At 39.1% G+C, this 474,568-nt stretch overlaps 6 protein-coding genes across 17 annotated transcripts; 4 read left to right on the top strand and 2 right to left on the bottom strand.

Moving 5' to 3' along the window:
• The first annotated feature begins 17,376 nt into the window (after positions 1-17,376).
• Positions 17,377-61,794, top strand: LOC103102607 (uncharacterized protein C3orf20-like). 2 transcript variants are annotated; one of them, XM_007503230.2, is made up of 7 exons: positions 17,377-17,472; positions 21,764-21,868; positions 25,099-25,396; positions 32,573-32,689; positions 53,250-53,392; positions 56,699-56,734; positions 61,435-61,794. In XM_007503230.2, exons 1-7 carry the CDS (start codon positions 17,447-17,449, stop codon positions 61,442-61,444), a joined length of 735 nt encoding a protein of 244 aa, XP_007503292.1. In that variant the 5' UTR covers positions 17,377-17,446; the 3' UTR covers positions 61,445-61,794. The 2 variants fall into 2 exon arrangements, with proteins under 2 accessions (XP_007503292.1, XP_007503291.1); XM_007503229.2 differs by lacking the exons at positions 56,699-56,734; positions 61,435-61,794 and having other exon boundaries at positions 53,250-53,708.
• A 4,306-nt stretch (positions 61,795-66,100) lies between these two features.
• On the bottom strand, positions 66,101-141,330 carry VEZT (vezatin, adherens junctions transmembrane protein). 6 transcript variants are annotated; one of them, XM_007503224.3, is made up of 12 exons: positions 141,176-141,330; positions 125,140-125,274; positions 116,445-116,531; positions 109,306-109,481; positions 105,829-106,104; positions 99,510-99,659; positions 93,822-93,969; positions 86,843-87,174; positions 84,059-84,252; positions 73,339-73,439; positions 71,981-72,188; positions 66,101-67,211 (listed from the first exon to the last, which is right to left on the bottom strand). In XM_007503224.3, exons 1-12 carry the CDS (start codon positions 141,209-141,211, stop codon positions 66,625-66,627), a joined length of 2,430 nt encoding a protein of 809 aa, XP_007503286.1. In that variant the 5' UTR covers positions 141,212-141,330; the 3' UTR covers positions 66,101-66,624. The 6 variants fall into 6 exon arrangements, with proteins under 6 accessions (XP_007503286.1, XP_007503287.1, XP_007503288.1 ...); XM_007503225.3 differs by having other exon boundaries at positions 99,510-99,647; XM_007503226.3 differs by lacking the exon at positions 141,176-141,330 and adding an exon at positions 135,074-135,247.
• Positions 141,331-141,372: 42 nt separating this feature from the next.
• On the top strand, positions 141,373-316,737 carry FGD6 (FYVE, RhoGEF and PH domain containing 6). The gene is made up of 21 exons (XM_007503223.2): positions 141,373-141,927; positions 153,169-155,623; positions 207,770-207,896; positions 227,495-227,562; positions 227,652-227,682; positions 255,967-256,118; positions 258,874-259,030; positions 265,745-265,832; positions 279,578-279,628; positions 282,038-282,096; positions 282,179-282,250; positions 283,609-283,677; positions 285,936-286,019; positions 287,137-287,216; positions 292,245-292,347; positions 298,959-299,105; positions 300,238-300,340; positions 302,906-303,033; positions 306,938-307,066; positions 309,097-309,245; positions 311,469-316,737. The coding sequence occupies exons 1-21, from the start codon at positions 141,900-141,902 to the stop codon at positions 311,503-311,505; spliced, it is 4,317 nt and encodes a 1,438-aa protein (XP_007503285.2). The 5' UTR covers positions 141,373-141,899; the 3' UTR covers positions 311,506-316,737.
• A 1,764-nt stretch (positions 316,738-318,501) lies between these two features.
• On the bottom strand, positions 318,502-320,359 carry LOC100012241 (snRNA-activating protein complex subunit 5-like). The gene is made up of 2 exons (XM_056798658.1): positions 320,156-320,359; positions 318,502-319,551 (listed from the first exon to the last, which is right to left on the bottom strand). Exon 2 carries the CDS (start codon positions 319,502-319,504, stop codon positions 319,214-319,216), a length of 291 nt encoding a protein of 96 aa, XP_056654636.1. The 5' UTR covers positions 319,505-319,551; positions 320,156-320,359; the 3' UTR covers positions 318,502-319,213.
• Positions 320,360-320,396: 37 nt separating this feature from the next.
• Positions 320,397-417,246, top strand: NR2C1 (nuclear receptor subfamily 2 group C member 1). Of its 6 annotated transcripts, none has more exons than XM_056798654.1 (15): positions 320,565-320,657; positions 335,167-335,299; positions 342,527-342,602; positions 351,697-351,927; positions 358,088-358,169; positions 366,622-366,801; positions 369,847-369,994; positions 370,091-370,181; positions 374,223-374,407; positions 377,801-377,966; positions 387,982-388,103; positions 399,649-399,788; positions 402,066-402,203; positions 408,779-408,884; positions 415,290-417,246. In XM_056798654.1, exons 3-15 carry the CDS (start codon positions 342,549-342,551, stop codon positions 415,462-415,464), a joined length of 1,818 nt encoding a protein of 605 aa, XP_056654632.1. In that variant the 5' UTR covers positions 320,565-320,657; positions 335,167-335,299; positions 342,527-342,548; the 3' UTR covers positions 415,465-417,246. The 6 variants fall into 6 exon arrangements, with proteins under 6 accessions (XP_056654630.1, XP_056654633.1, XP_056654632.1 ...); XM_056798653.1 differs by lacking the exon at positions 320,565-320,657 and adding an exon at positions 320,883-321,260; XM_056798652.1 differs by lacking the exon at positions 335,167-335,299 and having other exon boundaries at positions 320,397-320,657.
• Positions 417,247-423,387: 6,141 nt separating this feature from the next.
• Positions 423,388-445,613, top strand: NDUFA12 (NADH:ubiquinone oxidoreductase subunit A12). Its single transcript, XM_001364025.3, has 4 exons — positions 423,388-423,605; positions 429,285-429,367; positions 430,183-430,270; positions 445,328-445,613. The coding sequence occupies exons 1-4, from the start codon at positions 423,520-423,522 to the stop codon at positions 445,506-445,508; spliced, it is 438 nt and encodes a 145-aa protein (XP_001364062.1). The 5' UTR covers positions 423,388-423,519; the 3' UTR covers positions 445,509-445,613.
• Positions 445,614-474,568: the final 28,955 nt, after the last annotated feature.

The raw sequence follows: 474,568 nt of genomic DNA, 5'->3' as shown, positions 1-474,568 counted from the left end.
TTCCATGACTGGCTTTGGCAATTATTTTCATTAGAGCATTTCTTCTATACAGAGCTTCGTTACATTGCTCAGAATTCTATACCAATTTGGAGGACTTCTCAAAGTTCCTTATTGCTCCATACTATGATTCTTCTCTCTCACAAAATCCATGAACTTTCATTAGTTCCAGAGTCATCCTTGGTATTTGTAGAGCTTCTCTACAAAGTCTTTGACAGCCATCAATCAATATTCCCAAAGTCCCTATGAATTGCTAACCTTATTGCCCACCACTTGGAGGATGCTAAAGTTGAGAGTTTCCAGTGAGTTTGTCCAGGGTGCTGAGAGACACAGTGTGCTAAATTTGAATCTTGGTTTCAAGAACTCATCTTTTTCTTCCTTCCCTTCTCTTCCCTTCCCTTTCCCTTCCCTTTCCCTTCCCTTCCCTTCCCTTCCCTTCCCTTCCCTTCCCTTCCCTTCCCTTCCCTTCCCTTCCCTTCCCTTCCCTTCCCTTTCCTTTCCTTTCCTTTCCTTTCCTTTCCTTTCCTTTCCTTTCCTTTCCTTTCCTTTCCTTTCCTTTCCTTTCCTTTCCTTTCCTTTCCTTTCCTTTCCTTTCCTTTCCTTTCCTTTCCTTTCCTTTCCTTTTTTTCTCTCCCCTCTCCACATCATAGAAGATATCATCTGGGAGGCATATATATTATGTCATTCATGTTTCCATTTTTCAGTTTATTTTTCAAGGATCAAATCTGTAGCTGTTCTCTTGGTTCTACCCATTTCACTGTTTATTATCCTATATAGTCCTTTCCAAGTTTTTAAAATTAGCCTGCTTATCATTTCTTGGGGCACAGTTGTATTCCATCACAATCTTGTACCACAATGTGTTTATCCATTCCCCAATTGATGGACATCCCCTCAATTTCCTGTTATTTTGTCACCACAAGGGGAACTGTTATGTTTCAGAATATATAGATTCTTTTCCTTTTCAGGAACTCATCTTTTCCCAGTTGTTTTCTCAGCTTAAAACATATTTAACGGATGACCATATACCCAGTACAGGGTATCTGGATCAAATCCCCTCATTTTACAGATGGGAAAATTGAAGTCCAGAGAGGGGAGGTGATTTGTCCAAGGTCACACAGGAAGGAAGTGGTAGAGTCTGGATTTAAACTCAGGTCTTGGATTTAGATTTGTAGCTATGAGGGACATTAAAAAGTCATGGAACTCTCCTCATTTTACAGCTGAGATCATTGACTCTCAAACACGGCCAGCTAGATTATGGGAGAATGTATGATGATGATAGATTTATCATAATTCATCTAGGATTGCTGGCCATCTCTGACTCCTAACTTGGACTCATAGTTCAAAGGATCATAGATTTAGAGCTGGAAGGGACCAAAGGTCATCAAGTCTGACCTCCCCATTTTAGAGTATAAGAGGTTGAGCCTTAAGGAAGTCACTATCTTTATCAGATGCTTCTGTTATTTGGAAACTCCTCTTCTCTCCTTCTCCCTCAACTTGTTTCATTTGCCTCAATAGTCCTGGAAATAGTTGAGAATCTGCTGCCCCCCAACTAAACACTTTTCTGATTCCACTGGAGCTTTCTGCGGGGGATGCCAGTACCACATTTCCCAATCCAGCCTTTCAGAGTTCCAGCCACATGGCAGTGTCAGAAGAAGAATGAGGCTTCTGTTGCCCCAGGTTAATGAATGTCCCATGGGAAGAATGGCTGGATGCCCTACTTTTCACTTGGGTCTACAAGCCACAATTTGAAGAGAGAGAGGCTGGATTGACACCCAAACAATGCTGGGGAAGGGGCCCTTCACACTTGAAAATGCCTAATTTTCAGATGTTCCTTTGTAAGTCTTTAACCCATATTTTAATGCCAAAAAATGAGAGAATGAAGGTACCCACTGATGGACAGAAGTGCTTACTTGGCTATTGGTTTCACCCAGTTACTACAACAAACAATTTAAAGATTTGATTAAGAATCCCACTGGGAATGCCAATAGATTCTAGTTGCTTACAATTCAGTGAAGCTTGAGAAGCTTCCAACACAGCTAATTTGTTTATTATTGGTGATTTTCATGATTTGGGCTTTTTCCTCAGTTGGTTAAGATTTTATTTTATTTTTAAAATCCTGAATCTGAACACCAAATAAACATCAAACAATCACCAAATGCCAAATAAAATGAGCACTTCCAAATAAAAAGTAGAGCATATAATGAAGATGGCACATGAAACTGTGAATCACTATTATGTCTAGCTTGCCTTCCTTTAAAATATATAATAAATTCAGCATGTAATTTTCAAAGCTATCCTGCTTGTCTGTGTTTCCTTTCAACTAGTTTAAAAGGTGAATGGAAAGAGTGTGGCTGGATGAGATTTAGGTGGGAGAAATCTGTAGAGAATATCAAAGGGATCGTGGGAAGAAATGGTAACCCAGACCTGGCCCTGACATCCTGTTAGCCTGGATGCATACCAAAGAGTAGTTTTCTTTGAAATGAAACATTTTGAAGAGGCTAAGAAGGAAAGGTATAGAAAAGGGAGAGAGTGAGGGAAGACATGAAAAATACATGGGTGTTTCTATTTTTTCCACTTTGATTTTTATCAATTAATAAGCATCTAGTTTCTCTTTCCTATTTCTCCCTCCCTGAAAAAGAAAGAAGGGAGGGAGGAAGAAGGGAATGAAAGAAAGAAAGAAAGAGAGAGAAAAAAGAGAAAGAAATGAAGAAAGAAGAAATAGAAAAAGAATGAATGAGTGAATGAATGAATGGAAGATAAAACCCCTAATAACAATTTAGCATCATCAGGCAAAACAGACTTCCACATTGGCCTTGTCCAAAAAAAGTAAGTCTCATTCTGTTTACTAGTCTATTAATGTTTAGGCTTTATCCTCAGTCCTTTGAAATCCCATTGATCAGAACATCTAAGTCTTTCAAAGTTGTCTTCTTGCTGCTATTGTTAAATAGTGTTCCTGGTCTTGCTTACTTTACTGTGTATCAGTTCATACAAGGCTATCCCACATGTCTTTGCAACTATCGTTTCCATTCTTTTTTTTTAAACCCTCACCTTCCATCTTAGAATCAATACTGTGTATTGGATCCATGGCAAAAGAGCAATAAGGACTAGGCAGTGGGAGTTAAGTGACTTGCCCAGGGTCACCTAGCTAGGAAGGGTCTGAGGTCAAATTTGAACCCAGGACCTCCTGTCTCTGGGCCTGGTTCTCTATCCACTTAGCCACCCAACTGTCCCCCTTTTCATCATTTCTTGCAGCCCAATAATATTCCATTATATTCCTAAACCCTAGTTTGTTCCATCATTTCCTACTTGATGGGCAACCTCCCTCCCCACCTAGTTTACAATTCTTTGCAACTATGAAGAGATGCTATAAAAGCTTTTGTCCATATAGACCTTTTTCTTCTTTCATTGGCCTCCTTTTGGGTGTAGACTTAGTAGTGGTATATAGCTGGGTCAGAGGGGAAGCAGGGTTGAGTAACTTTCTGGGCATTGTTCCAAACTGCTTTCCAAACTGTCTGAACCAATTCACAACTCCACCACCACATTAATTTGCCTGCACAAGTCTTTCTAATCCAGGGCTTCCTAGCCTCTGGGAAGCTGAAAAACTATTATTATTTGCCTTTATATCATATTATCTTACTAGCTCTTAAATGGGCATAATTGGCATTTCTTTCTGGCCTCATGGACTTTAAATCTCTTTTTCAGAGGGGAAGTAACTTTCTTAAGGTCACCCAAATAGCAAATAGCATAGCCTTTTATAACTTGGCTCTTGCCTCAAAGCGTTTTCATTGGCTGTTCCATACTGGAATCTTCCTCCCCTCTCCCTCCCGACTTCTTGGCTTCCTTCAGATCTCAGCTAATGTTTCACTTTCTGTAAGAAGCCTTTCCCAGGTCTCTTTTATTTGGTGCCTTCCCTTTGACATTACTATTGATGTATCCTGTCTATATCGTGTGTATAAGAGGTTGCTTCCATGCTATCTCTCCTTTTAGACTTGAAGCCAGGGTTTCTTTCTTTCTCTTTCTTTCTTTCTTTCTTTCTTTCTTTCTTTCTTTCTTTCTTTCTTTCTTTCTTTCTTTCTTTCTTTCTTTCTTTCTTTCTTTCTTTCTTTCTTTCTTTCTTTCTTTCTTTCTTTCTTTCTTTCTTTCTTTCTTCCTTCCTTCCTTCCTTCCTTCCTTCCTTCCTTCCTTCCTTCCTTCCTTCCTTCCTTCCTTCCTTCCTTCCTTCCTTCCTTCCTCCCTCCCTCCCTCCCTCCCTCCCTCCCTCCCTCCTCCCTCCCTCCCTTCCTTCCTTCCTTCCTTCCTTCCTTCCTTCCTTCCTTCCTTCCTTCCTTCCTTCCTTCCTTCCTTCTTTCCTTCCTTCGCACTTTGCATAGTGCCTGGCAGGACCACAGTAGGTGCTAGTTAACTTGTTCAGAATTTGAACTTAGGTTCTTCTGATTACAAATCAAGTACTCTTCCACCTACACCACACTAGATAGCTCCAGATTTATGTGACTGTGTAGACTCTCTTTTTAACCTTTTCTCTTCTCTCCCTCAAACTCACAGGACAGCAAAAGTATGAAGGCCTTTTGCTGTTTTCTGTCTCAAATAAGAAGAGCAAATTCATGCTGCCTACAGTACACTGGGTCCATGTTAGCTCATGGAACCACCTTGGAATCTAGAGGGGCAGAATCTTTGATCTTCAGTCAGCCGTTGCCCCTTCATTAGCTGCTGGGAAGGTAAAGCTTCCCGGCCAGCGGGAAGCCTTATGGTAGGAAAATAGAAAAGGGATAGAAGTTTTGGATCCCGCGAAGGGCGTGAAAGAGCCAACCTTTGAGATGTCAATAATGAGTCAGTAATCAGTTATTATTAATATTTTGGAGCCGCAGCCATGCTCCATTCAATGGACATCACTGAAAGGCTATATTCCATCCAGAGATCCCAATTGAACACTGCACTGGTTAGGGGATGATATAGTTAAGCTGGGAGAATGAATAGAGACTAATAGAGAGGTATTAGCATTGGAAAAGAGAGACAACTGGCCGAAGGCCAGGCCTCAGGTAAAGATAGAGAGGAGAGAGAAAGGTGGAAAGAGTGTTGAGCAAACCAAGGAGAGAGGAGAGGGCCATGGCTTCCCAATTTATTCTCTTTGATATGCAAATGAACTCAATACATATTGATAAGTTACATGATGCCTCAATACATATAGATGAGTTACATAGTGTATTGCCATTGGATAATTGCAAATTACGACAAGGTGAAGGTGGGGTTTTTATCCTCAGGTGAATGAGACAAAGGGAAGCAGGGTTTCGAGCCCTAACTCCAGCCACGCTGGGAACAGAGTTCATTGCCATGTGCCCATTCACAATCCTTGTCTCTCCATAATACCTATGGGCTGGACTGCTACAGAAGGTGATACAGCTTCTCACCACCACAACATGCTATCACCTTCATGATTAAGCAACACCACCACCATCTTTAACAAACTCTGGCTTATAGAGCACTGTCCATTTAAAATTTAATTGAGATTCAATTGATCCTTTAGGCATGAGAAAGAAAAGAAAAGTCAGGATGGGGATGACCTGCAGAAATCTGATCAAAAAGGAATTACTTAATGCCATTTTCCATTGTCTTAAGAGGAATCAGAAGGAAGGAAAAGAAAGAAAGAGAGAAGAAGGAAGGAAGGAAGGAAGAAAAAGAGAGAGAGAAGAAGGGAGGAAGAAAGGGAGGAAGGAAGGAAGAAAGGAAGGATGCTGCTCATGAATGGGAAGGTTCTCAAACTTGGAGTACCACCCGATGGTTTGTGTAGATATTTCTATCTAGGAAGTCACCCTGCTTGATGCCATTGGAGAGGATTTGGTCCAATGTGTTCATATAGACTTTTAGCACTTTACAAAAAGCAGCAATCAGTCTTTAAAATGCCAACAAGATTTCTTGCCAAGTCACTTGAACCTGAGTGTTCTCAGCAATGAAATGAAGCCACTGGGCTTGATTATCTCTAAGATGTTTTCCAGCTCTAAATCTATTAACTTTAGCATGACCTTTTATAAATAAGGGCTTGAAAAACTAGACATTCAATGAGTGCCAACTTTAAAATTTTTCTTTAATTTTTTAGGAAGTTTAAAGATGCTGGAGGCAGAAACTGAAAGTATGTTATTAAACCTCTTAGAACAAGGAGCCTATTATTTATGTAACTATGAATAAAGACATTTTTTAAAAACCTAGTTTTATTCTGGCAATGAAAATACATACACATATATATTTATATATTTAAAAATATGTTGTCTGACATTTTTGTCACAATGAATTTAATTCCTCTGCTTTAATTTTAATTTTATTTTTTTAAATGGTACCTTCTATATTAGAATTGATACAAGTGGTAAGGGCTTGACAATTGGAGTTAAGTGACTTACCCAGGGTCACACAAGTAAGAAGTGTCTGAGGCCAGATTTGAATCTAAGTCTTCCTCACTCCAGGCCTGGCTATCTATTCACTGATCCACCTAGCTGCCCTTATTTCTCTTTTTAAAAAGAGGCCATTTTACAGCAATATGAAGATTTCTAACTGACTTGAAATTTTCACCTTGGGGGCAGCTGGGTAGCTTAGGGGATTGAGAGCCAGGCCTAGAGACCCTTATTTTCTATCTTAGAATCAACACTAGGCAGAAGAGTGGTAAGGGCTAGGCAATAGGGATTAAGTGACTTACCCAGGGTCACACAGCTAGGCAATGTCTGAGGGCATATTTGAACACAGGACCTCCTATCTCTGAGCCTGACTTTCAATCCATCCAGCTGCCCTCCATATTTAACTCTTCATGATCCTATTTGGGGTTTTCTCGGCCATTTCCTTCTCCAGCTTATTTTTTCTGATTAGGAAACTGAGGCAAACAGGGTTAGATGACTTGGCCAAGGTCACCCAGGAAAGAAATATCTAAGGCTGGATTTGAACTCCCTACTTAGCTGTCTGCACATGAGACTCAGTAATTTCTATAAGGTCTAAGGAAAATGCTGATTGGTTGATCAAGCTCTGGAGACTTCCCAGGGGACCACCCTGAGGGAGACTCCTGGCCATCAACGGGCAGAGATGGCGTCTGGTGGAAGAAGCCCATTGGAATCTCTCAAATGTCCGGGTGGTGCTGGTCCATTTTAGAAGCCGGCGTGAGCCCACTCGACTAAAGTCTGATTGTCTTCTCTAGCCATCTCATTAGAGTTTCCCTCCGCTAATGCGTACAAGTGACTGAACCAGGGAGCCCTGCGCTGCGTTAGGGGGCGGCGATGTTCCCAGAGTGCGGCGCGGCAGAATAAGCCAGGTCTGATTAGATGATCCACCGCGGGCCCTTGGGGAAGAGGCACGCAGAGGAGTCCAATCCAAGGGAAAGTGAGGGCGGCCCGTTCCCGGAGAGTGGGGCAAGTGTTTACTCTGGAGCTCCCTCTGGCGTCTGCTGGCACACAGCGAGAGGACGGTTTGTCCCGCAGCCGCTTGGCCGGCTTCCATCCCGTCAGGGATGCTCTTCCCAGCAGCGCATCTTAAGAACTCCGGGTCCCTTCTTCTCTGCCACGACCCCTGCCAGGAGAATTCCTCAAGAGCAGCTTCTGGCTTGCAATTGTTTTTCCAGCATTTAACACGGAGATAAAGGAATGCTAAGCAACCGCTCTGTTTCACCTGCCTACACAGTGCCTCTTTTTCCAAAGCAAAGAATCTGAGAATTGGAGAGGTAGGGGGGCAGCTGGGGGTGGCCCAGAGGATGGAGAGCCAGGCCTAGAAAAGGGAGGTCTTGAGTTCAAATCTGACCTCAGACACTTCCCAGCTGGGTGACCCTGAACAAGTCACTTGTTCCCCATTGCCTAGCCCTTACCACTCTTCTGCCTTGGAGCCAATACACAGTATTGATTCCAAGACGGAAGGTGAGGGTTAAGGAACTTCTATTGCTTCTGTTGCATCATTGCTGTGGCCCATGTGGGCATTATCCGGGGCTCTAGACACCAACCATGGTCAAACCATTCTTTTGCCTCATAGGTTCACATTTGACTTTTCTCTAATACAAGCTGGAGCCTCAAGCACCCTGGAGGAGTTACAGTGGGATGAATGACCATCACACACTCAGAAAAACTGGTCCCCACCCTGATGCTCACCAGCTCTGTGATTCTAAGCATTTTATATACCTTTTCTTTACCTGGGTTTACTCATCTGTAAAATGGGGATGATATGATGTCATTGTTTACTTTAAGGGGTTATTGTCAAAAGGAACCACTCTGAAAACCTTAAAGGCATTGGCAGAGGGGGCAGCTGGGTGGCTCAGTGGATAGAGCCAAGTCTAGAGATGGGAAATGCTGGGTTCAAATCTGGTCTCAGCCACTTCCTAGCTGTTTGATCCTGGGCAAGTCACTTAACCCCCATGGCCTAGTATAAGACTAAAATTAATATTTAATAACTCCAAGTATTATATTTTATAAGATTTATTAATAATCCCTTGAAGTAGAGGAAAAGTAAAGCCTGAGTAAAGAGAAGTTTTTCTCCACTGAGTGAGTGGGAGAAGAGTGCGCGAGGGCAGGATGACAGAAACTATCTCCAAAAGGTAGGGACTTAAGGTGAGGACGAAAGTGGAATTCTGGGAAATGGAGTCCTGGGGTACAAAATTCTAATTACACACTAGCTTTCACTGGCCTTCTGCCTTGGAACTAATACATAGTGCTGATTCTAAGACAGAAGATAAGGGTTTTTTTAAAAAAAAAAAGACCCAGGCAGATACAGAACATGAGCTGGGTATGCTCAGGTGGACCAGCACATCCTGGGGCAAGTATCACTACTAGGTCACTAGGTGGTGCCACAGTGCATTTAGTACTGGATCTGAAGTCAGGGAGATCTGAGTTCAAATCCAGATTCAGACAATTACTGGCTGTGACCCTGTACAAGTCACTTAACATCGATCTACTTAGTTTCCCTTCACTGTAAAATGAGAATAATAATAATAATAATAATAATAATAATACCTATACTAGTGCCTATTTTCCAGAGTTGCTATGGGGAATCAAATGAGTTAACGTATTGAAAGCACCTTCACGCACTATCGATGTAAGTATGGCAATGATTACACAAGGCAGTGGGTAGCCCAGCATACACAGTGCTATCTCAGGCACCTCCTAGCTCAAGTCACTTAACCTTTCCCCACCTCAGTTTCCCCATCTATAAAATGGGGATTCTAATAGCACTCATCTCACAGGATTGTGATGAGGATAAGATGAGATAAAGCCTTGTGTACTGCCAGCTCTCTCCTTCCTGTGCAGGCTCCCTTTCTTGGCAGCAACTCTCTGAGCATGAAGCTAGGTCTCCTTCCTTGCACTCATTTCTCCTGACTATTCCTCTTAAATATGGCACATTTCTTCAAGTTACTTATCTCTCTCAGGAGATGATGCATGAGTGTGGCCATAGCCTTACATGCAGAGCTGAATTCCCTCTGCCCAAATCCTAGGGGGTGCAGCAGTAGAGTGCCAGGAACAGAGTCAGGAAAACTCATCTTCCCCAGTTCAAATCCGGTCTCTGACGTTTCCTTGCTATGTAACCCTGGGCAAGTCACTTGGCCCTGTTTGCCTCAGTTTCCTCATTTGTCAAATGAGCTGGAGAAGGCAAATCACTCTAGTATTTTTGCTGAGAAAATCCTAAATGGGGTCACCAAGAGTTGGACAAAACTGAAACAACTGAACAATGATAAGCAATAGTCCTGGCAAGTTGTGATGTAGGGGCTGAATTAAGGTGATGATTGTGTAAGTGGAGCACTTACTGGGCACTGAGGCCAGAGATGTGGAGATAGAACTAGCGTACAAACATGTGCTATGGGGGACAAACATATTTATGATGTATGTGTGCATGTGTAAGTAGAGATGTGCAAAGAGATTTATATGTAATGTGTATCAAATTGTATGTGGCTGGGGGAAAGGGGATGGGAGAATGGAATGAGCATTGAGATAATGGCTCCTCTCTCCATCCCCGGTTCAACATGTTGTGAGTCAGCATAAGAAATTAAATAGGAATTTGGGGCGAGTTTTGTGGAAGCCACAAAACAACATGAGAAGGCCAGCAGATGACAGAAAAAGTTTAGAAACTCAGAAATGCATGACAAATCTGTAGAATATCATATAATGTCAACATATTTTCTCTTTTAGTGCCGTAAATATACGCAATTTCTTTTTTACAGTTAAAATAAGGAATAGCTTCTTGGCCTTTTGACTAAGATCAGTTGTCAAGGTAAAATAAGTAAAAAGCTAAAGTTTATGAAAAGAACTCAAAAGCCAGCAGGCAACACACAAAGACTAGAAATGCGGAGATATCTGTAACAGTTGAGAAACTCATGGGCAGCTGGATGCCTCAGTGGATAGCAAGTCAGGTCCAGAGACAGGACGTCTTGGGTTTAAATCTGACCTCAGACACTTCATAGTTGTGTGACCCTGGGTGAGTCACTTAACCTCAGTTGCCTAGCTTTTTCTGTTCTGCCATAGAACTAATACTACCTTATATCACAACTTGCCAGGACTATTGTTTATTGTTGTTCCATTGTTTCCATTTTGTTCCATTTTTGGTGATCCCCTTTCTCAGCAAAGACACTAGAGTGGTTTGCCATTTCCTTTTCCAGCTCATTGACAGAGAGGAAACTGAGGCAAATAGAGTTAATTATCAGACAGAAGGCAAGGGTTAAAAAAAGTTTAGTAACTCATAAATGTATATAAGATACTGTAAATACCCCTTAAAAAAAGAAGAAGAAATGCAGACTTCTTTTCTGGTACAAAGAGTGGGCCAAACAATTTTACACAGATTTTCTAGATTGAAGTGGTTACGATTCCCCAACGTCCCACCCAATGTAGAAGGAATACCTGGTAGTGCCTACACTGTGCTAAATAAGCTCTTTGCTATATATTCTAAATATTTTTAGTTTATTAATGAGGAAATGGGAAAGGAATGAGGGTAACAAAGGAGAAGAGAAATTTCTTAATCTTATCCCCAAAACTAATTCCCCTTAATACTATCCTACTGGCTAACTTCCTGAGCTAAATAAGTTAAGTTCCCCCCAAGTAGAACCTCACAGAGTCCAGATATGGGCCAAGATCCCAGAGGTAAAGTCCAAACCTGTTCCAAGTAGAGATTAATGTTTCTTGTCATGATCTTCACTCTAGCTGCCAGCAGCCTGTTCAAGCAGTCTCTCTCCTCAAGCTGGTATCTCACAAGGGCTAGATAGGTGGAAATTACAGCTACAGCCAAAATTTTCCGCAAGAAGACTGTTTTCAGTTGGGACTACACTCCCCTTTGAATCTCGACCCAAGCTCTCATGTGATTCTGTGTCAAATGTCCCTGTCAATCAAATGCAGTCTTTTCTCTGCTTACTACAATATGCATATATACATATATTTTATATACACATATACTGCACATATATGTATCTATATCTTGATCTTGAGGCACAGGCATAGCAATGATAATCAAACCCAGGGGAACCAATGAGGTCACCAAGAGAAGAATGGCGACCTTGGACAGCACCTTAGAAAATACCCATAGGGGCAGCTGGGTAGCTCAGTGGATTGAGAACCAGGCCTAGAGACGGGAGGTCCTAGGTTCAAATCCGGCCTCAGCCACTTCCTAGCTGTGTGACCCTGGACAAGTCACTTGACCCCCATTGCCTAGCCCTTACCACTCTTCTGCCTTGGAGCCAATACACAGTATTGACTCCAAGACGGAAGGTAAGGGTTTTTATTAAAAAAAAAAATACCCATACTTAGGGGAAGGAGATGGATACTGACCTAACCAGGGAGAGTGAGACAGAGCAATCAGACAGAAGAACTAGCAGAGAGATGTGTAGAACAACCCAGAACAACCTACCAGAAGATGTTGGTCCATAGTGCAAATGCAGTGAAGAGACTGAGAAGGATGAGAACTGGGGGGGGGGGGGGAGGGGGAGAGAAAAGAGGCCACTAGATTTGGCAATTAAGTGACCATTGGTAGCTTTGAAGAGAGCAGTTTCAGTTGACTGACAAAGTCAGAAGTCAGACTGCAAAGGGTTGAAGAATAAGTGAAAGGAGAAATAGAGGCAGCAAGTTGAGATAGAATTTTCTAGGAAGTCATCATTGATTCATTCAGCCCCTCATTCACCTGCCATAGCCCATTGTGAAGATAAGATTAACTCTCTCTTTACCTATGTTTAGGTAATCAAATCAAGAATCTAAAGTACCCCTACTTGCCATTAAGTATGAGAGTTCACAAGTCACTTACTAGAATAAGTGACAACTCCAAAAGCCACTGCCTGCCCCCCTTGAGCAGTGCTAGACAAATTGAAAGACTAACATTGGTTTTTGTGAAGAAGGAGGAGTGACAGGAAGTGACCTGGAAAAAAGGGTTATAAAAAGAGATCAACATGGTATAGCATTAATTCCCTTCCTGGCATTTGGAAAGATTGGCTCTGGGCATTCCTTTCCTGACTTCTAGAGAGATTGGTTGTGGAAATTCTTGCTTTGGTTTTGGAGGAGACTACATTGGTGGAACCCTGGCTGATGACACCAAGGAGACTTCTGGCTTGGAGAGATTCCTGCCTTGGTGGCTATCTGAGGAGACCCTCTCTGTTCATTGCCACTTTGGTGGAACACTCCCTTCAGCATAAGTTCTGTGGAGAGACACTTTTCCTTAGATCCTGCATTGGCTTGCTGATGAGTGAATCAGATTTCCATGTGGAGATTGGAACTTTGTTGGGGAGGAAGCTGAATTTCATCAGATTAGCACTTAGGGTAGGCTAGGCAACTCCATACATCTTTCCTGCTTACATTTCATATTTCAACCCTTTCTCTTCTTCCTTATAAATAAAAACTGCTAACAGTTTTTTTTTTATGGCTCAGGGATAATATTTTGAATTTGGTGGCCACAACATTGAATTTATAACTCTCTTATTTAGTCAAAATCCCAATTTAACCCATATACCATCAATTACCAAATCTTGTACATTCTCTTTCTACATCTTAAAAAAAAACCCTTACCTTCCATCTTAGAATTAATATTTGTATTAGTTCCAAGGCAAGCAGTAAGGGCTAGGCAATGGGGGTTAAATGACTTGCTCAGGTACACACAGTTATGAAGTGTCTGAGGCCAGGTTGGAACCCAGAATCTCCCATCTCTTCACCTGGTTCTCAATCCACTAAGCTTCCTACTACTCCCTCCATATCTCTTGCTAGCTCTTCTTTCTACTCATATAGTCATCACCTTAGTTCAGTATCTTATTCTTGCTTGCTGGGATTATTGTAGTAGACTCCTAATGAAGTTCCCTGTTTCTGGGCTCTCTTCTCTCCAGTAAATCCTGCACACAGCTGACAATCTGATATCTCTAAAGGAAAGGTCTGGATATATCACTCTCTTGCTCCCTATTGCCTCTAGCATAAAGCCCAAACCCTTTGGTCATTTAAAGCTTTTAACAGTCTCAGGATCCCTTCCTAGGCTTACTGGACATCATTCCCCTTTATATACTCTGTGTCCCAGCCCAGCTGCCTTATATACTAGTCCCTGTATACTGTATTCTACCACTGTATTCTATCTTCTTGTCTTTGCACAAACTTTCCCCTTGCCCAAGATGCTCTCCTTTCCTACCCCTGCCTCTTAGGATCCTTGATTCCCTTCAAGCATTCCATCATGGGAGCTTCCTGGTTCTTCCAGCTGATAGTGCTTACTTCCATCCCCTCAAAGTTATTATGTATTCATTTTATATACATAGACCTACTCTTACCAGGTAGGTTTAGTCAGTCCACCTAAGGACGGCTCTGTGGGGAGATGTGACTCCTGACCGGCTGAGTCTTTGAAGAGGAAAAAAGTGGAGTTGGAGAGGGAGAGAAAGGACAGAGAAAGGAAAGCTTTTGTGACAATTAAAAATTCCAAGAGACTGGCTTCTGGGTAAAAATATCAATTTATTGATTAGGCTAGCATTAACCAATAATTTAATGGTATGTGATTCTCTTGATAACCAAAGACCTTGAAAGAAAACCATGAAAACAAAATTAGAAGGGAAGCAACATACTGGGAAAAATCTTTATAACCAAAATCTCTGACAAAGGTCTAATTTCTCAAATCTATAAGGAACTAAAAAAGTCAATTGTACAAAAAAATCAAGTCATTCCCCAAATGATAAATGGTCAAGAGACATGAATAGACAGTTTTCAGGGAAAAAAAATCAAAACTATCAATAAACACATGAAAAAGTGTTCTAAATCCCTCCTGATTAGAGAAAAGCAAATAAAAACAACTCTGAGGTACTACCTCACACCTAGCAGATTGGCCAATATGACAGACAGTAAAGGAAAGTAATCAAAGACACTGAATTCCCCTAGTAATGTTCAATAAAAACAATTTGGGAACTCATTAATCAGGCCCTTCCTTGGCTATCCTAAGCCATTTCTCTTTGGTGAACAGTCAGTGAGAAGGTGGTCCATCAAGACTCTCAACTTCTCTCCATCCCCTAGGGAATGGTGGGTGGTCACGTAGCTACTATTATATCATAGACAATAACTCCTAGTCTAAACCAGTTTTTATTTATTGAGCAAGATAGGCTTCTACTCTTTCTATTTACCAGCCTCTGGATAGGTAGGTGGGGAGACATTCCTTGGTGTTCCTAAGAACAAAGGACCCTGTACAAAGGTCAAAGAACTGATCTGAGTCTCTAATTCAAAATCTAGATATAGAAATAATTCAATAGAAACTTTGAAAAAATCCTCTCATTTTGGACTGACCAAAAGGATAAATTTCACCGAGTCACGTCTTTTTGTTCTTACTTGATTCCCAGAGACTACAAAGAATAAGACTTTTGGGTGCAGTTGTTGTGGCTTTCATTGAAATGGGATTTCAGCTCACTTCAGAATCTCAGAGCCCATTAAGTTTTGTGTCCAGTCACCTAAACCAATTTGAATAGCTTCCCTGAGTACAGCTGTAAAAATTGATTTTGATTTTGTATCTCACATTTGATTTTATTCTGTCAGTGATTTTATTCTAGAAATGTGCTGTTTTCTCCATAACAAACCCAAGTTGTTGCTTTGTCTCTGAGTATAGAAGCACACGGCTTCAAAAATTTAGCCTCCCTCTCTGAAGTTGGATGTCAAAGGTTTCCACTTTCCTACAATCACTGTTAGTTAAAGAAAAACTCTGTTCTAAGTTTAGTGGTCAATACTCTGGAATTGAATGGGAACTGTTATCTCGGCATCACCTGGACGGTTTGTGGTGTATCTCTGAGGAGCAGACTAGTTGACCTTGTCCCATCTGAAGCCTCATCCTTGTTCTATCTTTAGTCTCAAACTTGTGAGTCTACATCTACAGAAACGCATAAAATCAATCCTTAGAGACAGAGGTAATCTTCATCCCACATGTGTGCCATCTTTAATGTAACCAATCACACTCCCTTAACCCATGATCTGGCCAATTCCATTACCAATTATATGATTTCTGTTCTGTCCTTTGTTCTATGCCTATAAAAATGAATTGCCTCTTTGATTCTGGGTCTTTGGATGGAAACTGAGGCAAACTATTGATCCGTTTTAATTGGCTGGCAGTGCTCTCACTAATAAACCATAATCTTGCTTGGAGAAATGTGCCTTGGTTTACCTTTTTGCTAAATGTTACTTGCAACAGTTTTACTCTTTCTTTAGTAAATTTTGCTAGGTCTTTTAATATGTAATAAATGCTTATAATCTGTGCAATAAACATTTGATTAGAGGGAAGCAGAGCTGGCCCAGATTAAGCTACCTGGTCTGAGATGGGACTCTGCAACAACCAAAAAAAAGTGGCTTTTATCCTGATTGCCCAGAGCATCATATTCTTAGGCTGCAAATATTTGGTGGATAGAATTTTAACCAACATCCCCTTGAAGGAAAAGAGCTAAAGAGTACCCACTCCCATCCACAAAGGCAGAAATAAAAATCTCCCTTGGAGATGGAGAGTGAGGCATTTTACCTCTATTAATGCACGCTAACTAAACACACCTTGCATTCCAGTGGCCAACTGTAAATTGCTGCATGCATACATACGTATGTGTGTGTCTATATCTGTGTGCCTATTGTTTTTCCCCCAGTAAAAAGAAAACTCCTTAAAGTCATGAATTGCTTTGTATCCCTGGGCTTGTTCTCTTCTTGGTTGAACCTTGCACAATGGTTAGGACACAGCCTAGTACTTAATAAATGCTTGCTGAACAGAATGCTTGTTGGTCTAGGAAATTAAATATTTTAGAGGCAGCTGTATGACCCTGGGCAAGTCCCTTAATCTTTATTGGTTTCAGTTCCTCAACTGTAAAATTGGGATAAAAATTGTACCCATCTTGTAAGGTTGGTGTGATAATCAAATGAGCTCTGTGTATTTTTTTCAAATCAATTTTTTTATTTTAATTTTTAAAAATATTTTTCCATGTTTACATGATTCATTGTCTTTCCCTCCTGGAGCCAACAAACACTCGCACTGGGTAATACAAATATTATCACTTATACTTATTTCCATGTTATTCATTTTTGCAGTAGAGCAATCTTTTAAAAACAAACCCCCAGTCATATAGCCATATAAACAGGTGACCAATCATATGTTTTTCTTCTGTGTTTCTGCTCCCACAGTTCTTTCTCTTGATGTGGATAGCGTTCTTTCTCATAAGTCCCTCGGGATTGTCTTATATTAGCAGAGCCCATTGCATTGGATTGTTCCATGTTTCACTTTCTGTGTACAATGTTCTCCTGGTTCTGCTCCTCTCACTCTGCATCACTTCCTGGAGGTTGTTCCAGTCTCCGTGGAATTCCTCCACTTTATTATTCCTTTGAGCACAATAGTATTCCATCACCAGCAGATACCACAATGTGTTCATCCATTCCCCAATCGAAGGGCATCCCCTCATTTTCCAGTTTTCGGCCACCACAAAGAGCGCAGCTATGAATGTTCTTGTACAAACATCAAATGAGCTATTTGTAAACTAGGACTAGTAACAGTCCCCATCTTGTAGAGTTGGGCTGAGGATCAAAAGAGAAATCTGTAAAGCACTTAGCACAGTGCCTTCTGCATAACTGGCACCAAATAAATGCTCTTTCCCTTTTTAGTTCGTGAATGGCCTTGGAGCAGAGATAAAGGGATATTTAAAATAAAAGACCCTCCTGAAACGAAATCGGCTTGACTGAGAGGAAATGAGGCTCTAACTAACCCCAACCCGCTCTGTGCTGTCTATATTTTGAATTACTCCTAGACAGCATTTTGTTACAGTGGATCTTCAGGGAAGGATTATGACAGATCCAGGAAAACAATCATTTTACAGTGCGGAATGCCGGGCAATTCATGAAGGATTCTAGGGAAGGGGAGTATCCAATCATTGGTGGTCCTTCTACGGTTGTTTCCCTGGTACCTATTGTCATAGAAACAAGAAAGAGAATCAATGGATTGGATCTAGAATTCTCCCCTCACAAGGGAGTTTGTTCAGACGACTGACTACTAGGTGATGACTACTAGCTCTCATAGCCTCAGGTAACAAATGGATTCTGGCAGGCTAAGCCCTTCTCAATCCTGGCTGGTGACCATCCTCAGGTCTCCAGTTAGCTCACCACCGTTCACCCTCTGGAATGAAAGCATCCTTGGAGCTGACCCTTCATTCTATCCAGAATTTTAGGGGGTTCCTGCTCTTGGGAACGTGCCCAATTGCCTCCTTCTCAATGTGCCTTCTTCTATTAAGCATTGCTTATTTAAGTTGGGCTACTTTTTTCCCTTTGAGATGAGACCTCCTATTAAACTGGTTTCCCCTTGGGTCTAAATATGTGCTTTTGCTTTTGCTTTTGAACTCACTTTGAGGTACTTTAGCAATTTCTTTAGCCAGTTTTTTGGGGGCACTTTTTCTATCATGAGATTAGATTTGTGACTTCATTGCCAAAGAGAATTCCTGAGAGGGAAATTTCCTTATGGTTTCTGGGAGTGATCAGGTGACTTACCCAGGGTAATAGAGTCAGTATGGGGCAGAGGCAAAATTGCATCCCAGATTGTCCTGATACCAACTGGCTTTCTAGTTACTCTGCCTCTACCATATTTCTAACAAAAAAGTATTGAATTTACAGTATTCTTTTTTTTTCCTTAAACCTGTACCTTCTGTCTTAGTATCATTTCTAAGGCTAAAGAGTGGCAAGTGTTAGGCAATGGGGATTAAGTGACTTGCCCAGGGCCACCCGGCTAGGAAGTACCCGAGATCAGATTTGAACCCAGGACCTCCTGTCTGGCTCTCAATCCACTGCGGCACCTGGCTGTCCCTTATTATTCCCATTTTGAGTTGAAAGGCAAATGTGTTCTAGGGGGTAGAGACTCAGACTCAGAGTCAGATATATCTGGGATTAAGTGTCTCCTCTGACACTGAGTGACTGTAGGCAAGTCAATTAACCTCCTGATAGGAAACTCTTTAAGTTTCAGGGCATCGAAGTGGCTCAACAAATTGAAAGCCAGGCCCAGAGATAGGAGTCCTGGGTTCAAATCTGATCTCAGATACTTCCTTGTTGTGTGACCCTGGGCAAGTCACTTAACCCAGATTGTCTAGCCCTTAATACTTTTCTGCTTTGGAACCAATACTTAGTATTGATTCTAAAAAGAAGGTAAGGGTTAAAAAAAAGACTCTAAATTTCAGAACAGATGGTGGTCTGTATTGATAGAGAGGCATTGAACTCCCAAAATATTTCTTTACTGATTTAGAAAAAACCATAACAAAGTTCATTTGGAATAACAAAAGATCAAGGATATCCAGGGAAATAATGAAAAAAAAAATACAAATGATGGGGGCCTAGCAGTCCCTGACCTCAAACTATATTACAAAGCAGCAGTCATCAAGACAATTTGGTACTGGCTAAGAGACAGAAAGGAGGATCAGTGAAATAGACTGGGGGAAAGTGACCTCAGCAAGACAGTATATGACAAATCCAAAGATCCCAGTTTTTGGGACAAAAATCCACTATTCGATAAAAACTGCTGGGAAAATTGGAGGACAGTGTGGGAAAGATTAGGTTTGGATCAACACCTGACACCCTACACCAAGATAAATTCAAAATGGGTGAATGATTAAACATAAAGAAGGAAACCATAAGTAAATTGGGTAAACACAGAATAGTATACATGTCAGACCTTTGGGAGGGGAAAGACTGTATTGATAGAGAGGTTTGTTTTTTTTTCCTCATGAGGAGCTTCCCTATCCCAGTGGTTCTCAAACTATTGGTCTCAAAGATTGGGAGCCTTAAAGAGTTTTTGTTTAAGTGTGTTATGGCTCCCAACAGTTACATATTAGAAAATTAAAATGGATATTTTTTAAAAGTATCCATTTAAAATGGCAATAATAAACCCCTCCTATGTTAAGTTTAATGATAATAGCTAGCATTCCCATAGTTTCTATTATGTCCCTGGCACTTTCCAAAGAACTTTACCAATATCTCATTTGATTTTCAAAACAACTATGGGAGACAAATACTGTTATTACCCTCATTTTACAGTTGAAGAAACTGAGGCAAACAGAGGTTAAGTGACCTGGCCAGAGTCACCCTGCTAGTAAGTGTCTGAGGTCAGATCTGAACTCAAGAAGACTTATCTTCTTGACTCCAAGGCCCAGCACTCTGTCCACAGCTCCAGCAGCTGCCCACATTATGCTTCGATATCCTTTGAGAGGCAACATGGGGAGTAGTTAGAACAGTTTCAGTCCTGCTTCAAACACTTCACTTCTCCAAGGCTCAGGTTCCCCAAAGCATTAGACCCTGAAATTATAAAAACAAAAGCAAACAAAAAGACCAACTTCAGCTTCTCCAAGTCCTCCCCCCATTATATGGATGTTGAAACTGAGGTCCAACTCCTGAAGGACTTATGGGAAAGAATGCTAACCGCATTGAGAGAAAGAACTATGGGAGTAGAAATACAAAAGCAAAACATATGACTTATCACTTGTGTATATGGGTATTTGATTTGGGGTTTAGGCTTTAAAATAATCTCTCTATAGCAAAAATGAATAATATGGAAATAGGGATCAAGTGATAACATTTGTACAACCCAGTGGAATTTGTCAGCTCTGGGAGAGGGAGGAGGAGGAGGGGAGGGAAAGAAAATGAATCATATAACCATGGAAAAATATTTAAAAAAAAGAAAAAAGAAACTCGGGTCCAAAGATGGGGAGTCCTTTCCCACTTAGTGGTAAGTCTTAGAGCTGGGATTTGATTTCTTCATCTGAAAACTGCCTATTCATGTCCTTTGACCTTTTGTCAATTGGGGAATGGTTTGCTTTCTAAAGTACAATTGACTTAGTTCTATATACATTTGAGAAATTAGACCTTTGTCAGAGGTTTTTGTTATAATTTTTTCCTAATTTGTTGCTTTCCTTCTAATTTTGGTTGCATGGGTTTTGTTTGTACAAAACCTTTTTAATTTGGTATAAACAAAATTATTCATTTTACATTTTAAAATGTTCTCTATTTCTTACTTAATCCTAAATTTCTTCCTTTCACATTGCTCTGACAAGTATACTATTCTATGTTTACTTAATTTGTTTATAATTTCCTAGAGCTGGTATTTGAACTCTGGACCTATGCTCATTTTAGAAAATATAGTAAAAATTGAAAAACAACCACTTTTTCAAATCAAAAAGAATTAGCAAGCAGAGGGTATTGCTTTCTGCATTTTTGCAAATCTCTTTAATGCCTGGCTTAGTAGAAGACAAGTGATTATTCTGTCCTCTTCTGTATTGAATCTGTTGTAATATGGTCTTGGTTGAAGTATATGAAAAAATTCCAGCCTGACCCAAGAAGTAGGCAAGTAACATCTTAGTATTATGATGAAGAAGTTTGGGGCTCACATACCCCTTTTTTCTTTATTAGTAGTATTTTTTAAAATTTAATTTTATTGATTAATTAAGAAAAATTTTCCATGGTTACATGATTCATGTTCTTTCCTTCCCTTCCTCCCACCATAGCTAACATGCAATTCCTCTGGGTTTTACATGGATCAAGACCCATTTCCATATTATTAATATTTGCATTAGGATGCATTAGGATTAGAGTCTACATTCCCAGTCACATCCCCATCCACCCATGTGATCAGGCAGTTGTTTTTCTTCTGTGTTTTTACTCCCACAGTTCTTCCTCTGGATGTGGATAGCATCTTTCTCATAAGTCCCTCCAGATAGTTATGGATCATTATATTGCTACTAGTAGAGAAGTCCATTACATTTGATTGTACCACAGTGTATCAGTCTCTGTGTACAATGTTTTCCTGGTTCTGCTCCTTTGGCTCTGCATCACTTCCTGGAGGTTGTTCCAGTCTACATGGAATTCCTCCACTTTATTATTCCTTTGAGCACAATAGTATTCCATCACCAACATATACCACAATTTGTTCAGCCATTCCCCAATTGGAGGACATCCCCTCATTTTCCAATTTTTTACCATCACAAAGAGCTTGCACATGCCACTTTTTAAACCTTTACCTTCTGCCTTAGTATTAATATTGAGACAGAAGAACAGCAAAGGCTAGGCAATTGGGGTTAAGTGAGTTGCCCAGGGTCACATGCTAGAAAGTGTCTGAAGTCAAATTTGAACCCAGGTCCTCTGGACTGCAGGCATCGCAGGCTATCCACTGTGCTACCTAGCTGCCCTTCACTTATCACACTTAAAGAACCATCATCTTCTACCAATACTCACAGCTCTGGGCAGAAATAACCATAACTTACACTTGGATCTGGCTTGACGGTTTATTTGAAGGTATTGGTTTTCCTAATGATAGATCCATTAACAGATGTTGTTTCTTCCAGGAATTTAGATTCCAAGAAGAATTTATTCAGGCAAAGCCTGCAGAATTTGGCTCAGAAAAAGTTTTCCAAGTTTCCATCATACCCTTCCAACAGTTGGGTCTCAAGGTAAGGAAAAAGAGAAAATGACTGAATATTTAAATCAAGAAAATGCTCTGCTAGCACTCTTCACAGCAAGGCAAGGTTACCTTCAAAGCCAGGAGGGCTGTGAAATTGTGGACTGGCTGTTTAATCTCACAAACATTTGTTTATTAAGGTTTTATTATTATTATTTCTTAATGTCTATGGACTGAGACTACAAGACAAAAATGGCAACTCAAAGACTTTCATTATAGAACAGTTGCTGTGATCTGCATTAATGGAAGGAGTTTTCCTTAAAGGGAGTACCTTCTAAATCCATGAAATCACTGATCTGTTTACAAAAATGATCTTAAGGAAGAACAAATTAGTCGGGATGATTTGGGTTCAAATTTGATCTCAGACACTTCCTAGCTGTGTGACCTTGGGCAAGTCACTTGACCCCAATTGCCTAGCCTTTGCAGCTTTTCTTAGGATTGATACTAAAACTGAAAGTAAGGGTTGTTTTTTTAAATTGAAAAATAGTTGCCAGTCTACATTGGTAGAAAGTTTTCTCACTGTAAGTTCCTTATACTGATGAAATCACAGGTCTAGACCTAGACAAGATAAACAAACAAATGGAAATATTATGACTTTCCTTTTTAAAACCCTTATTTTCTGTCCTAGTATCAATACTAAGTATTGGTCCCAAGGCAGAAGAGCAGAAAGGGCTAGGCAATGGGAATTAAGTGACTTGGCTCTCTATCTACTGTGCCCTCTCAGTAGCTTTTTAAAGAAAGTAGCTGAGGAACAGCTAGGTGGTTTAGTAGATAGAACTTCAGGTCTGGAGTCAGGAGGACCTGGGTTCAAATTTGACCTCAGTATTTCCTAGCTATATGACCCTGGGCAAGGCACTAAATCCTAGTTACCCAGCCCTTGTCACTTTTCTTTCTTAGAACTGAAACTAAGTCAGAAGGAAAGGATTTTTTTAAATAGTAGCTGATTTGAACACCAGTTTTTAGCAGCCAGTGGGAAAAGACTATCAAAACTGGTGGTAATCCTTTTCCTAGTGGCCCTCTCTAATTTGTGTTTTTCTTCCTGTTGTGTTTTTTTTTCTTCTTCTGGCATTAATTATTAAAGGAAAAAAGTGAGAGGACATTCATTTCATATATTAAATCTGGATCCAAATTCATTAGTCCCAAGATGGCTTTGTAGTTGTGTTCACTGTCATTTTGATCTGGAAATTATTTAGGATGATTTGGTTATGTCTTTTTTTTTTTTAAACCCTTACCTTCTGTCTTAGAATCAATACTGTGTATTGGTTCCAAAGCAGAAGAGTGGTAAGGGCTAGGCAATGAGAGTTAAGTGACTTGCCCAGGGTCACACAGCTGGGAAATGTCTGAATCCAGCTTTGAACCCAGGACCTCCCATGTCTGGACCTGGTTCTCAGTCCACGGAGCCACCCAGCTGGCTCTCAGTTCCATCTTTCTTTTTAACAAATCTGAGATGCACTCATTTTCACTAGGATCATGGGACCTTTGGAGCTGAAGGCATGTAAACTCTCTTCCACAACACATTTCCAAGTTTAATCTGCATTAGCAAAATTTTTTCAAACATTTTCTTAAATCTAGATAATCTACAAAACAATAAATCCAGCCCTGATTTATAGTTTGCCCATTTCTGAGGGATCAAAGCTCACACTAAAAATTTAACAATTGGCCCTCAAGGATCAAGTGGCTCTTTTCTTATATTCACAAATGTTTTTTAAAGGATTTTTATATAGAGTCCAAACATCAGACCCCCAGAATTGGAAGGGACTTCTACATGATCCTATAATTGGAAGATCATAGACTTAGACCTGGAAGGGAACTTAGAGACCACTGAATCCACCCCCTTCATTTTCTAGATGAGAAGACTCAGAGAGGATCTGTGGCCCAGAGACACACAGCTCCACGTTGACTATATGTCTAGCACCTCTATCCACTACACCAGGGTTCCTTAGCATTTTTTTTGCTATGTCATAGACTCTTGGCAATCTGGTGAGGTCTGTGGAGTCCTTTTCAGAATAAGGTTTTTTAAATATATAAAATAAAATATTTAGGATAAAAGGAAACCAATCATATCAAAATACAATTCTAAAAATTAAGCTTAAAATTGAAATAAATTTGAGTTTCAATTCAATTTAAGATTTCAAAACAAAATGCAAATGTAATATAAAATACAAATTTCAAAATTATATTCAAATTGAATTCAAAATTGATTTGAAATTTAAATGTTATTTAAAATCTAAATGTAGAAATTTAAATATGAGTTAACATTTAGACTGAATTAAACTCTAATTTAAAATTCAAATTAAAAACCAAGATAATTTTAAATTAAAACAAAAATTTGCATTTCCATTAAAATTTTTAATTAATTTAATTTAAAAACAAAACCATAAATTCAATTTAAAATCTTTAAATTAAAGCAAAAATGTCCATTCCTATTAAAATTCAAATAAAAATTGAATTGAAATTAAGAGGACACTAAATTCAGATGAAAACTTAAATAAAAATTGAAATTTAATTCAAGATTAAAACAAAATTTAAATTCAGGTTAACATTAAAGTTGAAATGAAAACAAAATGTAAACTGAGATGAAAATTTAAAATTTAAATAAAATTTAAATTCAGATGAACATTTAATTTGAAATTGAAAACAAAATGTAACTTCAGATTAAAATTTAAATAAAAACAAAATATACATTCAGATTAAAATTTAAATAAAAAATCAAATTTAATTTAAAAGAAAAACAATTTAAACCAGAGCTGTAAATTTAGATTAAATTACAATTTAATTTTAACTTTAAATTAAAACAAAATTTAAATGTAAATTCAGATTAAAATTAAAATTGTAAATTAAAAAAAATTTAAATCCAAGTTGAAACAAATGCAAATTGAGATTAAACTAAAATTGAAATTTTAATTTAAAATTTAAAAAGAGTAATTTTAAATAAAAAATCAAATCCAGATTAACATTTAATTTTAAATTAAAATGTCAAAAATTTTAATATAATTTTATATTAAAATGAATATTCCAGATTTAGCATTCCTATATGGGTAAAACACACGCCCCCATAGTCCAGGCATTGTGTTTGAATACCTCCAGGGATGGGGAGCTTACTGCTTCCCTAGGCAGCCCGTCGTACCTTTGATGACTGTCCTCATTCACCACGGGCCTCAGTGTCCCCTAGGTCCCCTGTTCTTTCCATTCCCGCGTTTTCCGTTTCCCCTCCTTTTCCAGGTTACCCTTTTCCATCGACAATGAAAACATCTGGTTCGTTTCTCAGCTGGTCTGCCCCGTTGTTCTGCGAAATAGAATGAGAGGGGAGGAGCTGCGACTGTGCAGGTGCAGCAGTCACTCCATCCCCCACGTGACTGACCTGGAGTTTGATATTCTGATCAGCAATCAGCTCTCTTCCCCAGAGCAGATCACAGTCGTCTGCGTGTACGACTTTTCCTCGGCTGAGGGCGGGGCGCTGAAGGAGATAGAAGAGTTATATGCGCGCAAAAACAGAACGCGGAACATGCCCTGTCTCCAGGTGAGTGAGGGCGGGGCCTGCGAGGCCCCGCCTCCTTCAGGTGTCAATCACCCAGGGGAGCAGCCTGCTAGGGATGGAGGGCTTGGGGGCTCGTTGGGGGCTCGGAGAGTCACCACAGCAAGGCAATAGAGTTCAAAGTGTACCTCCGACACTAGCCATGCCATCTTGAATTCAGTTTACTCTTCCTCCAGTCCAGCTCCAAATCCATGATACTGTGAGACTGAGGCCCAGAGAAGTTTTGTACTTTGCTCAGTCAGGCAGGTAACTACTTGGAGGGTGGAGGAAGAGAGCAAGCATTTATTTATTTATTTTTAAAATTCTTACCTTCTGGCTTAGAATCAGTACTAAACATCAGTTCCAAGGCATAGCAGTGGTAAGGGCTAGGAAATGGGGTTAAGGGACTTGCCCAGAGTCACACAACTAGGAAGTGTCTGAGGACAGATTTGAACCCAGGACCTCCTGACTCCAGGCCTGGCACTCTGTCCACTGACTAGCTGCCCCCTAAAAGCAAGCACTTAATAAGCATCTACTATGTGCCAAGTACCATGCTAAATGCTTTACAAATATCTATTTGATCCTCATAGCAGCTCTGGGCAGTGGATGCTATTATTATCTCTTTTACAGATGAGGAAACTGAAACAGAGAGAGGTTAAGTGTCTTGCCATTAGGCTAGTTCACTTCTCTTTAGAACCCCTGCAATTTGTTATTGTGTCATTTTCAATTGTCTGACTATTTGTGACCCCACTTTGGGTTTTCTTGGTAGAGTTTGGAGTAGTTTACCACTTCCTCTCCAGTTAATTTTACAGATGAGGAAACAGAGTCAAACAAAGTTAAGTGACTTGCCCAGGATCACACAGCTAGCTAGTTTGCCATTTCCTTCTCCAGCCTATTTAAGATGAGGAAACTGGAATAAATGCTGGAGGGGATGTGGCAAAATTGGGGCCTTAATGCATTGCTGGTGGAGTTGTGAAGTGATCCAACCATTCTGGAGGGCAATTTGGAACTATGCCCAAAGGGCGATAAAAGACTGTCTGCCCTTTGATCCAGCCATAGCACTGCTGGGCTTGTACCCCAAAGAGATAATAAGGAAAAAGACATGTACAAGAATATTCATAGCTGCGCTCTTTGTGGTGGCAAAAAAATGGAAAATGAGGGGATGCCCTTTAATTGGGGAATGGCTGAACAAATTGTGGTATATGTTGGTGATGGAGTACTATTGTGCTAAAAGGAATAACAAAGTGGAGGAATTCCACGGAGACTGGAACAACCTCCAGGAAGTGATGCAGAGCGAGAGGAGCAGAACCAGGAGAACATTGTACACAGAGACTGATATACTGTGGCACAATCCTATCCCATTAGCTATGGGAGGGGGGTGGCAGGAGGGGAGGGAAAGAACTTGAATCATGTAACCATGGAAAAATATCCTAAATTAATTAATTAAACTTTTTTTTAATGAGAGAACTGGGGCAAAAGATTCAGTGCTTTGCCCAGGGTCACACAGCTACTTTGCCATTTCCTTCTCCAGCTCATTTTTTTCTTTTCTTTTTAAAATTTAATTTAATTAGTCAATTTAGAACATTATTCCTTGGTTACATGATTCATGTTCTTTCCCTCCCCTCTCCCTCCCCTTCCTGTAGCCGATGTGCAATTCCACTGGGTATTACGTGTGTCATTGATCAAGATTTATTTCCATATTTGCACTAGGGTGATCATTTAGAGTCTACATCCCCAATCATAGCCCATGGACCCGTGTGATCAAGCAGTTGTTTTTCTTCTGTGTTTCTGCTCCCACAGTTCTTTCTCTGGGTGTGGATAGCATCTTTCTCACAAATCCCTCAGGATTGTCCTGGATCACTGCATTGCTGCTAGTAGAGAAGTCCATTACGTTCGATTATACCACAGTGTATTAGTCTCTGTGTACAATGTTCTCCTGGTTCTGCTCCTCTCGCTCTGCATCACTTCCTGGAGGTTGTTCCAGTTTATCTCTAGCTCGTTTTACAGATGAGGAAACTGGTGCAAACAAGGTTCAGTGACTTGCCCATGATCATATGCTGGTTAAGTGTCTGAGGCTAGACTGGAACTCATGAAGATGAATCTTTCTGATTCCAAGTTCAGTATTCTATCCACTGTGCCAGGGCTATTAAATGCAATAGTCTTTCTTAAAAATAACCCGCCAAAGCTTTTGTTACTCTCTCTTGCATTTACATCACATAAATTTCTCCCTGTATCCTAGCAATCTGGCTTATAAAAAAAGATCTGCTATGGACTCAGTTCCCTTCTGCCCCAGCCCATCTGCTACACAGCTATTCAACAGATATTTCTAAAGCCCAGATCTGACCATGTCAGTCCCCTGCACAAGAAACTCCTCCACTGTTTCTTTCTTGCCTAAATTCCTCTGTCTGGCTTTTGAAGCTGTTCTCAGTCTCGAGACAGCCTATTTTCTAAGCTTATGTCTGACTTTTAAAAAATTTGAATGGTTGATCAAATATTAACAACGATGAGCATTTCAACAAAGAAAGAAAACCCCAAAGATGATTGGTTGTTTCTGAAACTGTACTTCAGTTACCAACAGGTAACATACCCTTTACTGTTTTAAAAGGGTATATTAATGGACAGCTATGTAGCACAGTGATTAGAGCACCAGGCCCAGCTTCAAGGGGACCTGGGTTCAAATGTGACCCGACACTGCTTAGCTGTTTGATTCAGGACAAGTCACTTAACCCCAATTGCCTAGCATTTACCAGTCTTCTGTCTTAGAAATGATACTAAATCAGAAGGTAAGAATTTAAAATAATCATAATAAAGGGTCTATTAGGGTATATTAAATTGAACACAGTAGGGAAGAAATCTCCCTGCTTACGTGTACCCCTTTCTGAACTTCTTTCAGCTTTCCTCTCTGCATTTTTCCAGATTTATTTCTCATTATTCTTTCTCACATGCATAGATGCATGTATATCAAGGCATTGCAAAATGAATTCTACCTGCTGGCCAAGTGACTTGTTTCTAGTGCATGACATTCCACTTCCCATCTCTGTGACTTTGCACTGGCTGTCCAGCCCCTTTGCCTGAAAGGCACTTCCTCCTCTTCTCCAATCTGGGAGAATCTCTCACTTCCTTCAAAGCTCAGCTCAAGGGCCACCTCCCACAGGAAGCCCCTCCTGATACCCTCAGTTGCTAGTGACTTCCTTGTAGACATTGCTTTGTGCTGCCATTGTTTTGAATGTTTTAGGTTGCTTCCCTCCAATAGAATGTGAACTCCTTTAAGGGCAAGGACTGTTCTGTTACTGGCCCACAGTTATCTAGTGGTCCATAGTAAGTATTTACTAAATGCTTTTGTTGAATGAATAGAGAACAGAGTTGAGATTTGAACCAATATCCTCAAACCCCAAATCTAGCACTGTCCCCATTGCATCAATGAAGAATCACAGGAGGGAAAAGATTGAAGGGATCATGGAGGCAGCATATATAGTTTTTTAGCCCCTTTTATTTTGGAAGTAAGAACACTTGGGCCCAGAGAAGTTCAAAGTCACACAGACATAAACTGCAACTACTGTTCAGGCTTTTTTCAAAGTAATTCTTCCTGCATAGTAGATATGGGAAAAACACATTTTCTTCATAATCTCTTGGCTGTTATTTAGCCTTTAAAATCATGTAATTTCATTACTTTTATTGAGCTAATTACATGGTAACTTTTTTTTTCTCCCCGTTAATATTATGGATTATTATGTTGTTATGGTTGTTGAGTCATTTTATGTGTCTAACTCTTTGGGAGTTTTCTTGGCAAAGATACCTGAGTGGTTTGTCATTTCCTTATCTAGATCATTTTACAGATAAGGATATGGAAGCAGACAGGGTTAAATGACTTGCCCAGGGTCACACAGCTAGCAATTCTCTGAGGTTAGATTTGAACTCAAGTGTTTCTGACTCTAGGCTTGGCACTGTGTCCATGGTGCCATATGGATGCCCTGTGGACTATTCTACCTGGTGCTTTTGTTGGGAGTAGACACTTTAGTTGTTAAATGAATGATATTTATTCCTTTCATTCCAAGGAGAAACTCTATGTAGTCGTGGTAGATAATCATTTCCATATGTTGTTGTATTCTCTTTGCTAAGATTTTATATCACATTTTTATGACTGTCTGCAAAAGAAATAGACCTATGGTTTTTATGCTTTTTTTTTAACTTCTAAAAACCTTACCTTCCATCTTGGGAGTCAATACTGTGTATTGGCTCCAAGGTAGAAGAGTGGTAAGGGCTAGGCAATGGGGGTCAAGTGACTTGTCCAGGGTCACACAGCTGGGAAGTGTCTGAGGCCAGCCTCCTTTATGCTCTTTTTGCAGGTTTAGGAGTCCCTCCGTCCCTCCGTCCCTCCGTCCCTCCGTCCCTCCCTCCCTCCCTCCCTCTCTTCCTTCCTTCCTTCCTTCCTTCCTTCCTTCCTTCCTTCCTTCCTTCCTTCCTTCCTTCCTTCCTTCCTTCCTTCCTTCCTTCCTTTCTTCCTTCCTTCCTTCCTTCCTTCCTTCCTTCCTTCCTTCCTTCCTTCCTTCCTTCCTTCCTTCCTTCCTTCCTTCCTTCCTTCCTTCCTTCCCAGAAGTCAATTGGGGTTGTCACTTTCCCAGGATCACCCAGCCAGCAAGTGTCTGAGGCTAGATTTGAACTTAGAAAAGGCAAGTCTTCCCGACTCCCCGGTTGGCATTCTGTGCACTCTGGCGCCACCTAGCTTTCAGTATTGGGCGCTTTTTTTTTTTTTTTTTTTGCTAATTCTTCGTCCTGATGGTGGAAGTCTGTTCAGCTTTGCTGGCGGAGAGGTGTCCTCTCCCAGCCGTGTATTATGATTTATTTCTTGTCGCCTCGCGTTCATGTATGGGGCTGCCCTGTCGTTAGGTATAAACAAGCTTGTTAGGTTTTCCCGAGAGGCAGCATGGGGAAGTGGAAAGGGCTCTTCCTGCATTTACTCTGAAATCCAATTTCATACGGTTAAGTGCTGCGGCGAGAGCCAGCAATTCTCTCTCCTGGAGCGAGAAGTTCCGAAACCCGCCCAGAGCAGACCGCGGGGGTTTGTGTCATCCAATGAACCCTTTGAGACAGATGCGACTGGGAAGGGGGAAGAGTGGGTAGCCTTAGGGTGGAAGAGAGGAGCCTCTAGAGACCATGAACCCCGCAGAAGGAGAGCGCTTGGTAGGAAAGCGGGGAGCAGGGCAGCCGGAAGAGGCATGTTCTTGGGGTGCTGCCATGAGGAGAAAGGAGGCAAACTACTTAGCTTGTTTCTCTCCGTTTCTTTGTCTGTAAAATGGGGATAACAGTACTTAGCTCCTAGGGTTGTTGTAAAGCTAGCACATAGTAGGTGCTGTCTAAACTCTGGCTTTTATTGTTGTTGTTATTAGCTAATTCTGCCTCTAACCATTTTTAGTTTCAAGTTATAGGAGCCAAGTCTGGTTCGTTCCATACTGCTGGCAGAGAATGATAGCGTCTTCTGAATTTCAGCACCTTGGAGTAAAGCTCTGATCACCCAGCCCTAGTTACAGATTTGGATAATAGTGGTTGTTCAGTTGTGGCTGACTCCTCAGTGACCTCATTTGGGGTTTTCTTGGCAAAAATGATGAACTGGTTTGCCACTTCCTTCTCCAGTGCATTTTACAGATGAGGAAACAGAGGCAAATAGGGTTAAGTGACTTGCCCAGGATCATACAGCTTGTAACTGTCAGAGACTAGATCTGAACTCAGGAAGATAGGGTTTTCTCTCACCAGGGTTGGTGTTCTGTGCCCTTTGGTGCCACCTCACTGCCCCTAGGATGATTTACTCTAATTTTACTGGCATTCATTGATCTTCCCCTAATTTTTTGTCCTTTTATGTCTTTTGGTTTGAAATATGCCTTTTAGAGGAAACAGATGATTGTATTTTAATTTTTAATCTTGTCAGTTATCCTAGGGACCACGTGAGATAATAGATAGAGCTTTGATTGGGTCTGTACCCCAAAGAGATAATGGAGAAAAAGACTTGTACAAGAATATTCATAGCTGCGCTCTTTGTGGTGGCCAAAAATTGGAAAATGAGGGGATGTCCATCAATTGGGGAATGGCTGAACAAAGTGTGGTATATGTTGGTGACGGAATACTATTGTGCTAAAAGGAATAATGAACTGGAGGAATTCCATGGAGACTGGAACAACCTGCAGGAAGTGATGCAGAGCGAAAGGAGCAGAACCAGGAAATCATTATACACAGAGACTGATACAGTGTGGTACAATCGAACGTAATGGACTTCTCCATTAGGGGCGGTGTAATGTCCCTGAACAATCTGCTGGGATCCAGGAGAAAAAACACTATTCATAAGCAGAGGACAAACTGTGGAAGTAAAAACACTGAGGAAAAGCAACTGCCTGACTACATCGGTTGAGGGGACATGACAGAGGAGAGACTCTAAACGAACACTCTAATGCAAATACTAACAACATAGCAATGGGTTCAAATCAAGAACACATGTGATACCCAGTGGAATCACGCGTCGACTATGGGGGGTAGGGGAGGGAGGAAAGGAAAATGATCTTTGTCTTTAATGAATAATGAATAATGCTTGGAAATGATCAAATAAAATATAAATATAAATATAAAATATTATAAAAAAGAAAAGAAAAAAATAGAGCTTTGGATTTAGAGTTGGGAAAACCTGAGTTCCAATCCTACCTCAGATAGTGATTGCGGTGGGATGCCCTGGATAGAATTAGGGCCTAATGTCAGGAAAACCTGAATTCAAATACAGCCTCAAATACTTACTAGCTGTGTGGCCTTGGGCAAGTCACTTAACTTTGCCTCAGTTTCCTCATCTGTCAAATGAACTGGAGAAAGAAATAACAAACCACTCCAGCATCTCTGCAGAGAAAATCCCCAGAAGGGGATCACAAAGAGTCAGACATGACTGAAACAACCAAACAATAACAAAAACCCAGGCAAGGTACTCAACCACTCTGTACCTCAGTTTCTTCATCTGTAAAATAAGGAGGTTGACCCTGATGACCTCTAAGATCTCTACTAATGTTAAATCAGTGGTCCTCTATTTAACATAGGTATTTGGTCCATTTACTTTATAGCACTTACCACACTGGGGAATAGAATGTGCTAGGATATAGAAAGAGAGAGTGTCCATGTTTTTAATATGTTAGCATTCGTTGCCTTCCACAGGGCCGCCTGGATTCCTTCCGCTTGCTCAAGTACAATATCAGCACTTCAGATGAATTCACTGATCATGCTGGTTCTCTCTTGGTCTTCAGGCACAATGTGGCCCCAGGCATGTTCTTGGTAGGTAGTCTTAGACTTCTCTATTTTACTTGGACAGCAAATGTATTCCTGTGCCAAAGGAGTCCTTCCTTTGCTTTTTAAAAACCCTTACCTTTTGACTTTGCTATTAGCAGCAATGCGCTGACCCAGGACAATCCTGAGAGACTTGGGAGAAAGAAAGAACGCTCTCCACACCCAGAGAAAGAACTGTGGGAGCGGAAGTCCAGAAGAAGAAAAAATACGATCGATCACTTGTTATATGGGAATGGGATTGGGGGGTTTGGTTTTAAAGGATTGCTCTTTTGCAAAAATGAATAATATGGAATTGAGTTTATGTTTATATATATATATATATATATATGTAACCCAGTGGAATTGCTTGTCAGCTCTGGAAGTGGGGAAGGATGAGGGGAGGGAGACAACAAGAATCATGGAACCATGGAAAAAAAGAAAAAAGAAAAAATTTTAAAAATCCTTCCCTTATAAAATAGAAAGTACAAGAACTATTGACCTAATCTAAGCACTAGCTTTTTTGTTGTTAGTTAAATCTGCCTCATCTATCCATTTTTATTTCAATACCAATTCATTATCTTTGTTAAGGAGGAGCCAAAATAAATAAGATTAGAAGCTGGTTCTTTGAAAAAAGAAATAAAATAGGCAAAGTATTGGTTAAATTCATTTAAAAAAAAGAAAGAAGAGAATCAAATGACCAGTATCAAAATTGAAAAGCACAATTCCACTCTAAGGAAGTGGAAATTAAGGCAATTATTAGGAGCTATTTTGCCCAATTATGTGACAATAAAACCCTTACCCTCTCTCTAAGAATGGATACTTCATAATACTAAAGTAATGGATACTACTACTAAGTATTCCTTCTGGGGCAGAAGAGCAGTGAGGGCTAGGCAATGAGAGTTAAGGGACTTGCCCAGGGTCACACAGCCAGGACATGTCTGAGGCTGATTTGAAGGCAGGTCCTCCCAGCTCCAGCCCTGGCTCTCTGTCCAACAGTACTTTCTTTTTTTAATATTATAGAAGACATATAGAGAATCTAGAACATGGTCCACCACTATCCCAGGAAAACTGAGCTTCCCATCATTGTATGGAAGGAGCAGAAGCAAGGGGTCAAGCGATTGCTTCTTCTGTTGCTCCTCTCTGAGATGGGTTTTAGGACATAATCATGGCTATCTACAACACTGCATATTGGTTGTCTAGGGTTAGAATGGGGTCCCAAGGTGGCACACTGGATAGAGAACAGGTCCTGGAGTCAGGAAGACCTGAACTCAAAACCAGCCTCAGATTCATACTAGCTGTGTGACCCTGGACAAGTCACTTAACCCCCACTGCCTAATCCTTCTCATTCTTCTGCCTTAGAACCAATACTTGGGGGGGGGGCAGCTGGGTTGCTCAGTGGATGGAGAGTCAGGCCCAGAGATGGGAGAGTCCTGGGTTCAAATCTGGCCTCAGATACCTCCTAGCAGTGTGATCCTGGGCAAGTCACTTAACCCCTGTGAATTGCCTAGCCCTTACCACTCTTCTAACTTGGAACCAATACATAGTATTGATTCCAAGATGGAAGGTAAGGGTTTAAAAAAAAAAAGAACCAATACACAGGGTTTAAAAAAAACAAAAACAAAAAGGTTGTGAGTGATAATAAATGTATGAACTAGTGGAATTGCTTATCAGCTCTGGGGAGGGGGAGAGAAGAGGGGAGGGAGACAATATGGATCATATAGCCATGAACAAATATTTAAAAAATTAATAAATTTTTTTAAAAGGAAATTTATATTCTAGAGGTAGTGAGGTGGATAGAGTACTAAGATAGAAACTAGAAAGACCTGAATTCAAATCTAGCCTCAGACATCTAATTGTTTAGCCTGGCCATTTAACCTCCATTTACCCCACTATATTAGGGGATTATTTTAAGAGGGAGATGATAATTTCAAGATCAGATCTGCCAAACTCCTCCCTCCTCCCTTCCCCCCTTAGCTGATTCTTCTGTTGGGAGCACTGTCAGCTCAAAGTGAATCTCTTGGTATATCAAACAAAGCTCTCTCTCCTTTCTAAGCCTAAGTAAGGGGGTTTATTTGGGAGAAGGGAAAGGTAAAGAAGTTGAGGGGAGAGAGGGTTTGGGGTTTCCCTAATCCGAAAACAATTCCTAAATTGGAGGACGGTGGAATAGAATTTGGATTTGGGGAAATGGCCAACAGGTTTGAAGATTCAGCCACTGGAGCATTGTGGGAAGAACCCAGAGAGCAGGACTTTCTGTCCTTCCTCCTTTCTGTCCCAAGGGCAAGAGAGCAGGTTTGTTCAGTTTGGCTCTTCCTCTTCAACTGTCCTTCCCAGTCACCATTCCAAATAGAATGTCCATCTGCTGCAGACTTTTCCCATCTCTCCCCCACAACATTACACCAGCCATAAAATGGGGATAAGGATAGCACCTACCTCTCAGATGTATTGTGAGGACTGAATGAGATAATATTTGTAATGGGCTTGGCATGCTTGCAGTAGGTGATTAATCATTGCTCATCTCTTCCTCCTCCTGTGGCCAGGGAGGGTCATTTTGGAATTGGGGAGTCAGCGGTGTGGTGAGGAGGCTCTAGTCAGTCATATCATCGGACCCTTTCTCAGATCAGCAGTGGAATTCATTCCATTCCTATTCCCAGAGTGGGGCTGCCGGGTTAGCAGATCTCTATACTGGTTTCTGCATGGTGCCAGCCGTGAGATATTATTATTCTTGGTTGGTGGTGACGTTATTCTAACCTTCTGACAACGTTTAGCCAACTATATTCTCTGAGTCAACGAATCACAGGGAGCATTCTTCTTGGGGTTTGAAAAACCCTAACTTTCTCTCCCGGTAACGGCTCTAAGACAAGACGGGTAAGGGCTGGACAGTTGGGTTAAGTGACTTGCCCAGGGTCACACAGCGAGCAAGTGACTGAGGCCAGATTAGAATTCAGGTCCTCCTGACTCCAGGTCTGGCTCCCTATCCAGTGAGCCCCCCAGCTACTTCATTAGAAAGCCTTTATTATACTTGGAATGTGCCATGTCCTAGGCTAAGCCCTGCAAATACTAATAAATGTTGATTGATTGATTGACTGATTGCCACACTGGCAGAGACCAAGAGAATTTAGACCTTTTGGTGGGAAGAGTCCTCAGACTGGAGTCAGCTACTTATCCCCTGTATGACCTACGGGAAAGTCACTTCTCTCCTGACCTCAGTTTCTTCATCTGTAAAATGAGAATGTTGGGCAAGATAACCCCTAATGTCCCTTTCAATTCTGGATCTAGCGATATCGTTTGGTGTCATAAACTTGGAGGCAGAGGCAGGAAGACCTGAATTCAAGTCCTGATTCACATACTTATTAGCCATATGATCCTGAATCTTTCCCAGCCTCAGTTTCCTCATATGGAAAATGGGAATAATAACTTCATCTATGTCACAGTTGTGAAGATCAACTGAAATATTTCAAGGTTAAATCAACACGTATTTATAAAGTGCCTACTATGTGTTAGGCACTGTGCAAAATGCTGGGTATACAGAGAAAGGCAGAAGACAATCTCTGCCTTCAAGCGGATCATGTTCAAAAGGGGAAGTCAACATGTAAACTCTGCATGGGGTGAGGGGACTGGAAGAGGGCTCATGCAGAAGGAATGATCTGAACCAAGAAATACATTAGTTATTATTTCGTTAAATCAATGTTTTTATGAGCTTTGATCTTATCCTTCTACCAACCTGTAAATTCCGGGAGGGCAAGGATGCCATCTTGCCTAAATTCTGCATCTGGCCCAAAGCTGTGAGAAGCTTCCATTAGCCTGTGAGCTCCTTGAGCCTTGGAACTGGCATTGGTTGGCTCCTCGGTTTGGCAGAATGCCTGGCACAGACTTGACTTAAAGGTGTGTCAGTTTGCTGAAATGTTGAAATCAACCTTTAAAAAACACACAACAAACCAAAACCTTGAATCCTGTCTTACGCCTTCTTGGACCTCAGGGTCTTCTTTAAAATGGTGGCCAATCGGGTCTCAGCATAGCTCTTCAGCTGTGCTCCATGAATCATACAGTCAAAGCAAGCTTCCCTTCCATAAACTCCATGTCAATGGTCCATGTGGCTGTGTGTCCACTGGGTGACACTGTTGATTCACTTGAAATGAGTGGGTCTCTGTAGCAGAAGCTGTCCCTAAAAGGCAATAAAGCAGGATGGCCTTCTTTGGGACTCCAGGAGCGGCTCAGCCTTTCTTTGCCAAGTGTAGGGCTGGGGAAGAGGGCAGGCCCACTTTTTCTTCATCTTCAGAGGGAAAACACAGCCTCTGTCCCAACTAAGGGATCAGTTGTGCTAAATGTTAACTCATCAAGATAGGTTTCCTGGGACAGAGCAGGGACCTGAGGCATTATTATTCAGCCCATCAAGGGTGGAAAGGGACTTAGAATAAAAAATATTGTTTTATATCTGAGGAAGGACAATTGGGTCACAAGTTTTAGAACTGGAAGACCCTTCTAGATAAAGAGACTGACATTTGACATTTGAGGAAACTGAGGTCTAAAGGGAGGAAGGACAATTGGGTCACAGGCTTTAGACCTGGAAAGGTCCTTAGAGATAAGAGTCCAGCATTTGACATTTGAGGAAACTGAGGTCTAAAGGGAGGAAGGACAATTGGGTCACAGGCTTTAGACCTGGAAAGGTCCTTAGAGATAAGAGTCCAGCATTTGACATTTGAGGAAACTGAGGTCTAAAGGGAGGAAGGACAGTTGGGTCACAGGCTTTAGACCTGGAAAGGTCCTTAGAGATAAGAGTCCAGCATTTGACATTTGAGGAAACTGAGGTCTAAAGGGAGGAAGGACAATTGGGTCACAAGCTTTAGACCTGGAAAGGTCCTTAGAGATAAGAGTCCAGCATTTGACATTTGAGGAAACTGAGGTCTAAAGAGAGGAAGGACAATTGGGTCACAAGCTAACTGAGGTCCAAAGAAGGGAAGGCTAATTGGCTCACAGGTGTTAGACTTGAAGATGAGAAAACTGAGGTCCATAGAGGGACCCCAAAGCTGCTGTCAACCAAACTCTTCTTTGCCTGCCTTTTTTCAAATTATTCAATTAAAGCAAAAGATAGAAAGGAAGACTGGAACCTATGCTGTAATCACTGTACAAGGAACTAGTTCTCAGATGAGGAAACGCCCTCTGGACCAGTACAGGTCCTCACCTGCTTGGCAACTTGGAGTCTTAAGTTGTTGCCAGGGCACTGAGAGATGGTAAGTGATTTTGCCCAGAGTTAGTCAGTCTGTATGTGTTAAAGGTGGGAGGGGTGAGGAAGGAAGGACTTGAACTTGGGTCTTCCAGACTCATGCTAGCTCACTATTCACTATTATTATGCTTCCTTTTAAAGTTAAAGAAAAGAGGCAGCTGGGTGGTTCAGTGGACTGAGAGCCAGGCCTGAGATAGGATCTCCTGAGTTCAAATTTGACCTCAGACACTTTCTAGCTGTGTGACCCTGGACAAGTCACTTAGCCCCCATTGCCTAGCCCTTACTGCTCTTCTGCCTTGGAACCAATGCTTAGTATCTATTCTAAGAGAGTTGGGGGTTAAAAAAAAGAAGGAAAAAGAAACTGAGGAGGAAAAGGGAATATTGTGAAAACAAAATGAAAATGGGCATTTTTCCTGTCTGTCCGGGTACCTGGAATGTTCTCCTTCCTCATCTCTGCCTCTCAGCAAATTCCAGCTAAAATTCTATTTTCTAGGGGGCAGTTAGGTTAGTAGAGTGGATAGAGTGCTGGTCTGTACTAAAGTTGGAAGGTCCTGGGTTCAAATTTGACCTCTGGAACTGCCTAGGTGTGTGACCCTGGGCAAGTCACTGAACTCGCATCGCCTAGCCCTTATTGCTCTTCTGCCTTGGAACCAACACTTCTAAGAGAAGATAAAGGTTAAAAAAATCGCCCCCCCCCTTTAAGGGGAGCCTTTCTCCAAGTCTCTTCATGCCCTCCCTCTATTGGTTGTCTCCAGTTTACCCTGGGCATGTTCTTTGTGCAGAGCTGTTCACGAGGTGTCTCTTCCATCAGGCTGTGAGCTCCCGGAGAGCAAGGCTGTCTTCTGCCTTTCTGTGTCTCTTAGTGCCTAGCACCGTGCCAGGCACACCTCGGCTGCCTCAAAACTGCCTGTGGGCTGAGACTTGGAAAAGGCGCTCCACGCCCTGGGGGCAGTTTACCCTTCGGCAGGGAGCCCGCGGCTTCGAAAAAGATGGTGCGTCTGCGTTTAATTGTGCAGATTATTGGGATGAACCTGGAAACATTACAAACCTAGGCTTGGTCTATTGGCAGTACGGAGGACGACGACAAAGTTCCTGGCCAGCCTGCCTCCGCCATTTGGCAGCTGTGTGAGTGAGAGAGTCTGGCCGAGCTATTTCCCTTTGGCTCGCCTCAGTTTCCCCTTTCCTTTACCCTCTAAGCCAGAAGAGAGGCGGAAGCTAGGCAATCGAGGTGCCCAGGGTCACGTAGCTAGGAAGTGTCCGAAGCCAGCTTTGAACCCAGATTTTCCCGACTCCGAGTGTCGTGCTCGAGCCGCAGCCCCGGCTTCCTCCTCTACCGAAAAGGGCCAGTCCTACCTGTAAGCGCTACCTACCTCTCCGAGCCCACGCCAGATAATCGGCACCGTCGGCGTGCCCTAGAAGCGTCAGCTGTGACCCTGGCGGAGGCTGATGGACGCCTCCTCCAGTGGGGGGAGATCCCCATTGGCATTGACTAGGGGGATGACCTTGCCACGCTGCCTCGGGGGAGCCCACACTGTTATGATTTCTTGTATTCGGAGCCCCGCTCTCTATTGGGAAAAGAAGCGGAGGCCGTCATCGGCCCGTTTAGTTTCCGCTTATCCCCTTGCGACAACTGGCGGGATGGCTCTGGCCCCAATTACTTGGAGGTGTATTGAGTGACGGCGGCTAATGAAGCTAGGACGGTCTTTGGGAGAAGAAGAAAAATCGGGCCGGGGTTCAAAGTCCAATTCCCATTTGTAGCAACTGTATGGTCATAAACGTGCCACTGAGACTCAGTTTCTCCATCTGTAACACGGGACAAATAATGAATGTTTGAACTACTTGCCGCATTCGTTAAAACTTGTCATTCGTTAGATACACGTTTACTAAAGCACCTACTCTGTGCCAGGCAGTGTGCTAAGCACAGGGGGCACCCAGAAAGGTTAAGTGACCTGCCCTCTAGAAGCCGGCAGTCTAATGGGGGGAGGGGGCGCAATGATATAGAACAACTGGACACATACAAGCTGGCTACAGAATAGATGGCCGCCAGGAAGAATAAAAATGGGAACTGTTAGTAAGGGGAATTGCTGTGGGGCGCTCATTTGTTTATCCCTTCCGGTTACCAAACGGGAACATTTGCATCCTCTTGACAAAGTAAATAGAAAGCATTTTCCTCTAGGCAACGCTCTGAGCCCCTCTCTCTTTTTCCAGTTTGCAAAGTACGCTTTGCCATGCTTGTCTCACGTGGCCTTCAGACCCCAAGGAGGTGAGCAGGTATTATCCCCATTCTATAGATGAGGGAACTGAGGTTCGACAATAAAAACAACAGAAACCGATCAAGCCCCAATGATACACAAGTCACTGCCAGCTAGATCCTGAGGATCCAAAGCAAAGAGGAGAATGCCCCTGCCCTCAAGGAGCTTCCCATCTACCCCTGGGCTAATTAAGTGGCTTGGAAACTGCAGCCCTGGGATTGCAATCTGGATGCCTCCTTAGAAATTCCCCTCTCCATAATACATGTAAGACCCAGCGGAATTGCTTTGCACTCCGGGAGGGGGAGGGAAAAACCATGAATCATGGAACCTTGGAAAGCTTATGTAGAAATTTGTTACTGGAAAAAATAAAGATAAAACTAAAAACAATTTAAAAAATATTTTATTTTTATTTTATTATATAATTTATATTTTATATATCATTTTAATAATATAGAATAGAATATATAAATAATTTTACATTGTGTAATTTATATTTTATATATAATTTTAATTGTGTACCATATATTTAGATTATGATATATAATTTATACTAATATATAAATAATTATATATTATATATAATGTATATTTTCTATATAAGTCTGGTGGCCTCTCCTAGGAACTGGGATGCCCCAAAGGAATGCCCTGAAGAAATCCATTGGGGTCAGCTGGGTAGCTCAGTGGATTGAGAGCCAGGCCTAGAGACGGGAGGTCCTAGGTTCAAATTTGGCCCCAGACACTTCCCAGCTGTGTGACTCTGGGCAAGTCACTTGACCCCCATTGCCTCGCCCTTACCACTCTTCTGCCTTGGAGCCAATACACAGTATTGACTCCAAGACGGAAGGTAAGGGTTTTATAAAAAAAAAAGAAAACAAAAAAGAAATCCATCCATTTCTACTTAGCAGGTCAGACTTGCATCTCTGCTGACTGGGTATCCCAATGACTCTGGCCCCTTTAAATAGGGTGCTGAGCCTGCAAGGTCCCTCACTAGGTGATTTCACTTTAAAGGATGGGGTAGGGGTGGGGGCAGAGAAGAGGGATTATTGATATTATTATTGCTCTAGGAGGGAATTGTTTCCTGAAGGCCAAGTTAATTCCAGACTGAGTGTAACACCACTAGCAGGAAAGGCAGCGCTTATCTGGTCTGGCACTGGCACTTGGCTAAAATCAAGTCAGAATAGCTGGAGCTGAGAAGAACTCTAAAAAGGGCAGTTTTAAGTTAGGAAAAGAGTGTGCTTTTTAGGCATAGTGGTGATACAGTGGATGGACTTGGAGTCAGGAAGCCTTGAGCTCAAATCCAGCCTCAGATACTCACTAGCTATGTGACCTGGTCAAATCACCTAGTTTATGACTGCTTTATCAATAAAATGGGGATAATAATGGCACCTCCTTCTGAGCTGCTACTTTAGGTGACCCTGGGCAAGTCACTTAACTTTTCTTTGCCTCAGTTTCCTCATAGATCAGATGGGGATAATAATAGCATCTACACTGCAGTTGTTTTGTATGACTGTGCGATTCACTTAACTTCTGCCTGCCTCAGTTTCCTCCTCAATAACATGGGGATAAAAATGACATCTACATGATAGTTGTTTTGTGTGACCATGGGCAAGTCACTTAAATTCTGCCTGCTTCAGTTTCTCCATCGATAGCATAGTGATAATAATGGCACCCAGCTCTCAGTTGCTGCTTTGGGGGAGACCTTGGGTAAATCACTGTCTGAGGCTCTCTAAGTCTCACCAACTCCTTGATCTCTGTTAAATTGGAGGAGGGTTTAGGGGGATTTCCCATGCCAAATAGTCCCCAACTTGACAAAATTACAAGTCCTTGAATAATCATATAAATAAATTGTGTTTATTTGTGTTTAGATCTTGTGATTTTACTTGTGCAAGGACCTTCTGGGAAGGGAACTCCCACTCAGTCCCATTAGCCTGGGCTCTGCCATTTAGAGTCTCAGAGCTGTCTAAGGTAGTGGTGAAAGGAGGGTAGCTAAACAATTCCTAATGACATCTAAAGCTGCAGATTAGCCCATAATAACATTAGTTATGTTTTGTTACATTTTTATTATTTTGCTCACTATTTCCCAATTATATTTTTAAAATATATACAATTATACTGGATTTATTTTAACTCTTTTTAAAGCCCTCATCTTCAATCTTAGAATTGATATTAAGATTGATATTCCATATTCATAGCTGTGCTCTTTGTGGTGGCAAAAAATTGGAAAATGGCGGGATGCCCTTCTATTGGGGAATGGCTGAACAAATTGTGGTATATGTTGGTGATGGAATACTATTGTGCTAAAAGGAACAATAAAGTGGAGGAATTCCATGGAGACTGAAACAACCTCCAGGAAGTGATGCAGAGTGAGAGGAGCAGAACCAGGAGAACATTGTACACAGAGACTGATACATTGTGGTACAATCAGATGTAACAGACTTCTCCATTAGTGGCAATGCAGTGATCCTGCATAATCCAGAGGGATTTATGAGAAAGAACACTATCCACATTCAGAGGAAAAACTGTGGAAGCAGAAATGCAGAAGAAAAACAACTGCCTGATCACATGGGTAGATGGGGATGTGACTGGGAATGTAGACTAAAGGATCAACCTGGTGCAAATATCAATAATATGGAAATAGGTCTTGATCAATAACACATGTAAAACCCAGTGGATTTGCTCTTTGGCTATGGGAGGGGGGTGGCAGGAGGGGAGGGAAAGAACATGTTCTAAATTGACTAAATAAAATTAAAAAAAAAAGATTTCTATTCCATTGCAGAAGAGCAGTAAGGGTTAGGCAATCAACGTTAAGTGACTTGCTCAAGAAGTGATCTAGGAAGTGTCTGAGGTCAAATTTGAAACCAGGACCCTCTGACTCCAGGACTAGTGCTCTATCCATGGTGCTATCTAGTTGCCTTTTTTTTTCCAAGTTCTATCTGAATGGATACTAAGTATTGGTTCCAAGGCAGAAGAGCAATAAGGGCTAGGCAATGGGGGTTAAATGATTTGCCTAGGATCACACAGCTAGGAAGTATCTGAGGCTAGATTTGAACCCAGGACCTCCCAACCCCAGTCCTGCCTCTCTATCCACTGAGCCACCCAGATGCCCCCTCCTAGCTTCCTCAAGTTCCAAATTCTCTCCCTTCCAATTATATTTTAATCTGTTTTAGGCTGGTAGTGTTATAAGGCAACATGTTGCTTCATAGAGTGTGTTTGACACCTCTAATCTAGAACACTAAGAGGGTAAATGACTTGTCCAGAGGCCAGTGAGTGTCAAAGGCAAGATGTTTCTGGGTTTCAAGCTGGCTCACTTTTCAGTTAACACACAGTCTCTCTGCCTTTCTGTTTTCTCTCTCCCTCTCCCTCCCCCTCCTCTTTCCTCCTCCTCTCTGTCTCTCCCCTCCTTTCTCTGTGTTGCTGTCTCCTCTCCTGTCCGTCTCTCCCCTCCTTTCTCTGTCTCCTCTCCTGTCTCTGTCCCCTCCTTTCTCTGTCTCTGTCTCCTCTCCTATCTCTCTCCTCTCCTTTATGTGTCTTTGTCTCCTCTTCTCTCTCTCCCCTCCTTTCTGTGTCTTTGTCTCCTCTCCCCTGTCTCTGTCTGTCCCCTCCTTTCTGTCTGTCTCCTCTGTCTCTCTCCCCTCCTTTATGTCTTTGTCTCCTCTCCTCTATCTGTCTGTCCCCTCCTTTCTCTGTCTCTGTCTCCTCTCCTGTCTCTCTCCCCTCCTTTATGTGTCTGTCTCCTCTCCTCTCCTCTCTCTCTCTCCCCTCCTTTCTCTGTCTCTGTCTCCTCTCCTGTCTCTCCCCTCCTTTCTCTGTGTCTCTGTCTCCTCTGTCTCTCTGTCCCCTCCTTTCTCTGTCTCCTCTCCTATCTCTCTCCCCTCCTTTATGTGTCTTTGTCTCCTCTTCTCTCTCTCCCCTCCTTTCTGTGTCTTTGTCTCCTCTCCTCTGTCTCTGTCTGTCCCCTCCTTTCTGTCTGTCTCCTCTGTCTCTCTCCCCTCCTTTATGTCTTTGTCTCCTCTCCTCTATCTGTCTGTCCCCTCCTTTCTCTGTCTCTGTCTCCTGTCCTGTCTCTCTCCCCTCCTTTATGTGTCTGTCTCCTCTCCTCTCTCTGTCTCCTCTCCTCTCTCTGTCTCTCCCCTCCTTTCTCTGTCTCTGTCTCCTCTCCTCTGTCCCCTCCTTTCTCTGTCTCCTCTCCTGTTTCTCTCCCCTCCTTTGTGTCTGTCTTCTCTCCTCTCTCTCACCTCCTTTCTCTATGTGCCTCTGTCTCCCCTCCTGTCTCTTTCTCTCCCTCTGTCTCCCTCCCTTCCTTTCTCTGTGTGTCTTCTCTGTGCCTGTTTCCTTCTCTCTCTCTGTATGCTACCCTGAAGGTCTTAGTACAGTGTGAAGCTCTCAAGTTTTCTGCCCCAGGGTAGTGTTTGCCTCAGAGGTGCTGTGCTCTTCTCTGGGGCTCCCAGCTGCCTCTTGGTGGGTGGGAGGGCAGCCCTAACACTGTGTGCCTCAGGCTTCCTCTCGGTTGACTAAACAATCCCCTGCTCCTTTCCAGCTCTGGGCTGGGAATTTCCCTGTGCTCCCTGAGGAGCTTTCAGATGTTTGTTCCCAGTGAACAGAGGTCTATGGAAGAGAAAGGGAGTCCTAGCTATGCAAGGGGAATGTTTGGATGTTCTTCCCTCTCCCCTGGCCTTATCTGTGTTGGGCAGACACTGTGCTCCTGCCTGGGGTCGTGATGACAGCTCAGCGTGCCCAGGAGCTTTGCAGACATAGGAAGGGGCTCCAGGCCAGATACCGAGGTGGCTTGGAAGGAAGCAGGCAGATGACTTGAATATTCCAGGGAAGGAGAAGGGAGGGGGTAAAGGCAGCAGAGGCTAAAGAGATGGCTGCAGCCATTGTTAATCAGCAGATACTGGTTGGGCCATCTCCCCCTTCCCCCCAACGTGCCAGGCGCTGTGCTAGGTGCTAGGGAGAGGAAGGTGAGATGGTCCTTGCCCCCTTGGAGCTTCCATTTATGGGTGACGTGATGTGTATAAGTATAGTGACTGGCTTAGAGCATGGGGCCAGCAAGATCAAGCCAGGTCCCTACATGGGCTAGTCAGCTTTCTTCTTTGACTCAGTTCAACAATAATAAGCCAGAGAGGTGAGGAGGTTCAATGAATGGAGAGTCAGGTCTGGGTTCAAATGTGACCTCAGACACTTCCTAGCTATGTGACCTTGGGCAAGTCACTTAACCCCCATTGTCTAGCCCTTACCACTCTTCTGTCTTGGAACCAATTTGCAGTATTGACTCTAAGATGGCAGGGAAGGTAAAAAAAAAGCTATTCGTTTATTTTATTTTTATTTTTATATCCTTACCTTCCGCCTTAGAGTCAATACTGTGTATTGGCTCCAAGGCAGAAGAGTGAGAAGGGCTAGGCAATGGGGGTCAAGTGACTTGTCCAGGGTCACACAGCTGGGAAGTATCTGAGGCCAAAAAAAAAAGCTATTTAGATATAAGGTTTATGCAGCAAAAATGGTCTCCCCCTCCTTAAGGTAAGTATTCTTTATACAGTAATATCAATAATAATAATAATTAACAGGCATTATGCCAAGTGTCTTACAATTATCATCTCATTTGGTCCTCGACAACCAGGGAGTTGAGGGCTATTATTTCCCCCATTTTAATAATAATAGCCATTATTATAATTATAACTAGCATTAATGTAGCACCTACTGCATGCCAGGTACTATGCTAAGTGCTTCACCCTGGTCTCATTTGATCCTCAAACAGCCCTGGGAGGTGGGGGCTATTTTTGTTGTTTAGTCGGCTTCCAAGCATGGCTGCCTCTTCCTGACCCCATTTGGGGCTTTCTTGGCAAAGACACTGGAGGGGTTTGCCATTTCTTTCTCCAGCTCACTTTACAGATGGTAACTGAGGCAAACAAGGTTAAGTGACCTGCCCAGGGTCACGTAGCCACCATGCGTCTGAGGCCAGATTGGGACTTGAGGAAGTTGAGTCTTCCTGAGGCCATGCTAAGCAACCAGAAGGCTAGTAGGAGAACTCAAGTGGGCAGGTGTAGTGTCCACTTGGGGAGCTCCCTAAATGCCCAGCCTGGTCTCTGGGGGTTCCATCCCCCTCGGTGAGAGTAAAGCAGAATCACTTTCTCTCCCATGAACTGAGGATCAGAACCAGGTGTCTCGGGCTCCAAAGGAACCAGCTCTCCAACGCACCACAATCTGTGGCCCTCGGGAGAGGGAGTCTTCTGGTCTTCCAGCTAACCCACCAGCTCCCTATTTCTCCCGATGTGTCCCCCAGAGCTGGCTCAGCGGCCTCTCTCAGACCCTCACAGTTGGATTGGCTGAGTTCAGAAGCTGTCTCCAAATCCCCTTATGATTGCTCTCAGGATGGCCAAGTCCATCCAGGGGGTGTCAAGGCCAACCTGACAGCATTTTAGATAAAGCCTTTTGGAAAGTGGATAGAAACACAACAACAGGTAAGGTCAGATCCTTTGCTAGAGGTTCTCCAGTCAGACAGAGAACCTCTCACGATGATTTTAGGGTTTTCCCTTTTCCACAGACACGCTGAGATAGCCAAGCTCCGGCAAGCCAGCCTTTCCTCTTCCCTTCAGGACCGGAAAAGTTATCCCTTTCAAACTGTTCCTCCTCTGCCCCCTGCCTGCTAAAATCCTTTCTCTAGAGTGCCTAGCATGTGCCTTAAAGACAAGCTTCCACTTCTCTTAAATCTTATCCTTATCTCTATCCTTTTCCCATGACAATATCTGGCACTCTTTCCCCTGCTAGGTGGATTATTATCGTCTCCATTTTACAGATGAGGAAACTGTGACAGAGGTTAAGTGATTTGTCCAGGGTCACACTGCTAGGAAGCATCCATAATTGGATTTGATCTGAGGTCCTTCTGACTCCTGGCCCACTGTTCTATCTACTGCACCACCTGGCTTGCCTCCTTATGAGATATCTCCCAGCATCGGGCCTCAGACCTTTTCTAGCTGTGTGACCCTGGGTAAGTCACATAACCCAGTTTGCCTCACCCTTGCCCTTCTGTCTTAGAGTGTTACAAGACAGAAAATAAGGGTTCCAAAAATAAAAAGAAAGGCTATCAGGAGAAAAGTCAATTTACTTCCCTGAATATTTTCGTGTGTTTTGTGATACATAAATATATTTTGTCTGACTTACAGGGCTCACTTTTATCAGATTTTTAAAAAATCCAAACTTTAGAAAAATAGAATTGCTTTTGCTGACCCCAAATGGAAAAGGGCCATGACTGATTTTTCCAAAGGCCAGCGCACACGTCCCTCCTGCCATGCCTACGGTGGAAGCTGAGCAGGGGTCGGAGGGCCAGGGCATTTTCCTGGAATATTTCCAGAAGCAGCCAGCATCCATCAGAGGCAAGAAGCTGCCTTGTGTGGCGGAGGCATGTTTGTAGCTCTAAACAAAGCCCAAGTGGCTCCTGGCCAGATGCTGGCCAGCTGCCGTCTGGGCTGTGGCTTCTCTGGGACCAGGGAATGGGCTTCCAGCCCCCCCCCCCCACGTCCTTGAATGCCCAGGACTGTGGGCGATGGAGGCTCCTGCGCCTATTCTGTTGGTCTTGAAAGCTTACCCAGTTCTTTTCTTACAACAGTCTAGTGAAGTCATGAACAGGGTTATCTCCAGAGGAGGGAACAGAGGCTAAGGAAATGGGATTGTGGATCCACAGTTCAGCCTCCCTGTTTTACAGATGAGGAAACTGAGGATCAGGGAGCTGTTCAAGGACTGAGTCAGGGCTTGAACTCGGGTTCTGTTATTTCATGCTGGATGCTTTTTTGCAACTTCTCATCAAATAATTTGCTCTTGAGTCAAAGGATCGCAGATTTCCAGCTGGAGGGGAGCTGAGAGGAGGTGGAGCCCTCCCTCCCTTTTACTCTACAAATGAGGAAACTGAGGCTGGGTCCTATGATGTTGCCGAGCAATGCCAGGCTCTCCTTTCCTTTGGTGTTTGGTGAGCTTTAATTTTAATAGAATGAGTTAAAGTTAATTAGTACTCTTTCTTGCTTTCTCCAGACCTTTTATGTCCCTGGCGTGAGGAACTCCTAGTGAAAAGTTTCCTCTGTGAATGGAGATGACAACTGCTCTGCCCCTTCTCAGAGACTTGCTTGGGGCGCTGGGAGGGGGAGGGGGGCTCAGCACCCTTGTCCAGGGCTCCAAGGTCTGCGCGGGCCAGAGGCTCTCCTTGAACCCAAGTCTCCCTGACTCCGAAGCAGCCTCTTCCTCACTGCCAGGCCTGTCTCTGATGGGCACTTGTGATTAAGAAGACAGATTGGTATCCACTGGCAACGGTTCAAGCCATTGTCCCCGGCGGCAGCTCAGTGGCACAGTGGATAGGGCACCCGAGCTGGAGTCAGAAGGGCCTGGGTTCAAATCTGCATCCGATACTTCCTTGCTTTGTGATGCTGGGTAAGTCGCTTAACCTTGTTCTCAGTTTCCTCCTCTGTAAAATGAGCCGGAGGAGGAAATGGCAAACAATTCCAGCATCTTTGCCGTTTGTGGCGGAGAAGGAGTCGGACGCTACCGAACAACATCGACTTTTTAAAAACACGATTGTGAGCCGTTAGGTGGCTGCCTGGATAGAATGTCACCCCTGCAGTCCGAGGGCCTGGGTTCAAATTTGTCTTTGTGTCACCCTGGCAAGTCCTGTAACCCCAACTGCCTCCCTAGTCCTCGCTCTTCCGCCTTCCACTGGTTGCTAAGGCAGAAGGTAGGGTTTAATGAAATCAAGGCCAAGCACAGGACTGGGAGCAGCGGTCCCTGGACTTCACCAGGCGGCCACAACAGGGCTAAAGACTCCCCAAAGGCCAAGAACCCTGCTCGGGATGGATGTCGTCATTCAGCCAGAGAGGCGGGGTGCAGCCATGCTGGAGTGGCGGAGGGAAGTCCTGAGTTCAAACCCTGCTTCTGGCACATCTGCGCGGAGTGGCCCCGGGCAAACCATTAGACGTTCTAAGTACTTCCGCTGGCTTCTTGGGCAATCGGCGGGCAAAGTATGGAACCCCCAATGGGCCAACGGCACTGCGTCCCCCCGGGATGGACACCCTGAGCCCGGCCTTCCTGCCAGCAGCCGCTACCTTGCAGTCCCCCCCACAGTTCTCCTGGTCCCTCCCAGCCTCAGGCTGTCTTCCGGAGAATGTGTGGCATTGCTGGGGGCGGATCTCCAAACACTCCAGAAGTTACTCTTGGGGAAGGCTGGTGCGAGGGAACTGCAAGCTTTCAGAAGGCCCTCCCTGCAGTCAATGAATACTTTTTAAGAACCTCCTGGCGGCCCATCTACCCCACCTTCCCTCAGGAGAGACGGAAGGGGAAAGCTTTCTCGAGAGCCCGAACAAAGCCCTTGTTTGATTGATTTTAAACCCTCACTCTCTGGCTTAGGAACGACTGGAAGGCAGAAGGGCAAGGGCTAGGCAAACGGGGTAAGTGACTTGCCCAGGGTCACACAGCTGGAAGGCCAGATTTCTCTCATCTAAGACGCATGAAGTAGGGACAGCCGCAAAGCCTGTTTCCAGCTCTTTCTGCTCTCTCCTATTTATTCTTCTTCTAAGCAAGGAAACCTTTATAAGACTTAAGCCCTGGGAACTGGGCCCGAAGAAGTCGGCCCAACTAATAATTAGCCAATCACAAAAACCAACTCGCAGCTTTCCATTTTTTGCCCGGCCAAGCCTATTAAGGCTTTAACAGCTTGCTTTGAAGACGTTCCACTTGAGTCAAAATACAGGAATGAAAACTCAACCGAGTTCAGGCATGCCTGGCACGACTCTGGGAGGGACCGGCTCGCCTGTGCCCTTCCCTGGGCCTGCGGATCGGCAGATTTCCCGGGAACGCGAGGAGGTCACCGATTGGGCAATGCAGGCGGTCTCAACCGCGTTAGAACCGGGGAGCAGCCTGGGCGGGAGGGAGAGCAGTCCTGAAAGGCGGCCCCTTGGGATGAAAGCGGCTGGGCAGGGAGAGGGAGGTGGCGATGGAATTTCCCCAGGAGGGCATCAAGCTGTAAAAATATTCCTATCGTAAAACCGTGCGGGCCATCCGGGTGGCTCTGCTTTGGGGCACGGGACCAGGGAAGCCAGGCAGAGCCCTCCCCGGGACTGGAGGGAAAGTCTGGGAGGCGTCCATAGCAGTGGATAAACTTCCTGCAGGGCTCAGGACTTTCAAAGGCATTTGCATTAGCTGTAGCTCTTTGAAAATTGTTCCCCATGATGGAAATAAGGGCCATGAGCTCCTGAGGTCATTGCGGAGAGCACGGAGGGACCTCAGAGGCCATGCAGCCTCTTATTTTGCAGATGAGGAAACTGAGTCTCAAGGCCGCTGAAGTGGCTCAAAGGCATAAAGCCGGTATTTGCCAGAGGTAGGGTTGTGGGCGATTGTCAAGATGGCCAGAGCCCCCGTGGAGCACTTCCAGGCTGGGTGAGGAGGGGCTAACCAGCTCCCGGTGAGCACCGGGGAAGCCAGGACCCAGCAGGCGGCTCCCCTTGGAATTTTTCTCCTCTTCCTGGGAAATCTGCCATTCTTGACTTGCCTAGTTCTAGTTCTGTTCACTGGAGTTCAAGATTATGAATCTCCTTTTGAGTTCTTTCTTCCACCACGAAGTCTTTCTTTTCTTGGAGTCTCCACGAGGGCGCGGTTCCAAGGCAGAAGAGAGGTAAGGGCTAGCCAGTGGGCTCCCCAGACTGGCCCGTTCCTCTGGCTGGGACACACACTACCGATTCCAAGACAAAGGTCGGTTTAAAAAATTGATTCCACTTGGGAGCGTTGACTCGTCCTGGGCTGCCCCTTTTTATCCTGAGGGTTCCCCTACTGGTGCTGGGTGTCGTGAAGTCACCCAAGGGATGCTCACAACCCCTGAATCTCCACCTCCCTGGCAATAGGGACCGCAGGCACGAGCCACCATGCCAGGTAAAAAGAGGATTCTGATCCATGGTCCCCCGATGGCTGAGAGTGCCTCGCTTCCAAAACTCCTGCTCTAGAAGAGCGCGGGAAAAAGAGTGAGCACAGGGGAGAGCATGCTGGGCCTGGAGCCACGCAGGCTCATCTTCCCGAGTTCTAGTCTGGCCTCGCACATTTAGTAGCTGTATGACCCTGGGCAAGTCACTTAACCCAGTTTGCCTCCGTTTCTTCATCTGTACACTTGGAGATGCAAATGGAAAACCTCGACTATCTTGGCCAAGAAAACCCCAGAAGGGGTCCCGGAGATTCAGACACAACTGACCCCACCACGTTTGGTGCTTTTGAGGTTTGTTCTGTTCTCCAGCAAATGCAGATGGTATTCAGTCCACTGGTAAATGTCAGTCTTGTCAAAACGGAATGTCTCAGAGGAAGGGCCCTGAGCCAGATGTCTGCAGCTGTGAGACGTTGGGCAGGAATAGGACCCGGTAAGACCCAAGTGCAAATCTAGCTGCAGACACTCACTACTGTGACTCTTAGCAAGTCAACTTAGCCTGGGTCTGCCTCAGTTTCCTCATCTGTAAAATAGGGATAATGATAGCACCTACGCTCCCAGGGTCATTGTGAACATCAAAAGAAAAAAAATGTTTTTCAAGCCCTTGAGCAGTATCCTATGTAAATGCTAGATATTACTACTATTTATTAAGGCAACATCCTAGGGCATGAGCTAGGGCTTGCGAGACATTTTAATTAACACGTGTTGTTTGAAACTCTCTTTTTTGACTCTTTATCAGTAAAAAACAGGAACTGTCAACTTCACCTTCCTCTCCTGCCATCCCCACTTCCGGACACCAACCTTAAGTTCTCTGGCCATTTATCTGAATCATCTTAGACATTCCCCATCATATTTGTTTTTCCAAGTTCTCTTGGGGGCACCTAAAATGATCAAAAGAAAACTACAAACTAGTTCTTTTTAAAGGGGAAAGGCTGGAGGTCACACAGCACATCATAAGGCAGCCTAAATCAACCCTGATGGAGGGCTGGTTGGGGCTTGGGAGAGGAGGGCTGGCTGGGGAGTCTCCCCTGAAAACATCCCTGCTTTTAGCGGCGGGGTAGCAGCCTCGGGGCCTGATTCGTTTGCCAAAAGAAAAGCGAACTCTGCAGGTGAGGTGACTTTGGGGATGGACTCAATGCTTTCCCTTTTAGTAAAAGCGGTCTCTTCACTACTTTAAAAAACACCTCATTTTTAATAACTGTGGCAAGGCAAGGAGAAAGCTGCAGAAAGGAGTAGCCCTTGTCAGTGAGCTTGGTAACTTGCTCCAGGGGGAGGAGGGTGGACCTGGCCCCACACACTGTGGTTTGCCAACCCATGCTCTTCACTCAGGAGAGGTTATTGTATTGATTTGAACACTGAGGGTATTTTTAGTGATGCATAAACCATTAAAAAAAAAAACTCATACCTTCTGGGTACCGGTTCAAGGCAGGAGAGTGGTAAGGGCTAGGCAATGGGGGTTAAGTGACTGGCCCAGGGTCATACAGCTAGAAAGTGTCTGAGGTCAGATTTGTACTCAGAACCTCCCGTCTCCAGGGCTGACTCTTCATCCACTGAGCCACCCCTGATTTAGTTTCTATGTGGTCCGATAGAAGTACTCTCGCTGACTTGCTCGTGTTCAATATGGTGGGTCCCACTGCTGTCACTGAGGAGGTCTGATTACCGAAACACTTTCCTATTATTCCCTTATTTGTAAAATAGAATTGGAATTCACAGGGTCACAGATTTAGGTGGGGAAGGGACACAAGAGGTTGGCTAGTTCAACTTCCTAATTTCACAGATCGGGAAACACATCCAGAGAGGTCACTTATTCAAAGTTCAACAGATAGAAGGGGTAAGATTTGAACTCAGGTCCTCTGACTTGGAGCTCTTTTCACTGCAGTTTCTCTCCTGTCTTCAATCTAATCCAACTAAATTACACATTAGTTCTGGATTCCTCTGGTTGGCCTGCTGTCCACAGAATAAGCCTATCAGCTTAATATAAAATCTAGCCTAGTGTTTTGTAAGAAGGCTACCTATAAAGGTACTGACTTTCTCCCATTTGCTTGTTTGTTTTTGTGGCAGATTTGTCTTCCCTTCACATGAAGAGTAAAGTTTTGGCTCCTGGGACTTTTGTTATATCCACAATTTAATCTGTTTCATTACATTTTGCAGATGTACATCCAGGGAAAGCTGTTGTTTGCCAACTACGTGTTAAATGGGTACAGCACCTCGGCTAAAGACCTCCAGAAGCAAATTGTGAAGACCAGAAATGATTACCACTTGGGTTACCATCTACCTAATGATTTTAGAGTTAGGTACGGTCAGGTGATGGCACCTATCCCAACTGTATTCCCGTCTTCTAAGTTTCCCTCCCTGTAATGTATAGATTTGAAACTGATTAAATAACCCGGCGCACTTGTAAATCCACACCCAACCCACCTCTGCCTCCCATGAACAGGACAGCTTTAGATGAGCCTCGGTTTTTAGCCGGTTCTATGACCCCTTCCACAAATAAAAAGGTAAATGTGCTTGGACTCCACCCAAATGGAAAGTTCACTTACTGGTTCAGATGAAAAACACTCTCGTGGCAAGCCTAAAAATAAAAGAATGAGAGCTTTTCTAGGGGCTGGTCAGGTCCATGGAAGGGGGGTGAAAATAGAAGTAATTTAACCCAAGCCACTGTTTTTATTTCATTAGGGATAATGATTTCTGAGCCACTGGCTAGGAGAACACACATACACGGAGACTTACACAATTAAGCAAAGTCTGGCAAACAATAGTGCATTTGTTGAGTTTGGAAAGATGCTTTTGGTGGAGGAAAAGGTAGTAGAAAGGAAGAGGTAGAGAGAAAATGTAAGTGTTTTGGTTCATGAGTTCTTGTTGGAGACAGAGTAAAGAATGAGCCCAAAGAAAAGGAATAAGGAAGTACAGATTTTAATGCAAAATGAGAGAAATAGGAATACCATTGATAGTCTTAGAAACACAAACACCATACCTTACTAAATTAAAGGAAAAAAAAACCCTTCATAACCCGAAAATGATACAAAAAAGTTTTAAAAAGAAAAATTTAAAATTTTCAAAGATACACATTCTTAATGAGGATAGGAATGGTTTAGTTCTTACATATAAAACAGTGATCAAAAAGGTATAAATAACCTCTGAAATAACATTCTCAAATGATATTTATAAAGAACATTCAAACAGTTCAGCACCCAAATTTTTAGTCTTTGAAGTGAAAACTTCAAGGACTTACTATGTAAACAAGCTTGAACTCTCTAAGCCACCACATAGTTCCATATAGCCCCCCTTTTTTGAGGTTGGGCCTTCCTACACTGCCCAGTTAAGAAGGGCGCCCGAAGATCTTCTGTTTTTCTGACCTGGTCTGGTTTGGCCTTCCTTAGCAGCCGGGTATCCTTCTACCTCACGGGGCTAACCATAATGGCGCCAGCCTCCGTGTGGACACTCTCCTGACTAGCCCAAGAACTCTCAAGCTCAAGAGACCCATCAGCCTCAGCTTCTAGTACAAGGGATGACAGGCATGCGTCACTACAACAGCCTATTCCGTGTTTACAATTAGCAATGCCAGCAGACAGGAGAGAAGATAAGCAGAGGCTCCAACAGGAACGAAGTCAGGAATACTTATATCGCACATAAACATGATATATTTAGGTTAAGCAAACAAATAAGTGCTTCATTACTTAAATGAGCACAAATTAGGAGCTAACGCGGTACAGCCTTTGAAATGGTCTTTAGATAGCATGATAATTAGAAGTAGAATGAAACAAACAAAACTATACATCTGGGTAAGCATTGGATCTTTGCATTTTTTAAAAACATTAATAAATGAAAATATGTCCTGGTTGCCATCAATTAGTTCTACAGAAAATATGATGCGAGGCAAAATGAACTACACGTTATTTCATTCCATAGGAACAAGGTTATAAATGAGTGCTTGGAGTATACTGGGGAGATACCTTTGCAGCAAGTTTCTCTGACAGAAGTCTCATATTTGGGGCCACTAGGTGGTAAAATGGATAGAGCATGACCTGGAGTTGAGAAGATCTGAATTCAGTTTCTGCCTCAGACCCTTACTAGCTGTGCAAACCTGGACAAATCATTTAACCTCATCGATAAAAACGCAGATAATAGCACCTACCTACCATGACTGTTGTGAGGATCCCGTGAGATTTTCATAAAGCACTTTGCAAACTTTTAAAGTGCTACACAAATACTAGCTGCTATTATTACTCTGACATCCAAGATATATAGGAACTGATTCCAATAAATAAGAACAAAGATCATTCCCCAATAGGTAAATCATCAAAGGACACAATCAGGCAGTTCTCAAAGGAAAAACAAGCTATCAATAGCCATATGAAAAAAATTCCGAATCACCAATAAGAGAACTTCAAATTGTAATAAATCTGTGGTACTCTCTTATTATTAATAAGGCTGATTTTAAAAAAGGGAAATGATAAATGTTGGAGGGGCTGTGGAAGAGAGAAATAGTACTTATACACTGTTTGTAGGCCTGTGAAGAGTAAAGTAATTCTGGCAAGTAATATGGAATTACACCCAGTTACTGAATTTGCATATGCTTTGATCCAGTAATAACACTACTAAGCCTATAATCCAAAGAAGTAAAAGAAAAAGTGAAAGGACTTCTGTACACAAAATATTCATAGCAGCACTTTTTATCACAGCAAAGAACTAGGAACAAAGTGGGTGCCTATCCACTGGAGAACGTTTGAACAAATTACAGAGTGGAACACTATTACAGTGTAAACATTTTTTAAAGGACAAATTCAGAGAAAGTTGGGAAGACTTGTATGAACTGATGTAGAGGGAAGCAAGAAGAACCCAGAGAACATCTGGTACAATAATAGCTATATCTTAAAGAAATAAACTGTCACCAATGAATGCCCTGACTCCAAAAGACAAGTGAAATATGGTTTCTGTTATCTTGCTCAAAAGATGGTAGAGTCTGGAGGTGCCAAATGAGAATGACATTTTCAGATGTGTCCAAAATGTTGATTTCTCTAAATGATTAAGTTTATTTGTTAATATGAAGGAATTTTCAGAGAGGGGAAGTGATAATATACCAAACAGAAAAGAACACTACTTAAAAATGCATAGGAAAGAACAGAAGTTCAGAAGGTGAAGCAGGATAGCTTTAGATTTGTCAAATTGACATATTATATACTTTGAAAAAACTAGTTGTTACAGAGACTTGAAGTTTTATATATGATCTCCTTTTTCCACTTCTTCATATTTGAAAATGTTTACATTTGTTGTTTTGTCAATAGCAACAAAAAATTAAAATCTAAAAAAATTAGTTGGGAGGTTGGTCAAAAGACATCACTGTACCTTTTTATGACTTTGATGGGAGGTTTGATTAAATTAATGAAATTATATACCAATAGTCATTAGAAAACAATGTTGATTAGGTCAACACCATGGGGGTGTTCCTTAACAGTAGCCATATATTTAATTCCTAGTAAAATAGGAAAACCTCATGTAACATCAGAGATAAAAATTAGGTGCTTATTCAGGTATAAATTAAAATCATAGAGATCATTAAATAACATCTTTCAAATAGCTAACCTTTTTGTTTTCAACAGGAATCAAAATCAAAACTGGACCATTAAAGGGAACTGGTAAGGCAGTCTATATCATCTTAATAACCATACAACAGAATGTGTGCATGATGAGAAAACCTCAGCTTTGCTAAACTCAGAGATTTATTGTCAGAAGGGTAGTCTCCAAGTGATGAAAGTATTCCAAACAGAGCAGCCATCTATGAAGACAAGATCTAAATGGGTGGAGGCTCTACCCATATGAGTGAAACTGATGTTTCAACCTGTAAGTACTGAAGAAAAGCAGTAAGGAAAAGAAAAATTGGGCAACTGATGAAAGATAAAAGAAACAGGAGAGAGCTCTGTAATCAATAGCTTCATGGCTATTGAAACAGAGAACTGACTGTTAATTATTCAGGATCAACCTGAAGGGATCAAACCATCCGACAACTCAAGCTAATGAAGTATTTGACATTGCTCATGAACTTCAACTAATTCTTAGGACTCTCACTGCCATTCAATTCATCCCTTCTGATTAGTCTTGCTTCAGTTTCAGTTATCAATCATAACACAATCTAACCATACTGAGTGGAAATCACTATCAAAAATGTTCTTTTACATATGTGATTCGAACCCTTTGTTGGGAGAGGAGTAGTTCTTTTTGACTCAGACCATTTAATAAAAACAGATAAGACTATGGGTCCAAGAATCATATAATTAGTCAGTAACAATAAATTATGCCAGGCAATTAAAAAAAAAAACAACAGAAGAGCAGAGCAGGAATATAGAAGTATGTGCTTATATTTTCTTTACTCCATAAAATGCTGAACCAAAATGTGAGGACAGTGACTATTTGGTTCAGAGACTCATTTCTAAAGCTGCCAAACTTGGCTACCTTAGTGAGGAAGTCTGCCTTCACAATCATGATAGATTTAAAGTGAATATTCCATAAATATAAACAAAGATAAAATGCAAGGTCAACTCAACTGTGGGTTAAAAAAAAGTATTCTGAGGGGGCTGGGTGGCTCAGTGGATTGAAAGCCAAGCCAAGAGAAGGGTTCAAATCTGACCTCAGACACTTCCTATCTGTGTGATCCTGGGAAAATCACTTAACCCCTGTTGCCTAGCCCTTACCACTCTTCTGCCTTAGAACCAATACATGGTATTGATTCTAAGATGGAAGGTAAGTATTTTTTTTTAAGTGTTAAGGATTTTGCAGATCTAAGAAGTTTAAAGTAAATTAGCATTCAGAATAGAGGGAAAGAGTAAATAATATTCAGAGGCAGCATCCAAACTTTATGATTTAAGTTGAAATTGAGTTAGGATAAATGTAAAGTCTTGAATTATTGGAGTTCATTCATTATATTGACTTGAGGCACAACAGATAAGAGTGCTGACCTGGAAGTCAGGAACACCCGAGTTCAAATCTGACCTCAGAGACTTACCAGCTGTGGTATTCTAGGCACGTCTATGAGCCTCAGTTTCTTCCTCTATAAAGTAGGGCTAACAAACTCTACCTCCCAATGTGGTTGGATGAGACATTTCTAAAGTGCTAGAAACCTTAAAAGCATTTTAGTTATTATCAAACGACTACTCCAGCTATCAAGATTTGATGCTGATGGGAAAAAGCTCACTAACTCAGCGCGGTGAATAAAAACTGTCATTTCCCATTACACAACAGGACAACACCTTCACCCCCAAAAGTGAATCAGTTCTGGCCAAGAGATTTAGGGAGACAGATCTGAATCCATCTTCAATTCTGAGGACTGCTTCTGAAGATGGGTTCAAGAACCTAATTTGGTTCAGCGTTCCTAGACCATAATTTATACAAATCATAATCTGCCACCCCAAATCTTCGAGGGCCTCTCAGACCCCTGTCTAGGGGATGGAAAATGCCTTTTTGTACAGTAGATGCTGCTCTCACTCTTGATCAAGTACTAAGTGCTGGTGTTCAGTAGGCTACTCAGGTTGTTCAATAAGGATGAGAACAAGAATCCTGTTATTTTAAAATGAGCTGAATTTTTTTTTTAAATCTTACTTTTGTCTTTGTGGCAACTCTTAAGACGAAAGAGCAGCTATGGTAACAGTGTGGATAGAATGTCAGGCTTGGAGTCTGCATGATCTGGGTTGAAATCTGGCCTCACACTTCCTAGCTGTATGACCCTGGGCAAGTCACATAACTCCTTTTGCCTAGATCTTGCCCTTTCTTTTTTTCTAAATCCTTACCTTCTGTCTTAGAATCAATACTATATGTTGGTTCCAAGGAAGAAGAGCAGTAAGGACAAGGCAATGGGGGTTAAGTGACTTGCCCAGGGTCACATAAGTAGTAATTGTCCGAGGCCAGATTTGAACCCAGGACCTCCCGTCTTCAGGCCTGGCACTCTATCCACACTGAGCCACTTAAACCTTCTGTCTTAAAAATTGTTACTAAGATAGAAAAAGTAAAAAAAAAAAAGAAAAAATTTACTTAGGAAGAAAAACATTCTATAGAAATCACAAAAATTATCATGATGTCATTAAATAGTTTAAATAATTTCTAGAGGGCCACATGCTAGTTGGAATAAAATAAATGACAAAGGTCAAGGGTAGCATGATTACAAAGAAATAAGAAATATCTCCTTACCTCTATGACCACTCATTCTCCAGAGTTTGAATAGGGTGGAAAATACATATTTTCAAACTATCCTCTGCAATGAATATCAAGAAACCAACACACCCAATTTTTTTTTTTGGGGGGGGGACAATTAATCAAAACAACTGAATTTAACATAACTTCATTTTTAAAGGTGGACATGATTTTGGTTAGGTTCCTGTCTGCTAGTCAATAAACATTTGTTTATTAAGCACCAACTATGTGCCAGGCTCTGTGTTTAATGTATTAGAACAATAATTTAATACATTTGAACTGGGAAGTCTGTCCTGTGTGGATTAAATATATTGACTCCCCTGTCCCCTGGCTTACATACTAAAAATATATAACTATAGCAAAAATGAAGCTGGAAACCAGTCCTTTCTGTTAATCATATTTCAGGATCTTGCATTTCCCTTTGCCGCCCGGTCATCTTCCAATTCTTTTTCATAAAGGCTGCCTCTTTTCTGGGTTACCTGTGTGGGCCCTGGAAGTCTTTTCTCTCTCTTCCTCATCTGTCATCCTCTTAGGCAGGATTTTCCGGGCTGGGCAGTTAGTTATCTTTCTTTTTCTACCCCCCATGGCTGAAACTACACTGAATGGGGCAACTTTTTTTCTAAACATGAAGGCAGAAGTGGGCCATTTTCCTGATCAGTTACTCCGAGGGCTCAAACTCTAGGCTTGGTATCCCTGCAGAATCATTAGCAAAGACAGAAGATGCTTCAGATATATTTCATTTTGAATACTTTTTTCAAGATCTTGAGATCTATCCTTAGTGACCTATTTTTCTCCTTGCCCCCACCCTTATCTATGGCATGGTTGCCTCCCAGGTAAATGACTTATCTGTATTGGTTGTGACACTGAGTAATGAGACTGTATCCAGGTCACTTCTACGCTCTCTTTACTTTAAAGACAGTCTATGTAGGAAAGGCTGAATTAGCAAACGGTGCCTGAGATACAGAAGGAACTGACAAAACTGTATTGCTCAAAGATTTTACACACCAGGGATCTGAGTTAATATTAACAATTTAAACAAACACGTACAGAATCAAATTTGCCAAATGTTCATTTTTTCCTCAGAATGCTATCATTGAGAATTTAACATTAAATCTCACTGGAAGAAAATTTTGTAAAAAAATAAAATTAATGTAGGAAAAAATAAATCAAATGTTTGACAATCAGGTTAAAAATGGAACAATTAATTTAGCTTTTATAAGTGTAATTTTTTCAAGTGATAAAATTATTTTTCTACAATTTCATTACCCTCTATGGGTTTGGGACTGGACCTGTGATTTCACTGGTGTAGGGAACTCCCAGATAAGGAAACTCCTCCTCACTAATGCAGTTCAGCACCTCCCCTGAAACATAAAACCTCAGAACCTGGAGTTCAGAGGGTGGTGGATAAATTTTAAGGTTCTGTGAACTTGCCTCTAAATGAAATTAGAAGAACCTAGATGGTTCAGTGGATAGAGTGCTGAGCCTGGAGTCAGGAAGACTCATCTTCCTGAGTTCAAATCCAGCCTCAGATATTTACTAGCTGTGTGACTCTGGCAAGTCATTTAATCTCTATTTTCCTTAATCCACTGGAGAAGGAAATGGCAAAATACTCCAGTAAGAAAACACCAGGGACAGTACAGCTCATGAAGTCTCAAAGAGCTGGACATGACTAAACAACAAATTTAGCCTTTCCTTTGATTATAAATTAAAAAAATTTTTTTTCCTAAGGAGGAGGCAACAGGTTTCACCAGTTTGCCAAAGGGATCCATGATACATTTAAGAGAGTTGCCTAGAACAATGAGAAGTTAAGTGACTATAGTATATGTTAAATCAAGGGCTTCTTAACCTATTTTTTTTTTTTTTGGTGACATGGACCCTTTTGGCTGGCTGTTAAAACCTACAGACTCATTCTTAGAGTGATGTTTTAAGTATATAAAAAAATAAAACAAATAGTATTGAGAAGGAAACCAGTTCTGCTGAAATGTAGTTATCAAATTCTCAGGTTAAAAATTCCTATGTTGGAGGTAAAACTTGAACTCAGGTCCTGCCTTCAATGCCAGCTGTCTAGCTACCACATTGCTTCTCATGATCTGACTATGTTGGACTTAAAATGTCCAGAGAGCACCTAGTAACTTTTTTTTGTTTTGTTTTAAAGGCGCAGATAAACAACCCAGCCTGCCAGAAGAATAACTGGGACATCCAAGCCTCCCCTTTGAAGAATATGATTTCTGATTTAGAAAGAAAATGCTCTGGGTAAAACTGTTAACTCTCATCACACATGTTTGAATGGTCTAGTTTTAATCACAGCAAGAGGTTCTCCCAATAGAAATCAAAACATTATGGAAGGTCATGAAATCAATAATAGTCTTTCCATACATTAAGATTTCTCCTATGAGAAATTCAATGATTAAACAACCTGGAATAGTCAGAATTCACAAAGTAACATTTTTAGAACGTAAGGAGACAAAATAAATGTTTCAGAAACTTGTGCTCTAAACTTTGCTGTCTGTCCTCTATTTTTATAACATATTCTGCTCTACTGAACTTAGTTATCACCTAACAAGCAGCACTAAAACTGAAGGGAGAAGAGGATGATTGCAGAATGGAATACTGACATTCACAAGAAAAGAAATCAATATTCTGGCATCAGCAGAAACAAAACTTAAACAGAAACACAGCAGAGTGGGGCCATTTAATTTAGGAGAAGCAAACAATCCTATTCACTTTAATAAGTCCTGAGGCACGCAGTGTGATCATTGAGATATATAATTAGAAAGGCAGTGTGGGATAGTAAGGTGCTGGACTGAAGAAACAGGAACCTGCATTCAAATCCTGCTTCTAATTCTAGGTATGTGGCTCTGGAAAAATCATTTATCTTCTCTTGCCCTCAGTTTCCTCATCTCTAAAATGAAGATAACAACTGTAGCACCTACTTCTGAGAGTTGCCAAGCTTGAATGAAGTAATAGATGCAAAGTGCTCTTAAAACGTTAAAGCACAATACACGTCAGCTATATTTTGACAAGTCAGGGAAATATGGAAAACATTTTAGAAAAAATTTTCCATCTAAAATGGTTTTTTAAAAATCTGTGATTAAGGCCAAACCTTAGTTATATAGAATATTTAGCTGCCTAGAATAACTCATTACTTTGGGGTTCCCAATAGCCATATAATTCACCATATAATAATGCTTGCATTTATTATCCCAAATGAATGGTCTGAAATGGTTTAACAATTGGAGATGAAGTTTGTGGGACTGCCTTATTAAGAACAAAACAGTTGACAAGGACTCAATGTATTTGGATGTGTTTGTAAAACATACATACATAGATACCATATAAGGAACTGTTGGAAAGCTGCTAGTTAAGAAGTCATAGGTTCAGAGGTTTTAGAAACTTGTTTTCATGTAGCATTTGGAAGTTAACAGAATTCCTTCCTCTAGAAGTCACTTGTCAAAAAAGGGGCCTGAATTTGGAACTATGCCCAAAGGGCGATAAAAGACTGCCCTTTGATCCAGCCATAGCACTGCTGGGTTTGTACCCCAAAGAGATAATAAGGAAAAAGACTTGTACAAGAATATTCATAGCTGCGCTCTTTGTGGTGGCCAAAAATTGGAAAACGAGGGGATGCCCTTCAATTGGAGAATGGCTGAGCAAATTGTGGTATATGTTGGTGATGGAATACTATTGTGCTCAAAGGAATAACAAACTGGAGGAATTCCATGGAGACTGGAACAACCTCCAGGAAGTGATGCAGAGTGAAAGGAGCAGAACCAGAACATTGTACACAGAGACTGATACACTATGCCACAATCAAATGTAATGGACTTCTCTACTAGCAGCAATGCAATGATCCAGGACAAAAGAAAGAACACTATCCACATCCAGAGAAAGAACTGTGGGAGTAAAAACACCAAAGAAAAACAACTGCTTGATCATATGGGTTGATGGGGTTATAAACCCTAAATGATCACTGTAATGCAAAGATCAATAATATGGAGATAGGTCTTGACCAAAGACACATGTAAAATCCATTGGAATTGTGTCGGATATGGGAGGGGGTTGGGGAGAGGGGAGGGAAAGAACATGATTTTTGTAATCCTAGAAAAATGCTATAAATTAATCAAATCAAATAAAAAATAATAATAATAAAGGGGGCACGTAAAATGGGCTTTAGGCCTCTGGCACAGACTCTTACTGTCTTTGTGATCCTGGGCAAATTACTGATACACTCAGTGTTCTAGGCAGGTTTCTAAGACTATGAGAAGGTAACACCTTGTATTGATAGAGGGTAGAGTTCCCTATTTCAATGAAATCAAAAGTCTAGTTCCTTTTCCTCCTCCTTACCCAGAAATCTTGCCTGTCTAGATCCTAGGAGAGAACTAGAAAGTAATGACAACAACAAAAAGCTAGACTAGCCATTTTAGATATTAGGAAGTCAAAAACATCTATGTTTTAAAGCTCACATTCTCTGTTCAGTAGAACTCCTTAATACACAATCCCCAAAGAGGTCAGTTATCTGGTTTGTGGTTCCATAACAGAGCAGAAGCAATGGACTGGCTATAAAAGTAAACAATGGAGGAGGACTCTGCTAGAAGTAAGAAGCAATAACTATGTGACAAAACGTGATCGCTAACAGGTTAGGAATCTCCGACAGCCACAAGATGCTGATCCACCATCCTCAGAAAATATACTAGTCCTTTTGTGTTGGAGCAACAGTGGGGCATACCTTGGTAGCCTTCAACCAAGTATTATAGCACACTTCCATAAGTGCAGTCCTAAGGGATGTTTGAGATGAAAAGGTATGGTTCATATGCTCTGTTTGAGAAGATGGGGACTCAAGTAATGCATCTTTGAAAAGGTTATCAAAACTAGCTCAAACAAGAACTTCGATGCTTACAAAGTCAATTTCATTTATCTGAAAAATTCCAGTGATTAAGGATAAATGATAAATTACTATGATTAACATAGATTTAAGATAAATCCAACAATGCTGTGAGGTGTGGCTTCATTTTATTGATGACATTTTGTGGGGCACTATTGACTTAATCAAATCCTATTTGGCATGGAATACACACACACACACACACACACACACACACACACACACACACACATATGTATTCTTTTTTTTTTAACACTTACCTTCCTTTTTAGAATCAATACTGTCTATTGGCTCCAAAGCAGAAGAGTGCTAAGGGCTAGGCAATGGGGGTTAAGTGACTTTTCCAGGGTCACACAGCTGGGAAGGATCTGAGGTCACATTTGAACCTAGGACCTCTCATCTACACATCTGATTCTCAATCCACCGAGCCACCCAGCTGCCCCCATGAGTTTAGCTATTTCAACAAAGGTAGCCTGAAATTGAATTTAGAAGCAATATTTTTGTGATTAGTTCATGCAATTCTTTCTTTTCATTAGGACAAAAGTGATTAATATGTTATATTTTGGAAGAGCTCTCCACTTGCTTTAAATACAAAGAAGTCATAATTTTTTTGAAGGGGGGGTCTCTTTTTTATATGCACATACATACAAATATATGTATATATGTTTGTATATATACACAACACACACAAATATGTGTGTATGTATGTATGTATGTATGTATGTACTTATGTGTGTATTTCTGAAAACCAGGACTTTTAGTCTGTTTCAGTAACATTTGTATGCTATATATCAATTCACAGTCTTAAAAGTTCTATTTCCACAACTATATCCTGATGAAGTTAGATGCCATATATTATCTTATAACTCAAGTTTGAAAAAAGGAATGTAATCATGAAGATTTATCCCACTGTAGGAAAAGAGTAAGAGAAATCAAGAAAAATTCTTTCTTGGAATTTAAGTCTCAAAGGTGTACTTTTTTAAGTGCTTAAGAGAGAGAATCATTAGTAATTTTTTGAAGTTTGAAATCAGAATAAGGTCCAATGTTTCTTATAGGGAAAGTAAGAGATGTAATCATTAATACTTAGATTTAATGAGCTCTCATTCTATAATTTCTACTTAAGGAAAAAAGTGATTAAACGAACAATATAAGTCAGATTTAGGGTATATTAAAAAACCTAGTTGTGGGCATGTAGGAATTTTAATAAAAATTGGAAAAAGCAATCCATAGCAGGCTCACTGACTCTAGATTCATTTTTTATATTGACTTTTTAGTTGTGGGAAAAGTTAATAAAAATTTGGTGGCCAAGAATATTTTTGAAATTTAGTAGAGCAGGTTATTGAAGTAATTTCTCTGATCAGAATCAGATAAATTAAAGGAATGACAAGAATATGACAAACATTGAAAACTAAGAAAAGCAAATCATAATTTATGTAAGAACATATAATGACTCACAATACACAGAGGGTATTTTTCTCTTAAGTTTCATTAAATCTTTTAAAGAAAACATGCAAACTCCCAGATACTCACTCACATTAACTTCCTTCCTAATAAGTCCCAGAATTTTGGCCAAGAACAAACATTTGCTAAAAGTATAAAGGATCTCAATCTGAATCTGTAATTTTATGACACCCAAAGATAATTCAGACTATACTGTAATACCTTTAAACTGAGGGAAGAACCAAATTGGATTGTTGCTTTTTTGTTCAGTGGACAGCCAACAGTGGCAACTTAAATGGACAGATATCAAAAGATAAATCTAAAAGTTTTGCAACCAAATGCTACATAAAAAAACCCCCAACAACCTACAAATGGTCATTAACCACTTGAAAACTTGCTACTGAATATACACATGTATAAAGAAATGTGAGAAACCACAAAGGTGGTACTCTAGTTATCTTGGAAGTGCTTTCCAACCCCAAATCCTAGGACACATAAATTATATGGAGAGTTGAATATTTTTATTTAAACTATATGCTTGTTTTAGGATTGTAACAAACTAAAAATGTTACAGATGACTTGCCAGGAATACACACATACTACAGTTAAGTGCAAAGGAAATAGTAAAGAAGGCATCATAGCAAATCCTGATGTTCTTTTTGTGTGATTCCAATTACCTTTTTCAATAACAAATTCAGGCCAGAAATGCAAAATGTATACTTTGTATTAAAAGTGATAAATTAACAAAATCTCTTCATAGTATCAGTCAATGTCATAATAATAAAATAGCATTTTCCTCTAGGGAGGCCTTGCATGTTACCAAATATGCAAGGCAATGGAAACACAGTCCTAGGGTGCCATTTATAACAAAATTAAATAATCTGGATAATTTTTTCCAACTATGATTTTTCTCTGCGAAGCCTTATAAAGTAAACTCCTTACATTCATCATCCTTTAATTGGGAACACTTTGAACGTCTTTATCCAGTTAAGAAGCTAAGACATTATTTTTAAGTGGTGAGAATTATAATCCTTCATTTTCAATGTTTGTTTCTTTGTTCTTGTTTTCTTCCACCTCGTTTTCATTTTCTCGCCTCTTTTGCTGTTCTCCTTCCTTATCTTCCTCCTCTTCCTCACTATCTTCAAAAGTCTGTTCCTCCATGCTGGTAAATGTAAGAGATCTTGCAGCTGCCTGGGCGGCGAGACCAGAAGTGATGTTGAAATCTGGTCCCCGGTGCAAGCGAGCCAGTCTCTCCCTGATGGAGGTCTGTAATGAGTCACTGAGTGCTGGCTGAAGGGTCTCCACACTACCCTTGGTGGTCTGCTCAGACCCTCCTTCACTCTCATATTGGTAACATGTTTTTTCTTCAGCAGCTGCAAGCAAGCCTTCCGTCACAGAATTGTCTTTATTTTGACAGTCTGAAGGATCATCATATAAATACTCAGTCCTACTTATCTCAGTGTCATTTGGGGGAGGATTGAGTTCACTATTTCCCTCTTCAGGGTCACTTTCACCTTTATGACCATCCTTTTCCATATCTGAATTCACAGATGATTCTGAATTATTTATAGGTTCCATTGGTTCTACAGGAGACAAGGGTTTCATCACAGCTTAAAAGGAAAAAAAAAAGAAAAAATAACTAAGGTAATCTCTTAATGATTAAGGGATTGGGTATACCAAATGCAAAATATGAATCTGAATTATATCAAATTTCTTTTAAAGAACAAAAAATCCAAGTTAAACAAAATTAGGAATTTTTGGTGAAATGGTGAAAATTATAAAGCCAGAAACCATTATAAGCAATGTATAAGGTATAGAAAAAGAAATTAATTAAGCAGATGACTTGGATTTTCGAGAGATTAGAGATGATGCTGGAAAATCTCTGAAACTATATATTCCTTATTTAAAAAGAAATAGTATGGCTTTTTCTAATTATGTATCAGAAAAAGGCCTGATGTAATAATTTGGAAAACACTAATCTCTCAAATTCATATATAATCTGTATAATAAAACACAGCATGGTAAAGATGCAGACAGATAAGCTGGTGATCTAATAGATCCCTGATGAAAATAAAGCACATCTACGCATATCACTAGAGTCTACGCTGAACCAATGAAAAACACAAATATTAATAAAATAAAATCTGCATTCAAGATCAGCCACTGTACAAAGCACAATGCATAGATATGATGGATATCCATACGGCAGGAGAAGTTGTCCTTGCAAGGGAAATGTAGTTTTATTTAGCCCCTCTTGATGTTAGTAGGTAGTGGGTCCCATTGCCAGCAACGGGTAACTTGCCAGGCAGTCTCTCCTCCCAGCAGGAGGGGTTAGTACAATACGATCTAATGAAGCATGACTGAAGACAAAAAACAATGTGCTTCTTGAAGAATTGGAGTCTATTAACTTTTTTTTTTTTGCAAAGCAAGTGTCCATTTCCAAAAAACAGCTCCCTAAGCTGCAGTCGTTTCACTAGAGTAGCAGCAAAAAACATAGACAAAAATGGCAACAGCAGGCTCCCGGGTAGAATTTCCCTTTCTAATTCCATTCGGACTTTATCCCTGTAAGCAGAGATGAAAATAACTCTGGAAGATGCACAGACATTTTTCATGGGAAAGCAATTTCTGGTAGTAGTAGGCTGTGTTTTTTTTCTATCTCCATTACCACTTGTTTCCATACGCTAAACAAAAGGCTGTTACACTTTCAATGCAAATAACCATCAATAGCGCATGCTTAAAAATGACAGTTTTATTGCTATGTCTTTTCTCATTATGATGGCAAGATATCATAAGTGAAAAAAAGTTCTAGAATGCCCAAGAAAAAGTTGATGTAAGGTGATGTATTAAGTGGTTTTTAGGCACACCTGAATTAATGATTTCAATAATGTACCATTTGTTAGGCATACTGAAACATTGGGACTTTTTCTGCTAAGCTGAGTGTGAGAGGTGAGGAAGGCATGGGGATGGAGAACAACACTGGCTCCATCTTCAGATGACCTGGTCTTCTAGATTACTGAGAAGATTAAAGCCACCTGACAGTATCCTTTTCCACCTCAGAAATTTCTCCTTTCTTTGATCTCAGTTTTTTGAGATAGAAACAACATTCTTCTTGCCAAGGCTAACTTCCCCATCTAAGCTTGGGGCCTCTCCAGTTCATTCTCTAGGACTTTACCTCACCAGTCACTCTTCCATCCTTAGCCTCACTCTTGGAGGAAGTCTTTCATTTACTAAGTTCAAGTTGTTTCTACTAAAAAACTTCTCTTACTAAGCCCACCACTCTTAAATTTCAAAATTTTTGAAAAAGTGTAAGTAGTGAGCATAGAACAATTCTGTTGTGTTCACTTATTTTTCAAATCTAGTTTGCATCTCCCATCTCCATACTGAACCTGCTATCTTGGAAGTCACCAATTATCATCTTATAGACTAACCACTGGGTGGGATGAACCCAATGGTTCTCAAAGTGTGGACTGTTGACCTCTGGATATCTCTGACACCTTATCCAAGGTCTGCAAGATCAAAACTATTTTCATATTAAGCCTTTAATTTTGATTAATTTTAACACACATTTAAATTCTGAATATGGTAAATACTGATGGATATATTTTACATAAACAAAAGCTTTTTGGGAGGTCCTCAATAATTTTCTTTCAAAAACCTTACTTTCTAGGCAAATGAGGGTGAATTGCTCAGCATTGCACAGTTAAGATGTCCTCAGTGATTTATAAGAGTATAAAAGGGCCCCAAGACCAAAGTTTGAGAACCACCAGACTAACACAATCATCTTTTCCCAGACTTCATTCTCCTTTTGTGTTCTGTCCTACCACTGGTGTTACCTTCTTTTTGAAGTTCTCTTCCCCTCTGAGAAGATAGTAAGTATTTCTGGTACTTCTCCAAACATTTCAAACTTATTTCCTCCTGCAGGCCCTGCTTCTCTCCTAAATGAAAATGCTTTTCCAGGTCTAAACTCAAGCTGTTCTCTCTAAATTCTCTCATTCATTCCTTTGCCTTCCATTCTCATGTTGATGCAGATGATGCCACAATCTATATATCTCTAGACTAACCTGGCTATGTTTCTGGTGGCCTGCTAGACAAACCACTTGGATGCCCCACCAGTATTTCAGTCTCAACTTACCCAAAACAGAATTGTATCATCTTTCTGCAAAACTTGCTTGCCCTCCTAAAATAAGAAGCTCTTTTTATTACTGACACTCAAATTCTCCAGGTCACAAGGCTTGAATATTTAGGGTTCATAAGAATGTAAATTTGTTTTTTAGTCCCCTTTGTAACCATCTGAGGACCCAGTAAAGTATTTTGTACATAAAAGGTCTACTTAATATACAAAGGAACATAAAAACCGTCTACTTAATTATCAGGCATCTTTGATCCCTTGAATTCTCTTGCAATGTCTTCCCTGTACCTGTTCCTTCCTTTCTGGTCCCAAAGCCATCTTCTTCTTCAGCCCTCATTACCATGCACCTGAACTAATAATCATCTCATTAGTGTCCCTCCTCCCTCTTAGGTTCTCCCTATTCTGATCAGAATGACACATTACAGTACAATTTTTCTAAGTATAGCTCTGGTCATTTTGTTCTTCTGTTCAAAAATTATTCAATGACTTCCCATTACCTAAAAACCAAGCCCAACAAGGTCATTCACAATATGGCTTTACTATCTCTTTCCAGCCTTCCCTCCTGTTGCTCTCATACTTCTGCCAAATGGGGGGTACTCATGTGTTCCCCAAACATGCTCCAAATGTACTCTTTCCTTGTGCTTTTTGATCATGTCTTTCCTTTGAATGGGAAGGAAGAAGATTCCCCCCTAAGACCTCCAGTTCTGGTTCCTGGTTGCCTATTTCTTTTAGAAGCCCTTCTTAAGCTATTACACTTATGGCACCTAATGATTTCCCTAATAAGATGTTCTCTTACTTACTCTGTAACACTTTAATAAGTACTGAGGATCTCTCGTCAACATTAGGTGTTCTGCCTCACACTACAGTGATTTGTCTTGTACTTGCTCATTCCCTATAATGGGGTGTAGGTGCCTTTCTTGAATGCAGGAATAATGGGTCCTACTCATTTTATATCTCCAATAGCACCTGGTACAGATGGATGCTTTGCAAATATCTAAATTGAATTACAAAGGTAATTATTTATATGAAAAAGAAGACTAGCCTTGGATTCTGAGGAGGTGAATTAAAATTCTGGCTCTTGAGATCCATGATGTGAGTCATTTTGGTAAAGTCACATGACCTTTCTAGCTGCCAGGAAGGAGCTATGTTAGAAGAAGACTAGGTCATCTAGGATTTCTTTCCAGTTCTACAGCTTTCAATGCTATGAATTATGGAGGTCAAAAAACCTTTTAAGGAAGGTAAAATCTGGTGATGGAATACACAGTAGGCTTGAGAAAGATGGTAATGAGGAGGGACCAGGTGCAACTTAATTAGGATCTGATCTAGAGTAGTTATAGTAGGAAAACAAAGCCATGGAAAAAATGGGTGCATTAGAGGGAAAACTCATTTATTTTGGTGAATGAAGATGGAAAATAAAGGAGGAAAAGATTATAGGATGACAGAATCAGATTTTGAGATTTTTGAGCCTGGAAAACTGCAAAGATGGTAGTGCTATTGGTAGACATAAAAAATTCAGGAGGAGGACTTTGGGACTTTCATTTCAGTAGGGGAACTTCCATGGCTTAGAAAAAGGTCAAAAGAGGATAGTTTTCAGAGTCTCGAGAGATGCTCTAAAGTAGTAAGGAAGTATCATTTCTACCTCTCCAAACATTCATGAATATTCATTACTAGGAAAATCTCAGCTATAGATAGGGTATTTTGATCTGCTATGAAGCCACATGAATAATTTTCTTCATAGTTTTGGTTGGGGAAGAAAAAAGGAGAGTGAGGGTATGGGACTATTATGAATGGAGTCATATCATCTCACAATGGAGTCACAATAATCTCACATGTGATTCAGAGATCTGATCTAAACTCTTTTTGTTTCAATAGTGAATCTGAGACTCTGTAACTCATACTATAGACAGTTACCATAACACATGGAAGTTATATAGGATTGGAGATCATACTCATGCCTATACCTGAAAATTGTTATAGCATTTAAAAATCTACAATTCAATGCCTGACTCGGCAACAAAATCAATTCTTAAAAATGAGAGTAATCAGTGAAAACATGTCAACATGAACTATGTATACTATGTGCTTAAATTTTTTTTTTTTACTGGTCACTAAAAGAGTGTTTATGTATATACTTACTGGTAGAACACCAAACTAAGGTCATACATAACCAAAGAAACTATAGCTAAATAAAGAGAATGTGGCATAGGAAAAATGTTTGACAAACTTAAACTTTTAAAATCAAAAGCTTACCGTGATCACTAAATAGAAGCTGCTTCCATTTTTGCCTCTCAGATTCTGAGGCCTTAAATCCCAACACTGATTTTAATTCCTGTAATACTCTTTTAGATTCTTCCCGCTCACGCTTCTGCCTTTCTCTGTCTTCTTGAGACAAAAAGTAAAAGTCCTCCCTTCTGAAATCAATGTCCATATCTGTGTCATCCACATAAGCTTCCAATTCCTGTAAACAAACACAGATGTGCTTTAAGACCAAGTAAACATTTCTTATAGACTCATTTCACTTTAATTTTGTGTTTGAAAAGGATGGCTAAGATAAATACCCATCCCATATAACAAATGAGGATTCAGTCTTTGGTTCTGATAATTAAGGAATAGTTTGGAGTAGGATAGTATTGAGCATCACAGGATCCTAGATTTTTCTTCTGGATCATTTAATAGGCAAGACCTGAAAGAAAAAGACTTGTGGTGGACTATTATTTTTATGAAAGCTCTTACCTTCCATCTTGGACTTGATACTGAGTATCAGTTCCAAGGCAGAAGAGAGTTAAGGGCTGAGGTTATGTAACTTGCCCAGGGTCACACAGTTAGGCAGTATGTGAGCTCAGATTTTCCTGTCTTCAGACCCAGCGTTCTATCCACCGAACCATCTAGCTGCCCCAGTGGGTGGACATTTTGACAGTCTTGATCCTTAACTTGGATATCAAACTTATAGGCTTGCAGAAGGTCACCAACACTATAATCACCAAGCTGTATTACAAGGGCTGGAAAGCACTAGGGGAATTGGCTTATCTTTGGTAATTTGACAGCTTTTTTTTACTTTAATATATCTGCAAAGCTTTAAAGATGCATTAGAAGGAAACAAAAGTGAATCCCAAATACATTCATAAAAAATTAAATTATTTATTTTACAGTTAACATTAACCAGAACTATAAATAGATTTTTAGCTAACATTGTTCCTTCATTTTTGAGGGCTTCTTTGGAAATGGCTTTTCAAAAGAAACATAGATCTACTGAGCTGATGATTTAACTTCCCAAAAGTAATAATTAATTATATTGTCAAAGAAACTCAACATGCTCTGTAGGAATTCTGAAGCTCAATAGCAAGCTGTTTGGCCTAGCTTATGTCACTACAGGAACACTGCCCTGAGGGACTGAGTTCATTGACTGCGCCAGGACCACCAAATCTGTAAGGAACAGAAACAGGACCTGAACTTGGGCCTTTCTGCTTCCAAAGTGAGCATTTTAGTCAGTACACTTCCCTGATTCTCTGGGGTAAGGACACTGTTCTCACAGCCTTGGTGGGGCAGAAATGGATCCTGGCATTTTATATTAAGGCTTGCTCTTAGTGCTGAGAATTGTCTCTTCTTACCTGTTCTTCAGGTATTGGGTCTTTGTCCTCAATGCATAGTGCAGGCTGTGGCAGTGAAGCTGGGGCACAGTGTGGGGTTTCACATGCTACTTCAGGTTTGCCTTCAGAAGGGCAAATGAAGAAAAGAAATAGGTCATTTGGAATCTGGGGGACCTCCAAGGAAGGCTTAGGGCAATTGAATGGATCAAAATTCACCTTCTGAAAAAGACCAAGGATACTGAAACTGTCAACAAGAGAGCATGCATTAAATTCTGATCTTGTGTAGTTGTGGATACGACATTTCCTCCTCTTTTACATTGTTGAAATACCTACCTGTAAGCTCAAACATTCAACAGTTTGGAATAATCATCAGCTTATCATTTTTAAATATTTACTCCTCCTGGACCGTAAGTGCTAGAAAAAAAGGATTCTGTCCCTTCCTGCTTGACCAAAGTTCCCTTACCCTATGTGAGAACTGATTTTTCATATTCTATATTAATTCTTATATCAGTAGTAGATCAGGAGTAGAAAGGCCCCAATCCCTATATAGGAGAGAGAACTCCTGAGGCTCAGCTAGCCCACTGATTTTTTTAAAAAATTAATTTATTTTTTATTATCATGCAAAATCTACTTCCATATTGGTCACTGTTGTAAGGGAATACTCATTACCCCTCTCCCCCCTCACCAATAAGGCCATAAATATACTGATGTGAAAGATAGTATGTTGACTCCAATAGTTCTTTCTCTGGAGGTGGATAGCATTCCCCATCATAGATCTTTCAGGATTATCCCAGATCATCACATTGCTGAGAGCAGCCAAGTTTTCACAGGTGATCATTGTACAATATTGCTGTTACTGTGTATAACATTCTCCTGGTTCTGCCTGTTAGCCCACATCTTTTTGCATCGTCTTTGTCCTTAGAAATGTACTCCTTTCACAAAATCTGACTAATAAGAATGCTTTAAAATTATTCTTTTCCTGCATATGGGACAAACTATCATTTGTCTCACCTAGCAGTGGTTGGATGGATGGATCACCTCTTACTTAGCTATTTATCAATTAGAGATGTCTGGGGATGCTCAAGATAGAAACCAATTAATGAGCTCCCCAAAGTGTATCCAGGTATCTGATCCAAGAGGGAGGAAGTCTTTGGTCATCAAGAGGGCCAATGACCTGTCACTTTATTGGTTATGATGCTGGCCTAATCAAGAAACTGATATTCTTACTCAAAAGCAGTCTTTCAAAATAATTTTAATCACAGCCAGAATGGATCAGTGACTTCATGAAAAGGGATTCTTACTCTCCCTACTAATGCAAACTGCAATTGTTTGCATCTTCTCATTTGTGCAATTCTTACCCATAAGTTAATATCTGGAAAGTGCTGAGCATAGTGCTTGGATGTAGTAGGCACTTAATAAATGCTTATTCTCTTATTTCTATCCTCTCACAAAAGATACATTCAACCTGCTGGAGAACATCTGGTACTTTAAATGATCTTAGGGGAGGTATATCAATGAGCTCTTTTGGTTGTCCTTTATTAACACTATGTGAACCTCCAGCCTCTTTTTTTTTTTTTAATCCTTTACCTTCTGTCTTAGATTTGACACTAAGTATTGGTTCCAAGGCAGAAGAGTGATAAAGACTGGGTAACTGGAATTAAGTGATTTGCCCAGGGTTGCACAGGTAGGAAGTGTCTGAGGCTAGATTTGAACCCAGGATCTCTGATCTCTAGGCCTAGCTCTCTCTCTCTACCCATTGAGTCACCTAGCTGCCCCACTTTGACCTCTCTTCATTTTATAAGAGTTTCTTATGTCTCTATAGAAGCTGTCAAAGAAGAAATTTAGGGAAGCTGTTAGCATGCCCTGGGTGGATTTCTGGGCTGATGAGGATAAATGTCCTTTAGGATGAGAAGATACAGAAGGGCTACAATCTGCACTACTGGAGGGAGCGAACATCCAAACCAATGAGGCCACAGATGCCTTGGTACATTTAGGAAACCAACTCCCTGCCCAACCCACACATTAAGGGTAACAAACGGCCAGCCAGATTGAAGCCCACCTCATATCCCTTTCTCATTGTCTTTTGTGGAGGTTGCTTGTTAGTGAGAGTGGTCTAATTTCATACTATTTCGTGATTTTCAGCAATAGAACTATCCTATGATATGAGTATCCATATGATACTGATGTTAAAAGAGATGGACTGTGGTATATGTTGGTGATGGAGTACTATTGTGCTAAAAGGAATAATAAAGTGGAGAAGTTCCATGGAGACTGGAACAACCTCCAGGAAGTGATGCAGAGCGAGAGGAGCAGAACCAGGAGAACATTGTACACAGAGACAAACACACTGTGGTATCATCGAACGTAATGGACTTCTCCATTGGTGGTGGTGTAATGTCCCTGAACAACTTGCAGGGACCCAGGAGAAAAAAACACCATTCATAAGCAAAGGATAAACTATGGGAGTGGAAACACCGAGAAAAAGCAACTGCCTGAATACAGAGGTTGAGGGGACATGACAGAGGATAGACTCTAAATGAACACTCTAATGCAAATACTATCAACAAAGCAATGGGTTCAAATCAAGAAAACATCTAATGCCCAGTGGACTTACGCGTCGGCTATGGGGGTTGGGGGGTGGGGGAGGAAAAGAAAATGATCTATGTCTTTAACGAATAATGCTTGGAAATGATCAAATAAAATATATTAAAAAAAAAAAGAGATGGAGCTTCATCCATTGGGGAAGAGCTAAACAAATTCGATGTGAATGTGATGGAATACCATTATGAAATAAGAAAGGATGAAGGGGATGGTTCAGAAAAGGAAGACTTGTATGAACTGATAAAGTGAGAAGAACTAGGAGAACAATTTACCCAATAATAGCAATATTCTAAAGATAATCAATTCTGAAAGGCTTAGTAACTGATCAACATGATAATCACAATCACAAATGGAAACTATACTTTCCACTTACAGAGAGATTTGATGGGTTCACAGGACTACAGCATGTTTTCTTTTCTTTTTTTTTGGACATTGTTAATGAGGAAATTTGTTTTGCATGGTCACAAAAATTTACAGTGGGGAGCAGCTTTTGGCCACAGTCATCAAGCGATCATGAAGTTTTCTAAATGCTTCTAACCTAACAGGCTCTTCCTCTTATTCAAGTCTGGCCATAGCTCACTATATATTTCAGACTGCTCTCAGAATCATATGTAGGCTAATATACATCCAAATAGGCAAGCAAAATATGAATAATATGTGAATTTGTATCATTTCACAGATATAACTGATACTGTACTGCTTGCCTTCTCAATGGGTAGGGGCAAGGCAAGAAGGAGGGAAAGTATTTGGAACTCACAATTTTTAAAAAGTGGATATTAAAAATTAAGCATCAACGTGTAAAAGAGAAAGAAATCTACAAATAAGATTCAAAGAAAAAATATTTTTCATGAAATTGCAAACTTTAAAAAGGGTCACAAAATAGTAACAAAATCATCCTGTTCCTATGTCCCTTGGGAGTCCAATTTAACAAGCACTTATTAAGTGCCTAGGTTGTGCAAGGATTGATGCTGAAGATAGAAGAAAAAAAAACAAAACAAAACATCTTGTCCTCAAAGATCTTACAATCCACTGGAGGAAACTCATATACACATGTAAATATATATATGACCACTGGAGGCCAAAAGAAAGAGTACCAACAGCTAAAAGCAGCAGGAAAGGCTCCCCCAAAGGTGTGTATGAGCTAAGCCTTGAAGGAAACCAGGAATTGGCAGAGGCAGAGGTCAGGAAGGAATCCTTCTAGGAAGACAGTTCAGAGGTGGGAGTCAGAGCACTCAGTTCTGAACTATAGCCAGGAACCCAGTTTGGCTAGCATATAGAGTGCACGACAGGGAATTATGTGTGATGAGCCCAGAAAGACAGGCTGAATTCAAAATGTGAAGGACTTTAAATATATCAAGATGGCATTATCCCAGAGGCAATGGATAGTTATGTTGGGCAGTCATTATATAGTGATTCCACTGCAACCCTTCCCGCACCGCCCCCCTCCAACTGCAAAACTGAAAAAGGCCTACTTTAGTAAAGTATACTTTAGTATTAAAAGCCAAACTAAGGCTTTCTAAAAAGGGAGAAAAATATACTCATGAAAACTGGTAAAAGAGAGCATGTGCTTCATGAAAATTCCAGTTATATATAGTCCATATATAGACAGAAATGTCTTCCAAAACCTTCTTTATCTGAATGCCAGTGAATTTCAGATCATAGCTTTAACATAACAATATGCCTCAGGTAAGAATGCCCTCCAAACCTAACCTAAATGTGTCACTCTGATCCCTTTTATCCAGAGAGTGAATTGTGCATTCAGAAGCTTTACTTCCAAATAGCAACAAAGTATGCTTACACTGATTAAACTAGCTTAATTAATCCTCATTATAGGATTTAGTGTCTTAGTAGGGGGAGGTTTTAGAAACTTTTGTTACTATGTATCATTAGTGATTATATACACACTTTCACAGAAAAGACAACAAATTTCCAACTCCCTACTGTGTTCTCAGAAGAGGGAGGAAGCAGATTTGGTAAGAAGCTTTTAGGAACATTGAAGATCAACTTGTTAAAACAGGCCATGCTAAGAGACACACTTGGTTTCAAGTTCACTTTTGTAGGTTTCATCTTCAATGTTTACTGATTGAACCATGGTCATTTAAGCTTTCTTTAAAATATAACAAAAATCGGAGGAATGATGACTCAGGTCTACACATAATTTGACATATTAATATTTCAGATTAAATTTTAGTTTCCTTCCATCAACTTTATCTGATCAGTCTAGCATTTCTTAACATAGTTAGTTGTTCTCCATGTGTTTTGAGAGTGACCAAGTAGGGAGTTTATACTACAGGTCTTAACTTTTTGCTAATGAGAAATATGGGGATGTTTTGATGGTAAATCACTTGAGGGAAATCATCAAAACTCCACACTATGATCACTCTGAGATAACAGAAATGGAGGTGAAGAAACTAGTAACAAAGGGTTTTATTCATACTTTTTGGTAGTACTAATAAAACAACTCGTGTCTTAGTAATAAATGACAAAGTATTTGTTATGTGTTTCATATCTGTGTTACTCATTATGGGTCAAGTAGGTTATTTCCAACACTGGGTACAGCCTTTTGCTCCACTGATGAATTACACATACATTTTGTAGACATTACCAATAAAAAGTAGGCAATAAATAAATTGCAATATAAAAAAGGTATCAATAAGGCAGAAAAAAGTTTAAGATCTAAATTATCAAGCCACATAAAATGAACGGAGAGAAATTCTTCATTTACTGAATTAAAGTTAGATGCAAAATGGAAAACCACTGCCATCTAGAAAATGTCTCCAACACTAGATACTTAATCTAAATAACTAACATTACCATGTTTTCTAGTAATACTTTTCAAATATTTGAGAATATTTTAGCAATAAAAATATTTGAAGTTTTTTACTTGATATGGTAAAACAGAGTATGTTAACAGCTTGGGACCAGGAGCCGTTATTTATTCCTCTGCTTCTAGGGAGAACACCTTTTAGAAAATGGATGTTCAACACATATTTGTTGATTCAATGTGATCTTAGCAGTACAAACATAATATGTTTACTGATGAGACCCATAAGCATTGCAAAGTGACATATTAAGGGGGAAGAGAGGCAAGTTTTTATTTAAAGTTGTAAGGAATGAGAAAACCTGAGCCATGTTTGACCATGAAAGTGCTAAAAGGGCTACCATTAAAACTTCTAAGCCTTCAGTTCAGAGGACAGTGAAATATATGAGATCCTAATGAGAACTAACCTAAGTACTTGAACATATTGTTTCAAAATGCTGAGATTGGATTGTCTTGAAAAGAGTGTCGTCTGCTAGCCCCTCCAGGTTTATAGCATAGGAAAAAATTGCATACACTTAAGATTATAAATAAATGTTCCATAAAAATCCATGGAAATATGTTCCAGAAAAGCTTTAACAAATTTTATAAAATCATCAGTACTACTGATATCTAAGCTGTAAAAGAACTGTTTCAAACAAATGTACATTTTTTGGACACCCAAATTTTGCATATAATACTTAAATTATGCCAGGTTTCAGGTTACATCTGTTTCTTTTCTTTTTCTTTTTAAACCCTTACCTACTGTTTGTCTTAGAATGGATTCTAGGTATCAATATTATAAGCCTTAGCTAAATCACGATAGATCAATTTTTCTTAAATTTGGAGAAAATTACATGCATCATGTTTACTTAATTTACATAATGACACAAAATGATAATTCACCTCATATTTATGATAAAGAAATATCATAGATTAAGGGCAACTCGGCAAACAACAACTAACTGAAGTTAAGAATTTGCTGGAAAGATAATTTCCATTTATTTTCCTATTAAATACATAACTCTGGGCAGAGTAGTAAAGAGATGGAAGAGAGGGCAAACAGTCTAGGTGGCAAAAGGGTAAAATTTTAAATTAGTCTGGTTCGCTACAGAGCCCATTGAGACTACTAATAGCTGTTCTACACAAGGGAAGGGTTTGGACATTTCTAAGCGGTCTATGTTCTCCTATTTGTATTAGCTTTCTATATAAAATCAAAGGTGTCAAAGCTGGGATGAAATGTGTTTATTATTATCCTCAGATAATCAGGAGTTTTTAGTGTGAGCATGTATATGCTGGAGGTAAGCCAAGAGAAAAAGTCCAGGAGGCTGAAACTGAGGCAGGAGTTTGGCCCCTTTACAAAATCTGTAGCCCAAAGCTCCAGCGACTGTTCTTTGCTCTTCAATGGTATATCCTTATTACAAAGGCAGAAACAGAAACTCAATCTATAACATAGATACAGTATAGTGCATACTATTACATAATTTTCATTTTGATCACACCCTGATGTGTAAAGGCAATAAAAAGCAGTTTAGATTTTAGCAGAGACACTGTTAACAAATTCTGGGGGCCACAGCACCTCAGTGCCATAACAACTGTTTTGGGCACAATCTTGCTCAAGACTCCAGAAGCACATTTTGTTCTTGTTTTTCAGGCACAAGGGCTCTATTTTCATGGTAATTTTTGTAAAGCCAGAAGAACTCATTAAGTCTCTCAGACATTCCCAGGTCTGCTCCTCATTACACAGAGGATAAATTCACTATACTACTCAAGAGAAGATTATAAATAAGTGAAAGGCCACCAGTGCCTCTCTGCCTGACCTCATGTGGGGCCCTGGCCAGATATGCTTATCACACTTGGAGTCTTCCCATAGGATTTCTTGATACCTTTCTAAAAATGCTCTGTGGTGCTAATTTGGGTCTCAGCCTTAAGCAATATCCTGCCCTGCATGCTGTGTTCCCATCCCTTGTCTCCATCTCAAGCTTCTTATTTTCTGTTCTTGGAAGCTGAAAAGTTCTTCTGGCTTCTAAATCTTTACCTTACTTCCTAGATCCAAAGACAATTTGTTAAGCCCTGTGATTGCAAAAATGCTTTTCATATTATATATTTATATTGTAGAAATAAAATTAACAAAAATGATTTTTCAAAGGGATAAGTAAAGGTTCCAAAGGTATCTTTGGCCACATGCTGATCACTGAATGACAATATGCCAAAGGCATTCTGGCTGCTACAAAATAATCAAAAGCTCTAGGGCTAGGGCAAATCAACATATCAAATAGTGAAAATTTCTAGGCATGCTAAAAGTTCTGAGCAAATGACAAACTTGTGCTTTAGAATAAAAATGCTTTACTAATTCTATTTTGAATATAAACTAAGATAGCAACCTTGAAACATATTAAGATACTCATTTCCTGTGACAAATTTATAAAAGTTTTTCTGACTAAAAGCTTATTCATTTTGGTGAGACATTAAACTGAGTGACACTTAATTATCTTAAGACAACCTGATGATTAGCAGCAGGGTGATAAAACCCTGACTAGCCATAACAGCCACCGAGAAATGTGAGCCATTATGGGTCATATCAGTCACATCAAAATTTCATGCTAACCAAATACAAGAGAAAATCTTGATGAATCATCCAAACAGGAATGGCTTAAAAGACAAAGTTCTTTGTAAACTAATCAATCACATTAAAAAAAATGAAAATGGTAAAATTTTAAAGGAGAGGCCTCGGTACTTAAATGGATCCATGACCTCATCTATATGCATACTCCCTCCATAAAAGCAGACTGTAACTCTGCCATGCTTTCTCCTTTGTGTGTTTCTTGTCTAGGTCTTTTTATAAATACTTCACAGGATATCTATGTAATACATGCTAGTGAGTTTTGAAGCATATTATAGGTTCTCTCACTCTGATTACCTGGCCAACCTAGCTCCTTTTCTATTAAAAAAAGAAGAAGAATTCCTAATGGCTAGAAATAAATAGAAAATGGCACTACATATGGATTAGCTTTGGCTGATGTGGCCTAAGAATGTTGTCATGAGTTCTTAACCCTAATCCTTTAAAATAATGTTTCTCTTTTCTAAATCGTTTTCTTTTTACAAAGGGGAAGTAAAGAGATCATAAAACCACAAAATAAAATCATTTTGATTCCTACAAGGAATTTCTAATAATTCCTTTCTTAAATATCGTTTTAAATAACCAAGGTTAGCTTATATCCAAAGAAAAACTTCTTGTCTCCAATTACTGAACCAGACTCATTAGGTAACTAAAAAGATACGTCAAAAGAACCTTGTTCTTCCTTCCTAAATTTGGAGAAGCTTATCACCAGAAGGTTGGGTACTAAGTGATGAATTTTTTTTTTTGTCAATGAAAAATAATTGAGAAGTTATGATCCATGTCAGGGGAGAGCCATGTTAGTAAAATTACAGATCATTTAAAGTACTGAGTATGCATACATATGCATACCCTCTGTCCCCTGCCTCATAGTTAAAGATGGAAATATGGACTACTCTTTTCATTTGTGGAAATTTTAGTTGCAGAAGGAAACAAAGATTATTTGAATTAGAAAAGCAGTTTGAGACTATTTTGAGAATAGAAAAGGATTTTCAGATAAATATAGTGAGAGGACATGTTTGAAAACAGGTCAAAGGCATAAATGGGGGATGGGTATGAAGCATCCTTGTTCAATCATTTGCTCACATTTTTTCCCAGGGTTTTTAAGGTTTAGAGATGAGAAACCATAAATCACATAAGTGCCTGGGAATTATAGCAAAATTGCATGTTTGGGATATGCCTGATTTAATTATGGACTTTGGTTTTTTAAACCTGAGTTAGACATAGGTCACCAACTCCTGAGGAAGACCCTTATTTGATGTCATAAGAAACTGGAGAGAAATTAAGAGATCAGAAGATTGAGAAGGTATTGTAGCTACCTGAAGCTGCCTGAAGAAAAGAGGCTGATGGAAGAGATTATCTCCTGTTGTTTCAAAGAAACAGGTCAGAGGAGAGTCAAAAGACAAGACAAAAACCTGGCTAATTCTGTGGGACTTGGAGTTCACTGAAGGAGAGGTGCTGGAAAATGACTAGAATCAAGAAAGAGCTGGCTGGACCTACTGACCTTTTGCTACCTCTATAGTCACACAGAAGGGAAATCCCTCAGGTATTTGACTGCATTGCCGTCTACTACCCTTCTCTGAGCCCCAAAGAGCAGATCTGGGTTAGGTCATTGCTTTTAATTGAAAAAGCTTAACTTCAGCACCTACCCAAAGAAACAAACAAGAGTTATAGCTTCTAGGCTCAGGGCTGTTGTTACTTGGCACAAGCTCAACATTGATTGTTAGAATAATAGAGAATTAGCTTTTCCAGGGCTGAGGAGAGGCTTAGAAAAGGAACAGGACAATTGGTATGAACCAAAAGGGAAAACTGACATCCAGGCTGGACTACCAGTCCAGAGTGGTCAGGGCTCCAAGCTTAAAGGTTTTCCTACTCATGTGTCCCCCTGCCAGGTTTCTGCAAGGATGACCCCCATTATCCTTCATAGATAGGATGGGAACTGGTAGGTAAGTATGATCCAGGTATATAAATGTATTGTTAAATTTTATTATTCTTGCTTTTGTCTTCTGCTTAATATAAGGCATACTGTTGTTATTATTATTGATTTTCCTTCTCTTTTAGTTGGTGTTTTATATTTAAGAGATAATGGTGTCATTGTGACTGCTCTGTGTAAATAAGCACACTGGTGAGGGCTCAGGAGCTACAGTGGCAAGGAGTAGGTATGTGTCTCCTCCCCAACTAATATTACCTCAGTATAAGCAGAGATGAGTTGGATGGGGGAAGGGGGGAGAGGGGGAGAGAGAGACACACACACACACACACACACACAGAGACAGAGAGAGACAGAGAGAGAAGGGCTATGTTCTTATAGTGAGTGGGTCACTACTGCACTCAGGCTACACATGCATATGCAAACGTGTACATGGATGTACAAACATACTCCCTATGTGTGTCTATTGGCCGTGTCATTTTTAAATGCCTGCTCATAGGATAGAAGTCAAAGATGACATCCTTTTATATTCTGTTTGGGTCTATCATATCTAGAATATTAAAAGCATTTGATAATATTAAATAAGGCTATTACCTCAACCTATTGCCAAGTTAAACTCTGTATTGATATTGATGCCAGCACATGCAGACAGTAAATTCAACACAGGAAAACCAGGAATATCTCTTTCAACCCGTATCTGGGAAGCTAAACTACATATCTGGAGAAGGAAACCAACATTAAATAAACAAGAAGGCCTGATTATCAAGTGTTTTCCCAAGGAACTTCTCAAACATACCTTTCTTATCCGAATTTCTTCGTACCAGTTTATCTACTTGAGAAAGAGCCTCTTCCCAGCAACTGTTGCTGGCTTGTACCCGAGGCTGGAGCAGCTTTAACTTCTGTTCCAGGATGTGATAGGCCTCTGATGCCAGTTCGTGTGCTTCCTTAGTACCAACAAGTTTTTCAAGTTCATCCTCAAGAATTATAACCCTAGGTAAGAAAGGAAAACAGAAAAGGGTCTGAAAATATAAAATGTAAAAGCTGACAAACATGTTGGGATTGTTCAAAAAGTATATTGGCAAGAGGAGCGCGGTGGCACTGTGGATAGAGAGCCAGGCCTGGATTTGGAAGGACCTGGATTCAGATGCAACTGCATTTGACACTTCCAAGCTGTGTGAGCCTGGGCAAGTCATGAAACCCAATTACTGAGCCCTTGCTGTTCTTCTGTCTTAGAAACTGATATGAACACAGAGGGGAAAAGGGTTTTAAAAAAAGTATATTTACATTGTTAATATCACTGAATTATGTATAGGAGTAATTATGGTTATAATACAGTAATGTGTTATCATATATGGATATATTATAAAGCTGATTATGACTCTTGGTGATTCGGTGTGAGCTTTGTTAAAAATGCCTACTCTCTCAGAGGTGTTTCTCAAATGTTGTATGTACACTGGAATTAGATTTTTAAAAATAAGTTTAAATGTCCCGAGAGAATTTTATTGCTTAGCTTGAAGTTTATGAATAGGGTTTCAATTAACAAAGTATATAATAAGGGATGTTGTTTACCCTTCATTTCTTTTTTTTAAACCCTTACCTTCCAACTTGGAATCAATACTGTGAGTGGTAAGGGGTAGGTCATGGGGGTTACACAGCTGGGAAATATCTGAGGCCAAATTTGAACCCAGGACCTTCTGTCTCTAGGCTTGGCTCTCAATCCACTTAACCACCCAACTGCCCACTATCCTTCATTTTTAAAGATGATTAATGACATCACAAGAGTGATGTCTTAATTTTCATGTAAACTGGATTAAAATGAGGGAGACTTGTACAAAGTCTTAGGCCTCATCCTCTCTTCCAGAATCATCAAAGTCTAGAGGCAAAACAAAAGTTAGGACAATTGGCAATGGCCCAGGATGTAGTGGATGACCTTGGTGTCTTTGGGGTCTGACTAAGCTCTAAACACCTTCTTCAGCTGCCTTTATTGGTGTTGGATCCAATTGTTCTCATCTATCCATTCTGCCAGGGTCTTCACAAGCATGGGGAAGCTAGTTGGCTCAGTGGATATAGCATTCAGGGCCCTAGAGTCAGGAGAACTTATCTTTAGTTCAAATCTGGCCTTAGACACCTGCTAGCTGAGTCTGCACAAGTCATCTTACTCTGTCTCAGTTTGCTCATCTGTCAAATGAGTTGGAGAAGGAAATGACAGGCCACTCAAGTATCTTTGCAAAGAAAACCTCAAAAGGAGTGATGAAGAATTGGACATGACTGAAACGACTGAATAACAATAAAAACACCAGACAAGTCAACCCTAGATAATGAATGTATGAAATTCCACTATGAATGCTGGAGTATGAATGCCAAGCAGAAGACCAGCAAATGCCAAGTGAGGGTCCTATACCTCATTCAACTTCTAAGTGTTTGAAATTGGGTAGGTACTTTTGGAGAAGAGTAGTAGCAGTAGCAGTAGCAGTAGCAGTAGCAGTAGTAGTAGTAGTAGTTGGGGTGTATGGGGTGCTCAGGAAGGGGTAATATCTCTGGTATGGAGGGCTTGTCATGTCCTCCTAGGGCAGCTCTCCAGTCTCTGACCCCCACCTGACACCCAGCTCTCACTTGTGGCTCTCAGTAGCTGCTAGCATGTGGCAGCGGCCACACCCCGGGCAACGGCTTCGACAGGCCGGCTAAACCTTGTGAGGGTAGCCATCGGGTCGTCATGGACCCCTGGTGAACCAGGGCTTTGCTCACCCAGCATGTGAAGACTGCTTCGGCTGAACAGATGGAAGAAACCAACAAGAAGGTTCAACGGCTGAGATGGCGATGCAGCAAAGCACTGTTGAGTGCTTAGGGCGTGTTGGAGCACAAAAGACAACACGGCCATCCAATGCAGCTGAGGAAGTCTCCAGGTGTAACGACTTTTCGTGCCACTGGACCCAGGCTTCCAACGCCGAGAGAGTGGGACTGTCTCTGTGCATTGACTTTTCCACTTAAATCTTCATGCACAAGTGTCTTTGTGCACAAAAATGCACAAAGACAATCGTCATCCTCGGTTACCGAGAGACTACCACCACCAAAGTGAAAAGCTGTTCAACGCTTAAATCAATTCCTTGTTTTATAATAAAATCAGTTCCTTTAAAATGCTATAGTGGCTTTCTTTTTTAATAACTTGAAACTTCAAGTCACTTTACCCTATCAAATTATTTTCTGAAACTGCAGGTTCCAATTGAATGGGCTTAATTTAAAACACCAAGAAGTATGCGAATTCAGCCATACCATTTCTCCTTTTCCCTCTTACTGTATGCAAATTCTACAACACCAAGTCATTTGCCATATTTTACATTGTGTTATGTTCCTTCCTATTCTACTGATTAATTTTAGTGACAGCAAATACCACTGATGACCCAAAACCTAACAAAGTAGAATTCACCCTCCTACATTTGAGTTCTAAATGCATCTTTCAGAAACCTGGCTTCAACTCTGCCTCCGTCGTTAGCTAGTTTCTAAACCAACCTCAAAAAGGATAAAGCTTGCTAATCCCAGAAGGAGGGACCTAATCATGGACAAGGCCCCCCTCTGTACTCACTCATTCAGCAATGCTTTCAGATGGAGCTGGAGGCTGCGCACTGCTGTGTGAAGGCTGTTCAATTCTTTTGATTTCTGCTTTGTTTTGGACAAGCGCTGTCCCTCTGACCGATGCTGAGTTTCAAAGTATCTATAGAACTCATAGCTGCGCTTAAGTTCTTCCAAACAGGCGGCATGTGCGTGAGGTAGGCCTTGAGTCACATCCAACAGAACACGATGAGAAGAAAGAGCGGGTGTGAGGAGAGGCCTCTGAGGTGCATTCACAGTTGACAGAAGTAGTGCCAGCCGTCTGAAGAACTCAGAACTCTGTCCTACCCAGAGCTGGAACAAAACCTAAAGGAAAAAAGAAAGGGCCTGGGTCAGATTTTTTTTAAGTACTCCAAGACCACAGAAAACCCAAATTCAGTTTGCCTTCAGCGGGGTGGTCAAAGTTCTTCTGTCTCTATAGAACATGACAACTGTACAGCCAGGCCAAAAAGCCAGGGCAAACCAATGTTATGCTCAATCATCCCCTGGAAAGTTCTGATCAGAGTGTAGCAGGTATCACAAAGGAAATTTGTAAAAAATGGACTTGAACTCTGGACTTCAATCCCCACAAGCCCTTGCTCCACTTCCCCAAAATGCTTTGTAATCTCACTGAATTCTCAGGTGGGCCAAGATTGAGAAGGGATTTAACCTGATTGCAAAGGCTTTTGTGTCTCTTTTGGACTTCCGTTTTGGGGTAGACGTGGCTCTTCCATGATGTGAGATTATCTTGTCTAGGCTTCTCTGGCCTAGGCACGTTTTTCTTATCCTGTATTTTCTTTAATCCTTAACTTTTAATAAACCTCTAAAAAATATAATACTCCTTGCAGGGAGAAACTAATTTCTACCTGCCTCAGTCTACCCTAAATTTTAATCTTTACACATTTTTGATAACTTTTAACTCCCACACTTTGGATAATCTCTAGATATAGGCCATCACTGGCTGTAGCTTTTAGGTAAAGCAAATCTAGCGGGGTAAGAGCCACACTGGCCACTTAGAAAGCCACAAGATTTTTTTTGGACTTCTCTAAACACACACTTGTGAGGGACAAGTCTTTAAAAGGCAATAGAGGGGCAGCTCAGTAGATAGGTGGCTCAGTGGATAGAAATCCAGGCCTGGTTTCAGGTCTAGCCTCAGACACTTCCTAACTGTGAGACCCTGGGCAAATCATTTAACCCCAATTGCCTATCCCTTATTGCTCTTCTGCCTCGGAACTGATATTTAGTATCTATTCTAAGACAGAAGCAACACTGGAGTTGCTATGAAAATGCCTGTATAATTCCTGGGCTAAGGTCTCTTCAGAGGAAGCAGGAATGATCAAATGAGATGACATTTGAAGCAAGAAGATAGAATGAGATCACCCTTATTATTTCCTCTTCTATGGTAAATTGGCTGACATAATGCTTGTTCTTTTTTACAGGTTAATATGGATATTCTGGTAGTGCTAGTTTCTACCAGAGACTATTCCTGAAAGTAGTAGAAAGGAGGCAGGAAATGTCCTTATTCCTTCCCCCAATATTGTTTGCTATGAAACTGAATTCTAATTCCTTCTGATGCAACTCACTTCTGTCTTCCTAAGGAACACTTACATTAACTAAACCATTTTCACAAGTACAAAAGTACAGGGCCTGAAAGAACAGAACAGAAATCGGGGTGAGCTGGTGACAAGTCAGAGGGATATGGATACAGAGCCCAGAAAAGGGAAAGAAGAATGTTAAACAAAGGCCACAATGATTAAAAGGGAAAGGTGGCAAGAAGTGTGAACTTAGTATTGGTAAAGAGTATTGGAGGGGCAGCGAGGTAGCACAACAAATAGGGTGCCTCAATTCAAATATGACCGCAGACATTTCCTAGCCGTGTTAACCTGGGCAAGTCGCTTAACTTCGTCTGTCTATCCTTTGCTCTTTTGTCTTAGTCGTTACTAAGATAGAAGGTTTAAAGATAGAGTTTAAAAAAGAGAGAATTGGGGGTAACATCTGTGGAAATAGAAAGGATGGTTGTTCAAACATCTGGGCAGAAAGAGGAAACTGATGAGGAATTCAGGAAAACATAATCCAGAAGCAGAGGATCATAAGAACACAGACTACAGCTAGACGGGGACTCAAAGAACATCCAGCCCAAGGTCCAAGGAGAAGTGACATGCTGAAGGTCCCAAAGGTAATAAGTAGTAGACCCAGGATTTGACCCCAAGTCGTATGACCTTATGACACAAATTCCTCTGTACCATATAGGGCCCAGGAGATAAAAATAAATGGAACAGAAGGTTTTGGAGAAATAATTAAGACTAAGAGGAATGTAGAAAGCATTAGTTAAAATTCCAGTGGTATGATGGATGCTGAGAATAGAGTAAATTGTAAAGAGTTTCAGAAAGAAATACAAAAAGTTCATGAGTAAAGGTTTGGGGATGCTGGAAGAGAGAAGATGGCGTAGGCTCCTAGGAGCCTAGTGAAAGAACTGAGATTAGTAGGGTATGTAGAAGGAACTGGGAAGCTTAATTTACTGGTTTGTACTTATATTACCTGGTACATAAAAAAGGAACAAATGAGTCATGAGGTTAAGGATCATGGTGATGGTTATTAATGGACAATTTATCCAAAATAGCCCTGGGTTAAAGCCATATCCCTTAAAAGCTTGGGTAAACAACTCCATGAGCAATCTTAAAAGTTTTAAAATAAAAACAGATCTCAAAATTCCTTTAAATAATGTAGTCAATTTAATAACTACAGTATTTCAACTTTAATTTTCAGTGGGAATAAAGAAGAGACAACAGAAGTAAGAAATATTGCAAAAGTGAGAACAAAGGGCTTTCACGAATTAGCAAAGGGTGAAGAGAGAAACCAATTATAAGGAACAAGAAGAGTTCAATTGAGCTGAAATATGGGAAAGAGGGTAGTGATATGCCTAGTAACACTGTTTCATGACACCGTACATCTCTTAGCACAGGTCCAGGGGAGGAAATGCCTACTGCTATGTGGCCACTGGTCCATTTAAGTAAATTAATGAGGCTGGAGGCAAGATGGAAAGGGAGGCTGACAGGGGAGAGAAGGCCTGGCTGCAGCTGTCAAGTCTATTCTTAAGAGCCAGATATCTAAAAATGTAACTGAAGCCTGGTCCTGAAGGGCTTTACATGGCAAGGAGAGGAGCAGGTATTTCATCCTCAAGCCAAGAGGGAGACAATGAAGATTCTTGGCAGTGAAATAGCTTGATGCACTTAAGTTCAACTAGCTACAAGTTTTACATCTGATACAATCAGGAAACAACATGGAGACTGGGAGAAAAAAGTAGGGTTTAGTATCATAGGATCTTAAACAGTATAGAAGCTGAGACACCATGAAGTCCAAACTGGGCTCCTAATCTATGCATTTTTCTATTACACTGCACCATTAAGACAAATAGATACATAGCAAACACTCATCAAATGTATCAGATATGATTTTGCTAACTGATTCTCAAGAGAAAAGAATGATACAAGACCTTACATTTATTGTTTTCAAGAGCTGAGAGAGTTTGTTAGAATTGGAAAGGAAGGTAGGAAATGTGAGCTAGACAACAGAAGCCATACCAAGAGCCCACCATGGGCTTTCCTGAGAAGAAACATGGGACCCATAACAAAAAAAAGGAAATTCAGGCCATGTAAGCATTCATAAATTGTGCCCAGACTCCAAAGGAATGATCCTTTGCCATATTTACTTGTTGAGCATCAGGGATTCTGTCTAAATTTTTTTCCATTTCCATTTCATGGTAGCCCTCAGGAGGGAAGGATTTGCTTGTGAAGTCAATGAGAGAAGCCCACACTTTCTGAATATTGCTGATGTCATTGGTTCACAATCTTTACATACCTATTGTGGACAATTGCTTCTTTTGGACTAGTGTCTTTTACGACACATTATTGGAGTTTAGTTTTAGCTCATTTTCAGCATGAAGAGGAGGGTAAAAGATATGAACTTTATTAAAATAAACTCAGCCTGAAACGGAATTAAAAACAGGCGAGGCAAAAGGACTAGTAACAAGGGAGGGATATAGAAAACCTAGACATCAGAGTCCAAAACTGAGATGCTGACCAAGTGAGGTCAGGGAAACCTAACATTATAGCAAGTCAGATGAAACTAGAGCTTAAGGGCAGCTAGGTGGTTCAGTGGATGGCAAACCAGGCCTGCAGTTGGCAAGTCCTGGGTTCAAATATAACCTCAGACACTTATTAGCTGTGTGACACTGAGCAAGTCACTTAATTCCAATTGCCTAGCCCTTACAGTGTGAATTTCAAAACTACTCCGCCCTATTCAGATCATTCTTTAGAAGATCCAATTTAGCTATTTCCTCATTAATAACAATAGAGATACTTGGAATAACCGAATCAGGTCTTGGAAACCACATTTTCCACCCTACTCAGTGTAACAAGATTAGGAAGGGCTGCAGCAAACTCAAGATTCAATTATTTGAGAATATGGCCTTCAACAGACATGTGCAACAAAAGGACAGACCACTGGGTGGTCCTAGGTCTCTCTCTCTCTTTCTCCCTCTCTCTCCCTCTCTCCCTTCCCCCCCCTTCCTCCCCCCTTCTCCCCCCCTCTCTCTAATACTTTCTTCCTCCTGTTGTGATTAAAAACACCATAAAAATTTGGCAGCTGACTTGAGTGTTTCATTTTGGAATTGCATAAGTGAATTCTTTGACAACCTTAAATTAATATATATCAGTCTTTTAAAGTGATTTCAATATCACAACAGCTCTTCTGTCTTAGAATCAATTCCAAGATACAAGGTAACAGTTAAAAAAAAAAGAAAAGAAAAGAAACTAGAGCTTAAAGGGCAAGAACAAAAAGTTGAAGGAAGTCTAAATTCTTTGTTTACATCAAAGACAGTATTTTTATCTTCCTAACTTCCAGACCCACTAGTGCTTCTTCAGTATCACAAGAAATTAGAATTAAAACTATATGTGCAATTAAAAACCCTAGTTGCTGACACTGCTTATAGATATTGGAGAAATAGCAAAAGGGAGAAAAAAAGCTGCCAAGACCCATTCAGCTTTGTAAAAGAAAATGAACCATGGTCATTTCTATGGATTTTCTGGCAAATGAATCTTCTTCATGTGTACTTCTGATGTCATTGCTATCAGTGCTTTCTGAGTAAAAGCAAACACCTCTACCTGGCATTCAAGGCTCATTGCAGAGTGGCACCATCCTACATTGCCAATCTTTTCATAATATTCCCTGTTTCACAGACATGTATCTTCAGCCAAGTTAAGACTCTGTTCCCTGGTACAAGGCCTGGCCCTAGGTCTCTGCTCAATGCTCCCTTGGCTTCTTTGGTCTGGTGAGTTGCCACAGTCACCCCTGGAAGCTCAACCTATATATCACTTCTTCCACAGAACATTCCCTGAACTTTTTAGTCAGCAATGTCCACCCCCCCCCCCCGCATCCACTCCAGAACTCATACAACAGGTGGCTTAGAACTGATAGAAAATACCATATATTATTTTGTGTTATGGTACTGCCCAATACATGCATATAATCCTCTCCAATAGGGCAGACTGTCTCATCTAAACTGCTTATCTCCCCCAGGCTAGGATAGCACTATGTATGCAGAAGACATTAGATGTTTTCTGAATTGAATTCACATTTTTAAGGCAAGGGCACAGAAGGGGAGGGTTTGGAAAGATTAGTAAATTAAGAACCAGGAGGCTTCTTGGCTAGCTGACTTGAGCAACTAATAAAATTCATCTAGACTAGAGTTTACTCATTACTCATTTTGGAGCTTGAATTAAATGACTTTTAAAATCTCTTTAACCTTTAAGAGTCTGTGATATCTATTATGGCTTATTCTTGAAAGTGGGGAAGAGTAAAAATATATAATGGAGATAATGTGAACAAATATAGTAGCATTTATTTCTGTTACCCTTCCTCAAATTAAAGGGTCTTTCTAAGATCTAAGGTTGTTTTTTTTAAATATAAAGACACTACAAAATTATAGCAATATTAAAGTGAATTTTAAAAAGGAAAAAAGACAGAATATATTTTAAATCCTTACCTTCCATTCTAGAATTAATACTGTATTGGTTCCAAAGCAGAAGAATGGTAAGGGATAGGCAATGGAGGTTAAGTGAGTTTCCTAGGGTCAAACAGCTAGGAAGTATGAGATCAGATTTGAATCCAGGTCCTCCCATCTCTAGGCCTGGTTCTCAAGTCACCAAGCCACCTAGCCACCTCTGACTTAGAATATTGTTTTAAAATGTGAAAAGAAAACAGAACCTTAAATGTTCATAACAAGAGTACTGAGTTATTAATACATATTTTCTGGATGTCAAAAAATTTTCCAAAATCAACAGAAGAGATTCAAGGTAAGTCATGGAAATTAAACTTTCAAAGGGATATTAGATTAGCCATTATTAGTCGAAAAATATTTCTGTGCAAACATTAAGCATTATGGAACATGGCAAAACTAAGAACAATATACAGAAAGTTCAAACATAAAGCATAATACTTGTATCATCACATAATCTGTATGTGAAATGTTATTAAAAATCAAAGTTACTGGGACAGATAAGTGGCTCTCTTATAGCCAGGCCTAGACACGAGGTCCTGGGTTAAAATCTGACTGCAGTCACTTCCTCACTATGTGACTCTGGGCAACTCATTTAATGTCAATTGCCTGGTCCTTACCACTCTTCTGCTTGGAACCAATACTTAGTATCAATTCTAAGATAGAAGGAAAGGGCTTAAAAAACCTAAGTTTTTCAAATTAAAAAAAAAAATCTTTACCAAGGATTTAATTTTTGAAATCAGTTTAACAAATATCATTTAAGCTGCTCCTCCTCCTGAATTTGTTTTGTTATTACAGTGGTAACATTTAAGAAATGGAAGGAGAGGATGTGAAACCTTTTTGTCTGATAGATTCAATGGTAGCATATGTATACTGATTGCTTTCCCAGCAAATGCTTTTTCCCACAAAGACAAATTACCTTCAGTGCAGGCAGGCTAAAGCCATCTGTCAAGTTATGGGCTTCTTCCTCTGACACTTGTTCTTCACTCAGCCCCAGGCCCAGCTCCTTAAAAGGGACCACACAGATGTAGTTGGTCACGTTGTCACTCTCTGAATTCAGAGGGTAGGTTAAGGAGAAGTTAAGGAAACACCAAGTGGACCTTTGTACTCAGAGAGCAGAAGAGGCTACAAAACATTTTATCCCAAATAACTTTGGGTACCCATCATGTTTAACACTTTTTCAGAAAGGCAGACTTGATCTTAGTCTAACTGGAACAGATACTAGTCTTAATACTAATAGTGACACAGAATCTAAATGAGTAGAAAGGCCAGATAATGCACACATTTAGTTGAATAAGCAGTGAATCTTCTCCTTTGATCCCTTCAGGAGGAAATCTTGCCAAGACGGATGAAATGTGTGAATATGTGGTAAAAACTGAACATGCTTTAGTGTTTCCTCAAAGACTTAGCTTACAGAAGAAATGTAGGCATAGATGTGGAATAGAGCCCATGAGATACCATGGCACTGGCTTTTTTGAAGAGTCCATGATGGTGGCATGATTTGGGATCATTTGCATCTCCAACTAAAGCAGAGTGAAGGATATGTGGCCATAGGATTATTAGGGCAGCCACACAATATGGCTGGCAGGAGAAAATTCTGAATTAATGCTGAAGCATCCTTTTCTATTCTTTCCCCATCACGTTACTCGACCTTCAGGAAAACCTTTCTTTTCTTTGGTAACAATATCTTCTAACTCAGAAATCTCCTTAAAATAACATTTTATTAAAATAGTGTTTTAACAAAAAGTCCCATAGGAATGTGGCCAGCATCTATTCCATTTTCCTAGTTAATTCTGTGAAGCAGCGTGAACAGCCCCATCTCATTTCAAGAACATGAGCCTCATCCCAATATTCATACTGAGCAGCAATCAAAGGTGGTGGATAGTGAGTTTTGGGGTCAAGATGAATGGTGTTCCAGCTTAGCTTCTGTCCCACCTGAACTACATGGCCCTAGGCACCTGAACTGGAAAGAGATTCCACTAGCACTTCCCAGGACCATTGAAATCAAATAAAAACTCCCAATATCTACACTTTCTTCATCATATGTCACTACCAGAACAACCCTTTTGCAAATACCACCAATTTCCCAATTTTTCTCAAGCCCCTGATGTTTGGTTTAACAGAATTCCAAGGTACAATAACACTAAACATTTAAATATTTAATGTTACAGTTACAGTTGATGTCTTATATAGTACTTAAATGTTGGGATCTACAATGATGTAAGTTCCGCTGTAATTACATTTCACATTCTGACTAATATCCTCATCTAAGGGCTAACTCAACGAAGCAGCTATATTAGGAAGAAAGATCATAAAAACATCAGTAAACCATGCCATACTTTTCTAGGAAGAATTCTGCAACAGTAAATCCTCAGAAGAACTTTACTATCATCTAACCCGTGACTCTAAAATGAATTTTCACTGAAACCTAAGAAAAGTGATCTAACAATTCAGAAAAAAATGAATTTGTTCATTGCCAGTGTAGTATATGTGATGGCCTCCATTTCTTCATCTGTAAAATGGAGATAATAGCACCTATGTCTTAGGATTCTAAAGAATTTGGCATTGTGCCTGTTATATAATAGTGCTATATAAATGTTAGCTAGAGGTACTGTGGGGACTCAGTGGATAGAATGCTGGTCCTGGAGTCAGGAAGACCTGAGTTTAAACCCATTCTCAGACCCTTATTAGCCGTATGATCCTGGGCAAGAAACTTAACCCTATTTGCCTTCCTTCATTTTAGAAAGAAATGGCAAGCTACTCCAGCATCTTTGCAGAGAAAACCTCATGAACAGTACAGTCCACAGGGCCACAAAAACAGAACAACTGAACAACAATTGTTATCTATTAGCTGCTATTATATACCTCAATAAATTCAAAATGGATATGTGACCTTAATGTTAAAGATCATTTCATAAAGAAATTAGAGGAGAACTAGATTACATTCTTTCCCAGTTGTAAAATGTATTTTAGTTGTGGTTGGGGGGACCACAAAAAGTGAGCTATTTTAGACTACATGTAATGAAAAATCTTTTCCATGAATAAAATTAATACAATAAAGGTAAGAAGGAAATTGTTGACTAGCATAAAAATTGCTGGGCCAAGTATCTCTGATAAGTATCTGATATTCAAGATATACAAGACAATAGTATACATGTCAGATCTTTGGGAAAGGAAAGATTTTAAGACCAAGCAAGAGTTAGGAAAAAAATCAGAAAATGTAAAATAAATAATTTTGTTTATATGAAATTAAAAAGTTTTTGTACAGATAAAACCAATGCAACCAAAATTAGAAGGGAAGCAACAAATTGGGAAACAATCTTCATAACAAAAACCTCTGAAAAAGGTCTAATTACTCAAATTTATAAAGAGCTAAATCAATTGTACAAAAAAATCAAGCCATTCTCCAATTGATAACTGGGCAAGGGACATGAATAGGCAATTTTCAGTTAAAGAAATTAAAATGATTAATAAGCACATGAAAAAGTGTTTTAAATCTCTTATAATCAGAGAGATGCAAATCAAAACAACTTTGAGGTATCACCTCATACCTAGCAGTTTGGCTAACATGACAGCAATGGAAAGTAATGAATGCTGGAGAGGATGTGGCAAAGTCAGGACATTAATGCACTGCTGGTGCAATTGTGAAGTGATCCAACCATTCTGGAGGGCAATTTGGAACTATTCCTAAAAGGTACACTAAAACACTGTCTTCCCTTTGATCCAGCCATAGGACTGCTAAGTTTGTACCCGAAAGAGATAATAAGGAAAAAGACATGTACAAGAATATTCATAGCTGCGCTCTTTGTGGTGGCAAAACTTTGGAAAATGAGGGGATGCCCTTCAATTGGGGAATAGCTGAACAAATTGTTGTATCTGTTGATGATGGAATACTATTGTGCTCAAAGGAATAATAAACTGGAGGAATTCCATGGAAACTGGAATGACCTCCAGGAATTGATGCAGAGTGAGAGGGGCAGAACCAGGAGAACATTGAACACAGAGACCAATACACTGTGGTACAATTGAATGTAATGGACTTCTCCATTAGTGGCAATGCAATGATCCTGAACAACTCTGAAGGATTTATGAGAAAGAACATTATTCACATTCAGAGGAAAAACTGTGGGAGTAGAAACACCAAAGAAAAACAACTGCTTGAATACATGGGTCAAGGGGGATATGATTGGGGATGTAGACTCTAAATGATCATCCTAGTGCAAACAACAACAACATGGAAATAGGTTCTGATCAAGGACACATGTAATACCCAGTGGAATTGTGCGTTGGCAATGGGAAGGGTAGGGGGAGGGGAGGGAGGGAAAGAATATGATTCTTGTAACCAAAAAATAATGTTCTAAATTGATGAAATAAAATTAAAATTAAAAACTAAAATAAAATTTAGATAGAGATTTGAAAAAAAAAAAGATAAACAAGAAACTAATAGAAATCTTTAAGACCAAAAGCTGTTTTTCCATCAGTAAGTGGTCAATGAATGAATATTAATGAGTTTTTAAAAGAATTTCAAAATGTCAACAAATATGGAAGAATGCTCCAAATAACTAATGAAAGAACTACAAACAAAAGCAAACCAGATTTCACCTCTTATCTAGAAAACTGGCAAAGATACCTAAAGAAGGGAAAGTCAGTACTGGACAGGCTATGGCCAGACAGGCATAGTAGCACGCTGTCAGTCACAGTTTTATTTCATTAGTCTTTTTTTTTTTAATTTCATTAGTATTTATTTCATCAGTACAGGCAGGAATAAAAATCAAACCTGTTTGACAAAATTCCTGGAGCCTTCGAAATGAGAAATGGAGAATAATGTATGTAAAATCTTATTGTTATAACACTTTGAAAAATATATATCATGTCTGTATAAGCAAATTATCTCCCATCCATATGTTTTTTTTTTAAACTTGTACCTTCTGTTTTAGAGTCAATATTATGTATTGGCTCCAAAGCAGAAGAGTGGTAAGGGCTAGGTAATGGGGGTTAAGTGACTTACCCAGAGTCCCACAGCTGGGAAGTGTCTGAGGCCACATTTGAACCTAGCATCTCCTGCCTCTGGGTCTGGCTCTCAATCCACTGAGTCACTTAGCTGCCCCCCATTCATATGTTGCTGTAGTTTTTCTGAAGGATTACAACCAGTCAAATAGATATACAACAAAATATCAATATCAGCAGTTATCTATTTAGGCTTGGATTATATGAGCATATCATATATAAGGGTACTAAGAAAAACCTAGCAGATGAATTAATCACTGCAGTAATGAAGCTAAGTATAACTGTTTTTTTTTTTAAATAAGTTAACTGGAGTTAACAGTATGCCAACAGGGGTAAATTAATAATTCCAGAGAGCCCTGGAAACAAACAAGAAGGAGTAAAACAATTTTTACTCCATTAATTACACAATCCATATGGCATGGCTTCCCTTTGGATAGTCATGGTTACATGGAATAAAATCTTGATGGACAAGTTTTGCTTAAATGGGTTCCAAACAATGAACTCCATCCCATTTTTAGGGCAGAGGGACAAATTTCGAGAAAATGCACTGAAAATAAGATTATACAAAATGAAAACTTGCATCATTGATGAAGGAGTTGGGAGTCAGGACAATTTATTGCACCTACAGTAGTTAAAATTATCTTCAAAATGATGACCCTAAAAACAATTTAAAATCTTTATATATCAAAGAAATATTCAGTTATGTTTACTACTACACTGTAAGCTTCATTAGAGAACCATGTTTCCTATCAAAACTTCTGTTTCTCTTAAAGGGGCTAACATAATGTCCAGTATGAGTGGGCAGTTAATGTTTATTGCACTGACTATGCATTCTGTATGTTCTACATTTTGTCTCAAGTATGCATACATACTGCCATAAAAATCCCTCAGGCATTTACTAAATAAAATCCTAATTCTGTAAAATTTTACATTATAGAGCAATTCAGTTTATAGAAACTGACTCTGATAAAACCAACAATTCAGATAAAATATTCCTGCCTTATAAAATATTTATAATTAGACTAGTTGTTTAAGATTTCATATTTTTTTTTGTTTTCTGGTAATGTGGTTCATTCCCTGTTTTACTAATTTTATAATCATGAAATATAGCATATTTTACTGCTATATAGATTGTGAAAGAGAAGCTGATTTCTTAGTGACACCTCAATCACCAAGATGCCCAGTTCTGGAAGGGTGCCAAGAACTAAAATCCTAGCAGTACCAAGTACTTCATCCTTGGATGCTACTTAACTAGGATTGAGAAGAAAAATTATTTTCTTTCTTCTCAAACTGAATTAAGCACTGAGGGCAGAAAGATGGAACTCTCATTTCTAGACCTTGCCTTTCTTTCAAACTTACCTTAGAATTCATCTTTAATTTTATAGTAATCCATGGGGAAAAAATCTTCAACATAGAAATATAGGCATATTACATATCTATATGCATATATGTGTGTATAAATGTAACACATATACTATAATAATATTATTTTAAAATATATTAATACTTTCAGTTAAGCCAGCCTCTAGAAGTCTCATCTGATCCATATATCAAGAATACCCAAACATATATCTTGATGATCACAGCTGGAAAAGGATATTTCTTCAGCATATAAAGGGTGGCTAGCCTTGCTGCTCGGAAGTTGGCTCTAACGGTTCGGTAGACAGCTTTCCGAAGGCCGATGAGATGCTGACTAGGATGTTGTCCAGCTTTGTTGAATGGGCAAGCAGCACTGACCCTGTCAAGCAAACTTGAAAAGTAAAATGTGATACAACTGTACAGATGTCCTAAAGTTTTTGTTCTAAATCTACAACAAATTTATTTTTTTCAACTTCTCTTCAGTTATCTCTTCATTTAAAATATTAAGCGAAATATTAAAAAGTACTCCCATCCCAATGATGTGGAAAAAAATGGATAAAAATATATTTAACCAGCAGATATTTCTATAAAAGGAAAATGACAGGAAATCAAATCCCTGACAACTGAAAAATTTATTTCAATACAGTGATAAAGGAATCCTGGCAAGCATATAGCAGATATTATTGAGGCACATTTAGAAGCACTTTTTTCCATGTGCAATCTCACCACCTCTTAAGATGCAGGCACATGTCTGCAAGTATATTGTCTATAAAGTTTCCAAACATCTCTATCAAGAATAATTTCTGAGGGGGCAGCTGGGTGGCTCAGTGGATTGAGAGCCAGGCCCAGAGATGGGAGGTCCTGGGTTCAAGTCTGGCCTCAAACACTTCTTAGCTGTGTGACCCTGGGCAAGTCACTTGACCCCCACTGCCTAGCCCTTACAACTCTTCTGCCTTTGAACCAATACACAGTATTGGTTCTAAGACAGAAGGTAAGGGTTAAACAAAACAAAACAAACAAAAAAGAATAATTTCTGAGTTATTTCAGGACTTCAAAAATTTAATGTTTTGGAAAGACTCAGAAATGCAAATGAATGGACTACAGAAGTCACTGGTAGACTGTAAAAGTTAAGAGTTCTAAAAGGAAACAGACTCTACATTGTGAAAGTCTTAATTATACTTAGTAATTTGTGGCCTCTCTCCAAGTCTATTAATTTGTAGTTTTGGTCCTCTTCTGTAGAGTGAAATTCACTATAGAAACATTCTTTAAAAGCAGAAATGTCAAATGATGGGATAAACACTAATTTTGAAGGTAGGGTTAAAATATGTACCAATATGTTTTGATCAGCATTGACCTCAGAATGATATGAGAAAGCAGGATGACAAAAGAAACAATATGCAATGAGGAATGCATCATAAATACATGTTAAATGCCCCCACAATAGTTCTAATATACTCCCAACTACTCAGGGAGAAAAAATACCTAATGCTCCATGAAATATAAGTTTAACATGTTAATGGACCCTATCAATTTGTAACGATGGAATATACACTGTACTAGTTGGATGTACATGAGGTCAAATCTTTATTTTTCAAGTGATCTATTAAGTTTCAATTAGCCTATGGCATATGTGATCAATAATGTAAAAAATATTTAAAATTAAATCCATAACTTTTCCAAAGCAAATATAAGGGTATACCATAAAATTAGAGATTTCTAAAACAAGGATGTCATTTTTAAAGGGAGCATTTCAGAAAAATCCGTTTTTGAAGATTCTTTAGAGACTCCTGATTTTCACTTTTACTATACTTCTGGATTTCTTTTAGAACTGTTTCCTTCTAAAGTCAGAATGCTATAAAAAAAACAAACAAACAAAAAACCCCGAAACTTTTACTTTTTTATCTTATTAATGACCTAAGATAAAGGTAAGGTCTAGACATTTGGGGTTAAGTGACTTGCCTAGGATCACACAGTCAGGAAGTGTTTGAGGCCAGATTTTAACCCAGATCCCTCTGACTATCTACTATTCTACCTGCTCCCTGGACAGTTATTTGTTAAAGACTAATTTCAATCTGAAGCTTTTACAGTGAACACAAATTTCTCCATGTTTGCTCTTCTGCTAGTCTACTATTTTTGATTTGGCAGAAAAAAGTGGTGGAAAGTTGCAGTGGGCATAGCATTGTTGGAAGATAGAGGGACTGTCTGCCTATCAGGCAGAGTATTCTCCTCTTCCAAATATTCAAAAGCACAGAGGCAGCTAGAAGGTGCAACAATTCATGGAGTGCCGGGTCTAGAGTTAGGCCAAACCAAGTTAAAATAGTAATGGGGTCCAGTGCATAGAGCACAGTCTCAGGCACTTCTGTGTTGTGTGACGCCAGGCAAATTTAATCTCGAAGGGCTCATTTCCTCAACAGTAAAATGGGAATAATAATAATACTTATCTCACAGGGTAGTTGTGAAAGTCAAATGAGGTAACAGTCAAGTAAATGGCACACAGAAGATATAAATGTTAGTTGTGATGATGACATTGGCATAGTGGAAATCCTCTCGTTCTGGAGTCAGAGGGTCTGGTTTAAAATTTCCCCCTGACAATCATTTCCTGAGTGACCTTAGGCAAAGTCCTAGGGGTCTCAGTTTCCTCCTGTGTAACATGAAAGGTTTAGACTGGATGGCCTCTGAGGTTCCTACAAGTCCCTGTTCTATGATCCTATCAAGTCTAGAAACAAATATTAATTTGAAGTACCAAGTTTATTTTCATTTTTCCATAAGATCTAGACATAGTAGCTGCTTTATGTATTTACATCAGTAAACTAATGTTCAAATTTAGAATAAAAGTAAAGCCATACATACTCTCATTATGATCCAAGAATGAGAAAATAAGAAATGGAATTAAATTACTAAGAGTCATTTAAAAAGACAAAGTTTAATTGATCTTTAGTCTGCTAGATTCTGAACTGGTTTGTAAGGAAAGTTACAGCATTTTCTTTCCAAGGGATTAATAATAGCAGAGAAATTGCCTCATTCAGTTTATTCTTGTCAGGAAGGAACACAATTCAGGCATTCTATAAATGTTATTTGTTCAATAACATCTGGAGATTTCTTCTCTTCATGTGCTTTCTACAGTTGAAATTTAAAATAGCAACAACTGCTACATCTCACTTAATACTTGTGCTTTATCTAAATGAGATAATCAAGTGAAATAATATTTGAAAAGTACTTAGCACACAATAGGCATTATATACATGTTTATTTGTTCTTATCTATACTAAAGCATTGACACTGATAAACATTTTAGTACACAGCCAGGTGAATAAGCAGCTTACAGTCTCTGTTGCTTCTAACAAGGTAGTAAATATTTAGCTAGTCACAAACATGTTTACCTTAAATAAGCAAGCATTATTTAGTGTGTGGCAGTGGTAGCTGAGGATGTTGAGAGCATGTCAACATATGGAAAAGATTATTTCTAACATTTTTTTTCACAAGGAACATAAGGTACATGACAAAGACAGTGGGAATCTGTGGAGAGCCATTACACCCCTGCTGTCTGACAGAGTCACTGTCTGGGGAAATGGAGACTGCAAAGCAGCCCTCAGAAAAAAAGGCATCCACTGAACCCCCTTCTGTGTGACTTCTCTAACTTCCCCAACTAATGGAATTGATATGATTATTATTCTCTCCCCAATACAGGAGAAATAATATGAGAGCAAATACTTATAAAGTTAACACATATATATCCTACTTTAAGCCCCCCCAGATTATAACCCCTAAAGATTACAATCACAGAATTAAAAACCCACTACTCCTCCCTTCTCTTTCAAGCAGAGGCACTTAAACACTTCACACCCATTGCAGGCAAAGCATGACAGGTAAATTAATCATTCCTTTGAAACACAAGTTACTGATATACTTTGCTGGTTCATAACCAAGCAACCATGCCAGGTGCCCGAATCAAGCAAAAGCAATATACAACTTGGAAATTGAGGAAAATCCCAATTCTGGTCTATCTCAAATTGCCCTCTAACCCTGTACCTAGCTATGAAGTGTTTTGTTACCCATCTCCTAAGTAATTGTGATTGTGAAAGCTGACCAAAAGTAGCAATGATTCTCCTAATTGGTCATTCCATAGTTCAGGAGGGACTAACCTCCAAATCACCCTATTCATGTCATTTATTTCCATCTCTGTTGTAGCAACAATGTTTCGTTGACTATCTCCTTAGGCTTAGCGTCTGTTGTTAGGTTCTATGGAAATATGTATGTTGAAAAATGACTGTGTCAGAAAAGCATGTACTCACTGAACCTATAAAATAAACCAACCTCTATGACATGGCAGAGCACTGTGTGATGCCTGACACAGGACTGAGCATACAGTGCCTCTCATCATTTAAACCGCCATACTCTAGACAGAAGGACCCTCCCCTCTGAGAGACCGCTGACTTGGCTCTCAAAAGGAGTCACTTACTTTCTTAGCTCCCTAGAGCTAGGGAAAAAGTATCAGAGGACCAGAGAAGAGCCAACAGAATCCTGATTTTTAAAGACAAGAATATATCAAGGTCTGAGAACTTATGGACAAAAGAGTTTAACTTGGATTCTTGGTGGTGGGGATAGGGTGGGGGCTGAGGGAAACCTCTAAAAGAAATTAATAAGGAAACAGCTAGGAAATCATCAAGAACTTTATCTCTATGTTCTGGGAAGATGATTTTTCCTGGATTTCAGCTGAGCACTGGATGAAGTATCTCATGGTGTTCTTGAGGAAAAAATAGAGAGATGAGTGCCATGAAATAGAATCAGACCTGACTGAATGGTCAAACCGTCACCTCCCTCATAGTCTGGGGGGGGGGGTGCCTCAAGGATTAGCATATTGTCCTGTACTGTGTAACCTAAAAAAAATTATTTTTATCAATGACTTGGATAAAGGAATGGATAGCATGCTTATAAAATCTGAAGATGGAAAAAAGTTGGCAGGGATATCTAAAACAATGGCTGTCACAGTCAGATTCCAGCTTAATAAATCGGAATACTGGGCTGAATCTAATCAGGTGAAATATAACAAGAATACCCGTAAAATTCTTTACTTAGGTTCATAAAAGTTAGCCTCCCAAGGTGGCTTGTTAGGAAACTAACATTTATTAGGCACTTGGCAGACCAAGTGCTGAGCTAAGCACTAGGGTTACCTTAAAGGAAGGCCAAAGACAGTCTCTGCTTTTGAGAAGCTCACAATCTTTGGAGGAGACAACATGCAAATAAGTATATACAACAGATATAGACAGGACAAATTGGAGGTTGTTTCAGAGGGAAAGCACTAAGATCTAAGAAGGGCTGGGAAAGGCTTCTTAGCTGGGCCTTGAATGAAGTCAGAGAAGCCAAGAGGAGGAGGGCATGGGGGAGAGCTAATGCACCAGAAAGAAACAGATCAGTGTCACTGGACTACAAAGGATATGGTGACCAGTTAAGGGCTTTAAGAGTCAAACAGGAAATTTTAGATTTGATCCTGCAGGTAAGATGGAAACATTGGAATTTTCTTGAGTTGGGGTGAGTGACATCAGATCCTCACTTTAGGAAGATCACTTTGTTAACTGAGTCGAGGATGAATGGGAGTAAGGAAAGTCTAGGGGCAGGGGCAGGGCCAGAGCTGGTGGATAGTGGTGGACATGGCTAGATAATAGTTTGAAAAAAGTCTGGTTTTTTTTTAAAAGGACTACAAGCTCAATATAAGTATGATATAGCTGTCAAAAAAGCTGCTGCCATGTTGGGCTACATTAGAAGAGATGTAGCTTCTAGGGAAAGGGGGGCAATAGTCTTATATATTCCCCACTGGCTGCTGAAGTTAGGAAAGACTCTGATGAATTGGAGAACATCCAGAGGATGATAAACATCATGGTGAGGTGCCTTGTTTCAATGCCACATGAACGTCATATGAAGACATTGGAGAATTAAGGAAACTAGAAGTAGGACTGATGGGTGTAAATAGACAAAGAGGCCAATATAGGCTTTATGTGAGCAAAACTTACTAATAATGAGTGGAAGGGGCCACCTCTGTTCTACTCCTACTTGCATGTTGTCAATGGACTACTGGTCTGCCTTGCCATAGGGGGTTTCCACTTCACACCTGTGTTGGGCTTCCTGGTTGCTTAGGACTCTTTCAACTCTATAATGTTGTGATTTTTCCATTTATAAAACAGTAATCATAGTAATGATCTGATTCCTGAAAGGACTTTTGACAGTCAAATAATGTTCACAGAACATTCTGGATCTTTAAATGATATACTAAACACATAGATGCAAAATACTATTTAAAAACATAATTAAATTTCACATTTAGTATATTTTACAGAATTTTTTTTGGTCTAAGTGTAGATTCCTTCACTGTGAATATATGGAGTTATTATTAATTCAGTAATGGATAAAACATTTCATTTTCTTGTAAATGATACATGCTCTACAATCACTGTAATGGAACACAGAAACGAATATACTTCTCAGCCTGTGTGACAAATATCCATATTTATCTCTAAAAGATCCCCCAAAAAATCATTTGTAAAAGAAGTGAAAAATGGACTCACAGGGTAAATCCTCTAGAAATGACTTCAGTCTCTTGAATGAGTCGTAAAGACTTTCTCACAAGGTTGGTAAAGGCACGGCTATTTGCTACTGTATCTTCTAGCTGGATGTTGTATTTTCTTAGAATCATTTGTAATCTGGCTGTCTTCCACCAGCCCGAAGCTCTTATAGCCAAGTAAACAATGAGAATCAGTCCCCACAGTGGCCAGGAAGAGATATTCCACCAAGCAGGAATCATGATGAAGAAACTAATGTAGCCTACCAGCATAGAGACATCCCTAAGAATAGCCACAGAGAAAGGAACATATATTAAGAAAAGGAATGAAATGCTGCCATTTAAATGAATGAAAGTAATAATTTAGGTTACTAACTAGAAAAAAATGTCATTTGACTTATCTTTTAATGTTGTTTATTTTTAATATTAATTATTATGTTCATTTATGTATATTTATTATAATTAGCATAAAAAAGGTTAATTGGTTACCAAAACAACTGCATTTTCAAGGTCAGCAAAAGGACTGTAGCGTCTTGAGAAAACATTTTTTTTAGATTTATATTCATCTTGAAAAATATACCATTATCAAGGGATATGAATAGGCGGTTTTCAGATGAAGAAATAAAAACTATCAATAATCACATGGAAAAATGTTCTAAATTTCTCCTGATTCAAGAAATGCAAATCAAACAACTCTGAGGTATCACCTTACACCTAGCACAGTGGCCAATATGACAATAAAGAAAAATATTAAATGTTGGAGGGGATGTGCCAAAATTGGGACAATAATGCATTGCTGGTGGAGTTGTGAATTGACCCAACCATTCTTGAAGGTAATTTGGAATTATACCTAAGGGGCTTTAAAAGAATGCATGTCCTTTGATCCAGAAACACCACTACTGGGTTTGTATACCTAAGAGATGAAATAAAAATGGGAAAGGGTTTGTTTGTAAAACAATACTTATAACTGTGCTTTTTGTGGTGGCAAAAATTTGGAAAATCAGGGGAAGTCCCTGAACTAGGGAATGGCTGAACAAACTGTGGCATATGATGGTGATGGAATACTATTATGCTATAAGGAATGATGAGCTGCTTGATTTCTATAAGAACTGGAAAGACCTACATGAACTGATGTGGAGTGAGATAAGCAGAACCAGGAGAATAATATACACAGAAATTAACATTGTGGGATGATCAAATGTGAGTGACTTTGCTACTAAAATCAAAGCAATGATCCAGGACAACTCAGAGGGACTTATGAGAAAGAATGCTATCCACATCTGGAGAAAAAACTGTAGGAGTAGAAATCTAGAGGAAAACATATGATTTGTCACTTGTTTATATGGGTATAGGATTTGGGGTTTTGGTTTTAAAAGATTACTCTGCTATATAAATGAATAATATGGAAATAGGATTTGAGTGATAACCCAGTGAAATTGCTTTTCAATTCCAGGAGGAGGGAGTAAAGAGGGGAGGGAGACAAGAAGAATCATGTAACCATGGAAAAAAAATTAAAAATAAAAATAAAACAGAAAAAAAATATATACATATACACCATTGACTTTAAAGCTAATTTCATAATTTCAAAATGAAAATGCTGGTTCAGGGAGATTTTAACTTCCCTTTTTTCCAAATTTAGATCATTTTCCTATAAATGCATCTACTTTAGAAAAAATTTCATTCAGATAACATTTTTTCTAGTTAGAAACAATTTCTTTAAGTCATCTAGTTTTAAATAATTACTGTAAGAATTTAAGTTCCCTAATTTAGAGTTGTCCTTAATCTATTTTATATTCTAGCATTAATTTTTTATTTCTGTTTTGTTATAATCAAAGCAGCACTCTGTGGAAGACATATCATTCTTTTAACTAGTCCTGGATGAAATCAGTGAAAACTGACCTGAGAGTAAACCAGAAAACATGAGAATAATGTCTTAAAAGATAGTTGAGAGTCAGCTTTACTGCCCTGCCAGTCACACTTAAGAACCCTTCTGAGTAGTTACTCTGTTTCTCCTTCTCTAATCATAACCTGAATACTTCAAGGAATCATTCATGTTTATAATGATCCTAAAACTACCACCAAGCAAACTAGTAAGATTTGTATCATTTCAAAAATGATTGACTACAAAAATTCAATTCTGATAAAATAGAATTTGGGGACATTTAAAAAAAAACCTGAGTTTCTGTATAATAGCTTCCTGAAGGAGGAAAGATATCACTTATTAGTGATGATATTAGAACGACTAATTGGTTTGAAAAAAGCATGTAATTTGCTATCAGCATCTTTTTTTTTCCCCCCAACCCTTACCTTCTGGCTTAGGCAATGGGGGTAAGTGACTTGCCCAGAGTCACACAGTTAGGAAGTGTCTGAGATTTGAAGCCATGCCCTCCTGACTCCAGACCTGGTTCTCTATCCCCTGTGCTACCTAGCTGCCCTGCTCTCAGGATTTTAAAGAAGCCCAATAAGTATTGTTATAAGGAAGAGATACGTTTGCAGAAGACAGTGGCACGAGACAGGGAAAGATTCTGGAATGCTGCAAGGGGGTTAAGCTAAAAACTCAAGAGATTGTTGGAGGCTGTCTGTCTCTCTGGATTTGAACCTGGAGGGTGTGGATGCTGAGTCCTGAGGGTTTGACCCTATCCTTTTTTAATGCCTATGTTGCTGGGCTTTGTGCTATGTGTCCTGAAGAAGTTGTCTCTGTCCTGTGTCAACATCAAGCTGTCAGTAAGCTGAGATCCAAGTCTATCTGTACTTGGGACCTGTCCCTGGATCTCTGCCTGGTCTGTATTTGACCGGTATTTCTAATAGAATCAAGAGAGGGTTTAGTGCAGGATAGATAGACAGGGACTGGGTTTTTACAGCTTAGCATTACGAGGAGATATATTAGGAAATCAACTCGATGAAGATCCTTCTTGTGAAGGCTTTAGATTTTGGGGTACTTTAGTTAGTAAAATTAGTGTTATAGATTTCCCCCTTACCCTCTTAACCTTTCCCTTTTGGAAAAAAAAAAAACACTCCTGGTCCCAGACCAGGCTCTGCCTGGTCAAGGCTGACTGTTTGGCCCTTCCACCCACAGTGAAGAATCGATTACTGCCCCAAAATACATACTTAATCCCAACTAAGCCTATCTCCCCAAATGTCCCATTACAGTATACAAGAAAGGGAGAGAAAACTGGAATTGAGTCAGGAAAATGGGCATGTCATTTTACTTTCAGTGGCTATTAATAATAATCTGTCTTACAGATATAAGAGACAATGAATATAATGTAATCAAGATGATTTCTTAAAAACCACATGCTTTAATGTATCTATTACTCACTTTAGAAGGGCACTTTTGTGGGTTATATTAAAAATTAAGTTATTGCAAGCAAGCTAATGTAGAAATTTTATTTAATGCCTCTTACAATGAAGAATATGGTGACAGTTTCCTCTGATAGTACTGTATATGTAAACAGTCATAGGATAGGTGTTTTCTTGACAATACCAAATATTAGGAGTTGCTAGGGAGCGAAGGGTTGGAAGGTGTCCATCTTCCTGTTGCTGAGGTTGTCCTGTAGACAGGATACTGGGGTCAAGGAGCTCAATCAGCTCCACATCCTCTTGTAGCAGGACTTCCTGTTGCAGGATGGTATGGATCGAGTCAAGTCGGAATCCTACATCCTTGTTAGCAAGAGAACGAAATATAAGTATTAATATTCCTACTTACAATTTTCAAATTAAGTGTTAGGTTCCCCCAATTATTTGGAAGCAATTCTTTCCCCCCACAAAGATTCTAATTTTTTTAAGTTAATTATATCTTCAATACATTGCCATTATTTTTTTAAAAGCTGCATTATAAATACGATGAAGGCTTTGATAATTGTAGCCATAGGTGAATAAGTCTATTTAAATTCAATCAATGATGCTTCTGTAACATAATACAAAAAAAGCACAATCAAGTGACGTGTAAAGAGCTGAATACAAGTCTATCTTATGATCTTTTGACTGTAGCATCCTAAAAACATACTGATAAAACTAGTGGTGCCTGTCCCCAGACTACAATTTTATAATGATGAAATTAATTTTCAAGTTTGATTTTGATTATAGTTAAGAGGCAGAGAAATCACTGGCATGATCAAAATTCAATTTTTAATTTAGTACATAAAAGCCCTTGGAGATTTAAGTACCAGGGATAGGTTTTGCAGTTTGCTTCCATATTTAGAATGTTCATTTTTTTTTTTAAGGTGAAAATACCCCACTCAAGTCACAGATTAGACCCTTATAAAGGGGAAGCAAATAACATTTATGTGCCAATATAAGGAGGGTCCTCTGAGGCAGATGGTTTGAGCATTTCTATCCCATTTTACAAATGGAGACATTAAAATTACAGAAAGGTTAAGTTGCTGCTTGTGATAATAGTTAATTAAAATTTAGGTCTCTGCAAGCCCAGCAATATTCTTTTTGCTACTTGTGCTGCATTAATGCAAAATCAAAAGCATTGCTATCAATAATTCCCAGTGTTAAAGAGTCACACTGCCATCTTTCTATGAGGAAAACACATTTTTATAATTGGTTATATTTAGCAGATAAAGGAAAACCAAAATGCCTCAATTATGGCCTGAGGCCAGAGGTTTGAGAGCCTCCCAGGTTGGAAAGGCTTTCCTATAGTATGGGCCTGGATAGAGCATCTGTCCCAGGAGGAAAAGCCTACCTAAGTACTGAGGGGCTCAGTTCAAGGAGGAGGCCAGTAGGTGATGAGGACTTTAGGCAAAAGAAGTGAAGGGGCTGAAATCTGCACTGGTGAATGGAGCACCTACACTTGAAAGCAGAAGGATTTCAAGGTAAAGTCACTTTTTTTCCTCCACAGTTCCTCAAAAAAGAATTTCTCATTTTGTGGTCTTGTGGAAAACTTAGCCCTATTTGACTTTCTCACCTCATGCTGAGTCTTTTGGGACACTGCCCCAACCTCTCCTCTCTCTATTATATTCAGACATTGGCAAAGGCATCTCCACAGGAAGAGAAGTGAACAGGCAATTATGGTGGTTCATATCTGGAGATACCATCTTTCTCCAGCAAAGAAGAACTAAGCATTGGGTGGAGCGGGACTTTGGAACTGGGCAAGGTGTCAGTTAACTTATGAATTGGGTCTTTATAGTATGGCTTTGTTCTTTGGTTTGAAGAAGTTTGAATTCCCAGAAGAGATAAGCCTACTTCCAAATATAAGCTCTACAAAGCAAAAAATTATTAAACAAAACTAGCAAATGACATCAGTATTGTCTACTTCATTCCCATGGACAAGCAAGGGGCAACTTGCCTGGTTAGGTATGTCTTGTTAAGGCTACCATACATGGGAAAGGCTCTACTCGAATAAATCTGGCAAAATTCTCTTTCTTAGAATAAAAATTGTGAAATAATCAAATTATTAATTTGTTGCATTTCCAAACCCTCTCTTAACACAACAATTATTGATATAAATTCTTTCCTTTTTCCTCCCTAGTTCTCTTAAGTTGCTTAGGGACATTTGTAATAATCTGAGGGCTCTCAATAAGGGTACTGGCAGTAAGGATAGAATCCTAGAAGTTGTAGAAACTACAGTAACAGACATCTGAATACTGGTTGCTTCTATCTAAATAACTAGTATGAGAGGGCAGTGAGGTGGCTTAGTGGATTGAGAGCCAGGCCTAGAGATGGAAGGTCCTGGGTTCAATCTGACCTCAGACACTTCCTGTATGACCCAGGGTAACTCACTTAAACCACACTGCCTAGCCCTTAGCACTCTTTTGCCTTATTATAAATTCACAGTACTAATTCTAAGATGGAAGACAAGGGTTCAAAAAATAATAATAATTCTTGGGGGAGGGCAACTAGGTGGACTCAGTGGATTGAGAGGCAAGCCTAGTGACAGGGAGGTCCTGCATTCAAATCTGACCTCAAAAACTGCCTAGCTGTGTGACCCTGGCAAGTCACTTAACCCCCATTGCCTAGCCCTTAAGTCTCCTCTACTTTGAACCAATATACACAGTATTGATTCTAGGATGGAAAGTAAGGATTTAAAAAAATAAAACAAAACAAAACAAAAAACACACCAAAATCAGCATACTTCTTAACAGGCTTCTAATCATCTACAAAATTCCACTAAACCAACTGGCAAACTATTATGGATTCACAAAAAATGTAATGCTATTAAATTGATATTATAATAGCAGAACCTAAGAAATATTAAGATTACTGTAGTCAGGTGTGACAATGACTACAAGACTGACTGATATGGATGCATTCCTAATAAAATTTTGGAAACTATAGGTTCCAAAGTAGCAACTAAATCACTCAGAAAATGAAGGCTTTGTAAAACTATCACAACAGCCTTAATGGGCCCATGTCACCCTGGACATAATTGGCAAACAGCTGAAAAATCTATGTGCATCCTCTTTAATTCAACTAAAAAAAGAGCACCAACTACTGTGTTTGCTGGTTTTTTACTTAGTCCCTGCTCTCAAAAAAAACAAAAAACAAAAGAGAAGATAAAATGAATATAACAAGGTACAAAAACATTCTACCAAATGAGCTATGGGTTTTCAAGAAGAGGAGAGATCAATTTTATATGTAGCATCTAGGAAAATCTTAAAGAAGCTGAGAATTGAAGGGTAGGTAAACCAGAATTCAAAAGTATGGGCGATAAAGCATGCCACCCACTTCCTGAGAAGCAGAATTAGGCAGACAATTTTGGACAAGGTCAATTGTAGGGATCTGTTTTGCTTATTTTGCATATCTGTAACCAGGATTTTCTTTTTTTCTTTTTTTTCCCCCAGTGGAGAGAGGAAGTGGAAGAAAGAGAGGAGAGAGATAGAGCAGCCAAAAAAAAGAGGAAAAAACGATCACTGAAGCATTTATTAAAATACACAGAAGGGAACAGAAGGCCAGAAAGAATCACACACAACAGGTCAGTTTTGAAACATATGTGTTTAATTTATAAATATATACTATCTATGTTTATAGACAATATATATATGAACAAGCTATAAGTAATGGAGATCATAGTTTTATGTACAATCTTTTTCTGTTCTACTATTTCTAAAAATTTCCATTGCATTTGGTGTTTAAATTTAGATCTTAAAAAATTAAAAGGGAGAGGATTTAGACATGAAGGTCTTAAAAAGGGGTGGCTATGTCAGGAGTAGTGTGAAAAGTATGAACACTTGAGGGAATTGAGGAATTTCATCTTTCACCTGCCAGGTATTCAAAGGAAAAGCTGTCTTGCCAGATGCTTCTGGATGGGTTGAGATTAGAATAGGGAGGATCTTATTTGCCAGTGAGGAGTTTGGTCTTGAAAGAGAAGACACAGGGAATAGCATGATGGAAGCACTGCTTTGGAAATCCTGGTCTATCCAACATATATTGGACAGATTTGAGAAAGGGTGAGAACAAAGAGGGGATATAGGGAGATCAGCTGACATTGCTCACCTTGAAGGAATAAAGGGAATCATAGTAACCCAAGAAGCCAATGGGATCTTAGGCCTCATTAAGACAGGGGTAGCAGGCAGGACAATGGAGGCAACAGGTCTAAGGACCTCATTTTAGGGAAGACACTGAGAAGCTGGAGAACATCCTCTTCCTCCTTCCAGAAGAGGGTATCAGGTTGCTAAAAGGTTTTGAGATTTTGCTATATGAAATTAGGGTGAAGGAACAAGGAATGTAGCACAATTGTCCCTCACTCTATCATGATTCATTTATTTTTTACTTTCTCATGGGTTTAAAAAAAAAATCTAATTCTGTATTGCGGAGTTATACTTATTGCGGCACACTATTGGCTGATGGAATGAAAGGCGACCAACCACAGAATTGTGTTCTATACACTGGGCATTGATTGGCTCAGTGTCTGTAGGTTAACAAGAGTGTGGAAAAGGTTTATAGGAGAGTGGGAAGAGTTTATAAAGCCTTAAAATGTGTATAAATAATAAAATAAATATAATACCACACAGGGATTTTCACCTATTGTGGGGGTCTCTGGAATATAAATCTGGGGATAGGTAAGGGATCTTACTGTATCACTGTATACAACAGGCAGTCACCCGGAAAAAGGATGACATTTGCTCAACTTCTCCCCAGAGGGCAGAACTAGAATGATGGGTGGACATAAGTGAGAAACAAGTTTTTCTTCAATTTAAGTTATCTAATTAGAGGATCAATTACTGTCTGGGAGGGTATGGGTTTGTTTATACTACACATCTTCAGGCCAAGGCTGGGTGACACTAGTCAGTGATATTGGAATAGGGACAAGTTTCACTGGATGGTATTCTTCCAATTCACATCCTATGATAACTACCGATGGATGGTAAGCCACTACAGTGACTTCAGTGGATCTTCCACAAATAAACTAAAGAGAAATAGGCATGAGATTATTCTTAGATAATTTAATTTAAAAAAAAAAGTCTCTACAACTGATGGCACAACTCTAGAAACTTCCAGGTGTAAGGATAATTTAAGGGTTGTGACCTAATCTAAATTAATTTTGGTCACCAGGGAATATCCCAAATAAAATATCCAAGTCAGTTAGTAAATTTATGGTGATTTAATTAATATAGAGGAAAGGAATTAAGGAGAAGGGAGAGGGAAAGGGTGTAGGATTTCTCCTGCCTGGCCTGTGCCAGGGGAAGTTCAAAGTCCTCTGCCACGAGGTCTCTGAAGATTAGTGGCTTTCTAAGAGGGTAGTGTTTGGAAGGTAAAGGAGAAAGAATCAGCCTAAACTCCAATAGAGCTCAGTAAAGATGCCTCATCTGAACTAGGCTACTCAGCTTCTCCCAGTATAGTATCAAGGAAAACTCACCGCCAAACCAGATAGATGCTGGAACTCTTAGCACGCTCAGCAAGCTGCTGCCAGCCACCTCTCCGTGGCAAAAGAGCCCGGAGAGAGGAAGTGACGCAAAATATATAGACAGTTTTTACATCACTTTCCTGCATCTTACAGGTACCAATGGTAGCTTAAGCTTGATTTAGGACAGCCCAGGGGTCTGTCAGTTGTTTCTGATTTGTCATTTGCTAGCACATGTCTGTCATAGGCCATCCTCCTAAATACTTAATCCTTAAGTATAGGTGTAGACATTCCTGTTTTTGTTAGACTAAGTAGGGTGGAGTAATCTAAAGTTCACACAGGAAATAAGGGAAGGAAGGTCAGCTTCAACAGTTTACAGAGGAATATCATGGAATTTCAAAGATGGCACCACTGCCAGACAATAAAGGCAAGAAATCTGACTTCCCCCCAAAGAATTTCTCTTATCTTATATTTACATTTGTGACCAATGGTGGTAGATCTAATTGGAAGAGATCATGGAGAAGGACTGAAGCCTAGACAGATCCAAATTACTCACTCCAGGCCTAGCACCACTGAAGAGTACCTAGAGTTCCACTATCTTCATAGATGGAGGTTATATTCTAAGTCAATAAGAGCCTTCCACAACACTTGCATTATGATTTCCCCAAGATATAAACCGTATAATTTACCTGCCAATAGGCATTGCAAAAAATTATCTTCAGTTTAGTCATAAAGAATGAACAAACTGCTATTAAGCTAATAGAAAAACTATGTTCATTTGTAAAGTAGATTCTTCACATAGTTAACAGATACATTGTTCTTTGTCATGCTGATTCTTCTTCAGTTGAAAATACATTATATTTGGTCATTTGGAAACCTATTCTGAAAACTGCACTAATAGAGAGATCCAGAGTCGAAGCATATAAAGGTTCTTGCATGACAGCTCTTCAGCATCCAAGTCTAAGAGATACATCATGATTGGAAGGAAGAACAATGCCAGGAAAGCCTCAAAATGGATTAATTGAAAGTCTTTGAGAAACATTTGTTCTATGCCTTATCAATTGCATTGGATTGAAATTAATTTTTAAAAATGATTTAAGGGGGGCAGCTGGGTAGCTCATTGGATTGAAAGGTAGGCCTAGAGACAGAAGGCCCTAGGTTCAAATCTAGCCTCAGACACTTCCCAGCTGTGTGACCCTGTACAAGTCACTGGACCCACATTGCCTAGCCCTTAACACTCTTCTGCCTTAGAACCAATACACAGTATTGATTCCAAGACGGAAGGTAAGGGCTTTAAAACACAAAAAATAAATAAACAAATAAATAAATAAAATAAAACAATAATTTAAGAATGAGGAAAGATCTTTTTTCTTTTCCCAAGAGACTTAGGGTCTAGGGGGAGGGGAAAGAAGTAGGAGAAGAAAGGAAGGTGTCAGGGAATATGGTACTGATGTGTGGCTTGGCACTCTAGAATCGCAGGGACTTAGCGTTAGAAGGGATTTAGAAATTGTGGAGTCCAAACTCTTTACTTTATAGCTGAGACAATAGGCCTAGAGAAATTAAACAATTTGCCCAGCAGTGAAAGTTGAACATCAAGACCTGGAGAATCCCTGGAATGAACTTTGTCTAATATTTAGAAAAATAGTTCGATGGTATTTTTAAGCCAGAGTCAGTTTATTGTCTGAAAATTCAGAAGCTTTTAAACTGATTCCAGGCCCAGGGATCCTTCCATTACACCAATTTGTAATGTGAAAGGTGATTCAAAAATAACTTTACTCAGTGACAGATCTAACTTAGAAAAGGGATCTAAAAAGAACTTAAGGAGAGAAACTCACCAATTTGTGGAGCAAGTCATCATTCTTACAGCACTGAAACAGTGATGTCCACCTAGTGAAGCTTTCAACCAAGTTTAACAGGATACCCTGGGGAAAGGAGGTAAAGAAAACAGACTTAATATTAACCTACAAGGACAGCTGGGTATCTCAATGGGTTGAGAGCCACGCCTAGAGATGAGAGAGATTCTAGGTTCAAATCTGCTCTCAGACACTTCCTAGCTGTATGACCCTGGGCAAGTCTCAACTTCCATTGCCTAACCTTTATCATTCTTCTGCCTTGGAACCAATACATAGCATTGATTCAAAGATGGAAGGTAAGGTTTAAAAAAAAATTATATATATTACACTATACCCTCTGCTCATTTATTCCAGGGCTTGACCATGGAGGGCAGCTGACACTGTCTCTTGAAGCCTATTGAAGTGCAGTGCTAGCTCAGGCTTGACCAACTTTTGAGTGTCAGTCATAACCAGGGTAACCATAAGGGATGAACTTTCTGGTCACCTCTCTTTTTTTAGATCAATAATAAGACAGAAGAGCAATAAGGATTAGGAAATTAGTGTTAAATTACTTGACCAGGGCCAAATAGCTAGAAAGTGTCTGATTTGAGGCTAAATTTGAACCTAGGACCACCTGTCTCTAGGTCTAGCTTTCTATCTACTGAGCTACCTTGCTGGCCCATGGCCACCATTCTTGATCTTCAGCAGTGGAAGGCATTCACATACTGATGAGAATATGGAATATAAAGGTGCTGAAATATTCAACTCCACCCAAACTGGATTAAACTTAAATTAAGTGACATGCTCAAGTAACTAAAATTGTTATTTCTGTTTCTGTTTGTTTTTGGTATTTTGTTTGTTAAAAAGGAGGTCAATGGCAAAGCAAGCAGATATCAAGAATTTGTGTAAAAATTATTATAGGATATGTCTTACAGTCTACTGACTGTCAGTCAGTCCAAAAGTTTACATCTCTTAAATCTACTATACACTATATATATACTACTATATACTATATATAAATATTATATAAAATATTATATAAAATATATATAAATATACAAATATTTATATATAATATAAATAATAAAAATAAATATTATAAATAACAAAAATAAATAAAAATTATATAAATGAATACATAAATATAAATAAATATATAAATAAAAAACATATAAATATGCTACTATAAAATACTATATGAAAAATGACTCTATGGGGACCAAGAATTTAAAAAATTTCATATATCAAATATTCAATTTTGAACACTCTTCTATACTTACACAGTCAAGAAAAATGTATAATGCATTTTAGGAAAAAAAGAACAACAAAGAAGAAATGAAACAAGGTTTATCAGCTTAGCTGAAGGGGGAAAAAAATCAGTTCATTAGATCATACAATTCCCTGAGCACTGTATTTAATCAAAGGTTATCTTAACATTCCATCTTTTTTTTCTTTTTTTCTTTTCAATTTGTAACCCTTCTTTCTTTTAACCACCAAACTTTTTGAAAGAATGTTCTACTTTCAGAATGGAAAAATCTTGCCTGGTTGAGATTCTCATCTACTTCAATTCTTACCTAAATAGGAAAATCCTTTCTACAGAAGCTCTAACAAGTGGTCCTCCAGCCTCTTGTGTGAAGACTTCCAGTAAACCCTGGGTCAGCCCAGTTCACCTTTGGATCTTTCTTTTAGTCAATTTATTCTTACATGAACCAAAATCTACAACTTCCATCAATTCCAGATTTTCTAGTTCTGCCCTCTTGCATGAGGCAGAAGTCTAAGCCCTTTTTCTACAAGTCAGCCTGTTCAAAGCTTAAAGACAGCTTCCATGCATCCTGCTTTCAGCCACAGAATTCTCTTTTGAAGACTCAATATCACCTGATCTTTGTATGGCAGTGTCTCAGTTACCACCACCAACTAAAGCAATTTGGCTTAGGCAGCACACCACTGACACTATTCTTTCAGCAGTCAGTGGAGAACCTACTTTCAAATCAAAAGTTCTTTCTCAGGGAGCAGCTAGGTAGCTCAGTGGATTGAGAGCCAGGCCTAGAGCCAGGAGGTCCTAGGTTCAAATATGACCTCTGACACTTCCCAGCTGTGTGACCCTGGGCAAGTCACTTAACCCCTATTGCCTAGCTCTTAAGTCTCTTCTGCCTTGGAATCAATACACAGTATTGATTCCAAGACAGAAGGTAAAGGTTTAAAAAAAAAAAAAAGCTCTTTCTCAGTATTTTGTGAAGCACCTGACATTGTCCTTGGGAGCCTGCCTTTGAAACTCTCAATTCCTTGGGCTCCTATAACATTGTACTTTATTGGTAACTTCTTATCTCTTAGACTAGGGGGTTTTAAGTCATGAACTTGCTTTTTAAATTATTTTGATAACTTTTCCCCATAAAATTGAATTCCTTTGCATTTCTATGCATTTTACTTTTTGCATTTAAAAACATTATTCTAAGAGGTCTACAGGCTTCATTGTCCAAGGGACCCCTGACTCAGAATGGTTAATAATTCAAACTTTTACTATGTAATCCTCTTATGGTTTCTTTTCCTTTCAATAAAGTAGGAATTCCTCAAATTTCCATCTTTTCTCTTTACATTTTCTTCCTGAATAATCTTATCTACTGCATAAATCTATTATTTCTCAGTTTTAAATCTCTATTACCTCTCTCCTGAGCTTTGAAACTATAGGCCCAATTGTTTTATATGCTGGATGCCTTGCATTCTCAATCTCTGAAAAAAAAAATTAAAAATAAAAACCCTTACCTTCCATCTTGAAATCAATGCTGTGTATTGATTCCAAGGCTTAAGAGCTAGGCAATAGGGGTTAAGTGACTTGCCCAGGGTCACACAGCTAGGAAGTATCTGAGGCCAGATTTGAACCTAGGACTTCCCATCTTTGGGCCTGGCTCTCAATCCACTGAGCCACCCAGCTGTCCCCTGAAAATCTTTTTAAAACTCAATTTTATTTTCATTTCCAAATTCTCTTCTTCCTTACTCTTCTTAGAAGAAAAATAGAATCCCTTACAAAACAAAACACATGAAACAAATTTCCTCATTAGTCATATTTCTCTCCCCTCCCCACAAAAAATAAGAAACAAGAAAATATGCTTCAAACTGTACTCTGTAATGTTAGATTTAAAATAGTTTTGAGTGTTAAATAGTTGTAGATAAGAGAGTGGGAGCCATAAACTGTGATAATTAAAATGTTTGGGAGCAAGGGAAATATATATATCAATTATGACAGCTGAAATATGTTTTCTACTGTGTCTTGGTTTTATATAAATATAAGATGATCGCCAGGGAATATATTCCCAATTTATGAATATGCCCAAGCCAACTGGGTTTTATAGAGAAATTTAATTTATAATACACTGATTAATCAATAGAAAAAGAGAGAAAGTAAGAAAGGAATAAGAATGAATAAATCAGTCAGTTGGTTTTATCACTCACCCAAGATCTCTCTAGGTAAGGCTTCTCATGCCAACCTCAGGCTCCACCTTCAAGAGAGCCTCCTTTCAAGAAATGTTTCCAGAGAATTCTCCTCCTTCAGAGCCAGCCTTCTCTCCTGGTCCTCCAACAGAGCAACCTCCTCAGTCCTCCTTCAGAGCCACCTCGCTCAGAGCAAAAACCTCCTTCTTCTCTCCTCAGACCCCGCTATCTTTAAGGAAACCATCTAAGTCCCCTCCCCTCAGTTCTCACATCTACCAATCACTGTCGATGTCTCCCCTGTGCCAATGGTGGCTCTAGCTTAACCCAGGACTGCCCAGAGGTCTGTTTCCTTTGCACATGTCTGTTGTAGGTCATATTCTCAAATAATTAAATCTTGATCTATGCTACAGCCCTTCCTAAATCCTGTTAGACTGAGTAGGGTGGAGATTGTAAGTTCCAAGACCTGGTTCTGTCATTCCAAGTATCTCTATTGTATCAATTCTAAAATCAATCATGACTCAAAGAACTTCCTGTTCTATGCTTAAGCATAGGTCAAAGCCCTTTCATTGTTTAGCAAAAGGTTTCTGTCCTAAAGTAGTCTTAAGTAGGGAGGAGAAGGATCCTCCCATGCCAAGGGGTTTCACATTCCAATAGAGTTCTTACTATCAGTAGGAAATTTTTTCCAAGTATGAAATTTCCCAATGGTGAAATTTCCAACATTCATAAGTCTAAGAAATTTTAAGGTTTACAGTAAGTCTTGAAATTTCTCAGACTTGTGAATGTTAAAAATTTCTACATTGAGGAATCCTCCATTGGAACAAATTTCCTACCAGGAACATTCCCCATTTTGATGTAAGAACTTGCCAGGATCAGAAATGGGAGGACCTCTACTCCACCCGTACTTAAGACTGCTTTAGGGGAGAAAACTCCTTGCTAAACAATGAAAGTACTTGGACCCATGCTTATGATGAGGCAGGGAGTTCTTTGAGCCATGCCTGTTTTTAGAATTGATACAATGGGATGCTAGGTACCTATAAAGTTCGGGCAGCTTGTAAACTTGCCAGGAGCAAAGAGGTGAAAACTTATTCAGAGGTTTTCTCTTGAGGAGATTAGTCAACTCAGCTGTGTTTTCTCTGATTCAAACTTACTAAAGGGATTAAGTCGACCCAGCAGTGTTTTTAGAATGGGTTGTCCTTTGGAAAACGTCTACAATGATTGGTAGATGTAAGGACTTAGGGGAAGTGACATAGGAGAAAACCCCCTATATAAGAAAAAGCAGAATCTCTTGAAGGACAATTCTTTTGGAGAAATCTCTTATAAGGTGGATGAGGATCGCTTGAGGAGAATCCTTTTGGAGGAAGCTCTTATGAGGATCGCTTGGGAAGAATCTCTTGAGAGAGGCTCTGGAGAAGGGAAGCTCTTGGAGGACAATCTCTAAGGAGGTTTCGCTGGAGCTCCTCTGAGGGGACTCTGTCCCTCTGGAGAGAGGCCCTTTGAAACAGTCTCTGGCTGGATCTCTCTTTGAGGAGGAATCTGGCTGGAACTCTCTCTGGTGAAGTCAGCTGAGATGGAGCTGGCCCGGTGTCCCTAGAATCCTTGCTTAGACAGACCTTGTGGTGAGTGATAAAAGACTGACTGACTGATCTCTCTCTCTTAAGACTCAGGTCTAGGCCATGTTGGCTTAAGGCCCTTCATATGTATTTCTTTTTTCTCTCTTTCTCTCTTTTCTTTAATTCCACATTTGTATTAATTAAAATCTCTATAAAACCCAGTTGACTTGGGTATTTGAATAATTGGGAATATTTCCCTGGCGACCACCTTATATTTAATTTAAAAACCAAGACACTGTAGTGAAACATATTTTCTGCGGTCAAATCTACTCACCCACTCTTATATCTAGCATAATTTATATCTTCCACTATTTTACTCACTACAGTTTATGTCTCCAACTCTTTTAACTGCCACAGTTTACAACCACAACAATTTTAAATCTTACAACTCTGAGACCACTATTTCTCTTTCTGGAGGTGAATAGCATATTTTCTCATGGGTTCTTTGGAACTGTGGTTGGGCATAACGTGAATCAGTTACTAAGTTTTTCAAGGTTAATTTTATATTATTGCTATTGTTCTATAAACTGTTTTCCTGGTTCTGCTCACTTCACTTTGCATCAGTTCATATGTCTTTCCAGGTTTTTCTGAAACCTTCCCTTTCATCATTTCTTACTGCATAATAGTATTCCATCACAATCATATACCATATTAAATTCAGACATTGATGGACATCTTTTCTTTTTTTCAATCTTTGCTACCACAAAAAGAACTGCCATCAATATTTTTGTACATATGGGTCCTCTTCCTCTTTTTTTGATGTCTTTGGGGTATGGACCTAGAAGTGGTATTGCTGGATAAATGGATAAGTACAATTGAATAGCTTGGAATAGTTACAATTCAACACTTGAATCACAGTATGTTCAAACCTAAAATCATTATCATCTCTCCTCCATCCAAACATACTCCTACTGCCATTAGTGGTGTATTCTCCTAGTTGCTCATGCTTATAATCTTGGTGACATCTGTGACTTCTCATTCACCTCCATACTTCCATCCAGTTACTCCTCTCTTGTTTTATTGAGTCTACCTCTGCTACCTCTCTTATGAAGATATTCTCTCTCTCTTTCCCTCTCTCTCTCTCTCCATATATATATATATATATATATATATATATATATACATATATATATAAAATTATTATTATATTATATATAAAAAAGAAGAGCAGCAGGGGTTAAGTGACCTGAAAAGGGTCACAGAGCTAAGAAGTGTCTGCTGAGGCCAGAATTGAACCCAGATCTTTCCCACTCCAGGCATAGTGCTCTCTCCACTGTGCTACCTAGCTGGTCCAATCCCTTTACTTTCTATTCCAACTACTCTAGACCTCATGAGTTCTTGCCTAGGTTACTGTAAGAGTCTCAGAATTTTCCTACTCCAATACAGCCTATACATTGCTGTTAGAGTAATATTTACTGAAAGATCTGATCAATGTGTCTCTCCTGCTCAAAAAGGCTTCCTTCTAAGGCTCCTCATTCCTTACTAAATAAAATACAAACACCTCAGTCTGGAATTCAGTATAATCTGACACCAACCTGACTTCCCAGCTTTTGTTCCATACTTTACTGGATAATTCACTATTTCATGAATATGTTCCATATATTCCCAATATACCTCAATTCATTCCAATTTCCATGTCCATGTTAGATTCCTAATATTCACCTTATAATTCCCTATCTTGGCAAGACTTTGCTGGTAAACTCTTTCAAGAATCAGCCCAAATGTCACAAATTTTCTCTAATGCTACCTTTCTCACTTCTTTTTCACCTGAATTCTTACACCAACCTGACAGTAATTTCTCTTTTGCAATTATGTTTCTTTTCATTATGGACTGTTACAGATCTCATCTACTTACAAGTGGAGGGCAAGGTCCATATTTAATTCCTCTTTTCATCTATTGCATCCAGTACAACTCATATATTTTGTTGTTCAGTCATTTTTTCAGTCCTCTGACTCTTCATGACTCCATTTGAAGTTTTCTTGGCAAAGATGCTGCAGTGGTTTGCCATTTCCTTCTCCAGCTCATTTTATAGACAAAGAAAGTGAGGCAAACTGGGTGAAGTGCCTTGCCCAGGGTCACATAGTTAGTAAGGGTCTGAAGCCACATTTGAACTCAGGAAGATGAGTGCTCTTGACACCAAACCCAACACTATCCTCTGTGCCACCTAGCAGCCCTACATAGTAGATGCTTAATAAAAGTTAGCTGAATCAAGGATCCATCAACAAATGCAAAGTGTTCTGTGCCTTTTGGCATCTATATGATTGATAGTTTAAAATAAAGGCTATCTAAAATTTTCCTTTGATTTAATGTTCCATTAAATGTTTGGTGCTCGAGAAATAAATATTTATGGACAATGGTTCAAAACATCCAGTAAGTCCTACTCTGATGTCATGGAGATGATCCCAGGGTCTCAAAGGCTATGCTTGTAATAGCTAGTGGGGGCCTACTTAATGACTTTGTGTTTGTTATCATGGTCAGCCAACAAAGAGTGAAGAGGCCAAGCAGGAGAAGGCTGGCTGCAATAATCCAGTGATCTTCACAGAGTGAGGATACCCATGGAGGATACCCACATTTAAATGAATAAAAACAAAAGCTAGTGGATAAAGACACATAACAAAGAGGGCAAAGACTTATGTACTACAGATGAAGTAGTTAGTTTGTTTTGGGCACTCTCCCACTGAACTTTTAGCTAATAATTAAGGAATTAGCAGATAAGATGTGGTAATTCCTAAGAATATTCACATATTTAAAGAAAACAGGGACAGAAAGATTCAAATGCTGCCTACTCTAATCCTGTTTCTGAGATGGGCCTCACACCATTGCTGGCTAAGTTGGAGAAACATAAGCCCCAGCAAAAGTTGAGATGAAGCTGATAGTACATACCCAGCCTCTCTATGAGGCATGTGCCAGTTCTGTGTTCCCATTTAGAAAGCTCTCTGCCAGAAGAGCCTCTACCATGATGAGAGTAGAGAGAGGTAGGGATGGGAAAGTGATCTCTTCACCATGCAAGTACACTAAGCCTCCAGTTCCAGTGTTCACTCTGCAGGTAGACTCTCCCTCTAGATTCCAAGCCTACACAGCAGTGCTCTTAGCAGTAGATGGAATTCTTGCTAGGTTTATTCCACCTTCCTTCTCTAAGACTATCTATCTATTTGGTTTCTAGGTAACCAAAGGCCAATTCTTGGGATCTTGATACAGTTCTACAACAAACAAGGGTTGGAAAAGGCACAAAAGAATGGTATTCACAGTTTCCCTTCAGTCACCACATCTATTATCATACTGTCCATCCTTGCATGTGGCTTGCAAAGTCCAGGTCTATTTCCTTGACTCAGACCTCTGGTCAGCTTATCTCCTTGATGGGTGGATATAAAGGAAGCTCAATATTTAAGCACATGTAGCCCCATTTTATCACTTAATATAAGCCACTTTAAAGTTAAGTTCTGATGAAGTCTAGGTACTAAAAATTTGTATGGAACAATGAGTGATGAGATCAGAATCAGATCCTTAAATTTTGGGGTGTTTTTCGTAAGGGTGAGGGGGTAGAATTTAGGTCCTAGAAGGAATATTTTAAAAAGTAATTATTAATATAAACAGTTTTTTTAAAAACTCAGCAAAGCGATTCTCCAGTAAATAAGGACCCTATTTGCATGCAGGCACTCACATTTGATGGCATCTTGGTAGAATTCTCTTGCTGTCCCTCCTTGGAGGTGCATTGTTCTGCTTTTGGTGACACAGAAGAACATATTTCAAAGTCAGTCTGTCCCAAATCTTGCAAGTACTGGTAAAGTGGAGAATTCTGAAAGATATTAAAAGAGAAGCTGCATTAAAGTACCTTCCAACGGGTTTGTTATTTCCCAGAAAAGAATGAGAATGTATGAAAATTAAAGAACTTCAATCTTCAGCTTCTGGCTGCAAATGAATAAGGATGAAATGGTTATGTAAATCTATTGACTGAAAAGGAAAACAAAGAAAACACTAGTAAAAAGGCTTGTCTTTATCCTAAGGAAGGAATACATTTAAGAGTTTTATTTTAAGGTCAAGTCTCAGAGGCAGCATTCTGTCCAGTGGAAAGACTCTGTAATGGACTGAAGAGTTAAAAGACCTAATAATAATGGCCCCATCAACCCCAAAGTTTTGTAAGGATCAAATGAGATGACTGCTTTGTCAACTAAGAAATATTAAAAATGGCTCATTACATTACATTGAACATTACTGTTTGCTCTTAAATGCCCAAGCTCCCCTTTAGAGAAAAAACCTTAAACAACTCTCTGATTTCAAAATACTCTGCAAAATTTAATAAATTACATCTTCAAACAACACAACACAGGGACTCAGAAAAGGAAATATTCTTTTGAGTACTGAATTAAAGAATGAATCTAGGGGCAGCTAGGTGGCTCAGTAGATAGTACACCAGGCCTAGAATTGGGAGGTCCTGGGTTCAAAGTTACAGATGTTTCCTAGCTATGTGACCCTGGGCAAGTCACTTAATCCCAATTGCCTATCCTTAATTGCTTTTCTGCCTTGGAACTGATACTCATTATCAATTTTAAGACAAAAGGAAAGGGTTTAAAAACAGAAAAGGAAGAAGAATGATTCTGGAGTCCTAAAGAGAACTTTTATTTTAGTTGTTGGTTATGTTGTTATTTTGTTTTTTTTTTTAAAGGTGTGGGGTGGGTCCCTTTGCTTCCTAGATTTCAGTCCTAACAGAACACATTCTGATAAGAATATGTCAATTTTCTTGGATTTAAAAGACTGTACAGAACTGTATATATATGTACATGTGTTTACATATAGTATATGAAACTATGGTATCATTTGAGAATATGGAAAATTTCCTGTTAAAATAAAGAGCTCAATATTGTTATTTCAGCATACATCTAGACATAAGGATATACTCTTCATTTAAATAACATTTTAAATTTAGCTTTGGGGCTTCTTTAAACCTCAGACTTAATAGTGCTATCACAAATAGCTTCTATCACTTGTCATGGCATCTGCTCTGCACTACTGCATCAGCTTTATTTGGGAGCACAGAATGGGCAGTAATTGGACTAGTTCTTATCCTTTTTATTTCCAAATCACAATCTAGTGTGAATCCAGGCTAGAAGTCAAAGGACCATGGGATGTAGGATTTAGTTCCACGTCACAAGTAATTCTGAGGAACAGGAGAAACTGGGTTAGTTTTGGAACTAAATCCTTCAGATAGAGACCAACGTTAAGTCATTTTTGAAGCTGCCACTAATGGAACAACTATGGCAGGCTACCTGATCAAGCTGCCAACTCTTTTTCTCAGTGGACTGTTTCACATCAGACTAGCACCTGATACTTATGAGATATTATTATTATTGTCCTCTCATCTGAGGTAGCCATATATTATGGATCATTCTAACAGTCTAATCTTTTCTTATTCAAGTCATTCTCTCTTCTTTTATATATGAAGCCTGGTAACTTACAGTACTGAAGATAGCTTTTTGAGCGACAAAGTATCTGATACAACTAGGTAGTGAGAAAAGAAAAGCTATTAGTGAAAACATCTAACCGAAATCCTGGTGCCTCAACTACCTACATACTGGACCTTGCTTTGTAAATCTAAGCCTAGAACAATGATACTATTACTTAGTCTACTGAGTCTAACCTGGAAGTTTTGGAAAGTGGATAGTGTTGCTTTAGTATCATTTTTCTTAAAGGGTAAGCCTGGGATGATCCATTTAACTCAGAAGCCACTTCTTGGGCTTCCAAATTCACATGAAAAGCTATGTAACTTTTTTTTGTGCTAGGATTGGCAAAAGTAATTTCCTGAAAGTGCTGCTTCTGCAAAGTTTTGGATTTCCTGTTGGACATGGCTTATTTTTTTTCTCTAAACAAATTATTTTACCCAGCAGGGCAATCTTAAGGCACTTGGCAAATTCATCATCCAGATGGGTTGTTTTTGACATTTTCTTGTACTGTTGTTGGTATTATGTATGTTTTCTCTCAGCTGAAATTTACAGAATAGTCAGCCACAAGGATTTCCTGAGAAGCTCCCACATGCTGTATAAGAGATTTCATGTATTTCTTTTGGCTAAAGAGGCTTTCTCCAATTCTACTAAACTATATTTTGATTCCAATGCTAACTTCTCAAAACAACTTTAGCCAACATCTGCAGTTCTACTTTTGGGCTTAAAAACCACTACTAGCTAACAAGATGGGATAGAAGCTACTTAACCAGTTCATCTTCTCCATTCCAACCCACCATCTAAATCACTTCTCCAACAGTTTAATAACATAAAATGTTGAAAAGCTTCCACCCTTCTCTGACCTTATTTCTATTCCTCCCACTGCACCATAATCTATCACTCTCCTTTCTTCTCTCCACTTGCTTCCTCCATACTCTTCACCTTCTACATACACTTCCTTCTTACTGCAATTAGACTAATCTTCATTAGACAGATATCGGTTCTTTCAAATTCACTTTTGGAACTGCCAAATCAGTTTTTAAAAATGTTAGTGGTTCTCTCCTCTGGAATAAAGCTCAACTCTTCTCTCTGCCTGGCATTTCATGGACCATCATATCACCACTTCATTTATCTCCTGTTACTCCCCTGCACTCTAGGCTACAACCAAATTAGATGGGTCTCTGCAGTCCTTGAACACCCATTGTCCATTTTTTGGTCTTCTTGTTTTTGTACAGGCACGGGTGCCAAAAATGACAAACAGCCACTCCCTCACCCCCATTCATTCCCCTCCCCCTTTCTACCATGCTAACATTTTTTCACATCCCCCTCCCCTCTGCCCAGCAGCCCAATGGGAGCTCATTGGGAGTAAAATGGGTGGCTCACAAATGATAGAGCTGGAGGGGAGAAAAGCACTCAGGGAACTCCCCTCCTCCTCCTCTCTATACTCACAGAGGACATTCCTCACCTCCCTCTGCCCATCAGCCCAAAAGGAGCACTTCCTCCCTCCCCTGTGTGGGGTAAAGGGTAGGTAGGTGGCCTCGGGACTTGGCGGGGAGGGGCATGGCATTGTAATGGTAGAAATTTAAGGCTTTTGGGAGAGGTTATAATATTGTAATGGTTAAGAATGTGGCTACAGGATTTATGTAATATTGAACAATGGCCGCCAAGGAATTTACTTATGAAATTCCTAAAAATGAAACACTCAAGTCAGAATGGAGTTTATGGAGGTTTAATCACACTGGGAGTAGGGAAAAGGATAGGGAGAGAAGGAGAGAAGAGAAAAGGGAAAGGGGCTACTCAACCTCTGACCAAGGCAGAGGGAGTTTTAGGCCCAAAGGCCCAGGTGGAAAGAATCAGTCCTTAACCGATCTGAAGGAAAGCTGTCTGCGGGCGTCCTCTCTGTCCAAGCTCCTAACACCAACTCTCGTCTCGCTCTCTCCACAGGAAGTGAGCGAATTCCAGAGGCTGTTCCCTACCTCACTTCCTGTGTCTCACAAATGCCAATGGTTGGCTCTAGCTTGGCTTAGGACAGCCCAGGTGGGCAGTTAGTTATTTCTGATTTGTCATTGACTAGCACATGCCCGTGTAGTGTGGGTGTGCACAATTTTTGGGTGCTAGACCAAGATGGAGACTTTTAAAATTCACAGCATGCAGGTCTCTGGAGGGGGGAACAGGCATTGCACTCAGTCTGGGGGGGATGGGGTAGAGGTAGGGCCCGGTACTCCATTTCCTAAAAGTTCGCCATGACTGGAGAAGTACAGCTGATATTGCAGAACATCCTCTCATGCTGGGTGGTAAACTTGACAGCTTTTACTTGATTGTACAAGCCCCTGCCTGAATTAATTACTGGATGAAATGGAGCACTGGTCCCAGTCAGACCATACCTGAAAGAATGTCTTCAGTCGTGAGTGCCACATTTTCTAGGGCCAAATGAAAAGACTGCTAAAAGGAAGTTGAATTCTGAGTAATTTTAAACCAATAACAGTCCTAGAGAACAGAGAATGAATATGTTTTTTGTGGCAGAATGCTGTGGATGTACATGTTGTCATACACATTATTGTGAGCAGTTTTGCTTAGCTGCCTTTGTTTCAAGGGAAGTTCCATGCTATGGAGTTACAGAAGGGGCATTTCCAGAAATAGTTGTGAAGTAAAAACAAAAATCATCAATAAAACTTATTTAAAAATAAAAAAGAATATTGACAAACTAGAATGCATCCAGGGGAGTGCAATTGGGGGGTAAGAGGATTCAACCATGTTATATAAAATTAGCTAAGGAATTGGGAATATTTAGCTTGGAAAAGAAAAGACTTACAGGAAATGCAATAGCTTTGTTCAAGAATTTGATGGGCCATCATGTCCAAGAGGGATTAGATTTGATCTTTTTCAGAAGTAACAGGTGGAATGTGCAGATAAGCCAGATTTGGGTTCATTATAAAGAAAAGCAGCAAGACGGGCAATTTCTAAAACCTGCTTAGTTGGGAGAGCAGATATAAGATAGAAAAAGCTGAAAAGTAATTGGATTCTGCTTGAGGGCCCCTCACAGACAACAGCTGTGGACAGCTTCTGTTCACATTAGAGCTTTTGCAGGAAGCTACTAATTGACAAAGGCATTTATGCAACCTAATAATAAGCTTTTCTAAGAAGAAAAGGCAGGAAGCCTGTGAATAAATAAAACCTTACTCAGGAACCCCATTAACTGAGTCACCCACACTGCAAAGAAGTATGGCAGGTGGCCAGAGTCATTAGCCATAGAAATCCTGCATAAGAGCTATCAACAATAATAAGAGAATACTGAGGGGATCTCACTTCCAGCTAATGCGCAGGACGACAGCCCCTGGGTGCCAGGTAACCATTCCGTATCTCCCAAGGGCCGGTTGGGTGCTTTCTTAACGAGAAACTAAAAGGGTTATATGACTGCCACTCCTATCTCCATTTTATCAGGTAAAATAAAGGGTTCCTTGAAAGAATGGCACAAGGACTTCAAGGTGAGAATAGGGGAAAAAAAACTAAAGAGACAGCATGGGATCCTGATAAGTCTGATACCTAAGATGAATAAAGGTCCACTAAAGCTTTGGAGCTAAGCATCTGGTCTAAGGCTCTGTCTGCAAGGGGGCAGAGGGATGAAGGAATGGATCCAGAAGGGAATGGTCAAAAGATCATTTTGGTGGCTGGTAGCTCCCTGCTACAGGTTCCAGAGGCAGTCACTTGTTGAGAGATAACCAGAAGTATTATCTTCCCAGGGCATGGAGCCAGAATATGATTCCGAATCTCCTAAGATTTGTCCAAGGGGTGCACATGAATGATGCTAACAGAAGGAACCTAGGAAGCATAGCTAGAGATTTTGGGACCTTTGCATTGCAAGTAGTATTCTTATCACTCCTAGCTTCTGAAGGTGGTGCTACAAAAGAGGAAGATATAAGGAAGAAGATGAAGCAAATGAACACTTCTTAGAAAAGAGGGCAACAATCATATTTTACTCAAGTTAAGAGACTGAATGAGGAAAGTTAGGAAGTTTGAACCTACATATTTATCTGGAATGAAGGAAGGTGGAGGTGGGGAGGGAAGAGGTATAAAAAAGAGGCAAATGATTTCCCTATCCCTATTTACAGATGACATAATGATTATCAGGAAAAAAACAAAAAACAAATCAAAACAATGAAGAGCTTCAGTAAAGAAGATAGAAAATAAATAGGTTTTGTTTATACTTATATAGGTGTATCCAGTCTCTCCCCTGTAAAATGTCATCTCTCTGAGAATAGTGACTGTCACTTCTTTGTATCATCTGCATATAACACAGTGTCTGGCATATGGTAGTCATTTAAAAAATGCTTGCTCAACTGATCGATAAATGCACAAATAAGGATTTTGATATAATAATAATAGAAAACACAAAAAAGATGGGAAGAAATGATATTCAAATAACTAGAAAGGTATAAACTATTTGGGAGTTAATCTACCACGATATACTCAAAACTTGTTATACGAATTCAATTAAGAATTAAATAGAAATAAAGAAATACAAATGATTGGGAAGATATTGCTCATGCTTAAATTGCACTAACAACAAAAAATTTGTTGAGTATACTACTATGAATTTTAAAAAAAGCCTCCATGTGCTTAGGATCAGATCTATTTAGGTCACACTAGGACAATATATATTCAATGGATTTGTGTCAAGAAAATAATACATAAACTAAGTAGGTTTTTCGTCTTTCCCCTGTTACTTATACTGTCCCTTTCTGTCCATTAGATTTAAAGATGGAAGAAGTCTTAAGAGATCTCATTTTACAGATGAGGAACTCCAGAACATCAAGTAGTTTGTTCACTACACAATACCAGGGAGCAGAGTCAGGATTCAAGTCAGGATTCAAACCTAGGTCCTCTGCCTGTAAATTGAATGTGTTTGCTATTCTTCTACATTGCCTTGTAAATCATCATTTAGGAAGACTGTGATATAGACACAAAAGAGAATATGTTGAGGAAGTAATATTATTAATTCAATTCTCAAATACCTCTGGTAAAATGTTTGGTGAGAAAGGATGATTGGTATCTCATTTATAGTAACCTTTCTCCTATTACCCTAAATGAAGGCTTAAAGAGAGATCTTCAGTTTACTTCTTTTACTATCAGAAAGTCAGTGTATATTACTTAAGAAAGAGGGAAATAAGATAATGGACAAAAAATAAAGCTGTTGCTAAAACCGATAGTAAACAGTTCAAAATAATGATATGAAGGAAAGTTTTTGTGGCAAGCTAAAAGTTGGCTGGCTGAATTCTACCAGGCAGTAATCCCAAAATTCCAGTTGGAAAAAATTTCACACGCAAGAGATGAGCCTTTACTCAATGTCCTCTAGGCTCCTTCAGATCATGATCTTTGTGGGGCAGTCCATACCACTTTATTAGAAAATTTTCCTAACATCAAGTCTGACCTTGGTTCTTTGCCAGGAGCATTCATTGCTCCTAGTTTTGGCCTCTGGAAACCAGGCAAAATATTTTGCATTATGGTTGGTGGATAAGGCCATTCCAAAGGTGCCATATTTCAATTAAAAGCTTCTAGCTAAGGGCAGCTAGGTGGTTCAGTGGATAGAGAGTCAGGCCTAGAGATAGGAGTTTTGGAGTTCAAATTGGACCTCAGATACTTCTTAGCTGTGTAAACTTGTGCAAGCCACCTAACCTCGAGTGCCTAGCCCTTACAACTCTTCTGTCTTGGAATCAATACATGATATCAATTCTAAGGCAGGAGAAAGTAAGGGATTTTTTAAAATGAGCTTTTAAATAGTCTTGTATTCTACAGAACATTAGAAAGTCCTAGTGTAGCTTAAAATATTTTTTTAACTTTTAAAATTATAGTTGTAATCATTTGTATATGTAGAAACAATTTTTGACAATTGTTTTCTGACATTTTGTGATTCAGATTCTTTCTTTCCCTAGCACTCTTCAATAATGGATACAGGTTATACCAGTACTTTCATGCAATACATATTTCCATAGTCTTCATCTCCTGACAGAAAACACATATCACAACATACCATAAAAAATTCATGAAGGAAATAAAGTAAAAGGTGGAATGCTTTGATCTGCAAATGGATTCCAAAGATTGCTTTTTGGGCTGTAGATAGCATTAAAAAATTTTGTCATGAGTTCTTTGAGGTTATCATGGAACCTTGTTTCACTGATAATAGTTTAGTTCTCCACAGTTGATCATCTTACAATATTTGTTACTGTATACACTGTTCTCTGGTTCTGCTCACTTCATTCTGCATCAGTTCATATAAGTCTTTCCAGATTTTTCTGAACTTATCCTATTCATCATTTATGTGACCCAGGGCAAATCACTCATCCTTGTTTGCCTCAGTTTCCTTATCTATAAAATGAGCTGGAGAAGGAAATGGCAAACTACTCCAGTATTTGCCAAGAAAGCCTCAAATGGGGGGCAGCTGGGAGGCTCAGTATATTGAGAGCCAGGCCTAGGGACAGGAGGTCAAATCTAGCCTTAGACACTTCCTAGTTGTGTGACCCTAGGCAAGTCACTTGACCCCCATCGTCTAGCCCTTATCACTCTTCTGCCTAGGAATCAATCCATAGTATTGATTCTAAGATGGCAGGTAAGGGTTAAAAAAAAAAGAAAAAGAAAACCCCAAATGGGGACATAACTACAAGAACAATAACATGTACAATATCTCTATCCTCAAGGACTTTCTATTATATAAGAAAAACAACAGGTGAACACCTAAGTAAACAAAAGTGTATAAACACACACACAAAATAATACTATATGCATATAGTAGTTTCATGAGGCATTAGTGACAAAAGGAAGAATGGGGAAAGATCTCATTTAGAAAATAGTTAAGCGCAATTTTGAAGGAGGCTAAGGATTTTAGGCGGGAGGTGAGGCTGGAGTCCATTCCAGGCGGAGGTGGGGAAGGGACCCCTATGTATAGGCTTAGAGACAGAAGTTATAGTCATAAACATACAAAAAGGCCATTTTAGCTACAATATAGTCTATGACAGAGATGTTAATAAGCCTAGAATGGTAAATTGGCTTGGAAGGGCTGTAAATGTCAAAGAAGTTCATATTTTATGCTTAAATGGGGGGCTCTGGGAGCTTTCTAAGCAGGGGTGTGACATGCTTAGACTCATGGTTTTAGAATGATCACTCTGGCAGTTGTATAGAATGGATAAAGGTTTGGAGTAACTTCCAGCTAATAAAAGCTTCCTTATGAGAGTCTTCACTTTGGACTCAGCCTCCTATATGGTCTAGGTAATGGCATATAACCCAGGTTTCCACTGTGTAGGGGATCAATGGTTGAAATAAGACCCCTTATACGAGTCTAATCAGTCCTCAATGTTTATCACAGCATTGGAGAGGTCAATCTTTGCTCCAGAGTTAACTCCAATACTAGGCTATATGCTTTTGATGAAATGGAAAAGCAATTTACTATTTAAACCTACTGGGATTAAAAAAAAACAACAACTATTTCAAACCTGGTTAATTAACATGCTAGGAAACAAAACCCAACTGTTCTTATTGTACTAATTTGTTAGAATCCCACCTCTTCAATAAGACTTCTAGTTATACTAATAGTGCCTAACTGTAAAGTCCCAAGTATAAAGAACCTCATGAATATTCATGCTATTTAGTTTTGTAAAACATTAATCTAAAGGTAAATTTAGCTGATTTTTACTCAAGACTTCATCACTCTCCTCCATAGTACAAAAGAAGCCCAGAAAAGATTAAAAAAAATTTAATGCATGAAGCTAATAAGAAATCTTTTATGTAGAAAAAACTAGATTGGCACTAAATGTGAAGAGTGTAGATCAATACTCTTTAGAATTTAAAGTTTTAAATATAATTTTATATTAACATTGGTGTGTGAATATAACAGATATTATCTAGAATATAACAAAGCTACTGACTATAATCATAAGATATTGCACTCTAGTAAATGAAATCTGAAGAATACGTAAGAAAACAAAATCAGAAAGATATTTAATATCTTTTGGAACATTAGGATAAAAAATTTATAAATTTAAGCATTTTGATGCCCTGAAGAAAAGAATTTGAATTGGAAGATAATATGAACTAATAACTTATTTCAGAAAAGCAATGCCAATTCATATTTATACAAGAGTTTCTGCCAAAGAAAACATAACTACTTACCCATAGCAATCAATCACTTAGATTATTAGCAGCAGGCTTTTGATGAAGAAATTCCATTAAAAAAGGGAATAATAATAAGGGAAAATTCCTTCAACTAGATATGTTTTATAAAAGCCGTACTTGAATTCACATATTTTTTTCTGGTCTTTTTCTTAAGATACAGATGATGAAGAAAAATAATTTTTAAAAGTATAGATCTCAAGCTGCTGCTTCTTTTTAAAAAAACTGTCACCTTCTGTCTTAGAATCTATACTAAGTAATGGTTCCAAGGCAACCTGTCAAAAAAAATTCTGTTACTTCCTTCTTCCACTGATGCAAATCTTAACCCTTGTATGAGATACAGTGGCCAAAGTCCCTGAGTTTGACTGGTCTGTCCCTGAGATGATATATAGATACAAGGTTTTTTGCTCAAACCCCTCTTTAAGCCTTTCGAACTTGGTTGGACTGTCCAGAGCTCATGCTCTGTAGCAGTCTTTAAGAACTTAAGCTCACTCTGCACAATCTTCAGACAACAGAGCAGTAGGTCTTTAGAGGAAGAAAATAACTCCATTTTCCTACAGTAGGGTATTTCTTAAATTTGATACTTGTAAACGTTTAATTAGAGACAACAAAATAAATCCTTAAAGGATCTCAATGAATCAACAAGTATTAAGCACCTACTATTTGCCAGGCACTGTGCTATGTGTGGGTGACATTAAATGATATTCATTATTCACACTTGCATTGGTTATCACAAGTCTCCATAAAAAATGAGACTAGAAAATTGTTCAATGACTTAACTTTGTTCATGAATACTTAAACCAAGCAAAAATGTCAAATAAGTTACTTTTTCAAAGGTGTTAACTATCATTGGAGTCCTTTAAAATTACCAGGAGGAAAAAAAAAAGCTTTCTTATGGATAGTGCAACTCTAAATACTCTATTTGAGAGACTCTATACCTGCATTGGCAAAGCCTGGCACCCTAGCAGAGCCCCCTCTTCCCAGTGTCCCAGGAAATTTCTGCATGCCCTACCTCTGTCCAGCAGGGCCAAAGCAAGCATTTTCTACCTCAACTCTCTCCAGTATACAGGACTCACAGACAGCTTGAATTTGCCCACTGGGCACTCAAACTAGACCAACCCAGCTCTATACTGATCGCACTATATAAAGGCACAGAGGCAATAGGAGGGGGACTGAGTTTGGGCAATACCTCATCAGTCAGTTTTGTGATCTACAAGAGCTTGTGAAAGGTGGGCACTGGTAAACAAGTATGGGAAGGTTCCAGGTATGGAGTTGGGAGGACTGGGATTCAAATTTGTCCTCAGATACTTCCTGTATGACCCTGGGCAAGTCACTTAAATGGGACTGATTGCCTAGCCCTTGCCACTCTTCTGTCTTAGAGCTAATACTATGACAGAAGGTACAAGTTAAAAAAAAAAAAAGCAAGGGTAGCCATTGAATATTCTTCAGCAGGATATTCATATGGGGTAGAGACAGTTGGGTGTTTTCAGAGAGGCCTATGTTAAAACAAAAAAGCATTCCTAAAAAATGAAAAACATTTTTAAGTGGCTAGAGCTTTCATTCTTAAGGCTTCAATTCTATATCAAATCAATTAAAGGGTAATATAAGAAATATTTATGAAATATTTACTGCCCATGGATATAAATCTGCCTGAACTTTTACCCAGCAATATCACTTCTAAGTCTATTTCCCAAATAGATCAAAGGAAAAAGTTCTATTTGTACAAAAATATTTGTAGTACCTCTTTATATGGTAGAAAAGAATTGGAAACTGAGAATGTCTGAACAAGTTGTGGCATATGATTGTGATGGAATATTACTGTGATGTATGAAATGACAAAGGGGATGGTTTCAGAAAAACCTGGGAACTCTTAAATGAACCCATGCAAAATGAAGTGAGCAGAACCAGGAGCACACTGCATACAGTAATAGTGATATTTTAATGATGACCAACTATGAAGACCTGGCTAATCTGATCAATGCAAATATCCAAAACAATTCTGAAGGACTCATGGTGAAAAATGAATCAATTTCCATAGAGAATTGCTGAATTAAAGAGTGTAGATGGAAAGATTTTTTTTCACTTTATTTTTCTTGGGTTTTTTTTTTGAGCAATATTGCTAATAAATGTTTTACGTGACTTTACAGGTAAAATGGTTATCACATTACTAGCTTTCTCAAAGGGACTGGTGGGAGGGAGAAATTTTGGAACTCAGGCAGAAATGGGGGAAGAGGTCATTAAGAACCACCATTCAGATTATAAACATTCATTTACCTCTAGGTGTTTTTACTGAGCAGTCTTTTTCTATCACTCAAGCTTTTAAAATTGGATAGAACAAAGGAGTCTTAGCAACATTTCCATCAGAGCCATGAAACACTGAGTAGAAAAACAAATAACTTTAGTAATCATCTAGTTCCCCATCCCCACATTTGCAGATGAGTAATTTGAGACTGAGACTTGATCAAGGTCACAAAGCCAGTCAGTGATAGAGCTGGATCTACAACCCATTTCTTCTCCTTTTCTAGGTATGTTTTCTTAACACTGTAACAAACTGCTTGCCCCAAAGCACACGATATGCATTTTAGAAATGTTAGCTATGATTATATTATTAAAAACAAATGCATTTCTCAATAGAACACCTGAATTTGAGATTTATAATATTTCATTGAGAGGTAGCATTCTTGTAGTGGCTAGAGAACCAATCTAGCTGTGTGACCATAGGCAAATTATTTTACTGTTCAATGTCCCACATGACTCCTTAGGACTCTGTGGCCTCAGAGGGCAGAAATAGTAGCAATGGAAGGAAATGGGAAAGAAATAGATTTGTTTAAATAATTTCAGAAAAAAATTTCAGGTGTAAAAATTCTTTCAACATTGAGCTAGGTTGAAAGGGACCTGTTTCTATAACTGATAGTTCATCAACACTTCAAGGAACCAGGTTTTTTCCTGGTATGATAACTCCTTACAATCAAACCCTTTATACCTTAGGTGATGCTCTTCAAATATGGCTATTGTTGAAAATTTCCACTAACAAATAGCCAACATTCTGGTAATGAGCTTGTCTAAATTTAGCCAAGGTGGTCCTCAGGGGAAAGGTATTAAGAAGTCCTTTTAGTCTAGGAGGAGGGCTTGAACTCTGTTGACCCTGCAGTCATATTGTCACCTCCTCCTCAGGAAGGGCATCTGAATAAGGCTTTAATAGAGAATATAATTAACATTAACAAAAATCTTAGAATTTTATGGGTCATTTTTATTCCATTCTAAGTTGTCAATGAAATTCTCTAGAACCAGAAGGTTCTGGGTTCAAAAACACTCCATAACTGTGTGATCCTATTCAAGCCACTTAAACTTCAATTGCCTAGCCCTTACCCTTCTTCTTAGTATTGATTCTAAGACAGAAGGCATGAATTTTAAATTATAAAACACAAAAAGATTTTAGAAAAACACAAATTAACACCTATGGCTCTATTGCATTTTTATTTATTTTGTTAAATATTTCCCAACTCCACTTTAACCTAGTTAGTGGGGAATATTGTGGCTTCTACTTGTTTGATGATACCTCTGATCTGGTCCATTTCCCTCTTTTAAGGCAGGGTTGCTCTGAGAAGTATGCTAGAATTCTATTTTAAACGTTTTTTGTTTTTTTTTTAATTAAGAAGCTCAGAAAAGGCATTTCTAGAACTTTTTAGTTTAGGCATAAAATATTATCTTTAAGTCCCTCATCATGATATTATTTTAGATCAATTCCTAGGTTCAGGAGAGGTATACCACACATAGCATTAATACAAATACCTTCCTATGTGGGTATTAAAATAAATTTTTATTCTGATTTAATGAATTGCTCTGTTAATAACAATTAATAGCCATTTCTGTGTGATAATCTTTGACTTATATTTATATGTAATATAAATATATTAAATATATATCATATACTTATATATATTTATTATTCTTCAAGCTAACATTCCTAATTTCTGACATCATTCCTCACAGGTCTGACTTTCTAAATTCTAATTATCCTTAGTGGCTCTCTGAAATTTCTCCAAGTTCTTCATATCTTTCAAATTGTGGATTCTTGAACAGAATACAAACCTGTTTAAGAAAATCACAGAGAAATCACAGAGAAACAAGTGAATGAATATCCTCAAGCTGAAATGATTTGTTCCTATTTCCATAGCCTTTATATAATTGATCTTTTGACAACCAACTCCAATAAATTTATCTGTCCTTTAAGTCCTAAAAAATTGATTTTGCTCTATGCAAACACGTTAAAAACATTAAATTTCATGCACATATACACATGTGTATCTAACTATGAGAGTAAACAATGTATTAACACAAACTCAGGAGTGCTTTTACTGTACTTTAAATGGTAGTTACGTAACAGGCACATACTTATCAACTTATCACTGGAAAATCACATTATAAAAAACTGCCTTATGATTATTAGTGCTCCAAAGCTGGAGTCTGTATCCATTAAAGGTTATAGGAAAGGAAGATACATTAATAAAGTTTAAAACATCTCCTCCTTCCTTTGGGCCTGTTAGGTGGAAAACTGGCAATAAGAAATCTCTCTCCAATATTTATTATATAAATGATGTATCAATGACTCCCAGTCCTCAAAGCTTTACTTAGAATGGCCCTGGTCATCCTATCCCAAAAAGTCAATCACAACAAGTTTTTTTTTTTTTTAAAGGATGGAGCCAATAAGCCTGGCCTTCAGAGGGTTTCACTCACAAGTTTTTTTTTAAAAAAAGGATGGAGCCAATAAGCCTGGCCTTCAGAGGGTTTCACTCCTATCTCTCGGCAAACTTTCAAAGCCATAGGCAAAAAGGCATCGGCGGTAGCACCAGAAGCAGCTGAAGGGCTTTCCAGTAGAATTTAAAATCCCGGAGAAGAGGGATCTTTTGTTTTCCTCAGAGTTTCTCTAGAGCCCGGAAAGAGCAGAGATTTAAAGTGAATTGTTTCCACCCCCAGCTTCAGCCTCAGTCCTTGGCCAGAGCTCCGGGCTGGAAGGTGTGTAGAGAAGAGGCTACAGAATAACACGTAAACTCTCGGAGGGAAAGGGCTATTTTGGGGGTGGAAGGGGTTGTATCTACAAAGCCTTAGCAGAGACCCCGAGACCACTAAACTCGGATCTATTCTGACTTAGAAAACGACATACTGACATCTATATTTTATTGTATTTTTTATTTATTTCCCAATTATATTTTAATCCGGTTGGGGTTTATGTAACAAGGGAGAATCTGACTGCTTCCAGTAACAGCGGCTTCCAGGCATAGAGGACCTGCTTCTCCCAGAGCATCCTTAGCCCCGCGGGATCTCCTCCACCTCCAGAATCCCTGCAGGATAGATAGGGGTCGGGAGGAGCCGGGTGGTGCGGAGCCAGAAGCAGCCAGCACTGCTTGGGGGGTGGGGGGGAGGCATGGCTGGGAAGTGGTCTAGGAGTCCAGAGAAGGGGGAAGGCCCGGGGGCACGCCTCCGTGGGGCGGGAAAAGGGGGGAAGCTAGGTTGCCTAGAGAAGGGGGAAAGCCCAGGGGCGTGTTTGGGTGGGGGACGCTCGGGAGCGCGCATAACAGGGTGGGGGAGCTCCTTTGGAACATGCATAACTGGGGGTGGTCTAAGACACCTAAAGCAGGGATAAGGCTCTGGGGTGTGTACAGCTGGGGTAGTGGAGTAACGGGAGCGCGCATGACAGAGGTAGTCTAGGGCTACCAGAGCAGGAGGAAGGCCCGGGGGCGCGCATAGCCGGCAGTGGTCTTGGGCGCTCCAAGCTGGGCCGGGGGACGCAGAGGGCGGGGCTCCTGGGGTCGCGCCTGGCTGTGTGTGGTCCAGGGCACCCGCGGATCTTGGGGAGCCCCAGTCCAGGTGTGGCCCTGAGTTAGGGGTGGGGTGGGGACGGACCCAGGCCCCATCGGGCGAGGCGGATAAAAGGGTAGAGGCGCGCTGCCCTCCCCTCATACCTGTCAGCCCGCCTCGCCCCGCCCCGCCAGGCCCGGACCGACCCAACCCTCGGGGGCCCCCAGCCCCGCATCCCCTTCCGTGCAGATCTCCGGGCAAGCTCCTACGCGGAAGACGCCGCCGCCTCCATCATCCCCCTACCTCAAACACCACTTCTTCGTCAAACTCCGGTGTCATCCTTCTCCGCCATGCCACCCGCCCCGGCACGATGGGAAATGAAGTCCGTCAGCCCGGGGGGCGGGACGTGTTGGCCTCGAGCCCCACGCCAGAGTGGAGCTGAACTACAAATCCCAGCATGCCCCGCAACACGCGTTCCCTCACTTCCTGCCAGCTAAGAGAGGGGGTGAGTAAAAACGGATGCTCGAAAGCCTGAGATTCCTGGGGCTGGACATTTGGTTGTTTTCGCTGTTGCCCATAGGGGGCGCTGAGAGGCCCTTCCCGGAGTGATTTTTTTTTTTTTTAATTGGGGCGCGTGCCGGCTGAGCGCGCTCGCGATTCTGAACATCTCCCTCGGAGCCTCGCCAGCTGGAGCCCGCACGCGCCGGGGGTGGAGGGGGTCGGAGGGAGGAGCGCATTAGCGCTCTGGGAACCTTTCCCGGGAGCTTGTCCGGGGAGGCGCAAGATTTCGGAACCTTCCTGGGGATTTAGGCTCGGGGGCGCTCTCGGGCTCCTTGCCCCTTGGCCGGTCAGGCGGCTAGCTTCGGAAGAGTCCTCGGAGCCGCCGGACGTAATGCGACAGCCGCCGATCTTGATTCTTGCACCCCCAAACCGGAGACAATGGATTAAAGAGGATTAAAAAAGAGAGGGGAGAGGGGAGAAAAGACAGAGAGAGAGACAAGAGAGGAAAGAAAGAGAGAGAGTCCGCATGGGAGGAATCATGAATTCCAGCGCTGGTAAGTGCTTGGAGATTGCGCTCGTCCGACTGGAAAGTTTGCACCGAGCGCTGCAGCCGGAGCTGAGTTCTTCCTCGATTTGGGGTTTGGGAAGCTTTGAGTTTCCTGCCTCTTCCCTTTTTCCCAGAGTAGACGGTGCCAGCACGGAGAGGACATCTGCAAGTACTGACTTGACCGGACTAACACTGCCAAAAGAGTACCATAGTCTAACTTTCCTGGTGTAGCTTTTTGGAAACCCAGGGCATCTCCTGGGTCCTTGCCTGTAAAGGTTTGGAGGAGGGTGGTGCTGATAGGGTGCTCTATGTATGGCCCGTGGCCCCTGGGGTTAGCCTCGCTCCGTGCTGAGCTCTTGGGGCTTCTCTTTGAAATGGGGATCGCTTTGCCCCACTGTGCGCGACTATCCTCCTAACCATAAACCATGCAATTATAGTGTTGGGCGAAGCGGGCGGTTCGCTCCCTGTCTCTTTCCCTTGCTTGGGAAACCCTGGGATTGACCAGAAACTTTTCTGCCCCGCAGATAAGGGAAGTTTCGACATTGTTTCAGGAGCTGTCGTTTTCTTTCCACACCCTGTTTAACCTGAGAAGCTTCGGTCCAGGGGACGGGTCAATTTCTATAGTCTTTTTTGCTAAGTATCTCTTGGCTTTCTTTCACCTTAGTCTCCTTCGGAACTCCTCCCAGTCAAAATAATTCAATCATTTTGGCTTCTGTGGGGGACCATGCCTTCCATTAAAGGGATTGTAGATGGTTCCTTTGGTTTTGCTTTGTTTTGTTTTTCCCCTCAAATGTTAACTTTTTAATGACCAATTTTAGGAATGCTTCCTTTTATTTTTAATCACTTCAGCTGGCCGCTGCTAAGAATCTAGGCAAAAGTTTACCCATTGCCATTGGTTTTCATTTATCTTGGGCATTATTTTAAAAAGATTTCTAGAAATGAACATAAAGAAGACCGGCAATTTAATAAGAATATTAGGATTTCTTATGATCAATTTTGACCATATATTTCCTCTTTCCAAAAAAAAAAGTTTTTGTGTTCTGCTGAACATAGGTTTTCTTAGCTTAGCGACAAAACAGAATTTTCCCAGTGCCTTCAATTTAACAGACATCTCTGCAGCCCCTTATTCTATGCAAAGACTTTTACAGTCATCATTTCTAAAGTATCAGGTGAAAAAAAGTTTCTCTAATCCTCTTGGCTTTTGTTAGAAAACACTGAAATTTGAAACTATCACACTGTCCGGTTGATTTTCTTGGTCTGTGTTGTCTCAGAAGTAGAGATACTTTAAGAGTTTAACACTGCCAGGTGTAATCAGATTGTCTAGAAGAAATCTGAGTTTACATAGGAACTTTCTCTTTAATTAGCTAATTACATGCTTGAAAAGTCACAGCATTTTAACATTGCAAAGTTGTGTAGGTTGCTCTTTGGAGAAGGTATCTTAGACATTTCCTCTGATACTTTATGAAATAGGATGCACAAAATGACAAACTGTTGGGTCCATATAATGTATATAAATATCCTTCTCTTACTGATGTTAGCCACATTAAGGACTTCACTTTTCCATCATCTACTATTAGGCCATTAAGCATTAGGTCATTTTAAAAAATTACTATGCCAGTCAAAATAATTTAAAATCATAATAATTGAGATTTAAGAGGTTTCCAACTATTCTTGGTTCTCTTTTTCAACCATGCAGAACTGTAAAATATTTCTACCTTAACTAATAGTATTTGCACTTTCAGTTAGGCAAGGTAACCTATAATACATAACAACACAGAAGAATTTAAACTTTAAAAATATAAAGCCTAATTTTGTGTGACATTCTAATTGGATGGCAGTTATGTGGAACCCCACTGAAATGATGACTGTTGTTTTGTGTGTGTGTGTTTTTAAAAAGTGAGCAGCTTCATAAGCAGAAAATCCACAAGCATTTTTGTGGTGTTGAAAACAGGAAGGCTTCCTGTGTTTAACTTGGTTATTACTCAGTTGTTTTGTATGGTAATACAGAGAAGCATTGAGACTCCTTTTTGTTCAGCCCATCTGTTGGATCCTTAGGCTTCCTTCATTGTGCTTGAATGAGGAATATGGAAAAGAGCTAGTCGCCTCTCTCCCCATCCCCACAATCATTTGTATAGAATGATTGATTTATTGTGCTGATCAGCTGCTCAGTGTGTTTTAGAGTAACAAAATTAATTAAAACCTTTAAAAAGATGTTTCCTGTATGGACAAATCTAGGGTTCACCTAGATCTCTTCATAAGCATTGTTTGGGGTTTTGTTTTATTTTGGTAAGAAAAATACACAGAAGTCTAGGACTGTGGTAGGTATTTGTCATGTTTACTAATGGGCTAAGAGACTCCCTTTGACCTAAATTTAGAATAATGTTAAGTAACGTATTTAAAAAAACAAACACCTTACCTTGTTGTAGAATCCATACAAGAATGGGTTCCAAGGTAGAAGATCAGTAAGGGCTAGGCAATTGAGATTAAGTAATTTTCCCAGGCTCCTACAGCTAGGAAGTAGCTGAAGTTAGACTTGAACATGGGTCCTCCTGACTCAATTCACGGATCCACTTAGCTGCCTCTAGGCAATGCATTTTTTTAATGCTGTGTATTAAAAGCAAAAGATCATCATGATACTGTACTTGTGAGCAATTTTATTTTATTGTTTTCCAAGATTTAAGTTGTCTGGCACACCTGGGTTCAAATCAATAGTAGATAAGCTCTGGGTTGCTAGGTACTTAGTATTGGTTTTAGGACAAAAGGTAGGAGGAAGGAGGGAAAGGAGGAAAGAAGGAAGGAAGGCTAGTAGGCAGACTGGCTGCCTCCTCCAGTGTAGACACTGTCTAAAGGTCCTGGTACATAGCTAGGATTTATTGCATACTTGTTGATCGATTGCTTACATCCCTGCCTCAGATGTTTATTAACTATAACCAAGTCACCTAACCTTTCTGAATCTCAATTTCCTTATCTGTATAGAGGAATTAATAATATCAGTCAATCCATGACCTGAAATTGATTAAGCTCTTACTGTCTGCCAGGCACCAGGCTAAATCCAAGAGAGAGAGACATTAAGGAAACAGTCTTAGCCCTCTAGGAACTGACGTTCAGTGATGGAGAGCCCCTGAATATATGTATACACTTGTTATATACAAAGTGAATACTATGTTGTTTTGAGAGAGATAGACTAACCCTAGCACTTAACTAGGCTGCTTGTTAAGTGCAAATTAGATAACATGTTGCTGTCCAGCCGTGTCCAATTTTTCATGACCCCATTTGGGGTTTTCTTGGCAATGATACTGGAGTGGTTTACCATTTCCTTCTCTAGTGAATTAAAGCAAACAGGTGAAATGATTTGCCCAGGGACACATAGCTTGTAAGTGTCTGAAGGCCAAATTTGAACTCTGCTCTTCCTGACTCCAGGTCCAACACTAACCACTGAGAAACCTAGCTCCCTCCTGAAAAATGGGTTGGGCTTTAATTACCTACTTGTTGATGCATTGCCTAGATCTCTGCCTTGGGGCTTTATTAGCTTATGTGGTTATGGGCAAAAAAACCAAATATAAAACACCCCGAACTGGCAAGTCATCCATCTGTCTAACTTAATAGCATGAAACAGCTGGACACTGAGTCAAACATTACTAACATGTAGAAGCCCACCCAGGCCATCTGCAGAGAACAACTCTACAGATGCTGACTAGTCTTCTTGTACTATTTACTTATGTATTTCTGGTGCTTTTGGTTTCCTACCTTACTTTCTCCTTTGGCTAAACAGCTGTATAAACAGAAGTTTTGCAGCATCTCTTTCAGAAGATGCCATAGAAATTAACCCAGAATTTGAGGTCCTCAGGCCTAGCCCATGTCCAGACACTGAACAGTAATTTCAAGTGTTGTTGTCTCAAGAGCATACCCCCCTACTTTTGACGGCTTGCTGTCTTTGAATGGTGTTTCTTAGGATGGCAAACAGTTTCAAAGGCTCCCATCTCATGATTCTGGGTCCAAAAACTAGGGAAGAAAACCCTGCAAATTCTTCTAACTCGTGTACTATTGGAGTCCAGCATGGTTATTTTATATTTTTAAAAAGGTCTTTTTTTTTTTTAAATTATAAAGGGATGATAGCTTAGTCCTATTGAAGGTGATATCCCTGCTAACTTTTCAAAATAATCTACACTTGAAAAAAAATGCAATTTATTCCCCTTCTCTTCTCCTTTTCCAAGATGTGGGGAATTAATTCTTAGTAAAGGAGACAACATGTACATATACAAGTATATATGTACACATATGAGTATATATAAATTCTTAGTAAAGGAGACAAGAAGTACACAAACAAAAAAAAATAAAATTTGTTCTCAAGTTCAGTTGTTTCACTCATGTTTGATTCTTTGTGACCCCAATTGGGGTTTTCTTGGCAAAGATACTGGAGTGTTTTGCCATTTCCTTCTCCAATTCATTTTACAAGTAAGGAAACTGAGACCCAATTTGAACTTTGAAAGATGAGTTTTCCTGACTCCAGACCTGGCATTCTTCTATCCATTATACCCACCTAGCCATCCCCAAGGTGTAATTATTAAAGTTGAAAAACAAATGGTGATTGATTTTTGGTTAAATTATTTTAGGGTATATATTTAGGTGGTGGAGTAGCCCTTGGGGTGAGGAAGATCTGAGTTCAAATTCTGCCTCAGGCACTTATTAGTTGTGCAGCCCTGAGTAAATTAATTTCCTTCTTTAGACCTCAGTTTATCCATCTCTAAAATAGGAGTGATGACAGCATCCATTTCCCTGGTTGTCATGAGGATCAAATGTGATAAACTGAAGACTAGTTGCCCTCTCCATCCTTGAAGACTGGGGAGGTATAAGCCAACTGAAATCCCAGGTCAGTGGATTGAACTCCCAGTGAGAAAAATTCCCTCTACCAATACAGATCACCCATGACTTGCAACTTGGACACTGAGAGCCGAAGCAAATTGTGCAGGTTAAAGAGATAGGACTGTGAAGCCAAATCCCCAAAGTTATGGTGCCACTCTGAGGAATGATTTGAAAAGAAAGCTGTTTCCCAAAAGTCTTAGTTCAGTCTTTACCCCTAATAGCTAAAAACTGCACTGTTTGGGAGAGTCTGAATTCTGGAGATCAGTGATACTGTCATGGACCATCATATAATATAATTTCTAAGAAATCTATGGATATAACCTCTCTAATTTTTTATTTGTTCTTGGATTATTCATATGTTCTCAGTCTCCCTGAATCTGGGTCTGCCCCCAAACCACCATACAGCAATAGAGAATATTTAGCAAACATACAACAAGGTGGGCAGAGTTCTTAGCAAAAAAACAAAAACAAAAACAAAAAAACCTTCATTTGATCCCCGTGAGGAGGGTTTTTATTATCCTCATTTGAGAAAACTGAGACAGAGCTTTGAAGAGACTTTCCTAGGGCTTAATAGCAGAGAATGGTCTGAGACTGACCTCAGACCTTGGCACTAAGGAGAGCCATCTACGGGGAGGTCAGTAACATCTCTTGCGTGCTGTTGTAGACTCATTTGGACTTTGAGCTGGAAAGAACAAATAAGCTAAAAAAACAAAACCAAATCCTTTACCCTCTTGTCTGGTATCAGTTCTAAGACAGAAGAGCTGCAAGGTCTGGGCAAATGGAGTTCAAGTGACTTGCTCAGGATCACCCAGCTAGGAAGTGTCTGAGGGGAGTGTGAACCCAGATCCCCTTGACTCCAGGCTTGGTGTTTTGTCCATTCAGCCACCTAGCAGCCCTCAAATAGCCTGGGGAGAAGGGATGGGGACTTGACCTAGAGTGGCAACTATTTGTAGAGAAGAGGGACATCATGCTGATGATGTTGATGATGGTGTCTGACATTTCCATAAGGCTTCAAAGGTGAACAACCTAGAGTAGAGTATAAGGGGTTCAAATCGGGCCTCAGATATTTCCTAGCTGTGTGATCCTGAGCAAGTCACTTAATTCCCATTGCAGCTCTTCTGCCTTGGAACCAGTACACAGTAAGGACTAAAAAAGTGGGGGGTAAAGAGTACCCCAAAAGTCTTAATTCAATTTTAAATGAAATTTAAAAGGGTAGAGGTCAAAGAGTCAAAAAGAACTTAAATAACTTTAAACCACTAAAACTTAGTCTCACTAAAGATACCTTGTATGAGTCTCATTTTATAGGTGAGGAAACTGAGGCTCTGAGTTGTGTGTCATGTAGTCCTCCCAACCCTTCATTTTACCGACCAGCCTGAAGAGGTGACTTGTCAAGAGATTTGTTGTTGAGTCATATTAGTCATGTCTGATTCTCCAGGACCCCATTTGGGTTTTTTTTGGCAAAGATACAGGGGTGGTTTGCCATTTCCTTCTCCATCTCATTTTACAGATGAGGAAACTGAGGCAAGCAGGTTAAATGACTTGCCCAGGGTCACATAGCTAGGAAGTGTCTGAGGCTGGATTTGAGTTCAGGAAGATGAGTCTTTCTGACTCCAGGTCCAGTTCTCTATCAAATGTGTACTTATATACTCTATATGTGTGTTCACATATATAACAGAGTATATGTATTATATATACATATACTGTATTATTGAAGAGATGCAAAATGAATGGGAAGGAATTTCACCCTTAATACCTTTTGGATTAGATCTCTCCTTTAGCCAGAAGCCTTAGTATAAAGTCTCCTCTCTCTGGCATTCATTCTAGCTTCAGATTATCTTTCCAGCCTTCTTTCATGGGACTCCTTTCACTTGTTCTGGGTTCCACTGAAATCATCTCTGTCCTCTGTGTTCATTGGGCCTCACTGACTCAGTCTTAATTCACCCGATCTTCCTTGCCCAGATCATTGCCTTGTACTGCTCAGCTGTTTCAATCATATCTGATTCTTCCTGACCCATTTGGGGTTTTCTGGGCAACAATACTGGAGTGGTTTGCCATTTCCTTCTCCGGTTTATTTTACACAGGAGGAACTGAGGCAAACCAAGTTAAGTGACTTGCCCAGGGTCACATAGCTAGTGTCTGAGGCCATAAGATGAGACGTCCTGATTTTGGGCCAAGTGTTCAATCCACCATGCCAGCTAGCTGCCTTTTCATTAAAATAAGAATTTACCTCATTTTACTTTGCCAGGGTCACACAGTTAGTAAGTGTCCAAGGCCGGATTTGAACTCTGGTCTTCCAGGCTCCAGGCCCAGATCTCTTCTCTACAGCACTACCTATCTGCTTTGCCTTGTTAAATATTTGTGAAATTGAAAAACAACATGGTACCATTCTGCTTTTCTTAACTCATCACACTCTCTGATCCAGCCACTTGGCCTTGCTGCTCCTTACAAGGTGCTCTCTAATCCATCTCCATACCCTTGTGCTGGCCATCCCTGCCCTCTTCCTGTAATGGTACCAGGCTCACCATCCATCTTCCCTAGACATGAGTTGAGTGAATGGGATACATTTGGTTCTTACCTCTTCCTCTTAGAACACCACGTTTTCTTCAAAAGATCTTTCTGCATGAGACCTTTCCTGATCTCCCTAACGACGAGTGCTTTCCCCTTACTCATGATCATCTCTTTTTCTTGTCATTCAGTCCTTTCAGTCATGCTGAACTCTTCATGACTCCATATGGGATTTTCTTGACAAGGATACTGACTGGCTGGCCAGTTCCTTCTCCAGTATCATCTATACATGTATTTTTGTTTCTATTTATGTATGTCCATATTATTGTGTCCTTAGATTTTAAGTTCCCTTGAAATTTCTTTTTTCCTTTACCATATCCTTGTTACCTTTCAAGATGTCAATCACTCAGTTCCTTCCAACTCCAGGCTTGGTGCCCTTTCCATTGAGCCACCTAGCTGCCTCTATATATACAATGTTGATGTTATTAATGTAAAAGTTAGGAAAGTTAGGGGGAGGCAATGGGATAAAGCTGAAAATTCATTTGCCCTAGAGTTACAGAACTTGGAATCCAAACACACCCCTGATGCCTACTTCCTAAGTGACTCTGACTGGGCCTCAGTTTTCTATTGTTTAAATTAAAAGGTCTGGACAAGATGGCTTCAAAGATCCCTTTGGGCTCTTGAGCCAACAATCAAACATCTTAAAAATCAACTTAGGGGATGCTCAGTAAATTAAACCATGTATATTGTCAAGCTTCTTTCAGCGTTGTACCAGAGCCCAAGGCCTCTTCTCCCTCATTGCTCACCCTTCTCAAAGATAAAGGAATCTGAAAGACAAGTCATGTTCAATTCAGTTCAACAGATGAGGCTTAAGAGCTAAGGACATACAGTGGGTGAGGGAGCAAGGAATACAAAAATACAAACATAAATATAACCCCAGCCTAGAGATCATGGTTGGAGAGGGGATAGGAGGGAAGAAGGAAGACAGAAATGGCCACAAAGACCGAGGGGAGAGGTGTGGAGGAGAACTAGACAGTGCAAAAATAAAGTGCTATGAGACAGCTAAGTGGCTTAATGGATAGAGAGCCAGGACTGGAGTCAGGAGAACCTGCATTCAAATGTGACAGACACTTCCTAGTTGGAATAAGAAAGGAAAGGATAGTATTCTTCCTCTCTTTTTATTTTTATTTTTTAATTTTTTCCCCCCATGGCTAAATGATTCTTGTTGTCTCCCTCTCTTCCCTACTCCTTCCTGGAGTAAACAAAAAATTCCACTGGGTTATACATATATTATCACTTGGTACCTATTTCCATATTATTCATTTTTGTAATAGAGTAATCTTTTAAAACCCAAACCCCAATTATATACCCAAATAAACAAGTTTGAGAAATCATATTTTCTTCTGGGTTTCTATTCCCACATTTCTTTTTCTAGATATGGATAGTGTTCATTCTCTTTAAGTCCCTTAGAATTGTCCTAGATCATTGCATTGCATTTAATAGCAAAGTAGATTACATTTGATCTTCTGACAGCGTTCTAGTTATGGTGTGCAATGTTCTCCTGGTTCTGCTTATTTCGTCTGCATCAGTTCATGGAGGTCTTTCCACTTTCTGAAATCATCCTGTTCCTCATTCCTTATAGCACAATAATAGTATTCCATCACCATCATATACCACAATTTGTCTTCCTTTCTTTTTGTAATAGCTGGTTGCAGTGGATAAGAGCTCTGACCTGGAGTCAAGAAGGACCAGAGTTCAAATTTAGCCTCAGAGCCTTAGTAGCTATGTGACCCTGGACAAGTCACTGAATCTTGTTTGCCTTAGTTTCTTCACCTGTAAAATGAACTGGAAAAGGAAGTGTCAAACCATTCTAAGATCTTTGTCAAGAAAACCCCAATTGTGGTCACAAATAGTTCTGACTTAGTTTAGGCTTAAGTTCAAAACCTGTAAGAGTAGATGTGGGGAGGGGGTAGGGTGGGAGTGTTTTATGGTTTGCTCTTGACTTGATCTTCACTTGCTGCTATGCCTCCTGCTAGCTCTGCTCCACTCTCACCTGAGTTCCCCATATGGTCTCTGCCTACCTTTTGGATTCTCTGTCTTCTTGTTCGTTTTTTCACTCCTGTATTTGTTTTGTAGTGATATTTTACTCTTCGTTGGAGAGGATTTTTATAGTGAAATGGCATTGCTGCCCTAGTTACTCCTCCATTTTGACTCTACCCCTGCCTCAGTTTCTTCGAATGTAAAGTGAAGATCATAGTAATCCTTACCTAATAGGGTTGTTTTGAGGATTCAATGAGATAATATTTTTAAAGTGTTTAGATACTTAGATCCATATTTTAATAAGTTCTTAATAAATGCTTATTTCCTTTCTCTCCTAAAGCCTGTGGCCAAGCAGGACTTTAGTCTGCGATTACCTGAATGTAATAGGGAACTCCTGGTGTGGGAGTTCTCTTGGCTAACATGTCTGTTGTTTGATCTCTTAAATGCTGTGGGATTCACTGAGGTACATAGAAGTATTTACCCAGAGTCAAATAGTTAATGATTGTCACAGGTGGTGTTTGAACATTCATATTTTTCACTCTCAGCTCAACATTCTATATAACATTTCTAGAGGAGGAGTTGTTGTTAGGTTAATTCAGAATAATGGAAGTTCAGAGAAGGAAGAAAATTAAGATAGCATCTAATCTCTTGGGCCAGGAGGGTTTGTTTTCTAAGAACCCTAGTTTTTTTTGTTTTTGTTTTTGTTTTAGAGTCAATATTGTGTATTCCAAGAAAGAAGAGAGGTAAAGATTGTAATTAAATTAGCCAGGGCCACAGAGCTAGGAAACATGAGATGAAATTTGAACCCAGGACCTCACATCTCTAGGCCTGGCTCTCAATCCCCTGAGCCATTCAGCTACCCCCTAATCTTGTTCAGTCATTTCAGTCTTTGTATGATTCCCAACATGACCCCATTTGGGGTTTTCTTGGCAAAGATAATGGAATGATTTGCCATTTCCTTCTCCAGCTCATTTTATAGATGAAGAAACTGAGGTAAACAGGTTTAAATGACTTGCTCAGGGTCACACAGCTAGTGTCTGAGGCTGAATTTGAACTCAAGTCTGCTTGACTCCAGGTCCTACCCTCTATCTACTATGCCATTTAGCTGCTCTTGGAGTCAGGAAGAGTAGAGCTGGCTTTGTGCCACTGGGAAGCTCTTTGGGCATTTCCACTGGCTGTCAGTCCCTCTTGCATGGAATTGTCTTCTCTTGATTTCAAGTCTCAACAAAAGTATCTTCATCTTCTACAGGAAGCCATTGCCTCTCCCTTAATTCTAGTGTTTCCACTCTCTTAATGACTTCTTTATCTTGTAGATAGCTAGTTTGTGCACAGTTATTTGCATATCTTCCCCAATCAGATTGTGACCTCCTTGAAGGCAAGCCTTTCTTTCTTTTTTTTTTAAACCCTTACCTTCCATCTTGGAGTCAATACTGTGTATTGGCTCCAAGGCAGAAGAGTGGTAAGGGTAGGCAATGGGGGTCAAGTGACTTGCCCAGGGTCACACAGCTAGGAAGTGGCTGAAACCAGATTTGAACCTAGGACCTCCCGTCTCTAGGCCTGACTCTCAATCCACTGAGCTACCCAGCTGCCCCCCACAAGCCTTTCTTTTTATCCCCAGTGCTTAACTGGGTACCTGACACATAGTATGTACTTAGTAAATGTTTATTGACTAACCTCCTGACTACTCCTCTCTCAGCCTCAGTTTCCTTATCTATATAAAACAGGAATAATCACTGCATTGGCCCATGAAATAATGTGTGGAAAGTGCTTTTCAGACCTTAAAAGCACTACATAATTATGAGATGTTGCTTTTATTAAAACTTATTGTCTTTCTTTCTAGAAACGAAGAAGCCACCCCTGGCCCCCAAGCCCAAGTTTTTGGTAGGAAGTAAGCCCACACCACCTCCTATTGCACCCAAGCCAGATGTCGTGGTTTCTAATGTACTCCTTTCAACAAGGACCTCAAAACCTGCCATAGCTCCCAAGCCAAAAGTCCCAAAGGGCTCACCGCTTCCTGATACCAGGCAGTCCCCATCCAGGAAAAATCGTTTTCCCTTGGAAGAGCATAAACAGGAATCATCTGAACACTCTGACAAGCTTAAATGTCAGAATGGTGAAGACAAGAGAACTTCTTATATCATGCCAGTGTGTTCATCAAATACTGAGTGTATCTTGAACCATGGGAAAGGAGACAATTCATATGTTAAACACATCGTTTTAGAGCATCTTGAAACGCTTGAAAACTTAGAAAACATCGGCGTTGGGGACCCTCTATCAGTTCCAAAAGCTAAGCAAAAGTGTGATGCTCAAAGTGAAAAAGTGGGAAATAGGAATCGAGTAATTTTAAAAGCCAGCCTTCTGGAAGAGAAATTGAAAGACGTATTTTTTACATCGTCTGGGTCCTCCCCTGCAAGTTCCCCTTTGAAGCACAGATCTACTGACTGCCTGGAAATGGACGGGAGTTGTGATGCCAACAGGCAGTTCAACATTGAAATTGTGTCTTTATCACAGTCTCTTTCTGGTTTCGAAGAGGCGATTCCACAGACCCAAAACTGCTGTGTGAAGTTTCCTGGGGATGGGACCCAAATGCTTGAAACTAATCAGGATGAGCCAGAAACCAGCATTAACGGTATTACTTGCTTACCTGAGCAAGAAGCTATGGAAAATAGTCAAGTAAACAGTGTTCCAGAGGAAAGCAGTCCGAAATCAGAAATCAAGAACATCGTTCCCTCAGGAAAGTCTTTGGAGCCTTGTAACAAAATCTTTCCAACCCCGAAGCCCAGAATGCCCCGGACTACTCGTCTAATTCGACAGGGGTATGTAGATACTCCAAGTGAAAGTATGGAAGAACTATCTCATTCACAGAGTGACTCCTCTCCTCTTATTGAACATGTGAAAAAATCAGATCAAACTGTGCTTTTAGGGACAGACATTGTGTGTAACCATGAACCTGTTGAGAACGAAGAACAAGAAAACAAAAATGAATTGACACCAGACTCTGGGAACAGAAAATGCCCAAATCTTACAGCCTGTGATGACCAAGATGTAGCCATTTATCAGAATGTGTTTCTTCAAGAATCTCATAAGGATAAAATTGATGAGAATCGCCCACCTACAGATTTTAACTTCTATCCTGAAGGTAACACGATAGATGAGGCTACTATATCATCAAACATGGATAGAAAGACCAGTTTTACAAAATGTAGTAAACAATCAATGAGTCTGCCAACAAATCTAAAACCAACATACAGCCAGCATTTGCCTGCTCCCAGTCACCCTGGTGGCTCTCCATCTAAAACTGCCCAAGAAGCTGCTATTGGAGATGAAAGTCCCATAAAAGTCGCCCCTAAAAAACCTCAGAGACATAGCTTGCCAGCTGCTGGACGTCTTAAGAAAGCTGCCTCTGTGGAACTCTTAGAAAACAGTTCTTACCCTTCTGATGAAGAGAAGAGTTCAGAGGGGATACTGGGCAAAACTTGTCTTAGACATTTGGCCGCCAAAGAGCATGGTATATCATCTTCCTTTGATGTACCCAAACTTATCAAAACTTCTGAAAAGCCAGTATGGAAATTACCTCATCCTATTCTGCCCTTTCCAGGGAACCAAGAATCTTTAAAGTCCACCAACAGTGAGGTCTTCCCTTCCCTCACCAAGCCTAGAGCCAAGTCATTGTCAGCCATGGATATGGATAGATGCAACAAGCCTTGTAAAGACCCTCAAAAGAAAAATTCTCTGAAGAAGTTGCTTAACATGAAATTGTCCATCTGTTTCACAAAGAGTGACTTTCAGAGGTTTTTGTCAAAGAGTAGCCAGGTTGGAGAGGCAAGCCCGGGCCGTCCTTCCAGTAGGGAAGGCAGAGGAATTGATCATGGTCAGCAGGGCATGTCCTCTGTAGATGAAAAGAAGGGCAAGCCAGTTAAAGCACATTCTGCGGAAACTCACAGCCCAGCATCCCACAAGAAGAGGAGGATGTATCGGAGTCAAGTGGACCTCCCTAATGGTCCTAAAGCAGAATCTTTGGATGACCAGATGCTCTCCAGGGAGGGGACACCATCAACCCCTTCTAATTCTGGAGCAAGTAACTGTGCCCCAGAGTATGAAAACATCTGTCGCTATGAGGAAACCCCAGAGTATGAAAACTTGCCATTTACAATGGCTACACGTAGAACTCCAGATTCTGAGTGGCAAAATACCCGCGTCCTGGAAGACAGTGATGCAAATGTTTATGAGATAGAAGAGCCATATGTAGCCTTAAATAGCCAACTCCAGCAAGCACCAGGACCTCTGCATTCCAGGTAATGATGGGGGAAATTTGACCTTCAGTTTAACTACTATTATTGTTGTTCTGGTCATTTTGTTTTGCTTTTATGTTCAATTGATCTTCGATGTAAATGGTCCAGGGACAAAGCATTTGTTTAGAGTTTGGTGAGATAAAATGATTTTTGCCATTGAATCTTAGTAAGAGGGAGGAAAGGAATAAGTTTTTATAATAGCACATATTATGGGCTAAGTACTATGCTAAATGCTTTTACAAATAGCATCTCACTGAATTCCCCCAACATCCCTGTAAGGTAAGAGCTGTTACCTCCATTTTCAGTTGAGGAAATTGAGACAGAGATGTGATGTACCCAGAATCACAGTTAGTCATGTGTCAGAGGCAAGAGTTGAACTCAGTTCTTCTTGACTCCAATAAGATGGATCTCTTGCAGATTTAGGATTTGGGGGAGAGAAGAACAGGGAACAGGAACTATAATTTCACAGATGAAGAAATTCCCCCAATCAAAGCATACCAGCAGCTTCTCCCTGACAGGTCAAAGGCTGGACGTGAATTCAGCTCTTCCTGACTACAAGTCCAGTTCTCCATGGATGCCTCTCATTATCGGCATAATTGACTTTGTTGTTATTGCTGTTATTCAACATGCAGTGTGATTATAAGATGGAGGATGATGTAAGCTCAAGGTGCCTTCCACATACAACATGTATCAGTAAGTTGAGGATTTGTGATTTGGCGGATATAGCCCACCGTTTGTGACTCTGGGATCATAGAGGGAGACTTACTCAAAAGACTTCTTAGGCGTAGCTAAGCAATATAGTGGCGAGAGGACCAGGTTTGAAGTTGAGAGAACTTGGGTTCAAATCTAGCCTCAGATACTTTCCAGCTGTCTGACCTTGGGCAAGTCACTTAAACTTGTTTGCCTGGCCTTTGCCCTTTGTTACTAAGCCAGAAAGTAAGGATCAAAAAATAAAAATCAACGTCGCCTGAGAAGTCAGCCCTGTCATCTTACAGATTTAGGATCATCCTTGTATATGCATCAAGTAAAGCTGATAGTTGTCTCCCCATTAGAATATAAACTCTTTGAGGGCAAAGACTATTTTGCTGTTGTCTGTGTTCTCTTTGTAGTTTGTTTTAATACGGTGTCTAGCACTGGGGAGGTACTTAATAAATGCTACTTGATTAAGTCATAGAGGAAATACTGCTCCATTACTTAAGTTATAGTCCTTGGTGACATTTCATTTACCTATTCATCAATCACTCTGAGCATTTATTCAAACACTGTCTTATTTAATATGATAAGAAATTGTTAAATTTCTCCAATTATTCCATCTTATATTCAATGCTGTGTATTGGTTCCAAGGCAGAAGAGTGGTCAGGGCTAGGCAATGGGGTTAAGTGACTTGCCCAGGGTCACCCAGCTGGGAAGTGTCTGAAGCCACATTTGAACCCAGGACCTCTGTCTCTAGGCCTGGCTCTCAGCTGCCCCAACATTCTACTGTTGATCTAGTTCTTTGAATGTAATTTAGTCAACATGTTCATTGCTTAATCAATCAGTAACAATTTATTAAGCACCTACTAAATTGCCAGTCCCTTTGCTAAGCACTGAATTAAATTTTTCTTTATTTTTACTGCCCCTTCTACTCCAGGATTTTTTTCTTCAAAAAAAGTTTCAATTTCATTTTCTTAAAACACTGAGAAGTGATCACTTTCTTTTCTTCCCATTTCAGTAGCTAGTGACAGGTGAGGGATTGGCTAGCTTTAATCTCCCCCTTCCAATATATCTTATATTCTCATTAATGGATGACTTTAATAAGAGTAAAGTGGAGAGATCCCAGGATTTTGGAGCCCTTCAGCTGGGGATGGACCCCATCTCTGCCAGCTGAGTGAGTGACTTTGGGTTAATAATTTGACCTGTTTGCATCTCAGTTTTCTCATCTTTAAAATGGAGATATTAACTCTCCGATTTTCCTTCCAGGGTATGAAGGTCAAAAGAGAGAGGTAGAGGCATTCTCTAGTTTGGACAGGAGCAGTTCACACCAGGAATGTCTCAGTGAGGGTATAGAAGTAAGAGGAGAAAAGAGGATAATAATGAGGTGGGGCTGGACAGGCAGGGCGAACAGACTGCCAATCTGAAAATAAGGTAAAACAGGGAAATTTGGCAGAAGGTAGGTCAAGGTCAACCAAGAGGTATCTAGAAAAGTTTAGTCTTTTATATTTTTTTTAGTGTGTCTCAGTCATTGCCCCCTATTTTCCTTGAAGAAGCATCAGCTATGTGTCTAGTGGTAGCTTTCCAACCCCAGAGTGGGGTCCTCCTATGGGAAACAGGGTTGGTTATGTGGTAGCAGGTCCTAAGTAGTGGGAGATAACTTTAATATCTGGAATTGTCCCTTGTCAATTTTCCCAATAGAGATAAAAGTAGTCTCTTTGAATTAGTGGTTGAGGGACCACTAAGTGGGCTGGGGGCCCTGAGCTTGTTTTTTTTTTTGTTTGTTTAGTATAGTTTTATTTTTTATCTTTAAAACTCATTTATTTATTTATTTATTTTAGAATATTTTTCAATAGTTACATGAATCATGTTCTTTCCCTCCCCTCTTCCCTCCCTGCTCCTTTAGCCAATGAGCAATTCCACTGGGTTTTGCATGTTTCATTGTTCAAAATCTATTTCCATATTGTTAATATTTGCAATAGTGATCATTTAAACCTGAGCTTGTTTTTAAAAATTATTTTAGTGCCTCTAGTTCAGTATAATTGTAATCTTTTGTGTTTTTAAAAACAAGAGTCCTGGAAAGGTTCACACCTTACTTTCTCTATTTTAGCAGTTCTATACATAAATATGTATTAGGTTAAGAACCCTCCAGTTCTGGCCCTGGTGGGATGAAATGGTTGTACTTTGGCCCTCTGCAGCTCCAGCTTCTCCTCTTTCCACTAAAGCTCTCCTCCTGCCCCGCCTCCCTACTGTGATAATATTAATTCAGCTCAATCAACATTTAAAGGTTTGCTGCATTCTGGCATTGGAAGAGGAGGTGGCTGGGATACTTGTTGTAACTGAGACACCTGATCATAGATATTCTTGTTGTTGGATCCTAAGGCCTTGCTGTTTGGTGACTCACTGCAGCTTTTCTGCAGGTATTATTCCATTTTGAAATTGAAATGATGAAAAAGAGCCTGTGCTTGGAAAGCACCAAAGGAATGTGTCTCCAGATTGGGTGGGGTTTTTTAATGTCATCATTCATCAAAAACACAACTCTTTAATAGTTTTTCTTGCATTGGTATTCTATCTCAAGAAGGCCTTGGGGGGGGGGCAAGTTCTCTTCTTTCTTTTCTTTTTTTTTTTAAACTCTTATCTTCTTAATTTCAATTCTAAGGCAGAAGAGTGGCAAGGGTTGGGCATTTGGGGTTAAGTGACTTACCCAGAGTCACACAGATAGGAAAGAAGTGTTTGAGGCCAGATTTGAATCCAGGACCTCTGAAATCCAGGCTTGGCACTCTATCCACTGTGCTACCTAGGCACTCCATGCCCAACTGTTTCTTTTGGGTTAGCTTTAAGACTAGTTCTCCTTATCTTATCCAAGTCACTCACATTGTTTCAATGTGGAAAAAAAAGCTGTTCCATTCTGTCCAGCAAACCCCTTGTGGTCTCATGACAAGCAAGATGCACAGTTTCACAAGTTTTATATACCAGGTTACTGAAGAACATTTGAAGTGGCATGGAAGAGAATGAATGTATGGGGGTAAAGGCGTTTATTAAGCTCTTTCTTTACAGCAGACACTGTGATAAAAGTGGAAGCAATAAATATTTTAAATTATTATCTAATAAATAAATAATAACAATGGCTGTTATTTTTTATAGTATAAATATTACATATGGGCAGCTAGGTGGTGCAGGGGATAGAGTGCCAAGCCTGGAGTCAGGAAGATTCACCTGCCTGAGTTCAAATCCAGTCTCAGACACTTACAAACTATGTGACCACCGTAGGAAAGTCACTTTTTCCTCAGTTTCCTTATCTACAAAATGAGCTGGAGAAGGAAATGGCAAACCACTCCAATATCTCTGCCAAGAAAATCCCAAACAGGGGTCACAAAGAGTTAAATTTTATTGAAATGACTGAACAACAACAAAACATTAATTTTAAAGTTAAAATGGGGATAATAATAGCACTTGCCTCCCAGGGTTATTGGGAGGATCCAGTGAGAGAAAGCACTTTAGTATAGTACCTGGCACATAGTAGGTGCTATATAGAAATACTTGTGATTATTGCTACTTCATTATCTTAGCAATACTTTTGGATATTTTTGTCCCTGAATAGCTGCAGAAATGGGAGCAGAAAGGGGGAGGGTTTGTGCTTTTGAGGTCTAAATTCCATGACCACTCATCTGGACAAGAGGCAGCTAAAAAACAGTGATAGACAGAAAGAGTGGTAGAGAAAGATAATCCAAACTGCCTTACCTTCTGTCTTAGAATCAGTACTAAGTATCACTTCTAAGGCAGAGCAGTAGTAAGGACTTAGGCAATGGGGACTAAGTGACTTGCTCAGGTGCCACAGCTAGGCCAGATTTGAACCTAGGACCTTTTGTCTCCAGACTAGGTTCTCTTATCTGATGAGCCACTTAGTTGCCCTGCAAGAAGCATTTATTAAGTGCCTACTATGTGCCTTCTACTTTGCTAAGTATTTTACAGATATGATCTCATGTGCAGAGACTATTAAGTCTTTTGTAGGGGAAACTGAGGGCCATGGAAAATTGTCCCCAGGCCATAAAAAGAGTAAGCATCAGGGACAGGATTTATACCCAGGACCTCTTCCTTCCTTGCCTTCTCTGTGGAGTTTCTGTAAAAAACAAAACAAAACTAAACCAAGTCAGGGACATTGACAAGTTAAGAGAAAATATTCTTACTGAAAAACCAAGGCTCTCCATTCCTTATCATTGTGGTACAATTCTTGAGAGCCTAAGTGGAAACTCTTTCTTTTAATTCTGCTTGGAGGGTGGTCTCTTGATTATCCAATTACTTCTTTGGAAAATTAAAAAAGGGCTGTGGTTTGGATTGATGACAAGTCCTGGAGTGGCCCTGCTCTCTGTGGAGGGCCCAGCAGTGCAGTATTTATTTAATGAATACACTAATAGTAATGGGTGCATCCTGTCCTCTTGCTTGATGATTTATATCTCTGTCACTGCCATGGGTTCTTCCCCAAAGCCTGGGGACACACGTTCTCTTCTTCCCGTGGTTTCTTCTCTTGGAAATGGGAATCACCTATTGTGCTCTGAGTCACACAAAACCCCAAGATGGAAGGAAGTCTCATACATAGCCTTAGAACTGGAGGGGACCTCAGAGTTCCTCTCCTCCAGTTATCTCCTTTTACAGATAAAGAAACTGAGGCCTCTAAAAGGGAAGTGACTTGCATGAAGTTACCCACAAAATGAGCTGCTGCAGAGCCAGTATTAATTTATATTTTAGACCCTTACTTTCTATCTTATTATTGACTGTAGGACAGAAGGGCACAAGGGCTAGGCAAACAGAGTTAAATGACTTTCTTAGAGTCACACAGCTTAGGAAATAATGTCTGAGATTTGAACCCAGAGCCTCCCAAATTTAAGCCTTGTTAAGTTATCCTCTGTGCCACCTTGCTGCTACACCTAGAGCCAGGATTTAAAAAATGTTTCCTGACTCCAAATGCACCAACTTTTCCACACTGAAGCTAGAATTATAAATTATCACTTATATATCAGGCCATGTGTATGCATATTTATATAAATCTAATATCAGCACTTAGTAAGTCAACATTTAATAATAATACCTACTGTGTTCTAGACACTGTGCTAAGTGTCAAAGGTTCAAAGAGAGGGAAAAGATAGTCCCTGTCCTCAAGGGAGCTTACTGTCTAATGGGAGAGACTACTTGTAAATATATACAAAACAAGCTATAAACAGGATAAATTGGAAACAATCAAGAGAAAAGACACTAGAATGAAGAGGGTTTGGGGAAGGCTTCTTGTAAAAAGGGAGATTTTAGTTGAGACTTAGAGGAAGCCTCTGTATCTAGCTAGATGATGCCTTGGATGGTGCACCAGGCCTGGAATCCAGAAGATCTGAGTTCAAATTTGATGCCAGACATTTTATGGTTGTGTGACTTTGAACAATTCACTCAACCCTGTTTGCTTCAATTTCCTTTTCTGTAAAATGAGCTAGGGAAAGAAATGACAAACCGCTCCAGCATGTTTGCCAAGGAAACCCCAAAGTGGGGGGGAGTCACTAAGAATATGACAGAAAAGACTGAACAACAGTTGAAGGAGTTTGCCTGGCAACTGAAAGGCTTTTGTGTTATGGAAGGGAGGGAGGGGAAGGGCAACCCAGGCACACCTGAGGTCTTAGGAAACTAAGGAGTGAGGGGACAGGTTATTATTGTCATACAGATCCACCTGGTACTGGGTTCTTTTTTTTTTTTGTTGTTCATGGACTTACCCCAGAGAATTACAAAATTTGCATTAGGGAGTTCCATACCAGACAGGTTCAGACCTTGAAATATGCAAACTAAATCCAGAGTCTTTAGGCAAGTGGCCTTTTTGAAGGATTTTGAAAAAAATTCTCCTGATAAAGCACAACTGAATAGTTAGAGAAAATTCACCTCCTCCTTTCTTTTCCTTGATTGATATATGGAATGTTGCAGCAAATTCTCTCTGCTCAAATCTCTATTAGACTGGTTTTGCTAAATATATTTTTTCAACTTATTCTTCTGGGCCACAAAGGAAAATCATCTCATGGGGGGGGAGGGTAAATATATTTGGAAGTGAATGTGCTAGAAAAACAAAAGTTTTCATATGTATTTTTTCTTTAAATAGACAAACAAACCCTTATCTTCTGTCTTAGAACCTAAGCCCTGTCTAAGATCACACATCTAGGGAGTGTCTAAGGACAGATTTGAAACTAGTGCCTCCTGTTCCTAGGCCTAGCATTCTATCCACTGAGCTACCTGTCATCCATCCATCCATCCATCCATCTATCCATCTATCCATCCATCCTATCTCTCTCTCTCTCTCTCTCTCTCTCTCTCTGTGTCTCTCTGTTTGTCTGTCTGTCCGTCCGTCTAGATGAAAGTCTAGATAGATATGTGTGGAGTAAGAAATTAATGGGTTATTCTCAAATAACCCTTAATAGGGTTATTAATATCTCCAAAAAGTTGTTAAAACTGTTCCTCCCCACCCCCCCACCCCCCCCACTATTGCCCATAGGTGTTTGGGTTGGGCCTCTGGGAATTTGCCTAGGGCAGGTGCCTCTGATTGACAAGATCTAATCTCAAGTACCAATCTTTGTCTTAAAAGTCTTTTCTATTGTATCTTTCTATTGTATCTATTGTAGCTTCTTCCTGGAGGTCCAGCCCAAAGTTACTAGACTGATCCTATATTGGTCCCTCCCAGATAATCCAGTCCAGAACTACTCCCCTCTTTGTAAATGTCCCCAACTTCCTGATCATTTCTTTAAAATACCAATTTGTTTGGACATATCCACTGTGAAGCTATTCTCCAATTTCTTGAAGAGATTAATTCCCTTGAATATGTCAGGCAGACATGGCCTCTTGCTCTCTATTTGTCTGCCTATCTGTGTGTCTCTCCTTTGTCTCTGTCTCTGCCTTTCTTTTCTTTCTCAAACTCTCTCTAAATAAAGCATTACATTTTAAATGATGGTTCTCCCCAGTCATATTGTTTAATTTTAGTTAAATTAAATAGTAGTAAAAATTAAATAGTAGTAATTTCCACCTAACACAGACACATAGATAGAGATATAGATTTTTAAAGCCCTTTCTTTCTGTCTTAGAATTGATAACAAATATTGGTTCCAAGGCAGAAGAGTGGTAAAGCCTAGGCAATGGGGGTTATGGAACTTGCCCAGGGTCACACAGCTGGGAAGTGTCTGAGGTGAGATTTGAACTTAGGATCCTACATTTCTACGCCTGTCATTCTATCCACTGAGCTACCTAGCTGCCTCTCATATATATATATATATATATATATATATATATATATAATAAAATATATTATATATTAAAAATATATATTTTTAAATGGCACGACTGAATGACCAATAGGGTAAAATAGATGCTTTCATGAATTGTTTTTGCATTTATCTTATTAGTGATTTGGAACCTTCCTGCAGTATGGTTTTTAAATTTGCATAAATATAGTATTTTGGATATATCATTAATTTGGGGTCCTTCCAATTATTAACAACAAAATAAAAAAAAATCCATACCTTCTGTATTAGAATCAATACTGTGTATTAGTTCCAAGGCAGAAAAGTGATAAGGGCTGGGCAATAGGGGCTAAGTGACTTGCCCAGGGTCATACAAGTAGGAAGTATCTTAGGCCATATTTGAACCCTAGACCTCCTGTCCCTCGGTCTGGCTCTCAATCCACTGAGCAACCTAGTTGTACCTTATAAGATTTCTTAAAAAACAAACAACCCCCCCCCCCCAACTTTTATACTGCATTGATCTGTGACTACATCTCTCCCTCTCTTACCTAGAAAGCCCTCCTTTATAGTGTCAACATGGAAATCTAGAAGTCCCCAGTTTATTTAGTTGGGAGGTAGACCCCATCCGAAGTCAAGTAGCTTTTTGGTCTCCAGAAGCCTTTCCCAGTATATCACACCCTTCTTTGGAGAATCTGAGAATCGAACTGGGGACCTTCAGCTTGCAAGACTGACAGGCTAACTTCTGCACCAAATCTGAAGTGGATGTAAACTGGGGACTTCTAGATTTCCACGTTGACAATAGTAATGATTTAAAAATGAAAGAGGGGGATAAAACTAGTTTAGCAGAACACATTTACCATGTCAGGCAGTGTCTACACTATTCCTCACTCACCCAACTGCTGCCAAGAATTGAGGATGTATTTCTCCCACTTTGGATGTATTTTCCACTTTTAGTCATCTACTTCAATGACTTTCAATTTGGTTCTGTTACTCTTTCCACATAACATTATTTCTGTGGGAAACAGTGATTTTGAATTTCCAGTGACTGATACCCAGATGAACATGAAGATCCAACCCATTTGTAAGTCGGGGACTGACCCTTTCCTGCTTTTACTAAAGGGGAAAGCAGTCTCAGATTCCTTCTGTACTGCTGACATCACATCATTGCCAGTTTGGGTTATGAGCGGTTCCTTGTTCTCTTATTTTTAAGTAAGAGATTCTCTTATGCTTGTGGGAAGGAGGCTGAAACTTTCCTCATCACCCCAAGGTGGTTGGAAGAGAAATGGCACCCACCAAGCCCTGCTTCCCTTTTTACACATCAAATATAATCGCAAACCAGTAACTGGAATTTGAATAGTGGCGCCTCTGACTTGGGGCTAGGCATTACACACACACACACAGATGTATGTAGACCTCTTGAGAGTATGTGCCCCGACTCATACATATAGAAAATATATGCATATTGATATATGAATTAATGCACGCATACATTATGTACATACTGGTGTGTTCATCAATATGGAGCTGTATTTAATATAGAACATAGTGCCATCTATTAATACATGTGATAAAGGTATATTATATATGTAGATATATATAGAGAGAGATGACACAAGTTAATAAATGAACATATTCTTTATGATTACACATATTAAAGATGCCTAGACCAAAGTCAAAGATGCAGTGTTTATCAGTGCATATGTCTACACAGGCAAGAATTCAGCATACATAACAGGGTTTATGATACATAAAAAATCTATATCAAATCTGCCCAGCCATGAGGAATCCCTAAATGAGGACTGTACAGGAGAATCACCTCAAAGGCTATGAGTCTTAAAGCCCAATCAGTGGACACAAAGGGTACATTCACTATTTTGCCATGAAAATTGCTATGAATGTCATCGATCACCTTTGAATATGATCTATCATTGCTACAATATCACCCTGGTATCATCCCCCAATGCAGGTTGCTTTTAAACTTTGCTTTCTGTTAGAATAGAAATCCTTTTGGGCAGCTAGATGGCGAGAACTCTTCTGCCTTGGAACTGATACTTAGTATTGATTCTGAGACACAAGTAAGGCTTTAAAAAACTAGAATAGAAATTCCTTGTGGTGCAGGGACTGGCTTCCTTCTTCCTTATTTGTAACTGTATCCTCAGCCCTTAGCACAGTGTCTGGCACATAGTAGACATTTAATGAACAGTTTTTGCCTGCCTTTACCAACATTTCCAGAATTAGAATATAAATTTTGTACAAGCACTTAGATGATAAAGTTGGATCCTTACCAAGAAACTTTATTCTAATTAATTTGGGGAGAAGGCTGACTCAGAACACTTGGGTTCAGATGATACTACCTTTGATGCTAACTACCTATGTTTCCTTGGGCAAGTCTGGGCTTCGTTTCCTTGCCTCCGGAATGCAGGGATTGGTCCAGATGACCTCTGAACCCCCTTCCTTCTCGAGAGCTATGAACTCTGATTATTTTTTTCATTTTATTGTCACAAAACCCACTTCTATATTGGTCATTTAAAAAGTCATCCATAACCCAAACCCCAGGATAGAACCAAAGATATACTGATGTGAAAGATGACTCCAACAACTCTTTCTCTGGATGTGGATAACATTCCTCATCATAAGTCTTTCATGATGGTCCCATGTCAGACCATTAAAGGTATATTCTTTTATTTTCTTGTTATTCATGAAGTTGCTTTTATTCCCTACCTTTTTTTTTTAAATCCTTACCTTCCTTCTTGGAGTCAGTACTGTATATTGGCTCCAAGGCAGAAGAGTGGTAAGGGCTAGGCAATGGGGGTCAAGTGACTTGCCCAGGGTCACACAGCTGGGAAGTGTCTGACCATGGTCTGACATGGGAACACTGCATTATTGAGAATAGCCAAATTTTCCCAGATAATCATCCAGTATTGCTATTATTATGCACAATGTTCTCCAGGTTCTGTTTATTTCCTTCTGCATCAGTTCTTGCAGATCTTTCCAGCTTTTTCTGAAATCATCTTGCTTATTTCTTAGAGCAAATTCTTGATTATTAAGCAGTCTTTTCACAATGACCAACTACTTGGGATTCTTTTTTCAAAAACTACCCCCTTATTTCCTTTGAAGGAAGTCCATGGGAAGGATTGGCATCCTTCTAAATCAGTATCATTTTTTAATACAGGCCAGATGAGAAATCTTTAAGTCTTATCTTGGGCAGCAGCTAGTCAGCATAGCTGATAAGAGTAAGAGGCTTAGAGATGGGAGGTCCTGGGTTCAATTGTGGCCTCAGACATCTTCTACCTGTGTAACCCTGGGCAAGTCACTTAACCCCCATTGCCTAGCCCTTATTGCCTTCTGCCTTAGAATTGATACTAAGGTAAGGATTTTAAATTAAATAATTACATCTTGCCTCTGGTCATGTTGCTGATTTTTTTAATTTAATAGGATTAATCAGTTTGATAATCAAGGTTTTCTGAGCTCTTATGACATAGACCCAACTCTGATGAGATTGCATATTAGCTTAAGTGCGCTTTCATTGACAAATGGGAATTGATGAAAAGACTCATTCATAGGGTTGAACAACAGCCTTTTCCTGTGAGTTATTTTCAGCCCTGGCTCAGGAAATATCACAGATTTGTAAGGCTCCTTAATTCTGTGTTTCTTGCTTTGGAATCTTAACCACAGCTTTGGCAGACCTCGGTTGTTTACATTCTTAGCCTAAATTTGAAACTATGGCTAGAAGCACTAGGTCTTATTTCTTGGCACCAAAGACTAAATTAAATATTGGGAACTGGTTAAGTTACAGTACCATGTACTGCTGTATTGCTGCCATTCACATTTCCTGCTGGAGGAGATAAGTGAAATTCAATCAGAATGTGTGTTTTTGTAGTGCGTTGTTGAGAAAGCCAAACCCCTATAACCTGACTTGAAAGTCATATTGGTGGTGCAGTGGATAGAATGCTGCAGTGTCAGCATATCCTGAGTTCAAATGTAATCTCATTCACTTACCAACTGTGGGACCCTGCTGTTTGCCTCAATTTCCTCATCTGTAAACTGGGGATAATAACATCACCTCCCTTGCAAGTTGTTCTGAGGATCAAATGAGATAGTGATTGTAAAGTACTTAGCACAGTGTCTGGCATATAGTAAGCACTCCATAAGTATTAGCTATTATTATCCCCCTTTAACCTGACTTAAAAAATGCATAGGTTTGAGACAATGGTAAATGGTTGCTCTAAAACCCAAGATCCTACTTCCTAAATTTTGAAGTAAAGCAATCAATTCTTTCTGATACTGAATAGGGAGAGGGAAGGATTGTGGAGAAAATTTAGGAGATGAAAGAACAATTTAATAAAATCTATTTTGAGGAGGAAAATCATTCAACAAGCATTTCTTGTTTCTACTGTATGCTAGACCTTAGAAATACAAAAACCCTAGAACTACTGAGGCAGCTAGGTGACTTAGTGGGTGGGGCTCTGGATCTGACTTGAGTCAGAAAGCCCTGAGTTCAAATTTGAGCTTAGATACTATAGTTTTGTGACCCTAGGACAAGTCACTTAACCAGTGTTTCCCTCAATATCTTTATCTGTCAAATGAGGATAATAGGAGTCTTTTGAGGGTTCAAATGAGATAGTAATTGTGAAGTGCTTGTTAGGGCCTAGGTGCACAGTAGGCACTATAAAATGCTTGTTATTATTAGTGTTATCATCCTTAAAAATGAGATTGTCTTTTTATGTCCTTAAGAGACTTATATGCTACTAGGAGTGGAGATGGCTCTAATATGTAGACACATGTAAATGTGTAGTAAGACAGGCAGGAGAAAGAGCAATTGAAGGGTGTGGACCTTAAGGTGAACCTTGAAGGGAAAAGGTAGAGGTGAGAAGGAAGAGAATTACAAATTTGGAGGACAGAAAGGTAGAAGATGGAATTCTCTCCCTGGAAAATAGCAATTAATGAAGGCCAGTTTAGAAAGAAAGGCACAGTGCTTTTGAGATGAGATAACTGTGAAATCAAGAGTTTATGGTCCCATTGAATCTTTGCAATATTACTTGAGGTCTCCCTCTTCTTAACACCCTGGAAAAATTCTTGCCTTGGAGCATGGAGGTCCTCATTAGTGACTGGCTCTCCAGGATCACTTTCTGGAAAACCCCAGCCATGTCTTTACTTCCTATCCCAGATGGCCAAAGGGCCATCTTGTCCTCTGAGCCTTGCTTCTGACCTTCCCTATCTTCCTCCACCCCACCCTTAAACCCCCATTTCTAGATTTTTGAATTATGACCAATCAAATCAACCCTGTCATTGTTCCTGGATGGGGTGTGTCAGGCCACTCACCGATGTCCCCACCCCTGTAATTTTCTGGATTGCTGGGTGCCCCTTCTTGGCCACCACCTCCCTCTGTGTCTTTTTTCTTCCCATTATAAGGTCAATTTGAGGGCAGTCCCTTTGCTTTTGTATTTGTAACAAAGTACTTAGATGCTTTTAAATGTATTTATAAATAATGTATGATGATTAGATTAGAAAATCTAAATATCTCCTATCTTAGCATACAAATAAATTTATTAAGCCTGCTAAACCCTTTATATGAGGATCAGTAGATCTAGAGTTTGAAAGAATTGGATCTAGACCAATTCTAGTCCAATTCTATCATTTTACCTTTGACTAGACTGAGCTTTGATTGGCCAAGAGGACAGTGGAGGGAAGGGAGAAATCATTTTTATCACCTATATGCTTCTGGGCACTGAGCTTAGCACTAATCCATTATCCCAACTGATTCCAACTGATGGGGAGGTTGGTGCCTTTCTTATCCTCTTTTATGGTTGAGGAAACTGAAGTAAACAGATTTAAGTGACTTTCCCAGGATCACAAAGCTAGGAAGTCTATAAAGCCAAATTTGAAAGATTCTCTACTCCAGGTCCATGTGATACCTAGTCTCCTGGGAGAGCCTGGAGGAGAACCAAGATCATTAGAGGAACTGAGTTTTTTACAATATGATCAACTACCCCAGTTGGGGTGACTCATTTAGTTCATCAGTATTTAGTAAACACCTGCCAGGCCTTGGTGTTATGATTACAATTCTCTGGAGATTGTATGGAGAGGGAGACAGAGAGAGCAGAGAGAGATCTCCTGAGTAAGCTGTGGGTTGCAAGCTCTTTCAGCTGCCTGCTACCAACTCCCTGATTCCAGGGAAAAAAAGACCCCAGGTTCTCTTCCATTGGGGAATTCAGATCTCAAATTAGGACTAGTGGCTAGTCTTCTGGATGCCAGTATATACACTCTTCCTCCTTGAGCTAATTGTATTACTTCTCCACCATAGAGATTTCTTGATAAGCAAAGAATAGTCCTTAACCAGAGAAAAGAAGGGAGAACTCCAGCCTTAGGGAAATACAGTTAGAGCTTCAACCCTAACATCAGGCTGAGCTTTAAAATTAGGTTTGTTTTGGGGACCAAAAAGGGATACAAGTTAATAACTTTCCACATTTGGAATTACAGAGAAAGGCTAAAACAGTCCCTGCCCACCTGGAATTTACATTCTTTGTTTTTAAATCCTTACCTTTTGTCTTAAGAATTGATACTAGTCAGAAGCCCTTAAGGACCTCAGTTGGGGTTAAGTGACTTGCCCAAGGCCACACAACTTGGACTATCTGAGACCTTCTGTCTCCTAGCCTGACTATCACTAAACTATTTACCTGCCCTGTTACTGCAGATTTGATGACTGTTTTCCAGTGCTTGGAGGTAGATAACTTGGATGTTGATTGGGATGTGGAATATGGTTGGAGGGAGGAGACAAGAAAAGAAAATGATGCTGCTGAAGTGATTTCCTGAAAAATCTGTTAGCCATCAAGAACTAGGTTGACCTTGATGTTCAGAGCCCCTTGGCTTTTAAAAGTTCTGTTTATCATTTATCAGAGTTTTCAGTTTCTGTTTTGGGGATGGTGAAATAAAAAGAAAGCCAGTTTTCCCCTAACCATTTGGGTAAAAATAAAAAGCAAAACAAACACAATCAGTAAGGTAAAACCTGTTAGTTTTTATAATGCTGTGTGTGGCCCTCCATGTTTTTCCAGTCCCCTAGGGAGCTGCCAGAATGTGTGCTTATGTTAGTAAGTAACTGAATACTTTAACTCCTGTTGTAATGGCAATAATTATCGTTTTAGATGTAAAGTATGTAGATTATCAACATATAAGCCTACTGTAAATATATGGTGAGCTCATACAATGAAGCCTAAAAATTCAATCGATATTATAGCTCAGACTATTCCTATGTAGCCAAAAGGTTTTTTTTTACTTGAATAATATGTGATGATATGTGAAATAATCCCAAATCCTGGGAGAATAAGAATATAAACCATCTGGGTGGCCAAAAAATTAAAATAAATGTTGATATAGAATAGGGTCACCCACCTGCAGGGTCGAAGAAAGTAGTATTTAGATTTTGATCAATGAGTAGTATAGTAATTCCTGCAGCTAGAACTGGAAGCGATAGTAATAGTAGAGCTGTAAACTGATCATACAAATAGCAGAGTTTGATATTGAGATATTGCTGGGGGTTTTATATTAATGATAGTAGTAATAAAATTAATAGCCCCTAAAATAGATGAAATCCCAGCTAAGTGAAGTGAAAAAATTGCTAGATCTACTGAAGCTCCTCCATGAGCTAGATTACCAGCTAGTGGTGGATATACTGTTCAACCTGTTCTGGCCCCTTAGTGTAGATTAGCATCAACAGTAGATGATGCTAATAAAAGAAGAAATGAGAGTGGTAGTAGTAAAAAACTTATATTATTTATTTGTGGGAATGCTATATCTGGGGCTCCAATTATTAATGGTACTAGTCAGTTACCCAAACCCCCAATTATAATAGGCGTAACTATAAAGAAAATTATAACAAAAGTGTGAGCAGTTACAATAACATTATAGATTTGATCATTGCCAATTAGAGTTCCTGGTTGACCTAGTTCTGCTCAAATGATGAGGCTTAGTGCAGTCCCTACTATACCTGCTCAAGCACTGAATAGTAGATATAAAGTACCAATATCTTTATGATTAGTTGAAAAGAGTCAACGATTAATGAATATAGGTAAAATGGCTGAGTTAAGCATTGAACTGTAAATTCAAAGACAGAGAATAATAATCTTTTTACCATTAAATTGAGGCCGAAAGATTAGGCACTTAGCTGTTAACTAAGATAAAGTAGGATAAATACCTACCAGTTTAGTTTAGAAGATATATATTTGCTGAATACTTTATTAGTTAGTTAGTAAGGCCTACTCCTATCTTCCACAAAGTGATTTTCTAAAAGCCAAAGTCTTAACTATTGCACCTTCCTCCCATGTTCTAGTGGCTCCCTATTATCTCTAGGATCAAATAAAATTTTCCCATGTGCCTTCTTTCTTACCTTGCTATCTCTCAAGCTTTAAACTTTGTCAGCTAACTCTGCCTGATGGGGACTAGATTAAAATGTAATCGAGAAATGTTTTTAAAAGTAACAATTTACCTGGTAATGTCAAATTGTGGTCTTGTGTTTGTATTTGTAGTTACTGTTTTAATTTGTGGTTTTCAAGTTTGTAAGTAAAACAATACAACTGCACATTTTTAAATCTGATTGTATTGTATTTGTAGTTGTTTTAATTTGTGGTTTCCCAAGTCAATATGTGGGATGCTAGGTGCTATGTGTAGGTGAAAGAGTGCTCCACTGGCAATCCTAAAACTCATCTTCATGAGTTCAAATGTAGCCTCAGACACTGACTAGTGTATGATCCTTGGCAAGTTAGTTAACCCCATTTGCCTCAGTGTCTTTGTAACATGAGCTGGAGAAGATAACAAACCACTCCAGTTTCTTTGCCAAGAAAATCCCAAATGGGGCCAGGAAGAGGCAGATAGGGCTGAAATCACCAAACATCACCCCACCCCTCTTCCTTTATACTGACTGACCTCCATGGGTAAAATGCTTTCCCTCCTTTCCACCACCCAGTTTCCTTCAAGGCTCAGTTCCAACACCATTTTAGACAGTGTGTCCTTTCCTGCCTCCTTTCCCATCTGGTAGTACCATTCCTCTCCAAACACCTTTGTATGCATTAAAAAAACAAAACAAATAAAAAGAACCCCCTTTCTCTTAGTGTCAGTTCTAATATGAAAGACATACTAGGGTTAGGTATTTGGGGTTAAGTGAATTGCCCAATGCCACACTGATAGAAAGTTTCTGAGGCCACATTTGAACCCAGGACCTCCTACCTCCTATGCCTGCCTCTCAATTTACTGAGCCATCCAACATTCTTTTACTAATTGGTACTAAAGTTATCTGCCATCATTTCCCTGAAAATGGTTTCCTTTCTTTCTTCTCTCTGAGGGCAGGGAATCTCTGGCTTTTTATATGTATTCCCAGTGTTTAAAGCATTCATTCATTATTTTAATTCATTATTCACTCCTATCCCACTTTGATTATAGTTATCTATATTTAGGATCTTAAATTACTTACTTAACATACTTTAAAAAACAATTTCTTTTGAGCCCAGTTCTTTGTACAGGGCTTGGCTCTTAGTAAGTACTTAATGAATGTTTGGAGTCTTTATCTACTATATGCATGGATCAATAAGAATTAGACAGCCTCTATCTGTCCTTAAGGAACTGCCAGTCTCACAGAGAACTCATTAGAAATTGTTTTCTTTTTCTCTTTTGTCTATTCAGAAGTGGAATTATTAATTATTACTAGCAGGACCAGTTTACCATCCTAATGAAATTATAGGTCTAGTGTTCCTTACCCTTCCGCCAAAAAAAGGAAGCTTCAAGGAAGTATATTTATATTATTTATATGTATATCAATATATAAATTATAATTACATTATAAAATATTTTATTACATACCTACTATATGCCAGCCACCGTGCTTGGTGCTTTATAAATATTTTCTCATTTAATGCTCACAACAACCTGGGGAGGGAGTACTTTTATTATCCCTATATACAATGGAGAAAACTGAGGCAGAAATGACTTTGACCTGGTCTATTACATCATTTTTCTGAAATGTTAAAACTTTAAAGGATGCCATTTTGATGAGAACCTGCACTGTGTCCTTCTCAAGCCTTGCTGTATTTATCAGGTCTCCTTATGAGGAGTCTTGAAGTCAATCTGTTAAGGGCATCACAGACATTGGTAAACCAGAGAGTGTCCAGAGGAAAATAACCTAGGATGGTGGTGAAGGGTCTTGAGTCCCGTTACTATGGTTAGCTTGGGAAAGAGAAGACAAGATGGGGACATGATAGCCGTGTTCAAATATTTGAAGGACTGTCATGTGGATGCAAGAGTAGACTTGTTTTATTTGGCCTCCAGAGACAGAACAAAGAATGTCAGGAGGTCAGGAATGGAAGGAGATCAGTGTAGACTAGATATCAGCAAAAGTGTGCTAATAATTTAATGTCTCAAAAAATGGATTGTTGGCTTTTGGAGGCTGTGGGCTTCCCCTTTAGCAGAGACTGGACCTAGCATGTTACCTTGGGGATCCTTTTGGAGGATGAGGTAGTCTAAGTGGACCCAGAGATATTCTACCCCTTCCTCAAACTCAGTTTCTTAGTTTAAAAAAATATTATATATATATATATATATATATATAATAGCCAATAGGGGGTTACTAAGCTTGCAGAGTTTGCTTTGGAACCAGAATTCCCAGTTTTGAAAAGAAACAAGCTTGAGGCAATCCCCGGAGCTTAAAAAAAAAAAGTTAAGAAGAATTTGTTGTTCCACCTCTGGGACAGACTTGGTGTTATCTGAGCAAATAATTGTAAAGGTAAATGTTGCTGTTAATAGGGTCAGAATCCAGCTGTATTTGGAGTAAGTCAGGCTCCCACTGGCGGTGCTTGCCAAACGTACAGGAAACATCTGTAAGTTTTACATACTGGGCAGATGGATTTAGAGAAAGATTCAGCTCTGCCCTCCATAAAAACAAGGATTCCTTGTAGAAGGGAAGAGATTATGTATGTTCTTTGCACCATATCCTAACAGCCCCCCTGGGAATGTAAATATTTTTGTTTTACATTGAGGAAACTGAGGTAGGCAGATGGTAAGTGACTTGCCTAGGATCACCTGATATAAAGATTAAAATTAATATACAATAACTAAATATTATATTTTATAAAGTTTTATTAATAACTAAAGCAAAAGAATAGCCTGAATTCACTGGTTCTATATCAAAAAGAGAGCATGGGAGGAGTGTGCATCCATTTAAATTATTGGTAAATTACATTATTGGTAAATAATTTAATTTCATCATTGTGGAGACATAGGAGAGATTATAGGGAATTTTGAGAAATACTAAGGACTTCTAGAGAATAAAGTCAAAGGTTCAAAATCTCCATTTATACACTGGCAAGGAAAATAGAATTTGGCCTTAACATCTTCCTGTCTTGAGACCTGGGCACGGAGTCTACTATATTGTCCTGCAGCATTGCTTTTTCTTTTCTTTAATCTGAAAAAAATTAATTAATTAATTAATTAAGAATATTTTTTCTGTGGTTAGAAGATTCATGTTTTTTCCCTCCCCTCCTCCCACTCCCCTCCCATAGCTGACACACTATTCCACTGTGTTTTACATGTGTCATTGATCATTAGGTTTATCACTTAAGAGTCTATACCCCCAATCAGATCCCCATTGACCCATGTGATCAAGCAGTTGTTTTTCTTCTGTGTTTCTACTCCCACAGTTCTTTCTCTGGATGTGGATAGCTTCTTTCTCATAAGTCCCTCAGAATTGTCCTGGATCGTTGCATTGCTGCTAGTAGAGAAGTCCATTACATTCAGCTGTGCCACAGTGTATCAGCCTCTGTGTATAAGGTTCTGGTTCTGCTCCTTTCATTCCCTGCTTCAAATGAATGCTTGGGAGTTTGGCTGGGAGTGTTTAGGTCAGTTTTAGAGATATTGCCCATCTGGGGCTCTGCATTAAAAATATCTATTAATAGATGAAAGTGATAAAGATTCTTATTGGTATCAGTGGCTTTTTCTGGAGAGGTTTATTATTAAATTCCCTCTTGATTCCTGTTACTCAAGGAGGTCTCATCTCTGTAGGTCTTAGGAAGAAAAAAATAAGCCAGTAATTGGAAAACTAGATGGTACAGTGGATAGAACATCAGGCTTGGAATGAGGAAGACCTTGTTCAAGTCTGGTCTCAGACACTTATTACCTGTGTGATCCTGGGAAGATCACTTTTTCCTGTTGGTCTCAGTTTCCTCATTTGTAAAATGAGCTAAAGAAGGAAATGGCACGCCATTGAATATCTTTGCTTAGAACACCCCAAATGGGGTTATGAAGAGTCAGGCCAGATTGAAAAATGACTGAAGACAAACATCTGTTAACTATGTACGTGTTACTGACTGTTCTCTTTGGTAAACTATACTAGGAACCTGAGGTGACAAAGAATGGAAATGGCACAAGGAACTCAGCATCTGAATGCAGGACAATAATTTTAGGGAAAACACAATTAAAAAAAAAGCCCGTTATTTCTCTATATACACATTCTACAATAGAATCTTTAAACAGGAAAGTGTTCTTGTTTTTAAAGTCACTTTCAATCCCAACTCCATCCCTCCTGCAGTGAGCCTTGACTTGAAATATAATATTTTTTAAAAGGCAAAAAGAAGCTGTTCCACAAAAACAACCAACCCATCAGCTGCGGCACGCAGTAGATACGGTGTCCTACACCTGTAATTCCCCACTTCTGCAAACAAGGGATAGGACTACACTGCAGAACAGACATCTTCAGCAATTATCCAACAAAGGGGGAAATCATGGCTTTTATGACTGACTTGATAACTCAGGGTCGATAAGATCAGCCTGACCCCTGTATTAGCCAGTGAGAAGGTTGTAGCCTCCGCTTCTATTCTTAGGCAGTATTTGTATGCTGGCCTCAGCATAGTGATGGTGTTTTAGTTCTCTTTGATTCTGAAAGGCAATAACCAGCCTTCTTTCCCAGCACCCAGCCCAGAACCTTTCCAGCATTGTTTATGTTTTTTATTAAATTCCTATCTTCAGTCTTTAGAATCTATATCAAGTATTGGTCCCAAGGCAGAAGAATGATGAGGGCTAGACAGTGGTATTACGTGACTTGCCAGGGTCACACAGCTAGGAAGTACCTGAGGCCAGATTTGAACCTAGCATCTCCTGCCTCTGGGTCTGGCTCTCAATCCACTGAGCCCCGCAGCTGCCCCCTAGATCTAGTTTGTTAATAGTTGTTTGCTTGTTGGCTTCCCAAATTTGATTGTAAGCTCCTGCAGCTCAGGGACTATTTTACCATCCTTTGTATTGCTTGCACTTTGCACCGTGCCAGGCACACAGCAGCTGTATAGCTGTGTATAGCACCTGATTGCTTTAGTGTGGTAGAAAGAGCACTATTAGGCTTGGAACCTTAGGATCAGTCTTCCACCTATTACTAATGTGACCGTGAACATCTATAAAATGGGGTTTATCATCATGCATGACCTACCTCACTGGGCTGTTTTTAAGGAAATTGTTTTGTAAATCTCCATGGTACTCTCATGTAATCTCATGTAAATGAGAACTATTTTTGTTGCTTTCACATTTGCTCATAGTTCCTTGATTGTTACTATAGAAGCACAACATTTGAGAACTGGAAAGGATCCCAGCAGTCATCTAGTCCAGCCTAACCTGGTGTAGTAAGTAGAGGTTCAAATTTACCTGTCTCTGTGACCTTGAGCAAGTCACCTGAACTGCTCTGTACTTCATTCTCCTCATCTTAAAAAAAATAAACTCAGACTGGGTGGCCTCTGAGTTCTTTTCCAGCATTATAACTCTCAACCTCTGATTCAGATATAAAAGAAGTCTCTTGAGATCCTCAGAAATTCTCTCGAACATCAGAAGAAAAAGAGAAAGAAGGAAACAAACATTTTATTATGAACCTCCTATGTGCCAGGCACAGCACTTTGCAAATATTATCTCATTTGATTCTCACAACTCTGGTAGATAGATGCCATTATTGTCTCCATTATACAATTGAGGAAACTGAGGCAGGCAGAAGTTAAGTGACTTACCCAGGGTCACATAACCAGTAAGTGTCTGAAACTGAATTTGAATTCTGGTCTTTCTGGCTCTAGGCCCTAATTAATGGAGAAATCATGGCTTTCTTGACTGACTTTTCATGAACCAGGGTTGATACTCTAAGCATAGACATCTAGCTGGAGGTTGTGGTACACAGAGGGAAAGTATGTGGTAGACTTTTAAAATTTTAACCTTTAACTCCTGCCTTAGAATCATTACTAAGTATCAGTTCCATAGTAGGAGAGAGGTAAGGATTAGACATTTGGTTAATTTGACTTGCCAAGGGTTACATAGCTAGGAAGTATCTGAGGTCAGATTTGAACCCAGGACCTCCCTATTCCAGGGCTGACTCTCAATCCATCGACCCACCTTTTGCCCCCCCCCCCAATACTCTTTCAAGAGATTCATTCCTTGTGTTATATATTTATTTTATTTTATTTTTAAGAGGAGGAAAAAAGTTTAGCAAAACTAATCAACATCCTGGAAAAAATCTGATGCTTCTGTCCTTGTGGTTCTCAAGTTCTTTGAAGAAGTGGGAGTATGTTTCTTGTCTTCTCTCATCTTTTCTTTGGAGTCAGACTGGATCATAATAATGTTGTAGCATTCTATTTTATTGTTTCATTATTGTTGTCCATCTATGTCTTTCCGTGTATGTTTTGGTCATTGTGCTTCTTGTTTTCCTGGTTCTGCTTATTCCACTTTGTATCTGTTCAGGAAAGCTTTTCTATGCTTCTCCAACTCATCACCCATCATTGTCACTTAACCTTTGTTTGCTTCAGGTTTTTTTTTTTTAACTCTTACTTTCTGTCTTAAGTAACAGCTCTTAAAGATAGAAGGGCAAAGGTTTAGTGACTTACCCATGGTCACGTAACTAACTTCAGTTTCTTCATCTGTAAATTGGGGTTAAAAATAGTGCTTATCTCCCATGGTTGTTATGAGAATCATAGAAAGGGCTTAGCACATTGTCTGGCACATAGTAGGTACTCTATAAATGCTGTTCCCCTTCTTTCTTCTTTCCCTTCCTGTAAATAAACTTTCCCTTGAAGAAAAGAAAAAAAAAATCAAGCAAAGCCAATACTCATGTAGGAAAATAGATGGAGCCTTCAGTTTCCAGAGTCTCCACTCCCTTGAAAGGAGAAAAAATGCTTCTTTAGTTCTCTTCCAGAGTTAAGATTCATCATTATAATTAATGTTTGGGTCCATTTTAATGATCTTGTTATTTCTGTAATTGTTTTCTTTGTGTATTTTGGCTTTTCTTGGTTCTGATTATTTTATTCTGCATCTTTTCCTGCAAGTCTTCTTATAGTACCATGAATTCCTCACATCTGTCAGCTTTTGTGGCAAAATGATATCTAACAGGTGTTTAAGCTTTTTAACCCAGTACACCCTTCAGGGGCAGGCAACCTTTGGCACATGATAACGTTATTCTAATTTAGTGGGATCCAAGCCAATTGACTGATATGTATATACCCCTCGCCCCCACAATTTCTCTTCCTCTTTTTTCTTCCTCTTTCTTTCCTCTTTTTACTGATCTTTCTTCCTTTCCTTTTAAAATGCACTTCATTTTTCGTTACCATTAGATATGACTCAGGCCTGCCAGTGGTACCTTTCAGATATTCCTTGGCATCACTAGTCAACTTGGTATTCTCTGTGCTGGAAGACAATATATACTTTAAAGCTCTTAAGGCAAAAATTTGCTTTCAAAAGACCTGGGCTTCTAGACCACCTCTAGTAATTATTTCTAGTAATTATGTTCAGTTGTTTCAGTTGTGTCCAACTCTTTGTGACTCTGTTTGGGGTTTTCTTGGGCAAGATCCTGGAGTGACTTACCATTTCCCTTTTCTGACTCCTTTATAGGTGAGGAAACTGAGGCAAACAGGATTAAGTGTCTTGTCCAGGTTCATGCAAGCTAGTAAATGTCTGAGGCCAGATTTGAACTCATGAAGATAGAGTCTTCATAATTTCAGACCTGGTACTCTATCTACTGGGCCATCTAGTTGCATTTGTTAATGTGGATACATCATGACTTCTTTGAGCTTTAGTTTCTTTATCTTTAAAATGGGAATGATGATAATCTTCACTCTCTGTCCCTCAAGGTGATTGTAAAGAGAACTCTCTGAAATGTTCAATAGAAGTATGAGTTTGTGTTTCTATTGTCATTCAGCCTGTTCTTGGCATATAGTAGGTGCTTCATAAATGTTTACTGACAATTTATTAACTAGATGAAACACTAAAAGATACTAAAATTTAGCTTCTTTATGGGATTATAAACCATGGCAATTTGAAAACAAACTCTAAAATCATGTTTAAAAAGGCTATCTTATCTCTGCTGAAGGAACAGATGAGTCTGAATAGAGATTGAAACATGCCATTCTTCACTTTATTTCCTCCATGATTTTTTCTCCGGTGTTAGCGATATTTGTCTTCTTTTAAAACATGGCAGGGGGCAGCTGGGTAGCTCAGTGGATTGAGAGCCAGGCCTAGAGATCGGAGGTCCTAGGTTCAAATTTGGCCCCAGACACTTCCCAGCTGTGTGACCCTGGGCAAGTCACTTGACCCCCATTGCCTAGCCCTTACCACTCTTCTGCCTTGGAGCCAATACACAGTATTGACTCTAAGACGGAAGGTAAGGATTAAAAAAAAAGAAAAAAACATGGCAAATGGGGAGGTATGTATTATATAATATATGTTCAACCAATGTCTTATTACCTGCCTCCTTGAGGAGCAGGGAGGAGTGGGAAGGAAGGAAAAAAAAGGATCGAATATAGATTTGTTTCTCTTGGATGATCAGGTTTATGATAATTTATTAATATCAAATCATGTATTATAGTAATTGTTATATTACACATTATATGTATGTGTATAAATAAATATATATAAAGAATAACTCAAAATATAATCTTGGCATCATTCAGGCTTCCCAAATGTATCTAAAATTTGATTCACTAGAAATTATATCTTTTACCCTTTCAGAAATTTATTGAACGAACTGAGGACTATTTGTGTTTTTTCATCCTCTTCTGTAATCTCTAAAGACCAGAGGTGATAGATACCATCAATTCTTGATTGATTTCCATAAATTTTACTTTTAAAAAACAAAAGTTGATAAAACGAGTCACTGGGAAGTCTCTAGGTTCTTTAGATAATTGATGCTTTTGAATTTGTGGCTAAATTTTTTTTTTTTAATGGGATATAGGTAGAGTGGAAATCATTCAGAGTTCCAAGTTCAAGTTCTAACATTTGATACTTTTTTCTGTCAACTTGGACAAGGTACTTCCCTTGTTAAGTTTCATTATCTGAAAAAAGATGAGCTTACACATAGATAGCCTCTGAGGTTCCATCTAGCTCAGAATCTGTGATCCTTTAACCTTTCATGTCATAACCTTCATTTTCATCTTCCTTTTTCTCTTAAAAGGGATCTGACTTTATTGCTATGGGAAGTACTCAGCCTTTAATTGTTCTGCGTATTGTGTGCGTGGGATTATTTTTTTTGCGTGGGATTTTTTTTTTAATAATAAGCTATGGGAAGAAGGAAAGCCATTTATTAGGAAGACCAAACTAGGAAGTGAAGTCACCCCCGATTATATTTTCTGCCCTGAGGCCACTTTCCTATATATGTCACTGATGCACATGGCCCTTACTCAGAGGAGGTTTGTGGTGAGATGGGGGGTGATGAATTATTTCACATGACTGATAATGCAGAAGCTTGTCTTCATTGTCCATTCTTTCTCATTTTAAACATTAGTGTGGATGAAATAGGGTAGAATGTTATAGGAAAGAAAACCCATTGGGATTAATGGTTTGAAATATTGAAAAAGCTTTTCTCTTGCCACCCCTATTCAAGATCCAGTGTAAACCATGGTGCATTTGACGTTGGAAGACCAATTTGAACCCAGGTTCAAAGACCAGCTCTGCTTTTTTTCTGTTCTTGATGCCAGGAGCACATCAATTTCCCTCTAAGAGTTGGTCTTCTCTTCTATAAAATGAAGGGCTATGGCCTGGATGCCTAATATATGATGCTTCAGTAAAATTAAAATCTATCTGTTTTCTCCCAAGAGCAGGATGAAACTGTTCTTGTACTTGTACTTTCTGAAATCATGTCCAAAACCTTTTGGGGTATATTCTGAGAAGGGATTGGGAAGCAGTGGAGTGGATAGAACTCTGGACTTTTGAGTATTGAGATCAAAGATGGAGAGGCATAAAGGACTCATCTTTTTGTTGTTGGTCAATCAGTTTTCAATTGTTTTTGATACTTTGGGACCTGATTTGGGGTTTTCTCTCTTTTAAGAAAAATTATTTTTAAAAAAATATTTTTTGATGTTTATATGATTCATTTTCTTTCCCTCCTCTCTCCCGCCTCCCCTCCCAGAGCTGACAAACATTTCCACTGGATTGTAGAAATGTTATCACTTGATACTTATTTAGATATGATCCACTTTTGGTATAGAGCAAAATTTCAAGCCAAAACCCTAAATCACAGACAATTTGGGGTTTTCTTGGCAAAGATAGTGGGGTGATTTGTGTTTCCTTTTCCAGCTCATTTTTCAGGTAAGGAAACTGAGGCAAACAGGATGAACTTTCCCAGAGTCGCATGCTTAGGAGGTTCCTGAGGCCAAATTTGAACTTAGGAAGATTCCTAAATAACTCTAGGCCCCGCACTGTGCCACCTAGCTGCCTGTATCTTTACAGGTAGGGAAACTGAGACCCAGAGAGAGTCAATAACTCCTCTGTATTACACAGATAGTAATTGTCTAAGACAGAGTTTCAAACTGGTTTTTCAGGTCTAGCATGAGCATTTCAAGATCCCTCTCTGACACTGGCCAGTTCTGTAACTTTGGGGGAGTCACCTATGTTCTCTGGGCATCAATTTTCTCATGAGTAAAATTGGTGATAAATATAGCACCTCCCTTACAGGGTTTATGTAAGGATGAAATGAAATAATGAATGTAAAATGCTTTGTTACTCTTAAAAGGCTCTATAAATACAAGTTACTTTATTGTCATCATTTTTGAATAAATGATAGAAATAATAGATATCTATAGATTCATAGCCATATAGGTATATTATATGGGATAGATTATTAATATCATAATTATAAAGACTTGGATTCATTTTTTCCCTCTTGATATTTATTGGCCTTGTGACCCCAGGCTAAGTCATTCATTATCTTGAGTGCCCCAGTTACCTCCCTTCCCTTCCTTCCTTCCTCTCAACCTCCCTTCTTTCCTTCCTTCCTTCCCTCCCTCCCTCCCTCCCTTCCTTTCTTCCCTCCCTCCCTCCCTCCCTTCCTTCCTCCCCTCCTCCCTTCCTTCCTTCCTCCCCTCCTCCCTTCCTCTCTTCCTCCCTCCCTCTCTCCCTCCCTCCCTCCCTCCCTCCCTTCCTTCCTTCCTTCCTTCCTTCCTTCCTTCCTTCCTTCCTTCCTTCCTTCCTTCCTTCCTTCCTTCCTTCCTTCCTTCCTTCCTTCCTTCCTTCCTTCCTTCCTTCCTTCCTTCCTTCCTTCCTTCCTTCCTTCCTTCCTTCCTTCCTTCCTTCCTTCCTTCCTTCCTTCCTTCCTTCCTTCCTTCCTTCCTTCCTTCCTCCCTCCCTCCCTCCCTCCCTCCCTCCCTCCCTCCCTCCCTCCCTCTCCTTCTCTCTTTCCATCTTGGAATCAATATTGTGTTTTGGTTCCAAGGCAGAAGAAGGGTAAGGGCTAGGCAATGGCAGTTAAATGACTTGCCCAGGGTCACATAGCTTGGGAAGAGTATGATTTCAGATTTGAACCCAGGTCCTCTGGACTCCCGGCCTCGCTCTCAAATTATTGTATCCTCTTATGGCACCCCCCCCCCCAGATACCTTTCTTAAATAAACCTCTATAACCCCATTCCCCTCAGAAAACTTTCTTTTGATGATATTCCTGAATCTATCTTTGTACTCGACTCCCTCTGCAGTGACTCTTGCTTCCCTGGAGGCTTTCTAGGCTATGGGTGACTCACATATGGCCCATCATGTCCAGAATTTTGAACCATGTACATGAAGGCAGAGTGAGAAAAGTAATTAGTTTAAAGCTGCCCAGAAATAAGGAAGTGGGCTGGTCATTGGCAGGCACAGATCTCACCTGGGTGCCCACTGCTGTCTTTTTGGCTTTGTTGGTGAGGGGGAGATTTTTGGTTTAGAAATGTAAATTTTATAGCTCTGCAGGACTCTGGCTTTGGGTTCTAGAAGTCAGCTTTTAAGCAGAACATTGATATCAAAACAACATACATGAAAATATATGCAACAAAGCTTATTTGAATGGAATTGGAATTGGGTCTGCAAGCTGCTGGCTTTTAAGATCTACTGCTGGGTTTGGACTAATTCTCATCATCTTGTTGCTTTAGAGGCTTTGTGTCTTTGCCTCTTCTTTCTGATTGCAGATCATTTTTATTTTTAAACCCATACCTTCTGAATTAAAATTGATGCCAAGTATTATTTCCAAGGCAGGAGAACAGTAAGGGCTAGGCAATTGGAGTTAAGTGACTTGTCCAGGGTCACATAGCTGGGAAGTGTCCGAAACCAGATTTGAACCCAGGACCTCCTGCCTCCAGACTTGGCTCTCAATCCACTGAGCTACCCAGCTGCCCTTGCAGATCACTTCTTTCCAGTATGTATTCTTTAACATCTACAATATTTTAAGTTGAAAATGGCCAGGAGTGCTGGCTGGAAGAATGGATTTGTTAATGATAATAACTTGTAATAATCATCCATCTATTCTTTCTCACCCTAACTTCCTACATTTGGATGCCACTCTGTCTGATTCAGGGTTTGTCATTGTCCCTTCTTCCTGGCCATCATCCCTGTTTGCAGGATCTGGTGCTGGCAGGCCTGGTGCCCAGGCAAGATCTATGTATGCGTGTGTGCTTGTCCCTAAGTGCAAATAGTTAGTATCTGAGCCTAGAATTGGATTCCAGTGGTAATAATCACCATAATAATTATATAATATTATATGTAATAAAAAATAAAAAAAACTAATGTTTCTCTAGCACTTGCTATATACCAGGTATTGTACTAAATGTCATTGGACCCTCTCAATGACCCTGGGAGGCAGGTGCTATTATTATCCCCATTTAACTAATAAGGAAGCTGTTTAATGAGGTTAAATGACTTACATAGGGTCTCATAGCTAGTAAATGTCTAAGGCTGGATTGAATTCAGGTCTTCATCAGTTAATAAGCATTTATTAAGTGGCTACTGTGTGCCAAGTACTGTGCACCTAAGCTACCATCTAGCTGCTTCAAATAGGAGTTCTTAACCATCCCTGAATAAAACTCAAGGAAACTCTGAACTTGCATGTGAAAAAAAAAACCCATTATGTCTTTTATTTTCACTATACTCCAACAGAAATGGAGTTTTCTTCCCCCACTCCCCCTCCCCCCATTTTTTCTTCCATTATTTAAAAGCATGCTTTTGAAAAGATGTTACCCCAGAGTGCCAGAGAAGGTGCCAACCTGCTTTGGTTGAATAAATGAAAGCCCAGGTCAATCCCTGTGGCTCAATGAAAGATGCCCAGAAGTTATGGATACCCAGGCTGGGAGAATATACCTCTGACCAGGGACTCGTCTTCTCCTGTGCATGTGTGTTCCCCATTCTGAACATAATATTTTACAAAAATAAGTGCTTATTGGACTGTAGGGGCAGCTGGATGGCAAGAGCGCCAGCCTTGACATCAGAAGACTGATCATCCTGAGTTCAAATCCAGTTTCAGACATTTACTATCTGGGTGACCTTAGCAAGCCATTTACTCCCTCAGTTTCCTTATTTGTAAAATGAGCTGGAGAAGGAAGTAGCAAACCACTCCGGTCGCTTTGCTAAGAAAGCCCTAAAAGAAATCCTGTTTGCCTCAGTTGCCTCATCTGTAAAATGAGCTGAAGAAGGAAATGGCAAACCATTCCGGTATCTCTGCCAAGAAAACCCCAAATGGGGTCATGTAGAGTCTGAAATGACTGAACCACAACAACATTGGTTTAGATTGGATCCGTTCCCTGGCAGTTTCTGATAATAGAACTTGCAGTCAGTGAGGGCTCCTGCAGTTAAGGTATGTTTGTCTTAGGAAGCTTGTGGGAAGTTTTGAAGTTTTATTTTCGTTAAGTACTTGGTAGTTGACTTTGTAATTTTTTTTTAACATATAATTGTTTTAACTCTACTTCAGGGACTTTGGGCAAGTCATTGAACTGTCTGTGGGCCTCGGTTTCTTTGCTTGTAAGAAGAATCAGATTAGGCTTCTAAGCCCCCTTTGAGCTCTAAATCTCTGATACTCTGATTTCCTGAGGTGAACATTCTGGAAAGTTACCAGTCTGCAGAGATAAGATTCCCTGGATTTTGCTCTGTAGCCTCTGTTAGGCCTGATGCAGAGTACAGACAGTATAATTGTAGTTCCTGATAGACTGAGAGAGGATAGATATTGAGCTGCTGTAATTGTAGCTTTGAATAAACTAAGGAGGTTGGAGGAGGCCAAAAGGGGATAGTGTTTGGGATTGCTAGTTGAATTCCTTTCTTTGCTAGAGTGAAATTCACTGAAGATGGTGTTGCAGTAGAAAAAGAAAGCATTGGCACCCACTTCATTGGATAACTTTTTAAAGTAACGTCCCTGATTCAAATTTTGGCCAGTAAGATCTATTACAATTTTAAGAAGACAAAATTATTGCTAAAATAGTATTTGTACCAGCAGAGTAGCAGTTATAGGGGCAGCTAGGTGGCTTAGTTAATAGGGGGCCAGGTCCAGAGTCAGGAGGACCTGGGTTCAAATTTGAACTCAGACATTTTCTAGCTGGGTAACCCTGGGCAAGTTACTTAACCCTCTTTGCTTCGATTTCCTCATCTGTAGAATGGGCTGGAGAAGGAAATGCAAACCTTTGTACTATCTTTGCCAAGAAAATTCCAGATGGGATCATCAAGAGTTGGACATGACTGAAATGATGTACAATAAAAAAGTAGCTTTACATATAAAAGCTGAGCATATACAAAGAAGGGAATGACCTGATCTGGGATTTCCCTGCTTTTACCAGCACAGTTTGGCATCATCTCTGCAGCTTATCAGCTTAGAGACCTATGTAGAGCCCTGGGAGATTTAAAAGATTTTCCCAGCATCACTAGGCCTTCATAATGGACTTGAACCTAGATCTTCTTGGTTGCACCTCCAACTCAACATTCTCTATCCCAGACTGCTTTAATATTGGTTATTTGATGATGACAATTTAGTATCATCTTCTCTCATTGGATTATATACTTCTTTGAAGGTAGTAAATAACTTGTCTAGCTTTGTGACCCTGGGCAGGTCACTTAACCTCTATATGTCTGTTTCATTATCTGCAGAATGGAGATGCTAATAGTACCTCCCTTACAAAGCTGTTAAAGGATGAAATGAGATAGAATTACATAGCAATTTGTAAACCTTAAATTGCTAGAGATTATCATTATTACTACTGTTTTTTATGATTAGAGCACTTAGTTCATTGTGTAACAGTTAAAATTTAGGGAAACTGAGGGAGGTAGAAATTATTTTCTCTCTGCAGGAGTATTATATTTTTATGAGGTTTATTGAAGAAAAAACTGCGCCTGCTTGCAAGCGGAAACAGGAAAGGCCCCAAAAGCCTTTCTAATCAGGCCCCTTCTCGATCTCGGCCCAGGTGAGAATTCAGTGATATTACAAAGCATTCTGGGGATGTGGAGCAAGAAATTCTGGGGATTGAAGTCCTGGATTCAAGTCCATTTTTACAATTGCCTGGAATATAGTCCATAGTCTTTGGATGTTGGATGGGCAGCTAGGCAGTACAGTGGAAAGCACACTGAGCCAGGAGTCAGGAAGACACGTCTTCCTGAGTTCAAATTTGGTCTCAGACAGCTGTGTGACCCTGAGCAAGTCATCTTCCTCTGTTTGTCTCAGTTTGAACTGAGGAAAGAAAATTGAACTGGCAAAGAAAATTGCAAACCACTTCACTATCTTTGCCACGAAAACCCCAGATGTGTTCATGAAGAATTGGATACAACTGAAAAATGACTGAATAAGAACATCAAAAATACATTGGATGCCTTAAATTAAAAAAAAAAATGCACTTAACTGTCTTTTCTCTCCTTTCCCTCTCTCTCCTTCTCTTTCTCTTTCTCTCTTTGTCTCTATCTCCTCCCCCTGCTTCCTTGGGAGCAAAAGGAAAAAAAAAATCTTTGTAAGACACATGTACAATCAAGCAAAGCAAAACCCCACATTGTATTTGTATATGCCTTTTTCATATCTTATGACCATCAATTCTGTCAGGAAATGAGTTGCAAGTGTCCTCATTTGGCTCTTTGGAATCATGGTTGGTCCTTTAGTCCTTAAATCTTTCCAAGTTGGTAGGGTTTTGTGTTTTTTACATAAAATGCTGCTGCTTCTGATCCTCTTTGCTTTCTTCTGTTACGCTTCTTCTGAGTCTTCTCTCGTTTGGCTGAAATGGCCCCTTTTATTTCTTAGAGCACTATAGTCATCTATTTGCTTCCTGTTTTTCTATGTTCTTTATTTGTTCAGCCATCCCTCAATTGATGGGCACCCCTCTTGTTACCACTTCTTGGCCACCGAAACAAAGCTGCCATCAATATTTTTGTGTGGATGGCCCCTTTTTAGCTCTCTTTGACCCAGTATGCATATTGGTATTACTGGGTTAAAGGGTAAGCATGTTTCAGTGGTTGTGCGACTAGACCAAGTCACAGCTCCGCCAACAGGATGTTGCTGTGTCTGTGTTCCTGAGGCCCTCCTCCCATAACATTTGTCATTTTCCTTTTTGGACAGTTTTGCCAATCTGCTAGATGGAGGTGGAGCCTCAAAGTTGCTTTCATTTGCATTTCTCTAATCATTAGGGATTTGGGGCATTTTTTTCATGTAGTTTTTATCGTGTTGGTGTCTTCTTTTGAAAATTGTGATTTCGTACTATTGACTATTTTCCATTTGGGGAATAGGTGAACTTCAAATCTCAAAGCACTATGTAAATGTGAGCTATTATTACATGAGTATATTAATTTCTTCTCCCCAGGTCCTCCCCATATCTCATTAGACCATGGATATAACTGAGTTCTCAAGGGTTCTAACTGCAGAATGGCCTTTGGAAAATTTTCCTAATCTGGAATACAACCTGACATCCATATGTTTGCTTCTCATTCAAAGACTGTCTTTGGAGTTCAGAGAAGCCTGTTGCCAAAAGACTGACCACCAGCAATTACTCACAGATTTGTTTTACTAAGGTTGTTGGTTATATCTGTGATTTATTTAGTGCCGCAACTCAAACTGAATTATAACCTTATTCTTCTGTGAACAGATGATTGCATTTTACTATTGGACTTCTTGATTAGTGTTTCCAGAAATTAGTGTAATGGAAAGTAGGCACTGCCTGGATGCAGTGTCCCAAAAGCGATCAACCCTCAAAATAGCACTAGGACTTTGGGATAACTATAACAGTGGATAGAATGCAGTCAGGAGGACTTGAGTTCAAATGTAGCCTCAGACACTAGCTCTGTGACCCTGGGCAAGTTATTTAACCTTTTTGGCCTTAGTTTCCATATTTGTAAAATCTGGTCTTAAACTTTTACTAGTTGTATGATCCTGGCCTAGTCACCTAATCCTGTTTGCTTCAGTTTCATCATCCATAAAAAGGGCTGCAGAAGGAAATGGCAAACCACTCCGTTATCTTTGCTAAGAAAACTCCAAATGGAATCATGAAGAGTTGGGAACATTGAATTTTGAATTTAACTTTTAAACCTGACTGATAATGACCGAACAACAATAAATTCATATCCAGGGCACTTAACTCTAACATGCCCTTTAGGGCATGGATGATGTCTTGTACCTCTTGGTATCCCCAGGGTTTAGTGCTATGGCATAATTGCTATAATCCATTCTGTAAGATCTGGTGTCACCACTTTTGTTGAGACCTCTTCTATCTCTCTTTTCTAGAGAAGTCTCCAGATTGGTCTGGCTGCCTAGAGTCTCTTCCTTCTCCAATCCACCCATCACATAGCTTCTTCCTAAAGTCAGAGTGATTAATTGATAATTCTGATTATGTCACTCTTCTACTCAGTAAATTCCTCTAGAATCAAATCCAAACTCTTTGGCATTTGAAGCCCATTACAACTTTCATAGAATGTAGCCAAAGAGTCTCTCTTGCTTCTTATTCATCCATTAATTTAAAGCTTTTCCTTCTGTCTTGTCATTTTTAAGAGAAAAGAGCACCAAAAGCTAGTCAGTTGGGGTTAAGGGACTAGCCAAGGGTCCCATGGCTAGGAAGTATGCACTGCATCACCTAGCTATTCCGAAACCAGAGCATAGCTGTATTTATTTACTTTTTAACCCTCACCTTCCGTCTTAGAATCAATACGGTCCATTGGTTCCAAGGCAGAAGAGCGGTAATAGCTGGCAATGAAAGTTAAGTGACTTGCCTGGAGTCACCCATCTAGGAAGTATCTGAGGTCAAATTTGAACCCAGGACCTCACATTTCTTGTCCTGACTCTCAGTTCACTAAATCACTCAGCTGCCTCTCATAGTTGCATTTATTAAGTGTCTATGATGGTTTGGTCTGATAGGAAATCTCTCAAGTCCTAGATCTTGAAGATCTATGTAGATGGCAGAGGGGCTAACCTGCTCTGATGAGAAGAGGTTCTTCTCCTGGAAGTTCCTTATCAATGAAATCCCGCTCCCAAATTATTCCTCTGGACTAGCTACTGCTCCCTGTTGGTGATGTAAGTACAATGAAGGAAACAATCACTATTTGCAAAAAGCTTTTATGCTAACAAGGGACTTGCCTGGAATAGATTCTTTCCTCAGTTGTACTTTTATTTATTTTATTTTATTTTATTTTATTTTTTTAATTTGACAAAGTTCTTTATTTTATTTTATTTTATTTTTTTTCCCAATTGAATTAGTTTATTTAGTCAATTTGGAACATTATTCCTTGGTTACAATAATCACATTATTTCCCTCCCTCCCCTCCACCCCACCCTTCCAGCAGCCAAAGCTTTTAGAGTTCAGACAGTACTTTAGCTCCTCTATCATGGAATTTTTTAATTGGCCTCTGGACCTGGTGGGAGGAAAAATTTAGCTTTATTTTCCCTCACCTTTGGTTTCCTCTGTGATCCTTTTTAAGAACTAATAGATTTCATCAGACTGCCAGAAGTGTCCAAGACCCAAATGAGCTCCTGTCTCATGTGAAGCCTTTCTTGATCCTTCTGCTGTGAATGTCTCTCCCCCCAAAAATAGTGTCTTCTGTGAATTTTCCTTAGGGAAAACTATTTAGTGCTCTGGATAGAGTACAGACCTAGAAACATGAGGACCTGAGTTCAAATGTGGTCTCAGACACTTACTAGCTGTATGACCCTGGGCAGGTCATTTAATCCTGTTTGCCTCTGTTTCCTCATCTGTAAAATGAACTGGAGGAGAAAATGGCAAACCACTACAGTATGTTTGCTAAGAATACCCCAGATCAGGTCATGAAGAGTAAGACACAACAGAAATGACTGAACAACATCAAATTTTGTTTATCGTTTGTATACACTTATATGTGTACATGTTGTCTTCCTTACCAAGAATTTAAGTATCTTAAGATCAAACACTCTTCATTTTTTCACTTTCTGTCTTAAGTGCCTAACAGTATTTGGTATATAATAGGGACTTATTAAATGCTAATTACTTGTTTATAAAAATTGGGTGCCATATTTTCCAGTATATGTAGACCAGGGTCATATAGCGTGAATTGTAGCCTCAGGTAACATGTAATAAATGGTACAAATTCATAGCAGCAGTCAATATTGAGTTGGAAGGTATCTTCCTCATTTTTTGAATGAGGAAACTGAGACAGGGTCTCCTTAAGGATTTGAACCTCTGTTATCTGATTCTAAACTCAGTAATTTTTCCATTCCACCATGCTTCAATCTCACTCTACTCTCCTAAACTCTGGAGTTCCCGGCCTCTCAGGCTGCTTCTCATTCCTTTCCTAGTATGTGGACACTGCCCTTTAATTGTGTTTTGTGTCTCTTTACCTGTTAACCTTGCCATCCCCTGAAGGTCTGAGGCTAGACCTCCCTTGTCTTCCAGCTTTTTATACTTTTTCTGATCTCATTTTTGTACCTAATCAATTAATAATAGTCATAAAATATAATAAGTATTACTACCTTGCCATCCCTCTAAAGGTGTGAGGCTAGACCTCCCTTGTCTTCCAGCTTTTTATACTTTTTCTGACTTAATCAATTAACAATAGTCATAATTTAAGTATAACTGCCTGCCATCCCCCTAAAGATCTGAGGCTAGACCTTGCTTTAATCAATATCTAGGAAGAAGAACGATTGCCTTACAACTTTGTATGTTATTTTCTGCACCCAGTAATAGGATGTTTGGAGGTGATAATATGTCTATACCCAATTAATAAATATATATATGTACTTATACCTAATTAATAATAAATTATTAATCCATAGTGAGAAAATATAAAAATGGTATCACTATAATAGCTACAATAATGCTATAATTACCAGGTATTCAATAGAAATAATACTGAAATTAAAATAATTTGATAGGTTTAAGGCATAAATAATACCTATATTATTATTTTATTAACAATTCCAATAATAGCAACTAAAAAACAAAGGCGATCTTGTTTGACCATCCCAAGCTGTGATGGAAGGACTTCAGGCAGGTATTATTAGCTTAGTATAAATATTTCATTTTCATTTGCTTGTAACCCGAGGATGTTTAATGATAGATAGACTCATGGATCTTGCCTGAAAGGACCTTGGGCCTCATCTGGTCCCAAACCTCTCATTAGAGAGATGAGAAAATTGAAGTCACACACAGAGAGTAAGTGGTCAAGTCTGGATTTGAATTCAAGTCCCTTGCTTCTACATTCCACTCTTTTGGTGTGACTTCTAAACTGGAAAAAGCAAATTATATGGTTCTGTGCTAAATCAGTGATTTTTACCCAAACTTTGAAAGTGATCGTAATTTTGTATCTTCCTTGATAATGTTTAATAGTTAGGGATTTGGTGAGGGTAATGCTATTTTACATAAATGTTAGCTATTATTATTATAATAGTATTATAAGGATATCCTAGTATTTTATATATTAGAGAACACATTATTCATAGTATGTTGTTAATATATCAGTATAGTCAAAGAGCAGTTGTGCAAAGAGCTTGACATTCCTCTCTGCCACCTTGTAAGGTAGGGGTTAGAGCCCTTATTGTCATCATCCTTCTTTTATGGATGAGGAAATAGCAGGTCTGGTAGATGGTGCAACATCCCAGAGTGACCCAGTTGGTATTTAGGAGGTGTTGATTGGGAACCTTGATTTGATTCTTGTCTCATGTCCAGCCTATGATGACACGGACAATAATGGTTCCTAAGGCTAAAGGTCTGACTAGACACTCAGATAAGAAGGAATTACTGAAAACTGCTCTTACAAATGGCCTGAGGCTAATCAGGAAGGGGGAAGCCTGGGGTTCACTGTGCTGGATCCTTCTCTGGCCTCATTATTGATAGACTGTGATTCCTCTTTTAGTCTTCCTAATTAGGGCCAAAAAATGTCATCCAGTTGATTTTTCAGTGTAAGGGCGGCTGTGCTTGCTGACAGGGATTTTTGGCTTTCATTTTTAAGCAAATTTAGCCTTGACTTTTTAACTCCCAGTTTATATTTGGTCACTCTGACCCTGCTAGAATTTTCTCCTGATAATGAACCTGAAAAACCAGGTAAGCACGTGGATTGTTCTTACAAGTAAATGTTGGTATAGTGCCAAGTGGGTGGCGGAAAGAACCCTTAGAGGCAGTTAGATGGTCATTTAGAGGCAGGAAGTTTTATTATATGGTCATGCCCAACTCTTCATAACACCATTTGGGTTTTCTTGGCAAAGTTACTGGAATGGTTGGCTCCTTTTGCTTCTCTAGCTCATTTTCCAGAAGAAGAAACTGAGGCAAACAGGCTTAAGTGACTTGATTAAAGTCATATAGCTAGTATGTGTCTGAGATTGGATTGGAATTCAAGTCTTCCAAAGTCTAAGCCGAGCCTGTGCCATCTTCCTAGTGACAGGAAAGCCTGAGTTCAAATTTTGCTTCATACTCTTACCAACTTCAGGATCATATACAAATCACTTAACTTTTTAAAAAATTTTTTATTTTATATTATATTATATTATATTATGTTATGTTATGTTATGTTATGTTATGTTATATTATGTTATGTTATGTTATATTATGGTATGTTATGGTATGTTATATTATATATACATATATTATAACTTTTTAAAAATTTGACTTAGTTTTCTCATCTATAAAATGAAGGAAGGAAATAATATCATCTACTTTGCAGGGTTCTGAGGAAAAAGTGAGATGTCTAAAGGACTTTGTAAACCATATAAGTGAGATATAAACTCCAGTTGCTATAATATTTATTTTTCTATTTTTTATTATTTTTATTTTATGCTATTCATTTCCAAATGATGACTCATTCTGACTTTCTGATCATATGTTTCCTTTGGCTACTTTAATATTTATCAAAGAACAGGTGGGTAAAAGTGATTGTGAAGACCATTGTAAATATTGTAATACAGAGGCCAATAAAAATAAGACTTTCCCTCTCTCTCTGTATATATATATATAAAACCCTTACATTCTTAGAATCAATATGGTTTATTGGTTCTAGGGCAGAAGAGTGGTAAGGGCTAGGCAATGAGGGTTAAGTAACTTGCTCAGGGTCACACAGCTAGGACAGGTCTGATGCTAGATTTGAACCCAGCACCTCCTGTCTCTAGGCCTGGCTCTCAATCCACTGAGCCACCCAGCTGCCCCCTAAAACTCTATTTATTGAATTATAGGATCTTAAATTTTGGAAGCATCCTTAAAGTGTATCTAGTATAACTCTGCCTAAATCTCCTTGCCCAGGGTCACACAGCTAGGAAATGTCTGAGGCCAGGTTTAAACCTAGGACTTCTTGTTTCTAGGTCTTGCCCTCAATCCACTGAACTACCCAGCTGCCCCCAAGAACCTATAATTCTATTAAAATATTTAATCTTGGTTTGGATCTTATAACTTTGGCAAACATGTTGACAATTATAATTACATGTAATTTGGAAAATAAAATTGAATTAAAAGATAAAAATATTTAGTCTCATGGTATAGGTAGCAGACTGGGTAGAGCACTGGACATGGATTCATGAGGATCTGGATTCAAATTTGGCTTCAGAAAGTTCTTAACTTTATTACCCTGGGCAAATTCTTTAATTCCATTTGCCTAGCTCCAACCATTCTTTTGCCTTGGAATTGGTACTTGGAGAAGGAGAAGGAGAGAGAAGTCTTACTTTTATTTGCCTGTATACCTCAATATTTACATGACTCTTCATTATGGTTTTTCCCCCCACCTGTCCTATGATAAATATGAAAGTAGCCAAAGGAAACACATGGTTACAAAGCCAGTAATGAATTATTAGAGCATCCTTTGGATGAGCAGGTCTTGTTCACTCTGGGTCAGGGGTGGGAGATGAGGAAGGGCTACTTATATCTCCTAAAAGAAAAAGAAAACAAATCCTCTGGAATGGTTCTGGGAGAGATCTTTGTTCATGTAAGTTTAAGAGAAATTAAATACAATAGAATGTTTGCTTGATGACCCTGGAGTGAAAAGTAACAGGGTCAAATTTCCAAGTAAAAGACAAACATCCCATCTAGCCTCTAGAAGTAAATGCCTCCTGCTTTTGATTTTGTTATTGTTCAGTTGTGTCCAGCTCTTTGTGACCCCCAGCAAGCCAATACTGTCCTGCAGTTTTCTTGGCACACATACTGAGGTGGTTTGTCATTTCCTTCTCTAGCGGATTAAGGCAAGCAGAAGTTAAATGATTTCCTCAGGTCATGTAGCAAGCAAGAGTCTGAAGGTCGGTTTGAACTCAGGTCTTCCTGACTGCAGGTGAAGTGCTCCATCTACTGAGCCACCCTCTACTTCCTAGCTGCAAAAATAAAGGGGACAAATTTCCAGTTAAAAGAAAAAGAGAGCATCTAGCCTTGCTAGAAGTATGTCCCTACTGCTTTTGATAGTAATAATTATAATAATAGCTAAATTTATATATTGCTTCAAGAATTGGCATCTGTTTGACATGTATTCTCATGAAATTTGCGTGCCCACCCTATGGAATGGCATACTTAAGACTAGCATTATTCTTGTTTTAAATATAGCATGAGGCTGACTCAATTTAAGTGCCTTGCCCAGGATCATGTAGGTAGTGAGTCTGAAGGAAGGATTCCAACTCAGAACTTCCTGGAATCTCCTTTCTAACCCTATTTCGTGCCCCTTGCTTTCCTATCCAAATAGGAATCTATTCATCTAGAAACCCTGGCTCCTTCCTCTTTCCTTTTCCTACTGCCCATTTCCTATTTACCGTTTCCTTTCCCTACATGATTTCTGCCTCTAACAGACCCATTCGAAAGTTGATAATAGACTCCCATCAACCATTTTCTAAAGGAGAATGTTTTTTGTTTTTGCATGCTTTCTATTAAGTTCAGAAAGTGCCTTTTCTTGCCTCTTAAAACTTGGAGAAATAAGACAAAATATGAATGGGAATGATACTAGGCATAGCATTTCTAGGTGGCAAAGGAATTTAGTGGCCCATTATTATTATTCCAGAGAAAGGAATCTTATTGCAGGTAGTATCATTTTGGCTGAGAATTTTCCATGGAAATATTTATTTTGGAAAAGAAACCACAAGGAATTTCTGAACCAACTTGGGTCTGCTTTCTTGGCTCTGTCATTCTGCCTGTCAGATTATGCAGTGACCATGCCGGATGAGGTGAGGGAAAGAGGGCATCCTGTTGCTTTTGACCTTCCATCAGAGACAGGGTATCTGCCTATGGGAGGGAACTAAAGAGAGAACTGACCAAAGAGAGCCTCTAAAAATTAAGTGACTAACCAGAGGCAAAAAGCCAACCTTTATTTTATTGACTGTTGCAGGAGACAGATGTTATGTAGTTTTGCAAGCCATTGGATTGCTCTGCTTGGGGAAATCATTTTGATATTTTGTTCTGTCAATGGAATTCAGCAGGTAGAAAGGCCTTTTAAAGGTTATCTTTAATTCTCCCTTCTCTGGACATTGAAAATAAAAATTAACTTAGCAGTGAGTGGTACCTTGGCCTGATGAAAATGAGTCCTGGTTTCAAGTTCTGTCTTCTGATGCTTAACTTGCTATGTGACCTCCTTAGGGCCAAGGTTAAGAGTGTTGCCTAGGAAATGTGAACAGTGAATTTTGGAGGCCTTAATATGCTGTGAGAAAGGCAGTCAGTACTCAACTCCTGGAGAACTCACCTTGTTCAAAGGATTATCATTTCCCTAAGGATACGCCAGAGACAATTTTGACCATCATCTTTTCCTTTTTTGCTCCCCTAGTTCTACCACTAGGCTCTTATCACTTCTCTTTTGAAATGCTGCAATAATTAGTTTTACATTGTTATTCCAGATAGCTTCCCAATGGCTCTTCCTGCCTCAAGTGTATCTACCCTACATCAAGTTTTCAGTTGTTTCAGTCCTACTCTTGAGGACCCTAGTTGGGGTTTTCTCCTCGCAGAGGAACCAAAGCAGTGTATAATTTCCTTCTCCAGATTTTTTTCAGATGAGGAAACTGAGGCAAACAGGGTTAAGTGACTTGCTCAGGGTCACACAGCTAACTAGTTTAGTATTTGAGGCTGTATTTGATCCTTCCTCATTCTAGGTCACTGGCATTCCTCCCTAGCAGCACCTACTTGCCCCATAGTAATGAGTGGTTCAGGGATTCTTTCCTCTTTTTTATGATGTGGACAGCCCTTTGCTGAGCTGATGGAGCTTATAGACCCCCTGTCAGTGTGATGTTAAACACATAAAATAAAATATGTAAGATTACTTATCAAAATACTTTTTAAAATTCACAGGCTCCAGGTTAAGCACCCCTGCCTGCCCTACTTTATCCTTATTCTGTTGTCTTCCCTTTCTAGTTGACTTTATCTTATTGATAACACTGATATTAATCTTCCTATGGCAGCACTCTGTAACTGCATTTTATAATTATGTATAAGTCATCACCTCATGATATCACTGGTCCTCTTCAAAAAGAAGGATGAACAACAACTCCGTAAATGTCTGCCTGTCTCTCTCAATTCTTAATTTCTTAGTAACATCTCCAAGGCAAGGGCAAGGGCTAGGCTACTTGGTTAAATGATTTTCCCGGGGTCACAGTTTGTAAATGTCTCTTTGTGAGACTCCATAGTGTTCCACAGGCTGTAACAGTAGATTTGGGGTCAAAGGCCCTGGTTTGAATCAGGGCTTTTCTGCTTTCTATCCATGTGGTCTTGAGGAAGTCACCTAATATGTCTGAGCTCTAGTTTCCATTTTGATAAAGTAGCCATCCTTCACTGGGCAGACTTCACCACCATGGTTCAGCTGCTTTCTCCCTTTGCCTCTGTGACCTCCTTCTCCCCCAAATGCCCAGTTGTTGAGTTCTCCAAAGGGCCCAGACTAGTTAGCCATCGCTCCCTCCTTCCCCCATTTTCAGCCTGTTCTTTAGAGCACCTAGAACTACCTAGAAGGCTTCCTTTTTCCTTGTCTTTGTATCCCTAACATTCAATAAGCAACTAATAAATGCTTATTGTCTGGCCTTGGAGAGTGGGTGACCTGGACTTAGATGGGCCTTGAAGGTCCCTTTTATCTTTAAATCTATGACTTACAGCAGCAAGCAGATTTATTTTTAGCTTTTCCAGAACCACAACATCTCAGAGGGTAGAAAGTGAAGATGATGAAACTCCTTATGAGAACAGAAAAGGATCCTCATCACATGGAATCCCCCTCCCCCCAGGGAATAAATGCTTGGTGCTGGCTCTTGGGAGGAATTCCACAATTTGCTGAGGAGGGTGATATGTTGGCTCTTCCAAATGGTTTAGAGCTCTACCAGTTAAGACTTGGGGAAGAGACTGGGTTAGCTCCAGGTTTACATAGCACCTATGGGCTTCACTTTCCATTGGCATGTGAGCTCTGTGCTCAACATATTGCCTAATCCTCATTAAACATGCCGATAGACTGACTTGACTCCATAAATGGATGAAATTTGAATGGAGATTGGCCAGTGGCTTAGCTGTGTGACCTCTTTACTAACCTCAGTTTGAATTCTTTCCCATCTCAGTCTTAAAAAGGGACCATTTTGAAGGATACATCTCTGGATGTATACCTTCTGTAGAGCAACTATGATTTCCTTGGCAATTGGGTATTTTCATATGAAGAAACTCCTTCTATGAAAGACAAGTTCTTTGCAACCTTTTATGGTCTCTTAGAAATTTCCCAAGAGCATGGAAAGGTAATGGAATAGCCCAACAACAACTAGCATTTACATAGCGGTTACTGTATGCTAGTAACTTCAAAAGTATTATCTCATTGGATCCTCACAATCTTCAGAGGTGGGCTCTGTTATTACCCTCTTTTAAACACAAGAAAAAGAGGCAGTTTGCCCAGGGTCACACAGCTAGGAAGTGTCTGTGTTCAGATTTGAACTTAGATTTTCCTGATCTTAAGACTGGCTTTCCATTCACAAAGCTAAGTTGCTGCCTATGTATTTCTTCATTCTCAAAATGACTGAAGAGGAAAGTAATCTATTCCTTAAAAAAATTTAAAAAAAAAATCAGATGAGGCAGGTAGGTGGATAGAGTGCCAGGCCTGGGTTTTGGAGGACCTGTGTTCAAATCTGGCCTCAACTGTGTGGTGACCCTGGGCAAGTCACTTCACCCCAATTTCCTAGCCCTTGCCACTTTTCTGTCTTAGAACTGATACTTGGACAGAAGATAAGGGAAAGTGTGTGTATAATCACCCTCTTTTCTGAATATGCTCTCCATCTTCTTTTCCCCTTTCCTTCCAACAAAACAAGGGAAAAAAAACAAAACCAAGCACTATGAAGGAGAAAAGGGAACAAGTTATTTTCTTATGGATGGAGTGTTCCCCACCCAAATTTCCCCACCTCTCCCTGAGCCAGAGGAGTCATAACAATTAGCCAACAAATATTTGGCTTTGTGTCTGTTATTGCAGTCATATCATTTTCTCGGTTCTTGTTTATTTCACTCTGCACTGGTTTGGTCCAGTGTTAAGAGGCAAAGAGTGAGGTTGTCGCTGAGGGACAGATTTGATTCTTGTAGTTTCCCAGATCAAACTTGGCCTTCCAGGTTAGCTGCAGATTGAAAGCTGAAGGTTTTTAACCGGAGGAAGCAACTGTCATTTGAGAGTTCAAAAGATGAAAAATTCAGTCTAAGTAAAGATGTGTGTGTGTGTGTGTGTGTGTGTGTGTGTTTGTGTGTTAATTGTCTGTGTGTGTGTTTGTGTGTTAATGGTGTGTGTGTGTGTGTGTGTGTGAATTATATATTTTTAAAGGCTGGAAGCTGATAGAAAAGTCAAGATACTTAGGCTGTGATTATCTCTTCCAGAGAGCAGACTTGCTTATTCTGATGTCTTGGGAACACACATAGCTGTATGTCTCTCATTAGCACTTACAGGCACAATTCTTCAGTGACTTCTAGTCTAGAAAAAGGAATAGCAGAAATGATCTTGGTCCATTCCTCCAAAAAGGTTTTCTGTTGTTTTTGTTCTTCTCAAAGCTAACTGGGAAAAATCACCTTAAAGAAGTCTCCAAGCCTCTTCCTTTTCCTTCAACTCTGGTTTAGTAAAAATAACATGGGACAGGGGCAACGAGGCACAAGCTAGGTTGCTCAGTGGATAGAACGCCAGGCCTGGAGACAGAAGGACCTGGATTCAAATTTGGCCTCAGACACTTCCTAGCTCTGTGACCTTAGGCAAGTCACTTAACCCAGGTTGCCCAGCCTTTACTGGGCTTCTACCTTAGAACCAATACATAGTATTACTTCTAAGATGGAAGGGAAGAGTTTTTTAAAAGATAATATGAGATGGAAGGATATTTAGGTAGCACAGTGAATAAAGTGCCAGGCCATGAGTCAGGACAACTTGGGTGCAAATCTGACCTCAGGTACTTTCTAGCTGCGTGACCCTGAGCAAGTCCCTTAATCCCAATTTCCTACCCCATGCTACTTCTTTGTCTTAGAATTCATACTAGGACAGAAGGTAAAGATTGACTTTTAAAAATTGAAATAAAATATATGGGGATTGTGAAGAAAAAGACAGGCATTATGGACAGTGCTCTGATGCTTCGTACTACAAGAAAATAATATGCATCTGCTTAACACATTATCCTGGTTTTAGCCATTTTTATGCTCTTGAGAATGCTTTTTGCTAGGCAGTCAGGATCCAAAATATATATGTGTTTTATCAGGCCAATTTAATAAATCCTGGAATTCATATGGAAAGGAATAGTATATAGGGTCAGGGAGAAAGAGTGAGATGGAACTAAACAGGCTATCTAGTCTAAATGCTCATTTTACAGATGTAGAAACTGAGGCCCCTATAATGAGATGATTTGCATTTAGGCTATGGCTTTGCCATTTTAATGTCTAAGGAATAGAAAGGAAGCCTTGTATATGAAACTGTAAATGGTTTTATTTTTTCAACTCATTAGGTGTCAGATAATGATGACCTAAAGCATTTCAGGGACCAGAACTGGCTCTGGGATTTATTTAGTACCTTTACCAGTTCAGTTTGGCACCTCTACTGCACCTGAGGGAAAGGAGGAAGAGAAAAACATTTATACAGCACTTACTATATGTCAGGCACTGTGCTAAGGACTCCTCCCACCCCCTTTTTTTAAACCTTTACTTTTTGTCTTACAATCTATACTGTGTATTGGCTCCAAGGCAGAGGAGTGGTAAGGGCTAGGCAGTGGGGTTATGTGACTTGCCCAGGGTCACACAGCTGGGAACTATCTGAGGTCAAATTTGAACCCAGGATATCCTGTCTTGGTCTTTTTCCTTCTAAATAAATGTTTATTTCATCCTTACAAAAATCTTTGAGTTATCATTGTTCAGCTATTGTTGAGCCCCTGTATTCAGACCTAGCTGTTCTTGCTCCAAATTTTCTGTGCCCACCTTTCCACTATACTCTTGTTGTTTTTCAGTCATTCTGATCATATCCAACTCTTTGTGACCTCATTTTGGGTTTTTCTTGGCAAAGATACTGGAGTAATTTCCTACTTCCTTCTCCAACTCATTTTACATATGAGGAAATTGGGGCAAAATAGGGGTAAATGACTTGTTCATGGTCATACAGCTATTAAGTGTCTGAGACCAGATTTGAACTCAGGAAGGTGTCTTTCTCACTCCAGGTCCAGCACTCTATCCATTGTGCTACCTAATTACTCATCTGTTTTTTTTTTTAACCCTTACCTTTCATTTTAGAATCATTACTATGTATTGGTTCTAAAGCAGAAGAGTTGTAAGAGTTAGGCAGTGAGGGTGAAGTGACTTGCCCAGGCTCACACAGCAAGGAAGTGTCTGAGTACTTTTGAATTAGTTACTGTTATCTCCATTTTACAGTTGAGGAAACTGAGGTTGTGGCTCAAGTAACACACAAGAAAACACAAGAAAAGAATCTTAAGGTCAAATTTGAACTCAGAACTTCCTGACACCAAGCCCAGTTCTATATCTATTGCATCAGTAGCTATTTTTAGCCTTACAGAGAATTTTTTTACAGCTATATAGCAGATTAAGTGACTTGTCATACAATCAGTATATGTTAGAGGTAAAATTTGAACCCAGGTCTTAACTCAAATATCGGTTCTTGAATCACTCATTAAGCCATTCTATCTGCCATAGTTCCTGGTACACAGAAGGAGCTTTGCTTATTATCCTTAAACATTTTTTAACTGGCTTTCCTTTATGGAGATCTTATTCGTTAAAAACAAAAAAAAATGTGAGTAGCCAGATAGAACAGTGAATAGAGCACTAGGCCTGGAATTTGTAGTTCTGGGTTCAAATGTGACCTCAGACATTTCCTATCTCTGTGACTCTGAGCCTAGCTTTTGTTGCCCTTCAGTTTGGGGATTATTCTTAGAAATCAAAGTTTGTTTGTTTTTAAATCAATTAACTAAAGTAAAGTAAAATGCCATCAGCAGAGGGGGAATCTCTTTTTAGTTCATATCATTTCCTCAGTATTGCTCATATTCTGATATAATTTCATTCCTTTTCCTCTTGTCCTGCCTAAGCAGGAGGCTTCATTGTATTTGCTGCTACTCTTCGGGATGATAACATTGTCCTTTTAGACAATAATCCTCATGTTTCTTTGTATCCCCTTTTAAAATATTGAAACATATTACACTTAGAACTTTAGATTTATACTTAAGATGAGCTGAAGCAGATACAAATTTGCAAAAATCTCTTGAAAAAGAGACTGGAAAACTGACCTTAGATCCCTACCCATTTCTTCCCCTTGTAGTGCTCCTTTGTATCTCTAGATCCAGGGCTGAGCCCTCAGTTAGCTTTACTGATGGAAATCCAGAATAAAGCTTCGCAGTTGGGTTATGCCCCTGCCTGGGCTCCTTGAGAGACAAAGCATCTGGCCAGAGGGGAAGGGCCAGCAAGCCTTGCGTGGCCCACCTGCTGGGGAGGGCACCTGGTCATGGGGAAGCTGCCCTATCTCTTATAGAAGTCTGGGATGAGGACTGCCAGACAGCTGAACGCTGAGCAGTTCAGCCTGTGGCAGCAAGACTTCCTGCAGTCTCCCCACCCCCCTCAGTTGGAAACCTTGGTCCCACCTGGTGATGGGACAGCTGGGTGGCAGGACTGGCTCTTAAAGACACATCAGGGTTCTGATGAATAGATAATCAGGACCTGAATGTGAATGGGCATCATCCTTGTTACAGTTTCTGAACCTGCGTCCCTTTTGACAAGTTACCTATTGATACCTTCTCCAAATCTTATTTTATTTAATTTTAAACCCTTTCCTTATGTCTTCTAATCAATACTAAGGATCTATTCCAAGGCAGAAGAGCAGTAAGGGCTAAGCAGTTGAGGTTAAGTGACTTGTCCAGGGCTACACAGCTAGAAGTATCTGAGGTTAGATTTGAATCCAAGATCTCCAGCCTCCAAGCCTGGCTCTATCCATGGAGCCACCTTTCTGCTCCCCTCTCATCTTACTTTTAAATGCATATAATAAAATCTAGATGTTGACAAAGAAAATCTACTCTATTGAAATACAATTATCAAAATATCAAGAAAATATTAAATAAAAACCAAGTTCAATCATTCCTTTTGTAGATTCATATCCTGCACCTTTTACTAAATAATTGACATTACATGTCAAAATATTTTAAAAATTTTATTTTCCCAGAGATAGTTAATTGGTTCCTTGTATATTTAAATTCTCTTTGGGTCCTGTTTTGTCTATTTTACTTTTTTTTTAATTCAAAAATTTCTTATTTCCCCAATTACATGAAATAATTATTTTCAACATCTGTTTTCCAAAATTATAAGATCCAAACTGTCTATTTCCCTCCCCCAACTTGGAAATAGTAAGCAATTTGATCTGGGCCAATATGTATTTTGAACAGAGGGAAATCTAGTGATTTCTCTATAATAAAATAAACAACAAAAATAATAAATTAGTAAAAATAAAAAATAGTGAGCCATGCCAAAGGCCTCTTCATATCACTAAGGGAAAGAGGATTATTGGAGTATAGATTGAAAGCTGGAAGGTACTTTAAGGGTCATCTAATCTATTTTACAGAAGATCAAACTCAGGTCAGGGGAATGGATGGTTTGTCCCAAATCACATTGATATGGGAGGCCTCAATTGCAGAATTTGAACCCAGATATTCACTGACTGGATATGGAACCCTTTCTATTTTGACCTTGCCATTTCCTAAAATTTAAAATAGACTTCTTAAGTACCTTGGGTTTTCAGGGCTGGCTTTCCTTTACATCTGGCACTCAAGACTTGTTTGGCTCCACCCTTTCTTCCTTTCTGGCCTATTCTCTGGATATCCTTAGATGATGGAGATGGTAAAAAGGAAGCTGGTCGCCAAGGGAACTTTGTTCCTTAATCTTTATGACCAAAGCCACAAATAGTTATTTTCCTCTTCAGGAACATTCCTTTGGAATTCCCCTCACTTAAAATGAATTACAGTAATGCCATTTAAATTAAATCCAAATTTATTTTTTAAATTTATTCATTAAAAATAAAATCCATTAGACATTTATTAAAAAGAAATCAAAAGAGATGCTCCCATGTAAAAGAGCAGCTGTCTTCATTCCCTGGTCTTCTGAGGCTGTCCAATCCCAACCTCTTTCTTAACCCTTTTTCTTTTCTGTCCTCTGCACTGTTTCTTAACTTTATCTTCTTTAGCCTATCAACTTTGAATGGTGGATTGTTATGGTGATGAAGAAGTTACATTTAATGAAGACCTGGGATTAGTAACAGAAATTTGGACAGAAATCTGCCTTAGTTTAAAGATAGAAAGCCTGATAATATATCTGGTAGCTTAAAGCAAGCTTTAAGGAATGCTTTCCAATTCTCTCATCTATCTTTGCTTTGACTAGAAGTTAGCACCAGTTCTAGAGATATTCTAGAACTAGAGCAATCTAGACTGGTTTGGTAAATTGAAAGGAGGACTAAACACCAAAGTATATAAAAAAATTTCCTGCTAGAGATTGGATGCTCTAGGTTCAAAACTGACCTCAGATTCCTCCTACTTTTGTGACCCTGGTCAAGTCACTTAACCCCAGTTGCCTAGCCCCTACCACTCTCCTGCCCTGGAATAGATACTTATTATTAATTCTAAGATGGAAGGTAAAGTTTAAAAAAAAAACGAAGCTACTGCTAAGACATAAAAGAAAATTGGGTTCCAGAGAAATTTCCCCATTGTGAACCCTTACTGAAGCAGTTCAGCCCTATGCTATCGTCTACACTAAAATCCCTTGTCTCCTTATTCTTTGTTACAAATTATTCCTTGCCAAGCCCCAGCTTTGGCTAACTCCCACCATTCATTGCCTTCTTGCCTATTCTTATATTGCTGAACAGAGATGGAGAAAATAGTGTGACGCCATACTGATGAAATCGACTATATGTTTTATTGTTGTAGTTGAGTTGTACCTGGCTAAATTGCTAGAAAAGACTGTCCACAGCCAATGCCTCTACTTTCTTGCCTCTCTCCAGCCTGGTTTCCAGCCATATCATTCAACTGAAGGGGCTCTCTCCCAAGTTACCAATGATCTCTTAATTGCTAAATAAGTGACCTACATTAATTTTCATTTTCCCTGACCTTGGTGCTACAGTTGACTCTGCCAGTCACCCTCTTCTCCTTGTGATATTGCACTCTCCGCATTCACCTCCAAACTCTCAGACCACTCCTTATTCTTTCTTCTTTCATCCATCTTCGTTCATTAACCTGATAGCTGGGAGTGTTTCCCTGGACCCTGTGCTGGACTGTGTTTTCTTTCTTCTTTTGAAAATAACTTGCCTTCTGTCTTAGGATCAATACTATCCATTGGTTCCAAGGAACAATAGTTGTAAGGATTAAGCAGTGAGAGTTAAGTGAACTCATAGAGTCACAAAGCTACGAAGTATCTGAGGTCAGATTTGAACTGAGGACCTTCAGACTCTTAAGTCTGACTCTATGCACTAAGCCAGTTGCCCCCTTTTCTCTTCTTTATTTTGTTTCACTTAATGTTGTCATCAGCTCCTGTGGATTCAATGATCATTCTCCGATCTGTTTGTTGAGCCTTGAACGTTCTACTTGTCTATTGGACATCTCAAACTGGATATCCCATACACTAAAAAAGAGCAAAAAACCAAACACATGCCTTCTCTCTTAGTAGTAAGGGCTAGGTAATTAGGGTTAAGTGAGTTGCTCAGGGTCGCACAGCTAGGAAGTATCTGAGACAATATTTGAACCCAGGACCTCTCATCTCGAGGCCTGGCTCTCAATCCACAGAACTACGTACTTAACCCCTTATATACAAAAAAAGCAAATTCTTTACTTTCTTAAGTAGCAGTTTCAAGGCAGAACAGTGGTAAGAGCTAGGCAATTGTGCTTAAGTGACTTCCCCAGAATCACATAGCTAGGATGTGTCTGAGGCTAGATTTGAACCCAGGACCTTCTGCCTTCAGGTCTGGCTCTTTATCTAATGAGCCATGTAGCTTTCTCATCCCCTAGACTTCTGAAACTCAACTGACCTATCATTCTTCCCAAACTGTCTCTTCATTTTGATTTTCCTTTACTGTTGAGAATGTCTCCATCCTCTTAGTCACTCAGATGCCCAGCCGAAGTATCTTCTTAGACTGAGTCCTGCTGATTCTTCCTTCTCAACTTTTCTTCCATTTCCCTTTCCCTCTTCTTACAACGTCACCAGCCTGGAGCGGTCCCTGGGTCTCATCCCAGGATTATTTCAGTCTCATTCCCTCAGCGTCTCTCCCCACTCCCATCTCTTCTCCACTTGTCAAAGTGATCATCCAATGTATAGTTTAGTGGGAACAGAACCAGGAGATCAATTTATGCAGTAACTGAAATATTATCCAATGATCATTCGTGAAGGACTAAACCATTATCAGCAAAGCAAGTCTACGAGATAACCACAAGGGACTCACAATGAAAAGGCCATTCCCAGCCAAAGAAGGAACTGTTGGAGACTGAATGCAGATCAAAACTCGCCATCTTCCACTTTATTTCCTTCCCGAGTTTTTTTTTTAATAAACTTTATCTTCCATCTTAGAATCAATATTGTGTATTGGTTCCAAAGCAGAGTGGGAAGGGCTAGACAATGAGGGCTAAGTGACTTGCCCAGGACTGCACATCTAGGAAGTGTCTGGGGTCAAATTTAAGCCCAGGACCTCCCATTTCTGGGCTTGACTCTCAGTCCACTGAGCCACCTAGCTTGCCCCAATGAGTCATATGTATCCTTTTTTTGTACATGTCTTTTGTCTTCTCTCATGGCACGAGGGATATGAAAATATGTATTACATGAATGTGCTGGTATAACCTGTATCAGAGAGGGCAGGGGATGGAGGGAGAGAGAGAATCTAAATAGAAAAATATCAGAAAACAATTGTAAAAAATGATTTCTATCTGTAATTAAAAAAAGTCAAAGCAATAAAGTATAGTTTAGATGCAGGAACTCAGTGGTAGGAAGTGCCTGGCACCTGTTGAGACTGTATGTTTCAGAGAAGATGCCGACCTTCCTTATGCCATTGAAAAATCCCTTGTCTAATCCCTAATACCGTCTCTTACTAGGCCATTCATGTGGTCCTCCATTCCTGTTTCTAGATTCTCCCGAGACAATCAGGGTGGCCTAGACCTTCCCTCTGATGAGGAAGAAGCAGTTAACAGCTCTGACGAGGATGCCAGCTCTGATTCCAGCAAAGGGGAGCCTGATTTGCTAGAAGACAAGCAGGTATATTTTTAATTTTTAATTGAATGAGTATTTGAATGTTGTAGAATTCCTCTCCTAAACTGTCTAGGAAAGGTAGCTTTGTGTATAGAATCTTGGGCTTGAGAGTCAGGAGGATCTGAGCTCGAATTATGTCTCAGACTTTTAGTAGCTTTTGTTCACGGATGAGTCACTTACTCTACTGAGTCTCACTTTCTTTATCCGTAAAATGAAGGTCATGATAGCACCAATCTCCCAGGGGTTCTGTGGGCATCATATGAGCTAACTAAGCTATGGAAAGTGCTTTGCAAACCTTAAAGCACAATATAGATGCTACATATTATTATTAACCACTGTAGTTTCCTTGGCATGGAAACCCAAAGATTTTCTTTTCTATTTTTTCAGAATTAAAACAAATAATTTCCTCTCACTCCAAGCTCCCCACCTCTTAGAGATTATTTCAAAGTCTCCCTTTTTTGGAAAGTCATTTCCTGGTGCATTATTTTAAATTAATTTGCTTTTATAACAATCAGAGATTTTGTGCATTTCAGAGGTATAATACATAATGGATCAAAAAAATTTATCAATGACTTGTAACAGTATGCATTTAGAAATCTGGGGGTGGGGCCAGTTATTCATATTAGTGTTTAAACTTAGCAAGAGACAACAAGAGAAGTTAGAAAACTGGGCTCTGCCCCAGGAAGTCTTAGGTGGTGTGAGCCTGATGAAACCTCTCAAGGCTCCAGACCAATGCTATCAAATTTAGACTATAATGGGGGTCACTAAACCATACAGAAGGATCCTTGCTAGTCACATATTGACTTAGAACATCGCCTTTTAACATTATCTGTGTTCCATTGTATTTTTATTATTTTTACTTATGTATTATCTATTTGATGTACATTTATTTATTTTGTTAATCATTTCCCAGTTACATTTTAATCTAGTTTGGGTGCTGTCTTCCTTGGCACTTCCACTCTAGGTACCTTTAAGATGCTTATATTGGCAGAAGTAGTTTCCACACTTGGGATTTAAATCACAAGTGCAATCCTTATTTTCCTGTCCTCATTTCAATTCATATCTGAAGAACTCTTTTTGGATAGACTGGGTAGATGGTTCAGGTTCCAAGGATTCTTACTTCGTAGAATGCTCACGTGGTTCAATGGTTAGAGAGCCTGGTCTGGAGAAGGCAGGTCTTGGCTTCAAGTCTGACCAGAAGCTTCCTAGCTATGTGACTCTGGGCAAGTCACTTAACCCTTATTACCTAGTCCTTTTGGCTCTTCTGCCTTAGAAACAATCCACAGTATTAATTCTAAGATGGAAAATAAGGACTTAAAATAAAAAAGAAGAATGTGGACCTGACCTTGCTTTTATCTTATTGGTCTCACTACTACTTCACTATACTTTAGGCATGCACCTAAGACAGTCAGTGTCCCTGTAATTATTGATATACTCAGCTGATCCTCAGGAGAAGGGACAGTATATGATAAATTTTTGTCTAAAGACACCTAGCAGCTCAGTGACCAAACTCTGAGGCCAAATAGACTTTTATCTGCCTTCTTCCAAGGACTTTGGTTTTTTTTTTCTTCCCAGAGGATAATTGCATGCTGTGTTAAAATTCAATTTTAATCTTAGACAGAAGAGCTTTTAGCTGTAACCTTGGCTGCCTCCCTGAGAGAGGCTGTTAGAATAGAAGAAAATGATTTTGTTTTAGGTATCTTAATTGTCAAAAGCAGCAGTTCTCAGAGTGTAATCTAGGGTCTCCTGGGGCAGCAGTGTGCTGGCAAATGTTGAACAACTTTCTCTTTGAAAAAATGTAGGTGCCATACAGTTTGAAGTTTAATTTGCATTATTAACATTTTTCCCCCATCACTTTGTAAGTCTAGATAATCAGTAAAATAGTAAAGGAAGCCTTGATTTGTAGCATTTGCTGATTACTGAGGTGTAAATGGTCTCACTAAAAAGTTTAACAATGGGCTGCTAAGTTCTATATGGCTCTAGCACATTCCCTCTCTGGTTATCCCTTTAAAGGTGGTTTGTTTGTAAGGCCAAAACTTTATTGTTGGTCACTCCTTTCTGTCCTGTCTGACCATTGCATGATCCCATTTGGGGTTTTCCTGGCAAAGATACTGAAGTAATTTGCTATTTTCTCCAGCTGATTTTACTGATGAAGAAACTGAGGCAAACAGGGTTAAGTGACTTGCCCTAGCAACTAAGTGTCTGAAGCTGGATTTGAATTCAGATTTTCCTGCCTATAGACCCAGCTGCACTGCCTTGCTGCCCTATAGTAATGCATGGGTTTGTGTTTTTTTAGTTATAGAAATGGGAGCAACCTCAGCACATCATGTGAGTTACCTTTAGCTTTAGGCTGCTGAGTGTCTTGCCCTTGTCCCCAGTCTAGTCCAATCTCCCTAAGGCAGAAGTCAGACTGACACCTCCTGTTCTGAGATCCTTTATAACTCCTCATTATACCCAGGATAAAACACAACCTTTTCATCTTGGCCCTTCAGGCCTCCTCAGTAATCTTGTTCAGGTCTCCCTTTCCAGCTTTATTTTGCCTTCTTCCCTTCATTCACTAGACAGTACTGCCCTATGAGGCCGCCAGCTCTTTTCTGACCTTAGTGCTCCATCTTTGGACCTCCTGCACTTGTCCAGGCCACCCTCAATGTCTGGAATGCCCTCTTAACTACCTCTTAAAATCTATGTCCTGCCTTTGTCAGGGAAGCGTTCCTTCGTCCCTCAAATAGCTTGGACTTTCTAATTCTTACCTCGGGCTTCTAGTAGAAGGGAAGTTTTTTGAGGGCAAGAAGTGCCCTCCCAGAACAAATAAAGTGTTTAATAAATGTTGGTGAAGTTCATTTGAATTCTGGGATGGATGGAAGTCACTTTTATTCTTTTAGAAAAGTGTTAGACAACATCCGTTTTCGGAGTCTTTGTGAGTCATCCCTTGTAACAAAGGATAAGTTCATATCCGTGAAATGACCTGACTAGGGTCACACAGTGTATGTGAACTGAGGTCTTCCTGACTCCCCAGACTGCTGTACTAGCCACTATGCTTTTTCCTTTTCTTAATATTTCCAAAAACATTAAAGAGAAAGTTGCATTAAGTGGTTTCTTGAAATGAGCAAGTCTGGAGAAGTAAACATCTAGGTTAACATTCCTAGCTTTGTAATTCTTATCAGAGGATTAGAGCTCTTGGGTTGGATTTTAGATCAAAAGTGCTATTCTTGGCTTTGTCCTCAATTTATGCTGTGATTTTTTCACTTCAAAGTCATGGACTTTCCTTGTGGCTTCCTTTTGGCCTCTACAACTTGAAGGTGGAGTGGATATTTGTAATCTCCTTTGAATTGAGTGTAATTTATGCTTGGATTCCACTAATGTACAAGAATGTTGTCATTCCCAGTGCTGTGTGTTTCCTGGAGTTGTGTAAGAATGTTAGTTTTCTGGTTCTCCTCCCCCCAACCCCCCCATGGAGGCAAAATATTACTATGGAAACAGCACTGGACTGGGAAGCAGGATACAGGAGTCCCAATCTTAGATCCGATGCCAATTAACTTTGAGAGCTTAGGTAAATGGCTAAGCCTCTCTGGATTTGTAGATGAAACCTTGTCTGTAAAATGAGTTATGTTAAATTATTGTTTAAGGTGAACCCTATGTTTAAGGTTCGAGCTGTTGGGATTTGGGGCAAAGTCAATCATTATCCTTACAGTCTGGAATTCATTTTGACTTTTTTCCTCTTTAAGATCAAAAGATTCAACTTAGAGATAATAATAGGTCATTGTCAGAAATGAGTGGATCACTTTTTAGTTATTCTTATCTAATAATACTTTCCCTAAATTAAGAATTTGACTGAGAAATATTCTTAACAGAATTTTTATATGGGTGAATTCTGTATATGAATTTTTGGTCATCTTACCATTTAAAAAATGATTTTGATTCTTTTTTTTTTTAAACCCTACCTTCCGTCTTGGAGTCAATACTGTGTATTTGTATTGGCTGCAAGGCATAAGAATGGTAAGGGCTAGGCAAGGGGGGTCAAGTGAGTTGCTCAGGGTCACACAGCTGGGAAGTGTCTGAGACCAGATTTGAACCTAGGACCAAGTCTCTAGGCTTGGCTCTCAATCCACTGAGCTACCCTGCTGCCCCCAATGATTTTGATTCTTAAGGCATCTTTAGAAGTTAGTAAGTTCCCCTTTGCGCTGGACAGAATTGAGTGTGCTATTCTCAGAATGAGCATTTAGCTTATAAAAGCTAGTTTGTTGCCTTTTTGTTGGTTAAGGGCTCTTGTACAGACCTGGGACAGAAGGGGCAATGAGCTGCTTGGTTGCTCCCCTTGCCTCCAGTGTCTTCTGATCAGGGCTATCTATTTTGTTTAACATATCTGGGAAGAACTAAGATCCTCATCTCTGCTACTAGACCATGCTGCCTAAACTTCCTTCCTGTCATCTAGGCTCAAAACCTAAATGTTTTCTTCTTCAATTCCTTAGTCTCCTGGCTGTCCCTCATGCCTAGAATACTCTCCTTTCTTATGTCTGCCTCCTGGCTTTGTTGGCTTTCTAAAAATCTCAGCTAAAACCATACCTTCTACAGGAAACCTTTCTTAATCCTTCTTCCTTCCATCCTCTGTGTGTGTATCATTCATAGTTGTTTGTGAACTCCTTGAGAGCAGAATTCGGTTTTCCCCATTCTTTGCATCCCTAGGTCTTAGCGGTCTCCAGCACATAGCAGGCACTTAATACTGTTTGTTTACTGAGTTCATCCTGGCCATTTTTCACCCAGCTGCTGCCTTGTTATCCTTTTGCTCCTTGCCTCCTTTCTACTTGCTGTAGCTATGATCACGTCAGTACTACCCTTACCTAGGGAAAGGTGTGTAAGGGGACTTCCCCATTATTCCACTTAACATTTTTTTTGACCTCCCCTTCTTGGTCTTGACTATCCTATGTGTATTATTTCCACCCATTAGAATGTAAGCTCTCTGAGGGCAAGCCTTACATTTGCATTTCTATCCCTATTGCTTAGTATAATACCTGACACAGAGTCATCCCCTAGTAAATATTTTTCATTCACTCATTCTTTTTTTAAACCCTTACTTTCCATCTTAGAATCAATACTATGTATTTGTTCTAAGGCAGAAAAACAGTAAGGGCCAGGCAGTGGAAACTAAGTGATTTGCCCAGGGTCATGTAGCTGGGAAGTGTCTGAGGCTACATTTGAACCCAGGACCTCTGATTTTTTAGTTTGGCTCTCAATCCACTGAGCCACCTAGCTGCCCCCATCCCTCATATGTTTTTATCTTCCATTGGACTGAATGCTAGCACCTATGCTGTACAAATAGATGGTAAATATTTATTGAATGAAGGATAATGTTATCTAATTGCCACATAATGGCAATATTAATGAAAAGCATATAAAAAGTCCAGGTTGATTATTTGATGTAATTATAGTTTGGTTAATTAATTAAAGCCAAGTGAAAACAATCTCCTTTGGCAGTATGAGTCTCGGATATGGTCCCCAATGAGTCTCTCGGGTCTCTGTGTGCAAACAGTTTGTAGCCACAGAGGTGTTAATAATCTGGTAATTAACATCCCCCAGTGGTCTTCATAAGCTGCCAGTGTTCTGACAAGTATTGACCCTATTCAGATTCATTGTGTACCAGGCCACACTTTTCTCACATTGCAAGTAATTAAGCTGCTTTTCTGTTGGCTGTAGTCGGAAGAGGTCTTTGGTCCTCCCAAGTAGTTTGTTTAAAACTATCTATCGATCTGTTGGCAAACATGTATTTTCATTGATTAAAGCTGACCCATCTTTCCCTGCTAGCAGTATTCCTCTAGGATTGCCTTTCTGGGCCTTTGGTGCTAGCAGACCAGGGAGAGCACAAGTAGCACGGGAATTGTTGCTGTCCAAAAGCATTAGTTGATTGACTGATGCCTGCTGAAAGTTATGTTCCTGGCAAGGAGTTCATTGGGAGAAACAGCAGATGGCGAGTAAAAGTCCCTCGGGGACCTCGACATCTTGTTAATAGCAGCCTGTGCTATTCACTGTTGGCCAAACTGGTCAGCTTGCTATTTTCCATACATAATATGCCATCTCCTCCCTCCGTGTCAGTCGTAGAGGATGAGGTGAATTCACTGTCTCTGTGCCAAGGGCAATGTCTCTAATTGGCAGTGAGAACTGATTCATACAATTAATTAATTGATCTAATTAAATAATTATAATAAATCAGTGATTGTTTTTGTTTGTTTACTTTTTAGTTAGAATGTAATTTAAAATTTGAAAAAGATAATCATGTGATTGTATAATCAATTAGAGTGCATAGTTATTTTGATTTAATTAATTATTATTGTTGTCAGCTAGAATTTAGTGAGCTTCCACTTTGTGGGAGGCACTGTACTAAGCATTGGAGTTACAAAGAAAGGCAAAGGATGGGGGCCACTGGGTTGCTCAGTGGATTGAGAGCCAGGCCTAGGTCCTGGGTTCAAATTTGGCCTCAGGCACTTCCCCGCTGTGTGACCCTGGGCAGGTCATTTAACCCCCATTGCCTAGCCCTTACCACTCTTCTACCTTGGAAACAATACACAGTATTGATTCCAAGACAGAAGGTAAGGGTATAAAAAAAAAAGGCAAAGGGTCTCTCACTCCAACGGGGAAGACACTGGACAAACAACAATGTGCAAAACACGTTCCCTAGGAGATAAACTGGGGATAGTCTCTGAGGGAAGGCACTAGTTAAGGAGAACTAGCACTTTTTGCAGGTAGTACTGAGATTTGAAGGATGCCTGTAGGCAGAAAGGAGCGGGAAAAGTCTTCCATACATACACAGGAGGCAGCTAGTGAAAGCCTGAGACACTTATTAGCTCTATAATCCCGAGCTAGTTTCTTAACCCTGTTTCCCTCAGTTTCCTTCTGTACATTGATGGGGAATAGGCTGGATGATGCACTAGACAGAAGCTTCTGTAATTCTTTGTACCTCAGTTTCCTCAGCTGTAAAATGAGGATGCAAACAGCTCCTACATTCTGGGGTTTTTTGTGAGAATCCGGGCACATAGAAGGTACTTAATTAATGCTTGCTTCTTCTTCTCCTCCTTATTTCAACCTGTATTCTAATTTCCCTTCCAGAATTTGTGGTTGTCATTTTTAACAGCTCTGTAAACAAGAATGTATTAGGGTCCCAGGTGTCAAGCATTTTTAGGCTGTCAGATCCAGTTGATGGATGTATTCTCTAGCTTTTCTGAACAATTCTGGCCCTTTTCTCTTATTACAAGACATAGCTCTCTGGGGATAGAATGGAGAGAAAGATTTATAATGAAGTTGATGTAAAAACCAAAACAAGTCAATAAAAATTTTAAAAAGAAAAAACAAACAAGGCTGCCATGCTCTAGTGGATAGAAAACTGGCCTCTGATTAAATAGATTTTGGTTTAGGCCCCATCTGGACTCATAAACTGGGCAACTTAACTCTTCAATTCTCCAGGCTAAGGAAAAATGCTAATGTTCATGGGTAGAGGGACTTCTCTCCTTCTCCTCTAAAATCAAAGGCTTGATCTTCAAGTTGAAAATGAAAATAAAGCAAAGAAGCTCTGACCCATCACCAAGCCAGCAAGCATTTATTAAGCACCTAGTATGTTTGCCAAGCAGTATAATCAAATGATTCTGCTGCATTAAGGAGTATTGACTTGGTTTTCAGTACAATGATCATTATAGAAGAAGAGACAATTCTACCCAACTCCTGGAAATAATAGACAGACAGATTTAGGCATAAAAGAAGACATTTTTGGATATGGCTGTTACGGGAATTTGTTTTGTGTGCCCATTCCAAATTGTTAAAAGAGGTTTTTAAAATAAATAAGGGAAAAAGGAAAAAATTAGATTTGTTAATTGAAAAATATTAAATTGTTAAAAATAATGAATGACTTGATTTCATTCAGTTGTAGCATTATATTTAAGGAGAATACGATGCACAATATGATTCAAAGCCTACACTGAAAAGACTAGCAACAAAATAGAATTATGTCTGAATTATTACTATGCATTATTACATGAGCTTGCTTTAGTTTTATCTATTCAGCTAAATTCCACCTAGAAATTAAAAAGAGTTTGAACAACTATATTACAAAAGTGGTCATTTTTGATGAAGAGAAACAGGGTAGGGGATAGGAAGAAAGCCTGAAATGTCAAAAATTTTAGAAATTAATAGGGACAGGAGCAGCCTTTATTGGAATTGTGTTTTCTCTTAAAGTATAAACTTTCTGCAATTGAATTAAAGTGGTTTTTTTTTAGACTTAGCCATGTTTTTAATTTAAATTTTATTTTAATAACAAATTTCAACATAATTTTTCCAAAGTTATATGATCCAAAATGTCTTCTTCCCTTCTTCTCTGCCCCCTCCCAGAGCTGACAAGCAATTCAGTCTGTTTGATGCATGTATTATCATGCAAAACATTTCTATATCATTCATTTTTGTAAGCAAATAATTGTACAGAACCAAATCATGTACCCAAATAAATTAGTGAGAAATTATGCTTTGAACTGTATTCCTGCTCCCACAGTTCTTTCTCTGGAGGAGGATAGCATTCTTTATCACAAGTCCCTCAGAATTGTCCTGGATCATTGTATTGTTGAGAGGAGCAAAGTCCATTACATTTGATCGATCCAGAGTATTGCTGTTTCTGTGTACAAGGTTCTCCTGGTTCTGTTTATTTCACTCTTCATCAGTTCATGTAGGTCTTTCCAGCTCTCTCTGAAATCATCCTGTTCATCATTCCTTGGATCATAGTAGTAATTCAGGTGATGAAAAGTGAATAGAGAGTCATGCCTGGAATCAGGAGTTCAAATCTAGTCTTAGACACTTAGCTGTGTCATCCTGGGCTAGTCATTTCACCCTATTTGACTAGTCTTTGCTTCTCTTTCATCTTAGAATTGATATTCAGATAAAAAGTAAGGGTTAAAAAAAGAAGAAGAAATCAATAGAGACTCTGGAAATCAGACAATTCAGCCTCCTCATTTTATATATGAAGAAATTGTGGACAAGAGAAGTCAAGCAAATTGCCCATGCATACACAGCTAGTTCATGACTGAATTAATCTGAGGCACTGTAGTGGGTACACTAAATCCTCATTAGAGAACTGTGAAGAATGAATGGGCCCAGAAGATAGGCAAGTGTGGCCAATTTGTAGTCTTTAATATTATGGGTTATAATCAACAAGTCAAATAAACAAACACTTCTCAAGCTTTGACTAGATGACTGGCATCTTTTCCTCAAAGGAGCTCCCATTTGGTTGGAGGAGATGACATGGAAACAACTGCTCAGTTGTTTCAGTCATGTCTGATCCTTTTGGGTATTTTCTTGGTGAAGAAGATACTGAGTGGTTTGCCATTTCCTTCTCCAACTCATTTGACAGATGAGGAAATGGAAGCAAATTGGATTAAGTGACTGGCCCAGGATCACCTAGCTAGCCAGTGTGTGAAGCTTGATTTGAACCCAGGAAGACGTATCTTCCTGATTCTGGGCTGGCACTCTATCTTGTGCGTTCTACAGGTCCATAATCGTAATGACTGTGGGCAAGTAATTTTCTTTTCTCTATAAAATAAGAGGTTTAGACGGTAGATGTCTGAAGTTAGGAAGGACCACCTCTCTGTCTTTTCTTCTCCAGGCTTCAGTTTTCCCATCTATAAAATGAGGATTGGATGAGATCAGAGGTTCTTTTTTTGTTGGGTTTGTTGTTGTTTTTAAACCTTTACCTTGTGTTAGAATTGATACTAAGTATTAGTTCCAAGGCAGAAGAGCAGTAAGTGCTAGGCAATTGGAGTTAAGTGACTTGCCCAGGGTCACACAGTGAGGAAGTAAGTATCTGAGGTTAAATTTGAATCCAAGATTTCCCGCCTCTAGGTCTGGCTCTCTGTCCACTGAACTACCTAGCTGCCCCCTAGGTCAGAGGTTCTTAACCTATTTTTGCATGTCTTATACCCCTTTGGCAGGCTGTCTCAGAATAATATCTTTTAAGTGTGTACCGTAAATTCTGTAGGATGACAAAGGAATCCAATTATATTGAAATAAAGATGCCATTTTTCCATGCAAGGTCACAGACCCCCAGAATCTATCCTTCCACCCTTTGTTACCAAATCCATGCCAGATGAAGCTCCAATTTCAGCTCTGAATTTTGAATCCTGCTGTCTCTTGCATCATTTGAGAATGGACAGGAGGAGGAATGAGCTGGAACTTGAGGGCTCTGGGGGCTGAAGTGCTTTAAGTGTATTTTGGCAGATTTCTGTCATTTTACAGATAGCATGTTTTCTGGAGCAGACACTAAAGACTTCAGCTCCAGATGATGTGAAGAGCCTTTTTGTCAAGGGTTGGGAAAGGACATGCTTGTTTGGCAGCTGGATTTGAGAGACAACCAGTTACTCAATCGTAGATTTGTCTTTTGAAACTGAATTCCTCAGCCATGGCAGATATTTGGTCTGGAGGTCACAGGCTTCTCGTTGGCTAGAGTTAGGCTAGCTATGGGCTCTGGAAAACAGATGGATTATCCTCTCGTGCCCCATCGTGCTCGGTTGGACAAGTTAGCCCACCTGTTGGGCTTAATTGGTCAAGCAACCTGTCAGAGAAAGGAAATGCAGATGGGGCTAAGGGGAGGCTTTAAATGGAACTGTACTGGGGACTGGGGAGTCAGTGTCTATGCTGAGAATGGTATGTCTTCCCTTGGCTCTGTCAATTTTCCCTTGAAATTTTCTTCTTTATTATGAACTGAATGACTAAGCATAAAAATTATTTAAAAAAAAAACCCAAAAGAAGACTTTTTCTTTGATCCCGCAGTTTCTAATGACATCCTAAATGCATTGAGGTGTTGTCTCCGGTGGTGATCAGAGTGATGATAATCTTTTAGAGGAGATTCATCTTAAAACACTACGGCCAAAACGTTGGATACATTTCTTAACCTCCCTGTGCTTCATTTTCTTCTCTCTCAAATTAGTGGGTTGAAGTTGATGGCCTCTAAGGTCCCTTCCCTGTCTTTGATCCTAGAGAGATGAAGAGACGTGCCCTGGGTCCCCTAGTGCGTCAGAAGAAGGGCTGGGCTATGGCCACAGGTATTTAGGGCTGCCCTCGGGACATCCGCATTCGACCTGCTCTTGGCCAGCTCCTTCCTCCGCAGTCCTTTGTGAAACGTAGAGGAATGGTCAGAGGGGGACATGGGAGATCAGGAGGTTTGTCCTGAATTTGCCGAGACTTGAGGCAGTTATTTCAGATGCTCTGGCTTCCCCTTGGGAAGTAATCTGTACAGTGTTGGACTTGGAGCCAGGAAGACTAAGCTTCCAGTTCCAAACCAACCCCGGCTACTTAATAGCTACGTGACCCTGGGCAAGTCACTTTACTGTCTTCAGCTCATCCTCTATCAAATGAGCTGGAGAAGGAAATAGCAAACACTCCAGTACCCTTTGCCAAGAAAATCCCAGCTGGGCTCCCGAAGAGTCAGACAGGACCGAAAAACAACAACAAAACGAAAGGCTTTGAATGCATGGCTAGATCCCAGGGAGCCACTGGAGATTTGTACGGCGTGGATGTGGTGGCAGTCTCAGCAGGGTTTTAGGGATGTCACCCAATGACCCAATTAGCGTCCACCTCCCAGAATCCTTGTGAGGAGCAGCCAGACCCATGTAGCCCTTACCGCTACTACTCTTACTACTCCTGTTACTACCACCACCACCCCTGCTACTACTACCACTGTGATTACTACCACCACCACTATGTTACTACTACTACTACATCTACTACCACCATTACTATTACGACCACTACTACCACCACCACATTACTATTATTCCTCCTCCTCCTCCCACCACCACTATGAATACTACCACTACCACATCCACTACCACCACTATGATTACTACTACTACCACCCCCACCACTAGTGCTACTATTCTACTGCTGCTGCTGCTAACACTCCTACTATTCCTACTCCCATTACCCTACCTCTATATAGCATTTACTAGGTACCAGACACTGTCTAGAGGATATGGATGAGCAGTTCTAAAAAGAGTTATAAAATTCACCAGTCATTTAAAAGTTTTGTTTCGAATGAACAGTAGGAGGAAGGAAATAAACATTTATTTCACACCTGCAGTGTACCAGGCACACTTTGCACATATTATCGCATCGGATCCTCACAACCACTTTGGGACGTAGATGCTGTTATTATTCCCACTTTATAGATGAGCAAACAGAGGCAGATAGACGGAATGTCTTGTCCAGAGTCTCACAGCTAGTAGGTATCTGAGGCTGGATTTGAACTGAGCTCTTCCTGACTCTTCCTCTCTGTCCACAGTCACCCCAAGCTGCCCCTAATAGGAGTAAAAGCAGTGGAGGTCAGAACAGATGTGTTTTCCTTCATGCTCAATTAATTTACAAAAATGAGGAAAAGATGTCAACAGGGGTGGAGTGAGTTGTGGGAAAACCAGACACAGTAATATGCTACTAGTGGAGCTGCAAGTTGTGCCAAACATTATGGAAAGCAATTTTAAATGATGTTTTGAGAGTGACTAAAGGTGAGGGGTAGCTGGGTGTCTCAGTGGTTTGAGAACCAGGCAGTCCTGGGTTCAAATCTGGATCAGATGCTTCCTAGCTTCCTAGCTGCGTGAGTCTGGGTAAGTCACTTAACTCCCTTGCTGCTCTTCAGTCTTAGAACCAATATATAGTCTGGGTTCTAAGACAGAAGGGAAGGGCAAAAAAAAATGTGACTGAATTGGCCATACCTTTCCCAGCACCCAGATCCCAGTGCTGCCAACCCCCAAGAAGGTTCAAAACAGAAAGCACAGGGTCTGGGGACAATTATCGGCTCGATAGTGCAGGTCCCTTGAGTCACCCTGATGCCACTTCACTCTGATTTCTGCTAGCTACTGCATGTAGTTCCCTGCTAAAGGAGGGTGTCCCATCCAGGATGAAATGCTCAATTCCAGTGTCTTTGGAGGGAGGTGCCTTACAGAAAGTCTATTTTAATGACTTGAGAATTAGGAAGTGCCCAGACTTTAGGCAACTTGCCAGGATTCCTAAAGGCAGGGGGGGTCCTGCTTTTACCGATTTAGAAGCAAGAAAGCAAGCACCCGTCTCTAAAGAAAGCCCGTGTGCCTGTGTTAACAATGAGTGACCAGCTGGTACAATGAGTAGAAACAGCTGAGCCACCCTCAGGAAGCCCCAAGTTCAAATGTGTCCTGAGACACTGTGTGACTCCAGGCAAGTCACTTTACCTGCTGTTGGCCTCAGTTTCCTTACCTGTAAAATGAGGGTTAAAAATAGCATCCCTCTCCCCAGGCTGTCATGAGGATCCAATGAGATATATTTCTAAAACACCAAAACTTAGTAGGTGCTTAATAAATTCTTTTCTTCCTTCCCTTAACTGTTCAGATAATCAGACCTAACTTTGTTTATTTTCTTAATTGGATCATGCCAAGGATATAGAGATTGACTCTAAGCTCTGCTTCTTTCAAGTCAAGGTCAGGCATTGCCTTATCTTTATAGAGAAATTAAGTAAAATTAATAAAAATAAAAAAAAATAAGAGGCAAGTATGTGGTGCAGAAGATAGAGCCAGGCTGGCAAACAGGAGGTTCTGGATTCAAATTTGGCTTCAGATATTTATTAGCTGTATGACTCTGGGCAAGTCACATAATCCCAGTTGCCTAACCTTTACTACTCTTCTGCCTTAGAACCAATACTTAGTAACAATTCTAATACAGAAAGTAAGAGTTAAGGAAAACCAAAACCAAAAAGGAGGTGTCTAGATGGCTCTGAAGGTAGAGAATTAGAACTGGAGTCAGGAGGAACTGGGTTCACATTTGTTCTTAGGAACTTCCTAACTGTGTGGCCTCGGTCTAGTCACTTAACTCCCATTGTCTAGCCCTTACCTCTCTTCTGCTTTGGAACCAGTACTTAGTATTGATTCTAAAACAGAAGGTAAATAAATAAAATAAATTGGTATACTTTGGATCTAGAGATTGATTGACAGTGGAAATGAAATTGGATTTGAAGGTAGAGGACCAAGGTTCAAACCTTGGCCCTGGCACTAATTCCCTTTTGTGTGGCAAATGGTTTAGCCTCTCTGGCCCTTGGTTCCTCCTCTATAAAATGTGGAGCATGGGGTTAGATGTCCTTAAGGTCATTCCCGATGAAAAATCTCTGCTCGCAAACGAGCTCTTTTAAAAAATGTACCCTGCCCTTCAGTTGGTGCCATTTTGAAATCAACAACTGAAGAGAAGCTGGGCAATAAACAATTTGATTTTAGCTATTGTGTGACTAGATATTGTTTGCTAGCAGGAAACATGCTGAGAAATAGAGTCCTCCCTGTTTTTACAGTGTTCATCATTTTCCTACTTCTCCATTTAGTCTCTTGGCGCCACTGGAAATGAGTGTAGGAAGAAGCTCCTTGCTTTTAAGATTCCTTCTGACCATGTAAACAAGGAAATGACCTAAAATGTTGGAAAAAAATCATCTTGCAGTTTGTTGGAGCCTTCTTAATTAATCTCCTTGAATGAATGGAGCAAGTCTTTTTTTGCAGATTACTGTACATGGCCAAGACGTCTTCTCTGCTTCATATTCTAAAGAACAATTTGGCAGCATCCTGGAATTCCTGCCTTCCATGGAGCCCTAGAGGCCTCCAGCTTCAACCCATTCCTGAAGCAGAAACCTTGGTAGCTGATTGAGTAAGGGTCCTCCAGTTAGGAAGACTTGAGTTTAAATTCAGCTTCAGGTTCTTCCTAAGTGTGTGACATTGGGCAAGTCGCTTAACCTCTGTCTCAATTTTTTCATCTGTAAAATGGGGTTTAATAATAGCTCCCCCACCCCAACTTGTTGTGAGGATTTAATGAGATAATAAGTGTAAGCAACAGGCACATGGTACTTGTTCTATAAATGTTAGCTACTATTATTGTTGCCACCAGCAAATGCCTCTCATTTCTACTTTTGGACATTGTTAGGAAGTTTTCTCCTTATTTAAACCTATTTCTGCCTCTCTCTGACTCCTGCCATATGCTCCTAGTTTTGCTCTCAGTGGCCAAAAAGAATACATCTAATCCTTCTTCCCCATAACAAACAGCCCTTCAGAGGTCTGAAGACAGCTATTTATATCTCACTCCATCTTCTGGAGGTTAAGCACTCCCCATTGTTTCAACTGATGCTTGTGCAGGGTGGCTTTCACTCCCATTTGATCAATGTCCTTCCTAAATGATGACTCTCAGAAATGAATACAGCCCCGGACTGTCCTGTGGGCTAACCAGGGCATTAGTATACAAGATCTCTTGATCTTCCACCTGGGTGTCATCCTGAGGACCCAATTCTTTGCTGGTCTTCATCCCGGTCAGCCTCTTCTTCTGTCAAAGTTGAATGTGTCAGAGGGCAAGACGGATTAATTCACACTAATTAATGGAGATCAGCGAGTTATTCTAGATCAACGATGATAGAGATCTCATAGAAAAATAAGAATATCAGCACTGTGGGGGGAATAATATCAAAGAACTGGAGATGACATTAGGAAGTGGCTGAAGAAACTGTGACATGAATGTGAGGAAATATAGTGCTAAGCCCCATGTGGCACAATGAAGAAGCCAGGAGACTAGGCTTTGGTAAGTTCAGTTAAATATAAAGGAAAATCATGTCATAAGAAAGATTTCAGCACTCAGATCAATGTGGTTTGGTTCAGTTGTGACAGAGTCTGTGACCCCATTTGGAATTTTCTTATCCAAGATCCTGGAGTGGTTGTCATTTCATTTCATTTGACAGATGAAGAAACTGAGGCAAATAGGGTCACCCAGCCAGTGCATTTCTGAGACTGGATTTCCTAACTCCAGTCATGGCACCTTATCCACTGTGCCACCTACCAGCTTCCTTCCTTCCCTCAAGGTGCTTACTCTCTAATGGGAGAGACAGAATGCAAAGAAATATGTTTATCAGCTTTAGTTCTGGCCATTTTGTTGTTTTTCTTAAGAATTCTATTCTGAGACTTTTCCATAAGAGCATTAGTGGATTTTCCTTTTAATGATCATTTGTAAGCTTTTAACTGAAAGTCAGTGTAATGTCAATTACTCATTAATTGTTGTGTCCCTTAGCGGTGGCAAGGTTTATGAAGCTTCCCCTCTGTGCCAGGCACTGTGCCCATAGAGAGACACAATTCAGAAAAAATGCCTGTCTGCCAAAAGCTTGCATTCTCCTGGAACTAAGCAGTAAATACAACCTATACACAGAATAGTGAGGAAATTGGCCACTGAGGAAATGGGTAAAAGGTCCTGGAGCTGAGCTTTGAAGGAAACTGGAGATTCTTTGGGGCCAGGTGATGTGGGAACACATTCCAAGCCTCAGGGAAGGTCTGTGCACAGGACTGGAGATGGAATGTGGTTTCTAGGGAACACCAAGGCAGCCAGTTTGGCCCAGGATGTGAGTTGGGGGAAGTGGGGGTGGGGGGGAATGTCTTGCCTAAACTAACTTGATTGGTTGTTACTGAGTCACTGTAGAATTTCCAGGGCTCTGACCTTCTCCTAGCCTAGATAATGAGTGCTGAATTAAATTTAAATGAATATGAGAAATTCTTCCTTTCTCCCTTCCACATCATTTAGCACCTTGGTGTAATAAGTTTTATAAGTTCAAAAGAAAAAAGTCCAACCCCCCAGAACAAAAGATCTCAACCATTAAATATTGAAAAGACTGGTTTTCCTAGGCAGCCTTGTATTCCCCACCTCCTCCCCTTTTTCTTTCAAGCCTCTGATTTTTTTTTTGTCCCTAATGCTGATAGACACTTCCATGCAGGGAAAGCTGCAGAAGCTGAGCGAAATGACTGTATTCACCCTGAGGAGCTGAATGGCTGAAGCTTCAAGGGCCTGTTTGAGGAATAGCTTTCTGGAAATATTTTTAAGTGCTTTAGATTTGTGGAGTTGGTTTTCAAATTTAGATCCCTTTCATCCTCTTCTAAAAATCCAGGAGCTCTGCTTTTCTGTTATAAACTATATTAACCAGGCTCTGCTTTGAATACTTAATTTAGAATTTGAATTTGCACAAACTGATGGGCCCAGCTGGGAGGATTACAATCATGTAAATGTCAAGACTGAAACAAAGCTGAGAGCTTTTCTCTGGAAATCACTCCTGCATTTTCTGGTGGTTCCCCTCTTGTCCTAGAGCCATCCTTTAGAACAAAGAATTATTTTAAAAGAAGAGGAAAAACAAACATCCAAATTCACCAACACATACAAAAGTCTGCCTTCTTTGGTGGTTCTTATATAGTGAAACTGGGCTCCATAATTATAAGGTTTGAGGAAATGTCCTTCCCTCCTTAAAAAGTGGGGAAGGGAGAGGGAAAACGTGTGTGTGTGTGTGTGTGTGTGTGTGTGTGTGTGTGTGTGTGTGTGTGTGTGTGTGTGTGTGTGTGTGTGTAGGGGGCAGAGAAAGACAGACAAAGAGAAAAAGGAGAGGGAAGGAGATTGAGACAGAGTTACACACACAGACAGACAGACAGACCCTGAGGGTGGGGGGTGTGGAAGGGGATGAGAGAGAGGAGAGTGTTTATTCTCAATATTCAGGACATATACAGAACGGAGAGTGTGTGTTTTCTCTATATTTATTCTGAATATACAGAACATATATAGGAAAAAGTATGCGTGTCTGTATTCTCTCTATATTCTGTATATGTTCTAAATATATAGGAGTGTGTGTGTGTAACATCAGGTTTGCTCTTAGATGTGATATTATATAGCTTACCTATTTTTCTTTGTTATAAAGGAAGACTGGGTGGGCAGTTATGGAAGGAAAATCCAAAAATTTCTGGCAAAAAGAAAAGATATCAGTATTTTTTAGAAAAAAAAGTTTAGGATTTTCTCGTCCATAATGTATAATAATAGAGTGAACCAAGAGCCTGCCTTGGGGTCAGGATTCAAGTGCTGAATCTGACAGATTAGTCATATGCCCCATTAAGTGACTGAGCTAGTGACTTGAGCTTTGAGTGCCCCAAGTAACAAAATTCAAGAGTGGATACCAACCCCAGCTGAGAGCTTTTCCTCAGTGGGAGGGCAAATGAAATGATAAGTCCTATTTATTTTTCCTACCTCGATAACCCCCAACATTGCTTACTAATTTACTTACTTGGTTTCACCCCGGAAACCAAGTCTATGTCAGGGAGACTTTTCCAGCTGGTTCAGCTTTAGTGTGTATCCAGCCTTTTAATTCTTAAAAAACTAACAGTTGGTCCTTGTGACAAGGAAATCACTTTAAAAGACTGATATATATATTAATTTAAGGTCGCCAAGGAATTCAGCTATGTAATTCCTAAATGAAAACTCAAATCAGCCGTCAGCCTTTTATAGAGTTTAATTACAAACAGGAGGAAGAAAGGAATTAGAGATAGAGAGATCATTTCATACTTGGAAAATTTCCCAATGGTGAAATTTCCAACATTTATAAGTCTAAGGAATTTTAAGGTTTACATCCTTTACCAGATGATAAGGCTGGGGTGACTCAAAGATGAGCACTTCCAACACTAGTGTTAATGAATAGTTTTCCATTGCTCACTGACTTAAAAATCTTAATTCCTTAGCCTGACATTCAAGGCTGTTTTTCATGAGCTAGATTGATTCTCTCTCTCTTGCAGCCTTTTGCCCACTTAAATTCTTTTTGCTTCTTAACTTGCACCACATAGGGCTCACCAAACTCCTGGCTGACCTTTCCAATTTCTCTGCCTATATTAATATTGCTCCTACTGCATCCTAGTCATCCTGCTTTTGTCTTACCGCTGGACTTGGAAGACTCTGGGAGAGAGAGTGAAATTGCCTGGCTTAAGTCCAATTCACAAGAAAGTCAACACATTCCTCCTGATGTCATCAGTTCTCCTAGAAAATGAAGGACAAACAACAATATTGCCTCCCAGTGTTTAGAGAGGTGGAGTTGTAGAAAAGGCAAGTTTCTGACCTGGCATCAGAAAGCCCTCTGGGCAGTCCTATGGGAGACATCAGGAAGCTTTAAGACTGAGGACACGCCATTTGCCTTGGGCTCCAGTTGGTTTCCAAATCTGTAAAAATAGGAGGATTGTCCGTGGTAGTCCCATGACTTCTTGAAGCCTTACATCTGTGCTCCTGTGAGTTGTCTTTCTCCTTCACCTAAGTCTCACTCATCCTTCAAGCCAAACTCAGCTTCTACTTCTTCCATGAAACTTTTGCTCTATATTCCTCATCTTACTCCTTTTCCTTCTTCCTGGACAAAAATAAAATCTCCCTGAGATCCCTCAGTAGCAATTTATCCTTTCTTGTACACTTATGCACATTGTAACAGATATTATATTTATTTTGCGTGTGTGTTTATCTCCCCAACTGGATTGTAAGCTTCTCAGGCCTTGAGAACAAAGGCCATCTTATTCATCTGGCTATCTGGAAGTTCCCTGCCTAGTAGCACTAAAAACATTGTTTATCCAATTGTATTCTAGACTTAATTCCGCAAGTCTGCCATTCCAAAAGACTTTGATCTTCTTTGCAATGTGTGCTCTTAGGGAACTTGTGAGTTAATTTTAGCAGTGTAGAATCTGGGGCTGACTGGTCCCACATGAACCTTCCCGATCCTTTTCTGATTTCTGCTCTCTTAACGTGTACCCTTCTATTTTCAGGGTAAAGGAACTGGAAAGAGAAGCAAAGTTTACCATATTGCCAAGGAAATTATGAGCTCCGAAAAAGTGTGAGTATCAAATGTCAGGATAGTTATTGTTTTTCTCTCTTACTTGCCGAGTTCTAATAATCACTACATTTTTGTTGCTGTTTCAACAGGTTTGTGGACGTGTTGAAACTTTTGCATATCGTGAGTATCTACAAATGTGCTCTCTTAAATTCTTAAATGTCTTGATACCGTCCCAGTTCATTCTGCCAAAATTCGGATTAACCCAGTGAATTGAATAAACATCCACTTGTTTGATTGTGTTTGATAATGGAGAACTTTCTTGCTGTGTGTGGTAGCACACCTACCTGAAATAACCTGCTAGAGGATTTCTGGAGCTCAGGAGTTCTGAGGACTGAGCCAATTGTGAGTGCCCACTCTTTAGTCTTGCTTCGGTGTGGCTACCTTCCACCACTTCCATGCTGTCACGGCTACTGGGTTGCATAAGGAGGGGTGGACAAACTAGACCAGCTAGGAAAGAAACTCCTGTATCTGTTAGCGGTGGGTTTGCTCATGAGTAGTTTCCTTATTTCCAATCCCAGCAAGAAAGGAAAGGCCAGTTTTGAATAGCAAAGGAAGCTAGCTTTAATTAGGGCAGTGTGTGCCTAGACTCCAAAGCCTTGGGACTGGAGGGCTCTGAAGGGGTAATTCTCTCCTTTAAAGAGATTTGCAGTTCTGCTGGGGAAATAGCTCTGGCTGTAGAATCCAAGAATCTGGTCTCAGATCCCACCTCTGTATGGCCTGGACCAAGTCACTGAACCTCCTTAGAGGAGGGCTGGGGTCAGGCTACAACTAAGCTCTATAGCTGTGATTGTATGAAAATGTGTTACTTCTGTGGTATAAAATCTGAAATACATATGCACTTCCAACAATGGGGGAGGGAAGGATTTCCTTTTTACTTGACATGTTTTGCTTGTATTTAAAAAATTTTTGGTTTTTTAAATGCTATGTGTTCTTATAAATGGATTATTTTTAAATGATGGTATTGAATTTTTCTGTCAACCTGAAAGTACTTGTTAGAAAGAAAGAAGGAAAAGACAGACAGTCACACATGCATGCATGTACCCTAGAGGACTTTGCCTGTGATTCTTGTAGTCCAGGAGATACCAAAGTCTATATGCATTCAAGTTGGTTTTTATTTTAATTTTAAAAAATATTTCTCCATGGTTACATGATTCATGCTCTCTCCCTTCCCTCTTGCCTCCCTCCCCACTCCTGGAGCTGACAAGCACTTCCACTGGGTTATACATGTATTATCACTCAATACCTATTTCTATATTATTCATTTTTGTAATAAATGGTTTTCTTTTTGAGCTTTCTTTTGAAAACCCAAACCCCCAATCATATGCCCATGTAAGCAAGGGATAAATCATATGTTTTTCTGCTACATTGAAGTTTTTGCAAGTATTCTTTCAGGCTTGGCAAGTAGCTAGCTTTCACTATTAATTTAGAAGTCAAATGTAAAGGTTTTTATTGTCTAGATGGGGCTCAGAGCTATGTCATTCCATTCAATCGTTTTCAGTTGTGTCCAACGTTCTGTGACCTTATTTGGGGTCTTCTTGGCAAAGATGCTAGAGTGGCTTGCCAATTTACTTTTTCATTTCATCTGACAGATGAGGAAACTGAGGCAAATAGAGTAAAGTGACTTGTCCAGGTTATACAGCTAGTAAGTTTCTTGATACTATATTTGAACTCATGTCTTTCTGACTCCAGGCATGGCACTCTATTTGCTGCCTACCTTGCTTCCCCAATTATACAAAGCATAGGGTGTAGTTCAAGGAGATTTGAAATCAGAGGACTGGGCTGCACATCAAAGATGACTCCCTTAAACTAAGTCAAACTGACATGGAAAGTTCTCTACAGTTTGGACTCAACCTGATCCTATAATACAGGAAAGAGCACTAAATCTCAAGGGATCTCAAGTTCAAATCCTTTTTCTGCTGCTTACTCGGTGACCTTGAACAAGTTACTTTATCACTCTGTGCCTTTTTCCTCATCTGAAAAATGAAGTGTTTGGATTACATGAGCTCTTAAGATCCCTTCCAATTTTAAATCAGTGGGTAGGGCTGGATTTGAACTCAGGAAGTTGAGTTTTGCACTGTGACACCACCTAGCTACTGATAATTTTTTATATCCTTAATTTATTCCAAATGTTGTTCACAAAATCTGAAGTCAGACTAAAGAAAGTTGTGAAATGAGGGAAGCAGGGAAGAGGGAGACCCTATAAAACGTGTAGAATGGCTAGTTAGCTTGTTAGAATTTGGAAGTGTTGACGTTTAACACATCTAGAAAATGTTAGGGTTTAAAAAATTGGTTTGTCTCTCCTCTTTGAACTACTACGTGTATATGTTTGGCTAGCAGGTGAAGGAGGAAGGCATGCCGCTGATCCATTTGGCCCATTGAATCTGCTAGCCAGTCGGAAACTGGGGAGTGTCTTGTCTTTACCTGAAAAACCTGCAGCCTCAGAAAACAACAAATTGGGTTATTTTTAAAATCCCATTTATTGTATAAGTCTACTTTGATCTTTATTTCCTCCCCCCATTAAAGACCCCATATCAGGATGGTAGAGTAGGAAGAGCACTAGTTCTGGATTAGAAAGACCAGGTTCCAATTCTGCTTCCAACTCTCACTACCTGTGCTATCCAAGCCACTTACCCTCAGATTAAGGAGTTGGCAGTGTTAGCTTCTGGGGTCCCTTCTGTTCTCCTCTCACCTGCATTGAAATCCCAGTTCTGCCATGGACTACCCAGGTGACCTTGGAAAAGGCTTTCTATGCCTCACTTTCCTCTGCTGTAAAATGAGGGGTTTGATCTAGACAGCCTCTGAGCCTTCTCACTGAGAAGCTATGACCTGAGTTCCATTCCCACTCCTGCCACTGACTCCCTGTGTGGCCTTGAACATGTGCCTTCATTTTTGTGGACTTCTGCTGCCTCACCTGAAAAATGAGACCCAAGCAGCTAGGTGACTCAGTGCATAGGGAGCCAGGGCTAGAGGTGGGAGATCCTTGGTTTAACTCTAGCCTTAGATACTTCCTAAGCTGTTTGGCCTTGCCCAAGTCACTTAACCTCCATTGCCTTGGAATTAATAATTAATATCAGTTATAAGATAGAAAGTACAGGTATTTTTTTTTAATTGGGAAATTAGATTTAATTGTTTAGTCATTTTCATCTTGTCCCACTCTTTGTAACCCAGTGTGGGGTTTTGAGGGCAGAGATACTGGAATGCTTTGCTATTTCCCTTTTCTGCTAATTTTACAGATGAGGGTTAAATGACTTGCCTAAGGTCACACAGCTAGTATTGTCAGAGGGCAGATTTGAACTCAGGAAGATGAGTCTTCCTGACTTCAGGCCCAACACTCTATCTACTATACCACTAATTACCTAATTCTAATTCTGTTTTTAACCCTAATTCCCCCAGTTCCTTTCACTGTAGATCTCTGATCCATTGAGTCTCCCATATGACCCTTGCAAGGATCCTATGAATTCTTTGTGTTTCAGCCTCTGTTCTTTACAATATTTTGAGGGTCATTGATTCCCAAGCCATGTTGTCTGGCCCCCAGTGTTCTACACCATTGGTATCAAATTCAGCTAGAAATGGGGGCCACCAGATATTACATGAGGATCCCTGCAATATATTGACTTAGTTTGAAATTGTAATATTATCTTCATTTTATTGTATTTTCCTTTATCTTGTGAAATAACTTCTCAATTAACATTTTTTAAAAACTCTTCACCTTCTGTCTTAGTCAAAATTTTTTGTATCGCTTCCAAGGCAGAATTGTGGTAAAATGGGGGTTAAAGGACTTGCCCAGAGCCATGCTAGATTTGAAACCAGAGCTCTCCCCTCTCCGGGAGAGCTCTGGTTTCAAATCTGGGAGCATTGTGATTCACCAGCCGCCAGGGCTCCATTTTGCTTACCTCTGCTCCAAGACGTCTGGTGAGTGGGGCCCTTTGTTTGCTAGCGGTCTCATTTCTGCTGATGACAGCAAGCACAAATCAGAAAGAGGTTGGTCTGCTGATGAGTTCTTGCCATCTGAGATGAAGGTGTAAATCTTCCCTAGATCCTAGTAGAGGGGAAAAGAGGACCTGGAAGAAAAGAGCCCTTTCTCAAGGACGTACTTTCTGGTGGTTGGGCAGTTTTTTATGCTGAAATAAGAAATGGAAGTCCAGTTGACCTTATTTCCATGGGAGACCATGAACTTAATGGGCATAGATGTGATCCAGTGGATAGAGAGCTCAGGAAGTTGGCAAGCCTTAGGCTTGAAACCAGTCCTTAGAATCAATACTGTGTATTGATTCTAAGTGATAAGAGCTAGGCAATGAGGGTTAAGTGACTTGCTATGGGTCACACAGCTAGGAAGTGTCTGAGGTCAAATTTGAATCCAGTACCTGGAGGATCTAAACCCAATTCTCAACCCAATGAGCCACCCAACTACCACACCTCTTTCGTTCCATCATCAAAATTTACCTATTTCCTGACTCTTATTCATTCCCTACTCTGTTAGGTAAATAGAAATCTGATTAAATTATTTGGTATGCCATTTGGGCTAATTCTAAATTTCCCATGTACCCCCTTTGTTTTTACATTATGGACATTTAAAGATTATCCCCACTCTTTAAGTAGTTGTTTGTAACAAAGTAAAACAGTTTAATCAACACAGTGACCTCATCTGAAAGTATGTACATTATTTAGCATCTGCAGTACTTATTTCCCTTTCCTTGTCTATGTTTAAAAAAAATTAAGAGCAGTAGATTTCCCTTCCCCTCTTTCCCACCCTGTGGAAGGGGAAAAGAGAAAAACAAATTTCATGTAGTAAATGTGCCTAGTGAACAAAACAGATTTTCTCTAAGTACAAAAATAGGTTTCATTCTGCACCGTTAATACATCATTCTTTGTGGTGGACAGACACCAGGTTTCATTATCAGATGAATCACAAATGGTCATATTCATCCTGGAGAATAGCTAACATTTATATAGCACTCATTATATGCTAGAGACCGTGCTAAGAACTTGACAGTTATCAAATTGCATCCTTATAACAGACTGGTGAGGTAGGTGTTGCTGTTATTTCATTTTGCAGATGAGGAAACTGAGGTTAAGTACCAGAAACAGGATTTGAACTCTCATCTTTCTGACTCTATGCTTTCTGCTCTGGTGTTCAAAGTTGTTTTTTCAAACCTTCACCTTCTGTCATAGAAACAATACTGTATTGATTCCAAGGCAGAAGGAGCAGTTAGGGCTAGGCAGTGAGGGTTAAGTGACTTGACCAGAGCCATACAGCTAGGAAGTGTCTGAGGCCACATTGAAACTTGGGATTTCTTGTCTCCAGTTCTGACTCTATCCACTCAGTCACCCAGGTGCCCCCCCACCCAACCCCCAAGTTGTTTGTTTTAAAAGAATTGTTATATAAACTTGTTCTCTGCTTATTTCATTCTTCATGATATTGTTAAAATCTTCAGTACATTTTTGTCATATTGATGCTCTTTTATAAATTGTTAGCCTCATGTTTTTATTGAATAGCATTGGGTAAAGGGGAAGAACTTGGAAAAGAAGGTAAAGTGTCACAGGATAGGATGAACAGAATCCCTCTCAAATGCCACCCTTTTTCTTCTTCTTTACTTTTTTTTTTAAATTAATTTATTTTGTCAATTTAGAACATTACTCCTTGGTTACAAGAATCACATTATTTCCCTCCCTCCCCTCCCCTCACCCTTCCTGTAGCCGACATGCAATTTCATTGGGTATTACATGTTTTCTTGATTAGAACCTGTTTCCATGTTGTTGGTGTTTGCATTAGAATGTTCATCTAGAGTCTACATCCCTAGCCATATCCCCTCGATCCATGTAGTCAAGAAGTTGTTTTTCTTCTGGGTTTTTACTCCCACAGTTTTCCCTCTGAATGTGGATAATGTTTTTTCTTGAAGATTCCTCCAAGTTTTTCAGGATCACTGCACTGCCACTAATGGAGAAGTCCATTACATTTGACTGTATCACACTGTATCTCTCTGTGTACAATGTTTTCCTGGTTCTACTCCTCTCACTCTGCATCAATTCCTGGGGAGTTGTTCCAGTTCCCATGGAATTCCTCCACTTTATTATTCCTTTAGCACAATAGTATTCCATCACCAAAATATACCACAATTTGTTCAGCCATTCCCCAATTGAAGGGCATCCCTTCATTTTCCAATTTTTTGCCACCAGAAAGAGCAGCTATGAATATTTTTGTACATGTATTTTTCCTTATTATCTCTTTGGGGTTCAAACCCAGCAGTGCTATGGCTGGATCAAAGAGCAGGCAATCTTTTATTGCCCTTTGGGCATAGTTCCAAATTGCCCTCCAGAATGGTTGGATCAATTCACAACTCCACCAGCAATGCATTAATGTCCCAACTTTGCCACATCTTCTCCAGCGTTCATTACTTTCCTTTGCTGTCATGTTTGCCAATCTGCTAGGTTTAGAGGTGATACCTCAGAGTTGTTTTGATTTTCATCTCTTTGATTATAAAGATTTAGAACACGTTTTATGTGATTATTAATTGTTTTTATTTTTTTATTTGAAAATTGCCTATTCAAGTCCCTTGCCCATTTATCATTTAGGGGATGGCTTGATTTTTTTGTAGAGTTGATTTATTTCCTTATGAATTTTAGTGAACTTTGTCAGAGGTTTTTGTTATAAAGATTATTTCCCAATTTGTTGCTTCCCTTCTAATTTTCGTTGCATTGGTTCTATTTGTATAAAACCTTTTTAATTCGATGTAACCAAAATTATTTATTTTACATTTTGAGATTTTTTTTTCTGACTCTTGCTTGTTCTTACAGTCTTTCCTTTTCCAAAGATCTGACAAGTATACTATTCTTTGTTCACCTAACTGACTTATAGTTTGCTTCTTTATATTCAAGTCATTCAACTATTCTGAGTTTATCTTGCTATAGGGTGTGAGATGTTGTTCTAAACCTTATCTCTCCCATACTATTTTCCAATTTTTCCAGCAGTTTTTGTCAAATAGTGGATTTTTTCCCCTAAAAGCTGGGATATTTGGGTTTAACATAGACTGTCTTGCTTAGGTCACTTACCCTAAGTCTATTGCACTGATCCTCCCTTCTCTCTCTTAGCCTGTACCATATGGTTTTGATGATAACTACTTTATAGTACAGTTTAAGTTCCAGTACTGCTGGACTACCTTCCTTCACATTTTTTTTATTATTTACCTTGATATTCTTGATCTTTTATTCTTCTAAATAAACTTTGTTATTTTTTCTAATTCTGTAAAAAAGTTTTTTGGTAGTTCTATAGGAATGGCACTAAAGTAAATTAGTTTGGGTAGGATTGTTATTTTTATTATGTTAGCTCTTCCTACCCATGAGCAATTAATGTTTTTTCATTTATTTAGATCTAGTTTTAATTGTGTCGAGAGTATTCTGTAGTTGTGTTCATATAGTTCCTGTGTTTGTCTCAGCAGATAGATTCCTAAGTATTTTATATTGTATAGAGTGATTTTAAATGGAATTTCTCTTTCTAATTCTTGCTGCTGGGATGAGTTGAAAATATATAGAAATGCTGATGATTTATGTAGGTTTATTTTGTATCCTGCAACTTTGTTAAAGTTGTTCATTAAGTCGACTAGCTTTTTGGTTGAATCTCTAGGATTCTTTAAGTAGACCATCATGTCATCCAAAAAAGTGATAGCTTGGTCTTCTCATTACCTATTTTTATGCCTTCAATTTCTTTTTCTTCTCTAATCACTACAGCTAGTGTTTCTAGTATAATGTTAAATAATAGAAGTGATAATGGGCATCCTTGTTTCACTCCTGATCTCATTGGGAAGGCTTCTAGTTTTTCTCCATCACAGATGATGTTTGCTGTTGGTTTTAGATTTAAACTGTTTATTATTTTTAGGAAAGACCCTTCTATTCCTATGCTTTCTAGTGTTTTCAATAGGAATGAGTGTTGTATTTTGTCAAAGGTTTTTTTTCTGTATCTATTGAGATAGTCATGTGATTTTTGTTGGTTTGTTTGTAAATATGGTCAATTATGTGGATGGTTTTCCTAATATTGAACCATCCTTGCATTCCTGGTATGAATCCTACCTAGTCATAGTGAATAACCCTCGTGATCACTTACTGGAGTCTTTTTGCTAATATCCAATTTAAGATTTTTGCATCTATTTTCATTAAGGAGATTGGTATGTAGTTTTCTCAGTTTTTGACCTGCCTGGCTTTGGAATCAGTACCATATTTGTGTCATGGAAGGAATTTGGTAGAACTCCTTCTTTGCTTATTCTGTCAAATAGTTTGTATAGTATTTGGATTAATTGTTCTTTGAATGATTGATAGAATTCATTTTTGAATCCCTCAGTTGTGTACCACCTTTTTTAGTTTGCATCAAAAGAGAAGATGATCCTTTCATCCTAATGGCAGGATATACCTCTTTCCCTACTCCAGTTTATTTCTTTCTCCTTCCTTCCTCCTAACCCCAGCTTTTCTGCTGTTTCTTCTTAACAATCTTGGATAGATGCTAATCTCTCAGGTTTCCTGGCAAATTTCTGACTCTTAAGTTGCATAGTAGATACCCACCTGGGCAGTTAGTAGACCAAGTCCCGTGCCTGGAGTCATAGAGAATCATCTTCCTGAATTGAAATCTGACTGGAGACACTAGCTGTATGACCCTGGGCAAATCACTTAATTCCCATATGCTTCATCATATTTAAAATAATCTGGAGAAGAAATGGCAAACCATTCTAGTATCTGTCAAGAAAATCCCAAATGGAGTCATGAAGAAATGATTGAATTATAAGAACACAATTTCCACTTAATAAATGTTGGTCAAATTAAAATGAACTCAATCATTGAGTCTAAGGCTTTGTTTGGAAGCCATTCTGCTTGGGAGTAAAAGTTTATTGGAACCTTCTTGGATAGTAATCAACCAACCTGATGCCCCAATGTGATGCTCTAGGAAGGGTTTGGTTATCAGTGGAAACAATCATGCATATCCTCAGCAGGGTGGGCATGCCCGGGCCATTAAAATCTCAGGACCATGATTCACTGAGCAAGTGGGATAGCTCCATGTTACAGGAGCCCAGTGGCTGCCCCCAGCCCACAGGAATTGGGATCAGTGAAGGAGCCCTCAAAACATACTATCCGGGAGAATCCACCATCTGTAGCATGCTGTGGCTCTCCAGCCAAAGGACCAGGGACTCCCCTTTCTCAGTAGTTACAACCCTGGCTAATCACGAGTTTTTTAGCATGAATGAGCCATCCTAACTGGGACAATGTGTTCTCAGACTCACATTTTTGTGGTCCATCAAATAGACACTTATCAGGGTTTCATAGATAAGTCATTGGACTTCAAGTGAAGAAAACAATGGAGACTGACTGGTACTGAAGGCATGTCCAAACCTATGTTGTGATTTCAAACACTGGAGGTTTTTATTCAAATATCCTTGGGAAAGTCACTTCGTAGTTATCTGCCTCAGTTTCCACATCTGTAAAATGAGGGAAATAAAAAGCATCTAGCTTTAACCGTACTATTTCCAAATCTATGGTCCTGCCTGATTTTTAGCCATTTCAAATCAATTGAGCAAATGTTCTTTTAGGTCAAGTGTTCTTGACGTTATATTGGGTACCAGGGACTCCCTTAGCAATCTGATAAATCCAGTGGGTATCTTCTCAAGACTGTTTGTTTAAAACAAAACATAATAAACTCTTACCTTCTTTCATAGAATCAATACTAAATATTGATTCCAAGGCAGAACAGCAATAAGGACTTTGCAATTGAGGTTGAGTGACTTGCCCCGGGTCACACAGCTAGGAAGTATCTGAGACTAAATTTCAACTTTCCATTTCAAGGTCTGGCTCTCTATCTACTAAGTTGCCTACTTGCTCCTAGGAGCCTTCCTCCCCCCCTCCCTCCTTTTCTTGCTTCCTTCTTCCCTTCCTCCCTTCTTCCCTTCTTTCCTCATGTTATAACAAATTTCCACAGAAGTTATATCCCTCCCTCCCTTCTCTTTCCCCTTCCAGTGGTGGCACACAATTTAATCTGGGTTATACATGTATTATCATGTATAATATAACCTAGGAGTATTCTTAAAAATATGATCAAATGCATAGAATTTAAAAGAAAACATTACATTGAAATAGCTTTTAAAAATGTATTTATATTTTGTATTTATATTTTATTTACTCAATTATATGTAATCATAACTTTCCACATAAGTTTCCTGAAGTTACATCATCCAAATTGTCTCCCCCCCACCCCCCAGTGCTGAGAAGAATTTCAGTCTGGGTTATCCATGCATTATTGTACACAACAAATTTTCATACTGATTATTTTTACCAAAATAATATTTTAGACTTCACAGTCCCCAGTTAACCCTTCCTTAGACCATTAAGCCCCCCCCCCCCAAATTATCATGGGAATAGGCATTAGGAACCTAAGTATGTTTCTAAAGTGTATAGTCTGTGCATATTGAACTAATTTGCCATCTTCGAGGCATAATGACATTTCAAGATTATTTTAGAAAATGTAGAGTTTTGAGAGGTGGTATGTTGGATAATCAGCCTTGTAGTCAGGAAGGGCTGAGTTCAAGTCTTTATTCTAACACAAACTGGCTGTCTGTCTCATATATTAGTCTCTTCATCAGTTTGAATCTCAGTTTCCTTATCTGTAAATTAAGTGAAGATTAGAAAAGTTTTGTAAGGTCCCTTCCAGCTCTTAGATCTATGGTCTGATGAACCCCAGGCAAGTCACTTTGCTGCCTTTATTGTGGACTATAAGTAAAAAACCAAGTTATGGACCTTATGGGTGTGGATTTTCTTTATTGTTGTTCAGTCATGTCTGACTCTGTATAATCCCATTTGGAGTTTCCTTGGCAAAGATTCTGAAGTGGTTTGCCATTTCCTTCTTCAGCTCATTTCACTGATGAGGAAACTGAGGCAACAGGGTGAAGTGACTTGTCCAGGGTCACACAGCTACAGAGTGTTCAAGGCTTCCTGCCATTCTACTTGAGAATGAGTCTTCCTGCCTGGGCACTCTAGGTGAGCTACCACCTGGTTGTCTTATTAAGTGGCAAGGAAGCTTCAGACCTGCTTTGAGAAAGGTAGTTTCCTCATCCAGGCGATCTCTGTACTAATGAAATCATTTGTGTGGACCCTATCTCCATCTCTATGAACAATAATACCTCGGAGGTTTTCTGGGTATTCCCGGGGAGCAGGAAAATGGTTCTCATTTCTCTTTATCATCCCTCCCAGCTAAATGCTTAATCTCCATCTTTTAGCCTTTCTGGGATGGTACCCCCTACGGGAGCCTTTGAGTCTCTGCCAGGATAATTGCTAAACAACAATAGGTGCCCTTTAAATGGGAGCCACCCTGTGAATGACATGGGACCAGCGGTCTTGCCCCTAAGTGTTCTTCCAGCCCCTTGGAATGGCTTTCCACATAGTAGTGTGTCTCTCAAAGGCATTTTTCATGAAGATAATCTTTCCAATTTTAACTTTCCAAAACCTCATCTTCTCAACTGATTTAATTTTTCTTTAAATGCAACTACTTCTTGGCTCATTGCAGGAAAACCAATCAATAATTGTCTCTGCAAGGCATCAAGATTTATTTGACAACAAGAATATATTAGCAGCCTCATTTGGCCAATTATATATCTAATCCCCAGACCAAAATTGGGGTCATAACCAGTTCAGCCTCGGATTGGTCCCAGGGGTGCCCTCATTAGCTTTGAATTGTCACAGAAGGGAAGAGGGGAATAGATAATGAATGGAGTTGGAGTCAGGACGTCTTGGGTTCAAATTTTTCCTCTTCCACTTTGCTCTTTATCTCTGGGTAGGTTGTTTAATCTTTTTTTAATTTTATTTTTTTAAAAACCTTACTATCTCTTAATAACTGTACTGTGTGTTGCTTTCAAGGCAGAAGAGCAGTAAATGTTGTTTTTGCAAGGTGGGTTAAGTGCTTTTCCCAGGACTGTACAGCTTGAAAGTGTCTGAGGCCACATTTGAACCTAGATCCACCTGTCTCTAGGCCTGAGTCTCAATTCACTGAGCCACTTTGCTGTCCCCAAGTCATTTATTCTTGCAGAGTCCCCTTGCAGTAACAGTCTAAGGAGGGGAGGTGCAGTGTCTTAGCCCATGTCCTGGAACCCTTGGGCAGCCTGGTGGAGCCTGTGAACTGCTCAGAATGCTTTTTAAGTGCTGCACAAACTACCCAGAATTACAAGGGAAGTCAATTTTCCGGAGATTATCATTGAAATAGTTTTTCAAACAAAATCACAGAAGCCTTGATCTGAAATGGATTCCGAGAAGATACTAGCTTGCCTTGGTGGACGTGGTAGCTGGTGATCTCCCTGTCCTATTTAAATCCCAGGACTGTCCCTATTCCCGGTACCTCACACAGTGCCTGGCATATAGTAGGTACTTAAAAAATCAAAACAAAAAAACCTATTTTAGAATCAATACTGAATCTCAGTTACAAGCAGAAAAATAAGAACTAGACAACTGGCATTAAGTGACTTGCCCCAGGACCTTATGGCCAGGAAGGATCTAGGCCAGTTTTGAACCCAGGTTTTCCTAACTCTTTGGATCCTTAATCAGTAATTGTTGGGGGCAGATGGCTGGTTCAGTGAATGGAGAGCCAGGCCCACAGATGAGAGGACCTGGGTTCAAATCTGATCTCAGACACTGCCCAGCTGTGTGACTCTGGGGAAGTCACTTCACCCCCATTGCCTAGGCTTTACCACTCTTCTCTCTGGCACTAATACACAGTATTGATTCTAAGATGGAAGGTAAGGGTTTAAAAAAAATTGGTAATGGATGATGAACTAAGCACTTCTCCAGCTGCTTCTGTTGCTCACTCCTGACTCCATGCTCTGCTAATCTGTGCTCAGTGATTTCTGCTAAATGGATTAAAGTGATGCCATATAGAAAAATCTCATTCATTTAAAATGCAGTAGAGGAGGGGAATGATTTTTGCTGTTATGTTTGCTACAAGTAATAAGGCAAAATAATCTTTACTTGGGAAAGAGTCTTTGCTTCCGGTCAGCCACTGTAATGAACAAATGACTTAATGAGGCTTAATCATATTAGATGCCACAGAAAGGAACCACATCTGATGTTGTAAAAGCCATCCGCATAGACCATTACCAGTTTCCTTTTTCAGAAGTTGGTCATATTCTAGGCTGTCTTGATAGCCTTCAGAAACTAGGTTAAACAGCAAAGAGCCAAACATCCTCCATTTAGACCCCAGTGGCTCAGGGCCATTTGTGTACACATGAATTATTGTCTCCAGACTGCAGGGGGAGGGGTTGCACTTGGGGGCTGCTTTGAGAGATGCCTGAAAGATTCTAAAAGGCAGCCATCACCCTCTGTGCTTGTCATTTCTTATTCTTCCATTTCAGTGACCCGAGGAATGGGTAAAAAAGCAACTTGGCCCAGGGAGTTGATCTTAAGATGACTTGAAAATTAGCTCCTCTGTGGCTCCTTCGTGGTAACAGCTGCCACAAGCTGATGGACTTTGGGGGGAAAGATAGCCTTGGGTGCACAAACACAAACGTTCTCCCCTCATCACCGTCTGTGCTCAGACTCATAGAGAAAGGGAATTTCTAAAAGGATAGTCTTCTTTGGCCCATATCCAGATCTAAAGAATACAGAATTAAAGATAAAACTCCATGTCTTGGATCATAACTCAGACTAGGCTGGCAATGGTTCAGATCCATCAAAGAAGGCACATAATATCTGGCATGTAGGAGGTCCGTAAGAAATGTTTATTGATTGATTGACAATGACTAAACTATTCAGTTATTGGGTTTTTTAAACTCATTTTCTGTCTAATCGTCAGTACTGAATATTGGTTCCAAGGCAGAAAAAGGGTAAAGGCTTGGCCATGGGGGTTAAGTTATTTACCCAGGATCACACAGCTAGGAAATGTCTGAACCTAGATTTGAACCTAGAACCTTCCGTGTCTAGTCCTGGCTCTCAATCCACTGAGCCACTTAGCTGCTCGTCCTCACCGACTTCTTGGATGCTCTTCCACTTCCACTTCTGTGCTCTTCTCTTCCCTTTAGACATATATCCACTGTGCTACCTAGCTGCCCCTCAATTATTGCTTTAGCAATAATTTATCCATGCAATAGAGAGTAGTCTGGGATATAATTTGTCTTAGACAATTCTCATAAACCTATATTCTCACCTAGATAGAAGAATTAAATCTATACTCTATTCCATTGTACTTTTTCCTTTTAAAATCTGCCAATGTAGACATGCTAGGTCGCTTGTCAGATCTGTTTTGCTCTCAGGATATGATAAAATTTCTAACCCTGGCAGCTCATGTAATTGAAAATTTTATGAGGCATAACTTTATTTTTGTTAGTTGCAATTGCAGGAGGCATAAGATGGATTAAAGTCCCTTTTGTTGTCTTCTGGAATTCTAGGTTTAACCAGTGTCGCTTTAGAAGTTCTTTGGATGTATATTGTGGGCTAGGCTTAGGGGCTGCCAAAATGTGTATTTATATCCCACTCCAAATACTTAGTATCAACTATACCATACTGCCACTCTAAACGCTTTTACTTGTCTCCACATTCCTTTTCTGGGGAGTTTGGTTCTTTGATTTCATCTGTAGTCAATTTAGTGACTGCTATTCTCAACCTCAATAGGTCTCTCTTTCCTAATGTGTCCAATGAAGGAGTTTAACACACTGGCCTCTGTTTCTTCCAAGTCTTATGATGACCCTGTAGTCCTATAATTATCCCATATTTTGATGGGCTTGACATTTAAGGTATTTGCCGTTCATAGGGCAAAGCTAAAAGCTGTGAAATCCCAGATATTTTCATGTGACAGTAGCATCTTTGTCCCATGGTCTTGCAGAACTTCTCTTTCCTCCAGTCCATCTTTTACATGCCAGTATAGACTTCCTATGCGATCAGAAGAATGTAAGATCATGGAGGTCAGGGATGCTGATTCTTGGCTCTCTAGTTCCACACCTAACTTGGTGCCCATCACATAGCTTGTTCACTGATGCATGTCAGTGCCATGATTATATTATTTATAGTTATTTGTGTAGTTTGTCTTCCTTACTGGGATATATAGGCTCTTTTAGGCTAATTCCATTTCTTATTTACTCCCTTAATCTCCATGCCTAGCATCTTGTACGCAGTTGGCAGGCAAATTATATTAAATTGGGCATTGCAGTTTTTAAAATGTAGTAATTGGGGAGCACCTAGGTGGCTCAGTGTATTGAGAGAGAGGCCCACAGAAGAAAGGTCCAGGGTTCAAATCTGGCCTCAGACACTTCCTAGCTGTGTGACTCTTGGCAAAGCACTTTTAATTTCCATTGCCTAACACATAACTAAACATAAACATAACACATAACTAAAAATGAAATCATAGAAAGGAAATGCAAAAAAAAAAGTAAATGCTAGCAGGGACAGGAAGGTGCCTCAGTGGATAGGGAGCTAAGCCTGGGCAAGTCACCTGACCACTATTGCCTAGCCCTTCCTACTCTTCTGCCTTGAAACTCATATTTAGGGTCAATTCCAAGATGGAAGGTCAGGGTTTCTAAAAATGAAATAAAAATAGTTCAAGATTTTAAGTCATCAGAAATAATCCTCCGATAAATATCAGGTAAGTACAGACAGTATGTTTGTCAAAGATAAGGAAACATTCAGTGCAGAGTTTCTCAAGATGAAGAGGGTTTCTCTGTGAATGGTAAGATATTCCAAGTTCACTGACAGCAGATGAGATATTTCAGTGGTTCCATTAAGCCCTGAAACATTGGGGAATTTCTGGAAGAATTCTCTATTCCCTCAATGGAGTCTATTCTTTCCATCCACACAGGAAAAACTAAATGAATGATGAATGTCTGTTGCCCAGATTATGACAAGTGTTTGAATAGTTAACTTATGGAACTTGTCCTCTTTGAGAATGTACATCTGAGACATCTAGTGTGGATGTAGATTGACATCGAATTGAGTCCAGAATGAACAGGTAGAAAATTGGAGCTGCATAGTCATCAGAAAATTATATTGCTCCTTCAGTGTGCCCAAGCTTCTTTGAGAAACTAAGGCTCATTTTTAAAAATTATATATATTTAAAATAACCCTGAACCTGCATTTCCCTCTCCCATCTTTTCCCATGTCCCATTAAGAAAGCAAGAAAATAAAATCCTTACTATAAATTCCTAGAGTAAAGCAAAACAAATTCACCCATGGACCATGTCAAAAACAAACAAACAAACAAAAAAAACAACTCAATCTGTGCTCTGAGTCCTTCCATTCCTGTCTCTTAGGAAAGGCCCATTTTTTAAATAGAATATATGTAGTCTAAGAAATTTTGTTGTGAAATTGTATCTATACTGGCTTTGGATCTCAAATCAGAATATTCTTTGAAGTTCCTGTGCTTCTTAGTTTTCTGTTCTTCAGACCATTCCCTTTCCTTCCTTTTAAAAAATAACCCTTCTCAACTAAAAAAAATACCATACATCTTTGATTCCAGTGTATCTTTATTTTGGGGGATAATTATGTGGTGCAATAAATAGAATGCAAAGCCTGGAGTTAGGAAGACTCATCTTACTGAGTTTCAGTCTGACCTCTGACACTTAATAACTGTGTGACAGCTCGGCAAGTCACTTAACCTTTTTTGCCTCAGTTTTTTCATCTGTAAAAATGAACTGGAGAATGAAATGGCAAACCAGTGTAGTATCTCTGAGAATTAAACCCCAAATGAGGTCATAGAGAGTCAGACACAACTGAAAAATGAATGAACAACAGCAAAATATCATTCGGTTGGGGGGTTTCCTTGTTATGTCATGGATATATTTGGCAGTCTATGGATGTCTTTGGACCCCTTCTCAGAATAATGGTTTTAAATAAATGAAGAGAATGCCAAATATTGATGTTTAGTAAAAAGAAAGATTTAATTTTCTTTCCCATCCAAATTGACAGGTCATGAAAAACTATTATTGAAGATTGTCATTCAATTTTCAATTGGCCTTCCTCTGCCTTTATTTCCCTTTGTACAAAAGAGTAACTTTTGAGAAGGGTTTTTTTTTCCCCCTTTTACATGGGAAGTGGCCCTCATTGAATGGGATTCATTGTTCTGAGTGGTTTGGTTTAGTTATTTTATTGGGGATTTCCACTCTGGTTTGGCTATTCCTGAGTATGATATCTTTATGAGCTTGTGCCCAAGACCTTTTAATTTCCCCTAAAATTTTTATATTTTCTTAAATGTCTTTATTTTCTTAAATGGATATTCATTGGATCACTAAAAATGTCCTTTTTGAAAGTAAAAATGCCTTAAAAGTTGCTTTTAAACACACCAACTTGAAATGTTTCACCCTTAATTAGATGTTAACTTCTATTAAGGCTGTCCATCTGTTGTGTTTTTCCCTTTTCTAAAAGAAAAAAACATTGCTGCCCAGGCTGCTCAGCAAGAAAATTGGCCTGAATCTGACACACCTTGACCATGTGACCTGTGGAAAGTCAATTAACTTTTATTTAACAATTTAATTCATTTAATTTAACAATTAAGCATCCCAGAAAATTTTCAAAATCTCTGTAGGATGATGTTCTGGGGATAGAAATATCCTCATCTGGTACCCTCAGTATGCTAAGTACAGGGATGGGGGGGGGTCTCTCTCAGTAATATCTTTTTTTAATTTATTTTTTCCCAATTCTTTGTAGAAAAAAATTTTTTTAACATCTGTTTTCTGACATTTTGGGATCCATATATTCTCTTCCCTGATATAGGTTATACATGAGCTATCATGGCATATTGATCATTTAAGTGAGTTGCTAGGGAATCATGAAGTCAGAGGTGGCACCCATGTTTTTTGGTTGTTGTTGTTGTTGTTATGGTTGTTTTTTTGCTCTAACCATTGCACCTAGCTGTGGCCTCAGCCACTGGCTTAAACTCCAATCATTCATAGAATTCTTAAAAGAAGTAAGAGGAAAACTATTTTCATTACAAATCTCCATAATGTCTCCTCCTTCTTTTCCTTGTCTGCCTTCCTCAGAAGACTGTGAATCCAATGAAAAGATGTATGGAAAGTGCTTTGTCATCATTGCTATAGAAATATCATCTGCTCTCCCTGGTCCTTGTCCAACGTGGTCCCATTGGTTTCTGCGAGTTTAAAATCCCTCCCTAGCCTAGACAGCTGCTTTACTGTTCCAAACTCTTCTGAATATTACTGGGAGGCTGGGGGCAGCTCTGCCAAGCTCCAGCCCTGCCCCTCAGTCCATTTGGTCTTTGTAATTCCCTAGGTCATTATTGTGTTTGTTGTTCTATTGTGCCCCGGGGTCAGGAAGGCCTGTCAGTGCAGCTGGTGATTGAGTCCGAACCCCCTCAGTGGCACTCCACAAAGAAAACATGGCCCCCTGAGTCAGACCATCTGTTTTGGACTTCAACATTCATTCTCTTTGGCTACTTTTCCTTCTATTGATTTAGTCTAGCTCCTCTGTAGATGAGCAGAGCAAGAAGGTGGATGGTTGTCTAAAAACAAACCAAAAACCCTCACCAGGGGTTCCAGTCAGACCTGGAGACACGAGGTTCGGGGTTCAACTTTGGCCTCACGTACAACCTAGCTGGGAAATCCTGATCATGTCACTTAACCCCCATTGCCTAGCCCTTTTGCTCTTCTGCCTTGGGACTCATACATGGTATGAATTCTAAGATGGAAGGGATGGGTTAAAAAAACCAAAACATTCATTCTCCAGGCCTGGCTCTCAGTCCACTGATCCACCCTCCTGCCCCTTGAATGGATTTCTTCCCCTTTTTTTCCTTAAGTTAAACTGACAAGGAATTACTTAAGGATATTATCAACTTTTTAAATCTATGCATTAGGTTCCTCAGTTAGATTTTCCCAAAGTGCCAACCAGGACCCTGTCTACTGTATTTGATGTCCTTGATTCCATTTAGCTCTCTCTTCCATCAGTGCTTAGAATCAGTACTATATATTGGCTCCAAGGCAGAAGAGTGCTAAAGGCTAGGTAAAGGGTTTAAGGACTTGTCCAGGGTCACATAGCTATGAAGTATCTGAGGTCAAATTTGAACCTAGGACCTCCCGTCTCTGAGCCTGGCTCTCTATCCATTGATAGAGCTGCACCTAGCTGCTGCTAATTTTGATACTTATAATCAAAGTTTCCTTCTTTTGAATTGGGCTCAGCTTCAAATGTTGGCCTCCTGGGGTTGAATGTTTGCTTTTGAATCATTATCATTTTAGTTTCGAAAAACCATATTTGGGGGTATGGCTATGTGGTTCAGTGGATTGAGAGCTAGGCCTAGAGATCTGAGTTCAAATCTGACCTCAGACACTTCCCAGCTGTGTGACCCTGGGCAAATCACTTAATCCCCATTGCCTGGCCCTTATCACTCTTCTGCCTTGGAGCCAGTACACAGTATCCACTCTGTGACAGAAGGTTAGGGTTTTATCTGTAGAATGTGAATGTATGTGTGTGTATAGGAAAAGAGAGAGAGAGAGAGAGAGAGAGAGAGAGAGAGAGAGAGAGAGAGAGAGAGAGATTGATTAACTGTTGGGAGAACACCTTCAGCTATTATCTTTTCTGAAATGATACCCCACAGATCTTATCAAGAATTTAGCCTGAGCCATGCCCAGAGTTGCTTTGGAACTCCCTAGTGGCATCAGGCACGGTGAAGCTTTCTTAGAGATGCTGTTGAAGCCTGCTATCAGAGCCAGACATTCACCATACCCACAGCCACTTTAATTCTGGCTGACGTCTGTGGAATCTGTTTTGAGTAAGCAAACTTCTTCCCTGTCTTGGCAAAGGAAGCAGGCATATGGTCCGAGAAGTCTGGCCAGAGCTGTGCTCAATAGGGGTCTTAAGTTGTTTAGCAGCTGAAGTCTGTGGCCACTGTCACAGCTGAGGAAATATATTCCAGCTGGGGAAAAATGTTCCCTTACTGCCAAGTGAAAAGTGCATCCATCACTTAGTTTTCCAGAAGAATGGACCTTCCTGCATGAAGGACCCACTCTTCTGATAATAAGTTCTCTGAGCCATTCAACTCTTAGGACATTATCCGATCAAATGACTCATTTATTGTTACCCATGCGTAATTAATGCAGATTACAAAATATCATGGGGTGGGGCAGCTAGGTGAGCCAAACCTGGGGATGGGGGGTAGTCCTGGATTCAAATCTGGTCTCCGATATGTCCCAGCTATGTGACCTGTAGCAAGTCAGCCTCAAATTGCCTAGCTCTTATCATTCTTCTACCTTGGAAACAATTCTTAGTGTTGATTCTAAGATAGAAGGTAATTGGTGTTTTTTTTTAAAGCCATTGAAACAAAAAAGTAAAAGTACAAAGGGAAAAATCATTTTGTGTTTATTTTCCTGAACTGAACATTTCTACAAAGTTGTATAGAAGAACAATTCGATGTAGTAGAAGGTGTTTGGGACTTGTACTCAGAGACCTTACATGACGCTATTTAGGTGACCTTGGACAAGCTTCTACAAGCTTTCCTAGCCAACTATACTCCCTTAGATCTCTCCATCTTGGCTTCCTTTTGTGTATTGCCTTCCCCCGTTAGACCATAAGATCGTTGAGGGCAGGTGCTGTTTTTTGCATAAATTTTCCCCCTGTGTTTAGGACAATGTCTGCCACATAGTAGGCACTTAATATTTTTTTACTCATTTGTGAAATGAGGATATCCATCTCATAGTATTGCTGTTGGAAGAGTTCACCATAATTGTGAACAGTTGAGTAGAATGTCTGTTTCTTGAGGAGTGAGACTATAATTTTTAATCTTTTGTTTTTAGTGTCTGTCAGTCAATAAGCATTTATTAAGCACCCATTATGTGTCGAGGACCATAATTGGATAAAGAGATGTAATAATGAAAGTAAAATATTAAATGTAATATTTTTAAAAATTGTTGTAGTCACCATTTAGAAAATTAATTCTTAAGTCCTGAGTGTGTTAGGAGCTCTTAATCAAAATGGAGATAAAGTAATAAGAGGGAAATGTGGGAAGGAGACAGAAAATATCACCTAGCTAAAATACCCTAAGCTGAGTCAGGAAGTCAAAATCCAAAGCCCGCCAAGCTGCCAAAGTCTGCAAAAACCCTTGAGTATATGCAGGCACCAGAGCTCCCCCTCTAGACCATATTCTACCAAAGCACCAACAGAGAGAGAGAGTGTTCTGTGTCCTGCAACACATATTTTTCTCACTGTCCTTCTCCGTCATGCAATATACGCCTGCAAAATGGGATACAGTGTAGGAAGAGCTTGGGTAGGATGAGGCTGAGGAGTGGATTCTTTCTACACAGAGAAAAATGAACAGAGACTGTTCTTTAGGAGCTTACAGGCTATAGGTTGGGGAGCACAACATGTATCTATAGGTATATTCTAAATACATGATCTTTGAGAGATGGGAGTTAGAATTTCAGGAAAGACTTTATGCAGAAAGTAGAGTTTTAGCTGTACATTGAAGAAAGCTGGAGATTTTTAAGGGCAGAAGTGAGAAAAGAGTGCATACCAGGCATGGGGACAGCCAGTGTAAAGGCTAGAAAAAGGAAATGAAATCCTATGTGTGAGCATCATCAAGAAGGCACCGTATCATATACATAATTTTAACTTAACTAGAAGGTTAAAGGGTTTTCCATAGTGCTTTAAGGTTTACACTGTTTTCTGAGGTCAAATTTAAACCCAAGACCTCCGTTCTCCATGCTTGGCTTTCTATCTACTGAGTTACCTAGCTGCCTCTTAAAAAGTGTTTTATACATGTTCTCATTAGAATCTCCCATAATCCTTCTAACATAGGCATTATATGTATTATCTCCCCCATTTAACAGATGAAGAAATTGAGGCTAAGAGGGCTTAAGTTATTTTACCCACGTCACACAGCTAGTAAATCCCAGAGACATGATTTGAAGCTGAGTCTTCCTGAATCTCAACTCTCTCTTTTTGTGTGAGATCTCCAACTGGAAATTTAACTACTATTTCTTTAAAAAATGGTATAGATATAATGCTTCTGTTTAGGGTTGGAGTAGACTAGATTGCCTCTGGGATTCCTACCTACTTTATAGTAGAGAAATCTTTCCATATGCAATTAGTGGTCCTAGAAAGACTTCTAGTTCATTCAAGAGTATTGGGAAGCTTTTGTTAGATGAAGTAGGATTACTTAAAGAGATTATTTTGGAGTAATTTGGAAAGACTCATCTGAACTGATGAAGTGAGCAGAAACAGGAGATAACATTGTAAAGGTAGATAACTTTGAAAGACTTAAAAACTCTGATCAATGCAAACCAGGATTCTAGACAACCCAAGATAAAGTTGGCTTCTGGCATCTTGACAGAGAGGTAATAGACTCAGATGGAAAAGTCAAATGTTTTTTGTTGGGGATGGGGGGTTGGTTTGGACATGACCCATCTTGGGATTTGTTTTGCTGGCCTGGGCATTTTTGTTATGTGAGTTTTGTTTTTGTTTTATATTTTAGCAGGAGGGAGGGAAAATAGGTTAAGTGAAAAAAAAATTAAATTTAAAAAATAAACTTGAAGAGTATTTTCCAGTTTTGGAACATTTCCTGTTTAGATTCTTTTGAAGGCACTTGTTTATGCATTCATAAGAAATATGGTTTTTTGAACAGTGAGGCATTCACTAGTCTTAGTGAATAATGGCAGGAAATGAAACCATTTTTAGTTGGTGGAGAAACCTTCCTCCTACCTTTGAGGTGATTGTATGTGCTATCTAAAGTGAGTGATTATAGTTTGAGAGATTTGGGTGATAGATCTAGCCACACTCCTCCGCCTGGTTTTTGGGACTTTGAAGTTTCAGAAATACACTTTAAATATTCCTTTCTGCCTCTCATAAAAATTTGTTAGCTCTTATATTAGATAATAGTTGCTAACATTAGAAATCAAACTTTGTAGCTGGCAAGATTATGAAAGCAATAGGTCTGATGAATATGAATCACAAATCATAGGTTGATGCTTAAATTAATTTTTTTTAAAATTCCTATCAATAAGATTTCCATTGATCCAGATTACCCTGTCATTAGTCTTAAAAGTACTATGTTTGGCCTTCAAGATGATGTTTTGAGGGCAGGTTTTGCCTTTGGCACCATGGACTCTTTATCCATATCACACCAAGTTATCAATAAAGTATCAATAAAGTAATTAGATAGACCTAGACCTAGGTGACCTATAAAGCTCCTCCCTTCCCTAAATGTGACATATCAATTCTATATCACTGGAAGAAGGGGCTAGGATTTTGTTATCATTCATTTATTACAGTCATGTCAACCCTTTGTGACTGCATTTGGGATTTTCTTGGCAGAGATCCTGGAGTGGTTTGCCATTTCCTTCTCTAACTCATTTTACAAATGAGAAAACTGAAGCCAGTAGGCTAAATGACTTCAGACTCAATAGTTAATCTGCATTTGAGGCCAAATTTGAACTCAGGGCTTCCTGACTCCAACCCCAAAGCTCAGTCCTCAGTGTCACCTCACTCCTTGGGATAATATTTATACACTTTATTTTATTATGTTGACCTCTTGGTATGGAAAACTCCGTGCACCAATATAAGTGAGTGACTCATTTATAACCTACAGTTACCTGGAATCCTGAGAGATGAAATCACCTCCTTCCAGTTGTAATAGTTAAAGGAATTTCAATCAGATGATTGAAGAGGTACAGCAAGGTTTTGTCACAGGGAATGGAGGAGTTGAAGAGACGGTGGAAGATCCTGGTGAGGTAAAAGGAGAGAGGCACCCTCTTCTGAGAGGCTATCTTTGAAAAATGGGGTTCCCAAGAATTGGGCCAACTATGATAGCCTGAGGGGATGTCTTCTCTGTTGATTGATGTTGAAGATACCCCAGGGAATATAAGCAGGAATCCTCCTGAGGGACAAATTTCCCCCATACCAAGGTCCCCTGGCAGGGGTCTGATAAGGACCAAAGCTGTCTTTATATTCTGCTCCCTCTATATCCCCCTGAAATGATAGTCCTCTTATCTGATTGTGGGTTATTTAACTCAAGATGAATTTAATAACAAGTTTGTATTTGGAAGGTATTAGGGTAGAGTGAATAAGGATTCTCTATACTTTTCCCCAGTTTGAGTTTGAGTCTTCTTTCAGCTTTTGAGCTGAGGCCAGGCCTTGCAGGCTTGTGGAGGGTTTCTTTTGTTACCCTCTATGCTAAACTGTGCTAGTTTTCTTAAGTTCAAAGTCTTTAGCAGTAGACAGCAAGAGGAAGAAAAAGTTCTGACCCTCCGAGCTGGTTGGTCCTGTTTCTTCGGGCTGATGCTCTTAAAGACTTGTCTTAAGTTCAAACCGCTCCCCTTACATCCTTTTGTTTGATGTCATGATCACAGGAATCCAAGTAGAGCACTTTCTAAAGACTCCCTCCAAAATAATAAACTTCCCTGAATTTCTCTATCTCTTTTCTCTCCTAATCTCATGTAATCTAAGGAATTTCATGCAGGAAAGTTTTGGGTATTGGTAGTTTTGGGGTTTTACAAATATTTCACTCAATAAATGTTTGAACAAAATCATTACAAAGAAATTTGAATCTTAATGCTAATACTACTTACTCTTGTTAAATTAAACTAATACAAACATCTCCCCCATTTTATTTATCTATAATTATATATATTTCCATTAAACACAATTTCAGCATCAGCTGAACAATTAAAAGTTTACTATTTGCAAACGCAGCTATTCCTAAATATAACTGTCTATGGTATGTTTAACTTAATTTATTCCTAATCTATTCCCTACTTACCATAACTATTCTCTTAAGTCTCTAGTCTAATCCATAACCTAATCCTATGTACACCTATATACATGCTATGCTACATATTTAGAGGCTATCACTATGTTACTAACCTAATTATAGTATATATATTTTTATAGAGATTTACATATAATACAATAATATACATAGTTCCCTAATCCTTCTGTCAGTCAAATAGAAAGAAATATCTATTGATCTTTCTATTTGCCTAAGACCTCATGGTACTAACTATATATATATTTACATTGTGCATAAATGTAATTTCAGACACTCATTTATTTACATGAGTTCTCCCAGTATATGTCAGTTTGTGATTTTGTATTTTGTGTCTGGTAGTGTTGTGTTGCATGGATAATTATCAAGTTTATTCAGATTTCCACTTCTCGTGTTGACTGATGGCTCTCTTCTTTCTTCTAAGTTATGTAGTGTTGCATGCTATTTTCCTAATTTTTGAAATCATGTTTTTTTTTTTTACTGCACTCAGTCTCACATATAAGTTCCATTTTCCATCTGTCCTCTTCTTGTATAAACCAATTTACAAAGTTGCTTTTTCTCTTTGTTTCTTTTCTCTAGCAGATTTTCTTGATGCATTTCCTCTGAGATGCTTTAAAATCTTTTCCTCTAGGCTGTAAAGTTGTCTTCTTGTCACTGTGGCATGCTTGACTGCTGGGATCTTCTCTCAAACATTATGTGGCACTATTCTTTCTTTGTGGTGTACTTTGATGTTAATCAGTTTTTGTTTTTATTTCTCAGAACTCCCTTTTGTGTAGCTCTCTTCTTCTTCTATGTCTGTTACAGTGGTATTAGATTTTTCTGGTTTTATGTGGGAACAGTGGAACCATAAATCTTTCCCTGAAATTTTTATAGCTGTTGGGGTAGTCAGCAATACTTTGTGTGGTCCAGTACATTTTATGCCTGTAGCCATTTTTCTATTGAAAGTTTTTATGTATACCTTGTCTCCTGATTTGATATTCCTTTCTGAGCCATCCAGCGGTCTCCCTGAGGGTGAGGGTTTTGTCTACATGTGATGATCCGTCAAGTAATAGAGATGAGAAGCACTGTGTATTCAGGCTCATGTGCATAGAACACAGAGTTATATAGCATGGAGGTTCATTTATTATATAGGGTTTTAAGTACATACTTCTTTGGCACACAATCAATTTTCTACATATATTATTTCCATGGAACTTTAACAACATGATATGTAGCCTAAGGAAATAGTCAGTGAAACATTGTTGCTATAGATTAATGACATAGACAGTGTATTCTAGAGTTTAGTTCTCCCTGACCTAGGAGAATCATTGTTTCTTTTGGTCAGCTTTCACAATCAATCACAATTACTTAGGAGACAGGTAACAAAACATTTCGTAGCTAGGTACAAGGTTAGAGGCCAATTTAATGACAGACCCGATTTTGGATTTTCCTCAATTTACAAATTCTATTTTTCTTGTGTTACATTAAAGTACCTGGCAATGTTGCTTGGTTTGTGTCCATAAACAGAATTCAGTGGAGTGTGTCTTGAGCGTGATTGATGTTCTTGGCTTGCTTGGTTTGTAATGGGAGTGAATGTGGCTTCTGTGGAGAAGGAAAGAAGGGGGGCAATGGGTAGTGATCTTTGGGCTTTAATTCTGTAAATGCAATCTTTTGGGGTAATAACCCCGGGGGATTAAAGTGGGATATATATGTATTGATCCTATAAGTATTTGCTCTCATATTATTTCCCCTGTATTGGGGAGAGAACAATAATCATAACAATTCCATTAGTTAGGAAAGTTAGAGAAAGAGAAGTCACAGAGGGGGATCAGTGGTGGTCTCATTCTCTGGGGCTACCTTGAAGTCCCCATTTCCCTAGACTGTAACCTTTTCAGCTATTGAGGGTATGATGGCTTCCAGCAATGTTGTGCAAATTGTAACCCAGGGGTACTGTTTGTTGTATCAAACCCATTTTGTGCAACTCTGCTATTTTTGTTTTTAAAGTTTGTAAATATTTCGTTAATTGACCGTCTCCTGCTATTAAAGGGGGAAAAAAATCATAGTAGACACAGGCCTGGGTTTTCAATCAGAATCCTGGAATTTTGTTTTTGAAGAGCTTAAGGTTTTTTTTTTAATATTTAGAAGAATGAAGCTTCAGAGTTTTTGGGTACAGACCTTATGTCTGTCCAAGAAACAGTCAAAGTAATTTGATAGAAGCTCATGACCATAAAGTGGTAACTTTTTTCCTTTTTTTGTCCACCCCAGCTCCCAAAGCCATTTAATAAAGCTTGGAAAAGGAGGATGGGCTTTGTAAATAGAGGAAATGTTCATGCCAACAAAGCTTTATTTTTTTTTTAAACTCTTACTTTCTGTCTTAATATCAAATTTTTGGACAAATAGCTGTTAGGGCTGGGCAATGAGAGAGAATTGACTTGCACAGGACCACATAGCTAGAAAGTATCTGAAGCCAGATTTGAGACCAGGAGTTCCCATCTCTAGGCTTGGTTCTTTGTCCACAGAGCCACCTAGCTGGGTTCTTGTTATAGGTATGTCAACTCAAAAACTGTGGTTCATTTAGAACCCAAATGAAAAATTCTAAAATTATGTTTGTTCTATAGATAGGTAGATTAGCAGAACTTTATTCCCTTGAACTAATAAATCCAGACAAACACCAGCCATGGCCCTGGCTTTACCAGCTTTTGAATCATCAAACTGGTTAATTGTGGATCTGTTACAATGGTTCTTAAAGGCATTCTAACCCTTTGTAGGTGGAGCATCTGAGTGCCACTATAGTGCATAGAGTGCTGGGTCTGAAGTCTGGAAGACCCCCAATTGAAATGTGGCCGTAGACACCTATGTGACCTTAGGCAAGTCACTCTGCTTTTTTGGCCTAAGTTTTCCCATCTGTAAAATGAGCTGGAATCAAAAAGAAAAGTGATTTTTTGGAGGCAGCTAGGTGGTTTAGTGGATTTAGAGATAGAGGTCCTGGGTACAAATCTAACTATAGATACTTCCTAGCTATGTGACCTTGGGCAAGTCATTGATTCCCAGTGTCCTTCTCCTTACCGATTTTCTGCTTTGGGACCAAAAAACAGTGTTGATTTTAAGATGGAAGGTAAAGTTAAAAAAAAACAAACAAACAAAAAAACATGAGCTGGAATAGGAAATTGCAAAACACTCCAGTATCTTTTCCAAGAAAACCCCAAATGGGTTCATAACAGGTTGGACATGACTGAATAATAATTCCCTTTTAGGTAGAACAGGGCTTAAACAATGGAATTCATGTGTTACAATGATCTAGTACCTTATTTTTACAAATCTGTAAGTTGGGATAAGGGATTCTAAATAGCCTATGACTTCCTTTGAACTCTAATCCTGTGATCCTATATATCTTTTTCTATTATATTTTTATTTATTGATTTTTAAATAATTTGTTTTCTCACAGTTATATATTAATGTAATTTTTAAAACTTCAAAAAAATTTTTTTTTTTAGTTTCCAATTCTTTCCCTGAGATGGTAAGCCATTTGATACATAATTTATGCTACATCTCTAATATTATTCTGTATGGCATAGGGATAAGTGAGAGCTTATAAGGCTGAAAAGGAGGAAGCATGCATTTAGAGCTCAGCTCTGACGTTTGTATTGTTCTCACTCTGCTCTTCATTTATGAGTGTGTTTGTGTGTGTGTGTGTTTTCTGTTCTCTTGTATGCCGACAGGATTTCCGGGATGCAGTGGCCCAGGCCTCCAGGCAGCTTGGAAAGCCAGTGATTGAGGACAGAATCCTGAATCAGATCCTGTACTATTTGCCTCAGCTGTATGAACTCAATCGTGATCTCTTGAAGGAACTGGAAGAAAGGATGCTGAATTGGTAAGAAAAGAAAAAAAAATGCTGAAGGGGCCCAAAGTTGGTTTGTGATTTCAACTTCTTGAAGCAAGCACTGGAAGGGATCCAGAATGAATGGAACCAATTAAAATTTTTTTAATTAAATTTTTTATTTTTTTCAACTCATTACAATTCTCTACCTTCCATCTCTTCCCCAGTTCCCTTGCTTTGAAAATTAAACAAAGAAACATAAAAAAAGTTACATAAACTCCCCCCATTGACCATATAGGATCTAACAAAACTCTGTCCCAATCACTCCTTTTCAAGTGTGCTGGATAGGCATGTTTCATTATGAGTAGTATGTAATCATGATTGCTTATTGTGTCTATTGAAGCTCTAATATCTTGCAAAGTTGTTTCTCTTCATATATTGTTATTGTATCAATTGTTCTTCCAACTTCACTCTGTATCAGTTCATGTTAGCTTTCCCAGGTTAACCCTGGGGTTTAAGTGACTTGCCCAGGGTCACACTGCTGGGAAGTGTCTGAGGCCAAGTTTGAGCTCAGGACCTCCTGTCTCTGGGCCTGACTCCATCTACTGAGCCACCCAGCTGCCCCCTTCCCAGGTTTTTCTGAAATAATCCCCTTCGTCATTCCCTGTAGTGTAATATATTTTATAGTGTGTTTGTGTTGATATATGTTGAAGTATATTTAATACACAATATTATAGCACACAGAATGTGACCTATTTTTAGAGCGAAATTCCTTGCTGGAGGTCTTAAAATTGAATTTAATTTCATTAAAAATATTTTTTTATTTATGTTTTCAGGTAATAGTATAAATCCACTGTACCAATTAGTATTATAATATCTTAATCACTGACTACTTTTGCCTGATTAATGGTAATGTTCATTGAGCAGTGAATTCTTTAAGTTTCAGGTCTTTTTGTCCAGAATTATATGTCTTAATAATAGGAATGCAAGTTCAGATAAAAACTATTCATAAAATGTCAGCAAAATGTCTTCAGCTCAGAAGGAATAATCTATTCACTTAGAATATGGACCAAAGTACAGTTCTTTTAATTCTCATTCCTTGTCCCACAAACTCAGGCTGTCATTCATTTGTTGGCGCATTTGGACAGCTCTTCAAATGATTGTCCTGCTGGTTACCAGTGACCTTTGAGAGATGGAGGGCCAGGTCCCTTTATCATTGTTACTCTGACCTCCAGCTCTGTGACCCTAGGCCAGTTATTAAACTGGGTGTGCAGCTGAACTCTCTCCTTGTTAAGCAATTATTAAGCACCTGCCAGGAGCCAGGCAGCATGCTATGAGGTGGGGATATAAAAAGGCAAAAAGCCAGTGCTTGCATTCTGGGGGTGAGCTCACATTCTAATGGAGGAGACAACCAGCAAATGAATCAACAAACATTTATTAATTCCTATGATGTGCTCAGCACTGCATACAGATATGTTTAACGCAAACCATACACACACACAAATACATACATGCACACATACATACATACATGCACACATACATACATACATATGTGTGTATATACACACATATGTATGTATATATACATGAAATATGAGAAATGATGAATAGTACAGAATCAGAAGAGCAGCTCCAGAGAACTAAGTTTAAAATAAAAAATTCAAATTCATCCTGCAGATCTATTTTGAGTTATTAATGTCCCATCAAGTTCCCATTGAACACAGCAGAGAACAGTGAAAAGAATAATGGATTAGAAGTCAGCATATGTTAGTTGTGTGACCCTGGGAAAGTCACTTAACCCCAGTTGCCTAGCCCTTACTTCTTTTTTGCCTTGGAACTGATACTTAATATTTTGTTTTAAACCCTTACCTTCCGTCTTGGAGTCAATACTGTGTATTGGCTCCAAGGCAGAAGAGTGGTCAGGGCTAGGCAATGGGGGTCAAGTGACTTGCCCAGGGTCCCACAGCTGGGAAGTGGCTGAGGCCAGATTTGAACCTAGGACCTCCCGTCTCAAGGCCTGGTTCTCAATCCACTGAGCTACCCAGCTGCCCCCTTAATATTTGTTTTAAGAGAGATGGTAAAGAGTTTTTTAAAAAGTCAGAGGACGGAAGTTCAAATTCCACCCCTAATGATTACTGTGTGGGTCCTTAGACAAGTCACTGAACAACTGCTACCCTCAGTTTCCTCTTTTGTTAAATTAAAGGCACATGGACTAGATGAATTCTAAGGTTTCCTTCAGTTTTAAATGTCAAATCTTAGAATCCTATGATAGAGGGCATTGAGAAGAAGTCATTGAGCATTTGATAAATTATTATCCTTAAGCTGTATTGATTGAGGTGAGCAAGACCATTATTTAACCAGTCAAATGGAACAGTAACAAGTACTCTGCCTTTAATACTCTGGTTTGCAAGGATAGTATTGATGGCAGCTAAATACTAGTAGAATTAAAGGTGCCATTATAGGTCACAGGATGAACTCTAGGGTTGTTGTCAAAGTACCTGAGTTCAAATTCTGGTTTTGTTTTTTTATTAACTCTGCAACATTTGGCAGGTCACTTAGTTTCCCCCTTTAATTGTGGGCATGCTACCAAATGACTTCTGCCAAACCTCAAAGTGGTGTATAAATGCTATTATTTATTTTTATTATCAAGAATTATCAATATTAGCCTATTCTCTTTAATACCAGTTTATTTTTCTCAAAAACACTATAATAAAATTATTTGAAATATTTCCTGAATGAATTCAGTAGTTTGGTATTGTGACCACATTCATATGTCTCTGTCTTTGATCTGTCTGTTCTCATTTAGGACTGAGCAGCAGAGAATGGCAGATATATTTGTAAAGAAGGGCCCATACCTAAAAATGTATTCCACGTACATAAAGGAATTTGACAAGAACGTAGCTCTTCTGGATGAACAGTGTAAGAAGAATCCTGGTTTTGCTGCTGTGGTTAAAGATTTTGAGGTATGCCTAACAGCTGAGGCATCTTTTAAAAGTACATTTTAATCGTGATTTTTGCTTTTTTTTTAATCCCATAATCCCTTCCCTGTGACTTCTCCTCAGTAGCCACTAATCTACCCAGTCTCTTTTCTTCTCATTCTCTATCACCTCCCTCCTTCCCCACATCTCTTGTCTCTCTCATCCCTCTGTATCTTTCTCTTCCCTCTGTCTCTGTCTCCTTCCTCCTTCTGTTTGTCTCAGTTTCTGTCTCTTTCTCTCTCTCCCTCTCTGTCTTCCTCCAACACATGCATCCTCCCTTTCCCTTAAAATAAAGTATTTCAATACAGACAACATGTAACACACCATAGGATCAATCCATAGAAATGCCTAGCATTCCCTGCATTACAAACTCTGGTGCAACGTAAAATAAGCCAAGGCAGGAAGCCAATTTACCCAATGACCAGTTCAGTGTGAATGGAAAACATAATCAAAATCATCAAAGTAATAAAATAACAGAGATTGCAAAATCCTCCAGAGATTGAGCTTAGCTCCAAAGAAGAGGCCTCTTTTGCAGATCTCTGGGGCTGGGTTTCAGGGATAGGATTCACCAATATGGAACACTGCATATAATGGCACCTGTTTTTCTAGTTATTGATCGGTTTTACTGACTTTCCCCCCCTTCTTCCTCATAACAATCCTTTGTTATAAGAGAATAGCCCTCTGGGAGAAGGGTGAGGGAAGACTATAAAGAAAAATCTAGATAATTTTAAAGCAATACACCAATTAAATAAAAATATTTTAAAAGTTCATCCCCCTCTACCAAGAGGAGGGAAATAGGCTTTATTTTCCCTGGAATACAATCTGATCATTGTGTTTCATCTGATTTCTGATGTTTTCTTACACCATTTAAAAAATTAATTAGTTAATTAATTAATTAGTTTGTTGCACTAAAATTTCCAGGTAACTATTCCTTCCAGTTTCCCTCTGCACACTAAAGAAGGCATCATTTGACAAAAAGATCTGTGTTTATATAAAACTATGTCTTGCTTACTTCTATTTATTAATCCTTTCTATGGAGGTGAATGCATACAAGTTGCCCTTTTTTTCCTATTTTATTTATTTATATTTTTCAGTTATAGGTAGAAAAATTTTTTGAGAATTGCTTTTCTGGTATTTTAGAACTCCAATTTTCTCCCTTCCCCCTCTCCCCAACATGGTATATAGTCTGATATTGATTATACCCACACTTTCATGCAGTAGGTATTTCCTCATTGTTCATGTTGTGCTAGAAGACACGTAACACAATAAAAATATCATGAAGGAAACAAAGTGGGAGATGGTGAGCTTTGATCTGTAGTCTAACTCCATCAGTTCCTCTTTGGCTGGGGATGGCTTTTTCATTGTGAGTCCCTTGTGGTTATCTTGAAGACTTGCTTTGCTGATAATGGTTTAATCCTTCACAAACTGATCATTGTATGATATTTCTTTCACTGCATACATTGTTTTCCTGGTTCTGCTCACTTCACTTTGGTTCATCAGTTCATTAGAAGTCACTCATTAAAGAGTCTTTCTGTTTCTGTATATATAATGGCCTCTTGGTTCTGCTTGTTTTTTAAATTATTTTATGTAGGTTTTTCCATGTTTTGTTTTTTTATATTAACCTATTTGCCATTAACCTGTTTATATACAGTAGTATACCATCACAATCATATACCGTAACTCATTTAGCCACCTCCCAATTGAATAGCGTCCCTTTAGTTTCCAGTTCTTTGCCACCACAAAGAGAGCTGCTATAGAGATTTTAGAGTGTACAGGTTCTTTTCCTTTTATCCTGGTCACCTTGGAAATAAACCTAATAGTGGTACTGCTGTGTTAAAAAGATATACAGTTTTACAAATCTCTGTGTCTACTTCCAGACTTCTCTCCAAAATGGTTATAATTTCAATTTTTTTTATATTATTAAAGCCACATTCTTTTGATTCTCCTTTCTTTGCCCTGTACCTGATCATACAAGTCTTCCAATGATTCTCTAAATTCCACAATTTAGCATTTCTTAAGATGCAATGCTATTTCAATAGAGATAGAGCATTTATCAAACATTCACTATGCGCTCAGTTGATAAGCATTTATTAAGCATCTACTACTTGCTAGGCATTATGCTAACCAAAAGGAAAAAAAACATAGTGTCTGACTTTAAGGATCTCATACTCTAATAGAACCTGAGCAAGTCTTTTAAACCCCATTGTCTAGTCTGGACTGCTTATCTTTCTTGGAAACAATATTTAATATTGAAGGGAAGGGAGACAGAGACAAGACAGAGAGGGAGAGAGGGAGAGAGAGAGAGAGAGAGAGAGAGAGAGAGAGAGAGAGAGAGAGAGAGAGAGAGAGAGAGAGAGAGAGAGAGAGAGAGAGAGAGAGAGAGAGAGAGAGAGAGTGTGTTTGTTTACCATGGGGATGCCCACTCAGTTTGACCAGTTTGAAAGTGATATAAGGCATTTGAAAGTTACATTGAGTTTTTTTTTTTTAATCAGAGATTCCAGTTGAGAGACTTTGGTTACTGTAAGATAAGCGGTAATGAGCGCTTGACCCTTAGGGGGTGCCTTTGAGAGGGTTTGTGAAGACAAGGTGGGATGGGTTGAAGAGTGGTGAAGAATGCTTCTGAATCCAAAAGTCTATAATAATGTTGGCCCCTTCAACATGAGTAGGGAAGTCTGAATGACGGATTGACAGCGTGGATGATAATGGATTCTTTTTGGTTATGTTGAGTTTGAGATGTCTCTAAGGACAGCCAGTTTCAGATGCCCAAATGGCAATTGGTGGTGATGACCTAAAGCAGAGGAGAAAGATGAAAATGAAGGATGGGAGTGAAATCCATGGAAGCTATTAAGTCACTAAACGAACAAAGAGTGGGGGTTATTTTGGGAACACAGTTATCACATTAAGTTTTGGATGATAAACCAGCAAAGCTGACTGAGAAAGAGAAAGGGCAGAGGAGAACCAGGAGAGAGTAGTATCATGAAAATCTGGAGAAATAGAAGCATGTGAAATTGGGGAGAAAGGTCAACATTATCAAATCCAAGGCAAAAGCGATGAGAATTGAAAAAAGATCAGTTTTAGCAGTCAATTGGGTATTGTTCACATTGAACAGACCACATTCCTTTGATTAACTAGATGACAAAGTGTTGAGGAGTGAGTGAGAAATGGAGAAATGAAAGGAGTGAGGATAGGTAGGTTTTATTTTTTAAACCCTTAGCTTCTATCTAAGCATCACTTCCAAGACAGAAGAGCAGTAAGGACTAGATTTGACGTTATATGATTTGCCTAGGGTCACACAGATGAACAGTGTCAGAGGCCAGCTTTGAACCCAGGACCACCCATCTCTACTCCTAGCTCTCAATCCACTGAGCCACCTACCTGCTTTTTGTTTCTTTCTTTTTTTTTTGTTTTGTTTTGGTTTTTTCAGTTTTCCTCAGGAAGGAAGAAGAATTATAGGACATTTTTGTACAATATTTTCATGTTTTTTCTACCCTCTCATAAAAATCCACTTTCCTTTTAAAGAGTTGAATAGGTAGCTCCTTTCCTGTTTCACTTTTTAGAAGAAAAGTTCAAATTTTCTGCTTTTTAATTAGAAATGCAAGGATTTGTAAGTCTTAATATGCCACTGATTTCTTTGAATACAGAGGGTAAAAAGCTTTACACATGAAGAGAATTTCTCATTTCTCCCCCTAATTTCTTACTGCTTCAAATTTTTGTCCTATAAAAATAGAGAGTTGTTTTGGCTGCTCCAGAAACAAATTGTGAGTCAGATTTCAACACTACTCAATGACCTCTTCTGTGGCCCCGAGATTGTTAGCTTCTCGATTACTCAATTTCCTCAGTGGTGAAACCAGGGCATTGTTGTCAGGATGCCTTTCCCTTGTTTAAACAGCTTGGATACAAAGGTACTAAGCTCTTTTAACATGTGGTGTTATTATATTACATGATCATTATTAGGCTCTCAACAGAAACAAGTATGAGAGGCAGCATGGGATACATGGTTTGGCTCATTTTAGTTTCTAAAAACTTGACTTGAGTTCAAATGTGGATTAAGACATTTATTGTGTGACCCTGGGCAAGTCACATAACCTCTATCTGCCTCAGTGTCCTCATATATAAAATGCAAATGAGGACAGCACCTACCTCTTTGGGTTGTTGTAAGAAACACAATAAATCATAGGTGTAAACCCCTGGCAAATTTGAAACCTTTAACAATATAAATCGACGGGAAGGAGAGTGCAGCTGTCCTTCCTTTGGAAAACTGTCCAAGGCTTTTATTGATCTCATATAACTGTAAAATTAATAATATAAAAATAGTTTTATGAAGGAAATCAATTGTTTTGAGTATTTTTATCAAATTCCACATTCACATACCCCAGTGTGAGAGCTCATGGTCTAAATATTGAGTAAATCTTTGTTCAAGTGAATTACACATAGTAGGTGCTTTAGTAAATGTTTCCTGAACGTGGCTCTCTGGGAATCTCTTTTGGATGACTTCACATGTGTAATTGGTAACCTATTGCTTGCTTTCTCTTTAGGAGAGGTTGAAGGGAGGGAGAGAATTTAGAACTAAAAAATCTTATGAAATGAATATCAAAATAAATGATATATTTAAAAACTGAATTTTTATTAAATTGCTTAAATTTATTAAATTACTAAATTTTTTATTAAATTGAAGGACTTTTTTCAGAAAAGAGGAAGTAACTTAACTAATAAAAGAATTTAGGGTAATTCTTGCACATTTGTTTCTTTTGATTCATTGTTGTTTTAAATCATCCTGCCAACAAAAACATTCTTCCACCCACTTTCTTTTTTTTTGCTGCTCCATCCTTTAGTGTTGTCTGACTCATTGTGACCCCCATGGAGGTTTCTTGGCAAAGATATTGGAGTGGTTTGCTGTGTCCTTCTCCATGAATTTATGCAAACAGAAGTTAGGTGAATTGCCCAGGGTCACACAACTAATGTGTGAGGCCAGATTTGAACTCAGTTCTACCTGCCTCTCATCTCATTGCTCTATCCACTACCAACCCACTTGCTAGTTGTCTTATATTTGAGGTGGAATTTTATAGTCATGGTTTCAAGTCATAATCTTCATTCCTGTGGGTCACCAGCCATCTGCAAAGCTACCTTTAGAGTCTTGTAATTTCATCAGTCTTTATTCTCTTGTTATTTGATTGATTGGTACCATAGATTTTGAACTAGAAGAGACTTTGGATGTCCATTTAGTTGAACCTTCTTTATATGAGCCATGAATTCCATCATTGGGAATATAAACGAAAAGAATTAACTAAAGCAAAGATAAGAAACAGTCAAAGTAATTCATCTCAGGATCTTTGTGACAGAGAAAAAGTTCAATCCCATTCCCTCGGATTTGAGATCCCCTCACCTTTCTACTGTTTTTAAGATTGACAAAGCTTAAATCACCATATTTGTAAGGTTAAGTTCAAAGCTTCGAGTTCCTGAATCCCACTGGCTTTCCTCTGGATGCCCTGTGCTTGGAGAGATATTTGTCACTCTTGCAATAATTTGAGTTGGAGGAAGTGTGTAGAGAAATCCTGAAATACAAAAAATAAACCAGATTTATTGTCTTCCTCACAATAACCCAATAAGGTCAGGTCACATATTTAGTAAAAGGGAAAGGCAGCATTTGAATTCAGATCCTCTCACTCCGAGGCCAGTGTCCTTCCCATTTCACTCATCTATTCAATATTGGAACCGGTTTATTTTTCCATCTGTAGTAGGTATCTGATATCTATGTTTTGACATATCAACTAAATGGAACTTCATACTAGCTCTCAAAGCCTACTAGCTGAGATGGTTAACTCAGGACTTGGAATGTAGTTGTTCTCAGCCAAAAGGAGGTGATCAAGAAAACCAGGAACCACACACCCTGCACCACCAAGCTTGGCTTAGTAAATGGAGAATCTCCTATTTCCTTAGAAAAATTGGTCAGGGCTTGGCTAGGTGGCTTTTGAGAGCCCAGGCCTAGAGACAGGAGATCCTGGGTTCAAATATGCCTTTAAATACTTACTAGGTATATGACTTGAGCAAGTCACTTAACTCTCATTGCCTAGTTTTAACTGTTCTTCTGCCTTGGAAATAATATTCAATATTGTTTCTAAAACAGAAGGTAAGGGTTGAAAGAAAAGGGTTGGGGTGGCGGAGGGAGTTGAATGAGACAGACAGACAGAGAGACAGAGAGGGAAAGGGGAGGAGACGGGGGTGATAGAGATTGAGAGGGGGGAAGGGAGACAGACAAGACAGAGAGGGAGAGAGAGAGAAAGAGAAGGGGGTGATAGAGATTGAGAAAGAGGGAGAGTGAAGGGGAGAGGGAGGGAGGGAAAGAGAAACAAAGAAAGAGATAAATTGAGAATGAGGGAGAGGGCAAGAAAGTAAGAGAGAGGGAGGGAGGGAGAAGGGGGATTAGAGAGACAGAAAGAGAGAGAGAAAGAGAAAATATAAAAGAAAAAAAGCAAGCAGGCAGATGTGGGAAGGAATGGGCTGAACCACCGATCTGGCCGATCCTCTCTATTAGAGTAACAGCTGTTCGTTCAAATAAAAACATGTCCACATGTTTGCAAGCGGATGCCCTGGCTGGAGCTCCTGGCTATTTAAAAAGTTGAGTGCTGCTCTCGCTTTCCCATCTGGTTCCTGTGGTTGTTTGATTTTCTTGACATTTGTCCTGCTTGGCTTTTTTTACAGATGAGCCCAAGGTGTGCGAACCTGGCGATTAGACACTACCTGCTCAAGCCTGTCCAGAGGATCCCCCAATACAGGCTGCTTTTGACAGGTACCATCGCCTTCTTCTGTACCTTCCCTGCCACTTTCGCTACCTTCTAGTGGCTTCCCTCTCTCTATTATCTTCTATCCATCTCATAAGTAGTTTATTGGTGTATAATTGTTTGCTGATTGTCTCTCCCTTTAGACTGAGAGTTCCTTGAGGACAGGGACTGACTGAATTGTTCCTTTTTTTTTTTTTAACCACACAGTACCTGGAACATAGTAAACACTTGAGAAATTGTTACTGCCTGACCGATATTTTAAATTTTCTTTTACAATTAGGCTACCTCACTGCCCTAAAAACAATGAGCAATTTTTCTTTTACAGCCTTACCTTCTGTCTTAAAGTTGATATTAAGTATTGTTTCCCCGTCAGAATAGTGGCAAGGACTAGGCAATTAAGATTAAGTGATTTACCCAGGGTCACCCAGCTAGGAAGTGTCTGAGGCCAGAATTGAACCCATGTCCTCCTATCTCCAGGCCTGGTTCTTTATCCAATGAGCTATTTTGCCGGTCTTTTATTTTTATTTTTTAAATCATCAAAAATCTTCTCTCCTTTATACCTACCCTTCCCCCAATTGGGAACAAAAAATATCCACATTGCACACATCCAAAAAATCACTGTCTCTTTCTATACGCTGAGTCCCTTATCTCTATATGGAGATGGAAGCCTGTTTCATCTTGAACCCTCTTAAGAGTCCTTGTTGGTGATGTCCTAATTCTTTAAAAAAAAAAAAATTTCTTTGCTACATTGTCTTCGTATCACCCTTTAGAGAGAATCTAACTTGTTTCTTTAAAACAAAAAAGGATTTCTAATATATCGTCATAAAAGACCAATAAAAATAATTAAACACTGCCACTATTTATATTTAAATACACTAGTTTGATAGAGAAGAGAATTAGTGAAGAAGCATTTATGAGACACCTACTATGTGGCAGGTAGGAACGTCCAGTTGGCTGAGTGGACAAAATATTGGGCTTGCAGTCAGGAAGATTCATCTTCCAGAGTTCAAATTGAGCCTCAGATACTTACTGTGTGACCCTGAGCAAGTCATTTAACCCTCCTTGCCTCAGTTTCCTCATCTGTAAAATGTGCTGGAGGAGGAAATTGCACATCACTCCATTATTTTTGCCCCCAAACCCGTGAAATGGGGTCAAGAGGAGCCAGACAGAACTTGAATGACTAAAGAGCAACAACCATGTAAGATTACAAAGTAAACTCCATCCAAGTTTGCAGCTTTCCTGATATCTGTCCGTGCATCCTAGGTCCTCAGGCCTAACACTGAACTTCTCCTTGGGAAGGAACCTGAGTCTTGGCCTTGAGTTTCCTTCATCATAATTTCCTGGAAATGAGCAGCGGTCTCTGGCCCCGTCTCTGAGGGGTGTTTCCCTCTGAAGCAGTATTACATAATGCCATCTTTTTTTTTTCCTTCTTCAGTATCATGGCATGGAATGTCATGATTATATAATAATGTGGCTCTTCCTGGTTCATCTAGTCCTCGGTGATTGCCGAAAATCAAAGTCAGGAGCCTAAAACCCGATTTGTTCGGAGCTCCACGTCTGGCTCATCCAGAGTCTAGTCTTGGTGGTTCAGGAGATTGAGAGCCAAGCCTAGAGGAGGCACATCCTGGGTTCAGAAATGACCCCAGACACTGGATAGCCAGGTGATCTTGGACAAGTCACTCAACCCTGTTTGCCTAGCTGTTGTCTTTCTGTTTCATAGTTGTCACTAGGACAGAAAGTAAATCTTCAAAAACAAAACCAAACAGCTGGTGGTAAAGTCAGCCCCCTCCATCCACAGGACCTGGGTTGGCCCAGGTGTGCCAGATGCTTACCGACGTCTAATTGTCCCTTAGACAAACATAGACAGGGGACTTGGAGGGAGTGCCTCACCTCTGTTGTCCTGTGTCAGCACTGGGCCCTGCTTGCAGAATAGAAGGAAATGGTGAGCTGTGGCCTGGGTTTTTGCAAGATAATTTTAAAAGACCTAATCATAAAGCTGCGATGGATAGCCCGGGCTGTTTCCCCAGCTGTGGAATCTAGTCATGTTATTAGTGGCAGAAGAAGCCTTGGCTTTTCAGATGTGAAAGTGGCTAGAACAAGCTTCTGTCAATCATGTGTCAAAATATTTTCCTTATAATCCAAGCTGTAAACGGTTACAGTTCGAGATTCAGGGTGAGTTTGCTCAGGACTTTCTCGTTTTCTTCACAAGAAAGTTGAGTAGAAATTAGAGTTTCATTTTTTTAAATAAAGTCTTCCAACCCAAACATAATGTGGAGAGAGGTGGGGAGATGAAGAGGGAGGGAGGGGGAGAGGGAGAGAGTGAAAGGGAGAGAGAGAATGAGAGAGAGGTAGAGATGGGGATCGGATGAGAGAGGGGGACAAGGGAGGAGGGAGCGAGAGGAAGAAGGGAGGGGAAGAGAGAGAGGAAAAGGGGGGAGGGGAGCTATGGAGGGAAATTGATGGGAAGAGAGAAAGAGAAAGGAAGGAAGTGTGTGTGTGCGTGTGTGTGCGTGTGTGTGCGTGTGTGTGTGTGTGTGTGCGTGTGTGTGCGTGTGTGTGCGTGTGTGTGTGTGTGTGTGTGTGTGTGTGTGTGTGTAGCAGCTAGGTGGTGACTCTTTCTAAGTGCAAACCTGGTCTCAGATACTTACTTAATCCCATTATCCTTGCTTTCCTCATCTGTAAAATGAGCCAGAGAAGAGAATGGTCACCCACTCCAGTGTCTTCCCCAAATGGGGCCACAGAGTCACAAATCACTAAACAAGAAGAACAGTTACAAGATCCTCCTTTCACTACCTGGCCCAGTTCAGAGCATGTCTGAGAGGCTAAAAGAATTGGGAATATGACAATAAACAGGGACCTTTGAGACATTCTGGAAGAAGCTGGATTTCTATAACAGGTTCTCATAGCTCTTTCAATATGGCATCTCAATTTGATTCCCACAACAACCATGGGAAGTTGGTAGCTATTAACCATATTTTGTAGATGGGAAAACTGAGGCAAATAAAATAAATGACTTGTCCATAGTTATACAACCAACTAACTGTCTGATTCTGGATTTGAACTCTGGTCCTTTTGACTCCAGGCTGAATGCTAAATAGTCTATCGACCTCTTTAGTTACCTCATTGAGGTATTTAACTACAATGGAAAGTGCATTTTTTATCCCCTCCCCCCCCCCCCCAAGTCTTTAGGGCTTTTTAATTCCTAGCCATTGGGGGGTGGGGGGGGATAACCATAACCTCTATTTTAGAATCAATCTTAAGTATTTGTTCCAAGGCAGAAATGCCTTAAAGATTAGGTAATTGGGATTAAGTGATTTGTCCACTAGGAAGTATCTGAGACCAGATTTGAACCTAGGACCTCCCATCTCCAAGCCTTTCTCTCTACCCACTACCAACTGTAACTGCCCTTTATAAATTTTTTATTTAAGTTATTATATTATATATTTTAAATATATAATTTAAAATGTTTTGATAACCATTAGAGTTTAAGCTTTTATTAAGTGCCTCTTGTATATAAGACATGGTACTAGCTCTGGGAATACCATAAGGCCAAAGACTGTCCTTGCCCTCAAGGAGCTTCCATTCTAATGGTGGTAAGAATATTTAAGCAGGTCTCTAAAAATAAGGTAGATGGGATTAGATTGGAGGTAATCAACTGAGGAAAATGTAATTTGTTTCCTTTGTTACATGTTGTATTTTATTTATAAACCTGACTCAGGGAAAACATTCATTGGCTCCTGCAAATGGGTCTGAGGACACATTAAGGATTAAGAAATCCTGGTCTCACTTTTACCTAGTGTCAGGGGCTTTCTCTAGTTTCCAAGATGAGACAGTGTTGGATGTAGGACTCATACTCCGGTCCCCTCTTCAGCTGCCAGTGCCCCCTTCCTTCCTTTACATCTTACCTCCAGATGGATTTATTTTTTATTTTTTTTATTATTTTTTTTTACAGTTTCTAGTTAGATTCCAAAATTTCTAGTCTTCCTCAGAAATAGTGCAGTGCAGCTCGGTGTCCTCAGGAAAGCTTGGAATAGAAGATCTGTGTCCTGATTTCGATCCTGGGAGGCAGCCACAGAATTTGCTGTCTCGTTTTTTTCTTCTGTAAAATACAGCAAATAAGAGCCCTGCCATCTTCTAAAAGGTGCATCATGATCTGTAAAACTGAGCATGTAAAAGACGTGTAAGCACCCGCTCTATAATCACGTTGATTATCATTAGGCCAACTCAGCGTGTGGTAGAAATGACCTTGTTGTTGAGTGAGGCTGTAGTTTGCATGAGGACACTATCTGTGTTGTGGGTTTGTTTTCTAGATCAAAATTTTTATTTTGTGACTGTCTAGTTTCTTTGAGACTCTTGCCCCAGGACGGGTTTGGAAGCCTGTTCTATTGCTGTCATTAGAATGTCTCTCAGTTATTACTGTCGGCAAAGGACTTTAAATGTTTCCATTCAAATTCTAATTGGGCATGTTTTAAACAAATTAGTTAGGCACTGCTTCTGCCCTTCGGAAACTGAAGAGTTTTTGCAGGAATGAGGCTATGGGGCAGCTGGGTGGCTCAGTGGATTGAGAGCCAGACCTAGAGTGGGGAAGTACTGGGTTCAAATATAGCCTCAGACACTTCCTAGGTTTGTGACCCTGGGCAAGTCACTTAACCCTCATTGCCTAGCCCTTATTGTTCTTTTGTCTTACAACCAAGACCTAGTATTGACCTAGTATTGAGATGGAAGGTAAGGGTTTTCTTTTTAAAAATAGGTATCCCACATAATGCAGAAAAATCCTAAACCTTTTAGTTTATCTCAAATGATGACAATTATCAATAAAAGTAGTTATATTAATATATGAACATCACTTTAAGGTATTAAAATATGTAAATTTTAGTGATATGATTACTACTAACAGCTTGCACTTTACATTATAGGAACTTTACAGTTTGGACTTTACACATTATCTTATTTGATCCTTACAGCAAGACTTTCAAGGGAGCTGCCTTTGTCCCCACTTTATTTTTAATCCCTTATTTTCTGTTTTATTAACAACTCTAATACAGAAAGCCAATGGCTAGGGAAATGAGGTTAAGTGACTTGCCCTGTGTCACAAAGCTAGGAAGTGTCTCTGAGGTCGAATTTGAACCCAGGTCCTCAGGTAGATGTTTCCATGTGCTAGAGCTTGTCACTGTAGAATAAAAATTCTCCGAAGGGCTTTCGTGTTATGTCTCTTTCTCTGTCTCTGTCTCTGTCTCTCTGTCTCTGTCACTCTCCCTCTCCCTTTTTCCTCTTCCCTCTTCCCTCTCTACAATTTCCACAAGTGAAACTGCAGCACACAGTGCCTCGTACGTAACAATAATAATAGCTAATAACAATATAATTCTTTCAGTTTTCAAAAGTACTTTCTATGTAATTACTCACAACAACCCTTTGACCCAGGTGTTGCTATTGTCCCCACATTTTTCAGCTGAGATAACTGAGGCTTCCCAAGGTTGACTGAGTTGCCTAGAGTCTTCACCGCAGTGCTCTCTCCACTCTGCAAAGCATTATTACCCTTCATAACTGGTGCTTAATAAGTACTTGCTCTTAATAAAATTTAACTGCCATAGACTTTTTCCTGTAGACTCCAAAAGAGAGAGGGAGTGAGCTTGGAGGATCCCTGAAATATAAAACAAAGTCAAAATAAAGGATTCTACAATAACAATAATGTTTAAATAGTAGAAATTTCCATTTACAAATGAGAGGAAAACCTAATTAAAATGATTAATGATGTGTTTTTAAAGCCAAAAAGTTTAAATACACCTAAGAAAATTGTTGAGGTAACTTCACATATAGCCAGTTGAGATCAATCCTGTATCAGTGGGAGTTTTCGACCCTAAGTAAAATCCCAAGAGGAACATTTATTTAGGGAATTGGATCCTAAATTTGGCACTCAAGGTTATAAAGGGAACAGTAACAAGAAGCCAAGGTCCCCTGTTTATAGGCAAGGGTATCCTTGGTTTGGTGCGTTTCTCCCAAGACTTCCACTTAGAAGGGGTGATTTCTACATAGCATTTGTCCCCCTGCCCACTACATGCCCTTTGGGAGAATTGTAAAGAGGCACTTTCATGATAAAGAGAATTCGATTTCTGTTGTAATCTTTGGAGACCTTTAAGAAATGAACCTGCCTCCCTTGGGAGAGAAATAATGTTTCCCAGGTTGCACTTCTCTTGGGCATCATCTGAGATCCCTGAAAGATATTTCGGTATTTCCAAAGTACTTAAGTTCTCTTTGTTTAGGTTCCAAGCTCTGCCAAACATAAAAGACATAAAACTTTGTCTTACTTATCTCTCTTTTAAATAATAGACCATTATGTAGCGCTTTAGGGTTTACAGAGTGATTTATAAATCTTACCTCATTTTGTCATTTCAACAAACCTGAAGTTGCTGTTGTTGTCCCATTTTATATTGGAAGACCCTGAGGCTGATATTAAGCGATCGATTCAGTGTCATAGAGCTACTCAGTGTGTCAGGCTTATTTTGAACTCAGTTCTTCCCAATTCTGAGTCTCTTTCTGCAACTGGGTGGTACCTAGCTGCCAGTTTAAGAGTAAAGCTGTGGACCAGCAGCATGCGGCTTGCCAGAAATGGACAGAGTAGCTTTTAGGTTTAATATTTGCCACTATAGTTTTGGCAGCTAAAGTCTGTCCAGAGTAGATCTGTATGTATCTCAGTAGAAAAATTAAAGAGAGCAAGAACAGAGGCAGGAAGTTCACAGGACCATAGATTGAATCCTAGACAGCACCTTGGAGGTCATCCGGTCATTTGTGCAGAAGACAATTTCTTTCGTAGAAAGTTTTTGGTGACATTCTGGAAAGCAATTTGGACTATGCCAAAAGAGCTAGCAGAATATTATACACACCTGACAGGAACGCTATACAGAATAATGGTAAATATCTTAGTTAATCTCAGCAATACAATGATCTGTTACTATCCCAAAGGACTTATGATAAAAAGGATTCAGTGTCATAGAGTTACTCAGTGTGTCAGGCTTATTTTGAACTCAGTTCTTCCCAATTCTCAGTCTGTTTCTGCAACTAGGTGGTAACTAGCTGTTTGCTTCCAGAAGAAAAAAATGATAGAATCTGAATTTGGACCAAAGAAAACTTTTTTTTTACTGTCTTTCCTAGTTTTTTTTATTCAAGTTTCCTTTTACAAAAGGATTAATAAGGAAAACCGTTTTACCAGATTGCACAAATAATATCTAGAGATTGCTTACTGTCTCAACTTGGGTGAAAAGTATTAGGAGAGGGAAAAGGGAGTGAATTCAAGACTCAATATTCTTTGAAAAATGTTGGAAATTGTTTTTACATGTAATTGGGGAAAAAAAATAAAAGAATTTTCAGATAGAAAAGTTGCTAATAAACCCTTTAGTTAAATAAATGATTTTTTCCCCCCAGCAATAGAAAAATAATCATAATTCTTGGTCAGGTTAAAAAACATCTTAAATTATTTTTGTATATAAACATCATCTAAATTTTTTTTTTAATAAAAAATCATTTAGGTTTTTACTATATGGGGATCTGGTAATTTCTTTGATCTTGTTCCAACTTTATATTAAGTTAAAGGATGCTTTAATAGCATATTATATTACCTTTTCCTCTAGGCTGGGAGGCCATTAACTCCTTGTATGCTTTTAGAGGCTAGAATTTCCATGTTTGTAAAAAGTGGGATATTAGAACCATCTGTTAAAACTCTTCTTGAAGATAGAGGTCTCAGTTGTGACCAGAGGCTAATAAACAGATGGGGATAAAAAATAAGAATTAAACAAATATTATTGTAGTTTTTTCCAGTTGCCAAATTAATTAGTGCCCTAGAACCTTTGGTAAAAAAATGACACCTGGGTTTATGAATGTTTGTTTTTAAAGCTCATACCTCACCATATAACATGACTTCCTTAGAGAGCCCACAGTTGGGTGCATATTGGGTTTGACTTTAGAATCCAAAGAATTTTTGTAACTTGAAAGTCCTCAAAAGACCTTCAGGCAGAGGGTAGGCGTTAAGACTTTTTCAAGTGTTTTGTTAAGTCTCTCTTAGAATTCTGTGACCTCTTCTGGTTGGCTACTCTGTATGTACAGTAATGCAGATTGCAGCCTATCTAAGCCTGCCCATGTAGTGTTCTTACATTAGCTACATCCATATTCTGACATGAATTCTTCCCCAAGATGGGGGTCCATCCATTGATTTAGTAGTTGTCTTCTCTGTTGCTTGACATGTCAAGGATACCAGTAGAGTCCACATGCTGCCCATTGGCCAACTCTCATTGTGACCATAGAAGGTAGTGTTGTCCAATGAGAAGAAAACACAAACTCTTGCCTTGAAGGACCCAGGTTTGAATTCTGCTTATGCCATGGTCTCTATGACCTCTGGACAAATTATTCTATGTGCGTAATTTATGTCGTTATTTATATGTAAATAATTATTTATATGTAAAATAATGAGGTTGGCCTAAATGGTCTTTTCAGCTCTGCACCTATGATCCACATGATGAATTCTTCTTTGTCAAGTTGTACATTTAAAAAAATACTTTATTCTAGTTTTTTATTCCTTCTTTTTAATATATTATAACCTCCCCATTCATGCCCAGGGTGTGTGTTTCCTTTGCCTTCTGGATAATTTTTAAATCTTAAAATAATTTAAAAAATTAAAAATATGGATGAATTTTAAATTCTTTCTTAGCTTATATTTTTTGGGACTCCTAGACATATAACACAATTGATAGAATATTGGCATTAATAAGATGGGCTTCTTTTTCTTTTCTTTTCTCTTCTTTAAGAACCTTTACTTTCTGCCTTTGAATAATTCTAAAAGAAGCGGAATAAGGGCTAAGAAATGGGTGTTCGGTGACTTGCCCAGGCTCAAACAGCTAGCAAATAACTGAAGCCAAATTTGAACCCAGGTCCTCCCATCTCTAGGCTTGACTCTCATTCCACAGCAAAAAATGGGAAATTGGGATCCCAAAGGCAATATAGTGCCATATCTTTGTACTAATCAAATGGCATAATATATGTAAAGTTCTTTATAAATATCAGTTCTTAGCATGAATTAATCAGTCTGATCCTAACTCCCTTCCCATTTGCAGTTTTTGTTTAAAATTTGGAATTTCCATGGAGAATGTCACTTTAGTATCAGTTTTTCTTAAAGCTACAAAATAGTTAGTCATCAGCTGGTGTGTGGCTCTCTCTCCCATTCATTCTCTTCCTGTAGACAGTCCTTAAACCAGCGGGCACCTGCCTTCTCTCACTTTCCTACAGAGCCACTCTCTCTCCTGCTTCCAGGTGTAAGATTTGGCCTTGATTCCATGCCCAGGACATGCCTAAACAGAAGGACAAGGAGAGTCCCTGGTTACCCAAGATTTTCCTTTGCATTTGTATAGGCACCCGGAAATAATCCAGACAGTGACAGTGCTTCATGAAGCTCATGTGGAGTTTCTGTTTGTTTACAGATTTTTTCCTTGGGTGTCCAAATGCACTCATCATCTTCAAACCAAATGATTAATTCCGGTAAACCTGTTAATTCTAGAACAAAAGTTTTCAGTCTGGACTTTAATCATTGAACAGCCCAGGACTTCTTTGGGATGAATTATTCAAAGTCAGAAGCCAGAATTCTACAGCAGGAAAAAAAATGATGTTTAGGAAAAAGCTCATCATTTCAGGGTGCAATCAAATTTGTAGATGGAGGTCACAGGTGTAACATACAGGTACTAACAGACTTTGGCCAGCTTGTTCTTCAACAAGCATTTACCAGTCAGGTACTGATTGGTTTGAAATGGTTCCGTTAATTTCCCAACATCTTGTAGTCCCTGGATGATAAAGCTGAGCGGTGGACTGGAGCGTTGAGACCCCCCTCTAGAGCTCTGTCGCAATACTTAATGAATACATGTTACTTTTTCTAGCTTGATACTGGAAAGGACTGGCTGTGGCCATCTGAAGAGGTGCATTCTCAGGTTCTTTTTGAGAACAAAGACCCAATTGACCCCTCCTCTGGGCCCAACTCCTTGCTTTGTGCCCTTAGTCCAGGTTCACCAAATCAACTTTCCTTTATCAAGGTTGCCCCCTGGTGGCCAGAGAGGTTTTTTGGAAACCCATGATAGGATAACCCTTTTTTCTCTTCCCCTTTTATCTTTTTCTTCTCCAGAATTTTTTTTTTTTAAGTCAAGTTTTCCTTTGCAAATACTAGTTCCCTTATCCTTTGGAGCTTCCCATTCATCACGTTTGAAAAGTGATCAAACGGGTTGGACAGAAGGAAACCAGCTACCTAGGACGTGGGGAACGAGGCTGACTGATTGGGTTGACTGCTCCACTCCCCCGTTTGCCTTGTGAAATCTCCTGGCTGGGTCGGGAACGCATCCTGGGAGCTGGGTTTCATGACACATCAAGGAGTGTCTCGCTTTCCCTCCCAAGTTTCACCATAGACTCAGGACTGATTGTTAACAACTAGTGATTTCCCTGCTGCTCCCAGCTGACTCAGACTAATCTACATCTTCCAATTTCTGCTGTTGCTTCCTAAGCCGTGTGTCATTCTTACAGCACTTACAGCACTGGGGGCACAAATGCCATCTCCCCGGGACACTAATGTCCACAGTGGTGTCTGAGCATCCGTGATGCCTGGGATGGCTATGTGAGCATTTCTCCTGGGAATTCTTTCCCGATCTGGAGGGAATAAAATCCCTCGTGGACTTCCTAAGCCAATATAAATATTAGCTATCATTATTAGTCATTTTTGCTTATCATTCAACTCGCTTCCACACAAATGAAGGAAAGCAGGGGCAGCCAGTGACTCAGTGGGGAGAGAGGGAGAGAGAGAGAAGGAGGGTGGGAGGAAGGGCCGGGTAGAGGGTGGGGAAGAGAGAGAGAGGGAGTGAGAGGGGGGATGAGGGAGAGAGAGAAAGAGGGAGTGGGGGAGGGGGGGGCAGAGAGAGAGTGAGAGTGTAGGAGAGTAGGAGAGGATTAGGGAAGATTGTATGTCCAGGTCACTGATCTGGCAGAGAGCCTTAGAGAGAGAGAGATAAAGCTTCAGTTCAAGATGAGGAATGGTCTGACCATGTGAGATTGAGCAAGATCAGAAGAGACCTCTGCCGGATTGGCAGAAAGCCAGAACCACAGAGGTTAAGAGTCATAGCCACAAGTATGGCTGGGAGCCAAAGAGAGAGAAGGAGGAAGTCTTTCATACTTCTTACCTGCATCTCTCCTGCTACTTGAGTCAGCATAGCCCAGGGTGAAAGGAAATAGGGATAGAAAAATAATTTTATTTGAGGATAAAATTACAATTAAATTTATCGATTCCCATAGGCCTTTTAGTGCTAGAAGACCATGATTCAAAATCTGTTGTTTCCATTTACTACTTGTTTTCCCAGGACTTCATTTTCCTCAAATGTAAGATTGGGAGAGAGGAATGAGCATTTATTATACACCTACTATGTGCTGGTCTCTGTGCTAAGTTCTTTGCAAACATTAACCCATTTGATCCTCATCCTGACCCTGTGAGGTAGATGTTATCATCACCAATTTTTATATTCAAGGAAACCAAGGCAGACAGAACTTAATTGACTAGTGGTGGTGATAGAGCTATAAAGTTCCTGAGATTGGTTTTGAATTCAGATCTTCCTGAGTCTAAGCTCATTGTTCTGTCTACTATGCCACCTATTTGTAATTCTTAGATTCTCAGATTTAGAACTTGAGGAAGCCAGTATCACTTGTTGTAGCTCTCTTATTCTTTAGATGGAGAAACCGAGGTAAAGTCATGCTATTCCTTTCTGTCTCCCATTTCCAATATAACTAAAAGATCCATTGCTTAATCCCATAGTGGATTAATTGGGACCCCATCATCATACATTTAGATCTCAAAAGGGACCCTTAGAGCCCCTCATCCCCTTTATTTCTTAAATGAGAAAAGGGAGTAACAGAATGGCTATGTACTCACCCAAGAACAGTCAGCCAGCCAATTATCTGAGACAGGATTTGAACTCAATGCAGACTCTTGAGCATCAGAGAGAATAAGCTTTAAGGGTTCCATCTATCATAATACCTAGAATTTATATATAGCACTCTAGAGTTTTCAATGTTTCTATATTTTATCCCATTAGAACCTCATAGTGATCCTGGGAGTGCTGTTATTATCCCCATTTCACAGATGAGGTTAGAGAGGTCATTCTTTGCTGAGGGTCACTCAACAGGGAAATATCCAAAGTCCCAGAGTTATTTCAACTATGCTTCCTAGTGGCCCTTGCCTTTATTTCCTCTTCTATATTTCTCTTTCCTTCCATAGAGCTCACAACCACCACTTGGCCTATTGAAGCCTTCTCATAGTCAAGAAAAAATATGCAAAACTGAGCAATAGAACAAGTGTCTATTACTTAAACATCATTCTGTTCTTGTCGTATCCCCATCTTTTGACCAAACAAAGTATATTTCTTTATATACTTTTTTTCTTAGAAGGCTAAATGATTGGGATCCAAGATTTTTTTTTTTTTTTACAAAGCAATCCTTGTTAAGGCAGAACAAACCAACTGGAGTCGAAGGAGCTGAGTTCAAATCCTTCCTCTAATTTGTTTTGCTGGTATGATTTAGGAAAACTTTACTGAAAACTCCCCCGCCTTCAGTTTTCTCATCTGTAAACATGGAGGGCCAGCTCCAAATTAAATAGCCCATGATCCTTTCTTTCCTGGAACTTGTGATCCATTCATCAGTATAGCTTGAGGGTTGTTCTTAGGGATTTCCCTTGTTTGGACATTTTTCTTTTCTAATCATGCATCTTTCTGATGGCATCCTTCTCCTGCATAGAAGTCTTTGTTGGCATTATGTTGGCATCCTACTCATGCACGTCATGTGCCTTTCCACTGCCTCTTTGGAATTTAATTCTAAAGAGTCTGTATTATTCTCTGATCTGTCTCCCTGCAGTAAGATTGAAAAAGGTTAAAAAAGATGGGCCTTTGTCTTAGAGAGAAGCTTGAGGTTTTTCAAGGCAAATAAATAATTTTCCCAAATGGTAATTGAGCTTAGTGTCCTCAGTAGGCTAGCACTGCTATGTTGTTGTTTTTTGAGCTGGGTTCAGAAGACATATTTATGGAAATATGTTTTGCCTGATAATACATGTATAATTCAGATTGAATTACCTGCCAGCCCCAGAAGGGAGGGAGATAAGTTTGATCATATAATTTAGGAAAACTTGCTATGACATGTAATTGATTTAAAACATTTTTTTAAAAGAAGAAATTTATATAAAATCTGGCCTCAGATATTTTCTAGCTATGTGACCCTGGATAAGTCATTTAACTCCCATTGTCTAGTCTTTGCACTCTTCTGTCTTAGAATTGATACTAAGATAGAAAGTAAGCCTTTTAAAAAAAAGATTAATTTATAGGATTAAAACTCCCCATTAAATGAAACCTTTTATATTTGCCTATTTTTATTCATTTTAAGCTATTTACAATTGTATTATGGAAGGCTCATATATTGCAACTGATTCAGTTATGGAAAAATCACCCAAACAACACAGGTCTGACATCCAATCAATTACAAATATGAAACATAACAAGGCAGCAGTTCTATGGAAGGTCCAGCTACATACCAATCCATTTTGTAGGAGACAACATTCTTCAACCTCTTGATTTATGCTGTGTAAATAGTGATACCCAATGCTTTAGAGAAGCCCAACTCTTTTGGGAGCCATTGCAACGTTGAATCCATGCCCTATTAACCCTTAGCCTTTTTCATTTTTTTAATGTTTTCATAGATTATTTGAAGAATCTTTTGGAAGACTCTGCAGATTATAGGGATACTCAAGGTAAGTAACTTTGTTTCATTTAACTTTTTAAGAATTAAAACATTGATCCTTCAGAAAAATACAAAGGTAATATTCACGTCTCACTCAACTCTTAATTGTCTGAGGCACGATCTGAACTCAAGTTGACCTGATTCTAAATTATCCACTGCCCTATCACAAATCACAAATCTGATTTTTAAAAATACTGGTAGTAAGTGAAAAAAATCAAGATTTGAACCCAGGTTCTTTAAATCAGGTCCAGCACTTTCCATCATAGGAGACTGCTGCAGGAAGTAAAAAGACCTGGGCAAAATGCATATAAAGTTTTCTCTTTTTCTGGCTTCTAACCAGGCTTGTGGTGGCTCAGTCTCTCTTGTGGTCTCTCTGTGGGTTCTGGCTCCCAGCCTGCCTTATCTTTTATCAGGCTGGTCCTCTTCCTGTGACTTTGTTGTGGCAGGGTCCTACCTCCTTGGAGGCCTGCAACCCGAACATAATGACTGCCTACACAGAATAGAGCATTTGGGAGATTATGAAGTCCTTCCCTGACATCAGCCCCCTCATCAAGTTGACACAAGTACTTCTCCATGTTAGAAGCCAAGGCATCAAGACGTTAATGACTTGGCCCTGGAGCCCACCGCTAGTAAAAGTGGTGGTGATACTAGTTAATTCCCTGCTCTGACTGTTGTGGGTCCTGCCCTTTATGCCACACATCTCTTAGGATATTGGAGAGAGAGCTGGCTCTGGAGTTGTAAAACCTGGGAGTCCAAATCTAGCTTCCCTAACTGTGTGACCTTTGCAAGCCTTGGTCTCAGTTTCCTCATCTGTAAAATATGTAGAGTGGCTTAAATGACTGCTGAAGTCCCTCTTGGCTTAATCTCTGATTCTGTGACTTCCGTTTTTTCCTCCCATAAGAATCTCTCTCCTTTTTCCTACTACTCTCTATGTCTTCCCTCTCACAATTCTATTTCTCTCTCCCTCTCTGTCTTCCTTCTCTTTGTCTCTTTTCCCCTCTCCATCTTTCTTTCTCTCTCCCCCCCCTTCTTTTTCTTTTTTTCTCTCCCCCCTTTCTCTTTTCAACCTTCTCTCTGTCTCCCCCCTTTCTCCCCCTTCCCTCCCTAATCTCTTTCTCTTCAACCTTTTCCCTTTCTCTCTCTTCCCCCTCTTCCTCCCTCCCTCTCCAGCTTTCTCTTTCTTTCCCTTCTCTCCTTCCCTCCCTCTCTCCCTCTACTTCCTTTCCCTTCCCTGTGCTTTCTCTTTCTCCCTCTCCCTTTCTCTGTCTCTCCTTTTTCTCTGTCTTTGTCGCTGTTTTTGTCTTTTTTCTTCCCTCTGTTCCTTGTATTCTCCTTCCTCTCTTGTGTCTGTTTCTCTTTCTATTTAACCCATTTTCTGTTGCTCATTTTTATTACCCTTCTTTAGTTTTCATCAGCAAACATTTGAGATGGGAAGGGTGACTAGAACCATGATTTCCTTGGTATGGGATACTACTTCTACCAACTGGTTTTGGACCTCGATTCCAGTCTCACCTCTAATGCTTACTACCTGTGAGACAGTGGACAAATCACTTATCTTATTTGCCATAGTCCAAAAGTCAGAGCTTTGTAGTAGATCAGTGTTGTCTTAGTTGGGGCCAGCACCTGCATCAGGATAAAATGTATTTGTAGTATTTAACAAAACCAGTTAAAATATAATATAACCTAGATTATGTTCTTCCGATTTTTCTAGGGATCCATTTCTATTACAATTTTATGTCACTGGGATTTTTGTTGTTCAGTCATGTCTGACTCTTCATGACCCAGTTGGGTTTTTAGCTTGGCAGAAATATTAGAATAATTTGCCATTTCCTTCTCTATCTTATTTTACACATGAGGAAACCGAGGCAAACAGGGTTACATGACTTGGCCAGGGTTACATAGCTACTAAGTATCTGAGACCAGATCTGAACTCAGGAAGATGAGTCTTCCAGTCTCCATGTCTGAAGCTCTGTGCACGATGGCACCCTCTAGCTGCCCATCACTGGAATAGATGACCTCTGTGGTCCCTCCCAGTCTAAGAATCTGTGATCCTCTGACTTTATCTCTGTTTAACTAGTCATCTCACTGATTGAAAGGACTGTATCAAGAGATATTGAACTTTAGTGGACAAACTCTTGAGCCTAGAGTCAGGAAGACCTGATTAAAGATCCTGTCTCCTGCTTCCTAACCGTGTGCCTCTGGGCAAGTCACTTAACCTGTCTTCTTCCTCATCTGCAAGATTCCTCATCTGCAAAATGGGAATAGTGATAGCACCTGCCTCCCAGAAGGTTCGAAGGAGAAAACATATGAAAAGAGCTCTACCAACCTTAAATTGCTATGCAAGTGCTCATTATCCTCCTTATTCTTATTCGGAGTTAATAACTAGATGTCGCCTGTCTTCTGTCCTTCTGTATTCCAGATGCCCTCGCTGTTGTCATAGAGGTGGCCAACCATGCCAATGACATCATGAAGCAGGGAGTAAGTATCTCGGTGTGGGCAGGAGGGCTCGCATTCAGCAGGGCCTGGGGCCCTCATCCACTTTCCCTCTTTCTTCCTTCAGGACAACTTTCAGAAGCTCATGCAGATTCAGTACAGCCTGACTGGACACCATGAGATAGTACAGCCAGGAAGGGTGAGTTTCCTCAGAGTGCTTTCCAGGAGCTGGAGGGAATCAGACACTGCCCCAGGGCCATCATTCCTTTCCTAGGATTCCTCTTCTTGTCCTGCTTTTTGGTTCTATAATACCTAAATTCAGTCTGAGATGGATTATCTCATTCTTTCTTTAAACATATCAAAAAGGGAGCAGCTAGGTAGCGTGGAGGAGAGCCCCAGGGTTAGAGTTGACAAAACCTGGGTTCAAATCTTAATTAAAAAAAAAATCCCATGTCCAAAAATGTGTCTTTTTATTGTTACTTTTAAAAATTTTTTTATGTTCTGTCTTAGAATGAGAAGGACCAGGGTCCAAATCTAGCCTCATACAATTCCTAGGTGTATGACCCTGGGCAAGTCACTTAACTGTAGTTGCCTAGCCCTTGTTGCTCTTCTGTCTTAGAATTGGTTCTAAGGAAGGAGGACAAGATTTTTTAAAATACCACATCAATGAATCAGGGATTCATAATTTTGTCATTGCTGGTATTCCCTCCACCAACCCCCCATTCCAACTGAGCTTCACCGTGCCAACATCCTGAGACCCACTCGGTGTGGTGTTTCCCAACCAACACCAGGCATAGGCAACATGAAGCCCATCACAGGTTCTTGTGGTTTGGAATGGCAAACGTCATTGCTAGGCTGGTCCTTTGAGAACAGTCCTACAGTCATCCTGGGCCTTACCTGCATGATAAGACCTACTACACGTAATGATTCCTTTGTGGCAGAACCTTTCAGAATTAGATATTTGAAGAGGTTCTTTGGGGGAACACAAATACAGAAATGCTGTTGCTAACTGATGTACTCTAGAGGATACCAGAAGGCTCCAAGAGAGGATTCTAGTCAATTGCAAAATGAAATTAACCATCTTTTTGCTGTGCCCCAGAACCTAGGGCCATGATTACTTGGAGTGCCAGCCACTGGACTAACGATGGATTTTTCCCAACTGGACTAACAATGGATTTTTTTACCTCAATCAACCTCTCTTATATAGGCTTCTATCCTTCCCTTCCCTACCTAAATAAGGCATATTTTAGAAGAAGTGCCTCGAGCAACTACATGACTCTTGAGGATTGAGAGCCAAGCCTAGATAACATAGTTCCTGGCTTCAAATTTGGCTTCAGACATTTCCTAGCTGTGTGACCCTGGACAAGTCACTTTATTCCATTAGCTCTTTATCCCCCATTATCTCCCCATTGTCCTTACCATTCTTCTGCTTTAGAACTCACATACAGTACTGTTTGTAAGACAGAATGTAAGGATTTAAAAAGAAGTAAGATTCTCAGCCTTGGGAATTGACAGTTGTTCTGTATTCCTCTTTTCCTCTTTGAATGAATGGACTAGGTCTTTCTGAAAGAAGGAACTCTGATGAAATTGTCCCGGAAAGTCATGCAACCAAGGATGTTTTTTCTGGTAAGATGCCATGTGTGTTTCTGATATAATTGTTTGTTTCATGGATTTTTATTTTGCAGGGATAGAGTCTCAGGAAAGCATGACCCAATGGGCTAATTTCTGTTTCAAATGGAAATGTGACAAAATGAAGTCTCAATTGCAGTCTAGAATTACAGATGTAAAATCATTCCTATTTGAAACCCAAATAGATCTCATTTTGAATCTGAAAGAATGAGATGTTTTAATTTTAATTCTGAATTTAAACATCAAATAAAATGAACATTTTCATAGTTGAACCCAAGAAGAGGGAGTTGATTTTCTGTGAAGCTGTGAATCTCTTATATCCAGCCTATAATAAATTCAGTATGTACATTTGGAAGCTTTCCTGCTCATCTATGACATTTTTGGTTATCATTTTATTTTCTGCTGTGCATTAAAAAAAAATTCTTCAATGACTTCCTCTTCTTTTTGAAAAGTTCAATTCAGTCTTTTCTCCTCTTAAATATACTGGCTACTAACTATCCCTGTAAGTAGCTAAAAAAATTTTTTTTAAACTATTGTATCAATATTATAAAAGTAAACAATAGATAGATTCCTGGGCCTGAAGTTAGAACACTCAGCTTTCTGAGTTCAAATTTGGCCTTGGACACTTATCAATTTATATCACCATGGGCAGGTCTCTCTTAACCCTGCTTGTCTCAATTTCCTCATTTGTAAAATGACCTGGAGAAGGAAATGTAAAGCCACTCTGATTCATTTGCCAAGAAAACTCCATATGGGGTCACAAAGAGTCATACTAGCCTGAAAAATAACTGAATAACAACAACATGAACCTAATTGTCCCCTAGTAAACTGAAACTATAAAAACTGGGAAGATGAGAGGCAGATTGGGGGAAGAATACAAGTTTCCATTTGAGAACTAACAAGATATGGAAAAAAAGAGATTCATAACTTAGAGAGGAAATTGAATCAGGATCTGGAAGTCATGCATAGAGACTTCTAAGAGACAATAACACTTAGGAAATATAGGAGGGAGACAAGAGTTCAAGGAGTGCAAGGAGATTGAGGAGCAACCAAACAAGCTGGAAAGACCCACTTACCCAAGCCTAGACAACATAGTTCCTGGCTTCAAGAAGAGCCACCAGTTGAATTCAGTTCAACATAAATTCACTTTGGCAAACCAAAGGAGAGAGACTGGTCAGCCATGGTGAATGCTGCATCAAGAATGGAAGGAATGATGATTTAGGAAAGATCATTGAATTTGGCAGTTACAAAGTGTCCTTAGAGAAAGTATTTTCAGTGGTGTAGGGTTTGCTGTCCAAATTGTCCAAAAATGTCCAAAAAATGGAATCAAAGACTGTGCTGGTGGTGAGAAAGGCAGAAGTTGTGGGTGTAGACTATTCTTAGAAGCTTTGGGATGTTGTAAAGGAAAGTAGCAATCAATTCACTTCTGTACTCAAAGCCATTCCCAATGATCCCTGCTATAATTATTCCTTTCTTTAGAGTTTTGATCACCAGTCATAGGACCCTGTGAGCAAGAAAGTGGTGGATCATGGGGATATAGTGAGCCAACCTGCTGTCGAATGAAGAATGCTAGATTGTGAAATAAAAGACATTAACTTCAGTATTAGTTCCACTACTTACAATTTGTATGACCGTAGACAAGTCAGCTTACCCTTTCAGGTCTCACTTATAAAGTGAGATGGATCTCTGAATGCTCTTCTAGCTCTAAACCAAGGGTTTCTTAATCTTTCTTGGTTTTTTTTCCCCTACCTTTTAAATTTTTGATTTTTTAAAAATTCAGTGTCAGATACATTAAAAGGATCTGGTGAAGCCTGTGGGCCCCTTCTCAGAATCATATCTTTATGTACATAAAATAAAATGGATTTCCATTATATAGAAATATTTACCAGAATATTAATAAAACAAATTCTCAGGCTCATTCCTCTAGACTTATGTCCCTTTTATCCAATGATGTTAATTAGCTTTTCTTGAATGAACACATTTGTTGAGAGTTTTTTGGGGAATGGAGAGTCATGAATGAGTTACTATAATATTTTAAGAAAATATTACAAATAAAAATATTAGCTGTAAAGAGAGGAGAGTTAAAGGACATTTCAAGTTGGAGGAGATGGCAATGAAATGTTGTTTTTTTTTTTCCTTGAAATACCAAGAAAGCCAGGTCTTGATCTCCTCATGTGGGTCTTCCATGCATTGGTACCTAACATATTTTTGGTTCTTCATTCACACTCTGTTCTTTGATGTGTTTCTTTTTACAGTTTAATGATGCTCTCTTGTACACAACACCTTTGCAGGCTGGGATGTATAAACTGAACAACATGCTTTCTTTGGCTGGAATGAAGGTGAGTGAATGAGATCACTACTTACCTTTTTTTTAGGATAACTCATTCTACCTTTATATAACTCTAATTTTTAGGGTGGACACTAGGTAGTGCAGAAGATAGAGCTCTTGTCCAGTGTCAGGAATACTCATCTTCAAATCAGACCTTGTTGAATGATGCTGTGTAAATCACTTCCACCTGTTTTCCAAATTTCCTCATGGGTCAAATGGTCTGGAAAAGGAAATGGCACACTATCCTAGTATCTTTGCCAGGAAAACCCTAAATGAGGTCACGAAGAGTTAGACACAATTGAAAATGACTAAATGAAAAGCTTACTTTTTTCTTGGTATTTTGCCATTTAGGAGACCTGGGCAGCTACAGGTTCATAAACAGAACCTAAAATCACTGTTCGTGGAGTCAAAGAAGATATTCTGTAATTTACTGTACCTTGTTTCCAATAGCTATGTGGTCATTCAACCACTTACTACCTGCGTCACCTTGGCCAAGTCACTACAATTCTCTAGGACTCAGTTTCTTCCTCTTAACAATGAGTCTTGAATTCCTAGCTTTAGATCTATGCTCCTGGCACCCTAGAGAAGTACATTCCATCATTAATTACTTGGACTAATGCTCTTTGACTCATTCAGTTGTAGGCTAAGCTCTATAGTGTAGTGGATAGAACATATTTGTAATTGGAGTCCAGAACCTGTTTAAGCCACTTCTCTCAGCCTCAGTTCCCTCCCTGTAAAATTGGCATAATCATAGCTCCTACCTTTCAGGATTGTTGCAAGAATCAAATTAGATGGTATTTGTAATGTGTTTTGTAAATCTAAAAGTGCTACCTATATAAATGCTATTTTTTATTATTGTCATCATCTCCTATAGTGTTGATCCATCTCAGCTTAATAGACTGTTCCTTCCTTGGCCAATTTCTTACTGGAAAGAGCCCTAGATCTCTGTGTGTTTTCCTTTTAGGTTTTTGACTATTCACCCTCCCCAGGCTCCCTTAGAAAGCCTCATCAGCTACCGACTGGGTGAATGTTCATGGCTTAAGTTTAGAAGCAGGGGGCTTTTCTCTTTTTCTCATCCTTACCCCTGATGTTCAACTGATGAGATTTTTCTTTCACCCTCATTGTAGGTTAGAAAACCAACCCAGGAAGCTTATCAGAATGAACTGAAGATTGAGAGTGTAGAACGTTCCTTCATTCTCTCAGCCAGGTAAAAAAGAAAAACAAAACAAACATTTTAAAATGACTTTTATTATCAACATCACAGGTTCAGATATGGAAAACCATTTCTGGGACCTTGAACTCAGGAACTTTAGGCACTTTTTCTTGCTTATCTTCTTAGATGCTCTGATTACTGTTTGATAGTGGGTGGATTGCTGCCACTTGAGGAATGATTTATCTTTTAGTAGATAGAATACTGGTTCTGACTTCTGTGAGTCCATAGGGGTTCAAGTCCTAATACCAGTCACTTCCCTTGTAACCTTGGTAAAATCTTGGTTGCTTCATCTATTGAACAAAAGGGTTGGACTCACTGGCATCTGAAGTACCTTCTACCTCTAGATCTGGTGATCCTAAGTCAGTGTCCTGAAAGACTCAGTTTCTCCATATGTAAAATGAGAACTTGATGCCCTTTCATCTTCCTTTCAAGTTATACAACCTGAAGCTAAGATCATAAATGCCTTTTCCAGTAGAATTGTTAAACACCTCACATGAGAACCAGGTTAAAAGGGTAGTTAGGAAATATTTGGCAAAAGAAATAAAAAGTCAGTACAACTTGGATAGTCCCAATATATTCTATTTAGTGGCCCCCATTTTTCTGAGTTTTGACAGCATTGGAGTAGGCATATCTAAGGCAACAAATTGCAGAGAAATTACTAGCCTGCTTTGGTACAGAGAGTTTTCTCCTCAGTGATTGTCCCTCACCACTACAATCCTGTTTATTTTTAGAAAATTGATTTGGGGGAGGGGAACATACTTTTTTCCACTTTTTTTCATATTTTTACAACATGGATAATATAGACATATGTTTTACATGATTTCACATCTTATTGATATATTACATGCCTTCTGAATCAATAAGGGAGAAACTGGAGTGAATGAGAGAATTTGGAATTGACCGTTTTTTAAAATTAATGTTAAAAATTAATTTATTAAGAAAATATTTGTAACCCCCCCCTTCCAAAGAAAGTTTTGTTAAATTAATTGATCAGTCCATCACTAAATGGGCATTTCATTGAATCCTCACAAAACCCCTGGAATGTAGGTGTTTTTATCCTCATCTTACAGTTACAGTATGGAGTGGCTAGGTGGTGCAGTTGATAGACTGCCAGGCCTGGGGGTGGGAAGACCTAAATTCAAGTCTGGTCTCAGTAACCCTGTGACCTTGGGTAAATCACTTCATCTCCATTTTTCTTAATCCACTGGAGGAGGGAAAACCACACCGGTATTTTTGCCAAGAAAATCCCATAATAAAGATATAATATCAAGAATAACAAACAGTATCAGGCACTATGCTTTATAAATTAATTGAAAGAAATAACCCCCACTCTTAAGGAGATTTCTTGTAGGACCTTGAACAAGTAAATCAATTCTCTGTGACTCAGTTTCCCCAACTCTTACATGCGGAGGTCAGACTGGATACCTAAGATACCTTAGAGGTATCTTCCAGCTTTATGTCTATGATCCTGTAATTCACTGAGTCTTTTCTTAAACCCTTACTTTTTCTATCTTAGTAGCAATTCTAAGTGGAAGGTTAACAGCTAGGCAATGGGGTTTGGGGGTGGGTTACGTGCCTTGCCAAGGGTCCCAGCAAGTGTCTGATTTGAACTTTGGACCTCCCATCTCCAGCCCTGGGGCTCTATCCACTGTGCCACCGAGCTTCCCATAATTCACTGGCTTTTGAAATTGGTATGTGTAGTCTAATTTTAAATGTTCTTTCACATTGTAGAAATCTTTCAGAAGGGCAAACTACTTTAGAAAGCATTCTTTCGTCATTGTTATGCTATGTAGTGTTACCCATTAGAAGATGAGAATGGCCAAGTCACTATACATTTTGCCTTACAAAAAAAAAAATTGTTCTTGTCTTTTCTTCTTAATTTTTATGTACTTTAATATGGACAGGCATGGTCAGAGGTCTTGAATTCCAAGCCTGATTCTGTTAATTAATGGCTCTGTGGCTTTAGTTAAGTCTTAACCTCCCTACACCTCAGTTTTCTCATTTGTAAAATGAGGGAGTTGGACATGATGGCCTTTAAGGTCTCTCTAAAATTTTCAAACGGCAAGGGGATGTTTGAAGTCTTCAAACTCAACTCCATCATTTTACATCCAAGCAGATGACTGTTTCTTCCATATTCATTCCCTAGGATTTATCACCGCAGACTGGTGATCCATTTTACCGGAAGGCGGCTTTTGTTTGCTTATTTTAAAATCTCTGCTTACATGACGGGAGTAATAAATTTCCCTACTATCTGGAGGATGCCTGTGTTCTTTCCTTTTGGAACAGCAGAATTACAGTGGATTTTTAGATGTCCTTGCCTCATTTTTTAACACCCTGCTGATTTGTTACCATCTCAGAACAACTGAGCAAAATGTTGTTAGGCAACTGAAGAAATCAGGAGAAAGTATCTTCATCACATATAAGAGACATTATATTATTTCCTACAAAAGCTCTGGTACACCATGGGGACGTTTCTTCTCAATCCTGCTTGATATCTCACACACACATACACATACCCTCTGCAGTGATTGATTCTAAGGCGGAAGATGAAGGTTTAAAAAAAGACATAAAATGTCTCTTGGTTTTGGTTTCCTCATCTATAAATAAAAAAAGTAATTCTTCTTTTGTAGGGTCATTCTGATCAAATGAGATTTTACACACACACACACACACACACACACACACACACAAATTTTCAATTTTTTTCTTCATAATTAGATGCTTGCGGTGTCTCTCCCCCTTCCCAGACTTGACAAGAAGTTCCACAATGATCGCTTTTGGCATATTCCTTTGGAATCTTCTTTCAACATGATTCTAAAAACATTTGTCATTTGAAAATGCTTAGAAAGGAAATTGCGATTTGTTAGGTGTCAGGACAAGTTAACGAAGGACCTTCAGACAAACTTTTAAGCACTACTCTGTGTTCTCGGCACAATTTGAGATGCTAAAGATACAAAGGCAGAAGTGAAATGGAAGATACCAGAGTGATTTGCCTTTTTCCTTTTCCATTTGACAGATATAGGACAGTCGGGAAGAGGGTGAATTTGAGAATTTAAAAAAAAGTTTTCTATCACTCTTTTTTAACCCCTTACCTTCTGTCTTGGAATCAGTATGCTGTGTTGTTTCCAAGGCAGAAGAGCGGGAGGGTCAGGCAATTTCAGATCCCTTATCCCTAAACTTGGCTGTTAACCCACTGAGCCACCTTCCTGTCCCCTTCTGTTAACAGGTTTTTAAACCCCTTTTTTCTTGAGGACAGGCACCTACAATGGCAGTGACATATCTAACGCTGCAAAGAACCTCTGAGGCTAACTATTACAACTCCCTCATTTTTATAGATTAGGGATGCAATGATTTGTCCAAGATCACCCATATAGTATGTTCCTAATGCCCAATATGTATGTGCCTTCTAGTTGATTCTTGAACATTCATTTTCTTTCTTTTTTTAACATTGAATTTTAATTATTTTTTTCCTGCATTACATGTAATCAAAAGTTTTTAACATTCATTTTTTAAACTTTTGAGTTTTATAATCTTTCCCGTCATTCCTTCTTGAGAAATCTAGCTGTTTGATATAGATTATACATGTGTAATCATCCCAAATATCTGTATATTAGCTATGTTGCAAAAGAAAATGTAGAAAAAAACCCTAAAAATAATAAAGTAGAAGAAAAGTCTTCAATATGCATATAGCATAAAAAGAAATTGAGGAAATTATACTTCAATTTGCACTCAGAGTTTATCAGTTCTTTTCTCTAAAATTGACTAACATTTTTTATTATGAGTCCTTTATTTTTTTAAACCTTCTACTTTATAGTCAATACTATGTATTGGTCTTCAGACAGAAGAGCAGTAAAGGCTAGGTCTTGGGAGTTAAGTAACCTGCCCAGGGTCACACAGCTAGGAAGTGTCTGAGGTCAGATTTGAACCCAGGACCTCCTGTCTCTGGACTTGGCTCTCCATCCACTGAGCCATCCAACTGCCCTCCATTATGAATCCTTTGAAATTGCCTTGGGTCATTGTATTGCTAAGAATAACTAAACCACTCACAGTTGATCATTATATAGTATTGTTTTTACTGTGTATGATGTTCTTAGGCATTCATTTTCAACATTTTAGGGAAGTGGATGATAAAATAGCTTTTAATTTTACAAGAATTTATTCTCTGGATGATTGTAAAAATCTAGCCATTTTTTTCTCTGCTTTTATTGTCATCAGGATATTAATGCTTCCTTTTTCAGTCTTGAGGTCCATAAACATTTTTTTAAACCCTTACCTTTTATATTGGAATTCTTACTGAGTATTCATTTTTTTTTTAAACACTTACCTTCCGTCTTGGAGTCAATACTGTGTATTGGCTCCAAGGCAGAAGAGTGGTAAGGGCTATGCAATGGGGGTCAAGTGACTTGCCCAGGGTCACACAGCTAGGAAGTGGCTGAGGCCAGATTTGAACCTAGAACCTCCCGTCTCTAGGACTGGCTCTTAATCCACTGAGCTACCCAGCTGCCCCCTAGAGTATTCATTTTTTTAACTCTTACTTTCCATCTTAGAATCAATACTCTGTATTGGGCTTAGTTCCCTATTCATTGAATCACCCAGCTTCCCCTGGCCCCCATATCTTGTATCTCCTCCCATTAGAGTATAAACTCTTCCCTGAAGGCAGTGGTAGTTTTTGCCTTTTTTTATTTTTATTTATATATATATATATATATATTTGGTATCTGTATTCAGCAAAATGCTTGGCATGTCATGAGACTTAATCAGTAGTTTTTGGCTGATCCTCCACAGGAAAGCCTTGGTGTCCCTCTCAGGATAGATTGCTCGTGGTGAGATGTCCTAAGCAGTGTGGTCAGGCTTCAGTGCTCACAGTGCTTTATGTGTGGACATCTGCCTCAGAGGTCAAGTCTTCCACAAGGGAGAATGTGTTTGGTCCTCAGAGGATGGAAGAGAATTCTCTAATGTGCCGGAAAAGAAATAGATGAAAACTTACTTCTGGTTAATGGAACCTCTCTCCTCTGCTTTCAGTTCTGCTACTGAAAGGGATGAATGGCTAGAAGCAATCTCCCAGTCAATTGAAGAATATGCCAAGAAGAAAATCACATTCTGCCCCTCCAGAAGCCTCGATGAGGTATAATGTTCTCTTTCAATTTTTTTTTAATGCAGCTAAAATGTTTTATTGTTGTTGTTGTTTAAATGGTTTGTTGATGCTCTCCCTCTCTGTCTCTAACTGTCTCTCTCTGTCTCTCAATATCCCTGCAACTTTTTAGTGATTCTCTCCTCATTAGAGCCCTAGCAGAACTCTCCTTTGTAGCTCATTTAAACAAAATAAATCAAGATTTGGTCATGTCTGAACAATTGTTCTACTGTGGCTTCAAAGAAACAGAAAGGGGGTGTGCTCTTTTGGTAAGAATTGTTCATGGCTCTCCTTAGGCTCGCCTTAGGCTCATTTTCTAATTGTATGACCTTGGGCAAGTCAATTTGTCCTTGCCCATCTATCTTTGAACTGTTACTAAGACAAAAGATAAGAGTTAAAAGTAAAATTGGCCCAGGTATTTTTAAGAGCTCTAAAGTCTCTCATTGTTGGTTTATGTAAATTCTCACCTTGTACAATGATGGCCAACAGAAGCATCCTTTTTGTGTTTATTTTGGTATTTTATTTTATTTTATTTTATTTTATTTTTTTAATTTTATAGTATTTTATTTGATCATTTCCATGCATTTTTCATTAAAGACAAAGATCATTTTCTTTTCCTCCCTCCCACCTCCCGTGGCCGACGCGTGATTCCACTGGTATCACATGTGTTCTTGATTTGAACCCATTGCCATGTTGTTAGTATTTGCATTAGAGTGTTCGCTCAGAGTCTTTCCTCTGTCATGACCCCTCAGCCATTGTAGTCAGGCAGTTGCTTTTCCTCGGTGTTTCTACTCCCTCATTTTGTCCTCTGCTTATGGATAGTGTTTTTTTCTCCTAGATCCCTGCAGATTGTGCAGGGACATTATACCGCCACTAATGGAGAAATCCATTACGTTCGATTATACCACAGTGTGTTTGTCTCTGTGTACAATGTTCTCCTGGTTCTGCTCCTCTCGCTCTGCATCACTTCCTGGAGGTCGTTCCAGTCTCCATGGAACTCCTCCACTTTATTATTCCTTTTTGCACAATAATATTACATCACCAACAGATACCACAATGTGTTCAGCCATTCCCCAATTGATGGGCATCCCCTCGTTTTCCAATTTTTGGCCACCACAAAGAGCGCAGCCATGAATATTTTTGTACAAGTCTTTGTGTCCATTATCTCTTTGGGGTACAGACCCAGCAGTGCTATGGCTGGATCAAAGGGTAGACATTCTTTTATCGCCCTTTGTACATAGTTCCAAATTGCCCTCCAGAATGGCTGGATAAGTTCACAACTCCACCAGCAATGAATTAATGTCCCTACTTTGCCACATCCCCTCCAGCATTCATTACTTTCCATAACTGTCATGTTAGCCAATCTGCTAGGTGTGAGGTGATACCTCAGAGTTGTTTTGATTTGCATCTCTCTGATTATAAGAGATGTGGAGCACTTCTTCATGTGCTTATTAATAGTTTTGATTTCTTTATCTGAAAACTGCCTATCCATGTCCCTTGCCCATTTATCAATTGGGGAATGGCTTGATTTTTTGTACAATTGATTTAGCTCTTTATAAATTTGAGTAATTAAACCTTTGTCAGAGGTTTTTATGAAGATTTTTTCCCAATTTGTTGTTTTCCTTCTGATTTTAGTTACATTGGTTTTGTTTGTACAAAAGCCTTATAATTTGATGTAGTCGAAATTATTTATTTTACATTTTGTGATTCTTTCTATATCTTGCTTGGTTTTAAAGTCTTTCCCTTCCCAAAGGTCTGACATGTATAGTATTCTGTGTTTACCCAATTTACTTATGGTTTCCTTCTTTATGTTTAAGTCTTTCACCCATTTTGAATTTATCTTGGTGTAGGGTGTCAGGTGTTGATCAATTCCTAATCTCTCCCACACTGTCTTCCAATTTTCCCAGCAGTTCTTATCAAATAGTGAATTTTTGTCCCAAGACCTGGGATCTTTGGGTTTATCGTATACTGTCTTGCTGAGGTTGCTTGCCCCCAGTCTATTCCACTGATCCTCCTTTCTGTCTCTTAGCCAGTACCAAATTGTTTTGATGACTGCTGCTTTGTAATATAGTTTGAGGTCTGGGACTGCTAGGCCCCCCTCATTATCTATTTAGTGCCATACCCATGGAACTCCCAAAAAATTTCTTTACTGATTTGGAAAAAAACATAACAAAGTTCATTTGGAATAACAAAAGACCAAGGATATCCAGGGAAATAATGAAAAAAAACACTAATGGGTATTTTATTTTTTAACATTATTTTATTTGGTCATTTCTAAACATTATTCATTGGAAACAAAGATCATTTTCCTTTCCTCCCTCCCCCCCCCCACCCCAAGCCGACGCATGATTCCATTGGGTATCACATGTGTTCTTGACTCGAACCCATTTCCTTGTTGTTGGTATTTGCATTAGAGTGTTCATTTAGAGTCTCTCCTCAGTCTTATCCCCTTCCCCCCTGTAGTCAAGTAGTTGCTTTTCATCGGTGTTTTTGCTCCCACAGTTTATCCTATGCTTGTGGATAATGTTTTTTAGATCCCTGCAGTTTGTTCAGGGACATTGAATTGTTCCTAATGGAGAAGTCCATCACCTTCGATTGTACCACAGTGTATCAGTCTCTGCGTACAATGTTTTCCTGGTTCTACTCCTTTCGCTCTGCATCACTTCTTGGAGGTTGTTCCAGTCTCCATGGAATTCCTCTACTTTATTATTCCTTTGATCACAATAGTATTCCATCACCAACATATACCACAATTTGTTCAGCCATTCTCCAATTGAAGGGCATCCCCTCATTTTCCAATTTTTGGCCACCACAAAGAGCACAGCTATGAATATTCTTGTACAAGTCTTTTTCCTTATTATCTCTTTGGGGTATAAACCTAGAAGTGCTATGGCTGGATCAAAGGGCAGACTGTCTTTTATCACCCTTTGGCGAAAAAGTTCCAAATTCCCCTCCAGAATGGCTGGATCAATTCACAACTCCACCAACAATGGATTAGTGTCCCTACCTTGCTGCATCCCCTTCAGCATTCATTACTTTCCATAGCTGTCTTGTTAACCAATCTGCTAGGTGTGAGTTGTTTTGATTTGCATCTCTCTGATTATAAGAGATGTAGAGTACCTTTTCATGTGCTTATTAATAGTTTTGATTTCTTTGGCTGAGAACTGCCTGTTCTTGCCCCTTGCGCATTTATGAATTGGAGAATGGCTTGATTTTTTGTACAGTTGATTTAGCTCTGTGTAAATTTGAGTAATTAAACCTTTGTCAGAGGTTTTTATGAAGATTGCTTCCCAATTTGTTGCTTTCCTTCTGGTCTCCCTTTTCATCTTGTATACTGTCTATTTGTTTTTTTCTTTCCTTTTTTTAATTAGACTGACTAGTACTTTTTCAATTTAATTTGTTTTTTCAAAGTACCAGCTTCTAGTCTTATTTATTAAATCAATAGTTCTTTGACTTTCAATTTTATTAATTTCTCCTTTGATTTTTAGGATTTCTAATTTAGTCTTCATCTGAGGATTTTTAATTTGTTCACTTTCTAGTTTTTTAATTTGCATGCCCAAGTCATTGACCTTTGCCCTTCTTAATTTGTTTATATTTGAACTCAAGGATATAAATTTCCCCCTGAGTACTGCTTTGGCTGCATCCCATAGGTTTTGAAAGCATGTCTCACCATTGTCATTTTCTTCAATGAAGTTATTAATTGTTTCTATGATTTGTTCTTTAACTAGCTGGTTTTGGAGAATCATATTTTTTAATTTCCAATTAAATTTTGATTTATCTCTCCTTGTACCCTTACTAATTATTATTTTTATTGCATTGTGGTCTGAGAAGGTTGCATTTATTATTTCTGCCCTTTTGCACTTATTTGCAATGATTTTGTGCCCTAGTATATGGTTAATTTTTGTGAATGTACCATGTGCTGCTGAAAAGAATTCCTTTTTGTCCCTATTTATTTTTCTCCATATGTCTACTAACTCTAATTTTTCTAAGATTTCATTTGCCTCTCTCACCTCTTCCTTGTTTATTTTTTGATTTATCTAGTTCAGATAGGGGAAGGTTCAGATCTCCCACTATTATAGTTTTTCTATCTATTTCATCCTTGAGCTCCTCTAGTTTCTCCTTTAAAAATTTGGATGCTCTACCATTTGATGAGTACATATTGAGTACAGATCTTTCCTTGTTGTCTATACTGTCTATACTGCCTCTTTTCAGGATGTAATTTCCTTCCCTATCTCTTTTAACTAGATTTATTTTTACTTGGGCTTTTTCCGATATCATGATTGCTACTCCTGCCTTCTTTTTATCATTTGATGCCCAATAGATTTGGCTCCATCCTCTTATTTTCACCCTATGCATATCTACCTTCCTCATGTGTGTTTCTTGCAGACAGCATATAGTAGGGTTTTGTATTCTAATCCACTCTACTATTCTCTTGAGTTTTATGGGTGAGTTCATTCCATTCACATTCAGAGTTATGATTACTAGCTGTGTATTTCCCAGCATTTTGATTTCTACTCCTGGTCCTGTCTTTTCTTCTTTCACTATTTCTTTCTACACCAATGTTTGTTTATAGTCAGTCCCCCTTGTTCCACCCTTTATTTTACTTCCCTTTCTACCCCCTCCCTTCTTATTCCCTCCCTTATTTTCCCCTGTAGTCTTTTTTAAAAAATCCCCCCACCCACCCTCTCGCTCCCTTGTACTGATTCCCTCCCTTGAACCATCCGTTTTTTCCCCTTCGACTCCCCTATAGGGTGTAAATCTATTCTCTTCCCCAGTGGATTGGATTGTTCTTCCCTCTTTGGGTCAGTTTCAAAGTACGTAAGAGTTGAGTATTTCCTATCTCCAACCTCTTTACCCTTCCAGTGTATTGATGTTCTCCCTCCTCCCACCATGAACTTCTTTGTGACGTATAAATTTACCCCCATTTGTTTCTTTTCCCATTTCTTTTAGTCATAACCTCTTTATTTTTTAGCTCTAGTCATGTATATATAAATATATATATACATACATATGTGTATGTATTTGTGCATGCATATATCTATATACCTATTTATGTCTTGTCCTTTCATCCTATACAATTTGTCACTGTTCCCTCTGAGTGTAATTCTTCTATCTGCTCAGGTGATAGCAACAGTTTTTAAGAGTTACCAATGACCTCTTTTCTTATAGGGATACATATCATTTTAACTTATTGAGTCTCTTATAAAATTTTTGTTGTTGTTTTGTTTGTTTTTCCCCCTCTTTTTTAATTACCTTTTGATGATTCTCGAGTTCTGTGGTTGGACATAAAATTTTCTGTTCAGGTCTGGTCTTTTATTTATGAATGCTTGGAACTCTTCTGTTTGAGTTGAATGACCATACTTTCCCCATGTTTCCATGGTATTTTTTCTTAATGAACAAAAATTGCTCTTCTCTCATCCCTACTTTCCATTAAACGAAAAGAGGGAGGAGAAAACCCCCTGTCCTTAAATATGCCTGGTCAGTAAAAACCAATCTGTGCTTTGACCTTGTCATATTTTGCAGAATGCCCCATTAAGAGGGTGGGTATCATGAGTTATCATCAATTCCCTGGAATCATAGATCATCATTGCATGGATCAGAGTATTTAAGCATTTTAAAATCATTTATCTGCACAATTTATATACTTGTCCTTCAGTTGATGGGCACTCCTTTAGTTCCTTGCCATCACAATAAAGAGCTGCTGTATTTTTTCTTTCCTTCCTTCCTTCCTTCCTTCCTTCCTTCCTTCCTTCCTTCCTTCCTTCCTTCCTTTCTTCCTTCCTTCCTTCCTCCCTTTCTCCCTCCCTTCCTCCCTTCCTCCCTTCCTTCCTCCCTTCCTTCCTTCCTTCCTGATCCTTTTTCTCTTCTTTTGATTTCTGGAAGATAGTTCTATTTTTGGTATTAATTGTGTCAAAGAGTAGGCACAGCTTTGTAACTTTGGGGACATAGAATGGACATTCTTTAATTTATGATGATCATCATTTTACATTTATAGTGCTTTGAAGCTTCCAAAGGTTCCAAAGGGGCACGAATAAGTCTAGGGAAGTGGTCAGTGGTCAGAGAAGAGAGCCTGGTCCCAGGCTGCCAGCATCTTAGAAGCACAAGTATATTGGCTGAATGGGGCATCCTCTGGTGAAGAGGACTTGGATTCAAGTCTTGTTTTAGACACTTCCTAACTGCGTGGTCCTGGGCAAGTCTCTTAGCCCTTGCCCATTTTAGAGTATTACTAAGGTGGAAAATAGGGCTTAAAAAAAAAAGGATATTGCCTGAAACCCCGGGACTCTAGAACATCCCTCCCATCAGAGTAGCAACGTTATTCTTGATTTGGTTTTTCATCTCAGTGCTATTGAGGGAAACTTGGAAAAAGATTCCAAAGGTTGTTTGTTTTTTTAATCTGTCCAAGATCCAATGTTTCATAGGGAATTCTTCTACCAATTCAGATCAGCCTCTTGTCCTTTTACCAAAACACACTCAGAAGTGAGTGATAGGAAAATGAAAGACACCAATAAAAGTTTTATAAGGGGATCTTGTACTTTGGAGAAAATTGGAGTCTTATTTTATCAACATGATTTCTACAGTTCTGTCTTGACTTCTCTTTTTGGCAGACGGACACAGCCAAGAAGGAAGAGATGAGCCCCTTGGGCTCAAAAGCCCCCATCTGGATTCCCGACACAAGGGCCACCATGTGCATGGTGTGTACCAGTGAATTCACGCTCACTTGGAGGAGGCACCATTGTCGGGCTTGTGGCAAGGTAGGACTTTACTCGCATCTGAATGATAAGAGGCAATGGCAGAGGAGCCATTTCTCAGGGACCTGGGCAGCCTTCTAAGATGATGTGTTGCAGTGGAGCTGGCTAGCTGCCTAGACAGATGGTGTTTCCATACCAGAGCTCCTTACACAAAATCAAAATGTTTTCCAAAAGAATTTGCATTGTAAGTTGTGTTCTGAAATGTATTTGCACAAAATGCCATTCTTTGTGCTGAAAAAATATGATATAGCATCTGGGATGATGTTTTAGGAAAATATTGAGACCAGAAAATCCTATTTCACGTTGAGTTTTTTTTTTCCTGGCTTAGAGTTATATATTTATGTTAACACTGTTTTTATAAATAAGAAAAGTTATGCCAATAACAATAATAGTAGGTTACACATGCATAATGCTTTCCTTCCAGTATTCTTTTGTACATGCTCCCATTTGTTATTTGCAATAATCTTATAGTTCATATTTAGATATCACTTTAGGAACTGCAAAGAGCTTCATATATATTGTTTCAACATTTCTATGAGGAGAGGCAGCTAGGTGGTTCAGAGGATAGAGAGCCAGGTCTGGAAATGAGGTGCTGCGTTCAAGATGTTTCCTAGCTGTGCGACCCTGGGCAAGTGACAACTCCAGTTGCCTAACTTTTACTACTCTTCTGTCTTAGAACTGATTCTTTTAATATCTCTCTGTCTCTCTCCCCCTCTCTCCATCTCTCTCCCCCTCTCTTTGTCTCCTTCTTTTCTTTCTTTCCTTCTCTCGCTTCCTTCCTCACCTCCCTCCCTTCCCTTCCTTCCCTTCCATTTTCCCTATTATCTTAGAATCAATACTTATTCTCCAAGGCAGAAGAACAGTAAGGTCTGGGCAAAGGGGATTAAGTGACTTACTCAGGGTCACACCTAAGAAGTGTCTGAGGCCGGATTTGAACTCAGAATGTCCCGTCTTGAGGCCTGGCTCTCTATTCACTCTTAGCTGCCCATTAAAATCAGTTCTAAGACAGAAGATCCAGGTTCTAAAAAAGAAACAAAAAAAAAATCCTCATGAGGTAGGTATTATCATTTTCCCATTTTACAAATGAAGAAACTAAGGCTTAAATCTAAAATGATTTTGTTTTATATGCTTTCAGATTGTCTGTCAAGCTTGTTCCTCAAATAAGTATGGCTTAGATTACCTGAAAAACCAGCCTGCAAGAGTCTGTGAACATTGCTTCAGAGAACTTCAGAAACTAGGTAAAAAAAAACCCAGTTTGACCCTTCACCAGCTCATCTTCACTCCAAATTCCTACTTGTTATCCTGCTTCTTTGATAAGTTGCCTTGTTTGTAAATTGGACTGGTAATACGGGCTACAGTTATGGGGAGAATGACCAAGAGTTCAATGAGATTAAATCTTGGCCCCCCAAATTCAGCCTTTGTGCTCCATTCAAGCTTGGGCTACACTGCAGTTTTCTTTTGTATCAGACAAGAAGGTTCACTAAGCACATAATAATGTAAATTGCTATGAGAAGTGTTTTTACCAGACTAGTAGAGTAAAGAAAGAGTTCAAAGAGAATGTTTAAAAAGTGAATCATACACTGAAAGATTACCAAGTTTATGCTTAAAACAACTGAGAAAACACCATTTAATCTCCTTTTATCTGGGAAATAGAGATGATTAATATGGTGCTTAGAAACGATTCTTCTGTGACCATTAAAGGAGAACTTTTCTTGCTGATAGGTTGTTCTAGGAGCATAGATCTAGAGTTGAGGGACTTCATAGACTGTGTAGTCCAGTTCCCTTCATTTTACAGGAGAGGAAACTGAGGCAGAGAGAGATTAAAATAACTAAGGGCATATAGTTATTATATGTCAGAACTGGGAGTTGAACCCCAAATTCCAGACACCTTTTCTTTCCTATTAACCTCGTTCTAATTATTTTTAGGTCATAATCAAAGTAGAATTGAATCAATTTAAAAAATATATACTCTTAGCGCAGCTACACAGCATAGTGTGATAGAATTCCTGGAGTTGTGAGGACCTGAATTCAAATCTGACTTTATATGTTTCCTAGCTGGACAACCTTAGGTCAGTCACTTAACCCCATTTGCCTAGTCCTTGCCTTTCTAGAGTTGTTCCTAAGACAGAAAATAAATGCTTAAATAAATATAGATCTACATATATATCATATCTTTTAATTTGAATTAATTTGAAAGATCATTCTTAAAAACCTAAAAGTTTTTCAGTAGTGTGTAGTCTGAAGCCTATTACTAGCCTTTAAATTTAATTTTACTCCTCTCAAAAAGGGATTGTGGCTGTAATTTTGGTTTTCATCAAGAATTGGCTTCATTTGAAGCACCCAGTTTATAGAATCTGGAAGTTTCTCCATATAGAAAGTAAAGCTTTTTACAAAAACATTCTATATTTCAGTCTTGCTTCTCTACACATTGAGCTGTGTATTAGAGCTTCTAAGTTCAGTCAGCTGCATAAAATAAGATTTCCAGTGTGTTTCTCATTTCCTCTTGTCTCTGTAACCAAAAGATATTTGCCTGAGAAAAGGTTATTGGAGCTGTTGTTTCAACAGTCAGGTTTAAGGTAACTACCAGGATTTCTCTAGAACAGTCTCCCTTTCTTGAGTCTGAATGTGGTTTCGAGCTGCATACCTGAAAGATTTGTGGATTTATGCATAATATCATCATCTTCTTTCATGCTAGGAGGAACTGCCTTTCAAGTATATGAATGGGTGTGAGGGAGTGACAGGCTAAAACAAACCAGATAGCTCAGTAGTTGTGTTTCTGCAATTTCATAAATCTGGTCATTTTTCACTTGCTATTCCCCTGTACTCTTCCTCTTCATCTCTTCTTCCTAGCATCCCTTCTGGATATTCATGGTAACCAGAGATGTTAGGCAAGTCACTTAAATCTCCCCATGCCAGCTTCCATTCCAACCTCAGTGTCCTGCTCTATAAATCAGAAATGTTTTACTATCTCTTCCTTGCTTGCTAGGAATAAAGCAACTTTGCAGAATTTAAAATGGGTTTGTGTGTGTGATTTTGAGAATATTTGTGTGTTTCTATTATTTTTCCAAAGAAAAGGTAGATCCAGAGGAGTATCTAGGTATTGCATAACCTTGGGCTTGGAGTAAGGAAGGCTCATCTTCCTGAGTTCAAATCTTGACTCAGATACTTCCTAGCTGTGTGACTCTGGGCAAGTCACTTCATCCTGTTTGCCTCAGTTTCCTCATATGTCAAACGAGCTAGAGAAGGAGATGACAAACCACTCCAGTGTGTTTGCTAAGAAAACCACAAATGTTGTCACAAAGAGTTAGAATGACTCAAGAATAACAGAGATAGGAAACTAATGAGATTGTGGTGGGAGAAATCTAGACACCTTTAGAAACAAGGAAAGTAATAAAGAATCAATGCTTCCCCCAAAGTTCTAACGAAACTGTAGATCAGTCATAACTCTCACTCCAGAAATTCCTTTTGGGAAGGGTCAGTGCTTCTGATGACCAAGAGCCTGCTGGAAATGTAAGGAGACTATTGGTCATCCCATATTTCAAGTGGTTCTCCAGAGAAAGGCCAAAGGTGACAGTGGTCTGGAAGGTATTTGATGTATGAAGAAGACTTTGCTCAGACCTCTTCCAGGTGGATCACTTCCTCATAGAAATTCAGGCTTATTTATCTCTGTATATATAACCCCTACCATAATGCCTTGCCCTTTGTATGTGCTCAGTAAATATTTGTTGAATGGATGATGTTGAATTGATTAAGTGAATGTTTATATTTAGCCACATAATTATGTATTTGATTATTCATTTTAGATCACCAGAATTCACCCAAGATGGGGTCCCCAGCAAATCACAAATCTCCTTCAAGTGCCTTGTCTTCAGTCTTGCATAGTATTCCATCTGGAAGGAAACAAAAAAAAATCCCAGCTGCCCTCAAAGAAGTAAGTGTTGCCTTTTCATTTGTAAGCTTGCAAATGTTGAGTTACTAGTGAGTGCTTCATGAGCCAAAGTCCTGGAAGGAAAGCTGGAATGATGGACAAGTGGGGAGTGTTGGAACTACCATGCTAAAACAGAAATAGACAAGTTACCTATGGTGGAAATTCATGGCTCCCCATGCAGTCATCTTTATTTGGTTTTTCTTTGTTTAAGTTAGTATTCAAGGCTGTTAGTCTTTGTCATGTTCATAATAAAAATGTAAATTACCTAGAATAATAATATAAATAATAAATCTTCAAAGAAGGGAACCCAGGAAAGTCTGCACATGCACAAAAGATACCAACATGGACCTATAAGAGCCCTACCTCAAAGCATCATGTAGAGGTGTAGGGGGGAGTGCATGCCACACTGCTCTTCCAGCCTGGAATGAAAATAGACATGGTGGACCCATGCATTTGGCTTTCTGATCTCAGTATATGAGTGAGGCAGGTGCACCTTTGGAGAGGAGAGATCTTGTATGTTACACATAATTTTTTCAGTGGGTTCTTCGTTCAGCTGACACTAATTGAAGCCCCTCTACCCTTGAGTAGGTTGGCTTACGATTCACTGCACCCACACACTGACTCATGAGCTTCTCCCTCCCTAGCCAGGCTGCTTCCTAGATCACTGTTCAATCTATAGTCAATTGCCAACCTCATACCGGAATCCCTGCCAGCTTGATAGGGTCTTCAACCATTTTTGGTGTTAAGTTGTTCAACCACTGAGTCATGGAATTTTAGATCCAGGTAGGACCAGAGTGATAATTTGGTTCACTCACTGCAGTGGAAAGATTAAGAAAGCAAAGCCTTAGAGCAATGGAATAACTAACTCAAAGTCACATAATTTATCATTAAAACATCTTTATACATTCGGTCATCCTTAAAAACTCATGGCACTTTTTGGTTTTCCAATATTTCCTTTACTAAACTTGTTGACGTCAGTATAGGCTCCATTACTCTTTCAGAGGATTGGCTAGGAAACTGAGAGGAATTTAACAAATCATTTCTGATTTCATCAGCCTCTACTTAAATATATGAAAATACCTGGGAAAAAGTCCACAGCTTACACATGGAATGCGTTTTAAAATGTCCTGCATTAATTACTGGGAATGTTACATTCATCTTTCTTTCTTTGTAAACCCATTCTTTCTATCTTAGTATCATTTCTAAGACAGATTTGGGGCAAAGGTTAGGCAAGGGATTTAAGTGACTTGCTCAGGGTCAGATAGGTAAGATGTACCTGAGGGTAGATTTGAACCTCCTTACTTCAGGCCTGGTGCTACCTAACTGCCCTATAAGATTACATTCTAATGAATTTCAATCTGACCAATTGCCAAATCCTAAATTAATTTGATTACTTCTTTTTTTTCCTTCTCAGTAGATTGTTAAGATCATACTAAGTTAAGAATCCTTAAGATGTTTTCAAGGGAACCCAGAGTTTTATTTTTTTAATTTTGGAGTTTAGAATATACTTCATTATAAACATAGTATTATAAACATTGGTTGAGCCAATCTACATACTTTTGTTAAAAATGAATGAATGCTATTATTTTAATCTCTTTGATTGCATCTTTTCCAACTCACAGACCCAACCAGAGATATAACATTTTTTTCCTGCCCCAACATTGGAAACAGAGACATTTCTGATTCTAATAGTATGAGATGGGAATAAGGGATATATGTTCTTTATTGTCTTCTTAAGCACCTACTATGTGCCAAGTACTAGGGATGCAAACTAAAAAATATATATATTTAAATAGATAATATGTAAATTATTATATATTATATATAAATATTAAATATATAATTAATAAATATATAAATATTTTGCTCACTGTCAGGGAGATCACATTCTAACGTAGTGATAGCAAAATGATAGGAAGGCCCTTGATGACATAAATCATCACTGGTAATAAATAGCCACCTTTCTTTTGCACATGCTGATCTTTCCATGGCCTTCTTCAATCATCTCTAATTCCGATTCTTTATGGACCAATGAACTTTTGAGATACAGCCTTATTGAGAGGATATTGCGTTTAAAAAGATGAATTTGCCAACAGTATGTCCCTAGGCAAGTCACGTAACCTGCCTTGCCTTTTAATACCCTCCTGCCTTGGAATCAATACTTTGTAACAATTCTAAGAGAGTAAAGGTTAAAACATGAGTTTGAGATGGTCTTGTTTATTCACATTAAATTAAAAAAATCAAAATTTAAGTTGTGTTTGGGTGGCAGGAAACAGCTTAAGTCATGAGTTCTGACAACACAGGAATTAACTAATGCTCAATAGGGATTTACCAATATTTCTGGAGAGCCGAGAGGTTTAGGACTTATTCCTTAGGGTTTTAACTGCCGTGTTTAAAAAAAAATATTACGAACTTTCAACTAGTCACTGGAAACTTGGTCTCCTTTTCAAACATGATTTACAGTAGCTCAGTCTTGTAGGAAGCTGAATGCTGTCTTCATTTCCCCCAGATCTTTATGGGATCAAGAGGCTGACTAATCTTTCTTTGAGAGGTAGAAGGGACCTCAGAGGTCAATGAGTCCAACTGCTTATTTACAGCTCAGGTTGAAGTGAGGTCAAATGATTAGCCAGTGGAGCAACAGAGAAAAGATTCAATTCCAGGCCCTTTGATGGCTATTCAAGCCCTTCTTCTCCTGGATTATATTACTTCATATTCAAGATAATTTTTATTAGGTGGTATATTTTGAAAATGTTATAAAGATTTGCTCTCAGTTAATCTGATTATAATTTCTCCAAGGCCTGGGAGGCCCTTAGGGATAAAAATCTAGAAAATAGAACAGGCAGACAATTTAAATAGTTTCTCCTGGAATTCCAAGTTTCAATTTTGTTTTTGTCTGGACCTCTGATTTTGCTAATGAAGGGAACTCTTGGTTCCCTTCCTGTACCCAAAGAGATCTGTTATTTATAGAGAATTCCCAGGAGCTGACCAGGGTCCCACAGCCTTTATCCCAACTTAAACCCAGGTCCTTGGGACTCCAAGGCCAGCCTTCTGATAATTATTTTCTGCTGCCTCTTTTGACCTTCTAAGTTCCAGGGGAGAGTTTAAGTCCATGAGTAGTCCCTGAAATCTTCCAGATACGATTTTTTTAAAAAGGCTTTTGGTCTTTGGAGTTGTATTTTCCTCTGACCACACTCATGCTGAGATTAAATCTCAGCAGTGGGCCTTTAACAAAAGATGAAAGACATTCTTCAACCTCTAAAAAGTAACAGGCAGAAGCTAGATCCTCACCAAGTGAGAGCTTGCAGCTATGCACAGTCTTTGAAAACAGTCCTCAAAAATGTAGCTTAAAATGAGAATGTTCCGGTTTGGGGTTTTAGCTCCTGGTTGCTGTAACTTAATCCCATTTTTGCAATTGTATTTATTTTGCATAGCAGGCTGTGGTTGGAGTCAGGAAGTCCTGGGTTAAAACCCTGTCTTTGATACTTGCTTTGGGGCACTGGCCAACTGACCTTGAGTCATCCACTGTGCTGTAACTCTAGGTCATGTAGTCACATCGTTGGCTTCTTCCCTGATCTCTGATGCTGACGTTGGGCCACATGCATAGACCTAATCGTAGATTTAGTTTTTTATCTGAAAATGAGGATGATGATGACAACCATCGCCAAGCCTGTTGGAAATCAGCCTGTTGCAAATCTGTTGTTACTTTATCCTAAAAATAATGGTAAAAATAGATACAACCATAATCCCCATTTTACAGGTGAGAAACCTCAAGCTTGCAGGTTAAGTCACTCACCCAGGCTATACCACATGTAATCAAAGGAGCCCTGACTCCCAACCCAAGCCATCTGTGATACCCTCTGGCTGCCACTTAGTAACCGCAAACATTTCTACTGATTCTTTGTCGCAGGTGTCAGCAAACACCGAAGACTCTACCATGAGTGGCTACCTGTACAGGTCAAAGGGCAGTAAGAAACCTTGGAAACATTTTTGGTTCGTGATTAAAAATAAAGTGCTCTACACGTACGCTGCGAGTGAGGTAAGAGGTTGATTCATTTCATCTTGAGATTTCATTGTGATGGTGGTCAGTCACTTCGAAACAGTCAGTGGGGCAGTTGAGTAGCCAATGGATAGAGAGCCAGGCTTGGAGTTGGGAGGGAGTACCTGTGTTAGACACTACCTAGTTGTATGACCCTAGGCAAGTCGCTTAATCCTCATTGCTGAACCTTTGCTGTTCTTCTGTCTTAGAATTGATACTAACACAGCAGGTAAGGGTTAAGAAGTTTGGTGTGGTTTTTTTTTTTATAATAAGAAGATAGGAAAAACATGATAGAATCTATTAGGGGAGGGCAGAATGCATGTATAACTTTTGTACTTTTCCATGAAAAAGACAGTGCTCTTCCTTATGTGACTTTTTTTTGGTCTGGTATCCTGGGGAAGACATTAGCTTTATAAATCTTCTCATAGAAAATTTTGAAGCATTATATTCTCTTCTTAGCGAACCTGTGTGCACACACACATACACTCACACCCTCCCTCTTTGAATTGATACTAGAACAGTAAGAGCTAAGCTATTGGGTAGAATATAACTGAAGTCACATTTGAACCCAGGGCCTTCAGGTCTCTAGGCCTGGTTTTTGATCCACTGAGCCATCTAGCTCCGCCTCCAGATTAAAATATGGCCAATTCTTTTAGCAGACTCTCAATGGTATGACTGTTATACTGCCACCATTTTGGCTGTCTTGCTCTCAGTGCTGTTAATCCCAAAATATATTATCCTAAAATCAAATGTAATGCTTTAGAAGCAATTTAACCAAGGCAAAGTAGAGGTGGACTATCACTTGTCTTGTCCTTGACATAATGCCTCTTTCAAGGCAGTATAAAATGGGAGGTTGCCATTCTGGTGCCATTTGTGTGCAAACTTCCCAACACTTAGATCTATTTTTTCCAAACTACCTCAGGATGCAGCAGGTGATTCCTCTCTTCTGGAGTTCTCCCAGTATCTAGACTTAACTCCTTATTAAGTAGATCACACAGAAAAGAGGTTCTGGTTCTAGGTTGGATTCGATGGATTCTGGGGCAGCTTTTAATTTTAGAATTCTGGGATATTTCGTGGCCATGGATGAGGTTCACAGTCATCTGTGATCTCAAAATGTATCTTTTTTTTTTTTAAAGACTGAATGTTATACATAATAATAGTAATACTGTACAGTGAACAACTGGGAATGATTTCACTTTTCTCAGTAATACAGTGATTGAAGATAACTCCAAAGAACTCAAATGGCTTCTACCTCCAGAGTAGCAATTAATGGAAGTATACTATTTTTCACTTTATTTTCTTCTCTTTTTGTTTTTGTTCATTTGTTTGTTTTTGCTTTTACCTTCTGTTTTAGAATCGTTACTGTGCGTTGCTTCCAAGTCAGAAGAGTGTTAATGGCTAGGCATTGGGGTTAAGCGACTTGCTTGGGGTCACACAACGAGCAAGTGTGTCAGACCACATTCAAACCCAGGACCTCCTGTTGGCTTTCAATCCTCTGAGCCACCTAACTCCACCTGTTTTGTTTTGTTTTTTCTTTTTTAATATGTCTTCTTACACAACATGACAAATATGGAAATACAGTTGTTAGGGATTGGCTGCTGGTAGTGTGGGTTGGTGATTAGATGGTGGTTGGCATTTAGTTACTGGAATATAAAGGCGGGCCTGAACTTCCTGAGAGGGCTTTTTGTTTTAACCTTTAGAGGGCTTTTTGGCTTTTGGTTTGGGCTATTAGGCTCTTTTTTCCTTCTTTGTATTTTTTGGAAGGTGGCTGGTCTTTGTTGACAGACCTAATTGGGTTTGGAGTTGAATTAAATATGTATGATAGGAAGTGTATAACCAATATCAAATTGCCTTCTCAGGGAGGAGGAGAGAGAAGGAAGATGACAATTTGGAACTCAATGTTAGAAAACAAACATCAAAAATGGTTTTTATGTATAATTGGGGAAAATATAAAAACATTAGTAATGAGTTTAAAAAAAAAAGACAATGTCATACTGTTTCTAAAACCATTGTTTATGTTTTAAAACTAGGATGTTGCAGCCTTGGAAAGCCAGCCACTATTGGGCTTTACTGTCACTGAAGTTCAGGATGAGAATTCACAGTCTAAAGTGTTCCAGCTACTACATAAGAATGTCCTATTTTACTTGTTCAAAGCAGATGATGCCCATTCAGCTCAGAAGTAAGTCACTTAGAAATGGTTTTTCTTTTTGCTTCCAAATATATACTCCAGCATTTGCCTCTGAACTTGTTTAAAATCATTAAAAATACCCAGGGTCCTTTACAAAGCTCTAAATTGCAGAGAAGGTGGCAGTCAGCATTGGGAGAGAGTTTCCTCATCTGGGACTTCCCTATGTCTGTGAAATCATAAGCCTAGTTCCTATCCCTCCTTTAGTGTGTACCATAATGTATAGATAGCAGGACCAAACTGAGAGATAGGAGAGAGGGACCATAAAGGTCTTCTAGGCCAATCCTTTCATTTTATAAATATCAAACTGAGACTTTCATTCAGGTCTCTCGTTTCAGAACCAGTGATCTTTTCAAGGGACCATGCTGTTTTATCCTTCAGTCTTTTTAAAATGGAAAGATTAGCATAATAACATTTTATTTATTTTTTCAACTCTTACCTTCTATCTTAGAATTGATCCTAAGTATTGGTTCCAAGGCAAAAGTTGTAAGAGCTAGGATATTGGGGTTAAATAATTTGCTCAGGATCATACTTCTAGGAGGTGTTTGAGGTCAGATTTGAACCCAGGTCTTAATGTCCTAGACCTGGTGCTATATCCATTGTGCTACCTACCTGCCCCAAATAGCCCAATTTTTTAAAAGAGTTTTTTTTTTTTTTAAGAGCTAGAGCATGGAGTAGTGGGTGGGAAATGGGGCCTTATTGTTAGGAAGAGCTAGATTCAAATACTGCCTTTGACCTATGTGGTGGACTGTATGACAAGAGGGCAAGACAGCCTCTTAGATCTCTTAGCTATTAAGTTGTTGCCTTGGAAATCTATTTTAGATGGCAATTAGCTTTTTAAAAAATGTATATTTGAGAAAAGAATGATTTATAGACATGTTTCAGAAATGAATTTGTAGAATTTATAAACTTTTTTGAAATTCAAAGTGATTGGAATGAAATGGGGTTTGTGATTTCCCAGAGAATTCTCTCATTTCCTGCTGTTTTTACACTTCTAAAATTTACAATTAATATAATGCAAATATACTAGACAAACTTTGTTTAGAAATAGTTTGAGAGGAGAGGGATCAGAGCCTCTCAGGAGCCCAAAGGGGAGTAACAGATCACTCTGCCCAGATCTTTTGTCCACACATGAGCTCAGAAAAAGCAGCATGTGGTAACTCCTGCTGCCGGGACGGGAAATGTGGCCCTTTTTTTGACCTCTCTTACATCAAGGGCCAGAATCTTTGCCCTCCACATTCCAAGGATCTGGCGGTCTAAAGGTTCCCTTGTGCCAGGGAACAGCAAGAGCTTCAACAGCTGCTTACTAACTGGCCTCACAAGGTCAGTCTCCTTCAATTGGCCCCCATGTTGTCAGTGGGGACGGCCCTAACTGGGCGAGCCAATGTTGTTTTGGATGGTTAAGACTGACGATGTCTCTCTCCAGTGACTTTCCTAGTCCAATTAGGGGAGCCTGGCCCTTTGAGCATACCTTCTGTTAATAGGCAAGCCTTGATGGGGACAGAACACGTCCTTTGGAGCAGGCCAGCTCCTTGTCACTTCTAATTCATAGTCAGGTTTGTTTTGGACTCATAGGACAACTGAATTCTTTTTGCTAATAAGCCTTCATTTCTTTGAATTCTTGGTAAGACGAAAGATGCAATGGAGTGTATAGATTTTCTTGAAGATGCGAAGAAATATTTTTGGTCATTGGAATGTCAGGAGATCATTAGGACAATCAATGATAATTATAGCAATAATAGCTTTAACGTGAACATTTTAACGTTTATCAGATGCTTGATATATGCTATCTTATTTGGTCCCCACAAAATCCCTTTGAGGTGTGCTATGGTGGAATAAAGAACCTATATATGATTACGGGGCGAATATTATCAGAGCTCAGCTTCTATTTCCATCACTCTTTCCACTGCATTTGCCTGCCTCCCCTAAAAAATAAAGCAATTAAAAGAAATGCTGCCCTGGGGGCAGCTAGCTGACTCAGTGGACTGAGATGTAGGTCTAGAGCCAGGAGGTTCTGGGTTCAAATGTGACCTTAGACACTTTCTTGCTGTCATTGTAGGATTCAGGAGACAATATTAGAAAAGTATTTTGTAACTTTTTAAAAAGTATTACATAATTGTTTGTTAGCTATTATTATCCCTATCATTCTGGCTCTTCTAAAACGGAATAGAAATGATGCAATCAGATCTAATGATTTTTTTTTTTCCTTTTCACTAGGTGGATAGAAGCATTTCAGGAAGGCACAGTGCTGTAGCAGCATCTGTCTCATCTCTTTTTTCCCATTCCAGAGGACTTGAATTTCATCAGAAGTCATGAAATGCAGTAAAGAGATTTTTATCAATGTAATTGTGCACTGCCAAGAAAAAATCCCCCTCAGTTGTGTGTTTATGTGACTTAGGAAATTGTCTTGTAGGCATGTTAATATTTCGTTAAAGAGATTGTATACTTGTGAAGGGTTTTTTCATACAAAATGTTATTTATTAAATTTTCATTGTTTACTTTATGGTCAGAATTATTTCTGAGGCTCTTACTGAATTCCAAAGTGTCCTTGTCCTTAGGAGAAAAGATAACCTATCAGAAGTGTCCCATGGTGTTAACTATGTGACCATCTCTTCTGGCTTTTAGTGATAACACTGACCCAGCAGACATTCTTGGCTGCCAGTATCTGTTTTCTGTGAGTTGCTTAATTTAGAAATAATGACTATTTAAAAATGGCTAAAGAGAAAAGGCATGCATAAAAGTCTCTGTAGAGTACTCTGAAATATAGCTTCATATTTTATAATGGGGGACCCCCTCCCAACATACAGCCAGCTTCTACCTCAGGGACACTGATTCAGTTCCAGTAAATTATCTAAATAACAAAAGGACTTGTGCCTGTCCTGTACCTCTGTTCTCAGTGGGGAAGAAATGCAAGATCAAAGCTGGTCAGCCATAGGATAGAAGCCTTGTTTTTTCCTATTGAACTGTGAGTCAGAATGAGGAGTCTGCAGGCACCAAGTTAGTGTTTTAGAAAATGGTTTTTACATCCAGATATGCAAAAACAGTCAACCCAATTCCTTGACTTTCAATTTTTTTTTTAATCCTTACTTTCCATCTTAGAATTAATACTGTGTATTGGTTCCAAGGCAGAAGGTAAGGGGCTAGACAATGAAGGTTAAGTGACTTGCCCAGGGTCACCCAGCTAGGAATTGTCTGAGGCTAGATTGGAACCCAGGACTTCCCATCTCCATGCCTGAGCCACCTAGTTGCCCCTGATTCCTTTTGTTCTCATGGAAGCCATCCTAGGTATGACCCTTTCTTCTTAAGACTTTTGAAAAAATAAATATTTTTTCATTTAAGAAAAGATTGAGGGTCAGCAGGGTGGATAGAGATTCAGATCAGACGAAGGGAAGTCACGGGTTCAAATCTGGCCTCTGATACTTCCTAGCTAAGTCACCCTGGCCTGGGTAAGTTACTTAACCCAAATTCCTTAGCCCTTACTACTCTTCTGCACTGAAACCAATGCTTAGTATTGATTCTTAGCACTATAAGAGTTCTAATAAAAGAATAAGAAAGGGACCTATCTGCATAGCTTACTTGAAAACCAAAGTGATTAAAAACTTCTAAGGGGACTGTGGGTGGGGTTGAAAATTAAATAATTTATTTCTACCTATAATGAGAAAAGCAAAATATTCCACCCACAGATTGCCAAAAGCATTTTTTTGGATTATAGATGGCAGACGTTCAGAGCCTAGTTTGACTTTGGTATTTGTGTCTCAAACAAATGTTTCATTTAAGTTCTTGTTTTCCCTTGAAAATTTATGAATTGGACCCAAGTGACCATATCCAGAAAGCCACACGTCCCTAAAACTGTACCATCTTCATTTTTAAGGAAATAATTTGTTTACATTTTTTGATATTCCACTTAAAGAGAAATCCAGCATGAAGTGGAACCTGTGCCTTCCGCCCCCCTCTAGGAAGCATCAAGCCCCCACCACCATGATGGTGAGTCTTGAGCCACCTTCTGTGACCCTGGAAAGCAGCAGGAGGACTTCTCACTGTGACCCACATCTGATAGGAGAAATATTTTTTTTTCCTTTCTTTTTCTCTTCAAGCAAGATTCTGGTTAAATCATCTTTTAAGGGGGCTCAGGAATTTTCCATGTCTTCTCTTAACGGTATTCATCAGAACAATGTTTTCCCCCCCTTTTTTGTAGCTAACTAAATCCTAAGGTCCCTTTACTTTGGCCTTGATCATGGAGCACCCCGGGTGGGCTCACCACTGCTGGGACTGGCTCTTCCAGCCCGAATTCTGCCAGGCAAACATTTCCTGTCCTTTTGCTGCCTCAGTCACATGGTCAACCAGAATAGCAAGTCCTTAAAAGTCTTCAGATACCAACCCAGAAATCAAGGGGGGCAATGGAGGGAAGAACAAATTAATGCTTATGTCAGAAGATTATGTATGTACAGGAACAGACTTTTAAGCCACCTAGTCCAGTCCCTTATAGATAAGGAATATTGAGTTTCTCAGAGGATATGTGATAGGATTTGAACCCAGGATCTCTGACTTCAAATCCAGCACTTTCTCTTCATTTTTTTTTAATCTAAGGCCCATTGAATAGGTGGGCAGCTACATAGACTTTGGGAAGGCTGGGGGTGAAGAATCTGGGACTGCTCAAGTGACTCTTGCCCTTGGCTAGAGATTGGGTTTGTTTTCCCTTCTCACCCTCCTGATCCTGGTCTGTTCTCCTCTGTGCTTTGGCTCCACCTGAAAAGATGACAATCTTTTCAAAGTTCTTGTCAGTGAGGCCCTGTCTTCTTCAAACAGCTGCTGGAATCTAGTCAGTTATTAATAAGAATTTTTAAAACAAGGAATTCAGGCCTTCCCCACCCCCAAAGTTTGCTCAACAGCATTTTTTAACTATTTGGGAAACATTCATCAATTATAAACAGTGACTCCCAGGCTCGAATCCAGGTTCAGAAAGCTTCCTGGCACACTGGGTTTTAGAAAACTCAGTTTAATTTCCCAAACAGGTTTTATTTTGGATTCATCGTGCATGCTGTGTCTCATTGCTTCTGCTCTTCTTTGGGTCTGTTCTTAACATGCCTGACTCAAAGTCAACCAAGGTCCTAATTATCACTGCAAAAAACCACTGGCATCAGGTCGTTTAAAAAAAAATCAAGCCAGCAGGAATTTTGGAGAGCATAAGAAATTAGCCGAATAGCTAGAAGGAAAAATACAGCCAAACTCCCAGTGTTCTTGCTATTGCTGGAATGCAACACAAAGGAAAGGGAAAGAGGGTCTAACTTTAAAGAGCTTTGAACTGCACTAAGAACTTTGCACATCCTTATATGTTCCTACAGCTGGAAGGGACATGAGAGGTCATTTTGGCCAAACTCTTCATTTTATAGGTGAGGAAGCTGAGATGCAAAGAGGTTGATCTGCCCAAAATCACATAGTGTGTAAATGACAGAGCCTGGAAGACATGTCTGACACATGTTGGCTTTGGGACCTTGGGACAAATCACTTCGTTTCCCTGTTATAGGCAGGGTTTTTTGTTTTGTTTTGTTTTTTTTAATTTTTGTTTTAGGAGAGGGATAGTTTGCCTCAGTTGCAAGCCCCTCCAATATCTTTGCCAAGAACTCCCCCCCAAAAAACTGGGGGGGAGTTCTTGGCAAACTTCCAAAAAAGTTCTTGGAAAAAATGACTAAATGATGATGGCTCCTTTGAAGGTGTCAATCTAAATTGGGAGAATTTCCTTAGCTGGGAATTCCTTATATCAATGAAATCATTGAGACATTGATTGAATGATATCATTAAATTAATGAAATCATTCGTAGACTCTTCCCATTGAAGAACTCTAGAGCTGGGTGCAAATGAGGAGTCTAGTCTGAATTGCACCTTCTGAACAAGCCTGACATTTTAACCCTGATTAACCCATATCTGTTAGTATATTTCTGCTAACAAGATCAAAAAAAAAAGCTAATTTTGGCTTTTGACCCGGAGCGCCTCCTTTTTTGAATCTGGCCCCTGCCTATGCTCACCTCCTCCAAAAATCCCTGATGGCTGCCATCTCTGCTCAACTCTTGAACAAAAGTTTCTACTTCCTCATTTCAGGCCCAGGCCATGAAAACCTCTTTTCTCTCAGCTCTGTAATTCACCAGAATACACTAGGAATGGAAGTTTAGCTAGTAGAACTCGTTTCCATTTTTAAAAGACTTTATTGCCCAATAGGGCAGCAGTTGTTTTTGAAGGGATCCTTCTTGCTACTGTAGCCTGAGGGTTTCTACCTCCTCCCAAATCCTTTTCTACAAAGTGCTTTTTTGGAGCCAAATCTTGGTAATCTGCTGCATGGTTTGCATACTCTTCTCTACCACACCTTTTTCTAGTGAATTCATAGGTTTCCAGGGAATTTGGGTCTGCAGAATTGATCTTGAGTCATAAATCCTACACTATAATGAAGAAGAAAACTAGACTTGTGATTTTCATCCATATGGAGAGAGCTCCCAGCAAGGAATCCCCTCTCTACCTCTAATTTAAAGACCCACCTTGCTCTAATTTACTGGCCTCAGAGCAGCAGGAGGCACTGGGAGGTTATAAGTGATTGTGATTCTGGTCTTCCTGACACCTCTACTGGGCTTCCTGTCCCTAAAAATAGCAATGAATTTACAAGGAAAATGCTAATATAGCAAAGGATAGAAAGGATAGAGTATTGGAATTCATTTCAGTTATCTTTAATTTCTGGTTAAGATTTGAGGTCACAGTATTTTGTTTTCTCAGAGTTGCACTATAGTCAAATATGGCCATAGGTTTCCACTGACAAGTGAATAGATGCCAAGGTCATCCCCTGCATGGCAGGCCATTGCCAATCATCTCGACTTTTGTCCTCCCACTGTATTTCAATGACTCTGGAAGAGAGTGGGGCCAATGACTTTGTCTTCTTAACCGTTTCACTTAAATCTAGCTCAAAATGTCATTGGTCTTCAAAAATGGAGGAACAAGGGCAGGTCACAGTGTCTGAGAAATGGGAACCTTCTTATGAACTTTGCTGTATGAGGTATGAAATTAATCAGAGATACTCCTAGCTTTTGGTCTGAAAAAGATGAACAAAGAACATCATCATGGAGCTTTGTGACTTAACTTCCCACCTTCTTGATGAAAGCTCATCTGGACTTTTCCCCCTTCTTTTTAACAAACCAAACAGCACCTTACTGCTGGATTTTTTAAAAAGAAAACAAAACCATTTTTAAGGAGTTAAATCTAAGGGCAGTCATAATAAAGCTTCAAATCTTGAGTATATATGCACTGAGATAATGCAGAGAGTGTGAATACACATTCCACCCCCCAAAAAGACTGTTAAAGATTTTTTTTCTAGAATCACTTTACTTAGAAAGTTCAGTTTGTTCTGTTTGTCCACATAGAGATCCTTTATAAATAAATGAAAGTCGCTGTATATAATGTTTATATGTATTATATTTGTACAAATAAATTCTCAAGATTAACATCAGTTATGTTTGTCTTTTTTATTTTAAAAACTGTTTAAGATGTTATCCATCTAAAACAGGCTCACTTGCATTGAGAACAAACCTGCCCATCAAATAGGATTCTGATCTCTGAATTTATGTAATAATATCCTTCCTTTCTTCCTTCTTTCTCAATTTCTTTTATTTGTACATTCATGTGTATGTGTGGGTATGAGTACTCTGAGGGAGAGAAGCAGCAACATGGCCCCTAAAACTCAAGCCACCTTGATAATAGCCTGAGCCAAGAGATGGAGTCTTTTGTTCATATAACAGCCAAGAGGATGATATTGGAGTCTGTGTCTGGGAGTAAGATATGGGAAGACTGCAATGGAAGGAGAGGGCTAGGTTATGAAGGACTTTGAACATGGAACACAGCATTTCCTATTTGCTCCTGGTGACAATTAGGAAGCCATTGGAGTTTGTTAAGGAGGAGGAAATTTGTGAAGAATTTCCTTGTAAAGAAACATTTTGTCAACAACCATTCCTAGTTTAGATAGTGAGAAATTACTTTAAATTCCTTCCGTGACACTAGCCTTGTTTCCCCCAAGAGAGATGAGACCTGCCAATACCTTCAGAATTGGGGATAGGCTGTATACTATCTGGCTAACCGTAACTCACTTAATTCTGACTGATTTTTGCATCAGCATCTTGATGGTGATACACATAATTGGAAAGTGGATAGAGCTCCTTAGTCCTTTTAAAGGACAAAAAAATCCAAGTGTTTCTATTTTTAAAAAAAGGCTATACTCTACCCCTGCTGATCAAAGAGAAATCTTGCTCTTCCAAGAGCCTACAGAACCCCCAGGACAAAGTCAAACTGAGTAGTCAGAGGTGAGTGGAACTTCAGACTCTTAGTCCACAACCTTACCTCTGCTATTTAAAGTGACTTTGGTAAGTCATCTCTCTGGGCTTCTATTTCTTTTTTGGAAATGGGTGGGTGCCAGGGACCTGGGGCAGCTAGATGGCTTAGGATTTTGAAAGCCAGGCCTAGAGACAGAAGGTCCTGGGTTCATATGTGGCCTCAGACCTTTCCTAGCTGGGTGACCCTGGGCAAGTCATTTAACCCCCATTGCCTAACCCTTACTGCTTTTCTGCCTTAGAACCAATACACAGTGTTGTAAGGGTTGTTAAAAAGAAAAAAAGGAAATTTGAGAGGACCAGAGACAATCTATCAATAAATATTAAATGCCTACTATGTGCCAGATGCTGTGCTCAGGTTGATCCTTCAAACTTTAAATCTGCATGAATCTCTGAAAGAAGATATTTGAATGAAGAATGTATATAAGTCTATACTGAGGTCACACTTAAAGTTTGTATATGCTAGATCCTTTAAAAAAAACCTTTTATCTTCTCTTAAAGAACCCATATTATTGGTTCCAAGGCTTATGAGTGGTAAGGCCTGGACAACTAGGGTTAAGTGACTTGTCCAAAGTCACATAGCTAGGAAGTATCTGAAGGTAGATATGAACCCTTGATCTCTCATCTCCAGGTTCCGGTCTCTATCCACTGAGCCACTTAGCTGCCCCAGATCATTTTTTTTTTTGGTGGATGTGGGGAAAGGGGTTAGGTTGTGGGTAGAGGGGATGCCAAATGGTGTTTATATCAGAGGAATACATAATTTTTTTTAAGGTGGAATTCATTTTTTTCTGTTACTCTCTTTATTGTAAAAACAAATCCACTCAAGTATTTTCCTAAGACATTTTAAAAAATATGGCACATTTCCTTAAATACAAAAATGTTTCAAATGATTCAATTTCATCATTTTAATATGTATTCTACTTTCACAAGAACTCAGTCTGGCTTTTCTCCTTTGATATTTGTTAGCATTTTCTAAGATTTATTCTGAACACATTTTACCACAATGTGATAGAATAAGATACAGTCATAACCATACCAAGAAGCATATTGTGTGCTCTTATGTCATGATGTTCCTCAAAGTAGCATTTCAACAGAGCTTCCACTTTTTATATGAGAAGTTGAATCCCATTAAATCCCATTTCCTTTTAACCATTAGTAGATTCTAGAACCCAGAATTCAGTCTTGTTTGTGCATATGGGAGTTTAATGGCATGTTTTTAACTGTAAATACGCATTAGAAAATGTGAAAGGTTGCCTTACAGTTAAACTATTTTGGTTGTACGTTGGTGAACATTTCAACAGAATTCACATGGAGTTTTATTTCTAATATGCATATGTATCTAATTTGATTAACTTGTATGAACTTGACCTCTTTTCCCCTGGTAAAATATAGATTCTTGAATATCCTACCTTTCATCAGTTTTAGTTTGAACTCAACATTAATCTGAAGCTTCCGTGAGCTATGGGGTCTTTTTAATAGTGCATCTTCTGAGAGTTCTTCATGAACAGGCTATAATGATTATACTCAGATTGAACAATGGAAGTTCCTGAATCTTACTGTTAATTTAGATAAATAACTAATCCTGATTTTCCCCTTTCTCCTTCAGGAATCTGATTCTTCTTCCTCCTCTTCCTCTTCTTGAGCACAGTTTCTTGTGCTTAGCTGTAATTCAATTTGATTGATGGAAGATTCATTGTCTACCTGTACCAAGATATTTTCTGGTTCCTCTGTTAAAGGTGAAGAATGGATCATTCCATTCCCTTCTCTGGAGCTAATAAATGATTGCAGGGCCAGCTCTTCAACCTTGAGTCGATTGAGCTGGTCCAGCAGGGCTGCCTTTACCGGCAGCAGTGTTTCTTCCTCCTTGCGGAGCTCCTGCAGTCGGCTCAACATCTTTCCTGCTTGTCACCCTCACTGAACCTCCCTCTGGAATTCTTGTTCTAAAGTAAAAACAAAAACATTCAATTTATTTTTAGCAATCATGAAGTCCTTTCCTTGATGGTATCATTTCTTCCTGGTCTTTCCTGATCCTAATACTTATCCCTCTTTTAAATTAATTAATATTTATGTATATCAATTTAATATTTATAAAGTTAACATTTTATTTTGTAGGCACTTGTCCCAATATAAACTGAAAGGTAAGGCTTCTCCCTTCTCCTCATATCCCCTGGTTGTGGTATGTCTTTTAGTGGTAAGCCTATTTGGGGTTTTCATGGCAAAGATATTTTTTTTGGTAGTTTGCCATTAGCATCTCCAGCTCATTTGACAGTTGAGGAAGCTGAACAAACAGGGTTCAGTGACTTGACTTGCCTAGTGCCTCCAGGCTAGGAGTCTAGACAGGAGGTGGTTAAGACTCAGACTGATAAAGAGAGCCTCTTCCCCCCCTTCTTTTTTATCACAGGCAAGTACGGTGCCCAAGTGGCAGTAGGTATTTAATGCTCACTGATAGAAGGTAAGCTCCTAGAGGCAGGGCCTCTATTTTTATACTTTATATTCCCGGCTGGTACAGTCCCTGTATAAAACCGGTACCTGAGTGCTCACTACCTGATGGAATTTAAGCTCCTCATGGTCAGATGCTTAACAACAGCTGTATTACTCGTGTCTCCTCCCCAGCACGCATTCAGAGCAGCATCCAGTCTACATCCTCTTTTCCCCCCCCCTCTCCCTCAGTGGCAATTTCCCTCCAAGTCGACAGAGGGCGCGGCCAGATTCGGAGCCGCGGTCAGACTCCCCCCGCCCCCTTCTCTCCCGCGAGAATGTTGCCTCTCCTTTGGTCCGCTTCTCTCGCTGGTCAACGCGCAGGCGCAAGCGGGGACGCGCACCGCGGAGCGGAGGGAGGGGTCACGAACTCTGACCCCCACCCCCCCACCCCGACTTCCAGGCCCCTAGCATCCCCCTGCCCCCACCCCCACCCCATCCCCACCCCCCCGCTTTCCTCCTGCGGGAGCCGCCCCCTCCCTCCCCGCCCCCAGCAAACGCCCGAAGGAGAGGAGTCCACGCCACTCTGGGAGACTGAGTGCAGCGGTGGAGCGAGCGCGGCGGGCGGGTAGGTGCCGCCGGGAGGGAGAGAGAGAGGGAGGGGGAGTGGCGGGGGGAGGGGAAGGAGCGACAGCGCGCGGGGGGGGGCAGGTGGGCGGGGGAGCCTCCTCTCTCCCCTCCCCCTCCCCCTCCGCTCCCCAACGGTCGCTCCCCGCGTGCCTCGCCGCCGCTCCGGGTGCGGGGACTGCGACGGGAGCCGGGAGGGGCCCCGGGGCCGAGCGGCGGGAGGAGGTGTTGGTTTCGCGCGTGCGCGTGCTTGTGCTCAGACTCAGAGATTGGGGCGAGGCCGGTGGCCGGTTCCGCAGCAGGCCGCGCCCCCCCCTCCTCCGGGAAGAGCTAACCCGCGTGTTGGGGGAGGGGCGGCTGCCTCCTCCCTTACCCCCCTCCCCCTAGAAAAGAAGGGCCACGGTGGTGTGGGTGGTGGAAAGGACCGAGGAGTAGGGCCTATGGGGGCCCGTGACCGTGATCGAGGAGGCCTTCGGGCTCGGCACTCAGTAATGGTGAACGGTCAAGTGCTTTCCAAGAAGCCTGATGTGTGCTGCGGGACACTCGGACGACAAACGAAAAAGCTTCTTATTAAGTCTTTCTGTGTGCCAGGCTCTTAGTAAAGGTACATGAAAAAGCATTTACTAAGAAGCCCTACTGGGTATTGGGTGACAATGAATGGAAAGGGATTTTATTAAATACTACTCTATGCTAGCCTCTTAGTGATTTGCTAAGAACCCCTACTGTGTGGTGGGTACTTGACAACGAATTTAAAGTACTTTATCAAGGCTTACTCTATGCTAAACACTTGATAACAATGAATGAAAAATGATTTTATTAAGTCTTGCTGGGAGTGAAGCACTTATTAATGATAAATGATAAAGCATTTGTCAATAAACCTTATTAAGGGCCAGGCATTTGATGAAAAGAGTGAAAAACCATTTTACTGTCTTACTGTGTGCCAAGCACTTAAACTTTACTGTGTGCCAGGCACTTGGTAATGAATGAAAAAGCATTTTACTAGTAAGTCTTAACTCTGGCCTCAGACACTTTACAGTTGTGCAACCCTGGGCAAATCACTTAACTGTCTAGTCCTTACTGCTCCTCTGCCTTGAAACCAATACACAATATTGACTGTTAGATGAAAGCTAATGGTTAAAAAAAAATAAGCCTTAACATGTGCCAGGCACTTGATTTAAGGCATTTGTTAATGATTCTATTAATTACTATTTATTAATATTACTATGTTCCCAGTTCATTCAAGGTGAATGGTAATGCATTTATTAATAAGCCTTTCTGTGTGTCAAGCACTTGATGTTAATGAATGAAAAGACACTTTATTAAGTATAACTATGTTTCAGACTCATGAAATAAATGGAAATAAATCATTTTAGTAAGCCTTACTATATGCCAAGTATTTACCAATATAGAGAAGTATTTTTTCAGCCTCACTGTGTGTCAAGTACTTGGTAATAAGGAATGAAAAAGCATTTATTAAATCTAATAGTAAATGAATAAATATTTCTTAAACCTTCCCATATGCTAGGTATTAGTAATAATGGGCCCAGGAAAAATTTCTTAGTAACAGTAAAGTTTGATTTTCTTTTCTACAGCCAAAGGGAAGAGTCGCTTGCTCTTCTCAGTGTCCAGTGAGACATGGTATCTCCTGGAATGTTGGAACTAGTTGAGGTTTGAAATGGGAAGGAAGAAGCCATTGCAATGGGTCCCCTCTCCATCATCTCCATCTCCATCTCCATGCCTTTCCTGTAAGCCTGACCATGTCTTATGGCTTTTGCCTGAAGTGACTGGATAAAAGGGAGAGGAAAGAAATTTGGAGGAGTGACAGGATGGAAAAGAGGATATTACAAAGAAGGGAAGAGAAAAGGCAGCTTCCAAGCTTTTGGTGTCAGATCAGTAGTGAGAGAACACTCCTCATTCCTCAACCTTTCAAAAGTAGGACTTCCTCATAGAAAAAGAAGTCATCAGATCTGAAGTAGGTCCTGGCCTACTAGCTCTAAGCCCAGAGGTCTGTTCCTCACTTAGATCTCCCTATATTATGAAAATCAAAGATCTGATCCCCATCTGAAGCCAGTAGGTCATCAGTCAGGAAACAAACTGGAAATATAGGACAAAAGCCTTAAAGGACATTCTTGGCACTTTTAATTTTTTAAAAAAATCTTTTAATTCGTTTTGTGTTTTTTTGATCCTATTTAATTCTAAATATATCCTTTCTTTTCTCTTAACCAGTCTCAGTTCTTCAAATTGTGAAGCTATGGTCTGTAAGATTTGATATAATTCTAGGGTATAGGTGGAACATAATTTGCTTTTTTGAGAATGCAGAATGCTTTTAAAACCTTCAAGTGTTAAAATGTTTCATTTTTATTATTTTATTGTCTATGTATGCTAAAGTATAGATACTGAGGATAGCTTTTTTCCTCTATTCACTGAACAGATGTTTCATGTAGAATTAGAAGGGACCTGAGAGACCATTTAGTTGGACCTCTTAAATCTTACAGATGAGGATTTCGGGTCTAGTTATTAAATGACTTGCCTCAGGTCACCTAGGTAGTAAGTGGAGGACTGGACTTCAAACCCAAGGGCCTCTGAATTAACATCTAGCAAGTGAAATGGTACAAATAGTTCCATGCTAAATTACTTTCACTTTTCCTTGAAAATGTTTCCTTAAAAGACACAGTTAATTCCTATCACTTAAATTATTAAAAAAAAATTTTTGCAAGAGATTTTAAATAAATTTGAAAAACGTAATTATTAAATTATCATCAGTTTATTTTAAATCCTTACCTTCTCTCAGGATCAATTCACTATGTTATTTAACTGCCTCAACTTAAATTATTATTCAATGTCTAATATATGGCAAATGCTGCTACTAAAAGGTAGTTAGTACACATGGCTATAGGAAAGATGCTGCTAGAAGAATGGTGGCCCCTGGTGTTAAAGAGTTGGTAAGACAGCTTATGCACTCCCAGTGAGAATTTTCATAGTACAATAAACCTAGGGATGGTCTAGGCCAAAATTTTTCTTCATCTTAATTCTCCTAAATCCACTGTTTAATTCTCCTTAATGAGACTTAGTTCTGGATGATTAATAGTTGGGTTGGAAAAGGCAAATTTCATTTTATTTCTTGAGATCTTCCAAGTGGATTTGTTGAGCAGGAGAAGGGCAAAGGATAGAGGAATCTGCTTTTAGAGCAGTTGTTGGTTGCAATAGGTGGTGGATATTACCCTGTTTCTGCTCCCAGTCTAGGTATTATGGAAACTGCGGTGTTCTCCCTTAGCCCTTCTAGGGGAGTGATGGAAATGACTTGCCCCATCAGCTTCTGTCATGCAGTACTGGGCAACCTCCAAAATAAGGAAGTTTTTGTATCAACTTGGACATTAGCTGCTGCTCCTACTACTATTACTAAGTATGACTATTATTAAGTAAAAGCAACTCTGCTTTTACTTCTCACCATTTCTCTTTTGCTTTAACAGTTGCACAGTGTTTTATATACATTATCTCATTTGAGATTTGGGTCTTACTGCAGAGCTAGTTGGCAGTTGGGTGTTTTTACCCAGGACTTGTGACTGATATTGATAACAGGGAGCTCACATTGCCAATGCAGATTGGCACCTTCTCTACATCTGATTGTCCTGGAGAGTTTCTTGGTACTCAGAGAGTCAATGATTTGTTCAGGGTCACACAGCCAATTTCTGTCAATAGTAGGACTTGAACGTAGACACCCGAGTCTAAAGCTAGTGCCTTGCCCATTAATCCACATTGCTTCCCTGTAGGCTTCTTGTTACTATAGTTAGATACCTGTTTTAAAAATTAGGAACCTGATACTTAGAGAAGCTAAGGTTTTAATTCAGAGTTCTGTAGCTAGTAATTGTCAGAGACTTTTTTTGACTTGAGATCTATCTCTGTCCCCCATACTTGATTGACCCTTGACCATCAGAATTCCTTTGAGCAACTGTAGCATGACTGATGTTTTCCTGTCTCTCACTCCCTGAGCAATTTGGCTTTATATTCCCTATTAACTTCCTTATTTTTAATCTCATTCTTTTGGGTTCATTTCACCCTCCTTGAGTATCACTTTGCTGGCTGGGGAAGAAGTGACATTCCTATAGCACAGATCTAGTCATATCAAAGACTTAATGGATAGAACTCTAGGCTTAGAGTTAGGAAGACCTGAGTCCACATCTAGCCTCAGAAATGTCCTAGGTGTGTGACCTTGGACAAGTCACTTACCTTCTGTATATCACTGAAAAAAGAAATGGCAAAGCACTCCAGTGTCTTTGCATGAAAATATGACAAACGACCAATTGAATCATATCACTCTCTTGCTCAATAAATTTCAATGGCTCTTTGCTACTTCTACCATCAAATATTTAGCATAAAAGAACCTACCTTCAGCCTACCTATTCAGCCTTATTACATGTATGTATATTGTATGGTCCAGCCAAAGTGATTTATTTGTTGTCTACTCTCTACCCTGCTTTAAATGCCTTTCAGATGCCACCTCTGGCTTTCTTGTCTCTTCTTGCTGTAAAAGGAGCCACTGATTGACCCTTTCTTCCCCTCAAGTCTGCCAGAAGGAACCCGGAATCCTTATTGCTCTCTGGCCCTCTAGGTCATTTATCCCTGCCCAATTGCAGCAGGCTCATTCCCTTAAGTTGAAGCACTCCAAACTGTTGGGCCTTTTCATCAGCTCTGCAACTGAACTTTCTGATATGATATTCATTAGAATGGGAGCTCTTTAAGAACAGGAACTGCTTTCTGACTTTCTTTTCACTTAACTTAGTGCTTTATTTATAAAGACATTCCTTCTCACATACAACTCTCCATCTCCTGTTTCTGTGCTTTTTCAAGGCTGACTAAAATATATTCCTTAACTGCCTCTTAGAATCTTTAGTTTCTCCAATTTAAGCATACTCTTCTTTCTGAATAAGTCATTTCTGATCCACCTACATAGTTATCCCTCCTTAATTCAACTTACCCCATATTTATTTTGTATCTTTTGGTGTGGAAGTGTATGTTTTTCCTCTATAGAATATAAGAAGGCATTTTTTTTCTCACTTTTGTCTTTGTATACTCATCACAAGGACAGTGCTTGGCATAAATGTGTAGGAATAACTATATTGCTTTAATCAATGCATGTTGGTTACTTTCTTGGGAAATAAACTTTGGGTCAGTTGCTTAAATAATAGTTGTGCTGCCTGTGAGCTGGCTACTTTACCCGCTATTCGCTCCCATTGGCTCCTGGGCTGAGGAGCAGGGGCTGTGAAAAAATGTCATTAGGCACATTGGAGAAGGGGGCAGGGAGCAGCTCTGCCAGAGTCCCTCTGCCTTCCTAATAGTGAACTGGGAGGTTGGGGGCGGGGGTAGTGACCACATGCCTATAGAGAGGGCTCTGCGTGCCATCTTTGGTACTCATTCCATAGGTTTGCCATCACTGTTCTATATACACACACTCACCTCATCTTGCTATTTCAGTCAGTGGTAGCAGCTTGAGAATAGGTCAATGAAGTACCAACCAATCCTTAGATGACACCTTTTAATTAGATTTCAGAGCTCCCTTTCCTTCTTTATTCCTACAATATGGGAAGTGTTTATACTAAACATTGATGAATTTTTAAATCACTTTACCTGGAGAAAGTGCTTTGGGGAAAAAATTTTGAAAACTAATTGAAAAAATTAGGTTTGGGAATTCCTGAACTCTGGGAAAATTCAGAAAGGCTTTGACCTACCATTTATGAAATTTGTGCCTTGTGATACAGGTGTTCTTTTATAAGAATGACAGGAATCTTTATGCCCTTTAATAGAGGATTTATGGTAAGCCATGTAGTCAAAGAGGTCTGTTTTTAGGTCAGGCTGTATAAAGCACTTTACTAATGGCTTTAAGAAAATATTTATTCTTCCTGTAGGCATCTGCTTGCTTCTCTGTTGAGAGAGATTGTCATAGTTCTCTGACTTTTGAGCTTCTGTTGTGTCAGTATGATTTCTTTTACCTTCATTCTTCAAGTCTTATTGTTTATATTTTGTTTTCATGTTTTGACACAAATATTGAAGCACTAAAAGTAGATGTGAGAATGATGACAGGTATAGAATAATATTAATATCTGTCTGATTGTTAGACCATTTCCTCCCCTACTAATCAGAGTTGCTTTGCAAAAGCATTTCTGGATGAGTAACTAGGTTTCTGTTTTCTCACAGTAGTTGCTCTTCCTGCAGTATATTTATTAAGCCAATAAACCTAGGTTTTTGCCCTTTGTGGATCTTTACAGTCCAGGAGGGGCAAAAAATGAAATTGTACTCTGTATGAAGGCTGCTTTTGATTTATCATATTCTACCCAGAACTTGGGAGGCATGGGGGTGATGTATCATGGAAAAGGTGGCGTTTGAATCTTCAGAAATGATAGGGACCTTAGGGCCATTTCATACAATGCTCATTTTACAGGTGATGAAAAGATGGGCCTTGAAAGAAGGGGGATCAAGGGAGAATATAAGTGGTAGAGGAAACAGTGAACCAAGGAATGGGAAAGTGCATAGTACTTTTGAGGCCTTTTCCTTGCAGTGTATGATGTGTGAAGAGTAATAATGGGATTAAAGCTGAAAAGGTAGTTGAGAACAGATTGCCTAGGATTTTATTTAGTAGATAGTGAAAATGTTTTTATTTGGTTTGGGAGGAAAGGGGTGTTGGTGAACTTGATAAGAGCTGTGTCAGAGAAAGATTAATTTGACCTTGGCACATAGACAGACTGTTAGAATAGTTGAAGTGATAAGAGCCAGAACCAAGGTAATCATTGTGGGAATAGGAAAGAGAGATATTTAGGAGGTAAATACAAGTCTGGTGCAGATGTTTTTGACAGACTTAGAAACTTCAAAAAATACAAATCACTCTTCTGTGTGCCTCTACTCTCCTATGTTAGAGAATTGCTAATAGGAAGAGATTAATTCTTTTACACCAGCATTTCTGCCAGAAGAAAACCTCCTAGTCACTCAGCCTTGAAAGCTTTCCACCAATTTAATGAAATTAGTCACACTTGGAATGATGTGGTCTGGCAGTTCATCCATAAAATCTTTTGACAAGACTTTAATGGTTTTTATTGAAAACTGACCTTTTGTACTTTATTTACAAATATTTACTGTTTTTATCCTTTTCTATCCTCTTATTCTGGACTCAGCCCTTTACTTTTTTTTTAATATTCATAATTTCTTTCAGCCTATTTAGTTGTCCTTCCTGTTATGCATAAATACTAAACACAATGTAGGTTTTAGTAGCTCTATCTATTCCTCTTGGAGAAAATACAAACTGCTCTCTTGGACACTTAAGGCTGCTTCTTAGTCAAATTGGCTTCCTTTTAACTGAGTTGGGCTATTCTACTTCCCGTTTCCCATAGTTCACCTTCACCTTTTGGAGGACCTCATGTTAAGGTGAAGAGAGTCCCTGTAAAGATGTGTAAATGGGTGACTGGGGTTTAGCATTCCATGTCACTCTGCTTGTCATCACGTTGCTTTTCCAAAATCTCCTCTTACACTCAGTTGCTTTGAATATCTGCTCCTGTTACTACATAGAAAAGGCCTCTCTTCTTCTAGTTAGTGTCTATCCCCATCCCATTCTACCCCAATACAAACATTACTTTTATCACAAAATAAACTATTGATGGATATTAAGATCAAACTTAAAATCCTCTCTAGGAATTTCCTTTTTGATAAGTAGCCCATATGGCAAGGAAAGAATCGAGACTTAATCCAAAAAGAGAAATTAATAGGACCTCATGGTAAAATATACCATTTTGTCCTCAGAGTGTTTGATATTATCCTAAAAGTTAGCTGGTGTAACCAAGTAAAATACATTTCCTTAACTTAATTCAGAAACTTAGGAAAGTGAGATTTGGTGCTATTTGAAAAGTCAAGTCTTTGAATTTTTTTTCTCTTTTCCCATTCCCTTTCTTCTACTGATCTTTAGAACTGTAGAACAACTTTTTCTAGTTGATGTATTTTATTTTAATCATCTTTGTTTCTTAAATATATCTCTTGTCTTTTCCTACCCATTCTATGAGTCTTCTCCTGTCTTAAAGAAAAAAGAAGAGATGAGAGAAATGTAGTTCAATGAAATAAACTCATGTTAACTGAGTCTAATAGACTATGCAGTATTTTATACTCAGAGCCCTCCACCCCCTTGAGAAAGAAAGGAGGGAGGGGCATTTTCTCTTTTCTTCATTGCCAAGCTTGGTTATTATGATAAAACAGAACTTTAAGTTTGGTTATTTTCTTTCCACCTATATTGTTGTATATGTTACATTGTATGTATTGTTCTCTTGGTTGTTCTTCACTTTATGTCAATTCTTGTGCATTTCTGGTTCTTAGTATTTTTCATTTCTTAGGGTTCATTACACGTCTGTACCATTGACTTAGTTTTCAATTCTGGGCTACTATAAAAAGGGGTGCTGTGAATATTTGAGGTATATGGGACCTTTGTAACTGGGTTGTAGACTCTCTGTACTCCTTGGGGATTTATACCTAGAGGCTATATTCACTGAGTATGGACCTTTTATTTTATCCACTTCTACTTTTTAAAGTATTCTTACCTCATCAGTCTTAGAATCAACACCATGTATTGGTTCTAAGGGAGAGACAGTGAGAGGTAAGTGACTTCCCCTTTGACACAATGTTAGGAACCCAGGGCTGTCTGACTCTTTCTGGAGCTCCACCTCATTGCCCCCTGTTTTAGTCACTTGTTAAGAAATTGTTAGAATGCAGAGAGACCGTGTGTGTGTGTGTGTGTGTGTGTGTGTGTGTGTGTGTGTGTGTGAGTGAGTGAAAGATTAAGGGAGAAACAGTCTCAGCAGAATAGTGGGGTTAATTGGTAGCCAGATCCCAAGGATGCCCACTGTGTATGAAGAATTGTCCAGGCTCCAGAATATGAAGACTAAAGGAACTTAAATGTTATAGGGAGTCTTCTAAGCAAATAGAGAAAGTAATATAGAATTATCTTGGGCAAGCTGAGGGGTTGAGGGGAAGAGTTCCGATAGGAATCTGGAAGGGCCTTTGTGTAAGAGTTGATAAAGGCCTTGAAAGAAGCCTAGGTGGAAGTAAGAAAGAATTGGGCCCTAGGCATGGAGGAAGGGGTTGGAGAAACAGAATGTGCTGAATGGGGAGCTAGCCATTTGGGTTAGAACAAAATGAATTAAGGCAAGCAATAGTAACAAGAATAGAAAGGCTGATGGAAGCCTGTCAAATACCCTGTCAAAATAAAAGCCAGTAAAAATTTTGATGTTTTTTTTTTTAACATTTTAAAAAATCCAAATATATAATTTCATCTCTTCAATTTACTTTGGGTTTCCATTCCCTTTTAGCCGGTTGTGTTCTTTTGTTCCCAGGATAAAGAGTATTCTTTATTTTTTCTGGGAGGACTTATTTGAACTGATGTAAAGTGAGAAGAACCAGAACAACATTGTACTTAGTAACAGCAATTCAGATAATGGTTAACTATGATAGACTTAGCAACTCTGATCATTACAGTGTTCGAGGGCAGTTCCAAGGTGAAAAATGAGAGAGAGAGACAGAGACAGAGAGAGAGAGAGAGAGAGAGAGAGAGAGAGAGAGAGAGAGAGAGAGAGAGAGAGAGAGAGCGAGAGCGAGAGAGAGAGAGAGAGAGAGAGCGAGAGAGAGCGCAGATGAACTCTTGAGTGCAAACTGAAACATGTTGTTTTTCACTTTGTTTTTCTTGCTTTCTTGGGGATGGAGGTGTGACATGGCTAATATAAAAATGGGTTTTGCATGCCTTAACATGTATACTGTTGCTTATCTGCTTATCTTATTGGGAGGCAGAGGGGCTGGAGGGAGGGAAAGAATTTGGAACTTCAGATAAAAGAATGAATTTTTTTTTAAAGCAATAAAATAAAAATTTCAAAAAGATTTAAAAAAAGGGAGATACAGAAGATTATACTTCAGATGCATTTTAAAAGAAAAGAGGGACCCTGAGGTGGAGATAGAGAGGGAGTAAATTTCAGACAGGAGGGAAAGCCAGGGCAAAAGTAGAGACTAAGAATGTGTCTGAAATGAAACTCATTATCTAATCCCTGAAATCTACCTCTCCTCTACATTTCCTATTTCCTTGGAGGCACACATCATCCTTGCTGATACCTATGTTCTCAGTTTCAACTCCTTGCTACCCCTTGACTGATATACCGTGGTTGACAAGTCTTTTGTTTTCTTTTTCTGTATTCTTACCTTCTGACTTAGAATCAATTCCAAGAAGAGCAGTAAGTGACTTGCCCAGGATTCACACAGAGTTCATTCGAACTCAGGACCTCCTGTTTCTTTCGACTTTTGACAAGTCTTACTAGTTATACCTACACACACACACACACACACATACATATATATATATATTTTTTGCACACATCCCCTTCTCCACTTGGGACCAACAGCCCAGTTCAGACCTTTATCACCTCTTGCTTGGACTATTATAGTAACTTCCTATTTGGTGCTAACTAATAGGCAGATTTTGTACTGAGCACTTTACAATTGCTATTTCATTCAATCTTCACAATGACCCTAGAAGGTAAGTCCTGTATCCCCAATTGTAAGTTTGGGGAAACTGAGGCAGTGGTTAGGTTGTTTCCCTAAGGTCATAGCTAGTGTCTTAAGTCACATTTGAGCACAAATCTTCCTGTCTCCATAGCCACGGCTCTCTATCTGCTGTGCAATCTCACTACCTGATTCAAGGAGCCTTATAGAGAAGGTATAGTGGAAGAAGAATGGATTAGGTTCTATTCAAAGACTTCAAAATCAGTCAGTCATTGAACATTTATTATGTGCCAGGCACTATACTGAGCTCTGAGGGTACAAAAGAAGCAAGAGAGTTTCTGTTTCAAGGAGCTTACAATCTAATGGGAGAGACAACATGCAAACAAATATATATACAAAATGATCTACACTTAGGATAAATTGGAAATACTATTAAGAGAGAAGATATTAAGAAAGGTTGGGGAAAGCTTCCTATAGAAGGTGGGATTTTGAGTGACATTTAATGGAAACCAGGGAGTTCAGTAGTTGGAGTGGAGGAAGGAGGCCATTCCAAGCATGCATGGAAGAAAGTCAGAGATAATGTCTAGAGGTGAGAAATGGAGTATTTTATTCATAGAACATCTAGGAGGCTTATGTCATTGGAGGGTGTAAAAATTAAATTAGTATCTCTACTAAAAGTATTATATTTTATGAGGTTTATTAATGATTATTAGAATCAAGGATACAAAATAATAAGCCACGTGCCTAGGGCACGATTAGCCCATTCACAGCCTACTTACAACATGTTGCAATCTCTGAGTTGTGAGATTTAAAATGGTTGAGGTCTTAAACTGTAGTGAGTTAAAATGGTGGAAGATATAAATTGTGATAGATATAAGAGAGGGTGAGTAAATTTGACCACAGAAAATATGTTTCACTACAGTGTCTTAGTTTTTAAATCAAATATAAGGTGGTCGCCAGGGCAATATTCCCAATTATTCAAATACCCAAGTCAACTGGGTTTTATAGAGATTTTTAATTAATAATATAATGAGGAATTAGAGAAAGAGAGAAAGAGTAGGAAAGGAATAATTATGAAGAGCCTCAAGCCAATATGGCCTAGACCTGAGTCTTAAGAGAGAGAATCAGTCAGTCAGTCTTTTAACACCACAAGGTCTGCCTAAACAAGGATTCTATTGACACCAGGCCAGCTCCATCTCAGCTGACTTCACCAGAGAGCCTTCCAGCCAGAGACTCTCTCAAGAGATTCTTCCCAAGCGGTCCTCATCAGAGATCCTCCAAAAGGATATCCCTTAAGAGATTCTGCTTTTTCTTATATAGGGGTTTTTCTCCCATGTCACCTCCCCTAAGTCCCTACATCTACCAATCACTGTAGATGCTTTCCAAAGGACTGCCCATCTAAATTCCTGCTAAGTCTGAATCAGAAATGAAGTCAGTAAGTCTGAATCAGAAAAAATGCTGCTGTGTTGACCAAATCTCCTTAGTAAGTCTGAACTAGAGAAAACACAGCTGAGTCAACTAATCTCATCAAGAGAAAACTTGCCCGACCCTTTTAGGTACCTAGCATCCCTGGCTCAAAGAACTCCTTGCCTTATTATTAGCATGGGTCCAAGTACTTTCATTGTTTAGCAAGGAGTTTTTTTCCCCTAAAGCAGTCTTAAGTACTGTTGGAGTAGAGGTCCTCCCATTTCTGATCCTGGCGAGTTCTCACATCAAAATGGGGAATGTTTCTCAGTAGGGAATTTGTTCCAATTAAGAATTCCCTGATGGGGAAATTTTTAACATTCACAAGTCTGAGAGATTTCAAGATTTACAGAGTACAGGAAGAGAGAGCTCTTGAGGCAGAGAGCCCTTTAAATAATCAATTGTGATCTCGTCCAGGTGGAGACTCAGGTGAGATTATAGGGAATTCTGGGAAGTACCAAGGACTTCTGGGGATTGAAGTCTGGGGTTCAAATCTCCATTTTTTACAAAGGTAAGTCTGGAATTAAGGTGTAAGAACACTAGAAAGGGAGGAAAGGGTTAGGTTATGAAGGGCTTTGAATACTAAACAAAGTATTTCATATTCACTCCTGGAAGCAATAGAAAGAAGCCCTTGGAGTTGATTGAGTAGGATGGGAAAGAAGGAGAGTGACATGGTCAGAGCTGAGTTTTAGGAAAATTACTTTTGCGGCATATGGGAATGAAGAAGAGAGAGACAAGAATGACATGTGAATTTGCAAAGCTCGATAACTAGAAAGATAGTGATGTCCTTAACAGCAGTAGTGAAATTCAGAGAGGTGATGGATTTGGGCAGAAATAGGAGTTTGAGATGCCTTTGGGACACCTGAGTGATGGTTTCAAGCAAATACTTGGTAATGTGGGACTGGAGTAGAAGATGCTTTGGAAGTCATCTGCAAAAAAAAAAAAAAAGAGAATTTAACCCAGGGGAGCTTATGGGAGTATCACTAGAAGGGAAGTCAGCTTAGCATAGAGGTTAGGGGATGCACACATTTAGTGATATATGTGTGTTTATAACTGGATGCTCTTAGTTTTAATAATGAAATCTTAGAATATCTTATATAATGCTGGGACCACACTGCTGAGACAAAATGGCTTCATAAGATGAAATGGTAGAAAAATGCTGTTAGCTACGAGTTTGGTAAAAAGCATTACTTTTTCTTAATGGAAAAATGCCTCAGGAGTTTAAGTAATTGATCAGTTATACATATGGCTTATGTCAGCATTATAGTTATCTGCTGCTGACTGCTCAGTATTTTATTGTTTATCTACCACATATTCTTTTTTAGTTCCTTGTTTGTTTCTCAGTATTTCTGCATAGTAGGGCAGAATCCATCATTTGGAGAAGAAAAATTTCCGTTGCTGACTGTGGGAAACAACTCATAACAATATAATAATACTTTTGATGGCAAACCTATGGCATACATGCCAGGGACAGCATTCATAGACCTCTCTGTGGGCACACATGCCAAGGACCCAGTGCACCCATCCCTGCAGCACAGAATTCTCCTGAGTTCTTGACTAGAAAGCCCAAAGGAGGCCCCACTGGGCTGCTCCCCTCCCTCCCCAGTAGGAGTTAGTAAGCAGGTATCTTCAAGAGAGAATACCTTGTAGGGCAAGATTGCCCCACCCCATTCAGAATACAGTGGACTCTTAATTACCTTTGGCCTGAGTGAGACTAAGAAACTTACGTCTTTACTATCAGAAGCAACCAGTGTCTTTACCATACAAAATATTTTTGGTATTTGGGGATGTCTTTTAAGTTTGTACTTTCGAAATGTTCAAAACTGTAGTCTAGTGATTTAGGAGTAAGTTTTATGAACCTGAGGCTAGGCTAATAGCCTCTTCAGCTCTCTTCCCCAGTTTCTTTCACAAGCAAATTTGGGCTGCTTTAATTTTCATTCTTAGTCCCCTCCAATTTGCGTTCAAAGAAATGTCTACCTGGGGGAGAAAAGGTGGGCTAGAAGATCTGGAAAACACTATTGTGGCTTGTCAATCTCCCAATCAGCACTTCATCTAGATTAAAACCTGAATTCAACCCTTGACCATTTGCTAATAAGGTTAATTTGGAGGATACCCCCTTCAGGACTGTATCAGAATGATGTCATTTCATTTAACCTGAGGGTTTTGTTTTCCTATAAATAAGGGGTTTTCCCGTAAGCTAGGGCTTTTTTGCTATTTTTTTTTCTTCTAGGTTTGAGAGGATCATAGCTCACATAAGTAGATGGGAGGAGAATGCTTGTGCCCCTCTCCTCTCCCTCTCCTCAAGCCTGACTACATCAATTGCCCCTCTGCCCAGCAGTACAGTGGGAGTGCTTTCTATCTTCCCTGGGTGGAATAAGGGGGAGAGGGGCACGGAATGTGGTCTCTGGGGGGAGCGTGGGCATGGCACTTGGGGGGTTGGGTGAGTCATGATGGAAGAGTAAATCAGAAAAGCTCCATGTCACCACGAGAATCCTCTCCGACCAAGATTAAAATTTTGCCACAAAATACAGGAGTGAAAGAACCAACAAGGAGACAGAATGAAACAACTATCAAGAAAAGAAAAATCCAAAAGATAAGCAGAGTATATCTGGGGCACTGAGGTGAAAGGAGAGCAGAGCCAACAAGAAGCTGTAGTAAGGAGGGGTGAGTAAGTCAAGAAGGAACCTATTTCCAAGCCAACATTCATATCCTGAGATCCTGCCTGGGCAAATAGTGGTATAAGCCAACCCATACCCCTTGAAATTTCAAACCTGTGGAGAAGTCCAGAGCCCCAGCCCAGAGCAGTCTGTACTGAAGTGGGCTGATCCATGTGGGGCCAGAGCAAAGGTAGGAATCCCAGTCTGGGTTTAGGATGAGGACATTGTTCCCACTTTGGGATGAGGACTAAGTTTGCAGGCACCCCCTCTTCCCCCCATATTTTTGTTCAAAACTAAGGGTGGAGCTCCAGGACAAGGTAATCAAGGGTGTGCCTGATTGGATCAAGTACACATGAGACCCAAGACTAGGAAAGTCCTTAAGCCATAAGCATGTCAAGGGTCAATTGAATCAGCAAGGGAAGGGGCTCTCAAAACTCTCAGCCCTCAGACCGTCATATCAGCCTCTAAGAACCAAAACTGTTAAAAACCCAGAAAGTAAGCTAAGAATAACATCAAGGAAGGACTGAAGTTTAAGAGGGTACCCCAACTTCCCAGAAAAGTCTACCTATAATTAGATAGGAAAAATGAGCAAACAACAAAAAAAGCACCTCGCTCTAAAGAATTTTAATGGAGACAAAGAGCAAGGTATAGACACAGAAGGGGACACTGAAAGCAAAGGAAACACATACAGAGTCCAAAGGAAAAATATGGATTGGACATAGATTCCAGAAGATCTCAAAAAAAAAAAAAACCTTCTAAAACTAGTTAAAAGAAGCAGAGAAAAAGTGGGGAAGAGAAATGAAAGTGATGCAAGAAGAAATGGGCCAGTTGAAAAAGGAGAACCAGAAACACAAAAGAAAAACAACTGCTTGATCACAAGTGTCAGTGGGGATATGATTGTGGTTTATAAACCCTAAATGATCACCCTATTGCAAATATCAATAATATGGAAATAAGTCTTGACCAGAGACACATATAAAACCCAGTGGACTTGTGTATCGGATATTGGAGGGGGTGGGTGGAGGGGAGGGAAAGAACATGATTTTTGTAATCCTGGAAAAATGCTCTAAATTAATCTGTTAAATAAAATAAAAATAAATAAATAGAAAAAAGGAGAACCAAAAACTGAAACAGAAAAATCAGTCCTTAAAAACCAGAATTGATCGTCTAGAAACTAATGATTTCATGAGAAATCAAGAAACAGTAAAGCATAATCAAAGGAATGATAAAACAAAGGAAGACATGAAATATATACTATATTATTAATTGTAGGATCATAATTTTAGAGCTAGAAGAGAACTTAGAGACTTGGATCATTCACTGACTTTGGTTCCCTCCTGACCCCTGAAGCTATCTCTTGAGGAGAAGGGGCCCACCATTCTTGCCATCACTAATATCAACAACCAGGTGAGTACTGATGACTTTCAGGCCCAAGAACCATAAGGACAGCACTATAAGAATTTAAATTTAGGTTTTATACTAAATATGAGAGTTCTAAAGTAATATTGTAGTTGCTGATTTAAAAATATTGCAGCTTAAGTCAAAATGACTTTGAGCAGCTTTATTTACAAAGAGGTGGAAAAATATAGTTAAAGAGATAGAAAGTACTGCCCAGCTACAAAAAACCCTAATTTTAATCCTAATGTCTCCAGACTGCAAATGTAAATCCGAAAGTGAATCTCACCAGAATCCAAAGGCCTAGTTAGGAAGCCAAAATCCAAAGAGCCAGGAGATGCTGAAGAATCTGCCCAAGAACCTTCAGTGCATACAAGGCTAAGACTGCCAAGGATATTACCAGAATTCATGCTGAAGGGAGTGTTCCACTGAAGCACCAGCAAGCAGAAAGGGTTTCCTCCCCAAAGAACCAAGAAAAGAATCTCTCCACTCACCACTGCAGGATCCAAGGAAAGAGTCTCCCTCCTTCAGTCTGTCTCACCGGTTCAGAGAGAATGACTGAATCCTGGAGCTGGCCTCTTTAAAGCAGTTTTCTCGACATCACTTCCTGTCACTTCCCCACTTTATGGGAACCAATCACAGTCTTTTAATTTGAATAGCACTGCCCAGGGGGTGATCAGTAGCCTCTGGAGTTGTCACCTACTCTAGCAAGTGACTTGTGAACTCTCGTACTTAGTGACTGGTAAGGTACTAAGTAGGGGTACTTAAATTGTTTGATTCACTTTCCACAGAACTTTCTAGTCCCTGCAACTATTGTTGCTGGTGGTATCCTTGTGAATTCTTAACATTATATTCACATCTGCCATGGTAACTTCTGATTTTCTCCCCCACCTTAAGCCCTTGTCACTCCCCTCTATGCCAACATCAGAAATGGACATGGTTTCATCAGTGGAAATGATATCAGAGAAGACAGTCATCTGCTTTGCCTCTATACCTGAAGGACTAGGTATCCACTTGGTTGCCTTCTGTCTTTGCTGCCCTCACAGCATCTTCTCTGGATTTGCTAATATCTTTTTTCAGTACTCCCTGAGCCCCCTACATCCTTATACATAGCTCCAAAATAGTCAAGATGCTATTCTGACCTTGTCAGCCTGATCAGAAACTTTTAGTGGTTCCTGCTTGATTCAAATTTCTTAGAAGGCTTTCTCCAACTCCTACCTTCCTTTCATGTCAGTCTTCTTTTTAACTACACTGAACTATTTTGTTCCTGGTCTTATACTTCCTATTCCATTCATGCCAGATTTTTTCATTTATTCAACAAGTGTATTAAGCACCTACTACATGTTAGACACTGTGCTAAGTTCTGGTGATATGACAGAGACAAAATGGCTTCTACCCTACTGATGTCTCCTTTGCCCCCTTCACTCCCTATCTTGTTTTAAACAATTTGTGTTTATATTCTCCCAGCAGACATGACATCCTGAAAAAGTTGCCGCCTTCTGCTGAAATACCCCGTTACTGATTTTGGCAAACCTTTGTTAGGGTTCTTTGTTTTTAGAGGGACCATCCCTTGTATTAAATGCTTACTAATTTTCAGTTTTCAGTGATTAGTATAAATGAAGGAAGCAATATAACTGATTGTAAATTGTAAGACATTGTATTGTTTCAGTGATAAAATAGATTTTCTTAACATCGTAAGAAGCATAAAAGTGACTTACTGACCTGATATAAAATCTATCTGGTTGTCTGATTCCAAATCTCTGATCTTAACTGTTTTATATCTCCCTTACAGAAAGAGTTTGGCTATATTTCTGGATTTCTGGAGCAATCTTAGATACACATTTAGTTAAAATTCATTTTGTGACATTAATTCAGTATTTTCTATTTCCAGTGTAATAATCTTCCAAGTGATATTCTATCCCGAGGTCTTGTCCTTTTCGCCATTTACACTGTTGCCATCTTAATCATTTTCTAAACTTGTAGTTCTGATTGACATTCCTTTACTCAGAAGCCATCAGGGGTGCTCTCTAGTCACTGTCAAATAAAATGTCAACTTGTAAAGAGCCTTGAATGCTAGTTTAACCCAGGTTCAGCATAAATTTCTAGCTTTATTTCTCAGATGGGCTAAACCAGGCTGAGGGTAACTGATAGGCCACAAACTGTTACTGGCTTAGGGGGTATCTACTCTAAGAATGTGAAGACTTCCCCTGGCAGGGTGGATAAAGACAATTTTTCCTTAATGTCAATCCAGTGATCATGAAAGTAGCTAAAGGGGTTACTGTGGAGCACCTGAAGCTTGATTACACATCAAAGAAGCATTTGAGTCTTTGTGGCCTTCTTCTGAGTTTGAGTCTACCCTGTCACCAGAATAACTTTCTGTGTTGTTTCTTTTTTTGTCATTTCCTCATTTTCCTACCTTTTTCTCTTCTTTTAATTAAAAAAAAAACTGTTAAACCTGGACTATGTAACTGTGGTGAAGTGAGCACAGTTCCAAGCTTCAGGTTCTTTGTGCAGTTGCCCTCAGAGCTGGCTGTGGAGATTGTTCTGCTTTCAGTTCTTCCAAGGTGGTATGATATGAGGAGAGATGTATTTAATACTCTCCCTGCCTGTGTTCTGATCTATGAGTAATCCCAAAAACTCTTTTACTTTTTGGAACTGTGACCAGGCTTCCCTGCTCCCTTTTGGCTGCAAGTGCTGTGTATGATGGTCCTCCTCATCTGGCGACTGTGCCCCAGGACTGTGACTTTGTTCTGCATATGGCAACATAACAAGAGTCTTGCACCCAGAGCTAGCAAAGGGATCCCTGGAATCTCACTCTAAGCAGTTATATTATCTCCTATCCCCTTTATTATCTGTGGCTGAGAATTCTGGAAGCCTTGTCTTGCTTCTTCAGCTGCTCCCAAGTCCTGTTACCTTGGTGGGGCCTGCTCTGGTGCACCAGATTCCTTGTGCTAACTTTCTAAGTTGTATTGGGCTGAGGAATTGCTTTGCCTCGTCTTCTTGTGGGTTATTCTGCTCCAGAATTCATTTTGAGGCTTTATATATTTGCTTTTTGGAGGGTAATTTCGTAGAGATCAGGAGGATTCCTGTACTCTCTTCACCATCTTGGTTCCACCTCCCTTGTCATTTCTTATTAGCTATTTGGATACTCTAATTAGGCCTTGAAAAGGGACCTTAATTACTATAACTTTGTCATGTGCACTCCTTTTTATAAAGTTGTCTAGGCAGGGTATCTACAAGAGGAAATTCTTAAAAACACCCTCAGCAAGCACAGACGTAGCTCTCACTAACTTGGTGGGAGGCAGGGAGGAGGACTCTGCCAGTTGGCCTTTGTGTCTGTCTTGATTTTCCTGTGTGAGTTTTGTGTAATTTGAATAACCATGTTTCCATTAGAAATGTTTCAGTCTTATCATCTGTAGAACTGTCTGTCCATCTTGTAATAGTGTACATGAGTCTAGACACATTCCTATCATTAGAACAGCCCTTTCTGAAATTGGGGGGAATTCTTATTGCATATAGAGTAATATCTTTTACAAATACTTATGTAACACTAGTTACAGACAAAATTTGTGCCTGCTAAATTTCCAAGTTGTGATGTGTTCTTAGTAAAATTTTAACTAATTGGATACTAAAACTTGGGGGGGGGTGTGATCCTTTTAATGGAAAAATGGGATCCTATGACAGCATTTCCATATGAATTCCTCTGGAAAAATTAAATACAACTTGGAACCAGGGGAAATGCCTGGTTCAACTGGGAATGACGAGAGCATCTATGAAATGATATACTGCTGATGCTTGCCTACCTTTTCTGATGTCTTACTTTCTTTACTATAAGGGGGGATAGGGGCTTAATTTTTAAAGGATTGGACTTATAATTTATGAGTTTGGTTGCCAGGAATTTAATTAATTCCAAAGAGATTTTACTTGCAATTTCATTACAAAATGTAGAAAGAGTAAAGCAAGAAATCAGAGAGAGGATAAGGTAAGATTTCTAGCCTAAACACTAATTAATTTGCTCCCGGCCCCTGGACAGGGAGAGTTATTTCTTGGGGGGGGGGGGAGGGGGAGCAGAGAGGGGGCCCTCGGCCCATGTGGCCAAGGCCCTGGGGATACAGGGAGCCTCTCTCAAGATGATAAGTCTTTCTTGAGGCCAGTCTCTTCAGAGAAAAACCAGCAGTTAAGAGTCAGCTTTTCACTTATCACGTGTCAGTCCAGTCAGGAACAGGGTCTCAGGTCCAGTCAGCAGATCAAAGAATGAAGAATTTCCCTAGTCTCCACTTCCAAAAAATAAATAACTCTCACAGGAAGTGACAGTCCCTTTTAAAGACATCTTCTCTTTCATTACTTCCTGTACCTTCCCCTAATTCTATGTCTACCAATCACAGTTGATGCTCTGCTCTAGGACTGCCCAGAAGGCAGTCAGTCGATTCTGATTCGTCACCCACTATTGCACATGTGGGTCATAGACCTCCTACTTTGTGATTAAGTGGGATATTCGCACTTTTGGTAATTAGATCTAAAAATGGGCAGATCTCCATGCCTAACTTTAAGTAGGGTATTTACTCTTATGGGGATTAAATCTAAAAACTGTCAGGGGTTACAATTTAATCTTTACACTACCTTCTGCCAATCCTTTTCCAATTATTAGAAAACTTAATCAGCAAGGGATCACTACTGGTGTTCTTCCCCACTCAAACCAGCCACTGAGTTAAAATCTGGCCTCAGAAACTTCCTAGCTATATGAACTTCTGCAAATGACTTATTCCTGTTTTTCTCAGTTTCCTCTTCTGTAAAATGAACTAAATAAGGAAATGGCAAGTCACTCAAGTTTCGGCTAAGAAAACCCCTAATGTGGTCCAGAGAAGTTGGGCATAATTGAATAATGACTGAACAGCAAAATATGGATTTGTTCAGCAGTTTTCTCTTTTATTTAGCAATAATATATGCTGTTCTATGTTTTAGGAGGTCACCTATTAGTAATTTAATTAGTTCCAATTTATCTTTTCCCATGAATGTGAGAGAAATTAAGAATCACTGAAATGGAAGAGATCAACTTAATGCCTTTGCATCCTGATCTGTTCAACATATATTTATAAGCCTTTCACTAAAAAACAGATGGTAGTTAATTGAATTTCATGAATAGTAGCAATTTGCTAAATAAAACAGACTGAACTATATTGCGGTAGTTATCAAAATATAAAAATTAACAAGTTGACAGGCTTCAGGTTAAGAACTCCTGATTTAGGAAGACATCTCTAATGCTATCTGCCATACTACTTAGGTAAAAAGAATGGCTTCTCTTTTATGTTGGTGGCTCACTTCATTTTTTCCCATTGCTTTGTATTTATTTTTTATTTGTTTATGTCTGTGCTATTTACCCCCAATGAATTTATGTATGTGCTATAAGCCCCTTGAGATCAAGGACTATTTCATTTATATCTTATCTCTAGGACCTAGATAAACTCCTCATTCATTTAGCTTAGCCATAAAATGTTGGCAAATCCCCTTCAGAAGTTGTCTGTGAAGAACTTATTTATACAAACCAAATACATTAAATATCAAGATTTAATTTTTCTCTTACATTTATGCCATAAAGATGTATCTAGCTTTCATATTTTATTTTAAACTTGTAGGTCCAAATGCAGAAGTCAGTTTGTGTGTATGTAGGATTATCTTTTAGTTGAACTATGAATACTTTATCAGACTGTATCTGAACTTCTCTCTACCACATATGCTTTTGTGTATGGCTCTTCTCTCTGAAGTGTATAAACTCATGGGGTTTCTGCCAAGTCTGATTGCCTCACAGACTTTTCTTATGAGATTCTTCCTTCTTTGGCAGGACATTCTGGTAACTCAGGATCATGGCAACCATAGAAGAACTTGCTCATCAAATTATTGAACAGCAAATGGGAGAGGTATGTTTATTTTTTTATATTAATGCATATTTATGTTACTTGAGATCAATTAATCCCACCTCAAGGAAAGGAAAAATAATGAAAAGAGGACTTACTGTGCCATCATTGTGATTTTCAGTCATATCTACATACATACCAATTAAATTTTCTTACAAGATTTGCAGAACACGATGTCTGGGGAATAATGATTTTTAGTAGCTGACTGCACAATGGATAGAACATTGGATCTTGAGTCAGGAAGGCATGAGTTCAGATTTCACCTTAAATATATACTGTGTGACTCTGGGCAGGATACTTAATCTCTGTCTGGGTCAATTTCTTCAGCTATAAAAGTAGAAATAATAATAGCAGAGGTATTTTGAGGATCAATTGAGGTATTATTTATAATGTACCTACCAAAGTACCTGGCACATAGTAGGTACCCTAATAAATTCTTCCTTGAAACTTGTTTTCTTTTGGTGGAGATGATTGCACCTAGAATTTCAGGATCGAGTGCTGTGTATGTTGTCATAGGTATTGACGTTATATTGATTGTTTTTTGCTTAGCTGTAAATGGGAGGGTTCAGTGGGGATAGAGAGGGTAGGGTTGGGTATATCTTGAATTGATTGAAGTACAAACAAAAATTACAACATTTGTTTTTTTTTTAATTACTAATATTTTTAGGTCTTTACATGAACCCTCTCCTATGACAAAGAAAAACAAGTAAAAATACTTGATATAGATACTCTGGACAGTATGGACCATTCTCTTATCTAGTAGTTTCCCATATTTCTACACTGAGGGGGGAGATATGTTTCATTATTTGTTCTCTAGGACCAAATACCATTTTCATGCCCTGTATAAAAAACAGTGCTTTTAACACATGAATCAATGAATGAAAGAATCTCTGAATGAATGAAAAGCATTTATTAGGTATTTTTGATGTGCCAAGCACTGTGCTAAACCCTGGCTTTACAAATACAAAACCAAGCCTCTTCCTACTCTAAGGGCTCACATCTCATGGGAGAGATAACATCTGGAAGGTTTTACCTATAAGTCAGATGGAAAGACTCCATGGTCCTTTAGGATGCAGTAGCAAAATAAATGATCACACTTTTTCTTTAATGTTATTTCCACTGATAAAATCCTATCACTTTCTGATGTTGAACTGTCTGGCTGTTCTGTGAACTTTCCTTTTGGGGTCTCCAGTAACTCTGGGTCAGCACCTTCAGTAGCAGTGGCCAGTGTAAGGGATAAATTTAGGATTGAGACTGAATATATTTTATTTGGTTGCCAGGGATTTAAAATTCTAAATCCCAATGAAATACTCAAGTCAGAATGCAATTTTATGGTGATTTATTTACAATAGAAGTACAAAATTAAGAATGAGAGAGAGAGAGGAAAAGGGAATTGAACTGCTCCAACCTGGTCTGAGCCAGGCAGGAATTCAGAGGCCTTGGCCAAGGTGCCTCTCCAGAAAGCCAAGGGAAAGGGGAGTAAGCCTTATCACTCACCACGTGACCATCTAAAAGGAAAGCAGTCTGAGGTCTCACGCTGAGCTCCTCCAAGCTTGAGTTCCAGGGCCAAGTCCACAAAAGGGTCCTCTCACAGGAAGTAACGAGAAATATAAAGGCAGTTCTTTATATTACTTCCTGTGTCTCACATGTGCCAATGGTGGCTTAAGCTTGGCTTAGGACAGCCCAGGGGGGTCAGTCAGTTTCTGATTTGTCACTTGCTAGCACATACCGGTCATAGGCCTTCCTCCCCCACACCCAATCCTTAAATGATACATTCCTGCTTGCTAGAATTCTAAAGACTAAGCAGAGTGGAGTAAAACTAAAATTCACACCAGACTGTATCTCCACAGGGGCTGCTTCTCAGATTGATACCTGAGAGGATGGGACTGGATGCTTGGCTCTTTCTAAGGCTCTTAGGCTCAAGTTCCTGGGATGTCTATCACCACCTGGATCAGAAGGAATATAGTGGTGGGGCTTTGACTTGCCTGGCATGTGCTGCCTCCTGCCTTCCCCTCAGGAGGCCTGACTGCTTCAACATTGTCAAAACCACTTATCTTGGGTATAGAGATTAATTTAAGAGAACCTGAACTTTGACAAATATTCACTCAGAACTTGCCACTTTTTTGAACTATAAAGTTAATGTTTCTATCCTCCCCAATTCTTTCCCATAACACATTTCTATTAACATTTTGATAGGGAGGTAGAGGCAGGATTGCAGAATGATAAGAGCTTAGGAAGCTGTGAACTTCCCTCTACAAACTCTTCCAAACAGATCTAGAAACTGCACCAGAGTTGAATTTGATGGGGGAAGTTCCAGAAACTTTCACACTGTGTCCTTTATCCACTCTAGCGTAGCCAAGGGAGGCTGTGGACTTTGAAAATGGGCGTTGGAACATTAGCACACAGTTTAGAGTGCTCTAGTTCACAGTGGGAAACTGTTCACCAGAATAAGAGGATGTCCCTGACTCTACCAGGGCTCCTTAGATTTAAAGCCTTTGCTGTCCACTATCTAGTTCTGGGTCACAGATCCTGAATATACTTATTCAGGAGAGTGATATTCCTGGACGGAGAAGCCCTAGGTAGTATATCCAGAAAGGAGGAAGTCCAGAAGCCAGCAGCAGCATTGTGGTTCAGACCTCAGTTGCTAAGTAGGGTCTCACTTTCAGCATCTAGCCCATCCCCGCAGAGAGATGACCATGTCAGGAATCCTAGTCTAAAGGGGATCCTATAGTTTTGCTACTCTGAATGAACAGAACTTCCGGATAGGCATTGGATTGGTGGATGGTGGAATCCTGCAGCATCTATTCTTGCAGAGTCCCAAGCCTAGGTCAAGTACTTGCTGAACCCAGACCAGACGATTAGTAATCAGACTTTGCCCTAGATCAATGACTTTAGGAGCCTTGAAAGTTTGTGGATCCCTACCCTTTTCTTGAGATCCTAAAATAAATCCAACATTCAGTACCCCAAGAAAGCAGCCACAGGACCAGAACAGAGTTTTCCTCCAGAAATGTGGCAAATCCTAGTTCTTGTCAGGGGTAAACAAAAAAAGGAACCATACTATGATGAGCTATTATGGTAGCAGAGATGCTAGAGGCAGACAGAAATGCAAAAGAATAGGATGACTCCAGAATACCTATAAGCAATCCTCAGAGAAATAAATGGAGTGAGAATGCCTAAAAAAAAATTAGAAGAGAAATGAGAGATAAGGAAGAAAGAATTAAAAGAATGACATAAAAGAATCAAAACTTTGCAGAAACAATAAACACCCTGAATATTAGAGTGGACACAATAGGCAATAAAAAATATTAAGCACAATGATAAAAGGCTGAAAAAAAGGGGGGCAGCTGGGTAGCTCAGTGGATTGAGAGCCAGGCCTAGAGATGGGAAGTCCTAGGTTCAAATCTGGCCTCAAACACTTCCTAGCTGTGTGACCCTGGGCAAGTCACTTGACCCCCATTGCCTAGCCCTTACCACTCTTATGCCTTGGGGCCAATATACAGTATTGACTCCAAGATGGAAGGTAAGGGTTTAAAAAAAAAAGGCTAAAAAAAAGAAGAAAACATAAGGTATCTCATTGCAAAAATAGTTTGTCTAAAGACTAGTACACAGAACAAGAAAGCAGTAACTATGCTTCTCCATTGTGAAAGCACCAAGAACTTTCAGACCCCAAGAACTACCTTTGAAAATAGCAGTATGAAAAAGACTGAAATTTGGCACAGTGTCTTCCCATCTCCAGGTAAACAGAGACCAACTTTAACATAAAATTCTGAGTCAGAAAATAGGCTAGAAGAATGAACAAGCAACAAAAAGAATAATTTCACCATAAAAAATATCAAGACATAAATTCAGAAGAAGACAACAATGTGAAAATAGCTATTTGAGCCTCAGTGAAAAATGCTCATTGAACATAAGTGCAACAAAAATTCCTGGAAGAGTTAAAGAAATAGTGAAGAATGGTAAACAAAAAATTGGAAAAAGAAATGAGAATGATACAAGAAAATTATTAAAAGAAAATCAACAATTTAATAAAAGAGGCACAAAAAATACTGTGGGAAAAAACCCTTAAAAATAGATTTGACCAAATGGTAAGAGGCACAAAAATTTACTGAAGAAAAGAACTTGAAAAGCAAAATAGGCCAAATGTAAAAAGTATTACAAAAGCTCACTGAAGAAAATAATTCTTTAAAAATTAGAATTGGGCAAGTGGAAGCTAATGACTGTGAGACATTACGAAACGATAAAGTCAAAAGAAGGAAAAATAAAAGAAAATGTGAAATGTCTTGTTGGAAAAATAACTGACCTGGAAGATAAATCAAGGAGACATAATTTAAGAATTATGATACTAACTGAAAGCCATGCTCAAAGAGCCAAACATTATATTTCAATAAATTATCAAGGAAAACTGCCATCATATCTTAGATCTAGAAGGCAAAATAGAAATTGAAAGAATATATCCATTACTTCTTGAGATTCCAAAATGAAACCTTCTAAGAATATTAAGCCAAATTACAGAGCTCCAAAGTCAAAGAGAAAATAACTTCAAGCACCCAGAAAGAAACAATTCAAATACTGTGGAGCCATAGTCAGGCTTACAGAAGATTTAACAGTTTTCTCATAAAAGAAGTGGAGAGCTTGGGATATATAATATTCTGGAAGACAAAGGTGCTAGGATTATGACCAACCATCTGCTTAGCAAAACTGAGGAATTATGGGAACACAGAATAGTTTACTTGCCTGACCTATGGGAAAGGAAAGAATTCATTCAAAGAAGACAGAGAGCATTATAAGAGATAAAATGGATAATTTTTATTACATTAAATTAAAAAGGTTTTGTATAAACAAAAACCAATGCAACCAAGATCAGGAAATATAGGAAAAATATAAAGCAAATGACAAAGGTCTCCTTTCTCAAATATGTAGAGAACTGACTCAAATTTATAAGACACAAGTCATTCCCCAGTTGATAAATGGTAACAGGATATGAATAGGTTATTCTGATATGAAGAAATCAAAGCCATCTATAGCATATGAAAAAATGTTCCAAATCACTATTGATTAGAGCAATACAAATTAAAACAATTCTGAGATATTATTTTACATCTATCAGCCTGGCTAATGTTACCATAATGGAAAATGACAAATTGGAGGGGATATAGTAACATTGGGACTGTTAATACACTCAGCGGAGTTGTGAACTAATACAACCATTCTGGAGAGCAATCTGTAACCATGCCCAAAGGGCCATAAAACTTTGCATATCCTTTGTCCCAGCAATAAATATTATTACTAGTTCTGTGTATGCCAAAGAAATTAAGAAAAAGAAAAGGACATATATGTACAAAAATATTTATAGCATCTCCTTTTGTAGTGACAAAGAATTGGATACCTGGAGAATGGCTGAACAACTTGTGGTATGTGGTTGTAATGGAATACTTTTATGTCATAAGAAATGATAAATAGAATGAGTTCAGAAAAACCTGGAAAGACTTGTATGAATTGTTGTAAAGTGAAGTAAGCAAAGCCAGGACAACGTAGTATATTGTAGCAGAAATGTTGTACAATGATCAACTGTGAAGGACTAAACTATTATCAGATCCAAGAATAGCTTTTTTGACTACACCAAAGGACTCATGATGAAAAATACTGACCACAGCCAACGTCGGAACTGTCAGAATCTGAATGCAGATAGAAGCATTTCATCTTTTATGCTGTTTCCTTCATATACTTTTAATTTATATATATATGTATATATATGCGCTGTATACCTTCTCTCACAATATGGGGAATAGAAAAATATGTATTGCAAGATAGTACTAGTATAACTTGTATCAGATTATTGACTGTTTCAGGAAAGAAGAAGAGAATTTGGATCACAAAATGTCAGAAAACAGTCATTGAAACTTATTTTTACATGTAATTGAAAAAAATTAAAGGAATAGACCTATAAGATATACATTTACTTATCTGCTTTAGTAAACCTTGCATTCTTCAGATCTAGGGGACACATCAGACTACACACAGCTAGCTTTTTTTCTCCATTATGATCTTCTTGTTTGAGTGCTTAAATGTCTCCCCAAATCTTGTCTTTTCCACTTCAGGAACCAATTCTTCCTTGTTGTTCAGAATGAATTTAAAGATTTAAAGATTAAAGTTTTCCCCTTTTTATTTCTTTCCCTATATTAAAGAAAAATGTTCATTAAGACAAGTCACACATTTAAGCTTACCTGCTTTTGGTTGGAAGACTCTGCCAGCACATATCCAGGTAGTCAAACTTCTCATCTACAATATCATGCTTTGGTGCTCGGGTTTGTGGTTTATTCCTCAAAGCTTCATCCAATTAATACCACTATCTCAGCAATTAGTAGTAGCTTACAACAAAACTCATGTTTTCAGTTCTTTTGAATTTAACACAAAAGTCCTCTAGTATGTTTCTCTTCCTATGTTTTTGGATTTCCCTGTATGAATAAATATTTTTAATATTCATTGGTATTCTAACAACAACAAAAAACAACCAAAAGACTGAATGTGCTCCTTCAAAGGGGAAAACAAATATTTCATGAAATAGAGGACTTCCAAGCATTCCTGATGAAAAGATCAGAGCTGAATAGAAAATTTGACATTCAAACAGAAGGCAAGTCACATAACTGTTTGCCTTAGTTCTTTATCAGTAACATGAGTTGGAGGAGGAGATGGCACAGTACTCCAGTATTTTTGCCAAGAAAATAAAAAATGATGTCATAAAGAGTCAGACACAACTGAACAACAACAACAATAACAATCAAGAATGATTTTGTAGTTTTTTTTTAATATGACTAGAGAGCCTTGATTTCTTCTTCTGAAAACTGCTTCTTTGCTTCCTTAGACCATTTATCAGTTGGGGGATGACTTTGATTTTTATTAATTTGATTTGGTTCATCTGAGACATATCTTCATCAGATAAATTTGATGTAAAATGTTTTTTATATGATGTCACTGTCTGTGGCACCTTTTAACAAAATGTGGTTTCCCTGATTGTTTCTTTTAATTAGGGCTGGGTTTTTCTGTTTTTTTTTTTCTTTGATCATGAGTGCTATCTCTGCCTTTTTTTATTTCAACTGAAGAAAATTAGATTCTTTTCTAGCCCTTTATTTTAACTCTATGTGTATTTCTTTTTCAAATATGTCTCTTGTAAATAAAATATTACTGAATTTTGGTTTCTAATCTGTTCTTCTATCTGCTTCTCTTTGATGGATGAACTAATCACAGTTATGATTATTGTCCATTTCCCTCTATCCTATTATCTTTTGTTTCTTCTCTCTCTTTGTATCCTGTCCATCCTCAAAATTTTATTTTGCTTCTAACCACTTCCTCACTGCCATTTATCAACCATCCCCACCTCTTATTCCTTCCTTTCCTATTTCTATACACAACTGTCTATATATTGATTCTTCCTTCTTTGAACCAATTCTAATTAGAGTGAGGTTCAAGCATTGCCTGCCACCCCTTAGTTCTAGTTTTTTTCTCCTCTCTTATTTGAGAAATTTCCCCCTAATCTGCTTCTTGTTTCCCCATTCTCCCAGTACATCCCTTTCTCTACCCTCCACATTTTTTTGGTGGGTGGGGAGATCATTTCAACTAAGCTCACAATTATGCCCTCTACCTATATAAACTCCTTTTAACTTCCCTAATAATGATTTAAAAAAAAGTTATTAGGCGTTTCATGTATCATTTTCCTTTATGAGAATATAAACAGTTGAACTGTATTAAGTTCTTTATGATTACATTCATGTTTACCTACAAATCATTGGGTTTTTTCATTTTTTCATTTATTTTATTTTTGTAGGGGTTCTCAGGACTTTTATTTCTTATTTTTGTATTTGAAAAAATGTGTTTAATTAATTAATTTAGAATATTTTTCCATGGTTACATGATTCATGTTCTTTCACTCCTTTCACCCCCCTCCCATAGCCAACAAGCAAATCTGGGTTTTACATGTGTCATTGATCAAGACTATTTCCATATTATTAATATTTGCACTAGTGTGATCTCTTAGAATCTACACTCACAATCATATCCCCATCGACCAATGTGATCAAGCAGTTGTTTTTCTTCTGTGTTTCTGCTCCCACAGTTCTTCCTCTGGATCTGGATAGCATTCTTTCTCATAAGTCTCTCAGAATTGTCTTGGATGATTACATTGCTGCTACCTACAAATCATTCTTGATTGTTGTTATTGTTCAGTAGTGTTTGACTTTTCATGACACCATTTAAAAATTTTCTTGATAAAAATACTAGAGTGGTTTGCCATTTCCTCCTCCAGCTCATGTTACAGATGAGGAACTGAGGCAAATAGGGTTAGGTGAGTTACCTAGTGTCATACAACTAAGAAGTGTGTGAGGCCAGATTTGAATCCAATTCCTCCTGACTCCAGGTCTGGTGTTGTATCCACTGTACTACACCTAGTTGTCCTTAAAAGTGCTTTATTTTGAATAGAATTTTATCAAGTTAAAACTTAGTAAATAATGTATTCTAATTTGACCTAGTATTAGTGTTATATGTGAAAAGATAAAGTTGTAATTTAGTGCTTGTAGGGACTCAGATATCATTTAATCCAACCCTTTCATTTCACAAATGAGGAAACTGAGGCCTAGAAAGGTTAAGTGACTTGCTCAGGGTCTCACAGATACTTTCTGGCAGAACCAAAATTTGAATCCATGTCCCCTATCTCTAAATCCAGTACTTCCTTTACCTCACCATGGGATAATCCATATTGATGCTAACGAATAAAAGTGGAGTTGTTGTTTATCATAGGATCTCCTTCAAATCTAGAAGGGGAGTAGGCATATAAAGATCATATTGCAACTGAAAGTCTGATGAAATTCTTCTCATCTAGAGATGAACAGGATCATTCTGGGCCATGTGTAGAAGAAATGAGCCAGAATTATCTCAAGGTCACTGATCTGTGCCCTAGACTAGGCATAAAGGTTATAGGATTACTTGTGTTTTTAATATGCCATATTGATAACAGCCATGAAAATGTACATTACAAAGACCTTGGGGTGCTGGGGACCAGAACAAGAAAATAATGTAGAATAACAAACCAAAACAAATGTATTAGATTGTTACAGACCAGCAGACTGGCCAGAAAATCCAGATTGTGACAGCCCTGGGTCAGAGCACACCAGGCAAGCAGTACATCCTGACCAATCATGATGGTGCCACCCCAAGCAAAGTCATTCTGGCCAGGCAGGATTCCACTCCAGGAAAAGTGTTCCTCACAACTCCAGATGCTGCAGGTGTCAACCAGCTGTTCTTTACTGCTCCTGACCTGTCTGCACAGCACATCCAGGTAAAGCCAAGTGGATTCCCCAATGTCTTTTGTCATCTTAACACACAAGAAAGGACTCACTGAAATTTTTATTGTAGATGTGCAAAGCGCCATTGCCCTTCAGTAGTTTAAACATTGCAGTGGAGCAGAATTTTGATGATCTATGAGTGGATTGTGTACTTTGTACATTCTTTGTAGTTATGTGCCAGCTGGAATTCTTTCTTGGTCTTGCAGCAGTTAGGTGAAGAGCGGGCCAAGACTAGAAGGAAAGGGAATATGAGAATTCTTTTACGTGAGCAGGGCACCTTAAAATGAGTTTCAAAGCCAGACAACTTTTTAGCTAACTATTCTGTTATTCAAGTCTTTTTTTTTTCTAAATTGGTACAGATAATTAAAATTTGAATATTGCATTTATATGTAATTTTTCTTTTATTTATAATTTTATTTTTAAATACTAACCAAAAAAGCATGTCCATACACACAATAGAACACAAAAAAAAGGATTCCATTTGAAACTAAATTATGTGTTTTTTGAATGAGGTTAATACATGGTTCTTTTTTACAACTCTTAGGTTATTTAACTACTTTTTTGCTTATAGTTTATTAGCCAGAAAACAGTATATTATTTTTCCTTTTTCTTTAATGTCAAAGATAAATAAACAATTGAAATGGATTCTGTTTTTATGTCTGAAAATCAATATTTATGTCATTCATTCAGTAGATAATTTAGGGACAATGACTATATTCAAGGAACTAAGACATTGATTGAACTCACTGAATATGCTGCTTGGCAAAATCTAGACCAAGTGGCTACAAAGGGACTCTCAGATGACACACATTCTAATTCTGCCTTCAACATAACATTTAATTTGTATGACTCTTTTAATTCTTACTGGTCACCTGCTATATTATTCAAATAGCCAAATCAGTTTGTGAGACCTTGTTTTATGGACATTTAAAATTGCTTAGGCTCAAAATGTTGGTCATTTTTGCCATTCCCCTCTGGTCAAACATCAATAAATATGAACTATTTAAATTTACTCTGGTACTAACAGAGCCACCCTTCTTGTCTGTGTCCCCTTCTGAATTTTTCTCCTCATCTACGTATTTTTTTTTACATAGTGTGCTGTTAATAAATGCTTGTTCACTAACTTATTGTCCCAGATTTGAATCCCTATCTTAAAATTCTTAGCTCTCCTTGCCTCTTCTGTTCTCTTAATCATATTGAAACTTAGTATGTCTTTGCTTATTTGCCACTTACATCCTAGATTTTAAGATACTCCTAATTCTTACCCAATTTAATTCTTTGGCCCTTTGCTTGAGAAGAGTCAATTAGTTAAGCCACATAATATTATTAAGTATCTACCATGTTCTGGCACTTGGCCAGTCATTAGAGACTTTATTTTCCACTTTCTGTCCACAAAGCCTAACACAGTGAATTGTCTTCTGCTTGGTCTGCTTCTAGTTTGCCTCAAGATCTCATTTGGAAGGCTCTTCAGGGGCTTAATGACTTAAAGCCATCCATAATCATCTACAAACTGGAGCATCTAGGACCTTGTTTGTATCCTTGACAACACCTGGCAGTCAGGTGGAAAAGAATAACCTTTTTCAATGCACAAAATAAAATACACAAGATTACAGAAGAAACCAGTTACATTGAATATAGTTATCGAAATATTTTTAAAAGAAGTTACTGGACCCCAGATTAGGCACCTTCTCTTTGACTTTATATTCTATATGAGAGTTCTTCTACAACAGAAGTAAATACCATTGCTGAGCACGTATTCCTATTTGCTATCATCAAGCAAGGCTCATCTCATATATCTTTTGAAGATTCTTAGATATTTTGATGTGTGTATGCCATTCTTACTTACCCATGACTATTTTCCCACCTATTGCAAATTTTTTTTGAGAATGATCTCAACATGTGTTGTGGTCAATCTTCAGAGGGCATTGGAAAGAAATAGGTGGGTTTTTACCAGTTGATATTCTAGAGTGACTATGACTTTACATGTAGTCTTTTTAGTGATGGAGTTCCTCCTGCTCTTTGTGGTTTGATAATTTTAAAAAAGTATTTAACTTATGGGAAAAAACTGTCATTAAGACTGCCCTCCCATGAGCTGGTGCCTTTCTGTGCATGTCAGAAGTACAAAATTTGTTCAGCCCAAATGTTATGCCCTTTTTTTTTTTGGCTCTATGCCATTATCTTTTCTTCAGGAAGCCAATCAGGGATGCTGTAGGAGTCAAGCATGGCAGCACTATAGTCCTTGAGTGGAAAAAAGTTATCTATTATTGTAGTTTTTCCTATCTTTTTGTCTGTCTTACCTGTTTGATGTTAATATACCTTTGGATTAAACGTTAAATTTTCTTTTCCTTTGACAGCTCTTAGATGTTCTATGGAACTACTCAGGCTCTTTTACTGTCCTCATCTGAGAGATTCACAAATGAGTTTACATTTCAAGCTGGTCTTCCCCATGGTAGTCAAATCTCCCTCTTTTGCAAAGAGATGAAGTGTTTTCTGGAAGAGGTGGTTTCTAGGCTTTTTTGGTTTTTTTTTAATAGCAATAGATTTTCATGAGTGAGACTTGTGAATAAAATTGTCAGTATTAGTATAGTGTCTTCTCTGATCCTTTTCCCATTTTCTATCATTAGTCACTTATTTTACTGTATCATTTTGCAATTGTTTTAATTGCATGACACATTTGTCATATTTTATTCTTCTAATTTTGTATTAATTTTGATCTTTGTTTTAATTCTGTCTGTCTACACAGAATTAAGAATGAATTCCATGTTATTACTAATGCATCATTTCCTATCAAAAGTTAATTATTTCCATTTTGTGGAATTTTTTGGCATTATCTAGTTATTTTCTCAGAGAAAATATTCATATTTAGACATGAGGCTTCGCTATCTATAAGCTATAGACCTCTTCTGTTCCTTACTCTTCAGCACTATCTTTTTTTTTAGCCTTGTCTAGAAACTGTAAAGATTAAATTTAGTCTCTAATAGTAAAATATTATATTAAAAGGTTTATTAAGGATTATTAGAAAATCAAGGAATAAAGAAAATACACCACGTGCCCATGGCTGATTAGCCAATTCAGAATGCCTGCGCTTAGCTTACTACACCATTGCAATGGTTGAGAGGGCGAAGTAGGTGTTACTGCCAGTTAAATACTCCTTGTGATCTCGCCGAGGTGGAGACTCAGGTGAGATTATAGGGAATTCTGGGAAGTACCAAGGACTTCTGGGGATTGAAGTGTAGGGTTCAAATCTCCATTTTATAATACCTCTTTGCAGATCAAAATGGACGCTGATTTAATTTAGAGGATTTCATCCAATATGCCCAGTGTCGGGCATCCTCTGTCATTGTTTTCATGGTGAACATTTGCAGACACTGATCAGATTACTTTGTCCTGCAATATAAGATGGCCCAAGGGCCTGTGAAATGATGCTTCTTGTTACCTTTTGATTTGTGATAAAACAAATACTAGTAATTGCTGTGTTTTCCTCTTATTGTCCTTTTGTTATCTGTAACTTTTTTGTTTTCTGGTTTTGTTTATAATATAAATGTGAGTCTTGTCAGTCATTAAAGTATGTGCAAGGTACTATGTTAAACATTTTATAGATGTTACCTCATGTACTCTTCACTGCAGCTTTGGAAAGCAGATGCTAGCATTGTTCTCATTTTATAGATGATAAACTTATCCTGAAAGGTGATGTGCTTTACCTAGGGTCCTGTAATTATTAAAGGGTCTGAGGTTTGCACTCAGGTCTTCTTGACTCCAGGCTTAGCACTTTGTGTATTGTGGCACCCTCAGCTACGCATTTAGATTGTTACTTGTAATTTGACAAATGGCTTAAAAGGAGTCTGTTTCTTAGCACCATCAACTCCACTTAAAAAAAAAAACAAAAACAAAACCCATACCCTCCGTCTTAGAATCAGTACTGTGTATTGGTTCCAAGGCAGAAGAGCAGTAATGGCTAGGCAATGGGGGTTAAATGACTTACTCAGGAAGTCACATGGCTAGGAAGTGTCTGAGGCTAGATTTAAATCCAGGACCTTTCTGTCTTTAGGTTTAACTCTATCCTCTAAGCCATCTAGGTGACCCCCTAGCTCCACTTTTTATCCATGTTCAGAAATGAACAGAGAACAAATGGCAGAAAGACATTTTGTAGCTTTCTTTGTTTGCTAGTCCTTGTCACTGTCAGTGAATATGTCTCTTAAGAGGCCAGTCAAGAGGTTTTGAGCCTTTGTGTTTTTGGCTGGGCTAAGCTATCACCAGGACCATGTTCCTAGAGTGACTTCTCAGGTTTATAGAACCTGGCTGACCTTACATCAGAGCACCTTGGAGAAACCCAGGGTTGTCTCCTTCATGCCATACTGAGTCATTGAAGCTGAACCGTTTTGTGGAAAGCAGTTTGTTTGTTTGTTTGTTTACAATTGTAAATCTAGAAAACTAATTAATGTTCAATTTTTTAGAATAAAGTTTTTGTAAGGTATTCTCATTTCTACTGCTTTTTTTTTTAACCCTTACTTTCTATCTTAGAATTGATATTAAGTGGTGGTTCCAAGACAGAAGAGCTTAGATAAGGACTAGGCAATTGTGGTTAAGTGACTTGCTTGGCGTCACAAAGCTAGGAAGTAATTTTGGCCGTTTTTGTTATATGTTAATACTAGCTTGCTAAAATATTTGCAAAGATATACTGTAGGACCAACAGAATAGTTAGGTAACCCCTTTCCCTGTGGCTGAGCCATTCTGTGTTGTCATTTTTCTTATTTTACTTCTCCTTAGGATCAACTGTAGTTTCTCAAAGTTTGTAATTCTCTGATTTTTAGGGAAATTCATCATATTTTCCTGTCATTAAACAGTTTGCATTTTCTCCTTAGAAAGTGATCATTTCATTCAAATGTGGCCTCAGACACTTGTGTGACCCTGGGCAAGTCACTTAACTCCCATTGCCTAGCCCTTACTGCTCTTCTGCCTTGGAACCGATACAGTATTGATTTTAAGACGGAAGGTAAGGGTTTTTTATGTAAAAAAAGTAATCAGTTCATGTCCTTTGACCACTGGTCTGATCAGAAGTAGGCATTTGTAGGACTATATTATGTTATCGATACTGAGGACTTAAAAAAAAATCATTTGTCTGATATATTTTTTATATTTTCCCTAAACATATTTCTTTTTTTTATTTTAAAGATTGTTATTTTTGTAATAATTTTTATACTAGGGACCCAGAAAAGATTCGCCTTATCAGCACAGAGTCTCATGCTTTGGTTTTCCTGACTACAAAATAGAAATGATATTTGTGTCTCACCAATTTTACTGACAATTTAGTAGAAAGAATATAGATTCTAAGCATCAAAAGACCTACATTCTAGGCCTGATAGCATCTTGAATAATCTGTGAGAGTATGAGCATTTCACTGTTTTTCAGTTTCCCCATTTGTAAAGGAATAATGATTATTTACATCATGAACTTTTTCCATGGATCTGATGGGACAACTTCCTTGAAAATTCTTTGAAGAGTATATAAAGCTTTATATCCTGTGTTTATGTAAAAGGAAGAAAGATTTTATTCCTGAGTAATTTAGAGTCTTAAATTCATGTGATCTAACAATTTAATATATTAGTTCATAAAGACATATCATCCCCTTAAAGGCAAAGGAAGATGGGCTGTTAGAGGAAGGGACAGAGTAGCTTTGGCTTTCCAGAACCCTGGAAGACTCTTCCTGAAGGAAGGCATTAGTATAGATTCATACACCTCTTTTAGAGTTATAGAATGTTTATGCCATACAGACACATTACTCTCAGTTCTTTGGAGATGGATGCTAAAAATAATTTATTACTCTTGTAATAATAATTTGTGTCCCTATTCTGTGTGGGTATTGTTAATTGAGGCTTAACTGATCAATGTGTAAGAACATTCTACTTAAAACCAATCGTTTATTAGAGTTAGAAATGTAATTTTAATTTTCATGACAAATAAAGGTAGTTTTTAAAAGATTTTCTTGTTAAAACTATCTGAGATCACATGATAACTTTTGGATTCTTCATCTTAACAGAAAATAAGGCTGATGAAACATCTTCAGAGTTGGATGTTAGATTTCAAAAACAGTAATGGGGGGGTTTTATTTGGAGAGAAAATTATTAAGTAACAACAATGTTATTTTTTCCTTAGATTTTAACAGATCATTCTTCCTCAGACCAGACACCAAATAAAGTTTTCGATCTATGTGTAGTGTGTGGAGATAAAGCATCAGGTAAATGTTTTATTAAACGATTTGTAAAAATTGACTTTGGGTTGTGCTTTTTGTTAAAATAACTTTTATGTGGGATCCATATCATCTTTTCACTTATTTTCTTAAATGGTGCTTTTTATTGTAGTTTAAAATAGGATTATGTCATTTCATGATGATCTGATGTTTTAGAAAATTAGTATTAATGTAAGAAAAGTCAATTGGACTTTTCTAAAGGTTGTGCCTTTACAATGTTATCTCATTACATTTCTGCTCTCAATCTAATTTAATTTGTATCTAACTAGATACACAAAATTCATTAGTCAAAGGAGAATGGAAAATAATTTAAACCTTTTTAAAGGGAAGAAGGGGAAGAGTTAGAGATGTGAAATTTTTTGAAATGTGTGCCTCTTTATTTAAGAAAAAAAGTTCCTTTTATTATGAAGTTGAGAAACATAACAAATGTAAATCTTTCTTGTTACCAAATGGAAGATGTAAAAGAGAACTGCATATAAACTAGGACTCTTCACCCCCTGTAGCTTTTTGGGGTTGGAGAGTAGTTATCATTTTTAACGTGGTAAGTCCAACATTCTGCTTCTCATCTGTGTACCTAAGAATGTGAATATTCTAGATTGTGTCTTCTAAGGATGTATTAATAGGTCATTTGAGTGTTTGGGTAGAGAGATCAGATGTTGAGAAAACTCTTAAGGATGTTTTCTCATGAGTCTCTTCCCCCTATTTCTAAATTACTTCCTCCCTTAAAAAAAAAAACACAAAAGTTATTTGGTTGCTCACTTAATCTCCACAATAAGACTATGTAAAATTTTGAATTCTTCTTCTTGGTATTGTTCTATGCTCTGGCTTCTACTCTTCGGTCTTGTTAGACAATATATTTTTTAAATTTCTTATTTGTACTAGTCTTTTGTAGTTGCAGATACTTCTAACTTTTCATCTATCTCCATCTAATGCAATTCTTATTTTGTGATAATTCAAGTGCCTGATATTTAGTTACTTAAATAGACACTTGATATGGGTTTGTTAAATTGAACTCTCTGCCTTAATTTGTTGCCAGATCTAGCACAATAAATTACTATTTAGTGTTTGAATTGTTAAAGTAAATAGACAGACCATGTAATCTACAAAGAGTGATTTCAGAAGATTGTAATAGATTGTAATTAAATCATTGGAAAGGAAGCATTTTGTTGACATTTTGTTTCTTCTGTATGGCTGTAAAGAACAGGAACCAAAAATCTTTTTTTTGTAAATGATAAGTGATGAGGATTCCTTCGTTCTGAACTAATTTAATTCCTTTTGTATTTGTAACATAAAAACCAAGAACCAACTTAATCTTCATTCAGAAAAGTCAGGATTCTGCTAAATTCTATCTTACTAAATTATTATATATAAAAAAATATAAAATAACAGAATTTTAGAGTAGGGGAAGAACCTTAGAAATAGCTGGTCTAGGCTACCCTGTTTATTTTATACAAGATGTTGAATGTTTTTAGTTTTTCTAATATTAGTACATTGAGTTTCATTTTCCACATTATGAAATTAAAAAGTGATTTTATCGACTAAAATGAGACATGTTCATCTAACCCTCATAGATGAAACTACATTATTTATTTTTCCCATTTCATGGGAAAGCAGTAGCATTTCATGACTGGTTTTATTAGAAAATATTTCAGTCGTCCAGGGATAGAGATAAAAATTAGATTTATTTTTGTCTTACATTGATATTTAATTTCATTGTGTGGGAGAATTTGATTTATTCTCTTTTTTTGTTGTTGTTAAAAATAGTAAAAACACAAAAGTAAAACTTGATAAAATCATCCTAACTTTTCATTCTTAGGCACCTCAAGGAAGAAGATAGTGAATAAATATCATTGTGGTACAGAGGTGACCTTGGTTCTTTTTTATTTTTTAAACCCTTACTTTCTGTCTGAGAATTGATACTAACTATCCATTAGTATTAGCTTAGTATCAATACTAAGCTCCAAGGCAGAAGATTGGTAAGGGCTAGACAGTGGAAGTCAAGTAACTTGCTGAAGGTTATACAATTAGGAAGTGTCAGTGTTTAGATTTGAACCCAGGGCCTCTTGTCTCCAGGCTTGGCTCTCAATCCATTGAGCCACCTATCCTCTCTGTGTGATTGATTATTGACAAAAACAGGAATCGAACCTTCATGCTATGTTGTGCCTCCCTCCAACCCCCCCACCCCACACCCCTTCTCAGTGACTAGGGTCTAATTGTGGAAAAGGAGGGCAGAATATGCTTGGAATCACACAGCTACCTTTCTACCTGTCTACAAACATCATTTTAGTTGTTTGAATTCATGTATGATCTTTGTCCAATGACCAATGAAATTGACATATTCTTGTTGAAGGCTAATGTTTTTGCTATAAATGGAACTCAGACAGTTACTTAGTGGGAATGCTCATGATTTGCTTTGGACAGGTAAATAAAGGAATTAGTTTCATCATGTGCCTAAGGGCAACAAGAAAAATCATTTCGTGGCATGCTTCATCATCTTGTATGATCACCATTAACAAACCACACATTCTGGAGCTAATGTGCCAGCATCTGTTTTAGAGGATAAAGAAGTAATGACATTTTATGAAGAACTTATCTGGATCCTCTACTCCACATCATTATCCACCATAATATTCAGTTATATCAGTAATTAATTGGACCTGAGGAAGCATAGCAAAAAATGTTTTGGAAAAGTTGGTTTGCTAGCAATAAATGAGAAAAAAGACAGAAAAGTTCCTAACCCTCTTTTTCATTATTACTTTCTTTAAAAACAGAAACCAATTTTACCAATGAATTTTTTTCATTTATCCCTTTCTCTAATTTTCAGTTTTTCCCCATCTGCTTATTCCTTCCCTACAGCCTTCATAAATTCCCCATTCTTTTTTTTTTTAATTTGGAATATTTTTCTGTGGTTCCATGATTCATGATTCTTCTTCTCCACTCCCCACCCTGCTCTTTCTACCCCCATCAGAAAGCTGACAAGTAATTCCACTGGGTTATATGTGTATCCTTGTTCAAGACCTATTCATATTTTTGGTAGAGTGATCTTTTAACATCAAAACCCTAATCATACTCCTTTTGAACTACGTGATCGCTCATAGGTTTTTCTTCTGCATTTCTGTTCCCATAGTTCTTTCTCATTAGTCCCTCAGAATTGTACTGGATCATTGCATTGCTGCTAGTAGAGAAGTCCATTACATTCGATTGTGCTGCATTGTATTGGTCTCTTGTGTACAGTATTCTCTTGGTTCTACTCCTTTCACTCTGCATCAATTCCTGGAGGTCATTCCAGTTCACATGGAATTCCTCCAGTTTATTATTCCTTTGAGCACAACAGTATTCCATCACCATCAGATACCACAATTTATTCAGCCATTCCCTAATTGATGGACACTACCTCATTTTCCAACTTTTTGCCACCACAAAGAACACAGCTATAAATATTTTTGTAAAAGTCTTTTTCCTTATTATCTTTTTGGGGTACAAAACCAACAGTGATGTGGCTGGTCAAAGGGTAGACAGTCTTTTATCGCCCTTTGGGCATAGTTCCAAATTGCCCTCCAGAATGGTTGGATCAATTCACAACTCCACCAGTAGTGTATTAGTGTCCCAATTTTGCCACATCCCCTTCAACATTTATCACTTTCTTTTGCTGCCATATTGGCCAGTCTGCTTGGTATAAGGTGGTACCTCAGTGTTGTTTTAATTTGCATTTCTCTAATCTGGAGGAATTCAGAACACTTTTTCATGTGCTTATTGATAGTTTTGATTTCATCATGTGAAAACTGCCTATTCATGTCCCTTGACCACATTTGTCGATTGGGGAAGAAATTCTTCATTCTTGAAGCATTCACTAGACATTACCATCCCTTCAATCTATTGCCTTTAAGATCTCTACTCTTTTTCTGTCAAAGTTCTAGAAAAATCTTTCTCTGTTGTTTCTATTTCTTTGCCTCAACTTTTTGTAGTCTGGCTTCTGACTTCATCAATTAATTGAAACTACTTTTTCCAGAATTATCAGTGATCTTTTATTTGTTTGAAGGTCTTTTCAAAATCCTCTTCCTTCTTGGCATATGCTTTATTTGATGCTATTGACCACACTGTCTTCCTTCTGCTGTTTTTGTGATACTACTCTGTTCGAGTTCTCTTTTTTAAGTCTTTGTGATGACTAGGTTATCATCCAGATCATACTTCCTAAACTATGGGTGTTTCCCAAGGCTCTATTCCAGTCTCTCTTTTCTCTCTAGAGGCTCTCTTTTGGGTAAAATCAATTAACTCTCATTTGATTAATTATCACTTCTCTGCAGATAATGAATAGATCTTTTCTGGGCTTTAGATTTAACTATCCAACTCCTTACTAATAGCCATTTCAAACTGGATGCCCCAGATTTTTCTCAAACAAAATTGGTCCTAAATAGGAAATCTTTCCTTCTGAACTCACTTCTCTCTCTAGCTTTTCGTATTTCTGTTGAAGATATTCTTCTTTTTATCTCTAAGGTTTGTAACTTTGTCATTATTTTCCTCACCTCACTGTTACCCCACATGTCCAGACATATGCAATCTTGTAGTTTCTACCTCCACTATATCTTCTTGCATCTATCTACTCACACTGCCAGCATCTTAGTTCAGTTCCTCATGAACTCTTACCTAGATTATTGCAACAGATTCCCATTTCATCTTTTCACTTCCAAGTTCTCCCCACTCCAGGCTGTATTCCACTACGGCAGCCAAAATAGTTTTCCTTACGTCCAGGTATGACCATGTTGTTCCCTTCCAGTTGCTCTCTCTCTCTTGTTTCTAAAATCAAATATAAACTCCTTTATTTAGCTTTTAAAGTTCTTGACAGTCTAGTTTCATTTTTTCTTCCTAGTCTCATTTTATAGTATATCTTCTATATTTTGTGGCCCAAACAAAGTGATCTTCTGAGATAATTGTTTTATTTAATTGATTTAAAAATATATTATAATTGATAAGACTCTTCTGTGGAGTCTCTTAAGCTGCTGAATAGTCCCAAGACCATAAACATAAGTAATGTACTTTTCCACTATCCTGACATATTCTGACCCTTTCTGACAGCTTCTGGTTGGATGAGACTTCTGGCCTTCTCCAGTGGCTGCATGCTAATATCCATCTATGGGATCCCCTGGCATAGATTTAGATGCTCACTCAATTTCTGATCCAGTTAGGAAACTTCCCTGCCTGAGCCTGGTATTTATAACCAACCAACAGAATTTCCCTATCACATTTGTATTTGAATAGAAGTGATTCATCCTGTTTTCAGCATCATTTATTTTTTTCTCAACTAAACCTTTTTTTTAAATCCTTATCTTCTGTCTTAGAATTGATACTAAGTATTGAGATATTAAGTAGAAGAAAGACTAGGCTGAATTTCATTGAGGAAAGTAGGCAGCACTTTCAGTGAACTTAGAGTATTTCTTGACACTAAATCTGTCAAAAACCAGATGAAGAGGTTCTGTAGCAGTGAATCAGGAAATACCATAGGCTCAGAAGAATCACGGTTGTAGGTAGCCTAAAGGACAGTAGGAAGAGACATAGAAGGGTACAGATAGACAATCTATATTAGTATTGGTTCTAAGACTGAAGAACAACAAAGGCAAGGCAATTAGGGTTAAATGACTTGCCCAGGATCATATAGCTAGGAAGTAAGTATCTGAGGCTAGATTTGGGCCCATGTCCTGATTCCAGGCTTAGCACCATCCATTGTGCTATTCCCAAACCTAAAGTCTTTACCACTGTACACATTTCCCTCTCATATATGACCCAGGCATTGTGTGACTAAATCTCTTTCTGGGTTGCTATCTAATGTGTGTGTATGTATCTATCTTTCCTTTTGCTTCCTCACTGTACCACATTAATGAAACTCAAGTACCAGTTTTCTCTTTAAGTCTTTCAATCTGGTTTAACCCATGAGGCCAAATTGAACATCTTCACATGTGGTGCTCCATCTTCCATCTCCATGCCCTTGTTCTACGCCTTTGTTCTGCATGTCTGCCATGCGTGGCATGCTCTTTCTCTTCTTACCTCTTACTCAGTACCCCTCTTTTAAAAAAAAAATTAATCTTCCATCTTAGAACCAATACTGTCTATTGGTTCCAAGGCAGAAGAGAGGTAAGGGCTAGGTGATGAAAGTTAAGTGACTTGTCCAAGGTTACACAGCTAGAGTGTGTCTAAGGCCATATTTGTATCCAGGACCTTCTGTTATTAAGCCTGGTTCTTAATCCAATGAGCTACCTATATGCCCCCCTATATTCTCTCTTGATGACACGGATAAGAACTGTCTCCTGCAGGAATATTCCAGATCCCAAAGCTAATGCCCATCCTTCTTATCTATTTTGTCTTTATTCTATTTACCTTTATTCTGTATATACTTAATTTACACATTTGTTCCCTCCATTACAAGTTAGAATTGAGATCTTTCAGAGGGGAGAGACTGTTGTATTTTTGTTTTTGTGTAATCAATGATAAGGATAATGTCTAGCCTATTGTAGTAACTGTTTAATAAATATTTATTGAATTAAATTGAGTGTAAGCTCTTTGAGGGCAGAGACTATTTAATTTTTTCTTTGTATCATCAGCTCTTAGCATAGTTCCTGCCCCACAGCCCTTAATAAATGCTTACTTTTTGATTAATTTATGTTACTGTTATCTAAAATTCTCCATTCTCTGCTCCCCACGTAGATATTGAACACTTCCTAGATTCAAAGAAAAACAATTGAATAAAAACATCTAATACAATCACTTCCTCCCACAGTGTGTGTGATTTTGTGTCCTTTTGTCCATTGCATCTCTCTCATGAGATGTGTTAAAATGTTTAATTATAGATATAAATTTTCCTGTACTTATGTGGCATTTTCAGCTACTTAGGTTTAAACTTGTTTTTAATTTATTTTTTATTTTACTCTATTGAAGTCATGTGTATTTTCTTGGTTCTACATAATTCACTCTTCCCCATCTATGAATACTTTCTTTAGGAAGAGAGTTGAAGATGTTCTGTGTGCCAAGAACACAATAATTCCATGCCATTGATTATAGAAAATGAAAATAATAATAGTAAAGACTTTGACTCTGTTGCCTTTTCTTATGGAAGTTTAACTGACATTAAGCAGTCATGCCAATGAATATGCTCTGGATATCTGTGCCAAGCAAGGCCAACGCCATGCTGTGAAATAAACTGAGACACATTACCAGTGCTATGCCAGATGTCCTCTGCATATTGAAACCCCTCCCCCTCCAAACCACCGTATATCCCTATTGAGAGTCATAATCACTCAAACAGATTTGGCTTATATTTCCCTACAGTAGAAAAACAGAATAAATAAAGAATGCATATTGTCTAGAGAATGAGTTATTTGGATAATCCTACCTATAATATTAGTCCATCATACAACATTTTAGGGAGATGGACAGTGAACTATACCACTAGGTATTGAGTAGGAAAAAAGATTAGGCTGAATTTCATTGGGGAAACTGACAATACTTTCAATGAACTTGCAGTATTACCTGCCACCAAATTTTTCAAACACCAGATGAAGAGGTCATATGGCTATGAATCAGGGAATACCATGGTCTCAGAAGAATCACAATTGCAAGGGGCCTTAAGGACAAGGAGAAGACACATGGTGGGGGGGGGGGGGGTACAAATAGACAAAATTGACATTTTGCTACAGATAATTTATGGATAAAAGACATCCTGAAGAACATGTCTGGTTAGAAAAGGACTTGCGCCAGTCATATAGATGGGAGGATAAATATGATGAATAGCCTCAGCAATGTATTGGTACCTACAAAATGTCAGAGGAACCAGAAACATGCTGGACAGATAACCAGAAGACTATCGAAAGGCATGGATAAAAATTGAATATGACCACAAGTCAAGGATGGACTGCAATCTGGACCAGTAGAGAAAATGCTTCAAATGATGAGGTCTTTGGCCCAATGAAGTTTTGAACTGTTACATTTTATTCTCATTATTTCCTCATCTGTATTATAAATTATTCAAATAAACTGGAGAATGTATATTATTATCCTAAAATAGTACAGTTATGGTGATGAATCATGATGTTAATAAGCATAGAACTTAAATCAGCTGTTTTAAAACCACATGCTAACTTTTTCTTTATTTCTAGTACTAGTAGGTATTTTTTTTCCTTTTCACTTTCAATTTTGTGACCCATTGACCATTACTAATAATCCATGACGAGGCCAACAGTGCCTAAAAATTATTAGTGAAACATTCAGCTATCAGTTGATCTTATTGAAGATCATATTGTGTTCCTTTTATCCGAAGTATCAACTTTCTACATAGAATGAAATTCTGTATACTAAGAACATATATTATTTATTTTATTAGTGTTTTCAGTTGTCAAACACCCATTTTAGACATGACAGTAATTTTAAGGGAATCATATGCTTTTGTATCTAGGTCGTCATTATGGAGCAGTAACCTGTGAAGGATGCAAGGGATTTTTTAAAAGAAGTATACGAAAAAATTTAGTATATTCCTGCCGAGGATCAAAGGACTGTATTATCAACAAACACCACCGAAACCGTTGTCAATACTGCAGGTTACAGAGATGCATTGCATTTGGAATGAAACAAGACTGTATGTATAAGCATGAACTGTAAAAGAAACGAGTAGAAAAGTAAATGGATAGTCTGATTAAAAAGCTGAACTGTAGAAATTCATTTATTACCATATGGAAAGACCTCAGGCTTTTGTGGTTCACGGTTATATGGTATGGGTTTATCTTAAAGGTTTGATCATTCAGTTAGTGTATGGAAATAACTATTTGTTCTGCAGCAGTTCAGAAATTATTTTATCTAGCACGGCACCTCTCACAGAGTAGGTGCTTGACAAATATTTGCTGAAATGAATTTATTGACTTTGCAAACATAAACCTGGCACTAAAACCCTAACTGTGTGACTGTTGGTTATGCTTTTTGACCTGAATGCTGATTAAAAGATAGATGGTAATCATTAACTTTTCAAAATAGCACTTTTTAATCTTAGAATTATTCATAAGCATGTATTATTTTTGAAAATTTCCTGTGGTGTTAGTGGAAAGTTTTTCAAGATAAGTAATAAAAATAGTTGAACATTTAAGTGACTTGTCAGAAATCTCTCACCTGTCCAAAGCAGGATGGAATATTAGAATTTAGATTAGGAAGGGACTTTAAATGTCATCTAATCCACCTCCCTGGCTCAAACAATAATTTCCACAACAGTGTCTCTTTTAGGTGACCATCTAGTCTCAGCTTGAATATTTTAGTGATAAGAACAGAAAGCAACCTTTTACATTCAGAGATCACCATGAGTCTCAGAGTGATAGTCAAAGAATGTTAGAACTGGGAGAGACTAAATAATTGTCAAATGCGTCCTCATTTCAGAGGTACTTAGGCTTAGAAAGGGGAAGTGACTTCCCTAAAATCATACATAAGTCCCAGCTAAACACATTGTACTGTCTACCATGTTTAGTGTAATAGGCCACATTTCCTTCCTTGCCAAGTAGAAAGACCAGAATACATTCAGATGTTCTTTATTGAACCAAGACCTTTCTTCTGCTTTCATCCTTTGGTCAGCTCTGCTCTCTAACTCTAAACAGGATAAATCTTAATCCCTTTTCAATACGGCGGTCCTTTAAATGCCCAAAGACAACTTTCGTACCATTGTCCCACCTTCCCCAAACCACTGCAGAAATATTACTTTCTCATGACTAACAACTTCCTTTGTTCCTTCTGTCATAATCTTTAGGATCCCATTTCTGTTCTTCTGGTAGGTGCAAAAAAGAGCACCCTCTGTTAGAGGCTGTTCCTTTTCTCTTCCCCTATTGTCTCTTCCCCCTAGACCAAGAAGAGGAGATTTCTATACTTGCTATCATCTTATCTTTTCCAAACTCTCTTCTCATACTATCCCACCCTTCAGGGTCAGTGCTATCATGTTATACTATGTATTTTGCTTTTTTATGAATGTGATGTTTCATTTCTAGGTCTCATGTGACTAACACCTAGCTCAGTTTTCCTCCCTAAGTCATCTCCTGCCATCTTCTCTAGGAATATTTCAGTATTCATGTTGTCAAAGAGCCCTTCAGTGTACCCAAGTCTAAGCTGTGATTTGATCACATATCTTCAGTCTCCTTAGCATTTGGAATTTAGAAATACTGGACCTACTAGTGCTGTGGTCTTTCTCCAACCTCCTCTCACCTCTCCCTTTTTTCTTCTCTTTTCATAGTCACACTCTTCTCTGTTGTCCTGGCCTCTGGCCTTTTCATGTTTGTTCTTGCTGCCAGCCTGTCTCTCTAAGTCATTTGCCCTTATGCCTCATCTTGGTCCTCTGGTTGTCAAGTTGGTAATTCAGATGTTTAACAATACTGTCCTTCCCCAGCTAGCAACATATCCCACCCTGTTAATATTCAACCCTGGGTAATTCAGCCATCTGATTCCCCAATTTCTGAAAGCATAATGGGGAAAATACTCTCAATGCCATGCTGGTTTTGATGGCACATAACCTTAGTTAGTCTCAGCAATTTTTTAGTCTTCATTTATTGAACCTCTTAGTTCTCATAGCTAATATTCCAAATATTTTCACCTTTTTTCCAAACCCCAAACATAATAGTTCTAGCCTCATATATAAAACGAATAATCCCCCTATTCATTGAAAGATAGAGGCTTTTTAACCCGACTTGTTTTATTTCTTTTCTACCTCAATACTGATCATCTTTTCCCATTCTTTCCTCTGCCCTTCCATTCCCTATTCCTTACCAATGCTTATCCCTCTTGTACTTATTTTTTAAAGCCCTTACTTTCTGTCTTAAAATTGATACTAAGTTTTAGTTTCAGTGCAGAAGAGTGGTGAGGGCTAGGCAGTAGAGATTAAGTGACTTGCCCAGGGTCACACAGCTAGGAATTATCTGAGGCCAGATTTGGTTCCAGAATCTCTCAGGGTCAAGCCTGGCTCTCAATCTACTGAGCCACCTGGCTGCCCCTCTTAATTCTGAATCTCCATCTTTTCCTAGAATCTAGATATTTTCAAGTCTCCCTTGATTCTCACTCTCTCTATTGGGCCTTGGCAGGAATTACTATTCCATGTCTCTTTTTCCTTTTACTGCTAAATGTATTGAAAAAATAGCACCCCTATTGCTGCTACTGTTTTATCTCCACTCATTTTTCAGTCCTTTAGAAATGGACTCCTCTGCTAAAAACTTTTCTCCTCAAAAGGTCACCAGTGACCCCCAATATTATGAAATCTACAGTTTTTTTTTTTCAATCTTCATTCTTTGGGACTTTACTATATGTGTGGACTATTGGACATCATTAACACCCCCTGCCTTTTTTTTTTTAAGACTTTATCCTTCTTTGGTTTGGGAGATCATATTCACTCCTGGTTCTCTTAGGTCTTGTCTAATTTCCTTATTTTTCTTTTTACTCTGTATATTTTTAGAAGAAATCATTATGTTTGAGTAAGTTTGTTTTAAGACAGCTTTGTTGTACTAATTAGGGGATAAATTTGAAATTTAACATCTTCTGTTTTGGGGTTCTCTCTCAGTTTCAATTATGTTAAATTTCCTCCATTATAAACACCTCTTTTGCATTTATTACTTCAGAAATTTTCAGTTATGATATAACAACTTAACTTTTTTTTCTTTTTTAGCTGTTCAGTGTGAGAGGAAACCTATTGAAGTATCAAGGGAAAAATCTTCCAACTGTGCAGCTTCTACAGAAAAAATTTACATTAGAAAAGACCTTAGAAGTCCATTGGCTGCCACTCCCACTTTTGTAACAGATAATGAAACAACCAGGTAAGGCAAGTGCAGTGTGGAAGCCAGCACAAGTGAAAGGATTTTTAGATGTCTTTCCTCCCAGAGAAAGGTTGATATGCCTGTTTCTTATGCCAGGTCTACAGGGCTGCTGGATTCTGGAATGTTTGTGAATATTCATCAGTCTGGAATCAAATCAGAGTCTGCCATGTTGATGACCCCAGAGAAGGTAAGAAGACTAATTGAGAATTGCTATCTAATGTTTTAAGAATTTTCCATTTAGGGGGCAGCTAGGTGGCTCAGTAGATTGAGAGCCAGGCCTAGAGATGGGAGGTCCTGGGTTCAAATGTGGCCTCAGATACTTTCTAGCTGTGTGACCCTGGGCAAGTCACTTAACCCCATTGCCTAGCCCTTACCACCCTTCTGCCTTGGAATCAATATTGATTCTAAGACAGAAGGCAAGGGTTTAAAAAAAAAATAGAATTTTCCATTTATATCTTGGCATCAGTTTCCCCGAGAGGTTTCATCTTATATTATTAGTTAGTCAGTCAAGAAGCATTTATTAAGTGCCAGCTCTATGCCAAGAATTGTGTTAGACTCAGGTGTGAAGAATTAAATATAAGGAAATTTCATTCTAATGGAGAGACAAAAAGGACATATATAAAGATATTCAGAATAAATATAAAAAAATAAATACAAGGTAATTAAATAGGAACTATTTTGGGAGGAAGGGAATGAGCAATTAGAGTGTTCTGGAAAGACTTCATTCAGAAGATGGTTTTTAAGCTGTGCCTTGAAGCAAGGGACTCTGGGATCAAAGTAAAGAGAAAGTGTGCACAGTTTTGGGGAACTGCTCCTAATGCAAAAGCATGGAGACTGGAGGTGTGGTGTTACTTGGGAGGAAGGAGTGAACGAATAAAATATTAAGCTCTTGCTACTTGCAGAGCACTCTGCTAAGCTTTGGGGCAACAAACAGAAAAGTCAGGCAGCCCCTACTCTCTAGGAGCTGATTTTCTTTTGGGGGGAAAAAAACAATGGCAGGTTTTAGCTACAAGTTATATGGAAAAGACTCATGGTCCCTCTAGTATAGCAGCAAAACCTAGAGTCATGCCTTTTCTGTGCCCCCTCTGCTGATAATGTCCTGTCACTTTCTGATGTCATATCATTTGACAAAGCCAAGAACTTTGATGGTAAGATCTTTGCTTTTCCATTTGCAGTGTCTAGTTATCTCCTGTGAAGAGCAGTTCTTGGGCTGATCTGCACAAGGACTGCTTCCCAGCATGCTGGTCAAGGTCACTGGGCTGAAAGCTTTGCTACTTCCAAAGCTCTTGAGTTCAGAGTTCTGGATTACCTTTCATTGCTTCCCATCAGATCTGAAGGAAAATAGTGATCATGGTGGTGGTGGTTTAACTTGTCTGGCACATGCTACCTTTTTGCTTCAGTGAGGCTTCCATACCTGCCTTATCTGTGGCCTTTGGCACTGATAGAAGCCTGGTGTCTTCCAGACACTCTGACATCTAAAAGCTGTCTGGATGTCAGAGAGTATGAAGAGAAGTAATGAGTAATTTGTATGGAAAGAGAGGTCAGGGCTAGCCTGGTTATGCAGGGATTTAAAAGTTAAACAGAAGAATTCATACTTGATCCCATTGGCATTCGGTAGCCACTGGACTTAATGTATCAGCCTTATCTCTCTACTCCTACTCTCAATACTCTGAATCACTTCATCGTCACCTTTTGCCTGGATTTTTCCTATAGCCTCCTGATTGGACTTCTCTCTTCTATTTTGTCTTCTTCTTAATTCATCCTCTAAACTGCATTGTGATCTTCCCAAAGCTCAGGGCTGATCTCCTTGAGAATTGGTAGTGATTCCCTATTGCCTCCAAGTAATTGCTTCCACTTGGCAATGAATGTGCTTCCTAGATTGGCTCCAAGCTACCCTTCCATTCTTCCTTCATATTCTCCTCCTCTTCCCATACTTGATACATTTTACCCAGGTCTCATTTCCATGTTACTTCAAGGCTATTCATGCAGAGAACATCCTTCCACTTCATTTCTGCTTTTCTGAAGCTTTATTTTCCTTTAGGTGTTACCTTTTAAAGGAAACCTTTCTGCAAATTGTGTGTTTATCTGTTGAAATAAGTAAAATACAAATTTCTTGGGGCTAGGAACTTTCTCATTTTGTCATTATACCTCCAGCACCTGGCACAGGGTGAATGCTTAATAAATAAATACTTTTTCATTTAATGGATTCTATAAGTTGACTTGCCAGTTATATTTGATACTCTACAAGAGAAGTTCCCACTTTCATTTAGAAAGTAAAAACATTTGGTATGAATACTGCTAAGATTTGTTAATGCTCTTGTAAGAATATAAATGTAGGTTTTTATGCTAATATGAAAGATAAAGTAATACTGTGGTCACTAATTTAAAAATATTACAGCTTTAAGTCAAAATGACTTTTAGCAGCTTTATTTACAAAGAGGTGGAGTGAAAGTGGAAAAGTGTAGATAAAGAGCCAGCTTCTAATAAACCTACCAACCCTTCTCATGAGACAGCAGTCTCAGCCCCAGCAGGGCTTCCCCAAAACTCTGTCTCCATGTGGATTTTCCCAGTAATCCTCAGCCAGAAGTCCCAGCAGTATCTTCAGCCAGGGTTCTACCAATGCATCCTCCCCCAATGCCAAGGTAGGACTCTCCGGAACCAATCTCTTCAAAGGCCAAGAAAGGAATGCCAGCTAATCACCCAGCTATCCAACCCAGAATCCAGGGAAAGAGTTTTCTCCTTCAGTTCAGCTCAGTGATGTAGAGCCTCCAAAGAAGAACTCCAAAGGAGAAATTCAAAGAAGTCCCCTGGACAGGAAGTTCAGGACTTTTTATAGTCCTTTTTCCATGTCCCTTCCTGTCCCTTCCACACTTTACAGGAACCAATCACAGTCTTTCAATTTGCCTAGCACTGCCCAGTGATAGAGCACTGGCCTTTGGAGTTGTCACCCACTCTAGCAAGTGACTTGTGAACTTAGTGACTGGTAAGGTAGTAAGTAGAGGTACTTAAGTTTTTGATTGATTAACTTAAATGTTGCTGATTGATTGACAAAGAGAGTTTGATTCACTCTTCACACTCCCTTTGCATTCTTAAAGTTATTTTTTTATTACCAATATTTCAAGTAGAAATATTCTTAGAATGTGAAATACCTACTAATATTGGTTATCTTAAAACATCAAGCAATATTGAGGGTGAATAAGTAATGAAAATTAGATTTAGATGTAATTGTATTACAAGGTGAGTGCAATTTAAAAAAGTAATGGCAAGATTCATTTTCCAAGGCTTTGAGGACAATGGTAAGAGGAATGAACCAAATTGTTTAAGAAGGCATACCCTAAAAAAAGGTTGTAAATTGTTATGCTGACTAAAAGAATTAACTTCAAACTTTGTTTGGAGAGCTAAGGATTTTATACTGACCATTTAAACTTTATTTCTGGAGACAATGATTAGGCAAACAAATCATTATTCAAAATGGCACTGGGATCTTCACATAAGGCATATCTTAATGTTAAAAAATAACTTGATTGTATCCCCACCATCAACTTAATTATATTGTTTGTTACAAAAAATACAAACAAATGCTACCTTCTCTTAAGGCTCTTTAACAGGAATAACTTGAAAATTCAGTGGGAAGAAATGTTTGCTTCAGAAGTTAGCACCTGGAAGAGAGATTAGTCTTGTTTTTTCTTTTCAGTCCCAGAGAAAAGAGCTCAGAGTAGTAAGTGTGGAAGCAGCAGAGAATCTTCAGTCCGTTTGATCTAAGGAGAAACTTTACTATCTAAAAGTTGAATGGATTTCCTGAGAAGGTAGCAGGCTTCCCTCTCCTTAAAGGTCTTCAAAAAATAGTCCAGATTACCACCCTGTTATAAATAGGATTCTTGTGCATGTATATATTGGAATGGTAAACTCTTAACATCTCAAGGTAGAATGGTAGAGCATTGAACTTAGAACCCCATTTCTGACATTTAATAACATTATGACTTTTAAGAAGTTCCTTGATTTCATCTGTAAAATGGTCATTATAATACACTCTTGTGATAAAACATGTGAAAGCATTTTTAAAACTTTGAGGTTATTACATTTATTTTAGAATTTGAATCATTAATTCAGATCTTTGCTGTGTCTCTCTATAAATATCTCACAAGTTAAACTTGTATATTTCAGAGTATGAAGTTCATGGGAAAAGGAGGTTAATAATGCGTATTATTTCCTTTTGATTATTTTAAAGGCTGAATCATGTCAGGGAGATTTAAGTACTCTGGCCAGTGTGGTGACATCATTAGCAAATCTTGGTAAAACAAAGGATATTTCCCAAAGTAGTCCTGAGCTTTCAATGATCGAAAGCTTAAGTAATGGAGATGCCTCGTTATCGGACATTCAGCATGAAGTGCAGACCAGCAGTGATGTGACAAGGTAAGGCTCCTGTTGGACAATTAAGGGAGAAGCTTCATGATTTGGGGTATTTTCAGAAATATATTCATAAATTTCATTTTTAAAATTGTATACAAGAAATCATATAGACTGTTCAAGAAGATTTATGAAGATTATATCTGTACTGAACATGAGGCAAATTGAGTATTGTGTCAAGGGGGTTTTATCCCCTCTCCCTCCTAGGTTGCTGGCTTGTTCGTCAACATTCTTCACATACCAGAGTTGCATCCACGAAAGTTAATAAAAGAGAGTGGGCAGAGCCCACCTGGGCTTTTTGGCATGGATGCTTGGCTGGAGGAGGAGGTGAGGGAGAAAGAGATTCTTGGAGAATAGAAGACATGTGGTCAGAACTTAGAGTAAGGAAGAGACTTTAAATCTATGCGTATCTACCTTTTCTACCTCAAGTGATTATTAAAAAACCTTATGAAAAATAATAGCAGGTAGATACATTAATTTTAAATATAACAGATGGCAACCAGTCTAGAAAGGCAAGAGGAATTCTTAATTTTTTTGTTTGAGTATAGCATAGGGTGATTTTTAGTATGCACCTTGGCTGAGACAGAGAATCAGAGCAGTTTCCTTTTTGAGCCTCACCCCAGATTAGTAAGGACTCTTTCCACATATGGTCCCCTTACACTCCCCCCCCCCCCAATTTCTTTTAGCTTGGATAAGAGTGGTGTTGTAGAGAAATGAAGCCTTTTGCACAGATTGGACCAAGGGGTTCTAGGACCAAGCAGGAACCCCTAATTCTTCCCAGCCCCTGACAGCCTGCACTTTACCCAGCGCCAAACCTGTAGGGAAGCTGATTCAGGGTCCTAGTTGCTGCTACACTCAGCACAGGGTAGTGCAGTGAGTAGCCCCTTAAACAAATCCTGGGGTTACTTACTTCCAGGCTGTGGGGGATTGGAGTGGGGAGATGCTGAGACCCAGGCCCCCGCGACTTTGGAATCTGAAGGTGAGGGGCTGGAGTTGAGTGACTGAGGTGTTGGGAACTCCCCTGCTAGGTAGTTTAAGGGCCAGACCTGTAGATGGGAGATCCTGGGTTGAAAATCCCACTGGCAGATAGGAATTCCCTCCCTAGTGCTTGCAACTTTTACAAACATGTGGCCACTGGCTTTACCTCTGGGGGAGGGGAAAGGACTGAACCTTTACAAGGAAGTTTTCTTTCTTTTTTTTTTCCTCTCCCATTCCCCCCTCAAACATTCCTTGATGGCTGACCCTTTCCTCTACAGCTTATCAAAAGCCATACTGGTTTTTTTCTCTTTCTTTATCTCTCTCACTTATATTTAGATAATTCCTAACCAACAGAAAAAGATTTCGTGTACTGCAGTATTGCCAAATGTGAGTGGTTAAGGACTAGCCCCAGGTCATAAAGGTATTAGAGACAGACTCAAGATTTATACCTAAATCTCAACTCCAATTCCCAGTGCTCTTCTGCTATATTCTGGAAATGTTTATCTTTCTCTTGGCAGTGTGGAGTAAAATGCTTTTTCCAAGAAGTTTTTATTAATTTTCATTTTTGGGGAAAGAAAGGATTATTTTGAAAAGCATTTTTCCAGTTTACCAATGACATTTCTATTAGGTTTTTCAAATTTCTTTTCCATCTCTTTTTTAAAATTAGTTTTTAAGACTACTATTAAAGACCAATATTTTACTTAAAAGTTCAATATCAATACATAACGATGTGGAGAGCTTGGAGTCTTTATTATCTTTCTTTGTGTCATTCAGAAATTGAGAAAAACATGGCTTAAGGTATTTAATCCTCAGTTGGCTGAATGAATTTCCTATTTCTAAGCATCTCTAGAAGACATCTTACTTTAAAAAGATAGGCTGGACAGTTCAATATCATGATTGGAGGAAGTTAGCCTGAAGTAAAAAAGACTTAGAGGAATATGAGAGCTACGAGAGCTTTCTTCAAGTGTATTCATTCATATATTTGAAGGACAGAGATAAAAATATGACCATTGAATTGATCCAGAAAGCACATTTGAGTCCAGTGGTCAGGAGAGTAAGTTTTCCTATAAATTAGGGCTGTTCAAAAATGTAATAATTAATGTCAGTTAATATAATTCTATAATTTAGAAAACATTTTATTTATATTATCCTATTTTATATGGTTTTTTTTTTTCATGAGGTATTAAGCTTTCTGTGATAGCAGGGTCACCTAGATGGCACAGTGGGTAGAGTATCAGGCCTGGAGTTAGGAGGTCCTGAGTTCAAATCTGGTCTAAGACACTTCCTACCTGGACAAGTCATTTTAACTCTGTCTGCCTACCTCTTTGCTTTTCTTTCATAGTTACTATGACAGAAAGTAAAGGGTTAAAAAAAAAGAAAGAAAGTATTTAAGCAGAAGTTGTAGAGATGTTTCAAAAACCAGGTAAGGGCTTGAGCTAAGTATTTGCCAAGCCCTTAAGATTCTGGTACTCTTTAAGAAGTCATTTGCTATATTTAAAGTCATAACTTAAGAATTCAGCATCTCAAATTATTCTAACTTGATATTTAGATGTAACTATGTACACCATTATTAAAAGTATCCTTGGGAAGATATTATGTCTTGAGTCTTAGCACTGTATCAGAGTTCAGTATTTATAAGGCCCTTTGTTCACTTGCCATTCAATTTGGTATCTAATTTTTTTAAACAGTAAATTAAGAGGATTTCTTTTTCCTCTTCCTAATAGAGTTTATCTAATTTAAATGTAATGACCTTGGGTTTTGAAGAAGAATCTTCTACAAAATATCTTTTCCCTTAATTTATAGATCTTAAAAAAGCCTTTAGATATTTGATGGCATTTTTAGTTTATATGTAGTCTACAAAAAATGTGTCTTTATGTATGAATCATTGCCTTTTCGAATGGTTACCTAATGAAGGAAAATTGGCTATTTTACTATTTTACTAAGGGAAGGGAATTTTTGCTTTTTAAAAAATTGTCAGGGGGCAGCAGGGTGGCTCAGTGGATTGAGAGTCAGGCCTAGAGACGGGAGGTCCTGGGTTCAAATGTGGCCTTACTTCCTAGCTGTGTGACCCTGTGACACTTGACCCCCAATGCCTAGCCCTTACCACTCTTCTGTCTTGGAGCCAATACACAGTATTGACTCCATGACAGAAGTTAAGGGTTAAAAAAAAAATTGTCAGCAAAATTTAAAGCCGTCTTAGTGTCTGGTTAAATGTGAAGGTTTAAGTAGCTGGAGCATGGGGCCTGTGGTGCATTAAGGGGGAATGAGGGCAGAAGGGTTCCTTCTTTGCTCCTGACTGCTCAGTATCACTGTATTGTTTTTCAGTGATGCCATGTTGAAGTTCTAGGAATTGAATTTTGCGTGTATTTCTTTTTGTTCTGGAGTTTGGCATTGCTTACTATTTGAGATCTCTCATTGTAGGGCATTTGACACCCTTGCAAAAGCACTAAACCCAGGGGAGAGTGCGGCCTGTCAGAGCTCAGTAGAGAGCATGGAAGCCAGCGTGCACCTGATGGCCGGCGAGGCGAGCATGAATGTCGTCGAAATAGAGGGACCACTTCTCAGCGATGCACATGTAGCTTTCAGGGTATTTCCCCACCTTTTTTCTAAATTTACAATGTATTCTTAATTATTCAGCCTAATTTTAATTCTTGCCCTTCAAAGGTATTGTAGTTTTTTTTTCTCCTGTTTTTTTTAAATTAGACAAACTTTTCTAGGGATAATGTTATATTTTAAAAAATCTGTTTCTGGAGGGATGTCCCTAGGAGCATTTTCTGTTTATAAACAAGCTTATCAAGAACAGACTTAATGGGGTTCATGAGCATATGACCTTATGTAAAAGTTAAGTTTAGTACATACTTGGAATTAACTTGGAATGTTAACTGCTTTCTATGTGTTTGGCATTCGTGTTCTGATGGACTGGTAACTGCTTTTGTTCAGTGGCTAGCTACTTCCTCTTTCAAAAGAGACATCCAAACTAAGCTACTTGGCTGTATTGTAGCTATATGAAGAACATCATTTCCTATGTTATTCTAGAAAAAGTTTATACTCCTCCCTTGATTAAATTTTTCAGTAAATATTCATCAGATCAAATGCCTCTGATCACTGTTACAGAGAAGTAGAGGTTAAAAATAGCCATCATTACTGTGAATTCTCAATTTTTTAGATTTTTCAGGAACCTGGAGCCTTTTATGGTAGGAGTAAAAGCGGATACATTTTTGGCAGCTTGCTATCAACAGCTTTAAAACACGTAATAACTGAAGAAGAAACATAGGGATAGAAATACTTCATCTAGTGTAAGTTTTTTTCAAGGCAATCAATTTTCTTAATTGCTGTTTGGACTGAAGCTTAAGTTCTTTTTAAAATCTCTCAGCCCTGGTTTTTGTTGGCCAGCTATATCTCATTGCCTCAGTCTTACATGTCCAGTTTAGATTGTCCCTAACTCCGCTCTTTAACTGTGTGGTTCGAAGGAACCAATAATTCCTCAGTTTAATTTTCTTTTATATTTGAAAAATTTTCTAGAGTACACCTTGGTGTTTTTAGATTCATAAATAAAAGAAAGCATTGCCTCCAAACTCAACAGCTCTGCAAATGTTTAAATATGGAATTGTTCTGCCTGAAAGTTTGGCAGAAAATACCATCAGTTTAGACTTGAGTTTCTCCCTTAAATATTAGCTCATAGCCATTCTAATCTAGAATATCTCAGATAAAAGAGTTGCCAATCTAGGAGACATTATAGAGTATATTCTTTCTGCTTCTTCTCTAATGATTTTAGTTGAAACCTATTTAATGTCCAACACTGAAAAAATTTCCTTATGAAAAAATAGTCCATGACATTTTCCTTTCTATAGTGCTTTTCTTTTTTCCCTTTGTTCTATTATTCAGAAAAATGTTTTATCTTTAAAAACGCTTTTGTTAGTTTTTTTCTTATCCTCAAATCTCCTTTTTGAAACACAATTTCTATTCATCTTTGTTTAAACAGTTTTAAGGCTTTAATTACTTGGTCCGACAATTCTTTTCTGCTTAAACCTTCAAATTTAAGAACCTTCAGCTTTAGGAAGCCTGATATAGTGTTCCCTCCCTCTTTTCTTTTCTCCATCACAGATACAGGAGCTATCTCCATGCTATCTTTCTTTTAGTTTAGGTGTACATTTCAGTTCCTAAGATTCAGACATGTTTCTAGGCATTCTCCAAGGTACTTATTTCTTGTGATCCCCTACTGAATTCCTCGAACTCTGCCACTGTTAGTAATACTTTGTATTTCTAGATCCCATGCCCTTCTTATCCACATCCTGATACTGGTTATTCTAGTTATTTGGAAATCTGCCTTTATTTCTCCTCCTAGTCTTCCCAGTGATTGAGGGTATATAGTAGAATATTTGGATTTTTTTTATTTTACTAGTAATGAAATATTTTATGTCCATGGGAGAGAGAAACAATGTAGAATAGTGGATAGGGCACTGAACTTGGAATCAGAAATACTAGTGGGAGATTGAATTACTTGACAGCTTCATGAGAGGGGAGGGAAGGAATGGGGAGGAGACAAGTTGGATCATATAACTTTGGAAAACATGGAGAAATTTGTTATATGTAATTGCTTTTTAAAAAATATTTTAAAGAAAAAAAGAAAGAAATACTTGAAGGACCTCCAGCCCAGACATTAGCTATGTAACCCTGGGCATATCTCCTACATTTTCTATTTATCTGTAAAATGAAGGGACTAGACTTGTCCATCTCCAAAGCCCCTTACAGCTTTAACTATTATCCCATTGAATGAGGCCACTTAAGATCTCAGAGAGCAAACGATTTAGATCTAATGCCCACTCTAAAATGTTAGCTCAGGCAAAAGTTTTAGAGCTGAATGTTCAGAAATTATTTAAAGAGTATACTTAAAGGGGTAGCTAAGTGGCTCAGTGGATAGAGAGCCAGGTCAAGAGATAGGAGGTTCTGGGTTTAAATCTGGCCTCAGACCCTTCTTAGCTGTATGACCCTGGGCAAGTCACTTAACTCCCAATTGCTTAGCCCTTACTATTCTATTGCCATAGATCTAATATTTATTCTAAGACTTATGTAAGGGTTTTAAAAAAAAGTATACTTCTTGAATTTTTCTACTAATTTGCTTAAATATTGCTCTCCATATTTTTCCATTCATTTTTTCAAAAATACATTCTCATTTGGTCCTTACAGCAACTTTGTGAAGTTGGATGGTTTATTGTTCACAGTTTCAGAGAAATAATTGGAGATACAGGGTGATCACATTATACCAGGCTAGCTTTCGGCAGCATTTTTTGTATTCTTTTCTTTAATGAGTAACAGGAAATTGTAGAAATAAATAGGACTGTCTATAAATAAAGAATAAAACTTTATGGTTTTAGAAAAGGCTTTCCTCATAAAACAACTGTTGGAAGCTAGATAGATTTTGATTTCCTCATTTTCATCATTTATGAAAAATTGAAACCAAGATTTAAAAACACCAAAATTTTCCTTTTTCACTTTGGAAAATGTTCATCATTTAATCCTGGAGTCAGTAAACCTGAAGATAGAGAAACACACATGGACATCTGAAGGTCTTGTCATCTTTTCTCCATGAAAAGTATGTCTCAAGCCTTATTCTGCCTCTAACCAAAACCACTTTGCACACTTGAAAGATACAGATGTCACACTTTAAGTAAACCAAACTTATAAAACTTAATTAGCCAAGAAAAATAGAATCTGGCTAAATCACTGGTCTTTGAAATGCATTTAAAACAACCAAGTTCTACAAACCAGTTTACAACCTACATAAAGCAAGAAAAAAGCCATGCCTGCCTACATCATTGCAATTAACTCATCTTTCATGCTTATCTCTTCTACTATAGGGCTGTTATTTCTACTAAGCACAACTTCATTGCTTTCCCAACTGGCTAAATGTAGGTGTATTGTTATTATTTTTTTAAACCCTTACCTTTTGTCTTGGAGTCAATACTGTGTATTGGCTTCAAGGCAGAAGAGTGGTAAGGGCTAGGAAATGGGGGTTAAGTGACTTGTCCAGGGTCACACAGCTGGGAAGTGTCTAAGGCCAGATTTGAACCTAGGACCTCCCATCTCTAGGGCTGGCTCTCAATCCACTGAGCTACCCAGCTGCCCCCATAGGTGTATTATATTGAGCAGTTTTGTTTTCTAACTTCACTTTGAGGAGGAAAAAATAAACTTGTAGGCAAGGAGGCAATTTTTGTTTAAACCCATATGCTGTAAGTTGGGTGACATTTTATATGAGATAGGTATTTTGCTTTCCACATTAGCATATTAGTTACTAGCTAATACATGCAATCAGTCAAATAATTTTGACATATTGCAAATGGTATGGATTAAAATAGTAATTGACCTACACACTAACCACAGGATTTTTTTTTTTTTGGTAAATATTCTTAATCTTTTTGTTAAAACTAGTAATCTTTGATAATTCCCTTGATTTTTCAGGCAATTTTTTTCCCTTTTACCTATGGCAAATTCTGATATGGTATAATGATTCCTAATTTGTTTTTCATATTCTTAACATAATTAGGTACATCATTTGCTTGCCTGCAGTTCCCTTCAAAAAGGTCTTAAATAATTGTATTTCATTGTTTTTCCCCAGCATTTTTCTGGTATTGATCTTGGAGAAGTTTTTGATATATAAAATATAAGTGCATTTATCCTATTGACTCATTACTTTGTTATGATGGGTAAAAAGACTTTGGCTAATATCAAACAAAGGCAAATACATTTAAATTTTTCTAATTATTAGTTTCATAATATTTTTGTAGAAACTCTGAGAGCCCTTCAGCTGTAATAGCAAATTGAACTAAAGAAAAAAATAGCATATTAAAGGCACTTTACTGTAAAACAAAAAGTAGATATAAAGTAAAAGCCTAATGGGACTTGAAAGTTTCTTTACTATATCCAAACTTCATTTTAATTGAAATTTGGAAGAGGCTTATCATATTATGACCTGGGTGTTTAATTTATTTACAACAAGCAAATAGATATTCATTTTGTAATGAATTTATAACCAAAAAAAAAATGCTCATTGATCACTGCCTTTGCAAATTTTAACTGATTTGGGAAAAGCAGGAGATTCTAAAATAATCATCCTTCTAAGAATTAAAGCCAGTTGGCATCTCCCTTCTGATGTTTAGCCTGTCTGAATTACTTAGGCTTGTAGAATGTTAGCTCTAGAAGGACTGTTAGAAATTATTTAGTCCAAAAAAAAAAATTATCTGGTCCAGTCTCTCTCTTTTGTAAATGAGGAAACTGAGAATCACAGAGGGGAAGTTACTTACTCAGATCCAGAACTAGAACCCGAGGCTACTGACTTAGTTTACTCTGCACCAAGAATAATTAATGCATTTAAAATAAAATCTTATTCCTCTCTCCCTTCTTCCTTTCCTTCATTCCTTCCCCAACTAAATTAATTTGGTTGTACATTTACATTCCCAGGTATCTTGCTCTCTCCCATCCCTATACTAGAGAAGGTATCATTTGACAACCCCCCCCCCCCCAAAAAAAAAATTACATGTAAACTATATCTTTCATGTTTCTTTTGATCAGTTTTTTCTCTGGAAGTGGACATTCACAGGTTATTCTTCAAACAGTAATTCTATAGCTATATATAACTTTCTCTTGGTTCTACTCATTTCACTTTTCATGATTTCAGATGTATCTTCCCATGTTTTTTTAATTAACCTACTCATTATTTCTTATGATGCAGTACTGTACCATCACAATCATAAGCCACAACTTGTTCAGCCATTCTCCATTTAATATACATTCCCTCAATTTCCAGTTTGTGGCCACCACAAAGTAAGCTGCTGTAATAAATTATTTTGGAACATAAAAGTTCTTTTCCTTTTTCCCTTATCACACAATTTTATAACTCTTTTGTCACAATTCCAGTTTTTTTCCCAAAATGCTTGACTCAGTTTACAGTTCCACCATCATTGTATTAGTGTCTCCATTTTTCCACATCCTCTCCAAAAACATTAGGTTTCAAAACGTTTTTATTAATTTAAAAGACTTGCCTGCCTACATATCTAATGCCCAGTAGCTTAAAGAAAACATGTTTAAAAACTAAACTCCACATCCTTCCCAGTTTTTATTCCCTCATCTTCCTTTCTCCAGTGCCTAACCTGCCCCTAACTTCCTACTCCTCATTTTCTAGTGATGGCCCCACTCTTTTCTTCCCAGGATCACAACTTTAGCATTGCCTTTCTTCTCTCTTCCTTGCTCCCTATAAGTAGCCATTTGCCAAGTCCTGTGAATGCCTCAGCAATATTTCTTACACCTGTTCCTTTCTAACAACTTCAGGCTTTCATCTCTTCACTGCTGTGATTGTAAAAGCCTCCTAATTTTTTCTGCCTCCAATCTATTCCTCCTCCATTCCATCCTTCATCCTCTAATTTGAATAATCTCATCTTACTAATATCCTTTTTTAAAAATTAAACCCTTATCTTCCACTTTAGAATCAATACTATGTTTTGGTTTTAAGACAGAAGAATGGTAAGGGTTAGGAAGTGGAGGTGAAGTGATTTGCCCAGGGTCACACAGCTAGGAAGTGTCTGAGGCCAGATTTGAATCCACTGAGCTAACCAGCTACTGCCTCCAAAGTACCTTTCTGATCACATTACTTCCATTTCAAAGACTTTCTGTGCCTGCCAAATAAAGTATGAATTCTTTATCCTGGCCTTCAAGAACTCCAAAATCTGATCCCAACCTGCCTTTTCAGCTTTCCAACATGCTGCCCCTATTCTTGCCCAGTCCTTTTTGGTTTCTATGCCATACTTCCTACACTTTCCTTATAAATGCAATTCATTTCTTTCTCCCCTCCTCCACAAAGCCTTCTCTAATCCTTCCCTTGTGAAAAGTGAATTCTTGCTTTTGAAATTTCCCATGGTATTTTGCCTAGATCTGTCATTTACACTTAGACGCTCTCCCTGAACCATCTCTCCTTGTATTTATGGCTTCCCCATCCTTACCCCAATTACTGTCAACTATTTGAGAATAGGGTCAATGTTTGCCTGTCCCCAGGACCTAGAACATAATTGGCACTTGATAGGCATCTGCTGAAGTAATTTTAATAATAGGATTTCTGTTAAAAAGTGATTAAAATTTTTTTTGTTTATTTTTATAAAGTATTTTACTTTGCCAATTAAATTTAATAACAGATTTCCACATGTTTTATGAAGTTATAAGATCCAAATTGCCCCCCCCCCTTCCTCCTGTCTCCATTCCCAGAGCTAATAAACAATTTGATCTGGTTATACATGGGTTATTATGCAAAATGTATTTCCATATTACTCATTATTATAAGAGAATATTTGTATAAAACTGAAATCTTAAAATAAAAACCAAAAAAAAAGAAAAAAGTGAAAAATTGTGTTTTTTGATCTGCATTCCAACTCCCAACAGTTCTTTCTCTGGAGCTGGCTAGCATTCTTTGTTATAAGTCCCTCAGAATTGTCCTAGATAATGGTATTGATGAGAGTAGCTAAGTCTTCTCACAGTTGATAGTCCTACAATATTGCTGTTACTGTGTACAATGTCCTCCTGGTTCTGCTTATTTCACTCTGCATCAGTTCATGAAGGTCTTTCCAACTCTTTCTGAAATCATCCTGTTCATCATTCCTTATAGCACAATAGTATTTATTCTATTATCAACTTGTACCACAATTTGTTCAGCCATTCCCCAATTGATGGACATCACCACAATTTCTAATTCTTTGCCACCACAAAAAGAACTGCTATAAATATTTCTGTTCAAGTAGGTCCTCCCCTCTTTTTTTTTTCTCTTTGGAATACAGACCTAGTAGTGGTATTTCTGAATCAAAGGGTATGCTTTGGTTTATAGCCCTTTGGGCATAGTTCCAAATTACCCTCCAGAATGGTTGGATCAGTTTACAACTCCACCAGCAATGATTAGTATCCTGTTTTTCCACATCCCTTCCGACATTTATCACCTTTTTTATTGTCATATTAACCATTTTGATAGGTTTGAGGTGGCACCTCAGAGCTGTTACAATTTGTGTTTCTCTAATCAAGAGTGATTTAGAACATTTTTCTATATAATTATTGATAGCTTCAATTTTTTCATCTGAAAACTGCTTGTTCATCTCCTTTGAACATTTGTCAATTGGGGATGACTTGTATTCTTATAAATTTGACTTAGTTCTATATATATTTGGGAAATGAGACCTTTATCAGAGAACTTTGTTTTAAAATTTTTTCCAGTTTGTCATTTTCCTTCTAATCTTGGTTTCATTGGTTTTGTTTGCAAAAAATGTTTTAATCTAATATAATCAAGATTATTTATTTTACATCTTGTAATATTTCTGTCTCTTGTTTGGTCATAAATTCTTTATTTCTCCATAGATCTGCCAGGTAAACTATTCTATAGTCTTCTAATTGGTTTAAAATATTACCCTTTATAACTAAATCATATACTCATTTTGACCGTATCTTGGTATAGGGTGTAAGATATTGATTTATAGCTAGTTTCTGCCATACTGTTTTCTAATTTTCCCAGCAGTTTTTTAAAATTGTACTTATTCCAAAAGCTAGGATCTTTGAGTTTATCAAACACTAGTTTGCTGAGGTCATTTACCCCTAATCTATTCCATTGATCCACCAACCTGGTAACCAGTATCAGATAGTTATGATAATTACTACTTATAGTATAGTTTGAGACCTGGTACTATTTAGTCTAGAAAGACAACTTCCTGAATTGGCTATATCCAAAAATGCATTTCTCCATTTGCCTCTTAATTCTTAATTACCTGCCCTTTCTGGCAGGTAAATGCATAGTATATTTCATCACGTCTTTTCAAGTTGCTCTTCCATCTTATTTTTAAATATTAACATTTGATAAAATGAAAATGACCACATTTCTTTGTCATGATACTAGTGGCAGATAACATGGAAACTGCTCTGAAGAATGCCATCTCAGCTCTTTTCCCCAGTACACAGAAAATTCTCTGTCCAGACGCTTCCATAGCCTAAATTGCCAACACCGCATGAAATTTCAAATTTTGTTTAGAACATTTGATAGTGAATAGATAATATATAAAAACTATATCCAGAAGATATTGTCTTTGTCCATTTCTTAAAAGAAAATTTAACACTTAAATTTGATACTTGTTGAAGCAATAGTCTCCTTGTCAGCTTGTCCTTGTGAGCCATAAGGAGTAATCCACAATGCAGCCAGTCTCCCAATTAAAAAAAAACTGTGGGTGTTTAAATTCGTGAAGAGAGGATAAGGATCCTCTAGTTTCTGAAGAATTGTCAGGGAAAAGCTTAGCCCCAGAGGGAAGAGTTAGCAGCAGTAAATGGAAATCCCAAAGGGATAGATTCTGGCATCTTCTTAATAAAGCTATTCAAAAACAGAATGAGGTCTGTCTCCAGAACTGGTGGGTCCTTCAGTGGAGGTCATGAGATGAAGGCTGGATGACCGCTTCCTGAAGTAGTTATCAGGGTGATATTTAATCCAGGATGAGTTGTACTAAATGGGCCTCAAGGTCCCTTGTAATTCTGAAATACTTTGATTTTATGACTGCCCCTCATATTAGTTTCTCTATTTCTCCTTAGCTATCAATCAAAATAAGCCAAAAATGTCCTTAAAAGTTCATTGTGATACCTTTTAAAAATGCCATTTCACTAATGCCTAGCCATTTACTTAGACTTCACATCTATTTAGTCCAGTACTCTTGATATATAGATGGTGGGAAGGAAGAGCAAAATGATTTTTTTATCCAGCTGATATCATTTTTAATACTGCTAACATAGTGCTCTAAAGTACTTTTCTACCAAGATTCTTTGATTCTTAAAACCTCAACTGAGCTAGATTTGGAGGGTAAATATCTAACCAATTGATAAATTTTGTTTGTTGGGAAAAAAAATAGATAATTAAAAAGAAAAAACAAACCAAAGAGTACTTTTTTTTTTCCTTAATGGGACAGTGGATTACACAGTTTGTTTTGGAAAGAGCAAAAGTTTTATTTCATGTATTTTATCTAACGAGGCTTTTGAAAACTTCTTCGAGTAATTCAAGGTGCTTTTAAAGTTGTGGTTATAAATTTAAATATATTTACTAAAGGGGAATTTGCTACATAGATTTCTTCTGTCATAGTAATTTTTATTGAACAATATTCACTGTATATCAGCAAAGTTCTTGATCAGGATGTAACACAGCTTTGTTTCAACCAGAAGTCATAGTTGTGTTTGTTTATCATACCATTATTCAGATCCTGGATTGAATACATGGATATATGTCAGTGTTACATTTGAAGTCAGAGGATATGCATTTGGATCCTTGTTCGGTCATTTCTTTGCCCCGTGTGACCTTAGGCAAATCATTTAACATCTTTAGATTTCAGTTTGTCCAAATGAGAGAGTTGGCCTCTAAGGTCCCTTTGCAGTCCTTGATCTCTGATCCTATGTCAATGTCATGTCAGAATTTTAGTTTTACATTTTTACCAGCATGTTTATTAGTAAGACTTAGACCATAAATTTCTGCTCATTCCAAGTTTATTGAAAATAAGTGAATATTTTCATTCATGAGATAACTTATGTAACTCCCCTATTACCACTAGCTTACCATGCCTTCTCCTATGCCGGAATACCTGAATGTTCACTACATCGGTGAGTCTGCCTCCAGACTGCTCTTCTTGTCCATGCACTGGGCACTTTCCATTCCATCCTTCCAGGCTCTGGGGTGAGTTTTTTGAAGGTCTTGAATATAAACACTATTCATAGCACAAATGTATTTTGAATAAGAAATTTGGGAACAAGCCTGGAGGGTGGTTTGTTGGGGGATGAGGTGTGTTTTTTTTTTTTTAATTCCTGAGAGATAAATCAAGAAATCAGGGCATCTAGATGGTTCAGTGAACAGAGAGCCAGGCCTGGAGGCATGAGGTCCTGGATTCAAATGTGGCCTCAGACTTTTACCTGGCTGTGTGACGTGGGGCAAGCCACTTAACCCCAATTGTGGAAATGGTACTTAATATCCATTCTTTGAAGGTAAAGGTGTAATTTTTTTTCTACCATATAATTTTTAAAATGCATATTTATATTTTTTTCAAAATAGGAATAGCCCCTAAATAATCAATTTGCATCTAATTTAATATAAAGGTCAAAATTTCTTAAAAGTAGATTATCTTTAATATGTTCCTTAATTATGCACTATTTTTGGAATGTCAGGGAATATGAATTTATTACTAAGTACTTCTGTATGCCAGATACCGTGCCAAGTGTTGGGGATACAAAGTTAGATATGAAATGTTCCTGCTCTCAATGAGCTTACATTCCCACAGGGAAGATAACATAAACATTTTGTAGATATAGAAAATATAAATGAAGAACACTTGTTACCCTTAGAGGGGAAGGCCCAGGAAGCTGAGGGATGCTAGGAAAAGCCTCTTAGAGATGGGGTCTTTTGAGCTGAGTCAGGAGTCTTTCTGAGTGAAAATCAGGCCTTCTTCATGGTGGAAGTGAAAAAGGAGAACATTCCATCACAGAGATTGGCAATGATATTTCCTATCACAGGGAAATGAGGAAGGCCACCATGGCGATACCATGATGAGTGAAGAGTTGGGAATGATGGGTAAGAAGGTTAGTAAGGTATTAATGAGGCCTACTGCAAAAGACACTTAGGGTTAGAGCTTCTTCCATTCAGTGGATGGGATAGAGCATTGTCTGTCCTGGGCATCGGTTTGTAAATAAATAAAAAGTCAAATGTTAGCTAATTATTGGTTCCCCATAAGAATTCCATCATAAGCATGAAATGATTATGTCCCAGTATTTATTAGGCTACAACCACAAATAGCAGCACTCTACTGGAGACTTAGATTAGAAACCAGAAAAGCTGAGTCCTCTCCACAGTTTAGCAAACATTGACCCTTCCAGGATATTAAGCAGTTTAACTATTCCATTATCTGTTAATTGTAGGTGGTACCTTCCACCTGTCTTCATTTGGATGATACTTGGAAAATATTGAGAAGCTTAAGTCTGAAGTAATTTAAGCCCCTTAGAAATCTTGTCATGAATCATTTATAATGGGTTCACCATGTTGCAATGTGACTTGCTATTAGCAGATTTAAATGTAGTAAGTCACATCCCCTAACAAGTAACTGCACATGAAAAGGGGAGGATGTAGATGCATTATTTTATAAAAACAAATGATTGATTTTAGAGCCTTCTGGCCTTTGAGAGAAGAGATGATTTGTTTTTTTTTGTCTTTGTGTCCCCAGTATCTTCTTGCACACAATGTATACTTTATATTTAATAGCTAAATTGAGTATCTACTCCAAGCTTTTCATTTAGAGTTGAAGAAACTGAGTCTCAGTAACATCAAGCAAACATTTGATCAAGGTCAAACCAGATAATGAGATATAGCAGAGCTACAATTCAAATTTCGTTCATATATATAGATCATAAATCTAAATGTGGAAGAGCCAAATCTGCCTGTTCCGGTGGAGGGCATTGAGACCCATAGAGTCATCTGGCTGGAAAGTCAGTCTGCTCTTTCCCCCTTTCCCTCACTCATCTGTAGCATTTCTTGAGATTCTGCAATATCTAGTTGAGTGATTTTTTTTTTTAATTTGAAGGGAAATAAAAGATAGGTAACCTGGAAAAAATGCCAGAATTCACTTGTGATTGTACTGATAATTTGATTTGCATAATATTCCCCTCTAGGGGAAAAAAACCACATTGCTTTCAGAAACAATATATTGGATATTTCTGTATTTTTTTGATAGAGGAAAAATTTACATGATGTCAACAGATTGAAAATACCAGGGAAGTAATTAGGCCTCTGAGCATCTGATTGACAAGTTCAAACCTCAGAACGTAAAAGGAGGATATTTTTATCCTTAATATTTTGTCAGATTGTCTTAGTAACAATAGCAAAGGAAAGAGCATCTTTCAGTGGAAATCATTTTAATTTCCGTGTCATACCCAACACCATTGATTTTAAGTGCTTCTGTTAAATTATGTATAACTGCCCACTGTAATTAAACTAGATTGAAGGGATAGGAAGAAATAACATCACAACTTCAGGTGAAGGTCTTATTACTTCCAAAACCTTAATAATGTTCATCTGGAGTCTGAGGGGAAAATCTATTTCATTGTAACTGCCACAGGGATTTATGAAATTAGAATAAGTTATGAGGTGCAAAGGCATCGTTTGGAGTGTAAGCTGTCTAATTTACCAACTTAATCTACATAGTTTATAGATATTTAGTTAAGTATTAAAAATCTTGCTATTATTGTCCAGACCTATGATTTCATTGATGTGGGAAACATCTGTTGTGAAAAACTCTTGTCAACTAGAACAGAATGTCAATTTTCACCCAAATTAGAATCTTAGAAAGTTGCTTGCAGGCACTGAGAGGCTCCAGTGGCCAGGATGGGGCAAGAAGCAGTACCTGAACTCCACTCTTCCTGATCCCTCAACAACTGACTGGTATTCATAACTCTTAGGAGATTCCTACATTTTAAGAGCATTGAACTGTACTCCTAACATTTACTATCATCCTTGTGAACTAGTCATTTAACCTTCATTTTTCTCATCCATAAGTGAAAACTGAACCTCTGATTTTATTAATACAGGGAATTCTGATAAGGCTCTGCCACTTAGACTCTTGTAGAATTGCCTAGGGCATTGAGTGATTACATGACTTGCCCAAAGTCATGTAGCCAATATGAATCAGAGGTAAGATTTGATCCCTCTTTTTCTTATCTTCTCATCTGGGAATCTAGCCCTAAGTCACTGAAAATGTTGAATCTATTTTGCCGAGAGTTTCCTCTTTTCCCTTCCTTATAATCTCTTATAACTCAGATGTCTTCCCTCACAATATTGAGACTCTTTCACCCTTATTACATGAAGATGTAGACCTACTTTTTGCCAAGGCTAACCATCTAACTGAACAAATGACCCTATTCTATCATGTCTTCTCTAACTTATTGCCCACTCTCATCCCCTCTCCCATTCATCTTTTTTTAAAAATTCTTACCTTCTGTCTTAGAATCAATACTGTGTATTTTAATACTAGCTGTTGTCCTATATTTTGTCTCCTTTGTGGCTGAAGTCCTTGAAAGGTCATTTACAAGGAATCCCTTTTCTTTCTTTCCTCTCAATCTCTTGACTCTTTTCATTCTGCTTTCTAACTTTGTCATCTCTTCATCACCAAATCCAGTGGCCTTTTCTCAGTCCTCACTGTCTTTGATCTCTCTGTAGCCTCTGCCACCATTAGTCACGTTTTTCGCCTGTATTCTCTCTTCTCTCTACGTTTTTATAATGCTGCTTTCTACTGATTCTTCTTTCTGGTTCCTTCTCAGTCCCCTTTATTCAGGTCCATCCATTAGCCCAGTAATTCTATGTCTCCTTCAAAACTCTGCCTTGTGCCCTTTTCTCATCCAGTATACTGATGACTCTCAGAGCCATTTTTTCAGACTTTACCTCCTGGCATCCAGTTTCACATCTTTGTCTCCTGACTGTGTCAGATTGGCTCACCTATAAAAATCTTGCAAGCTCCATGTCATTTCCTTCCTTATCTCTTTTAATCAGATCAATTTTTGCTTTAGCTTTGTCTGATACCATGATTGCTACTCTTGCTTTTTAAAATTTAGATGGTGCATAATAAATTCGGCTGAAGCCTTTTACCTTTTTTTTTTTAACCCTTACCTTCTATCTTGGAATCAATACTGTGTACTGGTTCCAAGGCAGAAGAGTGGTAAGGGCTAGGCAATGGGGGTTAAGTGACTTCCCCAGGGTTACACAGCCAGAAAGTGTCTGAGACCAGATTTGAACCCAGGATCTCCCATCTCTAGGCCTGACTCTCAATCCACTGAACTACCCAGCTGCCCCCTGAAGCCTTTTACCTTTAATTTGTGTGGGTCTCCCTGCCTCAGATGTGTTTCTTGTAAGCAACATTTAGTAGGATTCTGGTTTTTAATCCATTTTGCTATTTGCTTCCATTTTATGGGTGAAGTTCATCCCATTTCTCATTTAGAGTTATGATTACTGTCTGTATATTGCCTTCCATTTTATTTTCCTCTTTTGATCCTGCTCTATTCTATTCACTCCATTCCTCCTCACCAGGGTTTTCATGCTCATTATAATTCCCCCAGCCCTTTCTTCTTCCTAACTTCCCTGTTACTCTTTTTCCTAATAATGAAAGTTAACATTTATATAGCACTTACTCTGTACCAGGCACTGCACTAAGTGCTTAACAAATGTTAGAGGATTCTTATGAGCCCTATTTGATGGATGAGGTACAGTGCCTAGGGCACACAGCTAGTTCTTGTCCGAGGCTCTACACACTGAATCATCTAACTACCTTTTACACTGTCTTGTTTTAAATCCTGGTTACCCAGTGCTTTTCTTAGGCAGAGAACTATTTCTGACTACAATTGCCACTCCCATTTCTGGCTATACTTTGGTGATACTTGGTGCTCTAGAGTAATTTTTTAGTCTAATAGATTTAGAGCTGGAAGAGACTCAAGTGCAACTTCATTTTACAGATGAGTAAACTAAGCCGAGAAAACTTGGGGTTTGATTGAGATCAGGTTTTGCTTCCAAGTTTCTTGACCCCAAATTTAGCTTTCTTTCCGGTGAACTGTGCGTTTTCACATCTGAGTCCTTTTAGTGTGTTTTTCCATCTTTACTCATGGAAATTTCTAGGGAGTGGGGACGAGGAGTGTGTCTGATGGACTTCAAGGTCCTTTCCATCTCTCATCTGTGCTTCTTTGGTACTCTTACTGCAGCGACTGTCTGAATATTTCCCCGTGCCTCCCTTTGTCACAGAAATATGTTGCTCTTCCTGTGTCTGTCCTTCATTTCTAAGCTCTTGACTCTTCTTTCTTGGGGAGGGCAGGCAGGGTTATTGTACATGCCATATGCAGGGAAAAGATTTCCCTAGAAATAATGCTTCTTGTCCTGCTTCATGTTCTCCTGACTTCTGCCTCCCACAGGTAGCTAATATTAACCCTATGTGGGTGGTTCACCTTCAGCTTCTTCCAAACTTACATCTGCAAGAGACTTTTTCCTAAAAGGGTTTTAACTTTTTTTTTTCCAAGCTAAAAAGCAAAATTTAAACATAGTTGTTTTAAAACAGATATCCCATAGTCTCTTGATGAGTCAAATAGAAATATCTACTCTATGCAAGTTCCTGAGCTGGGTGCTGTAGGATGTTTGGACAGATATCATAACTGATCCCTGGCTTCAGGAAGCTTATGTGATTGTGTGTCTAGACAAATCATTATGCTAACAAGGTAGAAGGTGATAAGTGCCAAAGAAATACAAAGGCCTTCGGGACTAAGGAGAAGGTAAGAACAGTTTGGGTGGTACCTTCTCCAGGGCTGCCTTTTCTACCATTTATAAAATGCAGATCACAATGACTATTCCACCTGATTTTTCATAAGAATGAATATAGAAAAGCAAATTTGACAAGGACATAGGAATATTCCTGGCAGTTAGAATGTATGGACCCTTTTCCTTCTTCCTCTCATAATGCAACTTTTTCACTGCTTTCTCTGCTAAGGCCCAAACTCCCCTTTCATATCCCCTAGTAAGGAAATAGTGTTACTTGATTAGTCTCAAAGTAAACTTTCGGTCCCAGATTATAGGCCTGTTCTATCCTCACTTCTTGGTCATCTTCAAAAGTAGTCTTTTAGCTAGTTTGGGTTGTTAATTCCTGTTCTTTGAATCCCTTCCAGTGTCTCCATCTCCCAATACTTAGAGGCTGAAACAGTACATTTTACTTCAACTTTTATTGAGGCATTAGGTGGGATTATTAATAAGGGCCAGTATCAAGTTTGTTTCCTGGAGCACTGTGACAAAAGTCACCAAAATCATAGTGTAAAAATTAAATTAGTCTCTAGTAATAAAATACTTATATTTGAGGTTTATTAAGGATTATTAGAAATCAAGGAATAAAGAAAATACAAATAAGAAACCACGTGCCTAGGGCTGATTAGCCCATTCAAAACTTACTTACTACATCATTGCAATGGCCAAGAGCATTGAAGAGAAAGAAATGGGCGAGGTAGGCATTACTGCTAGTTAAAATACTAATTGTGATCTTGCCCAGGTGGAGACTCAGGTGATATTATAGGGAATTCTGGGAAATACCAAGGACTTCTGGGGATTGAAGTCTAGGGTTCAAATCTCCATTTTACAATCCCTGAGGCCCAAGGACGACTAGTCTCTCCGATGGGTCTTGTAAACATACCAACTTTGAAATTACAATAATTTGAGGATAAAAGGAAAAGAGAACAAAACCAAAGATTGCTAGGTATATTGACAAAAAGCCAGTTGGGGGCAGTCCCCTATGACATAAGAGTATACATATAAAACAAATGCATTCAAACCCCACACAGTTCAAATCACCACATCCCAAAGTTCACTCTGAATCTTCTGCTGCAGCATGTTGTCGGTGGAGGCATCTTCATGGTGTCTTCTCCAAACAGTTCACTTTCTGGATTTGGAGAGGTAGCATGTTTCTTAACCTAAAATTACTCTCAAAAGGAATTTAAACTTTGCAATTTAAAATAATAATATTTATACATTCTCCCCTGAAGAGGGTGATTGAAAAACACAGGAATCACTCAGGGATGCATTGGCTGAGTTATGAGGTATATGAATCAATTGGCAAGAGAAATTAAAAAAAAAAATAGCAAAAAAAATCCAAATAAAAAATTATTTCTCAGATGAAATATAGACTGTCAAAGACTTACATGTAAAAATTCTAAGTAAAGGAAAAATAAATCTATAACAGGACCTTGAATCAGGGACCAATTAAAATGATATAAGCAATTAAGCATTTACCCAGTCAGTAGCCAGGACTTCAGAAAGTTACCACACTATGAAAGATAGAAAAAGGGACTAGATTATAGGAGCCAGGTAGGAGCTAAATTTGAGATACTTGTCTATAAGTATTTTCACAAAGAGTGTGGATATGAGGAAGGCCTAATTCTTAACGTATGTCAAGCGTCGCAACCTCAAGTCTCAACTAGGTTCAAGTCCTTTGTATTGGCTTAGAAGTGCATCAATCCTTCCTGGATTGGTTTCTTATTTTTTTGACCTGTGTGCTCTTTTGTCACTACTCAGGTTAAATCTGTGCTCCTTTTTGATCCCATTTCCTAGAATCAGACACAAACATTCATCACTCTCCCATAACAATTACCAATAAATGGCAGGTTCCCACAGTCTGAAGCTGTTTGGGTATGCATTAATATTATAGCAAATATATTTTAAACTTATATTACTGCAAAATCAAAAAAACTTAAAGAAAATCATAATATGGGTGACATGTGCTTCAAATATAAAAAGGAGAGAAAAAATAAAAAACTGAAATAGTATATTGCACATGCCAGAAAAATATGATAATAAAAGAGTTTTAAAATTCAAAATATAGCTTATAATCATTGACACACTGTGTCAGCTAAGAAAATATAGAATAGAAAGGTTTCTCACCAAAAATGAGATCCATTTTCTCTTCATACCTGGCCATGATCTAATGTGAGTACAAGCAAATGAATTTCACAAAGTAACAGTTTTTTATAAAGAAAATAGTACAACATGTAATGCAAATTCAAAATGTCCCAAAATCCCCAAAATTCACAATAGCCCAGTTAATTACAATAGCAAACAAACCCACTATCATATTTCACATAAGTTGCTGTATGGCATTTTTAAAAGCCTATGGACTGATGGATATTTGTCACAATTTTTACAGACATATCTTTCAACCTTGGTAAATACATTTTTAAACAAAGTAAAACTTATTTGGGTCTAAAACATCATCAAGAAATCTAGATATCGTTCTGGTGAAAGAGTAAAGTGAGCTGAAGAGTAATAAATGAGAGATGCTCCCCTTTTGGGAGCCATCCAGGGGTACCATGCCCTAGGATTAACTTTCCTGCTCCTTTGGTATGAGACTGTGATGTCCCATCCATTCACATTTTTATAAATGTGGGAGGTGGGGATTAAAATTGTATTTCACTTCAGCTACTAAAATGGACCTTACCTCCTGTTAGAGGCAGGCAAAATGATCAGAGTTGTTGAAAAAAAAGTCTAAAAATCATGTCTAAAGGCCCCTTAAAAATCAATTTGAGATATTTAGCTCATTAAATTTTCCAAAGGTTGTTATACAATTTTAACCAGTTTTTGATGAAGTATGTGATAATTTACGAAGTCAAAATAGAAACAAAGGTGGTTTTTTCTTTTTATATGGGCTTATTCAATAATATTTGTTCAGTATAGTTATAGGGGAAAAGCAACAGAATATAACAGTAGTTAAAACCCAGTACATTAAAACGATTCAGTGTAACAGCATAGCATTGAATACATTAATATATGAACTTAAAACCAACCAAATTAAATCTTAAACAAAACAATCAGCAAAATGCAATAAAATACAGAGATTTTTATAAAAACATTGAAGTCTGAAAAGCCTTAAAAATATAACCTCCCGTCTCTTTAAAGTTTTTTCTTTTTTATCCATTTAGATTCCTATTGTCAGTGCTGTGGGATCTCCCACAGCGATGGAGAACTCCTTGTTGAGCATATTGTTAAGGAATCCCAAATTGAATGAATTTTAGAGACTGGGCAGGCCAGAATGGCAAAGGGTTGATTCTTCCCTGAATCTCAGGCAAGATAAGTGAAAGGATCAGTGCACTCATTAAAAAACATCCTAAAGCTGGAACCTGTTTGAAATAGGTAATGCACTGCTCTTTCATAAAATAAGCCATACTTGTAACTTCCTGTTTGGAAAAGTCTCTTCCTTCTCCTCGTTCACCTCCCCCTGTGGTCCCCAGCCACATGGAGGCTAATTGTTGCCTAAGGGAAGAACACCCCAGTTTTTACCAGTTGGCCTGTAATTCCTGAAGACACAGGAGCAACTACCAGCAGCCTGGGTCCTGGGGCTGGCCTGGGGTGATCTGCCTTGGAGGCTGGAGATCAGCTGGGGCTGAGGCCGGGACTGGGGTGGGTTGGGACCAGGAGAGCAATCTGGGTCATGCAGGTCCAGAGCGGATGGCTGGAGGTGAGCGCAGAAGCAGGCAAGCAAGCAGCAGGAGCGAGCTGAATCAAGAGGCTTTGCTGAAAAGCCTTGGCAGGAGAAACATGGCTTAAAAAAAAATTATCTAAGCTATCTTTAAAAAAAAATTGGGAAGTTCTCATCCAATCTTGTGGTCGCCATTAGTGATCCAGCAATTACCTATAAGTTGAAAACCCCAAAGAGATCAAAGGCAGAAAGTTTTCTCATGTAATAGAATTTTTATGGCAGGAAAAAACAATATGAAAATAAAAAGTATACCCCTTGATTGGTAATTTCTGAACAAATTATACTATTTTAAGACTTGAGATGTATTGAGCAGGGGTGGTATCAGATAATCTCTGTCATGAAATAACAAGACATAAGAGGTCTAAAAGAGAGCAATAAAATTGAATAGATATAATGTTTTGGTTGCAAGTAGGTGATGCAGTAGATAGAATGCCTGACCTAGAGTCAGGAAGAGTCATCTCCATGTGTTTGCATTTGACTCAGATATTAATTATGTGACCCTGTGCAAATCATTTCACTCCCATTTGCCTCAATTTCTTCATCTGTAAAATGACCTGGAAAAAATGACAAACTACTCCAGGATCTTTGCCAAAAAACCCAAACAAACCAATAAGGGTTCATAAAGTATTGGATATTACTGAAAACGAGTAAGGACAAAAATATTTTGAGCCCTAAATTATGAGGAATTTAGAGAAATGGGGAAATCATGATGTAGAGAGAAGAAATCAAAAGATCAAAAGAACAATCTATATGACAATTATAGTAGCTTAAATAAAAAACACATTACAAAAAGCAGTCAGGTTCTGATTAATTGCAATAAACAATCTTCCCTAGGTAAAACATATAAAGAAATATGGATACCTCCTCTACACTACAGGTGCAGAACATTACATTTATGTATCCATTTTGCTTAATTGTCTTTTTATTACAAGGGAGATTTCTATGGGAAAGATATATGGAGAAGATATATAATCAACAAAAGCCATTCATCTTCCCCTCAAATTTATCACCTCTATAATTTGAATTGAGATATTATTTTTATGACTTTATTTTCTATAATTTAAACATTTTCTAATTTTTGATCACAGCTCTTATTTCCCCCTCTCATTTCCTTTACCTTGTTGTTAGTAAAACACCCAAATAACCTTTCTGTTCAGAGTTGGGGGACTATAGATGTTGCAGATGCTGTTAGGTTTTATTGAGCTGTTTTTCTTTGTTCTGAGGTAAGATTTGGGATATATCAAGCAGGGGTGGTATCAGATAATATCTGTCATGAAATAACAAGACATAAGTCTAAAAGAGAGTAATAAAATTGATGTAAAGATTAAAATTAATATACAATAATTAAATATTATATTTTATAAAGTTTTGTTAATAATAACTAAAGCAAAAGAACTGCCTGAATTCAGCCTGGTCACAGGTCAAAAAGAGAGCATAGGAGGAGCATACATCCACTTAAATAACAATAACGTGATCTCACCAATGTGGAGATGCAAGAGAGATTATAGGGAATTTTGGGAAATACTAAGGACTTATGGGGAATGAAGTCAAAGGTTCAAAATCTCCATTTATACACTGAATAGATATATGAAATAACCCTGTAATGGCATTCAATGATAATACATGAAGAATGAGAGATCCCTTTCCTAGGAAATTGATTGAATACCTACAGATAAACTTTCAAGAATTTTAGTTATCCTCAGGGGGAAAAAACCCAAAACTTTACACACTTTGAAGGCAAGAGCTAAGACTTTTGATTTTTAATTCATTAATTTTATCTAGATGTTAACTTTATCATGTTTATAGATTTGGATTTTTGGAGATTTTTATGTTTTTCTTTATATAAATTCATTTTTCTTTTATATTTGTTACATACATCACTTATGGTTACTGTCATTGAGAAATATGAAATGAAACTCCAAATTTTCCTAGCTTTTGTACATTTTTAAAGCAGTAAAGACTTCTGAGATGAATAGGCTGAATTTATTACATAAAGTTGGTCAATCTTTTTCTCAATAATTGTTAACTCATTAAACCATGGAATAAGTCATGACCCCTCTTCTGTTATCTTCTCAGAATCATTTTGGCTTGGCTACATTTTACTTTTTAAATGAATATGTTTATTCCATGCTGTTGATGGAAAATAGTTAAATAAACTGAATTTTGCATTGTGTTGCCTTTTTCTCTATACAGTCAAGAAAATAGCATCTCATTAGTGAAAGCATATTGGAATGAGCTCTTTACTCTTGGCCTTGCCCAGTGCTCTCAAGTAATGAATGTGGCCACAATATTAGCAGCGTTTGTTAATCGACTTCACAGTAGCCTTCAGCAAGGTAAAAAAAAATGCCTCCTTTTTCTTTTTCAGGAGAGAGGAGACTATTTTATAAAATGTTGTTTAAATGAACATTTTAAAACTTCATGTCTGGAAAGCCTACTGATGTCTTAAGAATCAAGTTCCTTTTTTCCTCTTTTATATTTATTAACAATCAGAAAGTGTTTTCTACAAAGTAGTTCAGAAAAAATAGCATTTAGCTTAAGTGAATTTGGATTTCACTCCATTTTGTATTAGAAAACTAGTGGGAGCATTTAATCATCTGAGGACTATTTCCTGAATTATTTTCAGTAAACCAATGTGCATCAATAAGTTTAAACTGTGCAATGTAACACTGAAGGGTTCTTGGGCTCAGTCAATCTTCCCAAGCACTACTAGATTTACAAAAAAGGATCTTTCCTGTGTTCAAGATGCTCTCCTTGCCTTTATACCCTCTTCAATCCAACTCCTTGTGAAAGTTGAAATTCAATATCCTTTGTTAGTGCCATCATCAGCTGGCCAGGTGTACTGTTCCCATAAGCCATCAAACATTTGATTTTGATTTTTCATTGAAGTTCATCAGAACCTTTTCCCATGGAGGTATTTCCATGCCCTTAATCCTTGTGTGCATGTGAATGCTTATGTAATCATCCTTTTCCTTAAAACTTTAGAGTTGAATTCAGTACTCTAGACAGGCAACTGTTTACACCTGTTACTTGATCATCACCTTAGCCTGTGGCTTACCTTTGATTGCATGACACAGACTGTAGCCCATCCATTATTTGATAAGTCTTTAAAATGGAACTAAGGACCACTTGTAAAGTCCCTGTATACACATGGTACAAGTGATTGCTTCCAATCATGAATAAAAGATGGGGATATTTTTGGTTTTTTTCATTATTGTCGATTATAGTTCTTCAATGTCAAATAAGTTTTTACCATTTTCCCAACACGTTTTTGTACAAAGAAGTTTTATGATGCTGCTCACTGCATTAATAATGCCCAGAGACTTATTATTTATTATCTCCAAATCATAAATGAAATGATGACCCCTTGCTTATGTTTCTGTGCTGCTTATCAAATGTCATGTCGTCACGCTGACTAGCTAGTAATCTTTTATATTAAAATGTTTATAGGAAATAAAGAAAAACAGCACCTACTTGTAATAATGATAAAGAAGATAGACTATTTCAGGTCAGGCCTTAAGGGTTGCTGACCTCATGACTCCCAAGCTCACTCAAGGCTCATTTGTCCATAGTGAAAGTTTGTTAATTTCTATGGTAAAATGACCAGGTATATCCTCTGGTGAGCCTACCTCCATTCCATTATTGACATAGTAGCAAAATGAATTGATTTTAACAGGGTTGCCTGGTAAATGTAGAATCAGGGCAAAAGGAATTGGCTGTCTTTATCAAATAATCAAATAATGATAGTTCAAATCACTCTTCAGTTTAGGAATAGATTTACCTAGGTGGTTAGACATTTATGTCAGCCTCTTAGATCCCTCCTCCCTTAAGAATTGCTTATAGTAACCCCATTAGTTTAAAAAAAATTGAGTCCCGATTTATATGTGCCTTAATCTCACGTGTAACAAGTCACATGTTAGTACTGGGTCACTTCTAGCAAGTTTTAGACATTCATTCAACATCTGATATGTGTAGAGAATACAGGTCTGTTGAAGGAAATAGCAAGATCAGAGCAACATTTATAGTAACTTATTTGTATTTTAATTGTCAGTCACAGAAGATGCTCCTTCCTGACCTATATATTTCATCCTTTAAATGTCTTTTGTTTCAGTCATCTCTTATTGTTGAGCTGGAATACATCTTTTAGGACTTGCTCCTTTCCAAATATTCATCATGCAAGGTTTTATAACCTGTAATGTTATTTGTAACTTATAAAAAGTTCTGGAAAATTATATTTCTATCCTCCACTCTCCTCAGCTCCCCAAAGAAATATAAATATGAATGAATTCTGTTCCCAGAATTGTCAGTATTTGGAGTATTTTAATTAATCCTGCTTTTGACAGATTGCAGTTTTGAATGTGTTCTCTTGGATCTAAACTCCTAAATGTTAGGTTTGTGACATTTTATGAAGAGGAAACATTGCCTTTAGTATTTTTCTCTATGTTTTTGTGTGCTGATAAACTTTTCCCTAATGTCTTTTGTGATTACTCCATTTCATGCCCTCTTCAGAAATCTCAATTTAGTAAGACTATCAGATTGATCAAACAATAGTAAAAAATGAAATTCCACATTAATAATGGTCTAATCCCTACGATTTTTTTCTGTCATTCCAGATAAACTATCAACAGAGAGAGGAAAAGCCATAATGGAGCACATCTTCAAGCTCCAGGAATTCTGTAACAGTATGGTCAGACTCTGCCTGGATGGATATGAATATGCCTATCTGAAAGCCATAGTGCTCTTCAGTCCAGGTAGGTGACCTTAAGCTCATTCTGAAAGTCCAGGTGTACAGTCTGCCCAGAACATTTGTTCTTTTGTTCCCTGATAGGACATTCATGGGTCACTCCTCTGTCATCTCCTCCTTGTGGGATATTTCACCTGGGGATTTTATCTTTGTCTTATGGAGCCTGAGCACAGGCCCCTTCTCTACCCAAGAGTAGCTGGGTAGAATAGGGACTTCAGATTGATCTTAGCACTATGTTTCATTTCTGAGGTAGATCTTTGCTCAGTGGCTTTGGATGGTCAAGAGCTAAGAAACAAAGGTCTTTGTCTTTAAAGGTAAGGTTCCAGAAACCTCAATACAATTTCTTTCTTTTCCTCATCAATATATTTTTTATTTATTTCATTAAGTATTTCTCAATTACATATTTTTAAAAAAATGTTTAGTTCCAAATTATCTCCCTCCTTTCCTTCCCCACTCTTTGAGAAAGGAAAGCAATTTTATAGAAATTATACATGTGAAGTCATGCTGAATATAATTCCATATTTAGAAATGTTTCAAAAGAAAATAGACAAGAAACCAAAATCAAGAAAAATAAAATTCTGCATTGAGACTCCTTCAGTTCTTTCCCTGAATAACAGTTCTCATCATGAGTTGGAGTTGTTTTAGATCATTGGATTGCTGAGATTAATTAAGTCTTTCACAGTTGTTCATTGTGAAATATTGTTGTTATTGTGTATAGTGCTCTGTTCATGTTAGTCTTCATAGGTACTTCTGAAAGTATCCTGCTCTTCACTTCTTGCTGCATAATAATATTCTGTAGGAGGAGCTCAGGACAGATCAAGCCCACTGAGGAAAGCAGCCATGCTTTCCTGAGATTGTTGGCAAGGTCCCAATCTCTCACACAAAGGCACTGCTGTTCTCGGTCAAAGGTCATCATTAAATCTTGAGTCCCCCCTCGCTCTGAAGAGCAAAGAAGTCCTTGTAACATCATGACTGAAAGTACCAAACCTGCCTTTTCCTAAGTACCCAGAACTGATTAGCATAATCACTGTTTCTCAGTTGCTTACATCTCTAATAGCAACCCTGGTAACGTTCATGTATGAAATCATTTTCATAAATATTATCTAATGGGAAAGTACTTCCCCCCCCCCCAAGAATGTTGTAATGCCTAATATTTTACTCTCTATAAAAGTCTTTCTCTTTGTCATAATAAATGAAGATCATAGCCCCCAGCCATGGTGCCATGATTCTTCCACTGAGTCCTTCTCAGCCATATTGGCCTCCATCTTTTCTATCCTTCTCCTCCTTTCTGTCCTTTTCTGTCTGTCTAGTTGCTAGTCTCCTTAGTAGGCTAACTCTCTCCATGGCTACAGTGACCCTCAGATCCAATCATTCATCACCTTTACTCCCACAGTATTCCATTACAGTCATATACTACTTGTTCAGACATTCCCCAATTGATAGAATCACCTCCACTTCCATTTCTTTGCCATCACAAGAAAGGGTTGCTATAAACATTTCTGTAATGTAGTTTATTTTTACCTTTTCTTTAATCATTTTGGAATACAGCCCTAGTAGTGGAATTGCTGGGCCAAAGGGTATGTACAATTTGGACATGATTTCAAATTGCCCTCAAGAGTGGTTGGATTAGTTCCCAATTCCAAGCATCATCAGTGTCCCAATTTTCCTTTTCTGTCATATTAGCCAATCTGATAGGTGTGAGATGGTACTTACAGTAGTTTTAATTTGCATTTCTCTAATAGAAATTTAGAGCATTTTTTAAATAAGACTATAGATAGCTTTGATTTCTTCATCTGAAAACTGCCTATTCATATTCCTTTGACCATTTATCAATTGTGGAATAACTTGTATTCTTATACATTTGACTCTGTTCTTTATATATTTAAGAAATGACATTTTTATCAGAGACACTTGGTAAAAAGTTTCCCGTCAGTTTACTGCTTTTCTTCTCACCACAATTTCTAACACATAAAATGTTCTGCTTTGATTTTCAGTGGTGTTATTTCTCTGCTACTTCTCTAATAATAATTTCAGTGAAATGAACAAAAATTCAGTTTTCAGCTGCTGAATAATGCAAAGTTGGCTCTGCTCATATATTTTTCATGTTTATGATTTTGGATTAATGTTCAAAAACTGTGCAGAATAATGTGAACCTTGGGAAAATCTGCTGGCCTTGAATGACATGGACATAAATAGTGACCTTTTTTATTACTGCTTCTAATGTTGCACATGAGTTAATAATTTCTCCCCATTCTCTACTTTAACCAGTTTGTCAGCTTTGTTATCCTATTATCCGTCCTCACAAACAAAGCTGAAAGTGAAACATTTATTCAAGTTGACATATTTTGTTCTTAATTTTGAATATCAGTTAGTTTCATATTTTTATAATTGATGTCTTTTTGTATATGTGCAATTTTAGCTCTTGATAATTGGTTGAATTTTTTTACTATTTTTTGCTAGCAGTGTTTTTCTGTCAAAAGATACACCATTTTTGAAATCTGTAGTTTCAAAACTATTTGACTTAAACAATGTGATGCTCTTTTCCTAGTAAAAATAAAATCCTACAGAATGTGATCTGCCAGATTTCTTGTTGTTTTCAGAATATTTTTAATATCTTGTTTTCAGCCTCTTATTGAAGCACAAAATAACAAGAATGATTCCCATGCCTTTTTTTAAGCTCTTCATTTCTGTCTTAGTAACAATCTTAGACAGGAAGGTAAGAGCTAGGCAAACAGGATAAGTGACTTGCTCAGAGTCCCCATATACTATAAGTGTCGGAGGACAGATCTGAACCCAGGTCCTCCTATCGCCAGGCCTGGTTTTCTATCTACTGTGTTGCCTAACTCCCCTCCATTTCTTTTTGTTGGTGTTGATTGTTTCTTTTAGGTAGAAGTTTTAGAATTCTGCCTAAATGTTAGACTCTTAACAGTTAGAGTAACTATATCAAGCCAATACTAACTTGTACTTATGGCACTTTGTAATTTGCAGAGTACTCCTTCATTTTCATAATGCAGCCTTGGATCACATTAACTTTCTTAGTTCCCCCATTATGCTATTTACCACATGCTGGACTTTTTAGGTCTCTGAAACCTCAAAGCTTAGAAATGACCTGCCATCTAGCTACAGGATTTCCCATCAAATACTTGCCAACCTGATTTTTTTTAATGATCTCCTGATGATTGGGAATATTTATCACCTGATGATTGGGAATATTTATCACATATTCTGTCCTGAGCTCTGCTTTTAGATCTCCAGCTCCTTATGGACCACATCAGTGATCAGGAGCCAATCCTCCCCTTGCATTTATCTTATGACAGACCAAATTAATGAGCTTTCCTTCAGACAGAAGTCTTTTGCCACCCCATCTTTCCTCTGTCCCTCAATGTCCCTCACTCTCAAAATCACCCAGTCTGAGAACCATCTTTGGTTCTTTCTTCTTTCTTCCCTATGTCTAGGCACTTAAAGATATTTCTTCTGCCTAATCCTTCTGTTTTAGTCTCCTTTTTCCTTACACACCTGATTGCTGCCCACCCAAACGTTTGCAAAAGTGTTTGCGTTGGCTTCTTGCTTCTATGTGTGTGGCTGGTTTTATTTCAATGTGGCTGTTATCTTGTCACTTCTCAAAAAACTCACCCTGTTTCCTGATGGAGTGGTTCTGAATCTTCTCATGGTTTTCAAGGCCTTTCCCAACTTGGCTGCATCCTGCTGACTAATCTTTGTTCTAGCTAAACTACTTCCTTTCTGTGGAATCCTGCATATACTCCTGCTCATTCCTGATTCTCTGCCTTCTCTCATTGTCATTCCCTTTTTAAATTACCCAGACTTAGACATACAGCTCACATCCCTCCTCATCAGTGGAGTCTCCCCCAGTCCTCCTTTTGAAACCCAAAGTCACTTGCAGAGGCTGTGATCCAGTTCATCATGTCAGAATCTCAGGTTTGATTAGACTGCCCATAGGTGCTCTGTGTGTGTGTGTGTGTGTGTGTGTGTGTGTGTGTGTTTGTTTGTGAGAGTCTTGTCATACTTGTGATCCTTGTGCTGGCCTGCTTTGGGCTTCTCCAAGCTGACATCATTGGACGACATTTTGGCCTTGGGGTGAGAGGCCAGTTTTGTAAAGATTTGATTCATAAAGAGATTGTGAGATAAAGGACACAACTCCTTTGAATTTGTTTAAGGCCAATCCTTAATGTTTTTTTATTCTGAGTTTAACAAACCCCAAATAAAGTAAACTTTCAAAGACATTACTTTTTTTCCTAATTGCTCTTCTTGGCAGTTTTTTTAATCACTCAGTTCATATTATTTTTTTATTTTTTTATTTAATTTTTATTTGGTCATTTCCAAACATTATTCATTGGAAACAAAGATCATTTTCTTTTCTTCTCTTCCACCCCCCCCCCCCCACCTCTCCCATAGCCCACGCACAATTCCACTGGGTATCACGTGTGTTCTTGATTCAAACCCATTTCCATGTTGTTGGTATTTGCATTAGAGTGTTCATTTAGAGTCTCTCCTCAGTCATATCCCCTCAACCCCTGCAGTCAAGCAGTTGCTTTTCATTGGTGTTTTTACTCCCACAATTTATCTTCTGCTTGTAGATACTGTTTTTTAGATCCCTGCAGATTGTTCAGGGACATTACACCGCCACTAATGGAGAAGTCCATTACATTCGATTGTACCTCAGTGTATCAGTCTTCATGTACAATGTTCTCCTGGTTCTGCTCCTCTTGCTCTGCATCAATTCCTGGAGGTTGTTCCAGTCTCCATGGAATTCCTCCACTTTATTATTCCTTTTAGCCCAATAGTATTCCATCACCAACATATACTGCAATTTGTTCAGCCATTCCCCAATTGAAGGGCATCCCCTCATTTTCCAATTTTTGGCCACCACAAAGAGCTCAGCTATGAATATTCTTGTACAAGTTTTTTTCCTTATTATCTCTTTGGGGTACAAACCCAGCAGTGCTATGGCTGGATCAAAGGGCACCCTTTGGGCATAGTTCCAAATTGCCCTCCAGAATGGCTGGATCAATTCACAACTTCACCAGCAATGAATTAGTGTCCCCACTTTGCCACATCCCCTCCAGCATTCATTACTTTCCTTTACTATCATGTTAGCCAATCTGCTAGGTGTGAGGTGATACCTCAGAGTTGTTTTGATTTGCATCTCTCTGATTATAAGAGATGTAGAGCACTTTTTCATGTGCTTATTAATAGTTTTGATTTCTTTGGCTGAGACCTGCCTGTTCATGTCCCTTGCCCATTTATCAATTGGAGAATGGCTTGATTTTTTGTACAATTGATTTAGCTCTTTGTAAATTTGAGTAATTAAACCTTTGTAGTTCATATTCTGATAACCAGTATTTCTTTATTCTTGCAGCATTTTCTTCCATTCCTCCATGACTTCAGGGCCTACCTCATATTCTTTCTCTTTGTCCTAAGTCCTGCTCAGATAACTTGATGCTTCAACAGATGTATGATTCAATCAGTAAATATTTAAGTGCCTACTTTGTGCCAAGCACTGAACTAAGCAGTGGATATGGTCTATGTTGATGTTCCCTCAAAATACCCTAACTTCCCTTTTCCTCAGTGTTTTCATTTCCCATAATTCTACTTTTCCATTCCACCTCGGCTGTACCCAGAGAGAGTCAGACCTTGATTTTGCCATCCCCCACAAATGCTTCACCTCCATCTTCATTAATTCTGAAATACATTTATCTGTTCATAATCTTTCACTGTTCTCCATTCTCACAAGGCTGCTTTTCTCTGAAATTGTTCCTTCAGTTATTTCTTATGGTATAATATTCCATTATTTTCAGATTATTTTAGCCATTCCTCAAGTTTATGGATATCCCTTCCTTTTTTTAGTTTGTTCCTATATCAAGAAGTTCTGCTGCTAATATTTCTCGTAGCTATGGACCCCATTCCTCTTTCTTTTAACTCTGAGAAACATGACTCTAGGAGGCCAAATCTCTCATTTTTACCAACAGTGAATCTTGGATCCACCAAAGTGAAGTCATTTGCCAGAATAGGCACTTAATAAGCATTGGCTGAACTTAATTTAGTTGAGACACAGAGAATTTGTGACTTGTTCTCAGCTATGCAGTACCAGCACTAGAACAAAAACCAGTCTCTGAATTAAATCTCAGAGCTTTGTTTACTAGATGACCCTGCCCTTAATGAAGACAATTAAACAGTGACATCATTTCTTCAAAGGCTATATTCCTCTCACATGTTTCCCCATTCAATTATGGGAAAACACACTAGGATTCATCCAAATATCATGTGACTTTTATCCATAAGGGAATCAGTCCATTAGTAGCCAAGAGCCTACCCTGGAGCAAGGACTGGTAACCACAGAAATCCAGACAAGTACATGCTTTTCTGTCCCTGTGTTCCAGCTGTTAGCCCAGGTTTATAGACAAGTGGGTGTCTAAGTTGTGGCTACATTAAATGACTTCATGGAAACTGTATGTTCAGGGAAGGTATTCTTGAACAGTACTTCCTACTTAGTGACTCTGCTCTTTCTTGGTACACACTTAGGCTTTCTGGACTGGGATAAACACACCTGCCTTATCATTTCAGATCATCCAGGCCTAGAAAACATGGGACAGATTGAGAAATTTCAAGAAAAAGCTTACATGGAGTTTCAAGATTACATAACAAAAACATACCCAGATGATACGTACAGGTTTGTAGAATTTACATGATTATATAATGACATGCTGTTCTATATCAGATGAGATGAGGTATGCAAACAATTCTGAAAACCTTAAGCTTTTTTTTTTAAAAACCTTTGCCTTTGTCTTAGAATCAATACTGCGTATTAGTTCCAAAGCAGAAGAGCAGTAAGGGTTAGGCAGTGGGGGGTGACTTGCCCAGGGTCACACAGCTAGGAAGTGTCTGAAGCCAGATTTGAACCTAGGAACTTTCTGTCTTCAGGTCTGTCTATCTATTGAGCACCTAGCTGTCCTCTTAAACTTTAATATAAATGCCAACTAGTGGTGGTAGTGGTAGTAATGTTCCCTTGTGCATTTAAAAAAAAAAAGATGAGTTCAGTTATACTAATTAGAAATTCTTTTAGAAATTGGTATTAATACTTCTGCAATTAAATTTATTTTAAAAATTGATGTGGGGGATACAGATTTTGTGTCATTGAGTCTGTCAAGAGTTTCTTTTTAGTGAATAATTTCATTCTTCTATTCATTCTTTGAAGCTGGGTCTCTGTCATACTCATAGATTCAGTCTCATGGCTGCTTAGTCGCCAAGGAAGCCTGCCTTGCTCATTTTCTGACTGAGCCAGTCTACATCTCCATAGGCAGCCTAGTACCTACCAAGCCAGGGGCTCCCCTCACTGGTACTGGATTTAGAACTCTCTAACCCAAGCCATCCATCCACCTTGGCCTCCCAAGGAGCAGGGATTGCAGATGGATACCACTTCACCTGACTCAGTTTTAAACATTTAAATAAACTTTAACTCTGTTAGCATCATAGAAGTTTTTACACTCTGCTCTTCTGCTGTGTATGTGAAAATACCAGAGTTGGGGAGAGGGAAGAAGGGATCAGATCAGAATTTTCAAAAATGCAATAATTACTCAGCAGAGCAAAGTCTTAGCTGCCTGGGCTAGTGAGAGGTTAAATGACTGATCCAGAGTCTCATGGGGTGAGAGGTGGTACATAAATACATAATGTCTTACCAGCTCCCAGGCCAACTCTTGTCACTGCTGCACTACTTTCTTTGTAAAGCCAGTTGCTGCCTATGACAGACAACCTGATCTTTGCATTCAAGGCCATTGTAGTAGGGCTCCATCTTTATTGTCTAGCTTTCTTAAACTGTATTCTATCTTGTACTCTGCTCCAGTCAAAGGGAGTATTCTAGTCTCTTCTTCTCAGATACTCTCCAAGCCTATACTCCTTCTCCCTATCTCTGCAGTATTTCTCCTCCATCCCTGCCATTTCTGTCTCTTGATATTTTTTACTTTCTTCTGTAAATGAGAGGATTGGACTAATTGGATTGGACCTTCTAGGACCCTTGAAACTCTAGCTCTATAATCCTAGTAGAAGGTTAAGAATATGCTCTCCCAATTGCCTCTAGTTTGACTAAATGCCTGGAGAGTGTTTGGTCTTCACCAAGTAGCCTTTTGGATCAGTGTAAAGTTTATTTGAGTTTCTGGGGGTAGTGCTTGGTCTGGGGATTTAGTAAACATGGCTGACCTTCACTTGGGTTTCTTCTTGGGCCCCTTCTTCAGAGAAGAGTCAAGTTAGAAAGCCCTCTCTTTCTTACCCCAGGTGAATGTGCCTCCATTTCCTTGTCCATTTTTCTTCCACTTCTCTCAATATTCTCCAGCACCATTATCTTTCTAGTGGTAGAATGAGAACTGCATTGGTTATTTCAGAGATGCCTGCCATCATCGTTTTACCAGAAATTTAGGGCAGTTATATTGGCTTTGTTTTTGTTACCCTTCCAGATTATCCACCAACATTTTGTTCTTTTGGATAAAGAGGAAAACTTTGGCTCAATGTTTTTAGGGATTTGTATTCACAGGCACACAGATATTTTTCCTGAATTGGAACTGATCCTATAGGGGTCATCTTCCTTTCTGAATGTTGTCAGAATTGCTTTTCCTTATATTCCAAGACACATTGAAACTCATTTCCCATTGTTCTGCTCCTCCTGGTGTCTGATGACCTTTTCCTTTTGCATACTGAGTCAGGAGACCTTCAAAGGAATTATAGCTGGGACTCTCAGTTGATTTACCTTTGGGGCAGATTATTAACCTCTTTAAGCCTTAGGTTCCTGTGAAATATGGGTTATAATACTTTCTCTGCTTTCCTCATTGTTTTGTGGTGAGTAAAGTAATTTGTAGAATTTAAAGTTCAAAACAAATGATTATTTTTTGTTTTTTTTTATAATAATTTGTTGGTTTACTATTTTAATATTAGTAAATTTAGTGTCATATGGAACAAGACAGCAAGCATCTCTTACTGTTTACCAGGCTGTAGGCCAAGTGCTGGGATATAAAGAAAGACTAAACAATTCCTTTAGCCAAACAGTTCACCAACTAATGGAGGTAAAAGAGAAAAACCTGGCAACAAGACACATACAAAGTACATACAGATTCAATGGGAGATCGTCTCAGAAGAGAAGGCACTAACTCCTGGGAGGAAACAGGAGAAGCTTCCTGCACAGCATGGAATCTGAGCTAAGTTTTGAAGGAAACTAGGGGAACTAAGGGAGACGTGAGGAAGGGGTAGCCTGAATAAAGTTAGAGTCAAGAGCTGAGACATGTCATGCAAGGAATAAATAGATGAAGCCAGTGCTGCTAGATCAGGAAGCATATTGACAAGAGGGAAAGGGTGAGACAGGAGAGGGGGAAGGACAGCACAGGCTTTTCAGACTAAGCAGAGAGCTTTTCTTTGAACCCTGACCTCCTGTCTTAGCATCAATACTAAATATCACTTCCAAAGCAGAAGAGGAGTAAGTGCTAGGCAATTGGGGGCAAGTGACTTGCTCAGGATCACACAGCTAGGAAATGTCTGAAGTGAGATTTGAACACACAACCTCCTGTCTGCAGACCTGGCTATATCTATTGAGCCACCTTGCTGCTTCAAAAGAGAGTTTCCTCTTAGAAGTAGCAGGTACCATTAAACCCTATGGAGTGTGTAGCAAGAAGGTGTGACATTGGCAGAGCTATATAGTAGGTGGTCACTGTAGCAGCTAAAAAGAGGATGAATGGGAGTGGGGAAGAGATTGGAGGCATTTTAGAATCATTTAGAAAGTTATGGCAATGATCAAGGAAGGAGGTGATAATGACCTAAGTGAAGTTAGTGACTGTGTGAGTGACGAGAAAGGAAGGTGTACGAGAAATGTTATGGAAGTAGAAAAAGATTTGTCAGTGGATTGGATGTATGGAGTGAGACAGACAAGTCAAGGATGTTACTGGGATTACAAACCTGGATGATTGGGGTGATTGTGGAGCCCACAGCAATGATAGTGAAGTGCAGAGGAGGGAAGGGTTGGGGGGGGAGGATGAGTTCTGTTTTGGACATACTAAGATTGAAATGTCTAATAAACAGTTGATGATGTGGAAATAGAGCTTGAGAGAGACCAGGGCTAGATAGATAGATTTGGGAGTCATCTATATTGAGATGATAAATGAACTCATTGAAGCTAGCAAGGTCACTAAGTTGGAGAGTGGCATGTGGTAGGCGAAAATGGCACAGAGTAGCCTTGGGAGATCCTCAGGTTTAATGGGCACAAGCTAGATGAAGAACCAACAAGGAATTAGGAATGGTCATTTACAAAGAGAATCTGTAAAGAGCAGTCATGAAAACCTGGAGAGCATAAACTATCCAAGAGAAGATAATGTGCAATGTTAAATGATTCAGAGAGATTAGAACAATTAGAATTAAGAAAAGACCATTAGACATAGTAATTGAGATGGGCCATTGCTTTGAAGTGAACAATTCCTATCTTCAGTGCCAAACTTCAGAGGGTTTAGAAGAAAGAAAGAGGAGGCACTTAGTGCAGGCTACTTTCTCAGGCTGAGTAGAGAAAGAGAGGCATAGGACAATAGCTAGCAGTAATAGTAGGACTGAGTACCGGTATTTTAAGGATAAAAAAGACATAAGCATATTTGTAGGCAGTAATGAAGAATTTAGAACATGGAAGATCAAAGCTTAGAAGCAGACAGACAAAAGAGAGAAAATGATGGAGAAATCTACAGGAGAATATGTGAGAGATTAGTTCATGATTTTCACCAATGACCAGCTTTCACCTGAGACAGTAGTGAAGGAGGAGACCATGGGAAAAAAATGTCTCGGTGATGATAGTAGTGTAACAGTTAAAATTTAGGGAAACTGAGGCAGGTAGAAATTAGTTTCTCTCTGCAAGGAGTATTACATTTTTAGAGGTTTATTTAAGGTTGAGAATTTAAAGAAAATACAAGTAAGAAAGGCCAGGTGGGCCGAGAGGCCCAATTCAATTTCACTCACATCATGAGCTTCTGCTTGCCAGCGGAAGAGAAGAGAGGCCCAAAAGCCTTTCCAATCAGGTTAAATACCCCATCTCAATCTCGGCCCAGGTGAGAATTCAGGGATATTACAAAGCATTCTGGGGAAGTGGAGCAAGGAATTCTGGGGATTGAAGTCCTGGATTCAAGTCCATTTTTACAGTAGTTGAGGAGGAAAGTTGAGCAAACTCTCAGAGAATGGCATCAGTCTTTTTGTTGTATGAGGAGAGAGTCTTTAGTTGAGCTACTGGGCAGAGAAATGAGATAAAGAAGGCACTAAAAGAAGTCACTGTGGAGATTGGGGTCTGTGGAAGGAGGAATAGAAGGATTGGCTTGAGGCAAGAAGGGCCCACTTAAGAAGAGATGACGAATTTGTAGTAGACCCAGCATGGCCTCCTTTAGCTCTGTTCAAAAGCATGATATATTTGGCAGATTGTGCCAAGGACAAGTTATTCTCAAGTGGAGAACAGTGTGGGCTGAACTGGTTCACCTGGAGCTTGGGATTGGGAAGGACGACATAATATTTGTAAAGTGCTTAGCACAGTGCCTTGGTGCATTGTAGGTGCTATGTAAGTGTTAGCTAGTATCATCATCCTTATCAGCATTGATTTTATAGAACAAATAGGACATCTCCAGGCTCCCACCCACAATCCCATGGTCGCTTTTAGAGCTGAGTCTTGCTAAAGACTTTTTGAAAGTCTGAATGCATTGATTATATACACATGCTCACATACCCTTTGAAAGCTTCCTAGTGTAAATTGCTTATGTTTAATTTTCCCTTTAAAAATCTTTTGCCATTCCCATTTTTACTATGGATATATATTTAGTGAGTTCAGGTCAAGATTCCCACAGGAAGTAGTAAATTGGACCAGTTTCTTGAATCTTAAATATTGTTTGAAATTGAATTGCTATTTCAATGCCTTAGTAAACTTCAAAGGTTATATAGCCATATTCTAGAATGTAGAGAAAAGGATTTGGAGGCTGTTGAGTAGAAGATGGCTTTTATAGTTTTCTGTCAGATAATCATGTCTAGTCATTTTCCTCTTCAGTAAGACTCATTTTCTATGAACAATTTTCTAAATCAAGTCATTCAGATATCCATTATTTATTTAGAATGTTGATGTACATTGGAAGTTCACCAATTCAGTTCAACAAACACTTAAAGCTGTTAATATACTCAGGAAAGACAGGTTTTAAATACAGATGTACCTTTGGCTTACTACTTATTTTTCCTGACATGATATTGATGGTTATATGTTCTGTCTACTTTCCTCTGCCTTTGATAAGGAAGCATTTGCTAGAATGCTTTAACTTGGTTTATTACTTTTTTGTTGTTTATTTGTTTTCCTTTAAAATAAAAAAAATGGCCTTTTCTTAATACCATAAAAAAAATAAAAATCTGTTGCCATTCCCAGAAAAGTCATATTTGCTTATCTCTTTAGTGATCCTACCTTACCCTTTACTCCCCACAAACACATCCATTCCCCATTTCTGCCAACTTCATTTTGTGAATAACTATGAATTTAAAACTTCATTTTGGGGGCAACTGGATGGCTCAATGGCTTGAGAGTCAGGTCTAGAGACGGGAGGTCCTAGGTTCAAATCTGGCCTCAGACACTTCCCAGCTGTGTGACCCTGGACAAGTCACTTAACCCCCATTGCCTAGCCCTTACCACTCTTCTGCCTTGGAGCCAATACACAATATTGACTCCAAGACAGAAGGTAAGGGTCTGAAAAAATAAAATAAATAAATAATTTTTTAAAGAAACTTCATTTTGTGTTTTGAACTTTCTAAAAATCTGAGATTTGAATTAAGCCACAGTGTAATATAAAAATTATTGTTTCTTAATTCTTCCTCTTCAAATTTCATGAATGTTATCATAATTCTATTGGCAAGAATTGGTATGTAAATATATAAATAAATATATGATATATAAATATATAAACAGCAGCATAAAGAAACAAATACATATGGTGAAACAAAAAACCCAGGAGAGAATAAGTAAATGGATGTGTCTCTAAGCACCCCTGCATTTTTCTGTACTATTCTCCTTTGATTTCTGACTTGATTTTGTCCTTTTTAGGTTATCTAGGCTACTTCTCAGATTGCCTGCCCTAAGGCTCATGAGTGCTACTATCACAGAAGAACTATTTTTTAAAGGTCTCATTGGCAATGTACGAATTGATAGTGTGATCCCATACATTTTTAAAATGGAGACCGCAGATTATAACTCCCAGATAATTGGTCATGGCATTTGAGAGCTTGATGTCATGGTGCTGTAGACATAAACTCATTTCTTTACAACACAAGAAACCAGACTCTCTCTGGTCCTTCTACCATATCTGGACATTTTATTTTTAATATCTGACTGAAATACAAAATGGTTTTCTTTTTCACTTGATCTTCAAGAATTTGTAAGTGACTCAGCACGTACCAGGAATGAGAATTATCTTCCTTTCCTCTTCTTGTATTTAACTGCATGAGGAGTCTTCAGAATTCAGCCTTGGCAAAGAAGACATCGGAGCACCACAGATCTGTGTGAGCTAAGATGCCTCTGCACAACTCATGTTGGAAAAATAACAATAAATTCATTTTCATTTCAGAGTGTTGTTCTATTCATGTTTAATTTAATCATGAACCAGTATGAAAACTTGGTGGTCTGAAATCCCTAGAGAGCCCAGGGATTGCTTTTGATTTTCACATTTATGTAATCGAATTCACTTTTGTTTCAATTAATATGTGAAAAAGAAATAGATTTTTTGCTTAATGGTATGATGAAACCATTAAAACTGCAGGGAAATCAAAGAAGAAAAAAAAATTTTTTTTAACTTTTGTAAATACCATGCATCCCCTAATAACTCACCACCCCCCATTGCTGGCAATGGGTCATGGGCAATTCCGGATGTTCAGGGTTGACATTTTCATGTTGTGTATTAGTAGATAACAAGCACTTTTTATTTATGCAGTAGGAAATTGGTTTGTGAGTAAAGTGTTGTGTAATACACTTTATTCTGTTTTATTTTTTGTTTTCCACTGTATTTTAAGAAAGCTGCACTGACTGAGCCCAAAGTTATGTTGTGTTTTGTTTGGGTTTTGTAGCATTTCTAACACTAGCTAGTATCAATTGCTCTTCCTTTCTCTAAAGAGCATTCTGACCTCAGGACTTTCATTTCCCACATTTCTGAGTAATTTCATAGCATGTTGACCCAACTGGATGATTCAGCTAATCATTATTTTAAAACTCATGTGTTAGGAAAACAAATTTGTGGGCTTTAAATAATCCATTTGTAATGACAAATTTGAGTTTGCAGGGTGGCTATGCCTAATTTTAAAATATCAAGCATGTATTTCCATTTAATAGCAGTTCCCTTAACTGCTGTGAAATGACGAAATATGCAAGGATCATCACTGTATTGAAACAATCTGTTTAATAGTAGGTATTTAAGCTCCCATTATTACCACTTAAAAAATGTTTTGAGTTCTTGTTTCCGTAATAAATGTTTTTCTAAGCAAATTTTATATTGTTTTTAAAGCATTTTTCTTTGTTCCCCTTGTTAATTGTTTGGTATTTAAATTCACTGATTTGTAAAACCAATCTGGAAATTTCATTAACAGGTAGCAAAAATGAATTTTTGGCAAAGTCTTTTGTAACAAAAGAGGAGCTAGATTATTTCATGTTATGTGTCACTAATCATTACTATCTAGTAAATCAGAAATTTAAAAAGCCTGTGGTCTTTGAAGATCTGTTTATTAAGGATGGCTTTTTTGCCAGTTAAAAATTAGACTTTTGTCAATGGGTTTATAATTTTAAACCAAGAGGAACAATACATTTAGTATAAAACTTTCAAATAAAAAAAATTTATACTTTATAAAATCCAATGTAGCAGGACAAGAATTCAGGAAAATAATCCTTTAAAATAATGTACATATGGTTGAGAGATATGTGTCTTTCAGACATTTTCCTGATTAAACTTGTAGTTATATTTGGAGGTGTTTTAAACTGTATTAAAGACCTGTATTAAAGTATCACTTGCATTACAGATTTCTGTGTTCTGTTTCTTTAGTCTCCTTGGTTTACTCATTCCATTGTATTCTTGCTTGGCTGTTTTTGCCTTGTCAGTAGGAACCTTTGCCATTCAGAAAGGAATGAGGCAAATAGAGTGATTGGAATTCCATAATGTAGTGAAAAGATCCAGGCCAAAGACCCTGGAATCAAATTGTGGTTTTTGTACCTATCTATATGACTGTGGCAGATCACTGCCTCAAGATCAATTTCCTGTAATTTGGAGCTGCTAATACACAGTCTGCCTTGCAAGGTAGTTGTGAGATGAGTTCAAAAATTGAAGGTAAATTTAAACTATAAATACTAAAAATGAAAAAAAAAATTAAATGTTTTTAAAAGAACAATTAGTATTGTTACCACTGTGTACTAGGGGAAGTTTCTTGCCTCCGCTTCCTTCCTCATGTGGAAAATGAAGAGTATCAACCAGGTTTATATAGTGTTTTGTTTACAAGAACGATTCCTTACAATAACATTCCCCATTGAAAAAAAGCAGTGCAAGAATTGTCCCCATAACACAGATAAGGAAACTAAGGAGCAGAAAGCTTAAGTGGTCTTAGGGTCATCCATCATATGTCACAGCTGTGGCTTGAGCTCAGATATTCTAAGACCAATGCTTTTCCCAGGATGCTATGCTGTTTAAATAACTGTTCTAAATTAGAGCCATCTCCTTAATTATGGAATGGGAGAGAGGTGGGACTGAAAATGAGTGAGGTTACCATTATCAGATTGCAAATTTGCCTTGCATTTTATCCTTCCATTGACTTCTTTCTTTGTTTTCCACCTCCCTAGTTAAGGAAAATCTTTATTTTTAAATCCAAGAATAACTTTTATAATAGCAACATTAAACTTATTAAACAATAATTTGCAACAAAATAAGATTAAATTCTGTATGATCCTGCCTAAACCAGTTCCAAGATACTATTTAATAACCAAGATGAAAATTAATTTTCTTGTAGCAAGCTTAGACTCAATCCTATCAGACACACCCTTGGTGAGTTGTCCAGTTGGTTAACATTTTGAGAGCTCATTTGACAGCCTGTCAGGACCATCCTTCATACCAGTTCCTCATGGAGCACAAATAGCTTAAAATGATGTTGTGAAGGGCCTGCTGGCCTTGTTTATCTGTCATTTCGCCTATCGCCATGGCACTTGGCAGATCCTGGTTGTTTGCAAATGCTTAGATGCCATGCTTGTCATAGATGTGTGTTGTAAACACTTTTTGAATTGGATTAGACTGGAAATTTTTATTTAATTTGAACAGGATCTGCACAAAAGGGGTAGTTGTTGAATGTGGGAATCACTGAGATTACCATGAGAGAAACAGAAGGGCCAAAGACACAAGCTTGTACCTTAAAGGATGCGGAAGAAGAGACCACGGAAAGGGGAGGTAGAAGGGATTCTTCGTCCCTGAAGCCAAGGGAGAAGAGAGAATCCACAAGCCACCTATTACCAACTGCTCCCAAAGCCAAAGAGGAGGAGGACTAAATGTGGGCTATTGTATTCAGCCATTAGGAGGCCTTTGGGAAAGCAATTTCAGTAGAGTGGTTGAGGAAAGGGTGGGCAGAGAAGTTTGGCACCGATGGAGACCGGTGGTGAAGAACCTAGATGGGATGGACCAATCAACAGATGACATTTTTAGAATTGGGGGAACCCCTGGCAAAGGAGACTGAAAATCCCTCAGAGACATGGCATCTTTTTAGCTCTAAAATTTTATATTTTAGCTTTAAATCTGGGTTTTTGTGTCTAGGTATTATTGCAGTGTTGATTTATCTTCTCTTCCTAACCTGCATTGCCTAGTGTGGTGTTTTCCTGTGAAAGGGCTTCAGCCAGCATTGTAGATCACAGAGAAAGGTCTAGATTCAAGAATCAGGAGGCCTGCGTTCAAATCCTGGGGCAAACTATCTGTGATCATGGGCCTCCCTCACTTCTTTATTTTCTCCATTTCTTCTTGTGTCCTTTTAGAATACTAATATTTCCATACATAACTTAAAGACTTGTGGTATTGTAAGAGCTTCTAAACCTTAAAGCATTCATTATATGTGATCTAGCCCTAGAATTTTACCCAGAGCAGGCTCTGAATCGGCACTTTCACTTGGCTGAACTCAAGGCTCATGCTATGTCTTTCCTCCTTGCTGTCACTAGAGGGCAGTCAGAGCCTAGAAACTTCCTCTCCAGTCTCTTTGAGGGCTCCTGGGCACAAGTATGCTAGCCAGGAGAGACCACCTTAGCAGGCCAGGGCCTGAAGAGACTTCCTACCTAGCCCATGTAGCCCAACCCATCCTTGGTCCAGAATCCTCCTGCTAGTGTGACCCAGGGAACAGACACCTGCCACCTTTAACTCGTTTATTAAGATCAGGAAAAGGGATGAAGATCAAACAAAAGACGAATCTTAATTAGAGACTTTTTCAAAAGACAGGGAAGGGGCAACTAGGTGGCTCTGTGGATCTCTATCCAGGCCAGCAGATGCAGGTCCTGGGTTCAAATGGGACCTCAGACACTTCTTATGTCTGATCCTGGGCAAGTCACTGAAGTAGGCCTTACCACTTTTCTGCCTTGGAACTTAGTATCAGTTCTAAAATAGAAGGTAACCATTTAAAAAGAAAAAGACAAGGAAAGCATCTACTTTGATAAGAGAGCCCAGGACTGAATTTCTTCCTAGATAACCTAAAGAAACCACTAAAACACATACACATATAGATACCCACTAATACATAGCACATATATGCTGCTGTACATTTTATAAAATGTTTTATACATGTCATTTCATTTGGTCCTCGATAAAACTGAGGTAGTTACACTTATAATCCCCATTTTACAGAATGGAAAACTCAGAGAGGTTAGGTGACTTGCCTAGGGGCATACAAGTGTTGGAAGTAGGATTCAAACCATGGTCTTCCTGACTCTAGGTCCAGGACTCTGTCCACTGGGTCACCTGGCTGCCAAGGTACAGGAGAAAGAGAACTGATTCTGGAGTCAGGAGGCTGAATTCTGATCCTGTCTCTGAAGACTCCCTGCACCTCAGCTTCCTCATTCACAAAATTATGGGACTACACAGTATGACTTCTGAGCTCCTTCCCAGCTTTAGATCTGTAGTCCATGAACCTATAAAACTTTTTAATAATAATCCCTCCTCCCCCAGTTATATCTAAAAATGATTTTTAACATTTTTTTAAATTTTGAATTCTACATTCTCTCCTCCCTTTTTCTTCTCCCTAAAATAGTAAGCGATCTGGGATGGATTTTAACCTTTATATTAAGCTTCTTAAACTATTAAGTTGCCTCTTCTTAGGAAAATATAATAGTCAAGAAAGTGGATCCTCTTAAGAAAGCTTCTTCAACATCATTTAAAGCTGAAATAGAGCTCTATCTTAACCTAGGATTCATGGACAGATTTTAAAGGTCTAAATTTTAGAGGTCTTTAGAGTCCAGATAAGGGGGGGAAGTTACATCTTTATTTTCACTAAGCTTTATATGAAAATTAATATTGTTTCCAATTCTTAAAAACTAGCCTTTGGGAGGCAGCTGGGTAGCTCAGTGGATTGAGAGCTAGGCCTGGAGACAGGAGGTCCTGGGTTCAAGTTTGGACTCAGACACTTCCCAGCTGTGTGGCCCTAGGCAAGTCACTTGACCCCCATTGCCTAGCCCTTACCATTCTTCTGTCTTGGAACCAATATACTGTATTGATTCCAAGATGGAAGGTAAGGGTTTAAAAAAACACCCAAAAAACCAGACTTTGAGAAGTGAGTCCATAGGCCTCATCAGACTTGTTAATTTTTTCATCTCTCTAAAAAAATGATTATTTGGTGAACATACCTCCCTGTTTTGTCTTTTGCCTATAACATAACATAACAGTTATTTCTGTGGTTGCGTTTATCATGGATTCATCCTTCTCACTCAGTGGGATGTTATATTCCTAAGACCTTTCAGTTAACTATGTGACTACAAAGATATCTTCTCTAAAAAATGATCTACAAATGTCTTCCTAGTCCTTTCCTAGAGATTTGTATATAAATCATTCTCATAATGATTTCAGAGATAAAAAAAGACACAAATATATGAGCTGATAGATACTTCCATATGTCGGTGTTGCTGTGATATTATTGGTATGGGTATTCTTTTTATGGAAATAGATCAGAACCTGGCCAGACCTTATCCTTTCCTTCTACAAATCTTCCATAGAGAGCCCACCTAACATGGCTTATAATAAACTATGGAGGGGGGCAGCTGGGAGCTCAGTGGATTGAGAGCCAGGTCTTGATAGGGGAGGACCTGGGTTCCAATCTGCCCTGCAACACTCCCTAGCTGGGTGACCATGGGCACCAGTCACTTAACCCCCATTGCCTAGCCCTTATCATTCTTCTGCCTTGGAATCAATACTGAGTATTGAGTCTAAGATGGAAATTAAGGGTTAAAAAATAACAACTATGGAATCCTTCCTCTAGATTGTTATTAATGTTAATATAAATTTTAGTATTTTATAAGTCAATGTAATTTGCTGGCTGTCTATCTCCTGTATTCCAAGCCAGAGCAGAGATATACACACTAAAAACAAATATAGGTCCAAATACTTGCATTATAATCTACAGAAAGTTTTTCTAGTTTCTCCTTAATTTTAGGGCTTTCCTTCTCAGACTACTCCCAAATGAGTCTGTATAAATTTCTGTAACTAAATATTTGCATGTTGTCTCTCCCATTAGACTGTGAGCTCCTTTAAATAGGGAACTGTCTTTATATATCACAATACTCAACACTGTGCCTGGCATATAGTAAAAGCTTAATAAATTCTAGCTGGTTGGTATTTGATTGATTAAGATGGATAGTTACCAACTATGCACCTACAAGGAGCACAGCTCCCAATATCACAAAAGAACACTGGCTATGGATTTGAGAAAGATCTTCCAATAATCAAGGCTGTATCTGCTAGGGTTGAGCCCATTGGTGCCAGGAAGCTTTTATATATGAGACAGAATGCTGCAAGTTTTGTTTTTGTTTGAAGTGGTAATTTGTGTACTACGTAAATACCCTTTATAAAAAATGAAGTAATACAACAGGCCGATAATCAACAGGGAGCACACCAGGTGGGGGCCTCTGATCAATCTTATTAGAAACCTCAGCCTCTGACAGTAATTTTACAACCCTTGGGGAGAAGCTGTCATTTGCCTCTAGGCATCCTACCCTGCAAATGCTAGCAGAAAGTTGATAGCTCTCAAAGACGTGTGTTAGAATATGTAAAGGTGAACTATTATTGCCCAAGTTCACCAGCAAATAGATTTAGGATTCAAATTGTGGTCTTTTCTGGGCCAGGGAGAAATCTCTCTACTGCAACAAAGTTACTTCATATTTACCTGTGTACATCTATTAATTTGCCATTGTGATACCTTAGAAAAGAATCAAGGTTTTTTAAGTGATCACAATCAGTGTAATGAAGTGCCCAGAAGAGCATCGGTATAAAAGCAAAACAATTTTTACATCAAGGGTGCTTTATTTCCTCCACAAGTATTCTGCTAAATAAAGCAGCACATATACTGCCAGGCCACAGCTAAAGGAGGATTCTTTTCAGAATGAAAATATCTCTTCACTGCTACAAAGTTGCTTCATATTTATCTGTGTACATATATTCATTTGCCTTCATGACACACAAGAAAGGGTGCTGGGTTTGAAGCTGGCTTCAAAGTTTGACTGTGCTACATGGTAACTTTGGGCAAATTGACTTCTCGAATCAATTTCCAGTTCTGCAAAATATGCAGGTTGGATTAAATGTTCTCCAAGCTCATTTCTAGCTCTGAATTTATGACCTGAGTCTAAATGATGGCTAAGCTACCAGCTGGGTGCAATTTCCTTTTGGAGCCTCAGTTCCCCCCTTTGTAAAAAGAGGGGTTAAATGAGATGGTCCCTAAGGCCCCTTTTCCTTCTAGATCTCCGATCTAAGATTCTATCTCTATGAATTTAAAATCCCTGGGTCTCAGTTTCCTCATCTGTAAAAAGGAGAGCGCTGGACCCGACCCTTTTTATATATCTAGGCGCCTCTGAGCGATAGCTAGAGGTTGTCAGGGGGTGGGGCCTTTGGCCTGGGGCGGGGCCTGGTGTTAGGGAGTGGGGCCCGGGCCCTCGCTCAAGTCGCGCCTGCTCAGAGGCGGGGCGGGCGGCGGAACTCGGGGCGGAACCCACGGGGCCTGAGACACAGTTTCCGGCCGGACCTCTTTCCCTGGTGCGCCGGGGCTAGCCGAGAGGCGGCGGAGGTGGGGACAAGATGGAATATTTGCGGGTGCTGGGCCGGGGGTTGGGGCAGGTGCGCGGGCACGGCGGCATCTTCGGCTACGTGCGCCAGCTCTTCAGGTGAGCACGGGGCCGCGCCGGGGCCCGGGGTCGAAGAGGGACAGGTGTCACCTTGGGGCGGTCCAAGGTCAAGGGCACGTCTGGAGAAGGAGGATACCTCCCCAACTCTCCCTTTGTATAAAGGGGGAAACTGAGGCCCGGGGAGATCACAGGTTCAGAGCCAGAGCTGGAAGAGATCCCGCTGCCTTCTAGTACAACTCCCTCTTTTTGAACTCTCACTTTCTGTCCTAGTAACAATTCTAAGATAGAAGGATGTGAGTTAGGCAAATGGGGCTGTGTCTTGCCCGGGGTCACAGCAAGGAAATGTCTGAGGCCATAGTTGAACCCAGGTCCTCTTGTCTCCAGGCATGGAGCTTTATCCATTGTGCTGCCTAACAGCAGTGTTGTAAAGATGATCAATTGTGAATGATTTAGCTACTCCAATCAAGACTGTGATCTTTGACAGTTGCAAAGGACACATGACGAAAAATGCTATCCACTTCCAGAGAAGAAACTGATGGACTGAGTGCAGATTGAAGTAGAACTTGTTTGACTTACTTTATTTTTCTTGCCTTTTTTTTTGCAATATGGCTAATACAGATATTTTGCATGTCATCATATGCATAATTGGTATATTGTTTGCCTTCCCAATGGCTGAGAAAGTGACTGGAGGGAGAGAGATAATTTGGAACTCAAAATTTTATGTTAAAATAAAGAATAATTATTTTTTTTTAAATCTTGGATTCTAGTTCTTCCTTTGACTTAAGAAAGTTATATTGATACTGATAGATAAGAAAGTTATATTGATGATGATACATCCTCCTAGTTTTCCCCAGTACCCATTCCCTTTTCCCTCCCAAGGAGTTGTTGCATATTTTTTAAAAAATGTTTTAAGACCAAAATAAAAAGAGGAAAAAAAATCAGCATAACCAATCAATAAATTAAAAAATTCTGAAAACGTGTGGAATATGCAACACTTCTGAACCTCTCACTTCCTCAAATAAGTAGATTGGGAATGTCCTTTCATATCTCTTCCTTTGAGTGCTTCATCTTTAGTATTTTGCTGTTGTTGCTTGGTTTTTTAGTGTTATTTCTTTTCATTTGCATTGTTGTAAACATCATTTATGTTGTTCAATTGGTTTTGCTTCTCTCTGCATCAGTTCATGTATAGCTTTTCATACTTTTCTGTAGTCTTCAAATTCATCACTTCTCATAGAACATTTGCATTTGTTTGCCACTATTCATTTAGCTGTTCGCCAATTGATGGGCATCTTCTTAGCTTCCAATATTGTGCTGTTAGAAATATTTTTATATATATGGGGACTTTCTTCTCATCAATTATCTCCTTAGAGTATAAGCCTAGTAATGCAGTTTCTGTTTCAGAGAGTATAGACATATTTAGTCACTTTAGTTGACTGATTCCAAATTGCTTTCTGAACTGGTGAGAAAAAGGGAAATTAAATGACTTACCCATGGTCAGAGCCAGTGTCAGATGAAGAATTTGAACCTGTTTCTTCCTGACTCCAAATTCAATGCAGTACCCAAAAGCCAAGCATTTTTTATTGACTTATTCACTCATTCATATTTTTACATTCATGTAATTCTCTATTTAGGATTATTCTGAACCAGTATCAGTACAACTAATGAAGAATTATCCTCGTATGTGCAGTTAACTATATTTTTATTTTTTATTTTAAACTTTTTATTTTAAGAATATTTTTCCATATTTACACAATTCATTTTCTTTCCTTCTCCTCTTCACTCCCCCCTCCCATAAGTGACATGCAATTCCACTGGGCTGTACACATGTTATCACTTGATACTGTGGATTTTTAAATCTCCATCTATGTAATACTTATTAACAATATTTTTAAAAACTTGCATTAGTTTGAGTTTGTGAGGAAGAGTGAGGTTTGCTTGAAAGGGTGGTTTGTTTGAATGGTACATGTATATCCCAGTGGAATTGCTCATCATCTGGGTGGGGGGTGGTGGAACATGAATCATGTAACCATGGGAAAATATTCTTAATTAATTAATGAAAAAAGTTAAGATAGCTATAAAAAAAGGTGATTTGTTCAGAACAGAGATGTCCCCAAGTTGTTTCATTTTATTTTTCGGCAGAGTGAGCTGAGTAAGATAATAGGCATACTTTAGTATTATTTTTTTTGATTTGGTACTAGTGGCATGAGAGTAACAGATAAGGCCATTCTTTTTTTTTTTAACCCTCACCTTCCGTCTTGGAGTCAATACTGTGTATTGGCTCCAAGGCAGAAGAGTAGAAAGGGCTAGGCAATGGGGGCCAAGTGACTTGCCCAGGGTCACAGCTGGGAAGTGTCTGAGGTCATATTTGAATCCAAATCTTTCTGACTCCAGGCCTGACTCTTTATCCCCTGAGCCACCGAGCTGCCCCCTAGCCATAATTCTTAATGTCCTTATATGTGGAATCCTAGCTCTGCAGCTTTACTCCCTGTGTGATCTTGGGCAAGGAGGTGCCATGTCTTTCCTCTTCTGTAAAATGATGGAGCCTGAGCTAGTTGGTTCATCACCAAGGTCTCTTCCAGCTCTGAAGCTAATGTTCCTTCCAGTGACCCTCTGCCCCTGGCCTCCTCACTATTGTCTTATGCGAGGGTTAGACTAACTGGCGGCCAGGACTAGGTGTGAAACCGACCTCTGCTGTTTGCCTCCACCAGGCAGGTCACTTTGGCTTTTGGTTTTCTTCTTTGCAAAATGTGGGCTTTAGACTCAGTGATATTGTCCAGGCCTGAGGCCTGTGTGTCTTTGTGGGGGTCTGCCATAGACTCAGAGCCAATGGTCTTTGGAAATAGTTGTGTAAAAGAAACATATCTCTGGAATCAGTGCCATGGGCAGCCATGATGTCATAGAAGCACTGGACATGGACTCTGTAGGCCTGGGTTCAAATGCTGTACTTACTGCTCTGTGACTGTGAGGAAGGCACCTTCTCACAGCTTCACTTACTCATCTGCACAATGAGGGGTTGGGATCAAAAGTTCTTGGCCATCACTATTCTGGAATATATGTAGTGGATCTTAAATGTATTTATCTTCCCCCCCAGAGAATAGGAGCCCCTTGAAATTAGAGACTGTGTCTTATCCCTCTCTCCTAGTGCACAGGACTTCACCTTTCTTCACTTTGTTTTGAACATAAGCCACCTGAGGGCAGGAACTGCTCTCTTTTTATCTAGGATTCCAGAGATGAACACAAAGCCTGGCATATCGTACTCACTTGATGAACACTGGATGAGTTGAACTGATTTGTTGAATCCCTGAATTCATTTGTGTAGGTACTGCCTCCACCAACACTGAGACCAGAACCCTATGACTCAAGTAGACCATCCCTGAGAATTGGTGTGGTCAAAAATACTCATTTTAATGGGGAACCATCTTGGTTTTATACACAATAATATACATTATATATTAGCTGATTAATTAGTAATCAGTGTTCTGGGTCATATTTTATTTCAGCACCCTGATTGATTGATTGATTGATTGATTGATTGCCCTTATCTTCCATGTTGGAATCAATACTGTGCATTGGTTCCAAGGCAGAAGAGTGGTAAGGGCTAGGCAATGGGGGGGTGAAGTGACTTTCCCAGGGTCATATAGCTGGGAAGTGTCTGAGGCCAGATCTGAGCCTAGGGCCTCCCATCTCCAAGGCTGGCTTCTCCATCCATTGGGCCACCCAGCTGCTCTTCCCCCTCCCCCCCCATTTATTAATAGAGTAGGAAAATGAGACTCAAAGATGTATAGTAATATGTCCTCAAGATTACATAGGTGAGAATAATTATAGCCTACTGTTTGCAAGGCCTTGTGCTAAGAGCTTTACAAACATCTCATTTTATTCTCACAGCAACCCTGAAAGGTAGGGGCTGTTATTATCTACATTTTATAGATGAGAAAACTGAGGTAGACAGATTAAATGACTTGTCCAGGGACACACATGTGTCTGAGGTTGAATTTGAACTCAGCAGCAACACCTTGAATGGAATGAACCATGGAAAGGACCCACCACCTTTAAGTGAAGGGTCTTTGGAGAAGGAAATTGGCTTCAGTGTTGTCGTAGGTGAATTCCCTAGCCTTCTGCCCTTTTGCATCTTTTGTCCATTCTGGTGGGCAGTGTATAATTAGAATTTGCTCCTCAGAACTCTAAATCCCAGCATCCCACTTTCATTCTCACATTATATCCTTACAGTTTGGAGATAAAGTTTTCTGGGACCCTGCCTCTCTCTTTTCCCACGAATGTGCCTGGGAAAACTTTACTCAGGTTTTTACTTTTGTTCTTTTTATTTCTTTTACTTCAAGTGATTATTAATAAATCTTATAAAACATACATAGAGTTATTGGATATTGATTTTGATCTTACAGCGGTATATGATGAAGAGGTCGTGGATGATATGGGAAGTTGTGCTGGGTCTTTGTTGGTTTTTTTATAGGGCAGATCAATATTCACCTGTAGACGAGATTTGTTCTACTTGGTCCCCAAGGGCACAACTAGGGAGCTGGAGGTGGAAAGATTTAGGCTTGATGTAAGGACAATTCCCTAAGGATGAGGAGAGCCCCAAAGTGGAATGGATGCCCTTAGGAGATAATGGTTTTTCCCTCTCAGAGGTCTGCAGACAAAGAGTGGATGATCACTCATTGGCTATGTTATAGAGGGGATCCTTTGCATTTGGACTAGATGCCTTGGAGGTCCCTTCCAGCTCTGAGTCTAAGTTTAAATCTGCCTCTCTGAAGTAGGCTCCCTTGTTTTCTGTGGGGTTCTCTGTGCTGGTTTGCCATTTCAGCCTATACTTACAATGCTGTTGGCAGAGGGAGCAGGGGCCTTCTACTCTGCCAAGTCCTAAGGACTGATATACATCAGCCCTGGGAGAATATGAATAGGGGAAGGGGATGAGGACCAGAGGTCTCCAGCTGCTGGAAAACATTGCCTCTAACCCCATTGAGAGGCTCAAAGGACTTTGGAGCTGGGCCGGGACCTCTTAGAGACCAAGTACGTGATATTATGTTGCCATTAGCCTCTCTCCTGAGGTCTGGAGGAGCTAAGTAATTGCATCAGGTCACCCAGGCTGGTTGTGGCAGAGCTGGGCCTGACCCCAGGCTTCCTTCCTTGTGGGGCAGCGCCTTGTGGCTAGCTCATTTAACGAAGTCAGATGGTATTTCTTAGCCAAAGTGATTGCAGCCTTGTAAAAGTAGTTGAAATTTTACATGTTCTGAATGCTGATGCTCTACTGACTCAAGTATTCAGGGAAACTTCTATTTTTTAATTTTTAAAAAAAATTTTTTTAAAACATTATTTTATTTGGTCATTTCCAAACATTATTCATTGGAAACAAAGATCATTTTCTTTTCTTCCCTCCCCCCCTCCCACCACCTCTCCCATAGCCTACGCGTGATTCCACTGGGTATCACATGTGTTCTTGACTCAAACCCATTTCCGTGTTGTTGGTATTTGCATTAGAGTGTTCATTTAGAGTCTCTCCTCAGCCATATCCCCTCCACCCCTGTAGTCAAGCAGTTGCTTTTCATCGGTGTTTTTACTCCCACAGTTTATCCTCTGCTTGTGGATAGTGTTTTTTAGATCATAGGGAAACTTCTTGTTTGAAAGTGATGCATTGCTTGACTTCACTTTGCACAAAGAATCACAGATATCTTAAAGTATTTCCTTCTTTTGGGGAATTTGCAGGGTAAATGATGTGAAGGTTGGCACACTGGTAGGGGAAGACAAATATGGAAACAAATATTATGAAGACAATAAGCAGTTTTTTGGTAAGTGATATATCTGGTAAGGAGACTTGAAAATGAGCACAATATGAAATGTTAAGATTTAGTGTGGGCCTAGAGTTTTAAAATTTATGTCCAGTATGTATATTTGATATAAACCAGATAGTACATAATGAAAATACTCTTGCTCATCACTGTTCTTTTAATTACCATATGTTTTATTTGTGTAACAATTCTAGCTTGTAGAGTACTTTTACATACATTATCTCATTTGTTCCTTACAGTAACCCAGTAAAATAAAGAAGCTATTATCCTCATTTTACAGATGAGAAAACTGACCCTCAGAGAATCTAAAAGACTTGCCAATAATTTGGTTTAGTCTATAGGAACAGGCAATCTGAATTCCAAATTAGTTATTTGACTGCCTTCCAGTTGGTAGATCAAGTGAGAGCAGGGTCCTCTCTGCTCTTAATGTGATGTTGACCAGGGAAACAGATCCCATCTTCCTCCTCTCACCTTCAGAAGCCAAGGATTCCTACAAAAAGATAAAAGGGGGAAACTGGAATAAGTGAGGGCTCTGGAAGTCTTGTAAAGGATTTAAGTAGCCATAGTGAGGGCTTCCCTTTAGCAACAGTGAGTTTGGGGTACATATGTTCATAATTTGAGTGTACAGAGCTGGGGGACTGGCTTTACTCATATAATACATATTTTGATCCATGAGAGCAGATTTCTTTTAAGATTGCATTAAATATACTTCTCATGAAAAGACTTGTTTATCTTCTTTGGCTTCATAAAACTATGCTTTTTATTATTTTTTTGCTACTCAAATCTGTACAATGCTCTTTTGTTTTTCAATTCAGGTCGACATCGATGGGTTATCTATACTACTGAAATGAATGGCAAAAATACATTCTGGGATGTGGATGGAAGCATGGTGCCCCCTGAATGGTAAAGCAAAGGAATAGTTTGTTGTACATTATGTGTGGGTGTTTATTCTGCTGGAATTTTAACTATATTGACTGAAAAAAGCAATGTGGTGATAAAGAACCATTGCAACTTTGAGAACCCTTGAGCAGCCATCAGGATGTATAAACAGGACATGGAGTTATTGTGGGAAAGGGGGAAGTGAGAAGTGATTCTCTTGATGCTCCTGGGAAACCACTGTACCTAGTTCTCTGCACACAAGTTCTTTATAAAGATTTAGGGGCCAAGAAGCTATTGACCTTGGGTGTCAGGACCACCAGGGACCACCTGGTTGGGGGGTCTTGAGGGGTAAGAAATATAGACAAACTCTGATGGCGAGCAAATGGCCAGTGACTATTGAAGAGGGTGATGATACTTACAGGAAGTTGGATCAAGCAGGGAGATTAGTTCACTCACAGTGGAAGTCAAGGGTTAAAAGAATGGAAACAATGGTTTTAAATTACCTAGGTGACTCTGAACAGAGTTTTCTATAGGTGATAATTCAACATGTCAGTATGTGACCCAGCTTCTCACAGAAGAACATATAGTTTTTACAAAGTACAGCAAGGAGGAGTTAGAAATCTCAGGTGAAGTCATGGGACTACATGACTGATTCTTGCTAGGCTATGGCTTTAATTTTACTGGGGTCCATTCTCACTACACATGGGTAGAATGGTGTGGTTGCTACCAAGTAGATAGGAGGAGCTAAGAGGGTGGACTGGGTTCTTGGGCAGCAGTGACCAGAAGGCAGCTGTACTTAGGAAATCAGTTTTGTGCTGATTAGAAAGGGCACTTGGTTTCCTAGGGTTTGTTTTTTTTTTAACTCTCTGCTATATGCATGACTATTCTTAAATTTTATTTTTTATTTGATTGTCTAGCAGCTCACTTTCTTCTCTTACGATGTAGACCTTTACAGAACCAAAATATCTTTTAACTCTAGATTCAGTGTTTTCCTTGTCTGCCTTTGCTTTTTTAACAATTTCATTTTTTATCTTATCCTTTACATTTATGCCTCTTTTTTTACTGAATAAAGATATCGCATTTTTCTCCTAAGCTTTTACTATTTGAAGACTCATCATCCCATTGAATAGGATTCCTCTTGATAAAATTACTACTTCTAAGATCCAGGCAGGCTGCTATCTGCATGCTCTCTCCTCTCATATCCTTTAATCCATTGATGCTTATACCTCAAAGAGGTCCCTGACATAAGGGTTCCAAAGTCATTCCTTCTCTCATCTGTCTCTGTATTGATAACTTCCTTATTGCTTACAGACATGTTTATGTCTCCTCATCTCTGCTAGACTTCCAACTAGCATGTCCAAAAGCAAACTAATTATCTCTACCCTTTAAAAACCCTAACTTGTTTAGATCTTCATTATTTTTGTGGATGGCTTCATTCTTTGCAGAGATCTTGCATTTACTTATAAGTCTAAGTACAAGTAAGCTCCTTTGGAGCAGGCAACTTTCTTTTTCATCTCTGTATCTCCTGAGCCTAGCAATGCCTAGTTGGCTAGGCATTGCTAACCAATGACAGTTGGAGCATGCTTAACAAAGATTGTTGAGTGATCATTTATGTAATTCTTTTTCATGATTTTTTAAAGCTATTAATAATGAAATGATTTAAAACTTTCTGTCTCTCCTCCTCTCCTTTTCTTTCTCTCAAACCCTTAGTGTCTGTCTTAGTATCTTCTAAGAACAACAAGGGCTAGGCTAACAGGGATAAGTGTCTTGCCTCAGGTCACACAGGTAGAAAGACCACATTCAGACCCTGATCCTCCCAACTCTAGGTCTGGTGTTCTATCCACTGTGCTACTAAGTTGCCCCCTGAAAACTGTCTTTCAAGCTATAAGACAGAAACACCACCATGCCTTCCTTCCTCTGAGGCTTTTTTTTTTTTACTTCCCAAAGGAGCATGCATCCTTCATTGAGTGTCCATTAAGCAGTTTATGTTCTAGGTCACGGATTCTTAACCGGAGGCCTTTGAATTTGGATGAGAAGAAAATGACATCTTTATTTTCACTAATCTTTAACTGAAATTTATCAGTTCTTGCAATTATTTAAATATGTGATTCTCTCATTATTACAAAGTGTTACTCTTGCTAATTTATGTCTTTCTCATAAAATAACTTGCAACCAACTGACATGGTTGTGATATTTTTCTCTGCTAAATTATTTTGCTAATTTTTATGTAGTGTTTGTTTCCTAGACTTCACTGTTCTTTTTTTTTTAGCATGTCATATATTCATGGAAGCATGATGCTTCCATTTTACATGACTGAATTATTGGAAAATTCCAAAGTTGGACTTTGAAGAAGGCTATTTGATAACTTGTGGTGAATGAGGAAGTATTTGTGATTCCAGGAGATCAGGAGATCTCCTTAGGAGAAATCTTTACCCGTTTCACAGATTATCAGAGCTGTACTACATGCTGGACACTCATGGAAAAATTTTAAGGCTCCTAGATAAAAACACATTTCGAACCTTCTTTTCTGACAAAACCTTAGTGAATCATACTGTGCAATGGAATTGGTGTTCAAAAATTTTCCATTTAGACAGCCTTTTTCCTCCTCTGTTCCTGGCTGCCACTAAAGTGTATGAGTTTTTTAGAAGGAATAATGGCAGGTCTAAGTTTGACCTTTTGGTGGTAGTTTGAATGGAATGAAATTGAGTAAGACATAAAGAGAACTTATTTGTGCCCTCAAAATAAGTGGCAAATTACTTGGAAGCAGCTTTTAAATTGTTTTGAATTATAAGAAACATTTTAATAGAGTATTTTTAGAGTTTCCATTATATTTTCTGTTCTGGTCCATCAGAAAGAATTCCTTCCTTTGGGTGCTGATTTCACTTTAGTTTCTGTCTTTTGATCTCACCATTAAGGGTTAAATTCTAATTTTTCATTATAAACTACATGTGTGGAGGGATGCTGATTGAGACCAATTAAAATAATTTGGCTATTTATGCTTAATAATGTTCAGAAACGGAAAGGAGGTTGTCAAGTTCAAGATTTTCGAAGCAGGTGGTATTCTAATTGTGAATCTTTAAATGCATTCGTGAGATTTGTTTATACTTTTGTTTCAACAGACCTACTTCAAATTGAGCTATTTATCCTTTGCTTAAATACTCATCTCTGATGTCCTTTTTGGGATAAGATAAAGCTTTTAACTGGTCATGGAAAGAATTCATGCATTGTGTTCCTCCAAATTTAGAAAGTAGATGTTCTGTGTCACCCTTTCATTGGGGCAAAAGATGATGGAGAAGTTTTGCCATGCCCAGGTACCACAAAAATGAAACTGTTTTCTTTAAGCATCTGAATTTGGTCTTTGTGTTTGTCTGCCTCTCCCATGCCCTCGCTCATTCTATGACATTGTTACCCAAGAAAGTTTAAAAACTGAGTTGTAGAACTTGGAGGGCACACTATGGGAGTGAGAGATAGGCATTCCTTCTACTTAGTAAAATGCTTCTGGAACTTTGGAGAGATGCAGGATATAGGGATTCATTGGCATGGATAGCTCTCAGTGAGGAAATTCCTTCTCCCCAGACAGACCTTTCCTGCAGCTTTTTTCCTTAGACAGTTGCCTAGAGCACTGAGAAGTCAGAGGAGTTAATTTCTCAGGGTCATACAGCTGACAAATGTCACAAATAGAGACTTCACTCCAAACCGATTTCCACCCTTGTGACCAGCTTTTTATCCACTATGCTACATTGACTCATGTACATGTATGTGGATATATGTGTAGTGATGCACTGCTCCCTGAGATAGCCCATTCAGGTTTGGGATTGCTAGAATTGTTGTTGTTTTTAGTGTTTGTTTATTCTTTTAAACATTCTTTTTTAATTCTGGTTTCTAAATTCTCTATACTGTCAACCCTCCCTCATCCTTTGATAGGGCAAGCAGTTTGATACCCATTATATATGTGAAGTCATAATTGCCATAATTGTTAAGAAGTTCACCTTTCAGAATCTAATGGTGCTGTCAGGAATCAATCATTTCTTTTTCTTTCTTTTTTTTTGGCCTGATTTATTTGTTTAGACAGGTAGATCAGGGAAATACTTTAGATATAGCATACTTGGATTTTAGCAAAACCTTTGCAAAAGTGTCTTTTATTATCCATCTGGAAAATATGGAGAACTGTGGTCTAGATGATAGAATGGTTAAGTCAATTCAGAACTAGTTGGAAGATTAGACCTAAAGACTATTGATTGATTGATTGATGATTGATTGATTGCTTGGGGAAAAGGAGGCAGGCTGAGTGGGAAGGCTCTGATAATTTGCCTCTAACTTCCTTAGGATTTTTTTCGAAGGGTAAACTTGTTATGGTTATTAAATTTTCAGAGACAAAAAAATGGAAGAGATAGTTAACATTTCAGAGGATAGGCTCTCAGAAGATGGTTGATTGCTCTTGACAGGATAGTGTGATGGATTGAATTTTTTATTTTTATTTTTTCTTTTTCTTTTTTTAATTTAAGTATTTTTCCGTGGTTATATGATTCATGTTCTTTCCCTCCTCTCCCCCCAGAGCCAACAAGCAATTCCACTGGGTTATACATGTATTATCACTCAATACCTATTTCCATATTATTCATTTTTGTAATAGAGTAATCTTTTAAAAACCCAAACCCCACATCCTATACCCATATAAACAAGTGACAAATCAAATGTTTTCCTTCTGCATTTTTACTCCCATAGCTCTTTCTCTTGATGTGGATAGCATTTTCTCATAAGTCCCTTGGGATTGTATTGTATCATTGCATTGCTATCAGTAGCAAAGTCAATTATATATGATTATCCCACAGTGTTTCAGTTTCTGTGTACAGTGTTATCCTGGTTCTGCTCGTTTTGCTCCACATCAGTTCATGGAGGTCTTTCCAGCTCATATGGAAACCAAGCAGTTTATTGTCCCTTATTGCACAATAGTATTCCATCACCAGCATATACCACAATTTGTTCAGTCATTCCCTAATCGATGGGCACCCCTTCATTTTCCAATTTTTTGCCACCACAAACAGTGTGGCTATGAATATTTTTGTACAAGTATTTTCTTATCTCTTAGGGGTACAAACCTAATAGTGGTATGGCTGAATCAAAGGATATGCATTGGGTTGAATTTTTTAAAATAAGATTTAATGCATATAATGCATATAAAGATTCAAAAAATCTTCATGCAATTGTATTGTGTACAGAAGGAAAGAGGTACCATTTAGAACTCCACCCTGGTGAGACCAGAAGGTAGGTAGGCACAGGAGCCCTAAGAATGGCAGTGTTCCCTACCACCATTTCTGTTTCCAGCCTAGGTTTCACAGCTCTCATCTAAGTGACTCTTAAGGAAAAGGTATCGGTTATCTCCACTGTCTGTCAACTAGCTGCCTCTCACAGGGCAGACAAGCTAGCCTGGTCAAAGCAGCTCCCCTCAAATATTCAAGATAAGTAAAAAATGAATTAAATTTGTTCTGCTTGGACTCAGGTAGAAGATCCAGGAACCAGTTGATGGAAGTTTTGGAGAGGTAAATTTCTATTTGATATGAAGAAAAATTTTGTAGCAATTTAGAGCCACCCCAAGGCAGTGAGCTCCCCAGCACTGACTGGGCATCTGCTTTTTTGCTCTTATGTGAGGGGGTTGCCCATTCACTTAAGAATTGGACTACATGACCTTTGGGGTGCTGTGTTTACTTGATTATTTTAAGCTAAGATTGGCCTAATTTTTATCTGTTAGCCTTAGCACAGCCTTCTGGAGCTACACAGACCATGTTTTTTAATTCTATTCGTTCACTCATTGGTGAAGAAAAGGAGACCTGTTGAGGTTAAGTGACTTCTCCAATACCCCATATCTTGTTGGCAACAAATCTTGTTTTAGAACTCAACTCAGGAATTCCGACTTTCAGCTGATTTTTCTTTCCACTATGCTATCCCAACACTTCTCCATTTTGTCTTCTTCATACCTATCTTATCTCTCTTCTCTTCAGCTTCTAGTGAAGCATCTTTTATCCAAATGAGTGTATACTGCCTTAAAAAAAACCTTATCTTCCATCTTAGAATTGATACTAAGTTCTTAGTTCCAGGGCATTATCCCATTTCCTAGAATCAGACATAAACACAAATCACAGTCCCATAATATTTATCAATAAATGGCAGTTTTCCATAGTCTAAAGCTTTTGGGGTATTCATTTTTATGCTAACTAAGCAAATGGATATCTTAGCTTATTGCAAAAAACAAAAATAGTTAAAAGAAATCTTTTCAATACAATTACATGTGGGGAAGTCTTATCATAGTCAATAATTAAATACTATCAATATAGTCAATTATTCATTATCAACAGAAGGTATAATCAGTCACAGAGGTACTGTATTAAAAAAAAATCCATTTCTTCTTCTTTGTTACTATTTGGAGGGGAGACAAAACTGAAAAGGGTTAATCAATATCAACAAAATCAGTAGAGTCTAAGGGGCACCACCTTCTGCCCCACATGGAGGGGTAGTATCACCCTGAGTATTTTTTGGACGAGCTCCACTTAAGTTATACTGTTGTAAAATTAGTTGGTTTGAGTTATCATTTTCCCAATTTTTATTTCTATAATTCTGGTTTCTAAAATTTTGATTAATATAGTCATTCTGGTTATTTCTATTAATCCTAAAGTTGTAATTTCCATGATCATTATTATAGTCATTTCTATAGTTATTATTTCTAAAGTTGTTATTATTTCTTTTTTCCTGTAGCCAGTTCTTACAGACTGTCATTACATGGACTCTTTTTCCACAGTAAAGGCATGTTATTGATTTATCTGTGGATTCCTGCAAAGGGGGTATGGTCTCTCCCTGATTTTTCAGTTTTTTTTTTTATATTTCAATTTCTATAAGTCTTCCACTGATTTACTGTTTTTTTTCACGTCTTTTTGTATGGCCCTTATAAATGTACACTGCTACTCTCCTCAATTCTTCGAGGTCCACAGAGTCCCAATTCAGGCAGTTTTAAAGTATTCTTTTACCACTGAACAACAATTTTTAACGAATTGTCTAATGTCTCTTTTTCTGGATAGATCAAAGTCCATATATATGTTCCCCACATCAATAAGTTTGTCCATAAACTGGGATGGAGTCTCATCTATTTCTTGTTTGGTACTTTCGAATTTAGACTATGAATCTGGTCTATCAGAGCATGCTCTCATGGCTGTCAGTAATGCTTCTCTGGCATGGTTTAGTTTTATATGATCTGGTTCAACATTGGGTATCCAATGTGGATCTTCAATTGGCCAATAATTTGCTCCCCTACCTTGCTTCTGATTAGCCAAAGAGATGACTGTATTTTTCTCTCTGTTTGTCAGAACTTTTTCTAATAAATTTTCTACATTTATCCAAGTGGGGTCAAAAGTTTTGAATATGTTCTTCAATCTTTTTATAATTAATATTGGCTCTTCCTTGAATGGGGGAAGGTCTTCCCTGAATTTATTTAAATCTGAAAGGTGTGTGGATATAGATTATAGATACCAAGTTCCCATCTTTATTGAAAGTTGGAATTTCCCTTAAAGGGAATAAACTTCTATCTGAATTTTCTCATGTTTCTGTCTCTAGGCTTCTTTCTCCATTTTCAATTGGGTAGGTAAGAGAAGGGGAAGGGGTGGGCAAGCTGAGGGGGAGGGGTTGTGGGCCCATAGTGCCAGAAGGATGAGAGGTAGGAGCAGTATGGGAAATGAATTGGGCAGGGTGGGAAGGAGGGGCAAAGGAAGAAGGGGCAGGGATGGGGGGGGCAGAAAAAGGGGTGGGGCAGGAGGAATGGGAAGGGTGTGAGGTTAGGGTGGAGGGGGTGGGGCAGTCAGCATGGGTGGGGGGAGGAGTAGGTTGGGTAGTAGGGGAAGGAGTAAGTTGGGTATGGGAGGGGATAGTTTGTGAACTAGGAGGTAAGTCATTCCTACTCTGGGGTGGCTTTAAATTAATTTCATTGTTTTTTATAAAAGCCATGATCTCCCCCAAACTCTCCTCCACAATTTTCAGTCAACTTGAGTTATACTCAAACTGAGCTTTTAGTTTTGCATTTTGTTGAGTAGTAGAAGGAGCAACTGGTTGGTTTGACTGGGAAATGGGTTTTTCAAGGGGAGTCTGACATAATTCTCCTATCTGATTCTCTAGCTTATATATGGTATTTTCCAATTTTCTCTTAGAGAAAAATGGATACAATATTACAGCAATAACAATTAAAATCTCAACCAGGAGCAGAGTATAGCTATTTCCATACATTCTCTGGGATTATGAAATAGACAAAGAACAATGTTTGTCCAATTTTGGTCATTTTACTGAAAAGCCATTTGTTAATTTGGCCTTATACTGGTTCTAACCACATTTTTTTTTAGGTGTTTGGGTGTGGTCCTTTTTAAAGTTTTAATCCAATTAATTCTTTTGTGTGAAAAGGTCAGAGAAAGTCAAGGCTAAAACTTAATACAATCATTCTCTCTAGCAGGGCTACTTTTCCAGGTTTTTTTCACAGCTAGTTAACACTCCAGTCAGTTAATGGTAATAGCCAGTAAGGATCGGCTAATTGGGTTGATTGTTCCCTAAGGCAAGGGAGATTTAGAAACAGCTCCCCCAGCTAGGACCTTAGGGCCTTGTTGCTAAGATTAAAATAGCTGTGTTATATCTAATTTAAGGGGGAAAAGAAACAAATTTGAACTTAACTCTACAGCTGATCAAAATAAACTATTAAAAGCTGACTTAGGGATAGTCACAGTAAAGGAAAAGTTTAGGAAAGTTTGAGAAGATTGAGGGTATTTCATCACAACCGACATGGTCAGCCAAATAATTGTTAAATTTTTATTGTACTTGAAATTGAATATATCAATTGGTAGTTGCCAGGGATTTAATTTCTGAATCCCAAAATGAATTACCAAAGTAAATGGAATTTATGATAGTTTATTTACAATAGAGTCTAAGATAGTAAGGAAGTGAGAAGAGATTAGAGGGAGAGAGAAAACTCCGACTTCCTCTGAGCCAGGTAGAAATTCTAAGGCCCTAATCAGGGAAAGGTGTCTCAGGATGATGGGCCTTTCTCAGAGGTTCACACCTCCAGAAAGGCAGAAAACTAAGTCAGCCTTTCACTCACCATGGTGACCATCTAAAAGGAAAGCAATCTGAGATCTCCTGCACAAGCTCAGGGGTCCAGTTCTACAGCCAAGTTCTTCCTGTCTTCTAGTCTCTCCTCAAGAGTCTGTCTTCCAGTCTTTCCTCAGAGTGACTCTTCTTCACTCCAAGCTAAAGAGACTGATCCTCCAGTCCAACTCCGAGTCAGAGTTCTTTTTTCCAAACTATATCTTCTGGTCTCTGTGGTTCTCTATTTAAAGATCTTTTTCTCTTGTGTCACCTCCCCTAAATTTCACATCTACCAATCCACAGCAGATGCTCTCTCCAGGACTGCCCACTGTTTAGTTCACACCTTTTTGGGGGTTAGATTATACCTTTTTTGGTTATATCACCCCTTTAGTACTTAGTTTGCACCTTTAGTGGCTAGTTACTATTTTGTAGATTAAAATGGGTATATCTACTTCAAATACTAAGTTAACACTTTTGGGAATTAAATCTAAAAATAGACTGGGGATTACAATTCAATCTTCCCAATAAAGGAAGAGCTAAGTACCTTCATTGTTACAATCAGGAGATAGCTAAATCCAATCTTCACATTTGATTTACAGAGGAGATGATCTCATTTGGACATTATGGTAGTCTGATAGATATCATTAACCTCATTTTACAAATGAGGAAACTGGGGCTTGGAGAGATTATCTGACTTGAAAGGCTCAACCTTGCTTCATTTCCACTGTTCCACAGCTGCTTTTTGAAGGGAAGAATACTTGCACTGCCAGATTTTATGAAGATCAAATGAGAGTGCATGTGAAGTGAAAGCTCTGTGAACTATTCAGCTGTTATTAGTAAAAATGATGAAAACTGTAAAGGTGAAAATTAATGTGAATTCTTTTAAGAGTTCACACAAGAGTTCACAAAACCCAGCTTCATCTCTTTCTGCAGATTTTAATTACTAAAGTAATAGCATTTATGATTAAGGGCACATTCTCCTAGTTATAACATAAGCTACATTATTTAGAGCTTCATTTAAAAAAAATCTCTTATGCCTCCTGGCTTTGTGACTAATTAAATGAATTGTTTAATGGTGAGAAGGTTCATGGGATTGTTAAATGCTTTCCATGGTGCTGACAGATGATATATTATTGTTACCACATTTGAGTGGAGATCATATTCCATTGTAATCTCTGACATCTTGGCCTAACAACAATAGTATTTTATTTTCATAACACAATTTGCTACTACCAGTAATCCAATCCCATGATATTTTTGGCACTTTCCCCCTATGTGATAGTCATTGTTGTACACAATAGCATATGCATAAATGACCTAGATCATTATGGAGAAACTCATCTCACAGCTACAGCTCCTGAGGAGACAGGAAATGTAGGCAATTTTCTTTTCAAGAAGAAAAATCTAACTGTAGAAGCAGTTGATTCTGTCAGGAGAAAAAGAAAATGTGGCAAAATAATCTGCTATTGTTCTGTATGTTAATCACATTCATGAGTATAATTGCCTGCTGGTCCATTAGAAGACATAATTGATCATAGTCAATTTGAAAAAAAATATTTCTTTGAATTATATTTAAATATTCTGAACTTAACTTTGAATTTATTCATTATACTGAAATTTCCACTGTGGTCCATAGTTCCCAATTGCTAGGTGTGCTCCAAAGTGGAATAGGTTTCCTCCCGACGTAGTGGAGAATTCCTAGGCTGGGTTCCACCTGGTTATTTTAGGAAAGGATTCTCTTCAGTAGGCATTTATCAAGTGCTTACTGTTTGCCAGGGATGGTGCTAGGCCCTGGGCATACAAAAGGGAAAACAGCCCCACCCTCAAGGAGCTACCAGTCTATGGAGGGAAATAAGGAGTACCCAGAGAAGGAAACACAAAATCTGCAGAAAGTAAATATGAGGTGACCTTTTTATGGGGGGCAGCAGAGTCAGCTCTAATAATTGGCAGGATTGAGTTGGCCCTTGACCTACACTATGAATGGAACTAGGATTCCAAGAGCCGGAAGTAAAGATGGGGAGAATATTCCAGGCATAGGGATGGCCTCAGAACTCCCTTTTAACACAGAATATTTTTTGTATTTTGTGGCACTATTTCCATAAAATTAATTGCAATGGACTTCCACTTTCTTCAGGACTGTTCTATGGTAGATTGTAAAATTAGTATGGGTTGATAATCCAACATTAAAAGAAATAATATTTTGGGGCAAATAAGCACTGTATGTCTTATTTCTTTGTGTTCACTTCATATAGAGTTTTCTTTCTTCTGTCCTCTCTAATTTTGTGGGCAGAAGTGGGTCTTCCACAAGATGATGTTCCAAAGGATTGGCTCCCTTCTCCTTGATCCTTACAACAACTATGGGAATATGGTTATTATCCCATTTTACAGTTGAGGAAACTGAGGCAAACAGAGGTTAAATAACTTGCCCAAAGTCACATACCTATTAGGTATCTGAGGTCACATATGAACTTAGTGCCTCCTGACTCCAGGACCAGGGCTCTATCTATTGTGCTACCTAATTTTTCTACAGGTTCCTTCATTCTCAATTGTATTTACTTCTAAGGTGTTTACAAGGGGGCTAATTCCCTTCCTAGTTTTCCAATAGTAGTAATTCTTTATAACAAAAAATCCTTTCCTAGAAAAGAGACAATCCTTCCATCTAGTATAGTCAAAATTATGTCTTGATTTAATTAGATAAGACTTCTCTAAGATCCTAGAACTTAATTTTGATACATTGATATTTTAGCATTTGTATCTAGGCCTTTGATATTCTTATTACTTTCTTGTCTTGAAAGTTAGCCCAAATTCTTGGTTTTTATTGTTGTATATAATAATCTAATAAAGAAGGATTATTTCAAGGCCTCATGATGATTATGCTTTTGAAATTTACTGAGCTTATTTCCTGGGAGTGGAGATTAAAGATGACTTGAACAATTTTAGTGAGTTAGCTGACAGCTGCAGCCATAATTTGGATATTATAAGAAATTTTTTCTTTCTCTAGCTTATAACTGCAAACTGCAAAAGAAATTTCCAACATCCAAATCCCAGTTACAATTTGATTCTTTTAAGAATGTGATATTTATTGATATCTTTTTTGTTTTATATCACCTACATTTCTTGCTATTTCCCCCATATCTCTTCTCCCCTCCCAGAGCACCATCCCTCATAACAAAAGATTTTTTTTTTTAATGTGAGGATGAGGGAAAAAAAATTCAAAACTGATAAACTGAAAGAAAAATTGTTACATGCAATGTTCCATACTCTGAGTACTCTCCACCTCTACAAAGGAATTAGTGGAGATATCTTTTCAGATCTCATTTTTGAGGCCAAACTTATTTTTTACAATTTTGCAACATTCAGTTTTCATTGGTTTGTGGTAGTTCTTTCTATTTACTTGATTTTTTTCATTATTTTTCCTTTGTTTACTTTGTATTAGTTAATGCAAGCCTTTTCATATTTCTCTTGTCATATTTACTATTTCTTTCAGAAAAGTAATATTTCATTACATTCCCGTATCCCATTTTGTTAAGCCAGCTCAAAGCAGTGAGTGGGCTTTGTTTTCAGTTCTTGGCTACTACAAAAGGTGTTGCTTGAAATAATTTAGTGTCGTTGGAGACTTTCTTTCTGTTAGTAATCTCTTGCCTAGCAAGATTTCTTTGTCTAGTACCGGAATCTCTCTGGGTCAGAGGTTTCAGATATTTTAGACCTTTTTTTGTATGCATGATTTAATTCTTTATGAAAAACAAAAGCACCACTATTCATGTTTTTCTAAGTAATGTGAAATTTTTCAATGCAGAAGTTTTAGCTTGGGAAAGAATTCTAGGGTCAAAAGTTTTAAGGAGTGTATCTTGCATCTCTTTTGTTTGTTTTAATAACAAAAATGTTGAAAAACCTGTGGTTTCCTTATAAAATAAATTCCTTATTAAAATCTTCATGCTTTTGACTAATGCCACAGACAAAGACTAAGCTTGGCTTCTGAAGTAGAGGACACAAATTACATCTTGTGTGATTTATTATCAAAAGATGACCACCTAGAACACTAAGTTCCAAGATGACTGTGTAATTTTCAGTTTGGCTGCCTTTTTGGCTTCACATTGTGATTCTCAAGCTTTTAGCCTCCGGAGTATTTATGACTGGAAGATTTTGAAGGAAACTCTTAACTGGCTTCTTAAAAGCAAAGCTAGAAAATAGAAGAAAAACAATTTTGTTTTGCTTTAAATTTCACAGGCCATTAAAAATAGGCAGGTCCTGGGTGTGTGTGCTCCTGAGTCTAATGTTGCCTGGGCCCAGCCAGGCAGAACAGCTCTTTTCAGGAAGGGGAGCGGGGCAGCTCTCACTAGGTTCGGTATTGTGGAGATGTTCTGACTGGCTGTTCAACAGCATGTCACCAATGTGTTTATCATCATCATCAGTTTGTTTTTTTTAACACTAATCTTCCATCTTAGGATTCATACTATATATTGGCTCTAGAGCAGAATGATAAGGGCTGGGAAAATAGGGCTTAAGTGACTTGCCTAGAGTCAGGCAGCTAGAAAATGTCTGAGGTCAAACTTGAACCCAGGACCTCCTGTCTAGACCTGGCCCTCAATCCGCTGAGCCACCTAGCTGCCCCTCCCCCCCCCATCAATAGTTCTTTAGGGAATCCCCAGGGACTTGATTCTTTTTCTATCTGCATAACATTTCTTATTACCCTACTTCTTCCTATTTACCCTTTTCCACTGCCATTGTCTCTGGCTTAGACACTTAAAAATTTTTTTTTTTATTTAGTCAATTTAGAATATTTTTCCTTGGTTACAAGTCATGTTCTTTCCCTCCCCTCCCCCAAACCCCTCCTGTAGCCGACGCACAATTCCACTGGGTTTTACATGTGTGGCTTAGCCACTTATAATGGTCTGCTAACTCTTCTCCCTGCTTCCTGTCTCTTTTCCTCTAATCTACCTCATTAGGAGCCAAGAGAACCTTTCCCAAGCGCAGACAGATATGACCCTGGGTGTCTTCCTTGCTCAAAGGCCTTTCGGAGGCCCAAAGTCCTTGACCTAAAATCGGATCGCTCCAGTCGGTGTCTAGCTGACCTCCTTGGCCTTATGTCACATTATTCCTTCGCGTGTAGCCTGTGCTCTAGCTAATCTTCAGGATGCATTAGCTGCTCCCTGACCTTGGCTCTGCCATCGTCCGCAGCGATGCTTCATTTGAGCTCTCTTCTCCTGCTGGCAGCACCCTCTCATCTCTTGAAGTCAGCGCTTTCTTTCATGGCTCACGCCACCTCCCTCCAGTCTGAAGCTATCCATTGACCAATGCCAATTTTGCAGCTCTTCTGAGGAGTGTGAGCGACGCTGTTTCCCAGCACAGCGTGAACACTGATCCTGAGAAGGTGGACGCGTTTCCCAAGAGCCACCCCAACTGCTTTTAGAGATTCAGAGCTTTTCTGCGCTTTGGGGGTCACTCCTGCATGTTGGTGGAGAACTGCTTGACTGTTGCTGAACTATTAAGTGACTTCACTCAGGCACGTACCATTGCAGGAAACCCAGAGCCAGAAAGGCAAGACGCTTAAAACCTACCACGCTTTTTGGCGATAAGTGCACCATCCTGTGAAAAAGGCTCAGCCACTTAGCCATGAAATTGGGGTGGACTGTTTTTCTTCCCACAAATGCCATTCTCTCCTCTTCTCCCCACCCCCAGCTGAAAAGAGTCTCCCTCTTTCGGTGCTCCTGCTGTGCTTAAGCTTCTCCTCTTTGCCCCTGCTCCCCTTTATGTTGTCATATTTACTTTGGCCATGTCATATCTGCCATGTTTCACGTTTGTGTATCTAGAGCTTAGCTTACATCGTAGTACATGCTCAAGAAATTGTCGAGTGTTGGGCATCCCAAAACACAGATTGGCCTCTTCAGAATGAGGCTGCCTGAGTCTGGGCTGCCGGAAGCCACTGCGCAGCCCCACTTGTTTACTGACCGCTGTTTCTCTTAATTCTAGGCATCGTTGGCTGCACTGTATGACGGACGACCCCCCAACCACTGTCCCTCCAGCTCCTCGTAAGTTCATTTGGAAGAACCACAAATTCAATCTGAGTGGCACTCCTGAACAGTACGTGCCGTACTCTACCACTCGGAAGAAGATTCAGGAATGGGTCCCGCCCTCAGAGCCTTACAAATAGGCCCCGCCGGGAGCGAAGCTCCGGCTTTGCTGGCCGATCGGAGTGTCTGTGCATTGTACATCGGATGGCGAAATCCTTTAATAAAGTTTTATTGTGTCCTTCGAACCTTCTTGACTTTTTTCAAAGTTTCATTTTGTGTGGCATATAGTAGAATCGCTTCCCAGCGTGGAAAGTTTTCCAAGCGGCCCGATGGCCCTCTCCTTTGTTTTGGCCCCCTCAGGGCCTCCTCCCTAACAAGGCAGGCGGACAACTTGAAATCCCGCAGCAGCCGCACTCAGACGCGGGTGCACCGTGAGCATCCCTCCCTCCACAAACGTGGCCTGGACGGGCCTTCTGCAAGGCGCTGCCTTTGGGGCTGGGGGGAGCTCTTCTGGTAATGAACAGGTTTAATAACGTCGCTAAAGGCAAAGCATCTGTCCTGTAATAAAACGCAAGCATTACATTTTAAAATTTCATAAAACAGACCCATTGGGAAATAACAGCAGGCATCAGTCATAAAAAGGACGATTAAGTAAGAAACCCAAGCTGAAGCAGTCAGCAGCTTTCAGAAGAAAAAAAATACATCACCTTCCCCTCGTCTGGTAGTATATGGCTCCGGGTTGATTGATGGGGACCTCAGGTGTTGGTAATTGTATGTGTGCTGAGGCTACGAGTTTGGGCGACTCTATCACTGTTAGTAATGCTCCCTCTTGGGATGAATGCTGTATTTTTAGTGAAAAATATATGAAAAATCATATACATATATGCCAATATACCTGCATAGGAAAGGCACATCGCCTCCCAAATGGGCAGTCAATCCATCCATATTCGCGGTAGCTTTGTTCCTAGAAAATGATACGGACGCGTTCCAGCACTTAGTAAGCACCTGTTGTTGTCAGCGCCTGGCACAAGAGGTGCTTAATAAATACTGACCGACTGTACCAGCCCCCAAAGAACTTAGAGTCTACCAGGGGAGATCATATAGACACCTAGAACACAGATTCCCAGTTAGCTTGGTGGGAAGACAGCTCGCAGGAGAGGGATGGCTGAGGTTCAGTGAGGAGGCTGGGGTGTGACTGTCCGACCTTTAGGAAATCACTTGGTGCCTACGTGAAGGATTCTGGGAGAGGGAAGGGACCAGAGGCAGACAAATGGATTGGGAGGTTGTGAGGCAGCCCTTGAACCAGGATCATCAAAGGGGGAACAAGACAAATGCAAGGGATGTGGGTGTAGAAATGAGATTTGGTCAGAAATCGCATGGCTCTGTGGGATGAGTGAGAAGTCAAGATTATGACCCTGGACTCCTTGGGGGAATGCCTGTTCTTTCTATCAGAGTGTTCCCCAACATCCCTTCTCTCCCCGTCCCAGAGAGCCATCCCACATGGAAGAGACTCTTTAAAGAAGGATCTAAAAGGACAAATATCAATACAACCAGGCACTGCATTGAAAACATTCCAAAACATCTTCAGTGTGTAATCCCTGAGGGCTTCCTGCTTCCAGGAAGAAGTGGGGTGGGGCCATCTTCCCAGATCTCCTTATTTGCATCATGCTTAATCTTCATTATTTGCTACATTTATGTGGCTGGGGTAGGGAGTGGGGGGTGTGGGGATGGCAATTCCATTTGTGTTATTGGGGCCATCCTGTATATTCTTTCCTTGGCTTTGCTACTTCACTCTGGTTCATCAAGATCTTTCCATACTTCTCTGTATTCATCAAAACAATTGCGTCTTACAGCATGCTAACGTTCTATTACCTCCATTTGCTCAATCTGTTTAGCCATTCCACCGTCTATTTGTATCAACTTTATTCCCAATTCTTCGCTGTCACAAAAAGTATGGCTAGAAATATTTTTGTACATACAGGAACTTTCTTTTTTTTTTTTAACCCTTACCTTCCATCTTGGAGTCAATACTGTGTATTGGCTCCAAGGCAGAAGAGTGGTAAGGGTAGGCAATGGGGGTCAAGTGACTTGCCCAGGGTCACACAGCTGGGAAGTGTCTGAGGCCAGATTTGAACCTAGGACCTCCTGTCTCTAGGGCTAGCTCTCAATTCACTGAGCTACCCAGCTGCCCCCAGGAACTTTCTTTTCATCAATGGCTTCCTTGGGGCATAAGCCCAGTGATAGTCTTCCGTTCAGAGAGTTGGGATATTTTAGTCATTTTATAAAATTCCATTTCTAAAATAATAATACAATTTCCAAAATGGTTGTACCATTTCATAGTTCTACCAACAATGCATCCGTGTGCCTATCATCCCACAAGCCCTCCAACTTTGGGCTATGCCATTTTTTTGTCATCGTTGCCATTTTCCAAGAATGTGAATAAGAGTTTTATTTTCAAAAGTTTAATTTTAGAGTGAACCTGTGCTTTGCTATAATGTGTCTTTAGGTATCTGAGGATCCTTTTATGCAAATGATAGTACTGTTTGCATTTGATGGTCCAGTTTGCCCATATAGCCACTTCATGGGGGAGTTCTGTAGCAATCCAGTAAAGACATGTTTACAGCTTTGGCTTCAAAATTGGGATTAGGTGAACAGAGGCCTGAAAATGTTGAGCCCAAATTTTTGAAATTTATTCCTTTGAATACTAAAGGCTGCTATAAAAAATTATGCAACTAAGAAATGGCAAGCATAAAAAAAAAACCCCATAAACATAAGGGATTGATTGGCCTGTATTTTCAAAGCAATAGAAACAAGGTGGCAGATTCATACGTTGTAATACAGAAATATAGTACCTTAAATCTAAAACTTTAAATATAGAAAATTGCTCCATTAGGTGAGAATATACATTTTATATTCCATTTTTGCAAACTTGCTGACTTGCAAATCAACATATTGATATTCTAGGACATTTCTTGCATTTGGAAAGTGTTTTAAAGCTATTCAAAACCATTAGAGACACCAGCTTTGTTAAGTAGCATTATTAACCTGATCCTGCTCAGACAAATGACTGAAAGCATTTGCTAAGCACTTAAGTACCAGCACTGAACTAAGTGTGGGTGAAACAAATACAAAACTAAGATAGTCCCTGCCTGTGGAACAATGCGGTGGTTCAGTGGGTAGAGAGCCAGACCTAGACAGGAAATCCTCGGTATAAATGTGGCCTCAGACACTTCCTAGAAACAGGAAATCCTGGATTCAAATGTGGCCTCAGACACAATGCTTCCTAGTTGTGTGACCCTGGGCAAGTCACTTAACCCCCATTGCCTAACCCTTATTTTTCTTCTAACTTGAAACCAATACTTAGTATTGATTCTAAGACAGAAGGTAGCATTTTTTTTTAAAAGGAAGTCTTTCCTTCAAGGAAATTAGGTTCTAATGGAGAAAGTCATGAACATAATGGGTAGGAATTGGGCTACCTTATAAAACCATTTCACTAAAATGTGTGTATCTCACAAGCAACTAATAATAAATTCATTGTTTTGATCATTCTGTTTAGTTCAAGTGATGAACAGTATGACATTTTTATTTTTAATCAACATATGTTGATATTTTGATTTTTTTAAAACTTTCATAAATAACTGGTATCCTTGGATAGGGTCTATCTAGCAACCCAACCTATTTGCAAATGGCAGCTCTGCATGTCTCAGAATATGTCAGCCTACTATATTGGTTGGTCTGAATTTTTTGGTATGAAAATTCAGTTGTATTCAACATTCCAGAAGAATCAGATGTAGCTTATTCTACTTATAGAAGGAAGATGACCCAAAAGGACTTATTAAACACTTGCTGCATGCTTGGCATTGTGGTCTGTGCTAAAGATATTTTAAGAATGGAAACAATTCCTGCCCTCAAGGAGCATACCTTCCATTAGGAGAGACACTGTGTATGGACTTAACTTACTACCTATGTGAAACTATTCAAGTCGCACCTTCTCCAGGCCTGTTTCCTCATCAATAAAATGAGAGTTGAGTTAGAAGTCCTCTAAGGTTCCTTCTAGCTCTAAATCGATGAATTTATGACAGGTAGATGATTCACTGGGTTTGGAGTAAGGGAGACCATAGTTTGAATCCAGCCTCAAACAATTTGTGACCCTGGGAAAATTACCTAAATTCTTTTTGCCTCAACTCCCTTTTAATGCAGTTAGAATTTACTTTCAAATCTTCCACAGCACCGTTTTTCTTGCCTCACTTTGGTGCCCCACTTCTGTGACCCTAAGCCCCAATTAGTGAGCACATCACTTCATCTTGTCCTTTATCGGGCCCACCGTGACACTTCCTGGCCTCTACATCATGTCATTGTACACTCTGCTACCTGCATACCTTCCTCTTCCCACTCCATCAGCCTTCCAACTCTAGCTCTGACAATAGACTTCAAATCCAGCGCTACCATTCCTGGCAAGGGCATCTCAATCACTATGTTCTTCCAGTCATCCTCACTGACAATTACTTCCTTCTGATTGTTGTCTTCTATTAGTATGTAAGTTCCTTGGAGCATCTAAGTGGCACTTAACCCCTTGCCCTTCTGTCTTAGATTTGTTACTAAGGCAAAAAGAAAGGGTTAAAAAAATGAAAAGAATGTAAGTTCCTTGACAGTAGGAATGGTTTTATCTACTTGTATTTGAATCCCCCCATCATCATAGTGCTTGGTATGTAGTTAATTGATTGATTAATGCTTTTTCATCCTTTCATTTATTCAGTTAACAATTCCTTTTAATTTCTTTGCCTTTGTTGATGTGGAGTTAGGCTGAGGTTAAAAATGTGTCGTTTTTTTGTGGTTCAGTCATTTCAGTCATGTCTGACTCTCTGTGACTCCATTTAGGGTTTTCTTGGCAGAGATACTGGAGTGGTTTGCCATTTCCATCTCCAGCTCATTTTACAGATAAGGAAACTGAGGCAAACAGGGTTAAGAGACTTCTCCAGGGTCATACAGTTAGGCAGTGTCTGAGACCAGATTTGGACCCAAATCCTCCTGACTCCAGGCCTTGAGCTCTGTCCACTGTGCCACTTGGCTGCTCCCAGAATGATAAATACTAAATGCTAAAATAATGATTTTACTCTAAATCTCAAACATCCCATACAATTTTGTTTTTCTCCATCATCCTCGGTTTGACATCACCTCATGCGGTCCATAGCCCCATAGGGATTATCTTGCTAGAGAGATCTGAACTGCCACAGAAGAATACATTTTCATTTCCTGGAATTCAAGAAAGAAAGAAATACTATCTTAAGAGTCAAGGCTCTTATCATTTGAAGAGAATAGTGCCTCTTCCCCTGGCTTTCCTCCCTCCCCCTTCTTATATCATCAGAAAAATGCAGATTGCTATCTGGGAGATGCTCAAATGTCACATTCCATTTTCTTCCCTACCAATAATTCATTTTCTCCTGGAGAGCCATTTCTCCTATCTTGGGCAAGTCTAAATTGCCTTGATGGTCAGAAAGTGAAGAGACGTTAATATAGTGTCATTGTAGAGAGTGCTCTGAAGAGAATAGAGATATGGAGGCGGCATGGCTGCTGCTGCTGCTGCTGCTGGGAGGGTGGTGGAGGCTAAATATATTTTGAATCAATAGGTTTGAATAAGATGATGGAAATGAGGAGAGAGGGGTACAATGGAATAGCCGCTGAGCCTGAATGCTTTACAACCCAACCGGTGATCATTATAGGAATGAAATAATTCAAGTCAATGAGTGTTTATTAAGTAGCAACGACTTGCCAGACACTGCTAAGTATTGAGGGTACAAAGAAAGCTCAGAGACAATGTATCTGCCTCTCAAGGAGACTTTGTGTCTGTCTCTGTCTCTCTGTCTTTCTCTCTCTGTCTTTCTCTCTCTTTCTCTGTATGTCTCTGCATTTGCCTCTCTCTGTCTCTCTCTGACTCCCTTTCTTCCTTTATCTCCCCCCCTCCTTGTCTCTGTCTCTGTCTTTCTGTCTCTCTCCCTTTGTCTGTCTCTCTTTCTCTGTCTGTCTCTCAATCTTTGTCTCTCTGTCTCTGTCTCTCTGTGTCTATCTCTGTCTCTCTCTCTCTGTCTCTGTCTCTCTGCTTTCAAGCTCATTTATAGTCTAAAGGAAGACCCAAACAACTGTATAAACAGATATAGACAGGATCAATTGGAGACAATAAACAGAAGAAAGAAATGCATTAGAATTAAGGGAGATTGGGAAATCTCCCCTTCATGGGGGGTGGGGGTGGGATTTTAAATAGGGCTTAAAGGAAGACCTAGATGCCAGGAGATAGAGGTGAGGACACAGCCAGCAAAAACGGTGCCTGGTGTAGGGAGATGGAGTGTCGAGGAACTTTGAAGAGGCAGGTATGATGGGGCAGGTTGGGAAAGGCTTAAGAAAACAAACCAGAGGATTTATCCTTGATCCTGAAGTAATAGGGAGCCACTGGCGTTTATTGAGTCGGGTCAGACTTGTGCTTTTGGAAGATGAATTTGATAGCTCGGTGAAGCATGGATTGGAGTTGGGGGAGGCATGGAGATCTGGCAGAAGGTTGTTGCCATGGTCCAGGTGTGAGGGGATAAGGACTTGTGCCTATAACACAAGACTCCTGGAGGTCTGAGTTCTATCAATTGTGTCAGCGATTCCAAGAAGTGCAGAACCTTGGATGTGGAAGGGACCTCAGGGGCCTTTGAATCCAACATTCAGCTGAGTAAGAATCCTCTCTTCCATATCCCTGCCAAGTGCTAGCCAGCCTCTGCCTGAACACCTCTATTTTTACATTTTTATTTTTTATTATTATGAACATTTCTCTTAATAAAGAACAAGAAATGAATCCATGAATCTCTACCACCTTTAGCTTTTTAACAAATAACCCTTACCTTCTGTCTTAGAATCAATACTAAGTACCAATTCTAAGGCAGAAGAGCAGTAAAGGCCAGGAAACTGGGTTTACGTGACTAGGAAGTGTCTGAGGTCAAATTTGAACCCAGGTCCTCTAGACTCCAGGTTTGGCTCTTCATCCACTGAGCCACCTTGTTGCCCATATTTTTTCCCTTAAGTTCCTATTTAACATGATAGTTCTAACATCCCCTTTCACATCTTACACTAACTTTTGCTCTCTTCTCATGATCTCAATGCTTCATTGACACACTTTTTTAAACCTAACACTCCCCGCTCTCCTCCAGTTCTGCTCCTCATCACTCCACACCATGAAAGTCCTCCTCTGTAAAAATAAATATAATCAGACGAAACTTTCGCACAATGGCTGTCTGAAAATGTATGTCGCATTCTGTGCCCGCAGGCCATCACTTCTCTGTGAAGAGGCCAATCACGATTGCCCATTGCTCATCCAGGGTAGTGGTTGCTCGTTGTATGGGATGAGAATTCTTTAGTCTTCCACACATGTTTTCCATTATAATGTTGGAGTCATAAAAACTGTTCCCTGGGTTCCGCTTACCTTACTCTGTACCAGTTCATATAAAATGGATCTCAAGATTCTCATGGGTGTTACAGTAGATAGAGCACCAGGTTTAGACTCAGGAAGACCTGAGTTCAAATCTGGCTTCAGACAATTTCCAGCTGTGTGACTTTGGGCAAGTCACTTAACTCTATTTGCCTCAGTTTACTCATCTGTAAAAGGAGTTGGAGAGGGAAATAGCAAGCCACTTCATTATCTTTGCCAAGAAAATTCTAAAAGAGGTCATGAAGAGTCAGACACAGCTAAATTTCTCTAAAGGATTTTTATGAAATAAATACAATCTATGATCCTAGTACCAATAGTGATAACACTGGGGCAAATGGCTTGCCCTTTGGGAGTTTAGTTTCCAATTGCTTTCTGGAATGGATGAACCAATTCCCCAATTCCATCTGAAGAGTCCTATTGAGCAAGAAGCCCCAATCCCTTCTGAGGCAGCCCACTTCACTTTGTAATAACTCTGTTTGAAAGTTCTTTCTCTTATTTAACCAAAATCTTTGTTTGAAACCACACTGAGAAACGTATACTTTTGTTCACTCATCAAACACTCATTGAACACCTCCTGTATGCAGGAAACTGTGTTGGATAGCACAGATCATAGAATGATGTCACAGCCTTGACTGAGCTTTCTGTTGAGTGAGGACTCTATCTTCATATGATGATGAATACGAGAGATGAATGCAAGCCAGATCTAAGTGCCAGAAGAGTTCAGAGGAAGCAAAACTTGCCTTATAATTGAGAGGAGGCTTTACAAGAGCTTGGAAAAAGATGATTGGATTTTGTTAGTTTTTGCTGATTCTTTGGGTTTCTTTACCAGCCCTTTCTTGATCTACACCCCCACCTCCTTCACTGAATCTTCACTTGTAGCACAGAAAAACATTTACACAAAATCAACCAGACCAGCAACTGCCGCTGATGATATATTTAACATTCTGTACCCAAGGTCCCCTCTTTCTCCTCTTCTTTAGAGAATGGAGAGCGGTGGGTTTCATCACCTCTTTCCATTTGGCCATGACCCAATGCATTGGTTCTACTGTCTTCATTCTGCATCAGGACATACAAGTGGTGAGCTTCCTGTTTCTCTAAATTACTTGTGCTCTTTTTTTCATATTTTCCCATCCCAATAATTTCCCATTGTGACACTCCAACTCCCCACCCTAAGCCTTCTCTTGTAATAATGAAGGAAAAAAATACTTAAGGAAAATCAGTTCACCAATCTATCACTATATCTGAAAGTCAAGTCCCAGCTCCTCTCCTTATTCACTATATGACCTTGTACAAGTCACTTAAACTCTGAGTTTATTTATTTAGATTATTAACCTAAAGAATGAGGATGTTAGACTAGATGAATTCTAAAGTCTTTCCTAAGTCTAAATCCATGAATAGATAACAGAAAACATGCCACAACTTTGATCCCCCAATTTTAAAATAAAAAGATGTATTTCCTTTTTTGAGCCAAGACTGATGATCCTCATTGATCATTATAATTATGCACTGGATATTTTCTTTTTATTTTACATTTAATTTATATGATTGTAATCATGGTGTATGTTGTTTTCCTCATTCTTTAAGATTAGATTAGTTTTCAATTATTTTAATCTGTTTCTACAGGAATTTTGGTTGCATCGTGGTCTGAAAAGGGTGCATTTAATATTTCTGCTTGTCTGCATTTGTTTGTGAGATTTGTATAGATAGTTTTTGTGAAGATGCCATGTATAGCTGAGAAAAGGGTATATTCCTTTCTATTTCCATTTGGTTTTTTTCCCCCAGAGGTCTCTCATATCTAACTTTTCTAAGATTTGAATTCAGCTCTTTAATGTCTTTCTTATTTATTTTATGGTTAAATTTATCTTGCTCTGAGAGGGGAAAATTGAGGTTTCCCCACTAGTATAGTTTTACTGTCTATTTCCTCCTGTGATTAATTGTTGCCATCCTACTTCTGCTTACTTAACTCTGTACCCATTTGTCCTGTATTTCTTTGAATTTCTCACATTCATCATTTCTTATAACATAGTAATATTGTATATAACACATTTTGGCCAGTCATTACCCAATTATTGTGTTTCCAGTGTTTTCCTACCACAAAAACTGCTGCTACTAATATTGGGATATATGAGCCCTTTATTTCAGTCCTTGATTTCTTTGAGGTATATGCCTACAAGAGGAATCTCTGGGTCAACAAATGTGAATATTTCAGTCTCTTTCTTTTAATAACTCTAAATTATTTCCCAAAATGCTCAGGACAATCCACAGATCCAAAAACAGTATATCAATGTACTTATATTTCTGTAGACCATTCAACACTACTTCCATCTTTTTTTTTTTGCATTTTCTTATTAGTTATTTGGGCAAGTCATTTTAATATCTGCCTCAGTTCCCTAAACTGGAAAATGGGGATGTCAGCATCTATTTCTTGAGGTTGTTATGAGGATCAAATGGGAGTCTCTCTCTCTCTCTCTCTCTCTCTCTCTCTCTCTCTCTCTCTCTCTCTCTCTCTCTCTCTCTTTCTCTCTCTCTCTCTCAGCATAGTTCCTGGCACATAGCAGGCGCTTGAAAGTACTTGTTCTTCTCTCTTCCCGTCCTTGAAACAATCTTATAAAAATTGTTGATAGTTTGTGATTTTTCTTTTGAAAATCACTCATATCATTTGACCATTTTTTCTACTGAGGAATGGTTCTAGATCTTAAAGGGTCAGTTCCCAACATGTCATGAACTTTAGATTTTCATCAGAGATATTTGATGAAAAGTTTTTTCCCATACTCAACAGTTTCTCTTCTAGGCTAAGATTTCAACTGCATGTGTATGTGTGTGTATGTGTGTGTGTGTGTGTGTGTGTGTGTGTCTGTGTCTGTGTTTGAGACATGTTTAGATAACTGTAAGCAGTCCACTTTGTCTGTAACATAGGACTCAGAAAAATGAGCAATAAAAAGATGGAAAAGATAGTTGGTGTCAGGTTGTAGAGGTCTTTAGATGTCAAGCTAAATAGTCTGGACTTCATTTAGTGGCCATAAAATTGTGGATTAGTGATGATCTGTTTTAGAAGAGGAGAAGGGAATGCTGTTTCTTCTGAGTAGCATCCATTTGCCAACTTGAGAGATGAAGAATATAAGTCTCAATAAGCCTGACAGACACTTCACAACCATTCTTTTGGACAACAAAACAACATTTATTTTTCTGAGCAAAAGAAAAAAAAATCAGTATTCAGTTATGAGGAAAGATTTTGATCTTCCTTCCTTCCTTCCTTCCTTCCTTCCTTCCTTCCTTCCTTCCTTCCTTCCTTCCTTCCTTCCTTCCTTCCTTCCTTCCTTCCTTCCTTCCTTCCTCTCCCTCCCTCCCTCCCTCCCGCCCTCCCTCTCTCCCTCCCTCCCTCCCTCCCTCTCTCTCTCTCTCTCTCTCTCTCTCTCTTCTTTCTTTCTTTCTTTCTTTCTTTCTTTCTTTCTTTCTTTCTTTCTTTCTTTCTTTCTTTCTTTCTTTCTTTCTTTCTTTCTTTCTTTCTTTCTTTCTTTCTTTCTTTCTTTCTTTCTTTCTTTCTTTCTTTCTTTCTTTCTTTCTTTCTAACAATTCTAAGACAGAAGGGCAAGGGCTAGGAAAATATGGTCAAGCAATTCACCCAGGGTCACACAGCTAGGAAATGTCTAAAGCTAGTTTTGAACCCAGATTCTCTTGTCTCCAGGCCTGGCGTTAGCTGCCTTGGTGTTAATTTTTCTTAATGTTGAAAAATGAAGGTTGGCATAATAAACTCACAAACTTAACTCCAGATTAAAAAATAATCATGTCTACTGGCTTATGGCCCCCAATGGAATAATTATTTCCTAAAAACCCCAAAAACAACTTTCAGTGAATAGATTTGCATAAGTACTAATTAGACTTACTAAACCTCATATTGTTAACATAGAGCAAGTTAATAAAACAGCCCCAATGAAAGAAAGAAGGCAATTTGTGGCATGATGTAGTCATGCATTACTGCAAATGGGGTTTGGGGCAATTTATCCTAAGACTGAGTGTGTGTGTGTGACTTTTCTTTAGAAACAGCTCCTTTCTCCAGAGAAGTAACTGCAGACCATGCAGCATCAGCTTTTATCACCAGGGTTCCCTGCCTTCCTTCACTGGGAACATGGAATTTGCGCAGATGTTACATCTGTTATTCTGTTTCCTCCAGTGTCTAATTACTAATGATACAGAGGAACATCACAGTGAGCCCACAGAGCAGCCAGGCAGCTGTGTCCCACAAAGGCCTGTCGGTCTTGGGATGACACCTTGTAGCTCTGAAGTGAAGTTTACTGCTTAAAGCAAGGATGGGAAATTTCCTACAGTCAGAAAACAAATCAAACCTGATACTCTTCAGGCCTTGGTCAGTTACATCCTAATTCCCACAAATTGTGTCAAATGTATTTTTTTTAACCCATGTTTCTTCTGCTTTAGAATTGATACTAAATATTGATTCTAAGATAGAAGAGCAATAAGAACTAGGCAACAGGGGTTAAGTGACTTGCCCAGGGTCACATAGCTAGGAAGTATTTGATGTCAGATTTGAACCCAAGTCCTCCTGACTCTCAACCTGGCACTCTATCCACTGTGCTACCTATTTGCCCCTCTAATCTCTTTGACTTTCAATTATAAAATGTTGATAACATGAGGAAATAAGTTTTTAAAATTTCTTACAGTAACCAATTAGTCCTTTACTTTTCCTGTATTGCTTCATGATGATAAAAATAAACAATGCTGGAGGACGTTGACAGACTTCTTTGATCTTCCCTCATCTTCAGATTAATTCAGTCTCTGCTCTTAGTTATGGCTCTGAATGTTAGTGGAGCTATTCCTCATCCTTGGCTTGAGGCTGCATTTCTTAGATTGGGGATGGGGTTTCAGTAGCCAGGGTTGGTAAGGATGCTTCTGAGAAGCCACCTCCAGACAGACAGACAGACAGACAGACAGACATAGGCTTCCCTTGGAGTGCCCCTGCTTACAAGCATCAGTTAGGATCAGTAATGCACCACATTGTTTCCGGTCTCGTCAATGGGTTTTAGTAATGCTTTTGCACACTACGTTAATCATGTGACTTTAATTCCTTTAGAGCAGCAGTATAAGCATACTGTCTTTCTATAGCCACAGCCTACTGGATCTTAGTCACAGCTTTTGCTGTATGATAAAGTCCCCATGTGGGGCAGCTAGGAGGCTCAGTGAATAGAGTGCTGGAACAGAGGGCTTAGAATCAGGAAGACCTATTTTCATGAGTTCAAATCCAGCCTCAGACACTTACTATCTGGATGACTATGAGCAAGTCATTTAAGCCTGGTGGCCTCAATTGCCTCATCTATAAAGTAAACTGGAGAAGGAAATGTCAAGCCACTCCAATCTCTTTGCCAAGAAAACCCCAAATTGGGTCATAAGGACTTGGACATGACTGAATACTGAGTAACAATAGCATAGTGTGTAGGGAGGGGGGAGTCAGGAGGAAGTTTTCTCTCAGGAATGAGATCTGAAGAAGGAAACAGTAAACCACCCCAGTGTCTTTGCCAAGAAAATCCCAAATGGGGTCATGAAGAATTGCACAGAACAACTGAGCAACAACAGGGTAATGATTAGTGGCAATATCATAAATCTATCATTCACCTTCTGATTTATTAAGTGTCTGCCATGTACCAGGTACTGTTCTAAGTAGGCTGCTAAGTGGCACAGTGGATAAAGCTTGGAATCAGGAAGAGCTGTGTTCAAATTTAGTTGAAAGCATTTACTAGATGTGTGACCCTGTATAATTCACTTACCCTCTGTTTCAGTTTCCTCATCTGTAAAGTGGGAATGATAATAATAGCACCTACCTTGCAGGGTTATTGTGTGCATCAAATGAGATAAGAACTGTAAAGCACTCAGCACAGTGTCTGGAATTCTAAATGTTAGACATTGTTTTTATGCTCTGGGAATACAAAAACATGAATGAAACACTCCCTGTAAGAAAAGGAGCTTGCCTTTTAACCAGAGACACAAGAAGGACATGTATAAACAAATACAGAATAAATGTAAAAAGAACAAGCAATCTAAATCAGAGGATCTTGGATTCAAGTCCTGCCTCTGAAATGACTCAACCTCTTAGTGAAGGAGACAACTCTCTGTGACTCTGGAGTTGCTGATTTAGAGTCTCAGCAAGCCTGACAGACAATTCAAATCTATTCTTTTGGGTAATGAAACATCTCTTATTCTGGGCAAAAGAGAAGATTCTAACACTCAATATAAAGCAGGATTTTTTTTAATGGAAAAATAAAATTTGGCTAATCCTTTCCCCCTCAAAACCTCCCACAAACAATTGCCCATTAGTATTTGTAGAGGGAATTTCTTCCTTCTTTTATCCCTGAAATCACAGGTCATCTAAGCCTGGCAAACAGGATTCATTGAGATCTTGGAGGCTCCTTCCAAGTGGGTTTTGCATCTCCCACAATGCTTCAGGGTACTTTTCTCCTATATTTTCTCTGGAATTCCTTATATGCCCATCTATATTAGAACAAATGCTTGAAAGACAGTTCAGAACTCCACTAATCCACAGAAACAAAACATACAACATCTAGAAGCAACTTTGATTATACCTATGCGTAGTTGATGAGATACTTTGATAGAGGTTCAATTTTCATAAATCACAGAGCAATGGGAACCCCAGCACTCAAAACTAACATATATTTGAATGTAAATAGAGAGGTTATGGGACTTATCCAAAATCATACCAGCTAGGAAAAGACAGAACCAAGATTTGAATTCAGCTCCTTTTAATTTCCCTAACCCCTTAAGATTGCTGAAAATCATCAGATTCTACATCTTTTTGGATTCCTTGAGCTTAGTACAGTGCCTGGCACATAGTAGGCATTTAAGGGTATTTTGGCTGTCTGAGTATAGGTGTAGAGCAAGAAGGACCCTTAGAGATTGAGATGGTGCAGTGGATAGCACATTGGGCCTAACTAAAGTCAAGAAATCTGAATTTCAATCCAATCTCCAAGCACTTATGAGCTGTGTGACCCTGAGGAAGTCATTTAACTTCATTTTTCTCAACTGTAAAATGGGAATAATAATAGCATCTACCTCACAGAGTTGTTGTGAGGAGTAAATGAAGTATTTATAAAGCACTTATCATAATGCCTGACACATAGTAGGTGCTATATAAATGCTAGATGTTATTATTTGTCAAAGGGCTCTTCACTTTTTGTGTTCTGGACTCCTTTGGTGAAGCCTTTTGACTCCCTTTCAGAATCATATTTTTAAGCGCACAACATAAAGTATATAGGATTACAAAGGGAACCAATGAATACCAAAATGTTAAAACATTTTATGGAAACACCCCCCACCCCAAAATCTATCTGTGGCCCCAGATTTCAGACCTCTGCTCTAGTCTAACCCCTTCCATTTTTTAAAAAACCCTTACTTAGAATCAATATGGTATATTGGTTCCAAGGCAGAAGAGTAGTAAGGGCTAGGCAATGGGGGTTAAGTGACTTGCCCAGGGTCACACAGTTAGAATCCAGGACCTTCTTTCTCTAGGCCTGGCTCTTAGTCCACTGAACCACCAGCTGCCCCTCCACCCCTTCACTTTATAGACAAGGAAACGGAAGTTTAGGGAATGATTTTTCACACAGGTAGTATCAGAGGTGGGGTTTGAACCAAGGTTCTCTGGCTCCAGAACCAGAAAGAGCTCCCTCGCCAACTCTCCATTGGAAATCCCAACCAACCACGGGCTGAGGGGCATGGCTCCCATAGCCACTTGTTTAATCCCCTCATGGCTCCGAATCTTCTGGTTGGGCTTTGGGATCCATACTAAGACAATGGATCAGCTGTTATATAACCCCATTTTGCCCATTCTTTGCTGAGTAGGAGAGAGCGCCTAGTACAGACTTCGGGATATTTTCTAGCTGGGTTTGCCCAACATTTTTCATTACATCTCAGTTCCATAACTCAGAAAATTCTCTGTCGCAAGAACAGTGATTCATCACCTTATAGACTATCCACACCAACTCGGCCTGCAGAATGTTAATCTGGCCCAGGGATTCTGTATGGAAAAGGGACTGAAGCAGGAACTTAATGGAACACTGACCCACTCCCCAGGATGTCCTTCAGCAGATCGTGGGCTCACAGAGACTCGTGGGACTCGAGTCACCAGGGGATAAATGCTTGGATTTGTGTTTGCTTCAGACCATCGAAAGAACTATTCACAGCTCATCCCTCTCCAGTGGCCATCCTTTATCTCCCTCCACTTGAGAGCCCAGATGCCAGCCTTCTGAATGTGGCATAGTCAGGCTCTCAGGGCAGGCGTTTCCAAGTTATCTTTTTCCTTGGAGGAATATCATTCATGAGAGAAGCTTCTGTTATCTGTCATCAGTCGGGTGCTAGTTTTCTAAGGCAGAAAGTAGGGAGGGGTAGACTGCTATCTGGAATGAGAACAGCATTAAAACCGACCACAGAGCCATGAAGATGTGAGTTCAAATCCCCCTTATGATGCATCATGTCTGTGTGCCTCTGGGCAAATCACATCATCTCTTAATGCTCTAGGCAACTCTAATCCTGAAGGTTGCAGTGAACATTAAAAAAAAAAAAAAAAAAAAAAAATATATATATATATATATATATATATATATATATATATATATTTAACCCTTACCTTCTGCCTAAAATCAATACTAAGTATTGCTTCTAAGATCGAAGAGAGGTAAGGGCTGCCCAGTTGGGTTAAATACCTTGCCCAAGGGCACACAGATAGGAAATGTCTGAAGACAGATTTGAACTTGGGAAGAACATGAAAATTTGCATTGGTAGAAGTAATTTCCTCCTCTAGGAGTTCCCTCTGACAATGATAACCCCGGTCTAGACCTTGTCTCTAATTTTAGCTAATTGCTGTTGTTCTACCAGGTTGGAGAACTCCAGGTGATCTTGATGCCCTCTAAACTTGGCACTCAAGGTATAAGCCCCATTGTCCCACCCTAGTTATGGTTCTGCTAAGTAGAAACTTTCAACAGTTTTTGCTTCCCATAAATGTTATTTTCTTATTCCCAGCCTCCCTTTCTTCTCCTCTCTGCCCACGACTAATGCATTTTTCATCCTTTTTGTAAGAATGCTTTCATTCAGATTTAATTCATTATTCCTCTTGAGAAGTCCACTAAGTATTTGGAACTTTTGATTCCTGACTGATGGGTCCATTATGACTTGTCCTCAGTTGTGGGTTAATTCCCTCTTTCCCCACATTTTAAATGGAAAAAAAATTTTAAAAAGGTTTTGTTATTTGTTTTTTGAATAAATTCTCCATTGCAGTATGCTAGGTTGCTGTATATTTTCTAGCTTGGGAACCTGACTTAGCCATGAGTTCTAGGACATGGATGCCAAGTTATTAATAGTGACTAGGGCTCTCTTGTGGACCTGAGAATGGTAAGAATACCCCCTCCTCTCCATTTAGGAAACTGAGGCAAAAAGATTTAAGTGACTTGCCCAGGGTCACTGTGGTGAAGAAAGGCTTGTAGGTAGTAAAGGAAACAGGATCTAGAAGAGGACAACCGAGGTTTAGGGTTGGCTCATCGAGAGGAGAGGGGGTTTGAAGATTTTCCCCCTTCTGCCTTCCATCCTTAGCTAAGGCTGCTCTCCCAGATTCTTCTGTCCCTCTTGTCCCCCCTCCACTACTAGAGACTAAAATGTTTCTCCTTAAGAAGACGTCTCTTCCCCTTGAAGCTGTTCACTCACACTTGATTCAAATTTGGGAAACCATTTTAATGTCAATTAATTCAATCAGGGTAATACAAAGGAATGGATGGCAGGGAAAAAAGAATGGGATAGGAAAATGGGGAAAAGGGGATCCCTTCTCTAACTAACCCCTTTTCCTCCCTCCTCGAATTTGGGGGGGAACTCAGGCTTTGGCAGCCTGAGCCCCCTGAGAGAAAGTCAGGTTGACTGACCTTGGGTTTGGCCCCTTGGCCACAGTTCAGACCCAGGGCAACAGGACAGAGCTCAATATCTTTTCTCAGGTTTCTTTTCAGTAGTCTTTTTTTTCAATTGGGAAATGTTGGGGGGCGGGGGAGGATATCCAGTCACTAGCAGGAAAAAGGTGAGTAACCCTCAGGAGAAAATTTTAACCAGCCCTCTCTCTTCAGCTTCTCAAAACTGAGAGACCAACTGCTCTTCAGAAGGAACCTTCTGGCTCCTCAAGATTCCAACCTCCTGGGGCCCCTCCCCTGATGAGGAGAAAGATTCAGCCCGGCACTTTTCTTATGTGCCAGTCTCTGTAACATCACACAGCTAGTAAGTGTCTAAGGCTGAATTTGAACCCAGATCCTCCCAACACCATGCCTGGTACTTTATCTGTTATGCAACCCAGCTGCCCCTATAATCACTATTAGTGAGAAATATTTTATTCCATTGTTTTTCAGTCATGTCTGTCTCTTTTTTGGGAGGTAGAAATACCAGAGTGGTTTGTTATTTCCTTCTCCAGCTCATTTTATAGATGAAGAAACTGAGGCAAACAGGGTTGAGTGGCTTGCTCAGGGTCACATAGCTAAGAAGTATCTGAGGCTGTATTTGAACCTAAGTCTAGCACTCTATCCACAATGCCCCCTAGTTACCCCTAATCAATTGTAATAATTAGTACTATTATTTGTTATAATTGTTATTGTTATCACCACCTTGATATACTGTCAATGAGCTTGCATCCTCCTGGGAAGAAAAAAGGCATCTCTTCTTCATCCCAGACTTAACCATAATGAAGCCTTATGATGGTCTCTGGATTGGGACCTCATAGTGGTCCACTCAGTAGCAAGAGAGACTTTGTGAGAGTGATAAGTTTCTAGAAAATAGATAATTGGGGGAGCAGCTGAGTGGCTCAGTGGATAGACAGCCAGACCTAGAAACAGGAAGCCCTAGGTTCAAATCTAGCCTGAGACACTTCCCAGCTGTGTGACCCTGGGCAAGTCACTTAACCCCCATTGCCTAGCCCTTACTGCTCTTCTGCCTTGGAACCAATACACAGTATTGCTTCTAAGGTGGAAGGTAAGGGTTAAAAAAAAAGAAAAGAAAATAGAAAATTGAATCCAATAGAATATCAAATATTAAATTTAATAAGAGATGAGGTGAAATTATTTGTTAAGATACTGATCAGCAGCAGCTCTTCTTTTGGTATAAAAATAGGTCTAAATATCCTCTGTTATTCTTCAAAATTTCCCAGGCTCCCACCCCCTATTTTTATGCCAGAAATATCTCAGGCCTCCAAAGTGTCCCATATTAGCTCCTTTAATTCTCCCAGGTCTCCTGTGACATAGGCAGGGGAGATATTTGGGGAGCTTGCTAAAAGGAGAGGCATTGGGAATGTAGTGAGCTTGGACTCCAGATGACTTGAGTTCAAATTCCATCCTTTTCACTTACTAGCTGTGTAGCCCAGGGCAAGGCATTTGGCCTCATTATGTTTTAACTTTATCTCTGAAATGAGGAATCTGGGCTCAATGGTGAAGGGAAAGGAATAAGCATTTGTATAGCACCTTTGGCTTATCAGGTACTGAGAAGCAGTGAGAAGGTTGTAATTCTTGTCTGTAATTTACAGATGAGGAAACTGAGGCAAGCAGGATTTAGATGACTTGTCCAGGGTCACACAGCTACTGCATGTCTGACTCCAGACCCAGTTCTGTAACCACTGCACTACCAATTACCTCTAAAATCCCTTCAGCATCTTCCAAGATCCCTCCCAGCTTTTAATCTATAACCACATGAAGTCCCTTTACCAATGCAGATTGGCACCTCCTCTGTCACTCAATCTTAAGAGAGTCTCCTAAGTCACTGAGAGGGGACCTCCCGGAGATAAATAGTATATGAGGCTGGATTTGAACTCATGTCTTCTGTTATTCAGATCTGGCTCTCTAGCCACCTTGCTACCTAGTTGCCTCTGGAGTCAGCTCTCTGGCCACCCTATCTGTGAGGCTTCCCCTGCTAGACAGTGTGCAAGGTCTGCACAAGGAGTCATCTCGCTGCCCCCTTTAATGACATTTTAATTAGGTTAGGGAAGCTTGGGGCTCTTGGCTGGCAGTGAGTTTGGCACCTCTGTTCGAGACCGTACAAGATAATATTAGATCTAGTCAACCTCTTGGATCAAGGACTGCTTCACCTTTAGTTTTGTGGCTCTCCTGCCTGGGAGGAACAGTGGCCAGTGAGCTGAACTTGAAAGCCAGACAATCTAGGCTCAAGTCTCCCATCTGACATATTATACTAGCTATGTGACCCTGGGCAAGTCACTCAACTTCTCAGTGTTCCAGGTAACTCTCTAAGACTACAGGTGTCAACCTTTACTGGTAGAGGGGGTTCTCTCCTGCTGGATATCAATGAAATGAGATGTCCAACCCTTATCTCCATCCCCACAGACTAGCCCTTAATAAATGCCTGCTGGGAGTAGAGTATAATTTAGAGTTTGAATCCTGGGTTAAATCCTGGTAAAAATCCTGGGTTGCCAGGATTTTTAGTGACTTGTCCAGGGTCACTTAAACAGCATGTGGCATACAGAGTTGCAAAGCTGAGGCCAGCCTCTCTATCCACTGGGGCATACTTCCCCTCTGCTAATTAGCACCCCTAAAATCAGCCTCCTGCCCCTGGGGAGATGTTAGTGCAATCAACCACCATCCTCACCAGCTGCCTGCTTTCTGCAGCGAGAACGAGTGAGGGTGGAGGGCATCAGGTGCTCCTGCTTCTCTGGCTCTTCCAATGTGGAACGATGCCTCCCATATGGCGATTCAGAGCTTCTGTTTTTCTTCTGAAAGCCCCAAGAATCTGGCTCTCCCCCTCCCCATCCCCTGCCACCCAGGCCCCCAATTCTGAGTCCCAGGACTCCAGAGCAACCTTGCATCCTTGAAAAGAAACAGACCCAAAAATCTGAGGAAGGAGCATCCGTCAGCAGATAGAGATCTGCTTTCTCTCTGACAGAGAACATTTCTTATTGGACCCAGGCGGAAAATTCTGCTTTTCTTCCCTCTGCCGCTTTTCAGGTGACATTCCCATTGAAGGCCAGAGTCTTGGGGGCCTCGGTGGCCCCCTCTGGCCCAGCGAATAACCACCAGTGACGTCCTGAAGCCTGCTTGGTCATCTACTGGACGAGGAGAGCGTGCGTTCACACCTCATTTTCTCTGCAAGTATCTGAGAGCCCCAGACAGAAAGAGAACAGCAAGTGCTTACCATGCCCCAGCTCCGGCTAAAACACTAGCAACCTGCCATCAGCTTGCATTTTTTTTAACCCTTGCCCTCTGGGTTGGTATCAATTCCAAGAAAGAAGAGCAGCAAAGGCCAGGCAAATGGGTTTAGTGACTTGCTCAAGGTCACACAGCTAGGAAGTATCTGTGGCCAGATTTGAACCCATGAACTCCTGACTCCAGACCTGGCTCCCAATCCACCAGCTGTCCCTATGCCGTTTATATTCTAGTGGGGAAAGACTGCACATAAAGGAGAGAACTTGGAGGAAAGAAGAGAGGACTGGGGAGAAAATGGCAGAGATGTGATACAGAGACCTGATTCTGGAGGATAAGGATGATGGTAAAGGAGTGAATGATGAAGCATTTGATGTCACAGATCCTGGGCTAAGTGTTGGGTTTGGAGTTAGAGGATCTGGATTCTAATTCTGTCTCTTCCTCTTAGTACCTATGGGGTTGTTGGAAATAGCAATCTTATTTGAGGAAGGGATTCATCTGTGTAGGGAATATATGGCACAGAAAAGTGTGGGGTTGTGGAAAGAGTACTGGTTTGGAGTCAGATGAGCTGGGTTACAATTCTGTGTCTGCCTCTTACTATCTCTTTGACTGCTCAAGTCACTAAACCTTCCTGAGCCTCAGTTTCCCCAATGGTAAAATGAAAGGGTTGGACTCAATGATCTGGCTCTCAATCAATGACTTTAACTTATCTGCACCAGGAGGATTGTAGATTGAGAATTGGAAGCGACAACAGGGGTCACCCAGTCCAGACCCCCTCATTTCATGGAGGATGAAAACAAGGTTCAAATAGGTTAAGTTACTTTCCTGAAGGGGCACAAGGATAGAGCATTAGAAACCAGAATTCTCTATACAGATAGATGAAATCCAAGTCTAGCTGTCCATGCCCACGCACAACTATACTTTATATAGTGAACATATCATGCATGTTTATATGTACACACAAATGTATATGCATACACATGTTGGCTATGTAGAATATATAGTTATATATAATATACAGCTCTGTGCTATACTATAGTCAGTGGATTATACACATTGAATAGCATATTTAATAATATATCATACTAATTACATGTTGTTTATTACACATGTAATTATAGTTTCTATATTATTCCCATTTTACAGATAAGCAAACTGAGGCAAAAAGAGGCTAAATGACTTGCTAATAATAACTTGCACAGCTAATAAGTGTCTAAGGGAGGATTTGAACCCAGGTTGTCTGACTCCAAATCCAGTTCTCTTCCCACCTCAGCACAGTTGCTTTGTACTTACCTGGGTACGTGCCATATGGCTCCCAGGAGAATTAAAGCTCTTTGAGGACAGAGATTGTTCATTTATGCCTTTGTATTCCCAGCTCCTAGCTCAGGGTCAAGCTCATACAATATTTCCGTGCTATTCTATATAGTCTTTTATTAATACTTTTTGTTTTGACATAGCCTAGATTTCCCCCATTTGCTTTTCTTTCGTGTTTGCTCCTCTCCCTACTTCATTCCCCCAGCCATCCTTTATTGTAGAATATTTTTTAAAGGAAATCAGAGTTAAGTGACCTGCCCACACAGCTAGGAAGTGTCGGAGGCCACATTTGAACCCAGATCCTCCCCATTATAGGTCTGCGCTCTATCCACCGCACTACCTAACTGCCCCATGTTGGGCTGTTTTTTAACTGGTAGGACTTGTCACTGTTTATATTCTAAAGGCTGACTCCTTCCCTACAACAGGGACTTCTGAGTGGGCTCTCAGCGGAGGGAACGCATGCGTACAGATCAGCTAATAGAATAGCCGGGCTCCGGTCGGTTGGCTCTGCGCTTTGCTGGGAATAGAGGTTCTTCTTCGAGGAGAGGTGGGCGTCGCGTGCCTTAAGTTGGTTGGTTGGTTGGTATTGGCTTAGAAGCAGCCAAACGTGATTCTGCTACAGGACGCTCGTCTACGACCTTAGCCTGACACAGGACTTCTACCGAGGCAACCCATGAATCAAAGGCACTAAACCAATTAGGAAAAGTCTTGATTTGGTAGAAGCACAATGTCTCCAGTCATTGGATGGAACAAAATGATGTCACACAAAAAGTGTAGTAGGATTGGTCAAAGAGCAGTTCGACCCTGAGGGGCTTGGATCAAAGAAATCCAGTCTGCTGGCTGCAGTAGGGTTTGGGAGAGTGAGCTCCGGAGTGGGTTCCAGGTGGATCTGTACAAAATAACCACAAATCAAGTCCAGGGAAGTTGATGGGGCACGGGGGAAGCAGCTTCACGCTGAAGAGGAAACTGAAGGACACGCTGGGTTCTAAAAGGGGACAAGAGAATTGGGGTGCATCCTAGGCAGGGAAAATAGCTTTTGACAAAGTACAGAGAGTAGAGATGGCATTGCTCAGAAACTAGCTGGCCTTGGACAAAGCACTTCAATTCTTTGAATCTCAACTTTTCTCCATAAATGAGAATAGTAACACTTGTGCTATCTACCTTGCAGTGTAATTGTGAGACTCATGCCTACATCTTGAATGTTTCATTCAATTCTGGGTGCCACATTTGTAGAGAAGATATTAGAGGCAGCTAGATAACTCAGTGGATAGAGTCAGGCCTGGAGATGAGAGGTCCTAGGTTCAAATCTGGCCTCAGACCCTTTCTACTGGTGACCCTGGGTAGGTCACTTCCTATTCCCATTGTCTTGCCCTTACCACTCCTGCCTTGGAATCAATACACAGTATTAATTCTAAGATGGAAAGTCAGGTTTTTTTTTTTTTTAGAGTAATTAATGAGTTGGGAAGCATCCATAAGAGAGTTACCAGAATGGTGAAGGATCTAGAGTTCATGCCACTTGAATACCAGTTGAAGGAAATGGAGACATTTAATATTGAGAACAGAAGTCTTAAAAGGGGTAGGGGTGGGGGCAGCTGAGTGGCTCAGTGGATTGAGAGTCAGGCCTAGAGATGGGAGGTCCTGGGTTCAAATTTGACCTCAGACACTTCCCAGCTGTGTGATCCTGGGCAAGTCACTTAACTCCTATTGCTTAGCCCTTACCACTCTTCTGCCTTGGAGCCAATACACAGTATTAACTCCAAGACAGAAGGTAAGGGTTTAAAAAAAAAGGGAGAGGATATGATAGTACTTTAAAAAACAACAACAAACGTTTGCCTTCTATCTTTGTATCAATTCCAAGACTGAAAAACAACAAGGGCTAGGCAGTTGGGATTAAGTGACTTGCCCAGAGTCACTAGCTATGAAGTGTCTGAGGCTAGATTTGAACTTCCCAACTCCAGGTCTGACTTTCTATCCATTGTGCTCTTTAGCTGCCCTGATAGCTAGTATTTGAAGGACTGTCAAGTGGAAGAGGGATTAAACTTCTTTGAGTTGGTCCCAGAGGATGGTAGATAGAGGTGACAAAGAGGAGAATTTATGACTTAAAAAATAAATAAATAATAACGAAGAAAAACTCCCTAAAAATTAGAGCTGTCCAAAAGTGGAATGAGTTGACTTTGGAGGCAGTGGACCCCCTTTGGATCTATGCCTTTAATCAAAGGCTGATAACCATGTACTGGACAGCTTTGTGCGGATGGGTTTCTTTTCTTGGACTTGAGGTGGCTCTTGGGATCTCTTCCAACTCTGAAATTCTGGGTGACTTTGTAAAATGAAATACTAGCTGCAAAGCCTTCAGAAACATCAGCTCCTTTTATGGATGAGGTCCCAGTGGTCTCCTACCAGTCGCCCCATCCTTTCAGGTTAGAGCTGAAAAGGTCCCACAGTGTGACTTGGAATATATAGATCTTATGATTATTTTCTTTTTTTAATGCATATCAATGAGGGTTATAAAATGAGCAGAACAAAATGAATAGCTTCACATGCAAAAGAAAGATAGAGCAGCCTGATGAATACAATCCAATTTTCCTGCCTCCAAATAGATTATTATTAAATTAACCAGGAGTGCTTGCATTGCCAATATAAAAATACAAGATGCAAATTATGGTGGATTAATTCAAACCTACTTGTACTGATGTCTGCTGGGTGCCTGCCTTACACCTTGCTAAGGAAAAAGTAATACATGATAATTTATATCTTCCCTTCCCTTCCCTTCCCTTCCCTCCCCTTCCCTTCCCTTCCCCCTTCCCCTTCCACTTCCCCTTCCCTTTCCCCTTCACTATAACATGTCTGACAAGCAACCCTCTAGCCTTTGTTCAAGGATATCCACTGAAAGAGAAACCCTCTCCATTCCAGGACAGTCCCTTCCACTTGGGGACAGAGCTTATTGTCAGGAAGTTTTCCTAAAATCAAACCTGAATTTCCTACAATTTTTACTCTGGTCCTAGGTCTGGCCTCTGGAGTCGGAAAGATGTCTAAAACATCTTCTATGTGACGGCCATTCAAATACTTGTAAACAGGTGACCCTTTCTCACACACATCCCCCTTCACAGATCCACACATGCGCGTGCACACACACACACACACACACACACACACACACACACACACACACACACACACATACTGACTCCACTAATTTCCTGACTTTATTTTTAAACTTGGGGAATAAATTGTGCTGTTTAAGCTGGGCAGCTGTAATTCTTTCCAGCTGGGTTTCTTTAGAAATGTTTAACAATGTCTCAAACTCCCTAATTTAATTTGGTTTTAATATTTCTTAAAACACACTGCAAGATCATAACCTGATTTATCACCCACTCAGGAGCTAAATATAGACATCGATACAAGAGGTTAATATTGCTCAGCAGTGAGTGTTCCTTCAAGAAAGACATACAGCAGTAGAGGCGAGCCAGCTTCTCCCAAACAAACCAAGAGGTTGGGTAAACAAGGCGGTTGGCAATTATTTCAAGATCTCATAGAAATCCAATTGTCCCCTGAGCCAGGCTCACTGGGGCTGCTCTGCACCAGGGACTAATTGAAAGTTTGAGTCAGTGTCAGAGGAAAGAGATGCAGACCTGAAACTTGGCCAACATGCTAGCTGAAGGTAAGCAGCTCTGTAGAAAAGGACACTACTGGTAGGGCTCATGTTGCTTTGGGAACCCAGGCTATATCCTAGTCAGAACACAGGAGAGAAGTTGGAAGACCTGGAATTTTCCAGCTGACTTCAGTCCAATTCAATTCATCACACACTGATGCCTTCTAAGTGTAGCACTGGGCAAAGTCAGAAAAAAGAAAAGAAAAAGAAAGTCTCTGCCCTGAAGGAGCTTGCAGGGGAGAACACATATTGCACATATAAGTAAATCGAAAATATGAAGTATGTTTTTTTTAGAACTTTCCTCAACTTCCATTCCATAGCCTGAGTCCACAGAGTTTGGCTACTGTGTGTCCTGATGGCTCTTACGATGAATCCTGAGGGGATGGAGGTGCCTTTCCTAATGTTATAGCTCATGAGCCCCCACTGGTGTGCTTTTTCCCATTGTTATGAGTCGATGTCAATTAGTCAGAAAGACTTCATGAGTTTTTTGAAATGAGTATCACCAGTTGGTGAAAGACCTCCCCACAAAAGCACAAAACACCTTCTCCCACCAGTACATACAGAGGCCAGGGAAAAGTGATCTGAAACTTAGAGTGACAAAAGCTAACCACATAGTTTCTGGTTGCTAGAAACCTGTTCTTGCCCTTCATATGGTGCTCTTGAAGTTTCCTTTAGTCGTGGCACAACTTTTCTACAGGGCTTCCTATAGAGCTTTGAAGCTATACTTTCCTGTCTATTCTTGGCTTCCAATTCAGACACTACTACCAGATGCTGCTGTCCAGGAACATTGCTAATGAAAAAGTAAAATTCTCCAATTAAGGGGAGAGGATGGCCCAGACCGAGGCTACCTGCTTTTTCATTCCACCCTCCACTAAATTCCATCTAAAGAGTGTATCTTGAATTCTCTTCTCTGGCTCACTTCAAATTTCCTGGGTTCTGAACTACTCTACAAGGTATAACCAAATTCTCTTTCAATTGGGAACAAACTACGAGAAAATATCATTTCAGCTCAATCAGTGGCTTTCAAGAATTTTTTGCACTTAGTCTAAATTTTTTAATTGATTGTTTGAGATATGTTCCCAATCAATTAAGGTATCAGCGCATCTAGCATCTTATCATTCACTTTAAATGGGGTGAGATAAATGATTGACTCAGTGATCTCTATTCTCCCACAGATACCCTTATACCTCAGTTGCTTAGCAGAGTGCCTGGTGCTTAATAAATGCTTACTGATTTGATTTGACTTGACCTACAAAAATAAAACAGTCCTTGTCCTCAAAAAGCTTACTGTGTATTAATGGGAAATAACATACATATAGATAAGTCAATGTCAAATATAATCATACCATAAGATGTGCCCACCAAATTCTAAGAATTTTATTTTGAGAATGGTTAGAGTTCTAATCTTGAACTTGGGACCTGGATTCAGATGCTGCCTCTGATATCTGTTAGTTATATGACTTTGGGAATGTAAATTAAGTTCTTTGGCCTCAATTTCTTTATCTATAAAATGAAAGAATTGGACTCAATGACTTCTAAGATTCCTTTCAACTCTAAATAAAAGATAAATCCTACTTTGGCTTACAAGTATTTGCAAGAACAGCTAGGTTCTGAGTGGTTTGAATAATGAATCTCCTTAAAAGGTCACTTGATTTGAGTTTACTATGTACATTCCTTTGGGTTGGATCTAATGACCACATTTCACATGATTATAACCCTAAATAGTGCAAAACCGAATACATGTGACCACTGCAAGGGGTTCCTTATTTGTATTAATTGGAACCAGTCTGGATTCATATGTATAAGGACTGATTTGAATTTTGTAGTCCTTGAGCAGTCAAGCCATACCAAATGAGAACCACCATGTGGTCATCTTTCCTTTTTAGAATTATAATTGGCACTTCTTGCATTAAGAGCTGCTTGTTTGCTAGTTTGCCATAGGGATAATCTCATTCATCATGCCTTGTAAAATGAGGAGCATGTCCCGGGGACTTGCCCTTCCTCACGTCAACCCCAAGTTAGTTGTCAATTTATTCACTGAATATGATATAATCTCTAATGATTTCTTCTTTCCTAATTAGTTGAACTCACTGAGTGGTCTCTAAAGTCAATTCCAGTCCTAACTCTATGGTCCTATGATCCTAATTTTTTTTATTAAGTGTTCAATTATATAAATATTAATGCTAACTAACATTATTAATAATGCACATTATTAATTAAGCATCAACCTTAATAATAATAAATAATAATTATCAGTGTTAATTCACTTTATAATCAACATTGTTCAATTTGATATTTATTAATTAATATACATGAATATTTATGTTAATTTGGGGACTCAAGAATGTATTAAAAGTTTGTGTTGTAATTAATGGTAATCACTGTAGAAAACTGTCCCTAAGAAAAGTTTCTTTTAACAGCAAATTACCTTCATGAGACAAAGAAATATGGATATATAAAATATATAAAAAATAATTTGGGGAGGGATACTAATAGCTAGGGGATAAGAAAAGGTCTTATAGAAGATGGTCCTTGAGTTAAACCCAGAAGGTAGCTTTGAGTTCCAAGATGCAGAAGGAGGGATAAAAAGAGAATATTCCAGGAATGGGGAAAAGCTTGTACAAAGGTATGGAGGTGGGAGATGGCATGTCACATAGACACAATAGCAAAAAAACCTGTCTAATTGGAACATAGAATGTATGAGGGGGAATGGTGTGAAATTAGCATGAAAGGAAAGGTAAGAACTAGCTTGTGATTTCAACTGAGATTAAATGAAATAATATTTGTAAAGTGCTTAGCACATAGTAGGTGCTTAATGCATATTTATTCTTTTCCCTTATCCCCCTACCCTTTTCTAGTAAAAATCACTGTGGCTGTTGTATGGCTCAGCTTCTGTCCTCAACTAGCAAAAAAAAAAAAAAACAGTCACTGTATTTCTTAGCCTAAATTAACTGCTGAATCTTTTAAAACTTTAATTTTATTTTTAATTAACAAGGATTTATTTTTTTTTTCTGTCTCCCCAACTGGGGGGAAAAAAAACAACAAGAAAAACCCAAGTCCTCATAATGAATATGCATAGCAAAACAAAACAAATTCCCACATTGGCCATGTTCAAAAATGTTTTTCTCATTCTGGCTGCTGCAAAAGATGAGCCCCATGTGCAAGGTGGCAAGAGAAGAGATGTACAGCTGCTGTTCATGAGCAAGAACAAAGGATCAAACATAAATGCCCCTGTGCTCTGTTGGCATCTATGGAATGTCAGGGGACCTGGAGGAAGCCTCTAGCACATTGCAAGTAGCTGTGGGGATATGGGGGGTGCCATCTTCTTATGGACAAAGAACCAGAGAACATGGGCAAGGGTCTCAGAGGAAAAGGAGGAATGGATGGTTTCCACTGGGGCTGTGGAATTAGAATAACCGAGACACTCGGGCCATCTAACAGTTAACAAAAAGAGGTTTATTTAGCCATAAAAGAGAGAAGATACTCAATGAGGATGAATTATGGATTCAGGTAGAGACAGCTTCCCTTCCTCACTGGTGGCCATGCTGGTCTATAGGTCAAACCTGAGAGAGAACCAGACACTGTGCT

The sequence above is a fragment of the Monodelphis domestica genome, chromosome 5, assembly GCF_027887165.1.
Source record: "Monodelphis domestica isolate mMonDom1 chromosome 5, mMonDom1.pri, whole genome shotgun sequence".
NCBI lineage: Eukaryota > Metazoa > Chordata > Mammalia > Didelphimorphia > Didelphidae > Monodelphis > Monodelphis domestica.
The sequence above is the reverse complement of the archived record's forward strand: the minus strand, read 5'-3'. Positions and strand labels throughout refer to the sequence as shown.

What these genes read in the sequence shown, in the direction of transcription:
- LOC103102607 (XM_007503229.2), top strand. Translation starts at nt 17,447, where the DNA reads ATGACTACTAGCTCTCATAGCCTCAG. An exon ending in GGAACATGCCCTGTCTCCAG is followed by an intron (nt 25,397 to 32,572) that starts GTGAGTGAGGGC and finishes TGCCTTCCACAG; the next exon opens with GGCCGCCTGGATTCCTTCCG. An exon ending in TGGCCCCAGGCATGTTCTTG is followed by an intron (nt 32,690 to 53,249) that starts GTAGGTAGTCTT and finishes TACATTTTGCAG; the next exon opens with ATGTACATCCAGGGAAAGCT.
- VEZT (XM_007503224.3), bottom strand. Translation starts at nt 141,211, where the DNA reads ATGACACCGGAGTTTGACGAAGAAGTGGTGTTTGAG. An exon ending in CTACCAAGATGCCATCAAAT is followed by an intron (nt 116,532 to 125,139) that starts GTGAGTGCCTGC and finishes TCCTTTCCCCAG; the next exon opens with GGTATCCTGTTAAACTTGGT. An exon ending in ATTTCTAGAGGATTTACCCT is followed by an intron (nt 99,660 to 105,828) that starts GTGAGTCCATTT and finishes TTACTTTTCAAG; the next exon opens with TTTGCTTGACAGGGTCAGTG.
- FGD6 (XM_007503223.2), top strand. Translation starts at nt 141,900, where the DNA reads ATGGGAGGAATCATGAATTCCAGCGCTG. An exon ending in AACCAAGGATGTTTTTTCTG is followed by an intron (nt 283,678 to 285,935) that starts GTAAGATGCCAT and finishes TTCTTTTTACAG; the next exon opens with TTTAATGATGCTCTCTTGTA. An exon ending in GATGCCCATTCAGCTCAGAA is followed by an intron (nt 309,246 to 311,468) that starts GTAAGTCACTTA and finishes CCTTTTCACTAG; the next exon opens with GTGGATAGAAGCATTTCAGG.
- LOC100012241 (XM_056798658.1), bottom strand. Translation starts at nt 319,504, where the DNA reads ATGTTGAGCCGACTGCAGGAGCTCCGCAAGGAGGAAGAAACACTGCTG.
- NR2C1 (XM_056798652.1), top strand. Translation starts at nt 342,549, where the DNA reads ATGGCAACCATAGAAGAACTTGCTCATCAAATTATTGAACAGCAAATG. An exon ending in GTGTGGAGATAAAGCATCAG is followed by an intron (nt 358,170 to 366,621) that starts GTAAATGTTTTA and finishes TTTTGTATCTAG; the next exon opens with GTCGTCATTATGGAGCAGTA. An exon ending in ACAGATAATGAAACAACCAG is followed by an intron (nt 369,995 to 370,090) that starts GTAAGGCAAGTG and finishes TTCTTATGCCAG; the next exon opens with GTCTACAGGGCTGCTGGATT.
- NDUFA12 (XM_001364025.3), top strand. Translation starts at nt 423,520, where the DNA reads ATGGAATATTTGCGGGTGCTGGGCCGGGGGTTGGGGCAGGTGCGCGGG. An exon ending in AGACAATAAGCAGTTTTTTG is followed by an intron (nt 429,368 to 430,182) that starts GTAAGTGATATA and finishes TTTTCAATTCAG; the next exon opens with GTCGACATCGATGGGTTATC. An exon ending in AGCATGGTGCCCCCTGAATG is followed by an intron (nt 430,271 to 445,327) that starts GTAAAGCAAAGG and finishes TCTTAATTCTAG; the next exon opens with GCATCGTTGGCTGCACTGTA.